The sequence below is a fragment of the Lepus europaeus genome, chromosome 7 (genome assembly GCF_033115175.1).
Source record: "Lepus europaeus isolate LE1 chromosome 7, mLepTim1.pri, whole genome shotgun sequence".
NCBI classification, from domain to species: Eukaryota; Metazoa; Chordata; class Mammalia; order Lagomorpha; family Leporidae; genus Lepus; species Lepus europaeus.
Genome location: NC_084833.1, coordinates 89,369,814 through 89,946,529, shown reverse-complemented (window position 1 = coordinate 89,946,529; position 576,716 = coordinate 89,369,814). Strand labels below are relative to the sequence as shown.

General features: G+C 39.3%; 2 protein-coding genes, 1 long non-coding RNA gene and 2 pseudogenes across 8 annotated transcripts; 2 read left to right on the top strand and 3 right to left on the bottom strand.

Moving 5' to 3' along the window:
• Positions 1-141,810, bottom strand: part of LOC133763370 (histone H2A.Z-like) — a 184,255-nt pseudogene extending 42,445 nt beyond the window's left edge.
• On the top strand, positions 140,360-214,483 carry PGR (progesterone receptor). 2 transcript variants are annotated; one of them, XM_062196916.1, is made up of 8 exons: positions 140,360-142,014; positions 143,187-143,338; positions 168,418-168,534; positions 188,969-189,262; positions 200,030-200,174; positions 201,961-202,091; positions 207,068-207,225; positions 211,022-214,483. In XM_062196916.1, exons 1-8 carry the CDS (start codon positions 140,393-140,395, stop codon positions 211,175-211,177), a joined length of 2,775 nt encoding a protein of 924 aa, XP_062052900.1. In that variant the 5' UTR covers positions 140,360-140,392; the 3' UTR covers positions 211,178-214,483. The 2 variants fall into 2 exon arrangements, with proteins under 2 accessions (XP_062052900.1, XP_062052901.1); XM_062196917.1 differs by lacking the exon at positions 188,969-189,262.
• Positions 214,484-246,915: 32,432 nt separating this feature from the next.
• Positions 246,916-550,435, bottom strand: ARHGAP42 (Rho GTPase activating protein 42). Of its 3 annotated transcripts, none has more exons than XM_062196912.1 (24): positions 550,219-550,435; positions 466,856-466,951; positions 441,236-441,297; positions 377,284-377,355; positions 333,974-334,075; positions 324,327-324,437; positions 308,618-308,722; positions 306,451-306,580; positions 296,105-296,205; positions 293,844-293,953; positions 293,317-293,395; positions 291,835-291,874; positions 281,906-281,968; positions 280,884-280,958; positions 279,770-279,854; positions 279,062-279,120; positions 276,549-276,654; positions 270,483-270,642; positions 270,067-270,211; positions 268,459-268,839; positions 267,918-268,074; positions 266,124-266,186; positions 254,394-254,473; positions 246,916-252,200 (listed from the first exon to the last, which is right to left on the bottom strand). In XM_062196912.1, exons 1-24 carry the CDS (start codon positions 550,370-550,372, stop codon positions 252,112-252,114), a joined length of 2,625 nt encoding a protein of 874 aa, XP_062052896.1. In that variant the 5' UTR covers positions 550,373-550,435; the 3' UTR covers positions 246,916-252,111. The 3 variants fall into 3 exon arrangements, with proteins under 3 accessions (XP_062052896.1, XP_062052898.1, XP_062052897.1); XM_062196914.1 differs by lacking the exon at positions 550,219-550,435 and adding an exon at positions 479,565-479,638; XM_062196913.1 differs by lacking the exon at positions 324,327-324,437.
• LOC133764875 (cytoskeleton-associated protein 2-like) lies at positions 314,693-318,696 on the bottom strand (annotated as a pseudogene).
• A 505-nt stretch (positions 550,436-550,940) lies between the features above and the next one.
• Positions 550,941-576,417, top strand: LOC133764646 (uncharacterized). Of its 3 annotated transcripts, XR_009866462.1 has the most exons (6): positions 550,941-551,055; positions 553,697-553,799; positions 567,107-567,263; positions 570,134-570,352; positions 575,828-575,934; positions 576,330-576,417. It is a non-coding gene; the product is annotated as an uncharacterized LOC133764646 (long non-coding RNA). The 3 variants fall into 3 exon arrangements; XR_009866461.1 differs by lacking the exon at positions 575,828-575,934; XR_009866463.1 differs by lacking the exons at positions 553,697-553,799; positions 575,828-575,934.
• The last annotated feature ends 299 nt before the right edge of the window (positions 576,418-576,716 follow it).

Here is a 576,716-nt window from a genome sequence, read left to right as displayed (position 1 = left end):
TTTACCCAAATGGAATTAAAGGGGAGAAAAAAAGAGCCATTTGCACCTCAATATTTGTTGCAGCTCAATTCACCATAGCTAAGACATGGAATCAACCTAAATGTCCATCAACAGATGACTGGATAAAGAAACTATGGGATATGTACTCTATGGAACACTATGCAGCAGTAAAAAACAATGAAATCCGGGCATTTACAACAAAATGGAGGAAGCTGGAAAACATCATGCTGAGTGAAATGAGTCAGTCCAAAAGGGACAAATATCATATGTTCTCCCTGATCGATGGCAACTAAACGAGCACCTAAAATGATACCCACTGAAGTGAAATGGACACTACGAGAGACAATGACATGATCAGCCCTTGTCTAGACTGTTGAGGAACAATTTACTATTTTATTCCTTTTAGTATTTTTGTTGTTGTTGTTGTTGTTGTTGCTCTGTTTGTTCTACATAAGACCACTGGTTGAACTCTGTAATCAATGCAGAGAGGGAGCAGATATATAGGTTGGCACATGCTCACTCGGACTTACCTCCAATGGTGGAACTAGAAATGTGCCAGGGGACTCAATCTTACCAAGGAGGCAGGTACCAATGCCAGCGCACTTGGTAAAGTGATAAGTATAAATACACAACCGATCAAAAAGATAGGGTATGTGTCGAAGAGATTTCACAAATAAGACCAGTGGAAGCAAATAATGAAGGATAGAATTAAAAGGGAGAGAATGATCCTGTGGGGGAAGCAGGACACACCGCAGACTCATAGAATGGCAAATGCCCAAAACAGCACTCCTGCCTCAGAATCAACCCTTGGGACATTCGGATCTGGCTAAAAGGTCCATGAGAGTCTCACAGGCATGGAAAGCCATGACACGGTGGCAAAAAACAATCTAAATGAAAGATCTTGGTGAACAAGACCCCAGCAGAAGGAACAGGCCATCAAGGAGAGAGGCGCCTTTCTCTGAAGGGAGGAAGGAACCTCCACTGTGACACGGCCTTGACTAAACAAGTTCAGAGTCAGTGAACTCAAGGGGCTTCCATAGCCTAGATAGCTCATAGCAAGAGTCTCGGAGGATTGCTGACGTCATAAATAAGAGTGCCAATTGTTAAATCAACAACGGGAGTCACTGGGTACATGCTCCTCAGGTAGGATCTCTGTCCTTAATGTGTTTTACTATGAAACTTAAAAACACTACTAGTCAAACAATACCCTATACTTTGTGCGGTTGTGTGAATGCAGCCCTTTGAAATCCTTGCTTAGTATATACTAAGTCGATCTTCAGTATATGAAGGTAATTGAAAATGAAACTTGATAAAGGGTGGGATGGGAGAGGGAGTGGGAGAGGGGAGGGCCACGGGAGGGAGTGAGGTTGCGGGGGGAAGCCACAACAAAACAAAAGTTGCACTTTGTAAATTCACATTTACTAAATAAAAAAAAATAACTATATAACAAACAAAAAAAAAGAACTTAATACTTTACCCTTTTAGTATTTTTTATGTTCTACTTAAAACTATTAGTTGAACTCTGTAATTAATACACAATTATTCTTAGGTGTTTAATTAATGCTATAACTAGTACTCAAATAGTATTTTACACTTTGTGTTTCTGTGTGGGTGCAAACTGTTGAAATCTTTACTTAATATATGCTAAATTGATCTTCTGTATATAAAGATAATTGAAAATTAATCCTGATGTGAATGGAAGAGGAGAGGGGGTGGGAGAGGGGAGTGTTGTGGGTGGGAGGGAAGTTATTGGGGGGGAGCTATTTTAATCAATAAGCTGTACTTTGGAAATTTATGTTCATTAAATAAAATTAAAAAAAAAAAGAAACACATTACAGGGGAAACTAAGTTCATTTGCATATAAATGGCTTCTCTATTATTGGAACTCTTTAAGAATAAAAGGTTAAACAACCTTATAAAAAAAAAAGTTTATTTTAGTGTAAAAATTTTGAAGTCCATGAGCAGTTTGGAACTTTTTGAAGACCCTGCAAAATCAAAATTTTGTTTTTTAACCAAAAAATTTACCTTTAAATTCCATACTTCACAAACTTTTTGAAATGCTCTTTTACATTTTACTTTAGAAAAATATAGATTACATTTTGCACTTACCTGTGGGAATAGAGAGCAGGTGAGACAGAAGGACTGGTTAACAGACTTTAAAAGACAGCTTAGAAAGAAAGATTAAGTTCTAGAGTTCTGTAGCACAGTAAAGACACCATAGTTAGCCATAAAGTATTTTCAAAACACCTAGACCAGGAAATTTTGAATATTCCCAACACAAAGAAATGAAGTGTAGCAGCAGGGGCATGAACTGGCATCCAGATGGGATGCTTGCAATGCAGGCAGCTTAACCTGCTAAGCCACAATACTGGGCCTAGGCAAAAAAAAAATCTTCAAAAAGTATTACCAGATTTGGAAAGCAATGCAAATATATAAAAAAGAATAATACTTTATGACCAGGAAAGCAAAGTCATTTTAATATTCAAAAATCAATCAATTTAATTCACTATGTCAGTAAAATCAGAAAAAACATAGAAGATAAAGTTCTTGAATCTATGAATAATTTTTAAAACAAATTACAAATATTGTTAAATTTGATTGTGAAATATTTAATGTGACCTTACTCAGATCAGAGTCAATAAGCAAATTCTATTTTAATATTTTTCTGAAAGTGTTAGGCATTGCCCCAATAATAAACAAATGACATAAAAATCAGAAAGGAAAATTAGTACAACTAGTTCTATTCACAGATAACTTTATAATTCTCATAGAAAATCCTAAGAAATATGTAAAGAAAAATTAGAAATAATGAAAATGTTTAGCAAGTACATGGGTAACAAAAATTTTTTTTTAAACTTTTATTTAATGAATATAAATTTCCAGTGTACAGCTTATGGATTACAGTGGCTTTCCCCTCCCATAACTTCCCTCCCACCCGCAACCCTCCCCTCTCCCGCTCCCTCTCCCCTTCCATTTGCATCAAGATTCATTTTCAATTCTCTTTATATACAGAAGATCAATTTAGTATAAAGGTTTCAACAGTTTGCACCCACATAGACACACAAAGTGAAACATACTGTTTGAGTACTAGTTATAGCATCAAATCAAAATGTACAGCACATTAAGGACAGAGATCCCATATGAGGAGCAAGTGCACAGTGGCTCCTGTTGTTGACCCAACAAATTGACACTCTAGTTTATGGCACCAGTAACCACCCTAGGCTGTCGTCATGAGTTGCCAAGGCTATGAAAGCCTTCCAAGTTTGCCGACTCTGATCATATTTAGACAAGGTCATAAAAGACATAGTGAGAATAGTAACCAATGATCCTAAGAGTGGCATTAACCAGGTTTGAACAATTATACAGCATTAAGTGGGGAAGAGGACCATCAGTACACACAGGTTGGGAGTAGAGCCATTGGTGGTAGAGTAGAGGTTATGATTACAAAGGAATGAGGCCCAAGTACGCTAGACAGGGTCTAGAACAAAGGACAGAGTCATTATTAGAGGAGCTAAGAAAGGTGCTGTCTAAGCTACAATTAAGTTTTCTGATTGAGAGGCAAATAGAACCTGATAGAAGGGGCTTGATAATAATCTGGTGGGCTTTAGGCCTTGTAAGTTAAGAGGCCCAGACCTATCTATCTCTTCACATGGGGTATATCCTAAGGGAGGTGTGAACCTCCTAGGGGAAGGCACTCTGTTGACTTTCATTACTTGGCTGGCCTGGGAGGAGAGCTGGCCAGGTAAAGGCAGGTGGCATCTCTAACAAGAAATTTACAGTTCTGCCTGCAATGTTGCTGACCCTACTTGACCTCACCCTCAGCTGCAGTGGTCACTTTGGAAGTTGGGCTGAGTGAAGGGCTTTTCAGCTTAGAGCCAATAAGATCTGTGGCTCTGACCTGGGCATCCTTCGACTCCAGGGCAGGTCCATTTCCAGTGATCCAACTCTTGGCAGAGCTGCCAGGGCTCTTCACAAGCTGACTTCTGCTGAAGCCCAGGCTTACCTCATTGAAAGCCACTGCAGTGGACTGGCCTGTTGGGTCTCCTTGAGGGCAGATCACTGTATAGATCAGCCATGAATAGGCCTGCCACCCATTGCTTCTGATGCCTAGCTTTCTTTTCCTCCTGGTTTGTGTTAAAGCAGACCAGAGGATGCAAGTCAAGGGAGTGCCCGTGTCCCATCTCTAATCTTCGGTGGCCTGAACTACAAGTCTATAGTCACAGGCATGTTCTGTAGTAGTTTTTCTAAGGTAGACAATGCCCATGAGGAAAATTATATTCTCACTTTAAAACTTTCTTTCCCTTTGGTCTGAAAGGGAGGTTTTTTCTACTTACTGTATACTTTGCTGATGGCGAAGTGAATCTAGCTATGAGATTATTATTTAAGTTCTTATTTTGGCTATGCTATTACAGAAAAATGTTAGCCATCTCTTTTATAAGGTCTAAAGATTAAATTGTGCGTCCTACAGATTCCTTCATAATAGATTTAGTTTCCTATCTTGAAGAGAATAGAGAAATGAAAGAACAAGTTGGGCTTAGAATAGAGAAATGAGGGAGCAAGTCCTAGATCGCTTGCTGACAATAGCAATATCACATGAATACTTAGCAAACAGTTTCAACCATTAGATAACAACTTAAGAAAACATTTACCAGAAGGTCCAATGCCTTCTATAAATTTTAAGAATCATGTATTTGAAAATACCTCTTAAATATCTAACATGGTGTAGTTTGTTTAACCAGCAAACTTAAGCACAACCATATAAAATGTTTTTAGTTTCTTTCTACCTACAAGTTTAAAACATATGATACATAGATTCAGGTCACTCAAATTAAAATGTATCTTTGATTGATTTTAGCAGCTTAAATTTATGGACAATCTTATCTATAAGCCATTTAAAATAAGACTCTTAATAAAATTTCCCCATGTGGACATACAATATGTACACACATTTAACATAGCATAATAGACCAATATAGCGTTTTTAATAATAGCTTTTAAAATCTTTAACTCTTTTTGTAGATTGCCAATTGATTTGAATTGCTTTTTTAGTAACCTCAGTTAACCATACTTTCTCTCAGTTGGTACTGTTAATACATTATTGGCTTCATCTGTTTACAGAGCCATCCCAAAGTACTGAATACAATGGAAGTGGCTGGAAAAAGTCCATAGGAACCCATAGGAGGACAGCTACACACAGAACCAACAACGCTTTAGTTTTATGAGCAGCAAATCATATATAACTGTGGATGACAAAAGACTTTAAGTCGCCATGTTTAAAATTATAAACTCATAGACCAAATTTGATCTTGTTACAAGGTGATTATTCAAATCTTTGAAAATAAGCACATATTTACATAATCCATAGATCTTAATAAAAATTCAGCTGTTTTTGAACAATTAGAATTTAACAGACATCAAGAGAACACAATAGATTACTTTAACACATTGCTTTAACAGAGCATTAGAGTTTAATTCTATGTCAAAGATAAATTGAGCTTCCTGTGATCTTTTGATGTGAGGTTTCCTTCCTTTACCTTCTTTCATATTGGTGTCCATGTTTCTGTGTTTCTGTGTGTAACACATCTTTAAGCATCTTTTGCAGGGCAGGATGAGTGGCAACAAATTCTTTCAGTTTCTGTTTGCTATGAAAAGTCTTAATTTCACCTTCATTCACAAATGAGAGCTTTGCAGGATATAGTATTCTGGGCTGGCAGTTGTTCTCTCTTAGTACCTGGGCTATGTCTCGCCATTCCCTTCTAGCTTGTAGGGTTTCTGATGAGAAGTCTGCTGTGAGTCTAATTGGAGATCCTCTAAGAGTAATCTGACGTTTCTCTCTTGCATCTTTTAGGATCTTTTCTTTGTGTTTCACTGTGGTGAGTTTGATTACAACATGTCGTGGTGAGGATCTCTTTTGGTCATGTTTATTAGGGGTTCTATAAGCTTCCTGTACTAAGATGCCTCTGTCCTTCTCCAAACCTGGGAAATTTTCTGCTAGTATCTCACTGAAAATGCCTTCTAAACCTTTCTCCCTCTCCATGCCTTCAGGAACTCCTAGAACTCGAATGTTGGGTTTTTTAATAGTATCCTGTAGATTCCCGACAATATTTTTTAGATTTCTGATTTCTTCTTCTTTTCTTTGGTTTGCCTGTTTCCTTTCCTGTTCTCTGTCTTCTAAGTCTGATATTCTCTCTTCTGCTTCGCCCATTCTGTTTTTAAGGCTCTCTAATGTGTTTGTCATTTGATCTATTGAATTCTTCATTTCATTATGATTTCTCGTCACTATCAGAGTTTCTTGTTCCACTAGTTGTTTCATTTCATTTTGATTCCTCCTTAATATTTCATTTTCACGAGAGAGATTTTCTATCTTGTCCATGAAGGATTTCTGTAGTTCAAGAATTTGTTTTTGAGAAGTTCTTAATGTTCTTAGCAATTTTTTGAGATCCGCTTCTTGCATTTCTTCGATCTCATCATCTTCATAATCTTGAATTGGGGTGTCTTTTTCATTTGGGGGCGTCATAGTGTCTTCCTTGTTCTTGTTAGCTTGGTTTTTGCGTTTGTTGTTTGGCATGTTGGAGATATTTGGTTTCTTCACTGTGGTGTTTTTTCTTGTTACACTATGGCTCCTTATTAAGTGGACTGTCTGCTTTCGGTGGAGCCTTAGAGGCTTGAGATGAGTGTGGACTGAGAGCTGTGTTTGGTTCCTCAGGGCTGAGGGTGTGTCAAAGATGACACTCCCAGGTTAGGCGTGGTAAATCTCTCTTTTTTTGATTCAAAAGGGAAGTAATTCCGCACAGCTGAACGTAATTGGAGGTAGTAATTAGCAGGCAAATGATATACCCACAGGAGCCAGAGATCGGAAGCTCTTTCCCAAGGACCACACAGGGAATCTCTGCTGACCTCAGTGTGGGCTCCAATTCTCCTGCAGTCTCCCACTAGGTTGCCAAGTTAGATGCTAATCTCCAGTTATTTTACCCCTCCCCCCAGAGTCAGGTTTTTCTGCTAGGCTCAGGGCCGGTGCAGACCTGAGGTCGCCCTGCTTATGACGTATGTCCAAAATGGCGCCTGCTCTGTCTTGCTCGCCTTTGAGAGGTGAGCGGAGAGAGAGAGACTCGTGTCCGTATCGGTCACTTTTTTTTTTCCTCTCTCTCTTCTAGTTAGCCTGGTGAACTTTTCCCCACGGAGTTTCAAGCCTCGTTCCCTCTAGTCTCCTCTTTCCGCTTGCCCGCTGGTGTCTCGGGCTATGGAGGTTCGGCTCACCTCGCGTTCCAGCGCTGGTGCGTTGAGTCTGCCGCTGCTGTCCCGAACTTGGGCTCCCACGCTCTCCACGCAGGTCCACTGTGAATCACTAGTTCCGAAAGAGTTTCCTCTGCTGTTTCTTCCCCTACTCTTCCTTGACCCTGCAGTATCTCCACTTATATTAACGTGTGTCTTGACGAACTATCAATGTGCTTCCTTCCTATTCCGCCATCTTGCCGCTCTCCATGGGTAACAAAATTAACACACAAAAGTCAATTGTGTATTTATATAGTATCACCAAATAATTGAAAAGTATACTAATCAAATGAATAAATTTATAATTGTGTTGACATAATACTTAGCAGTAATTTAACAAAAGATGTACAAAACATCCACATTGAATTTGAGAAAATTGCTTCATGTTAAATTTGTTTTAAAAGGCCTAATCAGTGGAGCTGTATACCATTTTTATCTATTAGGCGATTCAGTATATTTAATGCAGTCCTAATCAAAACCCAGTAAGATTGTGCTGTAGAAATTCACGAGCTAGTGGTGGCCATTTGGTGCAATAGTTAAGACATTGCTCTGCTCGGGATGCAGGAATTCCAGGTCAGAATGCCTGGCTCCAATCTTGGGTCCAATTCTGATTCAATTTCCTGCTAATGTGCACCCTGGGAGGCAGTAGATGATGGCTCAAAAACTTGGATCCCTGCCAGACATGTGGAGGATACTGGCTTTGGCCTTATCTGTCCTGGATATTGCAGGATTTGAGAATGGAACCAGTGGATGGAAGATTTCTGTCATTCTCTGTATATCTCTGCCTTTCAAATAAAATGAAAATAAAATAATAAATAAATAATTTTAAAAGAAGGAAATTCACAAGCTTATATTAAGATTTTATAGAAGTTCAATGGGTCTAGACTTTTCTAAACAATTTTGAAAATATTAAATGAGTTATCTACCTTACTGTAAAGTAAGGCTACAACAATCAAAGCAGCATAGCATAAGAATCAGAAAATGAATCAACGGAAGAGAATAGAGAGCCTGAAAAGAGGCCTACATTTAAGCAGTTATTGAATTATTGACAAAAGCATCAAAGTTACAATTGAAGGAGTAAAGAAAAGTTTTATCCTAAGTAGTGTCACCACAAGTAAACAAGATGCCTGTACAGAAAGAAATAAGCCTTAACTGCTGTCATTATATCACATAGATTGATTTGAGATGGATCTATGGTGTAAACATAAGCACTAAAATCATTCATCTTGCAGAAGTTGACTGGGGGGATATTTTGGTGATTGAGACACAAAGTTTGGTTAGACTGAACAAAGCTATGCAAAAATAATGAAAAATTAAACTTCATCAAAATGCAAATCTTTTGATCATCAAAACATACTATAAAAATGTAAACCACACTCTAGATGGAAATGTTTAAATGCATATATTCCATACACATGACAAAGTGATTGGTACCCAGAATATACTGAAAATTACAACTCTATCATTAGGAACCAAATAATGTTGGAAAGGATAAAAATCATTCTACCCTCAGCTCTGAGTATGAGACCAAGTCTACAATTGTCGAGGACTCTGCTCAGCCCAGTGCCTCTATTGTTTCTCCTACTTGGAGAGGTTCACTCACTGTGAGGAATTGTGTTACATATCATTTTGTGGTCCTGAGGCAACTTTGCCTTCATGAGTTCCTTTCTCCATAAAAAAAATTCACTATTATATTTTATGGCCATATTATAGTTTTGACATAAACACAAATAGATCTCAGACTGAATTTGTATTATTATATATGTATAATATATAGTATATTTATATTTATTTTATTGTATGTTAGTATTGATTTATTATAAATATATGTATTTGTTCATCTTTTAAATGATATTAAAATGCTTGCATTTTCATGGTCTGCCACATGTATTACTGGCCTTAGATGCTGTCCTTTCTCTGTCTAATGGACAAATTGGCCTTGACTATAAGTGTTCCTTTCTGAAGTTAAATTGCTTTTTAGTATTTTCCTTCCCCCTCTCAACATCCCAAACTTCTCATGTCACCATTTCTGTGGTGACAATGTGTACTTTGAGCTCTATACCCAGAATCCAAACCTTTTAAAAATAATTTTTCAATAGAAAACTGGCTTTCTTCAGCAGGCAGCCTTATAATTTTGCTCTCTGAGCATTAGGGATATCAAGCTGTTGAACACTTATCCTCTTCCTAAGCAGAGCCAGTCTTGACCAGAGAGCTTCTATTGAACTGGCAGAGTGCAGGTGAATATGCTCCAGGTGAATATGCTCTCATTCAAAAGAATTAGAGCTGTGCTAATACGCTCCTTGTGCAGTTAGCTATTACAAACAGAAAGCCAGCTCTTTCTCCTGTAGTCCTGAAAGGCATTTAAAAATAAATAGGAGTAGTAATCTTTTCTTCTTTAAAAAAAAAAGCTACATAAGGTAGTCTAGTAATTTTGGAAAATATTAACATTTTATCTTTTTCTAGCTCTAAGACCAAAGAACCGGAAATACAGACTAAAATCATTCAGTTCAATATACTTTGAGGAAGTACATATTTTGTGTGCTCTCCTAGGCACCAGGATACACAGAGTGTGCAAGGTGTTATCTCTGCCCTTGAGAAACTTGAAGTCTACAAGAAGAAATAAATTTAGCAATAAATAATGTCAAGAAAATGTGTTAAATAATATGATGGGTAGGGCCGGTGTCGTGGCTCACTTGGCTAATCCTCCACCTGCAGCGCCAGCATCCCATATGGGCGCCAGGTTCTAGTCCCAGCTGCTCCTCTTCCAGTCCAGCTCTCTGCTGTGGCCTGGAAAGGCAGTGAAGGATGGCCCAAGTGCTTGGGCGCCTGCACCCGCATGGGAGACCAGGAGGAAGCACCTGGCTCCTGTCTCCGGATCAGTGCAGCACTGGCCGTAGCAGCCATTTTGGGGGTGAATCAACGGAAGGAAGACCTTTCTCTCTGCCTCTCTCTCTTACTGTCTAACTCTGTCAAATTTTAAAAAAATAATATGATGGGTAAATACAAATGACCTTCAAAAGTTCATAAAAATGCGCATTATAGAAATAACTATACATGGATTCAAACATTTTTTTCACCAAAATCAATTTATTCTTTAGTACTATTGTTTCCACGAACTGTTTAAAGTATCCCTGTATAATGTGAATGAGCAGTATGTAAGCAAAGAACATTTTGGGGGCTATCTTCAGTGATCTTTTTACCTCATATGAAGCTAATCATAAATCCAAATTTGTGTCCTTGCAACTTGAAGCAATCTCAGTAACAGAGTATATGACTGGCCCTTTAACAAGCTTTACCACATGTCTTGCTTGGGTCAATGAAATGTGAGCGGAAGTGACAGTAGGCCAATCAGAAGCAGAAGCTTTAAAGTAAACTGCTTCTTTAGACTTGGTCTCTTGCAGTTCTTCCTTTTGTTATGAAAATACCATGTGCTAGACAGGCACAATCCTTTCATAATGGATTCTAAAATGAGAATGTATGCTCACCCTTTTGTGTTCAGATTGAGCTTTTTTTCTTTGTTTTTTATTTTTTTAATGTTAGCTTTGACACACAAGGGACAACATATAATATTTGTCTCTCTCTGTGCGGCTTATTTCACTCAACATGATATCCTCTAGTTCCATCCATTTTGCGGTCAATGACATGATTTCATTCTTTTTTATAAGTTGTGGAACGAGTTGCACCAAAACCATTCCACATAACTTCAAGCGAAAAACAAATGCTTATTATTTTAGGCTACTGAGATTTTTTTAAAGCTACAGCTTTAAAAGGTTGACTAATACAAGTAAATTTGGTTAACCCAGTTAATGCAGTTCCCTGCTAACGGCCTGGAAAAAGCAGCAGAGGTTGATCCAAGTGTCCGGGACCCTGCTACTCATGAAGGAGACTCAGAAGAAGCTGCTGGCTCCTGACTTTGGCCTGGCCCAGCCCTAGCCATTGTGGCCATCTGGGGAGTGAACCAGCAGATGGATGATCTCTCTCTCTCTGTCTCTTCTTCTCTCTATTCAACTCTGACTTTCAAATAAATAAATAAATCTTAAGAAAACATATACAAAATCATATTACAAAAAGATACAGATGAAATACAATTTGATGAATTTCTTGTGAAATGTGTACACTTATTGCTTTTCTGATAACATTGTACTTAGTTCCCAAGTCTTAAAGGAAAATAATTATAAGAACTGGAAAAAATAGGTTCTAAGGAAATAATTCTTTTAATGACAGAAAGCATCTCACCCAGAAGCTTTTCCCCCCACAAATCATCCATAATGATAGAAAATTATAAAATTATACACAAGTATATATAGTAGTAACGTGGGCAGATTAGGCAAGTTATAGAAGGCTAGTTTTATGTAATGTTCTAAAATATTAAAGTTGTACTAATAAATACCAGATAGTAATGGCACAACTGTTGATGACATGTTGTTAATTGAAAAGAACAGACTAAGTCAGAATGGACACTCAAATTATGATTGTGTAAAATATGGACACTGAAATTATAATTGTGTAAAATATGGAAGCATGGGCTACGATGAAGACTAGAAGTCTATCCTTTATTGCCCAAATCTAACTAATGTCAATATTTTTTTTCATGTGTCTGAAGTGGGACTGAAAAAGGATAAAAGTGGTATATTACAGTAAAATGGCCTCCCAGATTCACACACACAATCTTGTTATACAATCATCCCCCCTTAGTCATCCCCCCCTTTTCACTTTCTGTAGTTTCAATTACCTGCTCTCAACTGTGGTCCAAAAATAGTAAGTGCAAATTTCTAGATAAAAACAGTTCATAAGTTTTCAATTGCATGCTGTCCTGAATAGTGTGATGGAATGACATGCTATCCCACTCTTTCCCATTCAGAATGGGAATTATCCCTTTGTCAACATAAAGAATTTAATTTCAATATATGAATTTAAAATGACCTTTTCCCAATTGCCTTTTGTAGAAACAAACTTAACTCTCCTCTTATGGTCTGGATATGGTCATGTTGAAATTTGATTGCCACGGTGGCCATATTGGGACACTGAGCCTTCTAGAATGATGAATATCTTTCTTACAAGCCTGGGTTGGATTAGTTCTCCTGAGAGCACAGGAAACAGATAAGTTCTCCTTCATGTCCTCTATGTCTTCTGCATGCACTCACTCATGATCTTCCACCTAGAACCATGAGCTAAATAATCCTCTTTTCTTTATAAATTACTGAGTCTCAAGTATTCCCCTGTAGAAATAGAAGAGGAACCAAGATATCCCTTTATTTTTTTTTTTTAATTTTTATTTTTGACAGGCAGAGTGGACAGTGAGAGAGAGAGACAGAGAGAAAGGTCTTCCTTTGCCGTTGGTTCACCCTCCAATGGCCGCCGCGGCTAGCGCGCTGCGACCGGCGCACCGTGCTGATCCGATGGCAGGAGCCAGGTGCTTCTCCTGGTCTCCCATGGGGTGCAGGGCCCAAGAACTTGGGCCATCCTCCACTGCACTCCCTGGCCACAGCAGAGAGCTGGCCTGGAAGAGGGGCAACCGGGACAGAATCCGGTGCCCCGACCAGGACTAGAACCCGGTGTGCCGGTGCCGCTAGGCGGAGGAATAGCCTAGTGAGCCGCAGCGCCGGCTAAGATATCCCTTTAAATAAAAGAATCTTCAACCAGGGTCATCAAGATGCCAAGAGATCAAATTCAACTAATTATGACATCATAATAAAAACTTTACCAAATTATGAATAATTAATCAAGAAAAAATAAATGGAAATTATTTAGCACCCCAGGACTTCTACATTGAAGGCTAGAATTAAAGAAAAAAACAAGAAATAGTGTACCAACAAAACTATGCATATTTGATGACATATCAAGAGATCATCTAGAAAAAAATATAATTATTGGAATTTAAATCACAGTACTATGTAGGATAGCTTACAAAAAAATTGGCTAAATGGAAAATACATCTAGACATTTGTTAGTCAGAATACTGCCCAGAGATAAAAGAAAAAGTGAAAGAGTAGCTAAGCAATCTAAATGACACGATAAGGTCTAACACTAACTGCAATTGTAGAAGAGAGAAAAACAACACATGAGGGGGAAGCGATATTGGAGACATAATGACTGAGAAAGCTTCACTGGCACAGGAAAGATAAATACCAATAAAATCATATGAAAAGCAAATTTCAGTGCACTGAAGACAAAGAGAAGATCATAAAAACAGAAAAAGAACACAAATTCTCTCCAAAAGACAATCAGGTTGTCATGCTCAATGGTAATGACAGTAGCCCAAAGAAGAACAATATCCTTAAAGTGCTGAGAAAAGATGAATGTAACCTCGAAATGTGCAATTTATTAGACTCCACAAATTCAAGCTATAAGGTATTTTAGTGATTGATATACCATCTGTATTCTTAATTTGACCCTTGCTGGAAAATCAGGTTTTAATCATAATTTGCACCTAGGAGCTTTCCCAATTTTGTATTTTAATGTTTGCCTACTCTAGTTCCATGGACACAAAAACTGTGAATTCCCATTATTGCCCTTCATTCCTGCTTATAAAACAGTCAATACTTTTCTGAGCACATGTTTTTAATAACTGATTAAAGAGAGACATAGCAGGAAACATCCAAAACATTTTTTTCCCTGACCTCTTTCTTCTCAAGCAAGAAGCTTGTTAGCTATGGGACCTTCCTCTCAAAAACCCAAGGTACTAGTTTCACTGAGTGTTTGGTTACTATGTAAAATGAATTGCCATCTTTCCAACCTCCAATAGCAACTTAGCAACTTCCTCGCTCTTTGATCATTGAGCTGATACACACTGCTATATATATATATATATATATATATATATTTATATATTTATATAAAGCATATATATATATATATATTGCTATTGGGCATTCTACATTGAGTACCAATTTCTGTGTAGGTCAAGATAACCCAAGTAACAAACCCTCAAATCTCAGGGACTTAAAACAATGAAGGTTTATTTCTCACTCAGCAGGTTGGCGGAGGACTCTTTCACATAATATTCAGGGATGCAGGCTGAGAAATAATCTGCCACCAGGAATGTCACTTCCTGTGGGAGAAACCAACACGCACAGCCAGAGCCCTCTGGGAGGAAGTACTTCCTGCAGGGCTGCAGGGAATCAAAGCATCAATTAGCCCCCCAGCTGTCAAGAGGGTTAGGATCAGGTTGAGGTAAAACAGGCAAGTGAGGTACCTGCTTTAGCTGTAAAATTTAAGGGGCACCAAAAAACTCAGTAGTAAAAATAAATCATTTTAGTGAAATGTTTAGAAGTCAAAATTAATGCAAAAGTCCATGATAAATGAAATATCAAATTTTAAATAAAGACAACTCTCAGTGGTGTCAAGGTCAGCCTCAGCTACAGAAAACTCCTACTGTGGCAGCCAACAACTGCTGACTGGGTCTGGAGTATAAGGGCCATTGAATCCCAAACTAATGTTGAGTGAAAAAAACAAATTGATGAAAAAATACAAACAACATAATTATTGACTTTTATAATTATAAAGAATATAATTATAATAAATATATTATTATTTAAAGTTTAAATTATTTAGTGATTAAACTTTAAAAAATAAATATAGGAGAGGGCAGTTAGCATAGTGGTTAAGTCACAATTTAGGATGCCTGCATCCCATATCAGAGTGCCTGGTTCCTCTCCTGATTCCAGCTTCTTGCCAATGTGCATTCTTGGAGGCAACAAGTGATGGCTCAAGGGGTTGGATTCCTGACACAAATATGGGAGATATGGATTGAGTTATAGGCTCTCGACTTCTGCCTAGCCAAGCTTTGCCTGTTGCAGGCATTTGGGAAGCAGTAGACAGGAGATCTCTCCTTGTCTCTCTGCATTTCAAATAAACAAAACAAATCTTAAAATAATAATAATAAGTATTTAAGTATATGTACTAAAATTATAACAAAAGTATGTATTCCACACAAAATTCAAAATAATGATTTCCTTTCAGCATTTGATAATGGACCCAGGGGTGGGCATTTGGTCCAGCAGTTTAAGAAGTCAGGCACCACGCCCCACATCAGAATTCTCAGGTTGGATACCTACTCTGACCCTTGACTTCTGCTTCCTGTTAATGCAGACCCTGGGAGGCAGCAGTTGATTGCTCAAGTGATTGGGTTTCTGCCACCCACAAGGAAGACTTGGACTGAGTTCCTGTCTCCTGGATTCTACTTCAACCTAATCTTGGCATTTTTGAGGATGTAAAGAGTAAACCAGCAGATGGGATTTCTCTTTCTCTCTGACATCTCTGTATGTGTCTCTTGGCCTCAAATAAATGCTGTTTCAGAAGACACAATTTAAAGCAGGGAGCATACAGGAGGCTTAAGGTATAATGACAGGGGCAGGCACTGTGGCAAAGCGGGTAAAGCTTCCACCTACAGTGCCAGCAACCCATATGCGTGTCAGTTCGAGTCCCGGCTTCTCCATGCCTGATCCAGTTCTCTGCTACGGTCTGGGAAAGCAGTAAAAGACGGCTCAAGTTCTTGGATCCTTGCACCCCTATGGGAGACCCAGAAAAAGCTCCTGGCTCCAGGCTTTGGATCAGCACAGCTCCAGCCATTGCACCATCTGGGAAGTGAACCAGCAGATGGTTCTCTCTGTCTCTCTGCCTTTGACTCTCTAGAACTCTGCCTTTCAAATAAATAAATAAATCTTAAAAAAAAATCATTGGGCAATTTCATTGCCAAAATTAAAAAATATATAGAATTATAATTTTTGAATTTAAAGTTGAATGGTGTTCTTGTTTGGGGATTCGTTATGTCTTAAACATACATATATCTTGAACTAAAATAGGTAGATATATAGCATTATGAATTACTTCACAATCAAACATCTAAAATAATTATATGATATAATTATGGGTATATAAATATGCCTTACACATGTAATACTAGAAGAAAATGCATACACACATCAATGTACTCCAAAAACATGATCCTTGCTCACTGAGCATTTTAAGGCATCTGGTTCCTCAGGTTTTAAATAAATGTCATAAAATGTTACATGACTATTGCTTTCAATAATTATGAATATAATGTCATATTGCTATGAGTTTAGAAACCAAAATTATACTTGTTTTGGTTAATTTAACTTGAGAAACATTTAACCAAAACCATAAAACTATATGGAAACTGCAGGACAACAAATTCCTTTTGTTTTTTCAGGCTTGAAGTTAAACTTGAAAATCTTAATATTGTCCAATTTTTTTTGACAGGCATTTTAAACTCTTTAAACAGACAAGTGAAGAAAACTAAAACATCACTTTTTTTTTTTTAACAGAGTTAGTGAGAGAGAGAGAGAGAGAGAGAGAGAGAGAGAAAGGTCTTCCTTCCATTGGTTCACTTCCCAAATGGCTGCTATGCCAATCCGAAGCCAGGAGCCAGGTGCTTCTCCTGGCCTCCCATGCGGGTGCAGGGCCTAAGGACCTGGGCCATCCTCCACTGCACTCCTGGGCCACAGCAGAGAGCTGAACTGGAAGAGGAGCCACCGGGACTAGAACCTGGCACCCATATGGGATGCTGGCACCGCAGGCAGAGGATTAACCAAGTGAGCCACAGCGCTGGCCCCCATCACTCTTTTTTTTAACTAGTCAGTATACTATTGGCATAGTAAGCTTTTGATTTCTCTAGTGTATAAGGCAATTGATGATGCAATTCTCAGGTCATACTGGCTTTTAATTTCGTAGGTATTTATACATCTTGACCTGAATAGCAAAAACAGGTCCTAACAATCTACTCATCATTAAATCAAACATGAGATAGGTAATTTGCAAAGAAAAAATTTCCATTACATTTCTATTATATCAGATTCTAGTGTTTCTTTTAATGCATTCTCAGGGTCACTTCTCATGTCACTTCTCATGACCTCCTGATGTACAAGCTTCTGTGAAAAATTCTGGGAAGGAGCCACAGGCTGGAGTGGACCAAGTGTCATTTTTATAACCAACATAGGTGTTATGAGCATTACTAATATGACATTGAAACAACAGTTCAGGAAAGTCAATGCTAAAAAATGTTCACAGATTAATGTCATGTTGACCCAGCTAGCACCTGGAGTAGGTAAATGTGAAAAAGGCCAGCACAGAGAAAACTACAAATGTCACAGCTTTGTGAAAGGATTCTCTCACTGCCTTGGGCACCTAATTTCCACCTGCTGTTCTCTTTGTGCCAATGCTTATTCTTATTGCTGGTATGCTCTCTGTCCTGTCCTGCTACCCTGCAAGTATTTTCTCAGAAAGTTATCCCTTTGAAAAGAATCAGAAAAGTAAACTCACACCAATGTATGTGACTGCAGCCGTGTATCAGCTATTTCGAATAAAAGAGTGTCTAGTGTAACCTGCAACTCATTATTTAACAACTCACATTGGGTTTTTCTGGTTATTGTTTGTTTCCCACCCCCCAGTACAGTATAAGCTTCCAGGGAGCAGAGATGCTGTTTTTCTAATTCATTGCTGAATCTCTTGCAAGCTTAAGGTATAAGAAAATAAAAACTCACCCATCAAAGGTACTCAACAATAATGGCAGGACTGATGGAGGTAAATGCATTGATCGATCTGGAAAAACCATGCAGAAAAGAGTAGCTATTATCCAGAACAGTGAACAATCATCTGTCCTTGTCTGCACACAACACCCATTATCCTGTCATTTCTTCTCTTCTAATTGTTCACCTCTCTTCTTACCAGGTTTTCTCTGTTCAAAGTGCATCATTTCTTGTTGTCTTGACAAATAAATCAGAACCAAAACTTCTTAGCTTGCAATCTCACTAATTTAATTGTATTTAAAACTCAGATTTGATTCACTTTTTCTAGATGTGGGAAGAGCTTTTATACCTAGTAAACATAGGAACATATCAATTCAGTACCTTTTGAAATTTATAAATTTGGAAAGGCAAAGCAGGCTCAGAAGACAGATATGGAAATCTATTGATAAATATCACTGGTTTTCATTATTTTTCAAAAACTTAATACTGTGGCCCAAAGTTTGAACCTCTGAAATATTTTTAAAGATTTATTTTTTTAATTAAAAGGCAGAGTTACATATAGAAAGAAGCATATGGTAAAAAAAGAGAGAGTGAGAGAGAGAGAGCAAACTCTTCCATCCACGGGTTCTCTCTCTAGATGGCCATAACGTTTAGGACTTGGCCAGGCCTAAGCAAGGAGCTTAGAACTCCATCCAGATCTCTTACATGAGTGCAGGGGCAATAATATTGGGTTGGCACTGTGGCAAAGTATGCTAAGTCTCCGCCTGAGGCACCAACATCTCATATGGGCACCAGCTCATGTCCTGGATGCTCCTCTTCCAATCCAGCTCTCTGCTTATGACCTGTAAAAGCAGTGGAAGATGGCCCAAGTGCTTAGGCCCCTGAACCCACATGGAAGACCTGGAAGAAGCACTTGGCCCCTGGCTTTGGATCAGTCCAACTCTGGCCATTGTGGCCATCTGGGTTCTCTCCTTCTCTCTGCCTGTAACTCTACCTCTCAAATAAATAAATAAAATCTTTAGAAAACATGGCAATAAATTCACTTTCTTTTCTTCTTTTATTGCATTCCTATCTCCCAGTACTCAGTACTGGACACATTTTTTGTCTTTCTCTTTACCAGTTATTTATTCACACATTTAATACTCCCTTACTGCTTTCCTAAATACAAGTATGCAAGGCCTTGCTGCATACTCTACAGACATAGTGATAAACCAGACAAGAAAAGCTCCTGCATCAAGAGAGCTTACAAACTCACGATTCAACCAATTAAGCAATTAACAAAAAAAAGATCGAGGTGACCAACAAATAAAGACATTTTCAGACAACAATAATTGTTTTGATGACAATAAAAGAGGAAGAGGAACAGCAACTGAGCTTCAGACTATTTTCGATTATTTTCTCAGGCAGTCTCTCTTTGGAGTTGAATTCAAATGAGATCTGAATGACAAGAGGAGAAGGGCACTGACAAGATCTGCGTGAAGAGTTCTAGGTAGGGCAGACAATGAAAGCAGAGGACAAAAGTGTGGGGTGAGCCTGGCCTGCTCTAGAAGCACCAGCACCACCAGCACAGCTGGAGGTGGTAGGTAAGAAGGAAACAAAAGACATGGGGCCAGAGACCTAGTCAAGAGCTGAAACGTATTGTGCCTTGTGGACTAGTGTGCATTTCATACTAACACAGGGGGAAAGTCTTTGAAGAATTTCTAATGACCTAAACTAATTTATATTTTTTTGAAACAAAGATCCTTTTTTTTTCCCTCTGTGAGAAGAATCTATTGTAGGGAAGCAGGAATAAGAGCTGGAGAATGAATAATTGAGTTCAAGCAAGAAGTGATAGCAGGCTGGAATAGGACAATTGAGATGGAGAGAAATCAATGGATTGAATATGTATTTTGGGAGTGTTATGATACTTTATGGCAGGCTGCATTTTAGAGTGAAAATAAGAGACGAATCAGTGATGATTACAAGATGACAAGAGGAGCCTAGATTTTTCCCTGGGAGCATCTGTATAGGTAGCAGGGCCTGTCACTCAAGTGGGAAGGATTCCAAAAACAGTAGTTTTGTAGTATGGAAGCAATCAGAAGTTTTACATTGACTGTAATAAGTTTGAGATCTCTACTAGCATCCAATTTTACCAGTATCTGGGTATATAAGACTAGAAATTAAAGGTGAGGTCTAAGCTGTAGACAAAAATATAACTGTATAAATATAAATGATAGGAAAAGTTACAGGACAGAAAAAGATGCCCAAAGATAAATAATGAAGACTTGAGGTTCTTCCCCTCTTGCAACTCAAGCAGAGTGGAACCAAGAATACTCAGTGAGGGGCACATGTTATGGTTCAATGGGTTAAGCCACTTTTATCTCATACTAGAGTGCCTGATTGATTCTCACTCCTGCTTCCAACTCCACTTCCCACTGATGTGTACCATGGGGAGCAGCAGATGATGGCTAAAGGCCACTAAGTGAGAGATCCATTGTTTCAGCCTGGCTCATCACTAGCTGTTGCAGGCATTTGGAGAGTGAACTACCTAATGGAATTGCTTTCTCTGTATTTATCAAACAAATAAAAAATAAAGTAAATAAAATTTTAAAAACCATCAGTGAGATGAAACAAAGCATTAAAAACAAGGAGACCTTGACAACAGTATTTTTTTTAAGATTTATTTTATTTATTTGAAAGGCAAAGTTACAGAGAAGGGGAGAGAGAGAGAGAGAGAGAGAGAGAGAGAGAGAAGCAGGCTTCCATCTGCTGGTTCATTCCCTAGATGACTATAATGGCCAGGGCTGGGCCAGGCTGAATCCAGGAGTCAGGAGATTCTTCCAGGTCTCCCACATTGGTGGCAGGGGCCCAAGCACTTGGGCCATCCTCCACTGCCTTCCCAGGCACATTAGCAGGGAACCGGATCAGAAGTGGAGCAGCCAGGACTTGAACTGACATCCATATGGGATGCTGGCACTACGGGCAGCAGCTTAATCCTAACAACAGTAATATAAGTGGGGTAGAGAGCATGAAATCCTAATCAGAATAAATTGTTTATTGAGCATGAGGGCAGTAAACACTGATGACAGATTTTTTTAAAGAAACCTTTTATTTTAAATGAATACAAATTTCATAAGTACAACTTTAGGAATATAGTTGTTCTTCCTCCCAATACCCATCTTCCCATCCCACTCCCAACCCCCCTCCTCCTCCCTCTCCCATTCCATTCTTGATTAAGATTTGTCTTTAATAAATTTTATATACAGAAGTCCGACTCTACACTAAGTAAAGATTTCAATAATTTGCACCCACACACAAATACACACAAAATATAAAGAACTATGTGAGAACAAGTTTTACAGTTAATTCCTATAGTACAACTCATTAAGGAAAGAGGTCCTGCATAGGGAGTAAGTGCACAATGACTTCTGTTGTTAATTTAACAATTAACACTCTTATTTATGATGCCAGTGATCATCCGAGGATCTTGACATGAGCTGCCAAAGCTATAGAAGCCTTTTGGATCCACAACCTCCGTCAGTATTTAGACAGGGCCATAAGCAAAGTGGAAGTTCTCTCCTTCCTTTAGAGAAAAATAGATCCTTCTTTGATGGCCCTTTCCTTCCCCTGGGGTCTCACTCGCAGAGATCCTTCATGTAGGATTTTTTTTTTTTTTTTTTTGTCACAGTGTCTTGGCTTTCCATGCCTAAAATGCTCTCATGGGCTTTTCAGCCAAACCAAAATGCCTTAACAGCTGATTCTGAGGTCAGAGTGCTGTTTAGAGCGTTTGTCATTCTATAAGTCTGCTGTATGGTTGCTTCCCATGTTGGAACATTCTCTCCTTTTTAATTCTATTGTTATTACCAGACACTTGATCTTATTTATATGATCTTTTTGACACTTAATCCTATCTACATGATCAATTAAACATTTAATGTGATCACTTTAACATTTAAGATGGCACTATTACCACCAAACATAATGGGATTTGGAGTACCATGAAAGCTTTTAGCTTTACCCTTAGAAGTAAGTCCATGGGAATGTATGCAGAACTATACAGCTCCTCCCTCTTTTATTCCCAATCTTATTTTTTACTGGAATCTATTTTCAATTGACTTTATACAAATATGATTAACTCTATGTTAAGTAAAGAGTTCAACCAAAGGTATGAAGTAGAAAAAAAAATATAAAAAACCCAAATATTAAAAAAAATTTACTTGACAGTCAAGACAAGGGCTGTTCAAGACATTGCTTCTCATAGTGTCAATTTCACTTCTACAGGTTTCTTTTTAGGTGCTCTGTTAGTTATCACAGATCAAGGAGAACATACGGTATTTGTCCCTTTGAGAGTGGCTTATTTCACTAAGTATAATGTTTTCTAGATTCATCTATTTTGTTCCAAATGATTGGATTTCATTTGTTCACCACTGTGTAGTATTCCAAACAGAATATATACCATAATTTCTTCATCCAGTCTTCAGTTGATGGGCATTTAGGTTAATTTCATATCTTAGCTATTGTGAATTGAGCTTCAATAAACATGGGGGTGCAGATAACTTTTATTTGCTAATTTCATTTCTCTTGGGTAAATTCCAAGGAGTGGGATGGCTGGGCTGTTCGGTAGGAATATATTCAGATTTCTGAGGTATGTCCAAACTGTTTTCCATAGTGGCTTTACCTGTTTTCATTCTCACCAATAGTGTAGATTAGGGTACCTTTTCCCCCACATCCTTGCCAGGATTTGCTCTTTGTTGATTTCTGTATGAAAGCCATTCTAACTGGGGTGAGGTGAAACTTCTCTTTAGTTTTGATTTGCATTTTCCTGATGGCTAGTGATCCTGAACATTTTTTTAACGTGTCTGCTGGCCATTTGGATTTCCTTTTTTGAAAAATGAATGTTTAAATCCTTTGCCCATTTCTTAACTGGGTTGTTTGTTTTCTTGTTGTGGAGTTTCTTGATCACTTTATATATTGTGGTTATTAATCCTTCATCAGTTGCATGGTTTGCAAATAATTTCCCCCAATCTGTCAGTTGCCTCTTCACTTTTCTGAGTGTTCCTTTGCAGCACAGAAGCTTCTCAATTTGATACAATCCCATTTGTCAATTTTGGCTCTTATTGCCTGTGCTTCTGGGGTCTTTTCCAAGAACTCTTTGCCTATACCAATATCATTCAGGGTTTCCTCAATGCTCTCTAATAATTTGATGGTATCAGGTCACATATTTAGGTTTTTAATCCATTTTAATGGTTTTTGTGTAAGGTGTAAGGTAGGGTCCTGTTTCATACTTCTACATGTGGAAATCCAGTTTTCCCAGCACCATTTTTTGAAGAGACTGTTCTTGCTCCAGGGATTGGTTTTAGCTCCTTGGTTGAATATAATTTGGTTGTAGATGCTTGGATTGATTTCAGGCATTTCTAGTCTGTTCCATTAGTCTATCCATCTATTTTTGTGCCAGTAACAGGCTGATTTGATTATAAATGCCTTGTAGTATGTCTTAAAATCTGGCATTTTGATGCCTCCAGCTGTGCTTTTGTTGTATAAGTTTGGTTTAGCTATTCAGGATCTCTTGTGTTTCCAAATGAATTTCTGCATCATTTTTTCCAGATCTGAGAAGAATGACTTTGGTATTTCGATTGGTATTGCATTGAATCTGTATATTGCTTTCAGAAGAATGGGATATTTTGCTGATATTGAATCTTTCAATACTTGAACATGGAAGTTTTTGCCATTTTGTGTATCTTCTTCTATTTCTTTCTTTAATGCTTTATAATTCTCATCATAGAGATATTTGACATTCTTGGTTAAATTTATTCCAAAGTATTTGATTTGTTATAGCTGTTATGAATGGGATTGATCTTAGAGTTCTTTCTCAGCCATGGCATTGTCTCTGTATACAAAGGCTGTTGTTTTTTTGTGTGTTGATTTTATATCTTGCTATTTTACCAAACTCTTCTATGAATTCCAATAGACTCTTGGTGGAGTTTTTGGATCCCCTATATATGAATCATGTCATCTGCAAATAGGGATTGTTTGACATCCTCTTTCCTGATTTGAATTCCTTTGATTTCTTTTTCTTGCCTAATGGCTCTGGCTAAAACTTCCAGGACTCTATTGAACAGCAGTAGCGAGAGTGGGCATCCTTGTCTGGTTCCAGATCTTAGTGGGAATGCTTCCAACTTTTCCCCATTCAATAGAATGTTAACCATGGGTTTGCCATAAATTGCCTGATTGTGTTGAGGAATGTTCCTTCTAAACCTAATTTTCTTAGAGTTTTCATCATGAAAGGGTGTTCAATTTTATCAAATGCTTTCTCTATATCTATTGATATAATCCTATGCTTTTATCCTTCAGTTTGTTAATGTGATGTATCACACTGATTTATTTGTGAATGCTGAACCATCCTTGCATACCAGGGAAAAATCCCTGAAACGTGAAAACTTGAAACCAGCTCTTCATTTTTCTGATCTTATGTATTATTTTTGTTTCAATTTTGTTGACTTCTTCTCTAATTTTAATTATTTATTTTCTCTTCCTAGTTCTGGGTTTGGTTTGCTGTTGTTTTTCTAGATCCTTGAGGTGCATTGATCATTTATTTGGTCTCTTTCCAATTTCCTAATGTAGGTACCAATCGCTATACACTTTCCTCTTAACACTCCTCTTGCTATATCCCATAAGTTTTGATATATTTTATTGTCATCTTCATTTGTTCCAGAAATTTTTTGATTTGTCTTTTGATTCCTTCTATGACCCACTGTTCATTCAGGAACATGTTGTCCAGTCTCCATGTGTTTGCATATGTTCTGGAAATTCCTGATTTGCTGATTTCCAGCTTCATTCCATTGTGGTCTGAGAAGATGCATGGCATGATTTTGATTTTTTTTAATGTGCAGAGACTTACTTTATGACCTAATATGTGGTCAATTCTAGAGAAAGTTCCATGCACTGCTGATAAAACTGTGTATTCTGTGGCTGTAGGGTAGAAGGCTCTGTAGAAATCTGCAAGGTCTATTTCATCTATAGTGTCGGTTAACTGTATTGTTTCCTTGTTGAATTTCTGACTGATTGACCTATCCATTGCTGAAAGTGGGGTATTGAAGTCCCTCATTACTATTGTATTTGAGTCTATATCTCACATTAAATCTATTAACATTTATTTTATATAGACAAGGTGCATATACATTTATAATTACCATATCTTTGTGTTGAATTGATCCTTTAATCATTATATAGTGTCCTTTTTTGTTTCTTTTAATGATTTTTGTGTTAGAGTCTCTTTTGTCTGGTATTAGGATGGCTACACCAGCTCTTCTTTGGTTTCTGTTAGCATGGAATATCTTTTTCCATCCTTTCACTTTCAGTCTGCATGCATCTTTGTTGGTAAGGTGTGCTTCTTGAAGGCAGCAAATATATGAGTTTTCTTTTTTAATCCTGTAGCCATTCTGTGTCTTTTAACTGGGGAGTTGAGACCATTTACACTCAGTGTGACTATTGTTAACTACCAATTTTGCCCTGCCATGTTTCCATAAATAGTCCTAATTTTGTACTTTGGGTTTCCTTTGTACTTTTACTGAGTCATTTTCTGTGTTCATTTTCTTTCATTATGATGATCCTGTTTCTGTGTGTAGCACATCCGGGAGCATCTTTTGTAGGGTTAGGTGAGTAGTTACTATAGTTACTAATTCTTTCAATTTCTGTTTGCTATGGAAGGTCTCTATTTATTTCTCTTTCATTCATAAATGAAAGATTTGCAGGGTATATAGTATTTTGGGTTGACAGTTTTTTTTTTGTTTTTTTTTTTTTAAGATTTGGAATATATATCTCACCATTCTCTCCTTGCCTGTAGGGTTTTTGATGAAAAGTCTGCAGTGAGTCTGATTGGCTTTCTCTGAATGTGATTTGGCATATCTCTCATGTACATTTTAAGATCTTTTCTTTATGTTTTACTACAATGTGTCATGGTAAAGATCTTTTCTTGTGTCTTTGGGAGTTCTGTATATTTCTTGTACCAGGATGTCTGTTTCTTTCTCCAGATTGGGGACATTTTCTGTTATTATTTCATTAAGAAGGCCTTCTAATCCTGTCTCTCTTTCCACACCTTCTGGAACTCTGAGGATCTGTATGTTTGATCATTTGATAATATCTTGTAGATCTCCAGTTGTGTTTTTGAGTTTTCTAATTTTTTATTCTTTTTTTTTTTTTGGTCTGACTTTAATATTTCCAGAAATTTATCTTCTAGTTCTGATATTCTTTCATCTTTCTCACCTATTTGGTTGTTCCACTGTATTTTTTTGATCTACTGAATTCTTCATTTTTAGTATTTCATTCTCATTTATCTATAATATCTCAATTTCTTGAGAGCACTTTTCATTTAGATCATGAATTTGCTTCTGATTGCTTCTAAGTAATCTGAGGATTAATTTTCTGAATTCTGTTTCTGGCATATCCTCAATCTCGTCATCTTCACCTTTTATTATTGAATAGTTGTAGTGTCCCTTCGGGAGGCTCATAATGTCATCCTTATGCTTATTTAGGGTTTTTCCTTTGTTTTTCAGCATTTGTGTATTTTTTCTTTATTTATTTTTGGTCTGGTTGTTTTTCTCTTTAATTTGTGTCTTTGTGATTTAGTGGGACATCCATACATTTAGTGACTTCCAAGATGTATGTGCTGGATGTGGCCTGGGTGCTCGGTTCAGTTTCTGGGGTAGAGGAGCTATCCAAAGTAAGGCCCCTGTGGAGTTTTGTATCTTTCCTCTGGTTTTTTTTTTTTTTTTTTTTTTTTTTTGTTAGAGGAGGTTGTTTACTTCTGTTTATATAGCCTGCCCTTTTCCTCACAGCTGTGTGACACCTTGGTGTTAGTCTCTGGTGTGGTCAGGGTCATATTGCCTTCCTTAACAAACTTCACCTCAAATCTGTGGAGATTTTCTTGTGTTGAGGTTCCCCTCTGTTATGAGCTGATATGTGTCTGTGCATTGCAAGTGGAAGCACAGAGCCCCACCTACTGGACCCCAGCTCACTTCTCAATCATGGTGGAGGCAGGTATGAACTCTATTGCATAGAGCCCCACCAACTGGGGCCCACCTCCCTTCTCGATGGTCGGTGGAATAGGCTTGAGTTTTTGATATTCAGGACTTCTCCTTGTTGTACAGCTTGCATGGTAGGAAAGAAATTCTTCTGAAATGTTGTGGTCTTCATTCCTGGGTGGGGTGGGGGAATGAGGTGGCCCCCACCATTGATGGGCATTTCCATGGGAGGCAAAGGTAGCAGTCCCCTGTTTACTTTCAAAAATGTAAACAAATAAGTTGGCTTCTCCCAGATGGCTATGGTTCCAGGTGGGGAGAGGGGAGAGAGAGTTGGGCAGGGGGATATCTGACCTCTCTGTTTGTTCCTCTGTAACTTCTCTTTTATCCCATATGGAACTTCAAAAGCTGTTCACCAGGCTCTCCCCTCCCATTGCTATTTGCAGCACCATGGACCCGCAATTTCCTGTCTCACCTGGTCTACGGGGAACAAGTGCCAGCCTCCCTAACTGGTCTGCATCTCCACCACACCTCTGCCACTTCCCTTATTTATTTGCTTTTCAACATGGACCTGCCCAGCCTCTGTTGGTTTCCTGGGCTTCTTGTCACAAATTTCCCATGGCTCTATCTCTGGCGTGCATCTTCTCTCTTTTTAACTCTCTATTTTGCCCCCATGGGACTTGATCATCCTGTTGCTATACAGCCATCTTGCCACTCTATCTCTGCCTCAGTCTATCCAGTGAATTATATAAAGGAAATTGGAGAAGAATTTCAAAAAGGAGGAAATGAGCAACAGTGTCAAGTATAATCCATTTCAAGTGACATTTAAAAAAAGTATCTTATTGCAAACTTGAGAAAGAAGTTCCCTGAAGTGGGAGGTGAGTCAAGCTGAGGAGGAAATAGGAAAGGAGGTGAATGAAAAAAGTGCTATAGGGGCCGGCACTGTGGCATAGCAGGTAAAGTCACCACCTGCAGTGCCAGCATCCCATACAGGTGCCAGTTCTGATTGGAGCCCTGGCTGCTCCACCTTTGATCCAGCTCTCTGCTAATGCCCTGGGAAGGCAGTAGAAGATGGCCCATGTCCTTGGGCCCCTGCACACATGTGGGAGATCCAGATGAAACTCCTGGCTCCTGGCTTTGGATCTGCCCAGCTCTGGCCATTTGGGGAGTGAACCAACAGATCAAAGATCTCTCTCTCTCTCTCTCTCACACACACACACACACACACACACACACACCAAACACACAGACACACTCCTCTGCCTCTGTAACTCTGCCTTTAAAATCAATAAATAAATACATAAATATTTTTATAAAAAAGAAAAGGAAACAATGCTATGGAAAATCTTTCCCAGGTTTTAACTGCCTGAGGAGAATCAGAGAGTAAAGAGCTTGTTTCTGAAATAAGACTGACACATGCTTAAATGTTGACACAAAAGAACTTTACAGAGAGAAAAGTTGAGTGGACAGCAGCAAAAATAATCAATAGTGCCATTTCCTTGAGAGAGCAGGAATCTATGTGACTAAGAACAAAGGTAAAGAAACAGATCTTAGATAAAGAAATGGATATCACCTCTTCCCTTCCTGTTAGAACGGAAGCAAAGTGGATCTGGCTGAGGTCTGCTTAGACTTGGTGATGTTAACTATAGGAGCCTCCTGAATGAAGTGTTTCCTTTCAGTTCTATCTGAAATGGAAGATGAAGACATTTATGGTGAGAAGTGTTAGAGGTCTGAGAAAAATGAAAAATGAAATAATTTGAAAATGAAAGAGGGGTAACTTGAATAGAGTGGCCACTTTGAGGGCCTAGACACAACAGGAGAACTGTCTCATGCTGTGACATTGCTCTGCCTGGTGATGTGATTTTCCCCTGACTGCCTGCCTATTTGCTCTCACAGAGGTGGGCAGTTGGCTAAATCAGTTTCTGATTTTGTCGCATGGATATACAGTACAACAAGGCCAGGAAATGATAGAATTAGTGTGCAAAGGCTTCTAAGTTGGATGGGGAGATGAAAGAATTAATGAATAGTAGAAGATAGAATGAATCAGAGGACTGTAGGTTTCTAAAATATGAGACTCTCAATAAGTGAGAGTGGAATACTTGAATCAATCATTTCCATGGTAGAAAGGTCAAGTGGAGTTGATTCCAGTTCATATAAAAAGAGAATCAAAGGTGCATTAGTCTGTTCAGGATGCTATAAAAAATATCAAGGCTGGATAACAATTTTTTTCATTTGTTTTTTTAGATTATTTTTATTGACAAATAATAATTGCACATATTTATGGAGTACAATGTAATATTTTGATATATGCATAGATTTTAATGATCAAGTTAGGATAATTAGCATCCAACACTTCATATATTCAAGATTTCTTTGTAGTGTGAACATTCAAAAGTCTTTCTTCTAGCTATTTAGAAAAATACAGTATGTTATTGTTAACTATTGTTACCCTACTGTGCAATAGAATACCAGAAGGATTGTTTTTACAATAAGGAAAAATATACTTCTTAATTCCATAAAAATAAATCTTTCTGAGGTTTAACTTATATATATTTTAAGAAACTTAACAAACTTTGAAGAACCCAAGAGTTATACATCTTTTGCAAGCACTTCGACATAACTATAGCTTATGAGATATAATATCCTCCACTTAATACACTAAAATGAGGTAAATCTTTGAGAACAGACTTTACTATTAACTCTCACATACTCTTATGTATGATGTCAGTGATCACTCAAGGCTCTTGATATGAGGTGCCAAGGCTATGAAAGCCTTTTGGATCCACAAATTCCGTCAGTATTTAGACAAGAACATAAGCAAAGTGGAAGTTCTCTCCTACCTTCAGAGAAAAGTACCTCCTTCTTTGATTACCACATCTTTCCACTGGGGATCTCACCCAAAGAAGTTCTCATGTAGGTCATTTCTTGCCACAGTGTCTTAGCTTTCCATGCCTGAAATGCTCTTATAGGATTTTCAGCCATACCATAATGCCTTAAGGGCTGATTCTGAGCTCAGAGTGCTACTTTAAGCAATTGTCATCTATGGGTCTGCTGTGTGGACTGCTTCTCATGTTGGAGCATTCACTCCCTTTTAATTATATCTATTATTATTACCAAAAATTTAATCCTCTTTATATGATCACTTTAACACTAAATCCTATCCATATTCTCACTTTAATATTTAAAATGCTATTTTTACTATCCAAGGCTGGGTAACTTACAAGCAATATAAACTTATTTCTCCCAGTTGTGGAATCTGAGAAACCAAAATCACGGTTTCAACAGACTTGATGTCTGGTGAGAGCCATCTTCCTGGTTTATGGTTGTCTTTTTATGTGTCCTTACATGACAGAAGGACCAAGGGAGCTCTTAGGATCAGCTGATAGTCCTACTCACTATGGCTGCTCCCTCTAGATCTAATCACTGCCCCCTCCACCTCCCGCCAAGGCCCTACATCTTTTACATGTATTTCTAGTTACAGTTTAGGAATTTTGTGAAGGCTAATTTCACAACATCAATCAGAATCACAAATGTGAATACCTTTGACATAGCAGCTTCACTGAAGGATTTTTGCCTATATATAAACTTGTTTATGAAAAGAAAGCTCAGATATACAAAATTATTTACTGAAATAGTTTATTCAAACAAAAGATTGGAATCAATCTAAATGTCCTTATTCAAGTTAGAAGTTAAATAGATTATAATTATCCACATGATATAATTAAGAAATTCATAAACTTATTATGAGGATATTCTTTGATGTTAATACTGAAAAGTTCTAACAGCTATTAAGTAAAGCTGGAGAGTATGTAGAATATGTAATTATGTATGTGAGGGAAGGTAAAATGGGAAATACATATAATATATGTAGTTGAAGTATATAAATAATATATTTATGCATAGTCAATAGCAAAACCATTTACCTCTGAAAATAGGAATTAGATGATCAGAAAATAAGGTCATTGTTTGACCTTGCTGAGTCTCATTTTATATATATATATATATATATATATATATATATATATACCACATTTATACATCTTATACACATAAACCATTGGTAGATTTTTGACTCAGATTTTACTTCTATTACAAATTGTTTCCATAACAAATTGTTGTCTGTGTGTGAAGTAAACAAAAGCTGGAAAACCAAAAGTATGTCAAAAAAATATTTTCAAGTATAAAAACAGCATAACAGAAGCAAAGCAGAACTTATTAGCTATAACAATAAATATAAATGGGTGAGTCTTCTTTATAATTAATAAAAGTGATAGCAATAATGATAAATACTATATAATAAACTTTTAAACACTATGATTAATATCATTAAATACAGTACCTGGCTTAATCTTCAAATTAGCCCTATTAAAATACTTTTATTATGGTCATTAGTGAGATGAATAAAGTAAGAATAAAAGAGATGAAATAATTTGTACAAAGACGTAGCTAATAAATGAAAGACTATGAATGTCTCCAAAATCACTAGAATGTGATTATGAAATTAAGTGTAAAATTATAAACCTCTTAAAGGAAAATATACCTACATTGAGTTAATAATATACTATATTCTACTTATAACTGCAAACACATAAACCACCAAAATATTAAAAATAAAAGAAACTCTAAAGATAAGTTACATGTAAAGAATAAAAAAATGAAGTGAATGGCAATAGTAGGTCCTCAATTAACATTAAAAAAAAGAATGAAAACAGGAAAGGGTGGAGAAAAGAAGGAAGAAAAAGAAGAGGAGAAGAAAAAAGTACCAATAATAGGAAAAGCAGTAGTTTAATTTCTGGTAAAGTTGCCTATGTAATTTGAGGCCACCATTCACCAATGACAATTATGAGGCCGGCGCCGTGGCTCAACAGGCTAATTCTCCACCTAGCGGCGCCGGCACACTGGGTTCTAGTCCCGGTCGGGGTGCCGGATTCTGTCCCAGTTGCCCCTCTTCCAGGCCAGCTCTCTGCTGTGGCCTGAGAAGGCAGTGGAGGATGGCCCAAGTGCTTGGGCCCTGCACCCCATGGGAGACCAGGAGAAGCACCTGGCTCCTGGCTTCGGATCAGCGCGGTGCGCCGGCCACAGCGAGCTGGCTGCGGCGGCCATTGAAGGGTGAACCAACGGCAAAGGAAGACCTTTCTCTCTGTCTCTCTCTCACTATCCACTCTGCCTGTCAAAAAAATAAATTAATTAATTAAAGAAAAGACAATTATGGAAAAAAATGAAGAATTGATCTTAAAAGCATTAAAGAGCTAATCATATAGCAAGGAATGGTTTTGCCTCAATCTAGAAGCTCAAAAGAAGAAGCCCTGTTCTTTAAGCCACTTTTGCCTGAAGGGCATTTGCACATGTAGAAACAAAGCGTTTAGACAGACTTGTAGGAAGGTATACAATAGCTAAAGCGATCTCAAGGCGGGAATTCTAAACTTTATATAATGTCCAAAGGCTACATTTTGTGGTCTGGATCATATTACCTGTTTGGCTCAGAGAACCTCACCTCTTGAACTTGGATTAAGGTGAATCCAAACCAGTAGATCTCTGGAACCTACTAGAAGTAAATATCGATATCATATATATTATGATATATGTAAAATTATATAGTGCATATATATCCCTATTTCAATTAGAAATATATGGTGTAAAATAGATAAGCTACTTATACCAATATATTTCTATTTTAAAATATAGGACTAGTTAGACACAAGGAATAAGAACCAGAAGAAATAAAAGATAAGTAAAATAATTCCACATGACTTGAGATAGTGGAATTATACTTATATATTTGAAAGGCAGAGGGAGGGAGGCATATAAAGAGAGCTGCTTTGTACTGATTCACTGCTACAAATGCCTACAACAATTAGGGGTGGTTCAAGGTCAAAGCTGAGAACTTGGTCCAGGTCTCCCAAGTGGGTGGCAAGAACTCCATTACTTGAGGCATCATTGCTGCCTCTTAGGGTACACATTAGCATCATAACCACTGTATTAACCTCTAGGCAAAATATCCACCTCTAAAATTATAAAATAACTTATAAAGTAAGTAGACTTACTATGTTTCAGATGAGAGAAACCATGTTTGGAAATATCTGCAAGGAGACATGGGGAAAAAAATTTCCCTAATAATCTTGACCAAGGCCTGCATTGTGGTGTAAAGGATAAAGCTACTGCCCAGACACCGACATCCCATATTGGTGCCAGTTCGTGTACTGGCTACTCCATTTTCTATTCAGCTTCCTGCTAATGGCATGGGAAAAGTAGCAGAAGATGGCCCAAATGCTTGGACCCCTGACATCCATGTGGGAGACCGGAATGAATTTCCTGGCTCCTACTTTTGACCTAGTTCAGCCATGGCTGTTGTGGCTACTTGGGAAGTGAACCAGCAGATGGAAGATCTCTGATTCCATGTCTCTCCCTCTCTCTGTGTAATTCTGACTTTCAAATAAACATATAAATCTTTATAAAAAATATTGACCGAGGCATTAAAACAAGAAATCAGAGCTCATATTGAGACAACTCCCCATAAATGAGCTTACAATTCTTCAATCTGTACAGATTGAAAAATAAAAATATTAGATTAAACCCCAAGAAATTATGAAATATTATACTACCTGGCTAGCATCTCATTGTTGCTTTTCCAAACTTTCCCAAAATACAGCTTTGCTTGGCCCAAAAAAGACATGGTGAAATAAAAGATTAGGCTTTTGGATAAAGTAATACCAAAATCTGGGAAGAATTTCCACAACCCTTTTAGTTGATGAAACTAAACCTACTCAAACTTCCCTTCATTTACTTATTCCTGTATTGACACATAAAACAGATAATTTTTAAATATATTAAGAAAACACTTTATGTATCAAAATTGCCTCCATTCAAATCTCCAATGAAACAAACATTCAAATATATCTATTCTTATCTTCCCTGTAAACAGAATTCTAATTTTGTTTGTTGTAGCAATTTGTCCAGTTATAACTGTCATTCATCAGTGATCGTGTAGTTGGAACTGGTTTTGTGGAGTAGGTATTAATATATGGATTAAGACACCATATAGGATGTCTGCATCCTATATTGGAATGTCTGGTTTCCAGCGCTGACTCCACTCCCTGGGAGGCAGCAGTGATGCCACATTTCTGCTTACTTCAAAAGAATATGATACACAACGAGATAATACATCCTGGTGAGTCACCTGGGCAACCCCATAATAACATCCTTCAAAATATTGGATACCTGTTGGTCCTCATCCTCTTGTGAAATTTCCTATAACAATAAAGAAAGAGTTGCGGCGCTGGCACACCGGGTTCTAGTCCTGGTCGGGGCACCGATCCTGTCCCGGTTGCCCCTCTTCCAGGCCAGCTCTCTGCTGTGGCCAGGGAGTGCAGTGGAGGATGGCCCAAGTCCTTGGGCCCTGCACCCCATGGGAGACCAGGAGAAGCACCTGGCTCCTGGCTTCGGATCAGCGCGGTGCGCCGGCCGCAGCGCTCCTACCGCGGTGGCCATTGGAGGGTGAACCAACGGCAAAAGGAAGACCTTTCTCTCTGTCTCTCTCTCACTGTTCACTCTGCCTGTCCAAAAAAAAAAAATAAATAACAAAAGAGGTATCTCTGTGTATCATCATTCTTTGTTTACATCCATGAGAATTTTATATTATTTATATTATCTATATTGTTACAGTGAGCCTAGAAATTTAGATTTTAAAAATGCTTTTAAATTGCTTATATACAATGCAATATATTACAGCCTACAGAGTAATAAAAATAATTTGGTACATTTTCCAAGTAGAATAAAGGGAAGGTCATTGCAATTTGTACATAAATTTTAAATTCTTCAAACAATGTATATTTATGCTCCAATAGTAATGACAGCTAACTTTTTTTAGGAAATCACATTTATCAGGTACTTTGATACATCTTTGCTCAGTTATACCTCTCAACAAGGTAAGATAGCAATGTTTCCCATTTATATATGAAATGTTAAGTGATTTAAAGAAAATACCAAAGTTGGAAACTGTTCAGAGATCTTACAATTCCAAATCCAAGATACATTTAATTATTCCCTTTGGGTTTCAAAGGAAGAGCTTCCATAGAATATTAAATTTATGATCAGGAATAATGAATGCACTCTATGTGTCTGAGGTCCTTATACAATATAATACTTTTCAGCTGTTTCTTTTAATGAAAGAGGGAGAAAGTATTACTCTCTGGCATAGTATTAGCACAAGCTCTGGAGGTAGAATACCTGTGTTGAAGCTTATTATTTCCCCTACAGATGTCAGGAAAATTTCTTAACCTCTCTGTGCTCCCATCTCTATTTTGTGAAATCAGTGCAACAATGGCATCTGTCTCATGGGATTTATGTAAATTGAAAGCTGCTCACAACAATATCCAGTTGGCTTTCAAATTGTTATTTATTATTGCTATGAATTTATTAAATATGTCTACCTCTTGTATGTTTAATATCTCCTGATAATTTATGTACTATGCATCATGCTTGGGACATTGCCTCATTCAGTTTCCAATATAGTCATCCCTGCAAGTCAAATATTATTATTCCTATTTTGCAAATAAAAATACTGACACTGAAAGTGCATGAGTAGCAACCCTAAGGTTTCATTGCTAGGTATTCTGCCTAGATTTGTCTAGTTTTAACCTTCATTCTTTCTATCGATCTCTGCTGTCTCTTTGAACAAAAGAACTGAATTTTACATTGGTCTTAGTTAGCAAAAGTCTTAGAGATGGTTTGTACAGAGTTCCTGGGGACAGGGAGCTACATTCCCCCAGCATGAAATCAGAGTGCATTTGTGCTAAACCAACATACAGACTGAATTAAGACTACAAGTACTGTCCACGCGTAGCCCCAAGAGGAAGGCTGTGGTTCATCCCAGGTTCTCTGATCATTTAATGCAACTCCAATGAGCCACTGCTTAGAGATAGTGATTCTATTTCCCTTAGGTGAAAAGAAGATCTAACTGGAAGATAAAGGTAAAACAACAGGAAAATAATGAGTTTAATCTGTCTTTACCACCACACACCTAATCACTCAAAACACACAACTCTAAGATATGTAATGAACTAAAAAGAATATAATCAAATAAGTTTAGGTACTTTATCTTATATTTAATAATAAAATCTTAATTGATTGTGAAGGGTTGTAAAGAGCATAGGACAAATGTAACCCACAGAATGATGGAAATAGGAATCTTTTTTGTTGTTGTTGTTTTGTTTTTGTTTTGTTTTTTAACTTTTATTTAATGAATATAAATTTCCAGTGTACAGCTTATGGATTACAATGGCTTCCCCCTCCCATAACTTCCCTCCCACCCGCAACCCTCCCCTCTCCCGCTCCCTCTCCCCTTCCATTTGCATCAAGATTCATTTTCAATTCTCTTTATATACAGAAGATCAATTTAGTATAAAGATTTCAACAGTGTGCACCCACATAGAAACACAAAGTGAAACATACTGTTTGAGTACTAGTTATAGCATTAAATCACAATGTACCGCACACTAAGGACAGAGATCCCACATGAGGAGCAAGTGCACAGTGGCTCCTGTTGTTGACCCAACAAATTGACACTCTAGTTTATGGCGCCAGTAACCATCCTAGGCTGTCGTCATGAGTTGCCAAGGCTATGGAAGCCTTCCAAGTTTACCGACTCTGATCATATTTAGACAAGGTCATAAAAGACAGAGTGCGGATAGTAACCAATGATCCTAAGAGTGGCATTTACCAGGTTTGAACAATTATACAGCATTAAGTGGGGAAGAGGACCATCAGTACACACAAGTTGGGAGTAGAGCCATTGGTGGTAGAGTAGAGGTTATGATTACAAAGGAATGAGGCCCAAGTGCACTAAACAGGGCCTAGAACAAAGGACAGAGTCATTATTAGAGGAGCTAAGAAAGGTGCTGTCTAAGCTACAAGTAATTTTTCTGATTGAGAGGCAAATAGAACCTGATAGAAGGGGCTTGATAATAATCTGGTGGGCTTTAGGCCTTGTAAGTTAAGAGGCCCAGACCTATCTATCTCTTCACATGGGGTATATCCTAAGGGAGGTGTGAACCTCCTAGGGGAAGGCACTCTGTTGACTTTCATTACTTGGCTGGCCTGGGAGGAGAGCTGGCCAGGTAAAGGCAGGGGGCATCTCTAACAAGAAATTTACAGTTCTGCCTGCAATGTTGCTGACCCTGGTTGGCCGTCCACTCAGCTGCAGTGGTCACTTTGGAAGTTGGGCTGAGTGAAGGGCTTTTCAGCTTAGAGCCAATAAGATCTGTGGCTCTGACCTGGGCATCCTTCGACTCCAGGGCAGCTCCATTTCCAGTGATCCAACTCTTGGCAGAGCTGCCAGGGCTCTTCACAAGCTGACTTCTGCTGAAGCCCAGGCTTACCACATTGAAAGCCACTGCAGTGGACTGGCCTGTTGGGTCTCCTTGAGGGCAGATCACTGTACAGATCAGCCATTAATAGGCCTGCCACCCATTGCTTCTGATGCCGAGCTTTCTTTTCCTCCTGGTTTGTGTTAAAGCAGACCAGAGGATGCAAGTCAAGGGAGTGCCCATGTCCCATCTCTAATCTTCGGTGGCCTGAACTACAAGTCTATAGTCACAGGCATGTTCTGTAGTAGTTTTTCTAAGGTAGACAATGCCCATGAGGAAAATTATATTCTCACTTTAAAACTTTCTTTCCCTTTGGTCTGAAAGGGAGGTTTCTTCTACTTACTGTATACTTCGCTGATGGTGAAGTGAATCTAGCTATGAGATTATTATTTGAGTTCTTATTTTGGCTATGCTATTACAGAAAAATGTTAGCCATCTCTTTTATAAGGTCTAAAGATTAAATTGTGCATCCTTCAGATTTCTTTGTAATAGAATTAGTTTCCTACCTTGAAGAGAATAGAGAAATGAAAGAACAAGTTGGGCTTAGAATAGAGAAATGAGGGAGCAAGTCCTAGATCGCTTGCTGACAATAGCAGTATCACATGAATACTTAGCAAACCGTTTCAACCATTAGATAACAACTTAAGAAAACATTTACCAGAAGGTCCAATGCCTTCTATAAATTTTAAGAATCATGTATTTGAAAACACCTCTTAAATATCTAACATGGTGTAGTTTGTTTAGCCAGTAAACTTAAGCACAACCATCTAAAATGTTTTTAGTTTCTTTCTACCAACAGGTTTAAAACATATGATACACAGATTCAGGTCACACAAATTAAAATGTATCATTGATTGATTTTAGCATCTTAAATTTATGGACAATCTTATCTATAAGCCATTTAAAATAAAACTCTTAATAAAATTTCCCCATGTGGACATACAATATGTACACACATTTAACATAGCATAATAGACCAATATAGCAATTTTAATAATAGCTTTAAAATATTTAACTCTTTTTGTAGATTGCCAATTGATTTGAATTGCTTTTTGTTTTTAGTAACCTCAGTTAACCATACTTTCTCTCAGTTGGTACTGTTAATACATTATTGGCTTCATCTGTTTACAGAGCCATCCCAAAGTACTGAATACAATAGAAGTGGCTGGAAAAAGTCCATAGGAACCTATAGGAGGACAGCTAAACACAGAACCAACAACGCTTTAGTTTTATGAGCAGCACATCATATATAACTATGGATGACAAAAGACTTTAAGTCGCCATGTTTAAAATTATAAACTCATCAACCAACAAGAGGCACTTGCTTACTTCACAGTATTTTTGAAAGCACCTGTAGGATTTTACAAGTATTTAACCCTTTAGGCCTCTGGGGCTTTCTCATTAAGATAACTATCATGTCTAGTAACACAAGATCATTAGACTTTTTAATTCTCAAACATTTGTATTAATAGCATTTTCCATTATAGAAACTTAAAGTCTGGTACCACATCACATCTTGACAGTACTTCTAATATAATCCAAATAGCCTGATTAGTTGGTGTCTCTATAAGATGAGAGACATAGGTCCTTCGAATTTTTCAGTTGGGCCCAAACTGGAAAAACCAAAGTCCAGGATTTACTGGAAATTTTAGAGACCAGATTGTTTGAAACTTTGATTTTTTGAATGCCTGTCAAGAATGCCAAGAAGGCTCAAAATCCAAAATATCTGGTTTAAATAAGATTCCTTAAAATCATGACATAACATAGACCAAATTTGATCATTGTTACAAGGTGATTATTCAAATCTTTGAAAATAAGCACATATTTAAATAACCCATAGCTCTTAATAAAAATTCAGCTGTTTTTGAACAATTAGAATTTAACAGACATCAAGAGAACATAATAGATTACTTTAACACATTGCTTTAACAGAGCATCAGAGTTTAATTCTATGTCAAAGAGAAATTGAGCTTCCTGTGATCTTTTGCTATGAGGTTTCCTTCCTTTACCTTCTTTCATATTGGTGTCCATGTTTCTGTGTTTCTGTGTGTAACACATCTTTAAGCATCTTTTGCAGGGCAGGATGAGTGGCAACAAATTCTTTCAGTTTCTGTTTGCTATGAAAAGTCTTAATTTCACCTTCATTCACAAATGAGAGCTTTGCAGGATATAGTATTCTGGGCTGGCAGTTTTTCTCTCTTAGTACCTGGGCTATGTCTCGCCATTCCCTTCTAACTTGTAGGGTTTCTGATGAGAAGTCTGCTGTGAGTCTAATTGGAGATCCTCTAAGAGTAATCTGACGTTTCTCTCTTGCACATTTTAGGATCTTTTCTTTATGTTTCACTGTGGTGAGTTTGATTACAACATGTCGTGGTGAGGATCTCTTTTGGTCATGTTTATTAGGGGTTCTATAAGCTTCCTGTACTAAGATGCCTCTGTCCTTCTCCAAACCTGGGAAATTTTCTGCTAGTATGTCACTGAAAATGCCTTCTAATCCTTTCTCCCTCTCCATGCCTTCAGGAACTCCTAGAACCCGAATGTCGGGTTTTTTAATAGTATCCTGTAGATTCCCGACAATATTTTTTAGATTTCTTATTTCTTCTTCTTTTCTTTGGTTTGCCTGTTTCCTTTCCTGTTCTCTGTCTTCTAAGTCTGATATTCTCTCTTCTGCTTCGCCCATTCTGTTTTTAAGGCTCTCTAATGTGTTTGTCATTTGATCTATTGAATTCTTCATTTCATTATGATTTCTCGTCACTATCACAGTTTCTTGTTCCACTAGTTGTTTCATTTCATTTTGATTCCTCCTTAATATTTCACTTTCATGAGAGAGATTTTCTATCTAGTCCATTAAGGATTTCTGTAGTTCAAGAATTTGTTTCTGAGAACTTCTTAATGTTCTTATCAATTTTTTGAGATCCGCTTCTTGCATTTCTTCGATCTCATCATCTTCATAATCTTGAATTGGGGTGTCTTTTTCATTTGGGGGCGTCATAGTTTCTTCCTTGTTCTTGTTAGCTTGGTTTTTGCGTTTGTTGTTTGGCATGTTGGAGATATTTGGTTTCTTCACTGTGGTGTTTTTTCTTGTTACACTATGGCTCTATATTAAGTGGACTGTCTGCTTTCGGTGGAGCCTTAGAGGCTTGAGATGAGTGTGGACTGAGAGCTGTGTTTGGTTCCTCAGGGTTGAGGGTGTGTCAAAGATGACACTCCCAGGTTAGGTGTGGTAAATCTCTCTTTCTTTTTTTGATTCAAAAGGGAAGTAATTCCACACAGCTGAACATAATTGGAGGTAGTTAGCAGGCAAATGATATACCCACAGGAGCCAGAGATCAGAAGCTCTTTCGCAAGGACCACACAGGGAATCTCTGCTGCCCTCAGTGTGGGCTCCAATTCTCCTGCAGTCTCCCACTGGGTTGCCAAGTTAGATGCTAATCTCCTGTTATTTCACCCCTCCCCCCCAGAGTCAGGTTTTTCTGCTAGGCTCAGGGCTGGTGCAGACCTGAGGTCGCCCTGCTTATGACGTATGTCCAAAATGGCGCCTGCTCTGTCTTGCTCGCCTTTGAGAGGTGAGCGGAGAGAGAGAAACTTGTGTCTGTATCGGTCACTTTTTAAATTTTTTTCCTCTCTCTCTTCTAGTTAGCCTGGTGAATTTTTCCCCACGGAGTTTCAAGCCTCGTTCCCTCTAGCCTCCTCTTTCCGCTTGCCCGCTGGTGTCTCGGGCTATTGAGGTTCGGCTCACCTCGCGTTCCAGCGCTGGTGTGTTGAGTCTGCCGCTGGTGTCCCGAACTTGGGCTCCCATGCTCTCCACGCAGGTCCACTGTGAATCACTAGTTCCGGAAGAGTTTCCTCTGCTGTTTCATCCCCTACTCTTCCTTGACCCTGCAGTATCTCCACTTATATTAAAATGTCTCTCCCCTGGACTAATAGTGTGCTCCCTGCCTATTCCGCCATCTTGCCGGACCCCCGGAAATAGGAATCTTTAAGGGTATGGGAACAAACTGGAGGTGGTGGAAGATTTCACTGGGATAGGTTTTGGGATTAAGATGATAATGAATCTAAACCCTGGTCTCTAAATGTAGATGTGCAAACTAGAGCCTTTTCTCTATTTCCTTTTAATCAAATTAATCTTATTCTGAGTTTCTAGCTCATGAGTTTGACAGGAAACTCAATTTCAGGTTTATTTGTGTCTCCTAAGGTAGCACGACCCTATGAGGTGCCTGGAAGACACAGGAAGCATAGCCAGCTTAAGCCCAGTGTCTGGAAGGTCATAAGGCATCTGCTCTGGACTGTTTGACATAGCTCTGTGTTTGGGGAAGATTTTCCTTCTCCACTGGCTTCAAGGCCACCCCAGAAGATGACTGAAACACACCCACTATCAGTTTTCAGCTTGCACCCATATGTCCAAATGACCCATTCATACAGCATGCTAGAGGTTTCCTCTTCAGCTGGTTATAAAGAATTATCCATATAGTTATAAGCTTGAAATAGAAAAGGGGCACAGATGCAATTGTGGTGGGTAACTTGAGATTCTAGGCTACTTGTTCATGAAGTTTCATTTTGACTTCTGGCTATACCTAGGCCTTATTCTTACAGTGGACTGTGACTTACACAACTTAATTCCAGTAAAAATAAGCTAATAATTAGCAATTCTAGTCACGGGATCACATGGTGCTCCAAGGTAAAGTATTCTGTTCACATAAGGCCCAGTGACACATCAGGTGCAATTTTTAGGAAAATGTGTAATTTTCCACTGCGGATCCTGCTCCAGAAACCTAGAGACCTGTATTATTGTTCACTGTAATCCATAAGCTGTACTTTGGAAATTTATATTTATTAAATAAATAAAAGTTAAAAAAAAATGTTGGCCGGCGCCGTGGCTTAACAGGCTAATCCTCTGCCTTGCAGCGCTGGCACACCAGGTTCTAGTCCCGGTTGGGGCGCCAGATTCTATCCCGGTTGCCCCTCTTCCAGGCCAGCTCTCTGCTATGGCCCGGGAAGGCAGTGGAGGATGGACCAAGTGCTTGGGCCCTGCACCCGCATGGGAGACCAGGAGAAGCACCTGGCTCCTGGCTTCAGATCAGTGAGATGCGCTGGCCGCAGCGGCCACTGGAGGGTGAACCAACGGCAAAAAGGAAGACCTTTCTCTCTGTCTCTCTCTCTCTTACTATCCACCTCTGTAAAAAAAAAAAAAAAAAAAAAAATGTCATGGGAGCTCCATTCTCCCAATGTATCCAAGTAAATAGCTGGAGGCAGTGGAGTGCTGTTAAGTCTTTTAACAACTAGCATCACAGTTTAGGGATGCAGTACAGAAAGCAGAAAACCCTCTTTCACAGTGTTTGCCGATTTCTGTGGTGTGAAGACTTCCACAGTGACCAGTTTCAAGATTCCATTAACAAACTGTAAAGAGATCAACTCTCTGCACTCATCATCTTCTGATACAGATGCAGATACTATCTAACATTCTTATATTTGAAGGGCAGAGTTACACACATACACACAAACACACACACACAGAGAGAGAGAGAGAGAGAGAGAGAGAGAGAGAGAGAGAGAAAGGAGATCTTGCATCCACTGGATCACTCCCCAAATGGCTACAATGGCCAGGGCTGGATCAAGCAGAAACCATGAGCTTGGAACTCCACCCAAGTCACCCATGTGGGTGGCAGGGGCCCAAGCACCCAAGTCATCTACTGCTGCTTTCCCAGATGCAAAAGCAGGAAGCTGATTATAAGTAAAACAGCTGGGACTGGAACATATTCTCATGTAGAATGCTGGTGTCACAGGCAGTGGCTAAAACTGCTGTGCCACAACGTTGGTCCCGTAATGTTACATTCTTGGTGGCTGCCAATCTACTTGGCCCCTTGCAACACTGTATTTGATTAATCATAGCCACAATTCTTTGTGAGGCAATCACTTTGATCCTACCAGTTGCCATGGTGAGGGAGGTTTCTTGACTTCTGGTGAGTAAACTCTGCTAACTCTCCTCTATTATTTTTGGGACCTATCAATCATTCCGATGGTCATTACTAAATGCAGCTCTGTAACTGATTCTCCTACCATCACTCCTAGTCTCTAGGGAAACTCCACCACTGAATTTATTAGTGATGCTTGTACTTTCACACTAGCACATCCCTGATAGTCTTGGTGAATGTTGTGTCCTAGGGGCCTCACTTTTGGAGCAATAAGTGTCTGATGAGTCCTCTGACATCACAAAAAATATGCCCAAAAGTCCACTGCCTGAGCCTTTTTATCCCTTCCTCTATTATGTTCCAGAAAAATTCAGCCATTTCTGTTTCACTTAGTGGGGATCACCACTTTCTCCATGTTCTGGTCCATCCTAAAAGTTAATTTTCCTTTTACTCTGCTTTCTTTGCAAGGACTTAAATCCAGTATCTTGAGAAAGTATTTCAAAGTCATTCAATTCTCGCTTATTCATTCATGGTATGCATCCCTTCATTAAGCACTCACAAAATCAAGTCCCAGACATACTCCCTTGTCTCCTGGTAGGAATGATAGCTCATTTTTGAAGCCTTGGGGATGTATAATCTTTCTTCCTTAAAACTTCCAGCTCATCTCTAGCCAGGTTATAATGAGACTAAATCCTACCTCTAAGCCTAGCAGACAGAAGATGTGAGAATAATCCTGAGGGGTCACCTGGTCACTAGGAAGAGAGAGAAATCTGCATTGTCTTCCTACTCTGGGGAAGTTCTAGCTTTTGTTAAGAAGAGGTCAAATACCTTTTTCATCTCTGGATACAGGAGAATCCTCAGAACTAAATTTCTTAGGTGAGCACCACCAAACTCCTTCTGTATCCTATATTTCAATGATCCCAGATTTCCCCAACCAGGGTCCCAACCATCTTTTTTTTTTTTTTTTTTTTTGGACAGGCAGAGTTAGACAGAGAGAGAGAGAGAGAGACAAAGGTCTCCCTTTTCCGTTAGTTCACCCCCCAAATGGCCGCTACGGCCGGCACACTGTGCTGATCCGAAGCCAGAAGCCAGGTACTTTCTCCTGGTCTCCCATGCGGGTGCAAGGCCCAAGCACTTGGGCCATCGTCCACTGCACTCCCAGGCCACAGCAGAGAGCTGGACGGGACAGAATCCAGCGCCCTGACGGGGACTAGAACCTGGGATGCTGGAGCTACAGGTGGAGGATTAGCCTATTGAGCCACGGCGCTGGCCATGGAGTTCTGCAATCTTAACTAATGGAAGCCTGAGCACACTCCTCAGCTATGCCCACTCTTCTAGGGTACGAAATAATTGCCAAAAAGGCCTGCTAGCTCTCATGCATAGTCTTTATAGTTTAACTGCTCTCATTTTTTCATTTTCCCTATGTTAACCATCAGTACAACTTATTAGTATCCACCTACTCCCACGTCCGTATAGACACTTTTCCACCCATAGCTTTCAAAGGGTCTGAGTCACCTTGCCATCAGTCAGTGAAATATTTTACAACATCAACATTGGGGAGTAATTTGGTCGTGGCTTGCTACCTTTTATCAGGAATTATCTGTGTCTCACATTCTGCATAACATTGAGTTCTCTTTGCTAGATGGGGCAGTGAGTGATGCAGTCTTTAAGACCATCTTAAAATCTGCTTTCTTGGACCTTTGCTGATACCATTGTCATGGTTCTCCAAGAAGCAGATGCTAAGGTAAAACTGAGCATGCAAGAAATTTATTGGCACAGGATTGGGAGGGTTAGAGTGAAAAATAAAAGGGAGAGGCAACAGAATTGGATGAAGCAATTAATACAATGCTGGACTCATGCTGGGGCAGGCACTGAGGATCCCCGGCCTGGCTGTGGAGAAAGTTCTTTACTTAAAGCCTAGTAGCACCCTGTGGGAAGAACTTTCTCATTCATTGATCTCCACAGGCCTTGGCGTGGCTCTCTGATAGGTAAGAGGTAGGGCCTTGGGAAAAATTACTAAGTTTACCCTCATGAATGGATTAATGCCCTTATAAGTGGCTTCATTCAGAGGGAGAGTTAACCATCTCTTGACCTGTCTCTTCTGCCTTGTGTATTCATCCTCTCCAAAGGATTCAGCAAAAAGGCACTATCTTGGAAACACAGGCCCTCATCAGACACCAAACTGCTCGTACCATGATCTTGAACTTCTTAACCTCCAGAATTGTGCGAAGAAGAAATCTGTTGTTTACTGCTGTTTATTAATTGCCCAGTCTACAGTATTTTGTTATAGTCACACAAATGAACTAAGATATTAACAAAAGAATAAAAATAATTCAGTGGCTTAAGGAGCATATAGTTTTATTTCTTTCTCATGAAATATTCTGGGAAAAGTGTTTTGGGTGGATTGGCAATTAATAGTTTTGCCATCTTCACTGTGTAACTTTCAAGGTGGTGCTACTCACCACTTCAGCTTAAAGTGTATGGGAGTGCATACATAGAAGTCTAAAGGAGACAAGCGTTATTTCCATTCACATATCATTTGGAGGAATGTAGTCATTACAGATAATTCTAAGGGGCTTGAGAATGTATTACTATATAGCTTAGCTACAATTCTATTAATATGAAAGAAGACGAGAATGTATTCAGATTGACAACTTACTGCCAAACTTGATCAACGTTAGGCATTTCAAAAGTAGTTTTCTCCTTAAAATTAACATGTGAAGAACAGAACTCATTATTCTTCTCCTTCTGTTGCTACGTTTTGTAATCGTGCTACCATTTTTCCAGTTATCCTTGCACAACATGATGGAGCTTTGGGCTCTTTCGTTCTCTCTTTACCCATAACCAACTAGTTGCCAAGAAATTATTTGTTCTGGCTGACTCATGTCTTCTACATCTGTCTCCTCCTTTCTGTTTCCACATCACCAATTTTGGTTAATTCTCATTACCAGCTACCTCAGCTACTGTGATCACTTCCTACTTGTCTGTACAGTTTCAAATGTTTCCCTATTTTCCGTATGACCCAGTGAATTAATCTTTCCAAAGCATGTCTCTCAACTGTCACAATTTTGTTCAATGGTTCCTCAGAGCCCATATAAAATTAAACACAAGTTGGCCAGCCATACAGTTTGAGTGCTTTGTCTTCCATGCTGTTGGCTTTTATATCAAACTTTCCAAACAGGGTAAGCTACCAGTACCCAAATATTTTGCGTGATGTCTCACTGTCAAGCTTAACTTGCCCCAGTTGGTCCTTTGAGATTCCTATTCCCCTGTTTCTAGGGTTTCATGAGATTAAACATAGGCTCTGGAGACCTCGTTTCTATTAGCTGTACCATGAGCTTATTAACATTTATGTCATTTAATATCTCGGAACTTCTGTTTCTTCATTTCTAAAAGTAAAATAATATACCCATTCACACAGCGTTGTTGTCAGAATACAATAACTTCTATAAAGTACCTGATACATATTAAGTACTAGATTTTGTTTAATGTTGTTTCACGTTTTTTTCACTTTTTGAAATATTTTCCATTTCAAGTATGAGCTCCTCCCTTAAGTCTGTTGTGTTTATTTGTTACAGGTTTGCCAGTCTGGTCAAAGTTAAATCCCCAAATATCAACATGCTTCAGCAGCTGGCCTTGCTCTTAAGACACCTCTGCTGTTGCACTCAGCGAAGCATGTCACAGGTAGCTCACCAGTCCGGGAAGAATAAAAGACATTTGGAACAGTTATGGTCTGGTCTAGTACAAATCTAGCCATACAGAAATGCGCATGTTAGGGTAAATGGTCTGTTATTTCAGGCCGAGTTGGCATGATTTCTTATGAAGCATTGTGGTAAGAAAACTGATAAACACAAATTGTAATACTAAACAGGATATCCTCAGTGTTCACCCAATAAGTTGCTTAAAATTTGACTTTAAAAATCACATTAGTTCTAGTTGTATTCTCTTAAGGCTTTACTTTCTCCATCATTTTTTGTTTTTAATGAGAAAGTTGTACATCTTTTTTTTGTTTTTAAAGAGAAAGTTGTATCATAAAAATAAAATTATAAGAGCCTCAGAATTTTGTTTTTCACAAGAGAAACTTGTGATTCAAAAACCAGCAACTCAAAGAAACTGCTTGACACCTGTAAGTCAGTCAATCTGAAAATGACAATAACCAATGAATATCACTGCAGAGAATGCAGAATGTACAGGATAACTCTTCTCAAAGCTGTTATGTAGAATAAAATAGAAATTCAGTTTCAACTCTATTTGAAGTTGCATGAAATTCTTAAAACAAAAATAATTACTGCTAATATTTACTACCTAGCATGCCACATGATAGATACTAGCAACCAATCATCCTGTTCAAATTCAACTTATAAAATAATTCTGTGATATATGTGTGATTTTCCCAAGAGAGTTTACTTTTCTTGTCTTAAGTCACACATTTTAGTACCAGTTAGAGCTAGGATGCAAAAACAGATGCACCAGAGTCCAAAAACCATTCCCTTCCACCATGCCACACACTGAGATGAAAATTGAATTTATCAAGACTTAGGCAAAAGGGTGTCAAACTTAACCTCACTTACAGCTTTACAAAAGTAAATTGTGTCAATTGTTTATATATAACTTTGGTTAAATCTAATTTAATACATATATATACAGCACATTTCTGTTTAACTAGATGTCATTTTTTCAGTAATCTCTGGGAATCATATGAGTTCATTCTTCTACTATTTATTAAATAGAAGGTTATTCATCTTTCTTTAAAAATTATTTATTTATTTGAAAGGCAGAATGACAGAGAGAATGAGAGGGGAGGAAGGGAGGGAGGGAGGGAGAGAGAGAAAGAGAGAGAGAGAGATGTCTTCCAATCACTATTCATTCCTCAATGACCACAACAGCCAGTTCTGGGCCTGATTGAAGCAAGGAGCCAGGAACTCCATCCTGATCCTCGATTTTTGTGGCAGGGGCCCAAGCACTTAAGTCATCTTCCACTGCCTTCCCAGGTGCATTAGTAGGAAGTTAAATGGGAAGCAGAGCAGCAAGGATTTGAACCAGCACTCCAATATAGGATTCTAGTGTCCCAAGTGGCAGCTTAACCTGCTGAGCCACAACTTTGGCCCCAGCAATTGATCTTGAGCATGCTCTACTGTCTGTTCTGGAAACTGAGAAAAATGAGAAACAAACGTCCTCCCCTGCAGGGAATTCATAACCTCATTAGCAGACATGCAAACAAATAATTAGTGATAAACTAAATATTAATTAGAAAATGCTAATTAATCGAGATTTATACTAATCAAATTGGTAAAAATTACCATGTTGTATGATGCTAAGAAAATCCAAAATGTGGATGTTATGGTACCATACTAAAAACAATGACATGCTTTGTTTTACACATTTTAAGGTGTGTGTATGAAGCCCAAGTGGAGACATCCAGTATGAAACCGTATATAACAAGTTTAGAGTTAGAGGACAGCTCTCCAATTGAAATATAGCTCTAGGAGTTTTTGGCTTTGGCTGTGGAAGCCAAAAAATAAAATAAAAGCTAAAATGTCTCAACACATACATTTCCATATCTGGGTACCAAATCTCTAGCCTTCAGTCAAAATTGGGCTTTTACCATGAATACTTACTATGCCAACCTAAATAAGGGGGTGTGATTAAAGTTTTGGATATGAATCTGCAAGTGGAAATGGACCTATGAGTAGATGATCCACATTCTCAGGCAGCTCTTCATTGAGCAGATTTTCCCTTCTTTCGATTATGAATTACTCTAAGAATTTCATGAAAATTATGAATCTTTCTCCAGAGCAAGGGAGAAACACATTTCTGAGAGTCATTTCAGTGTTACATATCCTCTAATGAACACCAGGTTAAAAATGCTTAGTAAAGATTCATCATTATTATATGACTCATTTTCATCTTTCAAACACTTCTTCCCTACTCATGGAAAAAGTTCCTTTTCAGCTATTTTCATGAACTAGTAGTAATAGAATACATTGCAGATAGAAGTAAAGACAATCTTGGCAATGAATATTGACTTCCATGGAGTTTAGACTCATGGCTACATATGCCTGTCTCACTAAATTTGGAGGAAAAAAGGAAAACTAACTGATCCTGTTCTTGTTCCTAGAAATCTATATAAAAGTATTTTAAATTCTGTTTTTTAATTTTCTTGACTCTGTCTATATTATATGTTCTGTTGCTGTTTATGAGGCAATACATTGTCCAGGTTTCATTTCATTAATAGTGACAAAGAAGCTGTACCTGTATCTCCTGGATCAGTACAATAAATGCCTATTGAGAAAAAATTACCTGGTAGTTTTAAACCCATGGACTCTGACTGCCATTCCAAGAAATGATACTGCATCCTTTTTTTTTTTTTTTTTTTTTTTTTTTGACAGGCAGAGTGGACAGTGAGAGAGAGAGACAGAGAAAGGTCTGCCTTTGCTGTTGGTTCACCCTCCAATGGCCGCTGCAGCTGGCGCGCGCTGCAGCCGGCGTACTGTGCTGATCCGAAGCCAGGAGCCAGGTGCCTCTCCTGGTCTCCAATGCGGGTGCAGGTCCCAAGGACTTGGGCCATCCTCCACTGCACTCCCAGGCCATAGCAGAGAGCTGGCCTGGAAGAGGGGCAACCAGGACAGAATCCGGAGCCCCATCTGGGACTAGAACCTGGTGTGCCGGCGCCGCAGGCAGAGGATTAGCCTATTGAGCCGCTGCGCTGGCCGATACTGCATCCTTAATGATGAATGGTCAAAACTCTCTAGATTAAAGGTGCTTTCCTCAGTCATAAACATATGGAAATTAATGGGAAATAGTGTTTAATCAAATAAACTTGCTGTTTGTCAGCTTCATTCTATCATTCTATTACTTAAAATATTTTTTCCAGTTCAGTTTTATGTCTTAAATAATGCTTTTCCAATTCTTTTTCTCTCTTGAGGGACATTTACTTCTGACATCCATTTTTTAAAAATGAATATCTAGGACACATTTCATCTATCTTTCAGACATTGTGACAATAGATTAAAAGGACACTAGACTGAAATAAAAATACCTAGGATCAAATTCTACTCTAGAAAACAACTATATGCCTTGGGACAAGTCCCTACACTTCTCTGCTCTTCTGATTTAGAACTGAGGGCAATACTTTCTCTTTCTGCTAAAGCTGTTGCAAGGATCACATGAGGTGAAGTATATAAAAAGCATTGTTTTTCATGTTTAAGGTCATACATTTCCCTCCCCCTTCTCCTCTGTTTAAATGAGGAAACTGATGCTCAGACAAGTGTTGGGGAAACATAGAGCCTGGTGACAGAGATGGGACAGACACGAGACTTTGATTCCAAATTCTCTGCTCTTCCCCTGTTATGGAATATGTGCTCTTTTCTGCTACAATGCTACAAAGATGAGAAGTTGGATAAGCTCTCTGAAGGCTGTGTGCAAGAATGACATGTGTTAGTAAAATGGCATGGTCTTCTATGTAGCACGATTTACATCCCAGAGGCTCTAGCCCCCACCACCATTGCTTGCTGCACCGAGGGACCCCTCAGATTAAGATTAAATCACTTTTTAAAGAGGACAAACTCAATAATTTAGAGTTTTAATTTTGCCAAGCAGTTTTTCATCAGATTTGGGCAGATATGGGTTATTGGAAACAAAAGCAAAGCTATAAAATGCAGGGAGAAAGAGAGAAACCCTAAAGTCTGCACATTAGAGAAAGGAATTTGTCTGAAAAGAAAAATTATCAAATGGTGGTTGCGTTAGGTGCTCAGTCTGCTCTGTGCTGTGCGATGTACAGTTCTTCTCAGTTCCACATGAAATTTCTATTACATTCTCTCTTGCCCAGTGTTTAATAGAAAAAACTTGGCTTGGGGAGAAATGCTATGAAGCCCTGAGCTCTGTGAGAAGGCAGAGACAGAACCAAATCAGGCAGCCAGGCAAGGGTTACTTGAGGACAAACAGAGGGAAAGAGCTCTGTAAATATCAGTAATTATTTTTGTTCTCTAAATCAGCCACCCCTTGCATCTAACAGGGAACTAACAGCTTAACTTTCCAGCGAGGGAAGAAGTGGCTGCATTCTGATCTATGGTCTTTCAACTCCGCATCACAGTTACACAATCTGCATAAAATAGGAAGGTATTCTGTTTCTGTCATTAAACTTTGCTTTTCCTCTCTATCCTTTTAATCAAAATGCATCTCACCATACCTTATATTCGACTTTATGAAACAGCATTCCAACATTCCAGGAGCAGGCATTTGGCCTTGCAGTTAAGATGCCCACACCACATATCAGAGTGCCTGGATTCCATTCCTGGCTCCAGCTTATGATTCCCTTTTCCTGCCAGTGCAGAACTTTCGAGGCAGCAGGTGCTGGCTCAAGTAACTGCTTTCCTGCCCAGGAGGAGTTCTCACTTCCCAGCTTCAACCTGACCCACTGCAGGTTTTGTGGAGTGACCTAAAAGGCGGGAGCTCTGTTGGTCTGTTTGTCAGCCTGTCTGTCCCAGTTCTTCCTCTGCGTCTCAAATAAATTCATTTAAAAAAAATTTTAAACATAATTCTTTCTCCTCACTATTGTCCTTCATCCTAATGTATCATGTCAGCAAGACTTTCCCTTTGATAAGAAGACAGCATTTTATATATATACATATATATATACACATATATATAATGAAATACTACTCAGCCATTAAAAAAAAAGAATGAAATCCTGTATTTTGCAACAAAATGGATACAACTTGAAATCATTACGCTTAGTGAACAAAGCCAGCCACCAAAAGATAAATATCATGCTTTCCCTGATATGTGGTAGTTAATGTAGAATACAAAAAAAAATGTATGAGAATGAAATGGACATCTTGTGATTTGATTGATGTTTTTAGCTCTTGTTTATACTCCTGTGGAACTGTGTTCTTTCTACTCTTGTTGAATATTATGATTAGTAGTGCAATAAGCCTGTGATTATAGAGTGGATTGAAATTATGTTTATGCAAAAATTAAAGATAAAAAGAAAAGAAGGAAGGAAGGAAGGAGTTGAAGGGGAAGGATAGGAATCATGATTATCTTTTTGGAATTATACCTATGAAATACATAAGATCTGTTTTTTATATTAATAAAAATTTTTAAAAAGCATATTTGTTGACATAGCACAATATGTTCTCTTTAGTATGCCTCAATTTAGAAGTGAAAGTAAATGGATTTTTGGTTTCCATAGTCACTGAATTGTAGAAAGACTGGTCTTAGAGGAAAGGAGCCAGAGGAGTCCAAACATCCTGCAATGTTAGGACATCAAAGAATTGTCCTTTCCAAATCTCAGGAATGTCTTGCCCTCATTGCAAGACATCTCTGTATGCTTCTGAGATAATAGAAGCTTATACGTTAATGGGAAGAGAATTCCAACTTAATTTTGACTCATTCACATGTAGCACTGCAAAAATTAAATGATTTTTTGCTATTACTCAAGTGTGCTTCCCTCTGTAAGGGATGGATAGTGAGTGATATAGTACATTATGCAATCATACCATCATAGGCTTGTGTTGCTGGTTCAGTTATCAGACCGACCAAATATGCTTAGCCCCACATCCACCATTATTTCCAATCTAATCAGGAACTGAGAGTAATTAATTGGTTATTTTTAAAACATCCCTTGGATGTCTATAGTATGAAAACACTCATATAAAAGATAAAGAAAATAATCATTTTACATTGAAAAACTAAAGATAATACTTTAGATTTCTTGATCACTGAGAGACAATACTTAATATAAATAGATTATAAATGATTCTTAGGTTATATCCTTTGTTAGCAGAAAAGCATCATTTAATCAGCTATGAATAACCACCATGGTTGTCACAGAAATACTCTCACCACGTATTTGCCATTTGTTTTATAAGTGTTAAATTTCTCACACTTATGCATTATAATTTTAACTACAGTCAATCAATAAACATAATGTCTATAATATAAAATATGAATATTGTATATTTTGCTGATGGAGGCTGATCAATCTATCACTAGAACAATTTTAATTGTTCATTAAACGTAGCAATTACTTTGATAGTGAGCAAAAAATCTGTACAGCAATAATTTAAAGGGAGAAGGTAAGGATAAAAGCAGAAAGCAATTTATATTCTTGATCCATTTAATTACTGTGGTTTGGGGAGCATAATACCCAGAAACAAAGAGCATTCTTCTCACTCTATGATCCATGACTCCTTTCCATTAAAAAAAGGAAAAAAAAGAAAAAAAACTTGTCCACAATGCACATGCTCATTGATTCTTATCTTCTCACTATTGTGCTGAAGTTTTAAATGTAATCACCTTTATGTTTTTTAAAGCCTTATTTAAAAAAAATCTGTCACGTGTTGAAGATCTCTGCTTTATTAGATTTCCAAGGATCTGGAAATCTGACAGTTCTAACATTATCAGAAATACTTCTCAGACACTTCAAATCCTGAAATTACATTCACTTTTCTTTTAGTTCAAGTCAATGTCTAATTAAAGCCAAGATCTTGATATTAAATACCATGAAGTTTCTCAAATGGTCCTCTCAAATCGCCAGTGAATTTATAGTTCCATTGATGCTACAATACATAGTGAGAAAATAAAACACAAAAGCTGACAAATAATGCATGTGAGTAGTTGTACTATGAAAATATGGAAACAGTTGGCAGTTCTACACTGTGATCTAGAAGTAGATTAGATAACTGGAATTAAACGATGAATGTTCTGAATTAACACTAAATGCATTTGCCATTGCAAAACTCAGCATTGTAGGTGGGCTTACAATGCCTTATTTAGGAATAGTAATTATTCATTGTGAGATCTGTAAACCCAGAACATCAATTAGCCAATAAGTGAGATGAAAACCGCATTATTCTTATTTATTATTTGAACGTTGGCCACATACTTACCATACTTCTGAACTACTTCTGTTCTATTCCTTCCCCTCCTAGAATTCATAATCTGCTTTAGCCAATCCTACTTGACTAAAGAAAGAACACTAGAACCTCAAAATACCAAAAAGAGATTTTATTAGACTACCACAGCATAAATAATAAGCCAGTCTTACTTTAAAAATCTATTTAGGGATGAGGAATGTTTTTAAAACTTTTTAAAGGGAACATTTACTATAACTTGTGAACTGTTTTAGAGTATGAGAAGAAAAATTTAACAAACTTTCCAGAGATTCTCTTATAATTTTTATCTTCATTTTTAACTTTCTTGAGATAACATGTTTTTAATTTACTTTATAGTCAAAGACTTAATGCACCACTAAATAAAGAGTTCAGCAAGTAAGAAGTAAAAAGACATGGTTCAGCAAGAATACAGGTAAGGACCATAAACAATAATCTAATAAAAGTTGTCAATTTGACTCAAATATGGTAAATTTTTAAATAGCCAGAGATCATTAAAAATATAGTAGTATATCATTCTTAACAATTTGCTTGACAAAGATTTAAAACAAAGTTTGGAAAAAATTTAATTTCAGGATCATGTGGGTGGAGAACATCTGTCCCATGGGCAGTATGAGGCCTACAAAATCACCTGGTCTGGCCCAACCAAGGCTACCACAGGCAGATCTTGAGATTCAACAAATCTATAGCAGGCTAATTTTTAAGTTGCCAATGCCTGCAAACAGTGCTATAAATATTCAATGGTCCTTGACAGAAAATAAGAGTTTGCTACTCCTTTGTAGTGGATGAATTTTTAACTGAAAGACTATAAAAAGCAACTTGAAAATGTCTAATTTCCTGAACCCCAATCCAAAATACATTTTACTAATTTCCTGAATTCCAAGTACTACCTTTATTTTTACTGTTCTGTAAATTTAATCAAATATTTTTTTTCAGAAAAGAAATATATATATGTACATATATGTATATATATATATATATATATATATAAAAATTCTTAGTAAGTTGAGTCAAAATCAAATTATGGATTTTATCAGAATATTCTTCAAATCAAGTGATGATGATGCCATTTAATGTTAGACCCTACATGGTACCATTCAGAATGGAGTTGCACATACGAGATGGGGCTGGGTATAAAGCATTTTTTCACATGTACAATCACTTATGCCTTTGTTGAATAGTCTTAATAAAATACTACCACTAAGATGCATGTTTATAATGCCTTTCAGTTTATAAAATACTTCCTCTTAAAATACTTGCTCCCTGACTGATTCCTAATGGTATCTGTGTGAGAAGGTAGCCCAAGCATCTCATTTTAGGCACTTAGAAATTAAGAAGTCTTGTTGTTAAGTGATTTTACCAAAACTACAAATGTACAATGGGAAGTAGATGGAGAGCAGATATAGTTAATCTGTCTCTGGTTCCCAGAATCTCTCCATCTTATTGCTCTCAATCTTCTACACCTGATGAGAATAGCACAGCTTTTCAGCATAAAGAAACATAGTGATGAACGAAAAGTATTTCAGTTCTCAAGGCTCTTACAAATATATGAATTTATCTTCTGAAAATTGTACCAAACAATATTCCCCTGAATATTACATTTGTCTCTATTTGTTTCATACTCTGCCACTCACACACTTGTGTCTATGGAAAGCTCAATCATTGCTTATTCATTCAGCAACTCCTTGATGACTATCTACTTTTAGCCATGTTCTTAATATCGAGGGTGAACAAAACAGAGGCAACATTCAGTTCTCCTTCTAGTGTGGGGAGATAGATATACAATAAGGATAAAATGAAAAATATACAGTAAGTTTAAAAGTAGTAAAAAAAAAAGTAGTAAGTGAGATGAAGGAAGAAGAAAAGCATAGAAGGAAAAATGAAAATGCCAGAAGGCTTAGTCATTGAGAGAATTGTGAACAAAGAGATCTTGGGAATGAAGTTAGAAGCAAAGCAAACAGTGCAAAGATTCCAAGGCAAGCATGTACATGGAGGAGTTAAGGAACAAGAAACCTACAACATAAGAAATAAAAGTAATAGCAATAACTAGGGATCAGATGGAATAGGTCACTGCTAATCATTTTTTAAACTTGGCATTTACTCTAAGTATAGAGCATCAGAAGAGAAAAATTGGCAGTTGATAGACAAATTTTTTGTATTGACTCAAAACTCTAAAATAATATTGTTCCTCTATTCTTTCCCATTTCCTAAACTTTAAGTGGGAAGGATTCACAATACAATAAAAACATAACCCATTAGATGCTTCAATATAATTTAGCAGTGGCTATAAATATGATAGCTTAGGAACTTGTACATTATAAAAAATAATCCTGTTTCAGCTAAACTTATATCCATTGAAAGTGATCAGATACCCAGATGAGTTGAACACTCTGAGAAGCAATAAATGGAATAGACTCACAGAGATATAGGAAAAGATCTGATATTAATAAAAGAATCCTGAATTAGAAGTCAAAAGATACGGTTTGAGCCCAAGTTCAGTCATATGTGTAATTTTAAATAAAATCACAAAACTTTCCTGAATGGCAATTCCTCTTACCGGTTTTGTCTCTCTCCAAGGATTATGATGAAGATTAATGAGACTGTGTTTGTATGTGAGAAAGCACTATAAATAAATGAAGATATAGAATAAATGAATATAACTAGTAGTAGTGATATTATTCAGAAATACTCAAATAATGAGACATTATATTTCAGTGAATAAGTTAAAGTAATTGGGATTGTTAATTCTAGAGGATTCTACTGTTATTTTCTTAAATAAAAATCTTGCCCAGAATCCCACCAAGAATTTCATCCAATCTTGTTCTCTTCTCCTACTCAATCTATGTACTCCCCCTGAGCTCCAGATCTATATTTCAGGAGGTTATCGAATATTCCTATAAATACCTCAAAATTAATGTTTATCAGATTAAGTTCATTATCTTTCTCCCACACTGCCTCACTTCCCGTACTCTCTCTTAGTGAAAAGAGTTGTCATCTACCCAGTTTCTCAAGTGAAAAAGCTTATAGTCTTCATTCACTTCTCTCTATCCCTTATATCCTCCATCCATTTGAGTGCATTAATTGTAGAGACAATGTTTGACTTGGCTTTGCAACTTATTAGCCATGAGACTCCAACAAAGTCATTTAACCTCTCCTTGCTTCAGTTCCCTTATGTATAAAATGGGTATGGAGGTGCCAGTATGGTGGCAGTGGATTAAGACAGCACTTGCTAGGCTAGCATCCCACATAAGGGTGCAGTTTCAAGTTCCATATGCTCCACTGCTGATCCAGTTCCCTGCTATTGTACCTGTGAAAAGAAGCTGATGATGGCCTAAGTACCTGGGCCCTTGCCACCCATGTGGGAAACCCAGATAGAGGTCTGGATTCCTGACATCAGCCTGGCCCAGCACTGGCAGCAGATGAAAGTGTTTTCTGTCCAAAGGGAAAGAAAGTTTTAAAGTGACAATATAATTTTCCTCATGGGCATTGTCTACCTTAGAAAAACTACTACAGAACATGCCTGTGACTATAGACTTGTAGTTCAGGCCACCGAAGATTAGAGATGGGACATGGGCACTCCCTTGACTTGCATCCTCTGGTCTGCTTTAACACAAACCAGGAGGAAAAGAAAGCTAGGCATCAGAAGCAATGGGTGGCAGGCCTATTAATGGCTGATCTGTACGGTGATCTGCCCTCAAGGAGACCCAACAGGCCAGTCCACTGCAGTGGCTTTCAAAGTGGTAAGCCTGGGCTTCAGCAGAAGTCAGCTTGTGAAGAGCCCTGGCAGCTCTGCCAAGAGTTGGGTCACTGGAAATGGAGCTGCCCTGGAGTCGAAGGATGCCCAGGTCAGAGCCACAGATCTTATTGGCTCCAAGCTGAAAAGCCCTTCACTCAGCCTAGCTTCCAAAGTGACCACTGCAGCTGAGGGGACGGCCAAGTAGGGTCAGCAACATTGCAGGCAGAACTGTAAATTTCTTGTTAGAGATGCCACCTGCCTTTACCTGGCCAGCTCTCCTCCCAGGCCAGCCAAGTAATGAAAGTCAACAGAGTGCCTTCCCCTAGGAGGTTCACACCTCCCTTAGGATATACCCCATGTGAAGAGATAGATAGGTCTGGGCCTCTTAACTTACAAGGCCTAAAGCCCACCAGATTATTATCAAGCCCCTTCTATCAGGTTCTATTTGCCTCTCAATCAGAAAACTTAATTGTAGCTTAGACAGCACCTTTCTTAGCTCCTCTAATAATGACTCTGTCCTTTGTTCTAGACCCTGTCTAGTGCACTTGGGCCTCATTCCTTTGTAATCATAACCTCTGCTCTACCACCAATGGCTCTACTCCCAGCCTGTGTGTACTGATGGTCCTCTTCCCCACTTAATGCTGTATAATTGTTCAGACCTGGTAAATGCCACTCTTAGGATCATTGGTTACTATCCTCACCCTGTCTTTTATGACCTTGTCTAAATATGATCAGAGTCGGGGAACTTGGAAGGCTTCCATAGCCTTGGCCACTCATGACGACAGCCTAGGGTGGTTACTGGTGCCATAAACTAGAGTGTCAATTTGTTGGGTCAACAACAGGAGCCACTGTGCGCTTGCTCCTGATGTGGGATCTCTGTCCTTAATGTACTGTACATTTTGATTTAATGCTATAACTAGTACTTAAACAGTATGTTTCACTTTGTGTTTCTATGTGGGTGCAAACTGTTGAAATCTTTACTTAATATATACTAAATTGATCTTCTGTATATAAAGAGAATTGAAAATGAATGTTAATGTGAATGGAAGGGGAGAGGGAGCGGGAGAGGGGAGGGTTGCGGGTGGGAGGGAAATTATGGGAAGGGGAAGCCATTGTAATCCATAAGCTGTATACTGGAAATTTATATTCATTAAATAAAAGTTAAAAAAAAAAAAAAAAGAGTTTTCTGTGTGTGTGTGTATGTGTGTGTGTGATTTGTCTTTCAAATAATTAAATATATCTCTTTTTAAAAATGGCCGGGCGCTTTGGCACAGTGAGTTAACGCCCTGGCCTGAAGCGCCGGCATCCCATATGGGCACTGGTTTGAGACCCGGCTGCTCCACTTCCGATCCGGCTCTCTGCTATGGCCTGAGAAAGCAGTAGAGGATGGCCCAAGTCCTTGGGCCCCTGAACCTGTGTGGGAGACCCGGAAGAAGCTCCTGGATTCTGGCTTTGGATTGGCGCAGCTCCAGCCGTTGCGGCCAATTGGGGAGTGAATCATCGATGGAAGACCTCTCTCTCTCTCTCTCGCTCTCGCTCTCGCTCTCACTCTGCCTCTCCTCTCTCTGTGTAATTCTGACTTTCAAATAAATAAATAAATCTTTTTTTAAAATGTGTATAGAATAGTATACTGCACAAGATGTTTGTGAGAATTCTCTCTCCCTCTCTCTACAAACACACACACACACACACACATACACATACACACACACCTTGGTCTGGTGCGTAACAAATCTTCCCAGACAGACCAATCAATTAATTCACAAGCTTTTATTGGGATTGCGCTCCCAGGCGAGGTTCGCCGGTCCCAACAGAGTGGGGGCCGGGGAAGTCACGCGTCAGAGGTTGGGTGGGCTCCTTTTATAGATACAGGGCGTGGGGGTTAAAGGTTGAGGCAGGTCTGATCCTCATTGGTTGGCCTTTAAGCACTTGTGGGGACCTTGACAAGGACTTTTCTTCCCAGGAAGTGTGGGTAGGGACTCTCCATTCCTGGAAGTATAGGCCTTCTCTCATTGCGGACCCCAAAGCTACCATAGTGCTATATAATTTTTCCCTATTATGAGTATTATGATTAACCCTTACAAATTCTTTTTTTTTTAACTTTTATTTAATGAATATAAATTTCCAATGTACACCTTATGGATTACAATGGCTTCCCCCTCCCATAACTTCCCTCCCACCCACAACCCTCCCCTCTCCCGCTCCCTCTCTCCTTCCATTCACATCAAGATTCATTTTCAATTCTCTTTATATACAGAAGATCAATTTAGTATAAAGATTTCAACAGTTTGCACCCACATAGAAACACAAAGTGAAACATACTGTTTGAGTACTAGTTATAGCATTAAATCACATTTAGGACATTAAGGACAGAGATCCCACATGAGGAGTAAGTGCACAGTGACTCCTGTTGTTGACCCAACAAACTGACACTCTAGTTTATGGCGCCAGTAACCACCCTAGGCTGTCGTCATGAGTTGCCAAGGCTATGGAAGCCTTCCAAGTTCGCCGACTCTGATCATATTTAGACAAGGTCATAAAAGACAGGGTGAGGATAGTAACCAATGATCCTAAGAGTGGCATTTACCAGGTCTGAACAATTATACAGCATTAAATGTAACCCTTACAAATTCTAAACCTGGATGATCCACTGGCTCTGACCTTGCTCTCATCACCCATTCCTTTGGCCTTACATTCATTGTCTCCTACTTGAATGACACTTTCCCTTTCTCATCCTCCTTCTCCTTCTCCTCCTTCTCCATCTCCTTCTCCTTCTTTTGTATTTAAAAATAAGATTTATTTAAGTCAGAGACTTCCAGCCAGAGTGGCCTGGAGGGAGACTCCAAGAGAGGAAAGGGGCTGGTGGTCCTGGGGTTTTTAAGCACAATTTTGGGGGAAAAAATGTAAATCAGTACAAGACAGGACAAACCCATCAAAACCTAATTTGTTTTTTTTTAACTTTTATTTAATGCATATAAATTTCCAAAGTACAGCTTTTGGATTACAATGGCTTTCCCCCCCATAACTTTCCTCCCACCCACAACCCTCCCATCTCCCACTCCCTCTCCCCTTCCATTCACATCAAGATTCATTTTCAATTCTCTTTATATACAGAAGATCAGTTTATATTAAGTAAATCAGTATATATTAAGTAAAGATTTCAACAGTTTGCACCCTCACAGAAACACAAAGTGAAAAGTACTGTTTGAGTACTAGTTATAGCGTTAAATCACAATGTACAGCACATTAAGGACAGAGAACCTACATGAGGAGTAAGTGCACAATGACTCCTGTTGTTGACTTAACAAATTGACACTCTTGTTCATGGCATCAGTAATCACCCTAGGCTCTTATCATGAGTTGCCAAAGCTATGGAAGCCTTTTGACTTCCGACTCTCTACTAATGTAAGCCATACTCTAATGTAGCCCTGAATTTCCTGCTATTCCCTAAACTGATCAGAAAGTGCCACCATTCAGTACTATTCCCTTTTCCTGGATTACTTACTCAACCTCTTCCCTGCTAGGCAGATTTGAACTCATCCTCCAAATTCCAGCTCAAACATCTTCAATGTGAGGTTTTTTTTTTTTTAAGTTTATTTATTTATTTGAAAATCAGAGTTAGAGAAGAGAGAGAGAGAGAGAAGAGAGAGAGAGATGGAGACAGAGAGAGATCTTCCATCCACCAGTTCACTTCCAAAATGGCCTCAGTGGCCGGGCATGGGCCAGGCTGAAGCCAGGAGCCAGGAGCTTCATCTGAGTCTCCCATGTGTGTTCAGGGCCTCAAGGACTTAGACCATCTTCTGCTGCCTTCCCAGGCCACCAACAGGGAGCTGGCTCAGAAACGGAGAAGCCAGGACTCAACCAGCCCCCATACAGATGCCAGCACTGTGCCACAATGCTGTTCCCATGAATCATTTTTAGATTCCTTTAAATTCAGATTTTCTGCAGACTTTTGCCAACTCTCCCATTACATGATTTACCTGGTTAAGTAGTTTATTTTTAAATATATTGATGCATATGGTCTATTGCCCCTTAAGATCATGAAGTATTTTTTAAAGATATATTTATTTATTTTAAACAGAGAGTTAGAGAGAGAGAGAGAGGAAGAGACAGAGACAGAGAGATCTTTCATCCACTGGCTTACTCCCCCAGATGGCCACAAAGGTCAGAGCTGGGTCAGGTTGAAGCCAAGAGCCAGGAGCTTCACCTGGGTCTCCCATATGGGTACAGGAGCCCAACTACTTGAGCCATCCTCACTGCTTTCCCAGTCACATTAGCTGGGAGCTCCACAGAAGTGAAGCAGCTGGGACATGAACCAGCACCCATATGGGATACTGGCATTGCAGGCAGCAGTTTAACCCACTGTGCCACAGCACCAGTCCCAAGAAGCATGTTTTGTTCATTCCTCCAACTTTTGACACATAGGTGGTTCCCCGTGGCTGTTTCTTGAATGAGTGAGTGCCTGAACTGACCTTTCTGTGGTATTTCTATAAGAGCACCGGTTTCCAAATCTCCGTCTCTTGACAGGGTGACGCTGAGTCTAAAAGAGTCACTGAGTAAGTGAACTGAAGGTTCTAAGCACCAGAGATTCTGTATCAATAGTCCTCAAGTGCGGTCTCCCTAGGGGAGACCACTTGTGTAAGTTTTTCTCTGCACAAGATGTCCAGCTAAGAGGCCAGGAGCTAAAAGAAGGCTCAGACTCCTTTCTTAATGTCAGTTTTGTGTTCTCCGAGGGAAAGGAGCACAGCATGTAATACGCAATAAATCGCTGTGGATACTAGTGAGCCCCTTCTAGAAGGATGCTGAATTTAACTATAAATGAGGAATTTATCGATCATGTAGTTGAGTAACCTATACCAATATACAGAGACAAGTTGTGAAGAGCTCTTTATCTTATTTTTTCAGAGACAAAGGCAGTTTATTACCTATTCACAGCAATAGCATAAGCCAATGCATCAATACTTTTGCAATTGTTCCCAGAGTTCCAATTCCCCCAAGGCACCAGAAAAAGCTACTTGACACCTACACAGGGCAGTGAACTGTGTTACAGAAGAGGAACACTATGCTTAGGGAACCCCAATATTAGGATTTTCTTTATTTTTATTTTTTTAATATTAGGATATTTTAAAACAAATGCTTGAAGTTCAGTTTCCAAAAAAGGATCCATATGTATTCTGACTTCTAATATACAACTAAATATTAATTCCAAGAAATAATTAATTATGATAATTCCTGTAACACCATTCAGCTTAAATTCAGTTGCATCAGGAACCCAGAAACTGAGTCATTACAATGGTTTTCAGTTTCAAAATGAACATTGTATGGGAATCTGTTTAAACATTGGCTAAGATCCATTGGTCTGTAAGATTTTGAGCCAACTTCTCACAACAGGGTTTTCCTCTGTTCTTATTTTAATTGGTTGATCAAATTATAACTCAGAATATACAACAGGAAGCCTGAGAAATGGTTTGCAAAGCTTTACATATTTACATACCTTTTGTATCTCTTAATACATGAATTGCTTTCCATGCACCAATACCCTTATTCTTGTTATTCCCTCCACTTGGCCATTATTCCTTCTTTTCACCTGGTAATATTTCACTCTTTTTCAAATCAAGATGAAAAATGCAGTTGCGTGGTTTTTTTTAAGTCGAACTACCTGAGTAGTTTGAGGGGGTGAGGGAACTTGAAAATGCGCTGAGACTGAATGAAATCTGATGTCCTCCACTGGGATTTTCCTACCTTTGCAGTCCTCAAAAAGCAAAGTTGTTTTTTAAAAATACATGTGGCATTGACTCACTGCTATTATTTTTTTTTACAGGCAGTTAGACAGTGAGAGAGAGAGAGACAGAGAGACAGAGAGACAGAGAGAAAGGTCTTCCTTTTTCCATTGGTTCACCCTCCAAGTGGCCTCTATGGCCAGCGCGTTACAGCTGGCATGCTGCACTGATCCGAAACCAGGAGCCAGGTGCTTCCTTCTGGTCTCCCATGCGGGTGCAGGGCCCAAGGACCTGGGCCATCCTCCACTGCACTCCCGGGCCACAGCAGAGAGCTGGACTAGAAGAGGAGCAACCGGGACAGAATCTAGCGCCCCAACCAGGACTAGAACCCGGGGTGCCGACGCCACAGGCAGAGGATTAGCCTAGTGAGTCGCGGCGCTGGCTCACTGCTATTATTTAACAAAATAAAATCAAATTTCTCAGAAAGAGAAAAAACTACTCTAACATTTAAGAGCCTATGTGCCAGATCATTTATAAGCCTATTAGCCACAACTTTTACCATTATGACATATGTTTTGCTAAATATATGTACATGGCATACAAAAACATCCAGAATGTACAACAGACAATACAACTGCAAGTTCAACATTCTATGGTAGGGGCCAGTGCTGTGGCATAGAAGGTAAAGCCACCACCTGCAGTGCCAGCATCCCATATGGGGGCCAATTCGAGTCCCGGCTGCCTCACTTCGATCCAGCTCTCTGCTATGGCCTCAGAAAGCAATAGAAGATAGCCCAAGTCCTTTGGTTCCTGCACCCATGTGGGAGACCTGGAAGAAGCTCCTGGCTCCTGGCTTTGGATAGAAGACCTCTCTCTCTCTCTCTCTCTCTCTCTCTGCCTCTCCTTCTTTCTATGTGTAACTCTGACTTTCAAATAAATAAATAAATCTTTTAAAAAAATTCTATGGTGATAAATCCAGAGTTTATGAGCCAGACAATCTCTGGGATTAGAATCTAGGCTGTGACATTTATTAATTGTGGGAGTTTAAACAGTTTGCATGCTCTCTCTTAATTTCCTACAATTGAAAATAGAATTGATATTTACTTCATCTTATATTGTATTAGTATTAAATCAAATACTAAATGTGAAAAGGATGCAAAATGGTTATAAAATAGTCAGTGGGAGGTACTTAGTGATGTCATCCAGGAATTATCATAGTATCTAGATTTTTCCCACATCAGAGCAATCTATTTTTAGCTTAGACTTCAATAATGAAGTTGCTTTTCCCACCACAAAACAACTTTGCAGGCAGGATACTGAATAAAGAATGCTGACCCAATGGAATACAGAATTCAGTAATGTCAGTGCGTGTGATGTGGAACAAGCAGGAAATGACCATTTATGAATAACTCTTGCCAGATACTTCAAGTGGGCTGAAGAAAGCAAATTTCCCAGTTAATGAGATGGATACAATTTCTAAACTTAATTTTGAGGAAATGCAGAAGCTAAGCAAAGTGTTTTTGGTAAATAAGTTTTATAACAAAACACGTATATCCCAGCATATCAGCACACACACAGTCAACAGTTTTTCACCCTACACTTCTGAACTCCACCTGGTGCAAGGCTCTGTGCAATAATAATGAGAAAGTTGGTCCTATCATTGGATAAGGTTTGTCCCCCAAGAGCTCCTGTGTGCAAGGTTGGTCCCCAGTGTGGATGTTAAGAGGTACTGGACCATATGAGGTAGAGATTCATGCATGATGCAAGACAGTTTGATCTGGAGGCACCGCCCTTGGAAGAAATTGATGTCGTTCCCATGGGACCCTAGTTAGTTCTCATAAGAAGGTTGCTATAAAGGAGCACACATAGCCCCTCCCTAGTCTCTGACTTCCTGCATTGCCATGTCACCTTTCATTCTTATGTGCTTTCCCACTATGATATCATTCACCATGATACAACATAGTCCATGGGGAGGGGGTAGTGTGGCATGACTACAGCTGGTGACGTTCTGTTCATACTTTCAGCCTTCAAAGTTGGGGGCTGAACAAACTTATTTTCTTGGTAAAGTACCTGGTCTCCAGTATTTTGTTTTAATAACAGAAAGTTATTATTTTATAATTATATTATTTTAATAACAGAAAGTAGACAAATAGAGATGCCCAAGAAATTGTGGCCAAGAGTAGCCCAAGAGAGACAGAAAGGGACAGGCAGAATCTGAATGACAAGAGCGAAGGAAAAGTGTAAACAGGACTTGATCTGTCCATCTTCTTTGTTTAAGAAAAGTGAATCACGTTGGTTGGGCATAGCTATATATGTTTTCTGTGGTGATGGAAGGGAACTTGAAACTGACATCAGAACAGTTAGTTATACATAACTTGCCTTTTAATTGTTTGGTAAACGTCTCAGTAGTGTTGGTAAAGGTCTTCTCAATACATTTTTCTCCCTTTGTCACAGAATTTAAAACCCTCTCTGATCATTGTTATATACTTACTGCCCTCTGAAGCAAATGCTCGCTAGCTATCTATTATAATAACATTTCTGGAAAAAGCAATACCAGCTAATCAGCATGCAGTTAAAGAATATAACCTGGGAGTGAAATTTCCATACCAGCGCACTGTTAAGTAGTTAAAGCAATATGGGAGAAAGAACTTTTTTTAAATAAACAAGGAATACTCATTAAGCACATTCTTTCATATCCTTCTAGTCCTCCATCACTGTATTTTATCCAAAGTCCCGAGTTCTTTAGGGTAAGATAAACAGAGCTTTAGCACTAGATTTAAACACAGGCTGTCTGCAACTGACTAAAGACTGACAAATGTTTCTGCAAAAATCTAGATCTGAAAAGACAAGCAAAAAAAATATTTTGGAAGTTGCCTGTAGTGTGCCGGAACTCACTTAATAGAACACCATGACCCAGGGCAATGAAAGACAGAAATATTTTAGGGAATTTCTGTTTCAAAAAATCAGCAGCTTTTTTGGTTAGAAGCCATTGCTCCTTCAAACTTACCTCATGCAAAAAAAAAAAAAAAAAAAAAAAAAACAGAAAACCAAAGACTGTAAAATAGGTTATAAGAAACCTCAAGTGATTTTTAGTGGAAAATTGTGCACCCAAATCACAAGAGGTTTAAATTAGTAGCTTAGAAAGTTTCATTCACCACACACTTCAGGAAGTCTTCTTTATTTGTTAGTTTTTTTGGTTTCTCTTTAGTATCATTTCTCCAAATCTGTGACCCTCTGAACTGCTCGTTCCAGGTCATCAAACCCCTTAATAATTTTAACTCTCAAGGTCAGTCTGAAAAAGATATGGCTGTCTATGTATTGCTGTCAAGTTCATATAGCAGATAAAAAACTACTACTCATGTGCACTTACATATGCACTGACACACCCCAACCATGCAGAAGCCCTTATTACCACAAAGGTAAGCATCAAAAAGAATTTTCATGTGTAAATCAGCACAAGACAACTATGCCAAAGCCTGATGTACATTTCAAATTTTAAATGGTTTACAGTCCATCCCAGGTGAGGCCAAGTTGTTTCACCTTGTCTCAGATGGTCATACATTTCTACTAGCTTTGGATAAGCATTCAATGGGCTAGTCTTTCTAAATATGGGCTCTAAGGAAGTCAGTTCCCCAGAGAGTTTGATACATAGGAGGAAAGAGTTTCATGGTTAAACTAGGCAAAGCGTAGTTAAATAAAGCTAGATCTATTTTTTGTTCTTTTGTTCCCTAACTGGTAGGGCTTCTCACAAGTGTTAATGTACAAGATGTTCATAAAATGTTTATGTACATTGTAATTTGGGAAATTGGTGATGAGTCCATGATAAAAGTGGTACCCAGCATTTCCCAAAGTTGTCTGACTATCTCATGGGGGTGTTGCTGGAAGCCAGAAGTGGTGAGAGAATGTGAAATTCTTTACATTCGGAGCTGCTCCTTTTTTCCTTTTCAGTATCCCTTTGCCAACAGGTACATCCCTAATTAACCTTCCTCCACAGCCCCAGCAGCCTCTGGGTGCCCTCTTGCTGCTCAGGACTCCTTCAGTTACAAAAGGTTCGTGTCTCTGTAAATGCAGGCAGGTATTTTATCCAGTTCTCTCAAGGCTTTGTTTTCTTGTAATGACACCAAAAGCTAGAAAGATTTTTTGTTTGCTGTACATTACTACAAATATACACACACACACACACACACATATATACATACACATATATATGTATACACACACACATATATATAGATTCATACCAGTATATTCTGATTTGCATGGCAAACCATTTGTAACATACTAGTACATATGTTAACTACAAAATAAAAAGAATTAATTTAACTTAATAAAAACAATTGGCCCATTCACTTATTCATTCAGCAAATATTTCTTGCATGCCTAATATATCCCAGACATTTCTCTAGCTGCTGATAATGCAACCAAGCGAAGGGAGTGGTTCTCAAGGAGAGACATTCATCTCCATTAAAGTGCCTCTGAGAGGAGCAGGTGTTGGCTGCAGTAGTAAAGATGCTCACAGGGACACCTGCACCCCATTTCAGACTGACTGGGTTCAAGTCCTGTCTCCACTTCCAATCCCAGCTTCCTGCTAATGCAGACACTGGCATGCAGCAGGTGCTGGCCTAAGTAGTTAGTTTGCTGTCACCCACATGGGAGACCAGGATTCAGCTCTGGACTGGCCCTGGCCTGGCCCAGTGTGGTCTGTGTGGACATCTGAGGAGTAAACCAGCAGATGGAAGGTCTCTCTTTGCGTATCTGTGGCTGTTTCTCTATTTTTCCCCATCTTTCTTCCTTTCAAATAAAATGAAATTTTAACAACAACAACAACAAACAATTGGCCCATGACATGAACAAAGAGTAATAGCATAATAAATTCAATACCATCTATCAAAGCATTACTCTCCTATCCAATCCTCTTGCTATCACAGGTACCCACTATACTAACTTTAGGATGTATTTTCCCTCGATTTTTAATTTTTAGCATTTTCAAATGTATCTATATCCCTAAAGAACATATTTTTTAATTTCTGAGAAACATGAAAGTAAAATTATGCTCCATGTATTCTTCAAAGACTTTTTTTCCCTAAATGATATTTTTCTAAGACATAGCCATATTGTGTGTAGATAGGTTCATTCTTTTTTGCTGCAACATAGTTTTACATTGCATGAATATACCACAGTTTATCTATTTTCCCAGTTGATGGACATTTACAATGTTTCTAATTGTTTTCACCAATATAAATAATAATACTATGAATATTCTTGTACATGTGTAAGATTTTCTTTATGTTATATAATTGGGAAAATAGCAGATTATATTTTATGAAACTGTTAAACTTCAATTATAAATCCAAATCAGATTGTACTATGCTGCATTTCCATCCCTATAATATATGTAGATATATATATTAAATATGTGCATATATGTATATGCATACATATATAGAATATGTATTTGTACATACATATTATAGTTCTTTTTTTGCCTTTTTTCTTTTCAACTTTTATTTAATAAATATAAAGTTCCATAATACAACTTTTGAATTATAGCAGCTTTTCCCCCCATAACCTCCCTCCCACCTGCAACCATCCCATCTCCCATTCCCTCTCCAATCCCATTCTTCATCATGATTCATTTTCAATTATCTTTATATACAGAAGATCAACTTAGTATATACTAAGTAAAGATTTCAACAGACTGCACCCACAAAGACACACAAAGTACAGAGTATTGTTTGAGTAAGGGCAGAGGTCCTACATGGGGAATAGGTGCACAGTGACTCCAGTTGTTGATCTAACAATTGACACTCTTATTTATGACGTCAGTAATCACCCGAGGGTCTTCTTATATTTAACAGGGATCACTTTTCAGTTAAATTTAAATAACTAAGAATAATTGTGTGTTAATTAAAGAGTTCAACCAATGGTATTAAATAGAACAAAAAATAAATAAATAAAAGAAATAAAATAGTAAGTTGTTCCTCGACAGTCAGGACAAGGGCTGATCAAGTCATTGTTTCTCATAGCATCCATTTCACTTCAACAGGTTTCCTTTTAAGTGCTCAGTTAGTTGTCACCGATCAGGGAGAACATATGATATTTGTCCCTTTGGGACTGGCTTTTTTCACTCAGCATGATATTTTCCAGATTCTTTCATTTTGTTGCAAATGACCGGATTTCTTTTTTTTTTTATTGCTGTATAGTATTCTATAGAGTACATGTCCCATAATTTCTTTATCCAGTCTGCTGTTGATGGGCATTTAGGTTGATTCCATGTCTTAGCTATTGTGAATTGAGCTGCAATAAATATTGAGGTGCAGACAGCTCTTTTATTTGCCAATTTAATTTCCTTTGAGTAAATTCCAAGTATTGGAATGGCTGGGTTGTATGGTAGGGCTATATTCAGGTTTCTGAGCAATCTCCAAAATGTCTTCCATAGTGGCTTTACCAGTTTACATTCCTACCAGCAGTAGATTGGTGTCCCTTTTTCCCCACATCCTCGCCAGCATCTGTTATTAGTTGACTTCTGTATGTAAGCCATTCTAACCAGGGTGAGGTGAAACCTCCTTGTGGTTTTGATTTGCATTTTCCTGATGGCTAGTGATCCTGAACTTTAATTATAATTCCAAATCAGATTGTACTATGCTATATTCCCACCCATATAATATATGTAGATGTATATAAATATTAAATATGTGCATGTATGTATATGCATACATATATAGAATATGTATTTGTACATATATATTAGAGTTCTTATAAATCCTCTTCATCAGTAGCAGTAGAAATTTTTTTAATTTATTTATATAAGTTTAGAATTGTTCCAAAATACTTGTGTTTTTTTTTTCATTTTCAATTATCCTTATATACAGAAGATCGATTTAGTATATATTAAATAAAGATTTCATCAGTTTGCACCCACACAGAACATAAAGTGTAAAATACTGTTTCAGTACTAGTTATAGCATTAATTCACATTGGAAAACACATTAAGGACAGAGATCCCACATAAGGAGTAAGTACACAGTGACTCCTGTTGTTGACATAACAATCTGACACTCTTGTTTATGGTGTCAGAAGTCTCCCTAGGCTCTAGTCATGAGTTTGCAAGGCTATGGAAGCCTCTTGAGCTCGCTGACTTCGATCTTATTTAGACAAGGTCATAGTCAAAGTGGAAGTTCTCTCGTTCTCTCCTCCCTTCTGAGAAAGGTACCTCCTTCTTCTTTTTTTTTTTTTTTTGGTACCTCCTTCTTTGATGGCCCATTCTCTCTACTGGATCTCACTCACAGAGACCTTTCATTTAGGTTTTTCTTTTCTTTTCTTTTTCTTTTTTTTTTTTTTTTTTTTTTTGCCAGAGTGTCTTGGCTTTCCATGCCTAAAATACTCTCATGGGCTCTTCAGCCAGATCCAACAACTGCCTTAAGGGCTGATTCTGAGGCCAGAGTGCTGTTTAGGACATCTGCCATTTTATGAGTCTGCTGTGTATCCCACTTCCCATGTTGGATCGTTCTCTCCCTTTTTTATTCTATAGGTTAGTATTAGCAGACACTAGTCTTGTTTGCGTGATCCCTTTGACTCTTAGACCTATCAGTGTGATCAATTGTGAACGGAATATGATCACTTGGACTAGTGAGATGGCATTGGTACATGCCATCTTGATGGGATTGTATTGGAATCCCCTGGCACATTTCTAACTCCACCATTTGGGGCAAGTCCGATTGAGCATGTCCCAAATTGTACATCTCCTCCCTCTCTTTTTCCCACTCTTATATTTAACAGGGATCACTTTTCAGTTAAGTTTCAACACTTACGAATAATTGTGTATTAATTACAGAGTTCAACTAATAGTATTAAGTAGAACAAAAAAAATTCTCAAAGGGATAAAGTATTAAGTTGTTCATCAACAGTCAGGGCAAGGGCTGATAAGTCACCGTTTCTCATAGTGTCCATTTCACTTCAACAGGTTTCCTTTTTGGTGCTTGGTTAGTTGTCACCGATCAGGGAGAACATATGATATTTGTCCCTTTGGGACTGGCTTAATTCACTCAGCATGATATTTTCCAGATTCCTCCATTTTGTTGCAAATGACTGCATTTCATTGTTTTTGACTGCTGTATAGTATTCTATAGAGTACATATCCCATAATTTCTTTATTAATTAAACCTGTTATTATTATATGTTAAAATATATACCAAAAGATACTTTTTAACAGAGATGCATTTTTCTAACATTTATACGTTATCCTTTTTATTTTTTTCTTTTTGGTTAATATTAGTTGGAAATATCTTTTTCTAATCTTGGACTTCCAAGTGTTTTGTCCTTACATTTCTACATCTTCATTTCTACCTTACATTTCTACATCTGCTTTTTTAATCTGTCAGGTTAATCCACTTATATTTACTATGATCATCGATATATTTGGACACATTTGTTACACTGTATTTCTTTTATCAATTGTTATTGCTTTTTCCCTGCTTCTTTTACTCTTCAATTTAATGTTCATTGAATGATTTTGACTGATAAATACCTTTCTTTTGTGGTTACTCTAAAAATCATGTGATATATATTTACCTTTTCAAATACTAAAATCATTCAGTATTTAAAATTCTGAAACAATAAAGGGACCCCCAGAATTTTTCTGCCCAAAGTGCAGTCTGTATCATCACCACTGGCCTATAGTGGGGGCTTGTTTGACAGACACATCCCTGACCACCTGTGGTTGCCATTCTGCTGAAAAAGGATGGACCCAACACCAAATTTGGTTGAAATGTCAAGTGTGATGAAGCCATACATGCACAGCGATGGTCTGAAAAAGTCTGTTACAAAACAAGTCTTGTAGGAGAGAGTAAAGTGTGTCCCAGATGGGTCTAAAAGCAGCTATGAACATAATGGAAAGGAGGCTGGCTTGACCTTTTTTGATAGAGTGTGAGTTGAGGGAAGGGGATGAAATTGTACTGTGTATAAGGTATCTATATAGACCACAATTACTACTACTGGAGATTTTTTGTTACCTGGGTCCTCTGCCTGCAAACAAGCTTTCACTTTGAGCTCTGCTATTTCGTGCTACATTTGAAGTCTTACTAAGCCCCTGTTAAAGATTTAACAGATCTATGTGAAAAGTTTCTGTTGGCAGTTAGGAGGTACATGACATGCCATAGTAGCCTTCATCAAAGTCACCCTGGCTTGTGCATCCCACCCCAGACCTGTATCTCAGACTCAGATGTGTGTCTTGCTTCCAACACCAATTTCGTCTGATGCCAGACTCAAGGGCTCTTCCTCTGTGCCCATTGATTGTCTGCCTCTCCCAGGTGTTAGCTACATTCTAGGGAGTACTACGGGGAAACACGGATACACTAGGCAATATACCAGTCCATTGGGTGGTCAGTCACGTGGAAGAGCAGTTACTATAAGGCATGAAGACTTACTCCTCAATGCAGATGACTCCTTTTAATCTTAAAAAAAATGCCTTTGATGCTTCTGCTGCCTAATCCTAGTACCACGGACCCATTAATGAAGGCACTCATATTTCATATTAATAAAATTACTAGCTCTATAAAATTAACTATTGGTATAGAGAAGGATTTTGGTCTTATAGATTTGCATAATTACCAGTTTATTCCAATAAAACTTAGTCCACAATTTGCCTTCACCTTCAAAGGAACACATATGTCTGTGCCAATTTCATATGGTGAAGTCTAAACCCTCAGTCTTCAGCCTGTGATGGTATTTGGAGATTGAGTCTTTAAAGAGGTAAAATGAGGTTATTTGGGAGGCAGAAATGGGCAAACATTATTGATGGTCTTATAAGAAATTAGGAAACAGACAAAAAACAGATGGAGGATTTGCAGCCATCTGTAAGCCAAAGGATGGGGCCTCAGAAGAAAGCAAACTTACCAACACCCTGGCTTTGGGCTTCTAGCCCCATTATTATTTATATTTTGGGTGCCTATGAGACAAGAGTTTCCAGAGTTCATTACCCAAAAGGATGCAACTTGTACAAGGAATTGCCTCTGCCTTTGGTCAGTCCAGACAGCCAGACCATTGGCTCAAAAGTCTGCAATCAGAGTACCTACAGTACTCTGTGCAACCACAGTACCTACTATCTTAGTCCATGTGTGAAGCTCTAACAAAACCCTTTGATTGAGTAATTGATAAAGCAGACAAATTGATTTCTCACAGTTATGAAGGCTGAGAAGTCCAAGATCAAGGTGTCTGGTGAGGACTGCTCTGTGCTTCCAAGATGATGATCTGTGGGGACCAACACTGGATCGCCACCTGGTGAAAGGAATGAAAAATAAAGGGGATGAATGCCATCTCACATGGGAGAATTGCAGAAGACTAAACAGCATTCCCTTCAATCTGTACCCTTTTTACAAGGCTACCAATCTCATCAGTGATGATGGAACCCTCATGACTTAGTCACCTCCCGAAGACCGTATCTCTTAACATGGTTGCACTGGGGACCAGGTCTTCATTTGAATCAAATGTTTTGGAGGGAACAAAAACTTGTTTCAAGCCTTACCAATGCTTACACTGTTATTTCACTTCTCAGCATACCCAATGGTGGGCCCTTGATGGGACTTTGAACTCCCTTACCGGCCTCAGGCTACAGGCTTCACAGAATTTCATAATGGCTTACTTATGCTCAACTTCAATTATACTAAAAAGGCACCAGTCATCAGTCTTGTGTCAGAGACGAATTGTAATAGGGAGTCTCGGCTCCATCCTTTTTTAAAAAAAAAAAAGTTTCACTGCTAACAACTTTTTGTTTTTTAGAGGCAGAGAAGCAAAGAGAGGGACAGAACAATAGACAGACAGAAACTCCCAGCTGACAGGTTCACTCTCCAAATGCTGGTAACTAAGGCTGGGTCAGGAAGACATCAGGTACCAGGAATCCAATCCAAGTTTCTCTTGTGCATGGTAAACAGCCAAATAGTTGAGTCATTAGCTGCTTCCTCCTAGGGTATGCATTAGCAGGAAGCTGAAACCAGGATCAGGAATGGAGCCAGGATCAGAACCCAGGCACTCCAATAAGGGACGTAAGTGTCTTTTTTTTTTTTTTAATTAATTAATTTTTTTTTTTTTTTGACAGGCAGAGTGGATAGTGAGAGAGAGAGACAGAGAGAAAGGTCTTTTTGCCGTTGTGCACCACACTGATCCAAAGCCAGGAGCCAGGTGCTTCTCCTGGTCTCCCATGGGGTGCAAGGCCCAAGGACTTGGGCCATCCTCCACTGCCTTCCCATAGCAGAGAGCTGGCCTGGAAGAGGGGCAACCGGGACAGAATCCAGCGCCCCAACCGGGACTAGAACCCGGTGTGCCAGCGCTGCAAGGCGGAGGATTAGCCTGTTAAGCCACGGGAGTGTCTTAACTGGCCTCTTGGCCAAATGTCCACACTTAGTTGCTGACAACTTTTAATCTTCTTCCCCTTTGCCATGAACCTAGTCATCTAAGCTGCCTGAAAAGAAAGCCCACAAGATCCTTCCTTTAGCACCAGTGAGCTCTAAGGGGCTACACTTTTAATGACAATACAAACCTCAAGCCTGTTTCCTTTTCTGACTATCTCAAGCCATTTTTGGAAGCCTTGGCAGCTTCCTTGCTTTACCCAAAAAGTTTTATTATGTGAGAAATAAACCTTTTCACACCTTTTTGAGGTGTATATGCAATCATCCACCTCAATATCTGAACCAAATTTTGGGTGGGTGTCATCCTACTTCTTCAGAGCAGCTACACAATTCACTAATTGAGAATCTACTCATTGAAAACTATGCAAAAGTATACACAGTATAATGCATTGCTCTATGCCTTAATATCTCTCCTTCCTCCCAACTAACATGTTTTTCTTTAACTCAGCTCTTTTGTTAAACCATATCAAGATAGTAGAATTCTTATCACTTCATCAAGAAGATGGTTTACTTCATGTTTACCAACTTCTTTGGGTATCACTTCTTTTTTCAGTCTATAGTTATTTTCTCTCCTTCTTTACCTTGCACTTTCCATTATTGTTGTCTCCTTCTAGATGAACTGCTTTGCATTTGCGATTGCTTTTAAGAGCTCTCTTTTAGGTTGCTTTATCCTATACTGGAAAGTACATAAAAAGTGGATGTTGTGACACAGTGGGTTAAGTTGCCACTTGGAACACCCACATCCCCTGTCTGAGCCCCAGGGAAAGAATTAGACTTCCACTTCCAACCCATTTTCTTGCTAATGAATCCCTGGGAGGCAACAGAAGTTGGCCCAAGTTCTGGGGCTCAGGCCATCCATGTAGGAGGCCTGGATGGAGTTCCAGGCTCCTGGGTTGGCATGCTCCAGCACTCCCTGATGGTCTGGCATTGGGGAGTGAACCGGCACATGGAAGATCTCTCTGGGTGTCTCTCCCTCTTTCTCTGTCATTCTACCTTTAAGATAAATAAATCTCCAAAAAAAAAAAAAAAGTAGAAAATACAGACTTTTTTCTCTCATTATTAACTTTTCTTCCATCATGTATGGTTTTATAACTTTCATTTTTTTATTTTTAGCAATTATCTCTGCAAATATTGCCTCTTCCTCTTCCTTTTTAATATGTTTCTGACAATTTCTCCAACTTACATTGGGTCTTATTCATTCCTCCATATTACTAAAGCTTTATTAATATTTTCCATCTTTTGTCCTGTTCATTTACTATACTTTGAGTGATTTATTTGGATCAATTCTCTCAGCTCACTAACTCTTCTTTCACCTATGTCTCATCTGCTGTTAATCTATACTTTTTTTTTTATCTTAACAACTATATTCCTTATACTTAAAATTTTTATTTGGTTTCCTCTTCAAATCTCCCTGGTTATTTTTGAAGTATCCCTTTGCTTTTGCATCTTGGGCTTTATTTTTTATATCTTTTAAACATTTTTTTTAACTTTTATTTAATGAATATAAATTTCCAGTGTACACCTTATGGATTACAATGGCTTCCCCCTCCCATAACTTCCCTCCCACCCACAACCCTCCCCTCTCCCGCTCCCTCTCCCCTTCCATTCACATCAAGATTCATTTGCAATTCTCTTTATATACAGAAGATCAATTTAGTATAAAGATTTCAACAGTTTGCACCCACATAGAAACACAAAGTGAAACATACTGTTTGAGAACTAGTTATAGCATTAAATCAAAATGTACAGCACATTATGGACAGAGATCCCACATGAGGAGCAAGTGCACAGTGACTCCTGTTGTTAACCCAACAAATTGACACTCTAGTTTATGGCGCCAGTAACCACCCTAGGCTGTCGTCATGAGTGGCCAAGGCTATGGAAGCCTTCCAAGTTCCCTGACTCTGATCATATTTAGACAAGGTCATAAAAGACAGGGTGAGGATAGTAACCAATGATCCTAAGAGAGGCATTAACCAGGTTTGAACAATTATACAGCATTAAGTGGGGAAAAGGGCCATCAGTACACACAGGTTGGGAGTAGAGCCATTGGTGGTAGAGTAGAGGTTATGATTACAAAGAAATGAGGCCCAAGTGCACTAGACAGGGCCTAGAACAAAGGACAGAGTCATTATTAGAGGAGCTAAGAAAGGTGCTGTCTAAGCTACAAGTAATTTTTCTGATTGAGAGGCAAGTAGAACCTGATAGAAGGGGCTTGATAATAATCTGTTGGGCTTTAGGCCTTGTAAGTTAAGAGGCCCAGACCTATCTATCTCTTCACATGGGGTATATCCTAAGGGAGGTGTGAACCTCCTAGGGGAAGGCACTCTGTTGACTTTCATTACTTGGCTGGCCTGGGAGGAGAGCTGGCCAGGTAAAGGCAGGTGGCATCTCTAACAGGAAATTTACAGTTCTGCCTTCAATGTTGCTGACCCTACTTGGCTGTCCCCTCAGCTGCAGTGGTCACTTTGGAAGTTGGGCTGAGTGAAGGGCTTTTCAGCTTAGAGCCAATAAGATCTGTGGCTCTGACCTGGGCATCCTTCGACTCCAGGGCAGCTCCATCTCCAGTGATCCAACTCTTGGCAGAGCTGCCAGGGCTCTTCACAAGCTGACTTCTGCTGAAGCCCAGGCTTACCACTTTGAAAGCCCCTGCAGTGGACTGGCCTGTTGGGTCTCCTTGAGGGCAGATCACCGTACAGATCAGCCATTTATAGGCCTGCCACCCATTGCTTCTGATGCCTAGCTTTCTTTTCCTCCTGGTTTGTGTTAAAGCAGACCAGAGGATGCAAGTCAAGGGAGTGCCCAAGTCCCATCTCTAATCTTCGGTGGCTTGAACTACAAGTCTATAGTCACAGGCATGTTCTGTAGTAGTTTTTCTAAGGTAGACAATGCCCATGAGGAAAATTATATTCTCACTTTAAAACTTTCTTTCCCTTTGGTCTGAAAGGGAGGTTTTTTTTCTACTTACTGTATACTTCACTGATGGTGAAGTAAATCTAGCTATGAGATTATTATTTAAGTTCTTATTTTGGCTATGCTATTACAGAAAATTGTTAGCCATCTCTTTTATAAGGTCTAAAGATTAAATTGTGTATCCTACAGATTCCTTCATAATAGAATTAGTTTCCTACCTTGAAGAGAATAGAGAAATGAAAGAACAAGTTGGGCTTAGAATAGAGAAATGAGGGAGCAAGTCCTAGATCACTTGCTGACAATAGCAATATCACATGAATACTTAGCAAACAGTTTCAACCATTAGATAACAACTTAAGAAAACATTTACCAGGAGGTCCAATGCCTTCTATAAATTTTAAGAATCATGTATTTGGAAACACCTCTTAAATATCTAACATGGTGTAGTTTGTTTAACCAGTAAACTTAAGCACAACCATATAAAATGATTTTAGTTTCTTTCTACTAACAAGTTTAAAACATATGATACAGAGATTCAGGTCATTTTATTTATAGTATTATTGTATTATCTGATAATCTCAATGTTCTTTAGAAGTCCCTGGGGCAGTCTCTTGTTTTTGCTAAATTTTAGACATGAAAGCTTTTTTCTTTCTGAGGGCTTGGGTTGACTTTAACTTTGAGCTACACGGGCTTGAGATTTCTCTGAAAATCATTCAGTCTAAATAGAAGATGCTATCTTTCAGAGAGGATTTGCATTGCTTCTGCTGAGCCGAGGGTTGCAGCCAACCTCCAATCACTTTGCTTAGCTTTAAAGATTCCAATGTGCTAAAAACAGGCTGTCCATCATGCTACTGAGAGATAACTTCATCTCTTATTGCTTCTTTAATATTAGCACTCTATTGTGACAAACACACTTTTCCAATTTGTTCTCCAATTATTGTCTGGTCCCACCCCAAGTAAAATTCACAAATTAATTGGCATATTTGTTAGTATAGAATGCAATTTTCCTAGACATTCCTTACCTTCCTTTAGTACAGCAATGCATGAGAAAATTATATTTCACCCAGGATCTAGTTGATTTGAAACACATAGGCCTTGGGAACTTATCTTACTCCTAGAAGTGGATGTAAGGAACAGAGTGTCAGCCCTTTTTACTAAAGATACCTGAGGGCAGAGGTAAAGTGTGCCCCTTACTTCATAAGTCATAAACAGTAGCCCCACTAGACTATGTGTCCATTTCAGCAGAAATAGGGGACTCATTATTATTTAACTTCTCCAGAGTTCTTTCTTAGGATTATTTGATTCAGCTTATATAAAAATGTTGTGTTCCAGGCATGCGCTGTGACATGGTAAGCACTGGCATCCCATATAGATGCCAGTTCATGTCCTGCCTACTCCTCCTCATGTCCAGCTCTCTGCTTATGGCCTTGGAACGCAGTGGAAGATGGCCCAAGTATTGGGCTCTCACACCCATGTGGCAGATCTGGAAGCAGCTCCTGGCTCCTGGATTCGGGTCAGCCCAGCTCTGGCAGTTGCGGCCATTTGGGGAGTGATCCATCAGATAGAAGACACTTTCTCTCTGTCTCTCCCTCTCTGTGTCTGTAACTCTACCTCTCAATGAAATATATAAAAAAATCTTTTTAAAAATTATATTTTATTTTCTCTGTGATTATTGTTTTCACTTTTGTTTGATTGTTTTGCTTTTTCTATCTTTCTCAGGGCATTTAATACCAGTTTATAAAATGTTTCAGTATGCTGGTAACAATTACCACTAAAGATACAGTCTCCCAACACTGTTTTTACTCTCACTTTGATAAACTAAAAGACATTTTAAACTCTTTGCCTGGTTTTCTTCAATCTAGAGATTTGATTTATAACTTGAAGAAGATGGATTTTGACTCAGCGCTTACTAATTACTAAATTTTCATTTAACGGAACATCTTTCCTGAGCTAGTTTCCAAGCTGGCATAATTATTGTACAGAATTCAGAGGAGCTGTTTGCCACCTTGGTTGTTTATCCTATAACTAATAAGTTACAATTATAACAGCAAAACAGTTTTAAAAAGCAAAATTTGTGGCAATTTATTTCAAAGAGCCATTCTAAAGAAAGCAGTAACTTTGAGTGAAATGTAAAATAGAAAAAGCTTCAAAACATGCTGCTAAACATCTTCCAGAAAAGTCACACTGTACCTAGATTTTATTTCATCACCTTTTAGTTATAGAAATAAAAATTACATATTAAAATTTTACATGCAAAGATAATAAAATGTTAAACTGCATGAAAATGCCAAAATGACCTTCATATGTTAGAACACAATCAAAATAGTTTTTCATAGCTCAGAAGAAGGAAAAATAAATTTTCACATCTCACTTTTCTACCTTTTAGGGATGAGAACAAAACATAGAAAAAAAATTTTTCCTGGCTAAAATGACCAAGAATGCTGTAATTTACTGTAATAAATAAAAAGACTCCATGGTAGGATAAATTTTCTGCCCTGAAGGGAAGATTTCTGCCTTTACTTTTTATCTTCATTAAAGTAAATGAATGCTGCATGGATTTGCCATAATAAAAGCATCATTTGCAGTCATAATGGAATAACTGGTAGTGAACTGACCTTCCTTCCAGAAGCAGCAACAAAAGAGTGTAGAGTTGTCATTTGTGGGGAAACGAGGCACACAGGAGTACCCAGCCATTCCCCAAGGAGGCACTTTCTTATTACGGTACCCATGAGATCAGGCCAGGCAGAGTGGTCTCTCAGTGCTGAGAACTCAAGGACTAGGGCAAATGGTAACTGAGGCAGCTGCAAGTTACAGAGTATATCACTCTGCTCATGAACTTCTAAGTTGAGCAAGACTTTCCAGGGACACCTAACTTTTGCTACACTCAGTCATCTGGGGCAGCTCCAAAGTTGTGGGATAGCATCATCCACAGCTTTTAGTTCACTTGTGTATGTGGGGGTTGATGCTGGGAAGTCTCAAACTATGGCTGGGATCACTGGAGCTCCTCAGGTATCATCATCTCTATGTGACATCTCTGTGTTCTCTTTAGGGGAGCCAGACACCCCATGTTCCCAGGTCAGTTGTCTCCAGAAAGGGAAACAGACCAAAGGCCAACTGCATTTTCTAAAGTAACCTTAGATGTTATGCTGCCTCTCATCCAAAAATCACTTAAATTGGCCTAAAATTTGGGGGGAAGAGACTCATGCTCCAACTCTTGGAGAGGAATGTCACAAATTGTGTAGACAACTGCAAAAACCACCCCAAGACCCAGAAGCACAAGTAGAATAGCGTTAGATGGTGATAGAGATCAAGTTTCTTGAAGAAGAAATAAGTTGATCTACTGGGGCAGGGAGAGGGAGCAGGAAATATATAATTGCAGGATTAAGAAGGTATAGAGGGGCCAGCGCTGTGGCGCAGTGGGTTAATGCCCTGGCCTGAAGCTCCGGCATCCCATATGGGCGCAGGTTCTAGTCTCAGCTGCTCCACTTCCAATCTAGTTCTCTGCTATGTCTTGGGATACCAGTGGAAGATGGTCCAAGTCCTTGGGCCCCGGCACCCATGTGGGAGACCTGGAAGAAGCTCCTGGCTCCTGGCTTCGGATCAGCGCAGTTCCGGCTGTTGCAGCCAATTGGGTAGTGAACCATCGGATGGAAGATTTCTCTCTCTCTCTCTGCCTCTCTTCTCTCTGTGTAACTCTGACTCTCAAGTAAAAAATAAATAAAATCTTAAAAAAAAAGAAGATATATAAAATGTAAAATGCAAACCAAATTTCATATTGGTAGCATTCAAGGAAAAGCATATCAAAAACTTGTTGAAGAACATCATCTTTGCATTTGACTTTTTTTTTTTTTTTTTGACAGGCAGAGTGGACAGTGAGAGAGAGACAGAGAGAAAGGTCTTCCTTTTTGCCGTTGGTTCACCCTCCAATTGCCACCGCGGTAGCGCGCTGCAGCCGGCGCACCGCGCTGATCCGATGGCAGGAGCCAGGTGCTTCTCCTGGTCTCCCATGGGGTGCAGGGCCCAAGCACTTGGGCCATCCTCCACTGCACTCCCGGCCACAGCAGAGAGCTGGCCTGGAAGAGGGGCAACCGGGACAGGATCGGTGCCCCCACCGGGACTAGAACCCGGTGTGCCGGCACCGCAAGGCGAAGGATTAGCCTAATGAGCTGCGGCACCGGCTCTGCATATGACTTTTTAAAAAAAAAAAAAAAAGATGTTGGGCAATTTAAGGAAGAATTAGCACAATGAGTAAGAACATAACATCGTACTATAATTTATCTGGAATTGTCTGGAATGGAAGTGTAAGAATAAAGGTCACTGGGATGTAATGAGAAATTAAAGCTCAAAAGTTAACAGTAGAAACTGAGAGACACAGACAACTTTTGAAAGCAGATGGCATGGGCCTTTGGCCTAGAGGTTAAGATACCCACATCTCATATTTGAATGTCTGCGTTCAAACCAAGCTCCACTTTCCACTCTAGCATCTTGCTAATGGTCTCCCAGGAGGCAACAGATGATGGGTCAAGTAATTGGTCCCACATGTATTGAGATCTGAGCTCCTGGTTTTGGCTTGGCCCAGCCTTGGCTGTTCTAGGCATTTGAGTAGTGAGCCAGTAGAAGGGAGATCTGGATGTCTCTCTTTCTGTCTGACTCTCAACTAAATAAAATGTTTCTAAATTTGAAAGTGGAAACATTTGACTTTGAGTTATTTCAATGTAAAAGTATGAAATGAACAAGGATGATAAATTTATATTATATATTTATATACATTTATTAAATATAATAATTTCAAGAAAAACAATGTAGTTCCAAAGGGAGAAAGTAGATGAATTAAGTACAAAAATATCTTCTAAAAGGCCTAGTCTTAATATGGAAACAAAAAAGAAAGAGATAGAAAATTAAGCATAAAGTGTACAAGGAAGACATGGACTAGAGATATATTGACAAAAAGAAGGGAAAGAAATAGAATCATGAGCAAAGCATTTTCTTCATCACCAATAAGAAAGTAAGTTCACAGGAAAAAAGAGCAAGAAACTTTTTACCAAAATATTATACTAAAAGAAATATGAAATATGAAAACTTTTAGACATCTCACAATGTAATTTATTTATACATTCATAGTCCATAAAATAACCTTGCAGGGGGTATCGCTATTAACCCTACTTTCTCAAGGAGAAACAATGAGTCATGTTTAGATTACCTGACTCCCAGGAGTGCACAGTTCATATCAGGGAAAGGATATGAAACCAGCTCTGTCTCCCCAGGACATGTTCATAGAACTGACTAAAGATGCAAACAAAATATGAAGTTGAAGATAAATTTAAAACTTTAATTGACTGCTCTAACCACACTTGCTTATGTACACAGACGTGCACATTATGTACAAAAAAATCATCCCAGCTTCCTGGAGTCAGTGTTGGAACCAGGAAGACCCATTAGAGGACTAGACATACCAAGATAGAGCACAATAATGAATCTTTTTATAAATGCAAGAAGGATTCATTATATATTTGTTTGTAATTTATTCTTTGTTCATCCTCAAAAATTCTTTTAGGTAATGTTGATGAACATAAAAATCTATGTTCACAATCCAGATGGCTTCATATTATTTTTCTCTCATACACAAAATTCCATTGAACATGTGTTACTGTGTGTTCATGTGTTCGTATACAGCATTTATAGGGGAACTTCAAAGAGTTTATGGACAATTCATTTTAAAGATAAGTTTATCCCATCAGTTAGTATTTGCAGACACTAGTCTTGTTTGCGTGATCCCTTTGACTCTTAGACCTATCAGTATGATCAATTGTGAACTGAAATTGATCACTTGGACTAGTGAGATGGCATCAGTATATGACACCTTGATGGGATTGAATTGGAATCCCCTGGTATGTTTCTAACTCTACCATTTGGGGCAAGTCCGATTGAGCATGTCCCGAATTGTACATCTCCTCCCTCTCTTATTCCCACTCATATTTAACAGGGATCACTTTTCAGTTAAGTTTCAACACTTACGAATAATTGTGTATTAATTACAGAGTTCAACTAATAGTAGAACAAAAAAATTCTCAAAGGGATAAAGTATTAAGTTGTTCATCAACAGTCAGGGCAAGGGCTGATCAAGTCACTGTTTCTCATAGTGTCCATTTCACTTCAACAGGTTTCCTTTTTGGTGCTTGGTTAGTTGTCACCGATCAGGGAGAACATATGATATTTGTCCCTTTGGGACTGGCTTATTTCAATCAGCATAATGTTTTCCAGATTCCTCCATTTTGTTGCAAATGACCTGATTTCATTGTTTTTGACTGCTGTATAGTATTCTATAGAGTACATATCCCATAATTTCTTTATCCAGTCTACTGTTAATGGGCATTTAGGTTGATTCCAGGTGTTAGCTATTGTGAATTGAGCTGCAATAAACATTAAGGTGCAGATGGCTTTTTTGTTTGCCAATTTAATTTCCTTTGGGTAAATTCCAAGGAGTGGGATGGCTGGGTTGTATGGTAGGGTTATATTCAGGTTTCTGAGGAATCTCCAGACTGACTTCCATAGTGGCTTTACCAGTTTGCATTCCACCAACAGTGGGTTAGTGTCCTTTTTTCCCCACATTCTCGCCAGCATCTTTTGTTGGTAGATTTCTGTATGTAAGCCATTCTAACCAGAGTGAGGTAAAAAGGGAGAGAATGATTCAACATGGGAAGCGGGATGCACAGCAGACTCATAGAATGGCAGATGTCCTAAACAGCACTCTGGCCTCAGAATCAGCCCTTAAGGCATTCAGATCCCGCTGAAAAGCCCATGAGAGTATTTTAGGCATGGAAAGCCAAGACACTCTGGCAAAAAAAAAAAAAAAAAAAAAAAAAAAAAAAAAAAAAAAAAAAAACAACAACAACAACAACAACAACTAAATGAAAGATCTCTGCGAGTGAGATCCCAGTGGAAAGAACAGGTCATCAAAGAGGTACCTTTCTCTGAAGGGAGGAGAGAACTTCCACTTTGACTATGACCCTGTCGGAATAAGATTGAAGTCGGCGAAACCTAAAGGCTTCCATAGCCTTGGCAACTCATGACTAGAGCCTAGGGAGATTACTGATGCCATAAACAAGAGTGTCAATTTGTTAAGTCAACAACAGGAGTCACTGTGCACTTACTCCTCATGTAGGATCTCTGTCCTTAATGTGCTGTACATCATGATTTAATGCTATAACTAGTACTCAAACAGTACTTTTCACTTTGTGTTTCTGTGAAGGTGCAAACTGTTGAAAGCTTTACTTAATATATGCTAAATTGATCTTCTGTATATAAAGATAATTGAAAATAAATCTTGATGTTAATGGAAGGGGAGATGAGAGGGTTGTGGGTGGGAGGGAAGTTATGGGGTGGGGGGAAGCCATTGCAATCCATAAGCTGTACTTTGGAAATTTATATTCATTAAATAAAAGTTTAAAAAAAGATAAGTTTGTCTTCTCTTAGCCTGTGGTTTATCTTTACATTCTTTTAATAGTATCTTTTGAAGAATATGTTATTTTAAAAAATCAATAAAACCTATTTTATCAATTTACATTTTTGTCAATTGTGTTTTTGGTGTCACAATAAAAAAATCTTCACCAAACTGGGTATCACAAAAGTTTTCTGTCATGTTTTCTTTTGGTTTTATAATTTTAGGTTTTACATGCAGGTGATATGCACTATACTATGCTTCTGTAACAGATTTATATGTATATATGTGTGTGTGTATATATATATATATACTTTCATACACATGCATACTTATTGATATCTCCCTATATCCTTATTTGTCTAAATAGTTGAAAATCATTATCTATTTCTCTCTTCCTCCCTCATCAACACACTGTTAGGCAAGAGAAAATATTCAGCTGGATTTTACCTTGAGATATCTATTTTTTTATTTAAGGTAAACACATTTCATGTATTTGATGTATACAGATTTAAGAACATAGTAATACTTCGCACTCTACCCCTCCCCACCCATGCTCCTACCCTTCCTCCTCATTCCTCTCATATTCCCTCTCTTAATTTTTACAATGACCTACTTCCAGTTTATACTCATAGGATTAACCTACACTAAGTAAAGGGTTCAATAAATAGTGCAAAGAAAAAAAACCTGTTCCTTAATAGTAGAGACAAGGGATGTAAATAATCATCGAATCTCAAAATGTCAGTTTCACTCCTATACATTACATTTTATACTTTTTGAAAGAAGATTTATTAATTTATTTGAAAATCAGAGTTACAGAGAGAGAGGTAGATCTTCCAATCACTGGTTCACTTCCCAAATTGTCGCAACAGTTGCGGCTGGGCCTGGCTGAAGCCAAGAGCCAGAAGCTTCTTCTGGGTCTCCCATGTGGATGCAGGGGCCCAAGCACTTGAGCCATCCTCTACTGCTTTTCCTTGGCCATCAGCAGGGAGCTGGATCGTAAGCTGGGATTCAAACCAGTGCCATATGCGATGCTGGATCACAGGTGTTGGCTTTACCTGCTACTCCACAACGCTGGACCTGAGACACCAATTTTAAAATGTCTATTAATTCCAAAATGGCCATATGTTTCTAAAATTTGTATCCTGATAAAGTAAAATGTATAATATTTATAGCCCCACAGCAGTGTATGACTTGGTTAATTATTAGAATCAATTTAAATTTATTCTTTAGATCACATTTTCAAAATGAGCTAATAAGTATAATTGAGGGTGGGCATTGGCCTAGTGGTTAAGATGCCTGCATCCCATACCAGGCTCCCTGGGTTGAATGCCAGCCTTTGGCTGTGTATTCCAGGCTTCTTGCTATGGAGACCCCAGGAGGCAGCAGTGATGGCTGAAATGATGGGGTTCTTACCACTCACATGGGAGACCTGGGTCAAGATTGAGTTCCCAGCTCCTGGTTCTGGTCCTTCTTAGCCCTGTTACAGGTAGCTGGGGACTAAACCAGCATACAGGAACGAACTTCCTTCCTTCCTTCCTTCCTTCCTTCCTTCCTTCCTTCCTTCCTCCCACCCACCCTTCCTCCCTTCCTTCCTTCCTTCCTCCCTCCCTTCCTTCCTTCCTTTCATTTTCTTTCTTTCCCTCTGTTTCATAAATAAATAAATGTTAAAAAACTGAAACAAATGTGCACCTTAACTGAGTTCATGGTGAGGTACAACTATGGCATGCAATTTGTTACATTTCACAAGTCAGGAGACAGCTTCTCTCTGAATGCCCAAGAACACTTGTGTCCCAAGACCCCAGAAGATGCTGTTGGCTACGAATACGCATGACTGGGAACAAAGGAAGCCTATTTTAGGATCATCACTTTCTAATGCTTCTTTCAGCCCTGCTGCCCTGATATAGTTCAGAAAAGAAGCAAGGCAGTGGTTTCCACTTTATGCTCCTGTTCTTTATAAAGGCAAGTAAACTAAGGGAAATGTGTAAGGTTGTTTTCACACTGAGAGCTAGCAATGCTCACTGAATGCCTCTTAGCATAATAGCAAAGCAAGTAACATTTTTCAGAAGCAGAAGCCTATTTAAAAAAAAAAAAACAGAAAATGATGTTTAGGAGAAGAGAAAGCTGTCTTGAAGGAAATTCTGTATATTCTTGGCTCATTAAACATATATTTCCAGATGCAACAACAGAGCATGAAAATCTATATGAAGAGCAGAGTCGACATAAGAAAATGAATGACTAGAAGTGGAGAATGGTTTTTGGTATGGTTATCTCTGGTGTTCCCTAACCAATACCCAAAGCTCCGAACCTAGGAGATTTTTTGAATATCCTTTCAGTGCATAGCAATGGGTGCAGTCAATTGGTGTCGTTTCATAACAGGATTCTCAGGTTCTTTGAATTTGTACTTGTCAATGTTTCTATGTGCCTTCAAACTAGAAATTCATACTTCAGCAGGATTAGAACTTGATAATGCCAAAATTTTTGAAGAGAAAAAGAAATTGAGCTATCATATTACCCAATTACCCATTTTATAATGGAGACAAGAGGTGAAGTTGAAAGGAAAGAGCCTCTGCGGCAGACCTGACAGATTTCGAATCCCACATTTGTTACTTGGTAGCTAAGTCAATTGGTGACTGCCTCAGAAGCACTTTTCTGTAAACAGGTGAATACACATTACAAAACAACTGGGAGGGTCGAAAGTAGGCTAGGAGGGGCCGCACCGTGGCTCAACAGGCTAATCCTCCACCTGCTGCGCTGGCACCCCGGGTTCTGTCCCGGTTGCCCCTCTCCCAGGCCAGCTCTCTGCTGTGGCCTGGGAGTGCAGTGGAGGATGGCCCAAGTGCTTGGGCCCTGTACCCTATGGGAGACCAGGAGAAGCACCTGGCTCCTGCCTTAGGATCAGCGCGGTGCGCAGGCCGCAGTGCGCCAGCCGCAGCGGCCATTAGAGGGTGAACCAATGGCAAAGGAAGACTTTTCTCTCTGTCTCTCTCTCTCTCACTGTCCACTCTGCCTGTCAAAAAAAAAAAAAAAAATCAAAAAGTAGGCTAGGAGAAGTTTCTAGTGTGTAATGAGTGAGTTAGAAAAATGTAGCTATTTAAATTAGATTTTATAAATAAGACTTTAAACTCAATGTACATCTTAGACAGAATTTAATTAATAAATGCACTATTACTTTGTATATATGTATACATACAAATAATTATAGAATCTTTGCATTGCATATGACTGTCATCCAGCTCAACCCCTGACTTAATGCAAAATTTGATATGCAATTTTCCTAAAATGAATTCATTCAGCTTTCCATTAACCTTTCCAACAGCCAAATCTCTAAAGGCTATCTTCAAGGCAGAGAGAATGGTATGGTAAGCACGTCTACTTTATGATGCTTTTCTACTTGTTCCATGTGTTTTCTCCTTCCTTCAGTGCTATCTGAAGTCATTTTTTTATATGTTACTTTTCTATTTGTCTCCCAATAGAGTTGCTCATTCTAAGGAGTCCTCCCCTGAACTACTAAGACTACACACAGTAGAAATCTGTTGGTAACTATTCAAGATTATTAGTTCATTCTCTTTTTACAAACCCATCCCTTCATTTTATTTTATTTTATTTTTTTGAAACCCAAAGAAGCAGTAGCATTTTTACAGGACTCTTTATACAGTTGGTTCACATTAAATTCCAGTAACTACCATTCTTAGTTCTTACTAAATGTGGTCTTTACTAGAATATCTGGTCATTGCGAAGTAACAGAGTCATGACAGTAATTTGAGATTCTTTAACTTCTTAATGTTTGGTATTTCTGATGCAATTCTTATTAATTCTATCTCTGAAAACAAAACTATAAAACTCTTCAGGCACAATTTGTAATGGAATGTAGTTAAAACTGCACCATAAATTTACTCTTTATGCCAGAGTAATTTACTTGCACTGTCTCTATTTAATTCAATCGTAAGGCCTTTAAAATTTAAAAGATGATTCAAATGTTTGTTTTGGTATAATTCATTATTCACTTATGTTTTTCAAGATGAAGATAGCTATATTATCTCCAAATGAAATTAACACATTCAATAAGGAATACAACATTAAATATCTCAATTTTTGCCATATGGCAAGGTCAAATGTGGTAATTTTTACTCCATTGATTCATATTCATGACCCAAATGAGGTTACTGTTTATGCACAGAGTACAATTAAATCAAGGTTAGACAAGACGACTTCTCTAGTACAAGATAGAGCACCAAGAAACTGCATAGTACTGCTACAATTTGCATTAGTATTCATTATTCATGATACATTTTCTAGTTTTCCAAGATATTAACACAGTAGGTCTTTATGGCTACTACTGAATTTAACTTTCTAAACTGTACAGAGAGTGTCTCATTTTTCTAGCAGTACTTAGCTATGACTATGTAGTTATTCATTTATTAAGATATAAAATTTTGCTCTATAAGACATTTAAGATAGATTTATAAAAAACAAGCCTCAAAGGAAAAGTTCTAAATTTTCTTCTTAATAGTAACCAAGTCATAATTCTGTTTAAGAATAACTCTCACATGAGTTTATCACATCTTAAACTTTAAATTAGTACACGATGAGTAATGCCACTAAAATATGATTTTATGAAAGAATAAAACTATTTAGTTTAAACTAGTTAACAGAATTAAATGAATAAATTATTTAACTAAACTCATATCTTGGGAAAACATATCTTATTGATCATGGTAGGTTACAATTAAGCACAAAAAATATATCATGTAAGATAATTTGGAAATTATGTCATAGTAAATTAAAGTTTCTGCTGTCTGATATTTGTTATGTACTTTAACAAACAATTTTCCTACTGTTTTCCAATTACTTTGAGACAGAACTGTAAAAATTACACAATTGGATTTCACGTTTAATGAATAAGAGTAGTTGATCTTCCTGAATCTATATTTTGTGTTACAATGAGATAAGTATACTAGAGTGAGTTAATCTAGTTACACTAACACTGACCTCATTTGTAAAATCAGCTGTGGAAGCATACGGCACACATTGAAAGATTTCATTATCATTTCTAAATCCTGTTTTTTCTGGACAGATATGTGTCAGTAGAACTGCTATGATGCATGGTGCATGCAACTGCTTATCTTAGTATCAGCTTCTCACATGAAAATCTATTACACAAATTCCATTATTATCAGCATGACTCTATGGGCCAATTCAAACACCCGCTGAATATTTTGGTATAGATTTTGAAATAATAAGAAGCATTTCCTTCAAGATATGCCCTCTTTTGACTCTACACCCTGAAAAGTTCATCTGCCTCTATTCAAAGGATTCCTTAATCTACATGGCCTCCTGGAGCTCAAGGTCTGCTGCTTGGATATTTTACGTTCAGTGCCATTCTGAATTCCATTTATTAAAAGCATAAAGTAATACTTCCATGAAGTGCTTGCCTTTTCTAAATTTTTTAACATAATAGATCCCTTTCTCCTTCTCCTCCCAGTTCAAAAGCCATCACTGCTTTCTTGTATTTTCTCAAGTCCACTTAGTTCACAAGCACTGTCAAAGTTTCTTCTTAAATATATAATTTTCTCTCCATTTTCGCTGCCACATTCCTAACAAAGTGTTCACCAATTCATTTGTAGTTGTAAGTGTTAAGATTCATGTGAAATTTCGAATCTTACTTTTAAAAATTATACTCCATTCTGCCGGCGCCGTGGCTCAATAGACTAATCCTCCACCTTGCGGCACCGGCACACCGGGTTCTAGAACCGGTCAGGGCACCGGATTCTGTCCTGGTTGCTCCTCTTCCAGGCCAGCTCTCTGCTATGGCCCGGGAGTGCAGTGGAGAATGGCCCAAGTCCTTGGGCCCTGCACCCCATGGGAGACCAGGAGAAGCACCTGGCTCCTGCCTTGGGATCAGCGCGCTGGCCACGGCGGCCATTGGAGGGTGAACCAACGGCAAAGGAAGACCTTTCTCCCTGTCTCTCTCTCTCTCACTGTCCACTCTGCTTGTCAAAAAAAAAAATTATACCTCATTCCTATTCTAGTTCTGTTTAAATTCTAAAAATCTGAATCCCAGACTTTCAAACTCAACTGTATGATGTTGTATAGTACTTCAAAATCATAGTTAGCTCAAGTTAAAGGAGGTAGTGAAAATAGTAAAGCAAATGAACAAATTTTCCAAAGAGAGCATTAATTTATTTTTCAATTTTATTTTTGACAGGCAGAGTTAGTGAGAGAGAGACAGAGAGAAAGGTTCAAATTTTTTTGGTGTTAAAATGTTAAAGATGCTCAAAAAACATAGAGAAGTGAGTAAAAGATATGAGCATTTTCAGTTTGTTCTAGGAAAACATATGTTAAAAATGAAAGAAAGAAGAAAGGAAATTAGGGATAACTGACATTTTGAAATATCTATATACACTATATAATTATTAAACAACATAGAATATTGCAATAGCTGCATAATTGCCCTTTTTATATGTTGACACTTTTCTTCTTTAATCAATTTGTACTTGCATATTGAATGGATTTTCAAAAAGTACCCAGTAATGTATCATTCTCTTGCTCAATATTCTTCATTGGTTCCTCACTGTCTGAAAAATAAAATACAGAAAACTTGATTTGAAATTTAAGACTCTTTCATAAACCTATCCTTAAGCCAACGTGCTCATGTAGTTTTCATTTGTTTGTTTTTTAGGCCATTTGCAGAGACCTATGACTGGTCAAGTTTTGTTTTTGAAAATTAAAATTCTCTTGAACCAGGGAATCTCAACTACAGGACAACTTAGACAAAAATGCAAAAGGCACAAAACAGCACATAAAGCTCATGCCACCTGGATTCTCTGAGATAACCAAGGAAGTTTGTCATTTTGTGTGTGTGTGCGTGTGTGTGTGTGAGAGAGTGAGTGAGAGAGAGAGAGAGAGAGAGAGAATTCTTCCAGGTACGTGCTATGCAAACATAATAAACACATGTATCCCTGTTGAACCTTCTATATTTATCCAACTGGAAATGCAATATATAGCTCTTCCTTTTCCCCATGAAGGTTGTACTTATACACAGCTGCCTCATTTTTTTTAGTGGTTAAATAGCATTCCATTATACCCTAATTTATTTCTCCGATACTAAAATTTGTACTGGTGCCATTTAGATTGCTTACAATATTGTGCAATTATAGATAATGCTTCAAGGAATAAATTTGCATATGTCATTTGGTACATGTGCAAAAATGCCTGTGGAAAAATTTCCCAGAAGTTAAGCTGCTGGTTCAAGAAGTGTCATGTAATAGTAATTTTAAGTTGTCACAGTCTACGTTTTCATCAATGAAAGTATTAGCTTTTTCATATCTTTGGCAACATGGTGAGTTATCAAGTATTCTGCCTTTATTAATTTGATAAAAAATATGGTCTGGTTTTAGTTTCAGTTAACATTTGTCTCCTGGGATTGAGCATCTTTATTATGTTTAAAAGCCATTTCTATTTAATTTTCTGTAAATACAAATACATATTCTTTCACCATTGTCCTATTATCTAATGATGTTTTACCAAGTTATTGAAACTGTTACCACATCAGAAAAATTATGCTTAAGATAAGAATTGCCAAAATGTCCTGAGTTTATCTCCACTCATAGTTATTTTTATAATTGCTATTTTGAAATTGTTTTACCTTAATTTAATTGTAAATTCATTTTTTCTTACAGATTCTAAGTTTTTCCCATACTTGAAATGTTCTTCACTCAGTTTTTTAAATTATATTAATCTTTCATATTTAAATTTTAGTAATATTTTGAGTATCATTTTTAAAGCTTTTTTCTTTTTTTCTTTTTATTCATTTATTTGGAAGGCAGAGTTAGAGAGAGACAGACAAGAGAGAGACTTAGATTTTCCATCTGCTGGTTCACTCCCCAAATGGCCACAACAACCGGAGCTGGGTCAATCTAAAGCCAGGAGCCAGAAGTTTCATCCAGGTCTCCCATGTGGGTGTAGGGGCCCAAGGACTTGGGCCATCTTCCACTGTTATCCCATGTGCATTAGTAGGGAGCTGGATCAGAAGTGGAGCAGCTGGGACTTGGACCAGCAACTATATGGGATGCCGGCATCACAGGAGTAGGATTTACTCGCTGTGCTGCCATAGCTCTAGCCTGAGTATAACAGAGAAAGGGAGAGACAGAGAGAGAGAGAGAGAGAGAGAGAGAGAGAGAGAGAGAGAGAGAGAGGAGAGAGATCATCCATCCACTAATTCACTCCCCAGATAGCCACAAGGGCCAGGATTGGGCCAGGCTGAAGCCAGGAGCCAGGAACTTCATCTGGATCTCCTGTATGTATGAGTGGCAAGGATCCAAACACTGGGGCCAAATTCTGTTGTTTTTCCCAAGCCATTAGCAAGGAATTGGATCAGAAGTGGAGCAGCTGGGACACAAACTGGCACCCATATGGGATGCCGGCATCACAGGGTAGGCTTTACTCACTACACCACAAAGCCAGCCCCAACTTTTAAAGCTTTTTAAAGCTAATTTTCCTAGCCAGGGATATTTAAACACTTGCACCATGGTGTAAAGATTATATTTGGACCCTGGAAACAAAGTAATATTCTACCTATTTAATTCTTCATTTAAACATATTTCTATATTCATCTAGGCTCCTTGAGCACCAGTTGCCTCAGTCCTGGGGAACAAAACCCCTTACTGCCCTTTCTTCATGACTACTGTTGCACACTCTGATCCTTCTCTTCACCAGCTCTACCTTTCCTTAATCTAACTTCCCCTGTGGGCTTTTTTTGCAAGCCTAATCACAATGACCACACTGACCGAAGCATTTATTTCTTTATTATTATTAATCATTTTCACCTTTTCATCTTAGTTGAATCATTTGCTTTCCTTAAGAATCTTGTTTCCTTCCCAACTCAATCAAGGCAGTCCGTTCATTCCTAAAGGAGGAAAGTATCTTGCTCTCTGCTTGTACTTCTAGATTCTCATTCCATGGGTACCTGTTCAGCCATCCTCTTCTTTGAGGTCCACTTACTTCTGTTATAAGAATATCTCCTCATTCACTGTGCCATCCCCTACTCATATCTCCAGCTCATTCTCATGTTGTCTCATGGTCTTTAGCATCTAATTCAAAAATCAACCTAATTCAAATGAGCCACTATTGAAAGTCTGGATTCTAGAGTTAGACTGTGAGGGTTAAATCACAGATTCTCCATTTGTGTCATATGCCTGAGTAAATAGCCCAACATCTTGGTGCTTAAGTTATTTTGTGTGTGAATTAAGAAGAGTTCTAGTAACTACTTCTTAGTTTGTTGCTACGAAGGTTAAATTAGATGTTATACAGAAGTTATCCAAAGTAATGGCCAACATGTAGAAGGTATTCAATAAATCATTACTATCTCTTTAAATTTTCCCATAATCACCAATGTCTTCATAGTCCAATTCACCATTCTTCTTTCTCCTATAGTAGTCAATAGAGGTAAGCACCACTCATCTTCACATCTTTCTACCTCTTCTAATAGCTGTAATCTTGCTTTCAGTCAGATTGTATTTGTGCAGTTCTCTCCCATTCTTTGATCATTGCTTTTTCATTTCCTCCACTGGGTTTTCTCCTTTCCCTATGTCTCTATACATAGATATTCTCTGTTTTTGCCACTCCTCTGTATAACTCAGTGGTATTATATATGTTGAAACTTTTGTGTAACAAATGGATACTATTTCATTTTAACTAATCATAAAAGAATAAGGAAAAATACCATTTCAAGGAACTTGGAATTCAAAGAAAATACTGAGACATTTTAGTAGTTTATAGTGGAAGGTATCTAGGCCTGATGAGTGTTTTTGATATGAAAAGCAAGTACAATGAACACCTTTATCAAAATCCATGTATTCTATTGGGTTCAAGTGGACATACATCTTGAAAAAGGTTGCCTTTTTTTGGTAGTATGATAATGGTCCAATATTGATTTTCTGGTAATTACAATTCTCTGTTCCAGCCCATAATTCAATTACTCTATGATCAGGTACAATGATTTTGAATTGATTTTTATGCCATTCAATCCTAGTTGTGACTAGATTCCTTTTGCCTCCCTTACCTTGGTTAAGGTGTCTGTCAATACCTATAAATACATGGCTCCGGATTTTATTCTCATTTCTAGGCCTCTTTTCTTCCTCTGACAGCTAGTAAATAATCATCTGGTCTCCTTGCCTATGTTTGTCCTCTGGTGCCTACCAGAGAACACATATAGATTCCATTTCAGTTTTCAACAATCTTTATATCTCACTCTAACTGTGACCTCTCCATAAATTTTATTTATTATTTAGCAATGTGACCAGATAGGCTTAATTTGAACAGGAAGGAAATGGACACAAGCATAAAAGATTTAGCATGCTTACTGGATGAATAAATTAAATAGATAACAATATTTGTGGCTGGTGCTGTAGAGTAGCAGGTAAAACCACTGTGGTGCCAGCATCCCAAGTGGGTACCAGTTTGAATGTCAGCTGCACCACTTCCCATCCAGTTCCCTGCTAATGCACCTGGGAGAGCAGGGGAGGATGGCCCAACTCCTTAGACCCCTGAACCCACTTGTGAGATCCACATGAAGCTCCTGGCTTCTGGCTTTGGTCTGGCCCAGCCCTGACCATTACAGCCATTTAGGGAATGAACTAGTAGATGGAGGATCTCTCTCTCTCTCTCTCTCTCTCTCTCTCACTCTCTCTCTCTCTCTCCTTCTCTGTCTCTTTCTCTGTAACTTTGTGTAACTTTGACTTTCAAATAAATAAATCTTTTTAAAAAAAGTAAACATATTTAAATAAATGTCTAATTCAGGAAGCACTAAATAGGAAAATAAAAAGTCTTGATATACTTTAGTAAAGAATTATTTTAGGGGCCAGCGCCGTGGCTCACTTGGTTAATCCTCTGCCTGTGGTGCCGGCATCCCATATGGGCACCAGGTTCTAGTTCCGGTGGCTCCTCTTCCAGTCCAGCTCTCTGCTGTGTCCCAGGAAGGCGGTGGAGGATGGCCCAAGTGCTTGGGCCCCTGCACCCATGTGGGAAACCAGGAGGAAGCACCTGGCTCCTGGCTTTGGATTGGCACAGCGCTGGCCGTAGTGGCCATTTGGGGAGTGAACCAACAGAAGGAAGACCTTTCTCTCTGTCTCTCTCACTGTCTATAACTTTGTCAAATAATAAAAAAAAAAAAAAGAATGATTTTAGATGCTGCAAATATGAAATTAAAATAACAAGTTGATCACATCTGATGTCAAATACAATACTTCCAGGCATGAAACAAAGATATCATTTGAATATACTCTTGGCATAAATCAGCTAGGAAGTGTCTAAGCTATAGTGAATAACTAGTCACAGAGGAGAATGCTAACTTTAGGAATCTCCTTATCTTCAGGGATATGTTCTAAGGCCCCCAGTGGATACCTGAAACCACAGCAGGTACTTAGCTCTATATAAAAACTACTACATTTCATTCTTACTCTAGTTCTTAGCAATCTCAGCATACTGTTTTTTTTCCTTAAGAATTAAGTCAAAAACTTTCACTTTTTAACTTCAAGGAAGCACTTTATGGAATCTCTTTGGTATATCTGAATTGTCAGCACCACTACTCTTGTACTTTGGATCCATTATTAAGTAAAATAGGATTACTTGAACACGAACACTGCAGTACTGTAACAATCAAATTGATAACACAGATGACTATTAAATGACTATCAGGTAGTAGCATATAGAGTGTGAGTACTCTGGATAAATGGATGATTCATATCCCAAGCAGAAAGGAGTAAGACGAAGCACAATTTCATCATGCTACTCAGAAAAGCATGGAATTTGAAAGTTACTAATTGTTTATTTTTGGAATTTTCCTTTTAATATTGTTGAACCATTGTTCACCATGGAAAATGAAATAGTAGGCAAAGGGGGAACTACTTTATATCTGTATTATTTACATGGATGACTTCAAAGTTATCTAAGAGCTCCTTGATAAATCAAAACCAGGGATTTGTAGCATTAATTTTTGTGTCTCAGTCTACCTTTAAGAACCTTTCAGCATTGAAACAGCATCATCTCAAACACACATATCCAGAAGAGTTTCTGGATGGTAAGAAAGGTTGCTAAGGATGTGTTAAGCCTCTTACAGTGCTGAATTATTGCTTTAAGGGTATAGTAAATATCAATTCAATCAATAAAAGAACTCCTGTGATGATACTGACATGAATTTCTGAAGCTTTTAAGATTTTTTTTTTTTTTGACAGGCAGAGTGGACAGTGAGAGAGAGACAGAGAGAAAGGTCTTCCTCTGCCGTTGGTTCACCCTCCAATGGCCGCCGCAGTAGCGCGCTACGGCCGGCGCACCGCGCTAATCCGATGGCAGGAGTCAGGTGCTTCTCCTGGTCTCCCATGGGGTGCAGGGCCCAAGGACTTGGGCCATCCTCCACTGCACTCCCTGGCCACAGCAGAGAGCTGGCCTGGAAGAGGGGCAACCGGGACAGGATCGGTGCCCCGACCGGGACTAGAGCTTTTAAGATTTTTCTTGGACTGATTCCATGCTTGAGGGCAAAACTGTCCATTAATCCTTATAATAATGCCTAAATAAACACATCTCTTACAATTCATCCATATGATGGTATTATTGGCAGAGTTAAGAAAGGATTTTCACCGTACCGGCCAAGGAATTAAATTGCTATTCATTCCTTTTTGAGTTAGCACAAGATTCACATACAGACTACAGATACATCTTTGGAGCTCCTAGTTGTCTCTCACGTAGTCTAACCAAATCTTTAGGTCTAAGAGATTTTGAAGGGTAATTGAGTTGTAATAGTCTATATTCCACGAAATCAGGATGTATCTTCATTTGCTCACCTTTATACATTCAGTGTGTGGTACAGCACTTGGAACATAACAGAAACTCAATGAATACTCACTGGATGAATGAATGAATGAATGAATGGTCTTATAGGCAGCCACATAACTTAACTAGAAAGATATATCATGTAGTATCTTGCTTACATTTAAGCCAATAAATTTTCTAGGTTTGAATGATTATACTTAAGAGTCAAATAGAAACAAAAAGAGGCCATATTGTTCTCTGAGACCTTGCTTCCTTTTGCCCTCTTACTAACATTTTCAGATCTTTCCAATGTGTCTTCATTTCCTGGAACTTTCTTCCAGGCTAGGCTGTAAAGTCACCTGTTACATAAATAAACCTTATAGAATATGTGAAGAACCAAAAACAGTTTGATGTTATTTAAAAATATGAGTGACAGACTGAGAAACTGACACAAAGCTGAACGTGGGAAGGTAGGTGGAGTCCAGGCCACAGGGAAGGTCATGGTCTCAATGCTAAGTAAGGGGAAGGAAGACCATTTTGTAGGTGATGGAAAATATTAAAGAGATTTAGCAAGTAGTGGAATTGACAGTTTAGTTCAAGATGAATCACTTGAGGAAATGGTAGGAGGGAAAGGAAGACAAAACTGGACACAGAGATTATTTTGATAGTATGGATAAGAAATAGTAAAGGGCTGAACAAACCAAGGGTGAGAAGCAAGGACAGATTAAATAACTAGGGGGCAAAATCTGAAGTATTTGATAATAGTTTAGACATAGGGAGAAGAAAAGAATCATTCTCATTCCTTAATTCAAGTATTTATTGGCTGGCCCCTATAATGCAAGTACTGTGCCAGGTAGAAGAGAAAGGATGGTGAACAAGCACTACCCCAGACCCCAGGGAGGTTACAGTCTAGAGGGGGAGATGATAGTGTCGAGTAGAGCAAAGGAGTGAAGTATTGATGATTTTGAGATTACTGGCTTAGACCACTGGTTGGATGGGTGTCCCATTAACTGAGAACGAAATGTAGAAGGAGCTCTTAGGAAAACAGGTTATGAAATGTTAAGAAACCAATTACAAGGTGTCTTAGTTCATTACAAGGTGTTATTTTCTATTTTACAAAATATCATAGAGTAACTAAGAAGAAACAAGAATTTACTTCTTATAGTTCTGGAGACTGGGAAGCCCAAGATTAAGGCACTGAAAGATTTGGTTTCTGGGGAGGACCCACTTCTTACACAGCCTTCTCACTGTGTGCTTACATGGTAGAAGGGGCAAGGCAGTTCTCCGTGTATTATAAGGGCACTAGCCCTATAAATGAGGTCTCAGTCCTTGTGACTTAACTATCTTTCAAAAATCTCACCTCCTATTACCATGAAACAGCTGATTAAGTTTCAACATGTGAAGTCTCAGGGGACAGAAACATTTATAGCTTGAGACAACACCCATATAAAACATAATATAATATGAAATGCAATGGTAAAGTTTTATTTCCTTAAAATTAGTGTTTGAGATTAAACAGTCTTTTAAGACTAGACTTCTATCATTCTGTGATCTTTACTTACCAAAAAACTTAGAAAACAAAGCTTCAGATTAAAAACAACAACAACAACAGCAACATATGATTTTTCACTCTTTGATTTCTTACATTTCTAGGAATGTTATTTTAAATATTGAGCTCCCTCTAGTGAACTCAGAATGTGATCTGCCTTGCTCATTTTAGAGCCCGATGAATATTTTCAAGTCAACTCTCCCTTAGCTACTGCGAAATACAACTGTTGACAGAGCACAGAATAAGGGTGAATAAAATGCTTTGAAATGACGAAGGGAAAACAAGTTCAGAAACTTAAAGAAAAATAGAATGGCTAAGAACCAAAAGTACACATTGGGCAACAACAAATGATACAGTGGGGTAGCCTTAAGCAGCCTATTTATAGATGAATGTCAAATATAGACTGAGAAATTCAGGTTTGATTTAATATGATGGAAGGAATTTCAGTAGAGCTAGCAAAGGAAAGACTAAATAGGATGTTTGAAGAAATTATCATATCAGGTGTAGAGAGAATGAGTGGAACGAGGGCCATTGGTATTACAATATGGGCAGCTGGATGTCAGAATCGTGACATGACTGGGCAATGCAGCAGGGACAGGTGCACTGCCTCATCCCACCCAATAAATGTCTCAAAAAAATGTCTAAGACGGAAATAACTTGTTCCTGAAGTATCCTAGCAGTTTATGGGAATCCTGTGAGGTTGTTTGGAAAAATGTCATTCTTTACAGATACTTCTTCACACAAAAATGCTTAGCAAAATCTTAGGATGTTGAAATCATCATGAGCTGTTTCACAGAACTTAGATCTAGGTAGAAGCATACCAAAAGGAGGAAGAACAAGTAATTAATCCTAGATCTAAAAATACTGATAGTATCAAAAAATAAGAATGATAACACATGCTGAGGAATCATTAGAAAACTATACTATATTATTTTTAAAATTATTTTATTTATTTGAAAGTCAGTGTGACACACAGAGAGAGGGAGAGACAGAGATAAAGAGAGACCTTCCATCCACTAATTCAGTAGCCAAATGACCTCAACAGCTGCGGCTGGGCCAGATTGAAGCTAGAAGTGTAGAAATCCATCTGGGTCTCCCATGTGTGTGGCAGGGGCCGAGGCACTTGAGCCATTTTATGCTGCTTTTCCTACACACATTAGCAGAGTGCTAGATTAGAAGCAGAGCAGCTGAGACTCAAATCAGTTCTCACACATAGAATGCTGACGTCACAGGCAAGTGGCCTAACCTGCGCACCACAATGTTGGCCCTTATATTATATTCTTGATAGACATTTATTGCATTAAGAAAGTCCAGGTTCTCAGTTTACTAACAGAGGAAATGGGAACAAAAAGCATTAAACATGCCCTACATGCCCTATAAATATATCATATACTCTACTTCTTTTTTTTTTTTTTTTTTTTTGACAGGCAGAGTGGACAGTGAGAGACAGAGAGAAAGGTCTTCCTTTGCCGTTGGTTCACCCTCCAAGGGCCGCCGTGGCCGGTGCGCTGTGGCCAGCGCACTGTGCTGATCTGATGGCAGGAGCCAGGTGCTTCTCCTGGTCTCCCATGGAGTGCAGGGCCCAAGGACTTGGGCCATCTTCCTCTGCACTCCCTGGCCACAGCAGAGAGCTGGCCAGGAAGAGGGGCAACCAGGACAGAATCCGGCGCCCCAACCGGGACTAGAACCTGGTGTGCCAGCGCCGCAAGGCGGAGGATTAGCCTGTTGAGCCACAGCGCCGGCCACATACTCTACTTCTGTGGTGAATGTCAACACACTGACGTTTATGAAGTTAAGTCAAGTTTCTCACTTAATTCAACCATGTTTGGTGGAAAAAATAATTTGGTACTTAATACTTTAGATAAATGTATAATGTCAACATAAACATGATTTTGTTATGATTATGTTGTAATTATGATTATGTCATAATTACTGTATAATATAATGTTATGATTATGTTATAATTACTATGTTCTAAAAACACACATTCCTTTCAAAAATGCCAACAATTTCTTAATAGCACCAAAAAAATATAGATGGTTTCTAAACCTTTTCGAGTAAGAACAAACAGAACCATGTTGATATTAGCAGTGTTGTTAACACACAAACAAGGCAACAGTGAAACAGTTCTGTTGGCCTGAGCTCAAATGGATTCTGTGTTGGCCAGTGCACAACAGATGGTAAGATAACAATGTTTTCATAGTTTCTAAAGTAGTAATATGATCATATAAAATATGTTTTACCAAAAAGTAGAGAAAAAACCTGCTTCATATGCCTGTTTATGCAAATTTTTTAGTGCCTGAAGTGTGACATGCAACTCTCTTAAAATGACAGGACTTGAAGTAATTTGACAATTTCAAGGAGTAAAACAGAAAAATACCCAAAAATGATTATGGGCAAGCATACATAATACCCTATTGATGTCTGGTGTGGTATCAGAGGTTTAGGTATAAATAATGACTCCAAAATCCTTAGTGATAATCTCACAAATATATTATGTGAACACAATATAAAATATAACAACCATAAGCCCACATTAACAGAAAGGCATACCAGACTATTGGTGAGCTAGAGCAGTGGTTCCTAAATGGTTGGGCTGACTAGGGAGTCATGTAGGCACCATTGTCACAGTCCAGATATCTTGGCCCTATCTCAGATTCTATAGGTCTGAAGTGGACCCTGGAAATCTTTAGTTTTAAAAATCCCTGGCTCATTTTTATGTTCAGCCATTTCTGGGATAAACAACTAGGGAAATCAATGAAGGTTTGCTAGAAGTGAAGTTTGAGAAGTTGTTCTCTCACAGTATTCTAACACCATTTCCTGAATGGTGACAAGGCACCAGATTTTAAGAGTATAAAACTAAAAGTAAACCAGTTAGGACAGAGTGACGATTCAAGTGAAAGATATATGTACAAGATGCCCAGGGAGCTCATGAGAGGAATGTTTATTTGCAGCAGGATGGTTAGAATCATCTTTTGGGCTGGCGCCGTGGCTTAACAGGCTAATCCTCCGCCTTGCGGTGCCGGCACACCGGGTTCTAGTCCCGGTTGGGGCGCCGGATTCTATCCCGGTTGCCCCTCTTCCAGGCCAGCTCTCTCAGTGGAGGATGGCCCAAGTCCTTGGGCCCTGCACCTGCATGGGAGACCAGGAGAAGCACCTGGCTCCTGGCTTCGGATCAGCGAGGTGCGCCGGCCGCAGCAGCCATTGGAGGGTGAACCAACAGCAAAAAGGAAGACCTTTCTCTCTGTCTCTCTCTCTATCCACTCTGCCTGTCCAAAAAAAAAAAAAAAAAAAAAAGAGAATCATCTTCTGGAGGAAGTCTTCTGGTGGTTACCACTGGAGTTTTAAAGACAGATACAAGAAAAGGTGTTACAGAAAACAGAGTATGAAGGTGAAAACAATGAAAAGAAAGCTGAAAGACAGTCCTGAAAATTATCAGTTTCTAAATATTCAAAAGTTAAGCATACAAATAATTATATAATTACTCATATTTTCATTTCCCAAATGAAATCACATATATTTTTTATAATGGCATGGTCCCCATTACATGTTATTGTAGTTTTTGTCTTTCCTATTTTTTAGAAAAAATAAAGAATGAGAAGAATATATAAGAAGTACTATATCGCGCCGGCACACAGGGTTCTAGTCCCGGTCGGGGCACCGATCCTGTCCCGGTTGCCCCTCTTCCAGGCCAGCTCTCTGCTATGGCCAGGGAGTGCAGTGGAGGATGGCCCAAGTGTTTGGGCTCTGCACTCCATGGGAGACCAGGATAAGCACCTGGCTCCTGCCATCGGATCAGCGCACTACCGCGGCGGCCATTGGAGGGTGAACCAATGGCAAAAGGAAGACCTTTCTCTCTGTCTCTCTCTCACTGTCCACTCTGCCTGTCAAAAAAAAAAAAAAAAAAAAAAAAAAGAAGTACTATATCAAGATCCAAATTCCACTTTCACCATTTATTATGTGTCCTGGAGAAAATCATTTGCCCAATTTAAAATATATATGGGCCAGCATGGTGGCGCAACAGGTTAAGTTGCCACCTGCAAGGCCTGTATCTCATATGGGCACCGGTTCAAGAACAGGGTGCTGCACTTGGGATCCAGCTCCTTGCTAATGCACCTGAGAAAGCAGTGGAAGATGGTTCAAGGACTTGGGCCCCTGCACCCACTGGGGAGATCTGCATGATGCTCTTGGCTCCCAGCTTCAACCTGGCCCAGCCCTGTAGTTGTGGCCATTTGGAGAGTAAACCAGTGAATAAAAGATCATTTTCTCTCTCTCTCTCTCTCTCTCTCTCTCTCTCTATCTCTATCTCTATCTCTCCCTTTCTCTCTGTAACTCTGCCTTTCAAATAAATAATAAAATTTTAAAATAGAAAAAAGAAAACCCTTACCTTTCTAATACCCAATTTCTTTTATAAAATAGGCTTGTTAGTGGGATTTAAGTGCAGACTGCATTCACTACTTTCTTCCCCACCACAGTCTCAGTGAATGGTGCTACCAGTATTTCAGTTTTCCAAGCCAGTTACCCTGGCATTAAGTTGTGGCCTTCTCCTAAGGCCAGCAATAGACCATCTGGCACTTTTGTATGACTGAGTAAAGATGCTCCTTCTCTCTGACAGAAACAGGCTGTGCTAGAGCACACAGTCCTTTGAGCTGGGCTCACAGGAAGTTTCAGCACCTACCCATCTCCTGGGTGGTCATCCTTCCGCAAACCTACACTTGGCAAGATTGAGTTCAGCATCCTGTTCTTCCTTTGCCTCAGTACTGCCTCTACCACTCCCCAAGCACTAATATTGGTTTACTAACATGTACTGAGGCCATACACTTCTCACTTTTCCCAAAGCTCCCCTCATCCAGACTAAGAACCTCTAACATATGGATGGTTTTTCAGCCTCCTCACTGTTTATGTTCTTGCTCCTCTGTAGCCTATGATGCAGCTAGCATGAAGCTTTTCATATACAAATGTCCTCAGTCATCTCTCTCTCTACTGAAAACCTTGTTTCAGCTTTCCATTGTTCTCAAGAAAAGTAAAGGGTAGCTTCATGGGTACCATGTCATAGGTATACAGGGTATTTCATGATTGACTGACCCTCTGCTTACTTCTCTGGAATCCTTTATCACTGCTCCCCACTCAATACACTGCTTTCCAGCTCAGTGAAAGCTGTCTGGTCCCTCTTCCGCTTTGTGCATGTTGTGTCTTCTCCAAAACCTTCACTCTCTTGACTCAGCCAATTCCTGTTTATATTTCACGTCTCGGATTTGAGATCACTTTTTCTGGAAGACTTTGATCCAACAAAAGTAGTCTGGGCCTCCCTTCTATATCATTTTATTTCCATATATATTATTTATTCTGTATTATAACTGTATGTTTAGCTGTTTGTCTTCCCAACTGGACAGTAAGAACAGTGCAGTAAGAACAGGCAGCATGCCCGAGTTATCAACTGCTGTGCTGTTGTTCACTCTGTGCCTGGCACAGGTTGGCTCACATTGAATATTAATAGAGCAATTTGCATAGGATCTGCCATAAAGTGAGTGCTTCTACTATATTACTATTTAAAAGATTCCTTTTTCAGTTCTTTAACTCCTCAATTACCATAATAGTAGGAATGACCAGGACATTAGTAAACAAAAAATAGTTACCTACAAATTTCTAAAAAGTAAGAAATTTTGGTACATATTTATATCTCTTGTTCCTGGCATGGGACCAGGAACATAATGTGTATCCAAATTGTTAACTGAATTGGTGAAACAAAGAATTCTAAAGACTACTTCTTTAGAGTTAAAAAAAGAAGTTAGTATTGTATTATTGTTTAATACCTATATTGTTCACAGCATTGGTATTTCATGAGTGAAAATACTTTCTTTACTTCATAGAACCTCTGTTGATGTATATATAGTATTGTAATTAAAATATTAGTTACATCACATTCATTTCACAGGGATTAATATGTAAAAGAAACCAGTTATTCCAAATATCTATAAAGATAGGAATACTGAGAGTAGAAGCAAGAGAGGCAAATAAACTATTCCTGAGGGCACAGGAAATATCTGAAAACAAATAGATATTATTGCAGGAAACAATATATGTATAAATGATCATTAAAATATTTTCACTATTAAAATATTCTCATCTCTTTTTTTCTTATTTTATGTTTAAAATAATCCTATTTGTCAATTCAGGATGGATTGATCATCATATATCAGGTACTGCCCAAGGACTGTCACACAATTTCTCCTAACAACCTTATGAAAGACGTTTTATCATTACCAGATAAGGAAACTGAGGTACAGAGAAGCTAATCAGAATTTCCAAGATCCTAAAATGATTTAGGTTGCATTCTTCAGGAACCCATCTCTGAGATGGTGTGCAGAATGCTTATTGGGATGTGTCTCTGACATCAATACTTGGAGAAGAGAGGGAAAGGAAGTGGCATTGGACAGAAGGAGTTGAGCCCTGATGCACTCCTATCAATAGCTTTATCCATCCTATGAGAAATTCCTTTTAGAAGCTCAAGAGATAAAATAATCCACAAGAGTTGTCCTACATTGGGTCAAAGTGGTCAGCCCATGGTACCATAGTCTGGGTACCCCTCACAAGGATGTGAGAATGGGTGAGAAAGTTCATAAAAGCTGACTTTTACTTCTCTGACCTCACCACATACTTTTGTATCTTCTCAAAGTTCTAGCCTCACCTCACTGTTCCATTGAAAGCTGATACTCCCAGTCCTCTTGGGCTACTCTAATTCTCCTATTTTACATAGCACTGTCACCTCCTGACACTTATGTTATGCATTTATTTCTTGCAGGACTTATTTTCTGCTCCTTCCTGCTTTGATGTAAAAACCACAAGGGTAAAAAAAAATGTTTACAGGTTTATCCCAAGAAGCTATAAAAGTGCCAGGAACACAGAACACTTCCAATAAATATTTGGCTAGTAAATGAATGAAAGAATGAAAGAGTTTATTGATTGCTTGCAGATACGTCCTCTGGAACACTCTACTGGCTAGGAAAAAAATTATTAGAATTGCGAATAATGCAAGAAACACACAGAGATATGCCAGGATGAAATGCAGTGAGTGCATCAGAGAAGAGCTTTCTGTCTCCTCTGCCTAGAAAAACAGATGGTCCCATCCATCTCTAGAATTGCACTTGAAATGTGAACTACAATCTAGTAGTTCTAGTAAGATGGCAGAAAGTGTAAAACATACACCAAATTGCAACATCTTAGCATGAAAAAAAGAAAATATCTTATTAATTTTTCATGTTCATTACATATAAAAATGGTAATTTTAAAAAATATTTATTTATTCTAAAGGCAGAGAGAGAGAGAGAGAGAGAGATCTTCCAATCTCCCATGTACTGGTTCACTCCCTAAATGGGCACAATAGCCAAATCTGGGCCATGCCAAAGCCAGGAGCCAGGAAATTTATTTGATTCTCTTGCATGGGTAGCAGAGGCACAAGCACTTGGCCATCCTCTGCTGCCTTCCCAGATTCATTAGCAAAAAGCTGTGGAAGATTAATCTGCTGTACCACAACACTGGCACCTAAATGGTAATTTGTAATATATTAGGTTAAATAAAATCCATAAATAATATAAAACAAACAAAGCATTGGGTTAAATTAAAAATAACTGTGCTCTTTTGTACTTTAAACAACTACAACCTTCAAAGGTGTATGTGTCTCAGAACAGAACTGCTTTAAACAGTTCCACAACTAATGATGTGGAAGGTGAGAGAAGGACAAGAATATCAAAACTCATGCTTGATTGGCAGCAGAACAGACTGGACATCGCAAACATTGTTACAAAAGAAGGTGAGGTGATCTGCCGAGTTACAACCCTTGAAAACCGTAAGATATCTTGGCAGTAAGTAGTCAACAAAAGGAAGGCTTAGCACCAGACATGCCTCCTAGCAGCTTGGTGCATTCCCTTAGGATGCAGTCTGGAAAGACACAGTTAGTGGAGTTCCAGGAAAGGAAGCAGTCAGAGTCAGAGCTCACTGAAGACAAGAGAAAAGATCCAGTCTTAGGAAGAATCCCATCTCTGGAATCAAGGAGAATGAATAGCTCTAGACAACAGAACAAGAGCTTAGTCATATACAGCATCCATACAGAGTAAGGTAAGTGCCAATCATTAGCAGTGCAGTATAAAATGAGCCAAGTCCTTACAGTTGAGTCACTGACTGAGCTACTGACCCATTAAGTTTCATATTCCCCATCCTTATGGAGAATACTGGCCCCAAAGTTATATGTAAGCCAGTGTCAATGTAGGAGCAAGGACAGAATGCCAAATAGATCATTACATTGGCTCTTATAAACAAACTTGGTAAGAACCACAGTAGTAAGAACCTTGGGTTCACATACACACTCAAAACCTGTATCTAAAAATCTGCTTCACGTTGCCACAAACACTTTACTATATTTTAAAATAAATTATCACTATACTCATTTTATGAAGTCTTTTAAAGGAAGTTTAACGGCCAGTGCTGCAGCTCAATAGGCTAATCCTCTGCATGGGGCACCGGCACACTGGGTTCTAGTCCCGGTCGGGGCGTCGGATTCTGTCCTGGTTGCCCCTCTTCCAGGCCAGCTCTCTGCTGTGGCCCGGGAGTGCAGTGGAGGATGGCCCAAGTCCTTGGGACCCACACCCCATGGGAGACCAGGAGAAGCACCTGGCTCCTGGCTTTGGATCTGTTCGATGCGCCGGCCACAGCGGCCATTGGAGGGTGAACCAACGATAAAGGAAGACCTTCCTCTGTGTCTGTCTCTCTCTCACTGTCCACTCTGCTTGTCAAAAAATAAAAAAAGGAAGTTTAACTAGTGGAAGTGGAATAATAACAAGATGGCCCTTTGCAAAGTTTTATTTTAGGGGCTGGTATTGTGGCTTAGCGGGTTAAGTTGCTGCATGCAACACTGGCATTGCATATGGGCACCAGTTCACGTCCTGGCTGCTCACTTCTGATCCAGCTCCTTTCTAATACGCATGAAAAAGCAGCAGAAGATGACTCAAGTACTTGGGCCCCTGCACCGATGTGGGAGACTGGATGAAGCTCCTGGCTTCTGGCTTTGGCCTGGCCCAGCCCTGGCCACTGCAACCATTTGGGGAGTGAAGCAATGGATGGAAGATCTCTCCGTCTTGCTCTGTCTCACTCTGTAAATCTGCCCTTTAAATAAGTAAATCAATCTTTTTATTAAGTTTTATTTTATTTTTAGTTGGCAGTATTGTAAGTTAGTACAGCAATTTTTGGAAATCGGTATGGAGCGTCATAGGAAAACTAAAAGGAGACTTACCATATGACCCCTGCAATGCCACTTCTGGGTGTATTTCCAAAGGAATTTAAATCAGGCTGAAGAGGTGACTGCACTGTTATGTTCAATGCAGCATTATACACAAGAGACAAGATATGAAAAAACCCTATTACTTTCAACTGAGGTATTACTCTATGCCAGACTTGCACACAATTTCATTTAGAACTTTTGAAAATGCCATGAGGGAGGCACCATTAATGTCCTTATTCTTGTGGAAGCTGCCCATACAGTATCCGTGGTCAAGCAGCCAGCAAGCTCTGGAGGCAGGGTTGATATCTAGTCCACTTCGATTCCAGAGTCTAAGCTCTTCCCCACTGTGCTGTAAAGCAATACTACAACAAGCAATGAGGCAAATCTGTTAGCTGCCGGGAAGTTGGAGTAAGACCTGCATGGAATATGTAAAGTCAAGAGTAGAAATGTAAACCATAAGCAGAGGAATAAGAATGATAAATCATGTCTCTAACCCATAATAAAATAATACTGTTTCTATTTCCTTATCTCCCATTTAACCTCTCTACCCTCACTTGTCCAAATGTTTGCTTTTACTAAACTCACCAGTGACCTGATTTTATTGACCTCTTTTCAGTTCTCATCTTACGTGGATGACAGGAGAAACCTATAACATGAAATGAAAGAATATCTGCAGCATGCTCTATCAGGCCTCAGCTACTTCTCACCTGCCCTCTTCCTGGAACATTCTTTCATTCCTCTTCCCTTCCTGGTTATCTATTATTCATGCTGCAAGTTTCGACTTAAACATCTTCAGGGAAATATTTCCTGACTACCCAAATTAGGTTGAGTGCCCCTTTATTAGGTCTAGGAAAAACCTTGCACTTTCCCAACTATTTATACCATGATAGGGATTATTATTTGAACAATCATTTTTTTAATTTTTTCAACTGCATCATCAAGACTATAAACTCTATATGAGCTTGAATTTTGTTGTTTTAAGCACGTTAATCACTAAGGCCTAGTGTGTAGTATAGAGTTAATACCAACCTGAAGAAAAAAAAATAATAAGATGGATCACTACAGCTTCTTCATTCCATAAAGAGAAAAATAGGGGCCAGCTTTGTGGCGTAGTAGGCTAAACCTCCACCTGCAGCACTGGCATCCCATATAGGTGCCGGTTCATGTACTGGCTGCTCCTCTTCTGGGAAAGCAATGATGATGGCCCAAGTGCTTGGGTCCCTGCACACACACATGTGTGAAACCTGGAAGAAGCTCCTGACTCCTGGCTTCAGATAGACCCAGCTCTGGTTGTTTCAGCCATTTGGGAAGTGAACCAGTGGATGGAAGACCTTTCTCTCTGTCTCCCTTCTCTCTGTCTGTAATTCTACCTCTCAAAGAAATAAGTAAAATCTTTTTAAAAAAAAAAAAGAGGAAAAACATAATTATCATCATAAAATAAGTAATTTTCAGCCCTTAGACTCAAGCCCCCAAATTCATGGGAATCATATCACAGAACCAAATCCAGACCCAGAAGGCATTTTGAGAGCTTTGGTCTACCCTCCTGTGTTTTTTATACTCATTCTCTCATTGATTCATCAGCAAGCCTTTATTGGGTATACTGTAGTACAGAAGCACGGAAGCATAGAAGTTGGAATGAAGAAGCATGATGTTAGAATGACTGAGTTTTCATACCAGCTCTGCAACTTGCTAACATACATTGAGTGTCCTAATCTCTGTGCCTGTGCCTCAGTTTCCCATTTTAAAATACATATCATTGGCCGGCACCGTGGTTCAACAGGCTAATCCTCCGCCTTGCGGCGCCAGCACACCGGGTTCTAGTCCCGGTCGGGGCGCCGGATTCTGTCCTGGTTGCTCCTCTTCCAGGCCAGCTCTCTGCTGTGGCCCGGGAGTGCAGTGGAGGATGGCCCAAGTGCTTGGGCCCTGCACCCCATGGGAGACCAGGAGAAGCACCTGGCTCCTGCCATCGGATCAGCGCGATGCGCCGGTCGCAGCGTGCTAACCGCGGTGGCCATTGGAGGGTGAACCAACGGCAAAGGAAGACCTTTCTCTCTGTCTCTCTCTCACTGTCCACTCTGCCTGTCAAAAATTAAAAAAAAAAAAATACATATCATTATAGTATCTACATTTAAGATTTACTTATGTAGTCACCTGGTACATATCAATGCATAATAAGTATTAGCTATAATCTTTATTTCATCAACCATTGTAATAAATACTAAGAATAAATAAGTAAAAATGAATGTCTAACTTCAAGAAGCTCATAGCTAAACAAGGAGAAGTATAGCCGGTGCCGCGGTTCACTAGGCTAATCCTCCGCATGGGGCGCCGGCACTCCGGGTTCTAGTCCCGGTCAGCGTGCCAGATTCTGTCCCGGTTGCCCCTCTCCCAGGCCAGCTCTCTGCTATGGCCCGGGAGTGCAGTGGAGGATGGCCCAAGTGCTTGGGCCCTGCACCCCATAGGAGACCAGGATAAGCACCTGGCTCCTGGCTTCGGTTCAGCGCGGTGCGCCGGCTGCAGCGCACCAGCCATGGAGGCCATTGGAGGGTAAACTAATGGCAAAGGAAGACCTTTCTCTCTGTCTCTCTCTCTCACTGTGCACTCTGCCTGTCAAAAAAAAAAGGAGAAGTATAAAAATTTAAGATTCTCAGGTCTAGAGAGATTTTACTAATACAGCAACCATAATTGCTGCTAATAGTAATTGTGAAGATAATCAATTTGTGTGATATGTATAATTTATTTATAAATAAAACATGGTTAATTGTTCTTTTCTAGGTGAATATGCCAAATAAGAACTATTACACCCATTTAAAATGAAAAATAAGAATATAAAGAATGCACATTATGATGCAGCACATTAAGCTAATTCTTGGGACTCTACATCCTTTCTTGGAAGGATAGTGGAGGCTCAGCTAATCCACTTTTGTTCCAGTTTCCTGCTACAGCACATGTAAAGCAGAATATGATAGCTCAAGTATTTGAGTTCCTGCCACCCACATGGGAGACCTAACCCACCAGGAGTTCCTGTACCCTGGCTTCAGCCTGACCCAGCCCTTGCAGTCATTTGAGGAGTGAACCAGCAGATGGATGGAAGTGTTCTCTCTCTCTCTCTCTCTCTCTCTCTCTCTCTCTCTGTCTCTTACTCTCTCTGCCACTCTTCATTTCAAATAAATAAATATACATCAACAAGAAACCACATAATTCTAGACGTATCTTCTATACAAGCATGCTGTAGCCTTACTTCTCATACTGTGTGTCCTTTTTAGAACATACAAGAAAGATAGAATATATTTAACAAACATGCATAAAAGATCTAGGAGTAACTTCTGGTCAAGAATGCATAACCTCAATCGAATCATAAAAAGAATCAGACAAACACCAATGAGAAACAGCCAATGATGTATTCCAAGTGCTTAGGAGAATAGTGTGTGCCTAGCACATAGCATGCAATTATTGAGCAGTCATTGAATTCATTATTATATTAATTGTTTTAAAAGAAAATGAGAACAATTTTTAAGAGAAAAGAAGCAGAGAAAGTCAAATTTGCAAATTTCTATTACCAAACTTAAAATCATTACTTCCTGGACACTTCACGGCTCACAATTCCCAGCCTCCCTTGCAGTTGGGAGTGGTCAAGTGGCTGAGTTCTGAACAATGGTAAGCATGAATTATGGACCTGCTCGTGAAAAAAAAATCCCAAAGCAAAATTCCCCACTTTGTAGTCTCATCTGAGGGCTAGCTACAGACAACTGAGAGACCCTAGAGCATGGTGTTGGACCACAAGTTATAAAAGCACTTTGATCCTTGAAATGATGAATGCTGCTCAAGTCAGAAATGCCATTACTAGGCTTCCAGTGAGTGAATCAACTTCTACTGTAGAAAGCCACTGAAATCTGGCATTTTGTTGATGGAAAGAGATGGCATTGTCCTGTCTGAAGGCTACATACACTGAAGAACAGCTTCTTCTCTGATGGAATCTTACCTATAAATGACTACAACGAAGAACAAAGGACGGGAAATGAAAATTTCCTTTTTCACAAGGAAACAAAGACAGTTATCTTGAAAATAATAGTGAACTCTGTTTTAGTAAGTTTGAAATAGGCAAGAAAAGATTCTTTAAAATGAGTGAGTTGAAACTGATTTAAAGTGACTAGGGTGGGCGTTTGGCATGGCAGTTAAAATGCAGCTTGGGATACTCACATACCATATCAAAGTGCCTGAGCTCAGGTCCTGGCACTGCTTCTGATTCCAGCTTCCTCCCAAAACACATCACAGAGGCAGCAGGTGGTGGTTGAAGTCCTGTTTCTCTGCCTCCCACGTGGGAGAACCAGAACGAATACTCAGTTTCGGATTCTGCCTGGCCTAACACTTGCTATTGTCAGCATTTGGTGGAGTGAACCTCAGGTGGCAGATCTCTCTCTGCGTTTCAAATAAAATGAAATTAAATAAACAAAAAATAATAAAAATAGGAAGTTTTTAAAAATAAGTTGTTAAAGCTACAGATCCTAGAAGGCAGTAATGATGGCTCAAAGAACTGGGTTCCTTCTACCCATGTGGGAGACTTGGATTAAATCCCCCACTCCTGGCTTCAGTTCAGCTCCAGTCTGGCCCAGACCAGGCCATGTGGGCATTTGGTGACTGAACCAATGGATGGAAGAGCTCTCTCTCTTACCTTCTTTCTGTCTCTTAAATAAGTAAATAAAAATGTAAACTTATGGGAGGGGGAAGCCATTGTAATCCATAAACTGTACACTGGAAATTTATATTCATTAAATAAAAGTTTTAAAAAAAAGTAAACTATAAAGCAATTGAAGGGTGTTAATGAAATACATTAAGCAAGGCCAACAGTGGTCAATTTGGCAAAACTTGTTCACAAAATGAAATTTATTTTTTTTTAAGATTTATTTATTTATTTGAAGGTAGAGTTACAGAGAACAGAGAACAGAGAACAGAGAACAGAGGCAGAGAGAGAGAGAGAGAGAGAGAGAGGTTTTCCATCTGCTGGTTCACTGCCTGGATGGCTGCAAAGCTGGAGCTGTGCCAGTGCAAACCCAAGAGCCAGGAGCTTCTTCTGGATCTCCCATGAAGGTGCAGGGACCCAAGCACTTGGGCCATCTTCCACTGCTTTCCCAGGCCACAGCAGAGAGCTGTATTGGAAGTGGAATAACCGGGACTCCAATGGGTGTCCATATGGGATCCCGGCACTGTAGGCAGAAGCTTTACCCTGTATGCCACAGCGTCAGCACCTAAAGTGACATTTTTAAACAATGACATTTTTCCAAAGTAAAGGAGGAGTAAAAATGAATTCAATGAGGAAGTTTTTAAATAAACTGTGCCAATGAATAATTATGGACATTTCATTTAACTCTGAAGTATAAGTACTTTGAAATTGAAATATATTATATATTAAATATATTTATTGAATTTTTCTATATTTTGCAGGACTCTCTATGAAGGCTGTCTCTACTAATTTTCTATGCCAACAAATATAGGTATGTACACATGGTTATTATTGAGACAAAGAATGCATCCATATTGTAGCAAACTAGAAGATTAAATACAGAAATGTGATATCAACTTGATCAATTAAAATTAATTGTAGAATTTTCCAACTCTGTTGCCCAAGCCTTTATTGACTAATACATTTTCCATTTGCTTATTATTTTATTTCTTGGTAAAACTAGCTCATTTTGTATAATGGCAATACTGGAGTTAAGAAATAATCGTTATCTCCTCACCATATCAATTATTATTAAATTCCAGCAACATTTTAAAAATAGGAAGCATAAGAGTATTCCTCATTATAAATAACTTTCTAAATATGCCATTCCTCCAAGTAGAAATAAAAGTCACAGTGGAATGAGGCACTCCAGGCTACTGAAGTTTTACTTCTGTGAAGGGGTCCGTGAAAGACACCTCCTCCTGATCGTTCTCTTTCCCACTCCCATTTGCTGCTTCTCGAGATTGTCTGCCTGTTATTCCACGTTAAGGCTATTTTCTGCTCTAGCCTCTCAGACTGGGGCTCAATTGACAGTTTCATTTTTAGTCGTCACTTTGAAACTTCACTTTGAGCTATTCTACACAGATAATTGTTTTCCATTCCAAAGTCTTGAGCTTCATTAGAAATAATGAAAATCAATTTAATGAAGAGATGAAAGAAATGAAGGAATGAGGGAAAAAATTGATTAATAGGCATTGCAATTATTTAAAATGTATAACAGTGGCCAAGAAGGACTTCTTTTTTAGATTAAAGTCTGCAACGAGTTCTGAGAAATCACCCAGTATTGCTCGAATTGTTTATTGAATAGCCCTATTCTAGGTATATGACATGATAATTAAAATTGTTCCCAAAGACTGTGTTTAATTTTGAAATTCAAATTTAGAATGGAAATATTTATAAGCCTCCCAAAATAATTCAAGCCAGGCCAATGATCCAGGGAAATACACTATAAAAACAGAATATACTATGTTTAAAACATTGCAACCTATCCAAAATCCTAGCATGTTATATAAAAATAAAAATAAGGATAGAAACATTTGGCATAAGATCTCATATTTACAATATTTGTCCTACAATTATGTGAAACAAGGCTTGTGGAGGGAGTGACAGAGGACCTCCATGGGAACCATCTCAAGCTAGTCACAGTGATGGCCCAGGAACATTCTGCTTCTTCCCCTGCCATCACAAGAATGGTCTTCCTGAATGAATAAAATACTTTTGAGCCTATGTTATACTAGTAATTGTCTCCCTGTCGGAAACCTTGGTCAGTTTTTGTATCCCACAGAGTCCATTGAAAAAAGAATAGGAAGCACTGATTACATAGTTAGAAAACATTACATTTTAAAAGCAACTTTTTTTTCTAGATACTAACCATTTCAATATTTTTCTAAGTCATTCCAATAGTCTCTATTACTTTCACACATAATTTCTAATACTCAAAAGTGAAAACATCCTGAGAAGTTTCCTTTATAGGGTTAGGCAACAGACATAATTTAGAAGGGATAAAATTAGTACAAAATAATTCTTTTATTTTGTTTTGACAGTAATTCTCTTTCATTCCAAAATTTGATAGTAGAGGAAAACAGATGTCTTGTGAGATTGTACTTGGTACAGGAAAACAAAAGAATTTAATGCTTAGGAAGGTACTGGCAGTTGAGTTCAACAGGAAAAGAAAAGCTCTCTTTTGGATCCTCTCCTCAATGTATCCTTTGTTCTAATAACCCCTAGCATACAATTGTCTAACAAACGTTATCTCCAGGGAAACTGCCTGAGAATCAAATGCAAAGTTAGGGAAGATCATACAGGTTTTCTAGCCCAACTGTTTAATGCCTTAAGAGGCCAGACAGAAAACAGAAATGACTGGAGTAGAGTATGGACCACAGTAGAGTGACAAGGACAGTGGCAAGGTAGGGAATAAAGGTCCCCTTTGAAATGCATTCAAAACAAATGTTTTTGCACAATGTGAAATTTTAACAAAAGATAGAACCTGAATGCCCGCTTCATTTTTTTAAACTCAGCATTAGTAAACTTACGGATGGTAGCCTGTTATACTTTGAACATTGTCTTCTTTTTCTCCTGAAAAAATATGCTAAAATTTAATTCTACTTTATAACCTATTGCATAATTATTAACAGTGTTTTGTATTTGTTTTTAATTTCTATTCTTCTCTCTCACCTACCTAAACACTTAACAATGTCCCGAGCACATACTCAGTAAATTCATGAATTGACTTTTTTTTTTTTTTTTTGGACAGGCAGAGTTAGACAGTAAGAGAGAGAGACAGAGAGAAAGGTCTTCCTTCCATTGGTTCACCCCCCAACTGGCCGCTATAGCCGGCGCTGCGCCAATCTGAAGCCAGGAGCCAGGTGCTTCCTCCTGGTCTCCCATGCGGGTGCAGAGCCCAAGAACCTGGGCAATCCTCCACTGCACTCCCAGGTCACAGCAGAGAGCCGGACTGGAAGAGGGGTAACCAGGACAGAACCGGCGCCCCAACAGGGACTAGAACCCGGGGTGCTGGCGACGCAAGCAGAGGATTAGCCTAGTGAGCCACAGCACTGGCCATTAGTTGACTTTTGAATGATAGTTTTCTTGCCTCCTTCTTCCAACCTTAACAAGAAGTTGATCCAAGTCCATCTTATCTCTCCACCTATGGTTTCAACTCCATCTCCTCCACATACACTTCAGGATCTTAACCTTTCTTCCTCCTGTATTTTCAGTCTCTCCCATTTCTACCAGCTCCTTCCCATTTCCTTACACATGTTTTCAAGTTTCTTTCTTATTACAAGAAAAATAAAATATAGCCTCGGATAAAAAATACTTTTGAAATTTTCTGCTAAAATATCCTTGATTTAGCACTTTTTACATAAAAGCCAAAATTTACACAGTATTTGCTGAATGGGGACCTTTGGCACTGGTTTCATTTTATTACTTTTATTTTTGCTCAGTGTCTGGGACTTTTCATCATATCTTGTAGTGTATTTATTTTACTTTTGGGGTGAGACTTCTTTATCAGTACTTTTCCTTTGAGGCTTCAGCCACAATTTGCTTTTCAGTGAACATGTGACGTGATCCTGTGGCTTATGCAACAATCTTGTCTTCTGCAAGTCTTACTTTCAGTTAGTGCCAAAACAGACAACTGCATATTCCCTTCACACACATTGAGTTGTTTATCACATTCTTGTTTAAAATGCATTTCAATCTTAACAATTCACTTTTTACAGTGCTATTTATTGAAGTTATTTGTTAAATAAAAAGCCAAAAATATTTGGAAAAAAAATAGAGAAATCTACTTGACTGTGTAGGTACTATAATCTTCTTTTCTCAATTAAAATTATTTTTTTAAAAAATAGATTTATTTATTTACTTGAGAAGCAAAGTTACAGACAGAGAAAGGGAAAGACAGAGAGAGGTCTTCCATCTGCTGGTTCACTTCCCAAATGGCCGCAATGGCCAGAGCAGGGCTGATCCAAAGCCAGTAGCAAGGAACTTCTTCCAGTCTCCCATACACTTGGGCCATTTTCTATTGCTTTCCCAGGCCATAGCAGAGAGCTGGATGGGAAGAGGAGCAGCTGGGACTAGAACCGGTACCCATATGGGATGCTGGCACCACAGGCAGAGGCTTAGCCCATTAAGCCACAGCACCAGCCCCTCAATTAAAATTCTTGAAAGAGTAATCTGCTAATTCACACTTTCTTTCTCTGGAGTACAAGTTAAGTACCTACTATGTGCTTGGTCCTAAGTGCCAAGATTATAGAACAATAACTTCTTGCATAGGGCTTTTCTTCTAGGGGGAAGACAAGAACAACTAGACAAGGAGATACACTTAAACGCCTTCCACTAGAGGCACAGGGAGCTGCGGAATACATTTCCCACATTTTATCATCTACAATTTATTCCTCAATCCACAGTTATTAGAGAGCTGGCTTTTCAATCTGATATAACCAATAACACTGACATCACATAATTTCTTTGCAAACACTAAGTTCAATAAAAAAATGTAAGCCCTTATCTTAGAATACTGCTCTGCTTCATTTGATGTTAATAATTGTGCACCTGAGACCAGCACTGTGGCACAGGTGGTACCTTGTGTCCTCACACAGTGGTGGGGTAAGGGATCATTCTGGGATATCTCTTACAAGAGGATTCAACCCACTTGTGAAGGCTCTACCCTTATAACATAATCACCTTCCAAATGTCCCATCTCATAATATCATGACCTGCTATTGAATATTAGGGTACACAAATATTAGACCATAGCATCCTTCCAAGAGTCATACCTTTCTCACATGGAAAATACATTTATTCCACCCCAAAGCCCCCAAAGTTCTGATTTGTTCCAGCATCAAGTAAAGTTTATGTTCAAAGTGTTATATAAATGTCATATAAATCAAATATTATTGAGAGATTCAAGCAACAATTAATCCTGAGGCAAACTATGAAATCAAACATGTTATGCGCTTCCAAAACACAATGGCAAGACAAGCATAGGACAGACATTCCTAAAGGGAGAAGTAGAAAAAAAGAAGAAAAGAAAAAGAAAGAGGAGTCCTGGCAGATTCAAAGCATTAGGGCTAAAGAATAATGCTTGATGCAAGGTTCTGCCTTCTAGATGCACTAGGGTGACAATCATGCCTCAGCAGCCCCAAAGGCTCCAGTAGGCTTTGCCAGTTCAGCTTTGGGCAACATCACCACCATGGATTTTCTTGGTACAGCAGCTCTCATTGGATTGCCCGAAGCTCTCCCATGTTGGAATCTCATGCTAATGACTCCACTGGTCCAGCATCTCAGGGCAGTCTCATCTCCACAGCTCCACTATTGCCCCCATGGGGACTCCATGCAATGGCCTCACTCTCACAGTAACTCTACATACAGGTTGATAACCTGAGGCTCTGTATTTCTCCATGTTTTGAAATCTAGGTAGAGTTTAGCCATGCCCTTAAGTCTCATTTACTCTGTTAAATGGGAAGATGTGGCACCTTGTGGATTCTTTCAGCGTTTACTGCCTGTCCACTCTGGAGGGGCAGTTGTCACAATCAACTCTCTTTCTGGGTTCTCTGTATTCAGGCCTGTGGCAGCCAAGGAACACAGCTCCAGATTTTAAGAAACAGTGTCTTGATGCTATGCTGGATACAGGGAACCATCTAGGCTAGCCGTGCAGAACCCTCCTTGAAATCATTCTGTCACCCAGGGCCTGGAACTTTAGGCCCTGTGATGGAAGCGGCAGGTGCATTAATCTCCAAAATGCCTTTGAGATCATTCTTTCATTGTCTTGAGCTAATAGATCCAGGCTTCCTTCAAGATGGCGATGGCAGACTCACACTGATCTCTATAAAATTGTTGCATAGTCATACCCTTGTTCTCTCCTGAAAAGGCTCATTTTTTCTAATATCGTTAGACTGAGAATTTTACATATTTTTAAGTCATATTCCCTTTTGGTTAAAAATTCCAACTTTAAGCCATTTCTCTCTTCTCACATTTTATATAAGCAATCAAGAGAAGCCAAGCTGCACCATCAATACTCTGCATAGAAATAGCATTCTATTTCATCACCCATAAGTTCCACCTCCCACAAAACACTAGAACATGAACACAGCTCAGCCACATTTTTGCCACTTTATGACAAAGATCATTTTAATCCAATTTTCAATAGCTTGTCCCTCCTTTCCATGAGACCTTAGCAGTCCAGCCTTTACCAGTTGTATATCTATCAACGTTCTGTTCATGAGCACTTCCATATTCTCTAAAAAGACTGAGCCTTTTACTACAGCTTTCCGCTTCTCTTTCTGAGCCCTTGCCAAAATTCCCAAAGAGACCTTCACAGAAATGTAAGATTTAGAAAAATCTAGATTTAGAAAAAATCTATTACCCAGTTGCAAAGCTACTTCTGCACTTCTTAAATTTGTTATAACAGCATCCCCACTTCTCCATGACAATTTTCTGTCTTAGTCTGTTTAGGCTATTATAGCAAAATGCCTCAGAATGGGTGTTATATAAGTAACAGAAATTTATTTCTTACAGTTGTGGGAGCTAAGAAACCCAAGATCACAGCAGAAGCAGACCCAGTGTCTGATAAGGAACCATTCACTGGTTCATAGATAGTCCTCCTAACTGTATCCTCGTGTGGTGAAAGGAACAAGACCATTCTCTAGATCTGTGTTATGAGAGCACTAATCCCATTCAGGAGCACTCTACCCCCATGACTTCTTCCCCTTCCAAATATCCCACTTCCTTAGGCCACTGCACTCATGCTCAGGATTCAACACATGGATTTTAGGAGTAGAGACACATTCAGACCATACCAAAGGGGAAACGCTCTCTGAACAGATTATTATGGTTCTCAAATGGTGAAATGAACATCTGCTTTTTGGTTTGGAAGCTTTGTTTGTTTACCTATCTTTCTCCCTGATGCTGTGCGCCAATGAACAGAGATCAGAATAGCGAAAGTCTCAGATGCTTGATCAGGAGACCATAACAGGGAAGTCTGGAAACGACAGAGTACTGTATTGAAGAAATCATGAAGAGAGAAGAGCTAGGAAAATGACACCACTCAGCTGTTTACAGCTTACCCTGAGTGACACATACATGATTCAGATACTAAAACAACATATCAAAAGATTTTAAGAGGAGACCTCTGTGACAGGCCACCTCCTTAATTTCAGGCTGGTCACACACTGGATAGATGTAAAAGCACTGCAAAAACTATACACATAGAACTGACATTGAAACACAACAGATGGTAGGCTAGTCATAATGTTCAGCCTAAAACCAACCAGATGGGTTACCTACTAAGCCAAAAATACCAAAATTTTTGAAAGCACTTAAACAAGATCCTAAGTCTCATAATATTCAAAATGACCAAGACATAACCTATACTTAGTCCATTCTCAAAAAAATAAGAAAATGTCAGTTTTCATAAGAAAATTGATGTCCATACCAAGATAAGGCAGATGTTGAAATTATCACTCAATTATGTCAAAACAAGTTTTATAAAAATCTCAAAACAGGTGAAAGCACATACCTTTGAGGTGAACAGAACATATAATGTACCAGCAAATTAACAAGAGCCTTGAATAAGATCCAAAAACCTCAGTAGTAAAATGAAGAAAAAAGAAATCAGTAAAGTTTAAAAATAGATCAAAATAAATTGTCCAAGTAGAAAACAAAAGTAAAAAAGACTAAAATAAATGAACACAGCCTCAGAGACTAATGAAATATAAAGAAAGAAGAAAGAACATGGAACAAGAAGAAAATTAGAATAAATAATGCCTCAGACTTCCTAATTTGGTGAAAGATATTAACCTACATCTTCAAGAAAATTGCTGAATACTACTAAAAAGAATAAACCCACTCAAAGAAAGCAACATGAAGACATGTGAAAAATCAAGCTGATAAAGGTTAACAACAAAGAAAGAATCTTAAAAGTTGTAGAAGTAAAGCAATGCTTTGTCTATGATTTGAGTAAGTGTAGATTTCTCATTATAAACCACAGAACTCAGAAGGAAGTAGAACAACAGATTTAAAGCATGGAAAGAACTGTTGGCCCAGAATTTTATATTTGGTGCAAGTACTTTCAAAATGAAGGTAAAATAAAGACACTCTGAAAGAGAAAAAAAAAACAGAAGAGTGTATGCCAGCAGAACTGGTTTAAGAGAATTGCCAGGAGAATTTCTTCAAAGAGAATAGAAACAATGCCAACAGGAAGGTCTATTAGGAATGAAGGAGGAATAGAAATGGTAAACATCTAGTGAAACATGGTAGGCTATTTTTATCCTCTTGAGGTCTTTATAATATGTTTGATGGTTGAAAACAAAAGTTGTAATATTTTCTTTTGGAATTTTTAATGTATCTTATGTAACACATAGGACAACCACAAATTAAGGAAGGACAGTAAAGGCCCTACATACAGAGGGTTTCTACATTTCACTTGAATAGTAATACACTGATTATAAGCAGATAGTCTATATCTAAGTGATTTTATTTTAGTCCCTAGAGATTCCATTTAAAAATCAAAGATATAGACAAAATCATGCTACATTAACATAAACAGAATGATAGAAATGTTCAAATCACTAAAAAAAAAAAAAAAATGCAGGATCCACATTGTGGCACAGTGGGTAAAGCCACTGCCTACAATGCCAGCATTCCACAGGGGTGCTGGTTTGTGTCATGGCTGCACCACTTCCTATTCAGCATCTTGCTAATGGCCTGGGAAAGCAGCAGAGGATGGCCCAAGTGTCTGGGCTCCTGACACCCATGTGGAAGACTTGGATGAACCTCCTAGCTCCTGGCTTCAGCTTGGGTTAGCCCTGGCTATTTGTTCCACTTAGGTAATAAAACAACACATGGAATCTCTCTCTCTCTCTAACTCTGACTTTCAAAGAAATTAATAAATCTTTTTTTAAAAAAGGAATGCATAAAAGATAAACAAAATTATGTGATGTTAATATAACTGGAGGGTTAAAAATTTTTGAATAATTAAAAAGACTTCAGAAAAGGGAAGTAGGATTAAAAAAAAGTGACAATCAGAAATTAAATAAAATGGCAAATGAAAATTCAAACATCAATAAAAAATTCTCTAAAAACATTAATTCAGAACAGAGCAAGATGGCAGAATGGGGAGGGAACTTACTGCTCTAGTTTAGGGGAAGATGGTTTAAAAAAAAAAAAAGTGGAGAGAGCAATTGCGGAAAAGTTACAGAGAAAATGACAGAGGAAACCTCACACAAATTAGAGGGATACTGTGGACCTACGTGCAGGGTGTGGACATGCACAACTCAGGACCCCACCAGCCAAGAGCCTCAGCACCAGTTTCGGAGTAAGCTGAGACCACAATGCAGCAGCCCAAGCCGCTGGCAATAAAGCTACGGGAAGAGGCTGGCATGAGTCTGGCTTGAAACCCTGTGGGGAACAATGTCCCTGCCAACCTGGAGGAGAAAAAAAGGGAGCACATTTCTCTCTTTCTGATCACCCAGCACCAGTGTCCTGTAACTAGCTGAGAGAGGGTAAGTGCCATTTTGGACATACATAACACCTGGCCAGCACATGTCCGCACACCCAGAAAACAGCCTAGAGGAGATATCTGAGTCTGGGAGAACTGACAGGTAGCTGGGTGCTCATGACTGTGGGAGTATTGTGTGCTGGAACTGTGAAAAAACTGTGGCTGTGTGGGAGGGCACAGAATGTGGCTGGGGTTAAAAAACAAAATCCATCTATTTGCTGCCTATAAGAAACATATCTCACCAATAAAGATGCACACAGACTGAAAGTGAAAGGATGGAAAAAGATAATCCATACTAACAGAAACCAAAAAAGAGCTAGTGTAGCCATCTTAATATCAGAAAAAATAGACTTTAACACAAAAACTGTTAAAAGAGACAAAGAAGAACACTATGTGATGATTAAGGGATCAATTCAACAGGAAGATGTGACAATTGTAAATACATATGCACCTAATTACAGGGCACTTGGCTATTTAAATTAATGTTAAGGGATCTAAAGGGAGACATAGATTCAAAACAGGGAACTTCAATACTCTACTTTCAGCAATGGACAGATGAACCTGACAGAAAATCAGTAAGGAAACAACAGCATTAATCGACACTATAGACCATATGGACCTAATGGATAAACACAGAACTTTCATCCTATACATGCAGAATACACATTCTTCTTACCAGTGCATGGAACTTACTCTAGTATAGACCACATGGTAGGCCATAAAACAAGTCTCAGCGAATGAAAAATATTTTAATCATATTGGATTTGAATTAAGATGGAAGGGTAGAGAGAGAGCTTACCACTCTAGGAGAAGATAGTTTTTAAAAAAAGTGGAGAGAGTGCAGTATCAGGGAACAGCAGAGGAAACTCCATGCAAATTAGAGGGACACTGCAAATCTACATGGAGGGTGTGGACATGCACAGATCAGGTCCCCAGCAGCCGAGAGCCTCTGCACCAGCTTTGGAGAGAGGTGAGACCAGACTGCAGCAGCCCAAGTTATTGGCATTAAAGCTGCAGGAAAAGCCTGGAGGAAATCTGGCTTGGAGTCCTATGGGGGATAGTGTAACTGCCAAAACAGGAGGAGAAAAAAAAGGGAGGACATGTTTCCCTCTCCCCAGTCACCCGACAGCAGCATCCTGTAACAAGCCAATAGAGAGTAGGCGCCATTTTGGACATCCATAACAGCATGCCAGCTAATCGTCATGCCCAGCAACTAGCCGAGCAGAGACTCCTGAGCCTGGCAGGGAGAACTGATGGGGGGCTGGGTGCTCGTGATTGTGGGAGGCTTGTGTTCCAGGACTGTAAAAATACTGAAACTGTGGGTCTTTGAAAACACTGAGGCTGCATGGAAAGTCTCGGGGTGTGGCTGGGACTTTGTGTATTCACTTTAGGAGGCTCTACATGCTCAGGGCTCCCTGGTTGCCTGGCGAGGGACATTGCTGGGGAATCTGCTTACACTGAGGACTATATAGATCCTTTGGTGTGGTCCTTGTGGAAGAGCAGATGAGTATTATACATACAAGGGCTAGTGCCCAGGCACTGATCTTATTTCAGGAGAGGAAATGAGTTGAGTCTATGCCAACTGAACAGAAAAACCTCCTCTCTGATTAAGAGAAAAAGAGGAGACTTACCTTGCCCAACCTGGGTGTCACCTTAAAACTCCCTTCACCCTAGAGCACTGAACAAAGCTCCCTGGCTATACCCACCATCACCTCTACACCTCTAGGTATTCCCTGAAACAGACACTCCACTAATCCACACAGACATAGTCCAAAGATAAAAATTGCCACAGCAAAAAAAAAAAAAAAAGAAGAAGAAGAAGAAGAAGCCAACAAGTTTTTTGTTTTTGTTTTTTTGTTTTTTGACAGCCAGAGCGGACAGTGAGAGAGACAGACAGAAAGGTCTGCCTTTTTCCATTGGTTCAGCCTCCAATGGCCACCGCGGCTGGCGCCCTGTGACCGGCACATCACGCTGATCCAAAGGCAGGAGCCAGGTGCTTCTCCTGGTCTCCCATGGGGTACAGGGCCCAAGCACTTGGACCATCCTCCACTGCACTCCCAGGCCACAGCAGAGAGCTGGCCTGGAAGAGGGGCAACCGGGACAGAATCTGGCGCCCTGTCCGGGACTAGAACCTGAGGTGCCAGCACCGCAGGTGGAGGATTAGCCTATTGAGCCATGGCGCTGCCACCAACAAGTATTTTTACAAATGCTGAATAATAAGTGCAATAATTCAAGAAATAAGAATAAGGAACACAACATGGTACTTCCAAAAGAATATAAGACTTCAGTATTAGATTGTGAAGATGAAGAGTTTGAAGAAATTCCAGAAATGAAATTCAAAAAATTGACCATAGGAATCCTTATAAGTAATCAGAAGCAAATGCACGAAATAATGAAATCTGTACATGACATGAAAGAAAATTTACCCCATGAAATTAAGATATTAAAGAGAAAGCAAAATGAAATCCTGGAAATGAAGAATTCAATAGAGAAAATTAAAAAAAAATGTAGTGGAAAGCATTAAAAACAGAATCAGTGAAGCAGAATAAAGAATATCCAACTTAGAAGACAAATCACAGGAAATTATTTAGTCAGACAAAAACAAGAAGAATAAGAATAAATTAGAAAACTAAAAAACACTGTAGTAGGAGAAGATAAATCATTAAATTAAAGAAGAAATAAACAAAATTGAAAAAAATACATGTGCCAGGGGATTCCAATACAATCCCATCAAGATGGCATGTACCGGCTGGCGCCGCGGCTCAATAGGCTAATCCTCTGCCTTGCAGCGCCGGCACACCGGGTTCAAGTCCCGGTCGGGGCACCGATCCTGTCCCGGTTGCCTCTCTTCCAGGCCAGCTCTCTGTGTGGCCAGGGAGTGCAATGGAGGATGGCCCAAGTCCTTGGGCCCTGCACCCCATGCGAGACCAGGAGAAACACCTGGCTCCTGCCATCGGATCAGCGTGGTGCGCCGGCCGCAGCGCGCTACCGCGGCGGCCATTGGAGGGTGAACCAATGGCAAAAAGGAAGACCTTTCTCTCTATCTCTCTCTCTCACTGTCCACTCTGCCTGTCAAAAAATTAAAAAAAAAAAAAAAGATGGCATGTACCAATGCCATCTCACTAGTCCAAGTGATCAATTTCAGTTCACAATTGATCATACTGATAGGTCTAAGAGTCAAAGAGATCACACAAACAAAACTAGTGTCTGCTAATACTAACCGATAGAATCAAAAAGGGAGAGAACGATCCAACATGGGAAGCGGGATGCACAGCAGACTCATAGAATGGCAGATGTCCTAAACAGCACTCTGGCCTCAGAATCAGCCCTTAAGGCACTCGGATCTGGCTGAAGAGCCCATCAGAGTATTTTAGGCATGGAAAGCCAAGAAGACACTCTGGCAAAAAAAAAAAAAAAAAAACAAAAACACCAAAATGAAAGATCTCTGCAACTGAGATCCCAGTAGAAAGAATGGGGCCATCAAAGAAGGAGGTATCTTTCTCTGAAGGAAGGAGAGAACTTCCACTTTGACTATGGCCTTGTCTAAGATCGAAGTCGGTGAACTCAAAAGGCTTCCATAGCCTTGGCAACTCTTGGCTAGAGCCTAGGGAGATTACTGATGCCATAAACAAGAGTGTCAAATTGTTAAGTCAACAACAAGAGTCACTGTGTACTTACTCCTCATGTAGGATCTCTGTCCATTTTAATGTGTTGTCCAATGTGAATTAATGCTATAACTAGTACTGAAACAGTATTTTACACTTTATGTTCTGTGTGGGTGCAAACTGATGAAATCTTTACTTAATATTTACTAAATCAATCTTCTGTATATAAAGATAATTGAAAATGAATCTTGATGTGAATAGAATGGGAGAGGGAGCAGGAGATGGGAGGAGTGCGGGTGGGAGGGAAGTTGTGGGGAGGGGGAAGCCATTGTAATCCATAAACTGTACTTTGGAAATTTATATTTACTAAATAAAAGTCTAAAAAAATCATTTCTTCCAAGACTAAGTTTCCTAATTTTCAATAAATTGAGTAGTTTTCTTAAAAAAAGAGAATAAAGAAACTGTACAATTTGTACACGAGGAATGAGTCTAGCTCACAACTGAAAATATGTGGAGCTCTAGAAATGGTCTGGCATTAGGCTGGAATGCTTTGTTGTTGCACCTGATCATGCATTTTGTATTTTCTTTATGTAACCTACAGTTTGTACTGTTTTGTATGTTTTTTGTTTTCTTCTCAATATTAATAATACTTATATGTAGTATAAAAGTGAAAAACAGAGAATACCTTCTTTTATGTTTCATATATCATCATTTAAATTTAAAATTATCACAGACTTATTTTAGTCTCAACTTTACAATTACTATTAATGTCAAGTTCATGGAAAAGTATTATTTCTAGTGTTTCTTCTAAGAAAGATGTGTCCATTTTGTACAGTATGTATCATTTATTTTATCTAAATTACTTGGGGCATATTATATTACTTTCTGCATTCCTAGATAGATAAATTTGAAGTTTATGGAATTAATAAAAAATTGAAAATAAATAGCTTGAATTTATGACCTATGCTCCAAAAGATCTGATGGCAGAATTTAGTGAAAAACTTTCTTCCTTTTAAAAACTTATATATTTATTTTTAATGGAAGGTCAGAGAGAGACTTCCAACCACTGGTTCCTTCCTCAAATGCCTGCAACAGATAGCCTGGGCCAGGCTGAAGCAAGGAGCCAGGACCTCAGTCCAAGTCTTCTGTGTGGGTAGTTGGGACTCAGCCACTTGAGCCATCACCTGCTGCTTCCCAGGGTGGGCATCAGTGGGAAGCTGGAGAGCTGGGACTCAGACCTAGGCACTCTGATGTGGTATGTGGCTGACTAAGCTGGAGTCTTAATCACCAAATTTATTCCCCACTTTCTAGTTATTGATCTTTATGCCCCTTCCCAACATCTCGGTACTTTTCTTCTTAATAGTACAAAATTTAAGTCTCATATTAACCATATCAACTATAGATTATGACAAATATTTATCTTTCATATTTAACATTCACCACTTTCTTCATATTAAAATATTCCATATATATACTTTTTAATGATAATTCAGAAAAACCCTAAAAACTATTTTAAGTAGAAAAAATAGAGTATAAAACCAAAAATTAAAATATTTCAAAACTGTAATATAAGCCAGATCTATTTCCTTGTATTTCCTTTGTGTCCCAGTGACACAAAAATGTAACAAATGAGCTATGTGTAAGTCCTGAATTACCATATGAGAAACTACAGAACTAAATAAGAGCTATCACTACCAAAATTTTATGTGAAGTTAATAATTGAAGTTACATAAAATGGTATTTTTGATTGATAGTCATTACAAAATATCATCTAAAATAAAATCACTGCATGTATATAAATAATTACTGTTATAAAGAATGTATTCATACATTGATGCAAATCTCTTCTTAGTTTAAAATAAGGGTCATTTAGGATTCTAAAGGAAATGAGACTTTGGTATAATGTCAGACTCTATTGAATTCCCAATAGCCATCTCCATCCTTCTATTCCTTTCTAAGTGAATCCCTATTTTGTTCACATATTGGTAGAAAATTACCCAAGGCAGTGGACTCAGCTGTAGATTAGTCTAATCAAATTCTTCTTTGACTTACCAGTTTAGTGGTAGGCGATGACTCTGTTCTGACCGATAAGTCTTGATAGGATGTGTATGGGGTGAGCGTGAGGGTAAGATTTTCTTTCCTGATTCAAAAAAAAAAAAATGCAAAGAAAAACTCTCTTTATTCCTAATTTTGGATCAGGTTATGTGAGGCACTGGTGCCTGCAGCTTCAATAACCAACTTTGGACAGTAAGGGACAACAAGAACACAAAATCCAAGTCTCTGAGGTCCGTTGACTGAAAAAGTTGGATGTCTGGGAGCTTGAAAGCATTACTGAGCCACTGATTAACAAACCTCAGGCTACTTTGCTCCATACTTTTGTCATGTGAGATAACATAAATCATTTTTTCTTGCTACTGATACCTTGCTACTTGGAGTCAAAATAAGCGTCCCTGACGTGGAAAAAAAATAATCCTATTTAGCATGGCATACTTTTGGGAGAAGTTAGAACATCTGCAGAGGGCCTGAATAATCTAGGAGTTGTATGAAGCACTGGATTTAGAACCCGAGAGAATTTCAAGGGGTCAAAAAAGGCAATCTTCGTATACTCCTTTCTTTGTAGTACCTACCAAGTGCCAACTTTCACCTACAGTTATCCTTTTGAAAGTATGTAAAAATTTTCCCAAAATAGAACGACAGATAATGAATCCTATTTGCCAAAGTTATATAAACAATAAAATTATCCAAACTAACTAAATCATAGGTCTGGTGGTCCAGCATGCCTTTGTGAATGTGTTAATAGTTTAGACTTCTCAGATCAAGTATTTCTATACTATAGGGGCCGGTGCTGTGGCGTAGTGGGTAAAGCCACCACCTGCAGTGCCAGCATCCCATATGGATGCCGGTTCAAGTCCCGGCTGCTCCACTTCTTATCCAGCTTTCTGCTATGGCCTGGGAAAGCAGTATAAGATGGCTCAAGTCCTTGGGCCCCTGCACCCGTGTGGGAAGACCCAGAGGAAGCTCCTGGCTCCTGGCTTCAGATCAGTGCAGCTCCAGCCGTTACAGCCAACTAGGGAGTGAACCAGCAGATGGAAGACCTCTCTCTCTCTCTCTCTCTCTCTCTCTCTCTCTCTGCCTCTCCTCTCTCTGTGTAACTCTGACTTTCAAATAAATAAATAAATCTTTTTTTAAAGAGTATTTCTACACTATTCAAATCATGAACCTTCTCAAGTACTCAATACTCTCAATACTTTCAACTGTACAAAATAGAGAAGTACAGTTTATAAAGTAAAAATAGCACCAGATTTAAAAATCAGAAGCCCTAGCAGTGAGTTCTTGCTCTATTGATTATTTTTATGACTCCTGGATTAAATATTCTCAGATGTAAAATGGAGATAATAACACAGTCATATATGGCTTAACAATGGGCATACATTCTGAGCAGTGCATCATTGGGCAATTATGTCACTGTACAAACATGATAGTGTGTGCTTACACAAATAAAGATGGTTATATCACTAGGCAATATAATTTAATAGAACCACTGTTGTATATACAGTCCTTCATTAACCAAAACTTTGTTATACAGCTCAAGACTTTTCTTATATCTTGAGGTTTTATGAAGATTATACTTATAGCTCTGAAAATGTTGTATATTTTGTAAAAAAAAAAAAAAAGCATTGTAGACAAGCTGTTTAATAACATTGTGTAGGTAGATGGTTTAAATAAATGAATGATTCCTTAGTTAACTATAAACTGAAGAGCAGACATGACAAAAGTGAATTATTTTTTCAAGTTTAAGAAAGCTTCATGGCTTTCAGTACACACTAACCCACTGCCCTTGCACAAAGCCAACACCAACAAAATCTCAAGTCAAAATGCATTTATTTTTGGAGGCCCTACCTATCATTATATTTTTATTTTATGCTACTAATATAATAATATACCATTTATGTACCCTGAAATTCATGATACCAAAACCAGAGTCTTTACAAGGAAAAAAAGTTACAAACAAGTATTTCTCGTGGATGGAAATTTAAAAACTGAACAAGCTTTACACAAACCAAACGCAAAACATAAAACATTATATAATGGCAAAGTGGAATTTTCCAGGAAAACAAAAAGTTTAACATTCAAGATTCAACTAAGTAGCAGGCATTTTGCTTAGTTGCTAAGCAAATGCTGGTTATGTCCTCATATATGAGTGCCACGGTTCAATTCCTGCCTCAAGCTCCTGACTCCAGCTCCCTGCTAACACAGACCCAGGAAGGAAGTGGTGATGGCTGAACCAATTGGGTTCCTAATGTCCTTTGTTGATCCTGAAGCAGCCTTTGTGAGCATTTGAAAAGGGGCCTCTCTCTCTCAAATAAATAAGTAAATAAATAATCCAATTTATGTAATTAGCCACAATATCAAACTATAAGAGGAAAATCTCTAATGATTGCAACAGATGTAGAAAATCACTTGGTAAAAACCTTTATGAACTCCTACTAAAACTTCCGCAAACTGGTAATACAGGATAAATTTCTCAACCTTTGAAAGGAAATCTATGAAAAACACACAGCAAACATTATACCTAATATTAAAAGATCGAATAGATTCTCTCTGAATCAGGAAGTGGTAAGTATGCCCACCCTCATCACTCCAGTTGAAGATATAATTGTGTAAATACTGGAAATATAAAATATAAAATAGCTATTAGGTAAAACTATAAATCTGTCTCCAAAATTCTCACTTTGCATTGTACATGACATATCATTGCCTTCCCTTGAGTGACAACACTATCAGAATAAATTTTACTCCTGTGATTATGCCATTTATAACAAAAGGAAATCTGTAGATGTAATTAAAACCCTAAATCAGTTCATACTGACTTTAAATCAAGATTATGTGGGTGGGTCTCTCTTAGGCAGTAGCTCTCAGAAAACATGAATTTGCTTACCCAACAGACCTCAGCGGAGATAGAAGTCACATGAATTTTCCAACTGCAAGAAACTGAATACTGCTAAAACATGAATGAGCTTGGAAGAGCACTGTGATCCTCAAATGAGAAACCAGGCCTGTGTCGCGGCTCACTAGGCTAATCCTCCACCTGCGGCGCCGGCACACCGGGTTCTAGTCCCGGTTGGGGCACCAGGTTCTGTCCCGGTTGCCCCTCTTCCAGGCCAGCTCTCTGCTGTGGCCCAGAAAGGCAATGGAGGATGGCCCAAGTGCTTGGGCCCTGCACCCCATGGGAGACCAGGAGGAAGCACCTGGCTCCTGCCTTCGGAACAGCGCGGTACGCTGGCCACAATGGGCTGGCCGCAGCGGCCACGTGGGAGTGAATTAATGGAAAAAGAAAGACCTTTTTGTCTGTCCTCTCTCTCTCACTGTCTAACTCTGCCTGTCAAAAAATAAAAAATAAAAATAAAACAATTTTAAAAAATGTTTTTAAAAAATGAGAAAGCAGTCTTGGGTGGTCTACTGACTGCAGCCATCTGAACCCTGGGCAATGAAGCTAACTAACTGGTGCCCAGACTCTTGACCAATGGAAACAGTGAGAGTAACAGGGTATTGTTTTAAGTTATTAAGTTCATGGGGCTAGAGCTGTGGCGCAGCAGGTGAATGCCCTGACCTGAAGCGCCGGCATCCCATATGGGCACTGGTTTTAGTCCTGGTTGCTCCTCTTCCGATCCAGCTCTCTGCTGTGGCCTGGGAAAGCAGTAGAAGATGGCTCAAGTCCTTGGATGCCTGCACCCACGTAGCAGACCCGGAAGAAGCTCGTGGCTCCTGCCTTAGGATCAGCGTACCTCCAGCCATTGCAGCCAATTGGGGAGTGACCCAGCGGATGGAAGACCTCTCTCTCTCTCTCTCTCTCTCTGTGTGTGTGTGTGTGTGTAACTCTGACTTTCAAATAAATAAATTTTTTTAAAAGTTATTAAGTTCATGAGCTTTATGAGTTATTAAGTTCATGAGTTTTATTTAGCAATAAAAACTAATAGAGATACCATTCACAATACCATCAAAAATATGAAATTGGAAGTAAATCTGAAAAAAGATGTAAAAAAAAAACCCACAGTAAAAAGTTTCAAAGTATTGCTGAGAGAAAGTAAGGATCTTAAAAAAAAAAAAAAAAGATATACATTGTCTTCATGGATTGAAAAACTCAATATTGGTGAGAACCAAATCTCTTCAACTTTATCTATAGTTTCAATTGAATCACAATCAAAATTGCAGTAGGATATTTTTATAAATTTTAAAAATTATTTAGGAACCTTACTTGGAAATGCAAAGGACCTACAAAAAACAAAATTATTTTTTAAAAGAACACAGTTGGATCAATTATATTGCAAGTATGTAGGAATTACTCTACAGCTATAGCAGTTAAGATCATGTAATATTGATATAATCATTGTCAATAGAACAATGAAACAGAACACAGACACAGAAATAGACCCTCACACATACCTATAACTGATTTTCAACAAAGATGCAAGAGATATTCTTTCCAGCACACAATGCTGTAACAATTGGATATTATTCACTTGCAAAAATGAACTTTGCTTTTGGCCTCATACCTCATTAAAAAGTAACATAAAATATATCACAGATATAGATGTAAAACCTACAACTATGAAATCTGAGGAAAACATGACAGAAAAGAACATTTTAAAACCCTGAATTTGGTAAAGATCTTTTTTGTTGACAGGGAAAGCACAATTTATGAAAATGTAAATGGATAAAATAGATTTTATGAATACTGGTAACATGCACTCTTCAAGAATTTTTTTTTTTTTTTTTTTTTTTTTTTTACTTTTTGACAGGCAGAGTGGACAGTGAGAGCGAGAGACAGAGAGAAAGGGCTTCCTTTTGCCGTTGGTTCACCCTCCAATGGCCACCGCGGCTGGCACACCACGCTGTTCCGAAGGCAGGAGCCAGATGCTTCTCCTGGTCTCCCATGGGGTGCAGGGCCCAAGGACTTGGGCCATCCTCCACTGCACTCCCTGGCCACAGCAGAGAGCTGGCCTGGAAGAGGGGCAACCGGGACAGAATCCGGCGCCCCGACCGGGACTAAAACCCGGTGTGCTGGCACCGCTAGGCGGAGGATTAGCCTGTTGAGCCACGGCGCCGGCCCGAATATTGTTAAGAGAACTTAAAAACAAGCCACAAGCTAACAGAAAATATTTTCAAATTACACATATGGCATTGAACTTGTATCAGAATTCATAACTGACTCTGAAACCTCAACAATGAGGAAATAACTCAACTTTTATAAACAGCAAACAAAAGATTTAAGCACACAAATATATAGTAGAAGATATACAGATGTCAAGTAAGTACATGAAAGATGATCAACATAATTTGTCATTAGATGAATGCAAATTAAAACTACAATAAGTTATCACTATACATCTATTAGAAATGTTAAATTAAAAATATTGATCACACCGATTGCTTTCTAGGATATAGAATAATTGAAAATCAAATATACAGGTGAGAATAAAAAATAAGACAATCACTTTGGAAAATTGACAGTAAGTTTAAATATATTATCTTAATCCAGTTGGGTGGCCATAACAAAATATCATAAACTGGGTAGCTTGTTTACAACAGCAATTTATCTCTCACAGTTCAGTAGGCTGGGAAGTCCACAATCAAGGTAGCAGATTTGATGTCTGGTATGGGGCCTACTTTTTAGTTCACTCTTTAGTCACATGGGGCAACTTCTTACTTTGTTCTCATGTAGTAGAAGGGGCAATCAGCTCTCCATAACAATCACTTTCCAACAGCCCCACCACCTAAGACTCTCACACTGGAGATTAAGTTGCAACATGTAAATTCGGGGACTCGGGCAGGGGAGAGCACAAAATTTCCAACTATAGCACCCACTAATTTATCCAGCTATTTCATTACTATGTATTTATCCAGGAGAAATTAAAACAAATTTCCATTTAAAGACTTATACACATTTTCACAGTAAATTTATTTATAATATATGAAAAACCTAGAAACAACACAAATGTTCATCAACAGGTAAATGGATGAACAAACTATGATATATCCACATAAGGGATTACTATTTAACATTAAAAATGGACTACTGATACATACTATAAGATAATTGAATCTGAAGATAATTATGTTAAGTGAGAGAAACTGGAATGAAAAAGCATACACTGTATTGTTTAAAATCTTGGTAAATAAAAGCTAATATGGACTATAGTTAGAATGCAGACTTTCATTTCTAATACCATTATCCAATAAAAGGAATCAATCTTTTTGGAGAACTGACTGATCCTAGGGCTGGCACAGGAGATATACAATATGAGTCTGCAGCATCTTAAAGTTCCAGAGAATAAGAAAGTGCGCACACACACACACACACACATACACACAGCAAGGGAATGTGCCAAGGGGCACAGGAACCAACTGAAAGAGCTCTCAATGCCAAAAAGTGGAACTTGAGAAATAAAACATCCATGAGTACATTCTGGCATAAATAAAAGACTTAATAAAATACTAAATGAAAGACAAGAAGTACATCTTCCATGTAAAATTCAAAATAAACTCTACAGATATGCCACTCTAAAGGAGGAGCATAATTCTCTACTCCCTCATACCTCTTTAAGTGATTCATAGTGACTTCCTTTCTAAAAGTAAGGTTAGGAAAGAAAAACAGTAACTGTTCTGTAGAGAGACCTGGCAAACACTACTTCAGCCACATGATCAAGGTCAATTAGGTAACCTAAGTTGTAAGTCATGTTAACAGCAGGTACTCTTGATATGACACAAGTGTGGCACTTTACTTCTTTGATCTTCTCCCATCTCACCCCCCAATTCATGACCTCAATCAGGAAACCACCAAGTTCCAGTAGAGGAACATCTTATAATATTTTTAGGACTGTCAAGGTCAAGAAATAGATGAGAAATCTGAGAAACTGTCATGTCCCAAAGAAGCTTGAGGAGATATGACAACAATGAAATGTAGGTCCTGGATGGGATCTTGTGAAAGAAACAGAACATGAGGTTAAAATCAGGGAAGTCTGAACAAACCATTGATATTAGTTAACAACAATTTATATATGTATGTGTGTATGAATGTGTGTATATACATACATATTAGTTCATTAATTATAATAAATAGGCTGTCAATATAAGAAACTAAAAATAGAAGCAACTATGTGCAAAGAATGTGTGAGGACTCTCTGTATTATCTAATTTTTTCTATAAATCTAAAACACTTATAAACAGTAAAAATCTATTAATAAAAAATTTAAAGAAAACACTTAGACCTGAAAAATGTATAGGAGTGTACAACTTAACATAACGTTTAATAAATCAAATATGAACCTTTATTAAAACCCTAATTCATAGTTGCAGAAAGAAAATTGACAGTTGCTAGGGAGTGGAGGTAGTATTAGGAGGAGTGGATCAAAGAGAAAAATAAGAAGGGATTAAAGAGCAGCAAGAGAGTGACAGGTCCCTCACCTAGCAGTTAAGTGGCCTGCATTCCCTGTCACAGTGCCTGGGTCCAATTTCCAGCTCATCTCCTGACTCTAGCTTCCTGTTAATATATACCCAGGAAGGTGGTGGGGTTCTTGCCACCCATATAGGTGGCCTGGGTTGAGTTCCTGGGTTTTGGTTTCAACCTGGCCCAGACCTGGCCATTGAGGGCATGTGGAGAATGAACCAGGGGATGGGAGTTTCCCTCTCTCTCTCTTCCTCTCTCTCTCTTTCTTTCTCTCTCTCAGCTTCTGAAATAAATAACGAATTATTTTTAAAAAGTGGCATGAAGAAACTTTTGGAGGTGAAGGGTATGTTTATTATCTTGTTTGTAGCAATGATTTCAGGTATATACATATTCAAAATGTCTCAAATGATACAGTTTAAATACATGTAGCTTATTGTATGACAATTATACCTTAGTAAAGCCTATTTTGAACCATGGGGAGGAGGGGGACCTCCCAATTTAAATTTTCTTCTCCAATAAATAAATAAATAGTCTTTGGGAATATTTGGAGTTAGCCCCACCACATCTGAATTTAACTGGTGAATTCTCTTTTAATCAAAGATTCGTATATTCAGGAAGTTCCTGTTCCAACCATTATCATCACTAAGCATCATATCTTATGGAGTAATGGTGATGCAGATATGCTGGGCACCTTTATCACTATTTTCCCACTTCAAGATTTTCAATCTTGTGAAAGTAAACTAGCAGGGCCAGCGCTGTGGCGTAGCAGGTTAAGCTGCCGCCTGTAGTGCCGGCATCCCATATGGGCACCAGTTCGAGTCCTGGATGCTCCATTTTTGATCTAGCTCTCTGCTATGGCCTGGAAAAGCAGTACAAGATGACCCAAGTCATTGGGCCCCTGCACCCATGTGGGAAGACCCGGAGGAGGCTCCTGGCTTTGGATCAGTGCAGTTCCGGCCATTGTGGCCAATTGGGGAGTGAACCAGCAGATGGAAGACCTCTCTCTCTCTGCCTCTGCTTCTCTCTCTGTGTAACTCTGACTTTCAAATAAATAAATAAATAAATCTTTTAAAAAGAAAAGAAAGTAGCCAGACTTTATGGCTTAGAGGGAAGATATAAAATCAACCAGAGTTAAATATAATTTGTCAGTTTTAGGATGAGGTCAGGTGCCAATTTTATGGCAGCAACCTGGAAACCAAAGTCTGAGTCATCTGATATTTAAAATCACACTCCTAATAAGATGCCTTGACCACTTGGCGTCAAATCTGTCTTATGCTACTTACTATATTTATAATAGTGGGTAACTTTGTGTCTCACTTTTCCCAACAAAGAGGGAGATAATAGGACCTATTTTGTGGGACTGTTGAAGTATTAAATGAGTTTTCACACATATAGGGCTTAGAAGATTACTAGGCAATGCTGTTCAGATTCTACTATTTCTACAGATTCTATGGCCCTAGCCATCAAGGATACACAAACCAAAGCTTCTGTGAGATGCCCCTGCATACAGCAGAAGACCAAGAATAAAAAAAAGTATAGTTCGTAAGCATTGCTAGTGATGTAGAGAAACTGAAATCCTCACACACTGCTGGTGGGAACATAAATGCAGTCACTTTGAAGAAACAATCCAGCAGTCCTTGTATGGACACATTGCAATATAACCTGTCAATAAAAAGTAACGACGTACTGATACATACATATGATAGTTGAAACTAACATTATGCTAAGTGAAAGAAAATTGTCAAAAAAGACCTCATGTGGCATGGTTAAATTTATATAAAATTTCCAAAATATGAAATTCACAGAGACATTAAATGAGTGGCTACTGGGAAGTTTGGGGGGAAGTAGGGAATAACTACAAACAAGGTATGAGATTTCTTTTTAGGATTATATAAATGTTTTAAAACTGAGAATGATGATAGTTTTGCAACTGTGAACATGCTAAAAACCATTGAATTGTATGTGTTAAATGGGTAAACTGTATGTTACCTGAATTATATCTCAATAAGACATTTGTGTGTTTTAAGATGTACTGAAAAGAGGAAAAGCCTGATAAACATTATGAATAGTAAATTAGTTTGTCTGTTGGGCTTAGGTACTTCCATTCCCATACTTCCTCTGTGCTCTTTTGATAATGATCCTCTCACAGTTCCTACATTATGTTTTCCTATTCAACACCCTATAACTACAATGGCTTCCCGAGATTTTCTTTTCCTCTCCTCTACCTGCCTAACTTCTTTGACACATTTAAAATTAGCCAGTCAGGGAGCATTAATTGTTGGAACAATCAATTCCCAAACCCAGTGGCCTAATATGGTAAAGGTTTATGTCTCATCCATATAGCCCCTCCCCAGGTGATCCAGGGTCCTCCCCTCCAGTGGCTCTGTCCATCCTGGAGTCCTGAAGCCCTCCTCTAGACCCTCCTATTTCTGGCTGAGAGAAATTGTGAGTAGCAGAGATGGTCCTACAAGGAGGTTTCCAAATGACTAACTCTATCTTGAAGATGATGCCAGGACACCCAATGATCCTGGGTTTGGCACAAGCTTGTTACTTCATGGCTTTCTCTCTCTCTCTCTCTCTCTCTCTCTCTCTACCTACCTACCTACCTATCTTTTGCCACACTTTCCTTTCTCTGCTGTGTATTCAAGAATTTAGAGGTGACCTGTTTAAATAGCTGAAAGACAACAATTCCTAAGAGTAAGAATATTGCAGGGAGAACATACTATTCAAGCTGTCTATTGGGGATCTTATGATGTGGCACGGAGTATCAAGGAAACTCCTTAAATGTTTATTAAGAATTGGATTGTGTTGTGTAAGACAGATCAAGGCACAGCATACAACATTCAAGCATCCTGCATGGGCAGAAAGGTGTCAGCAACCATCTCCCACTTCCAAATTTTGGTCACATCAAGGACTGCTGAAGTGAAGCAGGTCATGTCGATTGGAGTGAGAGAAATTTGAAAGCACTCACTTTCATGGGACACATAAGGGAGAGACTCTCTTTTAAAGATGATTTAGGATCATCTTTGATGCATGTATTCTAAAAGACAATGTTGCCAGAGGTCTCTCTCTGTTCAATCTCTATAAAAACCAGAATCCTGAAAAAGGTGCAAAAACTGTGCTTCTGACAGGATCTATTCGCATTTCCAATTAACTGGGTATGCTTCTTAACTACTAATACAAAACTTCATACGCTTACGGGGCTGCATCCCAAAGCACCTGCTATTGGGAGTTGATTTCAGACGAGTGGGTGGGAAAATCAACTCTAGAGTTTCAGCTCTGGTCCGTAATTGGGATAGGGAGGGGCTTTGGGCGGGCCTCCCTAGAGGGAGGAGGCGTTTGTTAGAAAGCCATGGGGCCAGTCCACGCTGTCACTACTCGGGTTAAGCCTTGTAGCACTTGCGTGTGTGAGGATTCTGGTGTGTGGGGAGCCTTCTCACTGAGAAGGAGCTTCACCTGTCATCTGAGGAGACTCTGCAACCAGAGGCGGCTCTTCCTCCCGGAACGCGGGGAACCGAGAGAGCAGCGGAGACCAGTGTGGCCCGCTGTAGGGGGCCGGCAGAAGCCCATTCCTGGGAATGGACAGTACCGAGAGGGTCAGCTAGCCGCGGAGTGCTAGAGAGACGGGCAGCGGAACGCGGTCAGGGACGCGGAGCTTTGCAGCGTGCACGGGTTTGAAGCCTGGGGAGAAGTCGGGCGCGTTAACTGAACTGCAAGCGCTGCCGCAGCCACTCCGCTGCGGGACTTGTGAGTACTCCGCGTCGCCCGCGCTCGGACAGAAGCCAGAGGACTTCCAAATCGGAGACGAGAGCCCTGCAACTACCTTTCCCTGCTCTTCCCACTTGCCGCAGGGACTGAGCGACCGCAGCCCTGCCCCTGACCACAGGATGCAGGGCGAGGGCCAGAGCTGACCGGCGCCGCCCCCTCCCGACCCAGGAGGTGGAGATCCCGCGGGTCCAGCCAAACCCCACACCCATTTTCTCCTCCCTCTGCCCCTATATCCCGGCACCCCCTCCTCCTAGCCCTTTCCCTCCTCCCGAGAGACGGGGGAGGAGAAAAGGGGAGTTCAGGTCGACATGACTGAGCTGAAGGCAAAGGAACCCCGGGCTCCCCACGTGGCGGGCGACGCGCCCTCCCCCACCGAGGTCGGATCCCAGCTCCTGGGTCGCCCGGACCCTGGCCCATTCCAGGGGAGCCAGACCTCGGAGGCCTCCTCTGTAGTCTCCACCATCCCCATCTCCCTGGACGGGTTGCTCTTCCCCCGGCCCTGTCAGGGGCAGAACCCCCCAGACGGGAAGACGCAGGACCCGCCGTCGTTGTCAGACGTGGAGGGCGCATTTCCTGGAGTCGAAGCCCCGGAGGGGGCAGGAGACAGCAGCTCGAGACCTCCAGAAAAGGACAGCGGCCTGCTGGACAGTGTCCTCGACACGCTCCTGGCGCCCTCGGGTCCCGGGCAGAGCCACGCCAGCTCTGCCACCTGCGAGGCCATCAGCCCGTGGTGCCTGTTTGGCCCCGACCTTCCCGAAGACCCCCGGGCTGCCCCCGCTACCAAAGGGGTGTTGGCCCCGCTCATGAGCCGACCCGAGGACAAGGCAGGCGACAGCTCCGGGACGGCAGCGGCCCACAAGGTGCTGCCCAGGGGACTGTCACCGTCCAGGCAGCTGCTGCTCCCCTCCTCTGGGAGCCCTCACTGGCCGGCGGCCGCAGTGAAGCCGTCCCCGCAGCCCGCTGCGGTGGAGCTAGAGGAGGAGGACAGCTCCGAATCCGAGGGCACCGTGGGCCCGCTCCTGAAGGGCAAGCCTCGGGCACTGGGAGGCACGGCGGCCGGAGGAGGAGCTGCCTCCGTCGCGCCTGGAGCGGCCGCAGGAGGCGTCGCCCTCATCCCCAAGGAGGATTCTCGCTTCTCGGCGCCCAGGGTCTCCTTGGCGGAGCAGGACGCGCCTGGGCGCTCCCCGCTGGCCACCACGGTGGTGGATTTCATCCACGTGCCCATCCTGCCTCTCAACCACGCTTTCTTGGCCACCCGCACCAGGCAGCTGCTGGAGGGGGAGAGCTACGACGGCGGGGCCGCGGCCGCCAGCCCCTTCGTCCCGCAGCGGGGCTCGCCCTCTGCCTCGTCCACCCCGGTGGCGGGCGGCGACTTCCCCGACTGCACCTACCCGCCCGACGCCGAGCCCAAAGAGGACACGTTCCCCCTCTACGGCGACTTCCAACCGCCCGCCCTGAAGATAAAGGAGGAGGAAGAGGGCGCCGAGGCCGCGGCGCGCTCCCCGCGTACGTACCTGGTGGCTGGTGCAAACCCCGCCGCCTTCCCGGATTTCCCGCTGGCGGCGCCGCCGCCTCGAGTGCCCTCGTCCAGACCCGGGGAAGCGGCGGTGGCGGCCTCCCCAGGCAGTGCCCCCGTGTCCTCCTCGTCCTCGTCGGGGTCGACCCTGGAGTGCATCCTGTACAAGGCAGAGGGCGCGCCGCCCCAGCAGGGCCCCTTCGCGCCGCTGCCCTGCAAGCCTCAGGGCGCCGGCGCCTGCCTGCTGCCGCGGGACGGCCTGCCCTCCACCTCCGCCTCGGGCGCGGCCGCCGGGGCCGCCCCTGCGCTCTACCCGACGCTCGGCCTCAACGGACTCCCGCAACTCGGCTACCAGGCCGCCGTGCTCAAGGAGGGCCTGCCGCAGGTCTACACGCCCTATCTCAACTACCTGAGGTGAGGGCTGGGTTCCGGCGCGCGTCAGCGGAGCAGCTGTGGGCCGGGCTCCGGCCGGGGCCGCTCCGCCAGGGTGGCCCTGAGGGGGTGGGCTGCCCGCACAGGCCACGCTGCCCAGACTCAGGCACCGGGGCCATCTGGCTCCGCTCCTTCTGCCCTCCTTTCCTCACTCTTTTGGGGACATGAAAGGGACGTAGACTATGCCTCCTCAGAAGCCCTTGTTAAAAAAACAAACACTTTCCCAGTCAGCGAGATTCCCAAGCAGGTGCGACCCTGTTTGGAAATGTGCAGCGTCACAGCAGGCCCGCTGTCGCCCCGCGGAGCGGAAAGGGTGTGGTGGGAGGAGTGGGAAGTTTTACGAAATGCTTCTTTTCTTAGAAGAAACACACTGACCGTGACTGTCTGGAAGAGGAGCTAAGGCACCGGTCTCTTAGGAGGGGTGGGACTTTGGAAGGGTGGTCCCGCAGAACCTCCTTAGGGATTTGGGCATGTTAAGGGTTTAGTTTGCAGAATGAATCTTAGGTTGAAGTTAAAATTAGGTGTGGCACCTTTAAATTGGGTTTATACATCAATCCCTGCAGAACTCCGCATGCTCATATTGTTTCAGATGCTCTACCACTTTCTTTATTTTCAAAAACATTTTAATTTACATATGGGAGAAATGGAATCAGTACTCTGTAGCCTTATGTGAGGTGAACAAAGCATTGTCGGTGTGTTGAGCAGTACTTTACATGCTTTTACTTGTGTGAACTATCCTTACAGGGATAAGTTCTCAAAACTCAGTGCAAAAGCCTGGCTAAGCCCATGAGCCCCTAAAGGGGACCCGTGTTTGTTGTCACTCAGCCTACAGGAAGGTTATAGCACTTCCTTTGTCAGAGAGTAAACTGCTTCTATATAAGGAGTTTTGTAGAAAGATTTTTTTTAACCAATAGACTGATAGCTTTCTTGGACATCAGATGGCACACTATTTTATGTCAGTGCTACTGATGAATGGCTAATAATTGGCAGGTGTGAGGAATCCACTTGCCAGTATGTTACACTCAGCTTCGTCTGCATGTTCTTCAAGTGTGAATACATACAGCATTCACTCTGTGCAGCTGATGTAAGAAGCCTTTATTATAAGATAATAGTGCACCTGATAATAAAGTGATTACTTTGTTTTGCATTTCAAGGCCGGATTCAGAAGCCAGTCAGAGCCCACAGTACAGCTTCGAGTCACTACCTCAGAAGATTTGTTTGATCTGTGGGGATGAAGCATCAGGCTGTCATTATGGTGTCCTCACCTGTGGGAGCTGTAAGGTCTTCTTTAAAAGGGCAATGGAAGGTAGGCCCGTTTTCCCTCATTCCTGATTATTGGTTTGCTTATAAATGGAAACCATTCAACATTTTATAGATATTATCCCTTGCTTCTTCTAAGAAGCATTGATATTTCTACACAACTTAAAAAGCATGATGAGGTTTGCATGATGATATAATTGTAGTACTCAAAAGGAAATGTGGCTGGATATTGTATTTGTATGTTCTTTAACAAACACTCTCACTGTTGGACACAAGCTATAACCCTGAGGACAATGCTACTATTTTTTTTTAATTTTCACTTTGTTCTACTATTTTTATGCCCATTATATATGTATAGCACTTTAAAATTATGACCATAGGAAAAATGGCAGAAGTAGTTAAAATTACATATGTACATGATATGTATATGTGTGTATATATACATATATAGTACATGTATATGATAGTTTCAAATGGATAATGCACAGATATGTGTACATTTATATAACACACATATCAAATGTGATAGTTAAAATTTTCTACCTGATTCTACCTTTTCCTTACACACATATTTATGTAATACATATGTAATGATAATTTTAAACACATTTTTATTTTCTCTTGTGAAGTGTATTTTTGTAAATGTATAGAGGGTGGAATTTTGCTTTAAGTACAACTTTCATGTTTTTCAAATCTTTATTATACCTATTTATCTAATCACTTTGGATTGATTTGCATAGTGTATTTCAACTTTTACAGAACATATTTTTAAATTTCTCTTCCTACCTACATGAAACACTAAACAACACATTTATATTGGAAGTTAAAAATACATTTAAAGAGCATTTCACATTTTAGTACTTGTAAAAAGTGTATTTTGTAACAAGCTGAATGGAGTTCAAAGTTCCCACTGGAGTACTGAGATCACACCTCAGCTAGGAACCAAAGAATTGAATGTGGGCTTTTCTGTTTACTGTTTCTGAGTTTTCTGGTCTCAAGAGCCCTCTGATTTATAAGCAGGGAAGGAAAGAATGCAAATTGTCACTTTCAGGGGTCTTTCAATGGACTTCTTCGTTTAAAAAAATGCTTTTTATATTTTAGAATGTGACCTTTTTCACAGAACATGAATGTATATAACTGATTATGAAAATCTTCAGCTGCAAGGGGTTTTAATTGCATTCTAAAATAATTGAGGCCCTGTTAAAAGAGGACACTTTTAAAAGGGTGGTGACTGAGCATGGCCTTTACTTTTCCTCTATCATTTAGTCACAGTTGCAGGAGGAGCTGCTTTGTGTGGAAGAGTCAGTTCTCTGTGGGTAACTGGAGCTATCATCCCTATCTTTTATTGACTCTGGTTTTTTGAACATTTCCTCTGCCTTATTATTTCTTCTACTCTTACAGTCTTGTCAGAATATTATAATCTTATAAGTGAATGAAACCTTTGGAATCTCCAAAAGACAAATTTATTCTGACCCAGATTCTTTTTTTGGTTGGTTGTTTGGTTTTTCTTACAGATTAGCAAGTCCCAAAAGCATAAGTTTGAGTTTCTCAGGATCACAGGACTAGCTAGTAACTGTTACTAAACCTAGGTTAGCAAATGTTTATTTAAAAAGTAAAATAAAATTTAAAAAAGGAAAACTAGAAAAAAGGACAATGTATAACAAAAATAACAAAAACCTAAGTTAGCTGCTTTTAAATTGCAATGCTTATAAATTGGAAATGGTATGAAGAAATATGTATATGGTAAATGGCTGTTTAATTCTGTTACTTCATAAACTACATATATGCAAGGAAGAGCATCATGCCTGTGAAATACAAGTGCTTTCACATCATTATGATCATGATCATCATAGCATCCAAAACCAGAAAAAATGTTTTCCCAACTGATACTTGGAAAGCAATTGTTGAAACCCTGCAGTTGGCACTGTCCTATATTGTTTTAGTCTTGAAAAGTACAGATGAAGCACCCTATTCAACTCTATTTACAAGGAGAAACTTAAGATAGAAATTGACAAACCATTCCTGAAACTAGAGCAAAGTAATAAAACTATGAGTAAATTCATTCATTCAGCGATTATTGTATACCTGTTATATTTTGACTTATGCCAAAGATACTCTTTCCCTGATTTTGCCTTTCTCTTGCTTAGATCTAAATTGAAGGTAACAACCATAGGTACTTCTTAGGGCTGCTATAATGATTGAGTTAATACACATAGAGTATTTGAAAGAATGCTGGGCATAATTGTGAGCATCTCTATTAGTGGTTTTTTATCTATAAGGAGTTTATTATGGTGTTATAGTATAATAACATCTATGGATATTAAACATTTAGGCAAAGGCTCTCACTAAATGTCTTAATAATTCTGTAACATGGAAGAGATTGGTAAGGTCTGTGAGTTTGGGCAGAGGAAAAGTAGTTGTGGGTTGGAATGATAGAGGAAGACTTCATGGAGGATATGAACCTCCCCTGGTTTATAAAAAAAAAATAAATAAAAGTCTGAGGATTGAGAAGAGCTTTTTAAGTGTGAGAGATTGCAGGAATGAGAAAGATTAGTAGGAACTATCACAGTTAGACAGAATACCAGGTTTGAAGTCCTAATGTAAAGCAGTGATATGTGATGGGCAATGAGCTAGTCCAAGTTAGAGCTACATATGGATGCCATTGTGGCCAGAAGTTGAAAATTGGTAGGCAACAATATAGATATTAACATTACCAAGGGTAGTGGTGAAGTGGTACAATTATAAAGTGCTTTCTGTATGACAGTGACTAAGTGTTTTACAGGTGTCAACTCATTCCTGATAATGTAGATATTCTTATTATCACATTTTACAAATGAGGAAACTAGGGACCTGCATTCTGCTGCTTTAATCACAGTTAAGGAAGTGGTGGCATCAGTATTTAACCCCACCAGGTATGACTCCAGAAACACTGCTGTAGACCACTATACATCCTTTCTCATGTTAGGAAATATGGCCAAAGAGAAATAGAGGGGTAGAAGAGAAAACATGAACCAAGTGATGACATGTCTTAGAAAGGTAAAAGGAAATCTTAAAAAGGAGAATGTAAGACCAGGTAGGATGAGCAGGATGTGATACAAATGAATGAATTATATCCACTTCACAGTTAGGATGAAAATGACATGACAGTCAAGGCTCAAGAACCAGTATCCCCACCTCTCCTCCAAGTTAGTAGTGCAAAAGGATAAAGCCTGTGAAGTCAGCCTGGAGAACTGTAATGAGACAGAAGATGGAATAGGTGGAAAGAAAAAAAAAAGATACCACTCAAGAAATAGGATACAGGGGTGGGGAGAGATGATGTCTCTTAACCTAAGTGAAATATTTGAGACAACAAAAAAAGTGAATAGCTCAAAAAATGGTTGAATAGTTCATTGTATTGCTTTATCTAGACTTGTTGGATTGAAGTGAAACAGAAATTGGTGAGGAATTGCCTTTCAAAGAGATGAAATAATAGTGACCTGCCAGTCCTACGAGTTCAAGCAAGTTATCTGGTGTTACGAGAGAACGACTAGTCCTCATTGGCTTTTCTTTGCGCTGAGACTAGTCGAGTGCTAGCAACAACTAGGCTAAGTGAGCAAAATAATAAACTGATACTGACATGCTCTTTTTCTTTGATTATTTTACTCCACAACAGCATTTGTGATGAATAAATTTGATGTAATATGGTTGAACACATGTTATTACAGAGTTGTAATGTATTATTATAAGTCATTAGGGTAAGTAGGCATTGATGGACTTTTAATTGTATTGCAATATTATCTATATTATTTTATTCAGGTTTTCATTACTCATAAATTGCCTTAATTACATTAGTTCATGTATTAATTTATTGAGCACCTGCTATGTGGAGGCACTACACTAGGTGCTGATAAGAGAGCAATAGAATGGGACAATCCTGACAGTGGAGTTTATAGTGTAATAAGAAAGAGGGAAATTTTATCAATTCACATGTACATAACTAACTGAAGATGTGGTAAGTAATTAGTTTATGCAGTGCTTGGACAACTAGAAAGCCTTGAACATTTAAAAAAAAAAATTGTGTGTGTACTGAACATGTATAGGCTACTTTTCTTATTATTCACGAATATAATATGGTATAACAAGTATTGATAAAGTATTTATACTGTATTAAACATTATAGATAACCTAGATGTGCATGATTATATGCAAATACTATGCCATTTTATATAAGGGGCTTGAGCATCCTTGAGTTTGGGTATCTGCAGGGGGTTCTGAAACCAATCTTCCATGGATACTGAGGGACAACTGTATTTACCGAGGAGGCCATGATTACACATCAACCTGGTGCCTGACTTTTCTCCATACTGCTTCTACTTACTGTAAGCTGCCTTTACCCCCCACTGGTGTCTAGGGGCCAAATGCAGCACTTTGGTTCTTCAGATACTCTAGAACATTGAAATAGACTAACATAGAATGAATCTTATGGTAGAAAATTGGGGAGAAAAACTTGAAGTCACCCTGCATTATGAATGAAGGACAACAGCCTGGCTAGATGCAGCCAAGAACAGACAAAGATCCACAGTACTCACTTGAAATCTCAATATCCAGAAAGCCCTGAAAACAAGTTTTTTTAGTTACTTGTCAACAATACCTGACTTGAATTCATTTGACAGCAAAGCTTGATGCAAACTCACATAAAGAGATTTTGTGTTCTGTGTGAATATTCATATATATTGTTGCATAAATATGTTTGTTTATGAAGTATTTCTGTATTTTATCTTTCTAAACTACATATGATTCTGAATTTTGAGTCAAACCTGGTCTAGAAAGTTTTAGCTAAGAGATTTTGAACATAATACTCAGCAATGAATTCATAGGCTGTTAAGAGTTGAGAGTGGTGCCTGCTGGCATCTTGCTAAGTAGCATTTCTGAAAATCAAAATGAAATGATTATAAACATTATTATTACTATTCTTACCATATTTGATGAACTCTTATTACAATATTGGATTCTGCAGAGGACTACAAAAATAAATGAATCATAATACCTAACTTCATATAGTTTCTAATTCCATCAAAGAGATAAGACAACCCCATAAGCAAGTATACCACTGGTAATATAAACTGAATGTAGTCTTGATTTCAAGGAAAGAGATCATATTTAACTAGGGAAACAAAAAATGTCTTTATGGAGAAGAGATCATGTTACATGAACTACTGAGAATGCATGAGATTTTTTATAGCAAGAGTTTTAACAATGTACTATAAACACAAAGCATGGAATGAGCACAATTACAATTTGGCTAAAGCCGGAAACAGTCTGTTGTAACTTTATATATAAATTGTTTGTGTTTTTTTTTTTTCTAGGATGATCACTTTCAAGGAATTTTCAAAGGCATTACTCCTCCCCCTTGTCCCCTCAAAGTTAGGTACCACTGCTTTAAAAGAGTGATGAGGATTATTATTATTAAACAGAAGGTTTATCAAAGTGGAGTTTGCAATTAATTGAATAGTTAGAGAGTGAGAACCCCCTAAAGATTTTTGAGCAGTGTAGAGACATATTCCAATGTATACCTTAGGAAAATTAATATATCAACTGTGTATAGGAGGAATAGAAACAGTCTAGGGGTAACCCACTGAGAATAATGCCTTCAGTGGGTAAATTGGAGCCAAGTTTATTTGAATGATTAATGCAGAGAAATTAATTTGGGGGGTGCAGGTAAAGGAATGTTGACCTAAGGAAGTAGGAAATTCATGATTACTTTATTAAATACAGAAATGATGTTGAAAGTAGTACTTGGGGAGGACAAATTATCCTCAGGGCAATGGAAATAGACTTGAACAAAGATTATATGCCTTTGACTCAGAGAGAATATCTTGAAAACTGATATATGGCTTCTTTGAGTGTAGTTGATTTCAAATTATAATGAGGAATCTTCAAAAAATTCATGTAAAAATGTGTATAATGAAAAAACTGTACCAAAATAAGCTTCTTTTAGTTAGATTTTTGTATGAGCATTTTGAAGTACCCTCATAATATTATAGCCTACATAATATACTCACCAGGATTTTGAAACAATATAATCTTTTGAGTATGATGAAACTTTTGAGTATTGAGAACATCGTAATATGTCAGTTCACTCACTCATCTGCTCATTAATGCATTCATACAAAAACAACAAAATGCCTTCTCTGTGCCAGGATTTGTGTTATATGTTGGAACTCACAAACAAGCCAAATTTATAACTTAGTGATAAAGATACTTGAACACAATATTAATATTAAAATAGAAACAGTTCATGATAGGTAGGCACTAAAGATTATGGAAGATGGGAAACAAATGACTCTGGTGTTTAATTATTGGGGTTGAAGTGGGAAAGGATGAAGCCTGATGAAGCATTAGATAAAAGCACTAAATTTTAAAAATTAGTTTAATTATACTTTGTAGCAGTGTTTGTGTTAACAGTAAAGACCACAGTGGTTGGTCTTTTGTTAAACTGAGCATTTTAGTGAATGTTTCTTTATCCAAAGATCAGTCCAGAATTGGAAAGATATGAAGAACTGAACTTTTCTGTATGCAATTATAACATAAAGTGGGGGAGTGCTATGGTTTGACACTTGATCACACCAAAACTATGCTGAAATTTAATTACCGATGATATGGTATTGAGAGGTGGTTGGGTCTTTAAGAGGTATTTGGGTGGTGGAACCTCCACCCCCATGAAAGAATTAATGAGAATGGGTTAGTTTTCTCAAGAGTGGGTTACATATAAACCATCCATTCCCCCTCCCCCCCACACACATGTACCTGCTTTCCTTCTGCTTTCCACCATGTGTTAATGCAGGGAATCCCTCACCAGATGCAGCTCCCCAGTCTTAGACTTCCCAGGCTCCAGACCAATGAGCCAAGTACACATCTGTTCTCTTTAAGTTACCCAGTCTCAGGTATTCTGGTATAGAAGGGATTAGGTAACGAGGACAAATGCTTTGGGTTAATGCTGTTATGAAAGATACCCCCAGAGAGCTAGCTCACCCGTTCTACCGTGTAAGGACACAGTGAGAAGATACCATCTATGCCGAATCTTCCAGTGCCTTGTTCTTGGACTTCCCAACTTCCAGAATGGTGAGAAATAAATTTCTGTTGTTTATAACCCACCTAGTTTATTGTGTTTTGCTATAGCAGCCTTAATGGACTAAGACAATGTAGAACTCAGAACCTGAAGCAAAGTGCTACAGTTTTGTCAGCAGTGGTTAAGGACATGTGATATAGGTCTTTGTCATTCACAGATTTCACTTAATCCAATGGAAAAAAAAATTAGAAGTCCCCTTTGCATGTTCCTAAGTACTAGTGACAGATAGAAGTCCCAATAAACAAGTTCTTGCTCTTTCTACTTTGATACAAGTGGCTGAAATAATACATGTTAAACAAGCTGGTGGCAAGCTAAGTGCATTCAGCAAATATATTTGGAAAATATGCAGAACATACTGCTGAAGATTTAAAGAAATAAGTATTAAGAAAAAGTATTGTGTAGAGGGTTTACTAGTAGACCAAAGAAAGAACAGAGCTTCACAGGTCTTGATTTATATTATGGTGAATTACTGCTATAAAGTGATCACAAAAACTCAACTCAGTAGAGGTGAGGTCAAATGACTATAGGGCTAATGAAATAATTGGGGGCAAGTTTGCAAAACATGGTAACTGGGGACTCAAGGGCCCATGGTTCAGCACAAATCCCTCTTGTCAGCTGTGGTTATATACCATATTGAACATCAGTAGAAAAGATTCTGGACTTCTGAGCAGAGAGTTCAGGAAATCTACTTAGTTGGTATGGATTTTGTCAGCTCTCCAGGGGAGGTTGGAGCAAATGACGATGGAAAGAGGCTGCCTGCTTTCTCTCAATTTAGCTTCATTCTCTTCTCCACTTTTGGGAATAGGAACTACCGATGACAGGAGCCATGGAAGGGTTCATTTTATCTGACTTAACATTATCACAAGATGTATTATGATTTTTTTACTGGTTGCTAGCCTCTGTTTCAGTAATAATATACAAAAAATGTTTAAGATGAGTCAATAAAGCAAAGATAAATAGGGACGATATAGTCTCAATAGTAACTGCTTTCTGTACTTCAAAAGGTTTTATGGGAAAACTGTGCTAAACGCTGATAGGATTGTGGCTGTGATGTAAAAAGATTTCTGGTTAAGGGTTAGGTAATGTCACACGTGAAATTTCTTTACTGCTTCTTTCAGAGGTAACCTGTATATTGCAGCACACAAGTTGAAGCCTTAAGTGAACAAAGCATTGCAAGATGTCATTACTGTGGTTAGTTGTTAACACAGGGCCCAGTTAATACAGTAGAACCTTAATGATACATTGCAAGGTGATGTGTTATGGCCATGAAAACTATCTCTTGCCACACAATAGCCTTTGACTGTACAGTACTTGCAAAGAGTTGTTAAATTTAAGACAAGCTACATGTTTTAGGGAAGGATGTGTTCTCTTCTGTAAATTGTTGACATTTTGTATGACAAGTGTCTCAGTAGTACGTAGGAGGTACAAATTTAGCAGAAAAGATGCTTAAGTTTCCTGTTCAGGTTTAAGACGGTGTTCTTCATATACAAAAAGGAAATAACTCTTTTGAAAATATGTATAGAACATTTTGATAAATAGGTGTTGTGGATGATTATGTTGCTATTTGATTTTGTTATGAAAGCATTATACAGGATCACAAATTTCATCACTACATACTTAAACACATAGAAGCGGGCTTTTCTAACTTGTTAAAAAAACAAAGTTTTTTTTTTTCAGATCCTCAATGGTGAGGTTCTGAAGATATTTAACAATAATAATAGCATTGACTGAATACTTACTACATGCCAGGAACTTGGCTAAATGAGACTCAAAGTGGTTGAATCACTCGCATAGGCAAATAGCGAATTAATGGCAGAGCTGAGATAGGAATCCCAAAAACCTTCTCCCTTATCCATTACATGACATCTTATCCATTACCTAGTGTCTCTGTCCTAATTTTTTGTAATAAACACTGACATCAGGGAGGAGAGAAGTTTGCTAGCTGAATTTCTGGAGGAAAGAAGCCTTGCATAACTGGTAGGTAGGCTTGAAAGAGGAAGATCACGGCTAAGGAAGCTGCCCCGCAGTCTCATTCTCCATGGCGTCTGGACGGCTGCCTTCTACCTTCTCTCTTCTCACTTTCCTGGCCTCTCTATCAGCTGATAACCTTGCTTCTGAATTTTCTGGAAAAATTTCTAAAACTCCTGCCACTACTTGTATTCCTGTGGCATCTGGTGATTTTACTCACCTGTCAGCCACTAAATGTTTTTGCATAAAGTTCTACCAATGAGCTTTCTTTCCCCATTCTCTCTTAAACCTAATGCAATGAATTTTTTTGCCTTTGTCACTCCACTAAAACTTCCCTTGTTTATGTTTCCACATTGCTAAATCGGAGAGCCATCCTGAGTCCTATGTTATTTGACCTACTAATGCTGTTTGACAATTGCTCACTCACCTTTCTGGAAGTTCTTCACTTGATTCTTGAGAGACTGACACCATTCAGACCCTTCTTCTTTAGCTTTTGAAGTTGTAGGGCCCATTGCTCAGTATTTGGATCTCGTCCCTTCTGTTTATAGACTGACTTCTGTGGAGAGCTAATCCAGTCTCACAGCTTTAGATAATTTATCCCTATTGTGATACATCCTAAATGTCTATCTCCACCACACAACTTTCCCCTTAACTCCAGAGTTTAGGTGTAGCTGTTTACCTGTTATCTTTATAGTATGAGTACTGAACAACTTAAGCTAGTAAGTCCAAAGATTAGCTTCAGATCTACTTTGATTTGTCTGATAAACCAGTGCTTTTCCTTTGATATTCAAACTGCTTGGCGATCACCAGGGGTACTGGTTTAAGTGAAGAGTGCTGAGCCCCACACCAGGTGGAGGAAATCAAGGTATCTGGAAAAGGGATCCAGAAATCTGCATTGCAATAAGCTATTCAGGTGTTTCCTTAAGCACTCTTGACTCAGAGAGGAGCCAGGGATTTTCAGCTGTGAGGTGCCCTTGTCTGTTTTGTTTTGGAGAAAGCCAGCTCTAAAATCAATGGGAAGGTGCACACAAAGGCTTGTCCAGGAGGCCAGTTCTAAGATTATTTAAACTATTCTCAGGTCTAGATCAGGGGATCTCCCATCCTTTGCTGAGAAAAAGCTACTTTTCGTTCCCCAAAGCAGTAAGGTTAAAGTACAGAGGATAGAATTCTGTTGCTGCTACCAAGAAGGCTCCCTCCTCCACAAATAAATGCTAAAAAAAGCCTGCAGGGAGGGAGGATGGAGGCTTACACTTTTTGTGTACTTATTATGTGCCAGACACTGCAGTAGACATATTATACTGTATTTAGCTCTCAGGAGTTGCTTGAGGACTTACTACTATCCCTCTTTTCAGACAGAGGAATTGAAAAAAGGAAAGGGAGGTTAGTAACTTCTGTAATGTCACCCAGCCAGTTAGTAGTGGAGCTGCCACACTGCCAAGGCGAAACTGCTTCTGCTACACCACACCTCTCAGCACTGTTTGAAGTAAGACGTGCTAGTAGCAATTGATTTAAGAGATTTATGAGAAGAGACTTGAAAATCTGGTCTTACATTTCAGGGCCTAGACCTAAATAACAATTAGGAAAATATTAGTTAACTATTGCCATAATTTACTTTTTTACAAAGCCAGTTTCAGATGAGGTTGAGAAAACTCTGGATAAGTGGAAGAACATCTTGATTTCACCTGAAATCAAAAAAAGCAGAGTTTGCACATTAAACAATGAAGCTTAGCATTCATAAATTCATGGGTTTTGTACTCTAGAAGAAAATATAAACTGCATGAATATGAGATAAAGAATGAACAAATTATATGTGTGTTGTAATCTTATATTACAGTAGCACATTGATTTAAACCACCTTGTTGGCAAACAGTTTGGTAATTTTCATGTTTTTATGTGAATGTTTTAAACCTCTTTCTCAATGGTATGCGTTATTTTTTTTTTTAAAAAAAAGTGTGTAACATATTATACCTTACTTTTCCTAAATGCCTACTGGCTAGCTAAATACATAATTGTAGGTGTCAGGTGTGGCTAGTTAGATGCTGCCTATAATTTGGTGTTTTACAAGTGAAAAGATGTGTAAATAATTAGGAGCCTCTCAAAAAGAGCCAGAAGGATGGTTTTGTTGAGAAAAGAAGTAGGAAAGCAGCTTCGGGAAGGATGAAGGGGAGGCTGTTCTGTGTCAGAAAGAAATTAAATTTAAGAGAAATGAAGGAAAGAAGGAAAAATAATTCTGAGCAGTAACAGGAAGGACTCTGTTCCTTAAAAAAAAATTCAATACTGGAATGTGTCATAAATAGAGTTCTAGAAACTGCTTGGTTCTGCCTTCAAAATATATCCAGGTCTGACCTCTCCCCACCTCGCTGACCACTTTGGTTCAGGATACCATTATGTTCCTTTCCATTTATTTCGATATCCTCTTAATCCCATGTCCCCCCTTGCCCTCCTAGAGCCTGTTCTTATCCTAGAAGTGAAAGTGATGGTGTTAAAATCTGAGTCAGATTGTATCATTCCTCTTCTCAAAGCCCTCTATTTGCACTGTATTTCTGTCACAGAAATAATCCAAGTTTTCCTAGGACACCAAGCCCTATTGCACTCCTACTTTCTACTCCTGTTCTTTTTGGCTCTATCAGCTCTCTCATTACCAGCTTCCTGAAATGGTCCAGGGAACCACTCAGTATCTTGGCAACTGGCTCTTTCCTCTCTCCTTCCTTTTCCCCAAACTCTTCCCACATCCAGCTCAACCTAACTTCCATCTCCAGTGGATGTCCTGAAGAATTCCAAACATCGATGATTGCCAGTTTCTCATTTAATTGTTAGCATTCTCCCACTAGAGTGTTGTCAAGTTGTCTAATTTAATACTTCTATCAATAACAGATTAAGAATGGGCACGTGGCATAGCAGTTGAGAAGCCTGGGACACCTGCATCCCATATCAGAGTGCCTGGGTTCAAATTCGGGTTCTGCTTCCAGTTCTAGCTTCCTGCTAATGTGTAACCTAGGAGGCAGCAAATGATGGCCCTGGTACTTCAGTCTTCACCTGTGAGAGACCTGCATTGGCTTCTAAGTTCCTCGCTTCTCTGTGGCCAATGGTGACTTGGGAACTTGGGGAGTAAACTAATGGATGGAAGATTTCTGTATCTGTCTCTGTCCCTACCTTTCAAATAAATAAATACAGCAATTTTAAAAAGTATTAAGCAAATTAGAGCTTAAGACTAGCAAGTTCAGCAAATGTATTAATCAATTACAGAAAATAGCCACCTGGGGTCTTTTTTATACTGTATAATCAGCAGCTAGAACAATGTTGGCACAAAGGTTGATATTCAAAAGGTATTTGTTTACTGAATGGTCATTATCATTACCTTTTAAGGATGTATCTTTGTCTCTTATGGTGCCACAGGTTTTATGTTACTTAAGGGTCAAAACGACAGCTGACCCGTTATTTTTCAGATGAGGGGTGTGAAGCACCACGCTGTTAAACCATCTATTCAAGATCATAGAGCTAATAGCTGGTAGAACTTGGATAACAAAAGTAGATTTAGCCATAAAAGAGACATTTCACTTTGTAAGTCAAAAGGAATCACTGCTTCCCAAGAAAATACAATTTCAAGTGCTACTCTTTTGCATTTATTGGAAAATTTACAGTTTTTATTTAAAAAGAAAATGTCAAACATGAGTTTAAATGAGACAAAAAACCTGGTTAACTACCAAGAAAAAAAATTGGGCAAACCTCAGACTCCCTTATGAAAGTACTGAATGGCTGGGATAGGCTAGAGTTCTGTCAAGTTAATTTGCATTTCATGAGTGAAGACACCATATAGTACATGCTTAAATATCTAAGAGTTTAAGCATATGCCCAGTGTTGTCTGAACCACTTGTCTGTATGATATTTGGAGAACATTGGGATTCCTGCTGTGGCCTGTGGTTCAGGGTGTAGCTCAGCAGCTTTCTGGTATAAGAGACAGGAGTGGGGCTAGTGGTGTGGCACAGAAGGTTAAGCCTCTGCCTGCAGTGCCAGCATCCCATATGGGTACCAATTCGAGTAGCAGCTGCTCCACTTCTGATTCGGCTCTGTGCTATGGCCTGGGAAAGCGGTGGAAGATGGCTTGGGACCTGCACTCAGGTGGGAGACCCGGAAGTTCCTGACTCCTGGCTTTGGCCTGTCCCAGCCCCAGCTGTTGTGGCCATTTGGGGAGTGAACCAGTGGTTGGAAGATTGATCTCTCTCTCTCTCTCTGCCTTTCAAATAAGTTGATAAATGTTTAAAAAGAGAGAGAGAAAGAGAGAGAGAGAGAGAGAAAGGGAGACAGGAGCACCTTCCTCTGCTCGCTCTGCTGACTGCCAGGCTGTTGTAGTTTGAGCCAGGAGCTCCTTTCAGGTGTCATGTGCTCATGTGTTCGTGTCTGATACCCAGTGCACATTTCTCTGCTGACATATTCTGTATCACATCAGTTCCTAGTTCAAGACTCTTTAGGTCTACTTTTAGGTAATTTTGTGCACATTAATTACCATTTCTCCTTGGGGAAACTAAAGCTATGTAATAGCTATTTTGTTATATGAACACATGAAATAAGTTGGTTTACTTTATTGTAATATTAGTCTATAATGGTGCTCAATGAGATTTTGTTTCCTTCCATTCTTCTTTCCCTTGGCCTCTCTCCTTTTCTTTACTTTTATTGAAACCCTTTGCATCTTATGTTAAGATACTCCAACCAGTTACTTTGGCACAGCCCTTGTTCACACCCTGCCAAGTGTTCATTCCTCCCTTCTCTCTCTTTTTTTTTTTTTTACTTGTTTGACAGATAGAGTTAGACAATTAGAGAGAGAGACAGAGAGAAAGGTCTTCCTTACGTTGGTTCACTCCCCTAATGGCCGCTACGGCCGGTGCTACGCCAATCCGAAGCTGGGAGCCAGGTGCTTCTTCCTGCTCTCCCATGCCGGTGCAGGAGCCCAAGCACTAGGCCATCTTCCACTGCCCTCCTGGGCCACAGCAGAGAGCTGGACTGGAAGAGGAGCAGCCAGGACTAGAACCCAGCACCCATATGGGATGCTGGCACCGCAGACGGAGAATCAACCAAGTGAGCCATGGCGCCAGCACTCCTTCCTTCTCTTTTAACTTCAGTTTTATGTGCCCAGCTCCCAATTAACTCTTGGGAAAAACTAGTTGCAAATTCTGTCTCTTCTGTGTGCATCTTCAGAATACTTTGGATTTTTGAAGACGGCACTAAAAAAAAAGGATTGTACAATGAACATTTTTACTCAGTTATTTGAAAGTAAGGTGCAAACATCATGATATTTTACCTGTTAATTCTTCAAAATTTATATCCTAAAGACAAGGATATTCTTTTTTAAATATTTATTTATATTAAAGGCAGTGTTATAGAGAGAGGGAGAGAGAGAGAGATTTTCCATCTGCTGGTTGACTCCCCAAATAGCCACAATAGCCAGAGCCAGGCCACTCCAAAGCCAGGATTCAGGAGGTTTTTCCAGGTTTCCCATGTGGGTTCAGGGACCCAAGCACTTGAGCCATCTTACGCTACTTTTTCAGGCCATTAGCAGGAAGCTGGATTGGAAGTGGCACAGCCAGGACTCAAGCCAGTTCTGATATGGGATGCTGGTCTCGCAAGTGGCAGCTTTACCTGCCATGCCACAACGCCAGCCCCAAGGATATTCTTTATTATAACAGCAACATTGCTACTCCTGATACATTTAATGTTGATATAATAATTTTCTAATATTTATTGGATATTAGAATTTCTTTCTATGTTCCCAAAACGTGCTGTTTAGAGTCATTTTTTTCTATTCAGGATCCAATGAAGGACTATGCATTTCATTAGCCAACAATCCATTTAGTTTTCTTTAACCTAAAAAAATCTTGGACCTTTTTTGTCATTCAAAACATTGATATTTTATAGAAATCTAGGCTAGCTGTTTAGTAGAAAATCCCACAATCTGAATTTGTCTTACTTTTCCCCAGCATGATTAGAGTCAGGTTGAACTTTTTGACAATAGTACTACACAGGCCAACAGTGCTCAGACACTCCAGTCTCATGATGATCCCTTTACTTGTTTAAACATTGTTGAGAGCCTGAAAATTATCTTGTATGTGGATTACATCTGCCAGTATTTATATATTTGAAATTAAAACATAATTTCTGAACTTTTTATTAATTAATTCTTAAAATAACAGACCTATTAGATACTTTTTTTTTTCAAACCATAGACTATAATGACAAGCATGGCATTGTTTTAGAGTTTTAGAAGTCATTCTAATGTCTGCTTTAATAGAAGTCAGCTGGATCCTTGTATTTACATCCACATTCAGTCTGTTGTAATATGTTGTTTTGGTTGAAGAATAAGAAGAAAACGTGACCTCACAGAGACATGTAGTTGGAAAACAGAGGAGTATTTTAATTGTCTTTCAAACTTGATGAGTGGTGATCCTTTTTTTAGGGGTTGCAAAAGGATGATTTTCTGCCTTTTTATTATTTCTGATTTTATCAGTTACACGTTTTTTATAGTTCTTTCTTTGTTCCAAAAGGCAACTCTAATTTATAATAGAAAGCCTAATATATTCTTGATGATTTGCATTTAATTACCAACTTTTAAGCTAATTTTAAAATGTGCTCTAGTAGCCTTCAGTGGTTGCCAGTGAATTTTTTTTCTTCTTTTTTCTTTTTTTTTTTTTTTTGTTTCTCTTATTCTTTCCATTCCATGTGTCATTATGCATTCATGACTATTTGAATGAATGCTGTGTTCGAACTGTCTTAGGTCATTTTCTGTTTCTAATACTACAACATCATAGATTGGGTAAGTTATAAAGAAGAGAGGTTTATTTTGTCTCACAGCACTGGCCCAATTGGGAGCCACTTCTGGTGGTGGCAGAGTCCCAAGACAGCACAGGGCATCACATAGTGACAGAAAAGGAGTAGAGGAGAGATCTAGTCAAACTAGCTACCCACTCTTGAGATAACTCATTCACCCATGAATACTTGCCTAGGAGGATTAATATATTATGAAGGCAGAGCCCTATTAAAGTCCTCTTTAAAGTCCCACCTCTTGTTGCCTCATATTGGAAATTAAATTTCAACATGAGTTTTGAAGGTGACAAATCATACGTTTTTATACAATTTTTTAATTAGCCCTCAGTCAAGTCAAATCCTCTGTCACAACAAAGCATCTCAGGTTTAACGTGTACATTTATTTAAAATAAAAAACTTATTTGAAAGGAAGAGTTACAGAGAGGGTTTGGGGAGGGTGGGAGAGGGAGAGAGTGAAAGTGAGCACATAAGAGAAAATCTTCCATCTGCTGGTTCACACTCCAAATGGTCAAAAAGGCTGGGACTGGGCAATGTTGAAGCCACGAACCTGGAATCCATCCATGTCTGCTTTCCTAGGCACATTAGTAGGGAATTGGATTGGAAGTGGAACAGATAGGACTTGAACCAGTGCTTATATGGGATGCTGACATCGCAGCTAGTGGCTTAACCTGCTATACCAAAACATTGGACCCTCAAGTTAAACATTTCTTTCCCCAGTCCCAGATCATCCATTTCTTACGTGATACAAAATTGACACTAGGCATTGCCAAATGTCCTATAAAGGATGAGAGAAGGAGGTAAAATTACCCCTTGTTGAGAATTATTGGCTTACATTTTTATTTCTAGCAATATTAAAATATTAACCAAATTGTTCCATCTATATGTATATGAGGGTATATGAGGGGGGTCTTCAAAAAGCTTATGAAAAATGTGTTATGAAAAGAATATGCATGGATTAGAAATTTTTTCACCAAATTTGGTCTTCAATTATGTTTTCCATGAACTATTTGAAATACTTTTGTATCTGTATGTGTATTTGTATACATATGCATAATATCTGTGTGACCCCTAACAATAAACCCACTCTGTAGCTTGTCTTTCCATCCCCTGCATGAAATTTTAGACCAGTCCCAGAGTTTTTAATCAAAAGAAGAATCCCATGTCTGTAATCCAAATGCCCAGGCCAACCTTTTAGTAAAAATTCCGAAATCACATTTCTTTTGGGATTTCCCCCTTGCCCTAGTGCAGTACCACATGCCTGGGCTTGAAGTTTCCAGGGCAAAATGAACACGATCAACTTCTTCTCTGTTTACCCAACTATACTCCTATGGACCCATTAGTACTTTAGTTGACCTCTCCAGGACCAAGGCTGAGAAGTGAGGTTGGAGAGGGGCAGAGTGGTCTCCAACAGGTAAAAGTGTAACCCCCAGCAGCATTCCTGGCATTTAGTAGATCCTTAGAGTCTCTGCTTCTCCTAACTGCCTCTTCTGGTGAGTCCATGGGGCTGTTTCGCTGGGAAGTTCCAACTGTCATCTGGCAGTGAAGGTGATGCCTCTCTTCTCTGCCACTTCTGATTGTGACCCTCAGCTTCTGTACTCTGAGTGGGCAGCCCTGTTGGATCACAGTGTCCTCCATGTTATCCTTTTAGAACAATCTTTTAACAGAAAGAAAGATTTTATTGACAAATATTGTCAGAAAAGTACTCAAACACATGAAGCTTATGAAGTATTACCAAGTAAATAAAGCCATGTTACTATCACCCAAAGGTATAATGTTAAAAATCACTGGGCTTCCTGAAGCCCCATTTTGCTCTCTCTGGCCACTTTACCCACCACCACTCTAACTTCTAACATCAGAGATTGGTTTTGACACTTTGAGAAATTTTTATTAATAGAATAATACAGTATTTTTCTGTGTCTACTTATTTCTCACATTATACTTATGTAGCCCAGCCACATTTTTGAATGGCTTAGATAGATATTCATTCTCATAGCTGTATAATGTTACATTGAATAAAATAGAGTTTATTTACATATTATGTACATTATTCTATAGATGATCATTTGTTTTTGTTTCATATTTGCACATGTGCTCACACTTGTCCCTAAAGGTATTTTTGGTATTTATTTCTTATAGGACCCTAGAAAATTTCAGTGATCCTGTATCAGTCTTTGTTTTTTGGCACAGGTTCCTATACAATGTGGTAGTGAAAATTCACCCTCTATTATAGACTAAGATTTTATTTAGCTTGTTTTGTTTTTAGTCATGGTTGATTTCTTCCCCCATCCAATGTTTTGGATAGATGTGTAATTTTTTTTTATTTTTTATTTTATTTTATTTATTTATTTTTTGACAGGCAGAGTGGACAGTGAGAGAGAGAGAGAGAGAGAGAGAAAGGTCTTCCTTTGCCCTTGGTTCACCCTCCAATGGCCGCCGCGGCTGGCGCGCTGCGGCCAGCGCACCGCGCTGATCTGATGGCAGGAGCCAGGTGCCTATCCTGGTCTCCCATGGGGTGCAGGGCCCAAGCGCTTGAGCCATCCTCCACTGCACTCCCTGGCCACAGCAGAGAGCTGGCCTGGAAGAGGAGCAGCCGGGACAGAACCGGCGCCCCGACCGGGACTAGAACCCGGTGTGCCAGCGCCACAAGGCGGAGGATTAGCCTAGTGAGCCGCGGCGCTGGCCTAGATGTGTAATTTTTAAAATATATTTATTAATTTATTTTCATCTATTTAAAGGAAGGCAACAGAGATCAAGAGCGGGATGGAGGGGGGGGGAGGGAGAGGAGAGAGAGAGATAGAGGTCTTCTATTGGTTGGTTCATTCTCCCAAATGCCTACAACTGCCAGGGCTGGGCATGGCTGAAGCCAGGAACTCAGAATTCCATCTGGGTCTCCCATGTGGGTGGCAGAGACCCAAGCACTTAAGCCATCATCTGTGTATCCCAGGATGCATTAACAGGAAGCAGGGTTGGAAGGAGAGGTGCTGGGACTTGAACCAGAACTTCAATGTGGGATGTAAGTGTCATAAGCAGTGGCTTAAGCTGCTTCTTTACAATGCCTGCCTCCAAGAAATCATAATTCTTCAAGACTTTGGAAAAGGAGAGATAAAAAATAGTGAAATGAGAAAAGAATTGAATATATATGTTTAATATGTAAAGGAATAAAATAGAGTAAGTCAGTTTAGTACTACCTACAAATTGCAGACTTGGGAGCTGGTACACGGAGCGGGGCAGATTCTTTCTACCACAAACTCACTGAATGTTGGGTACAATTTAGAAGCATGCTTCCTGTCAGGGAAAGAAAAAAAGAAAGAAAGAAAGAAAGAGAGAGAGAGAGAGAGAGAACGAAATTTGCACTGTTGCAAATTTTACTTATGAGTTCCTCAGGTTTGGAGAGGGGCTTAGGGAGAGCTAGACAGTATCTCCTAATTGAATGAGCTCTCCTATTGTTTATGACTATGACATGCTTCTTGCTAGTGGTGGCTTCTAGCTTATAAATGCTTTGAATGTCTTCTGAGATGGAGAAGTTATGGGGAGACAGCAAGAATGTTAGAAAATGGAATGTTTTGGGTGATTTAATAGTGACTTGTTAAATACTGGCAATTTTATGTTGGACTAATGAAAAACAATAATGTGCAGTTTGAGTCCTCAGCCTTTGGTTTATGAGGAATGAGCAGGTGTATCTGGACAAGGATGAATTTTTCAAAACAAGAATATAAATTGAGGATTATTGTCTGAAGAAAAGTGCTAGCAGAGGTGGTTGTGTTGGATTTGCAACCCACCAAGTTTAATATTTGACATATTTCCAGGGTAATATTGTGACAGAGTCAACAGATTTGTGCCTGAGATTTCTTCATCTGCATGTACAGCCAGGTACATGATGGGATGGCACACGTAATGGGTGGCTCTTTCTGCATTCCTTGCATTCTTGGTGGCTCTGAGTCCTGACCAAGTGTTGTAGTGGCAGTGCCTGGGCGTCATGCCAAATTATCTGAGTCAGCTCTAGTTAGAACTGTCTGACTGCAAAATTGCTTTGACCAAAAAAAAAAAAAATGCTGAGAGAAGACTAACCTCTAATTACACCCCTTTATTTTGCTTGCATGATGATTTGCTTGCACTTTGGCAACCCATGACACAGTGATAAAAGTGACCATAGAGAGGGTGGACTGAGTTTCCAGATTTCTTTAAGACCTTCCAGATCTCAATGATATGAGTAATGCCAACCGTTTAACATAGTGACTTCATGCCAATGGTCTCAATCACTTCACAAATATTAAAAATGTTCCTTTATACTCCAAGCTTACATACTGTACTTCTAAGTTCTTTTTCTCCTTCAAGAAATGTAAAAATTGCATTTTAAGGTAACTTTAATTTCCTTAATTATACTTGAAAATATGTTTAAATTTAGTGCTTATCAATTCTTTCATACAAGACTTCATATGCTCTCTATTGCTGACTGGGTTACATCTTCAGGAACTTCTTTAGGAAAATTGAGGGACCTTATTTCCTCATTTTATGTATATTTGAGAATATTTTTTCCTTGCCTGTATGTACATGAGCATCACAAACACTAACAAACAGATATTAAGTGCCCTTGAATAACTTCACTTGATATGGAAGTCTTAAATCACATCTACAATAAATCTAACTATATGTTTGGGAGTTAGCCATGTGATAAACATGATTATAGCATGGATTCATTATGTACTTGCTATACACCAGACCATTCTGTGTTCTTATGTGAACACATGTAATCCTTAGATGCAACCCTAGGTACTAATATTATACTCATTTGTTTGCTGAAGATCCTTTAGATAATAAATTGTGAGTTTTAATTTCAAATTTAAGTAGTACGGCTCCCAAGTCCCTACTCTTAACATCCTGTAATACCTCTCAAGAAAATTAGCCTAAAATATTTAGTAGTGTAACTTTAGGGATGTTATTTAATGAAAATAAATAAAATGAAAATAATAATCTCATAATTTCTGTGATAATTAAATGAGTTAATACACACAAACAGCTCATAACAATGCCTGGCATGTATAATAAGTGCTTCTTGTTATCTCAAGAATATTAAGCTGCAGATCTGAGCCTAGAACAAACAGTAACTGCTCTTTAGCACTAGGTAGAGTGTCAGCAAATACCATACATTTTAATTTAGTAGGGAAGAGGTGGATTATTTAATAATTAGCATTGGATTATAGCAGATACTCACTAATCAATTCTTATTGAATGAATAAGAATTTTGTGAAAGTGTAAAACCACTTCACAAATATTAATCAATAGATATTAAGTATCCCTTTGGTCTGACTAGACAGAATGGAAATATTTTGGTCTTTTCCTGTTGCAATCACAAAAACACATCAGACTGAATATAAACATGAGAACTTGCTTCTCACAGCTGGAGAGGATGTGAAGTCCCAGGTCAAAGTGCTACATATTTGGTGTCTTGTGAAGGCTTGCTCTTTGCTTCTAGGATGGCGCCCCTTGCTGTGTTTTCACATGGCAGAGGGAGCTGGAGCATTCAGGACTTAACTCCTAAAGGCCCCTCCTCCTGATACTGTTGTACTGGGTAGAATTCAGCTTTCAGAATGAATTTGGGAGAAACACAGACATTCAAACACTAGCAGGAAGGAAACATGAAAATGAAAATAGTTCCATGGTAATGAAATTGTAGCTGATTTTCTGTTTTGAGTTTCCTTAGTTTGTTGGAAGAATTCTCTAACAATATAGTGTATGGCATTATAACCAGAAAACCACTACATTTGACCTCACTTAAGTTGAGTTTGAGGCAACCGCAGAATGATGATTGGAAGGTCAGAGCTCAGGATGAGATTCTGCAACCACCCGAAGAGTGTATACAGTGGAATCCACGCACAAGGACTCAGCAAAGGAAGAGAGATTGACAAAAGAAACTTAAAAGGAGTTATTGGGAAAACAAGTGGAGAATCAGGAATCAGGACACAAAGCAGTGGGGCAGGTTGGGGGAGAAATCCCAACAGGCAGATGACTTGAGGTCAAGACAGAATCCACAGCACTGAGGAATGAAGAAAGCCTTGATTATGCTAAGCCACTTCATAAGAATAGTGAATGTACAAGGCAAATTATTGTATGCCAAAGAGTAAATGAAATTGGTTCGAGACAGCAAATGTTCCACAACCTCATTCAGTGACTAAGGAAAGTGTGGAGCCAGGGAATTCAGAGGGAAATAGACTTCCTTTTCTCTGCTGCTGGAATTTTGGGGAATGGAAAAATGTGGTGGGGAAAGCAAGGTATCATTTGGAAAGAGAAAATACTTTATGAGGAAAGGGAGGTAAAATGATGGTGCAAGATTTGAAAGCTGGAGGGGAACGAATGCTTTTAGGAGGACAGGCAGAGAACCTGAGAACCTTGGTAAGGAAATTCTTTTTCTGAGACAGTGAAGAAGGAGGTGCTGTTGTCAGTAATTTAAGAAGCAGAAGGGAAACAAATCAGCGGCACTCTACATGCAGTTGTTTTCACCAGGCTTGTTTTCTCTGTTTATGGCCAAGGTGTATGGGATAGTACCATCTCCTTTCAAATAACTGTTACATCCTTGTGCACTATTTGTTTTATCTTCTGTATAGTATGGAAAAATCTATTTTCTGTTATTTCTTATGAAAGATTTGTATAGGGGATAGACAGTTAGATAGGCTGAGTGACTTATAAACATCATTTAGCAGAGATAGATTGATTGACATACAAACATCTTACTCCCACAGTCACTCCTTTAAGCTGAGTATATAACTCATGGGAAAGTCTAATCAGAGTGGTGTGCAGTACACTCTGCTAACCTACTGTAGTACAGGCATTACGTGCACAGGAGTGAGCATGGATATGAAGCTTCATAACTACCCTTATTAAAAAGAAAGCCTAACTCCAAGGACCCCTAAAGAAAACAATGAACATTAAGATGTGGCTGTACACAGACGTAAGTTCATGGAGGAATACGTTTTAAGAAAAGAATGTTTTTCTAAAAATGCCCCAGATCAAGAACCATTTTGTTATTAGCTGTGCCACAGATATGGCCTTTTTGGGTTTTTGCCCTTTGCTACTTGTGCGTATCCATCCTTTCCTCTGCTTGATTAAGTACATGTTTAAGGACCTCTGTAATGCTTCCTGCAAACTTTGCCTGAGGAATGACTGTGATTTCCGATTCTGATGTTGACAGATGTAAAATACTGCAGGGAAATGTCATCATTTAAAAAAATTATTTATTTATTTAACTTGGAAGGCAGAGAGAAAGAGAGAGAGCGAGAGAGAAGAGAGGGATTTCCCATCTGATGGTTCACTCCCCAAATGGTTGTAATGGGTAGGGATGGGCCAGGCTAAACTCCATCCAGGTCTCCCATGTGGGTGGCAAGGGCCCAAGTACTGGAGCCATCTTCAGGTTCTTTCCCAATAGTGTTAGCAGGGAGCTGGATGGAAAGCAGAGTAGCTAGGACTTGAACTGAACCCAAAAGGGAGTGCTGTTACTGTAAACAGCAGCTTAACCAGCTGTACCACAATGCCAGCCCGATTTCATGATTTTTTAAAAATTATCTGTTACACTTAAGGGATATGTGTGTAAAGACTCACAATCTTGGCCAGCTCCGCGGCTCATTAGGCTAATTCTCTGCCTGCGGCGCTGGCACAACAGGTTCTAGTCCCGGTCGGGGTGCTAGATTCTATCCCGTTCGCTCCTCTTCCAGTCCAGCTCTCTGCTGTGGCCCGGGAAGGCAGTGGAGGATGGCCCAAATGCTTGGGCCCTGCACCCCATGGGAGACCAGGAGAAGCACCTGGCTCCTGGCTTCAGATCAGCGCAGCGCTCTGGCCGCGGCGGCCATTGGGGGGTGAACCGACGGCAAAGGAAGACCTTTCTGTCTCTCTCTCTCTCTCACTGTCTCACTGTCCACTCTGCCTGTCAAAAAAAAAAAAAAAAAAAAAAGACTCACAATCTGATTTAAAGGTATTTTTGGAAAAATAGAGGACAAAACAGTAAGTTTTCTACTTAATTGATGGTTACACATTTCAGCTGATGTTTTCTCCATTTTCATTCAATCTTAACACATTAGATTGCTTTATACCATATTGAATGGGACATATTTGTGTTTTAAAAATCATCATTGTTGGCCAGCGCTGCGGCTCACTAGGCTAATCCTCCACCTGCAGCACCAGCACCCCGGGTTCTAGTCCCGGTTGGGGCGCCGGATTCTGTCCCGGTTGCTCTTCTTCCAGTCCAGCTCTCTGCTGTGGCCCGGGAAGGCAGTGGAGGATGGCCCAAGTGCTTGGACCCTGCACCCTCATGGGAGACCAGGAGGAAGCACCTGGCTCCTGGCTTCGGATCCTACACCAGCCGTGGTGGCCATCTGGGGAGTGAACCAATGGAAAAAGGGAGACCTTTCTCTCTGACTCTCTCTCTCTCTCTCTCACTGTCTAACTCTGCCTGTCAAAAAATAAATCATCATTGTTGAATATTGAGTTCATATTCCAGACTGTATCAAAAGCGTAAGTAGTTTCCCTTACACAAAATGACCCCAGGATAATGTGTTTGATTTCTATTTCTTCTATAATTCTTTCTTCTCCTTTATTGAGTACTCCTTTCTGTTTTAAATTGTTCTTTCATTATCATGGTTACTATTCAGTGTTTTCTAATTTGTGGTCAAAGTAAACCAAATATAGTAGTCAGTATAATAAAGGGTTTTTTTTTTTAATATGCTATTCATAAACATTAAATCCTTTAAGAGAAAATCAGCCCCAGATAGGACTAAGTGTGTAGATTTTTAGGAAATCTATTTCAGAGACCTCTTTAATTGTCTAATCTGTATCTGTTTCCTTGAAGTCTTAGAAGTCATAAAGAAGGGTTTTACTAAGGAGTCCACTATCTTTCACAAATAGTGTTTATCAGCACCAATCTTGAAATGACAGAAGTAGCTAAAGGCAGTGTGATGGTAACCAGCATTCAGAAGGTTCACAAAATGTACCAAATATATTTTAAAGGAGCCCTGGAATTGATTTTTATGCCATATTCCTCCTCTCATTTAGGCTTCTGAAAGCACAGGTGAAGTATTGAGCAGATTTATGACATCACCAACATTCATCATGCTGAGCTAAAGGCTGACTGAGAGATTCATACACTTGCTGATGTGCACCTACCCCAGGGTATTTCAATTGTTGTATGGAATTTCCAGGGGTCTTTAGATGTTGTAAGTATTTTTTACTTTTTTTTTTTATTTTAGGGCAGCATAACTATTTATGTGCTGGAAGAAATGACTGCATTGTTGATAAAATCCGCAGAAAAAACTGCCCGGCATGTCGCCTCAGAAAGTGCTGTCAAGCTGGCATGGTCCTTGGAGGTAATTCTGATGTTTTCATCAATAGTATACTATCTAGTGTTTATGCTATCAAACAGTGCATTAGAAAAATCCTAATTTTTCTTATTTATTTTTGTTCTTCCTCCTTTTCTGTCTTGATTGTTGGTAGTAACTTCATTCTTGACTATGTAAATGAAGCAATGTATATCATTCTATTACCTATAGATTTCCAGCATATTGAAATCTGTCATGAGAAAACTCCATTCATCTCTGTTCTCTATAAGTAATATTATGAGTAGTGCATTGACCTGTTTGAATCACTTGAATTGGAATCTAGGCTCTATAGCTCAGTGCTAGTGTGGCCTTGAGCAAATCACAAACCTTTTTTGGGCATCTGTCTCTTCATTTGGAAAATGAGAGCATTGAATCAGCTCAAAAATTGATTCTGCAGATTGGTCAGGTGCATTGCTTTTCAGATCCTTTAAGTGATTGATTCAAGCAAAGTCACTAGAACTAAGGTCTGACTCCATTTGATACTTACATTAATAATTGCTCTTCCCCATATTTTCATTATTATTAAAATCTCTAACTATTTCATTAAATCAACAAACAATAAATGCTGGCAAGGATGTGAGGGAAAAGGTGCCCTAATCAACTTTTGGTGAGAATGTAAACTAGTACAGCCATTGTGGAAGACAGTTTGGAGATACCTCAGAAAGCTGAAAATAGATTACCATATGACTCAACAATCCCACTCTTGGGAATTTACCCAAACAAAATAAAATCAGCAGATGAAAGAGTTATCTGTACCCCCATGTTCATTGCAGGTCAATTCACAATAGCTAAGATATGGAGTCAATCCAGATGTCTATCACCTGATGACTGGATAAAAAAATTATGGTATATATACACTATGGAATACCACTCAATTGTTAAAAAAAAAAAAAAGAATTAATCCTGTCTTTTGCAACAAAATTAATGAACTGGAAACAAATATACTTAGTGAAATAAACAAGTCCCAAAAAGACAAATACCATATGTTTCCCTTGATCTGTGGTAACTACTAGAGTACCAAAAATATATACAAATGTATAGAAGTGAAGTTGACATTTTCAGATTCCGTGACTGTTTACAGCCCTTGTCTCTACTGTTGAGGAACAGTGTTTTTTTTCTTTTTACTACTTGTTGAACTCTTTACTTAGTGTAGGGTTAACCTTATGAGTATAAAGTAAACTAAAAGTACTCCTTGTAAAAATTAAAGAGAGGGAATAAGAGAGGAAGGAGGAGGAAGAATGGGAGCATGGGTGGGAAGTATCACTATATTTCTAAATCTATATATAAGAAATACATGAAATTCGTATACCTTAAATTTAAAAAAGAAAAGATTAATTTTGTACGATGACTAATGCCTTGAATGAAATAAAACAGAATAAGGAAAATGAAGAGCTCTGGGTCATGAAACCCAATCCTTTCTCCTACATTTCCTTTAGGTAGCCACATTCTATGTTACTATCTGGGAGTCATGGTTTTAATTTTATTTCTTTTTTGAGATTTACTTATTTATTGAAAAGCAGAGTGACAGAGAAAGAGGGAGAGACAGAGATATTCTATCTGCTGGTTCATTCCCCTAATGGCTACAATGCTAAACCTCAGTGCCTGCCCTGGGAGTCATGGGCTTTACATCTAGATTTGACTTCTCTAAAACATAGTAAAATGTGAACATAACTGTTGAAAAATATTTCTAAAAGTGTTTATTCAGTATGCCATCTAAAATAGCTTGTGTTCTATCAATGTGATGTGTATCTTCAGTTGGGAAATGCACTATGCAGACCAATATTTGTCAAGTTTGAAGGATACCCAAATGTTACCTCCACTCTAAAGCCTTTGCCAACATGCTCAGACAAAACTAATCCTCCAGGCAACACACTGGGCATTCTACAGTAATTCACTGAAATCAGATCACTGACAGGGTTTTATAAGTTCTTGATTAGAGATCTGTATCCCCTAAGTTAAGGGCAATCAATGAGCAGTTCTCAAACTTCTATGTGTCTACAACAGTGCTTGACTTAAAAAAGCACTTGCTAGTCATTAAATGAATAAATCCACTCTCTCATCAGATTAAAGGTTATTTTTTAGTCCCACAACTCAATTTCCTCCTCTTTTTATTTCTGCTTTACCCTTCGAAGTCTTCAGAAACTTCCTAAATTTTAGAAATTAGGGCTTTCTCACGATATCACATATCTAGTTAATATTGGACTGAGAAAAAAAAAACCAAAGGAGTTCTGACTCCTGGCACAGTAATTGTGTTTTCTACATCTTGCTTGCCTTAGAAAACAGCAGAACCTGTAGCACTGAAGCTGAGATTTCATCAGGATCTTTAACCTTTAATGTTCTCACAAATGGCTTGAAAAGCTTCTTCAACTTCATAGCAGAATAGGAATGGCAGAGTTATGGGTTGAACCTTCAGGTATTCCTAAATAATTTGATGTTTTCTCAATATTCTAGACGTCAGCCTATCATTTAAGTTTCTGTAACCTTTCATTATCTTTCATATCCTAATTCCTTGTTCTTTTGGTCTACGGTTCCAGTGCTCCCTCTACCACCTCCACAGTTATTACTGTATTTTTCACATCGTCTCTATCCTTATTTATTTGAATTAACTTTAGCTTTTTCTCCCTTCCTCCCTTTTTCCTTCCTTTCCTTTCTACTGCCTCCCTCCCTCCAATTGTTCATTAACTGTGTATTGAGTCCTTCCTTATCAGATTCTATTCTAAGATCTGGGAGTAGAGCAACAAACACAATGCACAAAAGCCTTGCCCCTCCTACAGCTTACACTCCAGGGGAAGAAGTGACAAGCATGTATGTGAAATGATGATAAAGACCATAGAAAATGTTGAGTAAGTTGTGTTTTGGAAATGTCAGGAAGGGTATCAGTGCTGGCCACTTGATGCTGATAAATGTTTTCATTTCACTTAGTCATTTGTTAAGCATAAGATTGCTAACATGACTTGTTTGATACACTGTAGTTTTTCTAAAACTTAAAAATGCATTCCCAACTACTTAAAATACTACTTAAAACTAGCTCATCTACCTAAAAACAGCTCACCGGAGTAAGTGTTTAGCCTAGCAGTTAAGATGCCACTTGGGGTACCCACTTCCAATATCAGAGAGTCTAAGTTCACATCCTGCCTCTGCTCCTGATTCCAGCTTCAGGGTAGTGTACATGCTTGGAGGCAGCAGATGATGACTCAAGTTTGGATCCCTGCCACCTGTGTGGGAGATATGGCCTGAGTTCCTAGTCCCCATCATTGTGGGCATTTAGGGAGTGTATCAGTGGATGGGAGTGCCTCGTACCTCTGCCTCCAAAATAAATACATAAAACATAAATTTAAAGTATCAACAGTTCACCTGCCACAAGTGGTGTGTGTTCTGCTCTGGAAAGAGTGTATGAACCTAAGATTTTTTGATTATCTATTGTGTTAAGAACCCTACTTAGTCCTGTTGTGGCTGCCCTTGTGCACAGTACTATAAAATTCTTAATAAGATCATTGTAAAGAAGAGGAGTGTCATAAAAGAAGTAACACATTGCTATGCAAAAGAGAGAAAAGGAATTAAATAATTCTGAGAGAGTTAGTAAAAGCTTCAGAGAGAAGACTCTCAAAAGGTGAATAAATCCTTAATAAGTGGAAACAGAGAAAAGTGTTTCTACAATGAAAATAATATGTATCTGACAAAAACATAGACATTCCAGTGATGATATTTTTTTTCTGGAAAGTAAGTTATTTAGTGGGAACAGGAAGAAGTGAAGCTTGAAAGCTAGTTTGCATCAGATTCTGGAGTTTGGCCTTTGCTAGGTAGGCAAAGGACCAGTGATCTTTCCAAATAAACTATCCTTGGTCTGTCCATGAATAAAGCCCAACAAGCTAAATGCAGCACCTGGTGCCTCTCATTGATAGCAGCTGTGTCCTTTGTTGAAGCCTTTCTCCCACTGATCCTTTGTGTCTTCACACATGTTTTACTTTCACCTTTCACGATTCTCCCTTCACTCCTTATGAACTCTGACATGTTTCATGCTAAGTGTGACTTTTGAAAACCTTCCCATTTCCTCAGTCACTGCAGGGGCAGCAGTTTTGTGGGGACCCAGTAAAATGCAGTATTTTTCATATCTGGGTCAGTGGAAGGCCTTTGAGCCAACTCAGATTGGAGTTCATTCTAAATCCTCTGATTTCAACTTTCCTTCTCGTATAATGGAAGGTTGACCCAATGGACCACAGTGGAAATGATAAGGGACCCAGCTACCCAACCCCTCTCCCTACATGAGACATTGGGAATTGACTCTCCCTCTTCCCATTATATGCTTAGTTCATTATTTTATAACTGTGTATTTACTGGGATGAAAGGGGCAGAGACCCAAGCAGCTCAGAGCACCTTTTTGGGTGCAAAGCTGTCATCAACCTTAATTTCTGTATATTTCTTCTGCTTAAGGGCAGAATTGGTTCCATGATAGGGCAGAACTTAGTGCAGAATGAAATGGCCCCACATCAAATATAGAAGTGATGAATAGGCATCAATGTGAGTAGAGTTATCATTGCCTAGCAACACGGTCCCTAAGTTTCATGTCCTCCAGTCTCATGAGGGTTCTGAGTTCCCTGTTGCCATCCTGTGCCCTACTTCTCCTGGAATCTATAGCATTTTTTCCCTTGATTGTCCAAATCAGGACAACTTCTGAGAATGGAAGAGAATGCTGTCAATAATTGAACTGGGACAACAGCTATAAATGGAGACAGTCCCGAACTAACTGGTCATATGGGGAACCTTCATTTTCCCAGTTAAAAGATACAAATGTGTGCTGGCCGAAACAAATATGTACATTTCTGGGGATAAAGATAAAATGTCAAATGTTGACATATATAATACTTAGCACACTAATTTAGCTAAATGAATATTTAAATTGAAGACAGAAACGTACTGTTTAAAAGTGCTGCTCCTCTACGTTCACGTTTCCTTTCATTAATGATTTCAAACACGTTTGAAAATAGGGTCCTGAGTCTCTAGAGCCTCTTAACGTCAGCTCATCATTTTGAGGGGAGTACATTGGTTTATTTAAAATGTTTGATATATATACTTTTTTTTTTTTTACAAAGTAGCAAAGTTTATTGGGGACAGGGCATTCATCAGAGCAAATGGGACAGAGAGTAACCACTCACTCAGACTGGGGAAAGCCAGGTAACGTGGTTAAATGGAGAGAATACACCTGGCAGGCCAGGCGGGTGGCTCAGCAGAGAGCTGAGAGCTGAGCATGCAGTCTGTATCCAGACTGGGGCTCATAAGGTAAAGGGTTCAGTTTTTCCTGTCATTTGTGTTTCTCCTCCATGACAAAGAAGATTCCTCTCAGGTTTTACTACTCAGCTATCAGACTGCAATCCACGTACACAGGCACAATTAGAAGTTTATCGGCCTGCTGGTGCCCCGCAAGCATCTGTGCTTTTGTCCTTTGAACCAGGAGTGGTTTCGGCTTTAAAGAAGGAGCTTTGGAATTAAACCTAGCTTCCAAATATTTTTTAAAAAAAGTTTATTATAGGGGGCTGGTATTGTGGCTCACTGGTTAAGCCACCTCCTGTGATGCCAGCATCCCCTACAAACACCCATTCAAGTCCTGGCTGCTCCACTCCCAATCCAGCTCCCTCATAAAGCACCTGGGAAAGCAGAGGAAGATGGCCCAAGAACCTAGGCACCTGCCACCTGCATGGGAGAACCAGATGGCATTCCAGGCTCCTGGCTTCAGCCTGTCTCAGCCCCATTGTGGCCATTTGGAGAGTGAAAAATTGAATGGAGGGCTGGTGCTGTGATGTAACGGGTGGAGCCACCGCCCACAGTGACAGCATCCCATATGAGCGCCAATTCGAGTCCCCACTGCTCCACTTCTGATCTCTGCTATGACCTGGGAGAGCAGTAGAAGATGGCCCAAGGACGTGGGCCCCTGCACCCGCATGGGAGACTAGGAAGAAGCTCCAGGCTCCTGACTTCGGATCAGCGCAGCTCCGGCTGTTGTGCCCAACTGGGGAGTGAACCAGCGGATGGAAGACCTCTCTCTCTCTCTCTGCCTTTCCTTTTCTCTCTGTGTAACTCTGACTTTCAAATAAATAAATAAATCTTTAAGAGAAAAAAAAAAAAGTGGGTGGAAGATCTCTCTCTCTCCCATCTCTCTCCCTCCTCTCTCTCTCTCTCTCTCTCTCTCTGTCTTCTCTCTCTCTGTTAGGCTGCCTTTCAAATAAATAAAATAAATCCTAAAACAAGTTTATCATAATACCAATTTGCATGTGTGGGGGACTTCAAAAAGTTCATGAGAATGAAAAGTGGAATCAAAAGAAAATACACATTTTCCATGTAAAACAGTTTTTATAAAAAGATTGTATTTATTTGAAAGCCACGGTAACAGAGACAGAGGGAGACATAATTAGAAAAAGATCTTCCATCTGCAGCTTTACTTTCCAAATGGCTGAAATGACCGGGCCTGGGCCAGATAGAAGCCAGGAGCCATGACCTCATGCAAGTCTGCTGTATAGGGGCAGGGCTACAGGCACGCTGTTGGTTTCCCAGGAGCATTAGCAGGGAGTTGGATTGAAAGGAGGGCAGCCAGGACTGGAATCAGTACTCAAATAGGATACTGGCATGGCAGGCCTTGGCTTAACCCACTGTGCCAGAACACTGGCCCCATAAAACTGTTTTAATAGTTGTCATAGAAGAGTTTTTTTGTGATTCCCCTATAATTTAAAAACTTGCTGCATAATTAAGGAATGTACCAAATCTACCCAAAACATTAAAAGTAAGTAAACTATACATCACTCAGTTTATAATAGCTGATAACTGTTAACGCTTCCTTCATTTTTGTTGTGTTTTATAAGGAACAAAGCACTACAGATATTTTGATGATTCTGATGTGTCTTTCCCTAAACCCATTAGAATCATTCTTTCCTCACAGTTAACTATTATGTTGAATTATTGTTCAGCATTTTTATACTTGTAGTTCATGTATATGAATATTTAATGTAATAGGATCATTTTGGATTTTTTTTATTTTTATTTATTTTTTATTTTTGACAGGCAGAGTGGACAGTGAGAGAGAGAGAGAGAGACAGAGAGAAAGGTCTTCCTTTGCCGTTGGTTCACCCTCCAATAGCCGCCGCAGCCAGTGCGCTGCGGCCGGCGTACCGCGCTGATCCAAAGCCAGGAGTCAGCTGCTTCTCCTGGTCTCCCATGGGGTGCAGGGCCCAAGCACCTGGGCCATCCTCCACGGCACTCCTGGGCCACAGCAGAGAGCTGGCCTGGAAGAGGGGCAACCGGGACAGAATCTGGCGGCCCGACTGGGACTAGAACCTGGTGTGCCGGCGCCGCTAGGCGGAGAATTAGCCTGTTGAGCCACAGCGCCATCCCATTTTGGATATTTTAAGTCCACATGTCCATATGCCATCCATCACACTAGACTTGTACTTCTCCAACTTGCATTTTCCTCTCAGTGTTTTGTTTTTGAAGTTGGTATAGATTATCCATGTAGCTATGTTTTAATTTTAACTTCTTGGTAATATTTCACTTTATGAACATTCCACAATGCTCTTCTCTTTTCTTGTATTAATGATATTTACTTGCAGTTTTCTCATAATTATAAAAACGTGCTTGTACTTGTATCTGTGTGCATGTGCTTGAGAAGCTCTCTAGAGTGTACACCTGGAAGGAAAATTTTTGGCTCATTGACATAGTGTGACTCTTCACCCCATCATCAAATCAACCCCCAAAATGCCGCTTCCACCAATGTGTGAGAGTTCTTGTTGCTTTGTATCCTTACCTGTACTTGGTATTTTCAGACTTTATAATTCCTTCCTCCCTCCCTCCCTCCCTTCCTCCCTTCCTTCCTTCCTTTCTTCCCCTCTTCCTGTGTTTCCCACTCCTTCCTGAAGTTTCTCATTTCTGATATACAGACCATTTGAATAACAGAAGATGAAATATGAGAGAACATTGAAAAATTTTTAAAGATTTAATAAAACCTTAAAATACAATATCTGAGGTGAGAAACATGTTTTTGAAATATTGTGATATAGATTTTATTAAGGAGAAGTTTGTACCTGTCTGCTTCAGTGACTATAAGAATTGTGTATGAATTATTTGGTCTCCTCTTTGTGTACCATTCCTGTTTTTAATGAATCATTTCCCTTACCTTCAGTAGGTCACAGTGATCTTTTGCATTCAGTTCATTGCTGTACAGTACTGTGTAGAAAGATAGTGACATCCTTAAGGATGATAATATATCTTCTAATTTAGATGTCCTGCTTGTAACTTCTTTCATTTAGAAGACACTTTAATGATTCACAAATATTTTTTTCCAAAATGAATACAGCTTGGTATTTGGTATGTGGTAGAAATGCTAGGCTATTATAAAATTAATTAGTTCTTTCAAAAATATTAACTTTGCATGTAAGAGAATGATTAATGAATGTGTTAGGTCTGCTGAAACATTTTTAAAGCCATAGACTCTTTCTTTTTTTTTTTTATTTTAGATACAGCCTTATCCTCAGACCTCAGGAGTAAGTATTTAGAAAGCGTGTTTCTCTCCCACTCCTTCCTCCTGCTCCTCCACATAGATTCGCTTCCACTTCTCTTGGCAGAGAGATAATTTGCTAGACTGAAGGATTGTGGAGTAAAGGATATTTTTGTTAGTTAGGTTTTATTCTCTTCTTCCAAACTTGAAAGCCAACAAAGCTTCAGTTATTTTTCTGAAGAATTCTAATATTTCTGCATTTAGGACACAGTGATACATTCTGAGGGAATATAGAGGCCTGTTCTGTGTCTTCAATTATTATGACTACAAGTCATTTACCCTCTTTACTTAAGAATTGCCGTGGGTGGTGGCTGCTACCTACCTCTTTAGACCTCTCAGTATTTTTCTTACAAGCAATTCATTTTTGTAACTTTTAAAAAAGTTATTCATTTATATAAAGGGAACAAATTTCATGTATTTTATGTATACAGTTTTAAGAACATAATGATACTTCCTATCCTCCCTCCTCCCCCTGCACCCTCTCTCTTCTTTCCTTTCTTATTTTTCTTTTAATTTTTGCAATAATACTTTCAATTCACTTTATAATCACAGGCTTAATCTCCACTAAATAAAGAATTCAACAAGCAGTAAGTAGAAAATCCGTGTTCTTCGGGAGTATAAACAATAATCAAATCTCAAGATGTCAATTTCTCTACCAAAACTTTGGCCTTTGAAACAGCATCTCCGACAGATGGTACCCCTCCCATTATGCCCCAGTCTTCAGCATTGAAGCCTGCAGCCACGAGAGACCTCGTGGTTGTGCACCCAGAACACCATCTCTTGCACACCAGCTGGGGGATAGTCCTTTCAGTATTCATTCTCACTTCCTTACTTAAAATTTTTCTGTATTTGTTCAGGACTGCTTCTATGGCTGCCAGCTAGGACTGTTCAGTAGTTACTTTCAGTATCTATTGCTTTCTGAGGCTGCAGCTGGGATCCAGGAACTAAATCCAGCTCTCCCATGTGGGTGGTAGAAACTCTATTACTTGAGTCAGAGTTACTGCCACCCATGGTTTGCATTAGTAGGAGGAGGAATGAGCCAGAGTTGAGAATTGAACCCAGGTACACCATCATGAGATGTGGGAGTCTTAGCCACTAGGATCTATGCCAGCCTCAAGACATATATTTTTAAGGAGTCAATTCTAGAATTCTTTCACTTTTGTATTTTTAATTAGCAAGCACCTATGTTTTCTTTGAAATATAAATACAGGAACATTCTATTTTGATCTGGAAATTGAAGGTGGATCCTGAAAAATGGAAAGCAAATTGCATCAGTGCTATGAGGGCTTAGTGAAGCATAGCCCCAGTGGACTGATTTCAGGGCCACACAATGGTCAGCATCCTTTGTCAATCTGAAGTAATCATATGTGTCTCTCATAATATTATACAGGAACTGTTGATATGATTGTAAATCCACCCAAACCACAGTAATGCTTATTATGGTCTTATAATGTCTAAGGATTTACACTGGCCCTTAACCGCCTGCTGATCCTTATCTTCTGTTTCCTCATCCATTTCCCAGAAAGCCTTCTGGCCACCATCAAACTTAAATTTTAATAGCCAGCATAATGATTTTTCCCTTGCTCCTACAAAAGATTGAGCACTTTCTGGGAACCCTTCTGTAATCCATTGAAAATAAAATATGTTTGCCAGAAATAAAAAGTAATGGCAGAGAGGGAAGTGATGGCAAAGTAAACAGCATTCATTTCAGAGCAGGGTCCAAAACTAGCAATCATTCATTTTTTATTCAATCTGTTTGCCCACATTTAAATACCAGTAGTGGCATAACCCAATATCCTTCAAATATTGCTTCCTTCCTTGTTGCCTGTTTCTACCTCCAGAACAATTATTAGAGATATATTAGAGTATCCCATTGTGTTATCCACATTTCTTAAGTCTTTTTATTGTTTTAACATTGTTATCTTCTACGTTCTGTGCAATTTAATCAGTTCTGTCTTTCTGCTCACCATTATTTCTAGGGCTATGTGCTGGAATTTTTTCCCAAAAATTTTTAAAATTTAATTTAATATACAATTTTCATGTATTTTATATATATGAATTTAGGAACATAATGACACTTCCCAACTTACCCTCTCTCCTGCTCACACACCAATCCTTCTTCCTCCTCCCTCTCCTGTTCTCACTCTTAATTTTTACAAAGATCTATTTTCACTCTATTTAATGATACTAACGTTATCCCCTACACTAAGTAGAGTTCAACAAACAGTATGAAACAGAAATGTTGTTCCTCAACAGAAGAGACAAGGGCTGTAAACAGTCATCGAATCTCAAAATGCCCATTTCACTCCAATGCATTACATTTTTGATACTCTATTAATTACTACCACAGATCAGGGAAAAATATGATATCTGTATTTTTGGGACTGGCTCATTTCACTAAGTATAATGGTTTCCACTTTCATCCATTTTGTTGCAAAAGATAAGATTTCATTTTCTTTTACAGCTGAGTAGTATCCCATAGTTATATATACCATAATTTCTTTATCCTGTCATTAGTTGTTGGACATCTGGATTTATTCCATATCTTAGATATTGGGAATTGTGAACATGGGGGTACAGATCACTCTTTCATATGCTGATTTCTTTTTGTTTGGGTAAACTCCCAGGAATGAGATGGCTGGATCTACATTCAGATTTCTAAGGTATCTCCATACTGTCTTCCACAGTGGCTGGACCAGTGTACAGTCCCACCAACAGTGAATTAGGGCACCATTTCCCCACATCCTTGCCAGCATTTGTTGTTTGTTAATTTCTGTATGAGAGCCATTTTAACTGGCGTAAGGTGAAACCTCATTGAGGTTTTGATTTTCATTTCCCTGATGGCTAGTGATTCTGAGCATTTTTCAAGTGTCTGTTGGTCATTTGAATTTTCTCTCTTGAAAAACGCCTGTTCAAGTCCTTTGCCTATTAGCTGAATTGTTTGTTTTGTTGTTGTTGGATTTCTTGAGCTCTTTGTAGATTCTGGATGTTAACCCTTGATCAGTTGCATAGTATGCAAATATTTTCTCTCATTCTGTTAGTTGCCTTTTTACTTCACTTAGTGTTTCTTTTGTAGTGCAGAAGCTTCTCAGCTTGATGTAGTTGGTTCCATTTGTCAATTTTGGCTTTGATTGCCTGTGCTTCTTGGGCCTATGCCAATGCCCTGCAGAGTTCCTCCAATGTTCTCTAGTAGTTTGATGATATCAGGTCACAGATTTAGGTTTTTGATCCATTTTGAGTGGATTTTTATGTAAGGGTAAGGTAGGGATCTAGTTTCATACTTCTGCACATGGAGATCCAGTTTCCACAGCACAATTTGTTGAAGATACTGTCCTTGCTTCAGGGATTGATTTTAGCTTCTTTGTCAAAAATAAGTTGGTGTATTCTTTATGTTTTATTAGGGAAATTTTGAGTAAAATGTGTTGTGGTGAAGATCTTTTCTGGTCATGTCTATTAGGAGTTCTATGTGCTTTCTTTACTTAGATGTCCCTTTATTTCTGCAAATTGGGGAAGTTTTCTGTAATTATTTCACTAAATAGGCCTTCTAGTCCATTCTCTCTTTCACACTTTCAGGGACTCCTAACACCCGTATGTTGGATCATTTGATTGTATCCCATAAATCTCCAATGTTGTTTTAAATTTTTTTAATTTCTTCTTTTTTTGGTCTGACTGAAATATTTCCAAAGATTTGTCTTCTAGCTCAAATATTCTTTCTTCTGCCTCACCAAGTCTTGTTAAGGCTTTCCACCTGATTTTTCATTTGATCTACTGAATTGTTCATTTCTAATATTTCATTTTGATTTCTATTTACAATCTCAATTTCATGGGTAAATTTTTCATTCATATTATAAATAAATTTCTGTAATTCGTGGATTTTCTTCTGATTGCTTTTGAGTAATGCTACAATTATCTTTTGAATTCTTTTTCTGGCATTACATCAATCTCTTCTTCTTCACATACTAATATTGAAATGTTGTTGTGTTCCTTGGTGGGGTGGCAGTAGGGGGGGAGGGGGACCATCCTGTTGTCTTCCTTATTCTTCTTTCTTGAGTTTCTGTGTTTATTTTTAGGCATCTATGGAGATAAATGCTGTTTTTTTTCCCTCTGCTGGCTTTTATCTTTGAAGTATGCCTTTGTGGCTTAGTGGAATGTCTGTACTTTCAGTGAATACCCAGAGGTGTGTGCTGGGTGTGCCCATGGAGTTCTGGTCAGTGCTCCACTGTGGGGCAAGTATCTAGGGTAACACCCAAGTTGGGCATGGCAGATCTCTTGTTAACAGAAGGGGAATGGTTACCTCTTAGTGTGATCACACCCTCACCTCCTCTCCTCCAAGGTTATCAATGCCTGGGTGTTTGCCCCTAGTGGGTTGAACACCCATCCGCACCACCATGTGAACCACACAAATGATCTGGCAATCCTCACTCCAAGCACAGATCTCTCTGCAGTGACCCACCCCAGGCAACCAGGAAGCTCTGAGCATATGGAGCTGCACACAATGATCACCCAGAGACCAAGCTACACCCTATTCCCTCTCAAGTCACCACAGATTCCCCACAGCCTCAACACACAAGCCTCCCATAGCTGCTAGGTGCCTGCTCAGTCTGTAGAGAGGCAAGCCAGGTGTCTTTGGGTGTCCCACCCAGGTGGCTTGAGCCCCAGAGCCTGTGGTATATTGGGAAGCTGGGGGTGCCTCATAGTCTTATGTGTGTGCCCAGCCCCTATCAGTCCTCCCAGCCAGGCTGAAAATCAGTGGGGATCACAGATTGTTCTCTCTGTTAGAATCTTTGGGTCACACGCAAACACAGGGGCCACTGGTCAAAGTTTGCCTTCTGCCTGCTGCTGCTGCCAGTACTGCAGAGAAGATGGCATCCTGTCTCCGCCAGTTGCTGAATGCATGCACAAGGGCTTCCACAGCTGCCACTTTTGCCCAAAACGGCATCCACCCTCTCTCAGCTGGGCACTGGGCACGGTTGTGGGAAGGATGGGGTAAGAGAAATGTGCCCCTTTTATTTCCACAGGATCCATGGGTACCCTCTAGCCCCTAGGGCTCCAATCCAGACTGTACCATGCTCTTCCTCTGGCTATATCACCATGGATTGCTGCAGTCTGACCTCATCTGCATCTCCAAGCTGGCGCACTCTCCAGCTCTCGGCTGCTGGAGTCACGTGTTGTATCCATGTTCATGTTGCGTGTCTGCACCTTCCACACAGGTCCGCTGCATTCCTATTCCTCCTGTAGAATTTCCACTGTGTTTTTCTCTCTAACTCACCTCTGAGAGTGCACTTTCTACACTGTTATTTTCTATGTATCCCTAGCCTAGCACAGTATGGCATTCCCTATTCTGCCATCTTGCAGTCTTTGCTTTAATTGTTTTAAATAATTAATTGTTTTTTTTAAAAATTTAGATATTTTACTTGTTTCATTTACATGTGTCTGTTTCTTTTTGCAGTAACATTTTATTTCATTTCAAGTTTTTATCACATGTCTTTAGTAATTGTAAGCAAACTTATTATAAGCAATAATTCTAAAGTCCTAAAACTCAGGATGCAGTTATGGAATTATAATATGCTAATAAACCAAATCTCTTTATTCATAAAGAGTTCTGATTATTTAAATTATTTTTTAGTTATGGTGGTGTAAAAACTCTCCTGGCAAATATCAAGTTACTAATGATTTAATAATTGGTTCCCCAAATTCCTGAATATTCAACAGTCAGCACTTATAAGCCAGTATGAACCAAATCCAACACACTGTTTATTGTTTCTGCTATTTCTGATTCACTATTTCTTTTTTTTTTTTTTTTTTTTGACAGAGTGGATAGTGAGAGAGAGACAGAGAGAAAGGTCTTCCTTTGCTGTTGGTTCACCTTCCAATGGCCGCTGCAGCCAGCGTGCTGTGGCCGGCGCACCTCACTGATCCGAAGGCAGGAGCCAGGTGCTTCTCCTGGTCTCCCTTGGGGTGCAGGGCCCAAGCACTTGGGCCATCCTCCACTGCACTCCCGGGCCATAGCAGAGAGCTGGCCTGGAAGAGGGGCAACCGGGACAGAATCCGGCGCCCCGACCGGGACTAGGACCCGGTGTGCCGGCGCCGCAAGGCGGAGGATTAGCCTGTTAAGCCACGGCGCCGGCCTCTGTTTCACTATTTCTTAAATTTTAAAAAATTTCTGTGTAATTTTAATTGAAGGTATTTCTCTCCAGAAAAACTATATTTCATTTTTCCAGGCACCTTAGAAAATTTGTTATTGAAGAACCACTTTTGGCCGGCGCCGCGGCTCACTAGGTTAATCCTCCGCCTTGCGGCGCTGGCACACCGGGTTCTAGTCCCAGTCGGGGCACCGATCCTGTCCTGGTTGCCCCTCTTCCAGGCCAGCTCTCTGCTGCGGCCAGGGAGTGCAGTGGAGGATGGCCCAAGTGCTTGGGCCCTGCACCCCATGGGAGACCAGGAGAAGCACCTGGCTCCTGCCATCGGATCAGCGCGGTGCGCCGGCCGCAGCACGCCTTCCACGGCGGCCATTGGAGGGTGAACCAACGGCAAAAGGAAGACCTTTCTCTCTGTCTCTCTCTCTCACTGTCCACTCTGCCTGTCAAAAATTAAAAAAAATAAAAAAATAAATTAAAAAAAGAAGAACCACTTTTAATATTTACTGTTTGCCTCAACATTTCCTAAAGCTTGCAAGCGCATTAATTCCAAGCTGCATAGCTGGGTGAGGAAGAGCTAACAACATTATGAAGTACCAGAAAAGGTGCTCTCACACCCTCCAAACTCAGGTTGACACAAATATGCCTTCTTCCCATGTGCTTCTTCTATTCCTACCATTATCTTCCCTTGGGGATCATATTAGCTTCAACAACTACATTTATTGTTGTTGAAATTGTATATCTACCTTCAACATTTCGAGCTCTGAGACTTAACTTAAAATTGCCTACTGTTGCAAAAATACAGGAAAATGATTCTCTGTACTTTTCACTCTAATGTGATAGAACAAAGGCAATTTAAAAAATCAGATCACTGCAGGTGCACATGTGTCCTTACAGCTCTTTTGCTTGCAAGTCAGAGTTACAGAGAAGGAGATGAAGAGGCAGATGCAGAGAGAGAGTGAGAGAGCAAGAGAGAGTGAGAGAGCGAGGGAGAGAGATGTTCCATCTGCTGCTTCACTCCCTAAATGACCGCAATGGCCAAGGCTGGGCCTAGCAGAAGCCAGGAAGCTGGAGCTTCATCTAGGTCTCCCAAGAGGATGCAGGGGGCCAAGGACTTGGGCCATCTTCTGCTGCTTTCCCAGATGCATTAGCAGAGAGCTGAATCAGAAGTGGAGCAGCCAGAACTCAAGCCAGCACCCATATGGGATGCTGGTACTGCAGACAGTGGCTTTACCTGCTATGCCACAGCGCCACCCCCAATAGTTTTTACTTCATACAATATAGAGAACTATTATGATTAACAATAAATTTAGTCATAGGCTTGATCTCAAAAGCAAATCTCTTCAAGAAAAATATTCTAAAATAGTGTTTTAAAAACTGTTAATTTCATGATATATTTTTCCCCAGAAAACTTTTATTTGAGGTATACAAAGTTCATGCATTTCATAAATGCAACTTTAGGAACATAGTGATTCTTCACACCGTACCTGCCCTCTCACCTGCACTCCAACCATTCTCCCTCTCCTATTCCCATTATTTTTTTTTTACTAAGATCTATTTTCAATTAACTTTTTACACATAAGATTAACTCTATGCTAAGTAAAGAGTTCAATAAATAGTATAAAAAATTCTTCCTCAACAGTCAAGACAAAGGCTATTCAAAGTCATTGCATCTCAAAGTGTCACTTTCACTTCTGTAGACTACCTTTTAGGTGCTCTATTAGTTTCCACAGATCAGGGAGAACATATGGTATTTGTCCTTTTGGCACTGGTTTATTTGACTAAGTATGATTTTTTCCAGTTTCATCTATTTTGTTGCAAACAACAGGATTACATTTTTTACCACTGTGCAGTATTTCATGGTATACATATTCCATGATATCTTTATGAAGTTTTCAGTTTATGAACATTTGTGTTTATTCCATATGTTAGCTATTGTAAGTTGAGCTGCAATAAACGTGGGGATACAGATAACTCTTTCATATGCTGCTTTTATTTCCCTTGGGTAAATTCCCAGTAGTGGGATGGCTGGGTCATATGGTAGATCTATATTTCAGATTTCTGAGGTATCTCAATACTGTCTTCCACAGTGGCTAGACCAGTTTACATTCTCACCAACAGCAGATTAGGGTACATTTCCCAAACATCCTCACCAGCATTTGTTGTTTGTTGATTTCTGTCTGAAAGCCATTCTAACAGAGGTGAGGTAAAACTTCAGGTAGTTTTGATTTGCATCTCTCTGATGGCTAGTGATCTTGAGGATTGTTCATATATTTTTTGGGCATTTGTATTTCTTCTTTTGAAAAATGCCTGGTAAGTCCTTTGCCCATTTCTTACCTGGATTCACTTGAGCTCTTTATATATTCTGGTTATTAATTTTTTATCAGTTGCATAGTTTGCAAATAATTTCTCCTATTCTGTCAGTTGCCTCTTCACTTTGCTGTTTCTTTTGTAGTGCAGAAACTTCTCAATTTGATGTAATCCCATTTGTCAGTTTTGACATTGATTGCCTTTGCCTGTGGGGTCTTATCTAAGAACTCTTTGCCTATGCCAATGTCTTGCAGGGTTTCCCCAATGTTCTCTAATAATTTGATGGTATCAGGTCATAGATTTAGGTCATTGGTCCATTTTGAGTGGATTTTTCTGTAAGATATAAGATAAGGGTCTTGTTTCATACTTCTGCATGCAGAGATCCAGTTTTCCCAGTACCATTTGTTGAAGAGCCTGTCCTTGCTCCAGGGATTCATTTTAGCCCTTTGTCAAAGATAAGTTGGTTGTAGACGCATGGATTGATTTCTGGTGTTTCTATTCTGTTCCGTTGGTGTACCCATCTGTTTTTGTACCAGCACCATGCTGTTTTGATAACAACTGCCCTGTAGTATGTCTTGAAATCAGGTGTTGTGATGCCTCCAGCGCTGTTTATGTTGTATAAGATTGCTTTATCTATTCGAGGTCTCTTGTGCCTCCATATGAATTTCAGCATCATTTTTTTCCAGATCGGAGGAGAATGTCTTTGGTATTTTGATTCATATCACATTGAATCTGTAAATTACTTTTGGAAGAATGGACATTTTGATGATATTGATTCTTCCAATTCATAAACATGGAAGATTTTTCCATTTTCTGTGTCTTCTTCTATTTCGTTCTTTAATGGTTTGTAATTCTCATTGTAGAGATCTTTGATGTCCTTTGTTAAATTTATTCCAAGATATTTGATTTTTTTGTAGCTATTGTGAATGAGATTGATCTTAGAAATTCTTTCTCAGTCGTGGCATTTTTTGTGTATACAAAGACTATTGATTTTTGTGTGTTGCTTTTATATCCTGCCACTTTACCAAACTCTTTTATGAGTTCCAATAATCTCTTAGTGGGATCTTTTGGATCTCTTCAAGAAAAACATTCTAAAGTAGTGTTTAGAAAACTGTTAATTCCAAGAGATTTTTTTTTCCATCAAGTCAAAAGGCCAGATACACTTGGGAAACACTGCAAATTAATATTTTTCTCTTAGATATTCATGGTCCATACAATGTTTTTAAGTTTCTGAGATGTACTCAGAAAGGATATTTGTCTGATTTTTCTAATCTCAAACATCTATGACCATAAAAGCCTTAGTTGTTTGATTGATTTTTGTTTGAAGTTTGTAGGAAGTAAAGGGGTTTGGGGTTTTTAGAAATTATTATTAATTCCAGAAAGTGCAAACAAAAATTTCTCTTCCTCTCTCACTTCTTTCTAATCAAGTTAGTGCAGGGGCCCAAGCACTTGGGCCATCCTCCACTGCCCTCCTGGGCCGCAGCAGAGAACTGGACTGGAAGAGGAGCAACCGGGACTAGAACCCGGCCCCCATATGGGATGCCAGCACTGCAGGTGGAGGATTAACCAAGTGAGCCATGGCACCGGCCTCATTGGGTGATTTCTTATCACAAATTCTAGTCACCATTCAGGCTTTATGGAGCAAGTATAATGCTCTCTCTCCCTCCCTCCCTCCCTCCCTTCCTTCCTTCTTTCCCTTCTTCTTTTCTTTCTTTTTCTCCTTTTTCTTTATGGAAGCACATGAGCTCAGAAATCAGAGAGGCAAATATTTGTAGACCAGACAGGTAATAAATTAAGTAGAGTGGCAGAGCTTAAAAGGAAAGTGATCACTGGGCCTACTGCCAGTCTGCGGTGGGAGATGGGAAAACTGAAGTGCCCATGCCACATCCAGAAGCAGCAGCTACAGCTCAGTTTTAACAGATTGTAGCCACCCAAATAATTCAGAGATATTTTCGTAACCATGTTCAGTGCTGTGTAAACCAGACAAAACATGGCTAGGTGCCAGATCAGACTGCAACCTCAGTTTAGATAATTGCAGTCTTCACACCTTCCATAGCTAAATGGCGCAGTAATTTCATACTGGTAAGTATCCGATGCCTGGCCCTGAGAATATGGGGCAGAAATGCCATCTGTCCTCCAGGCATCTGTGGTCCAGCCATAGCCTGGAACAGCATCTTGGTCATCAGTTTTTTCTCCTAAAGCAGATTCTGTTCATCTCACTCTCAGGCTCCCCCCTCCCCTTCCTAATACTGAACAATTCAACAAAATAGAAATGCTAGAAATTTTCTAGAAATACAAATGTGGTTCAAGTAGCACAGGGTATAGACTTGATTTTCTCCTGGTTTAGAAAATGTATTTCTAATTCTGGGCCATTAGGTCTCATAATAGTTCATGAATTAATTTTAAGGGCTCTCTGAATCCACTGAAATGGTATAAAATATCTTGTGGCATTTGCATAACCTTAAAAAAGTTCATGGAAAATGAAATCATAAGATAAATTTATTTTGGTGCAAAAATGTTTAAAATCCATGCATACAAAGTGTTTTCAAAAAGTTCGTGGAAACTACATATTATGAAAAATTTAAATTGCACCATATTAAATATATCTTTTAATTCTATTTCCATGAACTTATGAACTACTCTCCTATTTACATACCTTTCAATAGATCCTTTAAAATATAAAACCAAAATTTAACAACCATGATAAATATGTAAATTAATCTGGTATATAGCATCAGCTTTTGGAAGGCAGTGCTGTTAGAATATTGACCAGTTCTGAGCTTAGTCTTGACTAAAAGCTTTTTGTTTTTCATTCATGTCTTTTCTTTTCTTTTTTTTAACTTTCTTTTCTTTTCTTTTCTTTTTTTTTTTTTTTTTTTTTTTTTTTGGCAGGCACAGTGGATAGTGAGAGAGAGAGACAGAGAGAAAGGTCTTCCTTTTTGCCGTTGGTTCACCCTCCAATGGCTGCTGCGGCCGGTGCATCTCACTGATCCAAAGCCAGGAGCCAGGTGCTTCTCCTGGTCTCCCATGCGGGTGCAGGGCCCAAGCACTTGGGCCATCCTCCACTGCCTTCCCGGGCCATAGCAGAGAGCTGGCCTGGAAGAGGGGCAACCGGGATAGAATCCGGCGCCCCAACCGGGACTAGAACCCGGTGTGCCGGCGCCGCAAGGCGTATTAGCCTGTTAAACCATGGCGCCGGCCCATTCATGTCTTTTCATAACCCTCTGCAGGATGCTAGTGTAATTACCACACCCACCAACCCAATGAATGTGATGCAGTTTTTTATCCAAGTGTGAAACCTAATGTTCTTATTTATCCTATTTCATTTTATTACATAATGCTATTATTCTAAGGCTTGAAAAATAATATACTGCTGGGAAATTTAGTTCATATGTACTTAAATGCATTTCTTTTCTTCTTTTGTTCTTCTCTGTAGGGCGAAAGTTTAAAAAGTTCAATAAAGTCAGAGTCATGAGAGCACTCGATGCTGTTGCTCTCCCGCAGCCAGTGGGCATTCCAAATGAAAGCCAACGAATCACTTTTTCTCCAAGTCAAGAGATACAGTTAATTCCCCCTCTAATCAACCTGTTAATGAGCATTGAACCAGATGTGATCTATGCAGGACATGACAACACAAGGCCTGATACCTCCAGTTCTTTGCTAACAAGTCTTAATCAACTAGGCGAGCGGCAACTTCTTTCAGTGGTAAAATGGTCCAAATCACTTCCAGGTAATAACTTTATATAAAATACATGTAAGTAAAAATATGCTGTGGTTGTTGTCCTAGCAGATTGTTAAATACAACAGTTTGTTAGGTAAATTAACTGTAATGCAAATGCCATGTTATAGTATGTCTTCAAAAAGTTCATTTATTCCCTTTTTCTACATGAACTTTTTTGCTGTGGCCTCTAAGTGTTTCAGCGATTCAAACTGTCTAGAACCCTAATATGTGCTATGGAAATACAAAGAAGCGAGAACACATTGAGTCTTGTTGATGACTCATGAATTACATGCATGAAACAGTTAAGAAATATCTTAAGTTTGTGTATTCAACCACAGATGTCATAGTAGTTCAGAGAAAGACAAGTTGATAATTCTCTTAAAAATGTATAGTTCATCCTAAGCCCCAATTTAACCAACCTGAGTTGGTTGAACATAAAACTGAATTATGTATTCATATAACAAATCAAAATAGTATTTTGAGAATGATGAGGTGTCTATAGTCACTTAAGAAAAAGATTCCTAGACATAAGGAAAGATAGCCCAGCAACATTGAGAATTTGGATTATACCATGATAAAAAGATTTTGGTTATTTTACTTGTCAGCTACTTTAGCTTTGTAGGAACCATGTGGTTAAAAAAATTTCAAGAGTGAAATTCTCACTTAGTTAAATCTGAGACTGCAGAGCCAAGAGAATTACGTGTAGTAATTGTTTGTAGAGGTGTTAATCTCATAATTAGAATTAGAACTTTTTTTAAATAATTTTTAAAAAAAATTTTTGACAGGCAGAGTGGATAGTGAGAGAGAGAGACAGAGAAAAAACTTTTTTTTAAAAATAACATCCTTTTCACATCAATATTATACTCCTTTTAGACTAATTTATTTTTCCAATATCTGATCAAGAATTAAACATTATGTTCTTTCAGTCCCCAAATAAATTCAATAGCTCTTTTTTTAATAAAGAATTCTTTCCAAACTTTTCTTAATATATTTCTCAGTTATTCTTCTGCCTGGAAAGTTTGAAGTATAATAGATGAATTGTTATTAAAAATTCAAGGTTACGTGAGAAAAAAAGGAAAATAGATTCCCGTTTGTTGAATCCTTTTCAAAAATACACATTGAGCAAAGTTAATAAAATTCAGTATTCTAATCTAGATGAAGTAATTTTATAGGAAAATCAAAATGCCCTGGTTCTTATCAGCTTCATTCTTGCTGAAGATCTTGAGCAAGTAATTTTTCCCCATTAGGAAAGTTGTGAATGCTTAAAACTTACTGTTATGGCGGTTATCAAATTTTATAGTTGTTTATTAAATAGATATAATTCATTACATTGATGAAATTTCTCTGTTTAAAATAGAAGTATTTTTTTAAAGATTTATTTTATTTATTTGAAAGACAGAGTTACACAGAGAGCAAAGAAGAGCCAGAGATAGAGGTCTTCAATCCTCTGGTTCACTCCCCAGATGGCCGCAATGGCCAGAGCTGTGCCAATCTGATGCCAGGAGCTAGGAGTTTCTTCTGAGTCTCCCACACGGGTGCAGGGGCCCAAGGACTTGAGCCGTCTTCTACTGTTATCCCAGGCCATAGCAAAGAGCTGGATCGGTAGTGGAGCAGCCAGGACTCGAACCGGCGCCCATATGCAATTCTGGTGCTTCAGGCCAGGGCTTTAACCCACTGTGCCACAGTGCCGGCCCCAAAATAGAAGTATTTAAACAAGTGTTTTTCTAATATGTGGAAAAAGTGATTTTTTTTATATAATTCATGCTCCTTTTGTTTGCATGTTTGTGATTATTTAATGTATAAAAATTTCAAGCATTAACTGGCAAGGATGGAAAATAACCACTTATCATTAAAAAGAGAATTTATTCACTATTAATAAAAGCTAAGTGAACATTTTTCCCACTAAGTGAAAATAGTTTACCTATCAGATTTTTTTTTCATTCCAAAACAGCCTCAAAAAGAGACCAAAATTTTTCATTGAATTTGGTGAAAACCTTCACTGTTGCAGACTGTAATATGTATGTAGTGATTCAAAATGATTCAACACCACTGTTACACAGACTGTTTCATTACCTGTAAAACAGGAAAGCATTCAGACTGTTACAGTTGTGTGGACTATGGTCTTTTTAAACCATAGTGTATGGCTTACATGTTGGTGGTAGCACCGTAGAATGTGTGATGAAGATGGTCCAGGAACTAGCGTGACTATTTTGACCTCTCAAGGCTAAAAAGGACACACAGATACAGTCTGGTATCATGAGCTACTCAGACACCAATTGCGGTTGACTTGAAACAAGGTTACAGTTTCTATTCACTCTGTCTTTCGATAAATGCCTGCTGTGTGCAAGAAATAAGAATTGAGCAGTGGTGTCAAGAAGACAAGCAAGAAGGCTAAATGACTGATGTGAATGCATTTTGGTGCAGTGCATTTGGTAATTAGTTTTGAATGTGAGACATCTGTTTTATCCATTCACTCATGTATAATAAGACTAATAATAGTTTATGGGAAATGGACTTTTGCTTCATGAGCCATATTAATTAGCCAGAATGTGAATTTACTAATTCATATTACCAAAAATATATATACTGCTGGGTAAACATGTTGCTAGAACAGGTCATTTTTTCACAATAGGGAAGTATGTCTGGGAAGTCAGGTTAAGATCACATGCAGAATGATCACCACAGCCAAGTTCTCAACAATATTAGGGGCCCTATGCATATTCCACAGGTGCCCCCAAAATTCCTCTTGCCTTGTCAGCACATCCTTTTTTTCTATACTCTTACATTTTCTTGGACCTCTCACAACAATTGTGGCCTATCTGACATGTTTCCAATAATATTTTAGAAGTACCCCATTTCATTTAATAGAGACTTGCATGATGCTGTAGCCTTGTGATAACATAACAAAAAAATTATACCTTAGGATACATTGAATCTGACATTTAGCACTTATAAATGAATAATTTTACATTGATTTTTATCTGTAGCTTTGGTGAGTAATATTTTCTTCTAGGTAAGGTGGAGCAACACAATATTAGAAACAAATTTTAAATGAACAAGATATATTCTCTCCATTAAGAAACTTTCAATCCAATGAAGAAGATATGATAACCAAATAGCAACATTATGTGAAAGTGACATAAGATACATAGAAAGTGGGGATAGAAGAACACTTTGGCTTCAGAGACTGGAGAAGACTTCAGAATTAAGATATCAGTTAAGCTTCATCTTTAAAGAGAAACAAGAAATGAGATTTTGCTAAGTCATGATAAAAAGAGTGTTCCAGATAGAAAGAGCAGCATGACTGATGCCATAAAGTAAGGAAAGCCAGAGGTGTGTTTGGTGAATAATGATTGAATCCAGCCTAAGCCATTGTATCCCAGTCTTTTCAAATGTGAAAGTTCCACAATAACATCAAAATTTTTAACATATACTAACCCTGCAGGGTAATAATTAAAGCCTTTAGTAACTGGTGATTGAGAGAACACATGTATGCATATGATTCCTCCAGCATTACTGCAATAGATCTTGGCCTTTTGTGGGGTGTCTTCACCTCCATAGTCAGAAATCACTGACGATAAATTTATATTGGTTAGAATAATAGAAAGTAATGTTAGAGGTATGTTATGGACTGATACATAGAGTCTCAAAACTTAGTGTAGGCTTTAGAAATTTAATTTGCAAGTACTTATTTCCAGTTCAGTTTCACCTTTAAATGGTCTTTCATCCTTTGAATCAAGATATTGGATATTGTAGTAGAATTGATATGACAGATAAGTTTGTAGAAAATATTTCCATTTTATATGTTTTCTCTTGATACTTATATTTAGTCGGTGAGAAATCTATTCAGGCCAGTGTTTGGACACTTTTAGACATTGCAATTTCGAATACATAACATATTTCTTGTTTTCAGTAACACAAACTATCTGAAAATTTTGAGTAGCAAAAGACTGAAACTATGCTATGCTGCATTTTCTTTTTTTTTAAAGATTTATTTTATTTATTTGAAAGAGTTACAGAGAGAGGTAGAGACAGAGAGAGAGGTCTTCCATCCACTGGTTCACTCCCCAGATGGCCGCAACAGGCAGAGCTGGGTCAATCCAAAGTCAGGAGCCAGAAGCTTCTTCCGGGTTTTCCACATGGGTGCAGGGACCCAAGGACTTGGGCCATCTTCTACTGCTTTCCCAGGCCATAGCAGAGAGCTGGATTGGAAGAGGAGCAGCCGGGACTAGAACCGGCACCCAAAGGGGATGCCAGACCAGCCCTGCTGCATTTTCTATCTTTAAACATGCCAAAACATCTTTGGAGTCAGTGGCAGTCATTGAATCTTTTTTTTTTTTTTAATTTGACAGAGTTAGACAGTGAGAGAGAGAGACAGAGAGAAAGGTCTTCTTTCCATTGATTCACCCCCCAAATGGCTGCCACAGCTGGAGCTACGCCCATCCAAGCCAGGTGCCTCCTCCCGGTCTCCCATGCAGGTGCAGGGCCCAAGCACTTGGGCCATCCTCCACTGCCTTCCAGGGCCACAGCAGAGAGCTGGACTGGAAGAGGAGCAAACGGGACTAGAACTGGCGCCCACATGGAATGTCGGCGCTGCAGGCAGAGGATTAACCAAGTGAGCCACGGCACCGGCCCATCATTGAATCTTGACAGAGATATTTTTTTTCCTTCCTTCCCAAGTCAAATGAGTAAACCCAGTTATTGCCTCCAAAATAAATAAATAAATAAAAGTGATGACAGGGAAATGAGAGTCATTTACTATGAGTAAAGTTAGACTTTGATAAAGGCTTCTATAAAGACTTTCAAAATCATTTTTCTAACATCTTATTCCACTGAAATAACAACTGCTAATGTCAACAACTATTTTACTTGTCAAGTAACATGACTATTTCCAGTCCTTAACATGTTTTACATGCCTCTGGGGCTGGGGCAAAGTAACCATTTTTTGCTAGAACTCTTCCTTCAGCATTATAACCTCCCATATTTTCTGACTTTTTTGTGGATATATTATTCTACTCACACCATAAATTTGGCAGATCCTGAATTCTGTCTTCTACTCCAGTAGTTTCCCACTCTGTGCAATCTGGATGCGCTCACCCATCACTACTATATTCTGATGACTGGTATGTTATAATATCAGTCCAGACAGTCTTCTAAACTATTGGGCAATATATTTCACCTCCTTGTTATACATTGCCACCCAAAAGACCTTCTGAGTTAACATGGCCTTCTGCTCCATGAACCTAAAACCTTTTATGATACTGTGAAATGGCATCTCAGCCAGTCTGTGGTATCATCCTTGGCTCACTTCCTCCTTTCTCCTTTGTCTATTTACTCATCAAATTCTGTCTACTCTATTTACTAAATACGTGATTCATTATAAACACTGCTACTGAATTAGTTTGTTCCTCATCAGTCTTTTTTTTTTTTTGTAAAAAAAAAAGATTTATTTATTTGAAAGGCAGAGAGATAGAGAGAGAGAGAGAGAGAGAGAGAGAGAGAGAGAGAGAGGTCTTCCATCTTCTGGTTCACTCCCCAGATGGCTGCAATGGTCGGACCTGAGCCAATCCAAAGCAAGGAGCCAGGAGCTTCTTCCAGATCTCCCACGTGGGTGCAGGGGCCCAAGGACTTGGGCCATCTTCTACTGCTTTCCCAGGCATTGACAGAGAGCTGGATTGGAAGTGGAACAGCCAGGTCTCGAACCAGTGCCCAAATGGGATGCCAGCACTGCAGGCAGCAGCTTTACCCGTATGCTTCAGGGCTGGTGCAATATTATCTCTTGTCATTCCTCTTTAAGCAACTCTGAGGATCAGTTGTCAAACTGCCCTTTGCTCAGTGTCCTGCCTTGTTCTTTTACTTGTTTTGTTTTACATGTCACTTCCCTGGGAAAGATTTCCCTGAGCCTTCATGGACTGGGTAATGGAACCACTTACTCCCCCATGTATCCTTTTTTTTACGTTTGTCAGCCATAACATTGTCACTCTGAATTACAATGATGTTTTATTTCTGTCTGTCTCACCACACTATGTTAAAGGCAGACTTAGCTTCCTTTTTTAATATTCGTTTATTTATTTACTTATTTGAAAGGCAGAGAGAGAGAGAGAGGCTTCCATCTGCTGGTTCACTTCCCAAATGGCTGCACTGGCTGGAGCTGTGCTAATCCAAAGCAAGGAGCCAGGAGCTTCAGGTCTTCCACGAGAGTGCAGGGCCCAAACACATAGGCCATCTTTTACTGCTTTCCCAGGCCATCAGCAGAGAGCTAGATTGGAAATGGAGCAGCCTGGACTTGAACCGGTATCCACATGAGATGCCAGCACTGCAGGCAGTGGCTTTACCTGCTACGCCACAGCACCAACCCCTCAGCTTCTTTTTTGTCTTTATGCCCAGTGGCAAGCATAATGTCTTATCACAAATGAGTGCTTTAAAAATACTTACAAAATTGAAAATATGGAACTAGTATAAGAAGTTATAATGCCTTAGATCATTGAAACATGAAGTTCTTGAAACTCCTTTGTGCTACTCAGAGTTCATACTTTACATTAGAAAATACTGAGATACTTATGTTCTGCTCTTGTAGATTAGCTATTTAAAATATATTACCTTTCTTTACAGAGTTCCTCACGTTGAAACGTTGGAAGTGAGAGGAAAGAACCTATTTGGCCATGCAGGGCATCTCTGCATGTATACTGTATACTTTCTTTAAAATTTTTGAGGCATTAAGAATTGGACAGTTTGTAACCAGTTTATTTTTTTGTTTTTTTTTTTTTTCCACGAATTATCAGGCTGAGTCAGTTAAAAAGAAAGGATTTTTTAAAACTACTTATTAAACATAATTAGTGATCATCTATCACTGCTCCATGAGAAGATCTTTAATTTTGGTCATCATCTCAAATGTACAAAGTTTACCTGATCATTATCACCTTTGGGCATTTGATCTCAGTGTTCCTGTCTTTGTTTCAGTGTGAGGCAATGAATGATACTACAGTGAATAGGGGAAAATTGCATGTTCAGATCAGTTTAACATTGAACATTTATCACAATTAAGTTCTCTAACAGATGAAATAACTGAAGGGTATTTTCTCAGTTCTATTCCATTCTGTTGGATGAAAATATACTTTCTGTTATTAATATTGGTAATTTGAAAAATTTTACTTTGTTTCAATAACATTTTCCCTTTATAATATAATGAAAATCTTCCTTTGTTTCAAGTTTTTAATATAACCCCACAATGCAAAAATACACAAAAATGCCAATAGAAAAAAACAAAGAGAAGGAAACGGTGAGTATAAAAATGTAAATATGAACAGAATACCCACTTTTGAAAAAGCAACAATCAATTAACTGCTATCTAATTTTGTAAAATTTTTAAAATTACACCAAGATCAATGTAAAAAAAAAGCCTGCAATGAAAAAGTATAGCAAAGTTAAGGCAGATATTTAAATATTATAAAATCTGTCTTTCAAAACTTATAAAATTGACCAAGAGAGTATAGAGAATAATGGATATAATCTAGAATATTGTAAACAAACTGTTGATATTTTAATAAATCTGATTAAAAGCCTAATTTCCTATGAGCCTACTGTTTTCATATATATGAAATATATAATTTACTATGTATAATGACATCATTATGTAATATATATTCTGGAAAATATATATTTCAGATAGAGCATTTAATTTATCTTTTGGATTTTATTTCCATCAATAGCCCTTATATTTTAATTGTACCAGATAGGCTCTGTAATATAAAGATGCATTCTGAAATATATTTTATCTCATTTTGTTTCGAAATTAGACTTCCTATAAGATTGAGTAGTGCCTTTCACATAGCCGTTTGGCCAGTGAGCAATTCTACAGGATTCATTGATAGACTAATACATATCTACACAGGACTGTCTCAAGTGCATAATGACCCTGTTTGAGTCTCATAGCAATTCATTGAATTAGTTACCATTACTACTGTGATTTTACTTATAATGAAATTTAGGCTCAGAGATACTAAATGTCTTGCCCAATGTGGCATTCAGTAAGTGGTAGAACCACGACTGGAACTTGGGTCTTCTCTCAGACTTGTAACTTAAGGAGACAGCTAAGCAACAGAAAGGACTTTGAGCTAGAAAATAATAAAGCAAAGACAGAGATCTGGTTACATAGAGATCTGTGCACCTCCATTTAGGAAGTCTTTCTTTTTAAAAATTAGGAAAATTCATTGATCCTTTAGCAAATGGTTCTAAACTGTATTAAAGAATTTATAATCCATCTTCATTAAACATGTTAAATATTCAATTTACAAAGCAGCATTTACATACTAGATTTATGATGTTAAGAGTCACAACTTATTTAAGGAGAGGCAATATTTAGATTTGTACTTGAAGATGGATTTATGTTTTATAAAAATAAAGCACTGTGAAAACTGCATGCCAAATTTTTCTTGACTGGTTTTTTACAGTCTTTTCACACCTGAATAAATCAGGATTCTTGGATTCTAGGAATAAAAACCAATTATGCTAATTATAAAAACAAATCCACTAAAAAACCTCTGGCTATCAAAAACAGGAGAAAACGTAATTTATTGAAGGGATCCTAGGGATTCCCTGAATAGGAGCTGAAGGACAAGCTTGGAATATGCAAGAAACCAGGGCATCTCTGCAGCTTAAATAAGCAAGCATCACAAATACAGCCCCTGGATCCCCCTACCACTGGGTAGCACCACCATCCAAAAATAACCAGAACTCTGTCTTAGCTTTATTATTTTCTGGCTCAAAGTCCTGACAATATGTGTGCCATGGGCCAAACCCAGGCCACAAGCCCAAAGAAGCAGTCTTTAGCCAGCTTCCTTGATGGGAAGGTGAGGTAGCTGCTCTCACTGAACTAAGACCAGTGGGGAACTCTGTCCACACAAAGAAAGGCAAGTGGAGATGAGAGGAGAGAGGAAGGGAAGATGAGATGCTGAAGAGAAGAACACACACAAAAGAAGGGTACATTGCTGCTGTGGCATCCTTAATGGTGCATATGCATTGTTTTTGGTCCCCTGAGGTCAGGGAGCTCTAAAAAGAGACTAGCAGTCTTCTACCATTCACATGAAAATGGTTCCAAGTGGGGTACAGAGAGAAGCAGACAGCCCTCTGCTTTTCTGCTGCCTGTCTTGAGATGAATAACATGGTCAAGAAATTGTTGTGGTTTGTTTTGCCCTTGATAGCAAGTTTTACTACTTTTGTACTAAGTCATTTGTAAGTGGAATGTGGTGGGTTTTTAGGGGAAATACTCGTAGATGTTATTTACACAGCTTTAGGGAAAGTAGTGAATGCTTCTACCAGAACATTGGTTATTTTTCCATACTGCTTAATTTGATTGTTTCAGTTACTTTTACATACAAATATTTCCAAATTTATATTTCTAGCAGAGGTCTCTCCATACTTCTAATTCATATGTATAACTGGATATATATTTGGATATTTCTGATGGCCCTCAAACATCTCCAAAGTGCACCATTTCTCTTTTGCTTGTTTCTCCTCATTTTTCCCCCAGCAATGCTATAATCGCCCTTGACACTTCAAGCAAAAATACTCAAAGATAGACTTCAGTCCTTCTTCCTACCTGCGTATCCTGACTTGCCAATCTCTTTGATTTTGTCCTGTAAATACTTCTCTGATGCATTCCGTCCTATCTGTTCCTCCACTTGACTTATTTCAGACGTTTACTCATCTCTCTCCTCACCTTTGGCAGTGGCTCCCAACTGCTCTCCCTGACCCCAGGACTTACCCCTGCGAGTCCCCCATACTAAGGATCCCTCTGCGATACAGGTAAAGCCATGCAACTTGCTCTGTTCCCTATTAGACATACAAGACCTTCCATGATCTGATCCCAGCCTGTATTTCAAAGCACCTCTTTGCCTCTCTTTCTAAGTTCTTCAACGTAAATCTTGTGATCTTTTCTGAAGAGTGAGGAAGAAATGAAGAAGACTTGTGTCCATTACATCAACATACATTTGCCTGTTCCCTGCCATCTCCCTCTGCAGTCAGCATCAGGGTATAGCCTAAAAGAGGGTGAAACATCGAAGCATGTGCACAGGTGCGCACACACACATGCACACACACACACGAAACCTGTTAAGCCACATAGAAGTTTAAAGCAAGATTGGCTTAAATTTTAAAAACACAAACATAACCAAAAAACCATGGAGTGTACCAAAGATATGATTAAATGTTGTTAAAGGAGAATTAGATATAGTACAACTGAAAACAATAGTTTTACAAAATAAAATCAATTTACGTTTGAATTTTAAAGAACTGAGATTCCTAAACAAATTGATTATCTGGTATGCGAGCATTATCTCTGTCTTTTAGGAAAGGTTTCCTAACCTGGCACATGGCCTTTTAACACTCTCCATCACAGCTCTCACGTGCTTGTTCACTCAGCTGAGTTGCGAGCTTCTTTGAGGGCAAGGGTTGGGTCTTATTGTAACCCCAGCATTTTAACACAGTGCCGTTCAGAAAAATGATTCTGAATAAATGGGTGTGTTTCATGAATGAGTGAAGATTGATTCAATTGGATAATTTGCAAAGCTCTTAAACCACAGTGATTAATTTTAAACAATTGCCAAAATTGCCTCCCCCCATTTTATTTTCCAAACTGTCTTACTTATTAGTATTTACTGATTTTAGGGTAAAATATTTCCCTACTTATAACTAGTTTCCGATATTTGCATAATTTCAACATTTTGACACAATTAAGTGATTATTCTGTTCATTTTATTTTTAAAATTTATTTTGTAGGTTTTCGAAACTTACATATTGATGACCAGATAACTCTCATCCAATATTCTTGGATGAGTTTAATGGTATTTGGACTAGGATGGAGATCCTACAAACATGTCAGTGGGCAGATGCTGTATTTTGCACCTGATCTAATATTAAATGAGTAAGTAGTAACTTTTGTTCTTCGTTAGTGTGTGTGTGTGTGTGTGTGTGTGTGTGAGAGAGAGAGAGAGAGAGAGAGAGAGAGAGAGAGAATTTTGGAAATTTGAGGCCAGCATTGTGATAGTGGATTAGGCACCATTTGTAATGCTGGCATCATATATCCAAGTGTTGGTTCAAGTCCCAGTTGCTTCACATCCAATCCAACTTCCTGCTAATGTGCCTTGGAAGGAAGTAGAAAATGGCCCAAGTACTTGGGCCCCTGCCACCCATGTGGGAATCCAGGATGGACTTCCTGGCTCCTGGCTTCAATCTGGCCCAGAACTGACTGTCATAGCCATTTGGATGGAAGATTCTCATCCATTCTCATTCTCTCTCTCTCTCTCTCTCTCTCTCTCTCTCCTTTCCAAATAAATAAATGAACTTCAGAAAATGTTTGAAAATTGTATTTCAACAGATGATCATATATTTAGTTTCCTAGACAATGTAATTTTGAAAAGTTTTTACAATTACTTCAGGATACAACTTGATAATGGCAATGTTAATAAAATTGTATAATTTTATTGGAAATTAGATATTTTGAATTTTTTACTTGTCTCATATCCAATCTCTTAAGCTTCAAGAACTTATCAAGAAATATATTTAAAGACAAAATTAATATATTTAAAGACAAAATTAAGAATTTATCAAATTTAAGTTACTACATTGGTACTAATGAATATAATGATGTAAATTTGAAATACTTTTGCTAGATATAGTATTGTCTTACCTTCAACAATTAAAAACATTTCCTGTTTTCCTTCAGGAAAAAATGGACTGGTAATTTATTGTAAAGACCTAAGGATAAATATTTCAGTTTGTTTTATTATGCTTAAATAGCTGTAATTGATTTTCTACATATAATCTCCTACCAAATAAGAGTATTTTCATGGTAGTATAAATGCTGACATAGCTATATAACTTAATAACTTACAGTGTATAAGTCTTCATAGTTTACAGAAAATTTTTATGTTTCATTCCTTCTTTACCTAATATCTCTTGAAATAGGTTAAGAATCTACATTCTTCATTTTACAGTTTGAGAAACTAAGGCTAAGAATTTGGTTGTCAGGATTATTTTTAGTTCCTCTCAGCTGAAATCTAACTCTCTTTCCATTATTTTGTTTATTTCATTTGACTAATTTGTATATTATAATTGTATGTGATTAAGGAAGCACCTTAGATAAGTTTCGTCAACTTTCGAATTTGTGTTTAACCTTATCATTTAGTGCTTGCTAAGTTTTTCGTTCTGTGTTGCCATACATTTCCCATAGAAAAGGGCATACAATCACAGTGTGGTAAATTTCTGTGAACTGAATCAGTTGAATTGCACACCAAGTAATATATAAAAATAGACTTATGTGTGTGTGTTCATAGAAAAAAAAATCATTAAACAAAGTTCTGAGCATTCTTCAGCCCCACATTCTCAGCTCCAACTGCTTTACTCTCCTCTCTTAATTTACTGGATATATGATAATAAAGTGAGAAAAAATATTAATCCTGCTCAATATGGACTCATATTGAACAGTTTTCTAACTTTAACATTTCTTAACCTGAAATATTCATTATTATGAAAATGTTTGTAAGATGTTTGAAATTCCAAATATTGAGCATATATATTAAAAGTCATAGTGATAGTCAACAACACATAATTGCCAAATCATACTCCCTGATAAATCATGTAAACTGGCTAAGACACTGTTATGTGTTTCTTTTTTTTTCTTTCCCTGCATGTGTTGTGTGTGGTGCAAGACAGCGGATGAAAGAATCATCATTCTATTCACTATGCCTTACCATGTGGCAGATACCGCAGGAGTTTGTCAAGCTTCAAGTTAGCCAAGAAGAGTTCCTCTGCATGAAAGTATTACTACTTCTTAATACAAGTGAGTGAGTACAAGAAGCTTCTTACAAGATAGTTTCTTAATTTTTTACATGATTTGAAAACCTTTCATGCAAGAATATGATCATATAATTATATACGAGTACAAAGCTTAGGTTGTAACTAGAGGAGAAGCACCCAATAGACAAAGGCACTTCAAAAACTTTATGGAAAAATGGGATGAAAATTTTATTTTTGTGCAATTTTTTTCATTATGCCTAATTTTTTCATAATATGTATTTTCCATGAACTTTTTGAAGACCCCATATATGCACAGATTTGAACTTTTTTGTCCAAAATGAACATCTTTTAATTCTATTGTATGCAGGCTTTTTGAAGTACCTTTGTACTGTCATGCATATTAATAAAATTAGTTGAGGGGCTGACACCATGGCATAGCAGGTAAAGCTGCTGCCTGCAGTGCCAGCATCCTGTATGGGTGCCGGTTCAAGTCCCAGCTGCTCTACTTGCAATCCAGCTCTCTGCTATGGCCTAGGAAAGCAGTAGAAGATGGGCTCCTGTACCCACATGGGAGACCTAGAAGAAGCTCCTGGCTCCTGGCTTCAGATTGGCATAGCTGTGGCCATTGTGGCCATCTGGGGAGTGAACCAGCAGAAACAGATGTTTCTGTCTCTGCCCCTGCCTCTCTGTAACTCTGCCTTCAAATAAATAATTTTAAAAAATAAAATTAGTTGATTATTTTTAATATTTTACCTACCATATGCTACTGAAATGACTTAGCCAATTCTTTTTTTATTTTGGATAAAATATGATTAAGTGACCTTCTTTTCATATCCACCTAATTCAGTATTATAAACTTATTAGTACTGCATAAACACACACACACACACACATCTTTACCTTGAACACAATTTTATTTAGATACACATTTTTTCAGGATAGGCTGTTACAACAAATAACTATAAAGATCTGTAGCTTAGCACAGCAACAGAGTATTTATCACTAATAGAGGGACCAGTGAGTTAGCAAGAAAACTCCAGGCTCTTTCCATCCGGTGGTTCTACCCTGTCTTTGCAGCCTGGAGTCCTCCATTGCATCTGACTAGACATGAGCACTGAGTGAGAAGAGGTTTGGAGGTGAGGCCTGAACCTATCATGCATCACGTCCACCTTCCACAGCCCACCTTAACTGCAGAAGATGCTGGTAAATATAGATGATCTGTGTGCCCAGAAGGAAAAATGACATGAAGCATAGCATTGGGCAACTGAGGACAGCCAAATATCCATTTCCCTTTTTCTCATTCACAAAGAACACACTCAGGTTCAGTGGTGTTCAAGAGTCTCAGTGGGTCCCCCAAGGTCTGGATGGGAAAACTTTAAATATTTTTTGAAAAAGCTGCTTTTACCCTTTTCTGTGCCCTTCCTGTGAATAGGCAGTTTCAACCCTAAATTGAAAGAATTGATGCTCCCTTGACTCATATTGATTTGCAAGGAAACCACATGCAGCTAATACCTTAGACTGAAGAAAGCCAAATGTCTTTCTCAGCTGCATCTTTGCAGGGACTTCTTTCCCATGACACAAATATCAAGTGATTGGGGGATTCAGTTAGAAGGAAAGAACCTCTTAAAATGGAAAGTTTCCTCATGCAGAGTTTCTTTGAAAAGGCAGGGACCAGTGTAGAGATATCTTTGGATTCATAGCCTTTTCTCCAATCTTTGGGAACCCTATTTTGACCAGAAGTCTTTAAATCTAATTCGATAAAACTGTATATAATGCACAAAGGGTGTTGATATGGGACTGGCCAAGAGAGTCAACTGAAATACACTTGCTTTTCTTTGCTTGATGGTTATGAATCTTACAACAGCAATGTCTAGATCTCTCAAACTAGTTTTTATTATTATTAACATAATTCTGTGTTTATGGATAGGCTGTTATGCTTGGGAACCAATTAACTCACCATGTGTCCAGTGCAGATCAGTAGGAAGGCTGGGTCCATTGCCATCACTCAGGGACCCAAGCAAATGGAGGCTGTATCTTGATGCAGGCTTCCGCAATCACTAAGTCAGCAGTAAGCAAAGGATGTGACATACCTATGGCTTCTTGGGTACTTGTTTCATCAAGAAAAGGGAGAAACAGAAACATTTGGTGAATAATTCTTATGTTTTCCACAAATTGTAATCAAAATTCTAGTGAGATTTTTGGCTGGGGAATGAGGTAGAGAAACTTGGCAAAGCTAATGAAAATTCATCTTCAAATTGAGATAAATAAATAGATAAGCATTAGAAAAATATGAGGGAACTAGAAAAGTATAATAATTTACTAAAGATTTGTTTATTTCTTTGAAAGGCAGAGTTATGGAAAGGGAGAGGCAGAGAGAGAAAGCTACAACAATTAATGTGGCGTGGGAAGAGAATGGGTATACTGAATTGTTAAGCCCAAGAAGTATGCATTAAAACTTAAGCACTGTAAAGAAACAGAAACAAATAGATACCAGATAATTAAGTGTAAACACTCAATCATTACAAAAACAAATGGAAAAAATAAAAATTATTTTCAAATCTCAAGTGCAATGGGAAAATTGGCAGAGGAAAATCTAATGATTTGATAGTTACAAAGTTAAAACTCTAATTTGCTATTAAAAAATAAAACAAATGGGCGTGGTGTTGTGGCACAGTGCATTAAGCTGCAAACTGGAAAGCAGGCGTCCCATGTGAGTGCTGATTTGAGTCCCAGTTGCTCCACTTCTGATATAGCTCCCTGATAGTGCATCTGGGAAAAATAGTGAACGATGGCCGGTACTTGGGCCTCTGCCACCTAAATGAGACCTAAATGGGGTTCCTGGCTCCTGGCTCCTGGCTCCAGGCTGGCCCAGGCTTGGCCATTGGCAGCCATTTGGGGAGTGAACCAGCAGATAGCAGATACCTCTCTCTCACACTCTATGTCTCTCTCTCTTCCTTTCAAATAATAAATAAATCTTTAAAAATAAAAAAAGCACAGATCTCAGAAATAGGCAAAGTTAACATATATTTCTATAGTTCTCTCCAAAACCACACTAAAATCTTAGTAAAGGGATTACTAAGAATAAATAATTTTGGCCGGCGCCGTGGCTCAACAGGCTAATCCTCCGCCTTGCGGCGCCAGCACACCGGGTTCTGGTCCCGGTCGGGGCGCCGATCCTGTCCCGGTTGCCCCTCTTCCAGGCCAGCTCTCTGCTGTGGCCAGGGAGTGCAGTGGAGGATGGCCCAAGTGTTTGGGCTCTGCACCCCATGGGAGACCAGGAGAGGCACCTGGCTCCTGCCATCGGAACAGCGCGGTGCGCCGGCCGCAGCGCGCTACCGCGGCGGCCATTGGAGGGTGAACCAACGGCAGAGGAGGACCTTTCTCTCTGTCTCTCTCTCTCACTGTCCACTCTGCCTGTCAAAAAAAAAAAAAAAGAATAAATAATTTTATATTCATGTTTAGGGGTGAGGGAGCTGCCAAGATCTGATTGAGGTGTAGGGGATAAATAGGGCTTTAAAAAGGGTTACTTTTATTCTCTTTGCTGGGCATGTATAGTTGACTTTAAACTACATGCACATCTCTGTAGAAATGTTGATCATGAACGTATAGTAGCATGAATCCAAGAGGTTATATAATTTTTTTTCAGCATTCTAGATATGGCTGCACAAAAAGTTAGATGCTTTAAGTAAAGTATAATGTTTGCAGCATAATCACAACCAAACACAAATGAAGCAAGGAACCTGAAAAGTCTGGTAATAAAGTTGCTGGGAAGAGAACCAAGGCATCTCAAATAATTGACAACAGAAGGATCTAAAAGATACAGAGGAAACGCCTTGATGAAATTGACAATATAGTGTAAACAAAGACTAGTTGTAAGTTTAGAAAGTTATGCCTAAGATCTGAATGTAGGAATTAATGATCTCTGAGGTAAATATCTAAATTGCCACTATGGGAAAAATGGCATTTCCATTAATAGGGATATTTGTCCATAGTGTTATTATTTAATATTGTTCTGTAAGTCCAGACAATGCAATGAATCGAGAAGCAGAAATTAAAGCTACAACCATTGGAAATGGTAAAAATGAAAATATTATTTGTCTATAGTATGGTATTGTTGTATACCAGCAAAACAAAAGACAATCAACCAAAAAGTGCTAGAATTAAAAACAGAGTATAAAATGGCTGGGTATAAGAAAAATATAAATTAATAGCTTTCCTCCATGTCAGTAGAAGGCATTGGAAAACTTAATGAAGCAATGCTAAAATTAGAACAAGAAAAGTTATTCAGGAATAATGTTAGTGAGAAATACTTGAGACTTATATGAAAACAAAAACCAAAAACTTAGAAGGAAATTTAAATACTTATTTTAAAAAAATACATGTAGCTCTAAACTGAATCAGGCCAAGTATTTGAGATACAGTTGTAAAATAATGTCAGATGCTAACTAAGTTACATAGCTAATCCATTGATACAAGTCTAAAACAGGTAAACAGGTATGTACTGGAATCTACCTAGAGTTATTCTTACCCTATGCTTCCAGTGAACACAAAGTTCCTATTTCTGAATGTTATCAATGGCACTATCTCTTTCCTGTTTAAGATTTTTTAAAAGAGTTTTTTAAGAGTTGCAAATCAAAAGAAATTATTATCGAGCTTGGTAATTTGTATTATAAAAATGTTAGTGTCATCTTTTTCATTTTTTAATTTTAATTAATTTTTAAGAGTCAATATGATTTGTGGATACAAGTCTAAGAACATAATGATATTCCCCTCATCCTCCCCTCCCATTCCTCACTCTCCTTCCTTTTCCCTTTCTTTTTTTTTTTTTTAGTTTTTAAGATAAGATTATAAATTTATATTACAGTAAAAAGGCTTAATACTTCACTGAATAAGAAGTTTAACAAGGAAAAAGCAAAAAGATCCGAGTTTAGTTGGAATATAGACAATGGCTATGAGTGTATAAATGACCTAGTGTCCTCTTTTTTTAACCTGACTATACTTGTAATTATCTTCTTATAGTTCCTTTGGAAGGACTAAGAAGTCAAAGCCAGTTTGAAGAGATGAGATCAAGCTACATTAGAGAGCTCATCAAGGCAATTGGTTTGAGGCAAAAAGGAGTTGTTTCCAGCTCACAGCGTTTCTATCAACTCACAAAACTTCTTGATAGCTTGCATGATGTAAGTATTTTATGTTACAGAAAGTCAAAGATTATTTTCTGAATTTCTATAACTTCTTAAATATTAAATCTAAATTCTACTTTATATGATTTCTTCAGATTCTATTTGTGTTTTTAAAAATGTATTTGTGTCACACTGCTAAGGATTTATATTGTGCTTTTAAAACTTTCACTATAGATCACTCAAATATCCTTTTATTGGTATATACAATTTGAGAATAATTTAATAACTGATAGGAATTATGATACATTTTCCTGAATATGCTTTGAAGTATTTTTTGCCTAAAATTTTTTGAAAGATGTTATTTGAGTATTTACAAGCAAAAGTATGGGTGTGGAAAATAAGACTCTCATATCATCTTAGATGGAATTGTAAATAACATTGCTGATAGGCAATCAGACAAAAGTTAAAATCTGTATGGTTTCAAGTTTTCATTTTTTAGAATTTATCTGAAAAAAATAATTAGGCAGAAATTCAGTATACACTCTTTATATACAAGGATGTTCATCAAGGCAGAGGGAGGAAAAAATAAACTAGAAATGACCACACCAGAGCCAAATTAATAAAATAAGATATATGTGGTTAGTCAAGACATTGCATGCAAGTTTTTATTGTTACTATGTTCAGAAAACACATAAAAAAGACAGGCAATGTGTAAAACAGCTATGTACTCACCAGGTCCAGTTCTGAGACTGGCTTCCTGAAAATGAACCAACAGCCAAGATTCTTAGCTATTTACTCTAAAATGAAAGGAAAAAAAAGGTAATTTGAAGGAAAAAGCGCTAACGTAGATAGCAGAACATCTAAGCTCCACAGACATATAAGAATGGTAGTGTCCATGAAATGAGTGATATTTTGTCCATGAAATTAGAAAACATTTTAAAATGAACATTTGACAACAAAATACTTTTATATTATTAAATACAAAAGAACAGAAATTAAAACATCCATAACAGGGATGAAATATAAAGAAAACATCAGAAAAAAGCCTAAAAAACTAATACATGGAAAACTAGAGAGAAGAGGTGGTGTAGGGAAAACTACAGGAGATTGCACCCCCCAATTAATCGGGATTTCCGGAATAAAAAATAAGGAAATCTGTGGCCAAGTCTTTAGCATAGTAGTTAAGCTGTTGGTTGGGATGCCTCTATCCCATATCACAGTGCCTGAGTTTGAGTCCCAGCTCCACTACCAATCCTATCTTCTGTCTAATGTGCACTCTACAAAGTAGCAGTGATGCCTCTAGTAATTGGTTCCCTGCCATCCATGAGGGAGTAGGATTGTGTTACCAGCTCCCAGCTTTTACCCTAGCCCAGCCTGAGCCACTGCGGGTATTTGGGGAGTGAAGCAGTGGATGGGAGTGCCTTGTTCATTTATTCCGTTTCTCTCTCTGTCTCTTTCTCAATAAATAAATATAATTTTTAATAAAAAATAGAATCAAGGAAAGCATGTAAGAAATCATAAAAAGAAAAGTTGCTGGAATTGAAGGATATGAATTGTCTAACTATAATGCCAGGTCAGAGTCCTGGCTACTCCACTTCCCATCGAACTCCCTGATAATGCACCTGGGAAGGCAGCAGAAGTGAGCCAAGTACTTGGGTCCCTGTAATCCATATAGGAGACTCTAATGCGGTTCCTGGCTCCTAGCTTCAGCCTGGCCCAACCCTAGCCATTACAGCAGTTTGGGGAGTAAATCAGCAGATGGAAGAACTCTTTCTTTCTGTATCTCCTTGTCTCTGTCACTTCACTTTTCAAATAAATAGCTAAATATAAAAAAACAACAAATTTTGTCACATAACTTGACTGTGGCTTTGTGAGCAATATAGAGAAAACAGTACAAATGAGAATATAGATGATTTGCTCTTGTAGCATAGTAACATGTCATATATGGGACCAGTGTTGTGACAGTAGATTGAACCACTGCTTGTGAAACAGGTTAGAGTTCTGGCATTCCATTTCTGATCCAGCTCTCTGATGATCAGCCTGGAAAGGTAGTTGGAGCAGGCCCAAATGCTTGGGCCCTTGCCACCCACATGGGAGACCAGGATGGAGTTCCTGGTTCCTAATACAGCCTGGCCCATTCCTGGTTGTTACAGCCATATGGGGAGTGAACCAGCAGATGGAAGTGTGTTCTCTCTCTCTTTCTTTCTCTCTCTCCCCCTCTCCTTCTTGCTTGCTCTCTCTTGATAACTATGTGTATCTGTCTCTGTGTAGATCTCTCTCTCTCTCTATGTATATATGTATGTTGTTCAAATAAATAAATCTTTAAAAACAGATCATATAAGAAAGAAAGTGTAACCCAACAGGAAACAATAAAACTCTTTGTAATCTAAATCCTAGGCATTTATTTAGCCAACTGAAATATAACTATGTGAAGAAAGAGGAGAACAGAAAATGTATGTATTTGAGGAGAAGTATTTGTCATATAGGATACCAAAATACTCATTTTTCATAGTAGAAACTTTATTAGAAATAGATACATATCAAAAGATGCAGTCTAAAACTGTTGAAAGGAGTGTGGGGAGCTGGAATAAGAATAGGAGAAATACATAAAAAAAAAAAAAACCTGCTAGATTTTGTTGTTGCTACTGTTGTTTTGTTTAAAATATTGTTTAAGGCCGGCACCATGGCTCACTAGGCTAATCCTCCGTCTGTGGCGCCGGCACCCCGGGTTCTAGTCCCGGTTGGGGCGCCGGATTCTGTCCCGGCTGCTCCTCTTCCAGTCCAGCTCTCTGCTGTGGCCCAGGAGGGCAGTGGAGGATGGCCCAAGTGCTTGGACCCCTGCACCCACATGGGAGACCGGGAGGAAGCACCCGGCTCCTGGCTTCGGTTCAGCACAGCGCTGGCCGTGGCAGCCATTAGGGGAGTGAACCAACAGAAGGAAGACCTTTCTTTCTGTCGCTCTCTCACTGTCTATAACTCTCTCTTTTTCTCTCTCTCTCTCACTGTCTAACTCTGCCTGTCAAATATATATATATATATATATATATATATATATTAAATTTTGAGGCAGAGAGAGAGATAATGAGCCCCATTTGCTGCTTTACCACCTCCTGCCCTCTCAAATGCCCACAGCGGCTGGAACTGTGCCAGACTGAAGCTGGGTGCCTGGAACTCAATCCAGTCTCACACTCAATCCAGGTGGTTAGTGGGGACCCAATCACTTACTCTCCTCACCTGCTGTCTCTCAGTATCTGCACTAGCTGGAAAGTGGAATTGGCAGTATGTCTGTGACTTGAGCCCAGGCACTTAGAAATGGGATGTAGGCATCTTAAGCAGTGTCTTAACTGTTGGACTAAGTGCCTGCTCTGTTAAGAATCTCACATTACTAAGTGGCTTTTAAAATTAAATATATTAATTACTTTGATCAAAATACATATTAGAATATAATTAATTATGTGGAATTATTGACATAGGAAGAGTCAAAATATTTGTTATGTGAAAAAAGATTAATAAGTAGGATTTATTAAATGCATTTTGAAAAAACATATATATTTATATATATAATACTCTCTGTGCATTTAAGTATGTCTAGATAGATGAATAAAAAGGAAAAGAACTTGAAAACATACCAAAATGTATACCCTGGTTATCCTGTGGGATTATAAATGACTTCTATTATTTTAAATCTTTTCATATTATAATATTTCATCATAAGTGGGAGTTACTTTCATTTGTGTAAGAAGAAAACATTTTGAAAAGTATTTCTATTGTTAGAAAAATGTTATCATATTTGATGAGCACCTGAGTTTATTGTTTTTCTTATGTGTTTCCTACCCATTTGTTAAACCAACAGCTTGTCAAACAACTTCACCTGTACTGCCTGAATACATTTATCCAGTCCCGGGCGTTGAGTGTTGAATTTCCAGAAATGATGTCTGAAGTTATTGCTGCACAGTTACCCAAGATATTGGCAGGGATGGTGAAACCTCTCCTCTTTCATAAAAAGTGAATGTCAATTATTTTTCAAAGAATTAAGTGTTGCAGTATGTCTTTTGTTTTGGTCAGGATTATGAGGTCTCGAGTTTTTATAATATTCTTCTGAAAGCCTTACATTTATAACATATCATAACATGTAAATTTAAGAGGAAGATTGTGACATCCTAATTATTTTCCTGTATTAAGCATAATTAGAGTTTTTAAAGTGTTTTTCTGTCCCCCATATTTTCTTTAAACGTTTAAAGAGTTTATAAGGTTGAAAAAGTACTAAAACTGATTATTGAAGTAAGTTATGTCTTACCCATACTATTTCATACCATGTAGGTGAGGATTTTTAACTTTTACATATAACAAATCTTCTACTTTAGAGAAAGAAAATCTTCACATGTAATAATAAAAAGCTACTATTATTTGTTACTTCTAGGTAGCTCCCTTTTTCTCCTTGACTGTACTTCCAAAAGTGAACCTTTAAAATGGTATGCAAAATTTTGTCTACTAGAGTGTGTGTGTGTGTGTATATGTATATACATATACACACACAGAAACACACATATATATATGTTTCTGTAAGGAGGAAATTCATAAGATTTCTAAGAGTTTTTAATGCCAAAAATATAGAGACAAAGAGTTTAAAAAAAACCACTAAACAGATTACAGACTAGACAAAACAGTTCTATGTTAAAGGGATTTCTTATATTGGAAACCCAAATCTATAAGGAAATTATTAATGAGTAGAGCTTTACTGTTATGCCAACAGTATTTCAGGTTTTGTAGGGACTTTTTGGTAACTTTTTTAGGAAGGAGTTGTCCTCTAACATAGTATTGTGACTAGAAACCATATCTGTGATCTGACTCTTTACCATCTGTGGCATGCAGAAGTTTTCAATGTCTTCACATTTAATGTGGTACAATAATATCTTTCCTTCCAAATTCTTCTTGTGATCTGAGCTTCTTATTAACCTCTTCTCAAATCAAAGAAGGAAGGGATGGAAAGAGGGAGATAGGGAGGGAAAGAGAGGGATATAATTCCCTTTCTCCACTCCTTAAAGACTTAAGGATGGTGTCCTTTTCTTGTCAGGTGTAATAGATGAATCTCAGGTTGAAAAATTTTGAGTGCCTTTGATCCAGTTCTACTAGAGATGCTTCAGGAAATACTAGATGGTGTCTTAACATATTACAACCAATTAACAATAACCAGAAAGCACAAAATTCACATTCTTGTTTGAACTGAAAATATTACTTTAGAAGACAGACAGTTCTTTTCTGAGGTAAATCGCTGGAGATGTCTTTTGTAAAAAAGAAAGGAAAATATATTTATATATACACTATCCATACATACAATACAATAGGAAGAACCAAGTTCATACCATTGGTGAAATTCAGTTGAAACCGGTATTTTCTTTCTAGATAAAGTTAGTTATACCAGTTTTAGGCATGTATGAGTATACATACTTTTTTTAACAACTCAACAAAGCTAATAGGAACACTTTTTTTTTCTAAATTTCCCTAAAATTGGACATATCATTATCTTTACAAATAAAATATATTACCTCATGCAGATTACTAGTTGTTAATTAGAAAATTAAAGTAACTTGAAAATTTTCTATGTTGAAAACAATACAGAAAAAATTTGCTGAAATTTCTGAGTTCTTAATGTGTTTTCAATTCTCCATTCCTTTCTATTGGTAAATACTTGCAGTTTACCAAGGGAATAATAACATAAGAATATTCTTAGCAAATACTGTTGTGACCCCCTAAAGCACAAGTAAAGTGATTTCATGTGATAAAATATTGGCATAATAATATTACCAAGCCTGGTTTTAAACTAATAATTTTTCAACTTTCAAAAATAATTAGCTATGAGGTGTCTATAAATAGTGGGTTTTCATAGGCTATTTAAAATAAGTACTGAAACATGCTTCAGATAGAGCCCTTGGCTTGGATTCATTAAACCTATGTGGCAAATATAACAGATTATATACATATTTATAATTTTTAGCTATAACAGTCAACAAAAGTTTAACTCAAGTATTCCAAGTAGTCTCAACAGTTTAAAATTAGCCGCTTTTTAGTATGTCTATGAACATCTTTTTCTGTGGATGCATTTGTGTTACATGTGTTATGTAGACTCTTGACAGGCATACCGTCACCCTACAGGCCAGTTATCATCCTAAAAAGGGATCTGCTTATGCCATTTTCTCACTGTGAAACGTTCAGTGATTTCCAGTCACCTGTCACAGTGACTCCAGTCATAGAATTTCCAAATGAACTTTAAAAAGAATGCTATTACCTGAGCTCCTTCCTCAGTGATTTTAATTGATCTACTTGCATTAATGCAGGCACAGAATAACTATTTTGAAATAGTGTTCAATTGTCAATCCTTTATATTTTGCTGTCTTTACCCTCCACCGTAACGCATGTTATGTCCCAGCCCAGAAAATCCTTTACCCACCATTTTTTTTTTTCTGCTGGAATTCCCCCACCTTTGACAAGACAGCCAAGTATCATTTCTGTAAAGTCTTCCCTTAGTCTTCCAGACAGTGCTTTGCTTCCTCCTACAGTTCACCTACCATTTTGTGCACATGTGAATGACTATAGCACAATTCTGATTCTCCTACAAATCTGGAAGCCACTCTGAGGTGGAACATTGTGTCTGTGGACTGAAGAGTTCAATGACACATTCTCTCTGTAATTGGTATCACCATGAAGTTCTTTCAGTCTTTGATTACATCACTGCATGTGTCTGCACTTATGCCTTTGCCACTTTCTCTTTTCATATTCTTTTATCTTCATTTATTGCTTGTAAATTTTCCAACTTTTTTTCCGGCTTTGAGAGATTCTCTCCCTTTACCAATCATAAATAGGAGAATGAAAGTACACCTTCTGTTTATTAATTAAAGATACTTTATCCTGTTCAAAATTTTAACATTGAATGAATGGAATACTATTTTTCTCCCTAGAAAAAATTCCACAAATAGTTGTTTCTTATATTTAAGAAGCCCAGAATTGTTTTGTATTGTAAACCTCAGTATGAAATTTGTTCTTATTTTGATTTAATTCAACAAATATTTATTGTCTGTTATTGGCATGAGAAAATATGTTCATACACTTTATGAGAATTTAGAGCTCAACAAAGAATATAATTCAAGACAGTAGTAGCTCAGTAATAAATATAAATGGCAGGGTGATAAATTGTAGGCGCTCAAATATGTGTTGACATGAGATGTGATAGGTGCAAAGCATTATGTACATACAATTGTACTGAGACAAATGCAGCACAAATATACTAACTTTGAAATAAATATTAAATTAAAACCTAATTTAGTCAAGTGTCCATAATTCATTTGCATTAATCTATGTGTACATTTGTTTACTAAAAAGCACTTTCCCATATCTTTTCCCCTACAATGTCATCCCAATAAAAATGCATTCAATAGTTCCCATATGCAATTACTAAAGGAAATATACCTCTGTGGGAGTGGCATCTCTCAGAAAGGATTATGTAACATAAGTGAATGAATGTCTGTGTTGCAGAAAAATAAATGAGAACAATGTTGTTAGCCCTTACATTAAAATATTGGACTTAGGGAACAATTGATGATGTTACTTTATTATCTGATTCCTGTTACTTTGGATTAAAGTGGTATTTTCATGCTATATCCTTTTTCATCAGTATAAATCTAATTTGCAAAAAGTTTATTAAATTTACTAATTTCCTTCAACTATGAGGTAATATGGTAGTCATAAGGCTGAGTTTTGTTGCCGTGGATAATGTTGTTTTGCAGCCTTATAAGAATGTTTGATATTCTTGATGTGGGGATTGATCTACAAAGTAGCTGTCTACACACCAGGAGTTAATATTAGAGGCTAAGCTTAAAAAAAATACCTTTTGAAAAGGAACATGACATCACCAATGGATGATATCTAGTCTCTATTCTCTAAATTCCTATTACCAGTGTTCCCATTACTGTCTATAGGCCATGTTCTTTCTCATAGCTCCAAAATAAAATTAAATATAAGAAGACAAGCTATATATATATATATATATATATAGAGAGAGAGAGAGAGAGAGAGAGAGAGAGACAGGGACAGAGACAGAGACAGAGATGAAGAAATACTTGCAAATTACTGAAATAGATTCTTGAGTTAATAAAAATATTTTCCTTAAAAAAGTTTGAAAAGCCACTTGAGCCTGAAGTAATACACCTGCCCTTGCCCAGTTGTTTGCAATTAGTAGAAATAGAAACAAAAAAAGTATACAGAAATAGTAATTGCTATTTTTTTCAGCAAGCCATAGTTCTGGGTATAATTTTATTAAACTACTCAGCTATGATCTCTAATGATATCACGAATCCAGAAATCCAGTAATTTTATTTCTAATGTCTAATCTTGTCTTCCTTTGGTAGAATGTTACGTTTTTAAGTTTTTATTGTTTATACTTTAGCAATTTCTGTGTTTTATACCCACTCATTAAACAATAGATTTCAGGATATGAATTACTTTCCATATCTCTACAACTGCAGAGCTTTGGGTAGAAAAAAACAATCAAAACTTCAAAAAAAATCTTTTTCAAGTTTGAAGATATCTCATGTTTCCACTGATAAAGTGAGACGACAACAGGACAACTCAAGGCCTGTTTTTTTCCCAAAAATATGTTTTTTAAAAACCACTGGATGTGGTAATTTTCCACATCTCTTAAATTTTACAGGAATACCTAGCCAGATGGGGTAGCAAAGGTTTACAAAGTCCTGAAGTGCTTATCCTTTCTAGTTTGTCACAAAATGATCTTAATGAAAAAATTATTGTCCAGACTCGATGGTTTCACTGTATTTTACTTTACAAGATTAGGTGCAAAAAACAATCTATATCTCTTCCCAGAAACTGGTATTATTTCACACTCCCTGGTCTAAATCAAATCCAAAATGGAAGAAGTAGCAGAACAGCAAATGCCTACTCAATATATTATGGAGTAAAGTCCAGCCAGGTTTGGTCTATGCACCACAATAGGAATCCAAGCTGTACGTGGACCAGATAATTGAGTTCAGGTTGCATCACATTCCTATTTAAACTCAGGAAAAGAGCCCTACAGATCATCTTTTACCTGGGGCTAATAGAACCTTTATCTCCAGACTTAATACTAAATCATTGCAGCTTTAAAACCTGAAAATATGGGGCTGGTGCCGTGGCTCTCTTGGTTAATCCTCCGCCTGTGGCGCCAGCATCCCATATGGGCACCTGGTTCTAGTCCCGGTTGCTCCTCTTCCAGTCCAGCTCTCTGCTGTGGCCCGGGAAGGCAGTGGAGGATGGCCCAAGTGCCTGGGCTCCTACCCACATGGGAGGCCAGGAAGAAGCACGTGGCTCCTGGCTTTGGATCAGCACAGCACCGGCTGTGGCGGCCATTAGGGGAGTGAACCAATGGAAGGAAAACCTTTCTCTCTCTCTCTCACTGTCTATAACTCTACCTGTCAAATTAAAAAAAAAAAAAAAAACCTGAAAATAATGAGCAAAAGTGTTTCCTCTAGTCATTTTTCGTTCTTGTTACTGGAGATTTAAAAATTTGCGAGTTGGAGGGTGTGGCATGTTAAAAGCAGTGGTTTATATCAGCAACTTCTTGGTTGCTGCTAAGCAAAGAAAAACAGGAAGAGATATGTTCCCCTCCTTGCAGTTGACTGTGTTCCAGGAGCAAACTCTGGGCGCTTGCCTGGAGGCTGCTCCTGGGCTTGTCCACAGCCTTATGCAGCTGTAGAGTTTGGAAAACTGTTGCAGGATTGCTGGATTAGTCCCAGAATGTCAACCTCGTCTTCAATTTACTGGCTCTTGTTACTTTATGTCACGCTGACCTTATTGTTAAACAGGTTTGTTTGCTTTCTTACCACGCATGAAGAAATGGGGAAAGTATGACTTTAAGCCAGTTGAAAGCTTTAACTGACAAAGCATTTTGAAAGAAATGTGAATTAGGCAGCTAAGAAAGTGTACTCTGTGACTTTAAAGAAAATGTATGATCTTATTCCACAGTGTGACATTAGTGTCATGGTCAAGGTTGAGACAGACACAAGTGAAATATTTAAATGGTATGGTAAATAGTTTCCAGGATATACACTGTAGATTACTTTTATTATCTTAATACATCAAATGCTGCTGTATCCAAGTTACTAAACACGAATTTTTCTAAGTGAAACCCATTTAAATGTTTTTCTCTTGTCAATTATACATAAAGCTTAACATCTCTAGCATGTTCACTTATCTGTAAGTTTTTATTATTCTGAATTATTTTCAAGAGCTGTGGTTTTAAGCTTTTTTGCCATTGAAGAATAATATGTTTTAAAGTATCCACGGAACTACGATGCTATTAAGAAATAGTTGTGGCTTATTTTTAAATATTTTATTCTTCAAGGACATATCAAGTAGAGCTACTAAGAGTCTGAGTAACAATTATGTACTCAGGAATTTGAGATTTCTTTGTATAGCTTTAACTTGTTAAATACAAAATTATATTGTTTTTAAAAATAATAATAAAAAACAATCAGCTTGTATCATAGCTTTCAGGATTTGAGGCCATAATATATTATGTAACATTAAGTTTTTTTCTTCAGGGCTTTAAAGTTCATGAGAAACACCAAAATGGTATATGAGGAATTAATACGAAGATATCATGTGTCAGAATAGAGATGCAGCTCTCTATTCTCCACAAGGTAAAAATATTGTCCAGATTTTTCTTAGTGGGAAGCCCAGTATTTGATGTAACTGGAAGTAGAAAGATGTTCTCATAGCAGCAATTTAATAATTTAATAATAGAGCAGCCCCTTTTGATCTTAGTATTTTGTGTGTTTTAACTTTTCTGAGATGTGCATATTCACAAGGAAAATCAGAATAAACAATTTTTTAAAAACTCCATTAAAATTTGGGGAAAAAGAAGAAAACATGCAAATTCTCTATATTTTGGAAGGAATAAAGATGGCTTATAAAAGTTAAATGAGAGCTGCCTTAAAGAGTAACAATTTTTTTCCTTTAATTAGGGAAAAAATCACCAATATAATAACTAATTTGGGTATCTTAACATCTTAATACTTTCTCTTAAAAAAGAAAGAAAAAGAAAAGAACCGAAGTATCCCTTGTATTCCTTTCAACTCTGAAAGTAGAATTAAAGTATTGCTTTCCACCTGAAACTACAAATCTTTTAATAGTTTATATCAACATAATGTAGTCAACCCTCGGATATGTTATTTATGATATATATATATATATATATGTGAAAATAAAATGCCCTACAACATTAAACAAACATAATGTAGGTTTTTTCAAGTTAAAACATCTTTCTTTAGGCATCATCATCTTTTCCAGCTGCTAGCTGTGAAGCTTTTACTGTGCAGTGTGCCAGCTACACTACCAGATTATGGAGATAAGTTGTGAACTTCAGAGTTCCATCTTCCATGAGCTTACAATTGGATGGGAAATAGGTAAAAAGATGTAGGGTTAAGCTTGTGATTATAAAGGAAATTGAGTTTGTCATTTTAAAAATTAAAAATAAAAGAAGAAGGAGAGAGGATGGGTGGGAAGGGTGGTAAGTATACTTATGCTCTTAAAACTATGTATATGAAATATGTGAAGTTTACTCCCTTTATATAGATAATTTTAAAAAGGTGGTTTCAACATTGTACTGTGAGTGCTATGATGGAGGAAGCATAGGGAACTATTAGACCCCTAAGAGGGGGCACCTAGCTTGAATTTAAGAGTGGTCAATCATAGAATGGCAAATGCCCTCAATAGCACTCCGGCATTCGGATCTGGCTAAAAGGCCCATGGGAGTCTCGCAGGCATGGAAAGTCAAGACACTGTGGCAAAAAGATCCTGAATGAAAGATCTCGGTAAATGAGAGCCCAGCAGAAAGAATGGGCCATCAAAGAAGGAGGCACCTTTCTGAAGGGAGGAAGGAACCTCCACTGTGAAATGGCCTTGACTAAATAAGTTCAGAGTTGGTGAACTCAGGAGGCTTCCATAGCCTTGACAGCTCATGGCAAGAGCCTCAGGTGATTACTGACGTCATAAATAAGAGTGTCAATTGTTAAATCAACAGCAGGAGTCACTGTGCACCTGCTCCCCACAAAGGATCTCTGTCCTTAATGTGTTGTACTATGAGAATTAACGGTAAAACTACTAGTCGAACAGTACTCTATGTCTTGTGCGGTTGTGTGGGTGCAGTCTGTTGAAATCTTTGCTTAGTATATACTAAGTTTATCATCTGTATATAAAGATAATTGAAAATGAATCTTGATGAAGAGTGGGATGGGAGAGGGAGTGGGAGATAGGATGGCTGCAGGTGGGAGGAAAAAGCCACAACAATGCAGAAGTTATACTTTGTAAATTTATATTTATTAAATAAAAAAAATAAAAATAAAAAATAAAAGAGTGGGCAAAGGCATCCTTAAAAAACATTATGCCTGACATATGATCTAAAAGTGGCTTAGGAATTACCTGAGCCTGTGGGGTCAGCACAGCGTATGCACAAACGTGTTGGTGACAGAGTGAATGTGCAGGGGAGACACTGATGATGAAGAAGAAACCAAGTCCAGCTCATCAGTGGCCTTGCACATCATGTTAAGGAGTGCAGATTTGATTTTCTTATGAACAAGAGAGCAGCATAATTCATATGGGTATATTATAAACTTCTCTCCCATCATAATATAGAGAATAGAGTTGGAGATGGCTAGTGCTGGAGACAGAACATTTTTCAGTAAGTCGCAATATTTTGGTGAGAAGGATGGTCATAAACATGAAGAGTTGAAGGTGATCATGACCTCCTCTCTAACTTACGAGCATTGACAGATGATGAAAGTTGATGAAATACATCATATAAATTGCCAAACGCACAGCCAGATGTCTAATTATTCTTCTTCTGTGTCGAAATTGCAAATGTTTCACCAACACGGAAAATGAAAACAAGGAATTTAGTTTTATCAAGTTTCAGAATTCTATCTTTCCAAAGAATCTCTATCCCTCCACCAACATTCCTACCTTTGCATGGCTCTCCAACTTCAAAATCCAGGTCTATGTAATGCAAGACCAGAACAGCTCCAGGTTCAGCAAATGGGGAGGAAAGTGAAACTGAGTTGTGTTGGGCTAACACAGCAAAAACACATACTTGTGTACATCCTTCTTCAGATGCCATTACCTAGGAAGATTACAAAGAGGGATAGACCAAAAAAAGCAAAGCTCACTGTTTCTGCAGAGGGTCTTGACTGCATGAGGCTTCCAGATTGTGGGGGGGTTGAAGAGGGAGAGTAGGTAATAGGCCTCAGAGACATTTAACCATATGCACACAGTGGTGGTGGGGAGAGGGATTCTCTCGCCTACTCTCACAGCAATGTCAGTGTATCGAGTCATGAACCCACTGCTAGCATCTCAGATTTAATCTCTCATTTGTGAATTCATCTGTTCTCTCACTTCCAGTACTGCAGAGTGCTTTGATGACATAATACCTTCTGTTCCTTGGTAGCTCTGTAGGCTCCTTGTAGGTCCAGCTTTTCTCTTCATCTGGCTTCCGCTGTGGGCTCACCGTGCCCTTCAGAAGAGCTACTGTTCCCTGCTAGCTGCTAAGCCTCCATCCAGCTGGTACTGTACTGAATGTAGGCTTCTCTGAGATATCGCAGACTTTATAGCCAGCTGCATATTTCTTGGGCTTCCACTTACTTGTCTGGATGTTCTGTTGCCCATCCCAGCTCTTTTGAGATTTAGTCCCCAGGTGCAGGCATCTGGCCTTCCTTTTCAGTCGCAGGAGCCTCTCCCTTTCTCTTCCCGGGGAAATTAAGGGCTTCTCCTAGGTGCAAAATTGACTCTCAACACATGTTCCTCGTGGTGCTCTATGATTGAGTCTGCATCCTGAGGGCACCTTTGAGGTTGAGAGAATTTTTTCTCTTGAGAAAGCCTCACACTAGAGTTTCCTTGGCACGAGTCTCAAAGACCAGCTGAGGAAGTCAGAAGCTGAACACTGGCTTTGTTTAAGAATTTGTGCTGTCACAATCCTCGTTATCCTTGGAGCAACACGCTTGCCTCCAGCTGACCAGAGAAGGGTCAGGTGCCAAAGAGAAAAACACCGGAGTAATATATTCCAATAAGCATATACTTAAGAGTAGGTTGGAAATTCATATGAGCTTTTCTGTCAAGAGGGAGAGATGCTCCCTCCACCCTAGACTCCTTTAGTTAAAAAAAAAAAAAAAAAAAAAAAAAGCTACCTAGAGTTTATGAAGGACCATATTAAGTCTTTGGAGATACAAAGGGTTCAACAGATTTCTTCTTCTAGGTTCCAGTGGATAACATACCAGCTATTACTAATTGTTTGAAATGTAAACATACTTATTTCTTATTCAATCAACTGGATTTGGAGTAGATTAGAGAAACTAGAGAGTTTTATTGTATTATTTGGCCATGAAAATAAAAATATATTTGATTTATTCCCATTCAGTACTATTTTCAGTCTTTTTTCTTTCTTTCTTTCTTTTTTGACAGGCAGAGTGGACAGTGAAAGAGAGAGAGAAAGGTCTTCCTTTTCCGTTGATTCAACCCCCAAGTGGCCGCTGCAGTGTGTTGCGGCCAGCACGCTGCACCGATCCGAAGCAGGAGCCAGGTGCTTCCTCCTGGTCTCCCATGCGGGTGCAGGGCCCAAGCACTTGGGCCATCCTCCACTGCCTTCCCAGGCCACAGCAGAGAGCTGGACTTGGACAGGAGTAACTGGGACAGAATCCGGCGCCCCGACTGGGACTAGAACCCGGGGTGCCGGTGCTGCAGGCGGAGGATTAGCCTAGTGAGCCAGGGCGCTGGCCTATTTTCAGTCTTTAAGTTAAACATGCCCCATATTCAGGTTTAGAAACTTTAATAATATTTATTTATATATTTATTTAATGTGCTATTTTTTGTAAGTACTTGATTTTAACCACTGGTGGAGTTTCTCTAATTTACATTTAACCCTTCAATGAATAAAGATAACATGTAGAAAATGCCTATGAATGTAAATGCATGTGAGAGTCTGTTCCCTGGTGTCACTATATGGAAGCACTATAACAGATTAAAGAGTTTATAGCTCTCCATGGACTACTAATGCATAAAGAACTACTATCTAAATATCTGCTTTTATTTATTTATTTATTTATTTATTTATTTAAGATTTAGTTTATTTATTTGGAAGGCAAAGTTAGAGAGAGAGAGGAGAGACAGAGAAAGAGAGATCTTCCACTGGTTCACTCTCCAAATGGCTGCAATGGCTGGGACTGGGCCAGGTTAAAGCCAGGAGCAAGAAGCTACTTCCTGGTCTCCCATGTGGGTGCAGAGGCCCAAGCATTTGGGCCATCTTCTTCTGCTTTCTCAGGTACATTAGCAGGGAACTGGATCAGAAGTAGAGCAGCCAGGACTCAAACCAGCACCCATATGGGTTGACAACATCATAAGTGTTGGCTTTATCCTCTATACCACAATGCTGTCCCAATCTTTGCTTTTTAAAAAGCACTTAGGGCCAGTGTTGTGACACAGGAGGTTAATCTTTTGCTTGTGATGTCAACACACCATATTAGAGCTCTGGCTTCAGTCATGCTTGCACAGCTTCCGGATAACGTGCCTGAAAAGGCAGCAGTTAATGGCCCAAGTACTTGTGGGCCTGCCACCCACATAGGAGACCTGAATAGGAGCTCCTGGCTCCTGGCTTCAGCCTACCCCAGACCAGGCTATTGCAGCCCTTTGGGGAGTGAACCAACAGATGAAAGATCTCTCTCCTCACTCCACCCCTTTCTGTCTTGCTCTGCCTTTCAAATAAATAAATAATATTTTTTCAAAAGTAATAGTTTTTTAAAGTTCAATTTTAAGTTAGGTTACAGGTTATATCCAGTACATTCTTTTTTTTTTTTTTTTTTCAGATTTATTCTATTTATTTGAAAGAGTTACAGAGAGGGAGAGACAGTGAGAGAGAGAGAGAGAGAGAGGAGAGATATTTTCCATCCACTGGTTCCTTCCCCAAATGGCCACAATGACAGGGGCTGGGCCAGACTGAAGTCAGGAGCCAGGAGCTTCTTCCAGGTCTCTCATGTGGGAGCAGGAGCCCAAGCAGTAGGTCCATCCTCCACTGCTTTCCCAGGATTAGCAGGGAGCTGGATTGAAAATGGAGCAGCTTGGACTCGAACTGGCACTCATATGGAATCCCAGGACCGCAGGCAGTGGCTTAACCCCCTATGGCGTAGCACCAGCCCCTCAAACGTACTACATTATTTAAATGGAAGGATATATATTTACCTGATAAGATGAAGTTAAATCCCATTTTATAAATGATCTAATAAGTATAGAATACATTTATAAAATACGGAGATCTGTGGTAAGATTTTTGGGAGCAGTTTGGAATTCTTAAAGCTTAAATAACTTAAGCTCTCTGAAAACACAAAGTATTTTCATGTTTGAATTATATCATCTGTTCATATTTATTCTGTGATATGAGAAGCAGTATAACACAGGGTGCATGTTCTGAAGCTAGGCATCTCAATCTCATTCCAAGCTGCACTGCTTGCTAACTCTATGACCTTATAACCTACTTCAACTCCTTGCCTGTTTTCTTAGCCTCTAAAATGGGTATGATAAAGCAACTCTTTCATAGAGTTGCTATAGTATCAAATTAGCATAAGTAAAGTACTTAAAGCAACACTTGGTGATACTGAGCCTTAGCTTTTGTTCCCCTTAAGTGACTGTCCTTAAGAGGTAAATGACTAAGGGTGCAGCAGATATTTAAATGTTATCTTACATGAACTACTGAGCAAAAATAATTTTTAATAGTTTAGGTCAGAGAAAATTTAATAGCATGTACTCACCAAAGTATTTTTTTTTTTCAGCAAAGGAGATTAAATTTTTTTTTTTTTTTTGGACAGGCAGAGTGGTTAGTGAGAGAGACAGAGAGAAAGGTCTTCCTTTTTGCCATTGGTTCACCCTCCAATAGCCGCTCCTGGCTGATCCGAAGCCAGGAGCCAGGTGCTTCTCCTGGTCTCCCTTGCGGGTGCAGGGCCCAAGCACTTGGGCCATCCTCCACTACCTTCCCGGGCCATAGCAGAGAGCTGGCCTGGAAGAGGGGCAACCGGGATAGAATCTGGCACCCCAACCGGGACTAGAACCCAGTGTGCCGGCACCTCAAGGCGGAGGATTAGCCTGTTAAGCCACAGCGCCGGCCAGGAGATTAAATTAAATTGTTAGAAGTGGAAAAAATTACACACAAATCAATAAAACTACAAATTTGAGCAGCCACTATTTTTCAATACTTTTATCTGAAATCATTTTACATAGAGTAGACTGACCAAATCCATCTCACTTTTACAGATCTGGCTAAATCACCCCCTTAACACACACAGAGTTAATTTCCTTAAAAAAGATGTCAGTAGGAATAGAATTTTTAAATTTATTATTAGATACATTTAGTAAAACAATAACAATGGAAAAGCTTTTTTTAAAAGATTTATTTATTTATTTGAAAGGCAGAGTTACAGAGAGGCAGAGGCAGACACAGAGAGAGAGGTCTTCCATCTGCTGGTTCACTCCCCAGATGGCTGCATCGGCCAGAGCTGTGCTAATCCAAAGCCAAGAGCCAGGAGCTTCCTTTGGTCTCCCATGCAGATGCAGGGACCCAAGCACTTGGGTCATCTCCCACTGTGGAAAAGCTATTTTGAAAAGTTAAGATGAAATTATAACTTAAAGGTTTTTTTTTTACTAGCACCAAAGGACTTAAGTATTGTTTCTATCTCAAAAATTACTATGGGAACCATAAAGTAAGGTCTTTTCTTCAAGAAAAATTGCTTTGCTTAGATCTTGTTGTAGCACATGATCAGCATCCTGGACATCTGAAATAATTCCTTTGTTTTCAAGTAAATCTTGAGTCAGATGTGTGAATGAAATGTTTTAAGGAGAACATAATAAAATGCAACATTACTCACTTTAACCAGTGTACATTGTGTTGTGGGTAGTCTATTTCTTGAATTACTTAGTGTAGTTTTACTCCATGGAAGAAGCCACCTGTATGCACCTTATAATTCATGTTCCCTAACAATGTCAGTAGTTAAATGGAAGTCATGCAGAGTTGTGTGAAAACTTTTCTTTCATTACCTCTTGGAAAGATCAGGAAACATCCCTAGCATCATCATATCTTACATGCAATGAAATATAAATATGTGTATTCATTCTTCATTAATAGATTTTGATTCCTTCTTTTTTTTTAAGATTTATTTATTTACTTATTTGAGAGAGAGAGTTACAGAGAGAGAGAGGGAGAGACAAAGGGAAAGATCTTCCAATCTGATGCTTCACTCTCCAAATGGCCACGATGGCCTGAGCTGGGCCCATCCGAAGCCAGGAGTCTGGAGCTTCTTCTGGGTCTCCATATGGGTGAAGGGGCCCAAGCATTGCTTTTCCAGGCCATAGCAGAGAGCTGGATTGGATGAGGAGCAGCCAGGATATGAACTGGCACTCAAATGGGATGCCTGAGCCATGGGCAGAGGCTTAGCCCACTATGCCACAGTGCCACCCCCTCCCTGTCTAGTTCTTTTACCTTATGTTAGAATTAATCCCTACTTATAACATTTAGCTTGGCAAAATTTCCAAGTTTGGTGCAAGTGTCTGTGTTGTTCATGTAGGAAAGGATGTTACTATTTAGAATTTTTTTAAAAATATAATAAGCACTAGTTTGCTTATAGTTAAAAGTGGACAGGTAAGAATAGAGGTAACAGGTGAAGCAGGACACACCTAAATAGAGATAGATGATTTCAGACTCTTGTTAACAGCACCCATATAAATACCTGTAGTAACACAGACAGCAGTACTCCACCCAGAGTCTGTAACTACTCTGAAGTGTAATGCATTGTGATCTTAGTAACCTATCTCCAATGCTTTGGGCCTCTGTGTCCTCACCAAAGCAAAGATAATTCACCAAAGACTTGTGCTTTACCTTTATAAAATTCCTTAAAATTCTAAAAAGCCCTATTTAGCATAATGTTTTTACTAATAATCACATGCTAGAAATCCTTAATCATTACAACATCATTAGAAATCATGAATAAATAATACATAAGGCATGGGTCACCAAGTAGAAGATTTTTAATAACCAAAACACACTAAGCTTACTGATAAAAGTCCCTAAAATTCTATATTCAAAAAATTAGGACATTGATTTGACAAGGAAGCCCATGGCACCTGTGAGAAGGCAGCCGGAGTGGAAGCCACCTGGAGAATGGATTTCCGAGGTCTTGGTAGACCTTCAACCTGCCGCTCTTCCACGTGGGTCTGGAGGTTGCTGTACATGTAGACCTGTGCTCCGTTGTGGGAGATGAAGAAGCTACTTTTTGGGAAATGTGATTTTTTTTTTTTGGAAAAAATGGATTGTTTGAACATCTAAAATTATATATTTTCCACCTATGAATGGAGAACCATGTACTTCACTATTATTTAAGAAGCTTTCAGTTTTTAGCAAAGTTTATGAAAACAAAATTTTTATATTTAAAGTTCACATTTAAAAGACTTCTCCACAATTAAAGAAACCACTACTGGTAGCCCCATGAAGGGTGCTTTCTGAACAATACAAATTATCTGTAGAGAGGAAACTGGACTAAATAGAGGTTATCTGAGGACAGGAAGAGATTATTGTTTGTTTCTAAATTATCTGAACTGTCTATCTAAAGAGAGTTGAAAACAGCAGATTCTTATTTCACTTTTGTGATGTAGCTACAAAATGTTTCTTCTAAGACGGAAGAAAAGACTAAACTTACATTTAGAGGCTAATTATCCTTAACATTACTTTCAGGATATATATATTTTTTTTAATTTAAAAGATTTCTTTCAGTCAGAGACTTCCTGGCGGAGTGGCCAGAAGGGGGGCTCCAAGTGAGGCAAAACCCAAAGGGGCTGGTGGTATTGGGGTTTTTAAGCACAGTTTTGGAGGGAAAAAACCCTGTCAATCAGTACAAGGCGGGAGCAAACACATCAAAAGACCTGATTTATAATCTTTATACCCTGCCTGGCTTGCTCTTTATAAAACAAAACAGCCATCAGAAGGGTGGATACCTAATTTATTTTACAGTAAACCGGGAGTTCAGAGGGGTGGAGTCACCACTCCCTTGCTATTCTCCTAAGATTGGAAGCTCCCAAGGAACGGGGCAGGTGCTTTTGATAACTTTTGGGGAAGCAAGCATTTTGCACCCTAAATTTCCACTGGGACCAAACAGACTGCCTATTAGTCCTCTGACTCTTACATTCCCTCCCCCTAACTTCTATTAGGAGGTATGGGACGATGACCGCTCTAGCTTCTTCAAGCAGAGTGGGGCAGAGTAGGGGACAACAGTCAAGGCAGGGTTCCCGCAGGAGGTGGCATCTCAAGGGAGATGCGGTGCCAGCTTGAAGAAACAGCTTCTATTCGAGGTTTCATGCGCATGGCCATCTAGGATGTCACTGTTTCAAGTATGGAGAAAACAAATTTAACAAGCAGATAAAATTCACAGGATCTAAAACAGAGGACAAAGTCACTGGTAGAGGACCTAAGAAAGGTGCTGTCTGAACCATGAGGAAGTTTTCCATTGAGAGGCAAACAGAAACTGACAGGAGGGGCCTGAGCACAACCAGGTGGGTGTGAAGGGCTGGCCAGGTATGAAGCCCAGACCTATCTATCTCTTCACATGGGGTGCTGGCAGAGACATCGTAAGTGAGGTGTGAACCTCCTTAAGGAAGGCACCCTGCTGATTTCCATTACCTAGATGGCCTGAAATTTCCTTCTAAAAGGACATTTGCAGTTCTGCCTGCAATGTTACTGACCCTACTTGGCTGTCCCCTCAACAGCTGTGGTTACTTTGGAAGCCAGGCAGAGTTAAGGACTTTTTCATCTCAGAGCCAACCACATCTGGGGCTCTGACCTTGGAGCCCTTGGACTCCAGGGCAGTTTTATTTCCAGTGGCCCAGCTCTTAGCTGGCAGAGCTGCCAAGGCTCTTCAAAAGCTGTCTTCTGTGTCCATCTGAAGCTCTGGCTTTCCACATCGAACACGAATGCCATTTGGGGTGGACTGGCCTGTTGGGTCCCCTGATGGCAGATCACTGTGTAAAATCCTGGTTTCTGGTGAAGTAGCCCACAGAGGCAGCCTTTAATGTCAGCCAAGAGGGTGCTCAGTCCCATCCCTAATCTTTGGTGGCCTGAGCTAGAAATCTACAGTCACAGGCATGTTCTGATAGTGGTTTTTCTGTGAGGTAGACAGTGCCCATGAGGAAAGCTGTGTCCTCACATGACGATCAAATGTGATGACCACTGTATCTATATGTTTGGAAGTCATTAGGAAAACTTTCTCTCCCTTAGTTTTGTTTGAAAGTGGAGGTTTTGCCTGTTTACTGTGCCCATGGTAAGATAAATCTAGCTGTGAAATCATAATTTCTTTTATATTTAGCCAGGCTATTAAAGAAAATTATTAGCCATCTCTTTTATAAGGTCTAAAGAGCAAACTCTTCCCCCATTCCTCTATTCTCTTCAAGATGGGAAGCTGATTCTATTCTGAAGGACTCTCCAGCATGTAGTTTTATCTTTGAAATTTTTTTTGCATCGAATTCAATTACATATTTCATGTGAACTATATTTTGTTAGTGTGTTTTCATCCCAGGTTGTTTCTCCTTAAGTAAGGCTTATTTTGAAGTAATGTGAAGAGAGTAAATGGCTGTTCTTAACTCTGCATCCTAGCAGTGACGGGCACAATCTCCTGAACACAGGAAATCTAGAGAAAGATGTAGCCAAGACCATTTTACAAAAGAAAGCAAAGATTACTTCAAAGCCTATAAGACAGCTGAAAGAGTGGGAACTTAAATTAACACATAAAAAACAACTTGAGTTGTAAACTGCATCCCAACACTTCCAAATGACCTGGAATGAATTACCTAACCTCTCTGAATCTCATTTTTCCTACACACACATGTGCACACACACATAAACACACACATGAATATGTATATGTGTACACGCATATGCAAAATTTTTGGAAATTATAGTACTATTTACTTCATTTTAGACTATTTATGCCTTATACTGAAAACTGGACAATAGTTCAATGTAACTTTATCAGATTTTCAAAAATTGTGTTCTATAAATTCTTGGCAGCTACTTATTTAATTTTATGCAATTTTAACCTGAATGCCTTCATTGAATTATTGGAAAATGCAAAATATCAGTAATTTGAAGTATTTTATTATATTTAAAAAATTCTCTCCTCAAATAATTTTATCTAGTTTTATCCATTCAGTTATAAAATTTGACAGCTATACTATGATATTAAATACTAATATTAAAATATGGATACTTTCATTTGTAATACTTTAAAACCAATGCAATTTTCCTTGAATAATCCTTTCGAGTTCTTCCATACTATATTATCAGGAAATTTCAATTACCTTTTTTTAATATAGGCTTTTTTTTTAACTTTTATTTAATGAATATAAATTTCCAAAGTACAGCTTATGGATTACAATGGCTTCCCCCCCCCCATAACTTCCCTCCCACCTGCAACCCTCCCCTTTCCCGCTCCCTCTCCCCTTCCATTCACATCCAGATTCATTTTCAATTCTCTTTATATACAGAAAATCAGCTTAGTATATATTAAGTAAAGATTTCAACAGTTTGCCCCCACATAGCAACACAAAGTGAAAAAATACTGTTGGAGTACTAGTTATAGCATTAAATAACAGTGTACAGCACATTAAAGACAGAGATCCTACATGATATTTTTTTAAAAATTAATTAATTTTCTATGCCATTTCCAATTTAACACCAGGTTTTGTTTTTTTTTTCATTTTCAATTATCTTTATATACAGAAGATCGATTCAGTATATACTAAGTAAAGATTTCATCAGTTTGCACCCACACAGAAACACAAAGTGTAAAAATACTGTTTCAGTACTTGTTATAGCATCACTTCACATTAGACAACACATTAAGGACAGATCCCACATGAGACATAAGTACACAGTGACTCCTGTTGCTGACTTAACAATTTGACACTCTTGTTTATGGTGTCAATAATCTCCCTAGGCTCTAGTCATGAGTTGCCAAGGCGATGGAAGCCTTTAGGGTTTGCCGACTTTGATCTTACTCCGATAGGGTCATAGTCAAAGTGGAAGTTCTCTCTTCCCTTCAGAGAAGGGTACCTCCTTCTTTGATGGCCCCGTTCTTTCCACTGGGATCTCACTCGCAGAGATCTTTCATTTAGGTCTTCTTCTTTTTTTTTTTTTTTTTCCAGGGCTTTCCATGCCTACAATACTCTCATGGGCTCTTCAGCTGGATCCGAATGCCTTAAGGGCTGATTCTGAGGCCAGAGTGCTGTTTAGGACATCTGCCATTCTATGAGTTGGCTGTGTATCCCGCTTCCCATGTTGGATCGTTCTCTCCCTTTTTAATTTTATCAGTTATTATTAGCAGACACTAGTCTTGTTTGTGTGATCCCTTTGACTCTTAGACCTATCAGTGTGATCAATTGTAAACTGTGTTGATCACTTGGACTAGTGAGATGGCATTGGTACATGCCACCTTGATGGGATTGTAGTGGAATCCCCTGAATATAGGCCTTTTTTAAAAATTTATTTGACAGGTAGACTTACAGATAGCGAGAGAGAGAGACAGAGGGAAAGGTCTTCATTCCGTTGGTTCACTCCCCAAATGGCCACCACGGCCAGCGCTGCACCTATCAGAAGCCAGGAGCCAGGTGCTTCCTCCTGGTCTCCCATGCGAGTGCAGGGGCCCAAGCACTTGGGCCATCCTCCACTGCCTTCCTGGGCCACAGCAGAGAGCTGGCCTGGAAGAGGAGCAACTGGGACTAGAACCCGGCGCCCATATGGGATGCTGGCACCATAGGCAGAGGATTGACCAAGTGAGCCAAACACCGGCTCCTCTTTTTTTTTTTTTAAGATTTATTTATTTATTTGAAAGTCAGAGTTACACAGCGAGAGGAGAGGCAGAGAGAGAGGGAGACAGAGAGAGAGAGAGAGAGAGAGAGAGAGAGAGAGAGGTCTTCCACCCACTGGTTCACTCCTCAAATGGCCGCAACAGCTGGAGCTGTGCCAATATGAAGCCAGGATCCAGGAGCTTCCTCTGGGTCTCCCATGTATAGGGGCCCAAGGACTTGGGCCATCTTCTACTGCTTTCCCAGGCCATAGGAGAGAGCTGGCTCGGAAGTGGAGCAGCCAGGTTTCAAACTGGCGCCCATATGGGTTGCCAGAGCTTCAGGCCAGGGCATTATCCCGCTGCGTCACAGCACTGGCCCCCACAGCAATCTTTTCATTTAAAACATAATTTTAAAATGCCTTGCTATCTCTGATATGTTTTACTCTCTTTTGTGTATCAAATTCATTGTTATTGTATCATTTAAACATCATAATCTCATGTCTAAATTGATCTCTTACCCAGATACGTGTTGCACTGTAAATATCTTCCTGCTTATAAAAATTAACATTTCTTCTTTTTTCTGGCTTCATTTTCTTTTCTCAATCTCTCAGGATACTGTTGAAGGTAGAAATCTGATTAGAGCATTCCAGGATGTTCATGTTGCATGGGCTGCTAAAAAGTCGTGTGGCCTATAGGTTCTCCATCTGTGGTTCAGGGACTGCTTTGGAGGCAGCCGAAATCTCAACAAAATCTATGCAGAATTTTCGTATCTGTGTAGGTGTGTTTTCTGTCACTCTCATGAGAGGTCATCGATGAAAAACATGAAACAAATTAATTCTACCACCTCATGTTGCAAATAGAGAACCTGAGACTATACAGAGAGTCTGTGACTCATTCAAGATAATAGAGGGTTGAGTGTGAGGTTTGAAGCCAGGCACTGATTTGTAGGTTATGAAAAAACAGTTTTTTCTTGTCTACTCAAGCCAGTCTTTAATACTTCCCATCTGACAGCAGACGTGTGGGTTTTCTCTCACAACCATTCAATTTTGCAGTGCTCCACAGACACTAACTGGGTGTGTCACAACTCAACTCCGACCCTGCCTACCTGGAGTTAGTACAGATGTCACACAGTCTTGTGGGACTGACCCATTTCAGATGCCGATCAGCTTACCCACACTTCTGTCTGAGTTAGCTACAGGTCCTCACTACTCTCTCCTTAGTTTCGGTCATTCGCTAGAAGTCCTAGAACTCAGGGAAACACTTCTATTTACCTGCTCGTCATACAATAAATTATATGATAAAGACACAGATGAATGGTCAGATGAGGAGAGACAGAGGTTGAGGGTCAAATGGGTACAAAGCACAGGAGCTTCTGTCCCATAAAGTGGGATGCACTTAACTCTCAGAATGTGGATGTGTTCACCAACCCAGAAGCTCTCTGAACCCTGTACTTGGGATGTGTATGGACACTTCATCACATAGATATAATTATTGATTGACTCAACCTGCAGTTAATCCCTTCCCCCCGCCCCTTCCTGGAAGGATAGGACGAGGCTAAAATTTCCAAACTTTTAGCGGGTTTTGTCTTTCTGATTAGCAGCCCCCATTCAGGGTTCCATCAAAAGTTGTTTCATTAGAACAAAAGATATTCTTATCACCCAGGAAATTCCAAAAGACTTTTGAACTCTGTTTAAGGAAGCTGGGACAAAGACCAAATATTAGAACAAAAGATGCTCCCAGCACCCTTATGACTTAGGAAATCACAAGACTTTTAGGAGCTCTATGCCAGAAACTTCTCATATTTTACAAGATTGACTGCAAAATATTATGGATCAGGCAGAGCTTCCACCATAAGTGAGTTTTCAACTGAAACAGATGCTGAAAAATTGGAGGTTCCCTTTAATTTGGTTCACATAAAGTTGAAATAGAGAATTTGAACTCTGATTCTAATTAGCACCATAATATAACTATACTATAACTGTAATGTGATTATAATCTATTAATATTTTATACTTTAGAATGTGCATTTATGGAAAATTGAAGTGAGCTTCTTAGATTTCTGTATGTAATATTTTTGAGCATAATAAACATATTCTTTTTTCTCAAGGAAAAGAAATGGTAGAATTTGACATTTCTGTGCCACTTATAATGGTCTCTAACCTATTCACTAGTAAATCTTTTTTTTTTAAGAGTTAATTTATTTACTTGAAAGGTAGAATTACACACAGAGAGGAGTAAGAGAGAGAGAGAGCAAAAGAGAGAGAGAGAGAGAGAGAGAGAGAAGAGAATCTTCCATCTGATAGTTCACTCCTCAAATAGCCACAATGTTTGGGCTGGGCAGGCAGAAGCCAGGAACCAGGAGCTTCTTCCGGGTCTCCCATTTGGGTGCAGGGGTCCAAGCACTGGAACCATCTTCCACTGCTTTCTCAGGTGCATTGTTTTGGAACTGGATCAGAAGTGGAACAGGCAGGACTTGAACTGGAGCCCATATGGGATGCTGGCACTGCAGGCAGTGGCTTTACCTGCTACGCCACAGCCCCCTGACTGTTTTCAAAGGCACTAGTAAATATGTTTTGAGCTCCTATTGTGTACCCTTCAAGAACTTAGAGGGTTATGGATATAGAAGACACAGCTCACACTCAATGAAATTCAGGTCTTATTAGGGATGAAGAATATTACACACAGACAAATTCACAGAAACTGATGGCAAAATATAAGTACATCTTACACTGTAGGCTTCGATTCTCATGTTAGATTTCAGAGAGAACCTACTCTGGAGCTTGTATGGGTTGGGGTTGGATAGGATGTCCCAAATTAAATAGCAAGTCAGTGTAACAGAATGACATTATTTACATTTGCAGATTTTCTTCAGACAAAATCTTTGGAGTACAAGGGCAATTCAAAGGCTCATAAAAATAGAAAAACAAAACAAAACCAAACCAGGATGGGCATTTGGTCTTGTAGTTAAGTACCCGGTAGGATACCTGCATGACATCGCAGTGCCTTGGTTTGATTTCCTCACTGTGGCTCCTGATTCTAGGTTCTTGCAAATGGGGACCCTGGGAAGCACTGGTGCCATCCATGTTGGAGACTTGGATTGATTCGTTGTCCCTAGCCCCAGCTTTGGCCACTTGGCTGTGGTCAGCATCTGGGAGTTCCCTTTCTCTCTGCCTCTTAAATTAAGAAAAACCTATAGTGATTGGTGTGGCCTTTAGGCCACTGCCTGTGATGCTGGCATTCCATATGGGTGCCAGTTGGAGACTGGCTACTCTGCTTCTGATCTAGCTCCCTGCTAATGCCTCTGGGAGAGTAGGGGAGGATGGCTCCCAAGTGCTTGGGCCCCTGCATCCACGTGGGAAACCAAGATGGAGCTCCTGGCTCCAGGCTTTAGCTTGGCAGAGCCCTGGCCATTGATGCCATTTGGAGAGTGAACCAGCAGATGGAAGATCTCTCTCTCTCCCTCTCTCTTTCTATAACCCTACCTTTCAAATAAATAATTAAAAAAAAAAAATGAAACATACAAAAAATGCCTGAGTGTCTAGTTGAAACCTTTTTACTAAAAACAATACAACAGTAATCTACAGGGAAGTTAACTAAGCAAGAAAAGAGCAGAAGTAAGATATTGGAGTTAAACAGGACAACTCTCATGGTTTGATAGTGTCATTAAAATACACAAAATCAAGAAAATGAGCGATATTAATGAACAGGAAAAGAGCTTAAATCAAAAAAGAATTAGACATATAACATTAAATGCCATAGATTATCAGGAAGAGCATTTCATTTAGGAATTATTTAATTAACAACTGCTATTTCCTCCTCAAAACTCTGTTGCTGCTATTATAACTTATCATTGTGTTTCTTTGCCAAATAAAAAACCTCAGCAGTTGAGCAGCTCTAAATAAAGTAAGTGAACAAATCAGCAATCTACTTGATGAAAGCAGCCTACCCAAAGAGAGAAAGGAGGGATGTGTGTTGTGGGGCAGAGAAAGAGAGGGACAGAGAGAGAGAGAGAGAGAGAGAGAGAGCGCACAAGTTTTCAATTCCTTAGAGTTTGTGATCCTTTATAAGGTCACATTCAATTCAGTGCCAAGAATAGCAATTGAACGAAAATGTAAGAAATCTTAATCACTCTAACAAAGGTTACCACTTTCCACATACAGTCCTTTTAATGCTCCTCTGTGTTCCAGCTCTGAAGGTCAATGAGCATTCCCATGAATCTTTGCACATTCATACCAAAAGTACAAAGGGAACTGTGGCAAGAGAAGCTGCTCAGGCTGGATTAGCTGGGCTTTTTTGGTTAATACTGTAAACGGAATGGAAACCTAGGGAGCTGGCGCTGTGGCGCAGTGGGTTAACACCCTTGCCTGAAGCGCTGGCATCCCATATGGGCGCCGGTTCGAGACCTGGCTGCTCCACTTCTGGTCAGCTCTCTGCTATGGCCTGAGAAAGCAGCAAAAGATGGCCCAAGTCCTTGGGCCCCTGCACCTGCATGGGAGACCTGGAAGAAGTTCCTGGCTTCTGGCTTTGTATCAGCGTAGATTGGCTGTTGCAGCCATCTGGGGAGTGAACCAGTGGATGGAAGACCTCTCTCTCTCTTTCTCTCTCTGCCTCTCTTTATGTAACTCTTTCAAATAAATTTTTTTTTTAAATAATGGAAAGCTAGCCAATTTCATACTGCTGCAGCAGAAGTAAAGAACAAATTTATAAATGGAATCCAACGACTTAGAAGTGATCCCAGAGAGTCGTGGAAGGAGAGATTTATTTTTTGCACTTCCATAGCTCTTAGTGCTCTCCCTTCTGTCCCTAGGGCATCCTCACATGTCTGCAGGTCCCTTGAATTTAGCACCAGAGTGCACTAGCCTGGCCCAGCTCAATACCTGTTGTACATATACCAATAAATTAAGATTCACAAGTAGGCCCTGAAATGACTTCCAAATACATGTGCATTTATTCTTAACAGGTCAGTCTGAGATTTGTAGAGATAAATGTGGCAGTAAATGTATTTGACAGTTCACAATTCATGTTTATTTTTGGAAGTGTCCAAATATCTAACAAATAATGGGCTCTAGAACAAGAAAGGGCTAGAGGCCATTCCTCATTAGTAAATAACTTAAAACACATCCCCTCAAGGAAGTTTCAAAGAGAACTGAAGGTGAACCATTCTTTTACCCTTGGGATGTTTCTGGGTACAATGATACAGATTTTGAAGGGACAAGTGCTCAAAACACCGTAAGGTCGGCCCAAACCTTCCGTCTGCTCTATACCTAGAAACTTGGATAAGCTTTTTTATTTCTTTATGCATAAAGATTGGAAAATTGTCTCATATAGAAGGATGCTTCTTAAAAAAAGATTTTATTTATTTATTTTGAAAGTCAGTTACAGAGAGAGAGGGAGAGAGAGAGAGACCTTACATCTGTTGTTTCACTCCCCAGATGGCCGCTTCAGCCAGGGCTGGTCAAGCAGAAGCCAGGAGCTAGAAGATTCATCCGGTTCTCCTACGTGGGTAGCAGGGGCCCAAGCACTTGGGCCACCTTCTGCTGCTTTCCCAGCAGAGAGCTGGATTGGAAGTGGAGCAGTGGGGCCATGAACAGGCACCCATATGAGATGCTGACATCTCGGGCGTTACCTACTATGCCACAAACCTGGTTTCTAGAAAGATGCTTTCTTAAAAAAACACCTTAATTCAGATAATACTTACATTCTGTTACATAAAATAAAATTTCAGTGAACAGCAATGGCCCACATGACAGGTAGCTGCACAAATAAGACACGCTGTATTGGTTATAATTCTTAAATTTAAGATAGGTAAAGAGAACTAAAAGTGTAATCAATGATAAAAATCTCAGTGTCAAAATACTTACACTATCTCTTCTTTGCCATTGCTGTATAAAGTGTCCTTTTTTGCTCTAAGTCTTTTTCATCCTTAAAAGTCTGAATCAAATTTCTGCTTTCCCAAGATGATTTGCTTCATGTTCTTAGGGAGAAGCAGTATCACGTCCTTAGAAAGACATTTTATAATATTGAAGCCGCAGAAAATTGACACAAAAGGCTAAGAAGCACTAGAGAGGCTTAGCTGAAAACCACAGAGGCCAACACTTCACGGTGTTGCTCTCCTAAACAGTGCTGACTCTTTATTAAGAGATATTTAACTGTAAACTTAAACCCTATAGAAAAGTATTAGCAATAAGATTTTTAGTTGGGGTAAGCATTTAAAGAAATTGTAATCTACGTATTTTAAGATGTTTCTCCCTACTGTGTCCTCTATTTATCAGCTAACATATTTATTGCTCATAGGATATGGTTAAATGCAAGATGAATCTCAGATCCTACTGAGGTTTAAAGTATCACACATAAAAACAAAAGTTATTGACTCATGAAATACAGATAGCAATTCATTCACCTACATAAGGTTATGGAACCTTACACTATTGAAATAAAATTTTAACTTGGCATGTCTTCACTTTTTCTCAGTAAAACAGCTGAAATGTTAATAATTTCTTATATTTGTACCGATGGCCAAGTGAAAGCTTCCACTCGGACTGTCTCATGTGCATCATTTCTTCTGAAAAAAGCTCCCTAATGGAAGGCAGGGTTTTACTACTCCTGCGCTTTGGAGAAAAACGCAGCTCAAAGAGGCATGCCTAGCAAAGGGCACTGACAGCCTCGGCTGGAGAAGTGAATGTGGTCTCAGCCACTCTCCTGCTGCTTCCCACCTCTCCTTTAGCTCTGCGTTTTTTCAGTAGGTTAGAAGAGCCTCTTCCTTTTTAGAGCAGGTCAGTTTGAAAAACAAGTGTTCCCTGCTCTAACTATTAAGAGACACTGGCTGCCGGTCAAGCTGCCTCTTAAGAGTGATACTGTTCAATTGTTTCCTAGATTTTTTTTAAAAGCTTGTAAAAAGCTTTGAGCAATTCCATGTAATTATGATTTTTCCTCTCCTAGCATTAAATAAAGGTTTTGAAAGTCAGATACTTGAAAATATGTGTATTCATCATTGCTGTGCCATCCAGCAGTTCTGGCAACACAGAAGGTTCTCAATTAGTGGTTTTCAATCCTGCACCTGAAAATGCACATCTATTAAATTTTTATTAAGTTATCATTGACAAATAAAAGTTGTATATACTTAAGTGTACAATGTGATGTTTTGATATATGTATATTGTGAAATGATTAAATCAAGCTAATTGACACCCTGGAATTATGTTGTGCATTTTTTTTTGCCATATCATTTGATACAACCAAGAAGCCTAGCATACCATTAATCCAGCCCCAGCATCACGATGGACATGAAAATGATCATTAATTTTGGTGGAAACTCTATTCCTTAACTAGGTCTACAAGAAAATGCAATAAGAATCTGTAAATTCCTCCAAGAATCTAGATAATTCTGAGGAAAACATAAAGAATTTTTAAGACTATCGCACTTTTTTGTTACTGCAGTTCCTTAAATTATTTCCCCATACATAAATTTGGATAACAATTATTTTTCCCAAAGTTGAGATAGGGAACAAATATTAAAAAGGGTTACTTTTTATTCAGGACTATTTTATATAATATTAATAATCCATGGTGTATTTTATTAACATTCCCATGTTACAGGTCAGAAAACTAAGGTTTTAAAAATCAGGATTTAAAATTATAAAGCACAAGTTGGAGTTTAAACACTGCCCTATATGCCCCCTATGAGATAATATATTGACTTAGACTAAAACCCTCAACATAGGTGACTCTTGGAAGTGAGAAAAAAATCAAATAGAATTCCAAGGAAATGTAAATACATCCAGTCCTTATCCAAGAAACAGAAGGTTTGCTTTCTTTTTTCTTTTACTGTAGCCTTCTCTTACCACTGTAGAAGGAAATAGACAAGCAGCTTACCCAGTTATTTCTTCTCTTGAATTAGGAGAGTTCTGGAAAGACATATATCTGAAATGAAGTTACTCAGGGAGATCGACCAGCACGGGGCTCGGAACGGTCTCAACACCCAATGGTGCGGCCCCTGCTTCCTTCACACCGGGTAGTTCCGTTCCCATAACAGCTCCAGTCCTACTCAGAATCAAGCAATTCTACACCATGAGGAATTTGGACCATCAAAGACTTGATGCTAATAGATTCAATGTATGTTTCAAGAAGTCTCTGCTAAACTCCACCTCAGACTAATCATGGGGCTCTTTCACCACCACAGAGCAGCAAACTCTCTTCCCCAATTGGTGCACCAAAAATCAGAACTAAAAATAGAGGTAAAAATCAAAATACTTCAACAATAACATTTCAAAGAAGTGAGTTTTGCACTCACAAAGAACTGAGACTATTGATAAGAATGAGTCCTAAACCTGAACAAACAGCTAGACATCTGGAAAAAAGATTCAAGTGTTTTTTTTTTTTTTTTTTTTTTTTTTATGAACAAATGAGCCTATTTTAGATGACCTTTTAGAAAATGTTCATGTTCTTGGTCATTTCCTGGTCAATCTTCCTTACTCCACATACGAAGTCAAAATTTCCTCTGGCCTCTCATTGTTCCAGTGAAATAATGCAGCTTCCTCTCAACACCTTAAGCTTCTGCTGAGCTCTCCTGTGTGTTAGCAGCTGTCTGCACCCAACACTCTGCTAGGCCATCTTGTATGGTATCCCAGGCACATTAGCAGAGAGCTGGATCAGAAGTGGAGCAGCTGAGACTTGAACCAGTGCCCATATGGGAAGCTGGCATCACAGGCAGCAGCTTAACCTGCTACATTACAGTGCTCACCCCTTTCTCTATCTTCTGATGGGGAAGTGGAAGCTTGTTGATAAGAGTTGCACATAATTATACAACTAAGTCTAAACTTAGCCAGGATTCTTTTTTTTTTTTTAGCTTTTATTTAATGAATATAATTTCCAAAGTACAGCTTATGGATTACAATGGCTCCACCCCCATAACTTTCCTCCCATCCTCCGCTTTCTCTCCCCTTCCATTCATATCAAGATTCATTTTCAATTCTCTTTATATACAGAAGACCAGTTTAGCATATATTAAGTAAAGATTTCAACAGTTTGCACCCACACAGAAACACAAAGTGAAAAATACTGTTTTAAATCATTAATGTACATTAAATCACAATGTACATCACATTAAGGACAGAGATCCTACATGAGGAGTAAGTGCACAGTGACTCCTGTTGTTGACTTAACAAATTGACACTCTTGTTTATGGCATCAGTAATCTCCCTAGGCTCTAGTCATGAGTTGCCAAGGCTATGGAAGCCTTTAGGTTTCGCCAACTTCAATCTTATTCCGACAGGGTCATAGTCAAAGTGGAAATTCTCTCCTCCCTTCAGAGAAAGGTACCCTCTTTCTTTGATGACCTGTTCTTTCCACTGAGATCTTACTCGCAGAAATCTTTCATTTAGGTTTTTTTTTTTTTTTGCCACAGTGTCTTGGCTTTCCATGCCTGAAATACGCTCATGGGCTTTTCAGCCGGATCCGAATGCCTTAAGGGCTGATTCTGAGGCCAGAGTGCTGTTTAGGACATCTGCCATTCTATGAGTCTGCTGTGTATCCTGCTTCCCATGTTGGAATGTTCTCTCCCTTTTTTATTCTATCAGTTAGTATTAGCAGACACTAGTCTTGTTTATGTGATCCCTTTGACTCTTAGTCCTATCATTATGATCAACTGTGAACTGAAATTGATCACTTGGACTAGTTAGATGGCCTTGGTACATGCCACCTTGATGGGATTGAATTAGAATCTCCTGGTATGTTTCTAACTCTACCATTTGGGGCAAGTCCGATTGAGCATGTCCCAAATTGTACATCTCCTCCCTCTCTTATTCCCACTCATATTTAACAGGGATCACTTTTCATTTAAGTTTCAACATTTAAGAATAATTGTGTGTTAATTACAGAATTCAACCAATGGTATTAAGTAGAGCAAAAAAAATACTCAAAGGGATAAAGTATTAAATTGTTCATCAACAGTCAGGGCAAGGGCTGATCAAGTCACTGTTTCTCATGGTGTCCATTTCACTTCAACAGGTTTCCTTTTTGGTGCTCGGTCAGTTGTCACTCATCAGGGAGAACATATGATATTTGTCCCTTTGGGACTGGCTTATTTCACTCAGCATGATGTTTTCCAGATTCCTCCATTTTGTTGCAAATGACTGGATTTCAATGTTTTTGACTGATGTATAGTATTCTATAGAGTACATATCCCATAATTTCTTTATCCAGTCTACTGTTGATGGGCATTTAGGTTGATTCCAGGTCTTAGCTATTGTGAATTGAGCTGCACTAAACACTAAGGTGCAGACAGCTTTTTTGTTTGCCAATTTAATTTCCTTTGGGTAAATTCCAAGGAGTGGGATGGCTGGGTTGTATGGTAGGGTTCTATTCAGGTTTCTGAGGAATCTCCAGACAGACTTCCATAGTGGCTTAACCAGTTTGCATTGCCACCAACAGTGGGTTAGTGTCCCTTTTTCCCCACATCCTCTCCAGCATCTGTTGTTGGTAGATTTCTGTATGTGAGCCATTCTCACCGGGGTGAGGTGAAACCTCATTGTGGTTTTGATTTGCATTTCCCTGATTGCTAGTGATCTTGAACATTTTTTCATGTGCCTGTTGGCCATTTGGATTTCCTCTTTTGAAAAATGTCTATTTAGGTCCTTGGCCCATCTCTTAAGTGGGTTGTTTGTTTTGTTGTTGTGGTGTTTCTTGATCTCTTTGTAGATTCTGGTTATTAATCCTTTATCTGTAGCATAGTTTGCAAATATTTTTTCCCATTCTGTCAGTTGCCTCTTCACTTTCCTGACTGTTTCTTTTGAAGTACAGAAACTTCTCAATTTGATGCAATCCCAAATGTTAATTTTGGCTTTGACTGCCTGTGCCTCTGGAGTCTTTTCCAAGAAGTCTGTGCCAGTGCTGATATTTTGCAGGGTTTCTCCACTGTTCTCTAATAATTTGATGGTGTCGGGTCATAGATTTAGGTCTTTAATCCATGTTGAGTGGATTTTTGTGTAAGGTGAAAGGTAGGGGTCTTGCTTCATGCTTCTGCACGTGGAAATCCAGTTTTCCCAGCACCATTTATTGAATAGACTGTTCTTACTCCAGGAATTGGTTTTAGATCCTTGATCAAATATGAGTTGGCTGTAGATGTTTGGATTGATTTCTGGTGTTTCTATTCTGTTCCATTGGTCTATCTATCTGCTTCTGTACCAGTACCATGCTGTTTTGATAACAACTGCCCTGTAGTATGTCCTGAAATCTGGTATTGTGATGCCTCCAGCTTTGTTTTTGTTGCACAAGATTGCTTTAGCTATTCGAGGTCTCTTGCGTCTCCATATGAATTTCAGAATAATTTTTTCTAGATCTGTGAAGAATGTCTTTGGTATTTTGATTGGTATTGCACTGAATCTATAAATTGCTTTTGGGAGAATGGACATTTTGATGTTGATTCTTCCAATTCATGAGCATGGAAGATTTTTCCATTTTTTGGTATCCTCTTTTATTTCTTTCTTTAAGATTTTGTAATTCTCATAGTAGAGATCTTTGTCATCCTTGGTTAAGTTTATTCCAAGGTATTTGATTGTTTTTGTAGCTATTGTGAATGGGATTGATCTTAGCAGTTCTTTCTCAGCTGTGGCTTTGCCTGTGTATACAAAGGCTGTTGATTTTTGTGCATTGATTTTATTTCCTGCTACTTTTCCAAACTCTTCTATGAGTTCCAATAGTCTCTTAGTAGAGTTCTGTGGATCCCCTAAATAAAGAATCATATCGTCTGCAAAGAGGGATAGTTTGACTTCTTCTTTCCCAATTTGTATCCCTTTAATTTCTTTTTCTTGTCTGATGGCTCTGGCTAAAACTTCCATAACTATATTGAATACTGGTGGTGAGAGTGGACATCCCTGTCTGGTACCAGATCTCAGTGGAAATGCTTCCAACTTTTCCCTATTCAATAGGATGCTGGCTGTGGGTTTTTCATAAATTGCTTTGATTGTATTGAGGAATGTTCTTTCTATATCCAATTTGCTTAGAGTTTTCATCATGAAAGGGTGTTGAATTTTATCAAATGCTTTCTCTGCATCTATTGAGATAATCATATGGTTTTTCTTCTGCAGTCTGTTAATGTGGTGTATCACATTGATTGATTTGCGAACATTGAACCATCCCTGCATACCAGGGATAAATAATTTAGCCAGGATTCTAACAAGGTTTTCTGACTCCAAATCTAGCCCCAATTCCATCAAACAACTGCTCTAGACCAGGGAACCTATAAAAAATATCCACTATATTAAGTGTGTTACACCTACAGGCTCTGCATTGCAGAATCCACCAATTGTGGATCAAAAATATTTTAAACATTTGAGCATGTAGAAACCAAGGAGCAGGAGCACTGAAGCCGGTTTGAAATACGTTAGTGCAAAGTCCCAACTCGACCACATACATAGCCATGTGACTTTAATTCATCACTAAACATCTTAATTGGTTTATCTGTAAAATGAGATGATTCTGTTTTCTATTATGCAAGACTTGGAGGGAGACTTTACAAGCGAATTCATGAATTTTAACCTACAAATTTAAAACACAATATAAAATAAGGTGCTTCAACAAAAAGAATAAATATTACCTTCTGTTTCTTAGGCTTGGACAGGATGAAAGTAGGGTATCATCCCCTTGTAGGTATTACCTCCCCTGGGGCATCAAGTGGGCATCATGTGTCTCCCAGCAGCCATAGGCTAATTGTGCCTGCTTGTCTCTTCTAACCCATTCGGAAAAGTCAAATTCACTACAGCAATAAGAATAAGGGTAGGGTATTCAAAGCCAGCTGGGGAGGATTGAGTTATCTTGGTGAGGTGGGATAATCCTGGTTCAATTTGAGGAGTAGTCGTTTCATATTGGGATTTGTCTCTCCTGTTTCCTCACATAGCACACACATGAACTCATTCACATCTGTTTTCTTGACCCTAGTCTTATCTCTTTCTTCGAAACTCAGCAAGAAACCTCACCAACCGAGACTAATACCATGTAATCACATGCACTGAATGTTTTTTAGTTGCTTCATTGGACCGAATTTCTCTGAAAGGGTCTTAGTCAAGTTGCCTTCCAGAAAGCAAACTGGAGAATTAAAAGTTTGAATTTAAATTTAGTTACATGGGCAGGTATTTGGCACAGTGGTTAAGATGCCACTTTGGACGTCCACATCCCATGGTGGAGTGCCTGGGTCCGAGTCACGGCTCTGCTCCCGATTGCTGCTAATGTGCACTCTGGAAACAGCAGGTGATGGCTCAAGTACGCGGATCCCTGTCCCTCACCAGGGAGACTCAGGTTGTGTTCATGGCTCCCGGCTTTGGTCTGGCCCAGCCCTGGCTGCTGTGGGCAACAGGAGAGTGACCAGCAGATGGGTGGGTGACTTTTACCACTTTGAAGCTCTGCCTTTTAAATAAATTTTTAAAACTTAACATTGAAGTAGTTCTGGACATTAAGAATATTGCATGCTTTGTAAAAGTGCTGTTTATGAACTATTTAAACTATGAAATACAATGTTATATGGGCACATCTGGAACATATACATTTATATCAGTGCTAATATTCTTTTTTTAAAATTTATTTTTATTTATTTATTTTTTTTGGCAGGCAGAGTGGACAGTGAGAGAGAGAGAGAGACAGAGAGAAAGGTCTTCCTTGGCCATTGGTTCACCCTCCAATGGCCGCCGCGCTGTGTCTGGCGCACCGCACTGATCCGAAGCCAGGAGCCAGGTGCTTCTCCTGGTCTCCCATGCGGGTGCAGGGCCCAAGTACTTGGGCCATCCTCCACTACACTCCCAGGCCACAGCAGAGAGCTGGCCTAGAAGAGGGGCAACTGGGACAGAATCTGGCGCCCCGACTGGGACTAGAACCCGGTGTGCTGGCGCCACAAGGTGGAGGACTAGCCTAGTGAGCCACGGCGCCGGCCGCTCATATTCTTATACAATTCCCCCAAACTGGAATACTGGGGTCCAATTACAGAGATTATAATATGTGTATTTTTAAATTTCGCTAAATATTTGGATCAAATATTGAAGTAGTTAACATAGAATCCACAGATTAAGTGTTTCAATTTCTCTGCAGCCTCCACAGAACTAAGATGTCATCTCTATAGTTTTGGCAATCATCCAAGTGGAGAGAGAGACAGAAGGATCCCCTCTGCTTGTTTTTATTATTATTATTATTATTATTTATTTTTTTGACAGGCAGAGTGGACAATAGAGGGAGACAGAGAAAGGTCTTCCTTTTTGCCGTTGGTTCATCCTCCAATGGCTGCCGTGGTTGGTGCGCTGCGGCCCGGCGCCCCGCGCTGATCCGATGGCAGGAGCCAGGTGCTTCTCCTGGTCTCCCATGCGGGTGCAGGGCCCAAGGACTTGGGCCATCCTCCACTGCACTCTCTGGCCACAGCAGAGAGCTGGCCTGGAAGAGGGGCAACCGGGACAGGATCGGTGCCCCGACTGGGACTAGAACCCGGTGTGCCAGCCCGCAAGGCGGAGGATTAGCCTACTGAGCCACGGCCCCGGCCCCCTCTGCTTGTTTAGACAGTGGCTGCCAGATTTCTTTCCTGTAATGTTATGATAGTTGCCCACGCTCTATATTTTTAAAATGAGTACTAATTCTAGACCATCCTTAAGAGGGGAGGCTTAAACCCTGCTTCTTATAGGGAAGGGTAACTACAATTCCAATTATTATTTAGAATATTTTTTTAAAAGATTTATTTATTTGAAAGACAGAGTTACAGAGAGGTAGAAACAGAGAGACAAGTCTTCATCCGCTGGTTCACTCCCCAGATGGCCACAACACCAATACAAAGCCAGGAGCCAGGAGCTTCCTCTGGGTGTCCCACGTGGGTGCAGGGGCCCAAGGACTTGGGCCATCTTTTACTGCTATCCCAGGCCATAGCAGAAAGCTGGATGGGAAGAGGAGCAGCTGGGACTAGAACCGGCGCCCATATGGGATGCTGGTGCTTTAGGCCAGGGTGTTAACCCACTGTGCCACAACACGGGCCCCTAGAATATTTTTCTAAAGAAGATTAATCCCAACTCCCCTTTATTTTATATAAATGAAATTTATTGTTATTTACTTATATCACTGTGGAGTTTTATATATTCATATTATACTTTGGATTATAAATCATTTGACACTCTATTATGTATTTTGGTTCTCTAATCATTCCAGCTTTGGTCATTGGGAACTAATCTTCATTACTTGTAAAATATCAGTTATGAGAATTGAGTAGCATTAGTCTTTTTGTCTACAGGTATTATAGCATAAGTTTATTGCCTCTTCTGATGGTGCCAAGAATTACAATTCACTTGAGCAAATCAGGTCGTATGTATATTGCTCAACATGTCAGGTTTAGTTTTGGTGGCCTGATTTGCTCAAGCTAATAATCCATTCAGCAATACAAAATAAATACACAATCCACCTTCTTTGGTGCAGAAAAACACAATTTTAGCTTGACATCAATTAATGATTAAAAGGGTCATAAAACTAGTAAAAATGTAAGTATTTGAATGTGGATTCTCATTCCATAGCACATATGTAAACTTTTGCAAACATACATTATTTTTTCAGGTAAGTCTGTGTGCCCATTATAGTTGATATTTTGCTTATGTCCCATTTACCTCTCTCTTCTATAGAGATTTGCATTATTAACAGGGATCACCAGTAACATTTTCCTGATCTTTCCTAATACCAAACAGTCATGAAAAGGTCACCATATTCTGCCATGATTTTCCACCTAGCCATACCCCAAATGATTGTTCACAGTACTGGAAACCTTGGTTTCCCGCTCTTTGAACCAAGATAGCTGTCCTCCAACACAGTAGGTCTTCAACAGAAATACTATATTCAAACATGCTTATACAGTTTATTTTAAAGTAATTTAAAACACAGTGCAAACATACATTATTGTGGCAATTCAGATAAGGAATAACATGAGATTATTTACATGTTGGCATATGCATGGGTGTGAATATATATATATATATATATACACAAAAAGTGCAAATACAGAAACACTACAAAATAAACAAAAAATTCAATATGATAATTTACTGACAATCATTTTCATATTTTCCATACTTAATGTGTCATGTTAGTGGCTGCAAAGAAGCTTCTAGCATTACAGTATATCTAAGTATCCAACTTTTATAGAAACTATAATATCTTAAATTTTAATGGTATATAAATAGCATTCTGAATTTCAAACTCAGACATCTTTCCCATCCAATTCCCTATTTGTAAACGTTTTGGCTCAGAGTTCTTGAAATCCCAGCTTTGACTATGTGGCGATCCCTTGGATTTTAAGCATCAATCATGTGACGCCAGTGTTCTTAGTTCTCGTGGGTATCATTCGCTGCAAAAAGGAGGTGGCTGAGTATATTTTGGCAGACAAAAACCTCCTCTGCTGTCAGAGATAGAACAACATACACTTTTAATATAAGAGTGATTCAAGGTGGCACTGAGATCTTCTTAGCCATGGAAGCATAAATACCATCGGTAGCAAGAAATAACAGGTGATACAAAGGGGAGAAGGTGGTTATCTCATTGAGGTGGTCTTAGCATATTCAACATTCCCCTCCAATACTGAGGTGCTTCAAATAGGGACTTAAGCATCTTGAATAGTGAAGAAAATTTATGTATGTAATAATTGAAAATGATCCCTGCCTTGTGAAACTTTTCATACAGACTCTTCTCCCTACACAGTCAGTGTTTAGCCCACTGGAACTTGTCCTCTCTGAGTGACAGAAGTGATGACCTGCCAAATTCCCAAACCCATGTTCTGGTTTGCACTGGTTGTAGACATGAAGATCAGTTTTCTGCCAGTGGCTTATTGTAGGTGCTGTCATCATTCTCATGTGAGGTTATTTAAAATAGTAACTAGCCTACAAAAAATGCAAAATCTTAGCCATTGATCTAATCCTGTAAAAGTCCACATCATTCATAAGCCTGAGTTCTCCCAGGGTTACTGCCGGCAGAACCTGCATTACGGTTGCAATGGATGGATACACTTAATGTGTTCAGGAAATTGAGACTAGTGATAAATACCTGATATTAAATTTGTGAGTGGTAGGAGACAGGCAACATCTAGACAGTTCAGAAAAACTAAATTTTTTAAGTGTTCTGATGTTGTGTAGGAGGCAAAATTAAATAACAATTCCTACCTAAGGGGGGAGACCTTTAGTCAAGAGGAAAAGAACTTCTAGACAATAGGCAAGCTTCTGCCTGTTTCTCTATCAGGAGATATGATTAGGAGTCTGCTCAGTGATGTGAGATCATAGTAACATTTACAGTTTACCTAGGTATTTTAAAACCAAAGATAAAAATCTCTTCCCAAATTGTCTTCCTCTGATTTGAGTCAGGGAAGTCTGAATCAGATTGGGGTTCTAAATGCTAATCAAAACATCCTTCATACATAACTGAGGGTATTACAGGTTGAGCATCCGTAATCTAAAAACCTGAAATCTTAAAATATTTTTGAGCATCAACATGACAGCATCATGGAAAATTCTAGAAAAGCTATTAAACCCATTGTATAAAATTACCCTCAGGCTTTGTGTATCAGGAGTATGTGACTTGCGTTCATTCCTAAGAGAACTCATGTATTTAAAAAATTTCCCAAATCTGAAATCCACATACTTCTGGTCCCCAGAATTTTAGACAAAGGATTTCTCAACTTGTTCTACAAATTGAAATTGTTTAAGGCAAGGCTGTGAGGGACTCTCAATCAACCTCCAGGTGAATGATATCCTTTTTGATGCAGACTGACCTGAGTAATAAAACTACCAGTAAGAAGGTGGTGCCATCTTTGTAGGAGTTTGGTAAAAGATTTGTTTTCTTCACAATATGGTGGATCTTTAAAAGGCAAATCATAACATATAAGGCTCATTACCATGGAATAAGAATAAAATGAAACTTGTTGTATCTCTTTATTTTTTCCTATTTGGGAAACGGGATAGTTTGAAACTGAAGGATTGTTAAGTACATTTTTCCCCCACCATTCCGCAAAGAGTCAGCAAAGGAGCCAGTGTTGAAAAGCCTTGTTATGCTCCTGTACGTTACAAAGCACAGAGAACCAATGCAACAAACAAGCAAAAGCATTCACATCAAACAAGGAGAAACAGAACTTCTCCATGCTTCACAGACGTTTAGAGGAATATAAGATTACTTTTCAGACATGAACACATAACACAACAGAAAAATCCTTCAGTTGACTGAAAAGCTTCTATAATTTTGGTGGTGTTATGGAACACCAAAAAAGTCATCTGTGAAACTCATAAAAGTTTATTCTCAGGGATGTTGTCACGTAACACGCGAGATCCTTGATTAGGCCTCTCAATGTCATCCTCACACTGATTATATCCTAAGTTGTGATCAGGGTACACTTGTTGCATGTTCCAACAGAGTGGATTTGGCAATTCTAACATATCTTCACATTGTCTCCGAAAAGCTCAAATTCTGTTATTGCAATACTATTACAATTCTGAAAGTGGTCCTATTCCAATGAGTAGCTTTGTTTTCCTGTATAATTAATACTCCAGGTGTTTAATTTCCATGATTTTTTCCATGCTCAAAATACCTTATCTGTAGGAAACTTAACTTCAAAAGACAAGCAGCTTTAGCCTGTCTCCAGTATATAGCCAGGTCTTGCTTACACACGTAATCAATATGAAGAAAAAGAACCCTCCTCACAAATCTGCAAGATGAAAACTTCAAACAAATGCATAACTTGAACCAACACATTTGTTGCTTGCTTCAGGAAAGGGATCACTGTAGGGACTGCCACAAAGCAAGTATCATCATTAGAAGGAGAGCTGGATGGCACACCCATGTTCTAGAAGCAACCGCTTTTGTTTCTCCTTGAGCATCAGTGTTACTAGCTAATAGGGACACTCTGGTCTGTGTTAAAGTAAAATGAAGGCTGAGATTTCTTTATGCAGCAGCAAGTGAAGTAGGATTCTGAATCTCTCTTTGGAGTCAAGTTGGTCTTCGAAAGAAAGCCAATTTGCCTGGAGAGGTTCTAATCCAGCAGAATGCCAGGTAATGGCAAGAGTGCTTAAAACGTGGGTGCCCTAGCCACTAAGGGCTGGTACACTGGAAAGGCTACCTTCTGTTCCCGCAAAAGGTAATTAGACTTGCAATGCTGTCAATACTACTAACGGCCACCAAGGACTTTGGCCAAGAAGCTCCAGCACCTTATTATAGCGAACAGAGTCAACAGCAAGAGGAAAAAGAACAAGATACACTTTCATCAGATTTTTCCATTACATCACCAATTTTTATCCTGTTAGAATGTTTTTCATTATTTTGATTCCCTGATATATTTTCCTGGCTGTGACTCTGTTCACTACTATGCATTTCACTGGTTAATCCTAATTCTGGCTATTTTTATTACTTTTCTTTTTAAAAGCATAAATACTGAGGCATGGTTTGTGTGTGTATGTGTTTAGCCTATTAGTTCTAGTAGTATTAATTGAACATAGAAGAGATTGAGGCTACAGATTACAATATCATGTAAAAAAGAGATTTAAAAAGTTAATACCTGAGTGTCTATATAGGGGAAAGTCTGAAGTATCAAGTAAGATATCAAGGCCAAGTAAGCAGCCACTTGGTAAGTAACCACTTTTTGGAATCCTAAGAAAGTTTCTTTTTTGTTTTTTTTGCCACAAATAGATATTTATAGAAATAATATATTAGAATTGTTGAAATAAAAATTAGAGAAACGATTGCTGCATGACCAAATGTTGATGATATATATATATATATATATATATCCATAAATTTTTGTTCTCTATAAATCCAGAAAAAAATCCTAATAAAGGATGTTACACTTATTGGCATAAAAGAAAATCACATACAGATTTTATTACTATTAAAGATGATGACACAATTTCAATTTTTGTGACTCAATATGATTGAAGAGTCCTGTGTCTTTTTGTTTATTTTCTGTTTCAACTAAACATAGACTTTGAGGCATAGCTTCCCTACTAGTATCATCAAACATCTTTATCATTTGTAAAACAGTGTCCCCAAAGCCAATGCTGGGTACCATTAAAATATTTTGACACTTTAGAGTGTTACACGTGGAATTTAAGTAGTACGCCTTTGTACTGTGCTTTTACAGTTTAGCCATTATTATAGCTATACTTTTGTGATGCCACTATTCTGCTACTAGCAGAGAGTATATGTGTATGACTTACCAATATTTATATGTTAATGCAGTAAAATTTTATAAAATCCCAAAGTTACAAAGAACAATTTCACACAATCTCTAAACTAAGGGTCAGCAAACTATGACCCACAAGCCAAATCTAGCCCACCACAAACCCTTTTACTAACAGTCTTTAACAGAAACAGTTTGCTGATCCCTCCTCTAGACCCATGGAAGCTATCTGCAATGCTGGATGGACTGTTTACAGTGGAATCAGTGTATGACTTAAGTTGGCTTTCTTTACAGACATCATATACATTATTGCTTCTGAATATTATCATCTATTTAGGAAACAAAATAAAATTATCTTAGAATGAAGACTTATTTCTTTGAAATGTTTAGGACCAGCAAAACAATCACATATAAAAGCAGTATATTTTTAAGAAAAAAAATAATAAAATGAACAATTTAAATTACATTTTTAAGTACTGAGTTCAAGGTTGCTCAGAGAATGCCCGACAGTAAAAGATGCATCTCCAAATCCATATAGCAGGATTCCGGTTTTCAAATTTTGGGGATATAATATTTTTACATGGTATTTGAGATTCCACAGTTACTATGGAAGAGACATTGTAGAGAGTGACTTACCGTTATTTTGAAAAGTAATATTTTTAAAATAAGAAACCAGCAAGGAAGAATGGTATATAGTTTATACTTTCTTGTTTTCTTTTTCCATTAATATGGAGCTACATAGTCTGCTGGTGAAGAACTTGATAGAAATGGACTGTTTTCATTGAGTGGGCTGATCCCCATATCTGTGTCAGATAAAATCATCGCACTTCTTATTTGTCACCATGGATACCATGAAGATACTGCCATCCACTAAACAGCATTAGAGGAAGACAACATAATTTTCTGGGACTAGTCCTGTTTTGCCTTCATAAGTTGCCTTTAACCATCCGGGTTCCACTGATGGGTACACTGGCAAAATAAATAGAGAAATAAATATCACTCAATCACCACTAGATTCATATAATTATATAAACAAATGAGTTAAAAATCCAATTCAGATTGCATCAGTACAGATTTTTGTCTCAATAAAGCAGTTTTATTTTAAAAGGGAAAAAATAACATGTACATATCCAAAAAATTTCAAATCATCTAGGAAAGTCTAAAGTTAAGGTTTTCTTTCCCATCCATCCTCTGATCTCTAGTTCTAGTCTCCAGGGTAGCAATTCTAGAAGTATCCGTCCCCCCCCCCCACCCCAGGGGGGGTTCCTGTTTTGACATTAAATACTATAGTTAGCCTTCTCTTAACTAAGCTGCCATTTTAAAAAGTATCTTCATCGGCCGGCGCCGTGGCTCACTAGGCTAATCCTCCGCCTTGCGGCGCCGGCACACCGGGTTCTAGTCCCGGTCGGGGCACCGATCCTGTCCCGGTTGCCCCTCTTCCAGGCCAGCTCTCTGCTGTGGCCAGGGAGTGCAGTGGAGGATGGCCCAAGTGCTTGGGCCCTGCACCCGCATGGGAGACCAGGAGAAGCACCTGGCTCCTGCCATTGGAACAGCGCGGTGCGCCGGCCGCAGCGCGCTACCACGGCGGCCATTGGAGGGTGAACCAACGGCAAAAAGGAGACCTTTCTCTCTGTCTCTCTCTGTACACTCTGCCTGTCAAAAAAAATGAAATAAAATAAAAAAATAAAAATTTAAAAAAAAAAGTATCTTCATCATTTTACTGTGGAAGAGAAGGTAATTTTTAAAAATTTTTGATTAATATAAACAGAACAGATTTCATGTATTTCACAGGTATAGTTCCAAGAAGACAACCATATTTCCCTCCTTCTCACTGCCCTTCCTTCAATCCATACCTCCTTTCTTTTTTTAATTTTTTTTTTTTTTTTGACCGGCAGAGTGGATAGTGAGAGAGAGAGACACAGAGAAAGGTCTTCCTTTTTGCTGTTGGTTCACCCTCCAACGGCCGCTGTGGCCGGTGCATCTCGCTGATCCGAAGCCAGGAGCCAGGTGCTTCTCCTGGTCTCCCATGCGGGTGCAGGGCCCAAGCACTTGGGCCATCCTCCACTACCTTCCCGGGCCATAGCAGAGAGCTGGCCTGGAAGAGGGGCAACTGGGATAGAATCTGGCACCCCAACCGGGACTAGAACCTGGTGTGCCGGCGCCGCAAGGCGGAGGATTAGCCTGTTAAGCCACGGCGCCAGCCTCTTTTTTTAATTTTTACAAAGACATAATTTCAATTTACTTTATAATCATAGGCTTCATTCACCACTAATTTTAATATTGAACAAGTTAAAAAATAGGAAGACCACAGTTCCAAAGGAGTATAAACAAGGGCTAAAAACAACAATCTTGGGGCTGGCGCACTGTGGCATAGCAGGTAAAGCCGCTGCCTGCAGTGCTGGCATCCCATATGGGCACAGGTTCAAGTCCTGGCCACTCCACTTCCAATCCAGCTCTCTGCTATGGCCTGGGAAAGCAGTAGAAGATGGCCCAAGTTCTTGGGCCCCGGCACCCATGTGGAAGACCCAGAAGCTCCTGGCTTTGGATCAGCACAGCTCTGGCCATTGCAGCCCATTGGGGAGTGAACCAGCAGATGGAAGACCTCTCTCCCTCTCCCTCTCCCTCTCCTTCTCTCTCTGTGTAACTCTGACTTTCAAATAAATAAACAAATAAATATCTTTTAAAAAAATAACAATAATCGTATCACAAGATATCCCTGTATGTCATTATGTAATGATGTGATGGCAGAAAAATCTAGCAAAAGTAGAAAGGAAATCCGAAGCAAACGATACGAATATTTACGGAAAAATGGCAGGACCAAGTCGTTACTTATCAATATGAACCTTGAATGTTCACGCAGATTTTCAGAACCAAATATCACAACCCTTTAAAGTTGGAATGGCTTTTGCGCTCACATAATCAATAAAGCAATCTCTTTCTCACACATGCAAGTAGGCGTCGGTGTACACATATACACACAAACGTGTGTATCCACAGAGGAGCGTGCCAAGTCCAGAGGGATCATACACGTTCATTAACGCAGGTTGTAAGGGGCAGGCTCTAGAACGGAATTTGGGCCTCATGGCTGCTACTTTCAGTTCTTTACCACTATACCATTCCTTCACGAAGACAAACGCAAGTTCTGGAATTAGACGGACTTACCGTTAGAAAATATCGCCCCTTGGGGGAAGGAGAGCTCATGGCTGTGCTCAGCTTTACAGGAGTACATGGCTTTGGCTTGGCTGGAAGGGTAAGATGATTTGTCAAAACCTCGACAAGCAACCAAGTGTATCTATTGATACAGTTAAAGTTTTTCTTCAAGAATGCTACTAATTTTTAGTTGTAACCGGAATGTAACACCCACAGAGAAACCACACATGGAAAGGTCTATTAGTGCATTTTCCACAAACTGCACACAATCAAGAAATCAAAACTTACCACCACACCAAAAGCCCTTTTTCTGTTTCTAAGGCAGTTTCCTCCATGGCTGAGTACCTGGCTTATGACACACAGCTCAGATTGGTTATAAAGGCTGCTCTATGGCTGGCATAGTGGCATAATGGGTTAAGCTGCCGTTTGAGATGCTGGCGTCACATATTGGAGTGCTGGTCCAAGTCCCTCTTGCTCTGCTTCCAATCCAGCTGCCTAGGAAAGCAGCAGAGGATGGCCCAAGTGCTTGGGCCCCTGCTACCCATGTGGGAGACTAGGATGGAGTTCCCAGCTCCTTGGCCTGGACATAGCCCAGTCCGGGTCATTGTAGCCATTTGGGGAGTGAACCAGTGGATGTAAGATCTGTATCTTTACCTTCTCTCTGTCACTCTGTGTTTCAAATAAATGAACACATTTTTTAAAAGACAACTATTATTTCATTGTTAGTGAGCTGCTAAATAGGCTTTTTTTTTTTTTTTTTTTTGTGACAGGCAGAGTTAGTGAGAGAGCAAGACAGAGAGAAAGGTCTTCCTTTTTCCATTGGTTCACCCCACAAGTGGCCGCTATGGCCAGTGCACTGTGGCCAGCACACTGTGCCGATCCGAAGTCAGGAGCCAGGTGCTTCCTCCTGGTCTTCCATGCAGGTGCAGGGCCCAAGCACATGGGCCACAGCAGAGAGCTGGACTGGAAGAGGAGCAACCGAGACAGAACCGGCACCCCAACCAGGACTAGAACCCGGGGTGCCGGCGCCGCAGGCGGAGGATTAGCCTAGTGAGCCGCTGCACCAGCCAATATGCTGTTTTTACAGCTGCATAAAAACCAAGATTACTGGAAACCCTAAAGCTTTTTTTTTTTTTTAAAACCACTTTCATTTTTATGTTACCTGAGGTGACAATCAAAAATTAAAAGGTCTATAGAATATGGCAAGAGGCCAGTGTTGTGGCACAGTGGGTTAAAGCCTTTGCCTGTAGTGCTGGCATCCCATATGGGTACCAGCTCAAGTCCCAGCTGTTCCACTTCCGATCCAGCTTTCTGCTATGACCTGGGAAAGCAGTCCTTGGGCCCCTGCACCTACGTGGGAGACCTGGAAGAAGCTCCTGGCTCCAGATCGGCACTGCTCTGGCTATAGCGGCCACCTGGAGGGGAACCAGCGATGAAGACCTCTCTCTCTTCCTCCCTCTCTCTCTGCCTCTGCCTCTCTGTAACACTGACTTTCAAAACAATAAATTATTTCAAAAAGAAAAGGATATGGCAAGTCAAATGAATGGGCATGATATAAAAAAATATAGGGTAAGATAATGACAAATGGCAATCAACTATAGCTGCACTGCCAGGGACTTGGCAGGGACAGATGGGAGTTCTTTGCAAATCTGAGAGTATACTCATCTCCTAAAAAGTGAAAACACCACACTCAATGCAGCCAGATACTCTTAAAAAAAAAAAAAAGTCAGAATTTTAACGCATTTGAACCATCACAAAGAAAGCCATCATCCATGGGTGCTAATTAAGCCACTGGTCAGGTCTTCCTTATCTGTAACATTCAATGACATTGGAAAGACCTACAACTTCTCTGACTTCATCCACTTATCTCTTCCACAAGCAGAGTCCAAGCCAATGTCCCTTCTGGCCTGCATGATGTAAATGGCTTCCACCAACCTCCAGGTTTCCTTTTTTTTTTTTTTTATTTTTATTTATTTATTTATTTATTTTTGGACAGGCAGAGTGGATAGTGAGAGAGAGAGAGAGAGAGAGAGAGAGAGAGAAAGGTCTTCCTTTTTGCTGTTGGTTCACCCTCCAATGGCTGCTGCAGCTGGCACATCTCACTGATCTGAAGCCAGGAGCCAGGTGCTTCTCCTGGTCTCTCATGCGGGTGCAGGGCCCAAGCACTTGGGCCATCCTCCACTGCCTTCCCGGGCCATAGCAGAGAGCTGGCCTGGAAGAGGGGCAACCAGGATAGAATCCAGAGCCCCAACCGGGACTAGAACCCGGTGTGCCGGCGCTGCAAGGTGGAGGATTAGCCTGTTAAGCCACGGCGCTGGCCCAGGTTTCCTTTTTGTTCACGTAAAATCCATTCGTCACAGATCATCCCGAGGGCAGTTGTCAAACTGTCGATCAGATCATGTCACTTCCCTGATAACACGCCTTCAGGTAGTTTTCCACGCTGGCCTACAAACGGTACACAAGCCCGTACCTGTCTGCCTTACCCCTTTTGGGTCTGCCTCTGTTCACGCACTCTATTCAGTCACACCAGCCCTTTTTCTCCTCAAACTCACCAAACTCAATGCCATCTCCAGGCTAGCTTTGCTCTCTCCCTGAGATGTTCTCCTGTTTATTTTCATGTGGCTGTGTAATTCCAAGTCCACATGAAAGTTCATGACCTCTGCTGAAGGCCAGGCCCTTCCTGACCACGGACACTACAATAGCTGCCCAGGCAATGATCACATCCTACTTCCAGTCTATGTGGTGTTTATGTCTGGTATTTGTTGCTATTGCTGATATTTTTATCTTCTTCCTCAACTACAATGTAACCTCTACACATGATGCCCCACCCTTGGTAATTCAGCAACACTCACTACCTCAATGAGAGTGAAAAAAGGAAACATGTTCTAGTCTCCTTTTCTACGTAAGTCAATTTAAAGACTCAGTATCTCTTGTTTGTTCGTGCTGAGGTACTAGCACTAAGCCTGCAAAGAAGCACTGTAATAACTGCCACCTGCAGCTCTCCAAAACATCAGTGTCCCATCTTATTTCTCTGCTGGAGTAGCACCTAGGTTTGATCTCTGACTTCCAGAAAGACGAATTGTCATTTAATCTGGGATCCTAAAGACTATTTAAGGATTCAAAAGCTTGCACAGGAAGACTTTTATAGAGAAAGAATCATTTGCTTTTTAAGTAATTCATTCCTTCTATTTTTTTTTTTTAAAAAGTGATTTATTTATTTGAAAAGCAGAGTTAGAGAGAGATTGATTGATTGATTGATTCCATTACTGGTTCACTCCCTAAATGGCCACATTGGCCAGAACTGGGCCAGGCTAAAGTTGAGCCTGGAACTCCATCTAGGTCTCCCACATGGGTGCAGGTGCCCGACTACTTTGGCCATCTTGTGCTGCTTTCCCAGGCGCATTAGCAGGAAGCTGGATCGGAAGTGGAGCTGTCAGGACTTCAGCTGGCACTCCATATGAGATACTGGCATTTCTGGTAGCAGCTTAAAACACTGACCTACAATGCCGGCCCCCAGGAAGATTCTTATACAGGGAGATTTAACGTAGACTCTGACAGAGAAGTTCTGGCCAGTCTGCTTCACTTGATGTGAGTCTCAGTCTACAATTCCAGCAAGGTTGCTAGGAAAGCACATCTGGGAAAGACCATCAGTCCACACAATACAACTTCCCAGGCTAAGGCGGAACTGAGATAGTGGAAGCACCCAGAGAAGGATGAGTTTTGCATTCTTTTTTTTTTTTTTTTTTTTTTTTGACAGGCAGAGTGGACAGAGAGAGAGAAAGACAGAGAGAAAGGTCTTCCTTTCCCATTGGTTCACGCTCCAATGGCTGCCGCAGCCAGCACGCTGTGGCCGGTGCACCGCGCTGATCCCAAGGCAGGAGCCAGGTGCTTCTCCTGGTCTCCCATGCGGGTGCAGGGCCCAAGCACTTGAGCCATCCTCCTCTGCACTCCCGGGCCACAGCAGAGAGCTGGCCTGGAAGAGGGGCAACCGGGATAGAATACGGCGCCCCGACCGGGACTAGAACCCGGTGTGCCGGCGCCGCTAGGCAGAGCCATGGCGCCGGCCGAGTTTTGCATTTAAAAAGCTCTGCACGTATGCACCTGAACACATGCACATGAGTGTGTTGCTTGCATACAGGAGGAGGGCACTAGATGAGGATGTTACCAAGTTCCAAAGACTTCTAAGAATCAGACCATGTCAATCTTAAACACACATTAGTTTTTCCTATAAAACTTCTAGCCAGCTATAACCATTTGATCTGAGGACTGAAGAACAATTTCCCTAAAAATATGTAAGTATTTCTCAAAAAATAAATTTTTCTAACCATGACAATTTCTTCCAACAAACATGATATTATTTCTTGTAATAATTAAGATAAACTGCTAAAATCTATAAGGACATAATTTCCAAAGTTTTAAATATGGTTATTATGGAATATTCTTTGCAATGATATAATTGGTGAAACTACAATTTAAAATACAACCAAATTCTTTTTGTTAATATTTCAGACATGAGTGTTCTCCTATATGAGGACTAGATGGGGGCACAAACATAAAGATTATTATACTAAATAGATATTGTTAAATGTATCATAAACACACAGTACAAAGTGTTATCTGTCATGACTCTTCAATTACTTGTGCATATGTCTAGACAGACATAATTTTCCTCTGAAATCTGTAACTCCAGGTGCTAACACATCCCTGAGCTCTGATGGTTAATGTGGACTCTGTGACAGCAAAGTTTCCTCTCCAGGTGCTAATGCTTCCTCTTTTACTGCCTTGTGTATTGAAAAGGATGTGAAAATAACACTGTCACCTATTGTATTTTTCTTCAGAAAAGTCTAATATCCCTTTGAAAAGGGTTTTCAATATCCTACTTTTACTACGTGGGAGAATAAGGTAATGACTCCACAGTCCTAAAAGCCATTTCTTCTCCTCATCATTGGGAAAATGATCTGCTCACAAGCTTCATTCCTAATTCTCAATGCAGTCTAATGCTGATAAAAAAACTTACAAAGGCTTGAAAAAGTCAGTGTGCAAAATTCACCAATGCTCATCTTAAATTTAAGAGAAATAAAAAATTCACCAAAATCAACACATTTTCTGGAGGGCCACTTAATACACACACACACACACACACTTTGTATACTTTCCTTCTAAAGGAAAGAGAAGTACAGACAAATATTATAGTATTATGTGTTAGTATAAAATCTAGAAACAAAAAATTACAATCTAAGCATATAGGACTCCATAAAGAGTACATGAATCCAGTGAAATGCTAGGAACTACAAATAATGCTATTGAGGAACACATTCCATGAAACAACGCTAGTATGTAAAGCAAAAATATTTAGAATGACCCCTAAATCGCCCATGACAATTTAACAATAAACATTGTACTTGCTTCTTGATCACCAGTTGGAAACTTCTTAAAATTTGTCACATGTTATATTCATAGTTCTTTTGTTGTTGTTGTTGTTGTTCAACAAACACTGGCCATTACCAGCTTGGATATCTGTGTTAGGATTGGATGTCTCACATGGGCACCTGTTTGAGTCCCAGTTACTCCACTTCCCATCCAGCTCTCTGTTAATGTGCCTGGGGAAGCAGGAGATGATGGTCCATATTCTTGGGCTCCTGCAACCATGTGGGAGACCCAGCTGAAGCTCCTGATCCCTGGCTTTGATCTGGCCCAGGCCCACCCATTGCTGCTATTTGGGGAGTGAACAAGCAGATGGAAGATGGATCTCTCTTTTTTTCTCTCTTTCCCTCTGTTCTTCCCTCCCTTCCTCCCTTTCTGTAACTCTGCCTTTCAAAGAAATAAAATAAGTCTTTAAAAAAATTTCTAATACAGGGTAGGCCTTTGGTTTTGTGGATGAGATGATGGTAGGGATGCCTGTATCCTATAATATAGTTTCTGAGTTAGAGTCCTAGCTCCACATCTGACTTTCTTGCTAATGGACACCTTGGGAGGGAGCAGGTACTTGGATGCCTGCCAGCCATGTGGGAGACCTGGCTTGAATTCCAGACTCCTGGCTTTGGTCTAGTCTAGCTCCAGCTGTAGTGAGTATTTGGGGCGTGAACCAGAGTATAGATGCTCTATTTCTTACTCTCTCAAATTAAAAATAATAATTCATTAATTTCTAATACAACTAGTACCAATAGATATAACCCAATAAACAAAAGAGCCTTAATGCTCTTTTAAGTTTATAAAGGTGTTCCAAGACTAAAAAGTTTGAGAAGCACTGTCACAGATGAGATTATACGACTATGCACCAAAATTTGATAGTCATTATCTTTAGATAATGATATTTGGGTCATTATTTATTACCTTTTAATTTATTAACACTCTCCACAATTTTTAGAAGATAAAATTAGATTATTCCTTTAAAAACCAAAGCTTCTTTTTTTCTTTCTCATGAGTGTCATGATGCTTTCTGGATCCAATATGAGATGCATCATCTGCTCTCAAACCAATGACTTAGACTCTTCTCAAAACTCAGACTCCCTGGATAAGAAGATTATGCTGAGCTTTGTTTTTGTGTTTTTTAGTTATAGCAAAATATTGGTTCTTTAAATTAAAATAGAAATACACGAGGCTTTAGAATGAACCAAGCTCTCAATTCTCAATTTCCTGAATTCTCAATTCAAGAAGATAGCTATGGAGCTTGCCTAAATCACACTTTAAGTGGGTCACACCATGGTGAAGGCTTTTAGGGTACTGGTTCCCACACTCCTCTGTAATGCTGAGGCAGAGCCTAGTGACATCTGGAAGGTATTCCACAGATTAAGGAAAATAAGTGGAAATAACCAACATCTGCTTAGTGTGGTGTACTATGGCATTCCTCTCTACTTCATTGGTTCTCCACTTTTCGTACACTAATAATCATTGGTAGAGAGCGAGAGAAAGAGGTAGAGTCAGAAAGACAGATTTTATCTGTTGGTTCATTCTTCAAATGTCAGCAATGGCCAGGGCTGAGATGGACCAAAACTGGGAGCTGGGAACTCAATTCAGGTCTCCTATGTGGGTAGCAGGGACCCCACCAGCTCAGTCTCACCTGCTGCCTCCCAGGTGTGCATTAGCAGGAGGCTGGATCAGGAACACAGCTGAGACTCCAACCCCATACTCCAATATGGGATATGGAGGTTCTAACTGGTAATTAACTGCTGAGCCAAATGTCTACCCCCAGTATCTTCATTTTAATAAATATTGTAGGGGTAAGTGTTGTGGTGCAACACGCTAGGCCACCAGATGAGATGCCCACATATCAGGGTGCTGTCAGTCCTGCCTCTACTTCTGATCTAGCTTCCTGCTAATGTGCCTTGGAGGCTGCAGATGATGGCTCAAGTATTTGAGCCCCTGCAACCCATGTGGGACACCTGGATGGAGCTCCTGTCTCTAGACTTCATTCTATCCTGGCCCCAAGCCATTTGTGGGCATTTGGAGAGTGAAGCGGGAGACATAAGGTCTCTTTCTCTTTCTGTCTCTCTGTCACTCACTTTCAAATAAATAAAATGAGTAGATAAACATTCAAGAATCCAAGTCTTAGAGTGTTACCTCTCCACTTCACTGGGCATGCTATCTTAAAGAGTGCTAGTTTTATCTTAGGAGTTAAATCCAGCATCCTCTCTTGATTCCTTGACATTTCTTTCTTTTCTCCACAGGCGGCCATGCCTTTACTTCCTAACCACTCTTTCACATTGTTCCCTAAATAAAACCATCAAAAAAAATTTTTTTTAAGTAAAATCATCTGCCAAAGACCAATGCTTAGCCATTTTTTTTCCCTTTTCCAAGCAATAAATCCTCTATGCTAGGTACTGACACCTTTACCTATGCAGTGAAATTGCTGCAATTTAAGTTGCTCAAATGGCATCAAACTCTGTGTGCTGCCCTGGTTCTAGCTCTGTATTTCTAATCACCTCTCACTTGTGCTCCAGGCTCCTCAAACTCCATGTCCAGCACTGCCATGCCCTCTGTGTGTGTACAAAACTGAGATCAGATGCCAAATGCCAAACTACCATTCTTTCTGATTCTTACTATCAGACACTTAGAATGTTCTTTACATTACTCAAAGTATCAAAGCAGCTACTCAGTCCTATCCTAGTCATAAAATTTCCTTATTGCTTTTCATACTTTTGCTACTCTCCTAATTATGACCTAATTTTTACCATTATATTCTACATAGTTGCTGCTCTCCCTTCTCCACAACTTCATGGAAAAGTCACTTGTCTGATCTGTTAGGTGCATTGCTCATCAGGCCACCCATCTGCTGGTGACATCTGAAGTCTGCAGTGACTCCCAGAGGTAGTATTTTTCTGTTGCTCAAGGTCATTCACCAAAACATCCCAGCCTATCTCTTTCACAAACATGACTAGTCTTCCTACTACCTCTGGGTCATTCCAAGAGTAATCCTTATTTCGCAGAAGGAGCATGAGACAGGCATTGTAGAAGGTTAGTTAGGGAATGTCCTTAACTTCTGTTGTTTAGCTTTATTTAATAGTAGAAAAGAGAATCAGATGACTGTTAAGAGTTAGTATTGAAATACTGCTAACATATTAGAGAACTAAGTGTCTTGGACAAGCAATATAAGCAACAGTTATAATAATACCTATAAATGTAGAGCTAATCCACACAGCTTCTACCATGTATGTGAAGTACATTGTTGTATATTTTTATAACGATTCAGAAGGCTCAGAATTATGACCTTTAGTACATAAGTAAATAAAGTAAGTGGATTACCAAAGTATGTAACTACAAAGTTGTACAACTAGGAAGTAAGGGGCCAAAATTCCTGTTTCACTGTGTCTGTTTCAGGGACAAGTTATACACAGTCCAGAAATTCAACTGACTGGATGACAGAGGAAGACTGCAACTCTGAATGTAGAGCTGAGTGAGCTCTAAGCTTTTGCTAATACCCATTAGAAGCTAATGTACTAGAAAATAAAAGTATATTATTAAAAATGCCTAGATATGAATAAATTTTATGATACAACAGTGTCCTGATTTACTTCATTAACAGCTTTTTTCCTTAAAGCTCTGTGAGATTACAGACCAGTTGGCCCTTCATATCTGCAAGTTCCACAACCACAGATTCAACCAACCATGGTTCAAAAATATTAAAAACAAAATGTGGGGCCGGCGCTGTGGCTCACTTGGTTGGTCCTCCACCTGCGGCGCCAGCATCCCATTTGGGTGCCGGGTTCTAGTCCCGAAGGCTCCTCTTCCAGTCCAGCTCTCTGCTGTGGCATGGGAAGGCAGTGGTGGATGGCCCAAGTGCTTGGGCCCTGCACCTGCATGGGAGACCAGGAGGAAGCAACTGGCTCCTGGCTTCAGATCGGCACAGCGCCGGCCGTGGCAGCCATTAGGGGAGTGAACCAACGGAAGGAAGAGCTTTCTCTCTGTCTCTACCTCACTGTCTATAACTCTACCTGTCAAATAAATTTAAAAAAAAATGCACCCACACTGAACATGGACAGACTTTTCTCCCTTGCCATTACTTCCTAAGAAATATAGCCAATCACTTATATATCATGTACATTGCAGTAGATATCAAAAGTAGCCTGGAGATGATTTAAGGTATATAATGTTTGTGGGTTATATACAAATTCTATGTCATTTTATTTGAGGGATTTGAGCATCTTTTTGTTTTGATATCTATGAGGTGACTGGAAATTTTTTTCTGAAGTTAGATTCTGTTTGGAGATTTCTAATGAACGAGTGCCATCTAGTGGAAAAATTCAGCCATATAGTGCAAGAGATGGAAGTAGCAAGCTTACATCGCTTTTACACTAAACCCTAAAAATGATGACAATCTTAGAGAAATGATGTTTGCTCTGGAATGCAGGCTTGGTTTTCACCATGCCTTGGTAAAAAGGAAGAAGATGAAGATGCTGTGTACAGAGATAAGAGGCTTATCTGAGAGTACTCAGGAATCAGACGTATCAATGCAAGGCACTACCACCCAGTTAAGAGATCAAAGTGCCTCTAATCAGTGGAGCTAAAAAAAAAAACCAAAAAACCACCACAAAATAACATTCGAAGACCCTCACTAGGCTTTGGAAAAAATCAGAAAGAGTGTGAAGGCACTGGTATCCCTGGTAACTAGCACAAATCTAGCATCACACAGTTGCTTAAGAAATGCTTGCTGTTTAAAAAAAAAAAAAAAACCCACAAACTTTGAAAATGTTGATAAAATTCTTTTGTTGAATAACCTTTAAAAAAAAAAAAAAAAGATGTCTTTATGGGGCCAGTGCTGTGGTGTAGCGGGTAAAGCTACCACTTGCAGTGTCGGCACCCCATTTAGGTGCTGGTTCAAGTCCCAGATCCTCCACTTCCCATTCAGCTCTCTCCTATGGCTTGGGAAAGTAGAAGATGACCCAAGTCACATGGGAGACCTGGAAGAAGTTCCTGGCTCCTGGCTTTGGATAAGCCCAGCTCTGGCCATTGTGGCCATTTGGGGAGTGAATCAGCAGATGGAAGAGCTCTTTCTCTGCCTCTCTTTAAGTTTGCACTTCAAATAAGTAAATAAATCCTTTCTTTTTAAAAAAAAATATTTATTTGGAAAGTCAGAGTTATAGATAGTGAGGAAGAGACAGAGAGAGAGAAAGGGAGGGGGAGAGAGAGAGAGACAGAGACAGAGACAAAGAGAGAAATCTATCTGCTGGTTCACTCCCTGAATGACCATAATGGCCAGTGCTCATCAGGCTGAAGCCAGGAGCCAGGAGCTTTACTAGGTCTCCCAGGTGGGTAGCGGGGGCCCAAGTACTTGGGCCATCTTCTGCTGCTTTTCCTAGGCCATTAGTAGGGAGCTTGCTTAGAAGTGGAGCAGCTGAGACACAAACTGGCACTCATATGGGATGTCGGCATTGTAGGCAGTGGCTTTATTTACTATGCCACAGTGCTTGCCTCTGGCTGTATAACTTTAATAAGGATTATCTTTGATAACTTCAAAGTCTCAATTATCCAGACATAGGAAGCTCAAAAATGCATCAGTACATCCAAATGGAAAATCAATTGTTACTCTTCAAGTTCTCTCTTTTATATGTTCTTTGAGCAAGTACTTATGAAAATGCCTATTTGCAGTAGCTGCTGCTAGTATATATACACACACACACACACACACACAGCCACCTTTAAGAAATTCTATTATTCAAATAACAAACCAAACTGCAACAAAGAAAAGAAAAGGAACCAAGAACTTTAGAAGCAAACACATTAATAGCAGCAAGATGTAATAACTCATATCATTTCAACAATGGAGTAGAATGTAAAGTCTGGAAAGCCTGAATGAAGTCTTGTACTTAAAACACAGAGGCACCTGGAGTAATTAGCTCTACAATACCTCACTGCTCCTTAAGAATAACCAAGGTTTTCAATGGAAGCCCTGTAGGATTCTTCCAGAAAAAGTTAGATAACTTACAAAAGTCAAGAATGCACTTTTGAAATTGCTCCCAAAATGATGCTCAACGGTACACAAAGGATTATGGAAATGCTTTCTTTTTGGAAGTCTGTTGTTTACAATCCTTCTGGGAAGATTTTAGCAAAGGAGGCATTGCTATTAAGAAGCTGGATGCTAAATGCCATTCAGACACGACCTCCTGTGAAGTGCCAGTGGATGTGGCTTCGACCAACATATCTCAGGACAGAGCTGCCTTGAGTAATCTGTCATGTCAATCCTAGGCAACAGCGTTAACATTTCATTTATGTTTTCAAATGTGTTTAATGGATCTGAGAACTTACCGCCCAGAAGAAACCGGCTTAAGTGAACCAACATTTTCAAACAGCTGGGCTTTTGCCGCCACTCTGAAAAATAATTTTGGAAATAATTCTTCACTTCGAAAATTATTGTGTTCAAGGTGAAATTCAGGGTTGTCAGTTCAACAAAAACAATAATTGGTTAAGAACTATCATCAAAATCGGACCTGGCTTTTAATTGTCTAAGCTTTAATGTGGAAGATTTTTAATTCTAATCTCCAGTTCAAAAAGCATCAGAGTGTAATAAGCCTACAGCTACATCCCCTGGGGATTCTTAGCGCTCTCATCCTTTTTAACCTCCAAACTGAGGGAGCAGTAACAGGAACACTGTATCCCACTGTGCTCCTGGGAGCACGCTATTGATGCCTGTGGAGCCACCAGGGAAGAATCAAAGAACCAAACTGACATGCAGGGAGAACTGTTGTTCCTTCTGATCGCTACCAAACAACTAACTAGACATAATTTCAAGTATCCTTTTAAATATTTGAACATATTTCCTGCAAACTGTTTAGGCCAAACTCTGAAACTATTGCCAATAGATACATTTTTTGATTCAAATCTTGTTTGAAAATTTCAATTTATGGCGTGGGAGTCCAGAGAGTTTCTACTCAAAGTGGTGAGGCTACTGGGTATGAATGGTAAACAACTGAAATGAGGCACCTGAATTAGACTTTCAAAGTCTATCTTGTTCTTTAATTGACCACCTCAATTAAAGCCATCTGACTGTCTCAAGGGTCATTTTACATCTAATATAGAACATACACTCCTTCATTTTAATTAGTACTTCAGCTATCAGGACAATCACAAAACAGAAGCTCTTTTCTTTCTTCCACAAAGAAGGGAGTTTATATCCTCGCATCTTCCCTGACACGTTGGGTTAAAATTTAATTTCCCTTGATTGTTTACACACGCTGGGGAGTAGACAGATTTACAAATATATTTGTTTCTTCCACAGCAGCTGGATTCCTGACCAAGAGAGATGATAGATGGTGAACACACTCTGCTACCAAAACGTTCTTGTCAGAGAAACAGCCATAGTAAAATGCCTTACTGGACTTATAATGAATAACATGTCAGTAATACCATCACATTAAAAATGCACATGATGTAACAGGAAGAGCACAGAACGGAAGCTAGAGAAATCTTGGTTGGACTCAAGTCTGTCACATGTTAGCTGAGTAGATGTACACTAATTTCTCAAACTTTCTAAGCATCTATTATCATCATCTCTAAAACAGGGTTTATACATTCTGTGAAGGTACTACAATGAGTTTGTGGAAGAAATGGAAGTAAAAGCATGAGTTCATTTTAGTGAAAAAATAGTTTTGAAAGTTTTACATAGTCTTTTTCATAATACTTTGTCCACATAGCATTAAAAATGTGCACCAAAATAAACTCATAATTTTAATTCCATTTCCGCATGAACTTTTAAAAAAATTAGTTGTGTGTATTTTTTTTTAAGATTTATTTATTTATTTGCAAGGCAGAGATACAGAGAAGCAGAGGCAGAGTCATGCCCTTACATTAAGCCATATGGCTAATGCCAGACAAAGTGACTGTGATTAAAGTGCCACCTCATGAGTCTGTTTATGCATCCTAAGCCTATTGCAACCTTCCTGTAACATCACACTTCAGAATATCAATCAAGTCCTACAGAAGCTGGCTGTACCCACTCTACAGATGAGGCATTCCACAGTGGGACTCTTAAGCGTTCTTTAGAACACACTCAACCCTTCTGCATCTCTGGGAGGCAACAAATACAAACTCTTTCTCACTTACACTGAGCCAGGTCGCTGATAGCCATTGCTTGATGCAGTGTCTAGCCTTAACCTCCTGCACATTTTTGGAGGCAAGTCTGGGTTTGGTGTGGCTTTGGGTGACTCTTTGGAACCTATAGAAGTTAAGCTTTGAACGGATCCACTGTAGCTCTTGTTTCCTTTAAAAAAAAAAAAAAAAACCCAAAGAAATAGGTAAGATGCTATTAGACAAAATAATAGCAACACCACAGTACATGTGCATAACAAAAGGAAGCATTTTTCTCTGCGCCTAAATGGGAAGGAACAGAATGTTCTTGGAGCACAGCAGCCCATCACTCAAGGAGATCAAAATCTACAGTAATTACAGACATCACCTCACAGGGATGGAAAGACTTAGGAAAAATGTCAGAGCACACAGAAGTTTTAAAACCCAAGCTCAGGAACAAACAGATAAGCATCACTAGTTTCTTCAGCATTAACTTTATCCCTGCCTAGTCATGCTGAGTCATCCAGCGAGTGACACTGAGACAATGGCATCTGGCACAAGCCCCACTCCAGCTTACCTTCAGCCACGGAGATGGATCTGAGGGAGGACGCAGAGGCTCTCTTCAGCCCTGAGAGTCCGTACGGCCCTTTCTTGACGAGGTCTATGGGTGGTGAGGTGTCCCCTGGGCTAGCGACCGAGGCGACGCTCTGTCCGTCTGACTCTGCGTCTGTTTTGGTTGCATCTTCTCTAGAACTTGACTCAGGACTGGTTGTCCAGAGCCCAAGGCTTTTCTGTCCATTGGAAGACGATGGGGTTGCAATCCAGGGGATGCCTCCAGACTTCTCCCGGGGCTGGCAGGAAGCTGACTTGGTAGTGCTATTTTGTTCAGAGGAGTGAGAGGAGAGTGACTCAATGCTACCCATGGGTGTGCTGTCTGGGCTGCTGCTATAGGAGTCACCTGAGGCAGAGCAGGAGAAACAGCGGTAGTTACCAGTAGCTAGTGGTGCTACCAGAAAACCTTCCGCTTTCAGCTTACCATGTGGCTACCTGATCCCACTGGCGCGCAGGCCTTTCCTGCGTGTGCAGAACTGTCCTCAGCACTGAACATCGGCATCCGACCTTGGTCAATGTATTTTTCAATACTATTCTAGGAAGATTTTAGACATACATGTGAACTAACTGCCCCTATGTAATAACTGTATTTCTTAAAGCATTAGTGAGCTGGCTGAATTCAGGTAATATTTGTTTCTGAAACAGGACTTAGAGGCAAGAGAAGTCAGTCATTTGTGATATTACAAGAAATCAATGGAAGAAGGTATACTAAAGACATATCTCTGCCTTCTTTTGCTCCACTGATCATAGGTGTTTCTGAGTTACAATGTACTTGAGTTCTCCCTCATTCAAAAGCACCATTAAATATCAGCAGCAAATTACAAGCTGCTCAGAGTTTTCAAAGGGAGGATTTTTTTTTCTTTTTCTGCCAAGAATATAGCAACACAAGAAATTGGTTATTTAATTAAGTTTATTTTTTAATGTTCCTAAAAGAAAAGTATAAGTAAAAACCAAAGAAAGAGTAATAATACATTCAAATATATCTAAATTAAAAATCACTAGACTGTATATTCTGTTAAATATTATCTTTGGGAAAAAGTTGGGAACTTGGGAGGGATACAACATAAAATGAGAATCACTACAGTTTAATGTATGCTATGGCTCCAAGCTGAGACCCGCATCATTTTGGGGCTTGGTTCAGAATGACTTAGTGATAATGTGTAGTGTCAGTTTTCTTTTTATTTCTTTTCTTTCTCAGACACTTTGATACCCAAGAGATGATGCTTTAAGAACATAATGTGAAAGGAAGAAAGAAAATGATTGCTTCAGTTAGACTTCTTCTTGCTTTCTTCCCTACCACCGTGACAAAAGCACAAAACCTGCTACCAAGAAGCACCCGATGTACTTATTCACAACTACAGAAAAAAGGGCATTGAAGAAACTATTTTTCCCCTTTTGTAGCCAATAATGAATTTGCTTGTCCATAGAACCTCACAAGTATGAGAACATAGAAATGTTAGAAGAGGGCGTGTTGAGGAAAGAACAATTCCTAGTTCTACCTTATTCCTATAACGTGAGCTAAGCCTGAGTGAAAGAATGAAGAAAGCATCTCCCCGTGGCCGGGCACACTTACTGTCGGGTTCTGCCAGGCAGGGGGTATACCTGCCCCTGGGCTTCCGGGAGCCTGTGGACAAGCAGATTGCTCGCGTCCTCCGGGATCCAGACCGAGACTGAGGCTGAGGGAGCGGAATGCTTGGGTCTGGGGCAGTATGAAAAATCTGCATAGAGGAAAAATGGACTGAGGTCAACAAAGGGGTGCATCTGCCATTTCCATTGAAAAATAAGTTTTGAGAGTTATTAATTAATCTTAGAGCTGCAAGAGATGCTTAATAAAAAAAGTGTTCTCTGAATATGAGTAATGACCACATAAATGCTAGTGGAGAAAACCTTGACAAACAAATGATGTAGCAGGAAAGGAAAAAAAAATTATCTGAAGGATTTTTGGGAAGAACTTAGGATCTGTCACTTGTACATGAAAACTGAGCCTACCTTTTCATAGTGCTCTATCAGAATTTCAACGACAATATTCTGAAACTTAATATTCATCATGGCAGCCACAGTTTCTTCCTGTGCTCTCATCAGAGTTGGTCCAAATATGACACCGAGATTTGAGACAGTCATGAGATTTTGTTGGCTGTGTAGTGATACTCTTGTACATAAAGAAAAAAAATCTTTAAGTTCCATTGTTTCCTAAAGCATTCTCTTCTATCAAATTTCTTAGATTAGAAATGCTAAACATGCTATTAAAGGTTCATTTTCCCAGTCACTTTTAGCCACTGCCAATTGGCACGAGTAGGTGGAATATTCCAAAGAGATGTAGAAAGTTAACATTAACACAAATGAACTAAAAGATACTTAGGCTTACCCACCAATGGAAAGAAATTTTGCTTTCTTAAATTAAACACAATTACCCTAAAAGGATGACCAGTTATTTGCTGTTTTCTATGGTGCTATGCTTCCTTTAGAATAGATGGGTAAGAATAGGTTGGCTGTAATTATATTCTGACTCATCAAACATTATTAAGAACCTGTTGTCAGGCATACATATTATTGCATTTAAACTTTAATGCAGGTCAGTTATCCCTGTCATTTGCATTTGAAAAACAAAAACCCTAGAAGCTCCTAAAGTAAAAGTGATGAACTTGAGGTCATGGCAAAGTAGGGTGCTATTAGAGGTGCTATTTCTTTTGCTTATTTTTAAAAATATATTTATTTGTTTGAGAGGCAGAGAAACAGAGAGAGAGAGAGATTGAGACAGGGATGAGGGGGACTGAGACAGAGAGAGAGAGCGAGAGAGTCTGTGTGTGTTAGTTCTCATCTGCTGATTTACTCCCCAAATGCCCTCAGTGGCTAGGGAGGGTGAACTGGGAACCAATCCAAGCCCCCCACATGGGAATCGATGGATATCAGGGACTCGACTACTTGAACTATCACCTGCTGCCTCCCGGGGTGCCTGCTAGCAGGAAGCTGGAATTGGGAGTTCAAGTCAAGAGTGGACTTAAGCTTAGGCACTCTGATACGGTATGCAGGCATGCCAACAAGCATCTCAGCAGCTGTGCAAAATGCCTGTACTAAGATGCTGTTTTAGTTCAGGTCTTCTAAATGTAAGTCAAAGGCTTCTATCTCCCTCTCATTCTTCCTTCCACATACCCCCATCCATCCACTGATCCACCCATCCATCTAAAACTTCCTTGAGTGCTTCTCTAACGTCAGACACTGTGCTAGGCAAATGGAGGGACAAGGAGATATGATAACATCATTGCTGACTTAAAAACGAAAAAAAAAAGAGCCTAGATTATAAACTTTTAAGAAGGTGTACAATACAAGATTATGCTTATGTTTGACTGAATATGTATTACTCACTGCAAGCTACAACCAAAATATTTTATGGGAAACTGAGGATTCTAGATGATTCACCACTCTTGACACAGGACAGGAAAAGCAGACTGTCACATTAACTGAATTTCCTTCTTATGTCCAAGAGGATCCTAACCAGGAAGGTGCTCTGAGTAACAGCTGTATTGCAAGTTTCCTTTTACTATAAACAAACACGATATACTAATTGCTTAATATGTATTAGACAATCTACTAAGGAAAACTGTATGTAAAGGCAGTGAGCCTGTCTGGATCCAAACTTGGATCCGTTACTTGTAAGTTGGGTGAGCTCAGTCGAGTTACTTAGTATCTCTAGGAATCAGTTTCCTCATCAGTAAATTGAGTATAACAAGCATCACAGGGTTTCTGAGAGAATTAAAAGAAATAATGAATTAAATTAAAATAAGATACAATCTCATAATAATATTCTCCACTGAAATCAAATTGGCTTTAGGCACTGTTGCTAAAATATACTCATTTCTATAATGCAAATAAAGGGAATATGATTAATATTATGCTTATTAGGAATAAATTTTAAATAAAAAAACAGTGTGTTTCAATATGGAGAGTTGATGATTACATTGCACAGAAAATGAAATTACTCTGATGATGACTTTCTCTTCAGTGGACTTTCTTTCTGCTAGGCTACTTGACTTTTATAGTCCCCTGTATTGTTCGGTTGATAATATACACAAATATAATATATTTGACAATAATCATACAAGGTAAGTAGGTGAGAGCAAGCCTGCACTGGAATAAGAAAATATACTAGATGTTAACTCAAATTGACAGGAACAAAGGAAAAGGCCAGGAAATGGTGAAGAAGAAAGTTAATACATCAAACTCTATAACAATATGCCTATTCTTCTTTCATCTCTTAGCTTCTTGAAGGAGCATTAAAATTATAGCTTTTCTCCATACTACTGAGGAACAGTGGCTTTTCTAGTTACTACTTGTGGAATTCTTTGTTTGGTGGAGGGTTAATCTTGTGATTATAAAGAAAATTGTAAGAACTGAAAGAAAATAAGAAAAGAAGTAAGGGTGGAAGTGAGGGAAGAAGCGAGGATATGACAGAAAATACCACTATGATCTTAAAGCTGTATATATGAAATACAAAAAAAAAAGGTTATTGCAAAAATTGAAGGAAAGAAAAAAAGAAAGAAGGAGGGTGGTTTGAGAGGGAGGAAGGGTAGTGAGTATGGTTATCTTCAGAATTGCATCCATGAAATACATGAAATATATTATATGAATAAAAATTTTAGGAAGACAAAATACATAAAGGCATAATCATAACAATGAATTGGTGAGTTTGTAACATACAGATGTAACATGAATATAAACATAGCACAAAAAGAAGAAAGAAGAGGCTGGCAGTGTGGCCTATAGCAGACTAAGCCTCCACCTGTGGCACCAGCATTCCATATGGGCACATTGGTTTGTGTCCTGGTTGTTCCTCTTCCAGTCTAGCTCTTTGCTATGGCCTGGGAAAACAGGAGAAGATGCTCCAAGTGCTTGGGCCCCAGCACCTGCATAAGAAACCTGGAAGAGGCTCCTGGCTCCTGGCTACAGATCAGCTCAGTTCTGGCCATTGAGACTATTAGCGGAGTGAACCAGTAGACAGAAGACCTCTTTTTGTCTCTCCCTTTTACTGTCTATAACTCTACCTTCAAATAAATAAATAAATAAAATCTTTTTTTGAAAGGAAAGACATAAAACTAGAAAATAATAGTGTTTCTGCAACTCTCTTGAATTAAGCAGTAGGAACAAGAAGTAGATTCTATTAGGATACATATGGTAATCCCTAGAAGAACCACTAAGAAAGGAAAGCAGTCAAGGTGGAACAGAACAAAGAACAATGCATACAGAAAATGGAATAAAACATGGCAGGCATAGGTTTAACTATATCAATTACAACATTAAATGTGAATGGAACAAACAATATCACTAAAAGACAAAGATTATCAGCCTAGATTAAAAAAAAATCCACCCATAGGCTTTCTACTGTAAATACAGTTTTGTTTAAAAGTACAAATAGATTGAAATTAAAAGGATGTAAGATATATCATGCAAACAGCACCCATAAAAAAGCTCAAGTGGCTAAACTAATAACACACAAAACAGATTTTTAAACTGTATCTGAGAAAAAGATAAAATATAATGATAAAAGATCAATTGAATAGAAAAAGTTACTAATTACATATGCTTCTAATAACAGAGTACTCAAATATCACCTCCAATGAGGCAATATCACTTGCTCCCAGGAAGGCTCTCTAAACAGAAAACTAAGAGTTTTATTTAATTTCACATTTTCATTGAGTTAAGGATTTTGATCACCTGAATATTATGGAATTAAAAAACATAAATCTGGTATGACTTTGACAGCACTAGACAATAGCCATACACAAAATACAAATATTTTCATTTAGTAGAAATCTACTTCAGTTTTTTCTTTGCTTTCAAAGAAAATTATATAATAATTTTCTTAAATGTTCTATCTTCTAATGGATAGTTAAGTGTCTCTAAAACATTATTTACAAATGACACTAAAATTCTCCTTTTTCTACTACATTAAGTTTCAAGGATCAAAAGGTCTATCTGTTGTTTCAGTTTTCATAAATACGTTAGTGATGGTTTGAGCACACTTTCCACATCCTCTGCTCACCAGTGGGGCTTGACCTTTTGTAGACTCAGGAAAGGAGACAGGGCTGGTGGTTAAGCAGGCTTAGTGGCCAGACACTCCTCCCTGCTCCTGCCAGTGCCAAAGCCATGCAGGGTCACATTAAAGTGAAGTTTGTGCTACATTAACATTCTGGGTAATTAAGCAAAAAAGTTGTATGTGACACTCTTGTGGCTTCTGAAAGTACATTTTAAAAGACTTTGTGAAAAAATTAGTTTGAATACTAGCAAGAGAATACTTAACAAATAAGGTATTTAAATTTCAAGAGGCGTTCCCTAAGCTAATCCTATCAAGCACAGTGAAACACTACCTACGAGAAGTGCTAAACTTTAAGTGAGATTGTTCATAGTGGATTTCCTTGTTATTTTAAGTGGTGGGGGAGGGTATGTGTGCATGGAAGAGAGACTCATATTATCGGAAAATCTGCGAGTTAAGATGAGACTTATCATGTTTAGGCGGCACTGTTCTCTATTTTAAAAAATGATCTACTTTTTAAAAAATTCATTTGAAAGGCAGATTTAGAAACAGAGGGAGACAGAGAGAAAGAGATCTTCCATCTGCTGGTTCACTTCCCAAATGGCCACAATGGCTGGGGCTGAGCCAGGCCAAAGCCAGGAGCCAGGCACTTCATCCAGGTCTTCCACCTGGGAGCAAGGGCTCAAGCACTTAGGCCATCTTCCTCTGCTTTCCCAGGCACATAACAGAGAGCTGGATCTGAAGTGGAGCAGCAGGACTGGAACCAGCATTCATATGGGAACTAGTGTCACAGGCAACGGCTTAGCTGGCTATGCCATAACACTGGCCCCCAGCACTATTTCAATGTGTAAGCCTTAAATGAGAATAAATGGATTACTTTTTATAGCAAAACTGGATTAATGATTTTATTATGAATCATGGTACGCATTAAATGGAAAATGTCTCTATGAAAATAGTAAATGTGCTGTTAAATAACTCAAGCAATTTTAAAATTTTAAATTTAGAATTTAGGCTTTTATTTCCAGTAGTATGTCAAAAAAATTTCCGGATTAAGTGTATGTGTATGTATGTTTTCATCTCTAGAGAGAACAGATATATCATCATAGATATAATATATATCTATGGTGATTAACTGTACATATCAAATTGGGTAGGCCACAGTACCCAGATATTTGGTCAAATGTTATTCTAGCTATTTCTATAAAGGTATTTTTAGATTAAAATAATATTGAAATAGTAGGCTTTAACTAGAACAGATTAACCTATATAATGTCAGTATGTCGCATCCAATCAGTTGAAGGTCTTACAAATGAATAAATAAATAAATAAACAAACCAACAAAATCCTTTTGAGGAAGAAGGAATTTTTTCTCCAGATTATTTTTGGATTCAAGCTTCAACATCAACTCTTCTCTGGGGCTCTAGCTTGCCAGTATACCCTTCAGTTTGGACTTACCCACCTCCATAATGATGTGAGCCACTTCCTTAAAAAAAATCAATCAATCTTTACACACACATACACACACAAATTGCTTTTATAGAGAACTCTAATGCACACAAGGCCTGTTTATCAACAGAGAGCGATTTTTATATGCATGGATAAATTAGCAGCAAAGCCAGAGACCAAGAGAAACTGAATCCAGAGAAGGAATCTAACATTAGATTAAGTTTGGCTTGGGGAATCTGTTGATTTTAGTATTAAACAGTACCGGCTTTCATAATCTCTTATTGTTAACACATCTTAAAATTTTTTTTATAAAAATATACCCCTCAACACATTTTTAGGTTGACATTTAAGTGTTTTCTCATTAGTTTATGGGCTGCAAATGATGAAGTCACTTGCATATTAGAAACAAATACAGGTACACAGAAACTACATAAAGATTTATCTTAAAATAAGAACATTCAATAGATTCTGATTACAATAGTGGTATTATGGCACTATCATATGCTTTAAAAAGACACAAACAAGCTTAACTTCAACAGATGAACAAATAGTTAAATGAACAATAGAAGCTAGAGAATTACTTGACTAGGTGCTTTATCAAGATGTCCAGCATCTCTCTGTTTTTCTCCGGCAATTTGTGCACCAACGCATGAACAGCCTCCACCCTGTAGTTTTGGTCATCAGATTCTGTTAAATAAAGAAAGGTTACAAATGCTCAGGTTTTTAATTGCATTCAAATGTGCATATAAGTATTAGTGATCTTATGATCATTGTAATTTCCTACGAGTTACAAAGGTTGAGTATAGTTATCATTGGTCATGAAGTTAAGAATTAGAGAAGCCAAAGAAACTCAGTTCAGTGGAGGATAGATATGCACTATAACTCACCAACTGCTTGGTTTTTGCTATCCAAGGATAAATTCAATCTTTAACAGTGTGAATGATCACTGCAACTGATTAGCCTGCCTAATTTTCCAGGTCAAGTATACACATTATTACATAGAGACCTTCCAGGTATCCAATGCTGTGTGAACACAGGAAGCCAGCATTTCTTTCCTTATTATCTACACTCAAAGACAATAGACAGTGACTTTCCTGAGATGTCAGCATTACCATGCAAGTACAGGCCCAAGAGTTTAAGCCCACACTGACAGTGGTAGATCTGAAATGTGAGAAACTATCTAAGACTAGGCAAGTTTGCAAGGCAAAAGCTGACATGTTGATATGTCAGATAGAGAAACTTCAAATGGTCTGGAATGAGAAATCTAACCTGCTCTTTATAGTGAACAAATTCTGGGGTGGCTGCCCATCTTGCTATGTACTTTCTACAGAAAGACTTAATTATAACCCATAGATTTAAATTATGGGACCACCATGTCTTCTGGGCCAAGCTATCTGGGTAGGGGCTAGAGATCGACTCTCTCCCAAGCAGCTGAGATGAAGACATCTAACTCCAAAACTCTGATCTGTCTGCTGGATCTGTGAAAAGGCAGGCCATATAAAACCAAAGTGAGGGTGACCACAGCATCCTCAGGTAACTACGGCTGGGAAGAGCGGTGAGAGTGATACAGCAATACAGCAAAGAACAGAGATGAGAGACCCTTCAAACAAACCAAAATGTCAGCTCTCAAGTTAGCAGCTCCAGGATGCAGGCTCTTGGAACATCTGAACTCTGTGGGATACCTCTTAAGGTCTTCAATATCATTCTCTTCTTAACTATGTTAGATTTTGTTACTTGAAACCAAACAGCCTAATTTTATCAACTTAGTATTACTAGATAGTAAATAGGGCCATTGTTGACTCAGACAAAAGGGGAATTCATACACATATATCCATATTGTAAAATCATGATACTGAATAATAAAAGCCAATACAATAAAAAAAGCCAATACAAGAACAACTGTGACCAAAAAAATTGTCTCAAAACAACCAGCTCATTGTAGCCATTTAACTAACTAAACTTTAGCCATTTAGGCAAATGGTTTAAGGCATTTGTTATAAAATAATACTTCTGTATGAAAGAGTTCTAGGTCAAGAGTCAAAAAAACTGGCTTGGCCATAAATTTACTGCTGTGCTTGGACAAGTCACTTGTCTATCCCTGGTTGTGATTCTCTCATCAATAAAATGAGAGGACAGAGGATGTGTTTTCTCAGGTTCCATCCATCTTACAAAGGTAGATTTCTGTCTCTGGGAATGTACAGCAGAGTACTTTCAGGAGAAAGTCAGGTAGTGCAGGTGTTAAGAGATCATAAAGTCTACCAGAATACCGGACTGAAAATCAAGATCATTCAACTTTATCTGACACTGTTTATCAGCAGGCATTTCCTGTGACACTGCAATATAAAACAATGCAACCAATTGCTTTCTTGAATTGTGAAAAACACTCTTCATAGAGCCACACCTCATACAAGTTAACAATGAAATGCCCACTACTAATTGTTACACACTGTAGTGATGGGACTCAGATAGCAATCTGGCGCTTTAGTCTCAATGGGTTAAAAGTACCTTGTACTAACTTCTAGGTTATACATTTCTCACTGGCCCCACACCCAAGCCCTCTAAGTTTTCAATTAAATGTATCTATTCACAGCACATTATAGTAGCCCGAGATCTAAACCAATGTCATATTTATGTGATCACCACAAATAAATGCAATATAAGGGAAATGGGACTGAGGGAAGTGATTTTCCAAAATATGTGACTCTTGTTCTCCAGATTTAGGAACAAGGCACATAAGCATGTGTAGTGGCAAAATCAACTGTGCATGTTTGTAGTCTTGTTCATTTAACCACAAAGTGCTTTCTTATGAAACTGCTCTTCATCACTCAAGTACATAAAATGTAAATAATTCCTCATAGCTCTTTCTAATTACACCAAACTGTCATCCCAATGAGACCTTATTAAATAACCAAATATTTAATTAATTCCACAATTTCTTTTGGCTTACAAATCATGCTGTAAGCCAGGAAGCACCACAATAGTGATTCTTTAAACAATATGTAAAAAATGTCAACTAGATGATTTGAACTTTGAGGTCTAGGTAATGCAGCATCCAACTATAACAATTATAAGCATCTAATGAAAGTGTACTTACTAACAGCAACAATAAAGTCTTTGTGTAACTTGTAAGTCATCAGCGGTTCTGCAAGGCACCTGTAACAGAAAGGCAAAGCATACTGTACAGTTCTGTACATACTGTACAGTGGCAGTTTCTTTCTAGTCCCCTGTAACTTCCACTGCTTCTTTAAGAACTGCATGATTATTTGTCAATTAAAAACAAACAAACATATAAGATAACAGGGTGATCAGGTAGTATGATGGAGTTCTGGAAAGAGGGCTCCAGGTAGTCCCAGAATACAGGTGTCAGACACCCATGTCCCTTTGCACTTCTTGCCACAACTGACTGAAAAGGGGAGATAATGTTTTCACTTTGTGAGAACTACACTCAGTAAGAAAACCTCGTTCAGATGGGGGGAGGAGGTATTTAAAACAAAAAATTTGAAGCAAAACAACTTTCCATTTCAATTTGTAATTAAAAGTACACAGATACCTCACATACGAATTTCATGTAATTTCGTATTTATGAAATGTTGCAGCCTTTGAGGTCATTATTGGAAAAATCAAGAACAAGTTCCAGAGCAGTAACTGTTAGTGTTACCATCTTGTGCCATTTCACCTCCTGGAAAGGAACTGAGTGAAGGAGCAAGGCGTGAGTGCACAGGCTCACGAAACCTGACAGCTCCTGCCCAAGAAAGTGACTGCCGTTTCACGTCTGGAGGACCGGCAGGCAAATTTTCCTCACCTGAGGTAGTTTTTCAGCCCACTTGTTATTGTCTTATTGTCCCACAATTCAATATCAATGTCGATATCAGGAGGTGATTTTGGAGCTGTAAAGAATAAACAAGATGTTTAAACTACATAATTCAAAATACTACTTGTGCCATTGTGAAAATGGATACAAACATAAACAGGACAAAAGCAGGGGTATCCATTTCTTAGGATGTGAAAAGAGTTAACATTAGGATTGTTGTTTTTGTGAGCTTTGGAGAAACTTACCCTGATACTACCTTGAAAATATCTGGAGGAACAGTAGTCTCTTAAATCAAATTCCTGCTAATGGCTAGCACGACAGGCTGCTGAACATGTGCCTGGCATACTTCTAACGTGCTCTACATGGATTAACACATTTAATCCATACAGCCTCAAGAGGCAGGTACTATCATTACCCTCAACTTACAAAAGAGGATGGTAAGACACAGAGAAGTTGAGCAAACTACGCAAGGTCACAGAGCTCTGAAGTGGCTGAGCGGGGAGTCTAAGTCAGGTAATGTAACTCAATATCAATTGCATTTTACAGTTTCTCTAGCACACTCAAGGGTACCTGAGGAAAAGTCAAAAAATACTCCCAGAAATTCTGATTGTTTGTTTATTAAAATCAAGCATTAAAAACTGAACAGAAACGTGAATTCCAAGATGAGCAATTGTTTACATCTCAAAAAAACAAAAATCCTGTATTTTGGATTACCTATAAAAATACAAGGGGCTGGCACTGTGGCACAGCAGGTTAAAGCCCTGGCCTACAGCACTGACATCCCATATGAGCACCAGTTTGAGTCCTGGCTGCTCCACTTCTGATCCAGCTCCCTGCTAATGTGAAGGGAAAGCAGTGGAGGATGGCCCAAGTGTGTGAGCCTCTGCACCCATGTGGGAGACCTGGAAAAAGCTCCTGGCTCCTGGCTTCGAGCTCTGGCCATTGTGGCCATTGGGGAGCAAACCAGCGGATAGAAGACCTCTCTGTCTGTCTCAAACCCTTTCTGTAACTCTTTCAAATAAATAAAATAAATCTTTTAAAAACATTAAAAAATAAAAAATAAGAGAATATAAAAGTTAAGTAATTCGCATCATCCAATACTTACAAAATGTAGTGTTCATGAGTTTCTGAACTTTGGAGTTCACTCCTCCTATGCGGTAGAGGCCTAAAATGGTGATGCCTAATGGGAGGGAAAATCACAAGTAAATAGCTTGAGGCACAGCCTCGAGGGACAGAATGTAAAAAGCTCAGGCATATGTCTATGTAGAATTTGAAAGCTACTCATCCAATTTTGCAGTCTAACCTTAGGAAACCTACCATGGAAACATCTGTCAGACATATTTCTTAGCGCAGACACTGAACAGTGATGCGAAAGTCTTTGAAGATCATCAAAGCAGCAACCTATACCTGCCTATGCACCACTATTTAAATATAAAAAGCCTGGAAGATAAGAAGCCATGATCAGTGCTCCTCATCTTCTGTTTCTTCAGTCATGGAGAGTCCTGCATGTCACACAGTCTGACGCCGTTCACATCTTCATTTTAAAGGTAAGAAAACAGACTCAGGGAATCCAAGGAATGCACATAACTTCTCAAAATGAACTGACAGATCCACATGTCAATCTAAGCCTACAGAACTTCACAGCCCACTAGCAGCTTTGCTTTGCTTTAGACAAGTTGTCCTGGAAGTGAAAGAGCCTAACCTTGAACTGCGGTGAGTTTCAAGAGAGGTCACTATTATAGGGAGGGAAGGTGCTGAACTGGGGCAGCGATGGACATCACCAAGGGAAGGAAGACAGGGAAGGAAGGGGGCTCCAGATGAGCTCCACAGGAAGCTTATCTCCCCAGTGCTTAGAGAAATTTAAAGAGGTGCTTACTATCATACAAAGTCCACCCAGAAAAAGTAAATTGGGGCTATATTTAGAAAAATTAAGAAAAATGAAGCCTGAGTTTTGGTCAACTGAAGTTCAGAGCAGCTACCTGTATAGTTATGTAACCTATACTTTTATAGCTTTCTTAAAATTAATCTCATATTTTGATAAAATACATCTCATTTTCTACTCTGGGAGGATTCTTTGTAGGAATGGCGTATACAGGAGTAACCAGGTACCTGTCAGGCAACACTTACCTCTGGACTCCACAGCCTGAATGCATTTTCTCACAAAGTTGAAGCCTGCTTCATTTAAGTACACTGAAAATAAAGAGAAAAATCACATAGTTTATGCTGGGATTACATTCCTCCTCCAGTGGGCTCTGTTCACTTGGCCTTCATGACTTAAAAGCACAATGGCTGATATTGAACTTACAATAGATTATGGTTAAAGACTGACTTTTTAATTCAAAACCAGCAAGTAATAAACAGAGGAAAAGTTCAACATTTTTTAAACTATGGTGCAAATTTTAATACATTGTGGTGACATGATATATTTCAATGTTCTCAAATATAAATATATTAAGATAATTCAAACCAAAAAAATCTAATACTGGCTGCCATCTAAGAATTGTAGAGATGGACATTTGGTGCAGTGGTTAAGATGCCACCTAGGATACTTGTAAACTCTATCAGAATGCCAAGGTTTGAGTCTCAGTTCTGGTCCTCTTTCCAGCTTCTTGTTGCTGCACACACTGGGAGGCAGGTGATGGCTGAAGTAGTTTGGTCTCTGCCACTCATGTAGAGCACTTGTCTGAGTTCCTGGCTTCCAGCTTTGCTCTGGCCCAGCCCCAACTACTGAGGGCGTTTGCAGAATATAACAGCAAACGAGAGAGCTCTCTCTCTGCCTTTCAAATGGATAAAATAAATTAATTTAAAATGACAGATAAAACATAGTCACATAACTCAACATAGGTTCACAGACTAGAAAAATACATATCAAAAAATTATTGTAAAAATCAAGAAAGGGTACCAGCAATGGGCTAAAAACTCTGAAGAAGAAAAAGAAAAAGACTTTGAAAAATTTCTAGACATAGAAAATCACCGAACTGAACTGATTGAAAAGGCTTTGAAAATCTGTGGCCCAAAAACTAGAGGTACTGACATGGAGGGATATTTATTACATGCTGTTAGCTGAAAAATTAATCTGTGGGATAGTATGTCCTATTTTCTTAAACTGTAAAAATTCATGGGTATGTTTCTATTTCCCTAGGAAAAAGGTCCATAAAGATCTAGCATACTGTGGGTAAGAAAGAAGAGGTCAGGATATAGATACTATCACTGTATTCACCACAGCTTAGTTATATGTATTTAATTATTAATTACATATATACTATATATATGTATAAACATAAACATACAGACATACACACAGAGGGAGGGAGAGAGAGGACTTTTAAAGTATCTAGAAGACAAAATGCTGAAACTCAAATAGGCATCGCCATAAACAGGAACTGGCTCGGTTACTTCTTTGTCCCCAGTGCCCTAGGTCAAGAGAACAGCACTCAGTGAATGAGCTGAGTGATGGCATTTGAATGAGCACCTCCTTGGCGTACAACTGATGACTGACATGAGAGGGGAGCTCCTTCTAAACACCCAAAAGAACTGCCTGCTTCCAGTAACCTAAAATGCCAAGCAAGTATTTTAAAATTTTTATTGAATATAACAAATGGGAGGAATCACTTATTAATTTTCAACAATGGCAGAAACAGAGGGAAAAAAATGTAACCCTGAGTAAAAACAAGACACTAGAATTTTTTGTACCAATTAAAACTTCACGTTCCTGACATTTAAAATGCTTGGTAGTTGAGGTCACATTGTTCAGGTTTTTCAATAAAATGGATTTATTAAGAAGAAGACAAGGCCGGCGCCATGGCTCAACAGGCTAATCCTTTGCCTAGCGGCACCGGCACACCAGGTTCTAGGCCTGGTCGGGGTGCCGGATTCTGTCCCGGTTGCCCCTCTTCCAGGCCAGCTCTCTGCTATGGCCAGGGAGTGCAGTGGAGGATGGCCCAAGTGCTTGGGTCCTGCACCCCATGGGAGACCAGGAGAAGCATCTGGCTCCTGCCTTCGGATCAGCGTGGTGTGCCGGCAGCAGCGTGCCGGCCGCAGCAGCCATTGGAGGGTGAACCAACGGCAAAGGAAGACCTTTCTCTCTGTCTCTCTCTCTCTCTCTCACTGTCCACTCTGCCTGACCAAAAAAAAAAAAAAGAAGAGGACAAAACCACTGAAAAATATTTACTATAGCCTGCCTTTGGCACAATGAGTGAAAACAGTTGTACTACATATACAGAGTTGCTTTCTGAAACATTCATTTTGAGAAAAATAAGCAATAGCCAGATTACATCTCAAAAGCATCGTAGAATATAGGCAGCGATACCTTACTCTATCCTAATAGACCCTATCACTGGTTGGTTATTAAGAATAAAACTTTATAGACAGTCTGTTTGCCAAGTTCTGTTGACCTAAATGGACATGAACTAAAAATGAAGCCACTGTATATAAAGAGAATTGAAAGTGAATCTTGATGTGAATGGAAGGGGAGAGGGAGCGGGAGAGGGGAGGGTTGCAGGTGGGAGGGAAGTTATGGGGGGGGGAGCCATTGTAATCCATAAGCTGTACACTGGAAATTTATATTCATTAAATAAAAGTTAAAAAAAAATTAAGCCACTAAGATCTGAGGATCATTTGTTACCACTGCATAACCTGGCCAGTTCTGATTTATAAAGCCTAAAGAATCTGCTATGAGAAAGAGGACTTGCTGAAATACAGCCAATCCCACACAATCAACTTTTCCTTCCTTAATTAGACTATATCCCTTCTTTGATTAGTGACTTGTAAATTCACATAATACAAGCAGCAAAGAGCAATACTTGCAGTACTGTTCCACGGTGGCTATGTGATGTACTGTTTGACGGTACCTTTTGAGCACCCGCACACAAATGCCACTGCTGTGGTCTGAGTTTTTTTTTGTTTTGTTTTGTTTTTACAGGCAGAGTGGACAGTGAGAGAGAGAGAGACAGAGAGAAAGGCCTTCCTTTACCATTGGTTCAACCTCCAATGGCCACTGCGGTCAGTGCACTGTGGCCAACGCACTGCGCTGATCTGAAGCCAGGAGCCAGGTGCTTTTCCTGGTCTCCCATGCAGGTGCAGGGCCCAAGGACTTGGGCCATCCTCCACTGCACTCCCGGGCCACAGCAGAGAGCTGGCCTGGAAGAGGGGCAACCAGGACAGAATCCGGTGCCCCGACCGGGACTAGAACCCGGTATGCCGGCGCTGCAGGCAGAGGATTAGCCTATTGAGCCACGGCGCCGGCCAGAAAAGGACATTTTGATTTAAAGTTTGTCTTCCACAATGACTTGACTTGATGTGGTCACAAGGACTGTCATTTCCCTGAGGGAAGTAAGGGGCAAATACATCCTATATGGAAAATGAGAAATTTTCCAAAATCATGAAAGAGTTACCACACTAAATATATCAGTGTGGGTGAGAATTCAATTAAAGTAGGTTTTCCATACCTAAACAACAGAAAAATTGGTAACTCCTTAGCATCCAAATCAAATTTCAATGTAAAGGTCTTTTTTTTTTTTTTTTACCATATCAAACTGTACAGTTTAAAAGATGGATAATTTACTATAATGCTCCTTTTAGTGGAAGACAACATACTCCTGCTGCCACAGTATAGACAAGACAACACCATCCCACAATATGGATTGAGTCAGGGTTCAATGGGTGGCATACAACAGGAAACCAGTAAAAGTTTATTGATGGATAGCTTGCTAGTTATTTGTTTGTACCAGCTTGCCCAAGTACTTTTCTCTGGTGGTTTCCACATGGGTTCCAGTTTATCAGCTAACAGGAGCTCCTTTGGCCAATTCTTTCTCAGTCCCAATCCCTCCCCAACCTTATATCGGCCTGATTTAGAGGAGACTGCAGGAATATTCAGAATATAACTAGAATCAAATTCCTATAAACAGAAATTCTATAATATTAATGATACTTGGCCGTTAGGATAGAAGCAGAAAACAGACTAACTTAATGAACTTAACTTCTTCAGTCAAAAGTTAAGTGTAAACATTACTTTCTCCCCTGAAAATGTTCAGGGCTTTTATTGAAATACAAATAAAGTTTTCATAAGGTAGTTCAACAACACAAAAGCTATGACTCACAACAGAATCCAAAGAAAAAGAATCATCCTCAATAGAACAGAGCAAAAGTCCTTGTACTTCAAATTTCCTACTCAGTCAAAATCCAGTGTGTCCTTACAGATGTAATCTACTTGACCTTACAGTATATTCTCGGGGTTGACAAAACAAGGAAACACTTGTCTTTAATTTCTTATTCACTTTTCTCAGCTCCTTTTAGATTAAAAGACACAGACAACTAACATCATACTATATTGTCTTGAAGGAATTAGAAAAAGAAAACAGTACATTTACAAGTACTCATGATGCCATTGGGCCTAGTCTCTCTCTTAAGGAGAAGTTAATTCTCCACTACCTCAGCCCGCATTATTCTTTCACCCTGCTCTTCCCTGAAGGCCACTTGAACTATTAGCCTCTTTCCGGGTCTATGCAATGGAAACAAAACTGTACATGATCAAAGGTGTCAAGGAAGATGTGGTGAAAGAGGAGGACGCAACCTAGGGACATCTAACAACTTGCAGAACTCAACCACCTCACAGCAGTATGAAGTTCAAGAGCATTGGTGACAGATGGCAACTGCCTCAGGTAATTATGGGATTAATCCTTTATAAAAATGATTTATTTATTTGAAAAGCAGAGTTGAGAGAGAGAGAGAGAGAGAGAGAGAGAGAGAGAATGAATTAGAATATGAGAATCTTCCATCCACTGGTTCACTCCCCAAAGAGATATCATGGCCAGGACAAAGCTAGGAGCCTGGATTTCCATTTAGGTCTCTCATGTGATCTGGGACTTGGGCCATCTTCTGCTGTTTTCCCAGGTGCATTAGCAGGAAGCTGGATTGGAAGTGAAGCAGTCAGGACTTCAACTGGTGGCCATATAGGATGCTGGTGTTATAGGTAATGGATTAACCTGCTATGCCACAACATCGACCACAAGATCAATATTTTTCTTTATTGTTGGGGAGAAAATATCTCCTAGGCATATATAGAGTTACTAAAACAGTTAATGGCAAAAATTCACAGTCACTGGAAAACTTCAAGATTCTCTTCTCTAACTCCTTCCATGTTACAACATGGGCTGAATTTATGTGACTTTACCATTACAGGATTAAACAGTGACTTCTACTAGCAGAAATATCAATAGAAAAAGACATTTTTTTATTCACAACACCTGACTTCAAGTAGGTACACAATGGAATACTGTTGAACAGACTACTGGGGAGAATGAGATCTAAGTGTCATTTCTTTCACAGTTCTTGTTTTTGTCAACACTCAGGACTGAAGAACCACTAAGGAGTCATCACACAAAACTTGCACTTGAGTGGGGCAAAGGCTTAGGGCACCAGCAGAGAATGTCAGAGGAGGAAAGCCTACAAGAAACTAACTGCTTTTTGCCCTTCTTAATGACTAGTCCTAAGACAAGGTCTTGGCACAGGAAACTTAGATCAAGAAAGATGACTTGTTTCCTTGAAAGATTAGTTCAAATCATAGAGTTATGAGGAAAAACTGGTAAGCTTTTTATTTATAAGATGTATTTATTTGAAAAGCAGAGTTAGAGAGGGGTGGTGGGAGAGGAGAAGGGGTGGAGAGGGAGAGAGAGGGAGAGAAAGAAGAGGAAGTATAGGAAGGAGAGGGAGGGAGAGAGGGAGAGGTAGAGGGAGAGAGAGAAAGAGAGAAAGAGAGATTGATTTATTGAGATCTGGCTGGTTCACTCTCCAAATAAGCACAACGGCCAAGGTGGGTCAGGCTGAAGCCACAAGCCAGGAGCTTCTTCTGGGTCTCCCATGTGGATGCAGGGGCCCAATTACTTGGGCCGTCTTCTGCTTTCCTGGTGCATTAGCAGTGAGCTGGATTGCTATTGGAGCAGCAGGGAATCAAACTGCCACTCATATTAAGGCAGCCCGGGATTAAAAGCAGTCCAGACTAATGTCATCCCAGAGCTCTTTGCCAGCACATACAAACTACAGCTCCTGCTCTGCATGTACACATTAAACAGAACAGGATGGAAGCCCCTTGGAACAAATACTTGTCAACAATGATAAGATCTAGCTTTAGATAAAAGCGAGCTAGAAAGGGCTCCATTATGACTGCACTGGCCTTCACAGTAACTAATGTATAACCACCACCTTTGTTCCTTGGAGATAAAGTGGTAAAGACATACAAATACCCCTAGACTGTGAGCCCCACCCCCTTGGTCTCTTTTTCTACCAGCCCCTCTGTTTGTTCAGTCTTTCTTTTTCTTAAATAGACCTTCACTTCTACTCTCATTGTGTATCCAGTCTCATAAATTGTCACTGACACTGGGACATGAACCTGGACTCATCTTACCAGTTTTCCTGCAACGTCATGGGATGCCGGTATCACAGGCTGAGGCTTAACCCATGATTCTCTTTGTTACAGAAAAAGAGGGAGAGACAGATATATATATATATATATATATATATATATATATATAGAGAGAGAGAGAGAGAGAGAGAGAGAGAGAGAGCAAGCGAGTGAGCTTCGATCTGCTGGTTCATTCCCCAAATGGCCAAAAAAGCTAAGAGCCAGGAGCTTCATCTGGGTCTCTCACCTGGGTGCAGGGGCCAAGTATTTGGGCCCTCCTTTGCTGCTTTCCCAGGTGCATAAGCAAGGAGCTGAATCGGAAGTGGTGCAGCCAGGACTTGAATGGGCGCCCACAGGGGATACAGGCACTGCAGGCAGTGGCTTAATCCATTATGCCACAGCGCCAGCTCCCAATCAGCTATTTTTAAACAAAATATCATCAATGGCATGACTTGAGTACAGTTTAGTTCTAGGTTTAACTGATGGGCATCTGTTCAATTTTGATGATAGATATTACTATCCTCAAAGTGAATTAATTCCCGAAGTCTGAAGAATTTTAATAAAAAATATATTGTGGCATATTTGACAACTATAAATATATCTGTGCATTCAATATCCTTTAAGTGCCCAATACTTTTTTCCTTAATGCTTTTTTATAAAAGCAATTAAAGTTTTCTTTCCCTGATTAATTACAGAAGTATAGCATCTATACTCTGAAAATGGTAAATGAATAATAATCACAGAGTTGGGAGAGTTTTTGGTTAGGCTACACCTGATTGATGTTCTCAGTCTGTTTACAATATAGGCCTGCTTTAAGGCACTCTATGCACAGTTCCTACTCTGTTGCTTCCAGGGTTTTCAGTGAAAGCACGGACATTATGACTGCTTGTCATAAGGATCATTCAAAACAAATGTTTACATGAGTTGTATATTTTACCATCTTCGACTTCACTATTATCTGCAGCAATTAAAAAACACAGATACAAACCATGCAAAATGGAGTTTCCAAAGGATAACAAGAATATTTTAGGATGAACCGAATTTATTTGAATTATTTTGTCTGTAAGGGAGCAACTCTCAAGGCGATAAATGAATCAAAGCTAGTATTGTTTTTAAATACCAATTGTGAGAGAAGTTACATTCTTGAATTGATATAAGAGCACTACTTGGGGTCATCCAAAGTCAAAAAATATAAAAAGACATAAGATCTGAAAATCAGGAGAATGTTCAGAAAAGCGGTATGGGGGTTGGAGAGCAGACAGACATAAACAGCTGTAAATGCACAGCATTAAGAGCTTATTCAGCTCCAGAGGAGGGCAGGTGTCTGATGCAGAGTTTAAGACAGCACTTCGTGGGCTGGCATGTGGCATTGTGGGTAAAGCCTCTGCCTAAAATGCCAGCATCCCATATTGGCAATGGTTCAAGTCCTAGCTGCTCCACCTACCTCCCTGCTAATGGCCTGCAAAAAGCAGAGGAAGATGGCCCACGTATTTGGGCCCCTGTGAGTCACGTGGTAGGACTGGAAGAAGCTCCTAGCTCCTGGCTTCAGCTTGACCCAGCCCTGGCCATTGAGGTCATCTGGAGAGTGAACCAGCAAAGAGAAGAACTCTTTCTCTGTCTCTCCCTCTCACTCTGCAACCCTGACTTTTAAATAAATAAAAAATAAATAAGATTTTTTTTTTTTTTTAAGATGACACTTGGGATGCCCACATCTCACATCAGAGTGCCTAGGCTTGATCGTGACTCTACTTCTGATTCCAGCTTCCGGCTAATGTGCACCCTGTAAGGCAGCAGGTGATGACTCAAGTCCTTGGGTACCTGCCACTCATGCTTGAGACTCAGGTGAAGTTCTCCAGCCTTCAGCCCTGCTCAACCCCAGCTGCTGTGGGCATTTGGGGATTGGGGGAGGCAAGCATTGAAACAGCAGATGGGGGCCAGCACTGTGACACAGTGGGTTAACACCTTGGTCTGAAGCGCTGGCATCCCATATGGGTGCCGGTTTGAGACCCGTCTGCTCCACTTCCGATCCAGCTCTCTGCTATTGCCTGGGAAAGCAGTAGAAGATGGCCCATGTCCTTAGGCCCCTGCACCTGTGTGAGAGACCCAGAAGAAGCTCCTAGCTCCTGCTTCATATCAGCACAGCTCCAGCCGTGGCGGCCAATTGGGGAGTGAACTATCGGATGGAAGACCTCTCTCTCTCTCTCTGCCTCTCTTCTCTTTGTGTAACTCTGACCTTCAAATAAATAAATAAATCTTAAAAAAAAAAAGAAATATCAGATGGAAGATCTCTATGTCTGTTGTCTCTGCCTTTCAAATAAATAAAAATGAACAAAATTTAAAAGGACTTAAGAAGTCTGACAACTTCATAGTGGAATTGACTTGGAACTAAAATTTTTAAAAGCATGGAGAAAATATCCTAAACAAACCCAAATAAAAAAAAGACAAAAAGGTTGAAGATTATTAAAGAGGGCTCATTCGAACATGATGATAAATACAGAAATGTGTCTATAAAGATGGTTTGATGCCAAGGATTCAGTCATAATGCAGTGAAAACATGCTTTCCTGCACATACCAGATACTCTCTCTCTCTTTTTTTTTTTTAAGATTTATTTATTTATTTGTAAGTCAGGGTTACACAGACAGAAAACAGAGAGAGAGAGGTCTTCCATCTACTGGTTCACTACCCAATTGGCTGCAATGGCCAGAGCTGCGCCGATCTAAAGCCAGGAGCCAGGAGCTTCCTCTGGGTCTCCCATTAGGGTGCAGGGGCCCAAGGACTTGTGCCATCTTCTACTGTTCCCCAGGCAATAGCAGAGAGCTGGATTGGAAGTGGAGCAGACTGGTCTCAAACCGGCGCCCATATGGGATGCCATCGCTTCAGGCCAGTGCATTAACCTGCAGCACCAAAGCGCCAGCTCCCAGACACTATCTCTCTCTCTCTCTCTCTCTCTTTTTAAATATTTTATTTATTTTATTTGAGAGTTAGAATTACAGACAATGAGAGGGAGAGACAGAGAGAAATGCCTTCCTTCCATTGGTTCACTCCCCAAATGGCCACAACGGCTGGAGCTGCACCGATCCGAAGCCAGGAGCTAGGAGCTTCCTCAGGGTTTCCCATGTGGGTGCAGGGGCCCAAGAACTTGGGCCATCTTCCACTGCTTTCCCAGGCCATAGCAGAGAGCTGGCCTGGAAGAGGGGCAGCCAGGACTAGAACCGGCGCCCATATGGAATGCTGGTGCCACAGGCAGAGGATTAACCTACTGCACCACAGTGCTGGCCCCCAGATACTATCTCTTAAAACCAGCAGAAAGCATCCATGTCTTCACTCTTGTACTTCTGAGAAAACTAAGAGGGAGGAAATGAGACACAGAATTCCTCTTTCGCTGAGTATCAACTGCCTCAGATCCCTATCAACTGTAGGACATGGTGTATGAATAAATAAACAGACAGCAAAGAAATAAAAATTACTTTTGATTACCATAAGACCAGTAGTTTAGGGTTTTAACATGAGAAAGTTCCTTGATTAAAGATTTCAACTTTGTTGTTCCATCAGATCCATGGTGCGCTAGTACCATTTTTACCTGAGTTAATACTTAACACAAAATGCTTGTGATAAAAATAACTGATATAATTTTATATAATTATTAAAGAGACTTACTTTCTTCTTTCTTGCTAATAATGGCAGGCAGGGTATAAATCTAAAAAAACAAAGGATGCCAACAAGTTACTTGAAGTTAATGACCCAGCACAGAAGGTTGGCAATGATGCTTGTACATTCATACACAAAGGGAATGTCTTGGCATCAAGGTCCTGTAACTGCTGTGTCCACAGCACCACCCATCTACCCTATCACCTGACCTTTCCCTGTGGTGAAACCAGCCCTGCCTCCCACTCCCCTCCATCCCTGGCTGTCCTACCCTGGACAGAGTTCAACCCCCTTCCATCTGAATCGTGCAGTTCATTCTCTTCCCCAACACGAAGCACAATATCTCTTCCTCAGGAAGTGCCTCACAATGGATTTTACCTGGTTGCTCCTTCCTTAAATTATCTGCTTAGTGCTTTGTTCTCAATGTGTACAATACTAACGTGTGCATCGCTGAGCTGACAAAACATGCACCTAATTTGCACTGGGTCAGGGCTTTACAACAATTCATGTTGAAGAGCCAAATTTCTTGGTAAATCTATCATTGATTGACATTTTGTAAAAAAAAAAAAAATGAATAGTCTTTAAAAAGTTCATGGAAAATGGCCATTATCTTTTAACGCTATTTTTCCATGAACTGTTTGAACTATCATTGTATAATAAAGTTGAAATAGAAAACAATAAAGTATAAAAGCAAAGCCCCAATTTTCAAACTCAACCAGACTTAAAATGACTTCTTCAGATGGCTAGACAGTTTTTTCAAGGCTTCATCATCATTTTGGAACTTATCTTAGGTGGACAGGTAATGCAGTTGGAGACAGGGCCTTGAAGTCCACAGAGCTCGCTTGTAGAGCTCCGCTGCTGCATGGGTACTCTGCTTAAGGGGGTCCACAACTCTTTGTCATCTACAGGATGCTTCTCCAGTGACTATTTACTCTGAGTGCTTCCCCCCCAACAACCTAGTAACACTATTCACTGAGAAAACAAACAGTGGGGAAGGATTCGCTCTCTTTAGCCTCCCTGTTATTTCTAAGTAAATTCACATCACATAATATCAAAGTAACCATGAGAAAATTAGGGACATGCATGGTGTCAAATCACAGGTAGTTTTATCAAATCAGACTTTTTACCATGAACCTTGTTCATCACTGATGAAAATGCCAGCACAGGCCTTGCAAGGATTGGACACACTGTAATTATCAGTAATATAAAATGCCATAATGACTGTAGCCAAATTAATGATTATCAGTCATTTTCTAAAAAGTAATTTTAGGGTTTTAAATTAGTCCTGGAAGTCCCCCAAAGAAACAAATTAGGAAGCTGGAAAGATGTGCCAGAGACTGAGATAATGCTAGCAAAGCAGTAAAAGTCTCTACTCCTCTGATTTGCTATTTTAATATTTCCAATTACACTACAGACATATGAGAAAAACTTCAGATGTACTTTGTAATTACCAGAACAATAAAACTTAAATTATAGAATGTGTCATCTTCTTACCGGTTCCTTCCCATCCATGGCTTCAAGCCAGAGTTTTCTGTTAGCTTCTGAGAAGGCCTGTAATGTGATGATCCCATGCCTATTAAAAACAAAGATTTATATATATATATGTGTATACACACATACACACAGAGAAGCTAATGTTGTTCCCATCTGTGTCTTTTACTCCATGGAAGCAAAGACACTAGGCTTCAACAGACCACAGACAGGCTGACCTGAAAGTCAGGTTCCTTCACTGTGATAGGAACCTCAAGTCTACTTACATACACTTTCTTCTAATATCATCATTTATATTGATTTTGCACATTCTTATTGGTGTGATGTTATTTTTTTCTAGCATCCTGCATTCAGTTTTTTTGAAAGTATTATGTAGTAAATAAATATTTGTAAGAATGAAATAAACATGTACTCTTTTATAGAAGACTGAAAAGTACAAATATAGTCTGTTTTGTTTGTATGTAAGCATTGAAAAACACAAAAATACTTTAACTTATTTAAAAATGTAAAGTGAAAAGAAACACTCAAACCTTTCAACTACTTCTATGTCAAAGCAAAATCGTTTGTCAATTGAATCTGTCTTTCGTCGGATACAAGATTTTAACTTAAACATTTCCGGTGAGCTAGTAACAAGGCCGTTCTGAAACAAGAAGCACAACACATTATTAACATAATGACAAAGTAAATTGAGAAATATTAAACACATGATCTAAATTTTACTGCCTTAAAATGCTAAGAGTACAGTTTATGTATTAAGGTCTTAATCATACTCTGTCCTTCTTTCCATCTAATGGTAGCTGTCTGACTCTAATATGAGAAGCCACTTATTAATAGATGAATTGCACAGATATCTTATTTCATCAAATTCTGTGACAAGCCTGTCTGGCACCTTTCAACATATTTAACCATGGCCAGCAGCGGCTCACTTGGCTAATCCTCCGCCTGGGGCGCTGGCACCCCGGGTTCTAGTCCCGGTTGGGGTGCCGGATTCTGTCTTGGTTGCTCCTCTTCCAGTCCAGCTCTCTGCTGTAACCAGGGAAGGCAGTGGAGGATGGCCCAAGTGCTTGGGCCCTGTAGCCACATGGGAGACCAGGAGGAAGCACCTGGCTCCTGGCTTCAGATTGGCGCAGTGCGCCGGCAGTAGCAGCCATTTGGGGGGTGAACCAACGGAAAGGAAGACCTTTCTCTCTGTCTCTCTCTGTCTAAATCTGCCTGTCAAAAAACAAAAACAAAAACAAACATATTTACCCTTAATGTTAAATTACCCAATAATGTAAACTCTGTTTAGGACTTCTGATTTAGAAAAGGTATGAAATTATACAGTTGCTGTAATATCACAATCAGAATAGTTGTGAGGACACAACACTGTGGCTCTTAAAATCTCCTGGATTGCTAAGGGATTAGTACCATTGTCTGTATCTTTGTGTTAGAGTCATCTAGTATTAAATGATAGCTAACTCAAAGTCAGCAGAGAGCTTCTAAGATAATAAAGTTCTAGTAAATACTTGCTATTATGCCACTGCTATCACACATACTGTATGACTGCTTTACTGATAACCAACTGCTCCTTGTACTCCTCTATAAAACTGAAACTCTTGGGAAAGAATGCAGCATGTTGCAATTCAAAAGGATTTCTCTTCTACATCTGAGATGTTTATTTTAGGGGACAGTTTACTCACTGTCTGGTTAATTCTATATTTGGTTGCAAATTTCATAGATTTATTGAGAGAACTCTGGCTTGGTCTATTTATTAACTCACTATCACATAATTTGCATTTCTGGTATTATCTTCTATAGACATCAAACATGTGTATTTATGGCACTTAATACCTCCTTATGATGTAGCAACCTAAGGTTTCTTTTTCTCTGGCATGTTTTATTTCCTGTTTGTCACTTTGAATCATTAGACTTTGATGACTGCCAAAGCACAGTAAGTTTTAGTCGATATATATGAGTATGTGTCTAAGTTAGATCAACATTTTCTTCTGCCATGATACATACCACAAATTGACTGTGTGATTCACTTACTTTCTACAAACTTACATGCTGATCTTGAAATAAGGAGGGACTAAATTATCTTTAGGAGAATAGGTAACTCCAACATTTTCAGATCACGGTTTAATTACCCAATTTACAAATTCATTTGCCATAGTCCTAACTTAACCTGCAAAATGAATATACAGGACACACAGTAAAGTGCTCTGTAGCATTTCCCCATGTGAAGCACACTGTGCTCTATGCTGTTCTCTAGCCATGTAAGACATCCAGTGATCAATTCGTTTTTGGGGTAAATGAGCATCGTTTAGTTTCTTCTAACACATCTTACTGGCCAGTATTTATAGTACACAGCACAAAAGAGGTAAGGGCACGTAGGGGAAAATGTAGCTTCATACAGAGGCCACCTGAGGGAAAGATGCAAGATCCCAGAGCCTGGTCTGGCCCTTGACAGCCCCTTCCTTTCTGGGCTGCTAGCCAACCAACAGCACAGACCAATAACTCTTCTGTCAGGGTTGAAAGATGACACTTCAGGAATCTACAGGAGGATCCCTATATTTAACTCAACTGCTTATAAACATTTCAGGGCCAAGTTAAAGGAAAATCTTGGTCACTTTTTTTCTTTTAAGACATCAAGGTTATTGAAAGAAGAAACATTTTGACTTCCAACTTACAAATGTGTACATCTTATCAGAAAAGGAATAGTATGTGGTTTTTTTTTTTTTTTTTTTTTTGCTTTTCTTTCATTACTTTAGCAATAAACAGTTTAAAACAAACAAAAATAAATCTCACTCACCATTTTCCCACTGGATTTCATTTCTGAAACACTCATTGTAAATGTTTTACTTCCCTTATCATATGTACAATAATGTTTAATCCACGTAAAACCAAGTGGTCCTAATATAAAGAAACAAAACATTTGAGTTTTGTTAACCAAATCTGAATGTAGGTTTGTACACTGACATATCACTGAGAATCTCCACATTCCATGTTAGTTGGGAACATGACTGTGAGTTTGAGAGAGGCTAGCGTGGTGCATGTACAGTGTCTTGCAGCTCTGACACTAACTCTGTAAAACTCTGTTTCTTTAGGTCTGAACTTAAGCTGCCTCATCTTTAAAAGTAGTTTATTGGGGAGAGTTCCAAGATGGCGGAAGACAGGACAGTCCGAATCACACGGGGCAAAATTAATATTTAAGAAAGATAGAAACTACATGTCTGAGATAAAGCCATGGAGAATTTGCAATGGGAGACCTAGCGAGAACAGCAGAGATGGTCCAGGTCTGTGCCAAAGAGCAAATAAGAGGAAAAAAAAAAAAAAAACAGCACAGGTGGACCAGGTGAGGGGAATCCATGCGTCGATGGAGCTGAGGATAGCAGCGGGAGGGAGTGCTTGACAAACTGCTTGTGAAGTTCCATGCTGGGGAAAAACATAAATGAACAAATAGGGAGGTGGTGCACCTCCCTCCCCCTCTCCCCACCTTGCAGGGACTGGCATCCGGCCAGGAGAAGCCGTTCTGCTCCTTTGTTTTTTGTTTTGTTTTTTTTTATCTGTTTTTGGATGCAGGCAGGAGGCTGATGCCCCATCTCCCATGTGCACACCCAGCAATAGCAGGGGTTGTGTCACCCCCAACCCAAACAGCGAGGGACACAACAATTCAGAATTCCTTTCCCCTCCATGCAAGCTATATGGCAAGGTGAAGCCCTGTCTATTGAAAGCTAGGGCCCACCCACATCCATGAGAAGTGAGCCAGGCTCCAGTAGGCAGGGGCTCTGCACACATGCCCGGGACCCACAGACCTACAGCAGTTCATAACAGATGGAACTCTGCAAGGTGCAGTTCATTAAGTAGTGTAAATTAGTGCTGAAAACATCAGAGACTAACACCAGGGTGTACCGTAGCTATGAGTAGGGTGGGTCATACAAACACAGGTGAATGCCCTCCTCCATCCAGATATCCAGAGGAGAGCTACAAAGCCCTAAAGGGGCCTTACCTTGGATACTTGCTCCACCCTGGAATACTGAACAAAGCAACCAGGCCACACCCAGTACACACCTTTTGATACTCACTGAAAGTATAGATATCCCACTAAGTCACAAAGACACAAAACAAAGATAAAAGCAACTAGACTCCCCCCCCACCCATGGCAAAAAAACAAAGGAAGAAACTTAAATAAGAATAAGGGAGAAAATATGAGCCCCCCAAAGGAACTCCACAATACTTCAATAGTAGAAGGCAAAGATGAAGAGATTCAGTATATGCCAGAAATGAAATTTAGAAAATCAATCATCAGATTACTTAGAAGCAACCAGAGGCAAATTCACAAACTAAATGAAAATTTTTCTCATGAAATTGAGATATTAAAGAGAAATCAGAATGAAATACTAGAAATGAAGAAATCAATAGATCAAATAAAAATGCAGAGGCAAGTCTTAACAACAGAGTGAGACAGAAGAAAGAATAAAAAGAACTAGAAGATAAATTTCTGGAAATTTTACAGTCAGATTAAAAAAAAAAGAAGAAATTAGAAAATTAAGAAACACTATTGGAGATCTACAAGATGCTATCAAATGACCCAACATATGGGTCCTAGGAGTTCCTGAAGGCATGGAAAAAGAGATAGGATTAGAAGGTCTTTTTAACGAAATAATAACAGAAAACTTCCCAATCTAGAGAAAGAAAAAGACATCAAAGTACATAGAACTCACAAAAGACATGACCAGAAAAGATCTTTAGGACTATGCATTGCAGTAAAACTCTCCAAAGTAAAACATAAAGAAAAGATTCTAAAATGTGCACAAGAGAAACGCCAGATGACATTCTGAAGAATCCCAATTAGACTGAAAGTGGACTTCTTATCAGAAACCTTACAAGCTGGGAGAGAATGGTGAGATATATTCCAAGTTCTTAGAGAAAAAATACGTCATCCCAGAATACTGTGCCCTGAAAAGCTCTCACTTATGAATGAAGGTGAAAAAAGGATCTTCCAGAAATTAAAAGAATTTAACAGAAATTAAAAGAATTTATAACTACCTGCCCAGCCCAACAAAGGATGCTCAAGGATGTGCTACACACAGAAACACAGAAACAGGAACATCACTATGAAAGAAGGTAAAGGTAGAATATCTCCCAGCAAAAGTGCAAAAGAAATTCAAAGTAAAAAAAAGGACTATTAACAGAAATATGGCAGGGCAAAGTCGTTACTTAACAATAGTCACCTTGAATGTAAATGGTCTCAACTCTCCAGTTAAAAGACACAGTCTGGCTGAATGGATTAAAAGAAATCTATTCGCTGTCTACAAGAAACACATCTCACCAACAAAGATGCATGCAGACTGAAAGTGAAAGGATGGAAAAAGATAAGGCCAGCGCTGCGGCTCAATAGGCTAATCCTCTGCCTTGCGCCGCCGGCACACTGGGTTCTAGTCCCGGTCAGGGTGCCGGATTCTGTCCCGGTTGCCCCTCTTCCAGGCCAGCTCTCTGCTGTGGCCCGGGAGTGCAGTGGAGGATGGCCCAAGTGCTTGGGTCCTGCACCCCATGGGAGACCAAGATAAGCACCTGGCTCCTGGCTTTGGATCAGCGTGGTGTGCCGGCTGCAGCACGCTGGCCGCGGCGGCCATTGGAGGGTGAACCAACGGCAAAGGAAGACCTTTCTCTCTGTCTCTCTCTCTCTCACTGTCCACTCTGCCTGTCCAAAAAAAAAAAAAATAGATAATTCATACTAACAGAAATAAAAAAAGAGCTGGCGGAGCTGTCCTAATATCAGACAAAATAGACCTTAATACAAAAAATGTTAAAACAGACAAAGAAGGGCACTATATAATGATAAAGGGATCAATTCAATAGGAAGATGTGACTTATAAATGTATATGCACCTAATCACAGGGCATCTGGCTATTTAAAAGAAATGTTAATGGATTTAAAGGGAGACATAGACACAAATACAATAGTAATGGAGGACTTCAACAACCCACTTTCAGCAATGGACAGATCAACCAGAGAGAAAATCAACAAGGAGACAAAAGAATTAATCGACACTATAGACCAAATGGACCTAACAGGTATCTACAGAGCTTTTCACCCTACAGCGACAAAATACACATTCTTCTCACCAGTGCATGGAATGTTCTCTAGAATTAACCATATGCTAGGCCATAAAGCAAATAAAAGCCAACTAAAAAAAACTGAAATCATACCATGCATATTCTCTGACCACAATGAAATGAAGTTGGTAATCAACAACTCAGGAATCCCCAGAACATATGCAAACGTGGACACTGAGCAACATGCTCCCTAATGAACAGTGGGTCATTGAAGAAATCAAAAGAGAAATAAAAAAATTTCTAAAAATGAATGAAGATGACAATACAACATATCAAAACTTTTGGGATACAGCAAAAGCAGTATTATTTGTTTGAAAGTCAGAGTTACACAGAAAGAAGAGAGGCAGAGAGAGAAAGTGGTCCTCCATTCAATGGTTCACTCCCTAATTGCCTGCAACAGCTGGAGCTGCGCTGATCCGAAGCCAGGAGCCAGGAGCTTCTTCTGGGTCTCCCACATGGGTGCAGGGACCCAAGGACTTGGGCCATCTTCTGCTTTCCCAGGCCATAGCAGAGAGCTGAATTGGAAGTGGAGTGGCCAGGTCTCAGGTCTCAAACCGGCACCCATATAGGATGTGGGTGCTTCAGACCAGGGCGTTAACCCTCTGTGCCACAGCAGCAGCCCCCAACAACACCCTTTCTTGATGAAAACTTTAAGCAAATTGTGAATAGAAGGAACATTCCTCAACACAATCAAGGCAATTTATGACAAACCCACAGCCAGCATCCTACTGAACGAGGAAAAGTTTGAAGCAATCCCACTGAGATCTGGAACCAGACGAGGATGCCCACTTTCACCAACGCTATTCAATATAGTCCTGGAAGTTCTAGTCAGAACCATTAGACAAGAAAAAGAAATCAAAGGGATACAAATTGGGAAGGAGGAAGTCAAACTATTCTTATTTTCAGATTTCTGGTCTTATACATAGCGGATCCAAAAGACTCCACTAAAAGACTACTGGAACTCATAGAAGAGTTTGGAAATGTAGCAGGGTATAAAATCAACAGTCTTCATATATCCAGTCAATGCCACAGCTGAGAAAGAGCTTCTAAGATCAATCCCATTCACAATAGCTACCAAAAAAAATCAAATACCTTTAAATAAACTTAACCCAGGATATCAAGATCTCTACAGTGAGAATTACAAAACATTAAAGAAAGAAATAGAAGGAGATACAAAAAATGAAAAAAATCTTCCATGTTCATGGATTGGAAGAATCAATATCATCAAAATGTTCATACTACCAAAAGCAATTTACAGATTCAATGTGATACAAATCAAAATACCAGATATTCTTCTCAGATACAGAAAAAAAATGATTTTCAAATTCATTTGGAAACACAGAAGACCCCAAACAGCTAAATCGATGTTATACAACAAAAACAAAGCCACAGTCATCACAATACCAGATTTCAAGACATACTACAGGGCAGTTATAATCAAAACAGCCTGGTACTGGTACAAAAACAGATGGATAGACCAATGGAACAGAATAAAAACACCAGAAATCAAGCATCTACAATCCACTTAAATTTGACAAAGGAACTAAAATCACCCCTGGAGCAAGGTGTTGGGAAAACTGGATTGCAAAATGCAGAAGCATGAAGCAAGACCTTTACCTGACACCTTTCCCCAAAATTCACTCAAAATGGCCTAGACCTAAATCTATGACCCGACACCATCGAATTATTACTTGAGCATCCATGGATTTGGATATCCATGAGGGGTCCTGAACCAACCAACCCCTATCAGATCCTGAAGGTTGACTGTACCTCCCAGAAGTAAGAAAAATGAGAAATAAGAGTCCAAGTTATTTACAATGATCTACTTACATCTACCCTTGTCTTCACTTCTCATAGCTATCAGAAACACTATGCCAAAAAGTTAGCAAGGTCATTTTACTCCATTGTTCAGAAACCCTCTATTGGCTTCCCTCCTCACTGCAGATAAAACATATTATTCACATGGCCCCAGACGACTTGGCTTCTCACTCCTTCTCTCACTTCACATCCAATGGCCTTCTGCCTTGTATACTCTGCTACAGGTCCCATGGCTCCCTTGCTGGTCCCTGAACACAGTGAATGTAATTCTGCCTCAGGATATTTGCACTGGCTGATGATCTTAGCCTAGAGTACTTTTCCTTCAGATGTCTTTATGACCTTGCACTGTTGCTACCTCCTTCCTGTCTTTTAAAAACATAACTTTCACAAGGTAGCCTTTTCAGGGATGCCTCTGACACAGTACTCTCACCCCGAAACGTATGATTTTACTGTCTTGCTTTGCTTTCCTCTTCGCAGTTAAGCTTTGAGAGAAAGAATGTGATGTTCAGCTGACAAGAATATGTTTAATTCCTGGAGCAGTGACAGACGTATTTGCTGCTCAGGAAATACTTGGCAGATGAGTGAGGGAACGAGACCCTCATCTTGCTTTAAGACTTTACTGAGCTTGCAGCTATTCTCTCTCACCACTGATCTGAAAAAAAACAACATCAAATTACTTCTTAAATAGCTTCCACTATTAAAGACACTTGTACGTGTGAATGCCCACTTTCCCTGTGCCCAGAAATCCTGTGCACTTCTTCCCTGTGGCGCACCATCTTAACATCCAGTTTTCTCCTTAAAGGACTGGAGGTAGCTGTTTCACCAGAGAGTCACATGCATTATTAGTTCAAGCTTTCCATGACCAGGGTAGGAGAGTTTCAGTTTTCTCCCAAGAAAGGCAAGCATCCCGCACCCAAATGCCACAGTGGACTGAATAGGTTGAAAATGCAATTTGTTTTCTATGCAGCTTCTTCAGCCAGGAACCAATTCTGCCAAACACCCAGACTTTCCTATCAACAACTATGCACAATGTTATTGCTGGCTTGATTTTAGAATCATCTATTTAAAAGCAAAAAACCTGAAATATAAAAAAGTACCTCTAGACAAAAGTGTCTCATGAGTCATTGGAATTTTTTTTCTGCTTAACAATGTTCTTGGTGTCAAGTTTAACTTTAATACTTAAGCCACTCCAGATTTTAAAATTACAGGGTGCAGCCATATGCTTTGTAATCACAAAGGATTAGTGCAATTAACTTCAATTCCAATTGGGGACCATTTCACATAAAATACTTAATAATACTCGTTGATAATTCTGTTACATGTGATGTAAAATACTTAAAGGCTACAGTCGATTAGCAGAAAGTGGCTGGATGGAAATGCTCAGTGAGTTTACTACTAAGGCAGTGATTTATGTAGCCGTATTAGCTATAATTTTTAAATAAAGCTGCTGCGATGCTCTGTTGAGAATTTAGATCTCAGATGTCTGTTTCAGAACCTCCTACATTAATCATTTTTTAAAAAGATTTATTTTATTTATTTAAAAGACACAGTTTCAGAGAGAGGTATAGAAAGAGATCTTCCATCCACTGGTTCTCTCCCCAAATGGCTTTAATGGCCAGAGCTGAGCTGATCCAGAGCTGAGCCGATCTGGAGCCAAGAGCCAGGAGCTTTTTCTGGGTCTCCCACGTGGGAGCAGGGTCCCAAGCACTTGGGCCATCCTACACTGCTTTCCCAGGCACACTAGCAAGGAGCTGGATTGGAAGTGAAGCTGCGGGGACTTGAACTTGCACCTATATGGGATGCTGGTGCTGCAGGCCAGAGCTTTAACCTGCTGCACTACTGTACAGGCCCGAGCATTTAATCTTGAAGTTTGCCACACACACATGCTGCTTTCCTTAAAGCTGCCTGGCACTATGCCAGGGCAGATGTTCTTAGACAAGCAATTTTAAAGTCCTTTAAAGTGTCTTGGAAAACAAAAATTTATTATAGCTCTAAAGTTGCAAAATAAAACAGTTTAATTAATTTATCCAGTAATCATCTGAGGTTGCTGTGAGTGAATATTCTAGAAGTGAGTGGAGAGTTAACATCTACTTAGTACCTACTAAGTGCAACCATGTTCTCTAAGAACCTTTTAAGACAACATAAAGAACATTTTACATCTAAGAAAACTGAGCCTATAAGCTGCAAATGGCAACACTTTCTTCAATAGAATGTATGATTGAAATTGTTTATTACAGAGGGATGATATCCACAAGAGTTGGTTTCTGAATTAAGTGAGATAATTATAAGTTGTCCAGACCAGTAAGGGCTGGAAGTAAGCATATTATTATATATAACAGCACTATTGAAAATGGACACATCTTATATACATTATCACTAATTCTCACATTGCTTTTAGGATATGTACAAATCTTATATAAATAAAGAGACTGAACTCAGAAAATTCTAAGAGTCACAAAGTTAATGGGTGACAGATAAGCAATTCCAACTCAGTTCTGCCTGATTCTGGAACACATGTCCTTACACTTAAACTCTATTAGAATGTGACTTAATGCATGCCCAGGGGTGGGTAACATTAAAAACCCCACATATCTAGATAGAGAGGAGTTCTGTGTTGAACTAGAAAGGTCTGCTTCTATCCTAGCACATCCATATCCATTTATCACTCAACTTATAGCTCTGATATTTACTATTGATCACTGGTGACTAACTGTATGAATTCCTCTTATGCCTTCAACTACAGAATAAAAACTCTGCACTCAAATTTTTTATCTCATTTTTTGTTCCCCACTGCACTTGTTCAGTGACAGCATTTGATAACAATCAGTACATCTCAGTGAACTGGTTGGATTTTCTTATAATGAATGGTTTCACAAAGATTCCATGTTGGAAGGAGTTTTGACTATTTCTCCCTCATATAAAAATAATTTCTGAAGCACATAAATTCATTTATTTTTCTTTTTAAACCTATTGGCCAGGGGATTTAGGGAAGATGGTGAGTGAAAAAGGCAGGAGGAAAGCAGTGTAATGGGGAAATAGGGACCTTATGAAGGTAACGAGAATGTTGGATCATAGTGACAGCTAAAAATTGCAGGCATATGACAAAATGTCAAATTGTATGTCTTAAACAGGTGTAATTTGTTGTATGCCAATTATGCCTCTATAAAGCTATAAAAGCAAAACAAGAAGGTACAGAAAAAAATCAAGAAGGAAATTATCTTGAGCAATGAAGGCAACGAGTCTGTTTAAAATAAAATACTGCGTAGTCACAGGATTCCAGTAACTGTACAACACCTGGAAAATAATTCAAGAGGGGCTGGGCTGTGGCATACTGGGTGAAGCTGTTGCCTTCAGTGCCAAAATCCCATATGAGCACCAGTTCGAGTCCTGGCTGCTCCACTTCTCCAGCTCTCTGCTGTGGTCTGGGAAAGCAGTGGAAGATGGCCCAAGTCCTTAGGCCCCTGCACCCGTGTGTGAGACCTGGGAGAGGCTCCTGGCTCCTGGCTTCAGATCGGCGCAGCTCCGGCCGTTGCGACCATTTGGGGAGTGAACCATTGGATGGAAGACATTTCTCTCTCTCACTGCCTCTGCCTCTCTGTAACTCTGCCTTTCAAATAAACAAACAAATCTTCAAAAAAAAAAAAAAAAGAAAATAATTCAAGAAATAAAACATTATCAGGTCACAATGAATAAGAGAAGTCCTTAAGGTATGAGGATGGCACCTCCTCTACCAACTACATATTTATCAAGAGCCCTCACAGCCAACAAATTCTTTAATTTGGTCAAATTCTTTATTAATACAAAGTATGAGCTCCTTGCAATGCACCATCACGGTGAGATTCTCTCACCTGAAAGAATTATTTAAAATCAGTATTCAAAAGTGTCTTTAGAGTCTCAAGTAAAATCTACACACCTTATATATGGACCATTTTTTTAGGAGTGCAAAGAGAGCTATAATGCTCTAACTATAAAGTAGTTAGGAAAGCCATTAAGTTTTATCATTTTAAAATCTGAAATGAGCAGACTGGCTCAGGTAGACCAGTATGAAAGAGAAAATCTGGAACCCAGATCTCCTTTTCTCATCAATTTTCAAGCTATAATAAATGTTTTCCAAGTCTGCTGGACAAATCACTATTTGTTGGGTACTGCTCTCCAACAAATGTGCCATCACCCAGGCAAATCTAATATTAAATGTGCTGTGCTGGTGTTTTAATGACCATGCCCTTTATGTGTCAAAGGTTTTCCCAGTTACTTCAGTACCACTGTGTTTCCCAATCCTAAATCTTTTAACTGAATTATTTCATCAACCAAGACAACTTCATTATCCTATCGCCTGCTGACATGGAGATTTTACAGCAGTGTTATTCCGTGTGATTTTTTAAGTCCTAATATGCAAAAGTATAGAAAGTGAGACTAAGCATTTTAAAACTTTTGGAGCAATTAGTCAGTGCTGTAAGACCCAAACCCATGATTCTGTATTTCACAAAGACAGTGGTCCATGATGGACTGGAAATAACAACTGTTCTTCCACCAGAAACAGTATGAGAGCAGTGCTTTAGGGCATATCTGATTTGAAGCACACAGCTAATTTAGTCAAAATGGTCAAACTAGTTCCACTTAATGACAAGCAACATGCAGAAAGGACTCTACTTATACAAGTTTGAACGGCTTTTTTATTAATTTCTTTGAGAAAAACTTTCTTACTGTGAGGCAATTACAGTAGTGCTCTACTGGGTCTGGTACTTATTTCCTAACCTCAGGAAGTAAAGAGTATTGATGTAATATTACATAATTGCCAATTTTACTCCTGAAAATTGACAGAGCACTGAGTTAAATGAAATAATGCTGCTGGAGGGGGAAACTATTATTCTAGTCACCAGGATGATTCATCCTGATAAAGGCTTTGATTTTCAATTTTCCATGAAACTTTATAATTGAGATTAGGTATCACAATTAAATTCTAAAACTGAACTCATATTGATATATTATCAGTGGAGACTGTATGTTCCAAATTCAACAGCATACCGACTTAGAAATCCTGATGGTAAAATGTGGGAGAACTTCCTCACTTTGATGATAGCATTGGAAGGCCACATTGTTTTAAATATGATAAGGCTATAGGGAAATGTCATTATGCCTACTTGAGATATAACCTAGTCACATCTCTCAGATACAGAATGTTAAGTAATAAGGGACAAGAAATTATGTGCCAGTGACTCACGTTTCTCCTGGACATATAGATAGCCTTCCATCGTCCACTGGCTGGGGGGTCTGTAGTCCTGGTTAGCAGATTTCATCCTCTGCATCAACCTCTCTACTTCTTGTCGAGTACTTTCAAAATTATTTCTTGTCTAAAGTAAACAGAAACAACAATTTAATTCACTGTTTCCTATCAGATGTGAGGAATCTCCAGACTAAGTTTAAAAACTGCAAATGATACAAAGGATAGCATTGATTTTTTTTTTGGCATTATTCACCACCCCGATTACCCTGTGAGGTTGAGTCTTACGGTCTGGTTTTGAATTGCTTTAGTGAAAACTTCTCTGAATGATCTACCACATGTTTCTCATTTGCATCTCTTTATGTATATGTAGTAAATGCATGCACAATTTTCTTCCTAATTCCATATTTAAATATTATTCTTACAGGATAAATCATAGCAATTAAAATACACAAAATTTGTTTTGAATTTCCTAATATCCAAGGTTAAAAAAAGGTAGACACATAAATAATTGTTTTGAGACAGAAATTAAGTTTGCATACTTTTGATATATATTTGGCACTGAACAGATGAAAAAGTTCACCACTCATGTTCCAAAGGCTTTTTTGAAAAAAACATAATATAGGGGCCAGCGTTGTGGTGCAGTGGGTGAATGCCCTGGCCTGAAGCGCTGGTATCCCCTATGGGCACTGGTTCAAAAGCCAGCTGCTCCACTTCTGATCCAGCTCTCTACTATGGCCTAGGAAAGCAGCAGAAGATGGCCCAAGTCCTGGGGCCTCTGCACCTGCGTGGGAGACCCAGAAGAAGCTCCTGGCTCCTGGCTTCGGATCGGTGCAGCTCTGGCTGTTGCAGCCAATTGGGGAGTGAACCATCGGATGGAAGACCTGTCTCTCTCTGCCTCTCCTCTTTCTGTGTAACTCTGACTTGCAAATAAAATAAATAAATCTTTAAGAAAACCACATAATATAGCTTGGTTTCCAGAAATACTTAAAAAGGTATTAAGATGGTGTATAAATTAAAGATCAGTGGGTTCAAATTCTAACCTTTTCTACTGTAAGAAAGAGTTTACTCACTCTATGGCAATTTTACTTAAGGTATGAAAAGCACTAGTTTTTCTCTATGAAAATCTCTTTCACCTTTAATCCACATGATGTTTTATTATGGCCCCTAATAAAAGATCTAAATCTCAAAGTAGGTGAGGAAAATGTAGTCACTTTTGCTATTTTTCTCTTTCAAACATAAGGATTCAAATTTTTGTCTAATTCCTCACTCTTTCCCTATCCCTGAATCTCAAAAATTGTAGCATATATAATAATATATAATCAGATATTAAAGGGATCGATGAGACAACCTTTATAAAATAAAGTCTGACAGAAACAGACTTTTTGGAAATCTCCCTTTTGTTTAAAGCAGTTATCTCGAATGCTTCAAAACCACATTCATACCTGATTTTTGCAAATAGCAAATGTTCTACATTTTTACATATAATTTCACAGAGATGGGAACTTAGAGTGTTAAAGTATAATCTTTTCATTTCATAAATATAATAATTTTGTTCTTCTTACAAATAAGATTCGTGTAAGGTCAACTGGCATTTCCTCTCAGCTTTAAAAAAATAAAGTCAATAAAATCATATATACTTAAGGTATAAAATGTGATGTTTTGACATACTTGTACTCTGTGAAATAATTATAATCAAGTGAATTAACACATTCCTAACCACATATAGCTACCTTTTTTTGTATGTGTGGTAGGCACATTAAATTCTACACTTTTAACTAATTTCAAGCATACAATGTTATTATAATAATTCTAGTCACCATGCTGTATGTTAGATCACCAGAACTTATTCATCTTGCATCACCCAATAAATTCACAAAAATACTGAGTATAGGCAAAAATTTCCACACTTCCAGCTATCAATACTTAGGTAATATTTTTCTAAATTTGCTGGTAGAACTTTTCTAACATAAAATTAGTCTTTTTGACTATGCTTTCAGCTAGCAGCTAGAAAAAAAAATAAGACATTAGTAAAGTGACTTTTCTAAATTGTTGAGGCTTCACCACACTTAGACAAATTTTTGAAAGACTTCAAAATCTGTAACTTGGTTGCCCTGTGATCATCAGAATGACTAAGGAGAGGCAGTAAGAACAGGTATTGTCTTACATTCTGCAAGTTGAACTGCAGCTGTTGCTTATATGGTGCGAATTCCTGGGCGAGTTCATATCCCTCATGGTAAAAAGTAAATAAACCCTGAAGGAATGACAAAAGCTGCAAAAATAAAGAGACAAAAGAAACCATGAAATCATGTGTTTAAAAAAAAAAAAGATGAACATCAAATGTAAAAAGTTGAGTAAATTATATTTCATTCCAATTCCTCAAGCTAAGAAATATTTAATCTCTTGATTTGGCAAAGAAGGCATTAGAAATATGGACATGAAACAGAAGCTACACAAACTAATTTTCATTTCCTTTTTGGTAGATGGAGTTTTAAATTTTGAATCTGATCATACACAGGTGCCATGTTAATTCCTTATTATTCAAATACAACGAGGAAATATCCAAATAGACCACTAAGGGAGTAAGGACCAAATGAAAACAGAGAGATAAAGCTTGTACATGGGAGGAAGATTAACCCAGTAAATTAGATAAGAAATACCCAAGAGAGGATTAAGAATTTGACAGATAAAATGCAGAAACGTACCAGAAGGTGGCAGTATGGATTTGAGTACTGAACAGACAACATTTTAGCAGTAAGCAGGAAGAACACAAAAGGACGAAGTGAGCAAAAACACGGAATTAAATAATGGCTCTTTCATAAGACAGTTGGAGGAAAACCTTCTTTAGAAAACTGTAATTTCTATGAGCTCTGCCTAATCTTATCTCAATTCATGTGCACTTATTTATTATGTTTTATCCATATAATAAGACAGGCTATTCCATGGAATTTCAGAACACAGTTTATATGGAATAAGTTACATCTGAAAAATAACTGACTTAAATTTTTTATTTAATTCAATAGGATTTTATTCCACAAAATTACCCTCTAATCTTATATCTCCCACAACTGCTTCCTGCAGAAAAGTTAGAAAATATGAGTATTTTTATAAAATATGGCTCATAATATGTCTGCAACTTATTATTTTAAATGAGGGTAGAAACACAATTTGAAAGCATTTTAATATGTGGGTACCATCCAGCCACTGCCTGTTTGTGGAGGCAGAGCGGGACAGCCAAGTATGAATGGGTTGGTGTCTTCAAATTTCCAACAGATAAATACTGGATTCATCTGAGAACGACGTAATGCTTGTCTTCCCAAAAACAAGTCAACTTCATACAAAGTTATGTTCCTTTCAGAAAACAAGTACTTTCAAATCCCTTGTTATTATATTTTAGGAATTTTTCTTCTCTGTTCAACAGTTCCTGATACTGTGCCATAATGTACTGTTTGCCAATTGTAAAATTATTTTATGTTTTCATTTTCTATTAACTTGTAATTACTATCAAAACTATTCAACAGATTATCTAAAAAGAAGCTACAATATATTTGTGAAAATATTAAATAAAATATAAGGCCTGCTTGAACATGTTTATTGTGGCCTAAGTAAACCAAATTAGAGCTTAACATTGAATTAAAAATATCTTTAATTAGGGTTTGGATATACAGATATAGAGCTTTTCAGAGAAAAAACAAGAAAACACATTTGAAATACATAGATAATTCTAGGCTTCTGAATATTCAATAACAGTTTATGATATTGTTAGAAGAGCATTGTTTTGTTGTCTGTATTAAATCCTATTAAACTATATGCTTTTCTTAAAGATTTATTTTATTTATTTGAAAGACAGAGTTATAGACAGAGTAGAGTCAGAGAGAGAGGTCTTCCATCCGTTGGTTCATTCCCTAGATGGCCGCAACGGCCAGAGCTGCGCTGATCTGAAGCCAGGAGCCAAGAGCTTCTTCCGGGTCTCCCACGTGGGTGCAGGGACCCAAGGACTTGGGCCATCCTCTACTGCTATCCCAGGCCATAGCAGAGAACTGGATAGAAAGAGGAGCAGCTCTAGTCCCGGTCGGGGCGCCGGATTCTATCCCAGTTGCCTCTCTTCCAGGCCAGCTCTCTGCTATGGCCCGGGAAGGCAGTGGAGGATGGTCCAAGTGCTTGGGCCCTGCACCCCATGGGAGACCAGGAGAAGCACCTGGCTCCTGGCTTCGGATCAGTGTGATGCGCTGGCCGCAGCGGCCATTGGAGGGTGAACCAACAGCAAAAAGGAAGACCTTTCTCTCTGTCTCTCTCTCTCTCTCTCTCTCTCTCATTATCCACTCTGCCTGTCAAAAAATAAAATAAAATAAAAAAAAGAAAGAAAGAAAGAGGAGCAGCTGTGACTAGAACCGGCACCCATACCCATATGGGATGCCAGAGCTTCAGGTCAGGGCTTTAACCCACTGCGCCACAGCGCCAGCCCCTAAACTATATCTTTTTAAACTGGCTATTATACGGCCAGCGCCACGGCTCACTAGGCTAATCCTCCGCCTTGCGGCGCCGGCACACCAGGTTCTAGTCCCGGTCGGGGCACCGATCCTGTCCCGGTTGCCCCTCTTCCAGGCCAGCTCTCTGCTGTGGCCAGGGAGTGCAGTGGAGGATGGCCCAAGTCCTTGGGCCCTGCACCCCATGGGAGACCAGGAGAAGCACCTGGCTCCTGCCATCGGATCCGCGCGATGCGCAGGCCGCAGCGCGCCTACCGCGGCAGCCATTGGAGGGTGAACCAACGGCAAAAGGAAGACCTTTCTCTCTGTCTCTCTCTCACTGTCCACTCTGCCTGTCAAAAAAAAAAAAAAAATTAAACTGGTTGTTATAAAAGCAGATGTTATTTTAAAATCATCACAAGTATAAAATTTAACTAAATTTACAAGGGATATATTTTAAGAATATCTTGATAAATCTTTCCATAAAATATCTAATTTACTCTTAACGTCCACCTTTTCTAACATTCTGAACGTGGGAAAAAGATAAGGCACACTGATGCTTCAGAAATATGAAGTAAGCATCCTAAACCATATGTAGAACGTTGCTAGAAATTCTGTCAATGTGATCATTAGGCCAGGAAAGTTTATGATACTGTGAACTGCTCCAGGAAGGCCCTAAAGTTATGTTACTAAATTTCAAAAAATTACATGCCAGGTCTTCTCCCCTGAACCCTGATCTCCTGTGAAACAGCCCTCACCAGAAGGGCTTCTTCATGTTTGCCAACTTAGTGAACTGCAGCTGGGTGCCCGAGCTAAAACCCTTCCACGCCAGCACGTTGATAGGGTCAGTGTTGTGGTGCAGCAGGTTAAGCTGCTGCTTCCAATACTGGCATCCTGTATCTGAGTGCCAGTTGGAGTTCTGCCTACTCCACTTCCAATCCAGCTCCTTGCTCATGTCCCCAGCAAAGAAGAAGAAGATGGCACGAGTACCTGAGCCCCTGTGGGAATCCCAGATGGAGTTCCTGGCTCCTGGGTTCAGCCTGGCCTAGACCCAGCTGTTGCAGTCATTTGCGGGAATGAACCTACTGATGGAAGATTTCTTTCTGTCTGTCTCTCTCTCTCTGTGTCCCTCTATCTTTCAAATAAATAAGTCTTAAAAAGACACATTTTGATACATACTTTGTTAAACCAACACTCTTCATTGAGCTATTTTTAAATTCCTAATCATGTTTTTAAAAACAAAATTCTGGCACCTCTTTTTTATTTGGATTATTTAATATCCTCAGCATTTCACTAGCAGCAACTTCAGCCAAGCTGAAAATAAATCCATTGGCATCTTCTAATAGAATTCAAGTTCACTCTGAAGCAGATAAGTATGTTTTAGTCACACTTCCAGTACTGAGTACTCACTAGGGAATGTGCAGTTCTAAGGAAGGTACATAAAGGTGTGCACAAAGAACCACATCTTTGAAAGCAGTTTCTAGTTTAATCAAAGCTGCATAAAGGCTGCAATTATGAGACAACTTCCTCTAGATGGCAGAAAAGTTAAACTTTTCTTTATATTTGACTCGTTCATTTTATCCTCTGCAAATTCCATGATGCTAAACCAAGGGAAATTAATAGAAAAGCCAGAAAATCTCTGATAGTTCCATTTCCCAACTGTCATTTTCTTGGTCAGTCTACTGGAAAGGACTATGGTCTTGGCATACCTTAAAGCAAGTCTGACCTTTAGAACAATAACAACAGCAATAATAACTATGAACTACAAGATAGATAAGTGTCAACATTTAATTCCGTCTATTACTGGCAAAATAAAGAGCATTCTGAATATCCTCAAGGGTTTTAGAACCAAATTACCATGTGTCATTCCAATCATCTGACCAAATGCAAAAAGGTGTACAGCATTTACAGATCATTTAAAAAAATATATAAATACTTATACTTCCCAGGCTATTAATTACCAGACAACTGACTAGACACTGTATGGATGTGACACTTCCAAAAGGCTCAAGCCTTAAGAGTCCACGGTCTAGAACACAAACAGTGAGGAACCTCAGAGCTGAGGAAGGGGTGGGGCGAGGGGGAAGATGACCACAAGGACTTCACAGTAACAGATGCAATAATTCCAGTTATGCATTGAGCAGAACAACTCTGATGTAAACACTCTTATACTGATGATGTGACTCATTCCTACACACTTGCCCTTGCCTCTAATAATAATCAATTATTATAATTAATAATATACATATTACTTAAAAAAGAAAAAAATCCTCTATAACATGAGGACACAATAAATATAGTGGATACATTAGGCTAAGTACGTGTGTGTGTTTTTTTAAGATTTATTTTATTCATTTGAAAGGCAGAGTTACAGAGACAGAAAGGGAGAGACAGAGAGAAAGAGACACCTTCGATTCACTGGATCATTCATTCCTCAGATGGCTGCAACAGCCAGGGCTAGGACTAGCTGCAGCCATGAGCCAGGAGCTTCTTCTGGGTCCCCCATGGTGGGTGCAGAAGTCCAAGCACTCGGGCCATTTTCTGCTGCTTTCCCAGACACATTAGCAGGGAGCTGAATGGGAAGTACTGCAGTCAGGACCCGAACCAGAGCCCACATGAGATGCCGGTATTGCAGGCTACAGCTTTACCTGCTATGCCACAATGCTGGCCCCTAAGTATGTAATCTTTAACCACATTCATTTTACATACATAGTTTTTAAACAAGTCTTTTATAATTCACTTATCTGAAACTGTGGTTACTACATGTATGCCACGTTAAGTATTAGTTCTGGGGCTTACAAAATACTTTTACTGGTGAATTTCTGTGTAGGGAGACAACCCTTTACTGTATGTAATTTCATGTTGCAGGGGTCAAGACTGAACAGTGCAGTTGTTATGTCATGGAGGACAAAGCAAGTACAAATATTGGTTAATTAGAAACGATACCTCAACAAGATTGACACTTACTAAATAGTACATATTCCTTCCCTAATTCAATTCCAATAGTTTATACACTATCAAATGAAGGTATGGAAGTCAGCATTTTAGACAGTCACATTACAAAAGGAACTCAATTCAAAGTTTCAAATATCTACTAAATGTAGCTTCTTTTCTTTCTTACACAAAGTACCCTCTTTTAGGAATAGGCTATTTATTCTTTTTGGTGATCTCAGTTATAATCAAAGGAAAGAGGCCAAGAGACCATAGATACAGGCTATTACTGATGACAAGTGACAGTGAAGAACCACAGGTAGCCCGGGAGACCCAGCAGAGCACAACATTCCGGGTGACATGTATTTGGTGGAAAACCATGCCAAACCTTGTATGATTGGCTATTTGAAGGGAGTTGCTCTACTCAGTATCATTTTTGACTTTCATACTAACCAAAGTCATAATAACTTTTTAAAAGTCAATGAAAACTATAAATTTTATCAAGACCATTTTATTTTCTGATGGTGTATCTCTACAGTACTTAAATTTGGTAAAGTGAACAAGCTACCGTTATGACAAACCCTGTTTGTATTCAAGGAACACAGTAAACTAGCTGGCAAAACTTATGAATTTTGCAGAAAAAGGGTTGAAATTGACAAGGCAGGATTACATTTCCATTGCATGGAAGAGCAATGCCTGCTATAACATAAATGTTAGTGACGGAGCTCACTGTCATGAACACTTACAATATTTAGGGACTTGGCCAAGTCCAGACCAAAGTGAAACACAAAACCACACAAACACAACATCCAGGAATCATAAAAATCACATTCTTCATCAGAGCTTCAGTCTTCTGTGGTATTGGTTTCGGAGTACGTTGGGCAGAGAGCTGCATCAGGGCGGCAGACAGAAGCATCAGTTGGACTTCTCAGCTCTGTTAACCACTCCAATGAAGACACACTAGGAAAATGGTCTTTCAACACATCTGGCAATTTGGCAGTCTTCTCTGGAAGATGTGCAGAATGCCTCATTGGTCTATGACATTTCAGCTCCCTAAGTGTGGAATTTGTTTCGTCCAACTGCATTTTTTTTTTACACTTTGCAAGTACAGCTCAGTGGATACAACATATTTAATTATGAAACTTGCTTTCATTTTGGTATTGCGGGTTTGTACTCTTGCTCTTTTTCACAATCCTGAAATACCACATCTCATGATATTTATTCTCCATTTCCTGTTTTACTGGTTCTAGATTAAGACCTTTATTTTCAGTGTTGCCTTCTTGGATTTGTTCCTTGGTTGCATAAGCCTCTTGAGTATTTCCTCCAAAGTTAACTTCTTCTTGACTCTTCATTGTTAGAATACCTACAATTGCATGCTGCATCTCTTCTGACAGGCCCTGTCAGAAAGGCCTTCTCATACGCTGCAAAAGCTTCAACAGGACTAGTGATTAGCTCAACACGTGCAAGACAAGTCCAATATTTAAGAAGCTTTTTGGCATCAAATATTTTTAATCAGGTCATTTAATGTGACCACTATTTTTTCTTTTGGACATCCCTTAGTAATCAGATTCAGGCATTCAGAAATTGTCTTGTAACTTCTTCAGTAAATGATCTTTATCTTTCTCTGCTGTGGTAGTCTAGAAGGACCCAACTGGCTTTTTATCTTGTCCTTTGGGCTCATATTGTTTAACTACTGGGTTAGTAGGCCTTTTCAGCACTATTCCTGTGCCAGATTTCCACTCATTCAGAAGAGTTTTTCTCTGTTTTGCAGTTTCTTTGGATTGAGCTGACCTACTATTAATAGTTGTTTTGGTAGAGTAGGTCTTTGCTGTTCAATGGTTTTTGACTTCTCTACTAATTTGGTATTAGAAGATGAAGCAGGATTGGCTACAATTTCAGATGCTATGCTTCTTGAAAGTGCCTTATTTCTTTTTATATCCTGAGAAGAACTAGTTTTGACACTAGATAAAAGTCTTTTTGATTTTAGTAATTCTTTTTCCTGGGGCCTTTTCTGGATGATAACATTGGCAAAAGTTCTACTGATATCTTGTAATGCAGTGTTGTGGGTATTATCACAGTGACTTCTTTTTTTTTTTTAACTTTTATTTAATGAATATAAATTTCCAAAGTACAGCTTATGGATTACAATGGCTCCCCCCCCCCCATAACTTCCCTCCCACCCGCAACCCTCCCCTTTCCCGCTCCCTCTCCCCTTCCATTCACATCAAGATTCATTTTCAATTCTCTTTATATACAGAAGATCAGTTTAGTATATATTAAGTAAAGATTTCAACAGTTTGCACCCACATAGCAACACAAAGTGAAACATACTGTTTAAGTACTAGTTATAGCATTAAATCACAATGTATAGCACATTAAGGACAGAGATCCTACATGATATTTTTTTTAAAAAATTAATTAATTTTCTATGCAATGTCCAATTTAAAACCAAGGTTTTTTTTTTTTTTTCATTTTCAATTATCTTTATACACAGAAGATCGATTCAGTATATACTAAGTAAGGATTTCATCAGTTTGCACCCACACAGAAACACAAAGTGTAAAAATACTGTTTCAATACTAGTTATAACATTACTTCACATTGGACAACACATTAAGGACAGATCCCACATGAGACGTAAGTACACAGTGACTCCTGTTGTTGACTTAATAATTTGACACTCTTGTTTATGGTGTCAGTAATCTCCCTAGGCTCTAGTCATGAGTTGCCAAGGCTATGGAAGCCTTTAGGGTTTGCCGACTTTGATCTTATTCCAACAGGATCATAGTCAAAGTGGAAGTTCTCTCCTCCCTTCAGAGAAAGGTACCTCCTTCTTTGATGGCCCCGTTCTCTCCACTGGGATCTCACTTGCAGAGATCTTTCATTTAGGTCTTCTTTTTTTTTTTTTTTCCCCCCAGAGTGTCTTGGCTTTCCATGCCTAAAACACTCTCATGGGCTCTTCAGCTGGATCCGAATGCCTAAAGGCTCATTCTGAGGCCAGAGTGCTATTTAGGACATCTGCCATTCTATGAGTCTGCTGTGTATCCCACTTCCCATGTTGGGTCGTTCTCTCCCTGTTTTATTCTATCAGTTAGTATTAGCAGACACTAGTCTTGTTTGTGTGATCCCTTTGACTCTTAGACCTATCAGTGTGATCAATTGTGAACTGAAGTTGATCACTTGGACTAGTGAGATGGCATTGGTACATGCCACCTTGATGGGATTGTATTGGAATCCCCTGGCACATTTCTAACTCCATCATTTGGGGCAAGTCCGAATGAGCATGTCCCAAATTGTACATCTCCTCCCTCTCTTTTTCCCACTCTTATATTTAACAGAGATCACTTTTCAGTTAAAATTTAAACACCTAGGAATAATTGTGTGCTAATTACAGAGTTCAAACAATAGTACTAGAACAAAAAAAAATACTAAAATGGATAAAGTATTACATTGTACATCAACAGTCAGGACAAGAGCTGATCAAGTCACTGTTTCTCATAGTGTCCAATTCACTTCAACAGGTTTCCCCTTTGGTGCTCAGTTAGTTGTCGCCAATCAGGGAGAACATATGATATTTGTCCCTTTGGGACTGGCTTATTTCACTCAGCATAATGTTTTCCAGATTCCTCCATCTTGTTGCAAATGACCGGGTTTCATTGTTTTTTACTGCTGTATAGTATTCTATGGAGTACATGTCCCATAATTTCTTTATCCAGTCTACTGTTGATGGGCATTTGGGTTGGTTCCAGGTCTTAGCTATTGTGAATTGAGCTGCAATAAACATTAAGGTGTAGATGGCTTTTTTGTTTGCCAATTTAATTTCCTTTGGGTAAATTCCAAGGAGTGGGATGGCTGGGTTGTATAGTAGGGTTCTATTCAGGTTTCTGAGGAATCTCCAGACTGACTTCCATAGTGGCTTAACCAGTTTGCATTCCCACCAACAGTGGGTTAGTGTCCCTTTTTCCCCATATCCTCTCCAGCATCTATTGTTGGTAGATTTCTGAATGTGAGCCATTCTAACTGGGGTGAGGTGAAACCTCATTGTGGTTTTGATTTGCATTTCCCTGATGGCTAGTGATCTTGAAAAAATGTTCAAGATCACAGTGACTTCTAATAGGAGGTTGCGCAAGTTGTGTGTTCAGAGATGCAGTCTTCACAAATTTAGTAGCTGTCAAATCTGAGACTTGCTCACTTTTCACTGTTTCATTGCTAGTCTTTATAGGTTGAGGCTTTGTGGCTTTAGAGACAAGAGCTCAAAGTTTCTTTGTTGTTGTCAAACTCACATCTTTGACTTGTAGAGGTTTCCTGAATGAATTAATCTTAGATTGAACAATTTGGCCATAATAAGCTCCAAGCACTAGGCTTTGATAGTATGTTTTTTGGCATATTAGGATCTTGCTTTGGCTTTTCTGCAGTTGCTGGTTTCTTTTCATGGCTATTTTTAAGGTGAAATGCCTGGCTTAATGTAGTATGTCAATTTGAGAGTTCATCTTTAATTGGTGACAATCACACACCTTGATTATCATCAAAATTCTTGTATCAATTGTTGTAGTTGAATTATTTAATTCATTAGAAAACTTTAAAGGAATACATTTTGTTTCCATTGCTGTTTTACTTTTGCTCCCTGCAGGTCTACTGATATTTTCTTTATCAGCCATTTTTGTTTTAAGATTCAGAACTGTTGCTCCTTTTTTGGACCTGGACCTCCGACATCATCACTGTCTGATCTCTACAACTGGATAACATCTGATTTTCCTTTGTGTGAAAATGTTTTTCTTGTTAATAGATGTTCCTTGAGTTTCTGTCATCTTTGTTCTCTGAATGCAGACTGGGCACTGTGACTTGGGGGCTGCTGAACTCCTAGGGCACGGCCAGGGTGCCTATTGCAGCCTCGGGATGGAGAATGCATCTTTGCCCTGAGCACCTCGAACTTTCTCAGGTCACAGCCACAGTACACTCACAACTAAAAATTTTCTTTGGCCTATTATATGAAATACACAAAATCTATTCTCTTTGTATAAATAAATAAAAATAAACTTGCAAAAGCAGTTAAAAAAAAAATGGTCCTATATGTCCAGAGCAACACTGTAAATCATGTGCTGGGTTTGTTCTCGAGTTTCACAGAGATCTCATGATACATTTTTCTTTTTTTTTTTTTTAAAGATTTATTTTATTTATTTCAAAGACAGAGTTACAGAGAGACATAGAGATAGAGAGAGGTCTTCCATCCGCTGGTTCACTCTCCAGTTGGCTGTAATGGCCAGAGCTGCACCAATCCGAAACCAGGAGCCAGGAGCTTCTTCCCGGTCTCCCACGTAGGTACAGGGGCCCAAGGACTTAGGCCATCTTCTACTGCTATCCCAGGCCATAGCAGAGAGCTGGACCAGAAGAGGAGCAGCCAGGACTAGAACCGGCACCCTTATGGGATGTCGGTGTTTCAGGCCAGGGCTTTTAAAAATTTCCTAGCAAATAATAATCAATAGTATGATACTGGCACATGGATTGAGAATCAAGGGAATAGAATTAAAAGTCTACAAGTATACCCCTACACCCATCTAAGATCAGTTGATTTTCAATAAGGTCAACAGAGTACAATGGAGAAAGAACAGTCTTTTCAAGAAATTATGCTGGGACAACTAGATAACCACAGCCAAAGGAATGAAGTTGGACCTATATCTCATGATAAAGAAAGTAACAATATGGATCAAAGACCTAAATTTAATATTTAAATTATAAAGCACGTAGAAGAAAATATAGGAATAAATTTTCAAAATCTTGTATTTGACATATCAAAAGCACAAGCAACAATTATTTGATTTCATCAAAATTAAAAATTTCTGTGACTCAATGTACAGTGTCAAAAAATTGAAAGAAAATCCAAAGAATGGGAGAAATATATGCAAATTATCTAAGAGACTGGCATCTAGAATTTATGAAGAACTCTTATAATTTTGTAATGAAAAGAAATTAAAATTTAATATACTGTTTGGAACAACCACAGACCATACTGGAGTACACTGGCTTGCATCCCAGGCCGATTCTCAATTCTAGCATCATGTTAATGCAGACTTGAAGAGGCAGCAGGTGATATCTCAAATGGCTAGGTCACCGCCACCCATGTGGGAGACAGGGATTCAGTTCCAGCCTCTCAGTTTTGGCCCAATCCAAACCCAGTTGTCACTGGCATTTTAGGAGTGAACTAGTGAACAGGAGTTCTCTACCTTAGGTCTTTCTGTCTGTATCTTTCTGCCTCTGAAATAAATAATAGTATCAATGTAGAATAAGAATATTATTTGATATGAATCAACTGTCTCTATTTTATATTCTACTTGATACTCTGCAATCTATATGAGATTCCTGAGAGAATTTGCTTTATTCCATTGCTTATTTGTTAAATTAGTCTGGGCTAAAACAAGAATAGACTGCTACATTTCTGCAATATGCAACAGGAATTGGATTTCACTAGAATGAAAATCACTAAGACACTAAAGTGTCCTCATGTGTTGATTTTTTTTTATTCATAGATGTGGAGAATTTTATTTTTGAAAATCTAAAACTTTTTTCCTTTCAAATTAATTTGTAGAAGCATAATCTAAAACATCAGGTTAAGGTGCTATCTGCAAAACCAGCTGGTTCAAGTCCCGCTTGCTCCACTTCTGATCTTGCTCCATGCTAATGCATCTGGGAAAGTATTAGATGGTCCAACTCCTTGGGCACATGTACCCATGTAAGAGACCTGGATGGAGTACCAGGCTCCTGGCTTTGGCCTGGCCCAGCCCCTATCATCCTATTTGGGGAATGAACCAGTAGATAGCTAGAAATTTCTGTCTCCTCCTCTCTATATATAAGTCTGCTTTTCAAATACACAAATAAATACTTTAAAATTATTTTAAAAAGGTCAAGATGCAGGCTCATGTTTCATTGGTCCCAATTCTATTCTTCTCATTACTTAAATTCAGAAATTCAGAAATGGAAATTCAGAAAAACTCCATGGATGAGACTTTGAGGCTAGAAATGAAGGTGAGACTAAACTGACTACTATTTGGCTTGGCCAGACACTCTAATAGGAAAAACACAGCAGTCCAGAAAGTATTTTGGAAGAAGGATAAAGTTAACATTGATTTTGACTGTAGTGTCATAAGAAAGGCATGCATTATAGGAGATTTATCAGAATATCACAATTTGGGATAAGGTAGAGGCAAGGAAAAAAGTACATTTCAACTGAGGAACGACTCTGCTTCTCTACTTGTCTTTCAGAAGGAATTCATAAATTCTTATCATTCTTTCTGCCACCTGTGAGCTAACTATGAAACAATCTTCTCTTTATATATCTGATGTCATCTTACAAAATGGCATGGTTCACTGTTCCCAGACAGCATGAGCTAGAAAAGAGACTTAGGGAGCAAAGATGCAAGTAGTGAGGATTCAAAACCCATGGTGTGATTCTGGGGCAGGATTCAGGCAATGAGAAGAGGAACAGTGAGCTTCTTTCTAGAATTTGGTAAGCTGACCAGTGGTACAGGATTCCCAGAACTTCAAAAGTCCCCTTAAGTCATGAAAAGCTGAATCAGGTCCCCAAAGGGTCAATAACATAAGAGGTAACCAATCATTCAAAGGAATTTAAGGACTTAGCTGTTTGGGAAACAGATTTTGGACTTAGGTCTGTTATCCCAAATAAAAGGTAAAAGTTAAATCCCTGAGCCTGAACCTCTAGTTCCTTAATCCTGCTAGTTGAAGGACTGGTCTTAGAAACTTGCCAGCTGCCTAGTTTACAGGAGACAGGCGACTCCAGCAAAGCAGAGGTCCTGGAAGCCAGGGAGGAACCCAACTTGTCTCCAGACTCTGCTCTGTCCTAGTTTCTCCTCAAAGCCTCAGCCTGTGGTATCAGCATCCCCTATGGGCACCAGTTCGAGTCCTGGTAGCTCCACTTCTGATCCAGCTTTCTGCTAATGGCCTGGGAAAGTAGTAGAAGATGGCCCAAGTCCTTGGGCCCTTGCATACATATGGGAGACCTGGAAGAAGCTCCTGGCTCCTGGCTTTGGATCAGCCCAGCTCTAGCTGTTATGATCATTAGGGGAGTGAACCAGTGGATGGAAGACCTCTCTCCCTCTTTGCCTCTGCCTCTCTGCAACTCTGCCTTTCAAATAAATAAATAAATCTTTTTTTAAAAAGTGAATTATGTATATGTAAACATATTTTAGAAATGCTGTTTTCCCTCCCTTATTACTATAACTTCCACTACGATAAGAACAGAGTATTTCATTTTTATTTAAATGCATTTTTTTTTTTTATTTTTGACAGGCAGAGTGGACAGTGAGAGAGAGAGAGAGACAGAGAGAAAGGTCTTCCTTTGCCGTTGGTTCACCCTCTAATGGCCGCCGCGGTAGCGCGCTGCGGCCGGCGCACCGCGCTGTTCCGATGGCAGGAGCCAGGTGCCTATCCTGGTCTCCCATGGGGTGCAGAGCCCAAACACTTGGGCCATCCTCCACTGCACTCCCTGGCCACAGCAGAGAGCTGGCCTGGAAGAGGGGCAACCGGGACAGGATCGGTGCCCTGACCGGGACTAGAACCCGGTGTGCCGGCGCCGCAAGGCGGAGGATTAGCCTGTTGAGCCACGGCGCCGGCCATTTTTTTCTTTTTAAAAAATTTATTTGAAAGACAGCATTACAGGGAGAGAGAGAGGGAGAGACAGAGAGAAACAGAGATCTTTCATCTGATGGTTCACTCCCCAACTGGCAGCAATGGCTGATGTAGGCCTGGAACAGGCCAAATCCAAGAGCTTGGAACTCCATTCCGGTTTCCCATGTGGATGCAGGGGCCCAAACACTTGGGCTGTCTTCTGCTACTTTCCCAGGCACATTAGCAGGGAGTTGAATCAGAAGCGAAGCAGCCAGGTCTAGAGCCCACACATTTATGTGAGGTGCTGACATTCCAGGTGGCTGGCCCGTATCAATACATTTTTGAAAGACTGACAGGAAGAAAATAATGTCTTAGACTAGATATTTCATACTGATGTATTTATTATCCCTGATCTCTCATCTCATGGGGATTGATAAATGTATGGATCTATCCATGTACACACACATAACTACACATATATAAATAAATATATATACATATATAAATCCACACACATATGATGGATCTTATAAAAAGTGTATTATGTGTGTATATTATACACAGATTTCATTTTTTGCACCGAATTTGTCTTTTAATTCCACATTTTCCATTAACTTTTTGAAGTACCTTCATATGTATTCTACTATTAACTCTAAAGCTTACCGTTATTCATTGTGGATGCCACCTTATGAAGATGCTTGCTCAGGGAATATTGTAACATGTGAGGGTATCATTTTTAAAAAATGCCAAGAAAATGAAGTAAGCTTATAAAAACCAGCCACCTGTTCTGTTCTATAATGCAGTTTACATTAGGGAATCCATTAATTTTTACACTAACTTAGGAAAATAAATGACTTCATTGGAAAGTCAGGCATATCCGAGCTATGTAAGGAGGGGGGCACAGAACAAAGGGAGAAAGAGGGCCCTACATTTCTCCCTTCATCTAAAGGTTTGCTAAATGTGTCGCATTAGGGGGGAGCTGTGCCCATCCATTTATAGGTAATGTACAGTTTTAAAAAAATACACTTTGTTTTGAGAGCAAAAAATGAAATCTGTGTATAATATATACACATTTTACATTTACCAAAAAGTGAGGGAAGATTATGGAGAGTTCCTGTAAGTACCCTCTTGGCTCATCTATTCACCCACTCTGCCACCCCTGCATTTCCCAAAACTGTTGTTTTCTCAATTACTAACTTCTGGCATTCTGTGGTACATTTGCTACAGTTGATGAGCCCAAGTTGACACACTGTTAACTGAAGCCTTAGTTTGCATTGGAATTCTCTTTTTGTCACATCCACTCTATGCATACTGACAAATGCATGGCATTCATCCACCATCACAGTAGCAGGCAGAAGACTTTCACTGCCCTAAAAGTACCCCATACTCCACCTACTGATGACTACCCTACTACCTTCATAACTAACTTCAACTGAAGAACTCTGTAAAGTTTTTTTTTTTTTTTTTTTTTGACAGGCAGAGTGGACAGTGAGAGAGAGACAGAGAGAAAGGTCTTCCTTTTGCCGTTGGTTCACCCTCCAATGGCTGCCGCGGTAGGCGCGCTGCTGCCGGCGCACCGCGCTGATCGGATGGCAGGAGCCAGGTGCTTCTCCTGGTCTCCCATGGGGTGCAGGGCCCAAGCACTTGGGCCATCCTCCACTGCACTCCCTGGCCACAGCAGAGAGCTGGCCTGGAAGAGGGGCAACCGGGACAGAATCCGGCGCCCCGACCGGGACTAGAACCCGGTGTGCCGGCGCCGCAAGGCGGAGGATTAGCCTAGTGAGCCGCGGCGCCGGCCTCTGTAAAGTTTTTATATAGATTACTTTGAGTCTAGTATTTTACAAGGAATCTAAAACTTACCGGCTCAACAAATTCAAACTTCTTTTTCTCTTGAACCTCTTGGATTTTAAAGACATATTCTAATGATGCTTCGTAGAAGTTTTGATGCTCTCGGTCGATCTGCGTGTCTGCCTAAAGAGGAAAAGAGGCAAGCAAACACAGGGATTAACTACTTATGGTTCTATGTAGAGAGAGACATTATTCCTGTCCTATGCTGAAGTTTTCATTAAAAATTAACTCCTGAAAAAAGTTTTCATGAAGTATTTATTATAGTCCTTGCTTAGATCTTATAATATAGGGAGAGAAACACAAACACACACACACACACGCACACAGAGCAATCATACAACACTCATTTCAGTTAAAAAATTACAGAAGAGCTGTAACATTTTGTCTACTGTATAATAAATCTGAATTTTACTTGAGGAGAAGTGCTTGTGAATATTAAGTGGGAGGGCCACATCATTAGGTAAACTCTTGGAAAGATAATAACCAGTAGCAGAGCCAAAAAAAAAAAATAATAATTCAATGATTTTGACCTGATGAATCAAGCTCTCTCAATGTCAGGCACATTACTCTTTCTCATTGTAATAAAGTTCAATTGTTCCAGTGTGGGAGAGTATCACTGAGATAATTTCATTGTCTCTCTGACTTGCCTCTCCTCTCTCTTCTATGCCCCCTATCATCATCAGATGAACCCTGTGAAAGTGATTGGTTTGGTAGAGAGACATGATTGCCTTTCCTTGCCCAGTTTCACGCTCCTTGCTGCCAGCTGAGAGTAATGAAGGCAGATGAAAAGGGGCTCCCTGACAGAATAAGCATCCATCAACAATAATTTGTGAACAGAAAATTGCTCTGGAGTCATTTACACAGTAATTTCACACAAAATACACACACAAAAACTAGAAGTTTGTCACCTTGGATGGCACAGCAACTTAACACTTCACTTGGAACCCCTTTAAACACAATTAGGTATACTTACTATGCATTTTTAAAAAATGATTTATTTATTTATTTGAAAAGCAGAGTTACAGAGAGGCAGAGGCAGAGGGAGGGAGAGAAGTCTTCCATCCACTGGTTCATTCCCAGCCGGCCTCAACAGCCAGAGCTGAGCCAATCTGAAGTCAGGAGCTTCTTCTGGGTCTCCCACGCTGGTGCAGGGGCCCAAGGACTTGGGCCATCTTCTACTGCTTTCCCAGGCCGTAGCAGAGAGCTGGATCTGAAGTGGAGCAGCCAGGATTCGAACCAGCTGCCATATGGAATGCTGGCACTGCAGGTGGTGGCTTTACCCACTATATCACAGCGCTGGCCCCTATACATTTTTATATACAATTACAAATAGCCCAATATCAGCAACTCATTGGGGATCTTTAAAGTGAAGGATTCCAAGTTTTCAAACTAACACATGCACATGTGAAGAATATATTATTTAATTAAATATATTACTTAAATATATTATTTAATCAGGTAGGGGATGCTAACTGAAAACCAAAGATCATTTAGGAAAATTAAGGAATCAACAGAAAGAGAAGTACTATTTCACATACATCTTATCTCTCTTCTTTTCACCATCATGATAGGAGTGGAGAATGTCCAGCCTGCAGGCCGTTTAACGCCCACAAAATCATTTGGTCTGACTCCACCAAGGCAACTGCAGATGGGACTTGAAATTCAATTAATCTATAGCAGGCAGATTTTTAAGTTGATAATTTCATTTAGCCTGAGAATGATGTTATAAATATACAAATGGCCCCTGGTAGAAAAAAGTCTCCTGTCCCTGGAACGCATGATGAATTAAGATAATCGTGAGGAATAGGTGGTGGTATGCCAGTCAATATTTAACAAGTGACTCTCTGGGGTAAAGGCCTGATTTGCAGTATCGCTGGTTTCTGTGGTATAAACAGTCGTCCAATGGCTAATTTCAAACCACAAACCCAGCATCATGCAATGCAGGAGTCGGAACAAGGAGCTCAAACGGGCTCTCTGGGGCAAGCACCAGTCCACACAAGGTGTAAGAGACGCAAGGATATTTTCAGCTTCAGAGGCAACACTTTATTCCACAAGCTATTTTGAAGGTTTCATTTACTTTAAAAGGTAATGTCATTGATTGTGCTGCCTAGCACATGTGTGCCTAGCACATAGAATGTTGAGACATCTGTAGAGCCTAAAATGACTATTTATAGTCAACAGGTTGTGCAGGAGTCAGCAGAGCAGGCCTGACAGCTATCTTTCTTTTTTTTATTATTTAATAAATGTGAATTTACAAAGTGCAACTTTTGTATTGTTGTGGCTTCCCCCCGCCCCCAACCTCCCTCCCTCCCGCGGCCCTCCCCTCTCCTACTCCCTCTCCCATCCCGCCCTTCATCAAGTTTCATTTTCAATTACCTTCATATACAGAAGATCAACTTAGTATATACTAAGCAAGGATTTCAACAGGCTGCACTCACACAACCGCACAAGGTATAGAGTACTGTTCGACTAGTAGTGTTGTTTTTAAGTTTCATAGTAAACCACATTAAAGACAGAGATCCTACGTGGGGAGCCTGTACCCAGTGACTCCCGTTGTTGATTTAACAATTAGCACTCTTATTTATGGCGTCAGCAATCATCCGAGGCTCTTGCCATGAGCTGTCTAGGCTATGGAAGCCCCTTGAGTTCACCGACTCTGAACTTGTTTAGTCAAGGCCGTGTCACAGTGGAGGTTCCTTCCTCCCTTCGGAGAAAGGCACCTCTCTCCTTGAGGGCCTGTTCCTTCTGCTGGGGTCTTGTTCACCAGGATCTTTCATTTAGATTGTTTTTGCCACTGTGTCATGGCTTTCCATGCCTGTGAGACTCCCATGGGCCTTTTAGCCAGATCCGAATGTCCCAAGGGTTGATTCTGAGGCCAGAGTGTTGTTTGGGCATTTGCCATTCAATGAGTCTGCCTGACAGCTATCTTTCAAAAGTTCTGCTTACAAAGTTGGCCCATGCCTGCTGTTTGGGAATGCGAATGTCAGGAGGCTTTCCATCAGTCTGAGAGGGTGACTCACTACACCTAAACTGTGCAAATAGCATGGCTTATGGCGAGCACTTCCTTTCCTTCTGGGAGCCTGGCAGAGGGTGCCTATGTGACCAACTGCCAATTAAAACTCTGCGCACTGAATCTGTCCCTGATAGACAACATTTCTCACTGGGGAATTGAGCATGTCTATGTCTCCACTGGGAGAGGACTCCTACAGGTTGTACCCTGTTATCTCCAAACTCTGCCCATGCCCACTTTCCCTTTGCTGACATTTCTTTTGTATCCTTTCCCTGTTAATAAAGGAGAGCCAAGAATATGACTAAATGCAGAGTTGTCTGAGAGTTTTCCTAGCAAGTCATCAAACTAGAGGTGGTTTGGGGATCCCTGACAAAAGCATTAAGTCATGTCTTCAAAACTTATTTGCTGTATGCAATATCATCTCACCCACACACCCCAAAAAGTAGGAGGGCAGAAAAAGGACGAAAGAGAAATGAGGATTCTTGCCATTGGGCCGGCTGTGGATGTTTTCATCACCTCCAATATGGACAACTGAAATTCGATATGGCAAAGCTGCTATGAAAGGTCATCCAGAGTGTACACTACTTAAGCAATATGACAGCTTAATTCCCTTTCAGTACAAGACTTAGAAAGGCATTCTTTTACTTGGGATGAACTGCTTTAGTCCATAAGCTCATAGTGTGTGGTTCACTAGGAAATACTTGATATTAAACTCACCAGTGACTGCTGCTATTTTGTGCTGGATAAGTAGGATAACCATGTGATTTATCATTTGAATTGGGACAATTTTAAAACTGAAGGGGAACACTAGTAATAATTATGCCAGAACAACAGGTGTAAGCTGTTGTTTACATGGCAAAAGGGACTGTAAAGTCAGAGACTGAATTAATTTCATAGGAAAACCATATGGCTCTGCAGATACCCAAATTCCTCCCTAACTCCAGTAAGCCCTCTCAATTCAAAGTGAGGGAAATTTGGTATTTGTTGACTCAATGGTATTTGTTGAATCATTCCCAAAGGAGAAAAGATTTAAGCTGGGCTCTGAAGAATGTTAGGTTTAGAGAAGGTAGAGATAAAATGAAAAGTGTTTGAATGAGGGAACACAGCAAAACATAAACTACGTTTACATGCAAAAAAAAGTTTGTGACTAAAAGTTTGGGCTGGGAGTAATCCAGCCCAAATTAAATGACAGTTAAGGAAGAAAATATAGAATGAGTGCAGACTTCCTCCTATAGATACTACAAAAACTTGAGGGAGGTATGGACAACAAACCAACTGCATTTCAAGACTAAAATGAGAATGCTATAGGATACACTGATTAAGCGGTGGGGCTGAGTGTGAATATAAGATCTTGTAACTGGTAATGGCAAAGGTGACAGGTGCACCCCAACAAGAAAGATAAAACTAAAGTGTGAAAAGCAAAGAAAAGATAAAAGACAAGTTTGACACCAGAAATAATGTCATTATAATAGATAACTAAACAAAATGAGAAACAGGAACTATTCGGGAAAGATGGTGATGTGTAAAGATTGCAAATGAATCATTAAGAGGTGGTAATTTAAAGTCCCGGTGACTTTGGACAGTGCAATGATGACCAGTCAGGACATGGTCATGACATGGGAGACATTTACCAAGATGTCATAGATAGTATGCAAAGAGGAGAGATTACAGGGACATAAATTAAAGAATCAAGGCATAAGACTGAACCCAAGGGATTTGCTTCATTTAGGAGGAAAGGAACCTGTTAAAACAGTATTTAATGAGAGCTAGGAAATAAGAATCTGGATTTCTTAAAGGAATCCACATTCCTTGTTAGTTTTTCTTCCAGTTAGAAATGTAATAAGTATCCATTAGTGTACATTTGTTGTTCTTTTCTGTAACAGGGAAATATAGAGATAGGTGAAATCCCACTGTTAATATTTTGATATTGATAACATACACATGCACAAATTGACTTTAATACAAACCTGGGATTATACCACATACTTTGGTTTAAAAAATTTTTTTCTGCGTAATTTTCTATGCCATGTCAAATGATTTCCCAAATAAAACATTTTACAGCCATATAACATTCCATTTTTAGTCCAACTGTTATTTATACTCATCCAAAATTATTCAATTGTGTCATTTCAGATGTTTCTAAATTTTTGCATTGTGTATAATTCTTGGTTTGGCATATTTACACAATTTATTTTTATCCTTATGTCTAGTATCTTTGGGAATATATTCCTACTAATGAGATTCATCTCAACTATCATGTATACTTAAGGTTTGCTAAAATGCAATGTCAAATTTACTTCAAGAATGACTGGTTTCTTTTTTTTTTGAAGGCAGAGAAAGAGAGAGAGAGAGAAAGAGAGAGAGAGAGAGAGAGAGAGAGAGAGAGAGAGAGGATGAGAGGAAGAAAGAGATCTTTCATCTGCTTGTTCACTCTTCAAATGGCTGCAAGCAGCTGGAGTTGGGCCAGGAACTCCATTTGGGTTTCCCACATGGATAGCAAAGGCCCCAAGCACTTGAGTCATCTTCCACTGCTTTTCCAGGTTCAGTAGCAGGAAACTGGATCAGAAATACAGCAGCTGAGACCTGAACAGGAGCTCCACTATGAGATGCTGGTGTCACAGGGAGTGGCTTATCCCCCTGAACTACAATGCAGGCCCCAGGAATGACTGAATCTTTTTATGTATCCACCAGGATAGCCAAAGTATTTCCTGTTTCCCATATTAACAATGGGTATTAACTTTTAATCAGTTAAAATGACATCTTAGTATTAGTTTGCATTGTTTTTAAAAATATACAATGACTTAGAAACTAAGAATATTTATTATACTTGATATTTCCTCTTTGATGAGTACCCTTGCCTTCAGCCCAGTTTCTTTTTTCCCACTCAAATGTTTGTATCTTTCTTCACACTGACCTGCAAATGCTTTCAGTACATAAGAGATGGTAATCCCACATCATAAACTGTTTAGACTATTTCATTGCCATTTTATTTAGTTTAATATTTTTGGAAATTGACTACATATATTTATGCATCTAGATCTTTCAAAATTTCCTTTATTATATCTTCCCCTTATTGTTAGAAAGGAATTATTCATTCACATGTTAAATATGACTTCTTTTCATCCAGTGTAAAACCTATAATCCTGACAAGTTTGTTTCCATTTCTCTGGTTGTAGACTCCAATGACCCATCTAATTGATGGCCTTGGATCTTTATCAACCTATGCTGACCCTTCAATTCAGTCCTGGAAATGGGCAGCCACTTATATAAAATGAATAAGCAGTCAACTGTGCAGCTGAGGAGGCACCAAGGGATCTTTCTGAGAACAAGTTAACAAGCTTGGTGCTGACAGAAGGACCTGAGCTGCTCTGGAATGGAACTGATGACATTTTATGCCATGTCACAGAATTAAAATATATTTGTGGCAGCATCTCCCTGCAACAGGAAGGGCTCCTGGAGGAGATGAGGGGAACGTCAAGCCACATTGTTCTTTGTCTACATTATATATCTCAGAGGATCTGCTTTAATACAACCTGTCATGTTGTACTGTGTTACATTAGAGCTATACTACCTGGAAAAGAAGCCATGCGTGTTTGTGTGTTTGTGGGGTGAGGTGGGAGGAGGCTGTTATATTCCTTTCCAGCCTCCAAATATGTACAGAACCAGAACAAACATTCTATTATATGATAGCCTAAGGAACTGAGGGCTACTAGCAAGGAAAGGATTAAATATTGAGCTAGGTTTTCAGAGAAATTTGAAACATACCCTCTAGAGGGCTTAAAGTTATTATTTCCTTGAGATTGTTGAAGTAGTGAATTGTCTAAAGGTGGCCTCCCATATTTGCCAAGCATCGAAATTTTGTTAGGGACTCTAAAACCCACCCTTGGCTTTAAGACCATCAATTTTTAATATGGCACCTGGCCAGAATCCTCAACAGAACAGATGATGGTGCATGGGCGATAACTAGGGACACTCTTCCCCACAGGGCTATATCCACACCCACATACCCATTCTCTCACAGGTTCATTATAGTGTAACATATAAGGAGAAATGTAAGCATGGAAGGCATTTTGAACATGGAAACATAATATTAAATGACAGCAAGCAATCATTTTTTAATACAGTAGACTGTCTTCCATTTCAGTTTAGCCATAAAACTTTTCCATAAACACACAATTATATATTAAATCATACTATTTTAATAGCACACACTAATCAGAAGGCCCAGATTATAATGAACTCATGTACAATTATCAAACAGAGGCAGGCATTTGGCATAGAGGTTAAGATGGCAATTCACATGCCTGTGTTCCATATTGAAGTGTCTGGGTTCAATTCCTGGTTCAATTCCAGCTTCCTGCCAATACAGACCAGGACAGGCAACAGGTAATGCTCAAGTGGCTGGGTCACTTCTGTCCACATGGGAGACCCGGATTCAGTTCCTGGTGATTCAGCCTTGGCTTTTGTGAGTATTTGGGGAATGAATCAGCGGATGGGAGCACTTCATGTCTGTCTCTCTCACTGTTTCTCTGCCTCTCATAAAATAGATTAGATGGGTAGATAGATATGAAGCAAAGCACATTTCCCCAACTCGAACATCTTTGCATTCTAATTATTTAGTTATTTAGTTATTTAGTTAGCTGACAGATCCTTTCTTCTGGTTCATTCTCCACATGCCCACAATGACCAAAGCAAAAGCCAGAAGCGGGGAATGCAATCCAGACCTCCCACATGAGGAGCAGAAACTCAGTATTTGAGCCATCACTGCTCCCTCCCAGGGTCCACACTGGCAGAAAGCCAGATTCGGGAGCTGGAGCCAGTGTCAATTCCAGGCCCTTCAACATGGGATGCAGGCGTCTTAACCACTAGGCTAAATGCCCACTCCTCAAATATTTTTTAATGAAAAAAACTGATGCCCTTAACAAGAGTATATTGGGGAAAAAGAGGAATCAGACACCAAAACAACATTCCCATTCCTTTCTGTAGCTGTGGAATCTTTGTAAAACTCTAACTTGTCAAGCACGCATTCCAGCTAACACTTGGAAGCAGGACAAATAAGAAGAAGAATTAGAAGAGTGGAAGACTGGATTGAATTTGGAAGTGTGCAGAAAAGGAGGAGGCTGTGCTAAGGGCAGGCTGTGCTAGGAAGAAGACTCAGAGGGTAGGTTTGAAAGAGGTTCTCCATTCTCATCTAAAAGCATCAAGAGAGGAAGAGATTCACAGAGACTTGGCATAGTACCAGTTTCCCTGTGAAGTGCTGGATAGCAGTAGTAAGTTGTAACTGCCTCACCAAATCGCACCATAGAGCTCACTTTGCCATATACTGAGTGAACACGAAGCTGCTTTTTTTTTTTTAAAAGATTTATTTTATTTGTTTGAAAGACAGAGTTGCAGAGAGAGGTAGAGACAGAGAGAGAGGTCTTCCATCCACTGGTTCACTCCCCTGATGGCCTCAACGGCCGGAGCTGCGCCGATCCGAAGCCAGGAGCCAGGAGCTTCTTCCGGGTCTCCCACATGGGTGCAGGGGCCCAAGGACATGGGCCATCTTTTACTGCTTTCCAAGGCCATAGCAGAGAGCTGGATCAGAAGAGCAGCAGCCAGGACTAGAACTGGCACGCCCATATGGGATGCTGGTGCTTCAGGCCAGCGTATTAACCCGCTGAGCCACAGTGCCGGCCCCAGTGAAGCTGTTACTTCTTGTTTTTTTGGTGCTTAGATGACAATGGCAGGAAGTCTGGTTTTTTGAAATAAGCCATCACTGAAACTGTGTTATTCATTAGTAAAAGGACTACTGTTGATTTTACTGATTACTATTAAAACAGCATCAATGGGCAGAATTAAATAGAAGGTATTTCAGACAACAGGAAGAAACAGACTGCTTACATGTATATATGCTAGTAAAATATTTTTATCCATTTTCTCTTAAACAAAATAGTTGTAAAATAACTGATTTTAAAACATTTGGGCTGGCATTGTGGTGCAGCATGTCAGGCAGCCACCTGTGATGCCGGCATCCCATACGAATGCCGACCGGAGTCCTGGCTGCTCTGCTTCCCAGCCAGCTTCCTACCAATGCACACGGGAAAGCAGCAGAATATGGGCTCCTGCCACCTCCACTGAAAACCAGGACAGTGTTTCTGGTTCCTGGCTTCCGCCTAGCCCATCCCTGGCTGTTAATGACATCTGGAGAGTGAAGCAGCAGAGGCAGATGACAGATATCTCTGTGTATCTGTCCCTGTCTCAACAACTCTGCCTTTCAACTAAATAAATCTTCCCCCCCTCCAAAAACACTCATATCATGATCCCTCAATGCTAAAACACAACTTCAAAAACAGTACCACAAGTATTTTAAATTTAATACAAAGGACAAGATATGATTTAATAGGCACTGCCTCTTTGAAATATACCCCAAAAGAAGAAAAGGAGTCTTGCTTCAACATTTCTCATTGCTGAAGGAAATACTGATCTTTTACTTGGAACTATTAATATTGATGTCATAATTATATAAAGTACCTGTCCATAATGAGTACTTAATTAAGTTAGCTAATGTGACTGTCATTATAGTATTTAAATGAAGTCGATTTTGTGCAACTCTGGAGATTTTGACTTTACATAATGCTTTTTTCATGCATCAATTGGAAAAGCTTACCTCTTGCAAATGAGACTCCTTTTTCTTTGCAGACAAATTTAAATGCTTGTCAAGAATGGAATAGTATTTTTCACTCTCTTTGTCAAACTTCTTCTTCCCATCCTAGGGATAGTAATAACAACAAAACGATTCAAATAAGAGTATCAGTAAAATCCTAATTTTTACCAACTCAATCAAAAGTCAAAACAATTTTTTAAAAAATAATTTTTCTTTAAAGATTTATTTATTTGAAAGGCAGAGTGACAGGGAGAAGGGGTGAGATAGAGACAGAGACAGAGGCAGAGATAGAGAATATTCTGTTCACTGGTTCATTCCCCCACATGGGTGCAACAGCCAGGGCTGGGCCAGGCTGAAGTCAAGAGCAAGGAACTCCCTCCAGGTCTCCCACGTGGGTGGTAGGGGCCCAGGTATTTGGGTCCTCATCTACTGCCTTTGCAGGCACATTGGCAGGGAGATGGACTGGAACCAGAGCAGCCCTAGCTCAAAACTGGTACACCAGTATAGGATGCTGGTTCTACAAGTAGCAGCTTAATCCCCAATGTCACAATGCCAGATGCCAATATGATTATTTAGTAAAATTTAGTGAGTTTCAACTATATGCAAAAACTTTCAGTTAAGGGAGTAGGAAGAAGATATGAACCATGTCATTGAGGTATGTATTCTGATCTCAGAGAAGTTCTCCATCCTCAAGGGAGAAGTGTATACTGGTATGGAAACTCCAGTACAGTACCCCTTGGACACTCTGTAATTGTCTCCCAAAAAACAATCCTGACTTGTAAGTCAGAGATGTGATGGAGAGAAAAATAGCTTTTTGGTGGATCTACATGAATTAACATGCACATAGAACCAGCTGTGAGAACTATGTACATAGACTCTTTTTCTACAGTTGTGTTATTTCCTAGAGACACTTGATATTTCATAAAACTTGCCTAGGCATGGAGAAAAACAGAGTTAAATGACAGTAGCTTCAAGTAATCAAATAAAAACAACTCATAGTCACATAAATTAAAAGGATTAATATTACACACCCTGAATATAACTCTATTAGCTAACCTTTGCTTATTCCTGAAATGTGGAGTTTTGGCGGGTGTGGGTGGACAACAGCTGTAAATGCACTAGCCTTTAAAGGAGGAAGGGCATAACCTTTACGCTTTAACCTAGGGCATGCTCTTGTAGAAATACCAATGGAAGGAAATACTGAAGGGAACAGCATATAACTGGACATATAATCCTCAACAGCCAAAAATACTGTTATCTACAAATACCAATTAATTAATCCCTGTGAAATCAAAACTATGTAACTACTACATTGATGAATTTCATCGGCCAAGGAAGTACTAGTCCTTCTTGTTTCAATGTTTTTGTAATGGAACCTCTTATATCACCTCAGTCAGAATTGTGTATACCAGCCTGCCGAAAATACATACTCTTGGGGCCAGCGCTGTAGCGTAGCAGGTAAAGTCACCACCTGCAGTGCCGACATCCCATTTGGGCACTGGTTCGAATCCCGGCTGCTCCACTTCAGATCCAGCTCTCTGCTATGGCTTGAGAAAGCAGTGGAAGATGGCCAAAGTCCTTGGGACCCTGTACCCGCATGGGAGAACTAGAAGAAGCTCCTGGCTCCTGGCTTCAGATCAGTGTAGCTCTGGCCATTGGGACCAATTGGGGAGTGAACTAAAGGATGGAAGACCTCTCTCTCTCTCCCCTTCTCCCTCTCTCTCTGTGTACTCTGAGTTTCAAATAAATAAATAAATCTTGAGAAAACAAAACAGAATATACATGTTCTTATTTTCTTCTGCCTAGAGATTATGCAATTGCTGTTTTCTTTCCAAGTTCTATAAATATTATGCACAATGCTTTGCTTCATTAATTGCATAAATACCCAGATGATGGATGAAAAAATGGATTGGTGGGCAGATAGAAGGGTAGAAGAGAAGACAGAGGCAAAGAGGGAGACAGGGAAAGAGAAGGGACTGTTTCTTGGGTGGGGGCATCTTCCCTACTTTTCTGAGGCTGCCAGGCTCGGGTTAATCTACCCAGGTACTCATTTCGATCCACTGGCATTCTGAGCATTCCTCTCAGACATCATGACCTGTTTCCACATACTGAATTTTAGAGAACGAGCTGGTAATATTTAGTTGTACAGGAGTAAGTAGAGCTCTGCTTTGAGAGTTTAAAGTCATATTTAGATCATCTATGAAGTCTGAGATGTCTAAAACATTACATCTGGGGGGCTGGTGCTGGGGCACAGTGGGTAAAGCCCTGGCCTGAAGCACTGGCATCCCATATGGATGCTGTTTCTAGTCCCGGCTGCTCCTCTTCCAATCCAGCTCTCTGCTATGGCCTGGGAAAGCAGTAGAAGATGACCCAAGTGCTTGGGCCCCTGCACCCACATGGGAGACCCAGAGGAAGCTCCTGGCTCCTGGCTTCGGATGGGTGCAGCTGCAGCCATTGCGGCCATTTGGGGAGTGAACCAGTGGATGGAAGACCTCTCTCTCTGCCTCTACCTCTTTCTGTAACTCTGTATTTCAAATAAATAAAATAAATATTTAAAAAAAATAAAATAAAATATTACATCTTTACATGGAAAACAGAAAAAAAACAAGTAAAAATCCTCAAAGGATTTTATGACCTAAGGAGCAAATGTGGTAATAGTAGGAAAAAAACAACTGGAAAATAACAGCAGCATTCCTATCCAGAAAAAGGGTGAGGGACTCACTTAACAAAATAGGAGCAGCAGACCTAAAGGGAAGCAGAGGAGGCCAATGTTCAGGATGGTAAGTGTACGATCCCTCCACCACTGGAACATATAGCTGGTGACCACTTCAGCTTCTGCTCAGAAGTCATTCATTTCTCTTTAATCTGGCATTGTACACCCACAGCTAACCTGCCCAACCTACCTCTCCAAAATTCTCTCACTAGTTCCCTTTGAGATCCCAATTTGTGCTCCTTCATTTTTTTTTCTCTCTAGACTATTCCCCTTTAACAGGATTTCAAATTTCTTCCAATTTCCACATATTCAAATTATAGGTACTTTTAGAATATACCTCAAATGAACCTCCTTCACAAGTCCCTTCTATCAACCCTCTTTTCGTTTTCAATGCACATAAAGTGCAATACACATACTCACACACACAAATTTTATGGTGTCCATGTTCTACATTGTAGGAGAGATATGTATAAACTCCATCTGCCTTAAAATTGAGTATCTAGTGAGTGTCCAATAAATACTTAATGAACCAGTGAAATTCTTACTCTTAAAACTGTTGGCATCACGGTCCCTGATAAAAATTCTATTTGGTCAACAAACCATTATCCATGGTGCAAGGGACAATTCTGCACAAATGGCCCTAATTCAGGTCTAATGGAACCTGGATATTTGTGGGTACCCAGCTGCATTACAGTGTCACACATAAAATGGACTCACTTTCATCTTATAATAGGGGGCTTAAAATTACTTACTATGCAAAAGACAGGAAGAAACTGGTTTCAGCCAAAGTGAGCACAGCTGTGGCGACAACACTTGCATCTTTGTTTTCAGTTTGATGACATCTTTGTAGTTGTTAATGCAGTGCCAACGTATTAGCATTTCTGGCAATACAAAAGTCATTCCTAGAGCTACTTCCTGGACTCTTACTCAAACTCTTGCCCTTCATATCTCCATGCTAGCAAAAAGGCTCTACTCAAAGGTTCCAATGATGCAGACAACAAAAACACATTCAGTTCCAGCATAAAATTAAAGAGTTGAGATAAAAGACTGGGCCACATGAAGCACAACTATAATCTAGGAAAGCAAGTTCCAAAAAAACAAAGAGCATTTCTCCTTGTAACTCACATCTCCTCCTAAAAGCCACGATTTACTGCTCAGATAAGCCAAGTCTTAGTTGGGCTTAGTAATGTAACCCTAAACAGCTACCACTTGTTTCTTCTGTTACTTGTAGACACACAACTAAGAGTGCTCACAGAAACCAGCACAGCTGAAGGGAAGGAAAAATAACCCATGAATCTTCACTAAATGCTGAACATCATCACTATATTCCTACTGCTGTGGCACAATTCAAAAAGGGAACTGTGATATAATGGTGCATTTCCTACAAACCCACAGTGAGTGCATTTGGATCAGCTAACCCCATAAAATAAAGTCACGTAAAATAATAACGTTGATGGGAAAAGAAGACAAAAACGTTAGAAGAGAATGGCCTATAAATACATAAACATATATAAAGTATGTGTAAAGTTTTTAATTTGCACATGTCAGAGTGCCTACGCAAACAGACCACAGAAAGACACAGACACAGCGATAAAGGACAACGACTGTACAAACAGGTTATCAAAAATGCCAAATTAGCCACAAAACCTAGTCATGGTTGGTGAAAGGTAAGCTCCAATTCAATCTGCAATCACGACACTGCATTTACTGAACAAGCTGTGCGTGTTCTCACTTAAGAAACTGTGGAATGCCACACCTCCACCTTACACATTGAACTGGGGGATGGGAAGAAACCATTATGACACAAACTCTACTCTTAGGATTGCTGTTTATGACACATACAAAAAATCCAAATATTTATAAAACTTCAAGAATATCACACAGATAAAAAGTATGTTAAAACACACACTACTGTTAGACAAGGGTAATCCAATGCCTTCATTGACCACAAGATGGTACCAAAGATGAAGAACAGATTCTATCAAAATATTCAGGTAATCATAAACAGGAAGAAATATTCCAAATCTTATCTATGTAATTTTTCTGTAAAATACTACAAAGCTTTACTTACATGCTTTTAATATAAACCTTTATTATAATAGTACTGTAATTTTTTTAAAAATAGGAACTGAATAAGTACCTTCTATATTTTTAAAAAATGGAATACATATTTCAGATTCATTCAACATACTTTAAGATAGTCTCAATGTTACAATTTTCACATAGAACATTGTTAAGATTTTTCATATTGGGGCTGGCACTGTGGTGCAGCCAGTTAAAGCCCTGGCCTGCAATGCCACCATTCCATATGGGTATCAGTTCAAGTCCTGGTTGCCCTGTTCCAGTTCAGGACTCTGCTATGGCTTGAGAAAGCAGAAGATGGCCCAAGTCCTTGGGCCTCTGCACCCACATGGGAGACCTTAAAGAAGCTCCTGGCACCTGGCTTTGGATTGGTTTAGCTCTAGCCATCGTGGCCATTTGGGGAGTGAACCAGTGGATGGAAGATCTCTCTCTCTCTTTCCCTCACTCTCTCTCTCTCTTTGTAACTTTCAAATAAATAAAATTCTTTAAAAAAGATTTTTCACGCAAATATGTGAGGTCATTATGTTGGCATAACCATTAAATAAGCACTATTTGTAGATTTTGAAAAATCCTTCAACCTAATAAATAAAATTAGAAATGGTGATACCCCAAAATCATAAATATAAATCACTTTCTATTTTGAATATATGGGAAATATTTATAAATTGTTACCATGGTGGGGACAGAAAACACAGGAGAGGATAAGAATAGACTTAAATACCACCCCTGACTGGGCTTCTTCCTCTTCTGATTGTAGGATTTACTCCTTGCTTAGAATGACAGTCCAGCTAGCATCACTATCTCTGATTCCCAAAAAGGCCAGCTGTTAGAAGAATCCAACTACATGCTGCTTCCAAATTTCCTGAAACCCAAGAGAGCCTGGCATCCAGAATCTTATCTCACTGAGAATCTCAGTGCAGCATATACAGCAATGTCCCCATTGTAGCTGATTCTACCCAACAATACCCAGTCTCTCTAATCCATTCTCTACCAGATTTTCTATGTACAATATGGTTGTATCAACATAATTCACATTTCCTCCCTTCCCAATTACTTCACCATCACCATAATACCAGTGATCAGAAGCATAGGAATAAAAAGTCATGTTTGCATTTATAAGGACATCCTACAAACTAGACAGAAGAAGCAAACAGGTAGAAAAACATGTCAAGTATTTAGAGGGACAATACACAGAAAAAGAAATCCAAAATGTAATGCACACATAAAGAATTGCCCAAACTCATCACTAGTTGGAGAACAGCAACTTAAATCAAAGATGTATCATATCACGTCTATTAGATACTGCCAAGAGTCAGACAGTTGGATGATGCCATGTGCTGAGTATTTATGGAAATACAGGGATTCTAGAGGGATAGTCTTTTAACAGGAAAAGTTGTACTTCTGTGTGACATACAAACATACTTCAAAAGCTTCTGGAAAAACAGAATAAAAGATAATTGTATAGCAAAAATTTATTAAGATTCAAGCATAGTTTTGTCATAATATACATTTCCATGAACTTTTTGAGGATACCTCATATGTATGAAATATATACATATAAATTTTTATACCAAAATAATTTTAATTCCATTTTCCACTAACTTTTTAAACGACTCACACATGTGTGCCCTAAGAGCCAACTTCTGATGTACATCTTAAAGACATGCTCACAGAAAGGTACCCAATCAAACATGAATGAATGTTTTCATGGAGGGTTTATCTGTTGGACAGGAAGACAGTTGGGGTAGTCACTAGCGCATTCAAAAAACATACTAGATGCACATCAGGAAGCCCTTTGCAGAGTTAGAGAGGGAAATATTAGATGTGGATGGGTCTTAAAACACAGTTCTGGGTGAAGAAACAAAAAAGATAAATAACACAACATCTTGTGTATAAATTAAAATCAAGTAAGAGAGAAGGCTCTGAAACAGAAAGTAAAGTGATAATCAGGAAGCTCGTTTAATCAACAGAACTACTGAAAGAGGAAAAAAATTGGGAATTAACAAATATTTAACACTTGGAAATTTCCAGAACTGAAAGAAAAGAAGTTTCCATGATAAAATGATCCAATGAAGAGGCCACCATGAATGAGAAAAAAATACAAGCATGCCAATATAAAATACTAGAGAACCATGGATAAAAATGAAGAACAAAAAAAATGCATATGAAAAATGCAGTTAATATAAAAGTCAGAAGCATAAGAAATTCTAAACAACATTACCAAATACCATAAACCAAAGAAAAAATGCCTTCATATTTTTGAAAAATAATTCATTGCAACCAGATTTCAATAACCACTCAAATTAGAAATCTGGATTGGGTGTAGGATAAAAATATTTACAAATATGAGAGATCACAAAATTATTATTGTCTCTGTAGCATTTCTCAGAAAGGTACTAAGTTGCTCCATAAAAATGCAAGAATAAACCAAAAGTTATCTTGGAAAATAGAAGCTTAAGGAGGCAAAGGGAGTTCCCAGAATAAAGGTTAATGTGAACTTTAAGGACAACAGGTGGCCAAGTAAGACTCTGAATTTCAAAGCCATCAGTTAAGATAAGAATTCCAGCAGAAATCTTTTTAAGAAAATAAAATGAAAAAGATACAATGTCATTAAATTTGTTAAAATTTGTTTTGGAATTATGTCCTTACAATTGAGAACCAAGAAAATTTATACAAATTTGAAAATAAGGCAGTTACTAACTCCCGGAAAAGCAAAAATTTACATAAAAATGTAATCAGAGAACTCAATATGGCTCATATACAAATAATAACTACATTGTGAAGTAAGCAATGAATACTGATTTTAAAATAGGTGATCAAAGTGTCAAGAAGGGAAATACATATGAAATAGTAGTAGTTATCATTTTGTAAGAGTGCTAAATCTGGGGCTGGCACTGTAGCGTAGGAGGTTAAGCCTCTGCCGTGGTGCCAGTATCCCATATGGGCACTGGTTCGAGTCCCAGCTGCTCCATTTCCAATCCAGCTTCCTGCTGATGGCCTGGGGAAATCAGTGGAACACGGTACAAGTGCTTTGGCCCCTGCACCCATGTGGGAGATCTGGAAGAAGCTCCTGGCTTCAGATCTTGGCCCAGCTCCGGCCACTGGGAAGTCAAACAGTGGATGGAAGACCTCTCTCTCTCTGTCTCTCCCCTTCTCTGTCTGTAATTCTGACTCTCAAATACAAAAAAATTTTTTTAAAGAATGTTAAATCTACATGTAAAGCAGGAAGTTAATTTAATAATGCCTAAAAGTGAAGAAAACAAATAGAAAAGGAAGTATACTACTTAGATAAATGAAATACGTGTGAAACAACAGTTTAAAGAAATGCAGGCAGTTGCCATCAGGGAGCAGAACTTCAGAACAGTGAGGCGGAGGGAGCTGATTTGTTTCATAATATATATGCCTTCACATATTATCACATTTTTGAAAAGCTTACATCTCCAATAATTAAATTATTCAAAATTAAATTCTACTTAGAAATCAGAGAGAGGAGAAATAATTAAGGGAGGTGGAATATATAGAGAGGAGAAATAATTAAGAGAGGTGGAATATATAGAGAGGAAGAGAAATATAAAAGTTGGAAAGTTATTAAGAATGGGATGAAAATGAGAATAGAGACAATAGAGAGTTTTCTATGTGTATGCTGATACTTTCCTCACACGTGGGTTTTTAATAACTGCTTCATTAATTTTAGCCTTTGTTAAATGCTCATTTTGTGACTGGTATGGCTGCTTGGGACTGAACAACACTGGGAGAAGAACTAAAAGGAGGAATGAACCTTTTGCAAGTGGTTACAAAGCAGTCAGCTTCCCAGACCTCTACATACAAAACTTACAAGGTTATACTAATTAATCTTAATTTTATGAGCATGAAGACATTATCTAGGAAAAGCAGTTTTCTGAACAAGATCACAGAGCTTATTGGGGCAGAGTATGGATCGTGGAAATGAAGTCAGTCTCCAAAATCCTTGCTCTTTTCATAGCCTGAAGCAGCAGCAAATACAAACTATAGCATTTGTTTCTTCCAAAGAAGGGCAGAGTTGGGGTGAGAGAGACAAAGAGACAAAAAGGAGAAGAGGCAACAGGAGAAAAGGGGGACAAAAGGAAGAGATGGCATGGAAGAAAGAAGCTGAAGAAAGAAAGAGAAGCTGTGAAAGAGAAAGAGGGGGATAAAAGAGAAGGAAAACAGGACACAGAGAAGGTGCTTTGGACCTTAAAACAGAGAGGGGCAGCATTGTGGTTACAACACCTGCATCCCATATAAGTGTGGTACAGGTCCTGGCTGCTCCACTTTCAATCCAGTTCCCTGCTAATGCAACTTGACTGCAGTGAAAGATGGCCCAAGTGCTTGGGACCCTGTCAACACATGGGAGACCTGGATGGAGTTGCAGGTTCCTGACTTTGGCCTGACCTACACCCAGCCACTGTGGCCAGCCATTTGGGGAGCGAACAAGCAGATGGAAGACCTCTCTCTCTCTCTCTTCTCTCTATGTAACTCTGCCTTTCAAATAAATAAAAATAAATCTTTTTTATAAATCTTTTAAAAATATTTTATTAATTTATTTGAGAGGTAGAGCTACAGCAGAGAGATGGAAAGGCAAGGAAGAAAAGTCTTCCATCTGCTGGTTCACTCCCCAAATGGCCCCAACAGCTGGAGCTGAATCGATCCTAAGCCAGGAGCCAGGAGCTTCTTCTGGGTCTCCCACGAGGTCACAGGGGCCCAAACACTTGGGCCATCTTTTACTGCTTTCCCAGGCCATAAGCAGATCGCTGGACCAGAAGAGGAGTAGCCCATATGGGATGCCGGTGCTGTAGGCAAGGCTTAACCTACTATGTCACAGTACTGCCCCCCATATCTTTTTAAAAAAGAGAAATAGTGAATACTGTTGAAAGTAAACGATGGCATGTTTATTGCAGTTCAATTCACAATAGCTAAGATATGGAATCAACCCAGATTTACATCAATTGCAGACTGGATAAAGAAATTATGATATGATACATAAACACTATGGAATACTACACACCTATAAAAAAAATCCTGTTGCTTGCAACAAAGTGGATGCAATTAGAAACCACTATACTTAGTGAAATAAGCCAATGCTAAAAAGACAAAAACCATATGTTCTCCCAGATCTGTGGTAACTAATAGTAACTAAAATATAATCTATAGGAGTGAAATTGACACTGTGAGAAGTGATGATTTCTGTTGAGGAACAGGTTCTTTTTTGTTTTCATACTATTTGTTGAACTTTTTACTTAGTGTAGGGTTAATCTTATGAATATAAAGTTAACTGTAAATAGATCTTTGTAAAAAATAAGAATGGAAATAGCCGAGGAAGGAAGAAGAAGGGTGGAAGAAGGAAGAGTGTGGGCAAGAGGGAGGGTAGGGTGGGACGAATCACTATGTTTCTAAATTTGTATATACAAAATGCATGAAGTTTGTGTACCGTAAATGAAATAAAAAAAAAAAAGACAGTAAATGACAGCATAGACTGTTGATCTCAGTCTGTGGGAAGATTTCAATCAGGAAGATGGACACAGTACCTGGAGTGGCTAAACTCTGATGGCCTCTGACATGCCATTACGGGTCAAACCAAGGGCACATAACTCTGCGTACCAGACAGGATATTTGGAAAGTTACCCTGGATGAATCTGGAGATTTCCTAATTAAAGTTACTCATTCTAAACACTGAAATTTCTCTGCTATTCTGGAATAACAGAAGACTCAGAAGAATGAACATGCTGCAATAAACAAAGACTACACAGGAAAAATACTGTATCTGACAAACTGAGGCAGAGAGTTTTTCTAGATTCCAGGACAAATGCAACAGCAATCAGACTTAATTTTTTATGTTACATTAAATATAATGCTCCTTTAGTTCAAATTTCCTAGAAAACAGTGCTTGAGGCAAAGCTTATCTGCTAAAGCCTAGGGTGTAATCCTTGAATAGCATAATCGAGGGGAAAAGAGACGTGAGACAAGGGAGGAAGACAAGTACAAGTATCCAAAACTCTCAGAGGCACAGGAGTATGAGAACACAGGCGCTTGCCCAGGCAATATGGCACATTCCCCTTCATGTTTTACAAAACCAACAGACTTCAGGATGGTTCACCAGGAAGCAGGAGGAAAGTAAGATTTATCTGCCAGTTCCCTCCCTTAACTACAAAAGTGTTCTCCATAGGACAGGAACTGTGCAGACTTCAACAGCTGTGGGCCAGGCCAGAGCCCAGAGCTGACATTCTGGTCTCCATCAAGAGCCTCGATGATGGGAGGAGCAAAGGAGCTGCTCAGCCTCTGTCCCATGTTACTGTAATCATCTCCCTCCACCCCAACACTGGCTGCGGAGGAGTGGGGGTATGCTGAAGCCAGGCCTGAGCATGTGGGAGAAGTAAGAAGTCATAGTCCCAGACTGGGTTTTCCACTGAGCAAGACCTAAGGGCCCAGCAGGGGCATCAAATGGACCCCATACCCAATACAAACAATCCTAAAATACATATAAAAGAGAACATCATTATTGAGTGTATTATCTTTATGATTTTATGATAAAGAAAGAAAAAAATTTCAAAGGATTTGCAGGCTTATTCCCAAGTTTGTTCTGGAACCAACTTTGTGTATTTTCCTCTCATGGATTTCAGGATGATCAGGTTTACAGGTGGGAAAGGAATGAGATATTACCATGACTCCCACTTTAAAAAACAGAAAAATGATGTCATGGAAATTAATTATAAAACATTCAGTCAGAAATGGGGTGGAACCCAGACTGAAACACAGCATCAGTCTTAAACAGATCAAGACACAACATGATTACTTCTCTTTGGAGGCTCTGCTCAGGCTTTTCCTCAGCACACTGACCATGAGAAAAACTTGATGATGAGAAAACCTTCGCAGGGATAGCCACTGGTGGTGTGGACCTGTGGGCTGATACACAATCCTTGTTGCAAGGAGAAAATCTGCAGCCTCAACAGTTAGCAAGGTGGGAATTGTGAAACAAACAAACAAACAAACAAGAATTAGCTCTTGTAATTTAAACTATTGCTGTTTCAGCTGTTCCTTTGTCCTGTTTACTGTGGGGTGATGAGGTCAATGAAAAACTTAAAGGAAAGAGAAAAGGGGCTAAGGTTGCTGATGTAGACTGATACTGTCACCACTTAGCTACTTTTTAAAAAATTTATTTATTTTCTTTTTTTTTTTTTTTTTTTGACAGGCAGAGTGGACAGTGAGAGAGAGAGAGACAGAGAGAAAGGTCTTCCTTTTCCGTTGGTTCACCCCCCCCAGATGGCTGCTGCAACCAGCGCGTTGCGCTGATTTGAAGCCAGGAGCCAGCTGCTTCCTCCTGGTCTCCCATGCAGGTGCAGGGCCCAAGCACTTGGGCCATCCTCCACTGCACTCCCGGGCCACAGCAGAGAGCTGGACTGGAAGAGGAGCAACCGGGACAGAATCTGCGCCCTGACCGGGAATAGAACCCGGTGTGCCGGTGCCACAGGCGGAGGATTAGCCTATTGAGCTGTGGCGCAGGTCAAAAATTTATTTATTTTAAATGTTTTAAGGGAAACAAATTTCATGTCTTTTCATATACAGATTTAGGAACACAGTGATACTTCTGACCCTCCCCTCCCTCCCTTCCTCCTCCTTCCTCTCTTAATTTTTACAATGATCTTCTTTCTACCTGTTTAAAGATTTTATTTTTTTTATTTGAGAGGTAGAGCTACAGACAGAGAGAGGGAGAGAGAAAGGTCTTCCATCTGCTGGTTCACTCCCCAAATGGCCCCAGTGGCCAGAGCTGAGCTGATCCGAAGCCAGGGTCCAGGAGCTTCTTCAGAGTCTCCAATGTGGGTGCAGGGGCCCAAGCACTCAGGCCATCTTCTACTGATTTCCCAGGCCATAGCAGAGAACTGGATAGGAAGAGGAGCAGGGAGGACACAAACCAGCACCCACATAGGATGCTGGCGGGGCAGAGACAGCCTACTATGTGCCACAGCACCGGATCCATGATCTACTTTCAGCTCTCATGGGTTAAGGTACAAACTTAAGAAGAAATTTCAATTTCTCACTCACAAATAGTTTTTCTTTCCATCTAACTCCAACATGCAGTTTGAGCACTCACTGAAAATGTTTCATTAGCCACATCTGTAAGTTTAAAGTTAAGAAGTCACTCTATTACTGCATGGAAGTATGATGAGAATACTTGTAATATGCAGTTGGTGTAGTCCAAAGTTGCTATCTTGTCTCTTGTGAAGTTGCCAATGTCACCACTCCCACAGATCAGACCACTTTCACAGTTACACCACCTAAGGGAGGGCTGCTCATACCTTACTTGATTAAACTTAAATACCCTGATGGACTGTTTGGCAGAAAGTTTTAGAAACTTCTTTAGGATGTAAAAGTGAGATGACTGAAAAATTTCCCTTATTTATTTTCACTGGAAGATAGCCATTTTTAAAAAAACCTAAACTCTCCGTCTCAAACAATGAGTAATCCTTTCTTATATTTACAAAGGATACCAAAGAAAAAATAAAATTGCTACTGGTCAGTAAAATATGAGTTTAACTCCTGGACATGGCGATGCTTTTCATTTCTCAAAAAACAATAAACAATTGTTTTAAATGTTGATCATAATATAAATTTCTTAATATAAAAATCTTAATATAAATTTCAAACATCTAAGTTGTGAAAATAAACAATGAAGACAAGCTAAAATAAATGCTTTCATCAATTATGTATGTTGGTTGATTTGATAAATAGGGTTTTTATTTTATTTATTTATTTTTTTGAAAGAGAGAGAGTGAGTCTTCCACCCAATGGTTCACTCTCCAATTGGCTGCAAGGGCCGGAGCTGCACCAACCTGAAGCCAAGAGCCAGGAATTTCCTCCGGGTCTCCCATGTGGGCGCAGGGGCCCAAGGACTTGGGCCATCTTCCACTGCAGAGAGCCGGATGGGGAAGTGGAGCAGCTGGGACTCGAACCAGTGCCCATATGGGATGCAGCACTTCAGGCCAGGGCGTTTACCCGCTACATCACAGCACCAGCCCCTAAGGTTTTTATTCTTTACCGGGGAACTTACCAATTAGAATTAGAAAAATTAATTCCTAAAAGCTTAATTCCATGGTCACAAAAATGCAAACTGATTATTATTAACAATGTTTACTTCTTTCCTTCAATTATTAATGCATTAATTAATACATATAGAGCTGTAAATATACTTTTCATAGATTTAAATAAATCTTCAAATGCAATGTCTCCTCAAAGGAAATTTAGCTTTATATTAAAGGAATTGAACTTGAAAACTTCCTTTTAGTCAAACTGAATAACGTTTCACCTTGTCCTCTTTGTAAATTATTTGTGAGTCTAAGTTTCTCCTCATTTTAATATTATTATTTATAGCTTTAACCATTCTTTATAGGCAATAGAAAGGAAAAACTTAATACAACAAACCCATTTTGTATGTTATTAACAATGCTTGAAAATTATTTAGAAAGTTCATCTTAATGTAAAAAATAAGAATAGGAATTATGCATTTCTTTCTCCTTTGCTGCAAATATTTTCTCTCTACATCATTAAGTTCAACTTCAATCAGACTAGGAACATCTGAATGAAATTAATTAACATAAAGCTGAAATTTAAAACACTGCTACTCAGAAGTTCTAATTTAGCTCCCCACAGAAACACACACAGACAGACACACAGGCACACAGACACACAGCATAAATGCTTTTCTAAATGGGAATGTTGGTAGAGTAAGAATTCTGTCACTTCGCATAAACGATCCCTCAGCTTTCCATAGAAATCACCATATCCCAAGGTTCCATGGTTCTGATGAACACATGAGCATCACAGGGGAAATAGGAGGTAAAGGAAGTAGCTTACAAGTTCATTTAGGTGCTTGTAAAGTTGAATTATGTCACATGGTGACCACCTGTTTTCTATTTCCAGTGGGGAAACTACAGAAGGAAATAGACTGAATCTAAGATATGTAGGTTATGCTGGGAGACATGAGGTAATAACAATGAACAAATGTGAGTGAGCGAGCCAGGGCTCTTCTTCCTGAGAGCTCATGTATGAAGGGAAATCCAGAAACAAAATATGCTTCTGTTTTAGGGACAGACAGCACTCAATAGCTAATGTACTTGGGAATAATGGGTACTGACCAGAAACTTGACAATTTCTTTTAAGACTTTTCTAGAAACAACTAAAAGGTTGTTGCAAACGTTACTTTTTCATTTAGTTCTACACAGACATAATGTATAATCATTTTTGTTTGTATTTCTAAGGATAGTTTCATTTTACCATATTTTCTAAACCAGGCATAAAATATCAGCTTTTCCAGCATGAATTAGAGATAAGTCTAGATCACTACTCTTTTAGAACTGATTATTAGTTAACACAACTGATAAATATAATGATAAAGAAACAGATATTATTTATAATTTCACCCACTCGGAAGTCACGAAAGTCTCTTAGTTTTAGAACAGACTTCTCCCAGGACACAACTACTCCCCTTTCCAGCCCTGAACAGTGCTGGTTCCAGGTGAGAACGCCTAGAGAGAGAGACAGCCTTCAGGTACAGAGCTAACGCAGTCTCCGTGCTGTTCATGCCACATGAGGCTTCTGAGTCGAGGCATTTCACTATAAATGTTTTTCTTAGTGCTCTTCTCTAGAGCTGATCTAAGAAAGCACACCTGACCTCCACCCCACCCCAAATCCCATCAACAATGCATTCAATTCAACCAATGCTGAAAACTTAGAACACTAAGGATATGAGCATTAATGAGATGTATTTCCTTTACTCCAGGCAATTCTAATCTAGTGGTAGAAAGTGACAAAACAAGACATCAACACAATAAAATGATTCACTCAGGTATTAGTGATTCATTCACGATATGCAAATCAGACATAGGACATACCAAAAATTATTAGACTATTTCCAAGTGAAAAAGACAATTTTGGAAGATAAATTCTAGTTGCCCAATAATAGCATTTGTATACATCCCTGACACTTTTACATTTTACATCTTGTACTTTATTTTTGGAAAATTTTACTGGTAGAGACTGGAGAACAAAGGTGAGATCAGATTTTTTTTTTAAGATTTACTTATTTTATTTGAAAGGCAGAGTTACAGAGAGGCAGAGGCAGAAAGAGAAAGAAAAAGGTCTTTCATCTGCTGGTTCATTCCCCAGATGGTTGCAATGGTCGGAGCTGCGTGATCAGAAGCCAGGAGCCTGGAGCTTCTTCTGGGTCTCCCATGCAGGTGCAGGGACCCAAGGACCTGGGCCATCTTCTGCTTTCCCAGGCCACAGCAGAGAGCTGGATCAGAAGTGGAGCAGCTGGGACTCAAACCGGCGCCTATATGGGATGCTGGCACTACAGGCCACGGCTTTACCCACTATGCCACAGCGCTGGGCCCCAAGAGATCAGATAGATTTTTAAGGGAGATTTTTTCTGATAGTAAGATAAAGGAAAAATTTGTGAGAGGAGGTTCAAGCTGGAGATAAGTGGGGGCTGAATTAAACAATGCAAGTATAAGTAGGGAGGTATGGGTTCAGGAAATCTTTCCTGAGTTGGCGACATGGGTAACACAAGGACAAACAGGAAATATAAGGGATGACGAAGCTTTCTAGTCAGAAAAAAACTTCCTTAACTTAGCGTTTGTATGGTTAGGTTACAAGCTAAAATGGAGAAATCTGCCAGCCATTCAGACGCTTCCCTTCTCCTAATCATCTACATGGATGTGTTCTGTCTTAGATTTTGGCCTCCAAAATAATTTCAGAACTTTGGTTTACTTCTGTGTTTCAAAATCATTGTGATAATTTAGGGCACTCTTATCCCCCAGCTAACCTAGGATAATTAATACCTACCTGGTCCTCCTGTAGGTCCCTGTTCATTATCTACATTTAAGTTAGGATAATTAACTGCAAAGTATAATTCTTATTATCACATTCCCTTATGTAAATGGCTCCCCAAAGCTACAGAATCAAGTCCAAAACACTTAACAAAGATCTTCTCTGAAGATCTGGAAGCAACACTTCCAGATCTCTGGTCTCATCTCCAACAATTCCAACTTGAGATTTTATGTTTTGGCCATATGCTTCAAGTGTCCCCCCAACACACACACTTTTACAAATTTTCCTATGCTCTTTACTTTGCCTGGATGATCCCTCTTTCCCTGGCTAGCTTTCACTTATCCATCAAGACTTGCCTCTGGCATCACCTTTTCTTAGAGACTGGACTTCCACGTTAGATCAAAAGCCTTTTGTGTCCCCAGCATGCTTTGTACCTACACTGTACAGTTACTTGCTGCTTAACAACAGGGTAGTATGTTCTGAGAAATGCACTGTTGGCTGCTTTCATCATTGTGCAAGACACGGAGCATTCTTCACAAGCCAAGCTGGTGTAAGCTGATTACTCAACATGGCCTCTTGATAACTATCAGGAGATGCAATAATACAAGTTACATGAAGCTGTTGCAGGTGTACCCCGGCACGCTGTTTCACAGCAATTTTTTTTAATAAGTAGTGCACTCTAAAATAATAGCAAAAGCACAGAACAGTTAATACATAAACAAGTAACATATGGGTTGTTAGTTTATTATCAAGGATTACGTATTGTATACAACTGCATGTGCTATGCACTTTTTAAGAGATTTTAACTTACTTTTTTCAGATGAAATTAGAACAATATACACATAAGCATACAGAAGAACTAAATAATGCAACTCATAAGTTATGTCTCATGTGTCAAAATTGGGGTGTTGAAAAGAGACAATATAGGTTGGTGCCGCGGCTCACTAAGCTAATCCTCCGCCTGCGGCGCCAGCACCCTGGGTTCTAGTCCCAGTTGGGGCTCTGGATTCTGTCCCGGTTGCTCCTCTTCCAGTCCAGCTCTCTGCTGTGGCCCGGGAAGGCAGTGGAGGATGGCACAAGTGCTTGGGCCTGCACCCGCATGGGAGACCAGGAGGAAGCACCTGGCTCCTGGCTTCGGATCAGCGCAGTGCGCTAGCCACAGCACACTGGCCATAGCGGCCATTTGGGGAGTAAACCAACGGAAAAGGAAGACCTTTCTCTCTGTCTCTGTCTCTCACTGTCTAACTCTGCCTGTCAAAAAAAAAAAAAAAAGGGTGGGAGGCCTCACGTATCTTGCTCCACGCTGGAAAGATGGCGCGCTGCAGGGCCCAGAAGTCTTGGCTCTAGGCTGCTCTAGCTACAAATCTGTCCTCCCAGGGACCCTGCTGCACCAGGACAGCGGACACAGCCTACTTGCTGACCATCTCGTCTCTAGCACTCCACCGCCCTGGCTGGCTGGCCGGCCTGAGAGCAGGTACAAGTCAGGAGGAGATGTGTGAAGACAGAGACCCATCTCCTTAAAAACCCCCAGCCTCAACCGGACTGCACGCTCAGCCCTCTGCCTCTCTGCTGAGCCCCCCTCCTGGTCTGGCCAGGTGTAATCTCTCTATTCAACCATGTAACCTCACTCCCCCAACCCAGTCCGAGTGACTGGGCACTCTCTAGGGTCCTGTCTGGAGAGGTGCCCATCCATCCTTACAGATGTCCCTTCCCTAATAAACCTTGTTATTTTACCCCCCCCCAAAAAAAGAGATAATATATATTCCCCTTGAATGCTCATAAAACACAAAAATTAGCCTATTTTAGGCCTCAAATATTTCAAAAGTAAAAAGTGATACATATGGTACTTATCTCTGATCTCTTTTCACAATGAAATAACACTAAAAGCTAATAACAAATCAGAAATAAACAAAAAAGAACTCTAAGAACTGGAAAATTTAACTCTCATACTCTCACTTATCCAACTAGCAGTGCAGTAGATCTATCTGTTCTCTAAGTATCACCATAAACATATGAATAATGTGTTATGTTAAGATGTCAATAGGCAGTAAGACTTATCAGCTTCATTATAATCTTGAGGGACTACTACTCTGTGGACTATACTGATGGAAAATGTTGTGCAGTGCCTGACGTACTTCTTTCTAACTCAGTATTTGTCACAGTATATATGTGAGCTATCTGTCTCTATTTTACTCATCAATAGTTTATGACTTTGAGTTATTTATTGTGAATTACTAATCTCTGAATCTCCAGGATCTTAAAAAAACAAAGTCTACCTAGCATGTAGAAGGCTAAAAATTTTCAGACTGAACAATCTAAATATTATACAAAAACAGTAGCAACTAGAAGATGAGGAGGTAGAAAGACATGCACAGAAAGATGTGAGGTACCACAGAGACTTTTGTTTCCATTTCCTTTATGAAGAAAAGCCCTAGGAAAATATTTGGAACCCAGGAAAGCCATGGTTTTTTTTGTTTGTTTGTTTTTATAATATTTCCTTTTGGGGGAATTACAGGGCTATCTTTTCTCATCTGCCTCACATACCACAGGGTAATCAGCTACCTGATTTGTCCAAAAAAAGCTGAAAAGCCAGGACATACTTGACGATAACTGAGAACATCCTCTACACAACTGACTCACCTACCCTGAGCTACAGAGAGCCACTCATTACCAAACACAACATCTCTCATGGACAGACGCTCGATGACATGGCTGTCAAAGGGGGCATGCTCCCCAAGGGCTGTGGTTTGAACACGACTATCCTCCCAAACTCATGTAGACATTTAAATCCTGAAGTCACAAGTTGATGGCACTCACGGGGTAGACATGTAAACCAGCTTCGGTGCTTGTGAGCTGGGTCTCACGAGAGCTCTTTGGATCACTGAGGGCTGCCCTTGAAAGGCAGCTCTCACGAAGTATGAGTCAGGTCCCGCTGCCCTCCAATTCCTGGCTCACCATGTGCTCCTCCTTCTGCATACATTTCACCAATGCCGTTCACTCCTGCTATAGTTTGGTTGTTAATCTGGGTATTCCCCAAAGGGCCATGCATTAAGGGCTTGGTCCCCAGAGTTGTATGTTGATGGCTAACCAATAAAGAGTAAGAACTTAATCAAATTATGAGGCCTGAAGGTGGGGCCTTTTGGAAGTGATTGGACTGCTTACCTAGGGAAGCCCTACAGGGGTGGGAAACCTTTTTTTGCTGGCCAAGGGCAATTTGGATATTTATAACATCATTTGCAGGCCACAAAATTATCAACTTAAAAATTAGCCTGCTATAGATGTATTCAATTTTGAGTCCCACCTGCAGTGGCTTTGGCAGGGCCAGACCAAATGATTTCTAAGGCCTTATAGGACCCATGGGCTGGACATTCCCCACCCATGCAAAAATGATGAAACGAAGTAACCTCTTGTTACTTCTGAACACACCACACTGCACATTTAGAGAAACACAGAAAGTCATACAAAATTAAACTATGAAAGGAAATAAATAAAACAGACCTTCTGAAGGATCAGTTCTAGAACTGTAAGCTCCGAGAGCTAGGTGCTGGCTGAGAAAGTTAAATAAGCTTGCGACCGTGAAAGAACATCTCTGAAGCCGGAAAGGCAGCCTTCAAACGCAGCAGCTACATAAGGAAAACCTGCCCCAGACTCCTGAGCATGGCCATCGTCTGGATGCCTCCTGTTCCTTAGTTCCTTGAAATGTGGGCTATTGAGTTTCATGTCTTACTTCTGTGTGTGTGTTCCCTATTTCACTCCTTTCTCGACTTTATTCTGCCAGAGGACACCAACCTTTTAGCCCACCTCCTACAGTAAAGTTCCAAAGGCTTGCCTTGGCAGAGACCAAGACTGAGGAAATGAGGCTCTAAAGAAGGGTGAGGTCTGAGAAAGTTCAACATAGGTTAAGAATTAAGTCAAGGAAATAGGAAAGTCAACAGGAGCACACTAATCAACAAGGTGCACTGCCACAGGTAGAAGCAGACTTGAGAGAATATAGAAATTCTGGCGACACTCGTCCGCCCTTCTGCCCAACACAAAGTTTCCCATCTTTAAACATCTACAGGCCTATAAAATAAGAGCACTGGATTAAAGAAGAAAACAAGGGTGTAGACACCAAACCACTTATTAAATGTGTTAAGATGGGGAAAGTCATTTAACCTCTCTGATCTTCATTTTCCTCATTTGTAAGGACAGAAACGATTTCAAGTATCTTGTCCAACGTGCTCAACCGCCTCAGTGATTCACTATTTACTGGACACTTATTCTATCCTTCTGTCCTCTGGCTGTATTATGTATGCTATGGCTTTTATTTTAAAATATTTTAGTCATTATATTTTAAAAGGAGACAGAGAGAGAGAGAGAGAATATGAGAATGATTGAGAGTATCTCCCAACTCCTGGTTTATTCCTCAAATGCCTGAAAGGCTGAAGCTAGGACCAGGAACTCAGTCCAGATCTTCCATATGGGTGGCAGGGGCCCAGCCACATAAGGCATCACCTGCTGCCTCCTAGGGTTCGCCTTCGGAGAAAGCTGGACTCCAGAATAGAGCCAGAGCTTGAACTCAGGCACTCCAGGATAGGATGAGTGTCCAAAGTGGTATCTGAGTCACTGCACCAAAAGCTGGCTTCCAGAGATCTGATCTTTAGAGGACAGAATATAGTACATAAAGATCTGCCATATCACAGAGAAAGTCTTATAGTAAAAAACATAAGAGAAGCTTCCACAAAGTATTTTGGAACTCAGATGAGAGATCAGCTTCCCTGAAAGCCTTTCTAGGGCATCACATGAGGAAATACCAATGAAGTATCACACCGAGCAGATCCTAGTGTGCTGGAACAATCAGGTAGCCCTGGGACCACATCACCCCCATGATCATCACCTCCATTTTCACCAGCACCATCCCTCCAACAGTGGGACACGCTCGGTTCTTCCATAGGGATGTATGGTCTTGCTCTCTAATAAGTTCGAGCATTCATTATTTCTGTGATTGTAAAAGGTAAATGATCTGGAATAAATTGTTGTTCGAGCATTTTTAATGACAAAAGTGGAAAACTGATTTCTTCTAAACAACAATGTTATTTTAAAGGTAAAAAAATGAATGGTTCATTTAATTTTATCTACATACACTTACTTGAAATGTGCTTTGATAACTGACCAAATAATTTTGGAACAATAATGAAAAAGAACATATACACACACACAAATTTATACACTCATACATATCCCCATACTGCCACTTTGCTTTAGGTAAACTACCCCATTCCTCCCTAAACAACCCTTTATAAATCCTACTTTGCTCTAAAACAAAACTCTAAATTCTGATTTTGAAGGCAGTTGGCAAGGAACAAAATTATCATTTACTGACAAGCAGTAGCAATTTGTTTAGGGCCTGGGGATACATGTCAAGTTAAATTATGGAAACAAAAATTTTTAAAAGGAAAAGCTGTTTTTCATGGCAGTCACAGACACTGAAGCTGTAAATGATGTTTGCAGCATCGAGCTCTGTGGCTAAACGACCTTCTCATCTGAAATACTTGTCACTGTGAGAAAGGTGCTACTGCTGTGAAAACTGCTTTTAAAATACTCAGACAAGTTTTAAATAACATACAGGGCTTGAGGGATCACAATGCATACTTTATAGAGCTTTGTGTCCATGGGCAGAAGGAGGACTGGACAGAGGTCGGGATGCATGTGTGACGCAGGGAGGCAAAGGAAGGCTCACCCAGTGGGAGCTCTGGAGCTAGGAGCTAGCACTGCCTATGAGAAGTGCCCCACAGTGAGCTTAACAGGCTGGGTCTTCTCATTTCTGCCCCTATCAACTGCTGGATGTAAGCCATCTGAATTTCACCTGCCCCAGAATAGATGTGCTCCTGGGAAGGCGGCTCTCTCAAGCTGAGGCAAGCCCAGAAGGAGCTGACAGCTGCAGGCTGCCTGCTGCCTACTGTACTCCTACGAAGCAACAGGGGCAGCAAGTCCATCCTGAAGCCGGTAGGGGACAGTGTGTGATTAGACTGTCTGTATCTATCAGTTAACTTTGCAACTGTATTACACAGTGGCTCTCATCTGTCTGGATAGATGAATGCTTCGAATGAAAAAATTTAATTTCCATTTGAATACCTCAAGGTTCCTTGAGCTATATAGGCCCAGAGAAATTACCTTTTGCATTTCAAAAAGTAGGAAGTAAACTTGAAAGGGTTCAAGTAGTTTGAACGAAGGCTAAAAGAGGAAACAAGAAATACAGAGCATGGAATATCGTGGGGAAGAGCAGCACACTCTGTCAGTTCGTTCCACATGAGCCAGTCCAAAGAAAGGAAGCCCTAGGGAAGAAACAGAGCTGAACTTCTCATGAGTCAGGACTCAAGAGAATGTAAGCTGGAATTCAAGAGCAAAGCTACTATCTTACTCATCAGTTCATCCCTGGTACTCAGCACATGGCTGGGCCCACAGGAGGGATGGTGAGACGCTCAACACAGGAGACTGTTCACGCCCAGCTGTGAACAGATAAATGGATGGCCTCAGAAGCACGTTTTCTTTCACTGACCTGTGTAGAACCTGGGTGATTATTAAGGGAAGTGCTTGCGAAGGGCTACAAGTGTCAGACAGTTTGTTGAACCCCATATATTCGTTAATCTCCCTTTTGGGAGATTCTGACTCAAAATTGCTAGTCTCATAATTTCTAGTCAATGTTTTTCTTCTAAAGTGCCCAATTTAGCAAAGCATAAAAAGAGACAACCCTCACTTTAAGTCAGGGATGGTCAACATAGCAGTCTAAACCTAACTTCAGTGTACTGCGCACTATATTTCTTTTGAAAGAAGTTAAATGGTTACCACTATCTTGTAAATATTAACACTTGTGTTAATCTGGCCTTAAATGAATCCACTACTAAAGAGAGACACCAATCAGTAGTCAGAAGATTAGATTTCACATATAATACATAATTTACATAAATTACTGCAATAATAAGCAACCCCTGAGCAGTAACATGGCCTTCACCGTACTAAGTAAAATTAATGCAGATATATAACTGATACTTTGTGATTATCAAAAAATTACAAGAAATAAAGAGTTCATTCCAAGCTTTGAAATAATTTCGAAACCAAGGGATAGAAAAAAGAGTATCTTTCTAGATAACTGATAATTTACAAAATGAAGCAATCAGGGAACCCTAGAGTTTGAAGATAGCTAAGAGGAGGTCATTTAGTCCAACTCAGTAAAGAAATGTATTGTTCTATAGTCTACAGATGGCTACTCAGTCATTTCACAAACTCTGGCTGATCGTTTTCCAAGAAACTACATACCTTATTTGACAGCTATGCTTTCAAGTCAAACAAACAAAAGAAATGGTTATTTTGAAAAAAGACAAGCTAGTGAAGAATACTTCTCAAAATATCTCCCTAGAAATCTCATTTGATTCTCTTAAAATTCAAAGAGATGGCAATGAACAGTATCCTTTGATACTGACTTGCTCAAGGTTACCAAATTAGAAAAGTCTTCAAATAAAAAATGTACACCTTAGGCTTCTAAAGGATCTGAACATATCCAGGGGATGGCACCCCTGGAATGATAAAAATAAAGGGCAACTTGTCCTCTTGGCTTGAAACTAACTCATTACTCATTAAGAACTGGTAGGGTACAATCCTCTGAGAACAGTGTGCTTATTTTCACAGAGTACTTACTTAGCTCTTTTTGTGGAAATTTGAAAAGGATTTATATTTTGTAATTCAAACTCTGTCTACATATATTTATTTATTTATTTATTTTTTTGGACAGGCAGAGTGGATAGTGAGAGAGACAGACAGAGAGAAAGGTCTTCCTTTTTGCCGTTGGTTCACCCTCCAATGGCCGCTGTGGCCGGCGCATCGTGCCGATCCGAAGGCAGGAGCCAGGTGCTTCTCCTGGTCTCCCATGCGGGTGCAGGCCTCCACTGCCTTTCCGGGCCATAGCAGAGAGCTGGCCTGGAAGAGGGGCAACCGGGATAGAATCCGGTGCTCCAACCAGGACTAGAACCTGGTGTGCCAGTGCCGCAAGGCGGAGGATTAGCCTGTTAAGCCACGGTGCCGGCCTCTACATATATTCATTTTGGTTCTAGTCATCTTACCCTATTTTAAAACATTTCATTATTAATTCTCGAAGTTGAATTTATTCATATGCAACAAAATTGTAAAATTTCAATGTGATGTCAACTTGGAAGTTATAGTCTTCAGACAATGATCCTTTTTGTTTGCTTCTTAAAATTGGCCAAAGTACTTATAAATGATAAACCAACAACAAAACATGTTAGGGAAGTTTGTAGAAACATAATTTTTCAGAAAATCTATAATGGAATTATATTTTAGAGTCAATTCAAGTTTTTAAGATTTTTTCCGATTTGTTCTCATTTATTTGAAAGGCAGAGAGAAAGAGAGAGAGAGAAATAGACAAACAGGTATCTCCTTCCCATTAGCTCAACCCCAAAAGCCAACAACATTTGGTGCTGGAATGAGCTGAGCCTAGAACTCAATCCAGTCTCTCATACGGGTAGAAGGGACTCAAGTACTTGAGCCACCACCTGCTTCTTCCTGCATGGAGCATTAGGAAGAAGCTGGAATCAGAGGCAGACTAGGATTCTAACCCAAGTAGTCCAACATGTGACACAGGTGTCCTAAGTGCCATCTTAACTGCTGAGCCAAATGCTCAACCCAAATTCAAATGTAAACAGACATAATCTCAAAAGCAAATACTTGGAGGACTAGACTGTGGTGGAGCGAGTAAAGCCACTGCCTGCAGTGCCAGCATCCCATATGGGTACCGGTTTGAGTCCCAGCTGCTCCACTTTTGATCCAGCTCTCTGCTATGGCCTGGGAAAGCAGTAGAAGATGGCCCAAGTGTTTGGGTCCTTGCACCCACATTGGAGACCCAGAAGAAGCTCCTGACTCCTGGCTTTGGATCTGCACAGCTCCAGCCATTGTGGCCAATTGGAGAGTGAACCAGCAGATGGAAGACCTCTCTTTTTCTCTCTCTCTCTGCGAAACTCTGACTTTCAAATAAATAAATAAATCTTTAAAAAAAAAAAAAAGCAAATACTTGGTGTGTTAAAGTCGAAAGAGGACAAAAGCATCTGATGTCCTAGTGAAAATAATGGAATTATTTTAAACTGATTTTGTGATAAATGGAATTTGACTCTGCACAATTTTTATGCAGGGCAGGTGCTAGATAAATAACCTAACATTGTTGGCATGAGAGATTCTGTAATTTTTCATAGAAAATCAGCCCAGTCTAACACAGCCAATACTTTGCTCCCTAGCTTTGTGACGCCCCACTGAAGCATCCAGTTGAGGACCTACTCTCTTAATGGCCTAACTTGATATGATCCATGCTTTGCGAGGCAAAAAGGAAACTTGGCTGCTAAACTGCTGACTTTCCTCAGGTGGATGCCAAGGGGCAGGGTAAAGGAAAAGGGGCTTTGGAGTCAGATCAGCACCCAGGTGCCAATTCTAGTATTTAAAATATGAGGCTACTTCAAAAAGTTCATGAAAACGTGTATCATGAAGAAACTATGCACAGATTTCAAATTTTTTGTGCAATAAACTTATCTTTTAATTCCATTTTTCATGAATCTTCTGGAGTATTCCCAGATTGCCTCATGCATCTATGACTACATCGTGACAGTTCTGGACGCTCCCAGAACTAATCTGGCAATTGGGTATGCATCACATGGTCACTGAGGAAGGAAAAGTACTATGAGTTAAGCCATTCCACATCTCTCACTTCATAGCCATGGAGGAGCAGGCAGGGAGAACTGGCTGGACCCGAACGTGCACTCTCCCATTGTGATACTCAACCTCAAAATTCCTATTTTCACTGTCCTGTGATCACCCAGGCTCTCTACCTACTCTGGCATTTTTTAGGACTCAATGCTGAAAAATGCTCAAGCATTCTTTCTGGGGGTGGGGCCTTGCAGAATTCAGCTCCCTTTGTACACAAACAAACAAACAAAAACCATGAAAATAAATACCCAACCACTCTACATTTCTCCTAAATCCAAAAGTTACTGTGTCAGATTATTCGTTCTCTGGAGGACAAGGCCCAAGATTTGAAAAATTATAAAATGTAAGTGACAAATTTCACTGTAGTCATAACAGAACAAAAAATCGAGCTGGGAGTGGGACAGGAGGACAGAACCTTAACGGCAGGCACAGGGCTAGAGCTCCTCTTTGTTTCACCAGTGATACTCCCATTTTTGTGAGTTCATCATGAAGTGATTCCATTTTGGCTGCTATTTTACATTCTTGTACCAATTTGTTAGCTAGTATTGATTCCTTTCAATGCTGCTAAATTTATTAGGTTTATAGGATTGTTTATTAAAATGAATTTCTAGCTACTAAATGCTGGCTCTCTGAAAGTACATACAAGAAAAGAAGAAGAATGCTACACCAAGTCCTTCGATTCTATTTTGGGACATTTAGAGAAAAATAGACAGATGTGCTTATTTTCTAAACCACAGGAGAAAAAAAGCTTTATTGCTTTTACAATAAGTTTTGTGTGTCAAGTACTATTATTGTTATAAATTTTGCTGAAACATTAACTTCAGCAATTTAGTAAGTAGAAAAAATCAACTGATACCAATCCCAGCATGATAGCTTTTATGTGATGAGGCTAAACAATGACACAGGGAAATAATGAAGCTATAATGGGAAGGCTACATATAATGGCATGACCACATGTTACAAGTGAGCAGAATGAAAGCAGAGTACAGGAATGGAAATCACCACTCCCTGAGATCTCATGCCAATTATGCTTATGATAGTATTACTCACAAAGCAAATTTTAAGGATGAACACAATGAGCAAACTGTTGTCACAAGTGTTAAATTATGAGCATCAAATTGCTTAATATTGTCCCGACATGATAACTGGTTATCATCTAAAAGCACTCAAACTGCAGTATGAAAACCACAGTCACCTCTAGCATTACTCAAGTATCCCACAGAGCCCCACAAGGAACCCTATTTTACTTCTTGTAGACCCAAAAGATTAAATCTGACCTTTCTGGTGGTCTTCCTAAATATTTTCCAATTGCAGTCTTCTTTACAGTTTCCTAGCTCAGAAATCCACAAACTCCAGTCTCTGTAATTTTACTGTTAGTGAGGAAAATGGCATGATACACAGTAGTATCTACAACTACAGTGATGCTCTGCACAGGTGACACCAAAGTGAATAAAGAAAGATTCTGTCCTCCAAAAATTCAGCTGAGATGAAGATCAGTCCAGTAGTTGTTAAAGCCCACAGATCCCAGGCTACAAAATGGCCCAGAAGATTTTTATTGACTTCTTTTTTACCTTTTGCAAAGTGATTTTCTCACCTGAAAACCATAATGAGGACAGAGGAAAAATAGAGAAGTTGAAAAGAGGTAATTAAGTCTAGTTAGGAAAAGCTTTATATAGACGGAGCTAGGCAGGGAGGGGAAAGTTCTGTAGTACAGGCATAGCAGAAGAGAAATGGAAACGAATCAGCTGTCAACAGCTCAAACTCTGATACAGGTGAGTGGTAAGGTAGTTGATGCAAATAGTGGATCTGCATGTTGAACATGGGAAGCAGACTAAAAGTAATGATGACACCAAATTCTGCCACCTTCTGCTATAGGAGGAAACACAGAGCAACACTGATGAGCAAAAATAAATTAAAAAACCCAACCAAATAAAATCTCCAAAATAAGGAAGGAAAAATTGCCCTTCCTTGAAGGAGTTTCCAACTAGAATCCAGCCACAGACATGGGTGGTAGTTAGAAAAGTTTAGGTATGCCTGGGAATGACAGAAAGTTAAGCACAAATCAGAGTGAGATTCTGTAACAATTCCACCACCTCTCTCTTAAGTACTTCAAAATCCTGGAACATAACCCTAACAGAGAGAATCTCACTACTCAGAGCTGTCAATCCCTAAGAAATGACACAGAGAAGTGCTGCTGCTGCTTTTTTTTTTTTTTTTTTTTTTGGACAGGCAGAGTGGACAGTGAGAGAGTGAGAGAGTGAGAGAGAGAGAGAAAGGTCTTCCTTTGCCATTGGTTCACCCTCCAATGGCCACCGCGGTAGGTGTGCTGCAGCCGGCGCACCGCGCTGATCCGATGGCAGGAGCCAGGTGCTTCTCCTGGTCTCCCATGGGGTGCAGGGCCCAAGCACTTGGGCCATCCTCCGCTGCACTCCCTGGCCACAGCAGAGAGCTGGCCTGGAAGAGGGGCAACTGGGACAGGATCGGTGCCCCGACCGGGACTAGAACCCGGTGTGCCGGCGCCGCAAGGCGGAGCATTAGCCTATTGAGCCGCGGCGCCGGCTCTTTTTTTTTTTTTTTTTTTAAAGATTTATTTATTTATTTGAAAGAGTTGCACAGAGAGAGGAGAGGCAGAGAGGGAGAGAGAGAGAGAGAGGTCTTCCATCTGCTGGTTCACTCCCCAGTGGGATGCAATGGCCAGAGCTGCGCGGATCCGAAGTCAGGAGCCAGGAGCTTCTTCCCAAACTCCCATGCGGGTGCAGGGGCCCAAGGACTTGGGCCATCCTCCACTGCTTTCCCAGAACATAGCAGAGAGCTGGATCAGAAGTGGAGCAGCTGGGTCTTGAACTGGCGCCCATATGGTATGCCGACACTGCAGGCGGTGGCTTTACCCCCTATGCCATAGTGCCAGCCCCAGCACAGTGCTTCTTAATCTTTCTTGTGTATTTGAATGTACTAGGGATCTTGTTACATTGCAGATACTCTTGATAAATTTGGGGTGGGACCAAAGATACCCTGTTGCTTTTTTTAAAAATTTTTTATTTATTTGACAGATAGAGTTAGTGAGAGAGACAGAGAAAAAGGTCTTCCTTCCGTTGGTTCACCCCCCAAATCGCCGCTATGGCTGGCGCTGCACCAATCCGAAGCCAGGAGCCAGGTGCTTCCTCCTGGTCTCCCATGTGGGTGCAGGGGCCCAAGCACTAGGGACATTTTCCACTGCCTTCCTGGGCCACAGCAGAGAGCTGCACTGGAAGAGGAGCAACTGGCGCCCTTATGGGATGCTGGCGCCACAGGCGGAGGATTATCCTAGTGAGCCACGGTACTGGCCCCGATTCCCTATTTCTAAAAAAAAATAAAAATTCCTGGGTGATGATGCACCTTGGTCACAGACCACATTTTGAATGGTAAAACTATAGATGGCCCTCTCCTTCCTGATACCACATGGAGAATTGATGACAGGGACAGCAACAACTTGCTGGGTCATATCAGTATTACCCAAAGGAAGCTAGTTGAAAGTGAGGTCAATGAAAAGCTGAAATTAGCCCACTGCTGGAAGAGAAGGAATGAGAAATTGACATTTCTTGCCATTTGTACCAGGCATCTTCACACATACATATGCTAACTTTCACAATACTTATGGAGGGTAGGTAGGACCTTTCAACTGTCATGAGACTTAAGGAAATGTCCAAAATCATCAGGTTCAGAAATGGCAGAATTGGGATTCAAATTAAGGTCTAAATGATTCAAAAGCCTTTGTTTACTCCTCTAAAATAATTGAGGTTGTGATTTTAAGAAAAGTCCTGGGAATCTGTGGTATTTCATTTCTTTACATGAAATTTTACTCGGTATTTAAAGAAAATGTAATTAACAAAAAAAATTAATTAACAGATACTGCCTAAAATTGTAATGTAAGAGCAAATTCACATGAGCAAAGAAACAGAGTAAAACCAAAAACTACACATAGGTTTGCTTCTCAAAGGATCCTGATTCTTCACGGTATTAATTAAAATCAAAATCCCAAAGTTAATGTTTAGCATAGTGGTTAAGGTACTTGTGTCGCACATCAGTGTGCCAGGGAGGTCTGACTCTGGACTCCAGCTGCTGACCCCAGATTCCCGCAATGCAGACACTAAGACACTAGGAAGCAGCAGTGATGACTGGAGTAATTGCGTTCCAGCCACTCTGGTTGGGAGACCTGGATTACCTTCCTGTCTTCTGGCTTTGGCCCCAACCTGGCCCTAGCTGTTGGGGACATCTGGGTGGTGAACCAGTAGGTGGGAGCTCTCTTTGCCAGTTTCTGTCTCTGTCTCTTTGACTCTCATTTAAACAAACAAAATTTTCCCAGGAACTAAGATGTACAACATAAGAGACTTGAGAGATGGAGAGTTTTCAAATATCAATGCATTTGAGTTTTAGTTTTCAAAATGGAACTGATATTTCTGATTTGATTTAGTCCATGGAACACCAAGGAAAACTGAACAAATACCATTTAATAACCTAATTCTAAAGGGTAAAACAAAATGCGGGAATTTGGCTTCAAAAGACAATGCATCTCACAATGAGCTCAACAGCATTACCAGCTGGGCCCAGTTAACCACATTTACCAAATAAGGCAAGTTTTTTTCAATGCTTGAAATCTTTCTACAGTGAGCTCACTTCACTCCTCACTGGGTTTCCACAGTAATTGTAGAGGTCATCTCTCCAGCTCAGAGACAGTAAATCACTAGGCACTCCATGCAAACTTTGGCTGCATGGTCTCTGGAGAGCATTCAGTTTGGCTTCACATTTTTACTGACTGTATATAGAAGACAGAAATGCAAAATCAACTCTACAGGCAAAACAATGAGAAGCTGTTTTAAGCAAAACCTATTAATAAAGTCAGTGAGAGTTGTTTACTACTGTGAATATAAATGGCAGGCGGGACTTTATTCCTCTCAATATATCTGTCCAGTTGAAACACACTGCTCTTTCTCTAGGGCTGAGCCTATCCAAACATCTTCACAAATTTCGGTATTTTTAGCTGACAAATGAGCCCATTTATCTGCACAATCCTAAGGAAACAGAATGAAGTATTTTTTCCATTTTTAATGAGTTGCTTTTGTAGAGTGTAGAAATAATCAAACAGACAAAACAAAGTTAAATCTGTGATGAGATTTACCATACCCTTACTTAAAATAACATTGTTTGGAGGAAGGTTGTCCACCTAATACTTAACTAATTCTGGATGCAATGTGAAATCTAAATAAAAGCACAAGATGCATATAGTGGTTTTTACGTGACTGCTTCTCAAATATTTAAATACATTCCACTTCCAGAGTAAAAAAGGATTCTTCATCTTTCTCATTTACATTATTGTGAGCCAAACCATAGCTCTAAATTATAAATATATATTTTGCTTCAAAGATAAAAAAAACTCCATGAAAAGAAGTATACTTGAAACACAAAATGTGGGTATTTGAGTTACACATGAGTTTTGGCCACTAATCTATTCAAGGTCACACCAAAGTTCATTGTACTAAGAATTCTGTAGTTTTCCAACAGAAAACCAAATCATCAAATCTGTATGGTATCAATGAAGGTTTAATGACAGCTGAAGTGAAATCTATTTAAGGCTTTAAGAATGAGGGTCAGCAAATCCGACTCTGGGATGTGGAGATCTCAGGTAATACCTTAACCACCTTGCCAAGCAACCCTGCTCAATTAAATAAATATTTTTAATCAGTGACTCAGATAAGATAGATGGTGACATGCTACTCAAACTTCTACAACTCAAAAATGGAAAAGAAGGAAGAGGCAATATAGCAAAGCCTGTCAATAAGTTTTTTCTTTTAATCTAAATAAGCAATATGACATAAACAATGAAAACAAATTTTATTTATTAATATACATGCTGTAGTAACCACACTTTCCTTAGGGGCTTCATATTCATTTCTGACCCCTGACCTTCAAAAGGAACACTGAAAAACAGGAGCCATTTATCAAAAACAAAAGATTGGTAAAATGAAACAACGTATTAAGAAAGCAACAGGGATATTCAACAACTATTGACACTTTCTGTCACATGACATATAGGTAATTCAATATATTTTATTGGTAGACTAGACAGGAAAATTTTCCGTTTTTCAAATATAACAAAATTTTAATTAACTTTATAAGAAAAGCAGTATAAGGTTCTTCGTAATTGAATTTTTAAATCTATGAGTATAGAAAGTTCCTAAATCGTTATCTCATGATTCCTAGTTTTGGAGGGATTCCAATTACTTCATTGTTTATTGCAGTTCTAATTTGAATTTGATAATACATAGAACACAGGTGAGGGCATTAAGACCAGACTAATAAAACACTGTTGAAATGCATATACTGTAAGTAAAATTAAAGTATTTAATAAAACTGATTTGGAAAACCCCTCAACATTTTTCTTCTTTTTTTCCTAGAACATCTTAAAACTTTCACATTGTGTATTTGTCAATAACCAACCAGAATAAAATAAAATAAAATAAAACTGAATACAAGATGGCTTACCTCACTATAGTTGTAATTTTACTCAGAGCTCTGGCTTAACAACAAACGGCAAACACTACAAACCCACATATTTCTGATACCTGAAACATATTCCTATTTATATCTGTAATTTGCTTTGAACTTTAAAATGTAAATGTGAAGGGCTGGCCCTGTGGCATAGCATGTGAAGCCACTGCCTGCAATGCTGGCATCCCATATGGGTAACGGTTCAAGTCCCAACTGATCCACTTCCAATCCAGCTCTCTGCTATGGCCTGGGAAAGCAGTAGAAGATGGCCCAAGTCCTTGGGTTCTTGCATCCAATGCGAGACCAGGAAGAAACTCCTAGCTCCTGGCTTCAGACAGTCCCAGTTCCAGCCTTGCAGCCATTTGGGGAGTGAACCAGTGGATGCTTCACAGACCTCTTGCTCTCTGTCTCTCCTCTTTCTCTCTATAATTCTGACTTTCAAATACACAAATAAATCTTATGGCGGCAATGCCAAGGGTTGTGCCAAGCCAAAGCCAGGAGCCTGGAGCTTCCTCTAGGTTTCCCATGGGGTCTAGGAACTTAAGCACTTGGGCCATGCTTCACTGCTTTCCCAGGCCATTAGTAGGGAGCTGGATCAGAAGTGGAACAGTCAGAACTCAAACCGGCACCCACATGGGATGCTCACGTGGCAGGTGGCAGCTTAACCCACTGCACCACAATGCTAGCCCCTTGCTGAGTTCTTGATTGAGTTTTCCATAGAAGTCTTTTAAGTATTTTAGAATATTTCTAAGCACTTTATTTGAAAAGAAGAAATAACCAAACTGAAGGAATACTGAAGACAGTGATCCTGAACAAAGAAGCTATAAGTAAAGACAGTGAAGTGTACAGCACAGCTTAGCTTCTAACTGGGTATCATGAAATACTTTAAAGAATAATTTCTCAAGGAGCACATTTTGCTGCAGCAGGGCAACTAGTATATAAAGTATTATAAAGGATGCATTCACAAATAGCAACTCTTTGATCAAGAAACCAAAGATATAAAGTTTATGGGGACTATTTCCTCCGCAGACATGTTCCAAGCACAGTTTAACTCCTCACTCTTGTTCCAAAGGAAAGCAACAGACTCATAAAACTTTCATGAGTTAATCGGCATTTCTTCCTATATTCTGAAGTAACTGGATTTGCCACAGAAAAGACGTAATTACAAGGAAAAGACTTGATTCTCACCAACAGGGCTGACCACTGAAGAATGTAAATAATCTTATTGTGCACCCACACAGCAGTCATTTAATATAGCTATAATAATCTATATTTGAATATATACATACACATTTACATATATATGTACACACACACACACTTATAAAATCACTTTCTTGAAAAATATTCAGCAGAATGGTTTTTGGGTAATGTCCTTGTCTAGAATTCTAACTGTAGGGGAGACTCAAGTTTTCCAGTAACTGGTACACAAGCATACCTTAGGGAACAGACACACTGAATGGTGCTACCTGTCACACAGACAGAAGTGATGACTCTTTGCCCCCAGGGGATGTCATATGGTTTGTTTCTGCTGTGGTGGCAATGAGGTCAATTAGAGTTGATGCCTCACAAGAAAAGTTTAAGGAAGGTGAAAAAATACCATGAACTATAAAAAAAAAAAGTGGGGGGTGGGATTAGGTACAGTGCTAGGACTAATGGATTAGGTACCAAAAGACTTGGATCTGAGTCTAGCTAGAGCACATGTTCAGCTCTGGGTTGCTGATCTTTCTGGGTCTCAGTCTAGTCATCTGAAAAACGGAGATATTTCATGCATGGTAAGGCTGCCACATACAATGGTACCATGTAAACTGCAGAGGGCTGTTCATAGTGAAAATGTCCATGTAAGGCCTTCTGTTGAATATCCCTATGAACCATACTTTGTAACCAGTCAGTACTTAACAAAGACTTGTCTCTACTACTGAAACAAACTAAGGCAAACTATCCTACAGGCACAATGACTTCAGCATTTTCACAGTGATAGTTCAGTTAAAATGACAGAAATTTTATAAGAGTAGCCATTATGATTCTAAAAGCAATTAACATTTTCTTACTATGAACAAATTATGCTATGAAAATTGTATGAGATATGCAATTATATCAGTTCCATCAAGAAAGTTTTATTATTTTCGCCATTTTTCAGATTGGAGACTCAGGTTTTAAAGGTAAACAGCTTGCCCAAGTTCACCTTTCTACTAAGCACCAGGTTTTTACTTTGAATTTCTATGATATAAAACTTGCGGTTAAGTATCATAAAACACTGTCTTACCCCCCAGGTAAGCTCACCAGAGAGTGTTCCTTCTTTCTGAATAAAGAAAAGGGGGCTGGGGTTGTGCAACAGGTAAGCCACCACTTGTGATGCCAGTGTCCCACACGGGAGTGCCAGTCTGAGCTCATGTTCCAGCTACTCCACTTCTGATCCAGCTTCCCGCTAATGTATGTGGGCCCCTGACATGTGGGAGACTAGGATGGAGTTAATGGCTCCTGGCTTATGTCTGGCCTAGACCTGGCTATTGTGGCCACTTGGAAAGTGAATCAGAACTTGGAAGATTTCTCTCTGTGTTTCTCTCTGTGTCACTCTATCTTTAAAATAAATAAATAAATAAATAAATCTTTTTTAAAAAAAATAAAGGAATTAATTTTGTGTGGCAAAAATGTGCTGGTGCTAATTTAGCTACTGAACAATTCCACATGCTTTATTGTATTTCTGCTTGAAATCTGACTCTAGGCCTTACTAGTTAGGTTACACCTCAGCTCACTTAGTTTCTCTGTTCTTCAAGTTCCCTGTTTCAGTTTAATAGTCTTTCACCTAACATGCGGATTGTGAGCATCCAATAAGCTTACATGAAAAGTGGTTAGAGCAGTGCCTGCCTAACTATGTATAACTATTGCAATTGTTTAAAAAAAATCAAATAATTAAAATCAGCAAGTATGTATGCCACACTATGTAACAGGTTCCAGGGAGGATAGGCTACATGGACAGAAGTTACAGAAGGTGCTTGGAAAGAGTTCCAAAATAAGTATTCAAAGGCTTACAGTCTACCCAGAGAATTCAGCCCCAAATACAGGCCTTGCCAGCCAATTTCTGTCCAGAGGAAAGAGGCTGCTCATTAGCACAAGAAAAACCATTCCTGACCATTCTCTGTGGGGTCCCTTGACAACAGGAGGGAAAGAAAGAAGATCTACCACACCTATACTCTAAACTCTAGAATGCACATTGTTTCAGATTGTCCTCATCCTTAGCTCAAAGTATTATCCATTAAAATAGAAAATTAATTTAGTTGAAGGATAAAAACTTAATACTTAAGAATAAAGTATTTATGGTGCTGGGAAAACTGGGTCTTTATATGCAGAAGTATGAAGCAATATCCCAACCTTACATCTTACACAAAAATCCACTCAAAATACATCACAGACCTACATCTACGACCTGATACCATCAAGTTTTTAGAAAATATTAGAGAAACCCTGCAAGACATTGGCATAGGCAAACACTTTTTGGAAAAGTCCTCAGAGGCATAGGCAAACAAAGCCAAAACTGACAAATGGGATTACATTAAGTTGAGAAGCTTCTGTACTGCAAAAGAAACACTTGCCAAGGTGAAGAGGCAAACAACAGAATGGGGGAAATTTTTTGCAACTATGCAACTGATATGTACACCATGGAATACTAAACAGTGGTAAAAAACCAAAACAAATGAAATCCTATTGTTTGCAATAAAATGGATGCAACTGGAAAACATTATCCTTAGTGAATAAGCCAGTTCCAAACAGATAAATATCATATGTTCTCCCTGATTTGTGGTAACTAATAGAGCACCTAAAAGGTAATCTATAGAGGTGAAATTAACACTTTGAGATATGTTGACTTTGAATAGCCGGTGTCTCAACTATTGAGGAACAGTTTTTTTTTTTTTTTCCATACTATTTGCTGAACTCTTTACTTAGTATAGAGTTAATCTTATCTGTATAAATTTGATTGCAAATAGATCTTAGTAAAAGATAAGAATGGGAATAGGAGAGGGAGGAGAAAGAAGGGTGGGAGTGCGGGGGGGGGGGGGGAGTGGGCAGTGTGGAAAGAATCACTATGTTCCTAAGGCTGTATTTATGAAATGAATGAAGTTTGTATACCTTAAATAAAAGGTTTCTGGAGAAAAAAAAATAAGATATACAGGTAGTAAATAGGTACATGAAAAGAGGCTCACATTACATGACATCAGGGAAACGTAAATTGAAATGATACTACTACATAATCTATTTGAATGGTCACAATCTAGAACATTGCTAACACCACATGCTGGCAAGGATGTGGAGCAACAAAAACTCTCATTTACTGTTAAGGGCATGCAAAGTGGTACAATGACCCTGGAAGAGGAAGACATTTCGTTGATTTTTTTTTTTAAACAAAGCTAAATATACTCTTACCATATATAAAAAAAGAATAAAGTATCTGTAATCCTTCTGCATCCTCTAAACCATTTATATATTTGAGACAAGAAGGTAATATTCCTGTTTCACATGAAGGCATACTGTAACAGGAATTAATTATGTAATTCTCCAAAGATTTTTCCTAGATACTGCATACTAAAATAATTACAGGTGCGAGGCATGTTTAAAACAAACTCTTAAAAATAATGAAACTCTCCCACACACAGAATCAAGGGACAAGACTTATCAGCTTCCATTAGTCTTCAATACAAAACCAATGTAAGGAAAATCAAGTTCTATTCTGAAATGCATATTGTCCATTTTTATATTAAAACTCCAGAAGAATGTTCGAATTTTTTTTTTTTTTTTTGACAGGCAGAGTGGATAGTGAGAGACAGACAGAGAGAAAGGTCTTCCTTGGCCGTTGGTTCACCCTCCAATGGCCACTGCGGTAGGCGCGCTGCGGCCGGCGCACCGCGCTGATCCAAAGGCAGGAGCCAGGTGCTTATCCTGGTCTCCCATGGGGTGCAGGGCCCAAGCACTTGGGCCATCCTCCACTGCACTCCCTGGCCACAGCAGAGAGCTGGCCTGGAAGAGGGGCAACCGGGATAGGATCGGTGCCCCGACCGGGACTAGAACCCGGTGTGCAGGCGCCGCAAGGCAGAGGATTAGCCTAGTGAGCCGCGGCGCCGGCCGAATGATTTCTATTAAAGTCTTATTGAGAACAAAAACAAGTGTCTTGGAAAACACTGCTGATAGAAATTAAAATGCATGAATATCTCTCAACTTCTGTGGGCAGTATTTGTCAGACCACCTTTATCTCTAAGGAAGTCAATGCTCGGTGCATACTGTGTCTGGGCACTCCAGGCACACAAGGAGTTTTCAAAATTAACTAGGTTTGATTCAAAGCAGGATACTAGGAGCATGTCTGAAGCATTTTTATCATTAGGATATATTTCCCAATAAGTCATTTATTTGCTAAAGGTAAAGAAAATGAAATATTTCAGAAAAGAACATTCTAAAGAGTAGCACAGGGATTCAAAACATTGCTGGTCTAAGGAGCTGAGTTCTATCACCCACTATGTCACCAACCGGCTACTCAGTCTGTTTCTGTATGTGGAAAATGAACCTTTGACCTCCTTAAAGTCAGGCCCATCTCTTAAAATATGTAAGCCATCTGATAAATGCATATATATATATATATATATAATACATATATGTATATATATGTGCGTATATATATATAGACTCGTGCAGCTTGCTCTCTCATACACACACATACATACACACACGCACACACTTACTTTTCCATAATATATTTGTCTTTGAATAGCAACTCAGATCTAGAGCTGTACCTATCTTCTGGGGCTAGCCAGCCTCTATAGCAAAAAGTACAGCAAATGCAGATACAACTTCACAATTCACCCCCTCTGGGAACAAGGAGATGGCCAGTATAGTACAACAGAAATGCAAAACACATCCAAAAACAATTAGGAATCATCTTGCTCTGTGATAATGCTGCTCTGGATATACTCATCTAGAGAAATTCTTGTTAGCATTAATTGTTGTAAATAACAACTTTCCACTCATTTTCTAAGTTTAAACCAGCAATGTGTCAGGAAATGAATTAAAGAAACCAAACATTCCATCCAACCCCTTGACATATGTAAAACGTCTGGTCTGCAGTATAATTCCATTCTGGACCTACCATCAGACTAAGAGCCTTTACATAAATACATTCTTGACAATTGTTTACAGATAATTCTTCTAATCTCCAGCTATTCAAAAAAGCAGCACCAGAAGCACTCCTGTCCTTCAGTTCAACAGCCCCAGCATTAATCCCGCCTAATGCCTCTCACAGACGCATGACATTTCTTCCCCAAAACTGTAACTCACCAAGGGCTTCACTTTCCATTGCAAAGTATCAGGTGTCTCAAAGCTCCATAGTACACAGTACAAAGGAAATGTTTGTGGTCCATGGATTCCAGCCACTTGAGTTAAACAGTAGCATCTGGTTGTGAGGCAAGGGACACTTCGACTCAGCGTTTTCCACTCTGCTTTGCTCTGTGGACTAAACTAAAGGGGTCCCTTACGACAGGACAAGATTTTAAGCTTAACTGACATCCCTGCCTTCTAATCCCAGCTGGCTAATCAGCCCAAAACATGCTATGGGAAATCTCCACCCAGAAGACTGTGAAAAGTAAGACAGTGACATTTGTAGAATTGACTTTTTCTGCCAAGTAAGAAAATACTTAAATAAATGGGGAGTAAAGCGATAGATAAAATAAATACCTCCAAGTATGTTTACTCCACAAAAGAAAAGAAAATTGACCTGTCCATAAACTTCAGAAGAGAATGCCTGTTTTTAATTTACTATTTGCTTCAATAAAACAAGGGTAACTTAGCAGTTTATAAACAATTTAGTAGCCACAGTATCAGGCAAATTAAACAAACAGAATCACCACCAATTATGCTCAAAATCTCCTTAGTTTCATTTAACCATTAGTTTAATCTCACAGTGAATAGAAAAAAAAAAGAGAGAGAGAGAGAATTAGGACCTTGGGACCACATTGTGGCACAGCATTAAGCTACTGCTTACAGGGCTGATCTGAGTCCTGGCTGCACCACTTTCAATTCAGCTTCCTATTAATGCACCGAAAAGGCAGCAGAAGATGGCTGTAGTACTTGGGCCCCTGCCACTAATGTGGGAGACCCGGATGAAGTTTTTGGCTCCTGACTTCAGCCTGGCTTAGGCCTGTCACCGGCCATTCAGGGAGTAAACAGAAGATGAAAGATCTCTGTCTCTTGTTCTCTGTTACTCTGCTTTCATAAGTAAATAAAATTTTTTTAAAGAAAAGAATAATCCACTCAAAAATGAAATTGATTCTTTTTAGGTGGCCCATAAAATGTGGAATAACATATTATAAAAATGTTTTCACAAAGCACTTTAATCCAATTTTATAAAAATACCATTGAGAAAGTAAAATACTTCATGTCAAGCATCCCAAATAAGTGGCTTTATTTAAGGTCCATGTACCTTGACTTCACAGCTCTGTGATATGGTATAGGCCACCTAATCCTCTTCTTCATTCATAAGCAGACAATTTCTAATTTGCATCAGCATCTCCACTTGGATGTCTCAGTGGGATCTCAAATTCATTCCAACTCACCATCATCGCCTTACAAATATACATGCTGCTTATCTCAGTGAGTAACCCAAGAACCACTGAACTAATTATGTAACCTGGAACTCCAGAGTGTGTTTCTTGAACCCTCATGTTCCTCACTTTCCTATGTGCAATCAATTTCCTTCTATTCCCATCTTACCTTTGAGGTATCTCCTATACATCTCCTTAAATTCACACACACTGTCACATTCTGAGTCTAAAGCCACAGGCCAATAGTTTTCAAACCAGTTTGCCCACAGGCAATCTTGCCTTCTCCACTCTATGCAGGACCTGGCATCTAGACTGACCTTTAAAAATATGAATATATATATCACTCTCTGGCTTACAATTTTTCTGCTGCTTATCAGTGCCCCTAGGAAAAGGAGTAAAATATTGCGAACTTTTTATAAAGCTGTGCAGGTGGCCCTTGTCTCCATGGTGCCCTGTACTCCTAAAATTTTGGATCTTCTTCCTTTAGAAGACTGGTTCCTTCCCTGTCTTGAAGGCTGTTACTCATACATATTCTTTCCTCTCTTCTGGAACGTTTGGAAGGCTCTTCCTTTCCCGCTATTGAATCCTCATTTCTAGCTCGCTCTTTCTCATTACTCAGGTATCTACTTAACCAATATTACCTAGAGAAACACTGTCTTGATTCTATGGGCAAGGTCAGGTTCCATTAATTATATCCTTACAAAAGGTCTGGTACTTTTGCATCAAAATCCTCAGTGCATTTGTAATTATTTTAGTGTCTCTTTTCCACAAGACATGATAAGGGACCTAAGTGCAGGGACCATGTCCATCTTGTTTACGTTGTATCCCTAATCTCATCAAACACCATACTTGCCACATGTGGTCCAATCATAAGATGGATAAATATTTGCTGAATTAACAAATGATTCTGATTTAGTGCTTGACTTGATAAATGCTCACAATTGGTAGGGAAATGCACATAAACTATAATGTGAGACAGCCTTATCATAGGAAACAAGTGAAAGGACTACTTCATCCTATGAGAAAAAAAAAAAAAAACAGTTCTGGAGGGGGAATAAACCTATGAGAAAGGCTGTATGAAGAAGTCTTCTTTCTGGTGCTGGGCTATGAAACAAGCCATGGAGAGCTGGTAAGACATTCAAAGAAGAGGATAAAAAAGGTTTCATGCAAAAGAAACAACTCCAGCATGGTGTCAGATACATGCAGAGTCTATGTCTGGTGGTGGAAGACACTGAAATACAGCAAGTGGCCAGGAGGTAGAAAGCTCTCATTAGCAGCATTAAACTGTCAAAGAGAACCCTCATTGGAAGGTTTCATCACTGGAAGAGTATATAATCAGGATGGCAAAACATGTTCTATAGGTTGAATGGGGGCCTGGGGATCAACTCATGGGGCATTACAATATTTCTGAAAGAAAGTACTAAGGAAAGAAATAGAAATGATTCTGCAGTAAAATGAACAGCACTGGTCAAATAAGGAAGGGATGTTACTAACTAAATGGAAAACCAAAATGCAGAATGTATGGGGGAAGGATAGGAGATGGTAGGTTCTAGTTTGGAGACTCTACATTGTATGTGTTTATATGATGTTGAACAAGTAGCTAAAATGTGGAACTAAGAAACAGAATACAAATAAATTTCAGATACTTAAGCTCAGGGAAATTTTATCTGGACCATAATCAATTAAACATTAATCCAAGATCTTGTGACAAATATTTCTAAAAGCTTTTCTACAAAAACATATTTTCATTAATAATAAGAAAATACAAAGAATAACTGAAGTTATCTTACAATTATTGTCTGAATTTTCAATAGATTATTTGCCAAATTTTTATTTTATTTAGGTATTAGGAATGAAACTTCTCATAATTTTATTCTGTCTTCAAAATAATTAATTTTCTGGGGCCAGTATTGTGGCGCATAAGGTTAAGCCACCTCTTGCAACACTGGTAACCCATATTGGACAGCGAGTAAGTCCCAGCTGTTATGTTTCTAATCCAGCTTCCTGCTAACATGCTGAGAAGCAACAGATGATAGCCCATATTGCAGACTGGCCTTCTGCAACTCATGGGGAGACCAGGATGCAGATCCTGGATCCTGGCTTTGGCCTCACCCAGACCTGGCTGTTGCAGCCATTCGGGGAGTGAAACAGCAGATGGAGATCTTTCTTTGTGTCTTTCCTCCTCTTTCTGTAGTTCTGCCTTTCCAATAAGTAAATAATTATCTTTTTTTTTTTTTAAAAAGGTCAATTTCCTGTTATTGTTAGAATGAAAGGAACTCAGTTAACACATGCTTTTTCTCTGCCTAGTAGAAAAATGGTATCTTATTTTAAAAATGTATTTATTTGATAGGCAGAGAAGGAAAGAGAGAGAGAGAGAGTGAGCAAACAAGAGAGCAAAGGCTCCCATTCACTGCCTCACTCCCCTACAATCACTGGGGTGGAGTGGGGCCTTGGCCAGGAGGTGGGAACTCAGCCTGGGTGCCCACATGGGTGGCATGAATCCAGTTAACTGTAGGAGTCACCTACTGCCTTTTAGGGTCTGCATTGGCAGGAAACTAGAACTGGAAACTTTGGCCAGGACTTGAATCCAGATACTCTGATGTGGGATGCAGGTATTTTAACTTCTAGGCAAAAATGTTAACCCCAAAATAATCTTTTATGTAAAAACCAATTTTAATCTTTGTAATATGTTCTATACAAAAAGTTTAAAATGATGTACAGAATTCTTTGGAAGGTCATCCTAACATTTCAAAAATGTTAACATCTGAAATTATGTCACCTTTAATTATCAGAAGTATATCTGAAGAATAATAAAATATGACACTTACTTTTGCTGCACCTATCTGTTCTTTTCGAAATTTCTCAAGTGGTGCAATTAAAACATCATTAGCGTTTTGAATCTGAAATTAAAAATGCACATATATTAAATTCTGCATAATTTCATGCCAACAATTTAAAAATAGCTCCTTTATTCAATTTATCAAATACAGAAAGCTTTTGTCTCGTTTCCTCCTATAAAAATACCTTACATGTTGCATAATACTTTTCTACTTTATAATTAAGTTTTTTTCCACATATTAGTTCCCTTGGTTGTAACAACAATGTGAATAATTTGAAAGTAAGAATTAATTTTGTTGGAATCTTAGTTTGAATAATTAAATTTCTTCTAAGACTTAACTAAGTAACAGTACATTGGGCATTGAATTTATGAAAATCTTTAATTATACTGGTTCACTGTAGCCACTTCAAGCATTATTTTAAAACTGAACCACAGAAAAGCTCTCCCATTTTGCCACTAGAATGTTATCACTGTATAGCTGCAAAATAAACCAAGTCTCATTTTTTTTCTCTCTATTTAATTAGATTCCTCACACTTGGGATCTGCATGAAATGTTCTCATAATATTTCCAATCCTACTAAAATAGTATCTAATTGGATTTCAATGAAAAATATTTCTCTCAAACTTTAAATCAGGATTTAAACTTTAAAATGGATAAATCTTTTAATATTGGCCTGTAACAGTATTATAAAAGGGTGCAAGGTACAAGGGCCAGGAACTAGATTCTGGGAGACAGAAATTTCTAAGGATAACATTATGCTGGAAGGGAATCTTGATTTTTTTTTTGAAATAAAAATTCTTTAGAATGCATTAAATTAAAAAGGAGATCATTAACAAAATTTAACTTATCTTTAAGGCCGAAATGTTATCAAAATTTAAAACTTTCATTACATTGCTTAGCTTCAAGATAAGTTTTAGTTCTTCAGTTCCATAAACTAAAAATACAGAGATAGTATACACAACAACAAAAACATGTTGACTGCAACTCCCTATAGTCTTATCATTGCCCCGCTTTTCAAGAAAATGAGATAATAGCTCCTGTAAAGAGGACCTGAAATCCTTTGCTAATGTAAGCATACAAAGTAGATCAATACTCAAAATCTTTTCAAAGACATTGAGGGCCAACTGCAGGTATCTCTGACATCCATCACCAATTTCTGATTTGTGAGTTTAGGCAGACATGCTGCCAGATATATAATGCAGGTGTTCTACTGGAAATAATGATAAAGTAGGTCACCTTTAATTCTCTCTGCAAACCTCTTTGCACCAGTACACACACACACACACAGACACACTAGTTAATTCTACCTTTAAAGCTAAGTTTGCAAAAGGGAAAAAAAGTATCATGAACATGCCATTTGGTGGAACAGTAATAATAAAGACTACCATTTACTAAATGATTGATTACTTTATGTTGGAAACTTCAATAAGTACTTCACTAGCACAGCAGATGTATTCCAAGCAAGTGAACTTAAACTTGAAAACATTTCTCAAGTGGGGAGACACAAGAAATAATGAGATTGAAGACAAGAGGCAGTATTATGCTTAATATACTGAAAATGCACCAGTATCCCATATGGACCCCGGTTCTAGTCCTGGCTGCTCCTCTTCCAGTCCAGCTCTCTGCTGTGGCCCGGGAAAGCAGCAGTATAAGATGGCCGAATGGGAGACCAGGAGGAAGCACCTGGCTCCTGGCTTTGGATCGGCATAGCACCACCAGTGGCGGCCATTTGGGTAGTGTACCAACAGAAGGAAGACCTTTCTCTCTCTCACTGTCTATAACTCTACCTGTCAAATAAATAAATAAATAAGAAAGAAAGAAAGAAAGAAAGAAACAAACCAGGTTCTTTTTTTTGAGGGTTGTTTTTTTAACTGCTCTGAGTAGCAACCGCATTATCTACTTAAGAAGTTGATTTTAAGGACTCAAGAGGTAATGAATTTTTTTAAAGGCTTATTTATTTATTTGAAAGTTGGAGTTACACAGAGAGAGAATGAGAGGCAGAGGCAGAGAGAGAGAAAGAGAGAGAGAGAGAGAGAGTCTTCCATCCACCGGTCAATTCCCCAAATGGCCAAACTTTCCCCAAGTTTGTCAACAGAGTTGTACCCCAATTCACATTTTAATAAGAGTTTTCTATTTGCATGTCATTTTCTTTTAGGAACAACCATAATTCTTTAAATCTTACCAAAATTTAGCTCCTTCTTTGGATTATTTCAGAATTGAAGAATCTCAGGTGACTGACCAATGTGCAAGGATCAAAGTCAAGCAATTCCCAGGATTCTGACCCTCAAAATGAGGGTCAGAACCAGCCAAATCAGGTCACAAATCCACTTAGTGCCCTTTGGGTACTGGCATTTCCACCTTGATTTGCTGATTTAAGTCCACATATTGGGAACAACAGCTATTGACTTCACACAAAAGGCATATCGTGATTCATATGTACAACCACACATATGTTGTAACGGTTTAAGGGAAAAATTGGATTCATGGCTATTTGCTATTGTTATGCCTCTGGCAAGGTGCCATTTGGTTAAATTAATTTAGATTTTTATCTCCTAGTATTGAATAACTACATTTTAAATCATTCAGGGGGAAATTCTAAGGACGGCCTTGGACAATTATGAACAGAATACACATTCAGTCAATTTCTTAAAGAAGCTTATATGTAGCATAACCTTATCAAATGCCAAATCTATGCTAAGAACTTTAAAAAATATTTTTATTTCTCAGTTAATTTTCATAAAAACCTTAAGAGGTATAAGGATGAAGACACCGAGTGCTATCAATTTTGATGCCGAGGTTCAAATGAAGCCGGGTCTGTCTAACTTCAGCACTCACGTTCTTAATGCACTCCAGATGATTCTTACATGTTAGACTTCATTACTCATATAAAATCAGCTTTAGTCTCTACATTGTGAAAAGCTTAGTGTACTCTTTGGCACATGAGAAACACTCAACAAATCATTTCTTTTGTTATCTCCCTCACTCTATTGGATGTTTTTCTCCTCTTGCCTCATTTTTTTCTGAGTACCTTTGCCACTTTTTTTTTTTTTTATATTCCTCTAGTTTCATATTAACAGAGTGAGAGTAAAAGAGAAGAACATGGAGCAAATCCAAAACCAAAAGAAAAATGAACCAGGAAATATGGAAGCAATAGAGATATGAAATAATACTTGCCTCATAAGGTGGTTGTTAATTATCCCATTTTGTTATATCCTCAGGCTTTTGCCTTATTCCCAGGTCATATTTATATAGCTGCCAGAGAAGGGTTTTAGCAGAGATTTGAACTATTGGATATGGGTGTGGGTGCCAAGTACATATTATAAGGATTGGCCTATCAACTTTCCTAATCTTATCATTCCCAAGTTAAACACACATGCACACACACACGTGCACACAAACTTCATATTGATTAGTTTGGTCATTGTGAAGTGGGATTTTCTACCACAGTATTTGAGACTTCCCATGACATTAGATGTAATAGATCCAAAGTGAAATTGTTTTTACTCCTTCTCTACCAAACCTACTCCCTACCTCATTTGCTCCATTTCTGAACATGGTTACAGAGTTCCAGTGTCTGAGGCTGGAACCATAGTGTTGCTGTTGTTTCCTATTTATCCTGCTAGCCAATAACTCTTTTAATGTCTCTTGGAAATATCTTGCTAATTCTCTACTACTCCTCTGTCAACACTGTAGGAACCCAGTCTCATCTCTGTGACTTTAGACTGGAGTTCCTCTTCCAGCTGCTTAGTTAGCCTAGCTTGTCACCACCTTTTTCTTCCCAAAACTGGCTTACATATGAATGGCCTGCATCTTATGTATGACTTACTTCTTAGGAAAAGTTATTTAATAGTATTCCTCTCTTTAGAACGCAGCAATGATTCCATATTCAGACCTCTTTGCCTAGATTTTTAGTATAATCCAGACTATCCTTACTTACTTCAATTGAGTTCCCTTAACTGAAATACAACAATGCACACTCTCTTTTTCTAAAAAAAGTCTTAGAGAAATACAATTTTGGTTCATAGGGAACTTCTTCTCCTGAGATTTGTTATACAGGAAGGAACATCAAGTCACTAAGTTCAGGAGACTCAAGATCCCAAGATATTTGTGGAATATGTGACTTTGCAGGAATATGTGACTTTGCATAACCTTATTAAGATGTTTTAGGAAAAAGACAAAAGTAATTTTAGTACTCTTTATAGATACTGATTTTTTAAATGCCTTAGTTTTATAATTTAGATACAATTAACTTGTAATTCCTATACATAATTGAAATTTTGGGCTTAAGCAGCTTATTTTTGTATTGTTCCATATTTAAAGTAAAAAATGAGCATTTTTTCTTATTTTCAGCAGAAGAGAAGCAAGTGTGATACTGGGTATGCCTTACAACACTGTTTACCAGTATGACACACTTTAACTGTGGGCAAGTTACATCAAGCCAGACAATTAAGTTTCCTGTAGCTTTTCTTTGTTATTTCAAGTGGTTCTAATAGACAGCCACAAGGGAGTGCTCATAAATCACTCAAAAATAATGGCAAGAAATGTTGTCATGTGGGTAAAAGAAAGATTCTCTAAATATGTTTGGAGTTTTTTTCCCTTCCACGTACATTCAAGTTATAATTTTCCATAGAGTATGGATTTTTCAAGTGCTAGCCCATAGGAATTTTTAACACTTACTTTTCACTGCTGAGAATCTTCCCACAAATGGAATGTAAGAAGTATGAAAGGTGATTCTGTTTACACTTTTACACTTTGACTCCTTTTTCCCAGTTTTGCCTAGAATCTGCTGGTGATAGTCACAAGTCATGATGAATTAATGAACATATGTCCAATTATCCAGCAATCTACTAGGTAACACTAGGATGTAAGATTATCATTCTGTTCCTCAAACCATCAAAGAGCCAAAACATCCAATGTTTTAAAGTAAAGATTTAATGATATTGAGATAATTAACAAGACTACAGTGCACTATGCTACTTACAACAAGAAAACATGGATGTTATTGCTCATTGCAAAAATAATTTACTCTTGCAGTGCTGATACAGCCAATACACCCAAAGTGGAAAGATCACAAAGGCACATTCTATGAGTGGGTTGAACATAATCAATACATCTACAGACAATCTCTGATGGAAGGTTGAGTTATTCTCCTATTGGTATTTGCAACTGGAAAAATGCATCAGAATTCTAATTTGGGATGACAAGCAAGTATCTCTCATCTGCCTTGTCCCATACCTTGTCCAATTCCTTCCTCCTCAATAACTTCAGAGGAAGCAGCACTGGGAAGGGGTACTGGAATCATCTTGGACTCACTCCCAAGGACTCCCAAGGTCAATTTAACTCTCCACAGCTACATAATCTTTTAACAGTAGGCAAATCCACAGCACCTTTCAATTGGAACTCAAAGGCCAAAATTCACAGGAGGTGTTAAGGATAGGTATATAATAAAATCAGAATTCAAAAGACTAATTTCATGTTACTTTATTTCCTTTAATATGAGCATATTATTCTCAAGAAAAAAAAACACATCTTTTGTCTAAAAATGTACTCTGTAAGGCAATCCAAATACTACATGCATTCATTTAATTACTCTTGAATATATACTTGGTACTTTAATGTTCGAACGGTTTGATTCTACTAATCAAGGCAGTGTTCCACTATGAACCCCACTCATTTATATTGCATCTGCTTTCCTCTCTCTATTTTTTTTTACCAGTAACAATACTTTTCTTATAGGAATAACTTAGGGAAAGAAGTTGAAGCTTTGGGAGAATCAAATTACATGACCCCTTTTCCTTTTACAGAAGATAAGTAGAAGTAGTATCCTTTCCAGCGAAATGTATACATTTGCATTTAATTAATTCAACTATGCAATCTTGGTCAACTTACTCAAATTAAGTCTCAGTTTACTTTTTTGTATAATAAAGATGATAATATGCTTTATTCTTCTAGCCTGCTTATAGAGATTAATCTTTAATTTTGTATCTAATTACCATGACTATATTAATAAATATAAATCATTAATTTCTTCCTTTTATAATCATTAGGTCAATTGTGGTGCATCTGGATACAAATTTTTTTAAATGACTTATTAAGTTGCCAGAGGGGTGTTAGGATGAGAGAGTGAAATCTTACCAGTGCACACCGGATATCAAGGCTTCTAAACTGGAAGCGATTACTAGGGTCAAAAGAGCAAGCAATCCTTTCTGCTTCTAGAGTTTATGATCAGCCCTACAGAGAAGTCAAACTATAATTTTTTTATTTTTTAATAAAACCATCATAAGGTGAAGCAACAGAAAACCATTCAACCATGAATCATTTGCCATTTTCACAGAATCTAGCAGAGAAATTGTGGGAGGGAAATAGATGAAAAAATTTTATATAATCCACTGTGATCTAATAATGTCATAACTCTACGTTAAACCAGATGAAATTCTCTCAGTACTGGGTTATTTGAACCAGAAAAGCAAGTTATTTATTTTAGTGTTTCTGCTCTTAAAGTTCATTCTTCTAACCAGCAATCTCTAATGGGAAGTTAAACTTGAATGTTTTAAAAACATTTAAGCATTGTGGTAACATTTTTACATGCCAAATATAACCATAGCATATTGCCTCCCCACAAATTTGTATCTACTTACTGCAATCCTGATTAATACTTGTCCATTATAACTTAAAATATAAAGCCTTAAAATGAGGAAAAATAGAAGTCAAACTGCTTCTCAGGTATAAATAACAAGAGATGAAAGGACAAATTAGAGTTGACAACTTAAAAGCTACTTAAAATAGTTACCCTAAATATCCTGCACATACATTCATTTTAACAAATACTTTTCTTTCAATTTCACCAAAAAGTATGCACTTAGGAAAGCACTTTTATGGACTATTTTAAAGACCATATTAGCTCAAAGGTCACACATGGAAGATGTTTAAATTATGTCATCCAGAGCTAGAGTGCTCAAAGGTAAGACTTAAGAAATGTTGAAGGGCTGGTGCTGTGGTGTAGAAAGTTAAGCCTTGACCTGCAGTGCTGGCATCTTATATGGATTTGAACCTCAACTGTTCCACTTCCAATCCAGCTACTTGTTAATGTACCTGGGAAAGCAGTTGAGGATTGCCCAAGTGTTTGGGCCCCTGCACTAATGTGGCAGACAGGGAAGATCTGGAAGAAGCTCTTGGCTCCTGGCTTAGGCCAGCTCATGCCATTGAGGATTGTGGCCATTTGGGGCGTGAAAATGCAGGTGGAAGATTTTGCTCCCCTCCCCTCCACCTCTCTCCTTCTCTCTCTGTATCTCTGCCTTTCAAGTAAATAAGCAAATCTTTAAAAAAAAATCTTGCAACCTCAGTTGTTTCTCTTCAACAGGATAAATAATCAATCCTGCATTTGACTCACTAAAAGTGTTCTCTAAGGTGACTGGTAAGGGGGATCCAGTCTCTCTTCTACTTTGGAAATCTGGAGATCTACTTAATTGTGTACTCTTGGTGGTCTCACCTTTAGATTCCAGTGATGTTGCTTATGTCAGTAATATTCTAGAATATGGAGGCAGATATTGTGGTACAACAAGTTAAACCACATCCTGCAATGCTGGCATTCCAGTCCAAGTCCCAAATATTCTGATTCCAAGCCAGCTCCTACTAATGCACCTAGAAAGCGAGCAGAAGATGGCCCTAGTGTTTCGGGCCCTGCAGCAGCCATTGCGGCCATCTACAGAGTGACCTAATAGATGGAAGCTTCTCTTCCCACCCCCCACCCCCTTTCTTGCCATCTCGGTCTCTCTCGTTCTCTGTAACTCTATTTTCAAATAAATAAATCTTTAAAAAAAAAATACTACAGGAGATAGCCAAAGCATTTCCTATAATAGAGATACCCCTGTATATCAATAATCACGGGCTTGGGAAAATACACCTTCTCTGCACTACCTCACCTCAAAATTAAAAGACAAGGTACACAGCCACAGCTAGGCTAACTGCGGTCTCAAGAATATTTATTTATATTTTATCTCCTAACTTGGGAAGGTGTGGTGGTGGCTTTGTATGTGGGAATAAAAGGAGTTTCAACAAATCAATAATTTCTTCAATTCAATGTTTATTCTGCCCATCCTCAAACCCACATCTTAGTGCTAATTTTTCCTGCTGATATCCCTACCCTTCTTGGTAAACACCTTAAGAGTATCTTTGGAGAGTGAAATTAAAGTCACCCATCTGTTCTAAATACTTTGTTTATAAATTTAAGTAAACTTCTGAGTGGCTCTGCAATGTTATAAAAAAATTCATTCAATTCCAAGTTATTTTATGGCAATTACATTTTAATAGCAAAGTGTTAGTGTATTTCTATAATAATTGTTCAGTATTGAGGGAACAGTGGATTGCCAAAACCTTAAGAAATATAGAGGTACCCCAACGCACATGTAATTTCTTCAATTTCATACTGCAGTTTTGTATTTTTTTAAATATTCATTTATTTATTTGAAGGGTAGAGTTACAGAGAGGCAGAGGCAGAGAGAGAGAAAGGTCTTCTATCCATTGGTTCACTTCCCAAATGATTGCAATGGCCAGGGCTTGGCCACTCCAAAGCCAGGAACCAGGAGCTTCTTCTGGGTTCCCTACATGGGTGCAGGGACCCAAGGACTTGGGCCATATTCTGCTGCTTTCCCAGGCACACTAGCGTGGAGGTGGATCAAAAGTGGAGCAATCAGGACACAAATCGGCACTCATATGGGTGTCACACTGCAGGCAGCAGTTTTATCCACTATGCCACAGCGCTGGCCCCTGCAGTTTTGTATTAAAGGGGAGAAGACGGGAGTGAAGAAGAGGTGAGAGAGAGAGAGTATGAAAAGGAAGAACAAATTGAAGAGGACAGAGATGCACATTCCAAGTACAGACTGACCTAGCTAATTCACATGGAGGTCATTTGGAGAGCAATACAGGGCTAGAGGTGTGCTGAAGGAAGTGTTTTAATGGCACATGTCTAAATCAGCTGAGGTGGAGAGATTTACACCATGCAATCAGAGAGTACACCCAAATCTCTGAATGCAAATGTTTAACATTGACTAGCACACTACTTCCTGAAGCTAAACCTGTATTTATCTGGAAAACACCAATATTAAACCACAAACAACAGCACAGAGTGCATATAAGACAAAATCCCTTTTATCTAATTATTGATCTATTTTAAACTTGTACCTATTGGTATATACTATTTTAATTTTAGTATGTCCTTTTTAGTACCCAAAAGATTGAATTCATTTGCACCTCTTTACATTTACTCACTTTTATACAAAGCAAGTGGGGCTTCTCAGCTTCCAAAGCAACACTGTTAAGATACCTTTACTGTAGCACTGATAACAAATGAAGTTGAGTTTTGGCAGCCTTCTGTGTTGCTGGGTCAAGAAGAATTCTGAGGTTGAACCGAAGAAATGATCACAAAACACTGGCTATAAATATTACCAGCTAGTAAGAGCTATAAAATATAAGTATTAAGAGGGGTATATTAAGTTGTAAATTAAGTAAATGTATATTATAAATACATAAACATGTATCTTCCAAGTCTGCTGCTTTGCAAGGTTAATGTTTTACTAATTTTTTAATAGTCACTGTTTAGAGAAGTGCCTGGCCACAGTGGAAACTCAACATACAATTGGTAGATTGAAGAAAAAGTTAACTTTGGTAGCCTTAATTTGTATCTGCAATAAATTACTCATGCAGATACTGTCTCATACTATGGAGGATGGCTCCTTGTCTACAGGAAACTAAAATATCTGAAAATAAGAAAAATTCCTCCATGATAGATTTTCTGATATGTGCTATATAACATAGGTAGCAATCTGAAGCTAAACTCATTGATTTTACTGTTAGAGGAGAAAATGATTATAGAAAAAGTCAATAGATAAACTATATTCACTTATTTATAATCATTTGCGATTCTTTAGTCATAAAGTGATTTTCCATAAGAATATACACCATTGTATTTCAAGTCCAACTTCACAGGAGGCAGACCATTATCGCAAAAATGGCCACCACTGACTAAAAAGGAAAGACTGGTAACCCCTTGTACATAAGGCACAGCTATTGCCTTCCAGATCCTTCCTGCTCCTGTTTCCCTTGAGGTTGATTTCATGGATATGCTTAACTGAAAACTGGAAAAACAAAAACATACAGCTTTGCTGGAGTTTTAAGTAGAAAGCAGAAAAGGAGTGCGGTGGGGAAATTAAAAGTGTGAAATTAAATATGTTGTTCCCATCAGGATACTGGGATACATATTCTGGAGTATAGGGCTAACAAAAGTTGTTGAGCTCCTATTACAACCCTGGGCATCAGTCCTTACAACAACCCTATGATGAAGGCATTATTATTATTCCCATTTCATAGATAAGGAAACACATAGCCAAAAAGACTAAATAATTTGCCCAAGGCTAGTGGTTGGCAGATCTAGAACTTAAACCCTGACCCATGTGGCTTCTGGAAATAAACTCCACTTTACTATAGGGAAAATGAAGAAGAGATGTCTCTAAGTATTCACTTAAAGTGAGAGTATTTCCCCTACATAATTCTAACCAACTGAATTCTGAGAAATTAGAAAAAAAAAGGGGCAGAGGTGGTATTCTTTCAGAAACATACTGCCTTTTCCCAGTTTACTTTCCCTAGACTGACACTTGGGATGTTTATGTCACATACTTTCTTGATATAAATAAACACAGGAAACATCATAATTGGAACTTGCACAGTTAAGAAAAAACAGCACCAAAGGCTAATACATACACACACACACACACACTCACACACACCATATCTTCACCATTACTACCCCCATAGTGTCTGGATATGAACATTTTAAGGATCTCTGGGGGTTGGGAGGAAGAGAAAATAATCTTCTTAAATAAATAATTCGCTAATTGAATAAGCCAGTAAATTGAATCACAGTGTTGTTAAAAATAAAACCAGGAAAAATTAATTAAAAGAGAAAACTTCAGAGCTTTAATAGAGAATCGCAGGAGTCCATGAATAACCAAAAGTTATCTAAGTCCTACAATTTAGCAAACAAGAGAGGTGATTTACTTTGCATAGATTTTCTGTTAAACTTTCCCAGGCATTTGAGCGCAGGCTCTTAGCCATAGCTAAGAATTACTTCCCAAATAAGTTCCATATGTTATAACTCTTGTCCCTGGTCTTTTGAAAACCCAGATCTTTTCATAAACCATCAGCCAGGTTTCCACACTGTACAGCTGTCAAAATCCTTTCTTACCCAGAGAAGCAAGGAAACTCTTTCAGCCCTTCTGATGAGGTCTTATGTCATGGGAAGTACAGCGATGTGTCAATACTAGGGAAATTCTTTTTACAACATATGACAAACAACATAGAAAGCAACACACTTTTCGTTATCTGTGAAAAGTTATATCCCAATAGAAAACACAATTGCTTAATAAATCATTAACCTGTGACCTCTTTTGATCGTACTCCCAGGCCATGGCTGGCATTACTTTCAGGTCCTAGAACTGACTGAAAGGCTGTTTAAGAAAAATGAGGTTTCAAAGCTATTTTCTTTCAAGACATCCTGAGACACACAGATGCTCCTTAATCCATAAAGATGCCTACAACCTGACATAATACAAAGGAGTGGTGTTATGCCATGGCACACTCAAACTGCCCTATGTAATGGTAAGAAGGTTATCGAGAAACAAAATCATTGATTTATTTTTTTTGCTTTATTACTCCTGAAAAATTAAAACACTTAATACACTGATCCTCAGATGTGCAGTTTACATAAGCAGAAAAACTGTCACTAGTTGTAAAGTCCTACTTCTTATCTCAATGTTCCCCAGGCCCTCAAACACAGACTCCTGACAGCCAAACAATCCCTGGCCCTCCTACAGTAAACAATCACATCCTGTTTGTAGCTTTCTGTTTTGAGTGATGTCCTCAGACATTCAAGCATGCGCATAGTCAAGGGATATTAAATTAATCAAAAAGTTTTTTAGTCTGAAATCTTGAAGAGAAAAACGAAATCTTTCAGATGATTCAAGAATATAATAAAGCTGAACTTCATGAGACAGTCATCAAAAAGAAAACAGCTTTGCACACTGACAAAGACACAAGGCTAATGAAATCAGTGTTCCTGATCCCAGTGCTTCCACCCAAACCCTGCTTTGCATGTCATCATGAGAGCATCCTGGTATACCTGAGTGATATATTGACCTAGATGAGCTTCCAAGAACTCACTTTCAAAGGAAAAAAGGAAAAAAAATACACTGAACTAACTTATCTTACATTTCATGATAAGAGAAAATGTTACACTCTATCCATGGGTCAACTAATGCATTTTCATATTTCAAATATCAGGTGAAGGGAAGGCTTACAAATCTTGTCTCCAATTCAGACATTTCTGCTAAGCTCCTTATCTGTAAACTAAGTGTTAGTCCCATTCCCACTGGCCTCTCAAAAATATACCCTCAGAACACATTCCAGCCTTCTCCTCTCTCCTGACTTGTCTCCTGTCAAAGAATGGCACCAATTTCAGCCAACTGCCCAACCAACCTAGCTATGGCCTCTCCTTCACCTTCCATAGCCAGCCTGGGATATCCCCACTGCCGCAGCATACATCCAGGATCATGGAAAAATGTCCCTTCAAGTTCTGTCAGCACCCAGATTTGCAATCCACCCATATTTAACACTCTACCAAGCCACCAGAATAGTTTCTAGAAAAGAATGTTACCTCTCAGCTTGTATCATCTCTCTTTAACTGTCAATATAAAAGACATCTTTTAGCCAGTATCCAAGAAAATTCAACAAAGGAGCTCCTAATAACCTTTCTGCAGCCACTTACACCCAGGACGTTGACACACACACTTTTTCATCATTCTCCTCTGCTTCACTTGTCCCATTCCCCAAATGAATGCTTTCCACTCATTATTTAAATATCTGCCCAAGTGTCACCTCCTCAGTAAGCCCTCCCTTAATATTCTCAAGTTAAGTTTTACAGGTATTGTTCGACTCCTACCCAATACTGATCACATCTCTAAGATCACAGAACTCTGCAGATCACATTTTGCCAGTCTATCTTCCCAACCAATTTCTGAGTATTTCTGAGGAAACAGCTCTGCTTCCAGTTCTCATCTTTGTAGGCCACAGAGTCTGAAATAGTGATCTGCGGCAAATGGTCATCAGCCAAAAAATATTTCTTGACACAGCCTATTGTCTCGAGATTGGTGATAAGGATGAAGTGAGGGAAGGAACTGGAAGACGAGAAGGTAGAGAATATAAACTGAAAATCGAATATAAGTGAAAAGAAGGACAATGCTGGACTTTGTAAACTAAGTGTCATTTTCCTATTCACATTCATTTTAGTCTCAGAAAATAGCTGATTCATTCATATACTACTTGACAGTGAGATGTTTGGATGAACCATTAAAGAAAAAAAAAAAAGGTTAAAAAAAACTCCTGTCTCTTTTGGGAAAGAGATGATTTTAACAAATAATGAATGTGGACCACCGTCTAGCTGGGCATATCAAGTTATAGTTTTTTATGAATTTACAAACAAAAGGTTAATTACCTCATTAAATTCCACTTCTACTTTTCAAAAGGTGAATGGATGAGATTAACTTTTGGAACTTACTGTGCTTTTTTATCAACCCTAGTTACCATTTTGGAAATGAATCTTGAATAAGCGCTGGGGATAGGATAGGGAGAATGAGCATGCTAAATACTATTTGGCAAAATAACCTATCCCTAGACATTTATTAGGGATGAATAAGCAATAGCCTGCTGTCTTATCACTGGAAGATGCCTTGCTACCCTGTGCCAAAAATTCAATTAGGCTTATAAACAACCCTGAAGAATGAATAATCAAAAACACAGCCCCTTTGAGCTTAGTAGCAAGGAAACATGCTATCTGCATTACTAAGGTACCGCATTACATTACTCTGTTACAACTAAAGCACTGTGGCATAAAAGCAAAAACAGGGCAAGCCTAGGTCAAATTGCAATGTAGATAAAATTTGTTTTGAGAAACTTCTACCTCTTCACATGAAGTAGGCTTTGTTTGACCTTTACTCTAGTAAGTTTATTCAGATTATGTGGCACCATCACCACCCCCTTTTTCCTCATTATAACCCCTCACCAGGGACTATGCTCCCACAGTACCTAAATCCTAAATATTTCCAAGCATAATCATATTTGCTGGCCCACCAACAAAATATTATCTTTATGGCATCTTTCTTGAAGGCCTTGTTCAATGTTTCCTAACAATTCATAAATCTAGCTGCCTGTGCTTATTTACTGACAGGTGCTAATATGCATCTTATGCTCTGGATGCTAATTGTCCTTGGGGCACATAAGCCATATTACCATGACAATCCAATGACAGGACTTTCAATGTCTTGGCTGGCCCCATAAGAAAGAGAACTGGGTTCATGTAAATATAGTTGAATGCTCTATCTGTGTGTTAAAAGTTGAATAGGTTCTTAACTGAACCAACAGCACTTTTATTGTAGGTTCAGCATATATCAAGATAACATGGGAATAATGTACCCCTTATCAGTTTATACCTATAGATGAAGGTGAATGAAAGATCAATCAGTATAGGCTCAGTGAAAGTTGCTATCTAACCAGAAACAACACACTTTATTAACTTTCAGGTAAAATTGGTTTAGTTTATAATTATTCTACCACTAATTCATGACAATACACATTTTCAAGCACATATTTGTTATGTAATACAAAGTCTCTGCTTTCATGGAGGTTATCTATTATAGTTCCAAAAGGAAGTTAAATTCACAGAAAAGAATCACAGTATCATATAATGAGAGGAGCTGCAAAGAAAACAAAACAAGTCGATATGGAAGCAAACATGAATTCTAAGAAATCTTTAGCTCTCAACTCCTACTCAAGGATCTGAAAGAAAAGATTCAGGCAAAGAAAACAAGGGCAAATGTTCTAAAACATGCTTACAAGCTTGACAAGCTCCAAGAAGGCTACCATGATGAAAGCACAGTGAAGGCAATGGGGAATGGTCAGAGATGAAGGTCAGGGCCAGAGCATGTAAACCATGGTATGAAGTTTAGATTTTATTCTACGCCAGCTACCAATGTCAAAGGAATGTAAACGATATTCTAAATAGACTCCACACTTTGTACTATATACCATTATTATGCATGAAGGTGTTATATCTTTTGAAGTTTTTTTTTTATTTTTGAAGTTTTTTTTTTTTTTCTTTAATTTACTTGAGAGGTAGAGTTAGAGACAGAGGGAGAGAAAGAGAGAAAGCTTTTCCATCCACTGGTTCACTCCTCAAATGGCTGCAATGGCCAGAACTGGGCTGATCAGAAGCCAGGGAGCAGGAGTTTCTTCTGGGTCTCCCACGTGGGTGCAGGGGCCCAAGGACTTGGGCCATTTTCTATTGCTTTCCCAGGCCATAGCAGAAAGCTGGGTTAGAAGAGGAGCAGCTGGGACACGAACTGGTGCCCATATGGGATGCCGGCACTGCAGAGACTTAGCATGCTATGCCACAGCGCTAGTCCCTCTTGAGGCTTTTAAAGCTACTATCACTGCAAAGAAGACTAAAATCCACTGAGAGTTTTGAGAGAGGGGAAATTCTGTTCCAGAACTGAACTCAACTCCTTCACAAACTAAAAAGCAACAACAAAAAGAACTATGGAAAAATCCCTTTGGTATTAGCTGCCAAAAACTTACCATTAAATACGCCCAAATATTCACAGTTTTTATCTGCAACTCTACACAGGCAAGACCTAAGAAGGCTAAAGGAACTACTTTTTGAAGGGAAAGAAAGCTATTTTTGTGTTTGGAGTAATATGACTAGTGCCCTGAATTTATCACATTTGACATCATCAAAGCATACAATAAATATCTGTTTACAAGAAGTATATATGTCTTGATTTGTCAAGAGACTGTATTGCATGCCATTTCTCTAAATTCAATCTACTACATATGTCAAAGTTAGACTAGATTGAAACTCATCTAGAGCTAAGGGAGAGCGCTGAGATAGTCATAGCTAATATTGTCTCTTCGAGAAGACAGAAGTCCAATGAAGATAGCATTGCACAAATATTTAATAGCAGACCCAGCAATCACATAGTATCTTATACTTGGTTGTATTAAAACAAACTGATACCTTTCCTTACTCAAAGGTCACCTATTAATAATACAAATTCAGGAGCAACTTTAAACCATCTTCAAGAAACAATCAAGCACTTCATCAGGAAACATTAGCTTGAATTCTATCACAAAGATATCAGAATCCTAAAAGATGCCTCAGGACCTTGCATAAAACAAACTCTCCTCCCTCTGCTCTTCTTTTCCTTGCAATTGGCAGCATGTTGGGAAGAGGGGATGTGATCTTGGTCCTATGTCCCCTTCTTGACATGTTTTAAAATCAACTTACAGAAGTTAAAGAAAATTAACATTACTACTATACATTCATTATTATTAGCATTACAAAGTTAGGTCATTTGGACTTATACACTTTATTCAGTGAATATCATTGTCCTTATTAGTGTTCAAAAATGGAAAGTCCTGAGCATTTTCTTGAGCCACTAATGGGCACAAATGCTCAAGAGACAGAGGGAGGCTGGCGCCGCGGCTCACTAGGCTAATCCTCCGCCTTGCGGCGCCGGCACACCGGGTTCTAGTCCCGGTCGGGGCACCGGATTCTGTCCCGGTTGCTCCTCTTCCAGGCCAGCTCTCTGCTGTGGCCCGGGAGTGCAGTGGAGGATGGCCCAAGTGCTTGGGCCCTGCACCCCGTGGGAGACCAGGAGAAGCACCTGGCTCCTGCCATCAATCAGCGTGGTGCGCCGGCCGCAGCACGCCAGCCACGGCGGCCATTGGAGGGTGAACCAACGGCAAAGGAAGACCTTTTCCTCTGTCTCTCTCTCTCACTGTCCACTCTGCCTGTCAAAAAATAAAATAAAAAAAAAAAAAAAAAAAAAAAGAGACAGAGGGATATATTCAAACTTGGTCTCTTCTTTGAGAGTCCCTGCAACAGAAAACTGCTATGACTGACAGAAGTGGAGCAGGAACCTCAGGTGAGCTGGGGCAAAAAAACGAAAGGAGAACTGTTTGGTGACATCACTTTGTAAGGGGCACCTCACCATTTTGAAACAAATTTGAGAAGCACTGAACTACTGTAAAAGATTATGGACAGCCTGTTTGATACACAAGTTCAAAACATTCGTTGAAAAGGCCTTTCCTCTTTTCAAGCACTAAATTACTTTTTTCATGAATCCTATTACCATGTAATTTAAAGAGCAGTTCTTATTCTCTCTTTTGATTTAAATTCCTGCCTTCAAAGTAAAAGCTAAAGCTTGTGAGCCACACCTTATCTCTAAAAGTCAGCAGGATGAGCTGGCATTGTATTTTCCTTCTCAGTGAACTCTAGAAGTTAATTCTGGCTCCCACTTCTCTAGTGCCTTCTGTCTAAAGAATCATCAATTATTTGACATAAAAGTGAACCCACTGCCTAATTACTAATCACTCTGTAGTGACAGTGGTTTACATGGTGTCCAACTCTGTCCTTGGGCAATGTTGCTTTTACTCTGTACCATCTCAGGACCCTACTGCAAATATCCTCACATCACTCCTTCCCATTTTCTTCACAGCAGATCCTGTCAAGAGAGTTTCTATTTGGTAAGGAGAAGCTATGTTTATTACAGTTAATTAGAGAAGTATAACTAACATTACTGTGTTCACAGTCACACGTAGTTATTTTTATTGGCTACCAAGTTCAGGTCTTTTTTATGATTTATTATTTATTTGAAAGTTGGAACTACAGAGAGAGAGGAAGCGACAGAGAGAGAGAGAGAAAGAGAGGGAGCTAGAGATCTTCCATCTGCTGGTTCACTCTCCAGATGGCTGCAACAGTCAGGGCTGAGCCAGGCTAAAGCCAGGGGCATCATCCAAGTCTCCCATGTGGTTTCAGGGGCTGAAGCACTTGGGTCACCTTCTACTGCTTTCCCCAAGTCATCAGCAGGGAGCTGGATTGGAAGTGAAGCAGCCAGAACGCTATATAGGATGCCTGTGTAGCAGATGATGGCAATGCCAGCTACACCACAACGCTGGCCCTCAGGTCATTATTTTTAATAAGGATAAAGGAATCCATCTCCCATTAACCATTTATCTAATAGATCATAAAATGCTAATAAGAGAGATTCAGGATTTCTGGGTTCTGTTTCACTTTAGGGACACAAGTGTCATAGAATAGTTAATTTACTCTAGTTAATTTAATAAGAACTCTGTTGACACTTAAGTAAGGGATACCAGGTGACTATACCACAGTTGTGCTCTTTAGATGTATTAGACACACACACAAAAAAAACATATAACAGATGGGTACTATATACAGATCACTTTTGCCCTAAGAGAAATTATAATTTCCTTTGCACACTAGAGAAACTGGAAGAAATAGTTTCAAAATAGTGAAGGCTGATGTAAAACTAAATAATAAAAAGGAGATCAATGACTTATCACCTGATCCTCACTAAAGAATGAACAGTTGTGTGCCCTTTGAACAGACTAAATATAAATGTTTCTTCCAGCCCTCCTCCTCCTTCTGTCACACTATCTTCTTCAAGCATTTACGAAAACACCACAACACAGTAGGATTTAAAAATAAGATGCTTTTTTAAATTTAAAAAAATGACAAAGCACGAGGAGAATATGGGAAGATATCAAAATTGAAGGAAAGTTAGCAAAAAGAAAGCATGCCTAAGATTCCATGGGACTAGAGAGGAGCAGAGATAAGAAAAGATGGCATTAGCTTGTTTACTGAGAGCTACTTCTTCAGTGTTCTTGAAATTAACTGAGAGGCATGAAAAAATATTCTTCGCTGGAACTGTTAAAAGATATTCAACTTGGTGAATCAGAGTCTGATGGAAAATAGGATGTTTACATATTTCATATTAACAACAACAAAAATTCCTTAATTCCAAAAGAATCAAAGATAACCTTACAGCGGAAGAATCTGGCAGATATCACCCTGCTTACAGGATCAATGTGGATATCAACAGTAATGACAGAAAGCGACATTGATGTCTTCATTCCTAGCCCAAATGCACAACTTGAATTTCTTCATGAGGGAACATACAACAAACCCAAACTGTGAGACATTCTACAAACCAGCTAGCCTAAACTTTTCAAAGAATTCAATGTTATGAAAATAAATACAGACTGGGAAACCATTCTAGAATTTCATGTCCAAAGCTAAGAAAAAAAATTGCTATGAAGAATACTATATGCAAAGTTTGACAAAAGGTCTGTGGTAACAGTATTCCATCAGTGCTAAATTTCCTGATTTCAATAATTACACTTAGCTATGGAACTGAAAATACATGCCTAAGTTAATCCATATTTTAATATTCATGGACTAAAAATAGCATGGTGGTTGAAACTTACTCTCAAGAGAAAGTGAGAATGTTAATGCATATTTGACAAAATTGATCTTTCTTGATGAAAGATATATGCAATTTCTTTGTACTACTCTTGAAACTTTTCTATAAATTATTTCAAATTAAAGGATTTTTTAGTTATTGCTAAGGAAAGTATAAGAAATTTATAATCTTGAATGTTCTCATCCTCATGACATTAAATGCATCACTATATTTCTACAAAACAAAATATTTTGCAAGAACTGATAATTTATTCATGATATTATTTACTCACCTACAGAGAATAAAAAATAAAAAGAAACTAGTAACATTCAAGTTGCCTGTACTTCAGGGACAGGCTGAAAATAATAGTGAGGTATTTTAAGTTATAGATATCATATATTTAGTGGCTATTTTTATTAATGTATGAAAACTTTGAGGTCTTCATTTAGTTTAACTTGAAGAAATCTTACAGGTATCCACTCAGGTTTTATACTTAAAAAAAAAAGTGAAATCACTGTAAGAAACAATAAAACTTAGATGTACAACAGAGCTTTACAAAGTCATCATTTTATGGCAGAATTATCACTAATTTTTAATTATGAGGAAAGAAACAGGGTACAATGAAATATAAATTCCTAAACTTGATGTTTTAAAATAGAGTTCTTGAGATTTTTCAGATATAGCTCATATTTCTTTTTTAACTCAGAGGTCTCCCAATGCCTTAACCACTGCATAGTTTCAGATCTAGAAATTGACAGTTAATCTAGTAAAAGAGCTGATTGTGTGTGATCCAAAGTTTTTGTCTCACCTGTAAAGCATCTGCATAATGTAAAACTCTAACCTTCCCTCAGAGTTCAGTGTATCACTTTGAACTAAGATTAACACAATACCCCATTTGCATAGGAAACTATTGCTAATCTCAACATTTTAGGAAAAAGACCTGAATTGTGAAATTAAAAGATTAAACTTTACTAATCACTGACTATATGCTCTTGGGCAAGTCACTGAAGTCATCTGAGTATCCTTTTCTTCATGTATAAGAGGATGAGATACAACTAATCATTTTCTCATGAATCATTTCCAAAGCTCTAATGACTTTAACGCTTTCGTAAGTATGTCCATATCTGCTATTTTATCTTGGCTTTGATGAATGATCAAAAATCTCAAAAACACCCGGTTGCCCCTCTTCCAGGCCAGCTCTCTGCTGTGGCCAGGGAGTGCAGTGGAGGATGGCCCAAGTGCTTGGGTCCTGCACCCCATGGGAGACCAGGAGAAGCACCTGGCTCCTGCCATCGGATCAGCGCGGTGCGCTGGCCGCAGCGCGCATACCGCGGCGGCCATTGGAGGGTGAACCAACGGCAAAAGGAAGACCTTTCTCTCTGTCTCTCTCTCTCACTGTCCACTCTGCCTGTCAAAAAAAAAATATATAAAAAAAAAAAAAGAAAAAAAAATCTCAAAAACAATCTCCGTGTTTGGTTGCCTTCATAAAAACAACCACTAGATTAACTACAGGTGTACAGTGAGCCTGTACTTCCATGGTTAATCCTGTGCTAAGAAATATTCAAACACACAGGTGAAATTAAGTCATACTTATTCCTGGAGAACAGCTAGTTAAACCAGGGAAGAAGACAACAGCAGGAAAGAGCAACTAACAATTCCAACAGAGAATCCAAGGGAATATATACAAATATGTACTGGGTTACTTATAAGTAAATGAAGGCAATATTTAATTGAGATTTTCAAAGTACAGATACAAGCTTATAATTAAGGTAAAAATGACCTAAAGGGTACCACTTTTGGGATACTCTTCCTCAGATATATGCAATTTTACATATAAGATGCTTTCATGGCAGTGCTACCATAAGTTTCCTAACAGTCATGCTTTGTGTGTCTGAGAATTTTGTGTTAATCAGTTCAAACGTTCTACAAAATGGAACTCGTCACAAAGAAAAGGTGATCTTAAGGAAACTTACAGTGCAAAGCATTATTTAACAATAACTGGTACCACCAACCACACCAAAATCAGGCTTGAATATGCTGAAGAACAAAGTCAAGGTCAACTTAGGTCTTAGTAACTTTTGGGTTACATTAGAAAATTTCAATGTCCATGCATAACTTTACATATAGGGAATATACATACAGGATATAAAATGGTGGAGATTCACCTAAGTTCCTTTGGAACTCATAGATAAATTAAATGTTCTAGGTTTCTTCAGGAATATGAAGCTGGAATAACATACCGCAGAAGAGGAGGAACCGCATGGGTTGGATTTAATCACTTTATATAGAAAAACTCTAGGGACAGGGGCTTTCCAATAAAACATAAATTATGTGGAAATAGAGATGAACCTCCACACTGGTTGACACATTTCAGACTTTATATTAAAAGGGTATAATCATCTGTAAAATTATATGCTTTGCAGCTGGCGCCGTGGCTTAACAGGCTAATCCTCCACCTTGCGGCGCCGGCACACCAGGTTCTAGTCCCGGTTGGGGTGCCGGACTCTATCCCGGTTGCCCCTCTTCCAGGCCAGCTCTCTGCTATGGCCCGGGATGGCAGTGGAGGATGGCCCAAGAGCTTGGGCCCTGCACCCGCATGGGAGACCAGAGAAGCACCTGGCTCCTGCCTTCGGATCAGTGAGATGTGCCGGCCGCAGCGGCCATTGGAGGGTGAACCAACGGCAAAAAGGAAGACCTTTCTCTCTGTCTCTCTCTCTCTCTCTCTCACTATCCACTCTGCATGTCAAAAAAAAAAAGGATAAAAAGATTTAAAATAAATAAATATATATATATATGCTTTGCCTGTGAAACTAGGTGAATATAGTCATCCAAACATTGTTTATAAATCTTTAGAAAGTTATAAAACCAATGTTTCTAGATAGGAACACCCACTTAAGAACCTAAAATAGGGCCAGTGCTGTGATATAGAGGGTAAAGCCGCCGCCCATAGTGCCAGCATCCCATATGGGCACCAGTTCGAGTCACGGCTGCTCCACTAACAATCCAGCTCTCTGCAATGGCCTGGGAAAGCATGGAAGATAGCCCAAATTTTTGGGCCCCTGCACCCACATGGGAAACCAGGAAGAAGTGCCTGGCTCCTGGCTTTGGATCGGCACAGCTCCAGCTGTTGCGGCCAATTAGGGAGTGAACCAGCGGATGGAAGACCTCTCTCTCTCTCTCTCTGCGCCTCTCCTTCTCTCTCTGTGTAACTTTTCCTTTCAAGTAAAAACAAATCTTAAAAAAAAAAAAAGAATCTAAAATAATCACTGTGGAGCAGGTGATTGGCTTAGCAATAAAGACACTGGTTAAGACATTCACATTGCACATGGGAGTATTTGTATTCAGTACCCACCTCCAGTTGCTGACTCTAGCTTCCTGCTAATGTAAACCCTGGGAGGTGGTGGTGATGACTCAAGTAATTGGGTTCTTTCTACTCACATGGGAAACCAGGATTGAGTTCCTAGCTCCTGGATTTGGCCCTGCCCAATCCTAGCTCTTTCAGGCATCTGTAGGAGCAAACCAGCAAGTGGGAGCTAGCGCTCGTACGCTCGCTCGCTCTCTCTCTCTCCTCCTCCTTTTCCTCTTCCTCCTCCTGCCATTCTTCGCTCCTTTCTTCTTTCTGCCTCTCAGATAAATGATAAAATAAAAAATATTAATTCTAACACACACACATACACATATGAGTACTCAGAAGCTCCTTGTCCAAAGCAGAGGGACTGCCTCCTTCCTCCAGTAATTCTCCTCCAATACCTGCTCATAGCATCTATTGACTTCTAGTGTAGTTTGTTTGGCTTCCATTTGTCTGGATTCCTGCCCACAATCTTATGCTATTAATAGTGCCTCCAGTACTAATGGGTGTCTCATGCTGTGAGATACCTAGCATTGCCTTAGCCTTCAGGATTTAAGTCCTGCTATATCTTTCCAACTCTGTTGTTTGCATCAATTAGCTTGGTTTGAGTATCCAATGATGACTCATGTTCTCCCAGGTATGATTTCTGACTCACTGTGCAAACTGAAGCTGTCCCCTAGGCCAGACATCAGCAACCTACCTTGAACTTAATCTCTATAGTTCAAATTACATCGTATGGATCAAAAGAACAGGGAGACTAAGTTTTGACCTATGTAAAGGAAACTATTCCATTAATCAGAGATATTCCATAAAAGGAATGCTCTGGGTATACGGGATATAACATAGTGGCTAGAAGAGCTGGCTCTGGAGTAGAAAGATATGTGTTAAAATGCAATGAAGGGGCCAGCACCGTGGCTCACTAGGTTAATCCTCTGCCTGCGGCACTGGCATCCCATATGGGCGCCGGGTTCTAGTCCCGGTTAGGGCGCTGGATTCTGTCCCGGTTGGTCCTCTTCCAGTCCAGCTCTCTGCTGTGGCCCGGGAAGGCAGTGGAGGATGGCCCAAGTGCTTGGGTGCCTGCACCTGCGTGGGAGACCAGGAAGAAGCACCTGGCTCCTGGCTTCAGATCCGGCTGTAGTGACAATTTGGGGAGTGAACCAACGGAAGGAAGACCTTTCTCTCTATCTCTTTTTCTCACTGTCTAACTCTGTCAAATAAATAAATAAATGAAAATTTAGCCGCTCTTTTAAAAAAATAAAAATTAAAAAATGCAATGAAACTATTATGTACCTGAATGAGCTGTAGAATATGAATCCTAATAGTTTCACTAAACATGGATTTCACATTGCTGTAAATGACCTGAAAGGTTTAAATGAGAATTTGTATGTAAAGTGCAAATAATAATGCCTACCATATTGGAAGTACTAACCTACTCAACTATTAGCAATTGGAAATTTTCTTTTCCAAACTTAAGATTTTCTTAGGAGTCGCTGAAACAATATCATATGCAAGAAAATGTCATACTTTCCTAATGATAGTTAATGGATTTTTAAAAAAATGTCTGATGTAAACCACTCTGAATTGGATTTTCTAAACTTTGCGATTAGTAACATACTAACTGATCATGAATCTGAATAAAATCCTCCTAATACATTGTGTAGATAAAATCCTTCAGGATCTTGTCATACATGATAGGTCACTTTTGACTGGGAAGTTAAGAGTGTGTTTACTAGAATGTCTGAATGATTTTTATTGCACATTGAAACTAAATCTGAAGCTTCATTTTTCCAAGGTATTGACTATATTATCCTATTGTTTAAGTTTCCTCTCTTTCCTAGTCATTGCTGTCTTGAAAACCTTAACTCGACCAGATGTGGGGCTTTCCTGGGCACTGCAGGGGCACAGGATGTGTGGATTAGGAGGAAGCGGGCTTATTGGAAACTAAATTCCTTTACCTAGAAAAAAGGCTGAATCTGAATCCAAATAATTAGTTCTGAAATACGACGTGAAAGGATTTTATATTAGTGAACTGAGCAGCGAGCTGGATTTCATTTTCAATGGGAAGAAGACCAGGAGGGGAGTGTGCTCCTTGGCATCACAGCTGATGAGCGTGTGGGTTTCATAGCCTGTTAATGCAGGCTGCTGAAAAAAAAAAAATCCAACTCTGTGTGTTTGAGTGTTGCCACATCTCAAGTTATCTGATTATCTACTGTTTTTGCCAAGGGTCATTATGACTCTTGATGTTTTATCTCTGCCATAAAACTCAACATTGAAAATAAAGTTATTATCCAGAATGGAAATTGAGGTTTGTACATTTTGGCTGAAAGAAGCAGAATGAACCTTTGCTAAAAATTCTTAGCTTAGGGAGTTTTAACACTTTATCAGAGAATATGGCTTTGTTCATTCTATTAAGTATTATTGTCTGGTATTTTAAAAAGAAATGGATAAAGTAATCTAGTGTTCTAATAGTGAGTTGAAGTGGAGGATTAAGCTTGTAGTTATAGAGTAAATTGAAAGTATGTTATCACAAAAATTAAAATAAAACTAAGAGGAGGGAGAGTGGTAGGTACTATTATGTCTTAGAACTGTATATATGAAATACGTGAAATTTGTCCTCTTTATATAAAAATAATTTTAAAATAAAACAATGAAAAAATACTGATGACTTGAAGTGAGATTATTTATTTTAGTCATGAATTTGCAGTCTTGCATAGGGCTTAGCTGGGACTGCTCATCACTGTTCTACTTGGTATCAATTGAGGTGGCTCCAGGGTTAGGGCTGCAGCCTTCTAAAGTCTCATGCATGTGTCTCCTCTTTGATGTTGGAAAAACTTCAGCAGTCAGAGGCTGACACTGGGTCCTTTGTTTGCATTTCTTTCTCCATATGATCTCTGGTATGCCACCAAGAATGCCAGTTTTTCATGCCCTGGTTTGCTGTTAAGAGAGCAGTCAAACTTTATCCTTCCTTTTCAGGTCTCAGAGTAAAGGAAATGCCTCTATCCATACAATCAAACCCCAGACCTTGTTGCTTACTCATCGACGCCAGCTATGGCTACATTTCTAACAGAGGATGCCACAGGCTGAATGGCATGGGTAGAGATTCACAAAGCCAGCTCTGGCAAGAGTTACAGTACCCTGAAGGATGAAGAGTCAAGCTGGGTGTGGTCCTATGGATGCAAAAGACCGACTTCTGAATCCACAAAAATTCAAGTTGTTTATTAAATGGCCTATTTGATCAATTAGTAAAAGAAATTCCTCAGTTTTCAAGTAGATTTCTTCTAAAAGTTCATCCCTATCTCAGTTTTTAACCTCAAAATAAAGATTAGGGCACAGGAGACATAGAATGCATTTTCCCATTGAGGTAATTTATTTGCCATTTGCCCAAATTAGCTCTCAGTCTATTTAAACCACTTGTAGTGTAAGTATTTAAGCTGGGAATGTATCTTTTCCTCCTTTCCCAACAGATCAGGAAAAGCAGAAACCCACCCATAGGCTATTGCCCTGGCACCAATGGGGTATAGCCATGCAACTTCCTATAAGCAAAAGCAGCAAACATAGTTACAAATTAAATACTCCAACTCAGATGGCAGACATGACAGCTTCTCTATATAAAGGCCAACTAGGCTTACGGAACCATGGTGAGTCATATATATAAAACGTCTTATCTGATGTTTTCTTGACAAAAACAAAACAAAAAATCCAAAATATCCTATATTAAGAAGTTTTTTGGTGCAATGCCATAATGTCCCAATGATGTGGCTGATTCCTTTTAAGTCAGTTCTGTGGTTTGTTAATAAAACTGCATTAAATTTATGCATTCTTCTTGAACTACTTTGCTCCTTTCAGTGTCTCAGGAATACACAGTGCAATTAAAATCTTGTTTAATTACCTAACAAGGATGACCATAAGAACACTGCTGAGGGTAAACTGAACTACCCCTTACAGGGTACACTCCTCGCTTTAATCCTCACAATAGCCATGTGAGGTAGGTGTTACTGGCTGTAGTTCACACACATGGAAATTCAGGCTGCAGGCACTTTGGTAATGTGCCCAAATTCACATGATTAGAACGTAGTGGAAAAAGGAGTCCACTGTAGCAGATATGAATCCAAAATCCAAACACAGAAAATCCCAACTAATATAATTTGCAAATACTTTATTAAATCAACTAAAATTATCTTAAAAATGTAAAAGAGTATGACCCATATTTCCTTGTCCCATACATTCATTATTTACAGTATTTTGAGAAGAGAGGAAAATTTATGTTCCAAGAAAAATGTTTCTCTCTCCTTTTTCCCCTTTGCTCTAAAACAGGAACCCATGATCCCCACGACAATTTCTCTAAGCAGAATACTGACCTAGCCAGAGCTGACAAATTGTCTACTTGTACACCATTTCCCAACACTGCCAGATGACAGTTCACCACATGACACAGCTGGCACTAAACCAAGTGGATAATTAGCCCATTCTCTGTTCACCAAAATCTGAAATTCTACCCAAGCAACAATCTGAATGCTGGTATCAGAGACCATTTGAGATGTTAAACTCTATCTCAGGGCTTCTCTGACAGTCGTGCACACCTAACACCTGTTGCTCTTGTTAAAATGCAGGTTGTCATTCAGTAGGTCTGGATTCTGTGTTTTCTAACAAGCACTCAGTTGGGGCCAACACTGATGCTCTGAAGTCCAAGACAGAATTCATTAAGAACAAGAAAAGCTGGCGCGGCAGCTCAGTAGGCTAATCCTCTGCCTTGCGGCGCCGGCACACTGGGTTCTACTCCCGGTCAGGGTGCCGGATTCTGTCCTGGTTGCCCCTCTTCCAGTCCAGCTCTCTGCTGTGGCCCAGGAGTGCAGTGGACGATGGCCCAAGTGCTTGGGCCCTGCACCCGCATGGGAGACCAGGAGAAGCAACTGGCTCCCAGCTTCAGATCAGCGCAGTGCGCCGGCCGCAGTGCACCGACCGTGGCGGCCATTGGAGGGTGAACCAATGGCAAAGGAAGACCTTTCTCTCTGTCTCTCTCTCTCACTGTCCACTCTGCCTGTCAAAAAAAAAAAAAAAAAGAACAAGAAAAAGGTCTGTGCTCTCCAAATCACAGCACCAAAGCTAACACTCAAATTATAGTCACTACTTGCCAGTCTTAATCTTAAACAGACTGGTTTCCTAAATTGCTACAATCAAACCAGTAGTTTTACTTACTGTCTTCTAAAATTTCTTACTGCCTCATGGACAGCATTTTTTGAGCAGCATTTAGTAATATTGATCAAGCTTGGGAAATATTACATATTATATGTTCTTCTTGGTGAGACATATTCACATACATGACTTGAATTAATGCATACTCTAAGACAAAAATAAAAGCTATTTAACCAAGGGTTTTTCAAAGTAATTTGGCCATAGGCCTTTCTAACTCCATAGCCCTTGCTAACATCCTATTAACATTGTTAGTATTGTTATTGTTTCAGTATCACTCAGAATAAATATTTGAAAAAAAGCAAACAACATCTGGAAAATCAAAACCAGGTAGCTTTGATCAGAATTTTGCCCTTGCTAGATACACTAGAGTATGAACTCCAGGATTTTGTCCTGCAGTCATGAAGTACTTGTTTTGTAAACATCATAAATCTGAATTGGATGGATTTTTGTCAAAAGAAACTTCAGACTGGCGCTTTGGTGCAGTGGTTTAAGCCACTGCCTATGACACCTGTGTCCCATATCAGATTGCCAGTTCACATCCCAGTTGCTCCCTGCTAATGTATCTAGAAAAGCAGAAGACTTCTCAAGAACTTTGGCCCCTGCCTCTCCTGTGGGAGACCTGGATGGCATTTCTAACTGCTGGCTTCAGCCTGGCCCTGCCTGGCTGTTATGACCATCTGGGGAGTGAACCAGTGAATAGAAGGTCTCTCCCTCTCTTTGTCACTGCCTTTCAAGTAAATAAAAATGTCTTTTTAAAAAATAGTAAGCTTCATATTAAGGAAATAGCTGATTTTGTTAAACTGATTTGTAGTCAATGTCTAGTAATTAAGATATTTTTAAAACAATTTTAAAAACCTGTAATCAATAATCAGACAAGGTGGAATACAGCACACAACTGTAGACAAAGGAATAATTAATCATTGAAAAATGTCAAAATCCAAACTTATTATATGTATGCACAACATGGAAATGGTAATTTCTATCACTGAACAACTCAATAGTCTCTGGCCAAACTGAGGACAGAAGAGGAGCTGATAAAGAGGATTTTTTGTAAAATGTACTAGCTGTGTCTCCCAGGCAAGTGACTACTTTTGAGCTTCACCATAAAATATCTATAAAATAATATTATATAATATATCTGGGAGTGCTGGTAAACAAAAATGGTTCAGCCAGTGTCTTTCAGTGACAGGAGGTAGACATCTTCCCCTTTGAACCTGAGATGTCTGCAGGCAAACTGAGGCAGCTCTAACACCCTATTCAAGTGGGCATCCAGAAACCTATTTCAATGATTTCTGGTAGCTTGCTTGGGGTGTGGTCACTACCATGGTTCAGCACACATCTGAGCATATCTGGTGAACTTCAGTTATTCTACAGAGGTATGGTCAAAGACAATGAAGCAGTCTCCAAGAACAAAGCAGACTCATTATCAGAGGAGAATGAGGGTTTTGGGCAGAGCATGTGTGATAGGAATTTCTCAGAGTGTCTTTTGGTCAACTCCAAGGGCATGAAAAAAATAAAACCCAAGTAACAGCAACTTCCAGATCTCAAAAGCTCTGTGGCCTGAGCAGCGCTGAGATCTAGCTGTAGAGCGACTCTCCTGCCTCCATGTCCATCCCGCACTGGCTCCAGAACATGGGCAGAAGAGTCCTTGCGGGATGATGATGATGGCGTTACGGGGAAAGGGATTTCAGTGCTGAGCTAAGGGCTGCTTCTCCCCAACCCTTCCTTACAAGTCATTGTGTGGACTTAATCATCTAAAAGGTTGGTGGCTTTTGCTTGGGATCAGTGCTCTCTGTTCATGTCTTTGCTGGTCTCTGAACACATTCCTGCTGTGTTAAGACGTGAAAGATTCTTAGATGTGATGTTCAGCCACAGGATGCTGAGAGCTACGTTACTATTCTTAGTTTGTAAATTGTCCTTTTGATACCATCTTATTTTCTTTTGTAGGTATAAATAAAAACACTGTTGACAATAAAAAAAAAACTCTAACTATAAAACTTCTTCCAACAAACTTTGAAAAACATTAAAGAATTAAAAAAAAAAAATTCTTTAGGTGGGGCTGGAGTTGTGGTGCAGCAAGTAAAGCAGCTGCCTACAATGCCAGTATCTCATATATGGGTGTCAGTTCAAGTCCCTGTTGCTTCACTTCTGATCCAGCTCCCTGTTAATGTGCCTGGGAAGGCAGCAGAAGACAGTCCAAGGGCTTGGGTCCCTGCATCCATGTGGGAGATCAAGAATAAGTTCCTGACTCCTAGTTTCAGTCTGGCCTAGCCCTGGCCATTTTTCTCTGTAACTCCGCCTTTCAAATAAATAAATAAAAATAAAAATCTAAAGTAAAATTAAAAAAAAAATCTTTGGTATGTTTCTAAGGGTGCAACACCATAAAGAGAACATTACCCTCATGTTTTACCTCTGACTACAAAGCAGCTTTGGCCAAGTGAGAACTCAAGGTTTAAACGGTATCAAATCTAAGAGGCACCCTTGAATTTTACTTCCCATGGTCCCTCACAATCTTCTCAGGGAAAGTAATCTTTCACCTGCTCTTAGGAGGAGACTGTAGGCAGTTGGTGTGGATTTTCTGGACATGCAGGAAATCAAAAGCCTCTAAATTTCCTACTCACCCAGGTCTGGTTGGTCATTTGAAGAACCTATGTTTTGTAAAAGGCAGATAACAGTTTTCTTTTTTATATTTTCTACACACTTCCTTTTCCACTTCTTTTTGCTGCTAATCATTCTCAAGATCACTGTGGAATAGAGTTGGGAAGTTCCTTGACACCCAACAAAGATGGATTCTTGTTTTCCAGCCACAGACACAGCTAACGCAAACTCTCTGATGATTATTTTCATAAATTCTTCAGAGACTCAATTCCCTAGTGCAGCCCCTCAAATATGCTTTCATATTGTGAACAGAGCCTCTCATATGGCTTAACTGCTCCAGACATCTCAGCTCCCATGCCCAGTGGCATTTCCCAGCCTCTTACTAATGAAGTTCTCTACTCTTTTTGTGTGATTCCTCTATACATCCTGGGTGAACGTATCCACCTGGGTTTACCAAAGAGTCCCTAGGATCCATGCATCTTTGAAACATCATCAGCTAGGAGTGAAGCCACTCCCAAGAAACCAGCTGTCTGATACATGCATAACAGGCTTCCTACATTATAAACTAAGCATCAGACTACTGTGTGCCCACAAGTATAAGAAAATGATACCATGCTCTCCAGTTCCACTGAAGACCCCATCACTCTCAGGTAAATATGTAAGGCTCACAATAAAGCTTATTCAAGGAATCCTTCTTACAAAATCCTCCCCACATAGCCATTTTTAATATATATATATATACTTAATACAATATTTATGAGATAATTTTTGTGAACTTCTTTTAGCAATAACCTGTAGCTTGGTCTGGGAATTCACTTCTGTATGGGGCACCAAATGGCAAGACATTTTTCCAAGCTGAGAGGCAGAAAGTACTGCATACCCCAGGGAGTAGGTCAATTTCCCAAGGAGGGTTTTCAGTCTCTGAATAACTGAGTGAGATGAAGGTCCCCAAAATAACTGAGTGAAACCAGGGACTCTGAGGTCTGGAAATTACATAATCTGAAGATGGGGTGGTAACCCAATAAAAATATGAGCTATTACTATAATTATGATTTCATTAATACTCAAAGGCTAATAGGATCTAGACAAATTTGATTTACCTAAACACAATAATGATAAATTCTCTATATACAATAGTCAAGGACACAAATTATCCAAAGTTCTCTCTCTTGGGTGTGGAAATGGATTAAATGATTCAGTATAATTATTGATTACTTTAGATACATCCCTAATATTAACATTGATTTGAATATCTAGTGTATACACTTCTACCCTGAGAGGCAAATGAGCTGGGAAGTATGCTGAGTTACAGGGGTATAGGATTTAAAAATTAAATTATAGAAAGGCTATGGGACAGGAAACATTCACATTCAATAAGCATCTGACTCATGTATTTTCCCAACAGAATTTATAGGATGTATTTCCACACCAAGCCACAAAAAAAATTTCCTCTGAAATGCTTTTCATAGGGTTGGATATAAGAAGCAACAGTTTAGAAGCCACTTGGGATGCCTCTATCAGAGTGCCTGGGTTCAAGTCCTGGCTCCTCTCCCATTCCAGCTTTCAGCTAATGTGCACCCTGAGAGGCAGCAGGTTATGGCTCAAATACTTGACCACCCACGTGGAAGATCCAGGTGGAGTTCAAGGTTCCCAGGTTCTGTGTGGATGATCCTGAGCTGTTGCAAGCATTTGGAGAGTGAACCCGCAGAGGAGAACTCCCTGTATCTACCTCTTAAATAAATAAGTAAATGCTTTTGCACAGAAATCATTAAATTCTGGCATAAATGTCAGAAAGATTCCTTCAACATCACACTCTGATGGAGAGGGGAGGAGTGAGAAGGAAAAGAAAAAAGGAAAGGAAATAGCATTTCCTCAGTCCAAATAAACAATAACTTATCTACTACTTGGACTCATGAATCCGGGATATAAGCTTTTAAGGTACAGATAAAAAATTCAAGTGAAGTGAAACATTTGACGGCCACAGGTTTGAGCCTCTGCATGGTTTTCCTTATCCCATTGTGTGCAGAACTCTCTAGCAATGCTGAGCAGTTCAAAATAAATAAACACAGAAGATTGTTTTCAAAAATAGCTGCCTAAATTGAAGCCACAAAACATATGCACATTGAATGTGGGTACATGCCCACACAAGCTGGACTTGTAAAGACTGCAGTGAAAGAATGAAAAACAAAAGAAGCAATCTGGGAGTGGCACTTTCAAACAGATTTAAGAAGGCTGCAAAATAGATCCACCACATCCTCATCTGTTCCAGGAAGAAAGGACTGCACAAGTAGCCAGCACAGCAGCACAGCAGAGGGAGTCGCCATTCATGTTTTCTCTCCACCAAGATAATGCAAGCCAGATACCTAGATCCAAATACTCTTTACATATAGGTCAGGCATTAAAGGAATGGTAAAAAGTGCTTTCTTCTGATACCAGGAAAATCTTATTTGTATTTGTACAATTGATAAAAATGATTAATACCATTAGAGTTAAACATTTTGGAGTTAATATTTTACAAATACTAACTAGGAAATTTTCAGTTGTCCAGTGAAGTTAAACTGCAGTTATGGTAACTCTTTACATTGTTAAATAAGAATGACTTCTTCTCATAAACAATGTTAGCAGAAATACAGGGCTGGAATAGAAACGAGGCACAGTATGACAAAGGAACACAGAGCACAATATGAGCACAACATAACCACTTTAATCCAGAAAGCATTTACACTACTTAATTATTCAATGAGATTAAGTAGGCTATGCCAGTTAATTAAAGATATTTAATTTCAATTTTCCAGAAGCTACTCATTCTTACAATGAAAACAATGCTCCAAAATTTTTACAAGCACTTCCATTACTATTTTCCTCAGTTACAATGTCATTTCCTGTAATTAATGTGAAATAGCCCAATTATATTAACTATTTTCCTTTATCAGTTGATTAAGATAAATATATACTCACTACTGAGCCCAGCTATGTTATATGCTAAGGATTCTGAGACAAGTATTTCAGCTTCAAGGAGCCAACAGCCTTGAATGGTAAACAAACAAGGAAGCAGTGACTGTCAAATAAGGCAAAATGCACAGTAATAGAGACATATCTATTTTAAACTTTTAATACTCATATGTCAAACTACTTTCATAGACCTAAGTTTGTACATAACTCATGGAGCATAGAGGAAAATGATTAAAACTTCAGTATTCCCAGCATGGACCCCAAGATTAAACCTGTCATCTATGATGACATATAGTTGATAAGTAGCAGAGTGTGAGCTAGAGTAATAGAAGCCCTACATTTTTTTTCACTACACTAAGCTGACTTTCCTAGCACATGAAGATCGGCACAAAACACTACCACCATACATGAAACTCATTATGGAATTCATGTGCTTCTGAGATCTGTATTCAGGATTTCAGTTAGAGCAGCTTGGTGCAATATTCTCTATGCATTGCTCCTCTGAAATTTTAATGACTTCCTGTCCTTTCTTTCTCATTTCTAAACTGTCTCTCTTAACCTTTCTTGTCATCTCTTTCTAGTGGATTGGACTTAAGTCATTAGTAGTCTATGAGTGAAGAACAATGAGGGTAAATTTAAAGTATGAAACATTAAACTTTAACTTGAAAAAAAAAAAAACAAACAAAAAAAACAGCGAGGACAGACCACACAATCTATGTAAGCATGAGCAGAAAAGATGTAGCCACCTAACTACTGAACAGTAACCATCTGCTATGCTGGGAAATTTCTCCCAGACAACCATTTCTACAGCTTCATTTCTAAAGGCTACAATGCTCTACCATCCTGCCTGTGGGTGGGGGCTATGCATATGTACTTGATATGCTTGGTTTGTAAGAATACAAATACTGCCTTCCTTATAACATACAAATTCTAATAAAACTAGTGGCTAAATCCACAGCCAAATTATCTCCCATTTTTTTTTTTCAGCAATGCTTTACTTCACTGAAAAATGCTAGAATTTTTGTTTCTAAGCCTGTGTCAAAATAGCACATTCTTGGCCAGCGCTGCGGCTCCCAGGCTAATCCTCCACCTATGGCGCCAGTACCCCGGGTTCTAGTCCCAGTTGGGGCTCTGGATTCTGTCCCGGTTGCTCCTCTTCCAGTCCAGCTCTCTGCTGTGGCCCAGGAAGGCAGTGGAGGATGGCCCAAGTGCTTGGGCCCTGCACCTGCATGGGAGACCAGGAAGAAGCACCTGGCTCCTGGCTTTGGATCGGCGCAGCGCCAGCCCTAGTGGCCATTTGGGGGGTGAACCAATGGAAGGAAAACCTTTCTGTCTGTCTCTCTCTCTCTCACTAACTCTGCCCATCAAAAAAAAAAAATAGCACATTCTTTTCAAATATCCTCAAAAATGACATAACCTTTAAACATAGGTGTGATTGCTTAGGGCTGGTGCTTTGCTGCAGCGGGTTAAAGCCCTGGCCTGAAGTGCCAGCATCCCATATGGGCACTGGTTCTAGTCCCTGCTACTCCTCTTCCAGTCTTGCTCTCTGCTGTTGCCTGGGAAAGCAGTGGAGGATGGCCCAAGTGCTTGGGCTCCCGAACCCATGTGGAAGATCCAGGGGAAGCTTCTGGCTCCTGGCTTTGGATCAACGCAGCACCGGCTGTTGCGGCCATCATGGGAGTGAACCAGTGGATGGAGGACCTCTCTCTCTGACTCTACCTCTCTCTGTAGCTCTGTCTTTCAAATAAATAAAATAGATCTTAAAAAAAAAAAAAACAAAGATTGCTATTAGAGATGATTCCTTTTGACCAATTATCTCATCGAGTGACTAAATGTTGACCTACTCATAGAAGGACAGTATATATAAGGGTAAATAAATGCATTATGCTTGGAAATCTAATAATTTCAGCCTTTAAAAAGATTTTATTTTATTTGAAAGGCAGAGTTAGAGAGAGAGAGGGAGAGAGAAAGAGAGGGATATTTTACATCTGCTGGGTCACTCCCCCAGTGGCCGCAATGGTTGGAACTGGGTGAAGCAGAAGCCAAGAGCCTGGAACTACAAATGGATCTCCCACTAGGATGGCAGGGTCCCAGTATTTGGGCCTTCTGTTGCTTCCCTAGGTGCACTAGCAGCAAGCTGGATCAGAAGCGGAGCAGCTGAGACTTGAACCCCTACTCATAAGGGATGCTGCCAGCATCACAGCTGGCAGCTTGACATGCTGCGCTACAATGCTAGCCCTTCAATATTTTATATTGATAAGCTATAAGATTCATGGGTTAAGAGCTAAGAAAACAGAGGTTTTTTTCTAGTTAGAAAACTGCCTCAGACTTCATTGGTTGTTGCTTAGTTCAAGGGCTTGCTGAACACTCCAAAGAAAATATCCCCTCTAGTAATGCTTGGAGTAAATTGGTGATTTGGATGTTTTGAACAATTAAGACACTAGGGAATTACAGACCTCCACCAGACACAGCCTCTGTAAATACAAAGCTGAACCATATGTGGTGTTAGTTTCTCAATCACATAAATTCGGTGGAGGGCAGCCAACTGAAGAAGACAATCCATTGTCACACTGATTTCGACATTAACTCTAGTTACTGAGACAGCTATGAAGAACCCCTGTTTCCAGAGAAGGATCTAAATCACGACATGGTCCCCCATTAACTCAGAGAAGATAGACTGAGGCAACTCTGCAAGCTGTCCTTCAGGGTAGGGTCTCATGAAGATTTACAATAAAACAAACCAAATTCAAGGAAGCAAATTGAGCTCCTAAACCTAAAAGGAATATATTGTTTTCCAGTTCTTTGTTCATCAAAAAGATTTCAGTGTGAACTTATGAACCATCTGTGCTTCCAGAAGTTCATTGCTAATTTGAAATATTAACATTTATAGGGAAGAAAAACAGAGCTTGAAGGCATCTTAGAACAAGGGAAAAATTAACCAGCTGGATGTCAGTGTTGGAAAATTGGTGATTCTAAATCATGGCTATCACATCCATCAGTTACATGCCTGTCACCTGTCTGTACACCACCCTCTACTATCAGGTGAGCGTGCCAGCAAACACTCTACTTCCAAAGACATCTTTAAGGCTCTCACTTTTGGCTAACAGAGAAAATTCCTAGTTGTTGTTGTTTTCAATTTGTAGGCTGTTATACATGGATGAATATGTTCATTCATTCTTGGAGGTTTGTTTCTGTTACTACTAAATTAGCTAAAGATTTCCTACCCTGTGGTCACTTTTGTGAACTACAAAACATTCTACACTGTTGGTAAAAAATGGGTAATAATCAAGCTATGTGGACTGTAGAATGAGACCACACAGTCCACAAGGGCACAGTGCAAAGCATTTTATAATGACAGTTGCTCTCAAAGCATCTGGAAGTCTTTCATATGAAATCACTACAGATTACAGTGTAGGAACAATTCCATCACTCCTGCTATGGCTGAAGAAATTGAAGGATGAAGAGTTTTCAGAAGGAAATTTGGAAGATCTCATTTACTAATATTTTCTACAGAAAAAAATGCAATGGAATTGTAGAAAATGACACTGAAGTAAATATTGATCTGTTTTATTACTGTTATGAAAATAAACCAAAATGATACATCCACTAACCACCCACCCCTATAATCTACCACTGATTCTACAAAAATTCAAAAACTAGTTTTTAAATGTTGAGAAATAATAATCAGAAATTAAGTTGTTCTAATGATATGCCCTAACATTTACAAATGAATTCAGATGGACTAACGTTATACTTTGAAGAAATTCCAAATTGTATTCCAGAGGCAAATTACTGAAAACTATTTAGGCGCTACACAAGTAAAAAATGTCTAGGCTCAACTTAAAGAATAGCAAATACCAACCTATACAGTGCTTGATCCTACCTAAGACCCGTGAAAGGATTTCCTATGGCTATATGGTAAAATAATGCCACACTAAAGAATATTTTACTCATATATTTACGTGCATTTTAGGGGCAGTTGTGGGGTACTCAATATCAACAGCAGTAGTCTATCTAGATGAGAAAAAAATCAAGAGAAAAATGCAATTCCTGCTCTGGAAATGATTTAAATCTAGAGTCATTAGGAATAAGCCCATCATGTACCATGAAGAAATGTGGTTTTGATTAAAGTAAAATAAGAATGAATACACAAACACATTCCTCAAGATGTTTCAGTTGTCATAATAAAATATAGCTTCAAATTGCATTGGAAGGAAAAGAAATGTAAATATATAAGAAGAGAGTATTAAGTTAAAAAATAAGATACTGAAAAGGAAAACTAAGATTGAGCTTAATAAAGAAGGCAAAGATGGGGAGGGACTAGTCTGCTGCCTTTGGTTTCCTTTTTCTTTTCCTTTTTTTTTGGTGGGGGGGTTGGGAGTGAGAAGCTCACTCAGGCATACAAGCACTATCTTACAGCCACATTTTACTCCTACTGAGAGAACAATGGGATGATTCTTTTCTCATTTTGAATAGGCTGCCAAAATCAGGCTCCTCCAGGCTTACCAGCACTGAAAACTTGATGATCTGGAAACTCAACTGACTTTCTTCTAAATAAAGGGAGAGGGCATTTCCAAGCTATAGAACAAAGAAGCCTATCTCTAGCCACTTCTTCCCCTTGGCCACACTTTTTTCAAAGGGGCAAACCTCCGTGGCAGGTGAATAACTCCTTGCCCATCTAAGGTCTTTAGCCCATATTACTCCTCCAACCTGAAGGGACTTAGAATCTACCCGATCTTTTCAAACCAAAATCCCCATCTAGTCCTGTTCAATACAATATCTGATCACTATGGTCCACATCCATCTCTCTCACTACCTACTGTCATATCTACAGGCACCTCATGACAATTCAACTCAGTAGTTTTTTTAAATGCTTCAAGTTGTTTTTTTTTTTGTTTGTTTGTTTTGTTTTGTTTTGTTTTTTACAGGCAGAGTGGACAGAGAGAGAGACAGAGAAAGCAGAGAGAAAGGTCTTCCTTTTCCGTTGGTTCACCCCCCAAAAGCTGCTGTGGCTGGCACACCACACTGATCTGAAGCCAGGAGCCAGGTGCCTCTCCTGGTCTCCCATGCAGGTGCAGGGCCCAAGGACTTGGGCCATCCTCCACTGCATTCCCGGACCACAGCAGAGAGCTGGCCTGGAAGAGGGGCAACCAGGACAAAATTCAGCACCACTAGAACCCAGTGTGCCGGTGCCACAGGAGGAGGATTAGCTTATTGAGCCATGGCGCCAGTCATGCTTCAAGTTTAAATTTTCTACCTAACCAGATCCTAAGCCTTACTCCAAGGCTACCTAAGGCCCTTCCCTAACCCCTCCCAAGAAGCTGAAAAGGGAAGCACTTAATAAAAGAAAAAAAGCTGATGACTGACAGCTAACAAAAAAATACAGTTCTCTCGCAAAACAAAATCAAACGCATCTGTGCAACATATTCATGAAAATCATAAAGAACTATATTTTTTTCTCTAGACTAACATTGAAATTAACAGCTATGTTCATACTGAAAGATTGAAGATCTAGTATATACACTACAACAGTAACAGAGTTACCACTCTCTCTACAGGTAGTAAACAGAAATCAAACTGTTTAATAAATCTCAAGTATGTAGTACACAGTATATGGTATGTGTGCATATATGTGCACAAGAATATTTAAAAGTTCATAGAAAAGGAACTAAAGTGTTTATTTTGGTACAAATTTTGAAATCCACACATAATTTTTTTCATAATATAGGTTTTCCACATAATTTTTGATGTTCCCTTGTCTACATATGCATACCCATATGTACAAACCCAGAGACTCAGTGTACTATTAAAGAGCATGGATAGACTAAAAACTACTACTCCAGGGGCCAGTGGTGTGACACAGTGGGGTAAGCCACCACTTGTAATGCCAGTATACAAAGTAATGCCAGCGGGAGTCCCCGCTGCTCTGCTTCCGATCCAGCTCCCTGCTAATACTCATGCTCAAGCAGCAGCAGATTCAATTATCTGGGTCCCTGCCACCTATGTGGGAGACCTGGAAGGAATTCCAGGCTCCTGGTTTCTTGGCCATTGTGGCCGTTTAGGAAGTAAACCAGCAGAGAGAAAGATATCTCTCTCCTCTCTGTCTCTCTATTCCTCTTCATCCCCTCCCCCACACTCCCTTTCTGTCATTCTGCCTTTCAAATAAATAAGATCATTAAAAATAAATACTACTCTGTAATATCATAAATTTTACTTAGCACAAACTGGGCCATTAGTTGTAATAAACATCATTTAACAACATTCTTCACCTTTTTAAAGGATGACTTGAATTAAAGTCTCTTTAATCTTTTTAAAGCCTCCTTAAAAATTTCCAAGGAAATCTGAGCATTTGCCATTTTTATTCAGTAACTTTCCAAATGGTAGCAAAGAACGTGGACAATTCCCTTTACTGACAAGAACAATGTTCTCTGATTGACATCAGTTAAATCAAAAATCTGGCTGCGAAGGCACCCAAACACCACAAAAGTGTCATGTGGTGACTTTGTACTCATTCGTTTTCAGGTTACCTTTAATAACTCCCCACTTAAGAACTACCCAATAACCTTGGGGCTTGCATTAAATAGGAGGGGAAGTAGTATCATCAAAACAGAGAGAAAGATCTATGGAACTAGGAAAAGGAAACTATAGTCAAACTCCATTGGTAATTAGCAGGCATTCTCTGCGGACTACTGATGCGACTATAATATTTAAAATTTATTGTAGCTTTCAGGACCTTTTCATACTTACTGCCACCAAGAATTATGGAGGAACTAACAGGTTGGAAACCTGCACCTAAAATTTTCAATAAGAATCTGAGAAATCACAAAAAAATTTTCAGAGATTAATATCCAAAAGGAAGAGGGAAATGCCAAGGATGGAAAAGCAGAAGTCTGCTATTAAACTCAAAAAAGTGAGTATTTTAAAGCAAGAATTCCTGAACACCAGGGAAAAGGAGTATCAGTGGCATTAAAAAGTAAACTACACCATTCAGTATTCTAAACTTGATCCTCTTCATTTGTCTTTGCTTGGATACATAATTGAAACACTCCCTAATAATTAATTTTATTTTACAAATAATATGTAGTTCTTATGTGGTAGGTACTATTCTAAGAGCTTTACAAAAACTCAGATTCATTCAGATAAGCTCTCTACTGACCCTATTTATTATCTTTATATTACTAATGCGGAAACTGAGTCACAGAAGTGTTATATGATGTGCCCAAGCTCACATTGCCAATAAGAGAGAGATCCAGAATCCACTGATTCCATACACAGTGCCCTTTTTACTTTTTTAATTTATTTTTTAAGGAATACAAATTTCATAAGTACAACTTTAGGAATATAGTTATTCTTCCCACCATATAAGCCTTCCCATCCACACGCCTCCCCCTCATCCCCCTCCCTCTCCTCTTGCCATTCCCATTCTCCATTAAGATTCATTTTCAATTAACTTTGTATTCAGAAGACCAACTCTATACTAAGTAAAGATTTCAACAATTTGCACACACACACACACACACAAACTGTTTGAGGACTGATTTTACAGTTAACTCTCAACACAACTCATTGAGGACAGAGGTCCTGCATGGGGAGTTAGAGACACAGAGTTAGTGCACAGACTCTTATTGTTAAGTTAACAATTAATACTCTTATGTATGATGTCAGTGACTACCTGAGGCTCTTGAAATGAGCTCCCTAGGCTATGGAAGCCTTTTGAATTCACATATTCCATCAATATTTGGAGAAGACCATAAGCAAAGTGAAAGTTCTCTCCTCGTTTTACAGAAAAGTACATCCTTCATTGATGGCCATTTCTTTCCACTGGGGTCTCACTCACAAAGATCCTTCATGTAGAACATTTTTGCCACAATGTCTTGGCTTTCCATGCCTGAAATGCTTTTTTTTTTTGACAGGCAGAGTGGACAGTGAGAGAGAGAGAGACAGAGAGAAAGGTCTTCCTTTTGCTATTGGTTCACCCTCCAAAGGCCGCCGTGACTGGTGTGCTGCGGCTGGTGCACTGTGCTGATCCGAAGGCAGGAGCCAGGTGCTTCTCCTGGTCTCCCATGTGGGTGCAGGGCCCAAGCACTTGGGCCATCCTCCACTGCACTCCCGGGCCATAGCAGAGAGCTGGCCTGGAAGAGGAGCCACCAGGACAGAATCCGGCGCCCCGACTGGGACTAGAACCCGGTGTGCCGGCGGCGCAAGGTGGAGGATTAGCCTGTTGAGCCACGGCACTGGCCCTGAAATGCTCTCATGGCCCTTTCAACCAGACCAGGAAGCCTTAAGGGCTGATTCTGAGGTCACAGTGTTAATTAAAGCGATTGTCATCTTATGAGCCTGCTGTGTGGAACATGGTGCTATTAATCACTATTCTATGTAACTTCGCCTAAAACATCCCAAACTAATCTCATCACATCTCCCACTCTCCTCAATCCACCATGTCCCTCACATGCACTGGTATCCTCATTTACTTGGTAATCTACAAATCACACCCATCTATTCCATCTCTTTCCTCTCCAAAAGCTCTGCTGCATGTTCAACTAATGTCCAAGCTCTTTACCCAGACATTCAAGTCTTCCATTTTCCCTTCTATTCTTCTAAATAAACCATTTTTCCCTACTAAAACCACCCATGTTTTCATATCTCCCTAGATTTGCCTTTGTCTCCTTTCCTTTCAGAAGGTCATCTCCATCACCTCTGTACAGTCTGGCCAACATTCTACTCAACTGTCAAGGCTCAGCTTACTCAGATGGCTCCAACTGGGCAACAGCTTCCCACAGCCCAAAAGCCATCACATTTTGAGTGAGGTAAAGAGGATCAGAATACCTTGCATTTCCCTCTTTAAAAATGAACTGATTTGGCCGGCGCCGTAGCTCACTAGGCTAATCCTCTGCTGCAGCGCCAGCACACTGGGTTCTAGTCCCGGTCGGGGCGCCAGATTCTGTCCCGGTTGCCCCTCTTCCAGGCCAGCTCTCTGTTGTGGCCCGGGAGTGCAGTGGAGGATGGCCCAAGTGCTTGGGCCCTGCACCCCATGGGAGACCAGGAGAAGCACCTGGCTTCTGCCTTTGGATCAGCACGGTGCGTTGGCTGCAGTGCGCCGACCGTGGCAGCCATTGGAGGATGAACCAACGGCAAAAAGGAAGACCTTTCTGTCTCTCTCACTCACTGTCCACTCTGCCTGTCAAAAAAATAAAAAATGAACTGATTTGTATAAGCATTACTAAGTTTTACCTTTCAGTGCAGTCTCTGATACATGAGGAACAGCTAACTCAACTGAACAGTCCTTTATTATTATTATTATTATTATTATTATGCTGACACTAAAAGTATTTTTTAATATAAAGCTTTTATTTAATAAATATAATTTCATAGATACAACTTTTGGATTATAGCAGTTCTTTCCCCCATACCCACCCTCCCACCCCTAAACTGTCCTACCTTCTACTCCTTCTCCCACTCCCATTCTTCATTAAGATTCATTTTTAATTATCTTTACATTCAGAAGATCAACTCTATACTAAGTAAAGATTTCAACAGACTGCACCCACACAGACACACAAAGTATAAAGTACTGTTTGAAGAATAGCTATACTGTTAATTCTCATAGTACAACTCATTAAGGACAGAGGTCTTATATGGGGAGCAAGTGCACAGTGACTCGTGTTGTTGATTTAACAATTGACACTCTTATTTATGATGTCAGTGATCACCCAAGGCTCTTTTCATGAGCTGCCAAGGCTATGGAAGTCTCTTGAGTTCACAAACTCCGACCTTATTTAGACAGAGCCATAAACAAAGAGAAGTCCTCTCCTCTCTTCAGAGAAAAGTATCTCCACCCTTGATTACCCCTGCTTTCCACTGGGATCTCATTCACAGAGATCTTTCCTGTAGGTCATTTTTTGCCACAGTGTCTTGGCTTTCCATGCCTGAAATGCTCTCATAGGCTTTTTACCAGATCCAAATGCCTAAAGGGCTGATTCTGAGGCCAGAGTGCTGTTTAGGGTATTTGTCATTCTATGAGTCTGTTGTGTGGCCTGCTTCCCACTGAATAGTCATTTATCGTCCTACTTCATATGCCATTCCCTTCCTCTGTCCCTGTCTCTTCTATCTACTGTTGTTGGCATATATCATTTACGACCTAATGCAAATGCAATCTCCTCCACAGAACCTTTCCAAACCCCTCCAGCTACATGTAATCCCACCCGTCTCTGAACTCCCTTAACACTTTGTCTTCAGTACAATCTATATTACTATGTTATTTACACACATCTTCATCAATAAATGGACACTTCAAGAGTGGACACTTGGTTGACTCACTTTCTCTCAAAGATATCATATTCAAGGTTCTTGAGGCCAGCGCTGTGGCATAGTAGGTTAATCCTCCACCTGCAGAGCCATCATCCCATATGGGCACCAGTTCAAGTCCCAGCTGCTCCACTTCCCATCCAGCTCTCTGCTATGGCCTGGGAAAGCAGTAGAAGATGGCCCAAGTCCTTGGGCCCCCACACCCATGTGGGAGATCAGGAAGAAGTGCCTGGCTTCTGGCTTTGGATCAGCGCAGCTCCGGCCATTGCAGCCATTTGGGGAGTGAACCAACATTAGGAAGATCTTTCTCTCTGTCTCTTCCTCTCACTGTCTGTAACTCTACCTCTCAAATAAAATAAATCAATTAATTTTAAAAAGGTTCCTACATGATAAGGATACTGGGTAAATTATGGAATAATGGGCAATTGCACTTGCATACGTTGGTCCTGGCATAGAACTAACAAAATTAAAGCAGAGGAAGTTGGGTGATACAACGAGGCAGAAGCATTCCTAAGGGATACGTCAGCAAGCGTACCTACTCTTCTCCTGTGTTCTCTTCATCCTAGATCTGTTCTTAAGACTACTGGAGCTACTACAAATGGTTTGTAATGTATAAATATTGCTTCATGAAAAGCAGTAAATGAGAGGAAATGAAAGTCCTGAAACTACCAAATCAGAACTCTGAAAATGTCCCTACACACAAACCATTACCATAGTGGTTTGGTTCTAGGAACTTTAGTACCCTCTCAACAATAACCTCACAAAACATCTCTGACTTACGGCAGATGTAGATGGCTAAGAAACAGCCTCCTGTGAGGATTAGGACTGTCCTCTTGGATGTCAGCTAGGTTTTCAGTTCTTTGGATAAACATTAGTGATAGGCAGGCCTCAATTTTTTCATATATAAAATTGGGATAATAAAATTAATGTCATATAGTAGCTATATGACATTTAAGAGGGCATGTATATAAGGGGCTTATCACACATCAGGCACACAGGAAGGGGTTAAATGATGCAAATGAGTAAAATCTATGTTATCTAGGGCTGGAATGATCCTAGGAAGGCAGCAGGGTTTGGCTTGGGACCCTGCCATCTATTTGGGAGACCTGGATGAAGTTCCTGGCTCACAGTCTGGCCCAGGCCTGGTTACTGTGGCCATTTAGGGAGTGAACCAGCAGAAGGAAGATTGCTCTGTCCCTCTCTCTGTGTTACTCTTTCAAATATAAATTTCAAAACCAATTTAAGAAATTTATAATAGAGTTGGAGAATATCAGACTTGTACCAATATTTCCTTTTCGATTTCAATTTAGCAACCATGTCTGGAGACCCAGCTTATTATACACAAAGAGAAAAATTCAGACATAGAAAAGATTAAAGACAAGAAACCATCTCTATCTTTTGATAGCTTAAGTCTAGTAGACCACACCAATAAGTACCCCGATTAACTGTAAGTAAACACGTTAAGGGCTACTTATTAAATACACTAGATACAGCTTCCCAGAAAATACCCCACCTCAGTGTTTCTCAACTGAGGATATTTGGCAATGTCTGGAAACATATTTTTGGTTTTCTGAACTAGAGCGTGGGGAGGGACAGTGCTCTGCTAGCAGCATTTAGTGGGCAGAGGACAGGGGTGCTGCTTAACATCCCACAACACATGAGACATTCCTCTGCAGTAGGAAATCTCCCTGCTCAAGTCAGTAGCATTCGCTGAGAATCCCTGCTCTCTTCAATGGTAAAAGGACTCTGCTCTGTAGCATCAGGCTGCATATCCCCACCCACTGCCTGAGTCATCTCTGATGAGACAGGCTTCCTGAGGTGTTAGCAGTCTGGACCTCTGCCAGTCGTGTCCGATGGTGTTGCTCTTATAAACTACCTTCCTTTTGTTCCAGGCCTACCTTTGCACTTGTCATCACATGCCCAACCAGGCCGTGATGGGATCGGATGGGGCTGCCTAAACTCCCAGCTTTACCAACCCCCACCTCAGCCTGTGCCTTTCCCATCCAAGCTCCAGTTACAACAACAATAAGAGATTTTCTGTGGAAATATCAAGCTATTCTCATTTTTATAGCTTGCTTTTCTTAGGCTGGCAGCAAAACCTTTTAAACCTTTGCCTGAAAAGAATAAAAGGAAAGGAAATTACTGTTACCTAACTGTTGCCAATTAAAATAATGAAGCATCAAATGACTGAATTATCCAACGTATAAACATACTTCAGACTCTTGTTTCCAGGGTGATCATCATTCTTGTTCATGGAACATTTTAAAACGTACAGCAATAAGCATTTTTTGATGTTTTGACAATATCTGCCCTATTACAAAGCCTGCTCTTACATCAATGTCTTCTGAAATAGTCAATGTTTCCTGCTGTTTTAAAGCACTATTAATCCTACAAATTCATGGATATAAAACATACATCACCACTCACTCCAACTATGTTTAAAAGTAAAATTAAACCTCATGCTGTCATGTACATTAGGATGGCTACTATCTAAAAATCAGAAAAAAATATGCAAGAATGTGGAGAAATTGGAACATATGTCTTCTGTCGGTGAAGTTATAAAATGGTGCAGATGCTCTGGGAAACAGTTATGGTGGTGCCCTGAAAAACGAAAAATGGTATTACCATGTGATCCGGTCATACCTTCTATGGGTATAAATCCATGAAAATGGAAAGCAAGGTCTTAAAGACACATTTATAAATCCATGTTCACAGCAGTCCTATTCACAACAGTGAAAAGGTGGAAGCAACCCAAAGGTCTATCTATGGATTGATGGATAAACAAAATGTGGTGCTTCAAAGAGTTCATAGAATGATGGAGTTAAAAGAGAAGCTTCTGTTGGTGCAAAAAAATTCTGAAATTCATGCATATGAAAGGAGCATTAAGAAATTCATGGGCGAGCACCATGGCTCACTTGGCTAATCCTCCACCTGTGGAGCCGGCACCCCGGGGTTCTAGTCCCGGTTGAGGTGCCAGGTACTAGTCCTGGTTGCTCCTCTTCCAGTCCAGCTCTCTGCTGTGGCCCGGGAGGGCAGTGGAGGATGGCCCAGGTCCTTGGGTCCCTGCACCCACATGGGAGATTGGAAGGAAGTACCCGGCTCCTGGCTTCGGATCGGCGCAGCGCTGGCTGTGGCGGCCATTAGGGGAGTGAACCAATGGAAGGAAGACCTTTCTGTCTCTCTCTCTCACTGTCTATAACTCTCTCTGTCTCTCTCTCTCTCTCACTGTCTAACTCTTCCTGGCAAAAAATTAAAAAAAAAAAGAAGAAGAAGAAGAAGTTCATGAACAATGCATGAATTTCAAAACTTTTTGCACCAAAATAAACAACTTTTAAATCCATTTATTTCATGAAGTTTTGGAAGTACCTTTGTACTTATTAAAGGAATTTAGAGAAAGCAAATAGGTTGTTGTGGAAGTATCATACCTTGGAAATTTTACCAAGCCTCTTTATAAGAGAAAAATATTTCTGGGATTACCCAGAGATGACAACTACTAATCTAACAGGTTGAGCACACCAATCCAAAAATCTGAAATCTAAAATATTAAAAAAATCAGAAAGTTTTTGAGCACCAATGTGAAGCTTCCAAAGTTTCACATTTCAAAACCATCTGGATTTCAAATTTTATTTATTTATTTTAAGGTCAGAAAGTCAGAATTACAGAGAGGGAGAGGGTGAGATCAAGATCTTCCTTCTGCTGGTTCACTCCCAGATGGAAGCAATGGCAAGGACTGGGCCAGGCCAAAGCCAGGAGCCAGGAACTTCATCCAGGTTTCCCATGTGGGTGGCAGTGGCCCCACTTGAGACATCTTCTGCTGCTTTCCCCAGGTAATTAGTAGGGAGCTAGATTGGAAGTAGAGCAGCCAGGACAGGAACCAGTGCCCATATGGCAATCCAGTAAGCCATAACATTGGCTCCTGGATTGCAAATTTTTGAATTAGGGATGCTCAGCTGGTATTCTATGAAAATATTCTGAAATCTGGAATACTTCCGGTCCCAACTATTGTAGGTAAGTGATACTCTCAATCTGTAATACTTTTCAGAGTCTACAACCACATTACTTTACTTACTGACAGTGCCTGCATAATCTTACCTAGCTACAAAAGTAGATTTAAACACCACCTACACATTGACAATTTCCAAATTTTTTTGCCTAATACTAAACATGTCCAAAACAAAATTTTAGTGCACAATTTCCCCACCCTACATCTCATGATCCTATCAGGCACAAACCCCAAATAAGTGGTTTTTACCTGACAGATTTTACCCTCCAGGTGACAAAATGCTTGAAAACATTTTTGGTTGTCATAATTTGGGGGAGAAATGATGCCTCGAGAGCACAGCAGCCTGGGATGTGGCTAACCATCCTGGAGTGCACAGGACAACAAAGACTTATCTCACCTAAAATATTAATGATCTCTATCTTGTATCAATCAGCAAATTCTATTGGTATCACCTGCAAAATAAGCCCAGCATCTGATCACTTTTACCTCTTCTACTATCATCTTAATGCCAATTATCCTTGTATCTTACCTAACGAAATCACAAAAACAGCCTCTTAACTGGCATTCTCCGATAGGGTATAGCATCCAGCCTTGTCCTCTGCAGCCTGCCTAACACAGCAGTCAGGTTCCTAAATCAGCTCATGTCACTCTTCTGACAAAGGACTCTTCCATAGCCGAAAGTCCTGATTTTTAAAAATTTTATTTATTTACTTAAGAGGTAGAATTACAGACAGTGAGAGGGAGAGAAAGAGAAAGAAAGAAGTCTTCCATCTGCTGGTTCACTCTCCAAATAGCTGTAATAGCTGGAGTTGGGCTGACCCAAACCCAGAAGCCAGGAGCTTCTTCGAGGTCTCCCAGGAGGGTGCAGGTGCCCAAGCACTTGAGCCATCCTCCACTGCTTTTCCAGGTACATTAGCAGGAATCTGGCTAGGAAGTGGATCAGTGGGACTCAACCAGTGTCCATATGGGATGCTGGTGCTGCAGGCGGAGGCTTAACCCACTCTGCCACAGCACAGGCCCCAATAGTCCTGTTCTTTCCAAAGCCGCAAACAAATGCCCTCCATCATGCCCTTAATATTATCTCATCCCACCCACTACACATCACCTTCTCCTACTTCCCCATTTACTCCTGTGCTACAGCTTTATCAGCCTCTCTGCTCCACAGACACCCCAAGAAATCTCCAGCCTCAGGACCTCTGCACTTTGCTATTAAGCAGTTTGAGCAACCTAAAAAAACTTTCCACCAGTGATCTGCAGCATTGACTACTGTTCTACCTTTGTCAGGTTTCAGTGTAAATGCCACCTAATTACTGAGGCACCCCTGACTGCCCTTCATTAAAACCTGTCTACACCCCCTCCACCATCTATCTGCCCTTATTTTCCTTTTTCCAGAGCATATATCGCCGCCTGATAATGTATTTTGGCTCTCTTAATTTGTTATGTCTCTGTCTACTAGAGACTGTTTTTGTCCATGGTTACATTATCATCTCCTAGAATAATACTTAGCCCAGAGAAAAATATTAACAAGCATTTGTTGAATAAATGATTTTTATGCTTTCCAACTATTTCAAAGTAGAAAATTCTGTGAGTTTTGTTTTGTAAATAAAAATAAAACTGTTATGCCTACAGGACCACAACCTGCCTTGTTTCAGTTTCACAAGTCAACACTCACAGCTGTATCTTTCAGCATTACAATCAAGCAGAACCTAGATAGCCTATCATTAGCTTGCTGACTATGCAGAAGCCTGTTGACTGGAAAGTAACTGAGGCGACAGCAGATAGCTTCCGATTTTTTAAATATAAGCTCCCAAAATGCAGAGAACTTGGAATCAGTCATCAACAGCATCCAGCAGAGAACACAGACCCAAAAGACAATGAAAATCAAAGACATTTAAAGTGGAAGTTGCATGTATGTCACCTATTCTACAAATTCCCTGAAGTCCAGTAATTTATGTTTCATTTCCAAGATTTTGGTCATATTCATATCTTACATTTTTCCTTATAAACTGAATCACTTCTTTTACTAGGCTTCCTGCAAAGCAATAATTCTCACTAAATGCAGAGTTGTTCTTTATCCAATGAAATAAATATGGAAATACTAAAATTTAAAATGTTCATTAATTTAATATTTAACACATTACTAGTGACTCCATTTTCTATTTTGTGAAACACTGAACACTCCTCATTAAAAAAAGGAAGGAAAGAAAGAAGAAAAGAAGGAAGGAAGGACAAAAAGAAAAGGAAAGGAAAGGAAAAAATCCCAAGTAGCTTAATGTTTTACTGGATATCAATAATTAATTGGAATCTAGACTTTTCCAATTTTGTGTTCTGGTATCATACTGACTCTGGAAAGCACATTTTACTTTCTTTGCATCACTTACCAAGTATTGTGTTTTTTTGTGGTTCACAGAAAATAACACTGTGGGTGAAATGTAAAGTGAATAGAATTAAAATCTCAGAGTGGTAGGGCCATTTTATTTTGCCATAAAAAAGTCTATAGAAATAAAATAAATACTATGTAGAGAACTTTTCTGACACCAAAGTAGTTATGTGTGGTTGTACAAGTAAAGACTCTATCAGTTTATTTTCCAAACAGCTGTATTTCCACTGTTTAAAATATATGAAAGGTCCGAAGGTTTGGTAAAAGTCTGGAATATGATGAAGGTAATGTTTTCAGAGGGTAACCACATTTTCCAAATTAAAGGAAATACGCGATCATCAGGATCAGCCTGAGGTTTACCACTACATAGCAAAAAAGTTAATCAGATTTCTAGTAGATTATTACAGTAAAAATCTCATCCGGTATACTTTGGGGGCAAAAGAAATGCTGATTAAATCATTTGTTTTAAAAGTGCTTTACTGTATTAGTTTTCTACATATATTTAGTTCTCCTTTATTATATTTAAAAATTTTTAATTTCACACATGAAAGTTATGCAGATCCTTTTTTGAATTATTCTTGAATACTTTTAGGTTGTAATTTTATATGTGGTACACTGAAATATAATTTATAGTTAACTTATTATCAGATTGGCTAACCTCTTATTTCTAATAATTTGTCTACAGGTTCTTTTGAACTTTCTGTATGGAAAAATCACATCAAAAATGAATTTTTGAGGCAGGTGTTGTGGCACAAAGGATTAAGCTGTCATTTGGGCTGCCCACAGCTTATATCAGAGTGCTCAGGTTCAAGTCCTGCCTCCACTTCAAATACAGCTTTTCTCTTAATGTGCACCTTGGGATGCATCAGGTGACTACTTAAGTATTTGAGTCCCTGTCACCTACATGAGAGACCTGGATGGAGTTCCTGGCTCCTAGCGTCAGCCCTTGCAGTTGCAGTCATTTGGGGGAATGAATCAGCAGACGGAAGGTTTCTCCCTTCTGCCTCTACTTTGTCATTCTGCTTTTCAGACAAGTAAAAATAAATAACCTTATTAAAAATGGTTTCTTGTATTCTAAGTCTTAGGTCATTTACATCTTTGGTTTTGTTTTACTGTTCATACGAGGGACCCTCCAAAACACTACTGCATCTAAGCAGCGGTTCTGTACATCCTTCTGTGACTTCTGATTTTTGAAATGAAGGGCTTTAATATTTGAGTGAAGAATATGTGTTATAAGACCTATAAAACTTCTGCCACAACCCTCTGTCATAATATTCTATTCAAATTGCAATGTTAATGGGAACTTTCTTAGGGCCAGTATCCTGCTATAATAGACTGATACTAAGCTGACTGCCCAACTCACAATAATTCCTCCATTTCTGTAAGCAGCCTTCGTATTCAGAAGAAAGTCTATGCAACGTACTCCATCCCTTTGGCCTTGGGGATTGGTCAAAGGTCTTTAAGTGACTTTTGCTGAGCCAATCACCATCTTCTCCAAGTTTTCTTTCTTTATTCTTCCTCTACTTTATTTTTTTAGATGTGAAAGACAACTAAGAGAAGGATGCTGACAAACAAATGACAGGCACAAACTAGAAGTCTTTTAGAGGCTTCAGATGTTGTGATTCTGGCTGTTTCTGAATCCCATGTGTAAGTTGGCCTTTCCCACAGACAAGTGAGATGCCCTAGTGTCTTCCGGATGAGTTTCCTGTTTGCCTTATAAATGAGTGTCCTGGGTGACACACAAATAAATCGCAGCATGAAGCAACACAAGGCATCTAGAAAGAACCCATTATGAGTCCTCCTTTTCAAATCACAAATTCTGATTCTAGGACCCAGTGAAAATTTGAATAATTCACTGCTTTCAATCAATATTATAGCAAAGTAAAACATAATAAGCTATTTACTATAATTTTGTAAGATATTATCACTGAGAAAAGTTAAGAATACACAGTATTTGTAATTATTAGTACTTATGTGAGATAGTCTAATTATCTCAACATAAAGTTTAATTAAAAAAACTTTGTCTCTTTCCTCTCGATGGTTATCTAATTAAATCTGCAAAGTTTTCTATAGTGCATGAGCATTATGATTTTATGATTTAATCAGAAAAGAAAGAAAGCATTTTTGATCACTAATCCCTTACTTCTGAAAATCTGGCTGGTCGGCTAGCTTATATTTCCCAACCATTCACAGCTTTGTTACATTATTTAACATTTTCCTTTAGGATCTTTTTGATGTGGGTTTTTCTAGTCTGCTTCATGTCTACCTAAGTTTTTTTTTTTCCTGCCTTTTAAAATTAAGTACCTCTTGCAGGTGTCAAAGAACTTTCAGGACTGGTTACACAATGATTTTACATACATACATACACATATGATTTTACATACTTTCTGTTAAAAAGTATGATTGTGTTTCCTAAGTATCAGAGAAAAACATCAAAACATAGTATATGAAAGTGGAAAAGTCTCACTTATCTGTGACTATACCAATGAAAAGTGATTTGAAAACGCAAAGATAAAAGTGGAAAGATCTCAAGAAGGTCTGCAAGGCTAAGACTCCAAAGTGAGCTAAAGAACTAGGCTGAATACCTAACATAAGAAGACAAAAGAAGCAGAGATAGGAGGAAAGAGATCAGAAACCCAGGTGTTGCATCCAGTTGCACACCATTGTGGATCATGTGAATATTCACAACCATAAGCAACAAAAACATTTACACCCCAAGAGTCAGGCCAAAGTAGTAAAATGAGGAAATATATTAAGAAATAAATTGTCCACACAGTTTATATCTTTAAAGCAAAAAAAAAAAAAAAAGGATTGTAAAAGTGCTTGATTTGGAGTATCCTACTTCTTTAAGTTAATAATAATAATGATAATGATAATCATAGCACTATCAGGTAGAAAAGTTCCCTTTATGCGCTTCCTTCCAGTCAATGTCAATTGTGAAACAATAAAATGATCTCAGGAAACAGGAAAGTATAAACATTGTGTGATTTTCATTTACCTATTTACAAACATTTAGCAAATTTGATGTATATCCAGGAAACATTAGCAGTGAAACTGACAACAATAAGAGAAACAAAATCCATGCCCATCTGTCCATGAAACTGGCATGCCAAAATATATTTTACAATTAGAGTTACTCAGTTTTCTCTGTTGACTGCTAGCTCTGACAGGAAGACTTTTAGGAGCAGGCAACCTGAATTTTGCTAAGGAAAAGTACCACCTTCTTTCCAAGTATTCTTTTGCAAGAACCCGTGAAAACTACTGCACTGGAGTCTCAGTTGTATTTCTTTTTATTCCCCCTTTCATATTCTCCAAAGAACTCTTAATGAGCAGTGAAATGACTAAAAACAGGTAGCTTGCCAGTATATGCTTCACTTTCTGACCACTGTATTATTTCTATACTGAGATATTATCAGAATTTTATTAGACGTTTTTAGTCATCAGTATGAGTCCTTCAAAGTTACAGATTCAAAAGATGTTAATTCACAAATATTAACCCTGTGACCTATTTTCTGGAATCCTAGAAATTCTCCTCCAACATTTCATACTAAATTTATGAGGTTTTGAAAAAAACATTTACTTCTCCATTAGCCTTAACCATAATGAGTTAATTCTAACCACCTGAGAAATGGTCCGTAGGCAGCTGTGATAATTCCAGACAACCACATTTTCTCTTCCTGTCAAGGATCTCGTGCCACCATAACAAATTTTGAACAAGATAGTTTTAAGACTGCCTAATATACACAAGGGAAAAAACAGTATTTAAAAGATCAGACCTCTGAGTTCCAAGTCCTTAAAACTTAAGGGAAAAAAATGGGAAGACACAGGATATAATAAGTCCAAAGATTCTGATTTAAATCCTACACCTCTAGTTTTGTTGCTTGCTACTGGATTCCATCAGAGGAATGGCTCAATGAGTGCATGGTTATCATAAAAATGACTCATTTAGAGGCTGCTTCAGATTGCTGTGAGGACCAAATTAAGGTGAATAGAAAGCACTATGTACATTTCCAAAATATAGATAAGTCACATGATTATTAGCACAAAAAATAAAATTGCTGCAGTTGTGATGAACTGCACATGAGCTACCTCCTCGCAACCCTACCATATTTTACCAGACAATGGAAAGCAGGGAATGGGAAGTCTCCACAATTCAGTCAATATGAAAACCAGAACAGTCCAGATAGTTGAGTTATGTGTTTTCTTAAAATTTCAGGTGAAGTCACCATATAAAAATGTTGGTATGACGGCCAACATACCTAAAGTTTGTTTCTAATAAAATTTAACCTAAGACATATCAGAAATACACTCAATATTCATGCATGTGGAATGTTGGCATATTGTGCCTTATTTATCTGAGACAATGAAGGAACTGGATTACTTCACAGATCACTGGAATTAAGCATATAGCAGCACTAATGCCAGAAACCAGATTAATCAGTATCATCTACCAATAGCACATATGCAAAGCAAAATGTTAAGGGAAAAGATTGAACAAACAAAAAATATTTCACCAAGAGAAATAGGTACATGTAATTTGCTCAAGATTTAAAATATTCTCCTTTTCCATGAATTCTTAGGTCAAAGGCAGAGGGAAGACTCAAGTAGGTTTATGAGATTTACTGAACACTTTTAGCTTTTGCATATGAGAAATTTGATGTGGGAACTACGAATGGATAAATAGGTCAAACTCCTTTTTTCTTAAAGATTTATTTATTTGAAAGTTGAAGTTACAGAGACAGAGAGAAGGAGAAATTAAGAGAGAGGTCTTCCATCTGCAGATTCTTTCCCTAAAACACCACAACAGCCAGAGCTAAGACAGGCCGAAGCCAGGAGCCAGGAGCCAAGAGCCAGAAGCCAAGAGCTTCATCTGGGCCTCCCACATCAGTGGCAGGGGCTTAACCACTTGGGCCATCTTTCTGCTGCCTTTCCCAGGCCACCAGCAGGAAGCCAGACTGGAAGTGTAGCAGCCGGGACAAGAACCAATGCTCACATGGGATGCCAGCATCACAGGCAGTGGGTTCACCTACTATGCCATGATGCTAGCCCCAGATAAGTCCTTGTTAAATTACATGCTTGTTTAAATATGATGAAATATTTGATAATTAAGATAATTTCAAATGTATAATTTCTGTGTTTTAAGGTAATTTTTGTAAGGCACTTAAGTGATATAATACATCACTTATCACACCTCTCATACTATACCATCATAAATGTTAGCTGTGGTTAACAACATAATTCTTATTAAAATACAGTCTCAGTTAATAACAATATGAATAACACAAAGGCTGTAGAGCCCTTGCAGAACCACTTGTAAGTTATGTACCTTTGAGTTTTTTCTTTAAAATGGGCATAGAGGTTGAGTATCTTATTTAAAATGCTTGGGATGAGAAATGCTTCAGAATTTAGAGTGGATTTTTTTTTTTTATTTTGAATACAAGTACAGATTTTACCAGATGAACACCTTTGCTTCAAAAACCCAAAATCCAACAAGTATCAAAATCTGAATGAAACCTTTTGAGAATCAACATGATGCTCAAAAACTTTCAGATTTTGGAGTATTTTTGGATCCAGCAGTTCAGATTAGAGAGGTTCAAACTGGACTACAGCATATACCTGAGAGGACTGCTGTGTGAAGAAGTTAAAATATATTAAGCAGTTATAGCAGTGTCCGGCACCTTGGCAACATGCAGTGTCATTTGCTATAATGATCTAGAGCAGTGTTGCCCAGTGGAACTGTAAAGTAAGTTACACAATAACTAACACATTGCATTCAGGTGCTCAATAGTCTCCTGTTGCTAATGTTTCGTATATTGGGTCCCAAAGATCTATTCTTTGAAGGCTCACATAAGGCTCAAAATCATATAACCACCAAATAGTGTATGCTACTAACACTACACTTTTTTCCCCTTTCTTAAATAACCATATAAAACAATTTTGATTTTGCCCCCAAAGCACTCCTTTCATAGACTGTTTATACCTAATGGGGTGGGGAGGCAAAGAAGGAAAATGAGTGAAGGTCTTTACATTTTTATAAATAATGTATTATTATTAATATTAATTAAAATCATAAATTTCCCCTTTAATCTGTCCACAATTTTTCTTTGCTCCAACATAATACCCATACACTTTGCATATTTCAAGAAAGTACTTTCACTACTCAAGGATAAGAATACTGACCTGGGAATTAAACAAACAATATAAATCCTGATAAACCTAAAGCCAAATTTTTAACCTACAAGGGTAAATGGTGAACATGGAGTGTAGTGAGCAATGAATAAATGAATAGGAGCAGGTTGTGTGCATAAATTCTCCAAGACAAACACTAGGCAAAATACCCTGATGTTGAAGCTCATCCAATCAGTGACACACAAGTGTCAGATCAGGGACTGAGATTACTACAAAGAAAGTGAGAGGCCTAGGATTCCAGTGAGGGCTGGCAATTAGAGCAGCAGCATAAGGCAGATCCGGTAATTCAGACACTATCCTGAGAAGCACTGCAGACACTGGGACCATATTCAATGAGTTTCTATTCATTATAACCCCAAATCTCAAATACATGAGAGTGAATAAATCGAGCCTTGAGCAAGCTATCCAAATAGCTTTCTCCTGGTTCTCCTACTGATCTAATCTCTGTTGATCCTGCACATCTGAACAAACTCTAGACCCGATGCACCCTCCAGGCACTCCTCTCACACCTCTCTGCTTTAGACTCCACCTGCACAGACTGGGTGATCTCATCCATTCCCAGAGCTTTACATGCTCCCCACATGCTGACAACGTCTGAATTTATATTTCCATCCCCAGATGTTTCCCTGAACTCCAGACTGATATATCCAGCTGCTCCCTCCATTAGGCTACTTAGATATCCAGTAGGCAACTAAATAAATCCAAAACTTAACTCACTCTTTCCCTGTTTCCTTCTCCAGCTAAATAGATCCACCAGCTATATTATTTTTCTTTGTAGCACTTATCACCAGCAGACATAATTGGTTTGATGTCTGTTTCTCCCCAGTGGAATGAAAACAAGCTACATAAGAGCAGGTATTTCTGTCACAATATATAAGAACTAATGGTAATAATGTAGACCATATGGCAGGGGCCGGGCTCCAGGAGAGATACTCAGGATGAAGTCTGATGGAAAATATGGGGCCAGTCATGACAGGATGTGCATCAAGAAGTTCAATGATCCATGCAAAAGTGTTAAGTCCAAAAGAAGCTTGTGGTGACATGTTAGAAAGAAAACTAAGAAAATGCCAGGAGCCATAGACCAGGGAGCAGGAAGGACAGAACATGAAGGTAAGGATGGGGTTGTGGGTTGTAGTTCAAGGGGTTCAGTGAGAGGGAATATCATATCCAAAGGGCCCAATAGCAAAGAAGCTGTTACTGTGTCATGTCCCAGAGGACACAACTGAGCACTGCATGCCACCCCAGGGGTTTTGCCCGCTATGTTGGCATTAGTTCAAATCACTTTTGAAGAGCCTGAGATAAAGGGGGAACACTTGCATAGCCAAGTCCACCACGACCAGAGGAAAAGAGAGTGGTTTCTTTGCTGAGGAAACACTACTACAGGTCATATGGATTAGAAGCATAGCTATGGTAGGAGTATTGAGTCTGTCCACAAGGACACCCAATCTATGACACCTTCTACTCAAGGCTATCCAAACATTGCATTTTATGGGCAGCCTCCCTACATGATGGCAGGTGTCCATTTACATCTGGGAAGACGCTGTATCATGGAAAAAATTTTTTAAATATTTGTTTCACTTATTTGAAATACAGAGTTACAGGGAGAGGTCTTCCATCTGCTGGTTCACTTCCCAAATGGCTGCAACGGCCAGAGCTGAGCCAATCTGAAGCCAGGAGCCAGGAGATTCCTCTCCGTCTCCCACGTGAGTGTAGGGGCCAGTCCAAGGACTTGAGCCATCCTCCACTGCTTTCCCAGGCACATTACCAGGGAGTTGGATACAAAGTGGAGCAGCCAGGATTTGAATTGGTACCCATATGGGATGCCGGCACTGCTGGCCAAGGAGGACTTTAACCTGCTGTGCCACAGTGCCGGCCCTGGAAATTTTTTTTTTTCCTATGGGTTGGTGTTGTGGCACAGTGGGTTAAGCTGCTACCCATAATACTGGCATCTCAAATGGACACACACTGGAGTCCTGGCTGCTCCACTTCTAATCCAGTTCTCCAATAATGTACCTGGGAAAGGAGTGGAAGATGGCCCAAGTACTTGCACCCCTGCCACCCATGTGGGAGACCTGGATAAGAGTTCCAGGCTCCTGGCTTTGGCTTGGCCCAGCCCTAACCGTTGCAGCCATTTGGAGAGTGAACGAACAGATGGAAAACACCTCTCTCTCTGTCTCTCCTTCAATCTCTGTAACTATGCCTTTCAAATAAATAAACCTTTTAAAAAATTATTTTTCTAATGAGAAGTATGAAACATGATAAACTATGCCCTCTGAAATGCATTTTCCATTATTTCCCTGAGTTACTTATTTTTAGTTGTTGTCTAAAAATTATGCATTTTCACACTGGCAATGTGGCACAGCAGGTGAAGTCACCACTTGCAACACAGGCATCCCACATCAGTGGGTCAGTTTGAATCCCAGATGCTCCATTTGCAATACAGTACCCTGTTACTGTGCCTGGGAAGGCAATGGAAGATGGCCCATGTACTTGGGCCACTATGACTCATGTGGAAGATCTGGATGGAGTTTCTGGCTCCTGGATTCAGTTTCTGGCCCTCCCCTGGCTGTTTCAGCCATTTGGGGACTGAAACAGTTGATAGAAGATCAATCAGTCAGTCAATCAATCAATCACACTCTCTCCCCTTCTCTCACTATTGCTCTGCCTTTCAAATTAAATAAATCTTAAAAAAAAAAAAACCTTACACATTTTCAATTGTATTTGATTTTTTATGTTTTTTTTTAATCTTATACTTAAAAAGGTAGAAGAAGATAAGAAGAGGTTTCATTTCTAAGGCCAATTTTGCTTTGGACTATTTCTGTAATCATTAAATCACTAAAATGATATATTTATCTTACTAAATATGGTAAATCACTGGTAATAAAAGAGAATTTAAAACGTTAAGTACTAAGTGCCCCCTTACATCTTCATGGAAATTTAATTTTTGTTTATTTACTGTTTTGAGGTACTTAAGACCTGGGTCAAATCACTTAATGCAAGACATTCATCATGCATCAAAAAGAATGATTAAATGGCTTTACAATTAACTGTCTTAATATTTCCTGGCACACAAAATATTCTAGTTTCCAAACAAAACACAGATTTTTAAAATACAAACTCAACAACTCTTTATGCAAAATCTGTTATCAACCATACTATCAGTTGTAGTAATATCCCATGGCAGGGGGTAGTGTTTGGCTTTGCAGTTAAGACACCACTTGGGATACCCACATCTCACATCAAAGTGCTGGGGCTTGAGTTCTGCATTTGCTTCTGTTTCCAGCTTTCTGCTAAAGCTCATCCTGGGAGGCAGTAAGTGATGGCTCCAGTCACTGGAGAGCCAGCCAGCAGATGGAAGATATCCCTCCCTTCTCTTTGTCTCTCTCTCTCCTTTTTTCCTCTCTCTCTCCTCCTCTCAAACAAATGAATAAATTGTTAACAATTACATCATATGACTGGAACTATTCATTTATCACTCCAATATTTAGATTTGTGTGATAAATGATTAGTTCAATTTTGACTTCAATTGTTGTGGAAATGAATTTCTTTAGGCCCGTATCTATAGAGATTTTTTTTTTCATCGACTTGAACATTATTTCTGACCTTCTGTAGAAAACAAGTAAAGCAATGAAAATCCACAGTATGACTTTGCTCATGAAAGTACATCCTTTCAAACAGGACCAAAGGCACACCTACAACCTTTAAGCACTGGCAGTCCAATCTTCATCTCTGTGGATAAGATACTCTACCACATTCCTCAGCCTTGGTCCTTCTCCTTTACCCTGTCACCACATTGGATGACCTTCAGATCTTGTCCATCAATCATCCCAGTCTCTGAGCTTGGCCTTCTCAATTCCAAGGCCTGTGTTCCAGGTCAGCCACATCTTGACTTCAGCATTAGCAAGCCCAGCTTCAGAAGCAAGCTCGCACATTTCAACTTCTATTCGTGACACAACTTGTGAGACTTCTCCCAGGCTCCCCTTTGTTCCCAGTGACCCCTAAAACATAACCAGGTAATCAAGCACATCCTGTTTGTTTTCTAGAGATATCAGTACCTTCCTCCCTCAATTATTGCTGTATTGACTCAAGACCCACTTTCATAGCATACAAGTCCATGTCCCTTTAATCTAGCATTCTGTCCTCCATGCCAACCACCAATTTGAATCTGACCATTGCTTTGTACTTACTGTCTCAGTGAAGTACTGGGAATTACTATAAAAATCCATGAAAACCTGATTACTAGTTTTCCTTTGACATATGATTGATGTATACAACCTGATCAGCTATTCACTGCTGACCAGCAGTCCTGCTACTCTTCTCTTAAATATTCTGCCTCTGGTGGGTCTAAACTACTTCTAGAAACTTCTGTTCACAGCAGATAGCAAGTCCTTTCTAATACTATTCTCTACTTGTCCAATCGATCAATTCATTGTTACAAATTTCTTTTTTTTTTAATTTTTTTTTATTTTTTATTTATTTATTTTTTTTTGACAGGCAGAGTGGACAGTGAGAGAGAGACAGAGAGAAAGGTCTTCCTTTTGCCGTTGGTTCACCCTCAAATGGCCACCGCGGTAGGTGCACTGCGGCCGGCGCACGGCGCTGATCCAATGGCAGGAGCCAGGTGCTTCTCCTGGTCTCCCATGGGGTGCAGGGCCCAAGCACTTGGGCCATCCTCCACTGCACTCCCTGGCCACAGCAGAGAGCTGGCCTGGAAGAGGGGCAACCGGGACAGGATCGGTGCCCCGACCGGGACTAGAACCCGGTGTGCCGGCGCCGCAAGGCAGAGGATTAGCCTAGTGAGCCGCGGCACCGGCTTGTTACAAATTTCTATTATATTTTCACTAATTCTTTCTTTCTACCTCCTCAAAGAAGACTTTTTTCCCCTGGTGCTTACAAGGTCTCCTCAGTGCCAACGGAACATTTTGCTGACTCTCTTTCTTCCCACAAGCTACACCACACTTTCCCATATTCTTTGCATTAACACATTTTCAAACTCATGCCAGTTGGTTTATTGTACTCCTGAACTATTTGAACAGGATCTGAGTCACAGCCTCAGCAACCCAGGACTATTTGTTCTCCTGGCTTCCATGATATTTGCAACTCTTAATTTTCACATCTAATGATTCTTGCCCATTCCGTCATCAGCTCCTCTTCTGCACTGTAAGTGCAGATCCTGCCCAGGACTCCCTGCAGAAGCCAGACTAATACTGTAAGCTCACAGAGCTAGATTGAGATGTAGGTATAAAGCATTAAATAATCAAAAAGCATCTAATTTAGGTTTCACAACTCAGACCAAAGTCACTGCAGAGAAACTCGTCACTGGATCCCCCCACCCCCAAGCCGCCCCAGAAAAGCTAAGTCTGCCATAAACCCTTACAAGTATCTACTTTAGATCACATTGTATGTTTGTCTCTTTAATACTGGGATCAGATCCATGGTGTAGGCTAGTATTTCCTAAAGGAATGTGATCACCTTCCTACCACCAACACTACCCTTGGTATTTCTTCCCTACTTTATCTGTTTCTCACATGGCCTCCAAATTAACCTTTTCTGAATCCCATTTTGATCCTATCATTCTTCCCTTCAGGAGCTCCTGGCAATTCTCCCACTGCTGATAGCTAACACTAAAACCTCTTGGCCACAACTACCAATCAACTGCTAATCCTCTCTAAGAATCATCTGCCCAATTTCTCAAATATAGACTGTACTTTCTCTAACCTTGAGGCTTCTGTTCAAGCTCATTAAAATGACAATCTTACCCTACCTACCTGATCTTCCCATACCTCAAGCAATGCAGGCCACCTTGAGGGCACCCTTTTCAATTTAGCAGCACCACACTCTGGCAGATTCCTAGAGCATTTAGTTCACACTTGAGTATTCTATTTATTGTGTATATAACTCCCAACTGGATAGTGAATCCAATGAAAGCAAAACCAATGTTTTTTTTTTTTTAGAAAACTTTTATTTAATAAATATAAATTTCAAAAGTACAACTTTTGGATTATAGCAGTTCTTCCCCCCATAACCACCCTCCCACCCACAAACCATCCCATCTCCTACTCCCTTTCCCATCCAATTCTTCATTAAGATTCATTTTTAATTCTCTTTTTATACAGAAGATCAACTTAGTATATACTAAGTAAAGATTTTCAAAAGTTTGCACCACACAGACACACAAAGTATAAAGTACTTTTTGAAGACTATTTTTACTGTTAATTCTCATACTACAACACATTAAGGACAGAGATCCTACATGGGGAGTAAGTGCAAAGTGACTCCTGTTGATGATTTAACAATTGATACTCTTACTCGTGATGTCAGTAATCACCCAAGGCTCTTGTCATAAGCTGCCAAGGCTATGGAAGCCTCTTGAGTTCACAAATTCTGACCTTATTTAAACAAGGCCATAATCAAAGTGGAAGTTCTCTCCTCCCTTCAGAGAAAGGTACCTCCTTCTTTGATGGCTCGTTCTTTCCACTGGGATCTCACTCAGAGATCTTTCATTTAGGCCATTTTTTGCCATAGTATCTTGGCTTTCAATGCCTGAGATACTCTCATGGACTTTTTAGCCAGATCCAAATGCTTTAAGGCCTGATTCTGAGGCCAGAGTGCTATTTAGGGCATTTGCCATTCTATGAGTCTGCTGTGTATCTCACTTCACACATTGAATTGTTCCCTCCCTTTTAATTCTATCAATTTTATACACTTGATCTTAGCTGAGATCAATGGCTGAGAAGTGATAATTCTATCAATTTTATTAGCAGACACTGGTCTTATTTATGTGATCCCTTTGACACTTAATCCTATCTTTATGATCATTTATGAACTTAAACTGATCACTTCAGTAATAAAACCAATGTTTTGAACAAGACAGTATCCCTCACTGTAACTGAAAATTAGCATAATTATCACCATTAACATGTATTTATTACGTGCAAGGGGTTGCTCTAAATGCTTTACAACAATCATGGGAGTACATGCTACTATTTCTGCCACATCACAGATAAAAACATTAGGTAAAAAACATAGACCATGACAAAAATTTTAGTTCAATGGATACAAAATTATATTCTTGAATGGCTAAATGTATTACCAGTAACTATGCTCTAATAACTTTGTATTAATTAATCTATCAATCTAGAATACTTTCCCCATTTTCCTAGCTTAGCAAAATCTTCCTGGCCCTCAAAAATCTAACTCCAGTGCCACCTTTTCAAAACAACCTCCTGTAATACCCTGGCAGGGTTAGTTACTCCAGCACCAAAGTTATCACAATATAACTTCTAAATGTTTGCTGAATTACAATGGGTTTTTTAATGGTAGCATTTAAGTACTTTTGATTCTCAGGACCATTAAATTTTAAGTAAAATAAAGATAATTTATATTTGGTAGATAAAAAAATATAGCTTATTTTTTCATAATTATATGTTATATATAATTTTTCGTAATTATACTCACAAATCTTTTCACAAATACATGTAGTATTTAAGACATGTGTCAAATCACAGAGTATTGTAGAGCTGATTAATTCAAGTGATCTACTATTTATTTAAGTATGTCTAAACAAGGCAATAGTCCTAGGAAGTAGGGAACAGACTTACCAATCTTCGTCTTTCTTCTTCTACTGCAATAAGCAGCCTTGCAAATTCTTTTAGTGACTGAGCTATTTAATAATAAAAAAAAGTGTTAATCTTTTTTTCATTGATAACATCAAATCATTCACAAACTTTACAATGAAGTCAGTTATTGATTTGTCTATATTATACTCTGTGGCTTCATGTTGATATAACCACAAAATGCTATATAATAGGATCCTAGCAACTAGTAGCAGTAGATACAAAGGTATGTTTCCCCTGAATGTTGCAAATCAAAGGCTAGCAGGTATCAGGAATAATATTTTTTCATCAAAGACTCTTGGAGAAATAGATCTTGTATATTTTAATATATAAAACACATATCAGTACATAAAAATATAGTATTAGAATCACTTCTAAATTGTAATCTACAACTTTTTCTTTAATCTAGAAGTAATAAATTCAGTACTATTTCGATGTACTTAGTAGCAGCCAGTAACACAAGATCTTCCGGGGACCTCTAGAAGCTCCAGGTTCATAGATTTTTAAATATACTGTATTCTGAAGCAGTCAACTTTACTCACATACGCAAGGTATATCAGACCCCTTCTATTCAATTCAGTGTGGGACCAGAAATAACAGCATCATGGAAGCTTGTTAGAAATACAGACTCCCCATCCTGTTTTCCATGGCGTCCACGCTAATTTACATTTTCATCATCAACAGTGTGTAAGAGTTCTCTTTTTGCCACATCTGTCCTTTGCTTTAGTTATTTTTGTATTTTTTATAAAATACAAAAGTTATTTTAATTGGAGTGATGTCTCATTGTGGTTTTGATTTGCATTTTCTTAACTGGTAATATGAAGCAATTTTTTTCTATTTTGGTGGCCATTTGTGTATAATCTTTTGAAAAACAGCTATTCAGGTTATTGTCTACTTTTAAATCGGATTATCCTTTAAAAAGTGAAAATAGGTCACCATAAGATCCAGCAATCTCACTACCAGGTCTACTTGCAAGAGAAATGAAATCGTTACATCAAAGAAATATCTGCACTTATTGTTGCAGCACTATTCACCATACCCAAAATATGGACTCCATCAAGATGTCCATCAACAGATGTAGGGATACAAAGAATAAGGTATACATAAACACAATGAAATATTCAGTCATTAAAAAAGAATGCAATCCTGTGATCTACAACAAAACGAATGGAACCATTAGATATCATGTTAAGTGAAATGAGCCAGACACTGAAAGACAAATACTGTATGTTCTCTCACGAGTGGAAGATTTAAAAAAAAAAAAAAAAAAGGAGAAAAAAGTTTATCTGAATGCAGAACAGCAATTACTAAAAACTCAGAAAGGTGGACAGATAGAACGATGGTAGATAACAAATACCAAACAAAGGATAGGTGACAGGTACAACTCCTAGTGTCCCACAGCACAGTGTGGTGACTACAGTTAAGAATAACACATTTCATATTTTATGAAGAACTGGTTGAGAAGAGCTCTAAACTATAAACATAAAGTAAGGATAAGAAAAAGAAATTCTCATTGCCTTGACTTGATCAGTGCATGCTGTATACATGCACTGAAAAACCACTCTGGACCCCATAAATATATACAATTATTATATGTCAATAAATATTTTTAAAAATTAAAACAGAAATGTGGACTCTCAAGCCTCTTTCCAGAATTTGAGGTTTAACAAGATCCCCAGCAGATCTGTTTGTGAACTGAAATGGAGAAGCATTGCCTTAGAAATCCATCTGCTCCTCTATTGTCACATCTTTAGTGTGAATTAGATAAGGAAAATCATGTAAATTGGAGTAGGAAGGAGACAAATATTCAGAAACACTAAAGAAACAAATCAAAAAATAAGTAAATAAATTAATGGGGAGTTAAAGTAGCACAGTATTTTAAAATGCTTAGTCCCAGATGGCAAGTAGGAAAGTCACTCAATCTACACCAATTGTGTTTAATTTAGTTAATATGATTTATTAACAAAAGTCAGAATGTTTGAGTTACACAAGCAGCAACACCTATAAGGTGAATGCAAAATTCATTTCAAACTTTAAATTTTCCCCCTATGTCTTTGTTCATCGCTTCCTTTACCCATGTTAATACTGAAAACATTCTGTGAGATGAGTCTAGAAAGTCTGACCAAAAGCTTCCAGTAAAGGCATGACTGTGAGAAAACAAATCAACAGTCTCTTCATCAACAAAATTCATTAAGGGAGAAAAAATGTTTTCCATGTAAGAGTTTAAAATTCCAATCCAGGATTTATTTTTCTCTCTTCAGAAGTACTAGGATTACGCTACCCAAGCTGGTATGAAATAGTATCCCTTCGATTACTTCATCCTGGATTTTACTCATGGTAACCATAACAGAAATCAAAAGATTACCTGGGAGACTCTGGTTAATCTGATAAACACGGTGAATGCCTTATGATTACGTTTAGGAAAATATTTTAAATTCCTCAAAAATATTGATATTAATGCTGTAATACATCCCAGTTTTGACAACAGTTAAGCAGAAAAGAAAAGTATTTTCTGAATATAAAGGAGATTCTGGAGTACATAATACCATATCACATCTTTTAACTTGTGGTAAAGAAAGCATTCCATCATTCTGGCAACAAGCTCCTCCCATCAAAGCTCTGTTTATGAGTCTGAAGAAGAAGTCAACAAAACTTTAGATGATGGAAGGCAATGTCAACAGACTTACAGAAAGTAAGTCAAGTGTTAAGTATACTTGGGCTGCAGGAATTGGAGGCAGAAGGTACTCTAGGAGGTAAGGGGAAAAAAGGAATTAAACATGGGGAGGATAATTGAAGATAAGCTATGTAGCAAGCACATTCACCCAGGATTTCTAACTCAATCTTCCCAATTTTTTAATAAAAATTAAAAAATTTTATCTCAGATGTTTTCTTCTACTGGAACCTACTGGATAATGCACTCTAATAAAAAAAGAGGAATGTGCCCAAAGTATAGGATGTAGAATCAAGGAAATAGCTCCTGTCTTCTCGCTTCAGCTGGGCTCAGCCCTGGCTCTTGCAGCCATTTGAGGTATAAACCAGAAAACAGAAGACCTCTCTCTCTCCCTCATTCTCTGTAACTCTGCCTTTCAAATAAAAAAAAAAGTGAAAAACAAAACAATTTGTAAATTCGTTATTTTCCTACTAGCCTAATGCTAAGAGGACATATGTCACCTATTATCAAGTTTTCCAAAGGGGTAAAAAATACATAGATCATACAAGACTGTCAGTTGCTATTCATACACACACACACACACACACACACTCTTGATTTTATTTGGGGGGCACAGTGGAAGCTACCACTTGGTCAACACATAAAATGACCACTGGCCAATGTAGTCCCAGGCAGTATTGTCTGGCTCCTGGGATCATGCCTGTGATGGCTGCTGAAGGCCACAGGATTCTTCAGGGTACTGACCAACAGTAAATCATGTAGTTAGCCTAAATCAGGTTTTATAACAACTATTCAGATTCTCATTTTGCTGTTCTCTGCCTTTGTCCAAAATGAATGATGCTTTATTTAAATGGCTTTCTGGTCTGTTTTCCATATAAATTCTATTTATAGTCTTGGTAAGATAATAATTGACTATAATGGAAATGTCTGAGATGAAAAATTTTAACATGCAAAAGCAATTGCATGTCTAGTTCCCCACAACAAAAACCACTCTCCCTCTAGCAGTTTTTGGGGACTGGACCTAATTTAACAATAAATTTTGTTCCTTCTTTCTTTTTGTTGACTTTTCAAGGAAAGGATGTCAAAAAACTAAATTGCTCTCTTTAAATACTGTAGTCTCAGTTCCTTAAAACTATACAATTCTTGGTACAAATGAAGATATTATTCACATTCATTACTTGTTTCTATGAGAAAATAAATAGCCAAGCACACTAAATATACGTTTTATGAATTAGTAACAGTGGTCTATCAACTTTAATCCCACACTAAAGTTTCCTTCTTAATCTTTTCATTTGTAATATCAAGGTAGTACAGTAATAGTTCACCAGGAATAAGAAACACAATCCTGTAAAGCAGGTATAAGAGCTTTAGGGTATTATCAGTTCATTGGAGTTTAGGAGAATGGCCTGATGGGGATCTCCAGGCACCTCCGGCCTTCCCACCATTAAAATCTAACAGGAAACTGACATATTCTAGGCAAATGCAATGTAAAGCAGATCCCCAGAAATGAGCAGAAGTGTTAGAACTTCTTTTTGCTAGGACCCACAAATGCCCTAACAGACCGCGAGAACCATGGAAAGTCTGCTCTACATGAGACCTGGGGTGTGTGTGCAGACACACACACATACACAATAACCTCTCTACCACTCATCACATGGTTTCATATAAAGGTACTCCAAGAAGTCTGAGGGAAAATGAATTAAATGAATTCATTATTTTAGTGCAAAAATATCTATGTATTATTTTTAATAATACATTTTATGTGTTATGAAAAAGCTGTTTTTGTACCAAAAAATTTTTGTATCAAATAAGCTCATACTTTTAATTCCATTTTCTACAAACTTTTCGAAGCACACTCATAAAGAACTATTGATTTTATGTGAATGTTTCAACCACTTCTATGATTTTACTCAAAGAAAATCTGAAAATATTTTTACTATATATAGCGGATTACTAGTACCAAAGTGTAAGTAATTATTTATTGTATTTCATATTTTATTCATGTAACAATATTAATATTTATATATATAACAACCACTTTATTATTTGATTTTCAGGGTTGAGATTAACATCATGGTGATGCCTTTGTTTTATGACAGGAGTTTGATTTACTGAGTGACGCATTTTAAAAACAATACTAAGTGGACTTTCAAGATGATCCCTAGTAGTTAAAATAAATTCAACAACACATTCCCAGGATCTCTGTGCTCTACAAGGTAAACATATCAACTCTTTATCTAGAATTCATGAGATATTATGAAATGGTAGGTGAGACACACTGGAAAAATACGTCAGCTATCTAAATTCCTGCCACCTGCATGAAACTTTCCTGGCTCTTCTCATCAATAATAATCTCTCTACTTCCTGTCCATCTGCAACACAAGATTACTGGGGAATAGTCAAAATATAGCTTCATCTATGTATTTTTAAACTTTCCAACAAATTACTGAGGTCAGGAATACTGCTGTAGTTTTTCTTTTTAGCTCCACAAAATAATACCGGAAAAAAAAATACTTTTGGGACAAAAGCAATATATTATGCAAGTGTATTTATGACAGGCTCACAGAGTATAAACATTCACGAAGACAACAGTCGAATCATGCTTAGATAGTGAGGAAGTATGATGATGGCTTCCATATCATAAATTCTGAAACATTCCTCAACAGTTGAAAAATATCTACATCTTAACTTAATCTTTTGAGCAGACTTAAACTCAACCTACTGTTTTGTTCGTTTGTTTGACTTGAAAATGTACTTACTGTTTGAAAATAAGAATAAGAATAAAGAAAATCACTCTTCGTTATTAACATGACTCCACTATCTTAAATACTTAGTTTTATACAAGTAAAGACATCAATGGCTAAACAGGGTAGTCTTTATATATTTTACAAGTACAATGAGAATTGAGAATGCCTGTCTCTCTTACATCCAATCAACACTTATACCAAAATAAGAGATTGCTGTACTGAATATTTCTCCAGAAGACTTTCCTCAATCTTAAATAGCATAAATACAAGTATCTACCCAAACAGTACAGGTCACAAATTCAATGATGTCAACAGCATACTACATCACTTTACTAGAGTAGTCAATCACTTAAGACCTTCAGATATGCTACAGTGCAGAACTGAGTCTGCAGTAAGGGTTAAACTTTGTTAAATCTCAAGGAGGATATGGAAATCTTTAAAAGTCTATTAAAACCCACTGAAGAGATGGGCCAAGGACCTCAACAGACATTTTTCAAAAGAGGAAATACAAATGGCCAACAGACACATGAAAAAATGTTCAGGATCACTAGCAATCAGGGAAATGCAAATCAAAACCACAATGAGGTTTCACCTCACCCCCGTTAGATTGGCTCACATTCAGAAATCTACCAACAATAGATGCTGGAGAAGATGTGGGGAAAAAGGGACACTAACCCACTGTTGGTGGGAATGCAAACTGGTCAAGCCACTATGGAAGTCAGTCTGGAGATTCCTCAGAAACCTGAATATAACCCTACCATACAACCCAGCCATCCCACTCCTTGAAATTTACCCAAAGGAAATTGGCAAACAAAAAAGCTGTCTGCACCTTAATGTTTATTGCAGCTCAATTCACAATAGCTAAGACCTGGAATCAACCCAAATGCCCATCAACAGTAGATTGGATAAAGAAATCATGGGACATGTACTCTATAAAATACTATACAGCAATCAAAAACAATGAAATCCGGTCGTTTGCAACAAAATGGAGGAACCTAGAAAACATCATGCTGAGTGAAATAAGTCAGTTCCAAAGGGACAAATATCATATGTTCTCCCTGATTGGTGACAACTAACCGAGAATCAAAAAGGAAACCTGATGAAGTGAAATGGACACTATGAGAAACAATGACTTGATCAGCCCTTATCATCACTGTTGATGTACAATTTAATACTATATCCCTTTTAGTATTTTTGTTTGTTCTACTTAATAACATTGGTTGAGCTATGTAATTAACACACAATCATTCTTAGGTGTTTAAAGTTAACTGAAAAGTGATCTCTGTTAAATATAAGAGTGGGAATAAGAGAGGGAAGAGATGTACAATTTGGGACATGCTCAAGCTGACTTGCCCCAAGTAGTGGAGTTAGAAATGTGCCAGGGGATTCCAATACAATCCCATCAAGGTGGCATGTACCAATGCCACCTCACTAGTCCAAGTGATCAATTTCAGGTCACAATAGACCTTAATGATAGGTCTAAGAGTCAAAGGGATCACATAAACAAGACTAGTGTCTGCTAATAATAACTGATAGAATATAAAAGGGAGAGAATGATCCAACATGGGAAGTGGGATACACAGCAGACTCATAGAATGGCAGATGTCCTAAACAGCACTCTGGCCTCAGAATCAGCCCTTAAGGCATGTGGATCTGGCTGAAGAGCCCATCAGAGTATTTTAGGCATGGAAAGCCAAGACACTCTGGGGGAAAAAAAAAAAAAAAAAAAAACCTGAATGAAAGATCTCTGCAAGTGAGATCCCAGTGGAAACAATGGGCCATCAAAGAAGGAGGTACCTTTCTCTGAAGGGAGGAGAGAACTTCCACTTTGATTATGGCCTTGTTTAAATAAGGTCAGAATTTGTGAACTCAAGAGGCTTCCATAGCCTTGGCAGCTCATGAGTAGAGCCTGGGGAGATTGCTGACGCCATAAACAAGAGTGTCAATTCTTAAATCAACAACAGGAGTCACTGTGCACTTACTCCCCATGTAGGATCTCTGTCCTTAATGTGAATTAATGATATGACTAGTGCTCAAACAGTATTTGGCACTTTGTGTTCTGTGTGGGGGCAAACTGATGAAATCTTTACTTAATATATACTAAATTGATCTTCTGTATATAAAGATAATCGAAAATGAATCTTGATGTGAATGGAATGGGAGAGGGAGCGGGAGATGGAAGGGAAGTTATGGGGGGTGGGGGAGCCATTGTAATCCATAAACTGTACTTTGGAAATTTATATCTACTAAATAAAAGTTTTTAAAAAGTCTATTAAAGTCAATTGAACCAATGCAATTACATTTTTTATATTTACACATTTTATTCATCCAGATAATGCCCCAACATTAACCTTTATTTTCTATTTGGAAGTGAGGCACAGGCTTCATCAAGCCCCTTCTGGACCACCTTTTCATAGAACAGGAAACAGGCATTAAAACATCAACACTTAAACTGGATATGAGCCAGAGCATGTAAATTGGTCATATCTTTCTAGATCTTGCCACACTGAGAAAATAAGAGAAGGAAAAACACACCTAGCCAAGTGACACTCAGCATTACACTACAAAAGCAACCAATGATTTAAGGAACAACACATCACCTGTTCTCCATGCCTGAAACACTACTAAGAGAGTTTTAATTCTCTGAATACCTGTAAAATAGGACTGCAGTATCCAAAGGACAGTTTTGATTGAAGAACAATTTTACTCATAGAGAAAGCAAGAAGCACAGTCAGCTTGTGGTATGCTTGAATATAAACACTACCTCGGCAAAAACAGAGTGGTGTTGTAACTGACAGTAACTCTCCCACCAGATATTTCTTGTCTTCGGTAGCAATTAACACCCCCACTGATAGGCCATCCACTCTGTCTACTACACTAGCATTATTTGCAACCACAAATTCTATTTATTATTTTCCAGGAGCCACAACATCAAAATCATATTTTTCTTTCCATTCGTGGCTTCAAGCTCTTAGGATGCTTCAACACAAAGCAAATAAATTGCTTCCTAAACCAGCAGAGAAGAAAAAGTCACAGGCCTACTGACTACTGAATACGGGCAGGTCACTGAAAGACTCCCTAGTTTTCACATGCATTCCTCTTCTAATACTTCATAGTCCCTTGGAATCCAAGATCTCATATGCAATGCACACGGAAATTTAGTTATCTTTAAGGTAACTAAGCCTAGTTCTCTACAATGTCCTCCTTGCTGTGAGATTTTAATTAACAAATACAAGTTAAAAATAGAATGATATAAAAAAAATAAGTCCCTGAAAACTTGTATAGTCATGTACTGCATGAATATTCTTGGGTCAACAATCAACTGCATAGACCACAATGGTCCTCTAAGATTTTTAAAGCAGCTGAAAAATTACCAACACCTAATAATTTTATTGTGTCTTTCATATGTTTAGATATGTTTAGACTCACAGATAGTTATAATTGCCTACAATACTCAACAGTAACATGCTGCATAGGTTTGCAATCTTCAAACAATTGGCTATACCACTATAGCCTATCTAAGTAGTAGACTGTCTCATCTAGGTTTACGTAAGTACATTATATGATGTCTGTACAACAACAAAAAATTTCCTAACAATGTATTTCCCAGAACATATTCCCATTATCAGGTTTTTCTTTTATATCCTACAATGCATACCAGCGTACAATTGCATTCAGGTCTTAGGTTTAAGCAAATATGAAATATGTCAAGTTGGAAGAGCTTATTAGGATTATTTTATTAATGAACAATTATTTGATATTATAGCATACTTTCTTAATTATGAACAAAAGCAATTCACAGCCTATAAATGAAGAGAAAGGTAAGAAAATTAAACTTAAGTTAACTGAGTATTCTGCACACAGCTGAAAACAGTCTGGTTTCTGCCTCAGCAACTGTCTATCACCATCACTTGGGCCAAATTTGGTCTCTCTAGCCCTCAGATACCAATCCAGATTCTAAACAGAACACATGTTCTGTTTAGAAATCCCTACTTTGGAACACATTGGTTTATTGTCAAATGACTTTTTCATGCTTTCCTGGTTCTTATTTATTCCCTAATCATATTAACCAGACTCTTATTATTTTTTAAAGCTTTATTCATCTATCTGAAATGCAGAGTTACAGAGAGAGAGAGAGACAGAGAGAGAGACAGATCTTCTATCTATTGGTTCACTGCCCAAATGGCCACAAAGCCATTAGCCTGGAACGCCACCTTGGGTCTACCATGTAGGTGAAAGGGGCCCCAGCACTCAGGTCATCTTCTGCTACTTTCCCGGACGCACTAGGAAGCTGGATGGAAAGTAGAGCAGTCAGGATTTGAACAGGTGGGTATATGGGATGTCAGCCCTTTCCCAGACTCTTTGTATGGGTTATGACCTGTAATCTAGTCCCTTTTTAAATTCCCAACTCCCATTCCTGATGCTTCCTTACAAACCTGGGTTCTGACATTCTACAGCTCAATAAGCAGAAATCTACGCTATACTTTCATCTGGCCCACCAACATGGGTCCTTGCACTGCCTGCCTCTGCGCGTTCAGGCTGAGATTCAGAACTGGCAACTCAATCTTCAACCTTTCATTCTCTTCTAGTTTAAACATTACCCAGTCTGGTTTCTCTCATCCAACAGCATAATACTTGGGCACAAAAGAAGAAAGAAGCCTTCTGCAAACCAGAGACTTGACCTATAAAAAAGAGCTACTACAACTGCTCTAGCCTGTTAGGATTACCAATGAAAACTGAGAATTATCATGTCTTTAGGACCAAAGTTACAATGGAGGTACAGAAATGATTCTAGGCTATATACCTAACATTTTTCATTAGTATAGTCTCCTTGAACTGACACAGGTCTGCTAGTAATATCTGCTTTGAAACTGCCCAACTACAAAGTAGTTTGAAAGTACAGATGTGACATATGTGTGTATGTATAACTTATATTCACACCCAAAGGACACCAGAAGTTCAATATTTATTGGGTGCAGTATACATATAGAAAAGGCTAAAATTTGTCAAATGAACACATACAAATATAAAAAGTGCAACTTTTAATTTCACATCATTCCAAAACTTGATTCTAGGTGGTTTTCCCCTAAACTTTATCATACGATATCTTATCTGTTCAAAAGAATTCCATTTGACTTTTCAAGAAGACATTAAACTGAGAATTCAGCAATGAAGCATCATTGTGTCTAACACAGTCTGAAAGTCACATACTTTCTTGATTACAAAAGTATTTACCCAAATGTGTGAACACTCATATTTCGGAGCTCCTCTATCAACAGGTAGCATACTACATATCTTCTCTCTTTTGATGTCCCCACCATGACAAGAGGTACTGAAATAGGTATTCTCTTCATTTCATGGAGAAGGAGAGGATCAATAGTTGGGGACCTTGTCCTGATCTCACAGCTGGTAAGTGGAGAAGCAGGTATTTAATTTTGATTGTTTGATGCCAAAGGCTATTCTTTTGAGCAAACTATTACTGCCAAGTGAAAAGGAAAAAAAAAAAAAAAAGAAAGAAAAGAGTGCCAGCCTACTACCCTACTCCATTACAAGAGGAAAGAACAGGCTTATCATCTGAAAGGCAAACAGTCCCAGGGCTTGTCTGTGCTCAAAGGGTAATGAGGCGCCAAGCATCCTGCCTTTAACGGGAACAATCAGCAATGTGTTGCTGACAAACACCTCGCACTCCCCCTCTGCCTACTGCCATCAGGAACTGACCTCTCAGCACTCTTCACATTCCGCAGCCTGCAGCACCCAGTCATACTCCCCCTCTGCACCCAATCCTCCGGCCACCACCCTACTGAAGCTTCCACATCCGCTTCTTGCCCAGCTTCTTTTCCACAACCTCTTCACCTCCAGCGACCTCTCAATGCAATTCACACACCCACAAGGACACTTAGAGTTCAATTTATCTAACCCCTTTGCTTTTGCTTTTTGGCAACCCCTTTATTCAATTCCAGTTTACTCCTAATCTTATTTCCCACAGTGGCTATCTAAAAAGAATGTTCTTCTTTCTCAAGAACCCAACCCCAAACTTCCCCTCACTCTTACCAGATGGCCTGGCCTCCTGTTTCTCAGAGAAGTTCAAGATCCTCTGATCAACTGGCTTTACCCATTCTCTTAAACCTGCTTCCTTGCTCAGAAAAGGGGTCCTCCTTTTCTCAAAAGCAACTCCGCAATAAGCTTCAAATGTTACCCCTATCCCTATACCTCCTCTGTGTCAATTATTTCCATCATCACTCCTCCATCCTCAACAGCTATTTCTAGTTCCCTTTGGTCTACAAATGAACACCAAGGGTCCTACAGAAGGAGGAGGAGACTTTTCTGATACCAACATGAGCACAGCGCAAGTCTCTTTAATCAATGCACACTATCCCATGAGAAAGTCACACTCAAAATTCTCAAATCTATCATAGTTCTCTACATGATTCAGAAGGGAAACTAAGTATACATGTTAAATACATGCATGGCCACAGAACTTGCCCAGCTAAACTTTAAACCAAATTAACCTACTGTAATGTCACTTCTCTAGACACAACCCCACAGCCATATTAAGTTTAACAAATCAAACCATCTCCTGGGATCTTCTACTTTGAGATTCTTGCCTGAATTTAAATTTTAATATAGGACAAAAACATAATTATTTCCCACCCTCAGCTAACCTGGGCACATAGGAATACAGAAATAGGCTCATAACTTCCCTTCCTTCCTTCTTTCCTTCCACACCTCCAATCATCCTTACTTATGCAGGTAAAGATCTTACCTCATCTCTACTGTAATATTATATTGGTTTTCCAGCTTCCATTGCCCTAACTCATTATATATACTAATGCCACAGTAAAATTCCAAGACGATACCTTTGATCACATCATTACGTAACCATTTGAGAATTCTGAGCTGATAACAACCCATACTGTACATGGCAAGTAACTTGGGATCTCCATGATGTCCCTATGAGTACTTCTTCCATTTATCTTAATTCAAGATGCTACTACTTCAAATCTCAGACTTTGCACTTTCAAGCTACTGGACATTTACGTAATTTCCCACTTCCAAGTCTTTCTTTGACTCATATTTCCCACCACTATCTTATATAAACCTTTAGGGCCCAGTTCAACCACCTATATTTCAGCATTTTCAGACGTCCCCAGCCAGAAGTCCCTTCTCCAGCTTTGGTATTCTCACAGCACTTTTGTCTTTTTATTTAAAAAAAAAAAAAAAGATTTATATATTTATTTGAAAGGCAAGGTTACAGAGAGAAAGAGAGAGAGAGAGAGAGAGAGAGAGAGAGAGAGAACAAATGAACAAAAGAAAGGAAGGGAAAATATTGATCTTCTACCTGCTAGTTTACCCCCTAAAATGCCTCAAAGGCTGGGGCTGGGCCAGGCCAAAGTGAGGTGCCTGTAACTCCATCCACTTCTCCCACAAGGGTATTTGGGCCATCTTCCACTGCTTTCCCAAGTGCATTAATGGAGGTGGAAGCTAGCACTACAGGCTATGGCTTAACCCACAGTGCCATAATGCTGGCCTCACATTTTTGTCTTTATTATACCTAGAGTACTCAACATATTGTCCTAGGTATTACCAAGTAAGCTTAGTAGTATTCAGAATGTTTACATGTACTAAATTACTCATGGGGATCTCTATGCTCATAAGACATTCATTACTGGTAGAAAATTCTAAAGAATCCACATCAGCATGAACATAAGTCACATCGTGTAAATCATTTCAATTTGAAATGCTGACTTTTTCCATCCCTGGAGAAATTTTCATAGCATCTGCACTGACCCATAAAAATCATCTTATTCTAAAGACATACTCTTAAAACCAAACCTTTTCTCAAGCTGTCAAGGACAAAGTGGCAGAAACACAGAGGTTTCCTTACAAACACATGGCATCCAAGACTTTAGTGGCTCCACTGACATAATACCACACATTTGGATGATCAGCTGGTCCAAAAAGCACACTACTAGAACACATTAAAATAGCCTCTCCCAGCTGTTTGTCCCTCTGCATAAACCACTTGTTTATTATTTAGAGTAGATGCTTTTCACAGGCTGCACTTACACCAAGGGCCTCCACAAACATAAAAGCTCCTCAGGTCCCTAGCCAGAGGAATCTGCCTCAGTTCCTGCCTAGGGTAGGGCCCAGGAACTAAATTTGTAAGGCTCCCCATGGTTAATTCTGATTAATCACTCCTACCACTCCTGATTTGGAGAATAAAACAAATGCATGCTTAAACTACACTTCAGAAGGAAAGAGTGTATATGTTAATGCAAGAATCATCTCTACTCCCTTGTTCATTGGTATTTCAATGGCAGAAACAGTGCTCTCAGCCCTCAGAGACATTATCTTAGAGACACAAGAATCACATGTGACCTCAAAGCTCTTCTTTTCACAATTCCCTGAGTTATGACTCAGCAGCCTATCCTCTATCCTTGACAGAGAAATTACTTTGAATCGGCCCTTTTTTTTGGGGGGTGGGGGGGTGGGGTGTCATATTTTTCTGGATAACTAGCCAAGACAAATGTCTCTTTTATTTTTTAAATCCATTATTCAACTTTGTTCTTCTTTTCCACTTCTTCCTATATATTCTGTTTCCTTTTTTCCTCCTTGAATCATTTCTTCATTGCTCACTGTCCTTGTTTTTTGCCAATGAGTTCCATTAATTTCTGGGTGTCCAATCTCACCTCCTAATTTTCTTCTTTCAAACACAATTTCTAGGCATTTTGCTTTCCAGTACAAACATTTAATGTCAAAATTGAAACTGTATTTTTATTATTTAATTCACATTTATCAAAGAACTTTCTTGATAAATAAAGGATTTGGTGATGATAAGGGTAGTCTCTGACTTACTATGAACTGGCAAAGACTTCCATGGGATAATTTATTACATATCCAAATGCCAGAATAAACCTCCTAAAAGGCAACTTCAATCAAACAGCTCGAGCATCTCCTGAGAACACCCAAATTAAACTCTAGACTACACACCAAAGCACGTCATGATATTCTTTGGCTCTCCATTCTTCTATTCCAGCAAGGAGGATATTACATCCTAGTTTTCTCCAATATTGTAAATATAAAGACAATGAAAATGGAAGTGTACAGGCAAACTAACTGTGCCAGAGCAAGGGAAGAAGTCCAATGCTCTAGAGTCACTGGTAGAAACAGAACTAGAAAAATATTCTAACATTTTATGCTTCAGAAGAAATCTACAGCCAGCAAACCTCAGAAATACTTAATCTGTTCATTACAAATGGTTTCAAATGCAGAATTAGGTAAATATCTATGGGGTTACATAAATTGATTTTACAGGGAACAGAGGATGCATTTTATAGACATTTTATAGTGCTATAATACTGCTTTATTGATATTTCAGACCTCTGTATATAAAAGGTGTTACACAAAAAATTTAAATAATCTTCACCATTTTATATTTCCATGGCACTGACCATATCCTAAATTAATACTTGATGAACTTGTACATTTAACATCTAACTATTCTGACAAAAACGCAAATCCATTAGAATAGAGTTTTTTTTTTTTTTTTCTGTTTTGCACATTGATGTGTCTTCAGGACCCAATACAGTATCTGACAAAGCATGGGTGCTTGGTAAGCATTTACTGCATGAATAAATAAATAAATTCACAAAGTTCATGACCTAGGAGCCAGGCAATCAAAGTTCTAGTATCAGTGTGACATAAGAAAATCATCTGTGGTTCTAAAGAAAAATGAATGCTATCTTACATGCTCCCCAAGGACTTAACTCACTTACCAATAGACAATAAACTTGTTTCTGTTATTAAGACACAAAAAAACCTCAAAAACGATGACAAAAATGTCACCAGGAGTATGTTATAACTCAGCTTTGAAATTAAAAGTCAACCATATGATTTCAATTTACTTAAGCCATTACAGTAATATAGAGAGTCAATGAAAGGTGGCAGTGTGTGGTTCCACACAAAACAACGCAGGTAACCACAGGCTTTGTTTAAAGTCAGGCTACTCATGCCCAAATTTCTGGATACACACTTATAGCAATGATCAAATAGAACATTGTAAGAAAGGCTTATACAGAATAGCCTTCCAAAATCATTCATAAGGCTGGCAGATTTACCTTCCAAAAAGTGCAAATATGATCATGTCTCTGATCAGTGCTCTGCAATGATTTCTTGATGCCTTTAGTCTTTGTCTCCCTGCCAAGACCACTCATTCACATGTCATTTTGCTCTTTGCCCGTCTCCTTTCTCTCTCTCTTCCCTCAATCCAGAATGTTTTCTCTTCTTCTAATGATTTCCTATGCCTCCCTTAAACATCCTCTGAGTACCCTTCCCTTAACTACCCATCCATCTAATTAGGCCTAGTCCATCTTAAATCTGATCTCTTGGCATAATGCACTTTTTGCTTTCATAGCATTCAACACAACTGTGACTTAACTCAAATTGATTGCTTAATGTTGGTCTCCCTAAATGAAAATATAAATATAAATTACCTAAGCCACTGATAGTGCTTTGGTTTGACAGACAGGAAACGCAGGCACAGACAGGTTTTCAAGAGTGGCAGAAGAAAGCTACAGAGCAGGTTTTCTCTGACTCTAATCCCCAGTCCTTTCACTTTAGCACATTGCTCCTTTTTGATGTTGTTTTTTATTTTAAACTTTTTAAAATAATAATTTGCCATATCATTTCATATGTAAACATTACACATGCACATTGCTCTTACAAAAGAGCAAAACACACATACCTTATTTTAGAATTCAATGAGTGCTAGCCACCATGCTCCACCATGCTTTACATGGCTCTGGGTAGGTCAGGTGAATCAATTTTTTCATCACTCTATGTATATCTACCAAAGCACCAAGAGTACTGATTTTGGGGTTACTAATAAATTTTAGAGTAAGCGAATTCACAAAAAGTTTCAAATAATGACAGAAGTCTTCCATCCATTGGTTCACTCCCCAAATGGCTTCAATGGCCAGGGCTGAGCCAGGCCGAAGCCAGGAGCCAGGAGGTTCTTCTGGGTCTCCCACATGGGTGCAAAGGCCCAAGCACTTGGGCCATTTTCTGCTGCTTTCCCAGCACATTAGCGGAGTGCTGGATTCGAAGTGGAGCAGCTGGGACTCAAACTGGCACCCATATGGCATGCCAGTGCTACAGGTGATGGCTTAACCTGCAGCGCCAATCCTACATCTCACCATTTTATTGAGATTGTTTTTCATGTATCACAAGTCACTAACCATAGTAAAAATGTCTTTCATTCCTTATCTATTAACCCTGAAATAAGCCTGAGAGAGAGGTTTTGTTGCCATGCACATCCTTTAAACTGTGTACTCCGTGAGGTGAAAAGCTTTGAACACCCTTGTCACCAGTAAGTTCCCAGAGACAGGGAGCAGTTGACACTACGCCTCAAGTTTTATTGTGGTAGTTACAGATGCTGAGAAATTTTTTACAAATGATTCCAAAATACAGGCAAAAAAAAATAAATGTGTATGCGTGTGTGTTTGCATGTATATATAAATACATGAACTACTTCCCTCTCAAAATTTAGTTTATTATTACACTGAAAAGATTCATGCTGGACATATCCAAATGAGTATATATTTTATCCTACTTTTGTATGACTCTAAAGTTCTACTTAAGTGTCTGAACAAGATTTATTTCCTTAAACGAGATTTATTTATTTTTTCTAAAGATTTATTTATTTATTTGAAAGGCAGAGAGTTACAGAGAGGCAGAGGCAGAGAGAGGGAAGGAGAGGGAGAGAGATAGAGGTCTTCCATCCACTGGGTCACTCCCCAAATGGCTGCAACGTCTGGAGCTGGGTGGATCCGAAGCCAAGAGCCAGGAGCTTCTTTTGAGCCCCTACATGGGTGCAGAGGCCCAAGGACTTGGGCCATCATCTACTCTTTTCCCAGGCCATAGCAGAGAGCTGGACTGGAAGTGGAGCAGCCATGACTGGAACCAGCGCCCACATGGGAGGCTGGCACTGCAGGCAGTGGCTTTACCCGCTCTGCCACAGCGTTGGCCCCTCCACAAAGGTTTAATAGGTTCTACACAGGTATTATTATTGACTCAAGTATTTATTAAGACTCTGCTACAATTTTAGTTCCAAAATATTGTGAAAGATTAGGGAATGTGAGAAAACTTACTTTCTGATTCAAAGAGCATATAAATAAATTGCTGGAGGATATAGGAGATGGAGTTCTGAGGGAAAAGCCTGAACTATCTTTTGTTTAGCAGAATAAAATCACAAGGGAAGAAATGAAGTTTCAGGGATTAATGTATATCAATAATTTAAAACACAAAATTTTTCCCAGGGTTATGACTTGGCAAGTTTTCAGATTACTGTTGTTCATCAAAGCCTGAATTAAAAAAAATAGTAAGTCTTTGGATTTCAAATTAATTGTGTTTTAAAATATACAGCTAATGTGATGAAAGCACTTCTCTCAGGCAGCATGTTTTCGCTGAGAGAGGAACATGACCCAGAATGTGCAGCTTTCCCAACTGTTTCTAGCCTTAATATTGGGTGATTTCTGTGTGGGTACAAAAAGTATGGATGGTTAACAAAAAAAAAAAAAAAAAAAAAGAACGAAAAGAAAGGTAAACAATAACTCAATTGTTCAACCAAGAACTCTGACACGGTAAAATATGCTTCCTCTGCAGAGTTCAGATGAAAATGTTATTTGTATAAACAATTTAAGCATTTGGAACTGTTCTACTTTAATAGAAGACTTCCTGAGTTATATAACCACATTTAAGTAGGACATAATGAGGGTTTGTAAAACCTGATGGGTTTTCTTTTGATTCAGCAAGTGATAATGTAATCTGCTTCCATGAATAACCGAAAAAAATATCACAGGCATTTTTAGAAGATTTTGGTTGTTGTTGATAATGGCATTGTTTTTGGTTTATAAACATTTTCCTAACAAATATCCAAGAAGAGTTTTGTGACCATGAACAGCTCCACTTCACACATCACAATATCAGCAGACAAATATTGAGTGATCTGTGTGCATATTGTAAATCATAACCAAACTTCACAGAAGCATATTCAATAAGGCAGTAGTTTATTTTTTATTAGCCAGAAGGAGAAAACAGTTTTGATATAGGCAGGTAGGAACCAAGGAGAAAGCTGAGGTCACCAGTTCCTCCCTACAACCCTGCCTACTCAGCCACAACTAACAGTACCCACTGCTGTGGACTGTGGAAAACTGCTACTTCCACAAACCACTGCCCAGAACCTGGGCCAGCTGAAAACACCTAACACAGCTGCTGGCCACTTCCTCATGATGACCTACAGCTAACTACAATAACATTATAATCAAGTTACCCATGCTTGACACTCCTGCTCCCACCATGCACTTGATACCATGATACTTCTGAGACTTCCAGAGAAGACAAGAAAACGTGTGGCAATCAGATCTTACCCCTGTGAATAGTCAATGCTTCCCAATCATATAAAGGGATAATTCCAAACCTTGCTGGGCACAGCTCACTCTCCATTGGGCTCCCATTCTCTCCTGAGTGTATACTTTCATATTATTAACAATAAATATTACACTCTGCTAACTTTTTCCTATGTCTTCTCCTGAAATTCCTTCTTGCATTGGAGACAAGCACCTGGACAGTCAGCCAACTCATCTTCTTTTTAAACTAAAATTATTGACAATATGTTAAGCACATATTTTGGGCTTATAATATATCAGTTATTATTTTTAAACTGAAACACAGATTACTATCTCACAAACTGCTTCTATACCATACAGGAATCCCTTCAAAGCACACAAAGCAGATTGCCATACCTGCCACACTAAATGATATTCTTGTATATCATTTGGAAAACAAGATCACATATTACCTTGCCATCTGATCTAACAGGTGCATTTTCAAAAAAAAAGTGGATTTATTTGGCAAAAGATTTATGTATTTTCCCCACAGTCATTCTTCTGACAAGGGAATTAAAGCTTTTGCATCCATGCCACTGAAAAACTTCCTCAACTTAACATCCTCGGAACAAGCATCAATGATCATTCTCAAGCTTCCATTTGTGTACCAAGGTGATTTCAGAGGAGACTGGGTGTGTTCAGGGTCGTGTGGCCATAGACTACCAATGTGATTTCAGATTCACAATTTTGTCTCTTTACCACTGTAGCACACTGTCATGCACACCTGGCTTGAGAGGTAATGAAACAACAAATGTCTGCACCTGGACACAGGCTTGCCAGCTCAGGAGGACAAAAAATCTTGAACTTGTGTTATACCTCATCTCCTGAGGCCTCTTCTTTCTACCAGCTTTCTTATAAACAGAATGGAGAAGGAAAAAAAAATGTAGGGATCACCCTAGGCAATACAACAAACAAAAAATGGTTCAGGTTTGAGCTCCTACTCATCAATGTGTACATGTAATATCTGTACACATAGTTCCATGTAAAAGCTGATATTAAAGACGCAGCAGGCTCATCATGTTTTGTCACCATTAAACACTTACCATCCCTGTTGCTATGTCTGCATATTTGCATTCAGAACACAATAAGCACGTGAACAGGAATAATCTAGTGATGCCAGAAATAGCTGGGAGAGTATTACAAAATATGTTTTGATGTGAATTACCTAATTGATTGCCTCATTTCTCCACTCAGGGTTTGAAACTACAGCCTTGTTTGACAAATGGCAGTGTTGCTGCCTGTCTCTACCACAAGAATTTTCTGTTTAGGTGTGTCTAAAGGAATGAAATTCCCACGCAAAATATTTACTAGCACACTGGCTCTCCTTCTTGGTAAATGTTTAATCTCTTGAGTGCAAAGCTCATACTGTGCAAGACTTTCCTGAGTGCTACGCTGGGCCATCAAACAACATCACTAACCAAACTGTTTATGCAAACGGCAACTGGACTTTCCAATGGTTTCCAAGATTACATAAAAGGAATAAACTTTACCTCATATTAATGACTAAGAGTTTTATTGGCCGTCGTTCAGATTGACTAATAATATCTGAATTCTTTTTTATTCTAGACTTAAGACTTGGGTTAAAAATTACTTCAAATTATAGACCTTAAATACAGCCACAAAATAGTGTAATTTGCTTGCTCCAATTCTGGTATAATTTTCAAGTGATAAAATAAGATCTACAGGCATTATCTTATACCCTAAGGTGCTAAATTAACCTATCAAAACAACCTGACTTGGGGCCAGTGCTGTGGCATAGCAGGTAAAGCAGCCACCTGTAGTGCAGGCATCCTACAATGATGCTGCTTCTACTCCTCTACTCCTGGTTATTCCACTTCTAATCCAACTTCCTGCTAATGCACCTGGGGAAGCAGCAAAAGATGGCCCAAGTCCTTGGGCTCCTGCACCCACAAGGGAGACCTAAAATGAAACTCTTGACTTCTGCCTGTCCCAGTCCTTGCTGTTGTGGCCATTTGGAGAGTGAATCAGCAAGGGAAGATTTTTCTCTCCCTGCCTCTGCCTCTCCTCTCTGTAACTCCACCTTTCAAACAAACAAATAAATCTTAAAAAATAAATAAATAAATTCTCACAAGCAAATTCTCAAGAAAAATCACTGAACTTCCAGCTGTTTAAACCAAACTACTATAAATACTGTGTTCAAAATAACAGAGTTTTATTTTCTAAAGAGACAGCCTTTTATCTCCTGCTATGAAGTCATGAAGACTGGGCACATGATCCATGTCATCAACTTCCATGCATATATATATATATATATATATATATATACCAGAACTGATTTATCAGGTATTGGAGTTTTGCATTCACATATACAGGATCTTCAAATGGTTCATGAAAAATGCATACTATGAAAAAAGTATGGATTTCAAAAACTTTTTGCCCCAAAATAAATTTATTTTTTGATTCCAATTTCCCCACCAAACTATAAAAACCTGCTTGTACATCTTGTACATATTACTGCATAATTACAGTATTTAAACATATTTTAATCTAATCTACCCCTATAAGCATGTTATGTGAGAAAAGGATTGAATTTTATACCACTTGGTAATCACTCCTGCCCTTTGATCACCAATTTCCAAGGGCCCAACACTGTACTCCTAACTCAGTGTCTTCACTCAGTTCAAAAAATCAAAGCAGAGGCAGGCACTTGGCACAGCAGTTAAGATGCCACTTGGGACACCTGCACCCCCTATCTGAGTGCCTGGATTTGAGCTCCAGTTCCACTCTCCATTCCAGCTTTCTGATGCATACTCTGGGAGGTAGCAGGTCATGGCTCAATCTCTTGGGTCCCTGCCACCTAGTTGGGAGACCCAGACTGAATTCCAGGTTCCCCACTTTAGCCTGACCCAGCCCCAGCTCTTGCAAATATTTGGGGGAGTGAACCAGCAGGTGGAAGATTTCTATGTGTTTGTCTCTGTTTCCCTGTGTGTCTCTATGCCTTGAAAATAAATATAATTTTAAAAGAAATTTTTTTTTAAAACTGTATTTTTTAAAAAAGGTAGGCAGTTAGAACAGCTGTGGGAAGTTAGATGGATTCAATAATGCACCTCCCACTCCTCTGGAGCTGTAGTGGGCAGATGAAAGGAGCAATTAGAAGCTCACCTGCAGTTCATTTATCCTTACAGAAGGGAGAAGCAATGGCCTCTTGCTGCGCCTGGACAGAAAGGCAGGTGCTAAAAAGAGAACAGGATGTTGCCCTACTTGGGACTTCACTCCTGGAAATAATTGACCTGCTCTTTGGGCCACAGGAATTCCCCACTAGGTCCTGGGTCCTGGACAACTAAACCCAATTTGCTTCCTTCCAAACCAGCAATGTCTCATTAGCCTAAAAAAAAAAAAAAAAAAAAACTCCAGCAAACACAAGACCAAAAGGATAGGGGCAGAAATGGACAGCAGAATAGTGAGACAGATTTAGACAAGGCTCAAGCCTAGGCATCTAACAAACTCCCACTACAGCTTCCACAAATTAGAGACCTATAACAATATAACACCATCTTCTTTCCCTTACTTTGTTCAAAATCTGTTTTCCATTCGATTGCACTGTAAGCACATTCAACCAGACATCTTACCTTCCGACTGCCCTCCCACCAAGTCCCACCAGTTCCCACCACCATAGCTTACACAAGAAAGCCTGCAAATATCTGGACTTCACAGGTCATTTTGCACTAACTTACAAAAGATGAGCTATTTTGTAAGCCACTGTATTTTGCAGTTATGTCATCAGTGAATCTCAAGACTAGTCTGGATGAGAGTGCTGTGGCTATTACTCAACTCTAACAGTCACAGCTGCCCCTGCTTCATTCCTCTCCCATGAAATCAGAGGAATAAAGAAGCTGAAATGGGGGGCTTCAACAAGCTAATGTAAAGACTAGTTAAACTTAAAACCTTCACGTACAGAACTGAAGCTGATGAAGGTTGCTAAGTGTCCTGCCTCCACAGCAGCCTGTGCATTATTCTTAGAGATGCATTCCTCAGTTTGCTGTCCTGGTACAGCAGCTTGGGATGCCTCATAATCCTCCACAGGAGGAACCATTATTCAAACTCTTCTACTTCCTATTTATCTATTTACAGTCCATCTAGGATACAAACTGAGTGATTAGGATATAAGAACATGTCTGTGTTTTTCCATTAGTTGTCCTAGAAAAAATTTCTGTTTATAAACTGTTTTTGCTCCAACTTAGGTTTTCCAAAGTATTGATATTTAAATCAGATTCTCAGTAAACAGAGATTTAATAAGCCTCCCGATCTAAAAGTAGCAAGCAACATCGCATCTGCCCCTGCACATTATTTGTATTCTGTTCTCCAACCAGTGATCTAACCTCTAAAAGTCATAAAGCATTAGAATTAGTTAACACTCACTGGCTATTATCCTTTACTCACTGATCAATGCATAACTTTCAAATCTGTAAGAGGCACACAATATTCATTTAGCCACAGCAGGAACAGTCAAGTGACCACTGTAGAGATATCAAGTTCAACACAACCTGGAAAACCTGCCTGCAAGGCTGCACAACATAGCTACATTATTACACACAGAAACTAAGATAAATATTGCAAAAGATGTTTACTATAATCTTAACAATAACAGATAAATGCTCAGAAGCAATCTAAATGTACTACAGAGATTATTTCATAAATTCATGTATATGAACCTGGTAGAATAGTCATAAAACTATTAAAAATGACAACTTCTGTGAAAATTCAGAAATATTTGCTATAATTCCCTTGCCAAAAGGGAAATATTAAATGATATGTATCATTCTACTAGAAAAATAAAAAAGAAAGTTAAAGTTAGGAAAAGAGTTATAGTTTACAAAGGAAAGTACATAACTTACCCAGCATTTTAACAGTGGGCATACCATCAGTTAGGATCAGGATCAAGTTCTATAGCTAAAATGGTTGAAAATACAAGACAGAGATGGCTTCTGCCTTCATGGGATTTAGTTTTGTTACATGGTGAAAATAATTGTTATGTGAATACATATTATTCTTTAAATAATAATAAAGCTTTTTTATTACTGTATTCTAGACTTTTATCTGGCCAGATATATGTTACAAAACCTATGCTTTTGGTACAGATGTAAAAAAATGATAACTATAGCTCCAAACGTTAGCAGTGCATGACCACTAACGCTGTCCTTTCCCGTTCTGTAGAGGCCATCCTGTGTGAGTTTCATGTGGAATGGCTCTCCCTTCTTTCCAGAGGCTCCCTAACTATGCCTCAGCATAGCTGGCACAGGTGGCAAGGCTGAGCCACCGTGCATCCCAGAACGGAAGGTAGAAGGTGCTATCCGTGATAGCAAGAGATCAGCCACCTCCACACTCCCTCAGGGTAGCCTGTTTTCCTAAGGAGCAAGGAAATGAAGTGACTGCTGTCACATCTCCTCAGAAGAGTACCAACCTGGCCAGAAGTCATACATGCACAACGTGAAATTTCATGTGCAGAAACAGCTTGTCAAGGATGCTGCACTCTGCCCAGGGATTTCTCCAGAAAAAGCTCTTGTGGATGTAAGGAAGCTGCAGCCACACCATGAATCAGGAACCTGAGAGCCTTCTTTCGTGGAAATAACACTGTCCTTTCCCTTTACAGCTAGGTTTGGACTTGCTACTTGGGTTTTCAAAACTAACGGAATATATTGCTTAGAAATAAAAACATAACTGGTAAAACTATAGGGAAAAAAAAAGAACGATGAGAAGAATATGATTGTGGAGAGTCATAGAGAGGAAAACTCCCAGCTATTTAAAGTGCTATCCATGAACCAGGAGCACTAACATCACCTTCAAGTCTGTTAGAAATGCAGAATCTGGCACTCTAACTGCAAACTGCTGAATCAGAATCTGTTTTTAATAAGATCTCTGGGAATTTCATATCTATTAAAATTTTGGAGTAACTGGCCTAATCACTTGTAATATATTTTTATACCTAAATTGATACACTTAGTATTAGCCTCTAGAAAGTACATACATACTTTGTACAAACTCCTAATAATGGAACACATCTCAAACCCATCCTATAAATGGACCTGTGGTCTGCAAACCAATAAGCAAGAAATGTTTAAAAGGTAGGGGAAAGAATGCTACATGAATCTGATCTTCAGAGATGACACACATTTTATAAGAAATGAACAGCTTCATTTTACAGGAAATGAAACCCTTTTATTCAGAAAGGGGCATGCTTTTCCCAAGGTCAGATTGCTGAATTACTGCAACAAAGTCAGAAAAGAGCTCAAGTCTCCCATCCCCAGTCATGTTCTATATCCTTCCAGAACACTGGTTTAGTACATCATGACTGACTAAACATGATTTGTTTCCTTTCTAAACAAGCTAAAAAAGAAATCAGCATTAAACTAAAAAATAAAAAAGTAACATCATTTTTAAAACCTGTACCTAGTATATTTAATAATAGATGCCTATATATGTTTGTTTCAATGATTAATTTTGAGGTAGACAAACATTGTTATCAACATTTTCTTAGAGGGCTGACCCAACTTACACAAAGATAAGTAATTTCCTTATGGAAAAAAAACAAAGAGCTTCAATCCAATAACTTACAATATTCTTTTCCAAAGATATGCAAAATCACCCTTATACTTTCATCAAAATCAGAGAATATTTAGATGTTTATTATTTAGGTATTAGTTATGTGACTTCAATGACATAAGTATCTAAAGTAAGACTTTCAAAATTATTACTTAGGTTAATGAAGATAAGTTGTACTCACCAATACTAATTTCATCATCTGTTTCAGCATCACCAATGCATTCAAATTGGAAATCTTGTAGTGACTGAGAAAATTTCTGTACGGCCATAGACAAGTCTGCAATTGAAAAAACAAAATCAGGTGTAAGGTATCAAGGAATGAACACTGAAGAATTTCTATTCGCAATATTATATGAATTACTCTAGTGTTATATTAAACAGAAGCTTCTTAAAATACCAATCTGGGGTCAGGCATTTAGACTAGTGGTTAAGGTGCCAGTTAAATGTTCATGTCAGTCAGCGCTGTGGTATAGTGGGTTAAGCTGCCACCTGTAATGCCAGCATCCCATATGGATACTTGTTCAAGTCCTGGCTGCTCCACTTCGAATCCAGCTCCCTGCTAATGTGCCTGAAAAAGCAGCAGAAAACGACCCAAGTCCTTGGGCCCCTGTAACCACGTGGGAGACCTGGATGAAGCCCAGCCCTGCCTGGCTGTTGCAGCCATTTGGAGAGTAAACCAGTAGATGGAAGATCTCACCTTGATTCTGTAGCTTTGACTTTCAAATAAATAAATAAATCTTAAAAAAAAAAAAAAAAATCCAGGCCGGCACCGCGGACCACTTGGCTAATCCTCCACCTGCGGCACTGGCACCCTGGATTCTAGTCCCAGTTGGGGCGCTGGATTCTGTCCAGGTTGCTCCTCTTCCAGTCCAGCTCTCTGCTGTGGCCGGGGAAGGCAGTGGAGGATGGCCCAAGTCCTTGGGCCCTGCACCCGCATGGGAGACCAGGATGAAGATCCTGGCTTCAGATCGGCATAGCATGCCGGCCATGGAGACTTTTCTGTCTCTCTCTCTGTCTAACTCTGCCTGTCAAAAAAAAAAAAAAATCCTCATGTCCCATTATCAGAGTGCTTGGGCTTTATGCCCAGATCTAGCTCTTGACTCCAGCTTCCTACTAGTGCACACCCTAGAAGGACGTACTAATGGCCCAAGTAGTTGCATTTCTGTCCACTATGTGGAAGACCTGGATTGAGTTCCTGGCTCCTGACTTTGGCCTCAAGGCACAGACCCAGCCATTGCAATCATTTGTGAAGTGACCCAGCAGACTAGAGCTTTCTGTCTCTTTCTCTGCCTCTGCCACCCTCCCCAACTCCACTGTCTTTCAACCTCTCACACAAATGAAATAAATAAAATAAAATACAGGTCTGACAAATTTAAGCTAATAATTGAGAAACTTGATTTGCTCCACTTGAATGGGATGTCCATATGAGAAAGCAATTTGGTGCTAGAAGTACATTATCCGGAAGCCAATTTACCAAATCCTTTACTAAGGAGTTACTACTCACTCACTATAAATTATGCATTTAACTTTAAAAAAGAAGGAGAAATACCACTAAGGTTGCTAATTGGGGAGAAATTTCAACTGTTGATCACTAACAGTCAGCACTGAAATTCTGGGCAGACTGTGGAAAAGGTAGAGATTGTGTTTTTACCAATAAAATAATGGCTTTGATCTAAAAGGTGACAGATGACCTGAATTTTTGTTTAAAAATAGCTCTTTGATTTATAGACGATTCAAGCTAACTATATTTCCCAACCCTGACTTCAGTTTGAATAAGACCCAGAGTCTGACTAAGCCCAGAAGAAGAATTCTTTATTTCTGGGCATAAAAAAGAAAAGCCTAGAAGAAAACAAGAACTAAATCCCCAGGAGGCAACAGCCTTAGAAGCAACCTAACAAAGTGACCAGGAATGTGGAATCTGGAGCCAGGCTGCTTGGGTGAAATCCAAGCCACACCACTTCTTTTCTTGGGTCCTTGGGCAAAAAGGGTTCAACTCCTCTGGGCCTTTGCTTCCTCATATGTAAAAGGGGAACAACAATCACAGAACTACCTCATAGGACTGTTTTGAGTATTTGGTGAGTTAATATTTGCAAAGGGATTGAACCATTGCCTGCAATGCACAGATACTAGCTAAGTTTCTTAAAGAAAATTGAAGAGGGTGTTATGGCATCTGCAGTGCCAGCATCCCATATCGACCCCTGTTGAAGTCCCAGCTGCACCTCTTCCAATCCAGCACCCTGCTAATGCACCTGGGAAAGCAGCGGATGCTTGTGCCCCTGCATCCATCTGAGAGACCGGGAAGCAGCTCCTGGCTCCTGGCCTCAGATTGGTCCAGCTCCAGCCATTGTGGCCATTTGGGGAGTAAACCAGCAGATGAAAGGAATCTCTCTCTCTGTATCTTCCTCTCTGTAACTCTGCCTTTCAAATAATAAATAAATACTTTTTTAAAAAAAGAAAATTCAAAATAAAACAACCTCATAGTGAATGTGAGAGAAACATTAAAGGTCTCACATTTCAGGACCAATCATCATTGATGGTGATCCTGCTGCAGGTATCTGCATCAATAATAAAATGTATTCTTCTGATATTCATTGCACTCCATTTAACAACATCTCCATTGAACAAGCTCACGTCCAATACCCAGACGCTTATGTTTAATTCAAGCAACAAGAACTGACAAAGGTTATCTCCTTGATGAATTTTCAAGTGTTCTTCCCAACCAGGTCTCCACCTTGGTCCCCATCCTCACTGGGCTTAATTTGAACAAGAATCCTGCTAAGTAATTTTACAGAGAATCCCCACACTCCACATCTGTCCAAAGTCCTCATCACGCATCTTTGATGCATAACAGAACTCTCTGGCCTGCCCTCAGTAACAGTCCTCCTATCCTTGATGTCTCCTCTCAGTCATTTTCCACCAGCTCTCTTGGCCCCCAACCTGCTCTCTGGCTATATAAATCCCCTCCCACAGCAAGGTACAACTTCGGGACCAGCTGCATGTTCCACATGAGAGGTACTCTCAATTCACGAGCATGGTTCTGCTTTAGGCTGCCAAGAAGAAAGTAGAGAACCTACTTAGAGAATTAATGATTGAACAAGAAAAATGAGGGTTTTGTCAGAATCAGATTTCACCAATTAGTTGTGAAGCCTTGGAAAATCACTCATCCTTTTTGAGACTCATTTTCTTACCTGTGCAACAGGGAATGAATACCTACCTCACAGGGTATTATGAAGACTAAATAATGTATGTGCCTGGCGCATGCTAAGCAACTCAATAAATGGCATCAGTTGTTATAATTCAGTCCAGCTTATAAAGGTAGGAAAGTTGACTGGCCTTTCAGATTGAAGGACACTGTGCAAAAAAGCATGCATTTATCCGACACAGCTCTGGCTAAGGACAGAAAAATCATCATATATATATTAAATGTTATGAGAAGACCTAGAAAGAAACTTACCTCCTAGAAAATTTTTAGCCGATCTATATGCAAGTACTCTCCCTGAGACTTGGGAAAATTACTACATTTAATGTCTATTTTTATTCAAATGAGTATAATAGAAAGGCCTTGTGCTCTACTAGGTTTACAGCCACAAATATAGTTCCTTCAGCACAGCTGAGACTGGGAGAATAAGGTGCAGCAGAATGCTTAGGAACTGGGGTTCCTCCTTTCCTCTTCTCATTACCATCCAGAGTTCCTCTGAGCCTCAGGCCCCAAGGAGCTATTTGGAAAGTCTGTCCCAGGGAGCTCCTGATGTAACCATCCCACCTCCATTTCTCTGTAGATTGTCTTTTTTTTTTTTTAAACATTTATTTATTTATTTGAAAGTCAAAGTTACACACAGAGAGGAGAGGAGGAGAGGCAGAGAGAGAGAGAGAGGTCTTCCATCTGCTGGTTCACTCCCCAACTTGCCACAATGGCTGGAGTTGTGCCAATCCGAAGCTGAGAACCAGGAGATTCTTCCTGGTCTCCCACGTGGGTGCAGGGACCCAATGACTTGGGCCATCTTCTACTGTTTTCCCAGGCCATAGCAGAGAGCTGGATGGAAAGTGGAGCAGCGGAGTCTCGAACCAGCGCCCATATGGGATGCTGGTGCTTCAGGCGAGGAAGTTAACCTGCTGCGCCACAGCACCGGCTGGCCACCTACACTGTCTCTTACTTGCCTTGGCCTTACTATTTGACTGGAAAAGTAAGTTTCTTTCCCTTTCACACTGATCATCATGAATGTATGATAATAATTCATGTGCCCAAGCAAAAAACACAGTGGACCCACTCACTTATAAACTACCTATCAATTCTTTCAAGTGATTGACAGAATGAGCTCTGGAGGCAGATTACCTGGATTAGAATCGAGTCCACCAATAATTAGCAGCATGGTTGTGGATAAACTCCATAATCTCTCTGTACCTCAGTATCCTTTTCTGTTAAGTGGAACAGAATCTGTCTCTCAGGGTTACTGTAGTAGTAAATGGGGCAATATAGGGAAAACACTAGCACAGTGTCTGATGCATAAGTGCCTGACAACACTCAAGCATGCTTACTATTCCCTCAGTGAACAGCTCAGAAAAGCAACAAAAAGGTGAAATTCCAGTTGTCAGGGGATAATTATTAGATTTTAGAAAACCTCGGAAGGTGTCCAAGAAAACATCCTCTTAATAGTAATTTCAAATTTTCTCTTGAAAATAGCATAGCAAAGTGATCAAGCCATGAAGAAATGCCAGAAATGGAATTCAATTGATTGTAAGATTACTTAGAGTTAATCAAAAGTAAATGCATGAACTAATGAAATTTGTGCATGACATGAAAGAAAATTTCTCGCACAAAATTGATATCTTAAAGAGAAGTCAAAATGAAATCTTGGAAATGAAGGATTCAATAGAACAAATAAAAATGCAGTGGAAACCCTTAAAAACAGAATTAGTGGTGCAGAAGAAAGAATATCTGACATAGAAGGCAAATAGCAGGAAATTATACAATCAGACCAAAAATAAGAAGAAGAAATTAGAAAACTAAAACACACTGTTTTGAATTGACAGGATACTATAAAACAACTCAACATACAGGTTCTAGGAGCTATTGGAGGCATGGAAAGAGAGAAAGCATTAGAAGGCCTTTTTAGGAAAATAATAATAGAAAGCATTCCTAATCTGGAGAAAGAACGGGACATCCAAGCACAAGAAGCATATGGAACTACTAAGAGACATGGGCAGAAAAGATCTTCAACATGACACATTACAGTCAAACTCTGCACAGTAAAACATACAGAAAAGATTCTAAAATGTGTACAAAAGAAATGCAAGGACACTTTTAGAGGATCTCCAAGTAGACTCACAGCAGTCTTCTCATCAGAAATCCTACAGGCTAGTAGAAATGGTGAGATATATTCCAAGTCTTAAGACAAAAAACTGTCAACCCAGAATATTGTACCCTGCAAAAGCTCTCATTTCTGAATGAAGGTGAAATAAAGCTCTTCCATAACAAACAAAAATTGGAATAATTTGTCACCACTCATCCAGCCCTACAAAAGATGCTTAAGGATGTGCTACACACAGAAACACAGAAACATGGCCATCATTACCAAAGAAGGTGAAGGTACAAAATCTTCCAGTAAAAAGGAAATCCAAAGTAAAAAATAGGAATATTTATGAAAAAAGGGCAAGGCAAAGTTGTTACTTATCAATAGCCACCATGAATGTAAATAGTCTCAACTCTCCAGTTAAAAGGCACAGACTGGCTGAATGGATTAAAAGAAACATCTTTCACCAACAAAGCTGCACACAGACTAAAAGTGAAAGGTTGGAAAGAGATATTCTATGCTAATAGAAACCAAAAAAGAGTTGGTGTGGCCATCCAAATATCAGGCGAAAAAGACTTTAACACACACACACACAAAAAAAAACAACAGTCAAAGAAGGGCACTATGTAATGATTACAGGATCAATTCAACAGGAAGATGTGACTATTATAACCATATATGCATCCAATTAGAGGTCACCTGGCTATTTAAAAAATGTTAAGGGATCTAAAAGGAGACATAGACTCAAATACAACAGTAATGGGGGACTTCAATACACCACTTTCAGCAATGGACAGATCAACCAGACAGAAAATCAGCAAGGAAACAACAGAGTTCATTGACACAATAGACCAAAGGACCTAACAGATATCTACAGAACTTTCAATCCTACAGCTGCAATATACACGTTCTTCTCACCAGTGCATAGAACCTACTCTAGGATTGACCACATGCTAGGTCATAAAGCAAGTCTCAGCAAATTACAAAAAAACAGAAATCATACCATGCATCTTCCGTAAGCACAATGGAATGAAGCTGAAAATCAGGCAACTCTGGAATCTCTAGAACATATTCAAACACATGGAAACTGAACAACATGCTTCTGAATGAACAGTGGGTCATTGAAGAAATCAAAAGAGAAATCAAAAACCTTCAAGAAACAACTGAAGGTGACAACATAACATATCAAAACTCTTGGGATACAGCAAGAGCAGTGTTAAGAGAAAAGTTTATAGCAATGGGAGCCTACAGCAAGAAACTAGAAAGGCACCAGGTAAATGTGCTATCAATGCATCTCAAGGAACCAGAAAAACAACAGCAAACCAAACCCAAAAGTAGTAGAAATCAAACAATTAAAATTAAAAAAGAAATAAACAAAATTGAAACCAAAAAACAATAAGATCAGCAAAATTTGTGAAATAATAGACAAAATTAACACACCACTGGCCCAACTAACCAAAAAAAGGAGGGAGAAGACCCAGTTAATAAAATTAGAGATGAAAAAGGAAATGTAACAACAGACACCACAGAAATAAAAAAGAACCATCAGAAATTACTACAAAGAGCTGTATGCAAACAAAACAGGAAAACTATAAGAAATGGAAAGATTCCTGTACACATAAAACCTGCCTAAATTGAGCCATGAAGACACTGAAAGGAAATTGAAACAGTAATAAAGACTCTCCCAACAAAGAAAAGCCCAAGACTGAATGGCTTTACTGCTGAATTCTACCAGACATTTAAATAAGAACTAACTCCAATTCTTCTCAATCTATTAAAAAAAAAATTGAAAGGGAGGAAATCCTCCCAAATTCTTTCTATGAAGCCAGAAGCACCTTAATTCCTAAACCTGAAAAAGATACAGCAGAGAAAGAGAAATACAGAGCAACTTCCCTGATGAACACAGATGCAAAAATCCTCAACATAATTCCGGCCAATTGAATCCAATAACACATTAGAAAGATCATGCACCCCAATCGAGTGGGATTTATCTCTTATATCCAGGGATGGTTCAACATTCACAAATAATGTGATACATCATATTAACAAATTGAAAAACAAAAACAATATGATTATGTCAAAAGATGCAGAGAAAGCACGTGATAAAATACAATACCCTTTCATGATGAAAACTTTAAGCAAACTGGGTATGGCAGGACGTTCCTTAACATAATCAAGGCAATTTATGATAAACCCACAGTCAGCATCCTATTGAATGGGGAAAAGCTGGAAGCATTCCCACTGAGATCTGGAACTGGACAAGGATGCCCACTTTCACCACTGCTATTCAATGCAGTCCTGGAAGTTTTACCCAGAGCCATTAGGCAAAAATAAGAAATCAAAGCGTTACAAGTAGGGAAGGAGGATGTCAAACTATCCCTATTTATAGTGACCTGAATCTAAATACAGGGGATCCAAAAGACTCCACTAAGAGACTATTAGAACTCATAGAAGACTTTGGTAAAGTAGCAGGATGTAAAATCAACACACAAAAATCAACAGCCTTTGTAGACACAGAAAATGCCATGGCTAAAAAAGAACTTGAAGATCAATCCAATTCACATACCAAAAAAATGAAATACCTGGGAATAAATTTAACCAAGTATTTCAAAGATCTCTATGATAAGAATCATAAAACATTAAAGAAAGAAATAGAAAAAGATATTAAAAATGGAATAATCTCCCATGTTCATGGATTGGAAGAATCAATATCATTAAAATGTTCATACTACTAAAAGCAATTTATAGATGCAATGTGATACCAATCAAAATACCAAGGACATTCTTCTCAGATATAGAAAAAATGATGCTGAAATTCATATGGAGGCACAGGAGACCTTGAATAGCTAAAGCAATCCTATACAACAAAAACAAAGCTGGGGGCATCACAATACCAGATTTCAAGATATACTACAGGGTAGTTATAATCAAAACAGCCTGGTGCTGGTACAAAAACAGATGGACAGACCAATGGAACAGAACAGAAACCCCAGAAATCAATCCAAACCATCTACAACTAACTTATCTTTGACAAAGGAGCTAAAACTAATTCCTGGAGCAAGGACAGTCTCTTCAACAAATGGTACCGGGAAAAATGGATTTCCACATGCAGAAGTGTGAAGCAAGAACTCTACATTACATCTTATACAAAAATCCACTCAAAATGATCAAAGACCTAAATTTATGACCTGATACCATCAAATTATTAGAAAACAATGGGGAACACTGCAAGATATTCGCATAGGCAAATATTTCTTGGAAAAGACACCAGAGGCACAGGCAATCAAAACCAAAATTGACAAATGGGTTTAATCAAATTAAGAAGCTTCTGTACTGCAAAAGAAAACAGTCAGCCAAAGGAGAAGGCAGCCGATAGAATGGGAGAAATTATTTGCAAACTATACAACTGATAAAGCATTAATAACCAAAATGTATAAAGAGATCAAGAAACTCAACAACAACAAAACAACCCAGTGAAAAACTGGGCAAAGGATTTATTTTAAGATTTATTTATTTTATTATTTGAAAGGCAGAATTACAGAGAGGCAGGGGCAGAGAGAAAGAGAGGGGGTCTTCCATCCACTGGTTCACTTCCTAGATGGCCACAATGGCTGGAGCGGTGCCAATCTGAAGCCACAAGCCAGGAGCTTCTTCTGGGTTTCCCACAAGGGTGCAGGGGCCCAAGGACTTGAGCCATCTTCCACTGCCTTCTCAGGTTATAGCAGAGAGATGGATCAGAAATGGAGCAGCTGGGACACAAACTGGCACCCACATTGGATGCCAGCACTGCAGGTGGTGGCTTTACCTGATATGCCACAGCACTGGCCCCTGGGCAAAGAACTTAAACAGACATTTTTCAAAAGCGGAAAACCAAATGGCCAACAGACACATGAAAAAATGCTCAGGATTACCAGCCATCAGAGTAGTACAAATCAAAACTACAATGAAGTTTCACCTCATCCCTGTTAGAATGGCTTTCATACAGAAATCAACAAACAACAAATGCTGGCAAGGATGTGTGCGAAAAGGTACCCTAATCCACTCTTGGTGGGAATGTAAATAGGTACAGCCATTGAGGAAGACAGTATGGCGATACTTCAGAAATCTGAAAATAGACCTATTATATGACCCAGCCGTCCAACTCCTGGGAATTTACTCAAGGGAAATGAAATCAGCATATGAAAGAGTTATCTGTACTCCCATGTTTACTACAGCTCAATTCACAATAGCAAAGACATGGAATCTACCCAAATGCCTGTCAACTGAAGACTAGATAAAGAAATTATGGAATAAGTACACCATGGAATAATACACATCAGTGAAGAAAAAAGAAAAAGAAAAAAAGAAATCCAGTCATTTGCAACAAAATGACAAAAATGACAAAATGGATGAATTTGGAAAAACATCATACTTAGTGAAATAAGCCAGTCCCAAAGGGACAAATACCTCCCTGACCTGTGATAACTAATAGAGCACCTAAAAAGCAATCTGTAGAAGCGAAATTGACACTTTGAGATGCATTGACTTTGAACAGCCCTTGTCTTGACTGTTGAGGAACAGGTTTGTTTTTTTTTTTTTTTCATACTATTTGTTGAATTCCTTACTTAACATAGAGTTAATCATATGTATGCAAGGTTAATTGAAGATAAATCTTAGTAAAAATAAGAGTGGGAATAGGAGAAAGAGGAAGAAGAGGGGTGGGAGTGTGAGTGGGAGGACTGGCATGGTGGGAAGGACCATCAAGTTCCCAAAGTTAGAATAATGAAGTGTATGAAGTTTGTAACTGTAAAGCTGTATAGTTCTACACACATTCCTATGGACTTACTTCTAAGGGTACAGTTTAAAAACTTGCCATAGGACCCAAAATCCCCTTAACCTGGGTGGTAAAAACAGCATTTTAAGTGTTAAAATGATCAGATGGATAGGATTAAGTGTTAAAATGATCATATAAATAGGACTGAGTGTCTGGTAATAATAATATATAGGATTGGAAAGGAGTGAATGCTCCAACATGGGAAGCAGTCCATATAGCCTACTAACAGAATCATAATTGCTTTATGTAGCACTCTGACCTCAGAATTAGCCCTAAAGGCATTCTGTTCTGGCTGAAAAGCCCACAAGAACATTTCAGGCATGAAAAGTCAATACACTATGGCAAAAAAATATCCTACATGAAGGACATCAGTGGGTGAGACCCCAGTGGAAAGAGGTGATTATCAAAGAAGGAGGTACTTTTCACTGAAGGGAGGACAGAACTTCCACTGTGCTTATGGCCCTGATAAATACTGAGCGGAGTTTGTGGATTCAAAAGACTTTCACAGGCTATATAGCTCTTGTCAAGAGCCTTAGGTGATCACTGACATCATACATAAGACTGTTAAACTGTTAAATTAACAACAGGAGTCAATGTGTACTAACTTCCCATGTAGGACTTGTGTCCTCAAAGAGTTATATTATGAGAGTTAACAGTAAAACTTGTTCTCAAAGATTTATTCATTTTAGTATATTCAGTGGAGGATGTTATTATATCTTGTAAGTTTTAGTTATGCCTAAGTGTCCAACTCCATTGCTTGTTCTCTTAGGTGCTTCCTTAATTAATGATAAAACTTGTTCTCAAGGACTTACTTTTTTAGTGTATTAAGCGGAGGATATTCTTATGTCTCCTAAGTTATAGTTACATCTTTTGCAAGCACTTAGACATATCATTCTTGTGTGCCTCTTTAAAGTTAATTTTCTCCAAAAAAAAAAAAAAGTGAAATTAACTTTAAGATGTAATGACTTTAAACAGCCCTTGTCATGACTGTTGAGGAACAGGTTTATTATTTTTTTTCCATGCAAATTGTTGAGCTCTTTACTTAGTACAGAATTGGTCTTCTGTGTATAAAGTTAATTAAAAATAGATCTTAGTAGAGAATAGCACTGGGAATGGGAGAAGGAGGGGGAAGAAGGGTGGGAATGTGGGTATGGTAGGAAGAATCACTATTTCTGAAGTTGTACATATGAAATGCATGAAGTCTGTATTCCTCAAAGAAAAGGTTTCTTTGGGGGGGGGGAACAAATTTTTAAATGTTTTGATGAATTTTAAAGAATCATCCACATTTTGCTCTTAAAAAGAAAGATCATGTGTATAAAGCATGCAAAGCAGGTGATCTAGTTTTAAACAGGGGTAGTAGCTCCTATTCCCTATTTCTATCCAACTGTCAGAACTTAAATGCAAACAAGAAAAATAATCCTAGTTGAACCTCCATAGTCACATTCTAAGCTGAAGGCAGAAAAACCTTCATTTATTAGAAAAAAACAAGGTTGTATATAATAAAGATGCTACAAGTACCACATATACCATACCCCTCCATTTTTACAACATGCAAGTTAAGCATACAGAATCTTCACAAGTGTTCACATTATAACTTCAATGAAATTTTACTGGGCTTTAATTAGTCAACAATGTTTTTATATCACAGTTAACCAGTAGCATCCATGATCAGATGATGTTAGTGAAATAATAAAACTTCATTTCATTAGAGGAATGTGAAACACCTAGTAAATACTTAAATATAACTTTTCTAACATAGACTTAAAAGATGAGGTCTACTTATTATTTAAATACTGTTGATGGAATTTTTTTTACAATGTTAGCTATGGAAGTAAGCTATATTTATATCAGAACAAGTACAACCAGTCAGTCCTTTGGTATAAGATAGTAGTCCATCTTGAAAAACTATTTCTCTGGAATTAGATGTAAGAATCACATGAGCACTATTTCAGACATGTTGTAGAATTACAATCTTTACACTACCTTGCAGAGGGCAAACAGCCTCTGCAATGGGAATCCAAAGCAAAACTGCAATGGAGGGGCTGGGGCTGGGGCTGGGGCATAGTGGGTAAAGCTGCAGCCTGCAGTGCTAGCATCCCATATGGGTGCCAGTTCGAGGCTCCGCTGCTCCACTTTCCATCCAGCTCTCTGCTACGGCCTGGGAAAGCAGTGGAAGATGGCCCAAGTCCTTGGGGCCCTGCACTCGTGTCGGGGACCTGGAATAAGCTCCTGGCTCCTGACTTCAGATCAGCGCAGCTCTGGCCATTGTGGCCAACTGGGGAGTGAACCAGTGGATGGAAGACCCCTCTCTCTCTTTCTCTCTCTCTCTCTCTCTGCTTCTCCTTCTCTCTCTGTGTAACTCTGATTTTGAAATAAATAAATAAATCTTTAAAAAAAAAAAAAAGGCAATGAGAATCCAAAAGCAAAAAAAAAAGGATATATCTTTCCTTCCAAGTAGGCACGGTCTAGTAGGGCCATGATAATTAATCATATCACAGGCCCATTGATAAACTCTCCAACAAAAGTTAATATCAGTAACACAGATAGTACTTTGTACTCAATACTTCCCCAAGCATTTAGTGTAAATTAACTCATTAATCCTTATAACATCCATAAGAACTAGATATCATAACTCCTATTTGCAGATGATGAAACAGATTTACTGAGGTTGAGCGAATTCTACAAGATCACATGAGCTAACCAACAGCAGAGTTGGAATTTCAGTCCATGTAACCAGATCTAGAATTCCCACTTAGCCACACTGCCACATTATTTTGTACACAGACCTTGAATAGAGGTGATAAATAAGAAGACACAATCCATTTTGCTTGTGGGCTTCAGGAATGACTTCTTCGAGGAATCAGTAAGAACAAAGCTTTGAAAGATCTAAGGATATATCAACAAGTCTAAATTAATAATCTGGCCAGCGTCTTCCAAAAGGCAGCTTCTAGATGCATGCCAGTCATATCTACCAAGACTCAAACAACTTGAAGTACCAATTATTAGCTGAAATAAATCACCTAGTGTCTTGTACTCATGATTTTATTCCACCTACTTGGAGCATACTCTTCTCTCATCTCCACGGTAAAAAGGTTCCTTCTTCAAGATCTTAATCGAGCCCCTTTTACTCAAAAAAAAGCCCTTCCTGACCTCATCCAACTTGATAGCATCTCTTCCTTTACACTGCTCATCGTATGTTTTGACTCTTTTGCTATGTTTTCTCTATTTTACCTGTAATCTTAGCTATCTACAAACCTAATTTATTCACCTTATTTTCAATAGTACATTATGGTAAGTGTTTGGGCTAGTGGTTAGGAGACCCACATATTCCAAATTGGAGAACCTGAATTCAATTCCTCATTCCTGACTCCACCCAACTGTGCTGACATGGACCCTGAGAGGCAGTGGTTATAGCTCAAGCAGCCGGTTCCCACTACCCATGTCGGGCACCTGAATTGAATTCCCAGCTCCTGGCTTCTCAGGGCCACTGCAATCATTTGAGGAGGGTACCAGTAGAGAGTAGTGCTCAAGCTCGCTCTCTCTCTCTCTCTCTCTCTCTCCCTCCCTCCCTCCCTCTCCCTCTCAAATAAATAAGTATAAATTTAAAAATGAATAAAGATATACTAAAGGTTGGGATCTTTACCATCCATGAATACTATCAAAGTACCCATCACAATGTCTTGTAAACAAGAACTCCATTGCTAAAACCATCTATTTCTGTAAGATGAGCAAATACTCCAGATTCACATGTGCCTTTCACTTTTCTCTTCCCTTTCACACCCTTGCAAGATCCTAATGTGGCTGTATCAACAATCTGTAAAACGTGGCTTATACACTTTCCAAAGCAATGATAGTAATGATGTTTTATTACTTAGAAAAAGTTTTAATGTGCACTAGAGAAAGTAGTAGTGTTGCTAAGAAGTTTTTACCAATTCAAGGTTCTCACATACTGAATTCTTACACAAAACTATGAGTTTAAATTAAGTAGTAACTTTCTTGTAGTTCAAGAGTTGGATTTCAACGTGGACAGGTCTTCTGTTTCCCAAACTGGATACTCTTTTATGACATATTACAGTTAATTAATCAAAGAATGCCAACACTTTAAAACTGGGGAGGATGTGAGCCTTTGTACAACATTTACTAATTTCTTATTTGCTTATAAATTCTAAGATTCTATGTATTGGACTATATGAAAGAGAGCTAGCTATGCTCAGCAAGGAATAATCTAGCAGCAAATGTGTACAAAATGGTCATTAAGAAATTCCATGGCTGGCACTGCAGCTCAATAGGCTAACCCGCCTGCAGCGCCAGCACACGGGGTTCTAGGCCCCGGTTAGGGCGCCGAATTCTGTCCCGGTTGCGCCTCTTCCAGTCCAGCTCTCTGCTGTGGCCCAGGAGTGCAGTGGAGGATGGCCCAAGTGCTTGGGCCCTGCACCCGCATGGGAGACCAGGAGAAGCACCTGGCTCCTGGCTTCAGATCAGCGCGGTGCGCCGGCCACAGCGACCATTAGAGGGTGAACCAACAGTAAAGGAAGACCTTTCTCTCTCTCTCTCTCTCTCTCTCACTCACTGTCTGCCTGTCAAAAAAAATTTAAAAAAAAATTCCATGCTAAAAATCAAAGGAAATAAGGACTTATTCCTGTACTCTATGATGCCTCAAAATAACTGAAAAACGCAATGTTTTAAGCCTCTTGGTGGTAGATTATATTCTTAAAGTGTCTTTGCCCTTAGTGCCTAAAAGTAAATGAGAAAGAGAGACAGAGAGAAAGTGTAAAGCAACTGCTGGACTGTTTGTAATGTTAAGAATCCACTACAGATAAAGTAATAAAAAGTTTATGGTGCTGAGAACACACAAGAGTATATAAAACCACAAGCCTTAACTTAATAAAAAACATACAGTAAATTACATAGCAGACTACTTCAAGAAATCACCAAATAAGCTCTGATTTTTAATAACTGCAGTTACGCTGTGACTGTTCTCTCAGGGAGCTACAAATGTCAGATTGTTAGAAGGAGAAAAGTCAGCAGAAAAGAATGCTGGGTGTGGCAAAATGCAAGAAACATACATGAAAACTTGTAAACAGAAAATAATTTCTCTGGCTCTTACTTGAACAGAATCTGAAATCACAAACTTTGGAGCCAGCATTTAACCTAGCCATTAACATGCCCACATCCCATATCATAGTGCCCAGGGTTCAGCTGCCGGCTCTGGCGCCTGACTCCAGCTTCCTCCTGATGCAGACTCAGGGAGGCAACAGTGATGCTTCCAGTACTGGGTTCCTGACACCCACGTGGGAATCTGGACTGCATCCTTACCTCCTGGCCCAGGAATTGGAAAGTGAACCAGCATTCTTGCTCTCTTCACTGTCTCGGTCTCTTCCCCTGCCTTTCCTTCTCCCTCTACCTCTCAAATTAAAAAAAAAAAAAAAAAAGGCTTTAAACATAAAAAACAAAAGGTCAAGTTTGCTATTTTCCACTTCAGTTAAATGGAAAAAAAGTAATGGTTGTCTGATATGTTAAAAGTCTTCATAAAAGTAGACCTAGAACAAAGCTTGACATAAACTTATCACTCAGTCAATGTGTGCTGAACTGAAGTAAAATTGAGAAACCTTCCACAAGTGCAATCAAGGCATTCTGTTTCCTTCCAGGCCTTGGGAAACACTGCGCTGTGGAAATGGGCACCACCACAGGAGGTCACTGGGGACAGAATTACTGAAAGGCAATGGGGCCCTGATGCTGTTCTTCATTTCCCTCGAAATGCAAAAAAAAAAAAAAAGAACAAAAACAAACAAACAAAAACAAAAAAAACAGCACAGGCTACTCCAGGGCACCAGATTGATGGAACAAAATGGTTGTTTTTGGCACTTTAAAGCTGGTGAAACCAATTAGGCTAGCTTGAGATTAGTTCACTCATTTCTACCTCAGATGTGTACTCAGGGTCTTATTTCTGCAATGCTGTTTTGTGGTGGATACAGCCACTCTTCACAGGCCATAAAAATCAAAGCACCTTTTTTCACTGATGAGCTGAAGTCCACTGTAGTGAAAGTGCTCAGGTGTGGAAAGAAGCCCTTTGCTCAGAATCAGTCATTCTTTTATGGCCTGCACAAAGTGTGCACAAGAGTCAGATGCACATGGATGCCCATCCAGGGACCACCACTTCCTGCAATGTGTTTCAGGGCAAGCACCAGCCTCTCCGAATCCCAGGTTCCTCGTGTACAAAAAGAAGATAATAATCCTTGGTAAAACTGTCATGAATAATTACATGAAATAGGCTCAGCACAGCGTGTGATACGAAGAGAAGCTTAAGATACTGATTCTCAACAAATGTTAACTATTAGGCCACTATTTATTTTGATGGCAAATGCAGAATGTGAAATATTTTCATTGTAGGCATAACATATTTAATCTGTGCATTGAATTACTACCTTCAGGAGAGCATCAGTGAAAATAAATAGTGGTGCTGACCTCTAATGAGCACGAAGCAGTTTGCAATCCCATAAATGATATGTGTCTGGCAAGTAATTCCAGAAGATTCCAGTCTAAAAATAACAAACAGGAACCATCACTTGGCCAGATTTTATCCACAGTTTCTATAAAGCTACAAATTCCATAAAAATTAAAAATGAAAAACCACAAAGACTTCACCATTGCCACAATCCAAGTCAAAAATAGAAAGTTCAAAGGATGAAATGAACCACCCATCTGCCTACCCCAGGGGGGGAAAAACTTTGGAAGAAAAAAAAGGTACAGAAACAGTGGCATGCTGCAGCTTCTCTAGCTTTCTTTCGTGCCTCAACAGCCCTGTCTCTGCCACCTCCCCTGAGGTTTCCTCTTCCTCAGACTCCTCACTTCAGAAGAGTTTGTCTTCAGCCACTTGTTTTCCCTTAAGATTTAACTCCCTTTATCAAGTACTACCTGTTAATCTATATGCAGACAACTCCTAAGAGATACACCGTTTAGAAGCTAGAACCCCAAGCAAAATTTTCCAGAATATCCCCCTTGCTCTATATTCTCTTTAACTACAAATACTGAGCTACACAACCAAAGGAGTTTGCAGTTTTCTAAGCTTCCCAGTGACACATGGATGGCCTGGCATGCTTTGCCGGAGGCTTCCTGGCCCACCTACCCACCCATGACCTCATCCCCAGTCCACTGTCTCATTTCTCACCACTTGCTGACCATTTACAACTTACTCTCTTAAAAAAAGAAAAGATTTTATGTATTTTGAGAGGCAGAATTAGACAAAGAGGGGGAGAGACAGAGAAAAAGGTCTTCCATCCAGTGGTTCACTCCCCAAATGGCTACAATGGCCAGAGCTGGGCTTATCCGGAGCCAAGGGCTTCTTCCAGGTCTCTCATGTGGGTGCAGGGGCCCAAGCACTTGGGCATCCTCCACTGCTTTCCCAGGCTATAGCAGAGAGCTGGATGGAAGAAGAGCAGCCAGTACTCAAACTGGTGTCCATACGGGATACAGGCACTGCAGACTTAGCCTACAGCACCACAGTGCCAACCCCACAATTTACTCTTAAACATATTCAGTAATGAATGGAAAGTTTTGGTACTCTAGCTTCAATTATAGCCCATTTTTCTCCTGTTTACTCAAAGTATCTACGTAGCCAAGATAATGACTTTGGAAGGGCATTTGGTGTTGTGTTATCTTTTAAGTAATAGCCCATTGCCAACTCTTTTCCATCTCCCTCCTCTGTATCATATGCAGAAAACACTTATGGGTAAATCATGACTTGACTAGTTTAATCGCCTTTAAAAGCATCACATTAAATAGTTGTACACTAGCCATCATCTTTCCTCTATGTTTTTTATAACTCATCCTTTCTTTCAAACTGTTCTTTGCACATTCAACATTCTAGCCAGGCCAACCAATTTGAAATTAACTTTCTCAGTAGCCATGAATTTATTCTCCATGTTGGAGATAGCCCTTTGTTTCTCTAGTGAGCTTCAAATGTCTTCAACTGAGAGGGCTCTAGTGAGCTTCAAATGTCTCCAACTCACAGCTCCAGGACTTTGAAGCTCCATTATAATCGTAGTGGCTCCAAAGTCTGGTCTGCATAAGTAGCTGGCTGTACTTGAGGATGCTTTATATAGTTTTCTTCATTTTAAAGAATCTAAGACTTACCTCTTCCTCAATTAACTAATCCTAAACCACCCTAAATAATCCAAATAGAGCAATATATCTACTGATTTCCAGATAAATACCTTAATGCCTTTTGGTATAGAGGCAAGAATTCAGAAGGCACTCTTAATGCATCTTCTTGGTACCACAACTTTTATTTGAAAACTGGGGAGAAGGAAGCCAAGTAACTTTATGCTGTTTTACATTTTTAAGACATATACTGAACATAAACTGGAATTCATATGATTTAATTTCTATTGGCTATTTCCACTAAGGCAACCAGTTTGGGCTATGTTCAAAGGTACATTTTGCCTCTTCTGATATTAGATGTCCTTATGAAAATTTTTGAGAAGTATGATATTACTGTAACCTACCTCCTTTTTGAATGTCTAGCAAAATATCCAGGGCAAATTTCCATTTCACTGTTACACTTGTCTGTGCCTACATCCCATAGCCCTTCCTGAACAGTAAGCTCATGGAAGACAGAGCACCTCCCCTGCACTGACCACATCCAGCACAGGCCCATGAAAATAGGATACTGTCAATACACAGGACTGCATGCAAGAATTCAAAGTATTTAGAACAAGTAAACAAAGGCCTTTCCAGGACTGACAGAACGCAATTAGAGGTAAGAAGCCAGGTGACCTGACACAGCCGTGACCCTAGCTACAGAAGATGAGTAAAGAAAAGAGGAAAACCACAGCCCCAGAAAATAAACACACTTAATGATCTGGACATCAAATCAGTGAGATGAGATCTGAGGAGCCAAAGAGAGTGGCTAGGAGGTTCTTTAAGAGCTTTTGGCAAGCTAGGCCAAAAGAACAAAAAGTCTACTGCCCACTAACCTAAAATCTCTACACAGCCTAAGAATTCTGAGATCCATCTAGAAATGATACTGGTGGTCTAATCAAGTTTGGTGGAGTGTACTCTCAATAAAAATTTTTTTTTTAAGTTTCACAAATATAAATCATTAGCAAACAGGTCCCTGTGGGTTTCTATTTATCACCTTCTACTTATGAAGGCACTTCAGTGGTGAATTAAGCCTGTGATTATAGAAAGGACTGAAAGTATATCTTTGCAAAAATTACAGAAGAAAAAAAAAAAGCAAGAAGGAAGGGAATTGAGGGAGGGGGATACATGGTTATCTTCTTAGAACTATATTTATAAACTACATGAAATCTGTTTATATTAACAAGAATAAAAAAGGGAAAAATATGAGGGAACTTTAAAAATTTAAAGGTAAAATGTATTATAAAAAACTGCATGAATTTGGAATTTTCTGCATCAAAATAAAATTTTTGAGTTCCATTAACACTGACTTTTTGAAGTCTTCTTGTTAAGTCCCATTTTTTAAAACAAATGGTAAGAATGAAGATTTTGATGCCAAGATTTTGGGCAAGTTTATTTCATTAAGTTCTTCAAGGTTGAATTTCCTCAGCTATAAAAATGGGAAAAGCATCAATGTACTTACAGGACGCCTATGATGAGATCACATGTGTAAAGGGTTTAGCACAGCACAAAGTGAGAGCTTGACAAGTTGTTATTATTATTATTATTGTTTAACTTTTAGGAGGTAATTAACCAATGACTAGAAAACCACGTTAGTTCTTGCTCTCGTTTATCACATCTACATTCAGCTTACCTCTCCGGACCAGAAGCCATAACAACTTACCCTTCCATGATGCTCTCAACTACCTCACAGCCAAGGAAACAGTAGCAGCAATCACTAGTAAAGTTGTGTCTATTCCCAAAGATAAAATGACCGTTTACTTAAGTGTACTTTCCTATCAGCACTGCATATAACATTTTTGTTGCCTCCAATTACTGAATTTATTATTACAACTTCAAAAACAAATTCATCTCAGTCATTAACAGATACGTATATTCACAAGTCCTTAAGAAAAACACTCATATATTCAACAGTCAAATCATCCATTTAACCAAGTAAAGAAGCAGGCTAACACCCTCACACCAACCTTCAAAAATTTCCTCAGCACAATTTCAGTAAGACTTTAGAATATGAGTAGAGCTTAAGTGTCTACATTTAAGTTGCTACAACATATTTGGGTTTTCAGTATTGTATTTTTATTGATTTTTCTTTGACCAAATAACAATATATATAACTATGTTATATCTTACATATACATGAACAGGATGATTATGGCAAAAAGGATTTTTTCACATAGCAACATGAGTAATGTTCTCTTAATGACTAGAAATATTTGATAATGAATGGTAATGCAGAGGAGAATACATAAACCACTGTCTTGGACAAGATGTGGAAGTATGCTGGCATTATGTCTCAATCTTCCAAAAAGCAACAAAAAAGACACTGCAGAAGAGGGCAGAGCCTGGGCTCCCAGAGAAGTGAGGGCACAAAGATCATTATTCTCCATCTACACAGTGTTTTTGTGAGTTGCTTTCAATAAACTCATTATCCCCCATGTTTACAGACTTCATTTTTCTGCTATCCTACCCCATTTGGAAACACTAAAGCAATTTTGTGGACTATTTTGGACAAGCTACATTTTAAAACTGCAGATTTGATTATGACCCTTATAGCCCACCCTCCCCCTATTTTTAATGATTTTGGGAGGATACACTAGCTCATTAATTTTCTACTCTAATTTAAATTCCAAGTGTTCCAGGATGAATAAATTGACTCATTACAGCCGATCTACCAGCTTAAACACGTATGATGACAAATTGTTCAGATTACATTTATACCCCTATTGTTAGGAAACTGGGGCAGTTTTAGCCAGGTGGCTGCATGGCCCAGCTTCCTGAGCCAGGCTCCACCCCCATCCAAATGGGATTCGCTGCTCCTGCTTCCCTGCCCGCCCTCAGGCAAAGTTTTAAAAGGGCCTGTTCCTGAACACTGCTCTCTGCTCTCCTCTCCTCCTCTCTGCTCTGCTCTATCTTCTCTCCTCACTAGCTCCTCTCCTCTGGCTCTCTTATACGTTCTCTTTTCCTTCACCGCCCCTTCACTCTGGTCTGCTGGGTGTTCCCCAATAAGCCCTTTCCCTTACTCCGGTGTTGGGTGTGTTTTGTGGCAGCTAACATTAATATATAACACTTATCTCATTGGGAAACATGCTGTGTAGATAATTAACTCCATTTTACAGATGAGGAAACTAACGGCAAGGTAAAGTGATTCATATTACAAAGAGAAGCAAAGCTGAAATCCCAACCCCCACATCCAGGTCAACCTTCTTTCTATGTCACTTTAAATACCTTTTGGATATTCTTTTTAAACCCACAGTTCTATCTTAGCGGACTTAGGTATTAAATAAAAATTTTATTTTCACAACAGTATTTATAATTTCTTATTTTCTCACTTAAAATTCTCACAGAGATCTTAGTCTATCCCTTATGTAATTATTTTAACTGCTGAAATATTATATATTTACATAGAGTCATTACTACTGAAATCCACAAGTGGCTTTGAAGGAGATATACATCACAAGCTGAAAGTACCTTTTTTAAAAATTATGATTAATTATACTGGTCAAACAGTATAAAGATACACCTCAATCTTTTCTTCCAAAAACTAAGTACAAATTCAAACTCATTCACCTAAAATGCCGTGCTATTTACGTAAGCCTCAGACACGCATGCACTTCAATGATCTGTACTTAGCCAGAAACTGGCTGCTGTGACTCTGAACAGTGAAGACCTTCATTCAGCAACCAAAACTAAGGAATTCCAACTGCATCAACTTGCGCAACTACATCTGGCGGCAGAGCTTCCCACACTCTGGAAGGCATGTTATTCCTAATTAGTTTACTGCTGAAAACAACAGGGACTTTTCATACAACTGATACACAATGTATGCCAGGTATTAATTAGAGCCAGTGATTGGAGGTCACTGTTAATTCAAAGACTCAACAAACAGGACAATCCATGTGGTTTTCAGCACTTCTTACCTGGTATTCTTGGTTTACTCCCAAAGTTATCAGTTCCTCAACTACTAAAAACTTAAGGTGCTGTGTTTTTTTAAATGTTATTTTATTTATCTATCTATCTATCTGAGAGAGAGAGAGAAACACTCCACTTACTGGTTCCACCCTTCAAATGCCGCCAATGGCCCCTTACTGGGGCTGAAGCCAGAGCTGGGAACTCAATCCAGGTCTCCCACATAGGCAGCGGGAATCCAACTACTTGAGTCATCACCACCGCCTCTCAGGGTCCGTGTTAGGAGGAAACAGAAACTTGAGCCAGAGGCAGTCATCCAACCCAGGCACTCTGATAAGGAACTTGGGTGTCTTAAGTGCTGAGCCAAATGCCCACCCCAAGAAACTAAATTTTTGGTTGCCACAGTTCATATATACTAAAGGTGCTAAGTTGTAACACTCCTCTTTAATTTTAAAAATGTTAAAAGATTAAAACTATGCAACTTCAGTTCAATAAATCAATGTAACTTTATATTTAACACTTAAGTCATTCATACTGAACGGTGGCATCCAGAGCACAATTTCACAATGAAATGTTTTTCCCTCAAGTTAAGAAGAAACTGACATTTGAATTATCTAAAGATAGAGCCTTGGCCCTGCAATCTCTTTCAAATCTAAAAATGTTACCTTCTTGGTAAGGCCTTATCTGACTCCATTCAAAACCGCAGAAGCCCTACATAGACAAAAAACATTCTTATACCCTGCCTTGATTCATTTTTCTCAGTAGTATTTATCACCATCTGACCTGTGACATACTTTACTCATAAATCTGTCACCCCCTCCCACTAATTTAACTTTTATGAAAGCGTAAATGTTAGTGAATTTCATTCACTGTTGAACAAACAGACTTAGGCCTGGTACAGAAAAGGCACTTAGTTCTACATAAACAGATGAATAAGACCAAAAGCATCCAGTAAGGTCTTCCAATAGTGGCCTTCTTAAAATAGGATATGTGCATCCTGTGCTGAAATAACACAGAATAACCACAGCACTTTATGCTGTTTATGTGAAAACAAATTCAAATGTAGAATAAAGTAAGGAAACACACACTTTAAAGAAAGTTTGGCTTGTGATAGGAAGAATGGAGTTAAAAAGCAATTAGTCTTATAGGGAGGGAGGGATGGGGACACATTAAAAATGAAGTTTATGTTTCCTCTGTTCTTCCTTTAGGAGTAATTTTATAGGAACACCTTGGATGTGCTATACTGGAACTAAAACAAAATAAACAGCAAAACAAACAATAGCATTCTTTTTTTTTAAAATACACCTGAAAAGAAATAAATGTTTTCCATTTATGCATTTCAATGTTAAACAATTTAAGGTAACCTGAATCATGTAATCAAAGACAAAAATTTAGTTGTGCTGGGATTTTATTTCCTACAAGTCTAGGACAGAACTCAGCCAGGGAGAAAGGAGAAGACAATAGGAAGTGGACTGAATGCAAATTTCTTGAAGGTGTGCTTTCTGAGATGCACAGGCTTGTGCTTCTTGGCTGAAAGAGCTTTCACTTAGCTCTTTATTTCACAGTACAGATCTTCACCAGGTCTTATTTCTCCATCAGTGCTCAGTGCTTCCACACTGAGGAAGATTTCCATAATGCTCTTCCACAATCTGACAGTGTTTATGTTTACAACGATCGGTAAAAACCTGTATTTATACACAGAGATTAAACCACTATGGTTAAGTGGAATCTTACCAACTTGGCAAGAAGAATGTTTTTTAACATCTCCCTGACTAACCAGTCTAAATTTAATTTATACCCGTTTTATCATGTGGTTATAAGTCATTCTAAAGGAAATTAATTCAAAGTTAAAGATTTAGAATTTAAACATTCAACTAACAACAAAAATCTGGTTCTCTATGGGGCTTAAAAATATGTACACTTTGGATTAGTCAGACATAACTGGACAGAAAATCAGACAACAAGGGCTGCGGTCCCTGCTCACCACACATGACAACTTAGTGGGTGACAACTTCTCTGAACTAAGGAGACTGAACTACAAAGAATTTCAAAAAAGCCATCACCAGCAGAATGCCTTACATAAAACAAGTACTCAGTAATTCAACCAAGCAACTGTGAATTTAATGGGATCTATTGCTTCAAATTACAAAACACTCACACCTTAATTCCAAAGCAAACTCAAAGCACTTCAAATATATTACCACCACCGACCCAAAGGCCACACATCTGAAATCTGGGCTATTCTGAACACTGAAAAATAGAAACATCAGAACCTCACACTCACTGCTCCTGCACTGTGTTCCTGCTGGACAAGCCATCACAAATGAGTCACTGAGTGAGATTTTGTGTCCAATTCAGTCCCAGAGTCAACACCCTTTCTAAGTTTCTAACAGCCTGGGAAAGCAGCAGCAATGGCCCACTCTTGTCACATGTGGGAGAATGGAATGAAACTTCTGGCTCTGGCCTTTGGCCTGGCACAGCCCTGGCCATTGCAGCCAGTTGGGGAGTGAACCAGTGGACTGAAGATCTCTTTCTCGCTCTCTCTCTCTCTCTCACTCTCTCTCTCTCTCACTCTTTTAAATAAATAAATAAAAATTATTTAAAAAAATTTTTAAAGTAATGAAAAAAGACACTGATGCCAGTTTCACAACGATAATCAGTTAAAATCACAACACATGGCCCTGATGAGAACGATACACAAAAAATAAGACCATCCAGGAACTGATAGCCTCATGGGGGATAAACTAATTTTCATCGATAGGACTGGTGCAATATAATATTTGACCCATGCTGAGAAAGAAGCACAGAGATGATCATCTGAAGCACTCACAGAGGCTAGTTTAGAGAAATTAAAAGGAAAAAACAAAAACAAAAAAACCAACCAGCAATAGTTTTGTTCATTTCAACTGCCCATGGCTTTTTATTTCCTGAAGAGATCACTAAGAGTTCCTCCAGATTTCAGTTATTTAAAAATCCACAAAACTAAGAGATTGGGAGTCTCAGGTTAAGGCTGATAACTTCACGGGCTTCTCTCTAAGCAGTCTGGGCAAGCCAGAACTGCACAGCGCAGTCAATTGTACAAAATAATGCTTGCTATACACATTAGCTAAGGACAAAACAACAATTTTCAGATTAAAATAAATACTTCTTATACTAAGTTATTTTATTTCACCGAAGTTAAGCCCTCCTGTCATGACGGGACAGCACAGGAAAAAACATCTTCTACACAGAAAAATCTGCTTTATAGGCAGAATCTCAGTAACATGTATCTTCTGTCCTACACTTTGATTAGGCTCAGAGCAGACAACTGGTGTACCAATAAATAAGACTGCTAGTAACTGATACAAGACAAAGAAGCTAGAACTGTAAGGTTCTTCATCTTGGCCAGGGGTTTCAGAGGAAAGGTAAGGGGTGTGTGCAAAGGTTGGTAACATGGCAGACACACAGTAAAAGGAATCAGTCCACAGCGGACCTTAACATCTCTCACCCTCTGGTCCCATGCAGTTAACCTTCATGTCTTTACAAACCGCCTTGGGGCTGTTCAGGAGGCATCTTGGCTCACTAGTCATAAGAAAAACATTCTCTCTCCCCTCTCTTTCATAACTCGCACTCCACAAGCAGCCCCATAGTCCATTAAATGAATCTGTTTCCTCCCTCCTAAACCCATGGGATTGGAATAAAGCCATATATGCTCACTTTAGAATAACTGTGCTTTGTGCATAACCCTATCAACTTTATGTTTCCTTGGGACATGGGAAATAAAGTACAACTACAGGGGCGGGCGCTGTGGCATGGCGGGTGAGCCCGCAGACTGCAGTGCCGGCATCCCATATGGGTGCCGATTCAAGTCTCGGCTGCTCCACTTCTGATCTGGCTGTGGCTTGGGAAAGCAGTGGAGGATGGCCCAAGTCCTTGGGCCCCTGCACCCACATGGAGACCCAGAGGAGACTCCTGGCTCCTGGCTTCAGATCGGCACAGCTCTGGCCATTGCTGCCACTTGGGGAGTGAACCAGCGGATGGAAGACCTCTCTCTCTCTCTCTCTCTTTACCTCTGCCTCTCTGTAACTCTGCATTTCAAATAAATCAATCAATCTTTTGGGGGAAAAAAAGTACAACTACAACAACCCCTTTTCCTCTACCTCCACACACAGAGTCATGTGTGATTTAATGACAGATATGTTCTGAGAAATGCATGAGGCAATTTCATCACTGTGCAAACATCATAGAGGATACTTATACAAACCTAACAGAGCCCACTGCATACCCAGGCTGTATGGGAGCACTGTCATATTTGGAGCCCATCACTGACCAAGGCACTTTATTTAGTGCATGACTGTATGCGTATATGTATGCATGTGTGTTGCATGTATTTTTAATAATCCACTAAGTAAATTCCAAAGCTTCATCAAGCCTACATCAAACAATAACAGTGGCCAAATCATCCCTGGAGCTGCAAAGTCTGACACTGAACTACAGGAGGAGCCTGTCTCCCGGTCCTTTATTGTGCACGTCCTGGCACCAGCCTCCTTCACTTTCAAGAACTATTTCCTATCAAACTCAGCCTTCTTGGCATTTTTCCTCACCACGCTCTATTCTCCTGCCCCGAGAACATAAAGGACCTGGACGATGTTGAGGGCTGGAGTAGTACTGCTTGAACAGAGCAAAGAACAATGCTTCGGTGTCAGTTGGAGAGGCTGACATCCTAGCTCCACAACAGACCAGCTTTTATTACTCTGAACAAGTTACTCAACCTCTTCCTCGCAGTCTCACTTGCCTGTATATACAACACCAGTGCTCACTTCACAATGTTGTCTGAATGGTTAGAGGAATAAATTCGATATCCGAAGGGTTTACTCAGCAAATTTGTTTTTCTCCCCTTCTGCTCCAAAGGAAAAATGCAGCATCATGTAAAACCAGAGGGCCCAGGGAGAGGCAGTGGGGAGTATAAGCAGATCTTTCACAATACTTTTATGTTCCTGATAAAAGTCATGAAACAAGAGTATCTACAGAGCATTTTAGCATTTTACACGTCATTATCCATAGGAAACACTACAGAAATCATACAAAAAGGATGAACACACAGAGAAACTTTATTGAGTATAAAATCAAAGAAATACAAATTCATACTAATAAACTTGTAACTTCCAGGTTGGTACCAAATAAGTGAATTTTAGAAAAATTGCAGTTCTCACACAAGAAATCACACACCAAGTCTTTCCCACAGAGTCACTGCTCTAGGTAAAAGCCTTCACCAAGGAGTTTTAAAAGCTGCAGCTGGACTGAGGGTCAGATGGCACTCGGCAGTTGTGTGAGTTGGGGGTGGGGTATGTCAGGAATGAATGCGGTTATCAAGGCATTTCTAAGTAGGGAACCCTTGGAACAACATTAGAGTGAGGGTCATGGGAAAAGAAGTTTAGCTCACCCTACTTCCTGGCAGCATTTTCAGTACACAGCCATCAGCAACACAAGTTTACAAAGCAGAACAACACAAGGGGCTTAGCAGATGGGGGGAGAGGGGAGGCCAAAACTATTCATACACATAAGATATACAGTACTCAGGTTACATTTATTTTTTTTTGCATTTTTTACATTTTAAAATGGTAAAAGGACATAGATAGCACATTTCACCATGTAAAATACTGACTCTACTGTTTTAATAAGTTGAATTAGAATATTTTTCAACAAGGTAAATCACACAAGTGAAATCCAAGGGAAAATCAGTAAGTCGTAAGTCTTTTTCTTTTTCAGGACAAAATGCAATCTGAAGTTATATTTTCAGGGCCCTGGGAAAAATGTTTCTCAGTATTTCACAATTTCAAATTGAGACCTCTTCACGTTAAAACAAAACTGTTCAAGACCCAGGTGAATGTGCTCCAAACTTGATGAAGAATCCAAGAGCATTTTAATGACCAAAAATCAATAGTTCCTTATTTCTAATCACTTTGGTAAAATTCACAGGCTAAAGATAACAAACAAATCACAAATTACAGGACAAATTTTGCAACTTCATTTAGAAGAAAAAGAGGAGGGCTCCAAGATAATCTGAGACCACCAAAGCAAAAAAAAAAAAAGTGCGAATCTGCAAGCTCCCATTTCTGTTATGTGTCTCTCTGTCATTATCCTGGAATTCTTGCAATTATGAACCTGAAAATTATAAGCACTTCTGAGAAATATCTCAGTCCAGGTCTGGGCTTAACAAGCGGCTTTGTTCTTAAATTCTGAAGTACATATTTTCTTTATAACTATGGATTTACCAATGGGGTGGCCTCCTGATTTCCTCTGTGCTTGAATGTTATTAAATGAAACAGTCAGACAAAATACGGAGCATTGACCTTGGCATGGAATGCAACAGGAACAGTTCCCCCCCCCCCCACCCTGTTTCTTCTTAAAGAAAAAGAAAAAATATTCAAACTTGAAATGTAATAATAAACAGATTTCCACATGTTCATTTTATTTCCAGTAAAGCATTGTTGTTCTTTATCTTTAATAGTAGTAACTGTAAACATCTAACAACATACTTTTTCACTTATTTAGAGGGACAAATTGTCATAAGCTTTATGCATATTATTCTCACTGATGAAAATCACCATGAACCTCTTCTTATAAAAACAGGTAAGTGACCAACTGAACTGCAAAAGAGGAAAAATAACACATCTGCTAGAATTACTGAATGATGTCTGCTTAAGACTCTAAGCTAATGTCAGATCCTCGGGTGATTCTCTTTTAAATCTAAAACAAAGATAGAACCTCTTTGTTGGACTCAAACTATGGGTTTATCTGAGTAATGACAGTACTGTGAGGTTCCAAACAGACTGAAGCTTGGAAATATCAGCATCTAACCTCTATTATGGCAATGGATTTCATCCCTTTCCACATTTAAGTGCCCAGTCTACATTAAGGAAATGCCTCTCCCATCACCTTCCTCCACTCTATTTGTAGTAAACTTGAAAAGAGAGTACATATGTAAACAATTGCCAAGAGACATTAAAATAGCTATCATCAGATCAGTAGTTGACAGCTATCTATTAAAGGCCATCACAACATATCCACAACTAACACTTTCACTAGGAATTTTGAAAGATCATTTATTATGCTGATTATTCTCCCAGCTCTCCCACTCCCCATCCAAACATCCAAAAATAGTTTGTATGCAAAAATGTTCTTTGGCAATTAGCAACTATCTACTACGTGCAAAACATTATAAGGAATTCCAATACAGTTTCTTTTCCACTTTATTGTTTTGTAATATGATGACAAAAATATGGCTATGTACCTACTTTCTAAGAGACTGAATTATCATGTGAGGAAGACAGACAACAGCAAGCACTACAGTGCTGGGTATAAGCTCCCTTTAAATCCATTCCTAGCAACTTGATTGATGTAAATCTATTATCATTTATTGTCAATAAGAAGTTTCAATAAAGATTAATTTTTAAGATGTTTTACAAAGAGTAGATTTCATTCATACATCAAATAATTGAGCATCTACTCAGGGCCAATCAATGACCTGGCCTATGAGAGTTAATCATGACCAGGGCCACAATGGGCCAAGATGCCTAAGCCTCATGGGCCAGGCCATCTAGACCAACTGTCAGGATTGAATGGCAGGATGCCAGTATGATTACCAATGGGAGAATGAATGGAAACATACAGGTTTTAAAGGGAAAGCTACTATGCTAATACTATCCTATTCTTTCTTCAAAAAAACCTACAAAGCCCTCCAAAGGTAGCATTTTCTTTTCATAGATGTAAAAATCCATTATGGGATTAAGGGACCTGTCTCATTTGTAGAAACGGTGCCCAGGGATAAGGGGATGACATTCTTATATAACCATATAGCCAGTACCATTTAGAATACAATTAACAATAATCATTTAACACCATCAAAAGGTAGTCCACAATCAAATTTCTCCAACCAGGTGGGCATTGCCATGCAATGGGTTAGGCTGATGTTTGAGACATCTGCCCCCTGTATCACCATATCAGAGGGCCAGTTGGAGTCCTGGCTACTTCACTTCCAATCCAACTTCCTACTAATGCAACCTAAGAGGCAGCAGAAGGTGGACTAAAGGCATGAGAACCCCCAATGAAGTTCTGGGCTCTGGCTTCAGCCTGGCCCAGCTCTGCCTGTTGTGGGCATTTGGGTAGTGAACCAGTGGAAGGAAGATCTCTATTTTTCTCTCTCCTCCTCTTTGTCAAGTATGGAAATAAATGAATAAAATGTTTAAATATTTTAAAACCACAAATTTCTCCAATTACTATTTTTAAAAAATTATGTGAGAGGCAGAGAAGGGAAGGAGGAAAAGAGAGACAGAAAGATAGTTCTCATCTGTTGGTTCACTAACCAACGCCCACAATAGCAAGAAAGGTCAATGCCTAGAACTCAATCCAGGTCTCCCATAAGGGTGGCACAGAGCCTACTACTTGAGCCATCACCATTGTCTCCCAGGGTCTACATTAGCAAGAAGCTGGAACCAGAAGCTGGGCCAATATGGAATCCAATGTCAGACACAGGTATTCTTGACCAGTGGTTTGACCTCAAGGCAAAAATCGTCATACAAATTATTTTTTAATTAATGTATTTCCTACTTGTTCCTATCAACATGGGTCCTTACAAAGTCTACTCATTGTATTCACTTATGCCTCTTAAATCTCTTTTTAAATCCTTTAAAAAAAAAAAAAAAAAGACGCAGAAAGATGGAGAGAGCTTCCATCCACCAATTCACTCCCCAAATGCCCACAACAGTCAGGACTGGCCCAAGAGAAAGCTGGAAGCCAGTTACACAATCCAGGTCTCCCACATGGATGGCATGGTCTCAAATACCTGAGCCATCACCACTGCCTCCCAGAGGAGGCATCCAGTAGGAAGCTGGAGTTGGAGCCAGAGCTGGAAAGCTGGATACTGAAGCCAGTCTTCCAACAGTGGATGTAGACGTCTTAACCACTAGCCCAAATGCCTACCCCTGAATGCCTTTTTAGTGCAGAATAATTCCCTGTTCCCCTTTTCTTCTTTTCCCAAGCTGCTGGCTCACTGACTAAACAGAATCAGCTGCCCTGTAGGATGCCCTAAATCCTGTATTTGGCTGAGTGCTCCCTCAAAATATTATTGAACTTGTTCATCTGTCTCTGGTGTTTTTTCAAGTCAGGAAGTTATAAGTAAAAACTTGATCAAAGGCAGGGGAAAAACAACAACGTGTCTCTTCTGTCCACATTTTTCTTTCTTGACAGAAGATGTTGTTATGTAGCCCAAACATATATAACATTTTTAATTGAAAAAGACAAACTGATAAGCTTATTAAAACAATGAAACATCAATACCTATACCCTCTACATCTCAGCATTCTATTAAAAATGGTGCTATCAGAGGATATTCTGGAAATGGACTGAAAGTGAAGGAGAAAAGACGGTATTCAGAAGGGGGAAACATACACACAGAGACATCACACCCCCCAGGACTGTGACATTGTCTACAACCCAGTGCCCAGTCCTTCTGTTTGCTAAGATAGGGCAACAGCATTGTGATTTGTCTACTAGGCATTTTTCTGTGTGCCCAGAGCCCCATGATTTCTCAACCCAGATTTATTCCAGGAAGGCGACTTAAGGGGATTTCCACCAAGTTTTCCCTCTCACCAGAGCCATCCTCAACTAATAATTGGGAAGCTACAAGCATGGGTACATAACACATGAAAAGGCAATCTGAGACTACTATGGAAAATGGTAACATAGAAGGATGAAAAAAAGCTCACAAACCACCACAATATAGTCAGGATTCTCTATCCCTATTCCTTGCTCAAGCCCACTGGGTCTGTAAGCTTAAAAAGAAAAAACAAGGCGACCCTGGGCTGGCTATCATCTCTCACTGCCCTACTGTGGGGGTTCCCAGGAGAAACAGTTGAGCCATTCTTTTCTTAGATTGTATAGCAGCTCTGAAAATGATCCTTTCCTCTCTGCTGCCTTCCTTAACTCGACTTCTAAATACCATACATATGGTCTTTCTGCATCGCCTCTTTAAACAGTCACTCAAATAACATCAAATACTTAAAGAGTACAAGAAAAATATTGTCACATCACTCACCTTATCACTGGCTCTTTCATATCTCTAACTTTTGAAAGCCCTGCTAAGACTGGAATCATGTTAACTATTCCTCGAACAAGCAATGAACCAGAAAATGACACAAAGTGACTTTGCCATTGAAGTGACTTCGAACATTTCCTCTTCCAGAATTTAGCAAGCATATGAAGAGGCCAGAAGATAAAAAGGGAGATTCCACTCACTAAGAGCAAAAAAAAGCACAAAGGGCAGGATCTAGTTGACCTAAAATTGGCTTAGCATTAAACTCCATACACATAAAATGAAAATCATCATAGAAAAATATTTACGAGAGAAAACTGGAGAAAATCAGAGATGGGAAATGAGAAACTGATTTGTCAGGTCTAATTCTTCACCACACAGTAAAGGCACAGACCCTGAAGAGGTTGGGTGGAAAATTTCACATCCAGTGAGTAAATGAGCTGAGTATACTCTGGTTCCTTCAGATCACAAACAGTTGGCTTTTGTTGTTGTCACTTAACGCTATTTCACATTGTCCTTTACATGCATTTCAATTTCACTTCTGTTTCTGTCGTCGGCATAAGCCAACTGCAACTGTGAAGTCAATACATTAAATAAAAAGTATTCCTCTTTGGTGTCAGAACTCACTTGTATGGCCTACTTTTAGAAAAGTATAAAGATCAGAAAACTTAAAACTTGGTTCTCTTCTGCTGCATCTGTGTCAGTCATGTGAGTGAAGTCATTCAAGGTTAGCAGACAGAACATAAAAAGAAAGTCACACTGATTCAGGTTCAACATGTGGACATTTTGAAGCCATCAGGAACAAGTCTTTTCACAGTTAAAACAGTTATCTTAACTGCATAGGAAGACTTCAATAAAAATGACAAAAATTCTGCTGCAGAGCTTTCCCTTAGCGTAAGAAGTGGCTGATTTAGTGGGTTTGATATTCACTACATTTTCCACAGCATGAAGCTATTTGGTGAAGCTGCACATGGAGATACTGAGTGTTTGTATTAAAAACAAAATCATTAAGGGTCAACACCAGTGAACAGATATTTCTGAAGAAAGGAAGAGCCCCTGAGTCCAGGGTGCTGAGAGATCAACCAGGGTTGGGTACAAATGCCAGCGGAATTTTAACTTGTATTATTTATCAAAACTGCTTCATTTTATTTTTTGATGTTCTTAAGTTGCAGAGGTATTTAATTACCTACCCCTTAACTTTGTTTTATTCCCAGTAAGTTCTCTCGTATGTTTTTGTGCAATAACTGCAAAAAATTAAGTTTTTTCAGGAATATATTATGGCAGAAACACCTATGAGAAAAAAAGCAACCAAAATTACAAGATACCCAAGTCTCACAGATTCATCAAAAGCAAGCAGGGTGTAGGTGACATCTGCACCCACAATGGAGTGCTTGGGTTCGAATCCTGATTCTCCCAGGTTCCAGCTTCCTGATAATGCACAACCTGGGAGGCAGAATGTGATGACTCCCTGTTTCTCATATTGGAGACTTGGATTGAGTTCCCAGTTCTTCTCCTGCCCAGACCATTGAGGGGATATGAGAAGTGAACCTGTGAAAGGGATATTTCTTTCTTTTCTCTCTCTTCTCCCCTTGCCTTCAAATACTTTTTATAAAAAGAGAATTATAACTTTACAAAGTATGCATAATCATCGGACAACCCTATTGTGCTATACATCTACTGAGAAGAAATACTTACTGTCCTGACCATGCCCTCTTTTGTTTTTGTTTTTTAAAGATTTATTCATTTATTTGAAAGGCAGAATCTACAGAGAGAAGTAAACAGAGTGGGAGCTGTTCCGTCCTCTTGTTCACTCCCCAAATGGCCACAATGGCTAGAGCTGGGGGGGTCTGGAGCCAGGAAACAGGAGCTTCTTCCGGGTTTCCCATGTGGGTGCAGGGGCCCAAGGACTTGGGCCACTTTCTGCTGCTTTCACAGGCGCATTAGCAGGGAGTTGGATCATAAGTGGTACAACTGGGACTCAAACCAGCACACATGTGGGATCCCGGTGTCACAGGCGACAGCTTTATCCACTATGCAACAACTCCAGGCCCCTGCTCCTATATAAACTCCAGGTGCTTCTCACATCACCTGGTGGGCATGTCAATCACCAGGGGGATCTTGGTAAATGCAGATTCTGACTCTGTAGACCTGCAACAGATCCTGATGCACTCAATACATTAAATAAAACTGCCAGGTGATACTTATGCAACTGATCTGTGAACCACACTTTGAGCTGCAAGTCTCTAAGAAACATACTATCTTTCACTGATACCAAATGAACATCATGCTGGCTGGTTTACCACTTTTTTGAAGAAGGTTGGGTGAACCAACCACTTTCTAAATATTCCTTCCAATATATACCACCTGGAGAGAAGACATGAGAGGCTGCAAGAGTGGACAAGTGTGTTTGTTTAATTAAAGAAAAGGTGCATTTTATCCACTGATCTAATTGTGGCAGTATATCCAAGGTTTTGTAGAATCAATGAAATACTAAAGTCATCTACACCAGTAGAAATCTATTTTATATATCATGAACAAATTACCTATACAATAACTTTTGAAATTTAAGTTTTTAAGCAGAATATTAATATAAAATTCTGTGGGAGTCCCATTGTGGTAGGAATTTTTGTGAAATTGACCAATAATATTTACTAATTAAAAAAAAAATGGGCCGAACCAATTCAGGATTCCTCTCCTGTAACTGACTTCATGAAAACTGGCCACAGAGATGACTTTTTAAACTGCTTACTCGGGATGGCGCTGTGACATAGCAGTGCCAGCATCCCCGTGCCAGCTGGTCCAAGTCCCGGCTGCTCCATTTCCAATCCAGCTCTCTGCTATGGCCTGGGAAAGCAGTTGAAGATGGCCCAAGTCCTTGGGCCCCTGCACCTACGTGAGAGACTGGGAAGAAGCTCCTGGCTCCTGACTTCCGATTACCTCAGCTCCTGCCATTGCAGTCATCTAGGAAGTGAACCAGTGGATGGATGACCTTTCTCTCTGCCTCTGCCTCTCTGTAACTCTGCTTTTCAAATAAATAAATAAATCTTTAAAAAAAGAATAAGCTTTCAAAAAAACCAGCAAGACCTAAAAAAAAAGATATCACCTTACTAAATTAATTGTCTTCTTGTACTTTCTTCTCACACAGAATGAAAACGTGACTACAAAACCCAGCTAATATCTATAGAACAGTTCTTACATTTGTATGTTAGAATGATAAACTCATGTTTTGATAATAAATGTTGCCAAAAGAAAAAGGAAAGAAGAAAGACCGTATCTTTTAAGACTTTCAAATGTATACAGGCCTACTACTTAAAAACCAGAGAATTTGGCTCTATGTTTTTCCTTTTTACCCTCCCCTTAGACTCAACAGAGGTCAAAATCAGATAGCTAAATAAAACACCAGACAGCTTTAAATCTTATAGTCTAGAAGCAAGGTTCATTTAAAGAAAGAATAATCCTAAAATCTTTGCTTTCTCAGTAAGTTTCTTTACAATAAGAAATTTTCGAGCAACTACTATGTGTAACTAATTCATGTAGAGTACCTTTTAAATCTCTTAAGGAATTTTATTTTCAATTTCATTTTTTTGTTATTTCACTCACAATACTTCCATAATCCAAATATGCACTAGAATTAAGGTTTGCAGGTCCTTCTTCTTTCTTAACCCTACAGCTCTACAGACACTTGAAAATCTAAAACTAACATACTAAGCATTTACTATGTGCTAATAAGCACTTTGACAGAAGTTCTATAGATAATCATATGTAATTCTCATGGCAATCCTATAAATTAAATACTTTTTTTTTTCATTTCATAGTTAGGAAAACTGAGGTTTAGATATATTAAGTCACCGTGCTATTGGATCTGCACCCAGATTTGAATCTAGCAATTAAGCTACAGAATCAAAGCTCCTAACCATTATTTTTATGCTTGGTTTGCATAAAGAGAAAGTGTATGCTAAATCCCAGGCTTTACATGCCAAAGTGTTACACTGGATTTGTGGTTATATACTCTGAAATACTTCATTATGAGTAATATGAAGTGTGTGAACAAGTTAATCTGACTCAATATTTTGGAGTTGGCTAATTAACATAACACATGTCACAAATGAATCAACATCTTAATGTCAGATAATTAGTATATGAAGTATCAAGATTTTAGGGCTGGCGAAGTATCATAGGGAGGATTAGAGATAATTTTTCCATTGGTAAAAGTACTGGTTAAGAGAAGTGTGGCTAGAGGAACAACAGCTGCTAGTCTTTAAATGAATACAGCATGAGATACTTGCTATGGCACCAACATAGCTCCTCGCCACCTCTACAGCCTCTTGCCCTGTGTCCACTTGAGAGGGTTTGGCTGTACACTTGAGTGTAATGCTGTCACCTAAGAATGCATACACCTGACGACCCAGAGAGGGCATTTTCTCTAGAAAGGCAAGAATAGCCATCTATATGTACTTCCAATTAAGGATGCACATTTTTGCCTAATTTTAGCCTGAAGCAAAGTACCTTCTGGCATAAGTTTGCAGATATAGACACATACAGACCCTACCTATCAGCTTCTAGCCATTAAGAACTATAGATCACTACTGATTTGACATTTACTGTCCCAGCCACAGAGATTCAGCTGTGATGAAAAGGTCAAACATCTGCCCTCAAGGAAAAGAGACAGTTAAATAAAATATATAGTGTGTTTCACGGTGATAAGAGTGAGGCCATGAAAAGAGAGCAGGGAAAGCTGTTCTTCTTTAAGGTGGTGAGGGCAGGCTTCTCTGAGAAACAGGCCTTGTGCTTAACTACTCACTGATAGTTATTGTATCAGTATATTAGTCTTCACTAAACAGACCCCACACTCACATCACTACTAATTGGGATGAGCAGATGGCTACACTGAGTCTCTTCTTACCAGCTGCACACTTAGGGACTCAGCAATTGCCTGCCCAAACTACTCAGCAGCCCAAGTTGAAAACTTCCATTCCTCCCTGCTTCCACACTCACACACACCCACAAAGGCCAGACTCACCAAGCTAAAACCTGTTTCTTTGGGGCCAGTGCCATGGCACAGTGGGTTAAGCTGCAGTCTGCAGTGCTGGCATCCCATATGGACACCAGTTCATATCCCGGCTACTCCATTTCTGATCCAGCTCCCTGCTTATATGCCTGGGAAAGAACCGGAAGATGGCCCAAGTGCTTGGGCCCCTGCACCCACGTGGGAGACCTGGAAGAAGCTCCTGGCTCTGGCCTTGCCCAGCCTTGGTTGTTGCGGCCGTTTGGGGATTGAACTAGAGGACAGAAGATCACTCTCTCCTCTATGTCTCTCCCTCTCTTGCTGTAACTCTGACTTTCAAATAAAATAAATAAATCTTTAAAAAACAAAAACTGTTTCTCAGAAGCAGCTCTTTCCACTGACAATAGCTGGGCAAGCAACAGAAGGGAAGATTTGCCCAGTCATTCAGAATCACTAGAATAAAATCCTTCACATTGTTAACTGTAAATCTTGAAAAGAACACAACAATGGAAATCTAGGTTCTACCGTGAGGCACCAAAGCAAGCACCATTCCTTCTATTTTTTTTAACTGAAGGATGATTTTATCAAAAAGCTTAAGAAAACACTGAAAACAACGCAAGATAATGCAAGATAGAAATAAATTTTTAGTTAAGCAACTCCCTTGAAGGAAAAATGCAATTAAAATTTTGCAATTTGTTGGACATAGCCTCTGTCAGCATCTGCATGAGGCCTAATCAAAGACACATGCTATCGTGATAGCCCTGGAGAGGGAAGGAATTCAAGCTTTGAAGCACATAGTCATTGTTTCTTAAAAGCTGATTGTGAGAAAGCAGAACTGGCTTTCCAGCTGTAATTCTGTTCCAGCCTAGAGAGGCCATTCTTGATGAGAAGACATCTCCACACACACACCCGACAGCATTAATACACAGGCTGCCTCTGAGGTCAAACATAAAACTGCTGATTTTCCCCTAAAAAAGATTTAGATGCTGATGCTCAGCAGAGAACAAAAAGGATGTATAGGGAGAGTACAAAAAAACCATGCTGTAGCTCGAGCTTCTCTTCCTGCTTTCTCCTTGATGAAGGAAATCATGACACCCTTGTGGAAAATGAAGCTACACAATCCACGGTACATCAAACCTTCCCTAAATAGAAAACTACCATCCTGTGCAAATTGGATCACATTACTCTGACTACATATGCAAATGACAAACTTGCTAAACAGAGGAAGCAGTGTTACCTGACAGTCATGATGCCCACCTCAGTCACTCAGAGAAGAGATTCTATTACACTCAGTAGACAGCTTGAAATTACAGGTGTGCAAATGCTACATTTTAGGAATGTTTTAAGTTACTACTTTTTTTTTCATTTATTAAACTTTTATTTAATGAATATAAATTTCCAAAGTACAGCTTATGGGTTACAATGGCTTCCCCCCTCCCATAACTTCCCTCCCGCCCACAACCCTCCCCTTTCCCGCTCCCTCTCCCCTTCCATTCACATCAAGATTCATTTTCAATTCTCTTTATATACAGAAGATCAGTTTAGTATATATTAGGTAAAGATTTCAACAGTTACTACTTTTTTTGTTCTATACAGTTTAGATACATAGACACTTTGTTTTCCATTAATGAGAAATAAACTGACTAAGCGGCCTAGATGACAATGACAAAATATCACAGACTACCTGCTTACAACAGAAACGTAAATTTTGAATCCAATCCTCTACCTCATTATTTGTGCATTTCACTTGGTCTAAAACCAGGCCCCAAAGAACACATTCCTCTCAACTCCCAGAATCCACAATGTTCTTATAACTTAGTTTTCAACTTTTGGATGCACTGATTTCCCTTTGCCATGTGAAATTTACACACATACAGGTTTACATACGCATATACATGTATTGAAATTAATGAATATATCTTAATGACTGAACCAATATCATTTATTGAACATAAAGACCCAGCGTTTAGAGTTGGGTGTTCAGCACAGTGCTTAAGATGCTGCTTTGGATTCCTGCATCTCATATCATAATGCCTACGTTCAAGTCCTCTCTGCTTCCAAAAGTCCTGGCACACTACTACGTGCCAAACACAGTGCTCTGTGCTTCTTTGTACTAAGGAGCTTACAGTGAGGAAAGGTAAAAACCAAATAACTGCAGATGTACAGTGTAAGTGCTACAACAGACAACCATTCCCAGAACAGAGAAGAAAAGACAACCATGTCTGATGCGGAAGCCAGAAGACCTGAAGCTGAGGTGGAAATTCTACATCTCTTAGCACCACTGTCCCTTTCTCAAGGCATCTTTACTTCTCTCAAGGAAAGCCCATATAGTCACTGAAACAGAGGCCAAACTAAACAAGCCTGGAATTGTTATCCGTGAGACTCAGCTCCTCTGTGCTCAATCATCACGCAGCACAGGTCGCTCCATCCCCACCCCTTTGACAAGTGGGAGGGCAAGTCTTTTCAACAGCCAACCAGGAGGTTCCAGTACATGTTACATCTTTCTTCTCAGAAAGGAACAAAATTTGTCAATTAGGCTGAATATAGAGAAAACAATTCTGTTTCTCTTCTGTACTCTGTCAGTCCAGACCCCTGCGACCAGGTGGTGTGGAGTTTCCCCCCCCCCCCCAACACCAACCAATTCTCCAACACCAGCTGTGCATACCTCACTTTAGTTCAATTCTGACACTAACCAGAGTTAGCACAGATACCACAGCTGAATGTCTCAGTCTCACAGACCACCCTGCACTTCAGATGCGAACTGCAAACAGTAAGCCCCTGTAGGTCAGCCACAACTTTTGTCTAACTTGGCTACAAATTGGAGGTTCCCATCATCCATTTGTTGGGTTCAATTTTCTATGGCATCTGACAGAACCCAAAAACAGTTACTATTGCTGATTTATTACAAAGGATGTTTTGAAGGATAAAAATGAACAGCCAGATGAAGAGTTACAAGGGGAGAGACCCAGAAGGGTCCTGAGCTCAGGAGCTTCCATCCCCATGGAGTTGGGGTACACCACACTTGCAGAATGTGAATGTATAAGCTCTCTAAACTGGATCTTCTTTTTTAATTCATGTTTCTTAAATATTTTTTTTATTTTTTTTTTGACAGGCAGAGTGGACAGTGAGAGAGAGAGAGAGACAGAGAGAAAGGTCTTCCTTTTTGCCGTTGGTTCACCCTCCAACGGCCGCCACGGTAGTCGCGCTGCGGCCAGCGCACGGCGCTGATCCGATGGCAGGAGCCAGGTGTTTTTCCTGGTCTCCCATGGGGTGCAGGGCCCAAGCACTTGGGCCATCCTCCACTGCACTCCCTGGCCACAGCAGAGAGCTGGCTTGGAAGAGGGGCAACCGAGACAGGATCGGTGCCCCGACCGGGACTAGAACCCGGTGTGCCGGCGCCGCAAGGTGGAGGATTAGCCTAGTGAGCCTCGGCGCCGGCCTTGCAATCAATTGTTAACTAATCTCCAGACTCTTCCCCTTCCCAGAGGATGGGGTGGGGGTGGGATCTGAAAGTTCCAGGCTGCTAATCACAGTGGCTTTCCAGTGACCAGCCCCATCCAGTGGGCAAGAATAGCCACATTAGAAAACAGGTTCCTTTAAGTGCAGGTGTTGTGGTGTAGCAAGTTAGGCCAGTTTGAGACACGGCATTCTGGAGTGCTGGTTTGAGGGCAGCTACTCCACTTCTGATTCAGGTTTTTGCTAATGTGCCTTGGAAGCAGAGATGATGGCTCAAGCACCTGAGTTCATGTGGGAGACTTCGGATGGAGTTCCTTGATTCTGGCTCACGCCTGGTCCAGCTCTGGCTGTTGCAGTCATTTGAAAGAGCAAACCAGTGGATGGACAATCTGTTCTCTCTGCCCCCTTCTCTCTGTCTCTGTTATGCTGCCTTTCAAATAAATATATAACTCTGTGAAAAAGAAAACATGGGGGCCAGCACTGTGGCATAGCAGGTAAAGCTGCTGCCTGCAGTGCCGGCATCCCATATGTGCGTTGATTCGAGTCCTGGCTGCTCTACTTCAATTCAGCTCTCTGCTATGGCCTGCGAAAACAGCAGAAGATGGCCCAAGTCCCTAGGCCCCTGCACCCACGTGGGAGACACGGAAGAAGCTCCTGGCTCCCGGATTCAGATGGGTGCAGTTCCGGGCATTGCAGCCATCTGGGGAGTGAACCAGTGGATGGATGATCTCTCTCTCTCTCTGTCTGCCTCTCCTTCTCTCTCTGTGTAACTCTTTCAAATAAATAAATAAATCTTTCAAAAAATAAAATGAAATATATTCCATTCACCCAAGAAATCCCGGAGGATTAGGAGCTCAATGTTAGGAATTGGAGTCAAACAACCAAACATTAGAACAAAAGATGCACATAGTACCTGTAGTACTCAGGAAATTATGAGGTTATTGGAACTCTGTACCAGGAACTAAGACAAGAGATCAAATCCATATTTTATAATGTCACATGAGTGAATTTTATATTTTAGCAATTACTGGCACATAACAACTTGTGCAGTAAATGCTAATGAGAATTTTCCAGGTTTGCGGCACAAAACTTCTTCACACTAAACTAATAGAAACACAAAGAAAAACTTTTCAGAATAAAACAATAATTTCCTCACAACCTTCCTTTCTTTCATCCATGACTCTTCAAACACATGACAGAAGGCATGAACTCATTCTCACTGATCCCTGTAAGAGGCAGAGAAATTATAACTTACGTGCACTTAAAGCATTTCCCCTAACTCTACAAAACAATTTGCAGCATTCCTCAACCTCCAGCTCCCCTAGCATCACCTCACCTCCCTGTTGGAATCATGATTTCATATCGAGCAAGGTCAGATGAATGGCAAATGAAGCCCAGCTGGCACAGTTGTAATCCCAAATAAAAGCACCATGGAGTTCACCCAACTGAGTTCAACCACTAAAGAGAAAGCAATTGCAATCATCTCCACAACAACACAGATGGCAGCAGCTCAATCATCCACCCAAGGAGCTGAAATTAAACAAGGCTTCCCTGGTGAGGCACGATAATGACTTTTTGGTAGAGTTCCATGTAAATTACAGATATGGAAATATAGCTCCCCAAACAATACTATTTTCTTTCACAAATAAATTCCATTGTCCCTAATAATAAAATGCTTGGGTCCCTTTGAAATTTCTATCACATCGTGACTCAAAACAGTAACTGTCATTGCACTTATTAGCTTACATTATTAAAAATAATGCAAAAAAGATACCTTTTCTCCAAAGCTATATGGCACATAGCAGAATTTAGGTTTAATTATTATTATTGAATAATATCGCCATTTAATGAGATTTGCTATGTGAGGAAACACTGACTTAATTACTTCTAATATCTGAATCATCCCAACCCTCAGAACCATCAGTATCTCTGCAGTTAAGATCAAGGCTGGAGGAGCACGCATTTGGCCTAGCAATCAAGACATTTAAATGCCTGGGTCAAAAGGGAAAGAAAGTTTTAAAGTGAGAATATAATTTTCCTCATGGGCATTGTCTACCTTAGAAAAACTACTACAGAACATGCCTGTGACTATAGACTTGTAGTTCAGGCCACCGAAGATTAGAGATGGGACTTGGGCACTCCCTTGACTTGCATCCTCTGGTCTGCTTTAACACAAACCAGGAGGAAAAGAAAGCTAGGCATCAGAAGCAATGGGTGGCAGGCCTATTAATGGCTGATCTGTACAGTGATCTGCCCTCAAGGAGACCCAACAGGCCAGTCCACTGCAGTGGCTTTCAATGTGGTAAGCCTGGGCTTCAGCAGAAGTCAGCTTGTGAAGAGCCCTGGCAGTTCTGCCAAGAGTTGGATCACTGGAAATGGACCTGCCCTGGAGTTGAAGGACGCCCAGGTCAGAGCCACAGATCTTATTGGCTCTAAGCTGAAAAGCCCTTCACTCAGCCCAGCTTCCAAAGTGACCACTGCAGCTGAGGGGACAGCTAAGTAGGGTCAGCAACATTGCAGGCAGAACTGTAAATTTCTTGTTAGAGATGCCACCTGCCTTTACCTGGCCAGCTTTCCTCCCAGGCCAGCTAAGTAATGAAAGTCAACAGAGTGCCTTCCCCTAGGAGGTTCACACCTCCCTTAGGGTGTACCCCATGTGAAGAGATAGGTAGGTCTGGGCCTCTTAACTTAAAAGGCCTAAAGCCCACCAGATTATTATCAAGCCCCTTCTGTCAGGTTCTATTTGCCTCTCAATCAGAAAACTTAATTGTAGCTTAGACAGCACCTTTCTTAGCTCCTCTAATAATGACTCTGTCCTTTGTTCTAGACCCTGTCTAGTGCACTTGGGCCTCATTCCTTTGTAATCATAACCTCTACTCTACCACCAATGGCTCTACTCCCAACCTGTGTGTACTGATGGTCCTCTTCCCCACTTAATGCTGTATAATTGGTTAATGCCACTCTTAGGATCATTGGTTACTATCCTCACCCTGTCTTTTATGACCTTGTCTAAATATGATCAGAGTCGGCAAACTTGGAAGGCTTCCATAGCCTTGGCAACTCATGACGACAGCCTAGGGTGGTTACTGGCGCCATAAACTAGAGTGTCAATTTGTTGGGTCAACAACAGGAGTCACTGTGCACTTGCTCCTCATGTGGGATCTCTATCCTTAATGTGCTATACATTGTGATTTAATGCTATAACTAGTACTCAAACAGTATGGTTCACTTTGTGTTTCTATGTGGGTGCAAACTGTTGAAATCTTTACTTAATATATACTACATTGATCTTCTGTATATAAAGAGAATTGAAAATGAATCTTGATGTGAATGGAAGGGGAGAGGGAGCGGGAGAGGGGAGGGTTGCGGGTGGGAGGTAAGTTATGGGGGGGAAGCCATTATAATCCATAAGCTGTACACTGGAGATTTACATTCATTAAATAAAAGTTAAAAAAATAAATAAATCCTGGGTCATATATCAGAGTGCCCAGATTCAAGCCCCAGCTCAAACTTCTAATTCCAGCTTCTTGTTGATGCAGATCCTGGAAGGTTGTAAGGGTGCCTCAACTGGTTGTGCCCCTGTCAGTTCAGTCCCTAATGCCTACAATAGCCAGGGCTGGGTCAGGCCAAAGCCAGGAGCCAAGAACTCCTGGATCCTCCAAATGGGTGGCAGGAACTCAATTACAAGCAGGAAGCTGGATTGGAAGAATGGTGGAACTCACCAGTAATTCTGATAAGAGATGCTGGTGTCCTGAGTGGCAGCTTAACCCACTTTGCCACAACAGTCACCCTCCTGAACTTTCATTTTCATTCCTTAAGTCAGCCTGTAGTTAATAGCCTGTTCCAGTAATTCTTATATCGTCAATAATTAATCTAGCTTTTGGTCAACAAATTGGATGAACTCTTTGGAAAATTCGAGGGAAGGAAGTCAGTTCTTAGTACTTTTGCTTCCAACTTAAGCATATTCTGGTGCAATTCCCTGACTTGGCAACACTCAAATTTGTCATTAGCAAACAGCTCTTCTGAATTCCTTCTCTTTCCAGATCACCCCAAAGTGACTACTTCATATCCTGAATATCTACTACTCAACACTTCTCCCATCTGGCAATCAAACATGTGCTATGGTTTGTGACCCAAAGTTCCATATGCTGGAAGCCTGGTCACCAATTCATCACTACCAAGATGTGGTAGGACCTTTGAGTTAATTAGATCATGGGGCTCAACCCTCATGAAGGGAACTACACAGTTCCTGAGAGAGTGGATTTGTTACTTCAAGAGCAGATTGTGATAAACTGAGTTTTGCTTCCATGGCTGGCTCTCTTGCTTCCTCTCTCGCCGTATGATCTCTTCCACATGCACCTGCTTGCCCTTCTGCCATGCACAGAGCAACACAAGGCTCTCATGAGAAGCTCTGTCGTTGCTGATGCCATGCTTGCAGACCTTCAGAACTGTGAGCTCAACCACTCTCTTTTCTTCATAATTTATCCATCCTCAGATACTGTGTGACAGCAACAGTAAAAAAGACTAAGACACCATGGGGGAGGATATCCCACATTTTTATATTTCTGGTTTCTAAATTTCTCTATTGTGTCTAACTCCATTTTTACTTCATGTAATCTCACATAAAAAGTGCCAGCTGGCAATCAAATATTTGATTTGAACTATGTCATTTATGCTTCTGCTGCACTCTATAAAGGCTTCAAGATATACTTTTATTTTGATGTGAAAACAAAATATACATATAGTGAACACTTTTTTAAAAAGATTTTATTTATTTATTTATTTGAGAAGTAGAGTTACAGTGAGAAGGAGAGACAGAAAGGGTTTCCGTCTGCTGGTTCACTCCCCAAATGGCCTCAATGGCCGGAGCTGCGCCAATCTGAAGCCAGGAGTCAGGAGCTTCTTCCCGGTCTCCCAAGAACTTGGGCCATCTTCTACTGCTTTCCCAGGCCACATCAGAGAGCTGGATCGGAAGAGGAAGAGCCAGGACTAGAACGGGTGCCTATATGGGATGCTGGCGCCACAGGCGAAGGATTAACCTACTGCGCAATGGCGCCGACCCCAACAAAATATACATATAATAGTTTAAGAAGACAGTCATTTAAAACTCTATAAGCCCAATGAAATATGCCCCAAGTTAACAGTACCTATGAGTTTTACTGTATTAACACATTCAGAAATAAAACAGTGATAATTTAATTTATTCTATTTGAAAGCCAGAGTTACAGAGAAGGGGAGAGACACAGAGAGAGAGAGAGATCTTCCGCCTGGTGGTTCACTCCCCAAATGGCCGCAATGGCAAGGGCTGAGCCAGGCTGAAGCCAGGAGCCATGAGTTTCATCTGGGTCTCCCACATTGGTGCAGGTGCCCAAATACTTGAGCCATCTTCCACTGCTTTCCTAGGTGCATGAGGAGGAAGCTGGATCAGAAGTAGCACAGCTAGGACATAAACCAATGCCCATATGGGAAGACAGTGTTGCAGGTGGCAGCTTAACCCACTGTGCCACAACACTGGCCCCACAAAAAATACTTAGAAGTAGCAAAAACGTGGGCATTCTGGAAGGTTGCATGTCATCATTTGGTTCCTCTCAATAATACTGTAACTGATAAGAAGAGGTTCCACTTTTACTGAATTTGCTCTGTATTTCTATTTGGATACTGAAACATTACCTGGGAAAATGGCATTGTCAATAAACACAGACAAGATTCCATATACAAATGATAAAAGGAAATAGCAACTCAAGCACTCCAGTATTTTATGCTGATAAAAATATAGTACTTTAAAAAAATTTTTTTTTGTTTTATTTTTTGACAGGCAGAGTGGACAGTGAGAGAGAGAGACAGAGAGAAAGGTCTTCCTTTTCCGTTGGTTCACCCTCCAATGGCTGCCGCGGCTGGCGCACTACGGCCGGCGCATGGAAGAGCCTTAAATACATATCGCTATATGAAAAGAAGCCAGTCTGGAAAGGACTACATACTGCAAGGTTCCAACTACATGACAAAATAACAGAGGTAGTAAAAAACAAGATCAGTGGTTTCCTGGAGTTATGGAAGAGGTATAAGGGTTACGAGGTGAAGCACAGGTAAATTTAGGACTATGAAATTATTCTGTGTAGTATGTATGCAATGGCAGATACATACATTATACATTTGTCAAAACCCACAGAATTTAACATATGAAGTAAACCGTAATGTAATCTATGGACTTTAGTTGATTATAATGTAACAATATGTACCACATTAATGCAAAATGTTAACAGGGAAACTTAACTGGCTTATAGGTACATGGAGGAGAGATATTGAAACCTTATTATTTGCTCAATTTATTAAAAAAACTTTAAAATTGTGCATAATTATAGAACCAAAATGAAAAGCACATGGGATTAACTGTAATAGTCTATTTTTGAGCATTTTAAAAGATCATAGGGCCGACGCTGTGGCTCACTAGGCTAATGCTCCGCCTTGCGGCGCCGGCACACCAGGTTCTAGTCCCGGTCGGGGCACCGATCCTGTCCCGGTTGCCCCTCTTCCAGGCCAGCTCTCTGCTGTGGCCAGGGAGTGTAGTGGAGGATGGCTCAAGTGCTTGGGCCCTGCACCCCATGGGAGACCAGGATAGGCACCTGGCTCCTGCCATCAGATCAGCGCGGTGCGCCAGCCGCAGCACGCCAGCCGCGGCGGCCATTGGAGGGTGAACCAACAGCAAAAGGAAGACCTTTCTCTCTCTCTCTCTCTCACTGTCCACTCTGCCTGTCAAAAAATAAAAAATAAAAATAAATAATAATAAAAAAAAAGATCATAGTAAAAACAGTTAATTTTTAAGAAAATAAAGCATAATTTAAAGATTACATATTTGTACATTTTAAATTATGAAAAGAACTAGGTGTTTAATGAGCATTACATATCAAAATGAGGCAATTTTAAACAAACTATTATGTCAAGCAATACAGTCTTATAAAATTAATATTAAAAGACCCTCATTTTAAGTTTTTTTCAGATTTTCTGTTTATTTTTTGTACAACATTCTTCAAAATCTTGAATCTAGCCATGTTTTTACTTTATAAATCTGGAATTTTCATCTTGGACTCTTCTTTCCCCCCATGAGAACAAAAACAGTTCTGTTATTATTAAAAAATTATTATTACTACAGGAACAGTACTGAAATGTTAGAGAAAGTTTGCAAAATAAAACAAAAATATTTCTATCTCTAACCCCAGAATAGTTATTTCTAAGAATTCTCTTCTGTTTTACTCCCAACATTATTAGCAGTCATTACAAAGGATCAACATCAACATGGAATCTGTTGAGGGCCACCTTAAACTTTCTATTTGCTTTAGTTCTTAAAAGCAATAATCCGTTCAATTTTGTCTGATTATATAGCTTCTGTGCTTCTCAGTAAGACTCTGGTGACCTGAATTAGGAAGTGGCTTGTTGGAGTCTCCTGTCTCACAGACAACAAGCCAACCATTTACGACATAGGCAACCAGTGTGGTGTGGCGGCTAGGGTAGGTTCTTGTCCCCCAAACACCCTCAATTTAGAATAACCAGGCAGTAGAATCTGCCACAAACAGAGCATGGAGACCAATTCTCCCTAGTTTCCCACATGGCTGCCACTTCCTAGAATGGAGAGACACAGGAGAACAATGATCTCCTTCTTAAGTAACAATGGTGTTAAGGTACAAATGCTGACTTCAGCAGTAGGCCACCTGGGGCATGATGATTCAGCCACAGTAGGGTTTTGGCACTAGCCAAATTCTGCAGGGGAGGCAAGGCAGGGAGTGAAAGTACGGCCTGGAACAATGCCCAACGTACAAAAGCAATAAATAGCTTTGCTGATATGCTTTTTCTGCTGTTCCTTTCTCTTCTGAAGCACTCCTCTCTGTGGATGTGTAAGGTGGATTCTTTCTTCTTTTATGAAAAATAGCATACTCAGGATACACAGTATCTGAATGACAGGAAGAGCTGGTATAGCCAAGAGTATGCCTTTGCTTCCCAGTTTTGCCACACCTATCATTCTGAGTCTACACAAACACAACATGAGAGAAAGGGGAGGGGGGTGAAGAGAGGTGAAAAGAGAGTAGGGGAAGAGGGAAATGGGTGTGAACTGATACTAGACCAGGAGGCAAGCAGCTGTCTGCAGCACAGATCTGACCTGAGCTGGCTGTGGAGTGCAGGCACATACACAAGCTAAGGAAAATGCTAACATTTGGCCCAGACAAGGCCAGCTGCCGGCTCCTATTGGACTTGATCTCTTAAAGTGTCTGAATCCATCTGTTTGCCAAGAGCTTTTCCTCCTGGTTGCCATGGAAATTGATGTTAAATAATTATCACAGCCAAAACTTCCAATTGAGCTCGAAGTGGATATATCCTGCAAGTCACAGCCTTAATGTGCAATAAAATCCGCACCTGACTCACTTGAAAACTACCATTTAACATTCAATGGTTTTCTGGCAACAAATATGGGTAGTACTTCAGCAAAAATGAAAGCACAATATCAAAATGATGGACAGAGAAATAGGAAGCAAAAAATCTGAGGTCATTAGCTGTGCCCTAACATTTTTTAGCCTCTCCACAACAAATGCTATTATTGTTAGTTTTATAATCAGTCTAAGAAGCTTCATAACACCTTTTCAGTATTACTTGAGTTCTTTGAAGAAATCTGTGAAGCAATCATTGTATTCACAATCACATAAATCATCATTTATACTCTCTCCACCTTTGCCTCTCTGTAACTCTGCCCTTCAAACAAATGAATCTTAAAAAAAATTTAAATCATAATTTATGGTGAAGCATATGACTTCCTCTTTCTCCACCACAAACGCCATTCATTACATAATAATTTCAACTCTCCATCAAATAATATAGGATCTCTCAAATGCAATAAACATTTAAATGAGTCATGTTAAATAATGTATTGAAGCATTACATAGACAGGAAACTAATTTCCATGATAGTTTTCTCAATATAGGATTCATTTAGCTCACATTTTTTGACAACTGGTGCATTCAGTTTTTGGCATATCCCTAAGTGAGAAATCACATGCAAGTGATTTTAGTTTAATCAATTCTGTTCTTCAGAGACTCATTTCTTTTCCTTTTTGAAACTCATTTTTAAATTCCCTACCTATACATAACTTTAATTTTTCTACTCTTGATGTGCTTGAAACTTTGTCCCATTTATTATCATTTTATACCTTATAGGATGACCTTTTGCTCTCTGTTTCAAACCTGCTCATGTGGGTAAAGCTTCCTTTTCTCTAACAACCAAGCTTCACTCCTCCAAAACTTTGGAATACACTCAGCAGAATGAAAGAAAAAGATATAGCTTATTTCAGAGCTGTGAGTTTGCACAGAAAATATCTGCTTTCAAAGCAGACTGATGCTCTTTCTTGTTCTTCTTGTCAGTTGATAACACACAGTGGCTGTGACCGCTTTCTAGAGTAATCTGCAGCAAGCTAACCAGGTTCAACTTTAAAGTAACTCACAGGACCCATGAGATGTGCAACTTGCCACGAATGCTGTGACCTTCATATCCTCTTTTTAGTGCTATGCACATCCCTTCCCACTGGGTCTGCCCCACTCACCTTCCCCAAGAAAAGTTCATCAGACTTTGCCACATATGTGCTAGAAAGACACACCTTAACTCATAAAATGATGTACACTGAGTTTTTCTTTAAATTCTTTTGACCATGATTTGCAGTAAAAATTTTACAATTCAACATTCTATATTCATTCATGTAAACCAGAAACAAGTTTCATTAGACAACATTAGTCCTTAATACACTTGATTTACTGTGATGTCTTATTCTTCCAACATTAATGCAACTTATTTCATTGACTTTAACAGTCCTCTAGGATCACAACCCACAGTTGAAAGCCACTGGGACATCTGAATATATAATATCCTCCAGGAGAAACTTGAGTGCCAGGATGAACACCCAGAACAATTCACACAAAGAGTAAATAGCAAATCCACAGTCCGCTGGAAATACTGCTCATCCCCTAAAACCAAGGCAGCTTCTCTACAGTTTCCTTCTCTGAATTTGTCCTCTACATAACCCAGAACCATCCTCAGATGATAAATGTTTAGTGATATTTGTTGTTCAACAGATGTCTCAGCTGCTGAAATCCCCCATGAATACTCAACTCTGTAGCTTTAAGTACCTCAAGAGCTTACCCTGGAATTTTCCTCTGTGGCCCTCCTTTAGTTCAGGGGCTCTGAATGGATACCCATTGTCTGCTTACTTAATATTTCTTTTTGCTCCATTCTACATATTCACTCTCCAAACAACCTGGAGAAGGCTTTTAAAAAGGCTTTCCTATCCTTTCTGAACATTCTCTCAAGACATATCCCTACCCCTGAGCACTTTTAAGCGACTTCCTTTCCGGCAAGAATTACCTACTAACAAAATTAAATTATTTGCTAAATTTAGATTTCTTAATGCCTTTTTGTGGTGGAATTCAGTTCATTATCTCCCCTCCCCCCCACAGAAACATCATCTAATCAGTGCACATCACCCTCAAAGTTGTGCTAAATGAAATTCCTCTAATGACCTTTATCCCAAAGGACATAAAAATACAAACCCAATTTTATTTCATATAATAGAATGAGTTAAAGGAAAGCACTGTTACTCCAGAAATTAACAATTAGGAAATCTTACTCCAGAAATTAACAATTAGGAAATCTAACTACGAAAATTATATTGGTTCATTTTCCCAAGAACTAAATTTCATTATCTTCATTAATTGCCTATATCATTTGATTCAGAATCCACTAGTTTTTTTCGATTTACTTCTAATGAAACTTTGATATCTAATTATCAAAGCTTAGAAACATCCTTTCAACAAACTACAGGTAGGTCTTAACTAAAATGCACACAATGGTATGTGTGCCTACATTCAGTGCATAATGATTCCACAATCCATGGATCCAGCACAACTGAAGGGGCAGAAATCACAATGAATAAAACACAGCACAGGCATGATAGGCACAGGTCCCCATGGAGCTTACTGTATAGATGGGGCTAACTTTCATTTTGTGGTTTTTTTTGTTTGTTTTTTTTGTTTTTTTTTTTTGTTTTTTTTGACAGACAGTGAGAAAGAGAGAGAGAGAGAGAAATGTCTTCCTTCCACTGGTTCACCCCCAAAATGGCCAGTATGGCCGGAGCTACGCTGATCCGAAACCAGGAGCCAAGGCTTCTTCCTGGTCTCCCACACAGGTGCAGAGGCCCAAGCACTTGGGCCATCCTCCACTGCCCTCCCAGGCCACAGCAGAGAGCTGGACTGGAAGAGGAGCAACTGGGACTAGAACCTGGTGCTCATATGGAATACCAGCGCCACAGGCAGAGGATTAATCAAGTGAGCCACGACGCCGGCCCCCATTTTGTGTTTTTTGTAAGTAGACACTGTCAACATTTTAAAAAATATTTATTTAATTACTTATTTGAAAGACTGAGTGAAAGTGAGAGAGAGACGGACAGAAAGAAATTTTCCATCCACTGGTTCAATTTCCAGATGACCACAACAGCCAGGTCTGAGCCAGACCAAAGCCAGGTCCCGGGTACCCAACCTGAGTCTCCCACATGGATGGCAGTCCTTGGCTTATCCTCTGCCATCTTCCCAGGAGCATTCACAAACAGCTGGACCTGAAGTGAAGCGTAGCAGCATGGTCTTGAACCAGTCTTCCAAATGCACACAGCAGCTTAACCCGCTGAGTCACAAGGCTGGCTCCCAGAGCAACTTTCATAGGCATTCACAGTACCTGGTTTCCAGGTCTCCCCTCACTTTGCGTTTGTTAACACTGCTTCAGTGTTTGTTTCCGTGCTGTCCTTTTCTACCAGACTATCTTCCCTCTCCAGTCTAATCAGTGGACATCAGATAAATGCAATTCCTCCTTTGACCTCTCAACCAACTAAAACCATCTACTGCAGTTCCTTTCACCCAGCAGTATTCTGTTTGGAAGCTTTTTAAGAACAGGAATCGTTGGTTCTTTACTCTTTCATAAGCCCCCCAATGTGAAGGAAGGTATTGAGTACCAGTATCTGCCTGGGATATTGAGGGGACAGTGCACAAGTTACCAATCCCAAGGGAAGACTCTTAATTTCCTCAGCAATAAAATGCACCAGTATCGCTCCCGGGGTTGGGGGTGGTGGGGAGGACCCTAAACACCTCATCCAATTCTGCTATAGCTCCTAACTCTGACAGGAGGTTTTGCACACACTCAGCTGCCAGGGTATGAGTGCTGAAAGACAGAACACTCCAGTAACAAGTTAGGCAAAGCAACTTTATTACTCACTGATAGGCAGCACGGAGCAATAGTCTCATGGCAAGCCAGAACCCCAAGGGTCAGGAAAGCTTCCCGGGAAGGAGTCTTGTCCTGCACGTGTCCTGCTGCAGCTGAGGGAGGCTGAACTCACTCTACTCAGGGTTTTATACCCCAGGGGCAACTAGGATCATAAAGCTAACCAGTTGCAGGACATCCTGTTCTGGAAAGGAGGAGGACAAAGACTGCACTGTTCTGGACAGTTCTCTGACCAAGTTAAGAACAGGAAATGGATAAGAAAGAGTGTTCCCCTCAAAAACAGATTATTACTTCCACGAAGTTAAATTTTCTTTCAGCTACACTTATTTAAGGACAGAAAGAGGAAAGTAACTCCTCTTCTCCAACCGGAGACACGCTAACAAGATTGCACAAGGATATAATAAATGTGGGAGCCAAAGTCAACCTGTTTAATAAGAATTCTTTATGTCTGTCTGCTGCAGTTCAGCCCGATCAAGTGAAAAGAATCTCAAAAGCACAGGCAGCCAGGTATCTCTTCCCTAGCTGGTATCTACTATCTCTGCATCACAGGATCAAGAACCATCCACAGATGTTGAAGAGTGGGCTGTCTTTACTCTCAACAAAATCCCTTTCACTCTGGAATTCTGGAATTCCCTTTCCCACGAGTGGGAAGATGAAGCACCCATCAACTTTGGAAGTTGTAATTAGTAGGAATGGCTGCCTCTAAAGGCGCTGAATTATCTAAATATCAGATAAACAGAGAGACACACAAACACACATACACACTTCCAAGTTTCACATCTAATGAACTTTTACCTTAAACCTCAATTTGCTGTTGATCCTTTGAAGTGTTTCTATGTTTAGCAGATTTATAAGTATGAGATGTGATCAATAATAACCTTTTCAGATTGCAGCTTTTAAAAGTTGACTTTACAGGGGCTGGTGCCGAGGCGCAGTAGGTTAATCCTCCACCTGCCGCACAGGCATCCCATATGGGCACCGGTTCTAGTCCCAGCTGCCCATCTTTCAATCCAGCTTTCTGCTATGGCCTGAGAAAGCAGTAGAAGATAGCCCAAGTCCTTAGGCCCCTGCACCTGCATGGGAGACCAGGAAGAAGCACCTGGCTCCTGGCTCCAGATCAGCGCAGCTCCAGCCATTGCGGCCATCTGGGGAGTGGACCAATGTCTCTCTCTCTCACTGTCTGTAACTCTACCTCTCAAATAAATAAATAAAAAATCTTTTAAAGTTGACTCTACATGTAAACACATTTTAGTTGTCTTGAAGTGAGCATTTCATAGTCTCTAGGTAACTTAAGAGCTTTGCAAAACAGATTCTGCCTATTTTCATAAAAACAGGATTTCAGAAATTTTTTGCATCATTCTGCCCATTACAGTTATTCATGATTTAAATAACAGAAGGTACAGGATACTGATACCATATTACAAAACCATACCTGTTCAGAGTCGCCAGACAGAGCCCAGTAGCAAAAATCCTTGCCGTAAGTTATTTTTTGTTTTTTATTAAGAGAATATGGAACAATTGTGATACAACAATTTGGTTAGAAAGACTGATAAATATAAAAATTCAAGCCACATTAAAAATAAACATACATCACCAAAGTAAACATAATGCAACAAATTTGCTCAAATATAAGCTTGAGAGAAAAGGCAATGGATACAGCAGACCACTCACAATAATCCTTCCAAGGGAACAAATTTCTGCAGATCTTCTAAAGAAATCCCTAAAGCATAGCCAATAAATAACAATGTTTTATTATACAAATTCCTCTTAACTAAATACCTTAAAAGTCTCTGTATTTTTAGCAGAAATTAAAGAAAACCAAATTATCCTTTTATTGGGTCATTTATTTTGGATTAAGCTATGTTCCTAGCACAATGTTTAATCAAGGTTACTAAATGAATGTTAAATTATCAAAATAAACTTGTATGGCAAAGACAGCTATCCTAAATTTTAAGTAAATAGCCTCAGAGGGAGTTAAGGACTTGTCTAAGGTTGGATAACAGGTCAGAGCCAAGATCCATTTCCAGACTACCTTATACAATGGCAAATCTTATCAAACAATAGAGCTGCCTTTGAGTCTTAAACTTTCCCCTTTCAACCTTGATTCATCAGCCTCAATATCTATTGCTTCAAAGATAATATCATGTTCTCCTAATGAGGATTTTCCAGGAACTGGATTTGCTTCTAATTGTTTATAAAATATTACAAAAGAGATTAAACTCACTATGGGCTCTGTGCTAAACTCCTGCCAGAAATGTATTCTTAACATCCTTAAAACCTAAATCTATTTTCCAGGAGAACACTTATGGCTATTAATACTAGCTATATTTTAATGGAACACCTGGTATAGTTAATTTGTCTATGAAAACTTCAACCAAATAAAACAGCCCAGACCTGGATACATATATTTTATGAGAGCTTTGATATGTCATTTCTAAAGGAAAGAAAAAAGGCTCAAAGAAGACTGCATAAAAGAGAGATATAATGAAAACAGCCAGAAATTGAAGATGGGAAGATGGTCAACATGACCATTTGGGAAGTGAGCCAGCAGACTGGAAGCTCTCTGCCTCTATCTCTGCCTTTCAAATAAATAAAAAAAATTTAAGAGTCCTAGTGCATCCTTAATTAGCAAACGATATTCTTTCAAAATCCTTTCACTAATTTAATAGATAAAAAATTGATACCTTTCTGTTATGTTCATTTGCATTCCTCTGACCTCTGTTAAAGGTGATTATCCATCACAGGTTAACAGCTATTTTTATTCTTTGGATAATTCACTGTGTATGTACAATGCCCAGTTATCTGCTGGCTCCATAATCTCATCCTTTCCCCATGTATTACATAGATATTAACCATCTGGCTATAGTTAAATAGTCATCACCAATTTAAGTCTACTGAGAAAAGGTTCTCATTGGACAATATGAACACTTTTATTCAAGAGAAAGAAAACAGGTGAAGAACTATCAGAGACTAAGAGGAAAAAGATGGAAAGTTGATGAAGATTGATTGAGAATATTTCCACAGAATCCAAGGGAAATGGTTCTGGAAGCACGGAGTAGTCAATAGGGATATTTGACACATATGCAACAGTCCAGTAAAATGATGGCTATGATGCTCTTTGCATTTGATAACTGGCCAGCAGACTCATAGGCTTTATCCCAATGTAAAATATTCACAAACTCGACATAACCATTTATGTAAGAGTTACTGAAAACAAACACATAACAGGTAAAGTACTGGGCATAGAGATATAACTCAAAGTTTAGAGAACCCTGGGGTGTTGGTACACTAGGGAATACACACCTGTACACACACAGATATTGTTGGGGGTGGGGGAAAGTCAAGAAGCAGGGGCAAATAAAACACTGTTCAAAAAGAACCTTAAAGCTAAAAGGTGCCCTAAAGGACTACTTTTTACTCTGACTAATTAATAAGTAACTTCTTCAAAAAGCACAATGTTTATGATACACAGAGGATGAAGTAACATAAGTAAAAAACACTATTTAGGACCTGAAAACAAATAAGCAAGGACTGATTTAAACTGTTAAGGAAGAAGCAATCTCAATGAGCGAGGCTGAATATACTTTGGAACCCACAGTTTCTGATTTCCAGTTATGTTCAGCAGATGCTGCAGCTGCACTTTAAATCCCACTCCAGAATGCATTGGGGCTCCCCAAACTCTGCAGAGCAGAGTATACACCACAGACCCATTTCAGAACAATGATGAATGCAGATTTTAGGTAGGAAAAATTCTTTAAAAGATGAAAGTCTTATTCAATCACATAGCTGATACATGACCCAATTTCCTTTTGGTGAACTATAGCAAACTGCAGATGTTTCTTTACTCAAATTGTAATCCACTCTGGTTTCACTTACATTTAGTATGTAGACTGTTTTAAATTACTTACACATAAGGATCACCTTCAATCTGAAGACTTTTAGCTATAAATATGCAAGTAATAAAAAATATGCAGAAGCAAGTAAAATATCTGAGCTAATGGAATAAATGGCCTATATACTATTATTGTGTTTATATTTTTAAGTGTGTTCATGTGGACATGGAAGGCTGTACTAAAAGTAAAATAAAGCTTATCATCATGGGGCCAGCGGGTTAAGTCACCGCCGGCAATGCCGACAATCATTTGGGTACCGCATCGATTCCCGGATGCTCCACTTCCCATCCAGCCACCTGAAAATGAGGAAGTGTTTGGGCCGTGATACCCACATGCAAAACTCGAAGAAGCTCCTGGCTCCTGGCTTTGGCCTGGCCTGACCCTGGCTGTTGTGGCCATTTCGGAAGTGAACCAGCTGATGGAAGATTTCCTCTCTGTCTCTTCCTCTCTCTCTGTTAACTCTGCCTTTCAAATAAATTATACAATAAAATTATAAGCTTACCACCATAAAAAGGCATTAAAAATATCCCCTTTGAAACACTTTTGGCAATTTATTTATTTATTTGAAAGACAGGATTAGAGAGAGATAGAGTAAGAGAGAGAGTTCAATCTTCTATCTGCTGGTTCACTCCCCAAATGGATGCAACAGCTGGGGTTAGGGCAGGCAGAAACCAGGAATCTGTAACTCAAATTGTGTCTCTCAGGTGAGTGCAGGGGCCCAGGCACTTAGGCCATCTTCCGCTGCTTTCCCAGGTGCAGAGAGCTGGATCAGAAGTGGAGCAGTTGGGACTCTAACTGGTGCCCATATGGGATGCCAGCATTGTAGGAGGTAGCTTATTCCACTATGCCACAACGGCCCCTAGAACATTTTTAAAGGGATATTACTTTATCTGTTCTATTCAGAAAAACAGTGTCATTGAAATACCTACCATAAGCTGGTTTCTATGTTCTATGCTAGGTACTTCTCACAAAAGGGATTTAATTTTCATGAAAAAAGAAGTATTATTACCCTCATTGTAACAATGAAGAAAGCGGATTTAAGAAGGAAAGTGTCTTACTAGTTACTCGGCATGCACACATATATATGCATGCACACATGCACTCATCTCTGTATCCTTAACAGTGCTGGAAAGACTGAGGGTGGTCCAAAAGTGACACCTGAGTGATCTGAATGGATGGTGAAAGGATATTCACATTCTCATGTGAGATTCCAGACACCATGTTGCCTGCTATTACGGAAGACTGCACAGGTTACTTAGTGCAACAAAGGGAAAAAAAGAGAAAGGCTATCAACACCAAGCAATAGCAATGCACACGTCATCCCATCTCAGCAGGTATTCAATCAGTGTAAACCCAGGTGAGCAGGGCCTCTGTCTGGTCTAAATTCCCAGAGCATGGCAGAGCACCTGGCATACAAGTTTAAGTGCTAATCAATATACTGAATGAACACATCAGTACTATTCTGTTCTTTCTGCTACACATCTTTCTCCCTTGCCCATCACTCGCACTTTCCCTTGTTTCCGCCTCTTCCTCCCTCTTGTCACTCTCTTTGCATACATAAAAATTGCTCATCCACTATACTTAAATATTTATCCATCTATAACAAAAATTAAAAGAACATGTAAATGTTTCCTCTTTCCATACCCACCTACTGACTCTGTTTTCTCTATGAAAGCTACATCTGACTTTGTTATGGGAGGTAATAACGTTTTAAGTATGTGTTTAGCTCTCAAAATGTTTTCCATCGTAAAGAACGCAACATAAATGCTTATACACTTATTAAGTGTATAATACATAAAAGTGAGTTGAAATACAGGGTTACCATATGACTCAGCAATTCTACTTCTAAATATATATCCAAGGGAATGAAAACTCACGTTCACACAAAAACAGGTCATGAAGGTCCATAGCAGCATACTACTCCTAACAGCCAAAAAAAGGAGAAGTGAAATGTTCATCAACTGGAGAATAGGTAAACAGAAGAAAACCGAAAAACATATGGCAATAAAAGGAACAAAGTGCTGATATATACTTAAATATGGAAGAGCCTTGAAAATATGCAAAGTGAAAGATGCCTGTTGCAAAAGACCACATAGTAAATGATTCAGATCATCCAACAAAGTATAGGACAGGGAGATCTCTACAAACAGTTTCCAGGGGTTAGGAAAGAAGGAAAATGGAGAGTAACAGCTAACGGAGACAGGGTTTCTTTATGATGATGGAAATATGCTAAAATAAGAGAACAGTACTGGTTGCATAACTCTGTGGATATATGAAAAAAATACTGAATTTTTAAGAGGGTAAATTTTATGGGAACAAATTATACCTCAATAAAACTTTTAAAAAAATGAATAGGGCATGTTAGTTTAGCCTGCCAGTTAAGATACCCATGCATCCATGTGGGAGTGTCCCTGGTTGATTACTGGATTTGGCTCTTGACCATCTGTAGACCCTGGGAGGCAGTGATGACGTTCAAGTAATTAGGTTCCTGCCACCAACTAGGAAAATTTGAACTTCATTCCCAGCTCCTGGCTCCATCTCTGGTACAAACCTAGCCATCGTGGGCATTTAGAGAGTAAATCAGTAGATGGGAAGTGCTCACTTATGCACTCACCTCGACCTCCCCCCCCCCCCCGCCCATGAAATAAATAAGACAGAATTTTAAAAGAAGGCATTCACACACAATTAAAATCAACCTGTTGAAATGGCACCTTGAAAAGGAGACACACAATGCTTTTTTTTTTAAATGGAACTTCTTTCTTTTTTTTTAAAGATTTATTTATGTACTTGAAAGTCAGAGTTACACAGAGAGAGAAGGAAGGAGAGAGAGAGAAAGAGAGAGAGAAAGAGAGGTCTTCCATCCGCTGGTTCACTCCCCAACTGACTGCAATGGCCGGAGCTGCACTGAACCAGTCAGGAGCCAGGAGCTTCTTCCTGGTCTCCCACACGTGCAGGAGCCCAAGGACTTGAGCCATCTTCTACCGCTTTCCCAGGCCATAGCAGAGAGCTGGATTGGAAGTGGAGCAGCCAGGTCTCGAACCAGTGTCCATATGGGATGCTGGCACTGCAGGCGGAGGCTTTACCTGCTACGCCACAGCACCGGCCCCCACATAATGCTTTTTTACAAATAGGAAACAACATAAATCATTTGGACAATTTCACTGTCTTTACAATATTCCTTAAAGCTGAGTTATTATATATAAAATTGACATTGTTGAAGACAAAATTCATTGTTTAACATAAATACCAATTGCTTGAATAAACCTTCTCCAATCTCATTCTGATAAGTCTATATAATATTCTAGAAGCTTTTACACGATGATATTTATCTTCACATAAAGCTTCAGAATTGGTTCTAGTATTATGTGGTTAGCTTTTACACAATGAAAATTATCTTCAGAATTGGTTCCAGTATTACATGGTTAACGACTAACTGTAGACATTGCTATCTCCAAACACTGGATTGACACAACTTTCTGTAGGTCTAGCCATTTAATAAACACTTCCTCAAAGTGTCTCATGTGTACAGCTCCACAGTCCCAAAGATGTGGTGCCTATGCTTATGGATCTAATCGTCTCAAGAAACTGTCAAATAAATCATCAAAGTAAATCGTATGTAAACCATACTTCTTACAAAATCATAAAATCTCAGATGTAGAAAGGTCCTTAAAAAGTCAGCTAAGCCCCTCTGCAGACGCACTGGCGTATTCCCACTGCCAGCCACATTCACAATATCAAGCACTGACACATGGTTTACAGCTCTTACATCTACATCAAATGCAATGCATGTGTCCAGGTAAGGTGAAGACTGTGCTTAGAAAAGCCTTCTCATGTGGCTGGTGTTGTGGCACAGTGAGTTACAGCTCCACTTGTGATGCCAGTCTCCTGTATCAGAGTGCTGGTTCAAGTTCCCAGCTGTTCTGCTTCTGATCCACCATCCTGCTACTGTGCCTGGGAAGGCGGCAGATGATGGCCCATGTACTGGGGTCCCTGACACCCACATGGGAGACCCAGATAGAGTTCCTGACTTCGTGCTTCACTGAGGCTTGTCCAGGCTGTTGCAGCCATTTGGGGAGTGAACCAACAGATGGAAGGTCGATCTCTGTCAGTCTTTCAAATAATAAATAAATAAATCTTTAAAAAAAAAAAAGAAAAGCTACTTGATCTTGTTTTCAATTTTAAAATGGGGTGGTGGTGGCTGTTTATAACTGGTCAAGAGATGAGAAAATAACTGAGTATCAACCATTGTTGCCAGATACCTTACCTGTATTACCTCCTTGAATCCTGAAAATATGCATATTACAAGGAAACTCACAAAAGAAGTCAGGTGACATGTTCCCAGTCTCACAGCTTGTTAAGTGGCAAACCTGGGACCAAAAAGTATTTCTCTGCCTTCAAAGCCGAGGCTCTATTTTACCAGGCTGACTCCTGATAATGGTAAGTCTTCACTGAACCTGATAACATTAAAACGTTCTAATGATTAAAGATGAAATGTTATTCGCACAGTGCATGTGCAACTGAAAATGCTACTTAGCTAAAGAGCAACCCCTCCCTGCTTCTTTTAATAAGATATAACATTCAGATTATTTGGATAAATTGGAATTAGCTGGAGTTAACGTGTGTCCTGACAGTATTGCAAAGCATAATCTCAAACAAGAAACAAGCTGAGGTCATAACCTAAAGATGTGAATGTGGAGAGTGTCTTAGGACTGTCAACTAGGTTCTGCATCCTTGTTTCATCTTCTCTCATCCCCTCTTATCAACGATGTCACAAAACATCACACTGAGCTGGCCTTGAATATCCAGGGAATTCTATTTCTAATTCTAATTTCTGCTATGAGAAATCAAGACAAGACTAGGAAGAAAGGGATGTGCACCCAACCTGGATGCCCTCATTGTCACTCACTGATTTTCCTTGCTCAGGATTATTCAGGATCATATTCACTTCCTTTAACCCCTCAGGCTGGTCTTTTCCAGTGCTCACTTCTCAAGCCTTCCTAAAAGTCCAGACTTCCCGTCCATTGTTCCCACTTCCTCAGGCCTGAGCTACCTTTAAGCTCATAGACCCATTAAGAAATACCTTTCTTGGGGCTGGCGCCGTGGTGCATCGGGTTAAAGCCACAGCCTGCAGCACTGGCATCTCATATGGGCGCCGGTTTGAGTCCTAGCTGCTCCTCTTTTGATCCCAGCTCTTTGTCTGGGAAAGCAGTAGAAGATGGCCCAACTTCTTGGGCCCCTGTACTCACGTGGGAGACCTGGAAGAAGCTCCTGGCTCCTGGCTTTGGATCAGCTCAGCTCTGGCTATTGCAGTCATTTGGGGAGTGAACCAGCAGAATGGAAGATCTCTCTCTCTCTGGCTCTACCTTTCTCTGTAATTCTTTCAAATAAATAAAATAAATCTTAAAAGAAAAAAATACCTTTTTTATTTCCAACTTTTTATTTATTTTCATGTTACTGGAAAGACAGAGACAGAGAAGGAGGGAGGGAAACACAGAAAGAGAACATCCAGCCACTAATTCACTCCCCAAATGCCTCAATAGCCAGGGCTAGGCCAGGCCAAAGCCAGAAGACTGGCACTCAATCTGGGTCTCCCACAGGGGTGGCAGGAATGTAAGTACTTGAGGCATCACCTGCTGCTTCCTAAGGTGCACATTAGCAGAAGCTTGAATGAGAAGCAGAGCCAGGAAACAAGGTACTCAGATTTGGGATGCGAGTGTCCAAAACAATGTCTTAATTGTTGTACCAAACACATGTCCCTCTTTCTTTTTAAAAAATAATCTGTTTTTTTTTTTTTTTTTAGAGTACCATCCAAATGTCCTCTGCTGGCTATTCTGACCAAAGTCAATTGCACCACCTTCCCTGGATTATCTAACAAAAAGGCTCAATTCAATTTTCTCCCTAAGTCAACTGAATCTTCCTCTTCAACTCTTAATTGAATTTCCTGCTCCCAGCCCCTCCAGCAATGTCCTACCAATCTCATCATTTTCTTTTCTCAACAATAACCACTAGGATGATCTCAATTTCAACATAATTACATTTACAAAACATCTGTGTAGCAGAGGCAACACCTAGGAAAATACTTTTCTAAGCCACTCTCTATCTTCAAAATGCAGAAACCAATGTAGAAAAACGTGCTCTCAACTGCAGAATTTAGCCTGATACATTTTATCCAATTGCCCAACTATCAGTTTTGATCCACTGAAGTACAAGTTGTAATTGTCATTTTAAAGACAACTGATTTGAGGCAACAGAACTGATGCATCCGCAGATCTATCCATAACGTTTCAAAATCTATTCGACTTTTCACTAATCCCTAAATGCAAACCTAATACTTCCACGGTACCAAAATCAAGCCAGGTATTTGTTTCTTTTTTATAGGAAAAAAAAGGTAAATCAAAGCCATGCCATTTCTTATAATCACCTCTTACTAAATAAAGTTAATTTGAGTGACAAACAAGCCCATGATTTAGTATTCAAATAAAACATTTCCATTTCAATAATTTCTCATTTCTAAGGAACACAATTATAACACTGAAAAGAGTCTCTTAAAATCCTGAAAAACCATGAACAATTAGGATTATAATGATCCTGACTAAAGCATATAAAGATGTTATACTTCCTTTTTGCCGCTGGTTCACCCTCCAATGGCCACTGCGGCCGCCGCATCGTGCTGATCCAAAGCCAGGAGCCAGGCGCTTCTCCCGGTCTCCCATACGGGTGCAGGGCCCAAGCACTTGGGCCATCCTCCTCTGCCTTCCCAGGCCATAGCAGAGAGCTGGCCTGGAAGAGAGGCAACCGGGATAGAATCCGGCGCCCCAACAGGGACTAGAACCCGGTGTGCCGGCGCCGCAAGGCAGAGGATTAGCCTGTTAAGCCACGGCGCCAGCCAAGATGTTATACTTTTATATTATGCTTTTATACATTCTTTCCATTTGCTTACACAAAAATCCTACAAGGCATATAGGATAAATGTTATTGTCATTTTTGATGAAAATAGGCTTGTATCCATGATGCCACTAGTTAGTGAAATGCCAAGACTGGAACCAAGTTCCAACTCATGGTGCTGTCTGCCATTCCCGAGACTACCCAGCCCAAAAAATCAGCATACAAAGGCCAGTGTGGTTACATATAAAACCTGCTGACAGCAACATTTAAAATATATGTGTCATCACCATTCCCCGGCTCATTTACTCCTCAGATATTCAAAATCCTCTTCTTAGTAAAATGTAAATCAGCCGAAGTTCAAACAGTTACTGAGTATCCATAAAGAGGTAAGAACTGATCAGAATACAAATATGCTTGGCACCTGGAAGTTTACATTCCAAAGACTAAGCAAAATAAAATAGGGACATACAGGCAGAACACCATGTGGCAACAGAGGCAGAGATCTGAGTGACACATCTACAAGCCAACGAATGCCTTGGATGACAACCACCACCAGACAAGAGGCGAGTAGGAACCCTTCCTAGAATACCTCAGAGTAAGTCTGGCCTTACTGACACCTTTCTTTCAGTCTCCTGGACTCAAGAATTGTGAAAGAGGGACTGATATTGTGGCTCAGCAGGTTAAACTGCAGCTTGCAACACTGGCATCCTATAGAGTGCTGGCTGGAGTCCCAGCTGCTCTGCTTTCAATCCAGCTCCCTGCTAATATGCCTGGGAAAGCAGCACAATATGGCCCAAGTGCCTTGGTCCCTACAATCCATGTAGGAGACCTAAATGGAGTTCTAAGCTCCTGGGTTCAGCCTGGTGCAGGCCCAGTCACTGCAGCCATTTGGGGAGTAAACTGCAAATAGAATCTCTCTCTCTGTCTGCCATTCTGCCTTTCAAATAAACAAAATAAATCTTTACAAAAAAAAAAAAAAAGAATTGTGAAAGAATAAAATTTTTGTTGTTTTAAGCAAGAAAAAAATAATTGCACATAGTATTATTATATATAATTATATAGCTATATCAAATTTTCTGCACCCAATTTTTGAAACAGTTATAAAGCTATTCTGATTTTTTTTTTTTTTTTGACCCTCAAGTGTCCCATGTATATATGCTAGAGTACTTCAAAAAGTTCTTAGAAAATGGAGTTGAAAGAGTAAGTTTATGGTGAGGCAAAATAATATTTTAATTCTATTTTCCACAGACTTTTTGAAGTGCTCTCATATATAAAAATTCACGTGTGTGTGTGTGAGTGTATATGAGAAATAATGCAGGCAAAAAAAATAAAATTGAAGATATTTTAAGTATAGACTTGTAGAGCTAATGAAATGGTACGTTCTGGTAAGGTGAAAAGGAGAGTTAGAAGGCTCCAGTGCTTTCTGAAAAGATAAACATTTAGTTGGTGATCTATCTGAACAAATTAGAACACAAAAAGGACAGCTGGAAAGGAAGGACATTTCTTTAAGCTGGTGCTGTAGCGTAGTAGGCTAAGCCTCCGTCTGTGGCGCCAGCATCCCATACAGGCACCAGTTAGTGTCCTGGCTGCTCCTCTTCTGATCCAGCTCTCTGCTATGGCCTAGGAAAGCAGCAGAAGACGGCCCAAGTGCTTGTGCCCCAGCACCTGTATGGGAGACCAGAGGAAGCTCCTGGCTCCTGGCTTCAGATCAGCTCAGCTCTGGCCATAGCAGCCATTTAGGCAGTGAACCAGCAGAGGGAAGACCCCTCTCTCTTTCTCTCTCCCCCTCTTTCCCTCTCTGTCTCTACCTGTCTTTGTAACTCTTTCAAATAAATAAAATAAGTGTTTCAAAAAAATAAAAAGTATATGTAAAGGCAACAACAAAATAAAGAGGTGCCTAAGGAAAAATCAGGATTTCTCTTAAAAATCCCTTCCTCTTATTCATATGCTGACATCATTTCCTTAGAAGATTTATCTATTTATAATTTGAAAGGCAGAGCAACAGAGACAGAGAGAGAGGCAGAGATAGAGAGAGAGATCTTCCAGCCACTGGTTCAATTCCCAAATGGCTACAATGGCCAGGGCTGAGCCAGGCCAAAGCCAGAAGCCAAAACCCCATGTAAGCCTCCCACATAGGCAGCAGGGTCCCAAGTGCTTGCACCATCTTCTACTGCCTCCCAGGTGCATTAAGAGGGAATGGATCAGAAGTGGAAAAGCCAGAGCTCCAACCAGCACTCCCAATGTGGGATGCAAGCACCCCAATGGCAGCTCATCCAGCTAAACCACCATGCCCACCCCTGTTTTTTTGTTATTTGTTATTTATATAAAGGTAACATATTCCACATATTCCATATACACACTTTTAGGAGCATAATGATACTACCTACTCTACCCTCCCTCCTCCTTCATTAATTTTTTAAAATTTTTATAATGACATACTTTCAATTTACTTTATAATCATAAGCTTAACACTCTGCTAAAGAGTTCAACAAGTAGTAGGTTAAAAAAAAAAAACACTGTTCCTCAAGAGTATAGACAAGAGCTATAAACAATAATCAAATCTTAAAATGTTAACTTTGCTCATATCCTTTTTTTTTAAACTTTGTATATTAGTTACCACAAACCAGGGAAAACATATGATAGTTGTCTTTTGGGGACTAGTTTATTTCACTAAGCATGATGGTCTTCAATTGCATACATTTTGTTGTGAAAGACAGGATTTCATTTTTTTTATGACTGAGTAGAATGCCATAGTGTGTATATAGCACAATCTTATTATTCAGTACTCAGTTGATGGACATCTGGGTTAATTCCATATCTTAGCTATTGTGAGTTGAGCTGCTATAAACACTGGGGTACAAATAATTCTTTCTTATGCTGATTTCATTTCCTTTGGATAAAATCCCAGGGCTGGAATGACTGGGTCATATGGTAGATCTACTTTCAGATTTCTGAGGCATCCCTATACTGCCTACTATAATGGCTGTAATAGTTGACATTCCTACCAACCGTGTATTAGGGTATCTTTTTTCCCCAATCCTCATCAGCATTAGTTATTTTATGATTTCTGTATGAGAGTCATTCTAACTAGGGTGAGGTGAACCCTCATTGTGGTTTTGATTTGCATTTCCCTGATAGTTAGTGATACCCACCCTTTTGACATCATTTTTCAATGATAGGCAGCTTTCTCAAAACTTCCCCACACAATGTGACCTTTAAAAAGTCACCTATGTTTTCTCTGAGGTTGACAAATCGTTAATGAGAACCACTTCTTTCAAATTTCCCACAACTTGTAAAACAACTCTAAAGGCTAGTGTGACATACTCCTTTAATTCTCCAGTGTCATTTAGTAATTTTTTCCACAGAAGGCACAAAAATCTGATAGATGTTCCAAAGCCTTCAAATTTAAAGTATTTTTACAACTAACTTTTCTTTGTTTGCCCTTGTTATCCCTTCCACCACCAGCGTCTTCCCTCCCTTTGGATGTGGATGGGCGACATCTCTTTTATTCAAACATTTTAAGGAGAAAGTTAATTACATAAATGAAAAGAGGGGACAGTGCTATGGCACATAGGGTAAAGCCACCACCTGCAACACTGGTATCTCATATGCGCACCAGTTTGAGTCCCAGCTGCTCCACTTCCTGTCAAGCTCCCTCTTAATGGCCTGGAAAAACAGCAGAAGATAGCCCAAGTGCTTGGGCCTTGCACCCACAGGAGAACTGGAGGAAGATACTGGCTGCTGGCTTTGGTCTTGCACAGCCCCAGACGATGTGGCCATTTGAGGAGTGAACCAGCAGATGGGATATCTTTCTATTTCTCCCTCATTCTGTAGCTCTGCCTTTCAAATAAATTAATAATTTTTTAAAAATAAAATAAATGAAAACTCACACAATGGCAAAATAAAATCAATTTCGTACAGCTACTGTTCGGAAAGAGATGATGCACCACACACTACACAGAAGGTTCACCTCTATTACTGTCTTATCACACCAATCCACACAAACACATGCCAGTTTTCTAAATTAAATCATCACTTTCCCAAGGTATTTTTTTTTAACTTTTATTTAATGAATATAAATCTCCAGTGTACAGCTTATGGATTACAATGGCTTCCCCCCCCCCATAACTTCCCTCCCACCCGCAACCCTCCCCTCTCCCGCTCCCCTCCCCTTCCATTTGCATCAAGATTCATTTTCAATTCTCTCTATACACAGAAGATCAATTTAGTATAAAGATTTCAACAGTTTGCACCCACACAGAAACACAAAGTGAAACATACTGTTTGAGTACTAGTTATAGCATCAAATCACAATGGACAGCACACTAAGGACAGAGATCCCACATGAGGAGCAAGTGCACAGTGGCTCCTGTTGTTGACCCAACAAATTGACACTCTAGTCTATGGCGCCAGTAACCATCCTAGGCTGTCGTCATGAGTTGCCAAGGCTATGGAAGCCTTCCAAGTTTGCCGACTCTGATCATATTTAGACAAGGTCATAAAAGACAGAGTGAGGATAGTAACCAATGATCCTAAGAGTGGCATTTACCAGGTTTGAACAATTATACAGCACTAAGTGGGGAAGAGGACCATCAGTACACACATGTTGGGAGTAGAGCCATTGGTGGTAGAGTAGAGGTTATGATTACAAAGGAATGAGGCCCAAGTGCACTAGACAGGGCCTAGAACAAAGGATGGAGTCATTATTAGAGGAGCTAAGAAAGGTGCTGTCTAAGCTACAATTAAGTTTTCTGATTGAGAGGCAAATAGAACCTGATAGAAGGGGCTTGATAATAATCTGGTGGGCTTTAGGCCTTGTAAATTCAGAGGCCCAGACCTACCTATCTCTTCACATGGGGTACACCCTAAGGGAGGTGTGAACCTCCTAGGGGAAGGCACTCTGTTGACTTTCATTACTTGGCTGGCCTGGGAGGAGAGCTGGCCAGGTAAAGTCAGGGGGCATCTCTAACAAGAAATTTACAGTTCTGCCTGCAATGTTGCTGACCCTACTTGACCATCCCCTCAGCTGCAGTGGTCACTTTGGAAGTTGGGCTGAGTGAAGGGCTTTTCAGCTTAGAGCCAATAAGATCTGTGGCTCTGACCTGGGCATCCTTCGACTCCAGGGCAGGTCCATTTCCAGTGATCCAACTCTTGGCAGAGCTGCCAGGGCTCTTCACAAGCTGACTTCTGCTGAAGCCCAGGCTTACCACATTGAAAGCCACTGCAGTGGACTGGCCTGTTGGGTCTCCTTGAGGGCAGATCACTGTACAGATCAGCCATTTATAGGCCTGCCACCCATTGCTTCTGATGCCTAGCTTTCTTTTCCTCCTGGTTTGTGTTAAAGCAGACCAGAGGATGCAAGTCAAGGGAGTGCCCGTTTCCCATCTCTAATCTTCGGTGGCCTGAACTACAAGTCTATAGTCACAGGCATGTTCTGTAGTAGTTTTTCTAAGGTAGACAATGCCCATGAGGAAAATTATATTCTCACTTTAAAACTTTCTTTCCCTTTGGTCTGAAAGGGAGGTTTTTTCTACTTACTGTATACTTCGCTGATGGCGAAGTGAATCTAGCTATGAGATTATTATTTGAGTTCTTATTTTGGCTATGCTATTACAGAAAAATGTTAGCCATCTCTTTTATAAGGTCTAAAGATTAAATTGTGCATCCTACAGATTCCTTCATAATAGAATTAGTTTCCTACCTAGAAGAGAATAGAGAAATGAAAGAACAAGTTGGGCTTAGAATAGAGAAATGAGGGAGCAAGTCCTAGATCGCTTGCTGACAATAGCAATATCACATGAATACTTAGCAAACCGTTTCAACCATTAGATAACAACTTAAGAAAACATTTACCAGAAGGTCCAATGCCTTCTATAAATTTTAAGAATCATGTATTTGAAAACACCTCTTAAATATCTAACATGGTGTAGTTTGTTTAGCCAGTAAACTTAAGCACAACCATCTAAAATGTTTTTAGTTTCTTTCTACCAACAAGTCTAAAACATATGATACACAGATTCAGGTCACACAAATTAAAATGTATCTTTGATTGATTTTAGCAGCTTAAATTTATGGACAATCTTATCTATAAGCCATTTAAAATAAAACTCTTAATAAAATTTCCCCATGTGGACATACAATATGTACACACATATAATATAGCATAATAGACCAATATAGCAATAATAGCTTTTAAAATCTTTAACTCTTTTTGTAGATTGCCAATTGATTTGAATTGCTTTTTGTTTTTAGTAACCTCAGTGAACCATACTTTCTCTCAGTTGGTACTGTTAATACATTATTGGCTTCATCTGTTTACAGAGCCATCCCAAAGTACTGAATACAATAAAAGTGGCTGGAAAAAGTCCATAGGAACCTATAGGAGGACAGCTAAACACAGAACCAACAACGCTTTAGTTTTATGAGCAGCAGATCATATATAACTGTGGATGACAAAAGACTTTAAGTTGCCATGTTTAAAATTATAAACTCATCAACCAACAAGAGGCACTTGCTTACTTCACAGTATTTTTGAAAGCACCTGTAGGATTTTACAAGTATTTAACCCTTTAAGCCTCTGGGGCTTTCTCATTAAGATAACTATCATGTCTAGTAACACAAGATCATTAGACTTTTTAATTCTCAAACATTTGTATTAATAGCATTTTCCATTATAGAAACTTAAAGTCTGGTACCACATCACATCTTGACAGTACTTCTAATATACTCCAAATAGACTGATTAGTTGGTGTCTCTATAAGATGAGAGACATAGGTCCTTCGATTTTTTCAGTTGGGCCCAAACTGGAAAAACCAAAGTCCAGGATTTACTGGAAATTTTAGAGACCAGATTGTTTGAAACTTTGATTTTTTGAATGCCTGTCAAGAATGCCAAGAAGGCTCAAAATCCAAAATATCTGGTTGAAATAAGATTCCTTAAAATCATGACATAACATAGACCAAATGTGATCATTGTTACAAGGTGATTATTCAAATTTTTGAAAAAAGCACATATTTAAATAACCCATAGCTCTTAATAAAAATTCAGCTGTTTTTGAACAATTAGAATTTAACAGACATCAAGAGAACATAATAGATTACTTTAACACATTGCTTTAACAGAGCATCAGAGTTTAATTCTATGTCAAAGAGAAATTGAGCTTCCTGTGATCTTTTGCTGTGAGGTTTCCTTCCTTTACCTTCTTTCATATTGGTGACCATGTTTCTGTGTTTCTGTGTGTAAGACATCTTTAAGCATCTTTTGCAGGGCAGGATGAGTGGCAACAAATTCTTTCAGTTTCTGTTTGCTATAAAAAGTCTTAATTTCACCTTCATTCACAAATGAGAGCTTTGCAGGATATAGTATTCTGGGCTGGCAGTTTTTCTCTCTTAGTACCTGGGCTATGTCTCGCCATTCCCTTCTAGCTTGTAGGGTTTCTGATGAGAAGTCTGCTGTGAGTCTAATTGGAGATCCTCTAAGAGTGATCTGACGTTTCTCTCTTGTACCTTTTAGGATCTTTTCTTTATGTTTCACTGTGGTGAGTTTGATTACAACATGTCGTGGTGAGGATCTCTTTTGGTCATGTTTATTAGGGGTTCTATAAGCTTCCTGTACTAAGATGCCTCTGTCCTTCTCCAAACCTGGGAAATTTTCTGCTAGTATCTCACTGAAAATGCCTTCTAATCCTTTCTCCCTCTCCATGCCTTCAGGAACTCCTAGAACCCGAATGTTGGGTTTTTTAATAGTATCCTGTAGATTCCCGACAATATTTTTTAGATTTCTAATTTCTTCTTCTTTTCTTTGGTTTGCCTGTTTCCTTTCCTGTTCTCTGTCTTCTAAGTCTGATATTCTCTCTTCTGCTTCGCCCATTCTGTTTTTAAGGCTCTCTAATGTGTTTGTCATTTGATCTATTGAACTCTTCATTTCATTATGATTTCTAGTCACTATCAGAGTTTCTTGTTCCACTAGTTGTTTCATTTCATTTTGATTCCTCCTTAATATTTCACTTTCACGAGAGAGATTTTCTATCTTGTCCATGAAGGATTTCTGTAGTTCAAGAATTTGTTTTTGAGAACTTCTTAATGTTCTTATCAATTTTTTGAGATCCGCTTCTTGCATTTCTTCGATCTCATCATCTTCATAATCTTGAATTGGGGTGTCTTTTTCATTTGGGGGCATCATAGTTTCTTCCTTGTTCTTGTTAGCTTGGTTTTTGCGTTTGTTGTTTGGCATGTTGGAGATATTTGGTTTCTTCACTGTGGTGTTTTTTCTTGTTACACTATGGCTCTATATTAAGTGGACTGTCTGCTTTTAGTGGAGCCTTAGAGGCTTGAGATGAGTGTGGACTGAGAGCTGTGTTTGGTTCCTCAGGGTTGAGGGTGTGTCAAAGATGACACTCCCAGGTTAGGTGTGGTAAATCTTTCTTTTTTTGATTTAAAAGGGAAGTAATTCCGCACAGCTGAACGTAATTGGAGGTAGTTAGCAGGCAAATGATATACCCACAGGAGCCAGAGATCGGAAGCTCTTTCCCAAGGACCACACAGGGAATCTCTGCTGCCCTCAGTGTGGGCTCCAATTCTCCTGCAGTGTCCCACTGGGTTGCCAAGTTAGATGCTAATCTCCTGTTATTTCACCCCTCCCCACAGAGTCAGGTTTTTCTGCTAGGCTCAGGGCTGGTGCAGACCTGAGGTCGCCCTGCTTATGACGTATGCCCAAAATGGCGCCTGCTCTGTCTTGCTCGCCTTTGAGAGGTGAGCGGAGAGAGAGAAACTTGTGTCCGTATCAGTCACTTTTTTTATTTTTTTTTCTCTCTCTTCTAGTTAGCCTGGTGAACTTTTCCCCACGGAGTTTCAAGCCTCGTTCCCTCTAGCCTCCTGTTTCCGCTTGCCTGTTGGTATCTCGGGCTATGGAGGTTCGGCTCACCTCGCGTTCCAGCGCTGGTGCGTTGAGTCTGCCGCTGGTGTCCCGAACTTGGGCTCCCACGCTCTCCACGCAGGTCCACTGTGAATCACTAGTTCCGGAAGAGTTTCCTCTGCTATTTCATCCCCTACTCTTCCTTGACCCTGCAGTATCTCCACTTATATTAAACTGTCTCTCCCCCCGGACTAAGTGTGCTCCCTGCCTATTCCGCCATCTTGCCCCGGACCTTTCCCAAGGTATTAAAGAGAAAATTGAAGCTGGGTCATTCATTTGAATAAGTTCCAAGGAATATTACCTAGCATGTCTTTCATAAACTAGCAGGCAGTATGGATGTGTACATTTGCATGAGAAAATATCACAGAAAATCCATTACTGAAGAATATGTCTGATTTCCAAAGAAAGGGATGCCATTCTGTGTCTCCTCACTTCTCAGAGAAAAGCTGAGCTTCAGGAAGAGTTCTATTAATGTAGCAAGGTTACATGAAAAGAGTGTTTCTTCTAATTTTTTTCGTATCACCTGATATTAAGAACCATTCTAGGAGCCGGCACTGTGTTTTAGTGGTTAAAGCTGCCACCTGAAGAGTCGGCATACCATATGGGCACTGGTTCGAGTCCTGGCTATCCACTTCCAATCCAGCTCTTTGCTGTGACCTGGGAAAGCAGTAGAAGATGGCCCAAGTTCTTGGGCTCCTGCATCCATATGGGAGACCCAGAAGAAGCTCCTGGCTCCTGGTTTCATATTTGCCCAGCTCCAATCACTGCAACCATTTGGGGAGTGAACCAGAGGATAGAAGATCTCTCTGCCTCCTCCTGTCCCTCCTGTAACTCTGCCTTTCAAAATAATAATTCAAAAAAAAAAAAAAAACAAACAAAAAAAAACCCAATCCAAACCATCCTTTACAAAATTCAACACACTCTTTTTTTTTTTTTTTTTTTTTTTTTTTTTTTTTGACAGAGTTAGATAGTGAGTGAGACAGAGAAAGGTCTTCCTTCCATTGGTTCACCCCCCAAATGACCACTACGGCCAGAGCTACGCTAGGAGCCAGGTGCTTCTTCCTGGTCTCCCATGTGGGTGCAGGGCCCAAGCACTTGGGCCATCCTCCACTGCCTTCCTGGGCCACAGCAGAGAGCTGGACTGGAAGAGGAGCAACCGGGACTAGAACCTGGTGCCCATATGGGATGCCGGAGCCGCAGGCGGAGGATTAATCAAGTGAGCCATGGTGCCGGCCCCCACACTCTTCTTTATACCAGCCAAATTAGAGTATCCAAAGTTTAAAAAAAAGAGCCACAACTGATCTTTTTTAAAATGCCATTAGAAATAAAGACTTTCATTATGAACTAAAAATTAGAACTGAAAAATCTCTACTCGTTAATCTAAAAAATCTACAAAGTGTTAATTATTAGTCTTTCCCTACCATGTTCTTTGTAAAAATCGGTTTGAAAAACTAACCTCAAACAAAAGATTCAAGATCATAAAAAATTAGAGTTTTTTTTTTTTTAATGCATTCACACCTCTGCAAAAAGAAAAACAGTGAAAAAAACTGGCCAGTTATTAGCTACAATATATTGCCTTACTTTTCTACAATTCAAATCACCTTCCTTACATAGTTTACACTTTTTTTCTACCATAACTTTATTCAGCATTATAACTAGATTCTTTTAAAGCCTTTTAAAATTATTTGTGTTTATCTGAAAGACAAGAGATCTTCCATCCACTGATTCACTCCCCAAATGTCCACAACAGAAGCGGGTAGGCCAGGCCTACTCAAATGGGTCTCCCAAATGGGTGGCAGGGACTCAAGTACGTAAGCCATCACCTGGTACTTATCGAGGAAAGCATTAACCAGAAACTGGAACAAGGAGTGGACACAGGACTCAAACCAAGGCATTGTGATATGGGATACAATTACGAAGCAAAAATGAAGCCCCAAGCAGCTTCTTAATCGCCGAGCTGACTGCCTGCCCCTATAATTAGATTCATGATAATCAAATTCAAATTCCGTAGATACAAAGAATGGAGTATTCTAATTAGCCCAAAATTTGTTATCTATAATCCTAGAGAGAAGGATCAACATTATCAGAAATATTCAGGCTAAAGTTGAAATTTAACTAGCCAAAGAAGAAACTGTTAAGGTAATTATATTTTTATTGACTTTCCCATTATCATCCCGCACAAATACTATGTAAATCGCCATACTTAACACAAAAACTAGCCATTACAACTCAGAATATGGCGAGGACAAAATATATAACACGGGTTCCTAGACTTAGATATCCAGGTGCTCAGCAACTGGTTTCAATCAGCAAAAAGCAGCCCTTGGCTGAAGAGGCCAACGCAGTAAGGATACGCTACAAGGAGTATTAGGTGCTGGGCAGAGGTTCAGCAGGTCAAAGGAAAAGCCAAAATAGATGGAGCTGCAAATGGAAACCAGTGGGAGGCAGGTGAGGCTGAGGAGAGGTTGGCACCTGTCTGGAAAGCTAAAATGAGTGGAAATTAACATTCAGACAGCAGACAAGGCTGGGGCCAGAAGATGGCAATCATGGATCTGGAAGAAACAATATTCATGAAAGAGATTCAAGCTAATATGCCTCTTTCTCATCTATCCATAATAAACAATCACTGTTGTATGTTTACTCAAAGCAGCCTGACGCTCTGATTTTATTATTTCTGTTGACAAATCTAGACAAAAAATTTTCTACTCTCTATAATCCATTATTTTTAATAAGATTGTACACCAAACCAATACTAAATGTAAACTTCATTATTTTATCTTACATAATCCTAAGCAACTTCATTAACAAAATGAACACTGTACTCTAAAAAATGTTCATGGTTAAAAGAAATGTTTGTTGGGCTGGCGCCATGGCTCAACAGGCCAATCCTCCGCCTTGCGGCGCCGGCACACCGGGTTCTAGTCCCGGTTGGGGCACCGATCCTGTCCCGGTTGCCCCTCTTCCAGGCCAGCTCTCTGCTGTGGCCAGGGAGTGCAGTGGAGGATGGCCCAAGTCCTTGGGCCTGCACCCCATGGGAGACCAGGAGAAGCACCTGGCTCCTGGCTTCCGATCAGCGCGGTGCGCTGGCCGCAGCACGCCGGCCGCAGCGGCCATTGGAGGGTGAACCAATGGCAAAGGAAGACCTTTCTATCTGTCTCTCTCTCTCTCACTGTCCACTCTGCCTGTCCAAAAAAAAAAAAAAAAAAAAAGAAAGAAATGTTTGTTAAAGCAGCTTTTCAGTGCCTTTTTAAAGTTTCGTGGCTGCCTGAGTATTGCACACTGTCCAAGGTACCGTGTTGATGACTGGAATAGGAGGCAGCGGATAGGGTAGTTAATGCCAAGTTAGCCTCCTTCATTGGAAAGGAATCATTTTCTGTTCCCTCCGCAAGCCATTCCTTGATGTTCTGACTGCCTCTCAGTTACTACCTGATTTAAGAGGAGGTCCAGAGGAAACAAAGACACAGTTAAAGGACACCTATTAAACTCATGTACAGCATGAGAAGAGAGGTGGATGGAAATAATGAGCCAGCCCAATTTAACCCACTATGATGAGCACCAAGGCTCCCATTTAAATTAACATAAGTATAACTGCTTTTACTCGTAAGGTGTCATGGAAACAGAACCTTAAACCACCACATTCCTAATCTACCAGTTCCTCAAAGTAATTACAGTTCATTGGAAAGATGTAGTTACTTCTGCTCATTTAACTCAAATTCTAATAACTTTAAAAACCAAATGAGGAGCTGAAGTCATTACATATATGCACCTTTGATTAGGCTGCCCAACTAAACAAGCAAAACCACCACAGTGGAATAAAAGGCAGTGAGATGGCTCTTGCAAAATAAACAAGAATCTGCACTCTGTTCCATTTAAACTGAATATAGGAGCTGGCACTGTAGAAGGGGGTAAAGCCTCCGGCTGCAGAGCCAGCATCCCATATGGGCATCGGCTCAATTCCCGGCTATTCCACTTTTGATCCAGCTCTCTGCTATGGCCTGAAAAAGCAATGGAAAATGTGGCCCCTGTACCCAAATGGGAGACCCAGAAGAAGCCCCTGGCTCCTGGTTTCAAATTGGCCCAGCTCCAGCCACTGTGGCCATTTGGGGAGTGAACCAGCAGATGGAAGACCTCTCTGTATCTCCCTCTCCGTCTGTAACTCTACCTCTCAAATTAAAAATAAATAAATAAAAATAAACTGAATATAACCCATGTACAAATTTAAATACCAGAAACTGCCTAAAACAATATTTCTCACTACAGGTTGAATGAATGATGACCTAGTAAACAGAGCAGTAAAGTATGGAAATTCTCTCAAATTTCTTCTACCTGTATTTTTTTCCCTTTTTATTTGATACCTTCCATGTGTCACAAAAAATTCTAGTAGCAAAGTGGGTCCTAAACACACACAGTCCAGACACACACATATACACACACACAATAGAAACTAGCTTAAAGTAAAAAAGAAGGGACAAGCAAAATAAGGCTAAACCGAGTTTGTGAAAGACCAAATGGAACAGTGAGGGTATTTTGCCTTTTCTAAAACATGTTAATGTGTTATCTGCACTGAGGGTTTCCTTTTACGACAGATACCTATGGAAATCCTGGATCACAAGTGCTTTATAACAGCATGCTTCAAACTGAGGTCTGCTTCCCTCTTGCTGATGTCTTCATTATATGCAGATTCTACATTATCAATTCAAGAGTAGCCAGCTACTGGAACAGGCTCTTTTCTTCTTTTGTGTCATGGATTTCAGGTGCTAAGAACAACTGCTTGCAGAACAAAAGCACTGTGACTAACACATAAACAAAGCTTGTGATAAAGGGAGAACAACCATGAGGACAAGAAGATTTCCAAGAATTGCAGTTCAATTGCAATTCAGGTACAATTTTTGTAGTTGTAGGGAAAACTAGTGAGCAAATGAATCAACAACACACAAGAGATTATCACCAGTCTCCATGAGAAGAAAATTAGTTTCATCAAAACAACAACACCCATTAAACTGATTATTATACGTAGTCCACAAGTTTGATATTAGGATGACAGTTTCCCATATGGGCAGTGGTTCATGTCTCAGCCACTCTACTTCTGATCCAGCTCCTGGCTAACAGCCTGGGAAAAGCAGGGGAAGATGTGTTAAGTGTTTGGGCCCCTGCCCCTATGTGGGAGATCCAGAAAAAGCTTCTGGTTCCTGACTTTAGTCTGGCTCAGCCCTGGCCATTGCAGCCATCTGGGGAGTGAACCAGTGGTCCACAGCTCTTTCAAATAAATAAATACATCTTTTTTTTTTTTTTTTTTTGACAGGCAGAGTGGACAGTGAGAGAGAGAGACAGAGAGAAAGGTCTTCCTTTTCCATTGGTTCACCCCCCAGTGGCCGCTGCGGCCGACGTGCTGCGGCCGGCACACCACGCTGATCCGAAGCCAGGAGCCAAGTGCTTCTCCTGGTCTCCCCTGTGGGTGCAGGGCCCAAGGCACTCCCGGGCCACAGCAGAGAGCTGGACTGGAAGAGGAGCAACCAGGAGAGAATCCAGTGTGCGGGCGCCGCAGGCGGAGGATTAGCTTATTGAACCACAGCCCAAACACATCTTTTAAAAAAAAAAAAAAGTCTTATATTGGTTTTACAATATTGTTTACATTTAAATTATGAACTGATTTGCTTTTAAGATTGTCAAAATGTATGAGATGTGGATGAAGTTCCAGGCTCCTGGCTTTGGCCTGGCCCAGCCCTGGGCCATTGCAGCCATATGGGGGAGTGAGCCAGGAAATGGAAGATCTCTCTCTCTGTCTCTCCCTCTTTCTCTGCAACTCTGTGTTTCAGATAAACAAATAAGTCTTTAAAAGAAAAAAAAAAAATGTGAAAACATAATAAGCATAAGATTATAGTTTCACGCTTGCATATACCTAACATAATAAGTAATTAAATCGATATTAGAGCCCATTAGTTTTTTTTTCTTTAAGAGCATCCCAAACATACAAGTTTGGAAAAAATATTCTGAAACCAGACCAAACAGTTGGTTAATTCCAGCTTGAGGCAATGAGAGGAAAACCATGATAAGGAAGGCAGGATGGTAAGATGTTGCAGGGCAGAATGGAAGAATGTTAGCAACACTCTCTCCCCACTCAGTCAATTCAATTCAAGGAAGATAACTTTTTTATTTTTTAATTGAGAAATAAAAACTGTATAATATTTATGATATGCAATATACTGTTTTGATATGTATACACTGTGGAATGGCTAGGTCAAGCTAATACTCGTACATGTATTTCCTCATATACTTTCTTATGATTAAAACACTTAAAATCTACTCAGCAATTTTTTGTCTGTATCCTTGCAAGGACAATGCATATTCTACTTGAATATGATTGTACGGATTCAGAAACATAAAGAAAAAGCAAAGGGGGTACTATCAGAAAAAAATTTGAAATGTTTCCTAAAAAGACAAAAAATCAGCAAACATAACAAGATTTCACCAGTTCAAATTTTAAGATTATCATTTGTTAAAGAAATAAAGTTTGGAGAAGGGAGTTGGCGTTTGGCACAAGGAGTGAAGCTGCCACTTGTGTCCCCCACATCTCATATAGGAATGCCAGCACAAGTGTCAGCTGCTCCACTTCCTATACAGCATCCTGCTACTGCTCCTGGGAAGAGAGGAAAAGATGTCCCAAGTACTTGGGCCCCTGCCACCCATATGGAAGACCTGGATGGAGTCCCTAACTCTTGACTTCAGCTCAGCCCAGCCCTGGCGGTTGCTGCCATTTGAGGAGTGAAGCAGCAGTTGGACGACATTCTTTCTCTCTCTCTCTCCCCCTTCTCTTCCTGTCATTCTGTTTTTCAGATAAATATTTAACAGAATAAAGAATTTTTTATAGAATATCATTTTTTTTTTTTTTTTGACAGGCAGAGTAGACAGTGAGAGAGAGAGAGACAGAGAGAAAGGTCTTCCTTTTGGTTCACCCTCCAATGGCCGCTGCGGCCGGCGCATCTCGCTGATCCGAAGCCAGGAGCCAGGTGCTTCTCCTAGTCTCCCACGCGGGTGCAGGGCCCAAGCACTTGGGCCATCCTCCACTGCCTTCCCGGGCCATAGCAGAGAGCTGGCCTGGAAGAGGGGCAACCGGGATAGAATCCGGCGCCCCAACCGGGACTAGAACCCGGTGTTGCCGGCGCCGCAAGGCAGAGGATTAGCCTGTTAAGCCACAGCGTCGGCCCAGAATATCATTTTTTAAAAATGACTTATTCATTTGCTTGAAAGGCAGAGTTACACAGAGAGAGGGAGAGACAGAGAGAGAGAAGAGGGAAAGAGAGCAAGCGAGATCTTCCATTTGCTGGTTCACTCCCCAAATGGCCACAACACCTGGGGCTGGGCCAGGCCAAAGCCAGGAGCTTGGAGCTTCTTCCACATCTCCTACCTGGGTGGTAGAGGTCTAAGCACTTGGGCCATCTTCCTCTGTTTTCCCAGGTGAATTAATAGGAAACTGGATGAGAAGTGGAGCAGCTGTGTTTCAAACCAGCACCCTTATGAGCTACACTGTTTTCTTCATTTCAAAGAAAAGTTAAGATTCAGTGAGGTTAACTTACTTGCTACACATCACTTGACACCAGAATTCAGATCTCAAGTCTAAATCAATACACTTAATTATCATCCTTTTTCTTAACGTGCTTGTGAATATAAAATGTTATGATGCATTTTTTAAATGCACTAAGAATATTACATATATTATTTTTAATTGAAATAAGCTAGTCCATTTATAAGAATATTTACAAGTAGTCTACTAAAGAAACTACATCTTCAATCACAGACCAAGACGCATGTGTGACTCACTACACAGTCATGCACATACTGACAGAGGGCAGGCCAAAACCATCACCAAGGAAGCTAATAACAAGGAGAAAAATAATATAAAATGTTTAGAAATACATGGCTGATTACCAGCTAAATAAGATTATATTAAGAGACAATTAGTTATTAATGAAAATAATAGCAAAGTGCTAAAAATACACACATACACACCTGAAATGGATAATGGATATAGCCACTGAAATAGCTGGTACAGGGCCAGGGTTGTGGTGTAGCAAGTTAGGCAGCTGCCTGCAATGCCGACATCCAATGCCCACAACCCAAATGGGCGCCAGTTCAAGTCCAGCTGCTCCATTTCCAATCCAGCTACCTGCTAATGTGCCTGGGAAAACAGCAGAGGATAGCCCACATGCCTGGGCTCCTGCACCCACATGGGAGACCCGGATGAAGCTCCTGGCTCCTGTCTTCAGCCAGGCCCAGCCCTTGCTGTTGTAAAAGTTGAGAAGTGAGCCAGTGGATGGAAGATCTCTCTCTTTCTCTCCCTCTCTCTGTAACTCTTTCAAAGTAAAAAAAAAAAGAAAAGAAATAGTTGCTATAAATTCAGGGAAGGTAAAAGCCTCCTCAGACAGGAAGAAGAAATAGGAGGGACAGACAGGACTTAGGGGTCTGGGATAGAACTAAGTAGACTTCAAGTCCTTTAAACACACTCTTCCTATCCCAGCAGCTGCAGAGAACAGGCACATAACAGCTGCTGGCTAGACTCAGAGCATCCTCCCAGGGGACAGAAGCTGGCTTGGTGGGAAAACAGCAGTGCTGTCTAATGTGACTGACAGGGTTCCTTTGCTCTAAAATCTCTCCCATTTGACAGCTGAGGTTGGGAATTGTTTTCAAAGGAATTAAACAACTTCCTTTCACAATAAAAGAAGTAATAACCAAATGTTAGCTAAAGTAGTACCCTCTCACCACAAACATAAAAATCCTTGATGGACAGCAGATTATACATTTAAGCACAGAAGGCCAAGTCTAATGAAGCAGGGGCTGAACCTGCCCGGAGATTACATTCACGATTTCTTCATCTACAAATGGAAGGGCAAATCTGTAAAGATGGGAATCACCGATTTTTACAAGGGGAGATTTAAGAATCCTAAGAAAATACACCGTATCGCTAGCCCAATACTGTACATGTCAGAGCATTTACCACAAGTATGTAAGTATTTTCAATTTCTGAGACATTGAATTTGATCACCCTCAGAGTGAGGAGAAAACCCCAGCTACAGCTGGCTTAGCAGTCAGCACTCCAGGACAGGGAGGGCCCTTTCGAAGAGGCATCCTGGGAAAGTTACCAGGCCTTGTCGTTCAGTCACTCAACTCTCTATGTGGGAACTCTCAGTAACTGAAGGTGAAGACATGGAGGATAAAAGATGGAGGGAAGAAAATCCAGGCAGGAGGTGTGTGGCAAGGGAGGCTCAAGAACCCCTGAAGATGCCAAGAGGTGTGTCCTGAAATCTCAACTGAATCTGCCAAACGTGGAAGGTTAGCTCATACTTGTATATACACAGAGCGGAAAGAGCTGAAGATCAACCATATTTTTCATAATCAGAGTAAACTCTACTATCAGTTGAGGCCTCACATTCAGAAATTAAGTGAATATTGACAAAAAAAAAAAAAAAAAAAAGCAAGTATTTCCCCAACCCAGAGTAAGTAACACAAGTGGTAAGTAAATGTTTTAGCACTTGGGATGGCTGAAATATAAGACAATTTCAAAGCACACTCACTTCAAGACATCCTGCTAAGCTGGAACCTTACTATTTGTAAGAAAGCTTCACAGTCCAGCACAGATGCTACTGTGGTCTTGGTTTCAGGTCCTCACACATCCCCTTCGTGTTGTTACTGGCCTTACACTTGGCATTACAAAGATGTTACTCCTATGCATGACCCGGAGGACTCCAAGATCACCCACAGATTTCTCCACCTTGTGAGAATACTTCCTGCAACCAGTCATCAAAGGCTGGAGATGCCAGGGCACCTGTCTTGGCAGTGAAAGCATTCAGAAGCTTCTCTTAAGAAGAAAACAGCACCCTGGGAAAGGTGACAAGCCAAGCCTCATGACTGAATTGACTCCATATAAAAAACGCCAAGGCTCATGTACTCTTAGTAATTGAAAGTGAAAAGCCAGAAGAATGAAAGAAAATCCAGGCAGGAGGTGTGTGGCTGAAGAGGCAGAAGAATCCCATCAGATGCCAGGAAGCAGGTCCTGAAATCTCAACCAGAATCTGCAAAATTTGGGAGGTGACTTCTCATTTGTGTAGACACAGAGTGGAGAGAACTGAGGATCAACCACATTTTCCACAATCGTAGTAAACTCTACCCCAGGGTATTCACACTCTACAGATCACCGGAAGTTCTCACCAGCCTTTAACCCCTGACCTCTGATCCCCGTGCTCTGGACCAACACCGCACGCAATGCAAACCAGAAATCAAGAGGCACAGAACCTTGCAAAGAGTTAAAACCGGCTAGTGCTTTGCTGTCTTCCACCCGTCTTGCTCAATACCAAAACTGCAGATGTGTGTTAAAGGAAAAAAAAAAAAAGCCAACTCAAAGACCGTGCCCAATGCGTCGTCACTGATGAACGTAAGAAATTAACAATTTTCTTTGAATATCACTAAATTTTATTCTTAAAAAAAACTTTTTGACACCCCCCCACGCCCCACCTCCCCACCTCTTTAAGTCTTTTTTAAGGAGTTCAAATTAGGAACAAAATATTAAAAAAAAAAAAGACTAAAAGTCCCCCCACATCTTTGCAGGGGCGTTACTCAAAAAGATGACCTTGAATGACTTTCCTGTGGCTATCCAGGGTGCCCGGCGGAGACCTTTCCCTTCTCCGTAGTCCTGGGAGTAAATAAGAACACCTAAGAACAAACTTTGCCGGCCACCAGCAGGGGAGCTCTTCAGCTTCGTCCCCAAACCCATTCAAACAAAAGAAGCTCCGTGTCCGCCGTCCCAGCCCTCGGACTCGCGCCCCGCGGGGACCCTCTGGAGCCCGACGCCCTCTCCTCTCTGCCCCGCCAGCCCCACTTACTCCTCAGCGCCCCAATGAGCAGAGAGCCGTCCTTAATGAGCTCCTTGATGAACTTGTTGGTCCGCTCCAGCTCAATCTCGTGACACTGCAGGCGCTCCCTGAAATCCGGGCTGTCCAAGTAGGAATCGCTGAACTCCAGCGTGGGCAGCCCCATGGCCCAGGCACTGCCGGAGGCGGCCGGGGGCGCGTGCCCGGGCGGCGGTCAGGGCGGGAGAAGCTGCGGCCGCGGCGGGCGCTGTGGGCACGCGGGATCGCCGGGGACGCTGGGCGACCGCGCAGGGGAAACGGGCCCCGCGCGCCGCGCCGCGCCGCCTGCGCGGGGCTCAGTCTTCCTCCCCCGAGGCGAGGCGAGCGCAGGCGCGGGCGGCGGGTCCCCTCAGGTCGTTGTCATCTGGGCGCATCGTCGCAGCGAGCCCCCGGGGCGGCCGGGCTCCGGGCGGCGCCGGAGCAGGAAAGTTTCTCTCCCGGCGCGCCGACACTTCCGGCAGCTCCGCTCTGCGGCTCGCCTGACACTCGTAGGCGCTGTGAGCCTGAAGCGCCCGGCGGCAACTCCGGCCGCGCCGGGGAAACCCGCCCCCTCGGCGGACGCAGGCTCACGCGGCGTGCACTCGGGTCGGGCCCGCGGACCCTCCTCTCGGCCGCGGCCGCGGCGCTCCCACCCCGCCCCTCGCCCCGGGACCCTCGGGCCCCCGCCCCGCCGCGCCGTCCACCCCACCCCACCCGGCCCTGGCGACCGAGGGTCCTCCGCTCCCCAAAAGGCCCTCCAGCTACCTTCAGCGCTTCCCTGCCGTCCTTCCCGCCACCCACTCCCTAGAATCGTCTGACAGAGAAGCTAAGGTCAGCTTTCCCTGAAGGTCGCGTGTTCGTTAGCCTGCACGGGAGGGAACGACTTTCTAGCGTGGGTTTAGCTTTTACTTCACGCGTCGCCGGTAAACGCACAGAAACTCCAGGTTGGAAAGTTCTCCTCTTTCGCACCCTTCTCTCTTTAGGGGGTCCAGCCTCAGGAGTCTTGAGGTTTTTGCTTCGTGTTATCTTCCCTCCCCCCATTTTGCGAGAAGGTGGGAAATTTTAAGTGAACCTCACTCCGGAAGAAAGCACCTTGGATTTTGGTGCTCCTGATTCTAGAAGAATACCTATTTGCGCCGCAGTAGATCGTACTGGCACCTGGATAGAATTGACCTACAAGCACGGAGATCTTCAAGTTGTTGAAGTGGGCAGGAGTTTCAAATGAATGGTTAATTCCCGCCGAGACAGTTACCCGTTCTTTGGTAGACATTCACCTCGTAAATTTTCTGTTCTTTTGAAATCTTGACAGCAAAAGAAACTGCTGGTTTACGTCTCATCCTGCCCTCACCTGCAGGATTTCTGAAAACGCAGTTATTTTTCTTAAGGATCTGCTTTTAATTTCTGTGTTTTCACTGCTTTGTCCATTTGAACCATCTGTTAAAAAAAAAAAAAGTACATATCATAGGAAAAATTCCCTTAAATTGCTTTACATTTTTCCCAATTAAGTTTCAAGAACTGTCAAGACTTCAGTTTCTAATTGCTTAAGTATACATCAACATTAAGAAAACCATGTAAACCTTATGCTAAGAAGACCTGATCATGCAAATGATATATGTAAATGTATATATGTAAATGACTTGGTTTAATCTATTGGGTCAGGGAAATCAGACCTAGCAAACCTTCTGCCCATGTTGACATCATTAGTCCTCAACACGTTGGCAAAATGGCCAATTACCAACAGAATCATCTTAACTCCAAGTGTTGAACTTGCGTCTGTCAACTAAATTAATATTCCTCCTGTGGGTGGTGGGTGGGAGGCAGTAAGGCTGTTTGTCAGTTCGTGGAATTAAATAAACAGCAGTGGGCTGCTTTTCACCTAATGTGATTTTACCACCATTCATCACACAGCCTGAAAGACAAGAAACTAGTCAGGCCAAATAAATGGTTTCCTTTCAACTTTTGCCACGTTGCTCTTCCAAATAACTAAATGTGTTGCCAGTCACTGACATAGGAAACAAAATATAGCAATCTCTTCTTGTTTTTCATTAAATCAAAGTCCGATGATTAACTCTTCAAAAATGCATCAACAGTCTTTGATAAGTAGCTTTTAATATGTTGGGTGTCAGTTTTCAGTGTTCTTTAAAAGTCTTACGTGCCAGGGCAGATACATTCTAGATTCTAAGATATGGGCTTTCATTTACTCATTCATGTTTGTAGTTGCCTGTTTTATGCCTACTGTCTACATTATTAGGATCTGGCCAGAGAAGTGATTTACAGAGAAAGATAAAGCAAAACATTATTCCTGACCTCAAGCAGCTCTCAGGAAATACTGAGAATGTGTACGTGTGTAACATGAAGCAGAACATGCTGTTTCAGAGCCTGACACAGATAATGTACCAACAATGCACTGATGCCATTATTAGTATGTTTCCACCTAGGCCCATCATTGTATTAACACAGAATCGGGACTTTTCCCCTCCTTCTCATCTTCTATTAGTCCCCGAAGCTTTGTGTGTGGCCTTTTTTTTCTTGTAGCTGCTTTCAGGGTTACTCATGACTTACTCTGTGATTCATACTTTAATTATACCTGCTCGTCAGGCTTCCTCTTATGCCACATTAACCCAGTTACTTGAGGAACCCCAGAAATGGTATTGCTTTGAGGTGGGTTTACTGTCAGTTTTGAACTGTTGTTTTCATGTGCTAGTTTCTCCACTAAGATAATTGAATTGGAATCTTTCCAAGAGAATCAGCTTTCCAAATAAAAGATTGTCCGTACCTGTAAGCTTGTTTTCATATGAGATTTTTAAAGGATTGCAATGTGGCGGTTCCAAAAATTTCCACTTCACAGTATGTGGCACTGTCAGCTGCGTGGTGAGCTCCACAAATATTGGCCAAAGCACTCTTTGGCATGGTTACTGGCACAGAGAAATGTTTCTGTTTTCCTGTTCTAAAGTGGGACATGTGGGGCTTTGTTTGTTGATTTTTTAAGAGCAAATAGGTAGTAGAAGATAGTAAGCTAATATGTGATGTTTTTAAATATGCCTAAAACTGGGGCCGGCGCCGTGGCTCACTTGGCTAATCTTCCTCTTGCGGTGCTGGCATCCTATATGGGCACCAGGTTCTAGTCCCAGCTGCTCCTCTTCCAGTCCAGCTCTCTGCTGTAGCCTGGGAGGGCAGTGGAGAATGGCCCAGGTGATTTGGCCCCTGCACCTGCGTGGGAGACCAGGAAGAAGCACCTGGCTCCTGGCTTTGGATCAGTGTAGCTGTAGTGGCCATTTGAGGGGTGAACCAATGGAAGGAAGACCTTCCTCTTTGTCTCGCTCACTGTCTATGACTCTACCTGTCAAATAAGTAAAAAATAAATAAATATGCCTAAAACATTTTTTCTTGGCCTAAATCATGTCTGGCACTTAAACCTGGCACTTAATATATACTCAATAAGTGTTACTGCTGAGTTGTTATTATTTTTCAGTTAGGAATACTTAAGGCCTCCCAGACTGAAGTATCCTGTCACCAAGTTCAGGCCTGGCAAGAGATGACTAAACAGAAACCAAGTGTACCTAAAGAGAATGCAAGTAAGTCTTTAGTCCTTCCTGGTGTGAGAACGCAATGGCTTGGGTTCTCACTTGTACATTACCATTTCTCAAATCGTGTTCCTTGACAGCAAGTTTTACATCATTATATTTCAACCTTACGTCATGTCTAGAAGAATGATATTGAAACTGAATTCTATACTCACTAAACAGTGACTCTCATTTGCTCCTTCCTTCAGTCCCTGAAAACCACCATTCTACTTTGTGTCTATGGATTTGACATTTTAGGCACCTCATACAAATGGAATTCTACATGTCTTTTTGTGTCTGTGTTATTGCATTTAGATGATGCATTCATTAGGAAGAGAAATAAAATAATCAGATGTATCTTTCAGACCATTTGAATCTACATAAGATTTTAAGTCAATAGTTTCTAAGGTATTTTCCACCAGTAGGAAAAGGAAATTCAGTTTAATGCCTTAAGCAGCAAGGTTATTTATTCTGCCTTATTAAAAGAGTTGTTAATATTACTTTTTTGCCCCACACAATGGTCCTAATGTCACTTTTTGTTATAAGATTGGTTGGGGTATGACATTACCTGGTCTCATAGGTAAGTGTGATTGTCACTACTGACAGTAGCCCAGATGACTTAGTCGTCTAATCTTTTATGGCTCAGAAACGCTCTCCCAAGGGGTGCATATTTGGCCCAGAAGTTAAGACAATGCTTGGGATGCAGTGCTCTTGGGTTCAAGTCCTACCTCTGCTTCCAATTTCAGCTTCCTGCTAATGTGCACCCTTGAGGCAGAGGGGATGGGTCCAGTACTTCTGTCCCCGCCACCCAAATGGGCGATCCAGGTTCCTGGTTTCTACCTGGCCCAGCCCCAGCTGCTGTAGACATTTGGGGAGTGAAACAGCATAGGGAAGACTTCTCTGTCTCAATTTCTCTGCCTTTCAAGTACAATGAAAATAAGTTTAAAAAAGAAAAGAAATGCTCTCCCAAATTGCAGAATGCCTCTCAAATGGGTGCAGATCTCCATGATTCCTTTCTATGGTTGTCATGAAACACAAATGCTAAATGTAACTTGGATTAAAAAGGAAAATTGAAACCGGAGTCTTCCACACTTAAGAGCAGAGATCGTAGAACACATTGTATGATTTTATGATTCCAAGTGCTCATTATCTAAAAAATAGTCTTAGGAGAAATGGTTAGAAGACCAAAATCTGAATGGTTGTGCCAAGAGAAGAGGGAGCTTGGACAAGAGTATGTACATGAGAATGGGGAAGAGATAATTGCCAGATTAAATTAACAAAGGAAACTCTTGTGATTTTGTGGAGGTGGTTGGAATCCAGCACAACACTGAGATGTGAGCCTAGATAACTGAGGGATGTTATCTTTTTTAGAAGCATAGTTGGATATAGTTTTCCATGTTGAATTTGAGGTAGAGTATGTGCAACTAAGAGATGCATCCAGGGAGAGAGGGGCAGCAAAAAACTCAGGGCTGTGGGATTAGGTTAACAGTGGGAGCCAGCCGGTGCTGCGGCTCACTTGGCTAATCCTCTGCCTGTGGCGCCGGCACCCCAGGTTCTAGTCCCGGTTGGGATGCTGGATTCTGTCCTGGTTGCTCCTCTTCCAGTCCAGCTCTCTGCTGTGGCCCGGGAAGGCAGTGGAGGATGGCCCAAGTCCTTGGGCCCTGCACCCACATAGGAGACCAGAAGGAAGCACCTGGCTCCTGGCTTCGGATCTGTGCAGTGTGCTGGCCGTAGCGGCCATTTTGGGGGGTGAACCTATGGAAGGAAGACCTTTCTGTCTCTCTCTCACTGTCTAACTCTGCTTGTAAAAAAAAAAAAAAATAGTGGGAGCCATGGTAGCAGTAACCAAGACCACTGACAAAGGGAACAGGAGTAACTGCAGAGGGTGAGATGTGTTCTACATAGCAGTATGACTGAAATCCCTTCCAAATCTAATATGTTATTATAGTGACATATTTGTTAAGAATAGGGTGAAGGAAATGAACAGAAATCTAAGCATGAAACCCTCTTCAACTAACTAGAGAATAGACAGGGAAACAGAGAGGAAGCGAAGAAAAACCAACTGATTTAATTTAGGAAAGACTTTGTTGTAAGGCATCTATTTTGGTTTCCATTTAGTGTTGCCCCCTTGTGGCAAACAATGATGTTTGGTAACAGAAAACCATAAAGAAGAGAGCAAAAGGAGATACCTCCCCCCCACCAAAAAAGGAGCAGCTCTGTGTGCTGGGTTTGATACTCAGAGTTCTTACATTGTTTGCAAGTCTGAAATAGATATCGCTGACATATTAGCCCCATTTTTAACAAGTGGAAAAGTTATAACTCAAAGTGGTAAACTTGCCTAAGTTTACATAAATAGAAGATACAAGAATTGGGATTTCAGTCCACACGTATCTCACCAAAAAGACTATGCTAATAATAAACAAATGCAATAAAAATATTGATGGGTATCTATTATATGACTGAGCTGGAAATACAAGGGTAATCAAAAACTTACCTCAATTCTGCCCTAATTAAATTTTCATTCTAATGAGCTGTAATAGAGACATTAATCAAATCATCATGCAAAGGCCATTTATTAACTTTAACTGTGTGATTTAGGGTGATTTACCTTTTAGGCTTACAGCTTCTCAAGTATAAAATTAGGGGTGATGGTGATAATGATAATGATAATCATTTATTAAGCACTTACAGTGTGCCAGACATTAATCCCAAACTAATAGTGAAAAAACATTTGCTTTTTCACTTGAGTCTTTTTAAACTTGAGACAAACATTTTCCTTGCCTGTATAACTTTCTTTCTTTTTTCTTTTTTTTTTTTTTTTTTTTGACAGGCAGAGTGGATAGTGAGAGAGAGAGAGACAGAGAGAAAGATCTTCCTTTTTGCCATTGGTTCACCCTCCAATGGCCGCTGCGGCCAGCGCGTCACGCTGATCCGAAGCCAGGAGCCAGGTGCTTCTCCTGGTCTCCCATGCGGGTGCAGGGCCCAAGGACTTGGGCCATCCTCCACTGCCTTCCCAGGCCATAGCAGAGAGCTGGCCTGGAAGAGGGGCAACCGGGATAGAATCCGGCGCCCCAACCGGGACTAGAACCCGGTGTGCCGGCATCGCAAGGCAGAGGATTAGCCTGTTGAGCCACGGCGCCGGTGCCTGTGTAACTTTCAAATTTAGGACAGGAATATCCTCCACATCAATAATGAGAATCAGTCATGGCTAGAATGTCTTTGATACTTGACTCATATACGCATGCAGACTTAGAACTGTGTTTGGAGAGTACATGCTCTAACACCCTTATGTTCCCTGAAACCCTGATGGGCTTGGCCTCTGCTGGATTCCGTAGCAGCCACCAAGCACACAGGAAGGACACAAGTGTTCACTGAGCAGCTAGCTACACTCTCCATGATCCCCTAAGCCTGCCAGTTCTCACACTAACCGGGCAGCTGGGTATTTTATAATGAAGATGAGGACACTAAGGCACCAAAAAGCAAAGCAAACAAAGAAAACCACATAATAAACAAAAACACCCCGACAGACAAAGTTGTCTCTTATTCCAAAACCACACCAAGATGACTATCTCTAGTAGGACACTTACACATACAATTTAGAATGTATTTTAAGTAGCTCTTCTTCCCCAAGTATACCCTTTGTTTTTAGACTGTAAGCTCTTACAACATGTCTAGTTTGTTTCTGTAGTCCCTGCACCTTGTACGCCAACAGCCCATATGTATGAATACTTTATAATCTTCTAAAAATTGTCCATCAGTGTCTCTGATAGAGGTGCCTGAGCAGATTTTTAGGCAAACAGAGGAAAAGTTCTCTTGGTGAGGAGGCCTCTACGTGTTTCGTGAGCTCCACTGAGCGTGCACCGAGGAACTGAGTTCATTATCTGTGCTTCCAGGCTCTGAGTGCATCTGCACTGCTACTGCTACCATTGAGCACTCCGCAGCAGGCCCTGACCAAGGCAGTGAAAACCGATAAGGAAAATAACTAGGCCAGAAGGAGCTTAAAGAAACTAACTCAAATAAATGACTCCACATCCCTCCAAGAGAAGTCATAAGTCAATCAGAGTGAAGCACACTAATGAATGGGATAAGAAAGATAACTGAAAAAGAACAGATCCAATGTCTCTAATGTGTTGAGCGTTTCAGATGGGGAAAAAGAACACCTCTGAAAGAGAAATTGCAAACAGCAATCACATTTGCAATTTCTTTATGAAAAATTAAGTAAAGTGCATGGTATTACCTCTTAAAATTTATATTAATTTCCATTCTTCCAGTGGGAATTTGTCTGATAATGGAATTAGAAAATTTCACAAAATTGTGTGGAATAATAACAATTTTTTTCAGAAAGGGTATAGTCATTATTTTTATACTTGTTAGTGAATTATTTATTTTCTGAGTGCAAGTTTATTAAATTTTATTGAGCTAGAGATGGAATTATTTATTTTCTGAGTGCAAGTTTATTAAATTTTATTGCGCTAGAGATGGACCATGGTGATTACACTTTAGTTTACTAACTAAAGTAACACAACTAGTCTTAATTCCACTTAATGCCACAACATATTTCACCCTTCTAGTTCTCAATGATTTTTCAAAGAAATCTCAAAATATTTGTAAGTTCTCTAAACTCTGTTACATTATGATGTCAAGTAGAACAATATTTATCATATGCACTTATATATGAAAATTTTGTTATATCATGAATATATGATGAATTATTATAACTCTTCTAACCCTGGTTTTTCCTCAAACTTTGTATTATGAAAATTTTCAAACATACAGAAAAGTTGAAAACTATAAAACAGGGCTGATGCTGTGGTGTAGAGGGTTAAGCCTCTGCCTGTGGTGCCAGCATCCCACATAGGTGCCGGTGTGAGACCCAGCTACTCCACTTCCGATCCAGCTCCCTGCTAATGCACCTGGGAAAGCAGTGGAAAACTTTGAACCAGCAGATGAAAGATCTCTTTCTCTCTCTCTCTCCTTCTCTCTCTGTATCCTAATTATGGCTAAAGTTTGAAAGCAGCTGACCTAGAACAGTTCCTGGCAGGCATAAGGGGGACAAGCAATCTTAGAAAAGAAAGCAGAGGAAACAGCTTTGAGATTATGCACTGGGTGAAATAGTCCACAGAGGCTTGGATAGATGCAGATGCCAGGGAGAGCCTAACTGCAGTGCGGACTCAGGGAGCTGACAAGAAATATACCACCCTTCAGTTACACTGTTTATAAATGAGGGGTCTTCAAAAAGGTCATGAAAGATGTATAATATGAAAAAACTATGCCTAAATGTAATTCCGGTTTTCGGAGACTTTTTGAAGTATCTTCATATGTAATGGCCTTGTTTTGACTCTCGTTGAAAAACTGAGTGGTTATTTTGGCTTTGTTTAGGTTTGTTTTGTTTTGTTTTGGAGTACTTAAGAATAGCCTTAATCTGCAGAAAAGGCTATCATAATGTTTTAATTTCAGACATTGGCAGTATTAAAATTATATTTTTGAGACCTAGTTTTATCATAGGCCTCTAGGTTCAATAGAGGAGATAGTACAAAGCAGGATTGACAGTTATAGATGGGTGACAACATGGGTTTCCTATCCTGATTCAATCCCTTCCTTTAGGAGGGAAGCAGCTAAGAGAGGGAAGGGAGAACTTTGTTGCCACACTGACTCTGTAGTGTTGGGTTTGAAGTATAATATTACCAAGAAATAGATGTGTTGGGCTGTTGTCTAATGGGTGCCTCACTCAAAAAACTGAAAGATAACTCACGACTTGAATGGCCTGACTTTTCTTTCCATGCTAAGGATAGCATTGAAGAGGGAGAGAAACAGGAATGAAAACAGTGCAAGAGCTTGTTTGACAAGAAAAGGAAGAAGAGAGAGGAGGGACTTCCGGTGATTACTTCATCACTGATGAGCTCCTAGGAATTGCTGATGACTCCATAGGAAAAATGAAGGACTGTTTTACTCCGTTCTTGAAGGCTATGCATTTTTCTAGTGATCTGTTGGTGAGATTTTTACTTCTGATAAGACTTTTCCTTCTGCCATTCCAGACTAAGGGGTTATGTATATAAAGGGAACTCCTACTGGCTAGCCTTCTCTAAAGCAAGTAAAAGCATTACTAACATTAAAATGATTTCTTCTCAAGTGTGAAAAAAATGCAAGTTCTCTTATAAGCTGTTTCAGAGTATCTTCAAAATGAGAAAGCAATCGAAAGCCAAATCATTTCTTAAGCAATGTGATTACTCTTGTTAATATAGGAGGACCCTTAAAACTGCTGCAATATGGGAAGTATATAATTTTGGCTAAGAGTATGAAAATGATGGAGGCATTTCATAAACAGGCAATAATTTAAAATTCCACATCTTCTCCACAGGATATTCCCTGATGATTTTTCTTGAAATAGCTTTCACTACTATACCAAATCTGCATTTCCAGGTAGGCTTTGGTAGCAGCTGTCTACCACTGGATATCTCCACAATGGATATTCCAAAGACACCACAAGCTCAGCATATGCTGCTTTACTACTCTTCATTCTTTTCCCTAAACCTGCTCTCCAAACTGCACTCCCTACTTTAGTTATCTGCGAAAGACATGCAGTCCATCACCAAGCCAGCTTTTGATATCTCTGATGGCCCCCTCCCCCCACCTTCTCTTTAGCCCTAACTTCAGCACTAGGTCAGCCCTCACTGCCAAGGCTATTAAAATAAGGCCTTTGCTTGTCCCTGTGGCTCCAGCCAGCCGTTCACTAATCTGTTATTGCAGCCAAAGTGGTTTTATAAAACAGCAGATATCATTATTCTCTCCATGGCTTGAAATCCTTCAGTGACTCCTCATTGAATACCTGGTAGAATTTAAATTTTACTGTTCCTAATCAGACTCTGTTATCTCTTCAACCTTGCGGATTGCTGTGTAGTGTGCCTCCTTTTTTAAAATTCCCCCTATGGGCTAGTAACATAGATCATCAGGAGTTTACAAAGTCTCTAGAAGTTTTCTGTTTTGTTTTATTTTGTTAATTTTTAAAAGATTTTATTTATTTGAGAGGTGGAGTTACAGACAGATGGAGAGACGGAGATCTTCAATGCACTGATTCACTCCCCAATTAGCCGCAAGGGCAGGACCTGGGCCGATCCAAAGCCAGGAGCCAGGAGTTTCTTCCAGGTCTCCCACGTGGCTGCAGGGGCCCAAGCACTTGGACCGTCTTTCACTGTTTTCCCAGGCTATGAGCCGAGAGGTGGATCAGAAAAGGAGCAGCCAGGATGTGAACTGGTGCCCATGAGGGATGCCAGCACCACAGACTGAAGCCTAGCCTACTATGCCACAGTGCTGGCCCCTTGTTGATAATGTTTAAAAATAATATAAGCTGGGCCAGTGCTATGGCCGCCGCCTGCAGTGCCGGCATCCCCATATGGGTGCTGGCTCAAGTTCTAGTTGCTCCATTTCCAATCCAGCTCTCTGTTGTGGCCTGGGAATGCAGTGGAAGATGGCCAAAGTCATTAGGCCCCTGTACCCACGTGGGAGACCCAGAGGAGGCTCCTGGTTCCTGTCTTTGGATTGACCCAGCTCCTGCCATTGGGGCCATTTGGAGAGTGAACCAGCAGATGGAAGACCTCTCTCTATGTAACTCTGCTTTTCAAATAAATAGATAAATAAATCTTTTAAATTTTTTTTAAATAAGCATATTTTTGATTCATTTGCATCAGTGCTTTGAAAACTTTAATAGACAGGGAAATCACTTGGAGTTCTTGTGAAAGGGCTGACTCTAATTCAGTAAGTCCTATGTGGCCCAAGGCATATCTAACAAGCTCCCAAGTGATGCCAGTGCTGCTACTCTGTGGACTGCATTCTGAGTAGAGAAGGTCCACAATTATGACGATTTTCTAATTGAGGACTACCACACAACTTCCCGTTGTCATGGATTAATGAATCAAGAAGAGAGGCAGATGGTATTTTAAATGATGCACTCCTTGTAAATGAAGACCAAGTGGTGTCATAGCTTGCTAGATGAAGAAAGATCTAGCAATGGTTCTAATAAAAAAGAAGATGGTGAAAGAGTGAAACATCACATAGAACAAAGTAGTATAGACATGTCAATTTTGAGATTTATAGTAATCAAGACAATGTTATTTCTGCAAAAACAATCACTCATCCTATTAAATTTATAATATTTGATGACATTGATTTTGTGCTTCTCTTTAATTTGTCCATCTGGTTTTATAATCATATAATTCTATAAACATGAAGGCTTATACTTAATATTATTTTTCTACCTTGTTATTTAAGAAAACAACTTAAATAGTGTCCAGGTACATGAGAGTACATTTATTCATTTATATATACTGCACATGTCTGAAAATACTGGCTAAGCCTACCTGCCTTTGCTCCTTTTGTGACTTCTCCTGGAGTGCCCTGCACTAACCTCTTGCCAGCCTCACCACGCTGTCATGTTTACCTTAACAAACAGCTACTCTTCTTGACCCATGGGCAACTTCATACTACAACTGTGTCTTGACATAATTTCTTTCATAATGTCTAGAAAGCTCTGTTGCACGTTTGAATCCACATGTTTTACTTTACTATCTCTTCTAGCCCAAGGACAAAAGCATTAGCATTTGCTTGATACATCATACCTGCTCAATTAATGTTTTCTGAAAGAATGAATGGAGGTAAAATTTGCTCCTTCCTGAGACAGAAAGAGTGTATCTACCTACTATGTGTTCACATTTGTAAGTCAAAACTCATTAAAGTATAAAATAATTGTAATATTATTCTACACATAATTTGACTCCAATATGGGAATTCAAAAGCCTTACTTGTCTCCTGGAGAATCTGCTGAAAAGTCTGTATTATCTCTAGTTTCCAGAAGCCTGCTTGTTGAGGTTAAAACTTAGAGAATTTTCAAATGATGCAAAAAGAACACTATGATTACATTTTGGTTGGTGTATCACCAGAACTAAAAATAGGATGGAAAGACTGAAAATCTCTAATTGACCCACCAGCCCGAGTATGGTTAAACATTATGGATGAGCTGGAATTGCGGTTAACTTTTAACTGTCAGTTATGCAGAAGGAGTTCTGCATGAGTCTGTTGAGTCTTCTGGCCAAACTTCCTGGTATTTTGGCTTTTTTGTTCAATTTTGGTTACACCTTCACTGGGGCTAGATGAAGGCGTGAGCTCAGTTTGCCTTTGAGAACAGGACAAAACCTGAAATACAACAATACTTTAAAAAGTTTGTGGAAAATAGTTAAATTTCGGTATGAAATGAGACTGATTTTCTGTCCTAGAGGTAGGAAGTACCCTGATTTCTAATAAGGAAGACCCTCTTTGAATTAAGCAGGATGATGTGCAGTGTGGGGCTAGGATTGGGGTTGGGAATATAGAGCCAGAGACCAGAAATGTGTTCAATCTAATTCTCCCCTTGATGTACAAATATCGTTGTTGTATTGTGTAAATACTGTTTGAAAGAATCACTTTAATGGAACACATCCCAGCTAGCAAGGTACAGATTTAGACGTTTTTTCTTTTTTATTAAGATTTATTTATTTATTTATTTATTTGAAAGAGTACACAGAGAGAGGTAGAGACAGAGAGAGAGACAGGGAGAGAGAGATCTTCTAGCCACTGATACGCTCCCCAAATCGCTGTAGCAGCCCAGGCTAGGCCAGGACAAAGCCAGGAGTCAGGACCTTCCTCCAGATTTCCTACATGAGTGCAGGGGCTAAGCACTTGGCTATCTTCTGCTGCTTTCCCAGATGCATTAGCAAGGAACTGAATCTGAAGTGGAGCAGCCAGTCTCAAACCAGTACCCATAGGGGATGCTGGCATCACAGGCAGTGGCTTTACAGGCTGTGCCACAATACCAGCCCCCAGATTTAGATTTTTATTTTATATTGTTAGCTGCTTACATTTTTCATTATGAGGACAAGGTTCTCTTCACCCTAGAAGCCACAAAGTCCTGTACAGTTCAGTGGTATGAGAAGGTGATTAATTCATTTATGGCTTCAATCAAGCATTTCTCTACTTAGAATACAATCTAGGAAGTGAATTTTTTTCTCAATCCCTCAGACTTGCTTCAGGGTTACTGATTTTACTATATAGTATTGTCAAACTGCACTTCATGTTCATCATGATGTTCCTCTCTCTGGACCCCTCTTTCTAGAATGCCCATCTTTATCCAAGAAAAAATAATTTTTTTGAAACAATTCCTAGTAATCTTTAGCATTGAAGAAGGTTTGAGATCTGTCCATAGTCCAGTCTGTATGTGTACTATTACTAATAATGCTAGACCTACAGTGGCTCCATCCCCACTAAGAGTTACCCATTTTCTCTTCTGGCATTGCTTTCTCCTGCTCCAAGATTCATGGGATATATTGCACACAGTCTATTTCTTGAGCAGATATCAATAGGGAAGGAACAGATAAATGTATACATGTGGAATCTTAAGTTTGTGGTACAATGGGAAATTTTTTTTTATCAGAAGTCAAAATACATGGTTGCAAACCCTCCTTCTCCGTACAGCCAGGTAGAAAAATTTCTTTTGTATATTTTATAAATCAGGAGGCTTCCACATTTGACCATTCTACTTATGACTGTACTACTGATCAGTTTGTATGCCTACTGTCTCAACCAATCTCATACAATGTATGTTCAAATTGTCATCATATTGAATGAACTAAATTAAACATGACATTTTTGTTATCGTACCCGTATGGCCCATTCTGTTATACACATAGGACCTTGGTGCAAAATTTCAGGCCTTTTTATGTTTGGTAAGGAGGAAAACACAGAAACTAAAACCAGATTTGTCCTATTTATTTTCTGATGTGTCAGAAAATTATCCACCTCTCTGTCAGAGAGGAATAGTTATTTAACATTGCTTTTTTTTTTTCGGTCTGACATTGTACTTATAAAGGAGATGAGTTAGCCTTCCAAACTTCATCTATCCCCAATGTCTTTGCTCTACCTGTGCACAGTGTTCATTCCTAAATGGACTCCTATCCTGGGAATCCCATTTTTGAGACAGCTATCTACACCACAATCTGCATTCTGAACATCTTAGATGCCTACGCACTAACCACAGCTGTTTGTTTATCCCATGTTTCAACAGGGACAAATGTAGTCACTAATTTTTGCCTTTTAAGGTAACAACTCAATACTTGGGTTGTGGGGAGGGAGAGCAGATGGCATCATAGTCACAGAGGAAACAAAACTACAAAATTATGATTTGTGTACAACACAATTTTCTCTGTTCTTTGAATATTCATACTGAAGATGGAAAAGTTTATACAACATTCTTTAAAGGAATAGGAACATTCCCATGGAAATCTACCTAAACCACTGATATTTGAGGCAGTTTTTGAAACTTTATTATGTAACATGGTTCATCAAAGCTTAATTTGTATAGTCTTTATTCTGTGTTACTGCACAGAAATTCAAGGCAAACCGCTGGAGGAAAGTGCCACCCTTATTTTTGGTTACATACCATATGGAGTATAATTGGAATTCATGTCATGAGTACAGTCATATTTAGCAAAGGGCCCTATATGGCACAGTCCTGACTACATTTTCTGTCACCAGTTTCTCTCATGATTATTACCAAGGTAGTCTTGGGATGGGGTGGCATGATAATTTTGGAGAGTGATCATTATATCTTATATGTCTACAAATCTTTATATTTCACATACTTCATCTCATTTAACCCTCTCTATTAGTCAGAACCCTTTCAGTTGCAAGTAACAGAAACCAACTTGAACTCGTTTGGACTTTAGTGGGGAATTCTTTGTGACATTAAAGGCTTAACTGAAAACTTCAGGGGTAGCTCTAACTTTAAACATGGCATGATTAAGTTGTTTGTTTGTTTGTTTTCAGTCTCTAACTCTATACCTAGCTCTCAGCTCAGCTTTCCTCTCTAGTCATCTGAGAATAAAATACAAAGCTGCTTACCTTTGGCATCACTTATTTCTTAGTGGTTGCCAACCTAGAGAGGGAGAGATGCTATGTATCCATAAAGCATGGCTCAAAGAAGGATTCCAATTGGCCCTTTGTGGATTATGTGTCCAAATCTGGAACTAATCACAGTGGAGAGAAGGTTGGAATATTCTGATTGGCCAGGTCTGTGTCATGTGCTAAACCTTGTGGTCAGGAAACTTGTGAGGCTCTCCCTATTCATTATTTTTATCAGTACTGAATAATCAGTACTTCTGTATAAATATATCATTTTAATAACAATTACACAAATGCTGAGAAGGGAAAATAGGAATATATAGTTGTAAGACTATTATATATAAAATCTTATAATATTACCTAAAGGGATATTGTGATAACTTCAAGGCTCATAATGTAAATTCTACAACCAATAAAATAACAAAGAGTTATAGCTAATAAGACAGTAAATCAATAATGGCTAGCACCGTGAATCTGAACAGTTTTAATAATGCCAAAGTCTTTGGCTCCACCCATGATTATTGAGTTAACTTTGTGTTGTTGAGGTACAACCACACTTTGTAGTTAAGGGTAGGGAGGTGCAGTTTCTAGAGGATGAAACAATTGCTGACAATTTAACAGGAATAAATGTTCACTGTGTTATGATAAACTCTAGGAGAGGTATTGGTTTTCCATATATTAGAGTCTCAGAAAGATTGGCTTGCCAGAATTCATATAGGTAGCAGGTAGCTAATCTAAGTCTAATCTGTTTTGCACTTTTTGATGATCTTCAAATAGGAGAAAACATAACTACCTAAAAAAATACTTCTTTCTCTATGACAGGGACATGCAAATATGCATACAACATTAAGAGTAGTTGATTGTACTTCATGACCTGTGTAGAAATTTAGAATATTTTGCAAGTGGTTGCAAATGACAACAAATGGTCATTTTAAATATAGTACTGCATGGTAAGAAAGAAATGCCAATATTTTAAAAAAATTGCTACATGTTTTTTCCTTAGTGTAAATAGTATTCTCTAAAAATAATTATGATCTCTGGTTTTACCATTGATATCATATGGAAATAAATTTGAGAAACAACACTATCTTAAAAAATAAATCTTCTTAATAATAATAGCTCAATGTGCTTTAGAAATATTATTGTCTTGATCTCACTTTTCCTTAAGTATCATTCTGGGATGCTTAAGTGGGGTTGCAAAGAAAATTGGGCCAAAATGACACAGGAAAAAGGATAGAATCAGGTAAGGAAGGCAGCTTTTTTGTTAAGAGGAGAGTTTCAGACAAGCTGATGTTAGGTGAAGCTGGGGTCCAGGATACCAGATGCAGGAGTAACAAAGGCCAAGCAGTGTCTGGGCAGAGTGCACACCTAATTTGTAATGTTTTCTCTTGCAGATAAGAAGAACCCAGTGGATAGTTCTTCCATAACTCCTAGAATCTCCAAAGCCCAATTATCAACAAATATTTATTCAAATTGAACATATTTACTATTGGATAATCTTATCAGCAACTTTTCTTCTTTTATTTCCTAACAAGCTTCAGATGCATCAAGGTACTGTCTTGAGAAATCTAGTTGGAAATTAAAAATGAAAACTGGAAGGAAGTTTTGTAAAGGAAATAATGGGTAGGAACACCAGTATTAGAATGGTCCAAGAAAAAAAAAAAGTACATCCCCTAATGTGGGTTTACAATGTTGATTGTAAAGAAAAATGAGATAAACTTTATGGAAAATCTTATTAAATAAACAAACCAAGAGAAATTATAAGCATATAGTTTTAGGGAAACAAATTCATGTGTACCATGTGTCTTGAGGTCTAATTGAGACCAAAACTTAGAAATATTCCACAAGCAATAAAAGCATTTTAACCACATAATAAAGATACTTCTCAAAATGATAACCTCATGTTTAAAATAGCCTTACAGTTTTCTTTTGCTGTGAAGACTAGACAATGCTTTTGGTGTTAAGGAAAACACACATGTGAGAATATGCTACACATATTTAAACTAAATAAACACTGTTTTTAAAATTGGTTGGTGAAAAAGTACACTGACCCTCTGTTGTCTGCAGAGATTTGACCACGGCTATAACTTTATATTTGGCAATAAAAAGCAGATGTGTTGATTTAAATATTTTCAAATGCTTCCCCACGAATTTAACTTAATTTAAAAGAGTAGATATTTATACTAACTTTAGTTATTTTATTCCTTGTTCAACAGTCTTTCCAGTATATTTCTAAGATATTGTACTATTTATTAGCTTATCATAGTCTATGCCAAGCTTTCTTGTATAAATCAGATAAATTTTTGTTTTCAAGGTCAGAAAGGAGAAGAAACAACAGTGGCAGGGCTTTAAAAAGTTTATTGTCTCATCCTTGGATTCCATTAAAACCAGAGAGTTATTTGCTGCCGTAAGCCACACTCTACAGTCAGGCAGCTGGGTACTGGCTGACAAATGCGAAAGAGTGGTATGTCTGGAAAAGAGCCTAAAGGAAAAGCATCGGCAATGGGATGCCGACAGACCTACTCACCTGTAGTTCAGTGTGTTGCGTCTACTTATAACCCTTCAACTCGCCAATTTTCATGATAGGAAAGAAGACTCCTGGCCCCTTCACATTTATATTTATTTGTATCAATCACTGTGGACTTAGAAAAATAGACTCTCTCAGGCTCCTTGGTAATACACATTTTTGAAAATAAAGAAGCTTCTGTATTTTTCACAGGCATAAAGAAAGAATTTACTGAAGAAGATTTTTGTAGAACCAGGTACTCTATTAACCAACTAAGAACTACACGAAGAAAATTGCAATTAATTATGCAAAACTGGAAAATGTTCCAAGCTTACAGCTCCTAAATGATCATATGGCACTAGCTTGGTTTCCAGCATGGACAGAAACTTACGTGGAAACTCACAGTGAACGCTCCTTCAGCAGTTGAAGCAGCTATTGTAAAAACAAGGGCCTACTAGTTTTTCACAAGTGAACTTAACACCTACTGCTATCAACTAAATCTTAGAGCAGTTATAAATTCGTTTCTTTCTTGCCTTGCGTGGTGGGTAGGCCTTTGCCTCAATTATTATTCTGGACTCTACAGTAGATTAACATAGAGACTAGGATCAAGGAAAATGATGCTTTGTTTCTGGATGTGTGTTTGGTTATCTCTTTGTACTTCCATTTCCCCACCCATAAAAAACATTTTAACTTTTCATGGCAGTTAACCAGTTTAAATCTCTTTCAGGGCTCCGACTAAAGGAGCTGTACACATTTTTTTTAATCACTTTTATGAGCTTTGCCATTCGGCACTCTTTAATTTTAGCAAATTTCATGAGCGTTTAAATGTAATAATGCATTTCATGTAATAATAACACTTAATTATTATCTACTATTTATCCAATGATCTCATGGTAGCTTGTAAACACTAATTAATTCAGATTTACAAAACTCTGTGAAGTTCCAAGTACAATGGCCATGTTGCATTTGCCCACTTATTTCTTTAAATGCTACTTTGAAGTTGGAATATTTAATTAGCAATTATAACCCATGTTGTTATCTGGGAAACATGAAATAAACTCATTTTGATCTTTTTCCCATGATTTTCAAACAAAATTTTTATACGTGATTTCTGGAAGGAACCAGAGATAAATTTGATTAAGTGATTTGACTTAGGGTTGAAACTACATCCTTAGGAATATTTGGAGGAACAAGAAAGCTGTATTGACATTATCATTCTTTTGAGAATGAGACAGCTTATTATTCCACTACAGCATTCTCCACAGTGGTTTGCCTATAAGGTTCAAACTTTGGCCCTCATAAATTTATGCTGTGATTTCACAAAGATTTTCTCATGGATCTGGCTCCTCTTTTTCACACTTTCTCTGATGCTCTGTTTTAAGCTTCTATCTCAAATTTAAAGTGTAGGCTGTGTTATAATGGTACAGAGCTATGGGCTGTCAATGCAGAGGACTAAGTTCTTCTAAGTATGTGATTTAGACAGTGTATGTCATCTCTTTAAGTTTTCCTTATGAAAGGCAGGAAAAATAAGACACATCACACTGTCCCTCAACATGGTGGCCAGGATAAAGTGAGATCATATGTATAGTTTGTTGAGGTCCCTGCCTGGTTCATCTTCTTTAAACAAATATTTATTGAATGCCTATCATGTGCCAGTTTCTATTCAGAAGGCCAAGAATATAGCAGTAAATGAACAAATGAAAGAAGGAAGGGAGGGAGGGAGGAAGGAAAACTGTTGTCATGGAGTTTACAATCTGCTGGGCATGGTGAGATAAAGAATTGCAAATATATAATATGTTTGATAGTGCTGCTGTTTAAATGTCTCTTCAAAATTCCTGGGTGTCCCCTCTCCACTCACAGGATTAATGCTGTAATCAGAGGGTGGATTTAATCCCCTGTTTCCTTTGCCTTTCAGCCCTCTGTTACGTGAGAGCATAGCATTCCTCCCTTCCAGAGGATGCAGCATTGAAGGTGTCATCTAGGAATCAGAATCCTCAAACCTGCTGGCACCTGCATACTGGGCTTTCCAGCCGCCAGAGCTAATACATTTATGTTCATTTTCTACTACCCAGTCTGTGGTTACAGCAGCACACAACTGATGATAAGCATTATGGAGAATCCGGGATTGGTACAGGTTTGTTCTACTACTATGAGCTGGGTGGTCTTGGGAAAACTATCTGACCTTACTACACCTCCATTTCTTAAGCTATCAAATGGGAAAAATATACTCTTTACATGTTCCAGTTGTTTTGAGAATTTATAACTATCTTATCACAAATAGTCCACTTTGCTCTTCTAGCAGGATTTAGTAAGTTCTGATCAATTTACAGTCACTATGATCACCAAAAACAGAAAGATGTCTTATGACACACAGCTACTATTCTTGGAAGTGAGGTTTAACCCCAGGCAGTCTGATTTAAGGTTTCTGCATTTAGCAATTGTCTGCATTACCTCCCACCAATAATTATAGCTTAGATGTTCACATATGTAATCTCATTTAATTCACATAAGAACTCTATAAAATAGAAAACATTACTGTTTCCATTTCACGGGCTCCTCCTTTGAGCTCCTGAGACCCCATCACCAACTGGGCAGCATTCCCTCCTGAGATCTGAGTTCCTGCTCTGTGGGGCCTCTCCCTCAAGCTTCAGGTGCTCATTCCTCCCACCTTTTCTCTTTGCACTTCTTGTGATTGAGGTGACAGGACTTCTTACAGTTGCCAGACATACTACTTTTTTTTTTTAAGGGAAAGGGTTTATTGGGGGAGCCCGACAGACCAGAGGGGAGGGGTGAAGAAGGACGAAGGAGAAAGAGAGCGTAAGAGAGAGATCAATAGAGAGAGCGAGAGATTGAGAGAGAGAGAGAGAGAGAGAGAGAGAATCAGGAGATGGAGAGAAAGAGAGCCAGGTGTTCAGGAACAGGTCCTCTTAAAACTGTGAATTATATAGTAATCATAAAAAAATCACTAAATCAGCTGAACTATCACTACGTGTCATGTTTGAACAATTTTTTTTACTTCAGGGTAAACATACTTGCCAGTCAATCTGAAAATGACTCATAAATTCATAGAATCTCTAGGCTGGAAGGGATGATGAATGCCCTAAAGAAAACAATGAAAGAGTGTCTAACATCAAATTAGGATAAAGCTTCATCTCTTGACTCTTGCCTTAATATTCTCGCCACCTATGACTACCCCATACTCTTGTCCATATGTTATTGGTCAGTTTTGTACCTCACTTTGAAAGATACACATAGCGTGCTATTACCTTTGCTTTTAATTTTCATCCTCGGTGCTAATATAAAATATATTAATGATGTTTATAATTCGATAAGTAGTTAAATATACAATCTGCTAAATATTGCAAGATCCTCAGGGCCATCCATTTCTTGGCTATTCTGAATAGTGAGTGCTATAATGAATGTGAATGTGCAAACCTCTCCTTGAGATCCTGCTTTGAATTCTTTTGCCCATGTACCTAAAAGGTGGAATCATATCATAGCATATGGCTGTTCTATTTTTCATTTTTTGAGGAATTGAAACCCAATTTGTTTTCGATTATGGCTGCATTAGTTTACATTCCCACCAGCACTGTATAAGGGTTGCCTCTTCTCCATAGCCTCAGTAACACTTATTCTCACAATGAATATGAAGTAAAATTTCATTGTTGGTTTTGATTTGCATTTCTCTCTCTCTCTTTTTTTTTTTTTTTTTTGACAGGCAGAGTGGACAGTGAGAGAGAGAGAGAGACAGAGAGAAAGGTCTTCCTTTTGCCGTTGGTTCACCCTCCAATGGCCGCTGCAGTAGCCACGCTGCGGCCGGCGCACCGCGCTGATCCGATGGCAGGAGCCAGGTGCTTCTCCTGGTCTCCCATGGGGTGCAGGGCCCAAGCACTTAGGCCATCCTCCACTGCTCTCCCTGGCCACAGCAGAGAGCTGGCCTGGAAAAGGGGCAACCGGGACAGAATCTGGTGCCCCAACCGGGACTAGAACCCAGTGTGCCGGCGCCGCAAGTCGGAGGATTAGCCTAGTGAGCCGCGGCGCTGGCAAAAATAGGTATAATCTTATGGAGAAAACTATAAATACTAGCCAGTATCTCCTTACAATCATCTTAGTATTGAGATACACACTTCTTGTATACTTGTAAATTTATGAAAGTCAAACCTCATGAAGAGTTTTATTGAATTGTTGGTTTTAATTCTGATTCTTTTCTAGTGATATCAGAACCAGAGTATGTAACATTGAGAATTGTATAAATTCACAATGGAAGAAGACTAGTCTTCCTTTTAAGTGAATGAAGGTGGAGCAAGAAAGAAGCCACTCCTAAAATAATCATAATATAATTCAAATGTCATTTGTGCTTTCTAAAAATTACCCACCAGTATCAATTGGCTGAATCCTCTTCTGAGGTCTCTGAAGCCCATCACCAGTGGCAGATGTTCTTTGGGTTTGGCTGTTGTGACTATGGCTTTATCTGCTAAAGGCCAAAAGTAGAAACTTTGATTTGTAAAGAACAGACTAGCTTTACTCGGCTTGTTTTTTAATTACACCTTGGATGTATTTTGAAATTTTCAGGAGCATCTATGAGAGTCATTTTGCTGCTTTCAAATTTGTTTGCAGCAGTTTCCATTGACTTGAAACTTAATTTAAAGGTGCCTGAATTTAGGGAATAAGTTATTTTTAGTTCATGTTCTATCATGAGGATAAATAGAAAAAGTGTGCTCAAATACCTATAATTTATAAAGTCAAAAAGAAGTGTGTCTAGAGTATAAAATTTTAAACCTTAGAGTATGGGGTAAAGATTTGCTGACTGAATTTTTCCCCAATAGAAATAAAATGGGTAACCTCTGGTTTTATAGAGAGCCATTTGGCCATCTACACAAACTAACAGCTGCCTGAATTGTCATTTTCTTAAAATATGGCATGATTTTGGAATCTGGCTTAACTTCTTTGTCCTTTTATGAAAGACTAAGAAGAGTTTGGCAATAACAGGGCATAGTTCTGGGTTCTGGGGATCAAAATTTTCTTTATGATGTTTGTATGAACTAGTTTATGATACTAGAAGAAACATATATATTTTTTATTTATGAACTCTGCTGAATAAAATTTTATGATTAGCCAGAAGATGGAGAATGCTGAAGCACAGCCAATTGGTTCAAAACAAGATACTGTAGCTCAGTTCCTGACAGCAGTAAACTAAGCAGCTTTTTTATGACAGACCAAAGAAAAGATCCTTAAGGAAAAAAAAAAAAAAAAGAAAAGAAGCAGCAGCATAGTTTGCCATATTTGATTTACAGAGTTAGAAAAGTTGAAACACTGGTATTGTTTCCTATCATAAAAGCAGAGTAATAAACACGTTATAAAAAACAGAGAAGCAAAAATAAACAAATGCACATATTTCATTCACCTTTCCCATCCCTTTACACACACACACACACACAATCTCTGTTACTTTTTGAGACCAAAACAAAAAAAACCCAACTGTACAAAGTGTTTATTTCAGTGTTTTTGTCATTGACATTGTTTCACTAGCCTCTTTCCAATTTTAGTATATGTGCTGCCGAAGCGAGCACATCACTAACCTCTTTCTATAATTTACCATATTCATCTGTAAGATTTGCTTAAAAAATAATTTTTAGAGAGGCTAAATCCTTTAATCTATTTCTCTAGCTAACTATATATATATATATATATTTAGAGAGAGTCAGGTTTTGCATTACAGTTTGAAAAGGAGTGTAACGACCTGACTGCATTAGAAAGGGGACTGTAGCCAGCAAGATGTCAGCTGCATAGCTCCTAGGCCCTTATGCAAGTTCTGCAGCACATCCCCAAATGGCACTGCATTGGCTACAAAGGACCCCACGATATTACATCATCATTTATCTCACATAGCCACTACTCTTAAGCATCATGTTGCTCCAAGTATTTTCCTATCAAATATAACACCACAAACAATATTTTTATAGGACATCTTATGAGTATGTTTTTGATTGCTTTTGGGGGTGATTGTCTGAAAGTAGAATTCCTGGGTCAAAAGTTATGTATTTTTTAAAAATTTTTTTAAAAAGATTTGTTTATTTATTTATTTATTTGAAAGGCAGAGTTAGAGAGAGAGAGAGAGATCTTCCATCTGCTGGTTCACACCCAAAATGGCTGCCAATGGCTAGAGCTAGGAACTAGGTGTTTCTTCCTGGTCTCCCACGTGGGTGCAGGGACCCAGGCACTTGGGCTATCTTCCGCTGCTTTCCCAGGCAAATTAGCAGGGAGCCAGGTAGGAAATGAAGTAGCCAGAACTTGAACCAGGGATGTCAGCATTGTAAGCAGCAGCTTAACCCACTACACCACAGCACCAGCTGCAGAAAAGTTATGTATTTTTAAAATACGTTTAATGTTGATTGCCAGATTTTCCCCAAAGGATTTTTTGAAAAAGCAACATACAGGGAAGTATTGTGTAGCAGGGTACGTTGCTAATTTGGACACCCACATCTCCCAGCTGAGTGCCTGAGTTCAAGTTCTGTCTCTGCTTCTGATCCAGTTTTCTGCTGATGCACCTGGGAGGTATCAGATAATGGCCCAAGTGTTCAGGTCCCTGCCATCCACATGATAGGCCTGGCTGCAGTTTCTGGCTCCTGGACTCAGCCAGAACCACCAATGGCTGTTGAGGATATTTGCGGGGGGAGGGTGGGGAGAACTAGTAGATGAAAGATTCCTCTCTCTCTTTCTCTTTCTCTCTCCCTGTCACTCTGCCTTTTCAATAAACAAGTCTTTTTTTTTTTTAAAAGATTTATTTTATTTATTTGAGAGACAGAGTTACAGAGAGAGGTAGAGACAGAGAGGTCTTCCATCCATTGGTTCATTCCCCAGATGGCCACAACGGCCGGAGCTGCGCCGATCCAAAGCCAGGAGCCAGGAGTTCCTTCTAGGTCTCTCACGGGGTGCAGGGGCCCAGGGACTTGGGCCATCCTCCACTGCTATCCCAGGCAATAGCAGAGAGCTGGATAGGAAGAGGAGCAGTCAGGACTAGAACCGCACCCATATGGGATGCTGGTGCTTCAGGCCAGGGCTTTAACCTGCTGCGCCACAGCACTGGCCCCAAATAAATAAGTCTTTTAAAAATTCAGTGTAGTATCCCAATAATAATTGAGAGTTCGATTTTACTGGAACATTGTGAAAACGTCACTGGACCTTTAGAAAGGAATGAAGTATCGATACCTGCTAGAATATAGATGAACCTTGAAAACACTGTGCTTAGTGTTAGAAAAGAACACATGTTGTATGATTTCATTTGTATGAAATGTTCAAGTCTGGCAAATTCATAGAGACAGAAAATATATTAGTAGTTGCCAGGGGCTGGGGAACTAGGGGAGGGAGGTGGCGGGGAGGAGGGAAGTGAGAGTGATTGTTTTGGATATGGGGCTTCTTTTGAGGACAATGAAAATGTTCTAAAATTAGTGGTGATGGTCACACAGTTCTGTGAATATACTAAAAGTTTATTGAAAAGTTCAAGAGAGTGTGTTATTTCAATAAAGATGTTATTAAATATACTTTAACGGAAAACTTCACAATGCAAGGAAATAACATAAGTACACTGATTTTTTTTTTTTTTTGACAGAGAGAGAGAGAGAGAGAGAGAGGTCTTCCTTCTGTTGATTCACCCCCCAAATGGCCGCTACTGCCGGTGCTGCCCCGATCCGTAGCCAGGAGCCAGATGCTGCTTAAGTATACTGATTTGCCTTCAATTATTACAGACACTGCAGTCTTCTTTTACCATATGAATTAGTTATTTATATTTCTTTGTGAGTTGTTTGTCATATCGTTCACTCTTTTTCCTTAGGAGTATTCATCCTTTACTTAATTTTCGTTTTTTCTTATCAAATAAGATAGTAATGCCTAGCTTTTAATGTGACTTTCTAAATAAAAAGTAAAAAAATCTTAAGGGTATTTACACTGTTTCAAATGTAATATTCTGGGCCTTGTCATAGCTGTTTAATATCAGTGAGATGCTAGAATAGAATCTTAATAACTAAATTTAACTCTAGAATAGCAGTGATTTTTTGATAATTTTCTGGGAGATGAAAAGCAGAAGATATTGATTCTAGCTCAATTAATTTCAGTGTTACAGGTAATCGCAACCTGCAGCAGCTGGCATTTGCTCAACCCCTAAATTAAATGAGATGTTAAATGATGCTCCTGGAAGAAGTCAACCCGGCAAGTACCCTAACAATATCTATTAGTTTATAATATACTTTGGAAAATTAGTGTAGAAAATAATTGGTGGCACTAAATGGAAAATGTCATTTATGGCAGTCCCATTTAATTCATTACTTAAGGTAAATTAATCATGGACAAAGATTCATGATTATTCTTATTATTGAAAAAAATGTTCACTGAATAGAGTTATCAACTGAAAAAGCACTCTATCAAAGTGCTGTTTTGAAGCACTGTCCATGGATTCTAAAACTTCATCAATTGTAGCAAACATCATTAATGCTTTAAAATAA

Bases quoted from the DNA above. Each gene is read 5' to 3' on its own strand.
- PGR (XM_062196916.1), top strand. From the start codon at position 140,393: ATGACTGAGCTGAAGGCAAAGGAACCCCGGGCTCCCCACGTGGCGGGC. The intron at 142,015-143,186 runs GTGAGGGCTGGG...TTGCATTTCAAG, and splicing joins CCCTATCTCAACTACCTGAG to GCCGGATTCAGAAGCCAGTC. The intron at 207,226-211,021 runs GTAAGTATTTTA...TTAAACCAACAG, and splicing joins TTCTTGATAGCTTGCATGAT to CTTGTCAAACAACTTCACCT.
- ARHGAP42 (XM_062196912.1), bottom strand. From the start codon at position 550,372: ATGGGGCTGCCCACGCTGGAGTTCAGCGATTCCTACTTGGACAGCCCG. The intron at 281,969-291,834 runs GTAAGTCTCTTT...CTTTATTTTCAG, and splicing joins TATTAGCAAGAAAGAAGAAA to TGTACTTAAATGAAGCAGGC. The intron at 266,187-267,917 runs GTAAGTGAGAAA...ATTATTTTTCAG, and splicing joins TATCAGCGACCTGGCTCAGT to AGTGGCGGCAAAAGCCCAGC.